General features: G+C 44.6%; 2 protein-coding genes and 1 non-coding gene across 7 annotated transcripts; all 3 read left to right on the top strand.

Moving 5' to 3' along the window:
* Nucleotides 1–85,291: 85,291 nt before the first annotated feature.
* Nucleotides 85,292–85,363, top strand: TRNAQ-UUG (transfer RNA glutamine (anticodon UUG)). Its single transcript has one exon. It is a non-coding gene; the product is annotated as a tRNA-Gln (tRNA).
* A 47,160-nt stretch (nucleotides 85,364–132,523) lies between these two features.
* Nucleotides 132,524–216,166, top strand: PTAR1 (protein prenyltransferase alpha subunit repeat containing 1). Its single transcript, XM_073543718.1, has 7 exons — nucleotides 132,524–132,874; nucleotides 152,065–152,234; nucleotides 174,614–174,680; nucleotides 177,350–177,454; nucleotides 181,380–181,593; nucleotides 208,961–209,223; nucleotides 214,659–216,166. Exons 1-7 carry the CDS (start codon nucleotides 132,789–132,791, stop codon nucleotides 215,014–215,016), a joined length of 1,263 nt encoding a protein of 420 aa, XP_073399819.1. The 5' UTR covers nucleotides 132,524–132,788; the 3' UTR covers nucleotides 215,017–216,166.
* Nucleotides 216,167–251,585: 35,419 nt separating this feature from the next.
* Nucleotides 251,586–536,786, top strand: APBA1 (amyloid beta precursor protein binding family A member 1). 5 transcript variants are annotated; one of them, XM_073543714.1, is made up of 14 exons: nucleotides 286,752–286,944; nucleotides 337,470–337,659; nucleotides 433,492–434,686; nucleotides 456,232–456,330; nucleotides 470,550–470,589; nucleotides 474,120–474,265; nucleotides 479,364–479,396; nucleotides 484,538–484,624; nucleotides 488,492–488,677; nucleotides 494,431–494,610; nucleotides 496,199–496,411; nucleotides 497,168–497,287; nucleotides 518,719–518,859; nucleotides 531,549–536,786. In XM_073543714.1, the coding sequence occupies exons 3-14, from the start codon at nucleotides 433,529–433,531 to the stop codon at nucleotides 531,618–531,620; spliced, it is 2,475 nt and encodes an 824-aa protein (XP_073399815.1). In that variant the 5' UTR covers nucleotides 286,752–286,944; nucleotides 337,470–337,659; nucleotides 433,492–433,528; the 3' UTR covers nucleotides 531,621–536,786. The 5 variants fall into 5 exon arrangements, with proteins under 5 accessions (XP_073399816.1, XP_073399818.1, XP_073399815.1 ...); XM_073543715.1 differs by lacking the exons at nucleotides 286,752–286,944; nucleotides 337,470–337,659 and adding an exon at nucleotides 251,586–251,720; XM_073543713.1 differs by lacking the exon at nucleotides 337,470–337,659 and having other exon boundaries at nucleotides 286,753–286,944.
* Nucleotides 536,787–576,716: the final 39,930 nt, after the last annotated feature.

Here is a 576,716-nt window from a genome sequence, read left to right as displayed (position 1 = left end):
CAGGTGTATAATGAGGCCTCACTGTACAGGAGAGACCGGAGCGAGGAGCAGGGGCCTGATCACAAGAGCTGACAATCTGAGGAAACAGCAATGCTGAATAACAGTCTACACTGCGTCACTAGATCCTTATACAGGTGTATAATGAGGCCTCAATGTACAGGAGAGACCGGAGCGAGGAGCAGGGGCCTGATCACAAGAGCTGACAATCTGAGGAAACAGCTACGCTGAATAACAGTCTACACTGCGTCACTAGATCCTTATACTGGGGTTTAATGAGGCCTCAATGTACAGGAGAGACTGGAGCGAGGAGCAGGGGCCTGATCACAAGAGCTGACAATCTGAGGAAACAGCAATGCTGAATAACAGTCTACACTGCGTCACTAGATCTTTATACAGGTGGAGAATGAGGCCCTCACTTTACAGGCAAAGACCTAGAACGATGACTGTGGAAAATGGATTTCTATTTAAAAAATGAGCCGTTTAAAGAGCCAAAAGAGCCGGCTCTTTATGGTGAGCGGAGCCGAATGAGCCGGATCACCAAAAAGAGCCGAACTTCCAATCACTACTGTGTCACTGAAGGTAGAAAGCAGTGAAGGACCTACGATCATGCGACTGCAGGGGGCGGGCTTAGCGTCCTGCTGCTGGAGATAAGTGCAGGATTCTACTACAGGGATCCTCAAATCAGACAAACGGGGGTCATACACAGAGAGGGCAGTGCGGTACCAGAGGGACAAGCAGAGAGTAGTCAGAATGTAAGCAATGAGTCATACACGGAGATAGCAGCAAAGTACAAGATGGGCAATCAGAGACTAGTCAGGACATAGGCAATGACTCAGAAACCAGAGAAGCAGATAAACAGTACAGAATCAAGAGACAAACTCACAACATGGGACAGAACCGGGTCAGAACCATATAAGCAAGCTTGAAGACAATCAGAAGGCACAGGCACACAGGCGTCACCACACTCGGCCAAAGGCAAAAGTATAACTGACAGGGATTGGAGTCTTCCAGAGCTATAAGAAGCCCTCCTTGAGCCAAAGAGAGGCTACAATAATTAACCCTCGGTGTGCAGGTCAAGCTTGCACTGAGCCCAAGACATTAACCCCTGACGTGCAGGTCAAAACCTGCACTGGGATCATGACAGGACCCCATCAAACAGAAATATATCTAGTTCCTTACCCTTAGGGGATCCAACCTGAATCTCTCTTTCCTAACCTAATCTTGGTCCTAATGTCTTTGTTTATTTAAAACCATTGTTAAGTATAGATGTTTGACTGTCGCTTCAATACTACTTCACAAGGATGTTCTCTGTGAGCTCATGTCCACAGATTTTCCCCATAGAAGAAGTAGAGTCTACCTGGTTAGGCTCTTTCTGGAGGATTTCTCCCTTTTCTTATATTTTTGTATTCCATACTATTAAACACCTTGCTATACGGTTGTTTTATTACCTTGCTATAAGGTAGGGGAGAAAACAAGGGGATCTGCTACCTTGGATCTAATCCTTATAAACAGGGAGGATATAGTTGAGGAGGTAAAAGTGGCTGGGACCCTAGGAGGTAGCGACCACGCTATTTTAGAATTTTTGATAACTAGAGGAGGAAGACCTGTGAAGACTCAGACATCAAGGTTAGATTTCAGAATGGCAGATTTTTAGAGATTCAGAAAGAGAATTGGAGGGATCCAATGGCTGGATATCTTTAAGGACAAAAACGTCCAGGAAGGATGGGAAATCTTGAAAAATGAAATTCTCAAAGCACAATTGTTAACAATTCCAAAAAGAGGGAAGCATTTAAGGAAACAAGGATAGATGAACACAGAACTTAAGCACATGCTACAAAGGAAGAAAGAAATGTTTATAAAATGGAAAGAGGGAGGCATTTCTAAAGAAGAATATAATGCTGTCTGCAGAACCTGTAGGGCACAAATCAGATTATCTAAAGCTGACAATGAATTGAGGCTTGCAAGAGACGTCAAAAGCAATAATAAAGGATTTTGGGGATATATCAAAAGTAAAAGAAAAGTCAAAGATGCTATAGGATTTTTACAGGATGAAAATGTTGAAATGGTAAGACAGGATGTTGAGAAGGCCGAACTTTTAAATTCCTATTTTGCATCTGTTTTCTCTCAGAAAGGAAATGTAACATCAACTGTTCTTCACTGTCCTATTAAGGGAATAGAAGAATCCAGGATATCTATAAACAGAAAGATAGTGAGGAAACACTTAGCTAACCTAAATATTAATTCAAGTCTCCAGGTCCAGATGAATTACACCCCAGAGTACTGAAGGACACAGCAGAAGAAATTTTTGAACCCCTCTCCATAATCTTTGAAAATTCTTGGAGAACAGGAGAAGTCCCAGAAGACTGGAGAAGAGCAAATGTTGTTCCTATCTTCAAAAAAGGGAAGAAGGTGGACCCAGGCAACTATAGGCCGGTGAGTCTGACTTCTATACCAGGAAAGATCTTTGAACAAATTATTAAACAACATGTATGTCAGTACCTGGATAAGAATGAAGTGATTAAACAGAGTCAGCATGAGTTTGTAAATAATAAGTCATGTCAGACTAACTTAATTTCCTTCTATGACAGAATCACTGACTGGGTAGATCAGGGAAATGCTGTAGATATAGTATATCTTGACTTCAGCAAAGCATTTGACAAAGTATCTCACACAATCCTTATTGAAAAAATGACTAGGTATGGAATGGACAAGGCAACTGTTAGGTGGATTCATAACTGGCTTAGTGATCGGACCCAATGAGTGGTCGTAAATGGCTGCACATCCAGTTGGAAGAATGTCTCAAGTGGGGTACCTCAGGGCTCTGTCCTGGGCCCTATATTGCTCAACATCTTTATCAACGATTTAGTTGAAGAAATTGAGGGTAAACTGATTAAATTTGCTGATGACACAAAGCTAGGAGGGATAGCTAATACTAGAGAAGAGAGAGAGAGGATTCAAAAAGATATAAATAAACTGGAGCAGTGGGCAGCAACTAACAGAATGGTTTTTAACAGGGAAAATTGCAAAGTACTACATCTGGGCAATAAAAATGAAAAAAGCATATACAGAATGGGAGGAAGAGGGCTAAGCAACAGCACATGTGAAAAAGACTTGGGTATACTAATAGATCACAGACTGAATACGAGTCAACAGTGTGATGCAGCACCAAAAATGCAAATGCAATTCTAGGATGTATTAACAGAAGCATGCAGTCTAGATCACGTGAAGTCATTATTGCCCTCTACTCCTCTTTGGTCAGACCTCATCTGGAATACTGTGTCCAGTTTTGGGCACCACATTTTAAAAAAAGACATCAATAAACTGGAGCAAGTTCAGAAAAGAGCGACCAGAATGGTGACCGGTCTGCAAACCCTGTCTTATGAGGAAAGGTTGCATGATTTGGGAATGTTTAGCTTGCAAAAGAGAAGACTGAGAGGAGACTTAATAGCTGTCTACAAATATCTCAAGGGCTGTCACATTGTAGAAGGATCATCTTTATTGTCATTTCCACAAGGAAAGACTAGAAGCAATGGGATGAAACTGAATGGGAGGAGACACAGATTAGATATTAGAAAAAACTTTTTGACAGAGTGATCAAAGAATGGAACAGGCTGCCACGAGAAGTGGTTAGTTCTCCTTCAATGGAAGTCTTCAAACAGAGGCTGGACAGACATCTGTCTGGGATGATTTAGCGCAGGGTTCCCCAACTCCAGTCCTCAAGGCCCACCAACAGATCATGTTTTCAGGATTTCCTTAGTTTTGCTCAGGTGATAATTGCATCACCTCTGCAATACAAAGGAAATCCTGAAAATATGATCTGTTGGTGGGCCTTGAGGACTGGAGTTGGGGAACCCTGATTTAACGAATTCTGCTTTGAGCAGGGGGTTGAACCAGATGGCCCAGGATGTCCCTTCCAACTCTACGATTCTATGATTCTACCTCGTTTTTGTGACAAGTAAATTTTTTCTATCTACATTCCATTCTAAATCGGACTAACCTTTCATTTGTAATGAAGTTAAAATTGGTTACCTACAATGTTAGAGGACTCAATAGTCCAAGAAAAAGGTTCACAATCCGTTCAGAAGTTAACCGACCACACCCTGATATTGCATGTTTGCAGGAGACCAAATTTAAAGAAAGTAATCATCCCCTTTTTTCCGATAAAAATTACCCAAATTTTTTTGAATCCTCCAACCCCAAGAAGAAAGCAGGAGTGGCTACCATGATTCGTAGCTCCCTTTCCTTCGAACTATTAACCCCTTTCTGCCATGAGACGTACTATCCCATCCATGTGCCCTGGGACTTAATTCACAGGGACGGGATAGTACGTCATAGCGATCAGCGGCGCTCACGTGGTGAGCGCCGCTGATCTCGGCCGGGTGTCAGCTGATTATCACAGCTGACACCCGGCACAATGTGTCAGGAGCGGTCACGGACCGCCCCCGACACGTTAACCCTTTGTACACCGCGATCAAACACGATCACGGTGTACCGGGGGTTAAAGGGAAGCATCGGCAGGGAGGGGGCTCCCTCCGTGCTTCCCTGAGCCCACCACGGCAGCGCAATGTGCAGCGCTGCTGCGGGGTCTCTTTCCCTACAGGTCCCCGGATCCAAGATGGCGACGGGGACCTTCGGGGGCCTGTAGGGAGCTGACTTCCTCACTGCCTGCAAAGCGCAGGCATGAGGAAGTCTGCACAGTGGCTGTGACAGATCGCTGATCTGTCACAGTGATCTGTGATGTGACAGATCAGTGATCTGTCACAGGACAGTGATGTCCCACCTGGGACAATGTAATAAAGTTAAAAAAAAGTGTAAAAATAATTTTTAAAAATAGCTAAATGAATTAGTAAAAAAAAAAAAAAATATTCCCCAATAAATTCATTTTCTTAAAATAAAAAAAATAAAATAAAAGTACACATATTTGGTATCGCCGCGTCCGTAACGACCCTCCCTATAAAACTGTCCCATTAGTTAACCCCTTTAGCGAACCCCTTAAAAAATAAAAATAAAAAACGAAGCAAAAAATAATGATTTATTATCATACCACCGAACAAAAAGTGCAATAACGCGCGATCAAAAAGACGCATATAAATATCCATGGTACCGCTGAAAATGTCAGCTTGTCCCGCAAAAAACGAGCTGCCATACAGCGTCATCCGCAAAAAAAAAGTTATAGCTCGCAGAATAAAGTGATGCAAAAATAATTATTTTTTTATATAAAATAGTTTTCATTGCATAAAAGCGCCAAAATATAAAAACGACCTAAATGAGGTATCGCTGTAACCATACGGACCCGAAGAATAAAACCGCTTTATCAATTTTACCGCATGCGGAACGGTGTAAACGCACTCCCCCCAAAAGAAATTCATGAAACGTTGGTTTTTGTTCATTCTGCGTCACAAAAATCGGAATAAAAAGCAATCAAAAAAGTCACGTGCCCGAAAATGGTAGCAATAAAAACGTCAACTCGTCCCGCAAAGAATAAGACCTCACATGACTCGGTGGGTCAAAATACGGAAAAATTATAGCTCTCAATATGTGGTGATGCAAAAACTATTTTTACAATAAAAAGCGTCTTTTAGTGTGTGACAGCTGCCAAACATAAAAACCGCCATAAATAGTAAATCAAACCCCCCGTTATCACCCCCTTAGTTAGGGAAAAATAATAAAATAAAAAAAAGGATTTATTTCCATTTTCCCATTAGGGTTAGGGTTAGGGCTAGGGCTAGGGCTAGGGTTAGGGCTGAGATTAGGGTTAGGGGTGTGTTGGGGTTAAAGTTGGAGTTATAATTGGGGGGTTTCCACTGTTTGGGCACATCGGGGCTCTCCAAATGCAACATGGCGTCTGATCTCAATTTCAGCCAATACTGCGTTGAAAAAGTCAAATGGTGCTCCTTCCCTTCCAAGCTCTGCCATGCGCCCAAACAGTGTTTTACCCCCACATATAGGGTATCAGCATACTCAGGACAAATTGCAAAACAACTTTTGGGGTTCTCCTGTAACCCTTAGGAAAATAAAAAATTGGGGGGAAAAATATCATTTTTGTGGAAAAAAATGATTTTTTTATTTTCACGCCCGAGCATTATAAACTTCTGTGAAGCCCTTGGGGGTTCAAAGTGCTCACCACACATCTAGATAAGTTCCTTGGGGGGTCTAGTTTCCAAAATGGTGTCATTTGTCAGGGGTATCCACTGTTTTGGCACATCAGGGGCTTTCCAAACACGACATGGCGTCTGATCTCAATTCCAGCCAAAAACGTCAAATGGCGCTGCTTCCCTTCCGAGCTCTGCCATGCGCCCAAATAGTCATTTACGCCCACATATGGGGTATCAGCGTACTCAGGACAAATTGCACAATAACTTTTAGGGTCCTGTTACCCTTGGAAAAATAAAAATTGGGGGTGAAAAGATCATTTTTGTGGAAAAAATATGATTTTTTAATTGTACCGCTGTACGTTATAAACTTCTGTGAAGCCCTTGTGGGTTCAAAGTTCTCACCACATATCTAGATAAGTTCCTTGTGGGGTCTAGTATCCAAAATGGGGTCACTTGTAGGGGGTTTCCACTGTTTAGGTACATCAGGGGCTCTCCAAACGCGACATGGCATCCGATCTGAATTCCAGCCAATATTGCATTGAAAAAGTCAAACGGCGCTCCTTCCCTTCTGAGGTCTGCCATGCGCCGAAACAGTGGTTCCCCCCACATATCAGGTATCAGCGTACTCAGGACAAATTGCACAATAACTTTTGCAGTCCAATTTCTCCTGTTACCCTTGGTAAAATAAAAAAATGAACCTGAAGTATTTTTTTGTGAAAAAAAGTTAAATGTTCATTTTTTTAAAATATTCAAAAAATTCCTGTGAAGCACCTAAAGGGTTAATAAACTTCTTGAATGTAGTTTTGAGCACCTTAAGGGGTGTAGTTTTTAGAATGGTGTCACTTTTGGGTATTTTCTATCATATAGACCCCTCAAAGTGGCTTCAAATGTGATGTGGCCCTTAAAAATAAAATGGTGTTGCAAAAATGAGAAATAGCTGGTCAATTTTTAACCCTTATAACTTCCTAGCAAAAAAAATTTTGGTTACAAAATTGTGCTGATGTAAAGTAAACATGTGGGAAATATTATTTATTAAGTTTTTTGTGTGCCGTATCTCTGTGATTTAAGGGCATAAAAATTCAAATTTGGAAAATTGCAACATTTTCAAAATTTTCGCCAAATTTCCGTTTTTTTCACAAATAAACACAAGTTATATGAATGAAATTTTACCACTAACATGAAGTACAATATGTCACGAGAAAACAATGTCAGAATCACCGGGATCCATGGAAGCGTTTCAGAGTTATTACCTCATAAAGGGACAGTGGTCAGAATTGTAAAAATTGGCCCGGTCATGAACGTGCAAACCACCCTTGGGGCTTAAGGGGTTAATCGAATATAAGGACGATAAAAGGTCATTGCCACATCCTAGTCTGTAACTTAAATTTACACACCTTCACCATCGTAAATGTCTATGTCCCCAATAAAGGACAAAATAAATTTTTAAACAAATTATACAAAAAATTACACTCTATCAAGAGGGGCTCCTTGTTGATTCTGGGCGACTTCAATGTGGTCCCGGTTGCCACAATGGACTCCACCGCTTTAAACAGACATAAATCTATTACCCTTAGCAATTGGATATTTAAATTGGAATTTTTTGATGTATTTCGATGCTTAAATACGACTTCAAGTATAGTCACTTTTCTGCTCCCCACCAATTGGCCTCTAGAATAGACCTAATATTAGGTTGGAGCACCAATTAATACTCAATCTTTATGAAAATGTAATTCATCCCTTTTCCAGTATCCAGATATAAAATCAGAAATTAATACTGCCCTAGATAACAATTTTAAAGAAAACGACACGCCTCTCCTTAAACCATTCTCTCTCTGGAACGCTCATAAAGTGGTCCTGAGAGGAGTTCTGACTCAAATTTCTTCCAGATTTAAGAAGTCCAATAGAAATAAAATTATGTCTCTTCAGTCTTCTATCAACGAAAAGGAATTGATTCAGACCTCCAGGCCCAATCCATGTCCCATCATACAAACTGAACTCTCTTATCTCCGGCAAGAATTAAAATCGACTATATTTTCCTTCTATGATTCAGTCCAGAAATCTTCTAGATTTAAACAAAACACTTCACTCAATCGTCCCAGTAGGTATATGACTAATCATTTAAATAAAATTAGAATTCGAAACAAAATAGACAAAATTGTGACCCATACACAAACTACCCTTACCCATCTCAAAGATATCGCTAACTCATTCGCGGAATACTTTAAGAATTTATGTAACCTCCAACAAATCCATCCGCAGGCTCAACCAACTGAGGCAGATATTGACTCTTTTCTTTCATCAATTGCCTAAATAAGTGCAGATGATCTGGATTTTCTCTCTTCGCCTTTTAATAAATGCGAAATACTAGATGTGATTAAGTCATTAAAATCTTTTAAATCCCCAGGGCCTGATGGCTTCTCTAATGATTATTACAAGGCCTTTGGTGACCTTCTAGCCTCTCAATTAGAAAAAGTCTTTACTGTTTCGTCTCAGCTTGGTCATTTTCCTGACAAGATGTTGGAAGCCTCCATAATCCTTATACCCAAACCCAATACTGACCCACATAATGTTGCCAGTTATCGTCCCATCTCTCTTATAAACACAGATGTAAAAATCTATGCAAAAATTCTAGCTAATCGGCTGAGTCAATTCCTTCCTAAGTTGATCTCAAATGATCAAATGGGTTTCCTTAAAAATAGGCAGTCAACAGACGGGATGAGCAGGCTCATCAATCTAATGAAAATAATTACTTCCCAAAAGCTTATTGCCACAGTTATTTCTCTTGACGCCGAAAAGGCGTTTGATCGTGTCAACTGGACGTATCTACGCGCCGTTTTCCAGAAATTTGGGGTTCATTCTCCTTTTCTTTCTAGCATCCTCGCCCTATATGCCAAGCCCAAAGCAAAAATGTATTTAAATAACTGCCTTTCTTCTGTCCTTTATCGTCCCTCTTGTTTGTCATGGCAATAGAGCCATTGGCACAACTTATTAGGAACGACCAAATTATCTCAGGAATTCAATCATCTACTAGAGAGTATAAAATTGGGCTTACTCTGACCAAGCCACATGACTCAATTTCAGCCCTTCAAACTCAACTCCATCTTTTTTCCAAAATGCCTTTCTTTAAAATTAACAATTCTAAGTCCAAAATCCTTAGTTATAACTTAACTACTGCTCAACTGACTGATTTAACATCAATCTCTCCCTGGAGCTTGACTGATGACCACTTAACATATTTAGGTTTGCAGTTTACTAAAAATATTAATTCCCTGATTCCCACAAATTTAGAGATCCTTTCTACTACCATCAATAAATACTTAAACGTCCTAAAAGATGGAGACTTATCATGGTGGGGAAGGATCATGACTGTAAAATCATATATTCTACCAAAAATCTTATATGTGGTCAGGTCGCTCCCGCTGAAAATTTCCTCCTCATTCCTTACAAGTTTACAAAATTCACTTAATCATTTTATTTGGGGTATAAGGAAAGCTAGAGTGGCTCAAAACATTCTTTATAATCATAAATTTCATGGTGGGGCTGGATTGCCAAACATTTCGGCTTATTACTCTGCTAATCTGATCAAGCAGAGCTGTTTTTGGTGGCCTCAAAGAGACCCTCCGGCCTGGTACGATTTAGAACTCTTTTTAAACAACAAGCCTCCCCATTTGTTTGTTTTGGGTTTTCTTTTAAACAAGCATGTGACGATTAGGAGCAGGTTACGTCCGAGAGTGGACCCTCTGGATCGCGGATCTGGAGCCCCTGGGGCGAGCACGCCAGGTGAAGACTGACCCCTATACAGGGATCGTTTGGGGCAGGGCCACAGGGGACAGAAGCGCGACAGCCGGAACCAAGAGGGACGGCTCGAAGGACAGCAAGGCTATGGGAGACAGACAGAACTGAAGGAACTAGAGCAGGAGTTCCTGGGCGGGAAGGAGGAGCAATAGAAACAGCAGGGAAAGGTACAGAGAGACTGGCGGAGAGGCTCATACACAACCGACAGACAGGGAAGACACTGGGGGAATGCACGGACAGAGCAGGGCAAAGGCAGGCAAGGAGGACGGCACAGGAACAGGGAAAGAGGCAGAACAAACGGGTGACAAGGAATACACGTGAAATGAGAACTACAGTGGAACTGTAGCGGCCAGAAAGGTGCAGGGGTACCACACGATCACCAGGCGCCCTCCTCATAGGGAGGACGCCTGAAATATCCTAGAGCCAGGAAGTACATCCTCCAGCCCCGCCCCTCAGCGACGCCCCCCCACCAGAGGAAGAGAGAGGGAGGACGCGCGCCTGCGACCTAAGGCCGGCGCGTGTGCCCGCAGCAGGGCGGAAGGCAGAGCGGGCGTGCACGTGTACGGGGGCGTGCAGGTGAGGAGACGCTGAGGCGGGCGCCGCCGCTGAAGGGGCATCGGCAGTCACGGCTGCCGATGTCACAGTACCCCCCTCCTTACGTCCTCCCCTTCTGAGGTTGGACAGAAATCTTTTCATGATAAGAGGGGCATTGACATTCTCTCAAGGCTCCCAGGACCTCTCCTCGGGACCAAAACCCCTCCAATCGATAAGAAAAAGTTTTTCCCCTGACTTTTTTCATGGCCAAAATGTCTTTTACTTCAAAGATGTCATCCAAGCCAATTGGTGAAGGAGAGGCAGTGGAAGCTGATTGGAACCGATTCAGAATCACAGGTTTCAGGAGCGAGACATGGAAGGCGTTAGGAACCCGGAGCGAAGCAGGCAACCTCAGTTTATAAGCCACTTCATTAATGCGTCTAATCACTTCAAAAGGCCCGATGTATCGGGGACTTAACTTGTAAGAAGGGACTTTCAGGCGGATATGTTTGGTTGAAAGCCAGACTTTGTCACCAGGATGGTACGGAGGAACATCCTTCCGTCTCTTGTCTGCATGTTTCTTAATTCGGGCACTGGCATTCTCGAGCTCCTCCCTGGTTTCCTTCCAAATTTGCGAAAATCCCTTGGCAAGAGTATCTACTGCGGGAACTCCTGATGACGTGGAAAAGGGCAGCGGAATACCAGGATTCTGACCTGTTACCACAAAAAAATGGTGATTTGGCGGTTGATTCGCTGGGATGGTTATTATGCGAAAATTCAGCCCAGGGTAGGAGAGAGACCCAATTGTCTTGATGGGCGTTGGAAAAGTGACGTAAGAAGGTAGTCAATACTTGATTAATTCGCTCCACTTGCCCGTTGGTCTGAGGATGATATGCAGAGGAAAAATCGAGAGATGTACCCATAAGTCGACAGAGAGCCCTCCAGAATCGAGAGGTAAACTGGACCCCTCGATCCGACACGATCCGCTGAGGAAGACCATGCAGCCTGAAGATCTGGTGGATGAAGATCGCGGCCAACCTCGGGGCTGACAGCAGTCAGGGTAAGGGAATGAAATGGGCCATCTTGGAGAAGCGATCTGCTACAACTAAGATGGTGGTACATCCAGCTGAGCGGGGTAGATCAGTCACAAAATCCATAGCAATTTGCTGCCAAGGAGTTTTGTGACGACTCCTGGAGTGGACCCTCTGGGTCGTGACACCAACCCTCCCAGGGCGAGCTGACCTAGTGAAGACCACCCCCTATACAGGGAGTGTCAGGGGCAAGCCCCAGGGGGTGAGGCATCACGACTGCTGGCACCAAGCGGCCGGCTCACAGGAGACACGAGTGGGTGAGTGTGTCTGCAGGAATGTGTAAAGCGTGGACACGGGAACACGTGGTATACAGAGGCTTCGTTCGTCCGGGTGTGAGTGAAGCAGGATGCGTGCAAGGAGCAGGTCAGAGCACTGAGTCAGGCAGCAGGTGTGCCAGGAGGTGAAACAGAGTACAGGAGCAGGGTGTGTGCCAGAGGGCACAACTGAGCATAAGACAGAGCGCAGGATTGGTACGTGTGCCAGGAGGCACAACAGAGTAAGAGACTGAGTACAGGATCAGAGCATGTGCCAGGAGGCACAACTGAGTATGAGACAAAGCACAGGGTCCGAGTGTGTGCCAGGAGGCACAACTGATTATAAGACAGAGCACGGAATCAGAGTGTGTGCCAGGAGGCACAACTGAGGATGAGACAGAGAACAGGGTAAGAGCGTGTGCCAGGAGGCACAACCGAGTATGAGACAGAGTACAGGGTCAGAGCATGTGCCAGGAGGCACAACTGAGTACGAGACAGAGCACAGGGTCAGAGCATGTGCCAGGAGGCACAACCAAGTACAAGGCAGAGTGCAGATTCAGAGCGTGTGCCAAGAGGCACAACAGAGTGCAAGGCAGGGGACCTGAATACAGTGCACAGCCAGGCAGGGACTCGGCAGACCAAGCCAGGAAGCACAACAATAATCAGGCACCTCCCCTAGGGGGAGGTCGTCTGATATAGCACATGACTACTACTGGTTCCGGGTCAGGACCTAGCCAGAAAGCACATGACCACTACAGGTTCCGGGTCAGGTCCTCCATTACCATAGAGAGGACCGAGCCCTATACAGCACTGACAGGAGCGCGCAAGCGCAAACGTGACATGTAGGAGGAGACCCGGGGACGAGAGCTGCGCGTGCGCACCCGACGAGACCCCCAGAATGACCGTGGCTCCGGAAGAGATGATGTCGGGACCGAGGTCCCGCCCCCAGGTGAGCGCGGCGTGACAGTACCCCCCCTTTACACCCCCTCTTTCTAAAACTGGAGAGGAACTTAGACAAAATCTGGGGTGCGTGGATATTCTCCCTGGGTTCCCATGACCTCTCCTCTGGGCCAAAACCCTTCCAATCGACCAAGAACATGGTTCTCCCTCTTACATTCTTCATGGCCAAAATGTCATTCACCTCAAACTCATACCCCAAGCCAACAGGCTGGGGTGTGTGGCCTGGAGAAGGATGAAATCGGTTAAGAACCACAGGTTTAAGGAGAGACACATGGAAGGAATTGGGAATATGGAGTGAAGGAGGCAGCTTCAATTTGTAAGCAACATCATTAATCCACATGAGGACCTCAAAAGGACCAATGTAACGGGGACCCAGTTTGTAAGATGGTACCTTAAGGCGGACGTATTTGGTGGAGAGCCACACCTTGTCACCAGGGAGAAATGGAGGAACGTCCAGGCGCCTCTTGTCAGCATGTAATTTCATTCTGTCCTGTGCTTTCTCGAGAGCGGTTTTGGTCTCCTGCCATACTCTGGAGAACTCCACAGACAGAGAATCGGCAGCAGGTACCCCCGAGACAGGAAGTACCGGTAGAGGCATATTGGGATGCTGTCCAAAGACGATGAAGAAAGGAGACTTGGTAGACGATTCACTGGAGTGATTATTGTAGGCGAACTCAGCCCAAGGAAGTAGACCGACCCAGTAATTCTGATGAGCATTAGAAAAATGCCGGAGGTAGGATGTACGTTCCACCTGCCCATTGGTTTGGGGGTGATAGGCGGGAGAGAAATCCAATGACACTTTCATGAGTCCGCATAGAGCTCTCCAGAACCGGGAGGTGAATTGGACCCCTCTGTCTGACACGATGTGCTGGGGGAAGCCGTGAATCCTGAAGATATGGGAAATGAAGATCTTCGCCAAGTCAGGAGCAGAGGGTAGTCCGGGAAGAGGAATGAAGTGGGCCATCTTTGAAAATCGGTCTACAACCACCAAGACCACAGTACAACCGGAAGAACAAGGCAGGTCAGTAATGAAATCCATGGCTATGTACTGCCATGGAGCCGACGGAACGGGAAGCGGGAGCAGAAGACCGGAGGGTGGTTGTCTGGGTATCTTGTTCTGGGCACAGGACGGGCAAGATGCTACAAAGTCTTTAACATCCTGAGAGTGTGAAGGCCACCACTAATGGCGAGAGATTAAGTCCAAAGTCTTTTTGACACCAACGTGGCCGGCCATCTTGGACGAATGTCCCCAATTTAGCACTCGTTTTCGGTTATTCTCAGCCACAAAGGTTCTTCCCGGAGGTAACGTGGTTAACTGGACAGGAGCCACAGTAATTACTTTGGATATATCAATGATATGAGAGGGTTCTTCCTCTGCATCAGACGACAGGAATGATCTTGACAACGCATCCGCTCTAACGTTTTTATCGCCGGGCCAAAAATGTAGCTCAAAGGGACCACCTGGCTTGCCGAGGATTGAGCCTCTGTGCGGACTGGATGTACGCCAGGTTCTTATGGTCCGTGAAGCTCTTGAATGGATGTATGGCACCTTCCAGTAAGTACCTCCACTCCTCCAAGGCCAACTTAATGGCCAATAGCTCTTTGTCGCCAATGGAGTAGTTCTGCTCAGTGGAGGAAAATACTTTAGAAAAGAAGCTACAGGTGACAAAGTGTCCAGAAGAGGATTTCTGCAGAAGGACTGCGCCAGCCCCAGTAGAGGATGCGTCCACCTCGAGAGTGAAAGGTCTGCTAACCTCAGGTCGGTGAAGCGCCGGAGCAGCGGCGAAGGCTTGATTCAACAACTGGAAGGCCTCTTCAGCCTCAGAGGGCCAAGCCTTTGGGTTAGCTCCCTTGCAGATAAGGGACGAGATGGGGCGAACCAACAAGGAGAAATGAGGAACGAACTGTCGGTAGTAGTTCGCAAAACCAAGGAAGCGTTGGATTGTCTTCACCCCATGGGACTGTGGCCAATCGAGGACGGTGGACACCTTTGCCGGATCCATGCGTAGACCTGATTCTGAGATAATGTACCCCAAGAATGGCAGGAACGTTTGCTCGAAGGCACATTTCTCGAGCTTGGCATAAAGGCGGTTCTCCCTCAGGCGCTGGAGGACTTGACGCATGTTCTTTCTGTGGGCGGAGAGGTCTGGAGAAAAAACGAGGATGTCATCCAGATAGACTACCACGCAGGAGTACAGCATATCCCGGAAGACGTCATTCACGAACTCCTGGAACACCGCTGGGGCATTGCAGAGGCCGAAGGGCATGACCAAGTACTCGTAGTGACCGTCTCTGGTGTTAAAGGCGGTCTTCCACTCATCCCCGGAACGAATGCGGATCAAGTTGTAGGCCCCACGAAGATCCAGTTTGGTGAAAATTCGAGCTCCTCTAAGTCGGTCAAAGAGCTCCGGGATCAATGGCAATGGGTACTTGTTCTTGACCGTGATATCATTCAGGCCTCGGTAGTCTATGCAAGGACGGAGGGAGCCGTCATTCTTTTTTACAAAGAAAAATCCCGCTCCCGCGGGCGAGGATGACTTACGGATAAAACCTCTCTCAAGGTTCTCCTGGATATACTCAGACATAGCTTGGGTCTCATCAGGGGATAGCGGGTATATCCTACCCCTGGGCGGCGTAGAACCAGGAATGAGGTCAATCGGACAGTCATATGGAGGGGCAGAGTCTCGGCCTCCTTCTTGTCGAAGACATCTGCAAAGGACCAGTAAGCCGACGGCAGACCAGTAGGTGCCGGGGATGGACCGGCAGAGTTCATCGGACGGACGGGCAACAGGCACTTCTCCTGACAGAACGGTCCCCACCGGAGTATCTCGCCCGACCGCCAGTCCAGGGTTGGCTCATGAGTCCGTAGCCAAGGAAGGCCTAGAAGAAGTGTGTAAGACATGGTAGACAAGACGAGAAAGGAGATCTTCTCCAGGTGCAGGGCTCCGATCTGCAGCTCGGTCTCTTCGGTGGCATGGGTAACGGTCTCCTGCACGGACGTACCATTGACCGAAACAATCGACCGAGGAGTCTCCAGGGATCTGACAGGAATCCAGTATTTTTTAACCGCCTCGAGTGTGATAAAATTCCCCTCCGCGCCAGAATCCAGAAAAGCCTCCTCAGAATAATGCTTGGCACCGAGATTCAATAATACGGACACAAGCAGGGGAGGAGAGGAATCACGTACACCTAGGGAGGCCTTTCCTATCAACCCTAGGTGGAGAAGTTTCCCGGCTTCTTGGAGCAGGAACGAAGGAGGTGAGAGGAGCTCCTCTCTCTGGCTAATTCACGGGCACGTTCCTGAAACCGCAGGTTTAGATCAGATCCTCTAAAGAGGTGGGAGTATCCCGACCTGCCAATTCATCTTTGATCCGACCGGACAGGCCACGCCAAAAGATCCCTATGAGAGCCTCGTTGTTCCAACCGAGTTCGGAGGACAAGGTAGTGTACCCTGATGGAGGTTAAAGAGGGACTCGGTGATAGAGGCCAGCTGACCCGGCTCGTCGAACACCTTGCGGAAGGTGTCCAAAAAGGTGGAAAGCTGAGAGAAGAGTGGGTCATTGCGCTCCCAGAGGGGGTTCACCCATGCTAACGCCACCCCCTCCAAGTGTGAAACAATAAAGGCAATTTTGGTTGCGCTCAGTGGGATAGTGCTGCGGCAAAAGCTCAAAATGTAACCGGCATTGGTTCAGAAATCCTCGACAAAACTTAGGGTCCCCGCTATATCGGGGTGGCTTGCCGAGGCGCGGCATCGGGTGCGGGGCCGAGGACTGGGCAGAAACAGATTGTATGGAAAGAAGCCAGCTGTCTACCGAAGCCATATAGTTGAGGATATGGGCCTGGGTGTCGCGTTGCTGTGTGAGTTCTTGCTGGAGGCTGGCCAGCTGGGAAGCATTCCCAGGGTCAGAGGACTGCATGGCCGACAAACGGGACTCCATGGATTTCAAAAAGGCTATAATCCTGGTCTGACTCTCCCGTAGGAACACCAGTTCCTTTTGGATGGAGGTGGTAGTACCAGCGGGGTCCATGGCCTGATTATACTGTGACGACTCCTGGAGTGGACCCTCTGGGTCGTGACACCAACCCTCCCAGGGCGAGCTGACCTAGTGAAGACCACCCCCTATACAGGGAGTGTCAGGGGCAAGCCCCAGGGGGTGAGGCACCACGACAGCTGGCACCAGGCGGCTGGCTCACAGGAGACACGAGTGGGTGAGTGTGTCTGCAGGAACGTGTAAAGCGTGGACACGGGAACACGTGGTATACAGAGACTTCATTCGCCCGGGTGTGAGTGAAGCAGGATGCGTGCAAGGAGCACGTCAGAGCACTGAGTCAGGCAGCAGGTGTGCCAGGAGGTGAAACAGAATACAGGAGCAGGGTGTGTGCCAGAGGGCACAACTGAGCATAAGACAGAGCGCAGGATTGGTATGTGTGCCAGGAGGCACAACTGAGTATGAGACAAAGCACAGGGTCCGAGTGTGTGCCAGGAGGCACAACTGAGTATAAGACAGAGCACGGAATCAGAGTGTGTGCCAGGAGGCACAACTGAGTATAAGATAGAGCACGGAATCAGAGTGTGTGCCAGGAGGCACAACTGAGGATTAGACAGAGTACAGGGTAAGAGCGTGTGCCAGGAGGCACAACTGAGTACGAGACAGAGCACAGGGTCAGAGCGTGTGCCAAGAGGCACAACCAAGTACAAGGCAGAGTGCAGATTCAGAGCGTGTGCCAAGAGGCACAACAGAGTGCAAGGCAGGGGACCTGAATACAGCGCACAGCCAGGCAGGGACACGGTAGACCAAGCCAGGAAGAACAACAATAATCAGGCACCTCCCCTAGGGGGAGGTCGTCTGATATAGCACATGACTACTACTGGTTCCGGGTCAGGACCTAGCCAGAAAGCACATGACCACTACAGGTTCCGGGTCAGGTCCTCCATTACCATAGAGAGGACCGAGCCCTATACAGCACTGACAGGAGCGCGCAAGCGCAAACGTGACATGTAGGAGGAGACCCGGGGACGAGAACTGCGCGTGCGCACCCGACGGGACCCCCGGAGTGACCGCGGCTCCGGAAGAGATGATGTTGGGACCGAGGTCCCGCCCCCAGGTGAGCGCGGCGTGACAAGTTTCTGGAACTGGTAAGGGGTGAAGAAGTCCGGAGGGCAGAGTCCTTGCAACCTTGTTCTGGGCACAGGTCGTGCACGAGGCTACATAGTCCATAACATCCTGGCGAAGGGCGGGCCACCAGTAATAACGGGAAAGCAGCAAGAAGGTCTTCTTAGTCCCAACGTGCCCAGCAACTTTGGAGGAATGCCCCCAGCGCAGCACCTCCGAACGTTTGTCCTGAGGAACGAAGGTTTTGCCTGGTGGAGGAGTTTCCCGGCTTCTCAGGACAGGTGCGTACGAAGTGGTTGGCTCCACCGCAGTACAAACAGAGTCCATTTGTCATCCTCTCCCTGCGCCGTTGCTCAGAGAGCTTGATACGATCTATCTGCATGGGCTCGGGAGTGGAGCTAATAGGAGGTGCGGAAGAACGCGGAATAGGAGCTTGATACAACCTAAAGGGACTTTTCTCTCTGGCCGACTCTCTGGCGCATTCTAAAAAGCGCAGATCAATATGAGTAGCCAGAGAGATGAGATCTTCCAGGGTGGTGGGAGTGTCTCGCCCGGCAAGCTCGTCCTTGATTTTACTAGAAAGGCCTCTCCATAAGGCACCCACAAGAACTTCATTATTCCACCCCAGCTCCGAAGACAGGGTCCGAAAGCGGATGACTTATTGCCCTACCGTAAGGGGTCCCTGGCAAAGGTTAAAAAGGGCCTCCGTAGTGGAAGCTAGGTGCCCGGGTTCATCAAACACCTTGCGGAATGTCTCCAAAAAATTCTGGATACTGGAAACCACGGGATCATCCCTCTCCCACAAATAATTCACCCAAGCCAGCGCCTCTCCCTCGAAATGGGACACTATAAACGCCACTTTGGCGCGATCTGTGGGGTATTGTTGGGGCAGAAGCTCAAAGTGCAGTCTGCACTGGTTTAAAAAGCCCCTACATAACTTAGGGTCCCCGCTATAACTGGGAGGCTTTCCCAGGCGGGGGGGGTGGAAATGAAACAGCGTCCCAGGCTTGGGTAGAAGCGGCCGCAGAGGACTGCAAAGCAAGCAGTGATGTGAGATTGGGCATCGCGCTGCTGCGGGAGCTCCTGCTGGAGGCTTGCTAAGAGGGGAGCATGCCCTGGGTCAGTGGTTTGCAGGGCGGAGAGCCGCGTGTCCTTGGATTTCATGAAGGACATTACCTGGGTCTGATTCTCTCATAAGAAAAGCAGCTCCTTCTGTGTAGCAGCCGCGGCACCGGCGGGGTCCATGGCCTAGTGATACTGTGATGATTAGGAGCAGTGGACCCTCTGGATCGCGGATCTGGAGCCCCTGGGCGAGCACGCCAGGTGAAGACCGACCCCTATACAGGGATCGTTTGGGGCAGGACCACAGGGGACAGAAGCGCGACAGCCGGAACCAAGAGGGACGGCTTGAAGGACAGCAAGGCTATGGGAGACAGACGGAACTGAAGGAACTACACTGCGTTCCAAATTATTTTGCAAATTGGATTTAAGTGTCATAAAGATGTAATTTTTTGTTTTTCAAATAAACTCATAGATGGTATTGTGTATCAGGGCTCTTTGGATCAGTGAAATCAATCTCAAATTCCTGTGATAATTAGTTTACCAGGTGAGCCCAATTAAAGGAAAACTACTTAAGAATGATGTTCCACATTATTAAGCAGGGCACAGGTTTCAAGGAATTTAGGAAAGAAAAAGGACCTCTCTGCTGCTGAAAAGCATCAAATAATGCAATGCCTTGGTCAAGAGATGAAAACATTAGATATTTCCCAAAAATTTAAACGTGACCATCGTACTGTTAAGAGATTTGTGGTTGATTCTGAGCACAGACATGTTTGTGCTGATAAAGGCAGAATGAGGAAGGTTTCTGCCAGGCAAGTTCATCGGATTAAGAGAGCAGCTGCTAAAAAGCTATTACAAACCAGCAAACAGATATTTAAAGCTGCTGGTGCCTCTGGAGTCCCTCGAACCTCATGGTGTAGGATCCTTCAAAGGCTTGCTGTGGTGCATAAACCTACTATTCGGCCACCCCTAAAAAGTGTTCACAAGCAGAAATTGTAGCAGTGGGTCCAGACATACATGAAGACTATTTTTCATACAGTATTGTTTACTGATGAGTGTCGAGCAACCCTGGATGGTCCAGATGGATGGTTGGTGGATGGCCACTATGTCCCAACAAGGCTGCGACTTCAGCAAGGAGGAGGAGGAGTCATGTTTTAGGCCGGAATCATGGGGAAACAGCTGGTAGGGCTCTTTAAGGTTCCTGAAGGTGTGAAAATGACCTCTGCAAAGTACTGTATATAGAGTTTCTGACTGACAGCTGTCTTCCATGGTATAAAAAGCAGAAATGTGCCTTCAGGGGCAAAATCCTCTTCATGCATGACAATGCACCATCTCATGCTGCAAAGAATACCTCTGAGTCATTGACTGCTATAGGCATAAAAGGAGATAAACTCATGGTGTGGCCACCATCTTCCCCTGACCTCAACCCTGTAGAGAACCTTTGGAGTATCATCAAGCAAAAGATATATGAGGGAGGCAGTTCACATCAAAACAGCAACTCAGGGAGGCTATTTCGACTTCATGCAAAGAAATCCAAGCAGAAACTCTCCAAAAACTCCCAAGTTCAATGTATGCAAGAATTGTGAAGGTGATGTCACAGAAGGGTTCCTATGTTACCATGTAACTTGGCCTGTTAGGATGTTTTGGAGTTAAATAGCTTTTTTGTTCAGTGAATGTGACCTCCTAATGCTGCAAATTCCACAAATGAACATTTTCTGCTCTTTAAAACAGATCAAATGTTTAGAAATTCTACTGTGCCTAATAATTTGGAACAGTGCAATTTGAGTTTTTATTTATTTTGGAGATTATACTGTTATCATTGGGAGGTTTCTTCAATAAAATTTGATGTATACTCTAACGTGTGATGACTTTTATTAGACTGTCTGTCATTTGTACTGACTATTTAGGAAAATCATAGAAAAATATCATTTGCATAATAATTTGGAACACAGTGTAGAGCAGGAGTTCCTGGGCGGGAAGGAGAAGCAATAGAAACAGAAGGGAAAGGTACAGAGAGACTGGCGGAGAGGCTCATACACAACCGACAGACAGGAAAGACACTGGGGGAACGCACGGACAGAGCAGGGCAAAGGCAGGCAAGGAGGACGGCACAGGAACAAGGACAGAGGCGGAACAAACGGGTGACAAGGAATGCACGTGAAGTGAAGAACTACAGTGGAACTGTAGCGGCCAGAAAGGTGCAGGGGTACCACACGATCACCAGGCGCCCTCCTCATAGGGAGGACACCTGAAATATCCTAGAGCCAGGAAGTATGTCCTCCAGCCCCGCCCCTCAGCGACGCCCCCCCACCAGAGGAAGAGAGAGGGAGGACGCACGCCCGCGATCTAAGGCCGGCGCGTGTGCCCGCAGCAGGGCAGAAGGCAGAGCGGGAGTGCACGTGGACGGGGGCGTGCAGGTGAGGAGATGCTGCGGCGGGCGCTGCCGCTGAAGGGGCATCGGTGGTCACGGCCGCCGATGTCACAAAGCAAATCCCTTCTAGCACGCACTCCATTTTCCAATCCTCTATTGAGGCTTAGAAAAGGCTTGCCAAACCAAAAAAGGGTTGTGATAACTTCCATATTCTCAAGAATATTCCATTATCTCTTATCCATGAGTCCAGAGGTTTGGTCCTAGACCCTCTCTGGCTCGATATCTACGATGGTTGTAAATTTTATCCTTATTCTTTTATTAAAGAACATTTCCACTCCTCCTCGCTATCTTTTCTCCACTACATTATTCTCAAATTAGTGTTTTCCTGCAAATATGCCCTCGGATTTCTGAACCGGTTTTAAATGTATTTTGCAACTTAGACCATAAAGTTTTTTGGAGTCTTAGCTACATTTACCAATGGTTTAACCACAGCATGGACTTAGTTAAAACTTCATCACCGCAGCCGCCACCCGCCACCCGCAGCCGCCCTGCTCTCACCAGTGGCCGCGGCAAGTACAGTGCCGTCGGCGGCCACCACTGTCCCGCTCCGGTCCGCAGCAGGAGCCGAGCCTCTGCTGGCCGCGGACTCCCCGTTGCAGCCGTTAGCTGCGCAGGTGGCCTGTCATTCACCAACCCACATCACTGCCTCTTGCCCCAGTCCGGGGGCTGCGGCCCATCCGTCCAAGGACTCCGCTGGGGCCTGTGGGGCTCCAGTGTCATCAGCGTGCCGGAGCGCGAGAAGACTTCGTCAATGCCTCAGCAACTGGGCCCAGTGACTACTACGCCGAAAGACCACCATCCCGAACGGCGAGGGACGTCTGGACGGCTAAGTTGACTATATAATTAAGGACCCGTTGTCGGCCATACTGCGGCCCTATAGTGACCGGCTATTGCCGGAAGTAGTCGTGTTCTACCCGTTTGGGTTTGCTTGTATAGAGCCCCTGCGAGGGCAACCCGTGTTACCCCTTTTGTTGATCAGGCCGTAACAGAGGAAAGTTCCCTCTAGCCTTATAAACGTTATTATAGAAAGCACCAAATTGTCTCGCGACTCGTCACTGCATCCTGTGTACCTGCAAGCACCACATTTGGTGTAGTCGGCAGGATGCAGTCTCCGAGGACAGACTGCGGTGCGCCTGATCACAGTGGGGCTGCGGGCGCTGATGGTGATGTGGAGCTGGACAGAATGTATGCCTTTTCCACATGCACCCCATGACCCCCGATTTAGAGGCTGAGGTGGCCCTTATGGCGCTAGATGGGGAAGCCCGGAAGTCGGTAAGGTTGACACCCCCAGGGCGTCGCAACACCTTTGCCTGGGTCTTGCAGATCCTGGAAGAGACCCAGGGGATCCAACAGATGTGGGGGAGTTGAGAACCCCGTTGTTCAGTCAGATGCAGGGGGATGGGGAGACCATCACCCAGTATATGAACGCCCTCCAGGAGCTATACACCGCCATAGAAAGGAAGGACGGAATATGGGTAGGGCCCATTGACATTACCCTGCGTGACCTGCTAGTGACTGGACTCCGGGACCCGCTAATCAAACAGGCATTGCGGGAACAGGTCCGAGTGAACCCACGTTTAGCCTTCTCTGAAGTGGGGAGTCAGGCCCGGGTGCGAGAGCAAGAGCAGGAGATGACGGCTCCTGTGGGGAAGGCCCGGAGCATGGAGTCCTCCATAAGCGTTGTCGAAGAACCTCAATGGATTGAGGAAATGAGACAAGAACTGAAGAGTATCCGGGGCAAGCTGGCTGAAGTGAAGAAGAGAACGGAGCCTGCGCCCGGCCGACCGGGCTACAATTCCAAGCCCTGGGGGCCTCGGAATACCCGGGGTGGCCGAGCCTCACTACCCTGGTGTTATGAGTGTGGAGAACTGGGCCACTTCGCACGGGAGTGTCCATGGCATGGGAAATACCCACCCTGGCGGACATTAAACTAGAGGGCTCCGGGCATGGGGGACGCCGCTCGGAACCGGAAGCCACAACAAGGGGTGGTGGAAGTCCCGAAGAACTGGTCGCTAAGTGCCCAATAGTGTTGGCCGAAGTCGAGGGTCGTGCTGTGCGGTGTCTAGTGGATACAGGGTCGCAGATAACGACCATGCCGGCAGCATTTCCCGGAAGCGGCAAGACCAAAGTGGGGGCCCATGATACGACTAGTGGCCGCAAACCAACTGCCGGTACCTGTCGCCAGAGTGGTGTGGCTTCAGATGACATTGTGTGGTAAATCCCTCGGCCGTCGGGGAGTGGTCCTAACCCAGGAAGAGACTAACGACCGTCATCCAATCATCTTGGGCATGAACATACTGCGGGAGTTCGGCAATCTACTCCTCAACAATTCCACGTGGGAGACCCTAAGTCAATGGGGTTCTCGCACAGCCCAGGGGCAGGTCTTCCAGCGGTTGGTGCGGGAGGCGCGAGTGCTCCAGGAGTGTCAGGAGGGTGAGGCGCTGGGCAAAGTCATCGCGCCGGCAGCCCCCCTGCTCATGCTTCCTCCGGGGCAGACTGTGGTGGCTCTGCCGATCCGCGCCCCGATTCCACTGGAGGACATGGAGGTGCAGGTGGAACCATGTTACTCGGAGCGCCTGCACCCTGGCATCCTGGTGGCCCGCTCCATGGCCACAGTGCGGGAAGGGACCCTCTTGGTACATTGTGTCAACCTGGAAGATCAGGATATCGCCCTGAAGCCCCGGGCTGAAATGGCCAAACTAGTAAGGCCATTGGAGGAGATGCTGCCAGACCAGTTGAGGGTGCAACCCGAAGATCCCTGGGCAGTAACGGTATGAACCCAACAGACTGCCGCATCCTTGGCCCAAGAAAAAGGTCGAGACATCCTGGAGAGAATGCAGGCTGAACTTTCCGGCCTAGTGCCAGCCCAGCTTCTCCAGGTATAGACACTTCTGGGACAATTTTACAGTGCCTTCACCAGCCACGAGGACGACTTCGGATGTACCATGGCCATCACGCATGGGATCCCCACGGCAGGAGCGGCCCCCATCCGGGAGCGATATTGGCAAATACCACCGCAGCTATACCAGGAAGTGAAAACTCTATAATATTTTGCGTGGATTATCGGAAGTTGAACGCCTGCACTATCAAGGATTCGTATCCATTGCCCCACATAGAAGAGTTTCTGTCCGCTCTGGGGAATGCGACGTACTTTTCAACTTTAGACCTGGCCAGTGGGTACTGGCAGGTGACGATGTCGGAGGAAGACAGAGCCAAGAAGGCATTCATCCTTCCCATGGGACTGTTCGAGTTCAATCGGATGCCGTTTGGGCTGGCCAATGCCCCAGAAACTTTTCAGCAGTTGATGGAGCAGTGTCTAGGAGACCTCAACTTTGAAACCACGTTGATATACCTGGACGATATTATCATCTATTCCGCCATGTTCGAGGACCACCTGAGGCAGTTGGGGCAGGTGCTCGGCCGGCTGCAGAAGTACGGGTTAAAGGTAAAGCCCCAGAAATGCCACCTGTTCCGCACCCAGATCGAATACCTGGGGCATAATGTCTCGGCAGAGGGCGTCGGACCATCCCTGGAAAAGGTCGCTGCCCTCCAGGGGTGGCCTACCCCCGAGACGGTGAAGGACGTGCGGGCCTTCTTGGGGTTGGCTGGCTACTACCGTCGGTTCGTGAAGAATTTTGCACACGGAGCTCGAAGCCCTGCAAGACCTGCTGAAGGGGGCTCCCGTCGGGGCGAATGGACAGAAGATCCAGTGGCAGCAACCACAAGAGGATGCGTTTCAAGATCTCAAAGCTGCTCTCTCAGTATTGGCACATACGGATTTCTCGCAACCGTTTATCCTGCATACCAACGGGAGCCTCCAGGGACTAGGAGCTGTGTTATCACAGGTGCAGGATGGCCGGGAGAAAGTGATCGCCTGTGGTAGCCGGTCGCTGCACGACTCAGAACGCAACCCAGACAATTACAGCTCCTTTAAGCACGAGCTCCTCGCGGTAGTGTGGGCAATGACGGAGCGATTCGCAGAGTACCTGGCGGGCTCCGAAGAAGTAGTGCGGACCGATAACAACCCGTTAGCCCATTTGAAAATGCCAAACTGGGGGCCCTAGAGCAGCGGTGGGTGGCTCGGATGGCCAAATTCAATTATAAGATCATCTACAAACGGAGAGCTGAAAACATGCATGCCGACGCGCTCTCCAGAATCCAACACACCACCCCAGGAAGAAGTCGAGACGACGAATTAGAAGCAGACGAGACGCCGTTTGCCCTCACCACCGCCGCGCTTACAGTCAACACGCAAGAAGCGCCTCCTCCGGGACTCCTAGGAGGGATACTGGAACAGCCCCGCGACAAGTGGATTCAGCAGCAACAGGAAGATACAGAAGTTGGACTCCTGCGCCGATGGGTGGCCACCAGTAAATTGCCCAAGGGCTCACAGAGGCAGACTTTGACCCAGGATATGTTGCTGATGTTGCGCCAGTGGGAAAAACTAGTTCTCAAAAAGGGACTTTTATATCTAAAAGCCATGTCACGAACCACGTCAGCTACGATATGGCAGGTGATCGTGCCCGGAGCCCATCTCAACCAACTGGCCCGGGAAACCCATGACAAGGGGGCTCATTTTGGTGCTCAAAAGACTTTACAATGGTTGCAGCAGATAGTGTTACACCCACGCTTACACGCTGCTGTAGAAGAAGTTTGTCGAACCTGCCGCCCCTGCGAGCTCGCTAAACCCCCCGCGCAACGAGCCCCGGTGCAAACTATTGTAACATCAGTCCCTCTGGAGCTTCTTACGGTGGACTATCTGACCATAAGTCCTACCTATCAGGGGTATGAACATTGTCTCATTATGGTGGACCATTTCACCAAGTTCGCCGTGGTCACCCCCACCAAGACCAAACAGCGGAATCGGCCGCCTATGCGATTTGTAAGAACTTTATTCAAGTGTACAGCTGTCCACAATGAATACATTCGGACCAAGGAACGTGCTTCCTAGGAAAAGTCATGGAAGAGCTACACCATCTTTACGGTATTGATAAATCGCGGACTACGCCGTACCACCCACAGGGAAACGGAGCCTGCCAACAATTCAATCGTACGCTAATCCAAATGCTGCGCACCCTGGAGAGCGACCGCAAGGCCCGCTGGCCTGAATATGTCCCCGAGCTGGTATGGGTACATAACAATCGGGTGCATCGAGTGACTGGTTAACCCCCCTACTCATTGCTGTGCAGACGGGAAGGCAAAGGAATTACGGAGGTGGAATTGAACCCAGAGGAACCCCAACCCTGGACCGGGATATCCTCGTGGGTCCGCAACCACCGGCATCGGCTGCAGACCCTCCACCGTATCATCCATATGAAGCTCCAGGATCTAGAACACCAAGGGGGAGCACTGCCCCCGCCCAGTGACTTTCAGACTGGGTATTGGGTACTCGTACTTGATCAACGTCCCCAAAACAAGTTAGAACCACGGTGGGAGGTGAACCCGTACTGAGTGTTGCGCCGAATAAGCCCCGACGGTCCGGTGTACGAAATACAATCTGAAGGAAACAACGCACCTCTCACTCGGGTTGTGCACCGTAACATGTTACGGCCTTGTACGTCTACTGATCCTCCGCGCTGGAACCGACCCTCCAGGTCCCCGATCCCCTGCCCACAGTCTGGGACCTGGATGACGAAGAGGCCTTCCCCGTCGCACCTGCGGGTCGCCCCAGTAGTGGCACTACAGTAGACCCGGGAATCCAACCAGAACCAACTATTCGACCACCCTCCACCACCCCAGAAGACTCCACTACACCCGAGCTTCAACGCTCCGAGCAGTCAACAGCTGGCAAACCCCCTGAACGTTACGAACAGGACCAGTTCGTATGGCGACAAGGACTGTCGTCCCAAAAAACTAACCCGAGTCTACGAAAACCCTCGCCCGAGGACTGGCGAGCATACAGGGCGGGGGAGTGTGGGAGGAACGGCCCCCATCAAGTGTCCGGGCCGGAACCAAGGGAGCCGTCATCTGGGTTCCGGAGGAAACTGTCCTCGGGGGACAGAGTTCAGGGACGGACCGTTGTGACAGACAGAAGGCTGGGGGAGGGACAAGTATAAAGGAGGCAGGGAATTCCCGGGACAATGAGTCAGCAGACCGGGACAGAGGCAGCAGGAGACCGTGGGAGCGACTGAAAGCTAGAACGACTTACCAGTGCCAGGGAAGACGCTCACTGAGGACTCCAGAAGTACGGCGCCAAGGTGATCATCCAAGACGTGCTTCCCCGCTCCAGCTCGTGGCCACAGCGGCCCCTGTTGTGAGTTAATTTTCTGGTCTACCAGTTGTGAGTTCTCCTTCCAGGCTCCCTCTGGTGGTAACAGGAGGTAGTGAGGCTGATTTAATCAGTAGAGATCTGCCAACTGATAATGAGGATAACGATTGGACCTCAGGAATCTCAGATTGGATTTTAGACAGCCGACGCCCTACTCTGGTGCTGGTGATTTCTTCTGCTTGTCAGGTCTTGGTTCTCAGCTCTGTTCCAGTCAGCTCAAGCTAAGTTTTTCTGCTAATGTTCACACTTGATTTTGTTGTTCTATTCAGTTTCTTGTGTGGTCAGCCAGCCCCGGCTGGGGCTGTGCTGAATTTCCACTCTTATTTATCTGTATTTGCCTTTTGGTCCCTTATTAGATTGGCCTCTTTTTGCTCAGTCTCAGAATATTTCAGAGTGCTGATATAGTGGGAGAAGTCTAGTGACTTCAGGGTTAATTTTGCTATCAGAAGTGTTGGACATTATATTGTAGGGTTTTGGGCAGATTGCAGACAGTGTCTTTCCTTTCCTTTCCTTTCTCGTTGGTTTGGGCCCCATCATTTGCTCAGCCTATTTTCCTGCCCGTGTTTGTGTTTTCATCTTGTTTCACCATCAATACATGTGTGGGGGCTGTCTATTCCTTTGGAGTCTGCTCTGGGGCAGTTAGTTTTTCTTTTTTCCTGCTTTAGGCTTATGTAGCTCTCCGGTTGTGACGAGGCATCTAGGATCATCGTAGGTATGCTCCACGGCTACTGCTAGTTGTGTGGTAAGATCAGGGATCTGCAATCTGCATAGTTGCCAACTTCTCTGGTTTTCTGAGACTTGGCTTGTGCTGTTTTTTCCTCCTCGGTGACCCATTCATAACAGAATCACTAGCCATACCGCAGGTTCTAGGGTACTCAAAAGCAGGAGAAAATTGTTTAAAAAGGGGAAAAAAAGTGTCAATTTTTTTTTTTAATTATATTTTTCCTCTTTTTTTCTGGGGCCGTAGGAGGAATTTTTTTTTCCCTCTCCTAATGGAGATTAAGCAACTGTCTGATCGTGTGGAGCAACTTGCTGCTGAAGTACAGGGAATTTCCACCTATCTCATTCAGTCACATGCTGCTGAACCCAAAATTCCTACTCCTGATGTGTTTTCTAGGGATCAGTCTAAATTTCTGAATTTTAAGAATAATTGTAAATTATTTCTTGGCTTGAAGCCTAACTCATCGGGGAGGTCAGTGCAGCAGGTTAAAATTGTCATCTCCTTGCTGCGCGGCGATCCCCAGGATTGGGCTTTTTCTCTGACACCTGAAAATCCTATTCTGACTAATGTGGATGCATTTTTTCAGGCCTTGGGGTTGTTGTATGATGAACCTAATGCCGTTGATCAAGCTGAGAGAACTCTGTTGGCATTAAACCAGGGTCAGGATCCTGCAGATGTTTTACTGTCAAAAATTCCGAAAGTGGGCGGTCCTTACTACATGGAATATGGGACATCTCAACATCACCTCTTTTCCATCTTATTTTTTATTTTTAAATTTTTTAATTTTTTTTTCTATTTTTTCATTTTTCTCACTTTTTTTTTTTTTTTTTTTTTTTCTGCGTTTTTCTTTCTTTTTATTATCAATATATATTATCTCCTTTCTGTCTCCCTTTTTCCCCCTTTCTTTATGGTTTTTTATTGTGGTTGCATATATTATTTTCTCTTATTTTTGGTTTAGAATACTAAATTATGGTGTGTCTCTAACTATTCCCAAGAAATATTATGGAGGTTCCACATCAATGCTAAATACCAGGCCGCATTATTTAATTTATATACACTAGATATCTCCTCTTTGTTTCCGATTTGTGCTGTAGTGTAGAGAGCATTGTTAAGATGGCAGCCTCCATATAGGCTTCTCAAAAATGGCCGCCGTTGTGCGCATGCCCGGTGCGTCTGCACTCTTGCCCATCCCATCTGGCCTCTGTACTATCAGTGCGCAGGTCTGTGACGTCACGGGAATTTTCCCGGACCTGCGCACTGGAGGGACGCCTGCATGTGATGGTGCTTCCGGGTGCAGTTCCGCACTGCGCATGCGCCGCTTTGGGCACCACGGTAATTAGTCTGTATATAAAAAGGACAGACTTACTACACTAACTATCCCTGTTGATAAAGCATCCCGCGAAACACGCGTCCAGGGTCTTCTTAGGGGATCTGTCAGCACTGTTGCTTATTTAGATGGGTAAGTGTGCCTAATCGGTTTGATTAATCCTTTTGCACTATGCACTATGCACCTTATGTTCACCCTCCCAGGGTTACTGCTTTTACTCTGGTAATATTATGTGGGTGATTGGGTCATCATTTATATAACTCTAGGCTTTTGGCACTAACTTCCCCATGGCAAATCTCCTAATGACTACTTGTGTGGAATCTTTCCTTGTTGTTTGTACTTGTTGTATACATGTTCAATTTAATAATAAAATCTAAATCCAATTTTTTACATGTTATTGAAGTCAGCACTCCATTTTTCTTATGTAAATTCTACATGGAATGATAGTGCATTGGCAGCTCTCTTTCGGAAAGGTTTATCAGAGACCGTAAAAGATGTTATGGTAGGATTTCCTGTTCCCTCTGGTCTGGATGGCTCTATGTCATTAGCCATTCAAGATGATCGGCGTTTACGTGAACATAAAACTACACGGGAGGCGCTGCCACCTTTTGAACAAATGTCTGAACCTGTGCAATGTGATGGGGTTTTGCCTAGGGCGCAACGTCAAGAGTTTAGAAGGCGTAATAAGCTGTGTTTTTTCTGTGGAGACGCCTCTCATACTATTTCTGTCTGCCCTAAACGAGAGAAACGTTTTGCACACACATTTGCTGTGGGCAGTATACAACCTAAGTTTCTTTTGGCAATTACTCTGATCTGCTCCTTGTCCACATTTTCCACTAAGGCTTTTCTGGATTCAGGAGCAGCTCTGAATCTGATGGATTTGGACTTTGCGAAACGTTGTGGTTTGTCCATGATGCCTCTGCAGACTCCTATTCCTTTGAGGGGTATTGATGCCACTCCTTTGGCGGAGAACAAACCTCAGTATTGGACCCAGGTGATAATGCGAGTTGCCCCAGACCACCAAGAAAATTGCAAATTTTTGGTGCTGCATAATTTGCATGATACTATTGTTCTGGGTTTCCCCAGGTTACAAACTCATAACCCAGTTTTGGATTGGAAATCTGTGCCTGTGGTGAGTTGGGGTTGTCAGTGTGTTCTTAGGGACGCTCCTGTTTTCTCCACCTCTCCTCAGTCTCATGATATTCCTGATTATCTGGCTGATTTCTCTGATGTATTTAGTGAGAGTAAGTCTGCGTCTTTGTCTCCTCATAGGAGTTATGACTGTGCAATTGAGTTGATGCCTGGGTGTAAACTTCCCAAGGGTCGGCTTTTCAACTTATCTGTACCTGAACATGATGCTATGCGATCCTATATCAAGGAGTCGTTGGAGAAGGGTCATATTAGACCATCCTCGTCACCTTTAGGCGCTGGGGGTTTTTTTGTGGCCAAGAAAGATGGTTCATTAAGACCGTGTATTGATTGTCGTTCCCTTAACAAAATGACGGTTAAATATCAGTACCCGTTACCTCTGATATCTGATTTATTCTCCAGAGTTAAGCGTGCCTGCTGGTTTACTAAGCTTGACCTCAGGGGGGTGTATAATCTTATTTGCATCAAGCACGGGGATGAATGGAAGACGGCGTTTAATACTCCGGAGGGACATATTGAGTCCCTGGTGATGCCTTTTGGGCTCTCTAATGCCCCTTCTGTCTTCCAGTCCTTTATGAATGATATTTTCCGAGACTTTGTGGATAAGTTTTTGATCATCTATCTGGATGATATTTTGATCTTTTCTAGTGATTGGGATTCCCATGTGGAACATGTCCGGACTGTGTTCCCGTTTTTGAGGGAGAATTCCATTTGTTAAGGGATCGAAATGCCTCTTTGGTGTACAGAGGATTTCATTTTTGGGATTTATCTTATCTCTATCGACTATTGAAATGGACCCGGCCAAGGTACAGGCCATATATGATTGGGTTCAGCCTACTTCTTTGAAGGCTCTCCAGAAGTTTTTGGGTTTTGCTAATTTCTATCGTAAATTTATAGGTAATTTTTCTAGTATTGTCAAACCACTGACTGATCTGACCAAAAAGGGAGCTGATGTGCTGAATTGGTCTCCTGAGGCTGTCTCAGCATTTCAGGAGCTTAAGCGGAGATTTACTTCAGCTCCAGTTTTACGGCAACCTGATGTCTCACTTCCATTTCAAGTGGAGGTAGACGCTTCTGAGATTGGTGCAGGAGCTGTTTTGTCCCAAAAAAACCCTGTGACTTCTAAGATGAATCCCTGTGCCTTCTTTTCTCGAAAGTTTTCCCCATCTGAATGCAACTATGACGTGGGGAATCAGGAATTGCTGGCCATGAAATGGGCATTTGAGGAGTGGAGACATTGGTTGGAGGGAGCTAGACATCAATTTGTGGTCCTCACCGATCACAAGAATCTGATTTATCTGGAGTCGGCCAAACGCTTGAATCCTAGACAGGCTAGATGGGCCTTGTTTTTCACGTGTTTTAATTTTGTCGTCTCTTTTCTTCCGGGCACTAAGAATGTTAAGGCAGACGCCCTTTCTAGGAGTTTCTTTGCTGATTCTCTTAATGTGACTGAGCCTACTACTATCCTAGGTGAGGGGGTAGTTCTTTCTGCCATTTCGCCCGATTTGAGACGCGCCCTGGAGGAATTTCAGGAGGATAGGCCTGAGCGTTGCCCTATGGGAAGATTGTATGTTCCTGACCAGTGGAGAAAGAGAGTGATGTCTGAAGTCCATTGCTCCGCATTGGCTGGTCATCCAGGTATTTTTGGTACCAGAGATTTGGTGAGTCGGTCGTTTTGGTCGCCTGCCTTGTCTCGTGATGTCAGGAATTTTATACAGTCCTGTGGAACTTGTTGTCGGTCTAAACCCTGTTCTCATTCTAGTGGGTTGCTGATGACCCTGCCGGTGCCCAAGAGGCCATGGACCCATATCTCAATGGATTTTATTTCTGATCTTCCTGTCTCTCAGAGAATGACTGCTATCTGGGAGATTTGTGATAGATTTTCGAAGATGGTCCATCTTGTACCACTCCCAAAGTTCCCATCTTCTGCTGAGTTGGTACCCTTGTTTTTACAACAGGTGGTTCGGTTACACGGGATTCCTGAGAACATTGTGTCCGATAGAGGGGTCCAGTTTGTTTCCAGATTCTGGAAAGCCTTTTGTTCCAATCTGGGAATTCAGTTATCCTTCTCCTCCGCGTTTCATCCCCAGACCAATGGGCAGACTGAGAGAACAAACCAGACCCTGGAGTCTTATTTAAGATGTATCTGCTGATCAAGATGATTGGGTCTCATTTTTGCCCTTGGCCGAATTTGCGCTAATCAATAGAGCTAGTTCTGCCACTTTGATGTCACCCTTTTTCTGTAATTTTGGGTTTCATCCTCGATTCTCTTCAGGGCAAGTGGAATCTTCGTCCTGCCCAGGTGTGGACACTGTGGTTGTGAGAATGCAGCAGATATGGGACCAAGTGGTGGATAAGTTGTCACTCTCTCAGGAAAAGGCCCAGTGTTTTTCCAACCGGCATAGGACCATTGGTCCCCGGTTTAAAGTGGGTGATATGGTTTGGTTGTCGTCTAAGAATATTCCTATGAAGGTTGCATCTCCAAAATTTAAGCCAAGATTTAATGGACCTTATAAGATTTTGGAGATTCTAAATCCTGTTTCTTCTTGATTGGCTCTTCCAGTTACGTTCAAAATCCATAACGTATTTCACAAGTCACTGTTGAAGAGGTTTGTTGAGCCAGTAGTTCCAGTGGCGGCACCTCCTGACCCTGTATTGGTTAAAGGCAATGTGGAATATGAGGTAGAGAAAATATTGGATTCTCGTTTGGTTAGACGGAGACTCCAGTATTTGGTCAAATGGAAGGGTTATGGCCAGGAGGATAATTCTTGGGTCTCTGCCTCTGATATTCATGCCAATAAATTGGTTCGTGCTTTTCACCGGGCCCATCCTGATCGGCCTGTTGGCATGGATGAGGGTTCGATGACCCCTCCTCAAGGGGGGGTACTGTTGTGAACTCATTTTCTGCTCCACCAGTTGAGAGTTCTCCTTCCGTTCTCCCTCTGGTGGTGACAGGAGGTAGTGAGGTTGGTTTAATTGGTAGTGATCTGCCACCTGATGAGGAGGATAACGATTGGATCTCTGGAGTATCAGACTGGATATAAGACAGCCGACGCCCTATCCTGGTGCTGGTGATTCAGTCTGCTTCTCAGGTCTTGGACTTCAGCTCTGTTCCTGTCTTCTCAAGTTAAGCTTGTTTTTGCTATTGTTCACACTTGCTCTTGTTGGTCAATTCAGTTTTTTGTGGTCAGCCAGCCCCCGCTGTGGTTTTGCTGAATTTCCACTCCTATTTATCTGTATTTGCCTTTTGGTCCCTTATTAGATTGGCCTCTTTTTGCTCTGTCTCAGAATATTTCAGAGTGCTGATATAGTGGGAGAAGTCTAGTGACTTCAGGGTTAATTTTGCTATCAGAAGTGTTGGACATTATTTTGGTAGGGTTTTTGGCAGATTGCAGACAGTGTCTTTCCTTTCCTGTCCTTTCTATTTAGTCGGGCCCCATCGTTTGCTCAGCCTATTTTTCTGCCTTTGTTTGTGTTTTCATCTTGTTTCACCGTCAATACATGTGGGAGGCTGTCTTTCCTTTGGGGTCTGCTCTGGGGCAGTTAGTTTTCCTCTTTTCCTGCTTTAGGCTTATGTAGCTCTCCGGTTGTGACGAGGCATATAGGATCATCATAGGTACGCTCCACGGCTACTGCTAGTTCTGTGGTAAGATCAGGGATCTGCAATCTGCATAGTTACCAACCTCTCTGGTTTTCTGAGACTTGGCTTGTGTTGCTTTTTCCTCCTCGGTAACCCATTCATAACACTAAGCCCCAGGAAAACCACAGAGGCTGGTAACTATGCAGAGTGCAGATCCCTGATCCTAACCACACAACTAGCAGCAGCCGTGGAGCGTACCTACGATGGACCTAGATGCCTCGTCACGGCCGGAGGACTAAATAAGCCTAAAGCAAGAAAAGGGAAAACTAACTGCCCCAGAGCAGACCCCAAAGTAATAGACAGCCCCCACACATGTCTTGACGGTGAAACAAGATGAAAACACAAACACAGGCTGGAAAATAGGCTCAGCAAACGATGGGGCCCAAACTAACTAGAAAGGAAAGGAAAGGAAAGACACTGTCTGCAATCTGCCCAAAACCCTACAAAATAATGTACAACACTTCTGATAACAAAATTAACCCTGAAGTCACTAGACTTCTCCCACTATATCAGCACTCTGAAATATTCTGAGACAGAGCAAAAAGAGGCCAATCTAATAAGGGACAAAAAGCAAATTGGCAAATACAGATAAATAAGAGTGGAAATTCAGCACAGCCCCAGCCAGGGCTGGCTGACCACACAAAAAAACTGAATAGAACAACAAAATCAAGTGTGAACATTAGCAGAAAAACTTAGCTTGAGCTGACTGGAACAGAGCTGAGAACCAAGACCAGACAAGCAGAAGGAATCACCAGCACCAGAGTAGGGCGTCGGCTGTCTTAAATCCAATCTGAGATTCCTCAGGTCCAATCGTCATCCTCATTATCAGGTGGCAGATCTCTACTGATTAAATCAGCCTCACTACCTCCTGTTACCACCAGAGGGAGCCTGGAAGGAGAACTCACAACTGGTTGACCAGAAAATGAACTCACAACAGGCTCCAGTTCGACCCGCGGCCACTGCCACCTCACCTCGGCGACGACCTGCCCACGGTCACCCGCGGCCGCTGCCGTCTCGCTCCAGCCCGCGGCTACGGCCTGTTCCCCACCACCCGCAGCCTCCCTGCTCTCACCAGTGGCCGCGGCAAGTATAGTGCCATCGGCGGCCACCACTGTCCCGGTCAGCAGCAAGGGCCGAGCCTCTGATGGCCGTGGACTCCCCGTCGCAGCCGTGAGCTGCGCAGGTGGCCTGTCATTCACCACCACACATCGCTGCCGCTTGCCCCAGTCCGGGGGCTGCGGCCCATCCATCCAAGGACTCCGCCGGGGCCTGTGGGGTTCCAGTGTCATCAGCGCGCCGGGGAGCACGAAGACTTCGTCAACGCCTCAGCAACTGGGCCCAGCGACTACTACGCCGAAAGACCACCATCTCAAATGGCGAGGGACGTCTGGACGGCTAAGTTGACTATATAATTAAGGACCCGTAGTCGGCCATACCGTGGCACTATAGTGACCGGCTATTGCCGGAAGTAGTCGTGTTCTACCCGTTTGGGTTTGCTTGTATAGAGCCCCTGCGAGGGCAACCCGTGTCACCCCTTTTGTTGATCAGGCCGTGACAGAGGAAAGCTCCCTCTAGCCTTATAAACGTTATTTTAGAAAGCACCAAATTGTCACACGACTCGTCACTGCATCCTGCGTACCTGTTAGCACCACATATGCATGTACGCTTTCCTATGCATCTTCCCTCTCTATGGCCCTTCAAGAATCGTACCACAAACTCCTCACAAGGTGGTATTTTACTCCTGCTAGATTATCTAAAATTATCATAACTCACCTAATTGCTGGAGAAACTGTGGTCGTTATGGCAACCTTTTGCACATTTTCTGGCAATGCCTGAAAATTCGTCCCCTCTGGAAGAAAGTTTCGGATCTTAATGCTATTTCCTCTAAACAAATTCTACTAACTCCTCAACTGACCCTTCTCACACTAAATACTGAGCAAACTGACCCACATTTGAGATTATTAGTAGTCCACATCCTACTGGTAACCAAAAATAACATTGCTCTCTACTGGAAAAAACAGAGTCACCTTCTTTTCAAGACATCTTTGATATAATCACACTTCATAAATCGTTTGAATATAAATTAGCTTTGGTTAATAACCACTGTGATAAATTCCTTAAAAAATGGTCCAAATGGATGGAATTGTTTCCGTAATCTATAAAATGTTCTTGTCTGTTTTCTTTATTACTTGTTCATTTTCTGTATTGTTTTCTAATTGTAGTATGCTGTGATTTATATCACTAATGTATTATAGTTGCAGTCTAGTTTTGTTTCCTCCTTTACCCCTTTTCCTGTTTCTCCCCTTCCTGTCCTTGAAAACTTGAATAAAATTATTGGAAAACAAAATTTAATAAAAATCCAGTGCTTTCAGACCTCAAATAATGCAAAGAAAACAAGTTCATAATCATTTAGAAACAACAATGCTAATGTTTAACTCAGGAAGAGTTCAGAAATCAATATTTTGTGGAATAACCATGATTTTTAATCACAGCTTTCATGTGTCTTGGCATGCTTTCCACCAGTCTTTCACACTCATTCTGGCACAAAAATGTAAGCCGTTCTTCTTTGTTTGATGGCTTGTGACTATCCATCATCCTCTTGATAAGGCCTCTTTCACACATCAGGTTTTCGCCGTCAGGCGTGATCCGGCGCTTTTGACAGAAACCGGATCCGGCGAAATGCAATGCCGGATCCGGTTTCCCCCCCATTGACTTGCATTTGCGCCGGATCGCGCCGGATGGCCATGCGTTTCATCCGGTTTTCGCCGTATCCGGCAATGTGTCGCGATCCGGCGTCTGGAAAAAACGGCTACTGTAACGTTTTTTGTCTCCGGCGAAAAAGCCGTACCCGCCGGATCTGGCGCGTCCGGCTTTTTCACACAATGAAAGCCTATGAGCGCCGCAATGTGCCTGATCCGGCGAAAGCCGGATCCGGTGGCCGGATCCGGTTTTTTTGGTCTGAGCATGCTCAGTAGCTCTGCCCACAAGACATATATAAAAGCAAGACAGTGGGACCCACAGCCACACCCAACATGCCACCCAAGAAAGCAACCAAGCGCAGCAGGAGAAGGCAGGAGACCACTGCAGCACCATCAGCACCACCACCACCCCAAATGGAGCAGCAAATGGAACATGCTGAGGAGGGGAGTCCAGCAGCAGATGAGAGACGGTAATTATCAAATCCCCCATTCCTCCAAACTAGGGCCATGGAATATCAAGATATTCATTGGCCCTTTGTTTCTCTTTATTCAACAGCCGCCCAAGAGATGCAGCAGCAGCAGCAGCAGAAATCGCATCACTGGCAGCAGCAATACCCACAGCCATGGAGTCTGGCCATCAACAGGACAGCACATCTTCTTCTGGGAGCCCTCCCTCGCATCGTCAGCGTTTGACGGTAAGTTTTTATTTCCAAAATCCATCATCTCTGTAATATATGTCTATTCATTGCCTTTTATTTCAAAACAGGAATCACAAGATGAAGAGGAGCTCCCAGAAGAAGAAGGAAGGGGTGGACAGACACCTGGAGTGGGCTCACAATTGGTAAGTTTTTTGCATCAAACGCAGAAACACAACATCACACTACACACAACACATAGAAAACAATGTTCTGCAGACCACACACAGCAAACAAATGCCTACATCCAAAGACATAACATTTTTTGTTTTCTTCTCTAGTCTTCCCAATCTGGCGCTCGGCCAAGAGGTCCTCGCAGTGCCTCCCAGGGTCGTCGGCGACAGCAACGCGGCGGTCACCAGCGTGTAAGTATAAATATTTTTGCTTTGTTTTTTTGCACTTTTTATTTCATTTCTTTTGTGGAGGCTAATTATGTTATTTTTGTCTTTTTCTTTAACAGCCTTCACAGCGTGCTCCCGACTCTGACGGTGAGGATGGAGGACTCGATGTGGACCACCTCATCGATCTCGTCAGAGAAAGGGAGCCGCTCTGGAATATGGCTGACCGCCGTCACGCTGACCTTATCGTTACCCGACGACTCTGGGAGGAAATCTGTTCGCTCCTTGTGGGCCGCTGGGAGGACCTCGATGTTCGGGCCCAGATTAAAGAGCGTAAGTATATACAGTACCGGTTGCTTGATGTAAACCAGTGTTTCCCGAACTCCAGTCCTCGTGGTCCCCACGGATCATGTGTTCAGGATTTCTATTTACTATGGAAATCCTGAAAACATGACCCCTGGGGACCATGAGGACTGGAGTTTGTGAAACACTGATGTTGTATACTAACCACTCCTTTCTCGTTTCAGGGAACAGAATTGTGAATCGGTGGCGGTCTGTGAGGGATCGTTTCAAGAAGAAGTTCAATAAAGAGATGCGGGCCCCGAGTGGATCTGGAGGACGCAGGAGCAAGTACAAGTACGCACAAGCCCTGTCGTTCCTCCGGGAAACAATGGTCACTAGAAGGTAAATATTACACACCACATGTGAAAAAAAATGTTAGATGTAACTTTTTTTTTTCAGCCAGGGCCATACCATGTCAGTATTTTAATTGTTTTTTTTTCTCTTTATTCCACAGCACGGTGAGCAGCACTCGGGAGCCTGCACGATTGGACCCTTCTGAGGCGATCCCTGAGGAGACCGGCACCGAGGGACACTTCGACCGCCCCGGTACATCTGCACCTTCCCAGCCTTCCCACACATTCGACCCATCTGTCCCATCCACCAGCACAGGAGCATCGTGGCCGCCTACATTACATGAAGCTGCTGGTGAGGAGATCGCTTTCCCTTTACCCCACCCTTCTGCCCCTGCCACCTCTAGTACACCTGCGGGTACTGGGCGACAGCGGCAGAGGGGTCAGGAAAAGAGTTATGCGCAAGAGTTCTTGCATCTGAATGCATCTTTCCAGAACTGTCTAAAAGTCTTGTCAGAGCAAATCTCCGCAGGCTTTCAGCAGATCAACTCCAGCATTCTGGAGGTGAAGACACTTCTGCAAACCATGCATTCAGAAGCAAGATCTTCGCCAAACCACACCTTTTTCAGGTCTGTTGTGGAGCGCATGGCAACACTATCTCCTACCCAGCAGATGCATGTAATGCATTCGTGCCACGGTGCTCTACAGCAGGTTACCTCCCAACCTCCACCTCCCACCACTGTAGTTCCTCCACCTGCACCCCCTCCAGCCACTTTCCATCCTCCCCCTCCTATTACATCTGCACCCCCTCCAGCCACTTTCCATCCTCCCCCTCCTATTACATCTGCACCCCCTCCAGCCACTTTCCATCCTCCCCCTCCTATTACATACCAGCAACCTCACCAGTACCAGCAACCTCCCCAGTACCAGACATCTCCCCACTTCCAGCAACCTGCCCCGTACCAAACTCCTTCCCCGTACCAAACTCCTTCCCCATACAACTTTCCATCAACATCATCTGCTCCTACAGTCCCTGCCCAACCCTCCACTCCACTGCCCACCACCTCTTCTGCCTCCCACATGTCCACCCATTCTGTAGCTTTTTCCACACCTTCACCTCTAACTGTTCCTTCCCCACCACGATCCCAGTCCTCTCTCCACACACCCAGTGGCGAAGTGTCCCGCAGCCCCTCCAGCAGTATTTCCACCCCACACTACACAGATTTGTAATGTGTGTTTTTTAATAAAAATGCCCATTGGGTTTAAAACCTTTATTAAAAAAGTTTTTTGCACTTTAAAAACATTTTACAAAAAAAAAAAAAAATTTTAAATAAAAGTTAAATTATCGTTTCACAATGGTTGTCTGTCATTTCTTTCTGCGGCGAACTATGTTTAAAAAAAAGGTTAAATACAGGGTATTTCAAAGGTAAAAAGGTATTCAAAACCAGGTATATAACTGTGGGTAAATTTTAGCTTTTTGCCACAGTTGTGTTCCTGGTTGTGTTTGAAGCAAAGTATTTCACCTAAAAAGTTGTGTTTATTGTTGGTGATTTCCTAACAATGTACACAACTTTTGTTAAAAGGTGAAATACTTTGCATAAAACACAACCAGGTACACACCTGTGGCCTAAAGCTAAAAATAGTAAGACCATGACAAGATAGCCAACTTTGGTTGGCAAAGGTATATACTGTTGGTCCAGAAGGTACACAAGTTTGGTTAGGGCACAAATCTTTCACACTCTGTCATCCTGCCAGTGTACTCTGCCTTGAGGTGACATAAAGTATAGTGCAAAATTGTCCCTCATTACTGAAACCGTCACAGAACTTCTAGTGGTAATATTTCCAATGACAACATCCATCTTCGCCAGTAACTTGCTCTTCTCTCCAACCTGCACTTTCTTCTCTACAATCTGTCAAAGAAGGGCTGTAGGAACATGCTATATATAGTTTTCCAGTAGCCAATCCCGTTCGGAAGGCCACAAGGGTCAATTTTAAAAACCGGATCCGGCGTAATCCGTCGAAAAACGGATAGAAAAACGGATGAACCGGATGAGACGGATCCGGTTTTGTCTGTCAAGAACAAGACGGATCCGGCAGAAAACCGGATCCGGCACATCAGGTTTTACAAAACATTTGCCGGATCTGGCATTCCGGCACGACGCCGGATCGCGCCTGACGCCGAAAACCTGATGTGTGAAAGTAGCCTTACATTCCAAAGGTTTTCAATGGGGTTCAGGTCTGGAGAATGGCTGCCCATGACAGGGTTTTGATGTGGTGGTCTCTTAATTTTTGCCAGAGCTGTATATCGAATATAAATTGGATAGTAGGTGTAAAAAATCAGATTGTACTCACATGACACTTGCATTACCCTTGTGCGACTCTCGGCAGGGAGACTCAGACTGATTTTTCATACGTTTAGTGTGACTCCAGCCTATAACTGGTTCTCACAGGCCACTGTACCCTGGGGTCATCACATGACTTTAGGGTACCATGGTAACCATTAGAACCCACGATTCTCATTGCTGAGGTCTGATGCTTACAAAGGGAGTCTTGTCATCATCCATTGCAACCAATTAAATACCACTTTTGCGATTCACAGAGGAATTTAAGGGGTTAATCGGTCCCAATTGGCTCACAAAATCGACCTGGGTCGATACAGCAGGGTATTAGCTGTCATGTACAGATGACACCCGTGGGAATTGCTACCGCAGGGCTGCACTGTTCTACTATTCCTCAGCGCTAAAGAGAATAAGGCCCCTTAAGAACCGCTAAAAAGTGTATCGGCGGTCGTTAAGGGGTTAATATGTTACAAACAAGTTTACAATTGCTGACGCAGTAGAAACCCTCACTCCTGTTAACCCTTTCATGTCAGAACCTGTTTTCACCTACGTGAACAGGCCAGTTTTTTCAATTCTGACTAGTGCCACTTTATGAGGAAAAAATTCTGCAAACGCTTCAATGTATCCCTGTGATTATGAGACTGTTTTTTTGTAACAAATTGTACTTCATGATAGTGGTACAATTTGTTCTATATGACTTGCATTTATTTTCGAAAATATCAGAAATTTGTCAAAAATGTTGCAGACACTGTCTGCAGATCTGATGTCACCTGCGGAGAGGAGAGATGAGCTCAGCAGAGCCAGAGGACATGGGCAGGAGAAATGTGATGGGGCTTCATCTGATTCCTGCTATCTTATCTGCTTTCTGCAGAGGCTTTATCTGCCCCGTGAGATGTGTGAGGTCCTGCAGCCTGGTCAGTGCTCAGTCAGTGCATATAACACTGTATATATGTGCACATATTAAAATACATAACACCCAGCACACAGGTTAGTATATGGCTCATATATAACAGATCTGGGCAAAATGTGGAAATCAGACCGGACTTTCTGTGATAGCCAAACGCCAGCAAACACTGTCTGCAGGTCACACCATTTGGCCTACCTACACCCAAATTACACCTTCATCTACATCTTCAGGATGCACATAGCGGTGAATACAGTATAGTGGTGGAGGACTGAACCATTGACTCCTTCCACCAGTCACAGCGTGTACGACTGAAACAGCAGACGCGATGATGTCACACAGCAAAGACCGAAGCAGAGCGCCGGGGGATGGGAGCGAGGTATGTTTTTTTTGGCTTGTTTTTTTATGTGTGTGTGTGATTTGTTCTTGTATATAGAGGATATTTGATGGCTCATACTATATATAGGGGGCTATGTCATGGCTCGTACTGTATATTGGGGGCTATGTGGGAAATCATGCTGTATAGGCCGGGATCACACTTGCGATAAACTCGCATGAGTCTCGCATGCCAATGTCCGGCACTGCCGCCAGCACTTGGGACCGGAGCGTGCGGCTGCATGTATTTATGTGCAGCCGCACACTCCGATCCTGAGTGCCGGCGGCAGTGCCGGACATTGAGGAGCGAGACTCATGCGATTTTCTCGTAAGTGTGATCTCAGCCATATTTTGACACTTTGTGGAGGACTCCTGCTGTATATAGGTGTAAGAAGATGAGCCGAGCCAGAGTTAGCGGTTTCCAGTGCCTTTGAGGCCGGAACTATCGAGACTGTCACCACTGTTGCCGGGGGAGGGTTCTTCTGGGAGGGAAGGACCTTCACGCTGGACAGCAGGGGGCGCGGGGATTATGAAAAGGACTGAGCACGGGAACAGGTCAGACTTGGTGGGAAAGCGACAGTAGAAGGTTGGCTCCCTCTCCGCTGCTCCGACTGTTAACTCCACGCCATTCATCCCCCAGCATACTTACTCTGAAATCGACTGTGTCATGACTGAGCTAACTCCTGACCCTGGCTTTTTGAACAGCACTTCCCTGCCTGCAGTTGCAGATAAGCTGACTTGCTCCGTTCCTAGAGACTACTCCAGAGGACCGCCCGCTGCCGCGGTCTGTGAGCGAGCCCACGGTTCTTGTTCGGCGCCATCCCTGAGGAACCTACAGTAAGGACTGTTTCTTCGTTCCAGTGCACTCAAGCCAAGCAGGACCGGACACATCAGCACCGTCGAGAGACAGTGCTTCTCGTACCTCCATAACAGAGCCAGAGACTTTGTCCACGATTTGCAGCGCCGTCAGGAGATTTTCCAGCCTTTCCCTTGCAAGAACTGCAAGCGATAAGTTACCTTGGTTTTTGTATATCTTTCTCTCGAGCATTGTGCTTGTGTGCAATTCCCATTGTTGCCATTGGTAGTCTTATCTCCCTGCGTGGAGTATTCCTTGTTTAATTACTTGTTTAGTAAATCCTGTTAACCCCCTCTCTGCCTCCGGCTGTTCACTGCATCCATCGAACCTCTCTCCTTTACATTTGGAGCTCTGTGAGGGCTCACACTGTATATAGGGGGCTATGTGTACAGTTTTGGGCACCGGTGCTCAGAAAGGATATAATGGAACTAGAGCGAGTACAAAGGAGGGCAACAAAATTAATAAAGGGGATTGGGAAACTACAATACCCAGAGAGATTAGCAAAATTAGGATTATTTAGTCTAGAAAAAAGATGACTGAGGGGGCGATCTAATAACCATGTATAAGTATATAGGAGGACAACACAAATATCTTTCCGAGGATCTGTTTATACCAAGGAATATGACGGTCACAAGGGGTCATTCTCTGCATCTGGAGGAGAGAAGGTTTTTCCACCAACATAGAAGAGGATTCTTTACTGTTAGGGCAGTGAGAATCTGGAATTCCTTGCCTGAGGAGGTGGTGATGGCGAACTCAGTCGAGTGGTTCAAGAAAGGCCTGGATGTCTTCCTGGAGCGTAACAATATTGCATCTTACAGTTATTAGGTTCTTTAGAAGGACGTAGATCTGGGGATTTATTCTGACGGAATATAGGCTAAAATGGATGGACAAATGTCTTTTTTCAGCCTTGCTATCTATGTTGCTATATTACTATGTGGGAAATCATGCTGTATATAGGAGACTCTGTGAGGGCTCACACTGTATATAGGGGGCTATGTGGGAAATCATGCTGTACATAGGAGACTCTGCGAGGGCTCCTGCTGTATATAAGATACTCTGTGAGGGCTCCTGCTGTATATAGGGGGCTCTGTGGGGGCCCTGTGAGGGCTCCTGCTGTATATAGGGGGCTTTGTGTGGTCTCCTGCTGTATATAGGGGGCTCTGTGAGGGCTCCTGCTGTATATAGGGGGTCCTGTGAGAGCTCCTGTTGTATATAGGGGGCTCTGTGAGGGCTCCTGTTGTATATAGGGGGCTCTGTGAGGGCTCCTGATGTATATAGGGGGCTCTGTGTGTGAGGACTCACACTGTATATAGGGGCTATGTGCAAAATCATGCTGTTTATAGGAGACTCTGAGGGCTCCTGCTGTATATAGGGGGCTCTGTGAGGGCTCCTGCTGTATATAGGGGGTCCTGTGAGAGCTCCTGTTGTATATAGGGGGCTCTGTGAGGGCTCCTGTTTTATATAGGGGGCTCTGTGAGGGCTCCTGATGTATATAGGGGGCTCTGTGCGTGAGGACTCACACTGTATATAGGGGCTATGTGCAAAATCATGCTGTTTATAGGAGACTCTGAGGGCTCCTGCTGTATATAGGGGGCTCTGTGAGGGCTCCTGCTGTATATAGGGGGTTCTGTGAGAGCTCCTGTTGTATATAGGGGGGCTCTGTGAGGGCTCCTGTTGTATATAGGGGGACTCTGTGAGGGCTCCTGTTGTATATAGGGGGCTCCGTGAGGGCTCCTGATGTATATAGGGGGCTCTGTGAGGGCTCCTGCTGTACATAGGGGGCCCTGTGAGGGCTCCTGCTGTACATAGGGGGCCCTGAGAGGGCTCCTGCTGTACATAGGGGGCCCTGTGAGGGCTCCTCCTGTATATAGGGGGCTTTGCGTGGTCTCTTGCTGTATATAGGGGGCTCTGTGCGTGAGGACTCACACTGTATATAGGGGCTATGTGCAAAATCATGCTGTATATAGGAGACTGAGGGCTCCTGCTGTATATAGGGGGCTCTGTGAGGGCTCCTGCTGTATATAGGGGGTTCTGTGAGAGCTCCTGTTGTATATAGGGGAGGCTCTGTGAGCGCTCCTGTTATATATAGGGGGCTCTGTGAGGGCTCCTGATGTATATAGGGGGCTCTGTGAGGGCTCACAGTATACTGTATATAGGAGGCTATGTGAGAGCTCATGCTGTACATCAGGAAACTATGTGGGTGCTCATACTGTATATAGGAGGCTATGTGGGGGGCACATATTGTATATAGGGAGAGCTGTGTGGGGGCTCTCCCTGTAGTATGTCTTTTACAGGATACTGTTGTATGAAATAGTGCAGTCTACTACGCTATACCATACTTTTATTTGTAGTATACTATTATATACCAGACTTATAATGTAATATAATATATACATGGTCAGGCTCTGCTGGTTCCCGCAGTAATCACATAACCACAAGAAGGTGCTTTACACACTTGCTGTCATCTGCCAACTAGAGTGTCAGCTGCGTTTGCAGTGTTCTATTCACTGACAGCGACACTAGTTGTCACCTTGTGGTAATTGCAGGTACGCAGGATGCAGTGACGAGTCGCGAGACAATTTGGTGCTTTCTATAATAAAGTTTATAAGACTAGAGGGAACTTTCCTCAGTCACGGCTTTATCATCAAAAGGGGTAACACGGGTTGCCCTCGCAGGGGCTCTAAAACACACAAACGGGTAGAACACGACTACTTCTGGCAATAGCCGGTCACTATAGTCAACTTAGCCATCCAGACGTCCCTCGCCATTCGGGATGGTGGTCTTTCAGCGTAGTAGTCGCTGGGCCCAGTTGCTGAGGCGATGGCGAAGTCTTCGTGCGCTCCGGCGCGATGATGACACTGGAGCCCCATAGGCCCCGGCGGAGTCCTTGGACGGATGGGCCGCAGTCCCCAGACTGGGGCAAGCGACAGCGATGTCGGGTGGCGAATCACTGACCACCTGCGCTGCTTCCGGCTGCGACGGGGAGTCTGCGGCCAACAGAGGCTCAGCCCCTGCTGCGGACCGGAGCGGGTCAGTGGTGGCCGCCGGCGGCACTGTACTTGCCGCGGCCACTGGTGAGAGCAGGGCGGCTGCAGGTCACGGGGAACAGGCCGCAGCCACGGGCTGGAGCGAGATGGCAGCGGCTGCGGGCGACCGCAGGTAGGCCGCAGCCACGGGCTGGAGCGAGATGGCCGCGGGCGACCGCTGGTAGGCCGCAGCTGCGGGCTGGAGCAGGGCAGCAAATCTCGGATGACTGCCATGGTGCGGTCCTTCTGGAGTCCTCAGTCAGCGTCTTCTCTAGCACTGGTAGGTCGCTCTATCTTACAGTCGCTCCCAGAGTCTCCTGCTGCCTCTGTCCCGGTCTGCTGACTCATCATCCCGGGGATTCCCCGCCTCCTTTATATTGGTCCCTCCCCCAGCCCACCTGTCTGTCACAACGGTTCGTCCTCAAACTCTGTCCCCCGGGGACAGTTTCCCCCGGAACCCAGATGACGGCTCTCTTGGTTCCGGCCCGGACACTCGACGCGGGCCGTTCCTCCCACAACCTGACTGCAAGTGTGACTGTGCTGGAACCAGCAGAACAAAATCTTAACCAGGGCTTTGATAATGAGGACAATCTGGATTGTTGCTCGTAGCCAGATTGCCCTCATCATAAGCAGCATGCCAGGCAGGGAGGGGGCCCAGACACATTTCTTTCACAGGGGCCCAAAGCTGCCAGTGTCCGCCACTGCCTCTCAAGTAATTCATCTACAGGAGTAGTGAGAATTTTTTTACCTTTCGGGCGAATCACAAACTTGTATAACATTGGGCTGAGTAAATGAAATATTACTATTTTTTCCAATAAAATGTTGCTTTGACCCCAAGTTTGCAATTTTCAAAAGGGATAATAAGAAAAAAAGAACAGTACAATTTGTTATGCAATATCTCCTGAGTACATCAATACCCCATAAGTGGTGGAAAACTACTTTTGAGGCACAGTGCAAAGCTCAGAAGTGAAGGCGCATCATAATACAATGCACATTTTGCGGTTATGGTTTGCGGGTGCCATGTCACATTGGCAGAGCCTATGAGGTCCCAGAACAGCAGACCCTCCCATAAGTGACCTATTTTACAAACTACACCTCTCAATGAATTCACCTTAGGGGTGCAGTGATCATATTGACACCACAAGTGCCTCACATAATTTTACACCATTGGGCATGAAGAAAAAGTAATTACATTTTTATCAGAAAAAAAATGTTTTATCCCAAGATACATTTTCACAGGGGTAAATGGGTAAAAATGGTGTCAAAATGTGTACACAATTTCTGCTGAACTTGGCAATAGCCCATATGTTGCTATACGGTACTGCTTAGCCACACAGCAAGATTCGGAAAGGTAGGCACGCTATTTGACTCTTGGAGAGCAAATTATTGTAGAATGGTTTGCAAACTCCATATACAGAGCCTCTAAGTGCCAGAAGAGCAGAATTCCCCCTCAAAGCAACATCTGCAAGGAGTTTGTATGTTCTCCATGTGTTTGCGTGGGTTTTCTCCAGGTACTTTGGTTTCCTCCCACACTCTGAAGACATACAGATAGGGAATCTCAATTATGAGGTCCAATGGAGTCATCGACGATTATGTATGTAAAGCACTGGGTAATATGATAGCGCTATATAGGCAAAGCATAATAAATAAGTGCCCCCATTTTGGAAATTACACCTATCTGGAAATTTATCTACTGGTGTAGTGACAATTTTGACTCCATAGGTGTTTTCCAGAAACAAGCAGCAGTGGAAGTTGCCGAGTGAAAATTGCAAACTGCCGTTGTAGTGACCAGTACGTTGTAGTGACCAGTATGTTGTTGTGACCAGCACATTTTGCCCATGTCATGCTTCTGGAGACACACACCCATAGATTAGGTAGGCTCTCATCACAACAGAAATGCCAAATATGTGGTTTAGGCACAATGAGGCTCAGGGAGGGGGCATTTGGATTTGAATATTCGTTGGATATTTTCTGGGGGGGGGCGAGGAGCCATAGCGCTTTTCCAGAGCCTTTGTACTACCAGTAACGTTTTGACAGATGATGGTCTTGAGTGGGGGCTTGCTATTTTGTGGATTGAGTTGAAGTTTTGATTGGGAATATTTTGCATAATATTTGGGATCACATTTATACTGCTCTTATGAGAAGGGGTTTATAGGTCAAAGTTGACCAAAAGCAGGGATTTGAAAACAGGCACTGTGCTTAGCCTCTCCTACACTGACCCGGAATCCACCGTTGTCAGATGTGACAACGGTGGATTCTGGGTCAGTGTAGGAGAGGCTAAGCACAGCGCGTGCTTTTCAAATCCCTGCTTTTGGTCAACTTTGACCTATACACCCCTTCTCATAATTGCAGGACTAAACTCTAATTACGGTCGCTGCTACCCCACCTTCACCTACAGGCACATATAGCCCTGTATCTATACTTACTCATTCGTACAGCAGTTTACACATCAAACTCAACTCCCACTGCGGGGAGTTGCGGAAATGCTGCGGGCACTTAGCCTTAATGTGGCTATAGCATTGTCAACATGATGACGCCTTCCCTGTCACTGTGTATGGTGGCCCTGTGTCTGTCCGACACTGTGCATGGAGGGGGCCCAGTGTCCGTCCGTCCCTGTGCATGGAGGGGGCCCAGTGTCCGTCCGTCCCTGTGTATGGAGGGGGCCCAGTGTCCGTCCGTCCCTGTGTATGGAGGGGGCCCAGTGTCCGTCCGTCCCTGTGTATGGAGGGGGCCCAGTGTCCGTCTGTCACTGTGTAGGGGGGCCCAGTGTCTGTCCGTCACTGTATATGGGGGGCAAGTCCAATACACCACATCAGCAGGCACACAGTGTACCTGCTGATGTGGTGTGACGGACGGACACGGGGCCCCTATACACAGTGATGGACGGACACGGGGCCCCCATACACAGTGACGGATGGACATGGGGCCCCCATACACAGTGACGGACGGACACTGGCCCCCCATACACAGTGATGGGCAGGGATGGACACGGTGACGGGACCCTCATATACAGTGATGCATGGACACAGGACCCCCCATATACACACACAAGCAGATACAGAGGCATATACAAATACTCTAATACATACACATTTGCTGAACACTCACCCAGAAAAAAAATGTATTGCTGCACTTGTCTTTAGCAGTAGGCAGCAGCCCAGCTGCCCAAGCAGGGTGAGTGAGCTGAAGCCAGCACAGCTGACATTTTACAGGTCAGAGTCAGACTCAGGACAGCAGAAGCGGAGAGTGAGCACAGCCTGCTGACACCTGACACTGTCCAAGCTATAGCCAGCAACACACAGCGCGGGAAAGCAGTGCACTAGCTGAAGGTATGTGCGCGCGCCTGCATTAACTCTTCGGACACACTTTTAACCCTAGAACGCATACCTGGGGCCTCGCAGGCCTGCCAGGTTACTTGTTTTCTATTTTCTGTAAAAGTACTTTAGTTAGAATTTTGAAAATCTAGGTATTCCTCAGGTATATAGTTGTTAGTAATTTCCAGTTATTCATATATTTTTATGTTACAGACATTTCGGTATAACAACCTTTTTTTGGGACGACCCCATATTCACGCACCTGGGGCCTTTTAGGCCTGTACTAGGTTTACATGTGATACTCAGTCTTTTTGTCTGTATTGTTGCTGGGGAAGAACTTTTATGACTCTGCTATTGCTGGGAAGAGTGTGGGTTCTGCATGACAACATGGTCATGTGATCTTGGAAGGGAGGCTCCCTCACAAAGACATGTGTCTCTGACCTCATCGCAGGTCTTTTTGTCCTAATTGCTGGAGAGACTTTGGAGGAAGAAGTCAGCTTTCTTTTGTCTGGAAATAGAAACTTTCTGAGCTCCAAAACCAGAGGCTTCTACTGCACTACAAGAAAGTGATCTGTTGGAGGTAAGAGGAGGGGGGCTGCACTTTACCTGCTTTATATCGCTTGGTGTGCTGGGACCCTAACAAAGAGTCTTATCACATACTGTTTATAGTGCACAAGCCTGATTGTAATCTTTTTTTTTTTTCTTTTTAGTTTACTGACATCTAAAATTACAATGGCACAGTCTACTTCCAGGGGATTGACTGACCATGAAATCAAGGTGATTGTTTTCAATAGTGATAATGAAAGTGAAATTTCTTTGTCTGATGAAGAGTACATGCCACCAGCTAATGTATCAACTTCATCGTCCAGCGATTCTTCAGATGATGAAGAAGTAGTGGATCCAGCAGAACGTTCAAATAGAACATCTAAAACGAATATTTTTTGGAACAGTACTGCTGCGGCTCCTGCACGCACCCCATCACATAACATTATTAGAGTTGCTCAAGGAGCTGTCGGAATTGCCCAATTCATGTCCAAAAGAGATGTTTTCTGTAAATTTGTTTCGGATGATATTGCAGATGAGGTAGTTTTTTGTACTAACGTAGAAGGAAAACGTATCGCGTCAGGAAGAAAAAAACATGGAAAAATATAACTAAAGAGGAACTATTTGCTTATATTGGCCTTACTCTTCTGGCAGGGTCGACAAAATCATACGATGTTCCAATCAGAGAGCTATTTCAGAACCCATTTGCAGATCCACACTACAAAGCTACTATGTCCATCAATAGATTTGAGGGTATTCGGAGATGCCTTCGTTTTGATGAAAAGAGAACTCGCCCTGTGAGGTTGGCAACCGATAAATTAGCCCATATTAGCTATATCTGGAATCTTTTTATCAAGAACTGTACAAAGCTTTACCATTCCAGTGATAATGTGACAGTGGACGAGCAACTTCTTGCCTTTAGGGGACGTTGCAAATTCATTCAGTATATGCCCAGTAAGCCAGCTAAGTATGGCATAAAAATTTTCTGGATGTGCGATTCAGCAAGCTATTATGGGATGAATGGTCTGATTTACTGTGGCAAAGAAGCTGATGCTCCAGTCCAGAAAGACCTATGTTCCAACATAGTAAAAACACTTGCTCTACGGATTACGGATCCATTACGGATCACCTCCTGGCGGACCCCAGCGCTAGTGGGAATACATCCTTACTTTGCAATTGTAAAATAAATTTTGAAAAGTATTTTTATTTGAGTTATACCGTGTTATTTGCACACAGGTCTAAAAGGCCCCAGGTGCGTGAATATGGGGTAGTCCCAAAAAAGGTTGTTATACCGAAATGCCTATAACATAAAAATATATGAACAACTGGAAATTACTAACAACTATATACCTGAGGAATACCTAGAGTTTCAAAATTCTAACTAAAGTAATTTTACAGAAAATAGAAAACAAGTAACCTGGCAGGCCTGCGAGGCCCCAGGTATGTGTCCGCCAGCCTTAGCTGGGGTCACCAGGAGGTCAGATCCATTACAGAATCCCGTCCTGGCGGATCCCAGCGCTAGTGGGAATGCATCCTTACTTTGCAATAAACTTTGAAAAGCATTTTTATTTGAGTTATTCCATGATAATTGTAAACAGGCCTAAAAGGCCCCAGGTGCGTGAATGTGTAGATTTCTATGGGTATGCGTTCTAGGGTTAAAGGGCCCTCGCTTTTAAAGGAGCCACGCTTTTAAGGGCCCCCGCAACGGCGTGACCTATTTCCTCTCATCATCAGGGCCCACCCACCACCACAGGGCTTTTCCCCGGTATCACGCCAGGGCCAGGTCAGACAGACCCTGGTAGGGACTAATGAAGGAGGCAGGAGCTGGGGGCAGGGCCTACCGGAGGAATCTCCGGTATCCCGGTGCCTCAGTCCGAGCCTGGCGGCTGCACACACAAACATTGCGCGCACCTGCGCAGAGCGTGGGCGCAGAACACAGGACCCATATAAGAGTGATTACTGGTGGCTGGGATTTAAAGGAGCCACATACTTCAGTATGATGCATTACAGATAGTAATGCAGGATAGTAAAGGAACAAAAGTGGAATTTATCTGGGGGGCAATGCAAACTGGGAATCATCAAGAGATGTGTATATATATATATATATATATATAATAATAATAAAGGTATAATATTAAAATTGGATTGCTGGTCCTCATACTGCAATGACATATAATCTGGCATGGAGGACCAATGCCAAGGAGGCAATAGTATGGTATACATATCAAGCCAAAAGAAATAATAATAATAATAAAAAGGATGACCGGGTGTGTATGTGGGAACCGGGTACCATTGTAAGAGGTACCAGAATTCCCACAACAACAAAAAAAAAGATAAAAAATAAAGAATAAAAATAAAAAAATAATATAAAAAACAATTGACAATTGTGAAGTGAATGCTGGATGAATTAGTTGTAGGTAATACCAATGAGCCAAATGGCCTGTCAAAAAAAAGCCTAAAAATGATAAGGATACCAAACCGAAAGAAATGGGGAATGACTGGGTGTACATATAAGGCCATGTGCAGACGTTGCGGATTTAATTGCAGTTCCGCCACGGTTTGTACCGTGCGGAATAGCCTAAAATCCGCAGTGTAGTGCACCTACAATGGGAGTCTATGGGATCCGCAGACTTGATGTGCACATGCTGCGGAAAAAAAACGCACAGAAACGTAGCGGTTTATTGTCCGCAGCATGTCACTTCTTTTCTGCGGTTCCGCACCCATAGACTCACATTCTATCTTTCAATTCCGCAGCAAAACCGCTGATCAAAGAAAGATCTGCAGTTTTGCTGCTGATTTGCTATCCAAAAACGCAGGAAAGGGAAGTGACGGAACAGGAAGGAGGAAGTGTATGCTGTATGAAAATAAAATGGAGTCGTACCGTCGTATGGGGATGGTTGAGTTGGTAAGTTATGTCTGTGTGTGTCAGTCTGTGTGTGTGTCAGTCTGTGCGTCAGTCTGTGTGTCTGTAGTGACAGATTGTGGTCATTCGTAGGATGGGACAGCTCTCCCATCCAAATATGATGGGAGAGTTTTCCCATCGTCAGGCGGATGACCACAATGGGTTAAAAAAAAAACCACGTAACAAACAGTACATACAACACACAACATGTACACATACTTACCACATACCACTTTCGCCTGCCCGAAGCCTTCCCTCACTGGTCTCCCATTAAAATGTAAAAAAAAAAAAAAAAAAAGGTTCTGTCCCACGATGTCCTCCGGTGATGTACTGCAAGAGTTAAATTGCTCCTGCAGTGTGCGCTGGTCGGCGGTGGGTTCCCGGCGGTTCAATGAACTCCGGGACCTCACTTTACGGTCCAGGAGCTCACTTTACGGTAATTGACCTGTCGTTATTGCCGTAAAGTGAGTCCCGGAGTTCATTGAACTCCGGTTAACTCACTTTCACGCATGCGCAGTCACACTGCAGGAACTTTCTCCTGTCAGTGTGACTTTTTAACCCGTGGAGAGCAGTCACATCTACTGATGTGACTGTTCTCCACTAGAGATCGATGTGGGACACTCGATTTTAAATGGATTGCGTCGGACTGGTTGGTATTTTTGTGTTTTTTTTATTTTATTTTTTTTACAGGTTATGGTTTTTTATGGGTAAGGCTAGTTTCACACTAGCGTTTAAACGACGCGCGCACGGCGCCGCTAAGCCACGCCCCCTGCTGGCTCCCTGCCCGCCCCTTCCTGTTATCGCCTCCTCCGAGCGCAGAGGGCTGCATGCGTTATGCACACCCTATCTTTAGCATAGGGTGCGCAGGCCGTGCGCAACTATGAATATAGCGTGCGCTGCGCATTTTTGGAGGTGCGCCGTGCGCGCCGAATGCAGCATGTTGCATTTTGGCGCGCACGGCGCACATTCAAAAATGCGCAGCGCACGCTATATTCATAGTTGCGCACGGCCTGCGCACCCTATGCTAAAGATAGGGTGCGCATAACGCATGCAGCCCTCTGCGCTCGGAGGAGGCGATAACAGGAAGGGGCGGGCAGGGAGCCGGCAGGAGGCGTGGCTTAGCGGCGCCGTGCGCGCGTCGTTTAAATGCTAGTGTGAAACTAGCCTAAGTATGGTTAAATGAAGAACATTAAAAAAAATTTTCTGTGTGTTTTTTTCATATTAAACTATAGGATTAATAATGGATCGGCGTCTTCTTGACGCCTCTCCATTATTAACCCGGCTTAATGTCACCTGTCAAAGGTGACATTAACCCTTTATTACCTCACATCCCGCCGCCACGGTGCGGGATGTGGGAAATGAGGGGCTAAGTGCTGGAATTGGCGCATCTGATAGATGCGCCATTTCTGGGGCGGCTGCGTGCTGATATTTGTAGCCGGGGGGGGCCAATATCCATGGCCCCTTCCTTGGCTATGAATATCAGCCTGCAGCTGTCGGCATAGCCTTTCTGGCTAAAAAATATAGGGGGACCCCACAACATTTTTTTTGGGGGGTCCCCCTATTGGAATAGCCATGAAAGGCTCTGCTGACAGCGGCGGGTTGATATTCATAGCCTGGGAAGATGAAACTCTTCCCAGGCTACAAAAAATCAGCACACACTTGCTTGCTTTTCCTCTCTGGACTTGAAAATTGGGCGGGAGCCTACGCCATTTTTTTTCAAGTCCAGACAGGGACAAACAGCAACTACGTGTTGCTTTTTTGTAGCCTGGGAAGAGGTTAATCTTCCCAGGGTATTAATATCAACCCGCCGCTGTCAGCAGAGCCTTTGATGAATAACAAAATATATGGGGACCCCACGTCATTTTTTGTGGGTGGGGGGCCACATATTCTATTAGCCATCAAAGGCTCAGATGACAGCGGCGGGTTGCTAACACTTTCTCTGCTCCTTCTCACTGCTGGTGATATCTCTCCAAATCCCGGTCCTCCTCACCACATTCCCACAGTCATTTCTACCTTCCATCCACGCTCTATCACAACCTTCCGTAACCTCTCCAACCTTATACCCATTCACCCAGCCCCCGCTTCCCCAGTCCCACTAACAGGAGCTCTGTGGAACGCTCGCTCTGTCTGCAACAAGCTTTCCTACATCCATGATCTTTTTGTTACTACCAAACTCTCCTTCCTCGCCATCACCGAAACCTGGCTCACCCCTTCTGACACAGCCTCTCCTGCTGCACTTTCGTATGGCGGCTTCCACCTTTCTCACACCCCCCGCCCCAGCAGCAAACATGGTGGAGGAGTTGGTTTTCTCCTGTCAGATACCTGCTCCTTCACCCCAATCCCACTGCCACCCTCTGTTACCCTCCCTTCCTTTGAGGTGCACTCTGCGCGCATCTACTCCCCCTCCAACCTCCAACTGGCTGTCATCTACCGCCCCCCAGGGCCAGCCACCACCTTCTTTGACCACTTCACCACCTGGTTACTTCATTTCCTTTCCGCGGACATCCCTACTATCATCATGGGCGACTTCAACATCCCCATTGACACTTCCCTCTCAGCTGCCACTAAACTTCTATCTCTCACTTCCTCCTTCGGCCTCACTCAATGGTCTTCTGCAGCCACTCACAAAGATGGCCACACACTAGACCTCATCTTCACCCGCCTCTGCGCCCTATCTAGCCTCTCTAACTCACCTCTTCCTCTCTCTGACCACAACCTGCTCACATTCTCTTCCCTCTTCACTCCATGTCTACAATCCCCACCCCACAAACTTTCACACCCTCGCAGGAATCTTAAACACCTTGACCTACACTCATTCTCCGAATCCCTCCTCCCTCTTACAGATATAAGTTCCTTACACAATGCGGATGACGCTGCCGCTCTATATAACACCACAATAGCTGTAGCTTTGGAATCCGCTGCCCCACTTACACATACCAAAACTCGCAAAATCAACAGACAGCCCTGGCACACCAGCCTGACCAAAGAGCTGAGGCGAGCTTCCAGGGCTGCTGAGCGCAGATGGAAAAGATCCCACTCCAACGAGCATTTCATCGCATTCAAACAGTCCCTCACTACTTTCAAGACCACACTCGCCACAGCTAAACAAACCTACTTCTCATCTCTCATATCCTCCCTGTCTCACAACCCTAAACAGTTATTCAACACCTTCAATTCTCTCCTCCGCCCCCCAGCACCTCCTCCCTCCCCACTCATCTCAGCTGAAGACTTTGCCTCATTTTTCAAGCAGAAAATTGATAACATCAGGGACAGTTTTGGTCAACAACCCCCAGAGCCCTTCCTCCCGACTTCCCAGCCCTCCACCTTCAAAACCAACTTCTCCACCATTACAGAAGATCGACTCTCCACTCTACTCTCAAGATCACATCTCACCACCTGTGCACTCGACCCGATCCCATCCCACTTCATCCCAAACCTCACCACAGTCTTCATCCCAACCCTAACCCATCTCTTCAACCTATCACTAACAACTGGTGTTTTCCCCTCAAGCTTTAAACATGCCTCCATCACACCTATCCTCAAAAAGCCCTCTCTTGACCCATCCTCTGTATCTAGCTATCGCCCTATATCACTTCTCCCATACGCCTCCAAGCTACTGGAACAACACGTCTACCTTGAACTGTCCTCCCATCTCTCTTCTTGCTCCCTCTTCGACCGCTTACAATCTGGCTTCCGGTCACACCACTCCACTGAAACTGCCCTTACTAAGGTCACCAATGACCTCTTAACTGCCAAGAGCAAGCGACACTACTCTGTCCTCCTCCTCCTGGACCTGTCGGCTGCCTTTGACACAGTGGACCATTCCCTATTATTACAGACCCTCTCATCCCTCGGCATCACAGACTTGGCCCTCTCCTGGATCTCATCATACCTAACAGACCGGACATTCAGCGTCTCCCACTCACACACCACCTCCTCACCTCGCCCCCTATCTGTCGGAGTCCCACAAGGTTCAGTCCTAGGGCCCCTGCTGTTCTCTATTTACACCTTTGGCCTGGGACAGCTCATAGAATCTCATGGCTTTCAGTATCATCTTTATGCTGATGACACACAGATCTACATCTCTGGACCAGATATCACCTCCCTACTAACCAGAATCCCTCAATGTCTGTCCACTATTTCATCCTTCTTCTCCACTAGATATCTGAAACTCAACATGGACAAAACAGAATTCATCATCTTTCCCCCATCTCACGTGACCCCCCCTACGAACCTATCAATTACAGTAAATGACTGCCCACTCTCCCCAGTCCCACAAGCTCGCTGCCTCGGAGTAATCCTTGATGCTGATCTCTCCTTCAAACCACATATCCAAACCCTTTCCACTTCCTGCCGACTTCAACTCAAAAATATTTCACGCATCCGTTCATTCCTCACCCAAGAATCTGCAAAAACCCTAGTCCATGCCCTCATCATCTCTCGCCTTGACTACTGCAACCTCATGCTCTGCGGCCTCCCCTCAAACACTCTCGCACCCCTCCAATCTATTCTAAACTCTGCTGCCCGACTAATCCACCTGTCCCCCCGCTATTCCCCAGCTTCTCCCCTCTGTCAATCCCTTCACTGGCTCCCAATTGCCCAGAGACTCCATTACAAAACCCTAACCATGACATACAAAGCCATCCACAACTTGTCTCCTCCATACATCTGTGACCTCGTCTCCCGGTGCTTTCCTGCACGCAACCTCCGATCCTCACAAGATCTCCTTCTCTACTCCCCTCTTATCTCCTCTTCCCACAATCGCATACAAGATTTCTCTCGCGCATCACCCCTACTCTGGAACTCTCTACCACAACATATCAGACTCTCACCTACCATCGAAACCTTCAAAAAGAGCCTGAAGACCCACCTCTTCCGACAAGCCTATAACCTGCAGTAACCACCGATCGACCAAACCGCTGCACGACCAGCTCTACCCTCGCCTACTGTATTATCACCCATCCCTTGAAGATTGTGAGCCCTCGCGGGCAGGGTCCTCTCTCCTCCTGTACCAGTTATGACTTGTATTGTTTAAGATTATTGTACTTGTTTTTATGTATACCCCCCTCACATGTAAAGCGCCATGGAATAAATGGCGCTATAACAATAAATAATAATAATAATAATAATAATAATAATAATAATAATAATATTCAAAGCCTGGGAAGATTATCCCCTTCCCAGGATACCAAAAATCTAGCCCCAGTTACTGGCTTTGCCGTTCTGGACTTGAACAAAATGGCGATGGCTCAGACCATTTTGTTCAAGTGCAGAATGGTAAATCAAGTAAATGTGGACTGTTTTTTGGTATCCTGGGAAAGGGGATAATCTTCCCAGGCTTTGAATATCAACCCCCCAGCTGTTTTAAAAAAAACATCCATAGCGATCAAATTTGAAAACCAATGGAGGCCTGTATTTGGATTTAAAAAAACACAAAGGAATGTGGAATCTAGTTCTAATTCACCTTAGTATTGTGTGTGGCCTCCATGCGCGTGTTTCAGTTCAATACTACACATGGCCCTCAAAATAAAAACCAGCCTACACCATTATTAATATCCCACTGCTAAAACGGTCATGCTGAAGGATGACGCAGGCACCAGGCTCACACTCTGCACATGTGACATACATGACAGAGTGTGGAGACAACATACAGAGTGATCTGTTGCCTGCAGCATCATAAAGCATGACATGTTTGGCACTGAGTCAGTAATGGTGTGGGGTGGTTTTTCTTGGTCGGGCCACACAGCCCTCCAGGTGCAGTTGGCCCTAGATTCCACAATGGCAGACCTCATGTGGCTGGATTGTGTCAGCAGTTCCTGATAGATGAAGGCAGTTAAGCCATGGCCTGGACCGTCCATTCCCCATAATCCGATTGACACCCTGGGACATCATGTCTTGCTCCATCCACCAATTTTACGTTGCAACTCAGACTGTCCAGGAGTTGACGGATAGGTGTGCCCGATGCTATCACATCGTGAGGGAAGTGTGTGTACGTGACTGTGTGTACGACATTGTATGTATGCTAACAAACTTATGAAGATATAAATAACATATTCTTATCCATTACAGATAGAGACATGCCAGCTATCTGGGACCCGGCCAATGAGGCCTACAAAGACAAGTATACACGGGATATGTGTTTGTCCAGAATCTGCCGTCAGCTGTATCCTGAATTTGATGGGTTCACCGTTGCCCTGCAGCAGAAAATTAGTAAGTACATTTTGTTATGTTGGTTATACAGACCAACTCTTCATTTTTAAACGTATTGCACGGATCATAATGTGTTTTTTCTTTACATTTTAGCTCATGATGTTAAGCAACGCTGGAGATCGGTGAGAGATCGGTTTCAAAAAATCCAAGCAAAGATTGGCACCAGTGGATCTTCACTGGCGAAAATCAAATTCAGCTTGTATCAAGACATGTGTTTCTTGCTAACCAGCAGGACTTTGAGGAGGTGAATATTTAGATATAATTTCAATGTTGTTAGGATGACTAAAATTTGAATTATCACTGAAAACTCTGTTATCTTTTTTTATGACAGCACTGATGGAAACATTTCGCCTCTTCCTGAAGATGACAGCCATGAGGCCGCAGGATCCACAGATTCTATGGATGGGTCTTCATTCTGTGAACCTGAGTCTCCCTGTACATCTGGTGTAGTGTCGGCTGCGTCATCTTCAGGGATGGCATCTTGTGCAGAGACCCAAAATACTCCTGGCCCAAACAGTCAAACAGCTGCCAATCCGTTGACAGTAACCGAGCCACTGGCCAAAAAAAGCAAGGCCAAAACCCCCCAAAAAATGGATGTGACTACAAAAAGGGTTAATGACACCATAGATCTAATCAATAAATCTTCCAGGGAAGATCACTTGGATTTTTTTGGTGCCAGCATAGCCAGCAAAGCTCGGTTACTGTCAGCGGAAAGGCAGAGTAAGTTTATGACAGTAGTAAATGCAATACTGTCAGAATTTGAAGACCCTTCGCCTACCGCACCTTTAGCAGATATTGTAATAGGGGCCACACAAAGTGTTCGTGCAAGGCGTCCACCACCACCACCATTGCCGCCTCCACAACCACCAATGCCGCCACCACCACCACCACCACAACAGCGTGATGACCAACGATATCAGCAACCTCCCATTAACTATTCTTATTATGGAGATGTTAACTCGGAACACATGAGTTACAACCCAGATTACATCTTGCTCAACTAGTTTAGGGCATAAGGCAGGTCCTGGATGACAAAGTCCTCCATTACTTTCAATTGTTCTGCGTTGCTGTAACCATACCTGCTGTCACCGTTTTGTGAGGCCATATTCGGACAACACTTGTGTTTGTTGAACCTTTTCTTTGTTGTTGAAAGATTTTATATTTAAAAAAAAAAAAAACTATGTTGGTCATAAAGTCTTTATTGGTTTTATAATAAATTAATATTTACAATTTGTTTTATTATTATTTGTGGAAAAATATCATAAGGTCTTCTCCCATAATGCTCATGAGCCGGTCAAATGCCGGGATGGTGAGCCGGCAAAAGGACACAAATTTCTCGGGATATCTGTAAAAAAAAAATAAGTTACATCACATACAGATTTGTACTTATCAAAGTTTTACATAACAAACTCTCGTCACATATGGGTAACTTACCTTCTCAAATCTTGGTATAGCACAAGAAAGTGACCCTTTCCTGTACGTTCTGCCACAATGGGGTGTATCCACATTCTTCTGGTTCTCTTTCTGGCCTGCAAGTAAGATAAAATAATTTGGGTTAAGGTCCCGTGAGAGTCTACAACGCTCCATCGCTGAGGAAAACGATGTTACCTAAAGATGGTTGGTACATCGCTACCTGTTCACTCAACAGGCAGATCTATTCAATTTACACAGCCACTATACGGCAAGCCGTAACCTCAGCGGTAATTGGGACCTTGCCACACAGCAGCTAATCTGACAACTCCAGCCTGCGTCTGTCAGAGACACCGCACTGCACTTGCTCATAGAGCCAGTGCGCGTGTCCTGAGTACAGAAGCAGTGCTAAAAGATACCTGTGGAGAAGGGCAGCAGAGGTGACCATGCGTGCTTCAGGCTAATAGTGTCAGGGTCCAGTCAGCGCTGGAAGGTAAAAAGGCACGGGACCTGCGGACACTGAAACGGAATAATCTGACACGGGACCTATGGTCATGTGACTGCAAGGGGGCGGGGCTTAGCGTCCTGTATTCAGATAGGACAGGACACCATACAACAACTCAGAGTCAGGCAAAACAGGGGTCACAGCAGTACGGTCAAACGAGGTACAGGAGGGACAAACAGACGGTTAGTCAGACAGAGCCAAAGGTCATACACAAGAGGACGACGTGGTACCAAGGGGACAAGCAGAGAGAAGTCGGGTCACAAGCAGAGAGTCATACGCGAGAGGTAGCGCAGTACAAGAGGGTCAGGCAGAACTCGTAACAGGGACAGAACCAGATCACAACCGAACAAGCAAGCAAGATATCAGGCACAAGGCACACGTATACAAGAGGTCACTTAACTCAGCCGAGGGCAGGAGTATAACTGACACCGGACCCAGGTCCAGTGAGCACTAAATAGCCTCCTGCTGCCAGAGAGGCAGCACAATTAACCCATAGTCTAACCAGGACGGGTCAAAGCGAAATCCCGTCCTGGATCATGACAGTACCCTCCTCTCAATGGGGGGCCACCGGACCCCCAGGTCTCTCAGAGTACTTGGCGTGAAAGGCTCGGATCAACCAATCCGCATGAACTGATCGAGCAGGAACCCACGAGCGTTCCTCAGGACAGTAGCCCTTCCAATGTATCAGATACTGAAGGGCGCGACGGACCAACCTGGAGTCGACAATTCGTTCCACCTCGTACGCAGCCTGCCCATCTACCAGAACCGGTGTCGGGGAAGATGATGATCCCTCCCCACCGGACCTCACAGGTTTCAAAAGGGCCTAATGGAAAACATTAGGGATCTTTAGAGATGGCGGAAGACTCAACCGAAAAGCCACCGGGTTAACTGCTTCGGTAATTACATAGGGACCTATAAACTTGGGTCCAAGCTTCGCAGAGGGGACCTTGAGCCTTATATTTTTGGTGGATAACCATACCTTATCTCCGACCTGAAACACTGGACCCACGGATCGTTTTTTGTCCGCAAAAAATTTAAATTTGTCCTGGGCCTTCGTAATGTTATTCTGGACCTCCCGCCATACCTCCCCCAACTGCTGGATCGTCTCGTCCGCCCCAGGACACCCAGAATTCAAGCGGGAAAATTCTCCAAAATGAGGATGGAACCCATAATTGCAAAAAAAAGGAGATGTACCCGTAGACTGGTTAGTGCGGTTGTTAAATGCAAACTCAGCCAATGGTTACACAGAACACCAATCATCCTGTCGGGCTGAGGTCAAACAACGCAGAATTTGCTCCAGAGACTGATAGGTCCGCTCAGTCTGCCCATTAGTCTCTGGATGGTAGGCGGATGAAAAGGACAGACCAATACCCAACCTCCTACAAAAAGCTCTCCAAAATCTGGACACAAATTGCACTCCCCTATCAGACACCACATTCAGGGGTACCCCATGCAACCGCACCACATGCTCCACAAACAATCTGGACAATGTTTCCGCATTAGGTAGAGCTGCCAAAGGTACAAAATGTGCCTGCTTACTAAACCTGTCCACTACGACCCAGACCACGGTATTACCCTTGGAAGGGGGAAGGTTGGTGATGAAATCCATGGACAGATGAGTCCATGGTCTCTCAGGAATTGGCAGTGGTACCAATTCCCCGGCCGGCCGGTTATGGGGAGTTTTCGCACGGGCACAAACCTCACACGCAGACACATACTCCCCACAATCAGAGGCTAAAGAAGACCACCAGAATATTCTAGCAATGGCCTTCCGGGTCGCTGAGATCCCTGGATGTCCACCCAGAACTGAGTCATGGAACTCCTGGAGGACCTTGAGACGAAACTGAGCTGGCACAAAAAGTTTATCCACCGGCTTAGCTGGAGGTGCAAGAGCCTGGGCTTCTCGAATCTCCCGTTCCAACACATTAGAAACCTCTGCCACCACCACCCCAGGCTGAAGAATGGAGGATGGAGGTTCCGGGGGGGACACCGGATCAAGACTGCGTGACAACGCATCCGCTCTGATATTCTTGGATCCTGGTCGAAAAGTGATCGAGAAGTTGAATCGGGAAAAAAAAAGTGACCATCTAGCCTGTCTGGGAGTCAACCTTTTAGCTGACCTAATGTAAGCTAGGTTTTTGTGGTCCGTGATTACCGTTATAGGATGAACAGCCCCCTCCAAAAAAATGCCTCCATTCTGCAAAAGCCAATTTTATGGCCAGAAGTTCCCGATTCCCCACATCATAGTTTCTCTCCGCAGGGGAGAACTTCTTTGAGAAAAAGGCGCAAGGTCTTAAATTGGTCAAAGTGGCGGGTCCCTGGGACAATACCGCCCCCACCCCCACCTCTGAGGCATCTACCTCAACAATAAATGGTTCAGAGGGGTCCAGTTGGATAAGAACCGGGGCCGACATGAAACATTTTTTCAAAAACTGAAATGCCGCTACCGCTGCGGTTGACCAATTCTTGATATCGGCCCCCTTTTGAGTCATGTCTGTGAGGGGTTTAACCACCTGTGAGAACCCCCTTATAAATTTCCGATAATAATTAGCGAACCCTAGGAAACGTTGCAGACCCTTCAAATCAGACGGTTGAACCCACTCGAGAATGGCCTGCACCTTATTAGGATCCATGCGATACCCTTCAGCAGACACGATGAACCCCAGAAAGGACAGTTCCTGAACAAAAAATAAACATTTTTCAAGTTTAGCAAACAGACAGTTCTCCCTGAGCCTTTGGAGAACTGCCCGAACATGACCAATGTGAGTCTGTTTATCAGGCGAGTAGATTAAAATGCCATCCAAATACACCACCATAAAACGTCCAATCAAATCGGAGAACACATGATTTATGAAATTTTGGAAGACCGCTGGAGCGTTGGTCAGGCCGAAGGGCATGGCCAAATTTTCAAACAACCCTTCAGTAGTGAGAAAAGCGGTCTTCCATTCATCTCCGTCCCAGACTCGGATAAGGTTATACGCTCCCCGTAGATCTAATTTCGAAAACCACTTAGCTCCGGACAACTGATTGTATAAATCAGGAATAAGTGGAAGGGGATAAGTATTCCTCACAGTTATTTTATTTAACTCATGAAAATCGAGGCATGGGCGCAAACCACTGTCTTTTTTTTTTTTTTGATAAAAAAGAACCCTGCCGCCACAATAGAAACAGAAGGACGAATATGTCCCTTACGGAGGCTCTCGGAAATATATTCCTTCATCGCAGCCCGTTCCGGACCCGAGAGGTTATACAGGCGGGCTTTGGGCAATTTAGCACCTGGAACCAGGTCAATGGCACAATCAAATGGGCGGTGTGGTGGTAAAACCTCAGCCTCTTTTTCGGAGAAAACGTCAGTATAATCTATCAGGCACTCTGGAATGCCTTCTAGACCCACGGACGACACAGAAACAAGACATTTCTCAGAGAAATAGGGACCCCATTTAACAATATCCAGAGATTCCCAATTAATCACAGGATTATGCAGCTGTAACCAGGGGAACCCCAACACCAGTCCCGCAGGCAGGTTGTTCATTACAAAACATGAAATACGTTCCTGGTGTAAGGAACTCACTTTAAGGAGAAACTCTTCAGTACAAAACACAATGTCATTCTTAACCAGTGGTGTTTTGTCAATAGCAACAAGGTGAATCGGAGTCTCCAACCTAACTGTCCCTAACTTACACCTGGCCACCAAGTCAGAGTCAATAAAGTTCAATGATGAACCGCAATCCACGAAGGCAGAAGTGGATGTGGAGACACCCCCACAACAAAGTTCCACTTGAAATGACATTTTAGAAAATGCAGAAAAGGGTACCTGAGAGCCTGGGTGACCTCCACAATAATCACCCGGGCTCAGTCGCTTGTTGGTTAGTGGCCAGGAGGAGCAATCCTTTTTCCCATGTCCAGACTCGCCACTGTGAACACAGCATTTTCTCACGTGCCATTGACTCCTTTCTTCCTCCTTAAGGTTGATGGTTCCCATCTCCGTGATTTTCAATGAAGAACTGGCTCCCCTTCCCTGGGAGAATAATGATGTCTCGGTTTGTATCACTCCCCTTGCCCGTAACCTGCGATCCATTCGGACGACCTGTGTCATAGCTTCCTCCAGGGCATCAGGTGGGGGGTGGAGAGCCAAGGCGTCTTTCAGATGCTCAGACAAGCCTCTACGGAACAACCCCCGGAGAGCGGCGTCGTTCCAGCAGACCTCAGCAGCCCAGCGTCTGAACTCTGAGCAAAACCACTCGGCTGAGTGTTTCCCCTGGCAAACATTCATCAGCCTGTCCTCAGCCATACGCACCCGATCAGGCTCATCATAAATATGCCCCAGGGCCTCAAAAAATGCATCCACAGTCATACGCTCAGGGGCCGTGGTAGGAAGGGAGAAAGCCCAAGCTTGGGGGGCTCCCCTTAACAGACACATAATGACCCCCACTCTCTGACTTTCATCCCCAGAAGAGTGTGGTCTTAAGGAAAAAAAAAAAAGCTTACAGCCCTCCTTGAAAACTCTGAAGTCATTTTTATCTCCAGAAAAGGTATCTGGTAACTTCACTGGAGACTCAGGGGAAATTAATGTAACATCCCGAGCCCCCAATGAAAGAACCCCCTGCACAGTGTCGGCGATCAGCTGCTGAGACTGAGCCAGGACTCTTTGTTCTCCAAAGAGTTTCTGAGACATCTGCGTCAGATGCTTAACCTGTTCAGAAAGAGTGTGCATAGGATCCATCACACACACAGGTGAATGGGAGCAGAGAAAAAAAAATGGTATGGGTCAGTTATAATGTCAGAGACACCGCACTGCACTTGCTCATAGAGCCAGTGCGCGTGTCCTGAGTACAGAAGCAGTGCTAAAAGATACCTGTGGAGAAGGGCAGCAGAGGTGACCATGCGTGCTTCAGGCTAATAGTGTCAGGGTCCAGTCAGCGCTGGAAGGTAAAAAGGCACGGGACCTGCGGACACTGAAACGGAATAATCTGACACGGGACCTATGGTCATGTGACTGCAAGGGGCGGGGCTTAGCGTCCTGTTTTCAGATAGGACAGGACACCATACAACAACTCAGAGTCAGGCAAAACAGAGGTCACAGCAGTACGGGCAAACGAGGTACAGGAGGGACAAACAGACGGGTAGTCAGACAGAGCCAAAGGTCATACACAAGAGGACGATGTGGTACCAAGGGGACAAGCAGAGAGAAGTTGGGTCACAAGCAGAGAGTCATACACGAGAGGTAGCGCAGTACAAGAGGGTCAGGCAGAACTCGTAACAGGGACAGAACAGAATCACAACCGAACAAGCAAGCAAGATATCACCGAATCACAACCGAACAAGCAAGCAAGATATCAGGCACACGTATACAAGAGGTCACTTAACTCAGCCGAGGGCAGGAGTATAACTGACACCGGACCCAGGTCCAGTGAGCATTAAATAGCCTCCTGCTGCCAGAGAGAGGCAGCACAATTAACCCATAGTCTAACCAGGACGGGTCAAAGCGAAAACCCGTCCTGGATCATGACAGCGTCCTTGAATTCTGCGCCACCATCGCAGTCGCTCATTGTCAGCAAACATAGCAATTCATGAGGCCAGCGGAACAAAAGCGATCAAAAAATGGACAGGACATTCAAGCTCAATCAGCAATATCCAGCAGGGGGACAGTCGCCCATATCCATCACATGTAGCAAGATGGCTGGCGACGTCGCTGTTGCGCCACAACAGCTGTGATGTTTCAGCGATCTCGCTAGCAATCTCACTATGTGTGATGAGGACTCAAAAACAATATTTTTACATACAGTGCTGCTTACCTGGAGTCTTTGCTGATTCAGATAATCAAGCAATACTCCCAAAGCTTGGAGGCGTTGTGGCCTGCGTAGCCATACATTAGTTTTTTCGCCATGCTGTGTGCTTCCTTGTTCACTCCGATCATTTTCAATGTTAGCAGTCATGATTCCGAAAGTGTGCAGATTACAAAATGGAGAAAGAGGTTGGACTAGGAACTGACATCATTTTTTTTTTTGTAGTACAAAAACTTGGCACTCAAAAGAAAAATTGATTTGACAGTTCCTTTATTGTAAAAGGCATCCAGTTAAATATACTTCTTTTACTTCTTTAAACGTTTTCGGTCATACAATTGACCTTCATCAGAAACAGAATTTTTTCACAGTTGAGGATGAAAGGACACCATTCATGTAGGAAATCACCAGACCCATGGGTTTGACACCTTGGGTTATACAGGGATCGGTGGATCCAATAATTGGTGTGGGCGTCTCTCATACCAGCAGCACATGCGTCCAGCCACAGACCAAGCGCTATCCCTCTGCACCCTCAGTGCTTCTCCTGAACAGCACGTTCACTCTCCCTGTGACACACTTGCCTCCCTGGGCAGGACAGACCATTTGGAAAATCACAGCACCCAGTTGTGGACATTCATGCCTGTCACAAACAATACAGGATAGTTTCCTGAATATATTACAGTACAAATTTCTGGACACCCACACCAATTATTGGATCTACCGGTCCCTGTATAAACCAAGGTGTCAAACCCATGGGTCTGGTGATTTCCTACATGAATGGTGTCCTTTCATCCTCAGTAGCTGCTGCTTCCCAGACGTCCGTTTCTCCACATTATTAATGAATATACCCAGTACTGAATAGTGCCTACTTATGACAGCGGTTCTTTAATAATAATATATGGAATTTTCCATTACAGTTCCTCTCAGTTAAAACCAACTGTGAAAAAAAACCGCATCAAAACCGCAGACATTTCACCACGCGTTTTCTGCCAGCAGCTGCAGTTTTTGTGCAGAAAAGTCAGACCAAAAATATGCAACGTCTGCACTCAGCCTAAGGCTGGGTGCAGACGGACTTTTTAGCCCTGCAGATTTTTCCGCGCAGAATGGAAGAAATCCGCAGGTCAAATGACCTGCATTTTTCCTGCGGATTTCTTCCATTTTTCCTGCGGTTTTCATGCGGTTTTTGATCGCGGTTTTCCCCCTGCGGATTTGGTGACAGGGGAGATGGAAAACCGCACAAAAGAAGTAACATGCTGCGAATTTTGTACTGCGGGAAAACCGCGCGGAAAAATCCACAGCGTCTGCACACCTTTTTTTTTTTACATTGATTTTAAGGCTACTGTACATCACAATGCAGAAATGCAACGTTTCTGTGCAGTAAAATCCGCTGCGGAACCGCTGCAAATCTGCATCGTGTGCACACAGCCTAAGAGAGCTGAGCAGCATTATCAAAAGTATCACAAATCTCCAGGGTGAAAAACATTTGAAAAATAAATAAATAAACAAACAAAAATAAAAAGTGAAAAATAAATAAATAAAAAACAAACAAATGTAAAAATCAAAAATAAGTAAATGTGAATGAATGAATTGTAATGCCAATGGATCAAACCGGAAAAAGAAAGAAAAAAGGGGGGGGGGGTAGGGCTGAGGAATACCAATAAGTGGATGAAATTGGAAATACATCCTTAGCAAAGCAATAATAGCATTTATAATTGAATGTGATTTATTACAAAGTGATAAAAATACACCAAATGTTGGAATTGCTTCTCGACGTTACGAGTTAGAATTCTGTGAGCCTCGACTGTGGATATATTACACGAAGGGTAAAGGTGATTAAAACAGTGTCATGGGTGTCATCCAGTGCCCAACTGGCCATTTGGCAATTCTGGCAAATGCCAGAAGGGCCTATCTGGTCATGGGCTGTTTTGGCTGCTTACCTTGTTAACAGAATAGGTGTTGTCAAGACACATACTGTTAAGAGTTGTGACGGAGTTCAAAGTCACCAAAAATCCATAACTTATCCCAGTAGGTCACGGGAATCATTAATAATATTGGTAATGTAGTAAATCTTGCTTTCCATCATCCAAGGTAATATTAATAATATATTTCATCTGGTTCTTGGGAACGGGAATAACATGGGCCTGTGTGATTTCAAATGCCAGGGCTGAATTTCAGTCCCAGTCCGTACCTGGTGTCATCCATATCCTAGCTATAGCAACAACAGGGTGCCTAACAGATGTATCCACCAGCAATCTGTTGATGGCTCAAGAAAAAAGAAGAAGCTACATCCTCATGAGTAGTGACCCCAGCTGTCCCAGTGTCATGGCCAAAGGACACATAGTCCCGATTCAGAACCCCCATCAGTGGGGCAAGGATAATACTAGCAAAGTTTATAGCTTAAAACATGATGAGTAAGATCTAAGCATGTGCATCGGTGATGCAAATGAGACGAAGGAGGACACTCCTATGTACAGGTCACCTTGATCGTACAACCCACGATAGCAAAAGGTCATCTCCAATTCTAGACCAGAAATTTTATAAATAGAAGTTCCTCATTAAGACCTGAGGGTGAGACTGAGTTTTGACAAAAAAAATCCATCTTCATTCATGTTGTAGGAGCAATCTGTGCCGATCGCCACCTCTTTCGTTACCCGCTATCTTTTGTAGACCAAAGAAATAGGTGTTAGTGGAAATGCGTTGCAATGGGCATTAAGACCTTACCCTTCTTGTGATCGGAGTGTGCTAAGTTGATAGTCGAGAGATGTTTTTGTGCCCGTTTTCTGAGCTCTTGTGAAGTTTGTCCCATGTAGACCTTGTGACGGGGCAGATAATTGCATACATGACAAGACTTGTTTTGCAATTAATATATTGATAAAGCGAACGGCTTGAACTATCAAAAGGGTTGGAAAAACAGTCCCTAGTGGGCTGCATGTAAGGACATACATTGCAGTCGCAGCAGGAGAAAGAACCCATGAGGCGAATGCCTCGATTGAGCCTAACAGGTCAGGAGAAGTGACTCCTAGTCAGGATGTCACGTAGATTGGGTGCCCTTCTCGCGGTCATTAGAGGTCTTGAGCTTACACAGGCGGAAGTTTGGGCATCCATTGTAAGTATGTCCCAATGGTTCGTCAAAATATTCCTCACCTGATTCCAACTTGTATTGTATTCAATGATGAATCTCAATGTGGAATTCGGTTGACAAGGGTGAGTTACAAGAAGGGCATCTTGGCTAGATTTTCTTTCACTTTGGAATACTTTTGAAATAATCTTCCTGGGGTAACCCCTCTGGCAAAATCTCGCAGTCAAGGCTTCAAACTGCTCCCTAAAGCTCTTGTCCGATGTACAGTTGTGGCGGGCCCAGAGAAATTAGAGGATGGAAGCTAAGGAATTGAAGTAAGCTATTGGTGGCTGTCGGTTTCCGATAAAGATCGGTAACAAGGCAACCCTTACTCACAGAGTTCCGGAGGTCCAAAAAAACTGCTGATTTAGGGAAAGAGTGTATCAAAAGATGTTAAGAGTCTTGTCATTCAGGTCTCTAAGGAACTGCACACACTGCTTTAGTACCTAGCCAGATGAAAAATACATTGTCTATAAACCGATGCCAATTCTGGACACGATCTTGAAATCCAGGGGAGCGGAAAACGACAGATCTACTCTTGTATGGAAATGCCCTCCTCCCTGGTGGTGTGGCATTCTCCTCCAGTAGCTCCAAAAGGTCCTGAAACACCTGTTGTTCCTCAGCAGAAGTCGTTTGAATAATTTCAGGTCATCTAATTTTCTACAGAATAAGAACAAATCCTTCACCAAATCAAATTTATCCATGGTCTGGGTAGAAGAAAACTTTAAAACGTGAAAGGACTCATCAGCAACCATCACATAAGGCACTGCATCCATTGTAGACCCTGGTAGCTGACGTGGGGGTGGGAGGTCCAAGTCATTAGTGTGCAGCCGCCAACCCATTATGGAAGAATTGAAGGCTCTGGAGTCTCCAGTTCTTCCATAGGCCCCAATTTGTACAATTATAAACCTGTATGCGCTGTCTACCAGGGCCAACAGCACTACAGAAAAAAAACTGTTTATAATTATAATATTGGGACCCTGAGTTTGGCGGCTTACACAAACAGATGTGCTTCCCATCCAGGGATCCAATGCAGTTTGGAAACTGGCACGTTTCCTCAAAGCCACAGGCTATCCGCAGTCAGTCTTGTTTTTTGGGCTTGGGCATTACTGATTGATGCAGTCGGTACCATATTTCTGAGAACGTACAACGGATAATCCCAGAGATGGTGGATTTCCCAATTGAAAATTCAAGATGGAGAGCCCAGTGGATAGGAATCTATAAGTGAATAGAAAAAATAAAAATATAAATTGACATATCCATGCCTCAACTAAATAGTTTAGGACTTCCTTAGGCTGTGTGCCCACGTTGCGTTTTTTATGTATTTCTGCAGCGAAAACTCTTTAAAAATGCTTCAAAAACTCATCTCCATGCAATTCTATGGGAATCACATAGCGGTAAAATCCACAGCACGTCCATTATTTCTGCGGAATTGTGGCGATTCCGCCGCCATAGGATTGCATTGAAACGCTCACTTTACGGATGGTAACTCCTCCATGCCCTGGGTACCATATCCCTGTAAAAAATAGAATTGAAATAAAAAAAAATAGTGATATACTCACCTTATGTCGGCCCCCGGAGCCCTCTAGCCTGTCAGCCACGCTGCCAGCATCTTCGGTTCCGAGGGAGGCATTGTCCAAATGACTTCTGATGATGTAGCAGTCTTGCGTGATGCTACATGATCAGAGGTCATTGTCACAAGGCATCCCTGGGAACGGAAGATGCCGGCTGACAGGCGGGAGGGCTCCGGGGGCCAACAGAAAGTGAGTATAGCCTTTTTCTATTATTATTATTAACATTCTATTGATGCTGCTTATTAAAAAGTTAGTAAAAAGTTGGTCACACTTGTCAAGCACTATGCTGACGAGTGTGACCAATCTGTCAATCACTTTTCCAAGCGATGCTTCAAATCACTTGGAAAAGCGCAAGCATTCTGCAAGCTAAAAACGCTTGCAAAACAATTGTATTTTGCGGGAAAACCGCATGCATTTTACCGGCAGCAGGGAGTTGCAGAAATGCGGATGTCACACAGATACATAGATGCAAGGAAATTGCATCATCGCACTGCAAACAGATTACACACGGATCACTATACGGAGAACAATGGTGCAATTCTAGACCGAGAAAATGGGACCAATTTTTCATACGGCACGTGTGACACCGGCCTTACCATGAGAATGAGACCAACCTCTGAAGGAGATCAGGGTATCTGGTGTGTGGTGAACCAGGAGCCAGGGTTTAAATAGAAAGCAATCAAGAGAAATAGCTGTCCGCTGAGGGTGGAGAAGCATTCAAAGGAAGTATAGACTAGACCCAGTGAGAGGAGACATTCTGTGTGCGTGTTTGAAAGGCGCGATAGTGCCACCTGCTGACAGGAAGATAAAAGAACTTGGGGAAAATAACAAAATGACAAAGTAGGAAAAGGAAAAAAGGGAAAAAAGAGGGAGGGAGGACACAGGAACATAATAAAGGAAATAGAAAAAAAGGGGGGGGAAAGGAAAAAAGTGGAAAGACAAAAAGGGAAAAGGAAAAGAAGAAAAGGGAAAAAAAAGGGGGTACAGGAAAAAGGGGGGGAGGACATAAAAAAGATGAAAAAGGACAGGAAAATTGGGAAAAAAGCACACCGGGGGAGAAAGCAGACTGAGAAACAGTATGTGACAGAAGGATACCTGATAAGTTGTAATCAGACCTAAAAGGAAAAGAAGAATTAAATGAATACATAGATATAAGACAGTATATAAAAATACCTATACATACAGTATATGAAAACCAGAAGGTAGATCATTGCCTAAAGACCAGGGAAAATCCAATATTAAGGAACGGATTAGTAGGGTACCTCATATTCTCTATTCAACCCATAGGGTTCAAGGGTGTTCAGGGTGTAGATCCAGTAAGCCTCCCTCTCTTTAAGTTTATGTACTCTATCACCTCCTCTCTTCGATAAAGGGACATGGTCGAAACGGGGCCAAAACGTTGGATTCTGTTATACATTCAGGGCCGCCATCAGGGAATGACAGCCCTTACAAGTGTATGGGGCCCCGGTGATTAGGGGGGCCAGCCCGGCGCCCGAGCACACTGGCAGCCCGGTCCGCGCTCGGGCCCCGGGCCTCCGTACATTTTGTTCAGGCTTCTCCTCTTATTAAATCCTGACTCAGCGTGCAGCGCCTGCAGGTCCCCCCGTGCATCATGGTCTGATCCAGCGCCATCTGCTGTGTGCGCCCAGGACCTGTGTCAAGGTCACAGGAGAGGAGGAGTCAGGGGTTACATGATCAGGGGCCTCGATGTATGCTGTGCTGGTTGTCATGGTGTACTGCTGGATGAGGTAAAGTTTCTTTGTGGGGTCAGGAGGGGTTTACAGGGTGGATGTAGCAGAGCTGTGTGTGTACAAGGTGTACGGAGCGGAGCCGAGTGTGTGCGAGGTGTAAGGAGCGGAGCCTTGGTGTACGAGGTGTACGGAGCGGAGCCGCGCGTGTACGAGGTGTACGGAGTGGAGCCGCGCATGTACGAGGTGTGCGGAGCCGCGCGTGTACGAGGTGTACGGAACGGAGCCGCGCATGTACGGAGCGGAGCCGCGCATGTACGAGGTGTACGGAGCGGAACCGTGTGTACGAGGTGTACGGAGCGGAGCCGAGTGTGTGCGAGGTATACGGAGCGGAGCCTTATGTGTACGAGGTGTACAGAGCGGAGCTGTGTGTGTGTACAAGGTGTACGGAGCAGAGCCGCGTGTGTACGAGGTGAATGGAGCGGAGCCATGTGTGTACAGGGCGTATGGAGCCACATGTGTACAAGGTGTACGAAAAAGAGCCCTGTGTGTACGAGGTGTACGGAGCGGAGCCGTGTGTGTGTACGAGGTGTATGGAGCGGAGCCGTGTGTGTACGAGCTATATGGAGTAGAGCAGAGTGTGTGCGACGTGTATGGAGCGGAGCCGTGTGTGTACAAGCTATATGGAGTGGAGCAGCGTGTGTGCGACGTGTATGGAGCGGAGCCGTGTGTGTACGAGGTATATGGAGTGGAGCAGAGTGTGTGCGAGGTGTACGGAGCAGAGCCTTGTGTGTACGAGGTGTACAGAGCGGAGCCGCGCATGTACGAGGTGTATGGAGCCAAGCCGCGCATGTACGAGGTGTACGGAACAGAGCCGCGTGTGTACGAGTTGTACGAAGCGGAGCCGCACGTGTACGAGTTGTATGGAGCAGAGCCGCGTGTATACGAGTTGTACGGAGTGGAGCTGCGCATGTACGAGTTGTACGGAGCGGAGCCGCATGTGTACGAGGTGTACGGAGCCGAGCCTCATGTGTACGAGGTGTACGGAGCCGAGCCATATGTGTACAGGGTGTACGGAGCCGAGCCATGTGTGTACAGGGTGTACGGAGATGTGCGTGTATTTTAGCATTGGGGGGGCCCCATTTGAAAGTTTTTATGTAACGTGGGTGGCGGGTGCTTATGGCCGTGTGAAAGGGATAAGGGAAACTGCGCTTCAGATAGGAGTTCTGCAGCAGCTGCGATATGACTGCGGCTCTCATGCTGGGAGTGCACAGCTCTGTGGGGCAGCGGCTCCATCCAGCTCAATAAACCTGTCTCTCCCTGAGGGGCTGCAGTGCCATTGTGGGGCGGGGAGCCTTAGGGTAAATCCCCATGTTGTACCCTACAGGAGCAGACTCCCACCCACCTGCCCTATATTCTGTACGGCAGAGCCGGCTCCTGCCCACTTACCCCACTGTTACAGTGCCCTATGTGCATGAGATGTCATCTTCTAGGGGTCTTTCACTTGTCCCCAGATGACTCCCAATACAGTAAACAAAGCCCCCAGTCCTCTCCCTTCCCTGCTCTAGCTGCAGGGCTCAGACATAGGGGAGGGGGGTAATATTACCTAGTCTTTTCTTACCTCAGGGATTTTTTGGGGTCACCTTTTGACAACTCTTATAAAGTCACCTGCTCTATTCTCACAGTGTGCAAGGCAGTGGAGAAGTCTGCTTTGGTTTGACCTTATGCAAACTTGTTCCTCCCCCCCACTCCATAAAAGCTTCACACTTCTCTCATATGATGGTGTTTTTGCAGTGTAAAATTGACTGGGGGCTTTATAGCTCCACTGGTTCTCAGTCCGCTCTGTGCCATTTTTAGGGTCAGGGCTCTTTTGTCGGGTTTTGACAGAACAGATTTGTGATGGTAATGTAACAAAGCGCAGTCCTGGGACCATTAGATACTTATAAATATGCATTGATATTACTCCAGGAAATGTGTGAGTAAATACAAACAAGTGGGAGATTCCCACTCAAATGCGCAATTTAAAATTCACAGTGTGTCACTTGTATGTGACAAGATCCACACGTGTCACATGATTTTGTTGAGGAAAGTCCACATTGAATGTGCTGCTCGTGCGCTTACTCTTAAGGGGGTTTTACACTAAGCGATATCGGTAGCAATATCGCTAAAACGTCACTGGTTTTGTGACGTTATAGCGATATCGCTAGCAATATCGCTATGTGTGATACTTACCTCCGACCGGCTCCCCCGCTGTCCATCGCTGATCGCGTGAGAATGTCCGGCTCCATTTCTCGTCGGGCGCTTCCTGCTGAGACTTCCTGCTGTGACGACGAGCGACGCTGGACGCGGGCGGGAGGACGTCTGGATCGCTGTGTGTGAATGGTAAGTATCGTGCGCTGCGTCGCTGCTGCATCGCAGTGAGGTCTTTCTGTATGAAAGCTCACTAGCGATCATTTAGCGATGCACCAGCGATCCTGACCGGGTCGGATCGCTGGTCGGATCGCTGGTGCATCGCTAAATGTAAAAGGGCCTTTAGGGCTAACCCTCACTACAGGTCTAGTGCTGAACAATGGGGATTTTCCAGTTTCTGATTAGAGCACAAAGAAATCCCCTATGTCAATGTCATGCAGGTAAATTGATCTGATTGGCAGTTCACTATCAGATCTGTAGCAGTGGGGACATATTAGTCAGGGACATGGCAACCCCTCCATTCTCATCTTGTCATCTTTGACCGCTGTGACCTCGGATACAAGTGTCAGTGCTGATCACTGGCGATTTGTTAGCATAGTCCTTGTCTACAGAAGCATGTTTGGTCTGAAGTGCTGATTTCTGCGATCTCTCATGTTTTGGGGTGCACATACACCTTACATAGCTGGCAGCCAAAAGCCCTTTCCTGAGAAGTTGGGGTCTTAAAGCCATGTTTGAATGGAGCATGAGGGATTTTGTGTGACCATCGCCCATAGGCTGTGCCAGCGCACCATGTGGTGGGACCGGACTGGGAGCAAAAGACGGTGACCATGGACGGCAGCAGGACGGCGGACGGCGAGGCGCAGACGGCAGGCACTGGCAGACCAGTCACGAGGCGGCGGCGAGCGAGCTGGGTTTCTAGACTGTCTGTCTCTCTGACATCTCCGTTGTTCCGTCTCCGGTGGCATAGCGCCGGTGCCCAAAGGGCCATGACGGGAGCGGGAACAGAATCTGGGGGTCATGGGGGGTACAATTACATTGACGTAATATGTGACCAACCTAATATAAGGGACTACCTTTGCCACCTTGCTGGAGTAGGTTAGACAGGCACTGACACAGTATCATCTGGTCATTATCTGAAGATGGATGCACAATAATGGTTAAAAAAAGTTACCAAATGTTTAATAGGTTACAGTAGAATAGGGCCCTACCAATAGAGTCTACCTTGTTGTGGTGGCAGGCTTAAAAAATCTTTTGATCAAAACTAAAGCTGATGGCTATGTATGTGATATTGTGTTAATATGTGATTGGTGAGGGCATGGTGCAGGAGTGAAGTTTTTCCAAGAAAGGGCGGAGGGATTTTGGGAGGTTCGCGTGGTGGAGGAGGACCTAGGGTGGAGGCAGAACTGGGGGATGGAACCTGGGCGGAGTCTCAAGGGGGGCCCCATAAATTTTTCTAGTATGGGGCCTTGAAATTCCTAGTGGCAGCCCTGTATACATTCAATACAGTTTGTTCACTTTGCAAATCAATCCAAATCTGTGCTACAGGTTTTTCTATTTTGGCTACTATTCTTTTCCTGTTAGTACTATTTACTTGAGAGCATTCCCTTCATCACTACTGTCCTTTAAATCCCAGCCACCAGTAATCACTCTTATATGGGTCCTGTGTTCTGCGCCCACGCTCTGCACAGGCGTGCCCCATGTTTATGTTTGTGTGTGCGGCCGCACACTGCGCATACACTGCACATTCACCTGGTACCCTCAATCTCTTACTGGGGGCAGGTACCTTTTTTTCATTACTTGTCTTCATATCTTTATGGGGCACACAAGGAATTGCTGACAGTTGTAGATATGGCATAGAAGCATTCACATATATATTTTTTTGATTCTTATTTTCCATTTATCCTATGCTTCACTCTATGCCTCTCTTTTGCATTGAGCTCTTATTATAAAGAGTATGGATCTGGGTAGGTGTTGATTTGGCCCAATCTTCAATGTGGACGCCCACTCTCTGCCTACTATAAGTTGTGTCTAGATAGTCCTATACATCGGGTATTGGTTGCTCTTTGATTAATTGACCTGATAGCATTGTGCAGTAATTTGTTTTGTTATAACATATTACATGGTCATTTATTCATATCATCTTCTGTTTTTTGTGCCATTTCGTTTTGGGTACATTATATGTGTATAGGACGCTTTATTGTATTGGTCATCTTTGTATGGATAAGGGTGCTAGTATCATGTTTGTAATATGTTTTTAATCATGTTTGTGCTTGTGTGGTAATAAAGGATTTTTTATACAGACAATAACAGGTGTGCACTGTTTATATGCATTGGCATTTTCTTGTTTTTGTATATTTCCCCTCCATGCATCATGTAGCACCCTGGTATACATTATGTCATCATTAATTGTGTATTGTAGTTTACCCGATATTTAACATTTTGCAAGCTGATGGATCAGGTGATTATTTAAAAGATGCTGGGAGTGGTCACCACCCACATCAGCTGACCTAGCAACTCTGCAATTGCATCACCTGCCAGCAAGGGAAACAGACATTAACCCCTGCTGGCCTGAAAGGAAAAAAAACTACAATTAAATCATAGAGAAACCAGAGCTGCCACGCATCCAAAAATGGATCGTGACATGCGCTCTACGCTGAACACTTACATTGGTGTTTCCATCTAAATCTGATAATACCCAAGATGGAGTCACTCAGTATAATGAAGCAGCAGAGTTACTCTGGACTCAGTCTGGCCTCTATTCAGCATTGTCCTTTTTTCAGAAGTGCCCAAAACTGTGGCTGACCACACTTTTATGCACGCTTAAAAAGACAGACACCGCCGGATCACAGACTAAACGGCGTTCACAGTGTCTCCATCTGCCTCATTATATAGAATCTGCAGTCGGTGGTTCCACCTTAATAATTTCATTTACAAGGAAACCCAGGCATAAGCGCTCAGCATAGAGCGCAGGTTAAATCTGCGTTGAGCCTTTCTGCAATCTTTGTGAGGGAGAATGAAAAAATCAACAGTAGGGGAAGAATTGGTTTTATTTATTTTTTGCACCGTTCTTCGGGCTATACAAGTGAAAAGTCATCATTATTCTTCGGGTCGATGTGATTACAATAATACAAGATTTAAATAACATGAGAGAAAAATTGGGAGATTAGACCTCTAATTCACAACAAATCTTGGTGACATAATAATGAAATCCCCGGTATAAATAGAAAGTACAAAAAAGCTTTATTTGTAGTCATGCGCGTACCCAGGATCAAAACTGGGGGGGGCAAGCCATGGTCGTTCAGGTTGTAAAATTTTTGAACGTAAAAGGTGAATGAAACATATACAGCCCCCCCATAGGGCTCCCATATACAGCCAATGGGTGCAGAAACGCTGTAGATTCGCAAAAAGAATTGACATGCTGCGGAAAATAAAACGCTGCAAATCTGCGCATTTTTTCCGCAGCATGTGCACACCAATTCTCAATTTCCCGTAGACTAACACTGGTGTGCACTACAATGCGGATTTGATGCAAATCCGTGCGGCAAAAAACGCTGCGTATCTGCATCTAAATCCACAACGTATGCACATACCCTTATAGTGCTGTTGTCTGGACCTCCTGCCCCGACTCGCAAAACACCCCCTGAAGAAGCTGGGCGAAATGCGCACGTCGGGGCAGGAGGTTGCAAAGTCCAGACAACAGCACTATAACACACTACAGCGGCACTCAGGTATTTAATTACACTCCATGCAGACATCACATATTGGATCTTTCCTTGCATGAGGGAATAGATGAATTCACTATCAGGCTATGTGCACATGTCACGGAATTGCTGCGGAAATATCCGCAGGAATTCCGGAATTCCATTCCGCGGGAAATAGGCGAAAAAACCGCATTTAAATTCCCGCCTATTTCCCGCAGAAAAACTAGCAATTTGAAAGCGTAATTAGCTTGCAGAACACTAGCGTTTTCCAAGCGATCTGTAGCATCGCTTAGAAAAGTGATTGACAGGTTGGTCACACTCGTCAAACACTATTTGACGAGTGTGACCAACTTTTAACTATTGAGGCTGCCTATGCGGCATCAGTAGTAAAAAGATCTAATGCTGAAAATATTTTTTTTTAAAAATGGTGTTTTTCTCACCTTCCGGCGTCCCGCGCATCGTTCCCGACCATCGCGATGCTCCCAGCAGGTCCTGTTCCCAGGGATGTATTGCGCCAATGACCTTTGGTGATATCGCGGTCTCGCGAGACCGCGATATCAGAGGTCATTGGCGCAATGCATCCCTGGGAACGGGACCTCCCGGGAGCATCACTGAAGCCTGCTGACGCTGTGAGGGACATCGGAAGGTGAGAATATCCCTATTTTTTATTTTAATTCTATTTTTACAGGGATATGGTGCCCAGAGCCTGGAGGACAGTCTCCTCTCCTCCAAACCCTGGGTACCATCCACAAATGTTCTGCTTAGTTTTTGCATGGTGGGCACAGTCACATGCGTAAGTAAGCAGAACAATGCATTCCTATGTGTGCGGAATCACCGCAATTCCCCAAAATTAATGAGCATGCTGCGTATTTTTCCGCGATGCGATTCCGCCGCAGAAAGATCCGCAGCATTAGCACAGCATTGCGGAATCCCATAGGATTGCATGGGATGCTGTTTTTTTGCGTTTTCTCAGCAAAATCGCGCGTTTACAATCGCCGCAAAAAAACGCTACGTGTGAACACAGCCTTGCATGAGCACTGCACTGTTTGATCCCTGGTGCTGTGTGCACTTTGGAAATTGTCAACTTGGATATATTAGACTTGCACTTGCTTTAAACTTCGCATTTTGCTGCCATAATGCACACATAATGGATTGTTACCATAGTGATGTTCTAACTTAATTGTAATGACATTTATGCCTGGAGACCCATGCTTTTTTTTACCAAGGTCAATTGTCCTTTTCTGTCTATATTAATTGTGTTTGTAATTATTGATTAATAAAGTATTGTTTTTTTACCTAATTGTATAGAACTCCATTTTTTTATTTTGTTCATATACGGGGACACCAGTTACAGCAGGGCACAGGCACTGGAGAGTGGGAGTCTCAGTCTGCGACTCAGACTGGTCTGTGGGCTGTGGGCCTGTGGCACAGTGTAATGGCGGCCGCTGCCTGAGTTCTCAGCCTCTGCCTCAGATTCGGAGGGTTCAGACCGGGTTCAGAGTCGTGCTTACGTAGCCCGCTGTACATGACATGCCTCTGAACCCTGTTTGAACCCCGGCCGGATCCAATCCCAGCACGCCACCAGGTGCCATAGCAACATCTCGTGGTCTCAGCCTGCTCTGCAGTGAGTCCCACCCGCCTCGCTGTCAGCTGTGTGTAGCCGCCTGGCCGGCCGCTCTCCACCACCGTGGCCAGGAGGTGTTCTTTCATTGTGCGCCCCTGCTTTTACCCAAGGTGGGTACACCCATGTTTATACTTAAATAACCAGGGCAAGTACACATAAATATAACTATACGTTACAAAAAATAGTAATAAAATCAGGCGGGCAATGAGACAACCATGAAGCAGCACAATGAGCAAGTCAAAGAATGCGGTAAGGGACACAAATGTTATATAAAGGTAGCAGATTGGATTTATCATTTAGTCAAGTGTAACGAAAATCCAGCTGAGCAAAGCCATAGTATGCCAGGCAGCCTCCAATGTGACAATAGTTAACATGTAATACCAAGACCACCGTATACTGAGATGAACAAGCAAATACCCACAGGGGCACAGTAACCCCAAACCCTCCCCAACCCTGACAAAGACAAAGCATTCACAGGATCCCCTTACTCATTGTTAAAGAGCCCGCGTGCCGCAACCGAGCCATGACGTGTGTTTCGCATTTGCTTCTTCGGGGGCAGTGTGTTGTTTGTTGTCTGTGAAGTTTAAATGTCCCACGGCAACGGGATCTCAGCCAATCCATGCCCAGCATGTGACGAGCACATGGGGCAGGACTTCCGGTGCCAGTACGTCACTTCAGGCAACGCGGTCACGATGCATGCCAGCAGCAAATGTTTCGATGATGTCAGTGGCACGCATCGCTCCGCATGCAGCCCTCTGCGCTCGGAGGAGGCGATAACAGGAAGGGGCGGGCAGGGAGCCGGCAGGGGGCATGGCTTAGCGGCGCTGTGCGCGCGTCGTTTAAACGCTAGTGTGAAACTAGCCTTAGAAATATATATAGTATATTGTACCCAAAGTAGGGAAATATCCCATATGGTTAGCACTGTCCCAGCATAGTCAGAAATGGCTTAAAGTGCTGTGAAATACAGCATACATATAAGTCAAAGACATATAGACCCTCAGAGTAGGAAAACCAGAGCACAATTAAAATAAGCATATGTGTATATGTCTTAGCAAAATATAATAGTGCGCAGGCAGTGGTCCAAAATCTAATCTGTAATGAGAGGTAGGACTGCATATGTGAGAGACTGCAAGTCGACTCTGATGTAATTATATACCGCCAGACTATGACCAGGTCATGTTAGCTAGCCATAAAGTGCAGAGTGCATACAAAACAGATACAACCTTGTAAGGCGCAGGTCCCCGATGCGCGTTTCACTCTAGCAATCTAATACTAACCAACCATCATGCAACTACACAAAACATAGTTACAGATATTATTAAATAAATGATCAGCTCTCAAAAATCCTGTGTAGTTGCAATCAAGGTGATGCTGCGGAGGATTTCAGACAGATACTCAGTGGCGTTGATCCCGACGCCTGGGGGGGAAAAGAATTCATTCCAATAGGGGAACATCATTCACTACTAAAACTTAATAAAGAAAGATGAGAAAAAACACACAATTAAAAGCAAAATAAAATATTCCAGAGGTGAGACAGAGTGTATAGCCGAAGGAATGGCACATAGAAAAATGATTCACAAAAATTGTTATGAGTAGAAATGAACCTAATAATGTGAGGATCATCCACTCTCTCCCTGGTGCCGGACAGGAGGCGGTCATGGTCGGATGCTTTAGCCCGCTAGTATCCACGTTTGATACACCATTGACTATACCCCCATGCACTGAACCTGCTCCGAAGGTCAGCTGCCTCTTTCTCAAAACGTCCATTGGTGGAACACAAACATCGGATCCTCAGGAACTGACTTATCGGCACCGCCCATATAGTGGACGGGGAATGGGTCAAAGAGGCATACAAAAATGCATTTACCGACGTCTCCTTCCTATCATCATCAGACACGGCAATCTGGATGTCCAAAAATTCCATACTTTGTCTATGAAATTTGTATGTAAGTTTGGTGCTATATTTGTTTTGATTCAATTGTACCATGAAGTCATGTAGGTCGTCCTCAGAGCCCTGCCAGACAACCAACTGATCATCAATATCGCGGTACCAGCACTGAACATGGGACGTGGCCTGGGCACCATTCCCGAAAACCTCCCTCTCCCAAAACCTGAGAAACAGATTTGCGTAGGATGGGGCACAGGCCATGCCCAGGGCTGGCGTTAGGGGCAGGCAGCTGCCTAGGGCCCCCGCTCCCCCAGGAGCCCCAGCTAGCGGCACATCACGCAGCTGCTATGGGGCCCATGAGGCAGGGGGGCTCACCTGCCACCAGCGCTGACTCCCCCCGCCGCCGCATTGAACTATACCAGCGTCATAGACGCCGGTACAGTTAAAAGCAATGATGGAGAGAGTGTCAGCTGACACTTCCCCTCCCATCATTCCCCGCTCTGCCTCTGACACTGCGGGTGCACGATCACATCATCGCGCACTCACTGTGTGCCAGGCAGAGCAAGCTGAGACAGGATAGCTGGGAGCAGCGCGGGCACGAGGAGAGGTGAGGAGTGTGTTCTTTTTTTTAATGTAACAGTGAGTACTGGACTGTGGGGCCACTCTCTGGGGGGGAGAGATGTGGGCTGCTGTATACCTTAGTGCTGTGCTGTATACCATGGTGCTGTGCTGTATACCATGTGGGGCTGTGCTGTATACCATGTGGGGCTGTACTGTATACCATGGTGCTGTGCTGTATACAATATGGGGCTGTGCTATATACCAAGTGGGGCTGTGCTATATACCATGTGGGGCTGTGTTGTATACCATGTGGGGCTGTGCTGTATACCATGTGGTGCTGTGCTATATACTATGTGGGGCTGTGCTATATACCATGTGGGGCTGTGCTGTATACCATGTGGTGCTGTGTTATATACCATGATGCTTTGCTATATACCATGTGGGACTGTGCTATATACCATGTGGGGCTGTGCCATATACCATATGAGGCTGTGCTGTATACCATGTGGGCAGTGCTATATACCATGTAGGGCTGTGTTATATACTTATGGGCTGTGTTATATACTATGTGGGCTGTGTTATATACTATGTGGCTGTGTTATATACCATGGGGGTACATTATACATTATATTCTATGGGGACGTGGGCTGTATTATATTCTATTCAGGGCTACATTATATTCAAAAGCACAAAAACTGAAAATGACTTGGTCAGGAAAGGGTTCACCTGCAGTGACTGTTTCTGTTGCTTCAGAGATTGTAAACTTGTATGTACAATATTAAATGAATTATTGCTTGTGTAGTCTACATTAGTTTTTTTTTATATTGTAGGCATTTGACCCTAACATTATGTTAGTTGTCAGTACTATGTTTAGGCTATGTGGACACGTGCGGAATTGCCACAGAAATTTCCGCTGCAATTCCGCAACTCCCTGCCACAGGAAAATCGCGGGAAATTCGCATGCGGAATTTCCGTGAAAAACTAGCATTTTGCAAGCATAATTAGCTTGCAGAATGCTAGCGTTTTCCAAGCGATGCTACAGATCGACAAGTTGGTCACACTTGTCAAGCATAGTGCTTGACAATTGTGACCAACTTTTTACTATTGATGCTGCCTATGCAGCATCAATAGTAAAAGATAGGATGTAAAAAATAATTTAAAAAATAAAAAATAATGTTATTCTCACCTTCTGACGGCCACCGGAGTCCTTCCCGCCTCTCACCACGCTCCCGGCATCTTCTGGTCCCAGTAATGCTTTGCGCAAAGAACCTGCGATGACGTCATCGCGGTCATTCGCACAAAGCATTACTTGGACCGGAAGATGCTGGGAGCGTGGTGAGAGGCGGGAAGGACTCCGGTGGCCGTCAGAAGGTGAGAATAACAATAATTTTTATTTTTATTCTATTTTTTACAGGATTATCGTATCCAGGGCCTGGAGTAGAGTCTCCCCTCCTCCAGACCCTGAGTATCATCCGCACATGAAGCGCTCACTTCACACATGGTGGGCATAGCCACATGCGAAAAATGAGCATTTCAATGCAATCCTATGGGTGCGGAATCCCCGCGATTCCGCAAAACGAATGAGCATGCTGCGGATTTTTCCGCTATAAGATTCCGCAGAGGAAAAATCCACAGCATTAGCACAGCATTGCGGAATCCCATAGGATTGCATGGGATGCATTTTTTTGCGTTTTCGTGGCGATTCCGTGAGTAAAAAAAGCCGCAAAAAAAACGCTATGTGTGAACACAGCCTTACACTTGGTGAGCAGTTCATTGCTTATATGGATATTTGGGATAGTTTTGATAAAACAGTATGTAAGGAAGATTTAACATCACATGTGACTTGAAATAGCATGCTCAGATCTATAATAATTTGCGACTTCTGCTGCCCCACCCAACACCAAACCTGTTGTACAAATGTATAATTAGAGAAGATTAGTCAATGTTGTAAATAATGTTTTATAGGGTTAATGTAATGGGTTCCATGGTGTAATGGTTAGCACTCTGGACTTTGAATCCAGCGATCCGAGTTCAAATCTCGGTGGGACCTTTCTTTTTTTTTTTCACCTTGTTGGCAAATACTGTTTCAACCCCTTCCCCTCAAGCCTGTTTGCACCTTCACAACCAGGGCAAATTTTACAATTATGACCACTGTCACTTTATGTGGTAACGCTTCAACGGATCCCACTGATTCTAAGTTTGTTTTCTCATGACATATTGTACTTCATGATAGTAATAACATTTCTTCAATATGCCTTGCGTTTACTTGTGAGAAAATTGTTTTTTGCAATTTTCAAACTTTGAATTTGTATGGCCTTAAATAAAGGCAGTTATGTCACACAAAATAGTTAATAAATGACATTTCCCACACGTCTACTTTTTATCAGCACAATTTTTGAAACATATTTTTTTGTTTGGAAGTTATAAGGGTTAAAAGATGACTAGCGATTTCTTATTTTTCCAACAAAACCGTTTTTAAGGGACCACATTGAATTTGAAGTGACTTTGAGGGGTCTATATGACAGAAAATACCCAATAGTGACATCATTTTAAAAACTGCATCCCTCAAGGTGCTCAAAACAACATTTAAGAAGTTTATTAAGACTTCAGGTACTTCACAGAAATTTTTGGAATGTGGAAAAAAAGTGAACACTTACCATATATACTCATGTATAAGCCGACCCGAGTATAAGCCAACCCCCCCTAGTTTTGCCATAAAAAACTGGGAAAACCTATTGACTCGCGTATAGGCCTAGGGTGGAAAATGCAGCAGCTACTAGTAAATTTCAAAAATAGAAATAGATACCAATAAAAGTAAAATTAATTGAGACATTAATTGTTAAATGTTTTTGAATATCCATATTGAATCAGGAGCCCCATATAATGCTCCATACAGTTCATGATGGGCCCCATAAGATGCTCCATACAAAATACACCCCATATAATGCTGCACAAAGGTTAATAATGCCCCTATAAGATAAGATGCTCCATAGAGTAATATGCCCCATATAATGTACCATAAAGGTTATGGCCCCATAAGATGCTCCATAGATTATTCCCCCATAAGATGCTCCATAAAATGTTCCATAGATTATGCCCCATAAGATGCTCCATAGGATTATGCCCCCATAAGATGCTGCATAGATTATTCCCCCATAAGATGCTCCATAGATTATGCCCCATATGATGCTCCATAGATTATTCCCCCATAAGATGCTCCATAAAATGTTCCATAGATTATACCCCATAAAATGCTCCATATATTATGCCCCATATGATGCTCCATAGATTATGCCCTCATATGCTGCTCCATAGATTATGCCCCCGTATGCTGCCCCATAGATTATGCCCCCATATGCTACCCCATAAATATGCCCCCATATGCTGCCCCCATATGCTGCTCCATAGACTATGCCCCCATATGCTGCCCCATAGAATATTCCCTATATGCTGCTCCATAGAATATGCCCCCATATGCTGCTCCATAGAATATGCCCCCATATGCTGGCCAGATATGTTACTCCATAGACTACGCCCCCATATGCTGCCCCATAGAATATGCCCCCATATGCTACCCCATAGAATATGCCCCCATATACTGCTCCATAGAATATGCCCCCATATGCTGCTCCATAAATTATGCCCCATATGCTGCCCATAGAATATGCCCCCATATGCTGCCCCCATATGCTTCCCCATAGAATATTCCCCCATATGCTGCTTCATAGAATATGCCCCCATATGCTGCTCCACAGAATATGTCCCCATATGCTGCCCCATATGCTGCTCCATAGACTATGCTCCCATATGCTGCCCCACAGAATATGCCCCCATATGCTGCTCCATAGAATATGCCCCCATATGCTGCCCCCATAAGATGCTCCATATATAATGCCCCCATATGCTGCTGCAAAAAAAATGCCATACTCACCTCTCCTGCTCAGGACCCGGCACCTGAGATATTCACTTTTCCGGGGTCCATCGCTGCTCACCACTGTCTGCCGTTTCCTGTGTCAGTGACTGTTCAGCCAGCAGAGGGCGCGGCGCGCACTAACCATGTCACCGCACCCCCTGCTGCCTAAACGTCACTGACACAGGACGCAGCAGACAGCGGTGAGTAGCGATGGACCCAGGACAGGTGAATATATTGGATATACTTACCCCCTCCTGGCGCGGTCTCTGCAGCCCCACTTCTCCGACTCCCACAGTCTCCGGCAGCACTTCCTTCCTTCAGCGGTCACGTGGTACCGCTCATTAAGCTCATGAATATGCGCATATTCATGAGAATAATGAGCGGTACCACGTGACCACTGAAGGCAGGAAGGGAGACCGTGGGAGAAGTGGGGGGGCTGCAGAGACCGCGCCAGGGGGGGTCAGTATGATCTCTGACACCCCCGCTCCCCCTCCCCCCGCTGACCACCAGGTATATGACTCGTGTATAAGCCGAGAGGGGGACTTTCAGTCCAAAAACATGGGCTGAAAATCTTGGCTTATACACGGGTATATACGGTAACTTTTTTTCACAAATATTTTACTTTAGACCCAAATTTTCTTGTTATTGAGCATACCGATACCTCATAGTTGGGGAAAACTACTGTTTGGGCGCATGGCAGGTATCAGAAAGGAAGGAACATTGTTTGACTTTTTGAATGTAAAATTTGCTGGAATAATTAGTGGAACGCTATGTCACGTTTGGAGAGCCCCTGAAGTGCCTAAACAGTGGAAATTGACCACAAGTGACACTATTTTGGAAACTAGACCCCTCAGGGAACTTATTTAGATGTGTTTTGAACACCTTGAACCTCCAGGTGCTTCACACAAGTTTATAATGTTGAGCCGTGAAAATAAAAATATCCAATTTTTCCCACAAAAATGTTTTTTAGCCCCAAATTTTGCAATTTTCATAAGGGTAACAGAAGAAATTGCATTGTACAATTTGTTGTGCAATTGCTCCTAAGTATGCCGTTACCTCATATGTGGTCAAAAACTACTTCTGAGGCACAGTGCAATACTCAGAAGGGAAGAAGCGCCATATTAGAATTCAGATTTTGTTGGAATGGTTTGAGGGTGCCATGTCACATTGGCAGAGCCCCTGAAGTGCCAGAACAGCAGAAATCCCCCATAAGAGACCCCATTTTACAAACTACACCTTGCTTGGGTTGAGCAAATTGGAATGCTCGGGTGCTCGACCCGAGCAACAAGTCCAATGTAAGTCTATGGGAAACTCAAACATTTTTGCCGTGCCCCCCCCCGGCGGACGGCAGATGGACTAAAAATTGCGGACATCAACAGTGCTCACATGACATGAGAACAGCATGGGGCAGACCTCTGGAGGCATTTCTGACTCCCGGGTCACTGCTGTGAACAGTGTTGTCAGAGTCTTACTTTTACAGACTCACAATAAAACATTCAAAAACTAAACCAAAATGGATTTTCCTGGGAAATATGTTGAGGAACACCCTTTCCAGGGTAATGACTTGGGCTATGTTCACACGTAGCGTTTTTGATTCGTTTTTCAACTTTAGCATTGCTTTCAACCAAGACAAATGTATTAAAAGGGAAATGTTATTTTAACATTTTACAACCTTATCTGGCCATGTGGTGTGTGACACATCATCAGCCACATACTGTTTCATTTATGAAGGAGGAACTCTGAAAGTCACAAATCCTATTTTTATAGGGCCATCAGGCGGCCTTTACTAATCTTAAAGGGCCAGCAGTCATCCCTCACTATTCTTAGAGAGCCATCAGCTTTGTTGTTCCCATTATAAAACAGGAGGTCTCCTATACTGCTGTTGCGTATGCAGTGAGTGGCAGGGCTGCCCAAAATTTGGACGCACCCCAATACCCCTTTGAAGAGACGTTCAGGAGTGCGACCTGAAAACAATGTTCCTATTTTTAGGAAGTTGGTACTCCCATACTGTTTGCCTATGCAGTGAATGCAAGGACTGCCCAAAATGTGAATGCACCCCAATACCCATTTGAAGAGACGTACAGGAGGGCCTCCTTAAATCATTTTTCCCATTATTAGGAAGTTGGTCCTCCCATACTGTTTGCCTCTGCAGTGAATGCAAGGTCTGCCCCAAATTCAGACGCACCTAAATAACTCTTTGAACAGACGTACAGGAGGGCCTCCTGATATCAATGTTCCCATTGTTACGAAGTTGGTACTCCCATACTGTTTGCCTATGCAGTGAATGCAAGGCCTGTCCCAAATTTGGATGTATAAGGAGGAAGACCGGGCTGCGGGTACCTGCGTCATGCCGGGTCCGGAACTGTCGAGGCCGCGTCCAGTGTTGCCAGGTGGAAAAAATGGGGAACCGGACAGGTCCCATGACCTGGGGATAGGTGGCGTGGCTAAGCCAGGCAGTGAGCAGGAAACGTGGGAAAGAGGTCTCAGTTTACCGCCAGCAGTGAGAGCAGAGAGAGGTGTGCGGTGCACTCCACAGCGACAAGAGGCAGCGCGGAGACGTGCCCCAGCAGAGCTTAGGCGAACACTCCATTGAGCCAGTGAGTATTCAGAGCACCGCACGCCGGCCAAGCAGGGTGCAGTGCTCGCGTGGAGGAGCGGGTGCCAGTGGCAGGACCCTGAGGTGCGTTTACCATTGCTGATAAGACGCACAGCACCACACATGTTAGACAGAGACTCCTGTAGCGGTCTCCACTTTGGCTGCACAGATTTATGGACTAGGGGCTCAGCGGGCAAAACCAGTGACCGTCCATTGCTGCTAGAAGCTGGACCGTGATTTGTTGTAATTCATCTGAGGACACCACGCTGGCTGTTGCCGGTGCTCCAGCTGCCATCAGACTGTATGTGGATGAGGCCCAGAAAAGACAGTGATAAGTGTTGTTTCAATACCAGACTGTTGTATTACCACTTTTACTTCCCTTGTTTATTGTTTATTAGCTCCCTGCGAGGAGACCATTGCCATCCTTCTTGTTAAAAATTAAATAGCATTGTTATATAGCTTTGTTCTGCAATCCCTGCGTTACTGCATTCCCGCACCTGCTTACAGATGCATCCCAAAAACCCTTTGAAGAGTCGTACATGAGGGCCTCCTGAAAGCAATGTTCCCATTATTAGGAAGTTGGTACTCCCATACTGTTTGCCTATGCAGTGAATGCAAGGCCTGCCCAAAATTTGGAAGCTCCCCAATACCCCTTTGAAGATATGTACAGGAGGGCCTCCTGAAATCAATGTTCTCATTATTAGGAAGTTCGTACTCTCATACTGTTTACCTATGCAGTGAATTCAAGAGCTGCCAAAAATTTGGAGGCACTACAATGTCCCTTAGTAGAGACATGGAGGAGGGCCTCATAACAAAATGTTCCCATTAGAAAGGAGTGGGTCTCCCATACTGTTCGCCTATGCAGTGAATGCAAGGCCTGCCAAAAATTTGGAGGCACTAAAATGCCCCTTGGAAGAAACGTGGAGGAGGGCCTCATTAAAAAATGTTCCCATTAGAAAGGAACGGGTCTCCTATACTTGTAATGCCCATACACTAACATAACATAACACAAACATTTAACCCTGGGGGGTATACATGAACATACTGTATAAAAAATTTTGTTATGGGCATCAAAAACACCCTTTAAAAAAATTGTGGGTGTTGCATCACAGACCACGGTCACCCTGTTGATAAATTGGTGGTGGATGATGAGGATGAGGAGAAAGACAATAGCAAATAGCCAAAATCAGGAAGCGTATACCCATGTGTGGGTGTGAAGAGGTGCATGGGAATAGACCTCCCAAAAAAAGACACTGGATGAGTTTGTTACACTGCTATCATTCGGTGGTGTAGATAAGTCTGGCCCAATCCAGCCGTTGTTCATTTTTATGAGTCAACCTGTCAGCATTTTCAGTTGACAGGCGGATGCGCTTATCAGTTATAATTCCACCAGCGGCACTAAAAATCCGCTCTGACAAAACACTAGCGGCAGGGCAGGCAAGGACCTCCAAGACGTAGAAAGCCAGTTCATGCCACGTGTCCAGCTTGGATATCCAATAATTATAGGGCACAGAGGAATCATGGAGGATATTGGTACGGTCAGCAAGGTACTCCCTCTGCATCTTCCCAAACTTTGCACTCCTTGTGAGGGTACCCCACGCCTCAGGGCTTGTGTGATGGGAGGGTCTGAGAAAACTCTCCAAGAACTTTGCCAGTGTTCCCCTGCCTCTGCTGGATTGGAGTTGTCTCTCTCGCCTGTACTCCTTGGTTGTCCAAAGAATTGTGACCTCTGTTGCCAGCGTTTTCAGATGGGAATTTTTTTAATAATTTTGCATCAAGGGCTTTCTAGTACTGCCCCATTTTAGTAGACCTGTCTGATTCGGGAATAAGCGATAGAAAGTTCTCCTTGTAGTGTGGGTCTAGAAGTGTCACCAACCAGTAATGAATGCAAATGGAGGGAAGAAATCTACAGACCATGACTACAGCGATCACCAAAAAATAGACAAATATTTTATTAGATACAAGGAACAACACCAATTTAAAAACAATTAAAAGTCATAAAGTGACAGACGTGCAAAACTAAGTCACCCATAATAGGGTTACAGTCCCCCAAAAAGATCACTGAATCCACATGTTGCATATACCCATAAATAAAGCCTGTAAGAGGCGAAGGCTGGATATGGTCAGCACATTAGCAAAAAATAAACGTAGTCTGAAGTACCCCCAATAAACACAGAAAATCAATAATGTGCCAATAGACATAAACAATGTGGAAAATAATGATAGCCTACATGTTACACACCAAAAATGGATAGAAAATATTGACATATGACAAGCTTCTTTGTATGATATGTGGTGCAGTAGAGGATGAAATCAAATATCAGATGGAAATAAAGCTATAACACGTTCATTACAAATAGTCGAATTTGGAGCAAACATATGTGATTCGTGTGACGACAAACCACAGTTTGAAATATCTGGCCTGTAAGTAACTATTTTTTTTTCTTTCAGAAAACAGGTCTCAATAACTTGCCTAAAACACTTCCAAAAAAATTAAATTCAGACCTGAAATGGCACAATTTATAGCGCACTGAGATGTGATTCATATGACGGACAAACCCGTTTAAAATAGCTGGATTTTTACGCTATAATAGGGAAAGGATCTGGCTGTATTCTGCAGTGCCAACAAGCAAATGGAGCAGAAAAACATTGTTCTCTGGATTGCTTTTAAAGCAAATACTCATGATTAAGATCCCCCAAAAATTATTCCTGGCCCCTGATACCTGGGGCTATGTCTATAAATATCTGTAATAGGCAGCAGCAGCAGAAAGGACTGGAATGGACCCTCTTGCTATATCAGGTCCGGATTGATAATCTGGCGCACCGGGCAGATGCCCGCTGGGCCGGCGGCTCTGAGCTAAAAATGGGCCGCTGGCCCTTTAAATTTTATGGACAGGCCCTGGCACACGCGCCCTCTCTTGTGCTTGCGCGCACTGCCACCGGCCTCTTCACAGTCTGTGAAGGAAAGCGCGCACATCAGGGCGGGCTTATACCGCAGTTTGAACAGGCCGTCACCGCCGCGCGCACAGGAGAGGATGCCGGCATGAGCCTCACTCAGACGCTGGCCGTGGCCAGTACCAACCAGTGTTGGAGAACAGGGCTCTCCTCATCGCCATCGGCAATGTGCAGGTAAGCACTTGTCATCATGGGACAGGCAGAGATTATGGGGGGATGCCACCTCCTGCTGATGGGGGGGATAGGGGGATGCCACCAGTGGTGATATATATAGGACAGGTGCTGCGGGGCTGGTGTGGTGATGTATATACAGGTGCTGCGGGGCTGGTGTGGTGATGTATATACAGGACAGGTGCTGCGGGGCTGGTGTGGTGATGTATATAGAGGTGCTACGGGGGGCTGATGTGGTGATGTATATACAGGTGCTGCGCGGCTGGTGTGGTGATGTATATACAGGTGCGGTGCTGCGGGGGTGGTGTGGTGATGTATATAGAGGTGCTGCGGGGCTGGTGTGGTGATGTATATACAGGTGCTGCGGGGGTGGTGTGGTGTATATAGAGGTGCTGCTGGGCTGGTGTGGTGGTGTGTATACAGGACAGGTGCTGCGGGACTGGTGTGGTGGTGTATATACAGGACAGGTGCTGCGGGGCTGGTGTGGTGATGTATATACAGGACAGGTGCTCTCGGGTTGGTGTGGTGATGTATATACAGGACAGGTGCTGCTGGGCTAATGTGGTGATGTATATACAGGGCAGGTGCTGCGGGGCTGGTGTGGTGATGTATATACAGGACAGGTGCTCTCGGGCTGGTGTGGTGATGTATATACAGGACAGGTGCTGCGGGGCTGGTGTGGTGGTGTATATACAGGACAGGTGCTGCGCGGCTGGTGTGGTGCTGTATATACAGGTGCTGCGGGGCTGGTGTGGTGGTGTATATACAGGTGCTGCGGGGCTGGTGTGGTGCTGTATATACAGGTGCTGCGGGGCTGGTGTGGTGATGTATATACAGGTACTGCGGGGCTGGTGTGGTGATGTATATACAGGTACTGCGGGGCTGATGTGGTGATGTATATACAGGTGCTGCGGGGCTGGTGTGGTGATGTATATACAGGTGCTGCAGGGGTGGTGTGGTGATGTAGATACAGGTGCTGCGGGGGTGGTGTGGTGATGTATATAGAGGTGCTGCTGGGCTGGTGTGGTGGTGTATATACAGGACAGGTGCTGCGGGGCTGGTGTGGTGATGTATATACAGGACAGGTGCTGCTGGGCTAATGTGGTGATGTATATACAGGACAGGTGCTGCGGGGCTGGTGTGGTGATGTATATACAGGACAGGTGCTCTCGGGCTGGTGTGGTGATGTATATACAGGACAGGTGCTGCTGGACTGGTGTGGTGATGTATATACAGGACAGGTGCTCTCGGGCTGGTGTGGTGATGTATATACAGGACAGGTGCTGCGGGGCTGGTGTGGTGATGTATATACAGGACAGGTGCTGCGGGGCTGGTGTGGTGGTGTATATACAGGACAGGTGCTGCGGGGCTGGTGTGGTGGTGTATATACAGGACAGGTGCTGCGGGGCTGGTGTGGTGATGTATATACAGGACAGGTGCTGCGGGGCTGGTGTGGTGATGTATATACAGGACAGGTGCTGCGGGGCTGGTGTGGTGATGTATATACAGGACAGGTGCTGCGGGGCTGGTGTGGTGATGTATATACAGGACAGATGCTGCTGGGCTGGTGTGGTGATATATATACAGGTGCTGCGGGGCTGGTGTGGTGGTGTTTTTACAGGACAGGTGCTCTCGGGCTGGTGTGGTGATGTATATACAGGACAGGTGCTGCGGGGCTGGTATGGTGGTGTATATACAGGACAGGTGCTGCGGGGCTGGTGTGGTGATGTATACACAGGACAGGTGCTGCGGGGCTGGTGTGGTGGTGTATATACAGGACAGGTGCTCTCGGGCTGGTGTGGTGATGTATATACAGGACAGATGCTGCGAGGCTGGTGTGGTGATGTATATACAAGACAGGTTCTCGGGCTGGTGTGGTGATGTATATACAGGACAGATGCTGCGAGGCTGGTGTGGTGATGTATATACAGGACAGGTGCTGCTGGGCTGGTGTGGTGGTGTATATACAGGACAGGTGCTGCGGGGCTGGTGTGGTGATATATATACGGGACAGGTGCTGTGGGGCTGGTGTGGTGATGTATATACAGGACAGGTGCTGCGGGGCTGGTGTGGTGGTGTATATACAGGACAGGTGCTGCGAGGCTGGTGTGGTGATGTATATACAGGACAGATGCTGCGGTGCTGGTGTGGTGATGTATATACAAGACAGGTTCTCGGGCTGGTGTGGTAATGTATATACAGGACAGATGCTGCGAGGCTGGTGTGGTGATGTATATACAGGACAGGTGCTGCGGGGCTGGTGTGGTGATGTATATACAGGACAGGTGCTGCGGGGCTGGTGTGGTGATGTATATACAGGACAGGTGCTGCGGGGCTGGTGTGGTGATGTATATACAGGACAGGTGCTGCGGGGCTGGTGTGGTGATGTATATACAGGACAGGTGCTCTCTGGCTGGTGTGGTGATGTATATACAGGACAGATGCTGCGAGGCTGGTGTGGTGATGTATATACAGGACAGGTGCTGCAGGGCTGGTGTGGTGGTGTATATACAGGACAGGTGCTGCGGGGCTGGTGTGGTGATGTATATACAGGTGCTGCGGGGCTGGTGTGGTGATATATATACAGGTGCTGCTGTTCTTGTATGGTGATGTACACTCACTGGCCACTTTATTAGGTACACCTGTCCAACTGTGTGTTAAGACTTAATTTCTAATCAGCCAATCACATGGCGGCAACTCAGTGCATTTAGGCATGTAGACATGGTCAAGACAATCTCCTGCAGTTCAAACCGAGCATCAGTATGGGGAAGAAAGGTGATTTGAGTGCCTTTGAACGTGGCATGATTGTTGGTGCCAGAAGGGCTGGTCTGAGAATTTCAGAAACTGCTGATCTACTGGGATTTTCACGCACAACCATCTCTAGGGTTTACAGAGAATGGTCCGAAAAAGAAAAAAAATCCAGTGAGCGGCAGTTCTGTGGCCGGAAATGCCATGTTGATGCCAGAGGTCAGAGGAGAATGGGCAGACTGGTTCGAGCTGATAGAAAGGCAACAGTGACTCAAATTGCCACCCGTTACAACCAAGGTAGGCAGAAGAGCATCTCTGAACGCACAGTGCGTCGAACTTTGAGGCAGATGGGCTACAGCAGCAGAAGACCACACTGGGTACCACTCCTCTCAGCTAAGAACAGGAAACTGAGGCTACAATTTGCACAAGCTCATCGAAATTGGACAGTAGAAGATTGGAAAAACGTTGCCTGGTCTGATGAGTCTCGATTTCTGCTGCGACATTCGGATGGTAGGGTCAGAATTTGGCGTAAACAACATGAAAGCATGGATCCATCCTGCCTTGTATCAACGGTTCAGGCTGGTGGTGGTGGTGTCATGGTGTGGGGAATTTTTTCTGGGCACTCTTTGGGCCCCTTGGTACCAATTGAGCATCGTTGCAACGCCACAGCCTACCTGAGTATTGTTGCTGACCATGTCCATCCCTTTATGACCACAATGTACCCAACATCTGATGGCTACTTTCAGCAGGATAATGCGCCATGTCATAAAGCTCGAATCATCTCAGATTGGTTTCTTGAACATGACAATGAGTTTACTGTACTCAAATGGCCTCCTCAGTCACCAGATCTCAATCCAATAGAGCATCTTTGGGATGTGGTGGAACGGGAGATTCGCATCAGGGATGTGCAGCCGACAAATCTGCGCCAACTGTGTGATGCCATCATGTCAATATGGTCCAAAATCTCTGAGGAATGCTTCCAGCACCTTGTTGAATCTCTGCCATGAAGAATTGAGGCAGTTCTGAAGGCAAAAGGGGGTCCAACCCCTTACTAGCATGGTGTACCTAATAAAGTGGCCAGTGAGTGTATATACAGGACAGGTGCTCTCGGGATGGTGTGGTGATGTATATACAGGACAGGTGCTCTCGGGCTGGCGTGGTGATGTATATACAGGTGCTGCGGGGTTGGTGTGGTGATATATATACAGGTGCTGCGGGGCTGGTGTGGTGATGTATGTACAGGACAGGTGCTCTCGGGCTGGTGTGGTGATGTATATTACGGACAGGTGCTGCGGGGCTGGTGTGTTGATGTATATACAGGACAGGTACTGCGGGGCTGGTGTGGTGGTGTATTTACAGGACAGATGCTGCGGGGCTGGTGTGGTGGTGTATATACAGGACAGGTGCTCTCGGGCTGGTGTGGTGATGTATATACAGGACAGGTGCTGCAGGGCTGGTGTGGTGATATATATACAGGTGCTGCGGGGCTGGTGTGGTGATATATATACACAGGTGCTGCAAGGCTGGTGTGGTGATGTATATACAGGTGCGGTGGGGCTGGTGTGGTGATGTGTATACAGGGGCTGGGGCTGGTGTGGTGATGTATATACAGGTGCTGCTGGGCTTGCGATACTTGGGGCATTTGCGATACTTACCTCTTCCCGCTTCTCCGCTGCAGTGTCTTCTGACTGTGCTGTTTCAGGTCAGAGGGAGCAGTGATGTCACGACTTTGCGCTCTCTGCCTGAACAGTCACAGTGCAGAGCCGGAAGACGCCAACGTTAAGGGGTCTGGAGCAGGGCAGCAGCCGGCGAGGAGAGGTGAGGATTTCAGTTTTGTTTTTATTTATGTTTTGAGAAATATGAGGCCCATCATATACTGTAGCATCATATGGGGCCCATCATACACTGGAGCATTATATGGAGCAACATATGGGCCCATTATATATGGAGCATTATATGGAGACTCATATGAGGCCCATTATACATGGAGCATTATATGGGGCCCATTCTGTTTGGAGCAATATAAGGGGCCCATCATTCTGTATGGAGCTCATTATACTGTATGGAGCATTATGTGGGGCACATTATACTGTTTGGCGCATTATATGGGGCTCATTATACTGCATGGAGCACTATGTGGTACCCATAATGCTGTATGAAGCAATATATGGGGCTCGGTATACTGTAAGGAGCACTATGTAGTACCCATAATACTGTATGGAGCATTATATGTGGCTCATTATTCTGTATGGAGCAATATATGGGGCTCATTATTCTGTATGGAGCAATATATGGGGCTCATTATTCTGTATGGAGCATTATATGGGGCTCATTATTCTGTATGGAGCATTATATGGGGCTCATTTTTCTGAATGGAGCATTATATGGGGCTCATTATTCTGTATTGAGCATTATATGGGGCTCATTATTCTGTGTGGAGCAATATATGGGGCTCATTATTCTGTGTGGAGCAATATATGGGGCTCATTATTCTGTATGGAGCAATATATGGGGAAATTATTCTGTATGGAGCATTATATGGGGCTCATTATTCTGTATGGAGCATTATAAGGGGCTCATTTTTCTGAATGGAGCATTATATGGGGGTCATTATTCTGCATTGAACATTATATGGGGCTCATTACTCTGTATGGAGCATTACAGTGCCTTGCGGAAGTATTCGGCCCCCTGGAACTTTTCAACCTTTTCCCCACATATCATGCTTCAAACATAAAGATACCAAATGTAAATTTTTGGTGAAGAATCAACAACAAGTGGAACACAATTGTGAAGTTGAACTAAATTTATTGGTTATTTTACATTTTTGTGGAAATTCAAAAACTGAAAAGTGGGGCGTGCAATATTATTCGGCTCCTTTAACTTAATACTTTGTTGCGCCACCTTTTGCTGCGATTACAGCTGCAGGTCACTTGGGGTATGTCTCTATCAGTTTTCTACATTGAGAGACTGAAATTCTTGCCCATTCTTCCTTGGCAAACAGCTCGAGCTCAGTGAGGTTTGATGGAGATCGTTTGTGAACAACAGTTTTCAGCTCTTTCCACAGATTCTCGATTGGATTCAGTTCTGGACTTTCACTTGGCCATTCTGACATCTGGATATGTTTAATTGTGAACCATTCCATTGTAGATTTTGCTTTATGTTTGGGATCATTGTCTTGTTGGAAGACAAATCTCCGTCCCAGTCTCAGGTCTTTTGCAGACTCCAACAGGTTTTCTTCAAGAATGGTCCTGTATTTGGCTCCATCCATCTTCCCATCAATTTTAACCATCTTCCCTGTCCCTGCTGAAGAAAAGCAGCCCCAAACAATGATGCTGCCACCAACATGCTTGACAGTGGGGATGGTGTGTTCAGGGTGATGAGCTGTGTTGCCTTAATGCCAAACACATCGTTTGGCATTGTTGCCAAAAAGTTTGATTTTGGTTTCATCTGACCAGAGCACCTTCTTCCACATGTTTGGTGTGTCTTCCAGGTGGCTTGTTGCAAACTTTAAACAACACTTTTTATGGATATCTTTGAGAAATGGCTTTCTTCTTGCCACTCTTCCATAAAGGGCAGATTTGTGCAGTGTACGACTGATTGTTGTCCTATGGACAGACTGCCCCACCTCAGCTGTAGGTCTCTGCAGTTCATTCAGAGTGATCATGGGCCTCTTGGCTGCATCTCTGATCAGTCTTCTCCTTGTTTGAGATGAGCTAAGAGGGACAGCCGGGTCTTGGTAGATTTGCAGTGGTATGATACTCCTTCCATTTCAATATGATCAATTGCACAGTGCTCCTTGGGATGTTTAAAATTTTAGAAATCATTTTGTATCCAAATCCGGCTTTAAACTTCTCCACAACAGTATCACGGATCTGCCTGTTGTGTTCCTTGGTCTTCATGATGCTCTCTGTGCTTCAAACAGAACCCTGAGACTATCACAGAGCAGGTACATTTATATGGAGACTTGATTACACACAGGTGGATTATATTTATCATCATTAGTCATTTAGGACAACATTGGATCATTCAGAGATCCACAATGAACTTCTAGAGTGAGTTTGCTGCACTGAAAGTAAAGGGGCACAATAATATTGCACGCCCCACTTTTCAGTTTTTGAATTTCCTCAAAAATTTAAAATAACCAATACATTTCATTCAACTTCACAATTGGGTTCCACTTGTTGATTCTTCACCAAAAATTTACATTTGGTATCTTTATGTTTGAAGCATGATATGTGGGAAAAGGTTGAAAAGTTCCAGGGGGTCGAATACTTTCGCAAGGCACTGTATATGGGGCTCATTATTCTGAATGGAGCAATATATGGGGCCATAATACTGTATGAAGCACTATATAGGGGCTCATTATACTGTATGGAGCACTATGTAGTACCCATAATACTGTATGGAGCATTATATGGGGCTCAGTATACTGTATGGAGCACTATATAGTACCCATAATACTGCATGGAGCATTATATGAGGCTCATTATTCTGTATGGAGCAATATATGGGGCTCATTATTCTGAATGGAGCAATATATGGGGCTCATTATTCTGTATGGAGCATTATATGGGGCTTATTGCAGTTTATGGAGCAATATATGGGGCTCAGTATACTGTATGGAGCACTATATAGTACCCATAATACTGTATGGAGCATTATATGTGGCTCATTATTCTGTATGGAGCATTATATGGGGCTCATTGTTCTGAATGGAGCAATATATGGGGCCATAACAATGTATGGCGCACTATATGGGGCTCATTATACTCTATGGAGCACTATGTAGTATCCATAATACTGTATGGAGCATTATATGGGGCTCATTATTCTGTATGGAGCAATATATGGGGCTTATTGCAGTTTATGGAGCAATATATGGGGCTCATTATTCTGTATGGAGCATTATATGGGGCTCATTTTTCTGAATGGAGCAATATATGGAGCTCATTCTGAATGGAGCAATATATGGGTCCATAATACTGTATGCAGCACTATATGGGGCTCATTATACTGTATGGAGCACTATGTAGTACCCATAATACTGTATGGAGCATTATATGGGGCTCATTATTCTGTATGGAGCAATTTATGTGGCTCATTATTCGGTATGGAGCACTATGTGGTACCCATAATACTGTATGGAGGACTATGTGGTGCCCATAATACTGTATGGGGGACTATACTGTCCGGTTTCTGACCTACTGTAGAATGTACAATAGATATCACACATGTAATGTAAGAAGTTAAATCTCTTGGCATTGTACTATACCTATATTTCTTTGCTGTATCTGTGCATTATAAATTGTGGTACGTGTTAAAGAGGCCCACTGAGACTTTCACCCGGGGCCCACAGAAACCTGGAGCCAGCCCTGTATGCACTGCACAGTACCACTTCTGTTGACATTGGACTTTGGGAGGGTCAATGTTGGTTTAGTATTTTCAATATTACTATGGATAAATAAAAATAAAATATTGGAAAAGTTGTTTAAATGGATTATCCCAAGGAATCCCCTCTCCCCTGGAAAGGGGATAACTTTCCAATTGCTAGAAATCTGACTGCTGGGACCCCATGATTCTGAAAATCGGAGCTCTGAAGAGCACCATGTAAATGCAGCTGTGGTCGATCATACACACTGTGGCACCATTCACATGTAGCTCTTCAAATATCTCCTTTTAGGAGAGTGAGAGGCACGACAAAGTAAAGTAAAATGCACTGATCGGGGTGAAGAGTGTTATAGTTTGTGGGCTGGTGGAGTTTGTGTGGCAGGGCTGCTTTTTTGTCCCAGTCCGGCCCTGTGCTATATGCAATGAAGTCTGCCACATACACTGCCTGCCTACCTACCACTGATCTCAACGCACCTTTATTAGTTCTCAGGACTGTCGGTTGAGATGGATTTGTGTATTAGAGATCGTATTCCCAAACTTACTAATAAACAACGAAATCTCTCCCTAGCTCAGCAGCAACTCTCCCTACGCTGCCTGAGTCCGGAGCAGCCTGTGACGAGCATGGTGCTGCCCGGCCTGCTATAGACCTGATGACGCTGTGTGGCCAGCCAATCACTGTAATGCCACAACCAACATGGCTGAACCATTACAGTGTGTGACAGACAATCCCGGCTTTCTAAAGAGTGTCAAACATGCAGGGCGGGGACCCCTAGCTCCCGCTGAGCAACCCCAGAAATACTCAGCAAGCTAGGAGCATCTTGAGCACCAAGTAGTGATGAGCATGCTCGCTCATCACTAATGTTAACCCAACATGTGCCTTACAGAAATTTATTTAAATTGGCCGGTGAAGAAAGAATAATTACATTTTTACCACTAAAATGTTGTTTTAGCCCCAAAATTTGCATTTCCACAAAGGGAAATGGGTAAAAATGGCACCAAAATTTGCCACACAATTTCTGCTGAACGTGGACATACACCATATGTAGCTGTACAGTACTGTTTAGCCACACAGACTAGGGAGGGACAGAATGCTATTTGCCTCCTGAAGCGCATTTTCCTAGAATAGTTTGCATACTCCATATACAGAGCCCCTTAGTGCTAGATGAGCAGAAGATCCCCCTCAAGTGACCCCATTTTGGATATTATACCCATTTTGGAATCTAGCTACAGGTGTAGTGATGATTTGACTGCATGGGTATTTTTAGAGACAAGCAGCAGTGGATGTTGTAGTGCCTGTACATTGTAATGGCCAGTACACTGTAGTGTCCAGTACGATATGCCCAGCTCATGCTTCTGGAGACATGCACCCGTAAATTAAGTGGGCTCTCATCACTACAGAAATGTCAAACATGTGGACACTAAATGTGGTTTAGGCACACTGTAGGGCTCTGAAGGGAGGGGGATTCGGGAGTGCAGAATTTGCTGGATTTTTCTTGTGGGGGTGAGAAGCCCTAATGTATTTCCAGAGCCTTTGCACTACCAGTAATGTGGAAGCCCCCTATATTTCAATTGACAGAAGGACTTGTGGAAGGATTTGCTTTTTTGTGGATTGAGTTGAAGCTTTTATCGGGAATATTTTACATAACCTTTTGGATCACATTTATTCGGCGCTCTACGCTGAGCACTTACATCCCAGAATGATGTTGAAACCCTTGAGGGATCCATTCACTATAATGAGGCAGCAAAGTTACTCTGGACTCCGTCTGGCCACTGTTCAGTGCTGTTCCTTCTTTTCAGAGGTGCACAAAACTGTGGCCGATGGCACTTTTATGCACATCTAAAAAAGACAGACACCATGAGATCTTAGGCCAGATAACATCCAAAATGACTCCATCTGCCTTATTGTAGGGAATCTTCTGCCAGGGGCTCTGTCTGAATCATGTATTTCAGAGATTTACACGAAAACCCTGGTGTAAGTGCTCAATGAAGAGCGCAGGATAAATGTGAGCTGAGCCTTACGGCAATTTTGGAAGGCAGAATGAATAAATCAACAGCAGGTGAAGAATTGGTTTTATTTTTTACGTTGTTCCTTGTGCGTTATAAGTGATTAGACAACTTTATTCTTCGGGTAGGTGCGATTATAGCGATACCAGATTTACATAATTTTCTCATGTTCAGCTGCTGTCACACACTAAAAGACTTTTTTTTGCAAAAAATTAGTTTTTGCATCTCCATATTTTGTGCTGCAATTTTTACATATTTCATGTGAGGGTTTGTTTTTTTGCAGGACAAGTTGACATTTTTATTGGTACCATTTTCGGGCGCATGCCTTTTTTTTATTGCTTTCTATTCTGATTTTGGGGGGCAGAATGAACAAAAACCAGCAATTCAGAAATTGCTTTTTTATGCTGCTCTGCGTGTGGTAAAATTGATAAGGCCGCTTTATTCTTCGAGTCAGAAACAATTACAGTGATACCAGATATATATACCTTTAAGTTTTGGCACTTTTCCACAATAAAAACTATTTTATGGAAAAAAAGAATAATTTTTGCATCGCTTTATTCGTAGAGCTATAACTTTTTATTTTTCCAATGATGGAGCTGTGTGGTGGCTTGTTTTTTTTGCGGGACAAGATGACATTTTCAGAGGTACCATGTTTATTTACATACATTCATCTTTTTTATCTCATTTTATTCCACTTTTTGTTCAGCAGCAGCAGTTTGTTCAGCAAAAAGCATAGTTTTTTTTACTTGTTATTTTCAGTGTACACTAAAGGGGTTAACTAGTGGGACAGGTTTATAGGCTGGGTCATTCCGGATACAGCGATACCAAATGTGTACTTTTTTTCCATAAAAATTCTAATTTATGGGTATAATGTTATTTTTTTATTATTATTTTGTGATTTTTTTTTAAATATATTTTTACAATGTTTAGTTTTACTTTTTTTACTTAGTCCCTCCATGGACTCCACTTTTTGCTGTCTGATCGCTTTATAAAGCATTGCAAAGCTCTAGCATGGCAATGATTTATACCTGCCAGTGCTGCACTGACACAAGCTTGTTTGACCATGCAGTGCGCATCATTTAACAAGCTAGTTAGTCCTCGTGACCTTGATGTTGTCACAGCAAGGGGTTACCATGGCAAAAATCGTCCCCTCGAAATGACGTTGTGTGGACGCCAATCGGATGGGACTACTAAATGCAGCAATTGACATATATCGCCTCTTTTAGGGGTTAAATTGCCGGGAGAGGTGTGAGCACCACTCTTGGCACAGATTCGCTGAATACCCGGCAGCAATAGTGCACCCACAGAGACTGTGAGCGTAAAATTAACCAAGACGTATCCATACGTCTAAAGTCGGGAAGCCCTTCCCAACCTGGACATATGGATACATCCAGAGGGGTAGCTAGGGTTTTGATTCGGGGGGGTGAAACTTCTCAGTGGGCCCTTGATTACAACTGGGTGACACACCCTAATAGTGGATGTAGGAGACCCTCAGCAGATGACCGCGCTGTTGCTGAAAATTATCTCTATATAAAGACCAATATAGATATTACAGTGGTAAATACCAGTCCAACAGAACATATAAGAGATCACAGCACAGTTACAGATAATGACTTACAGCTGACGTTCTTTCTGATGGAATCATTCAGTTTTCACGTCTTTTCCATCTGGCCCAGACTGACATGACAACTTCCAGCCAGGACTCGGCTGCAGACATTACAACAAAGACATGTACATCTGACTTCTCACATTTTCAGCACTGTCACCAATGGGACTATTCCCAACCTGCACAAACTCCTCATCCTGCTGATACCCCAATGCTGAGCCGCTGCTGCCGTATGTGTCCCTATTAATGCACCTATTGTGTGATTCTGTGTGCCCTCTAAATTCTAAAGCAACCCTCTAGAATATAGTAATGCCGGGTCCAAGTGCTCTGGAAAACAGTGCCCACATTTTGTCCCCTAAAAAGTAATATTGCCCTGTGTGTCGCCTTTGACAGTCATAGTAACCTGAATTCCCCTATAACAATAAGTGCCCACTTTACATTTAATAATGTCCTGAGTCTCCCCTCTATACAGTATGATGCTCTCTTATAGACAGTATAATGCACCCTCACTGTATAAATACACTGACCCCTTAATATTCCCCAAACTGTTTAATGGCTCCGTCACTGTAATCACACTGTATGAAGGACCCCTAGATGGCCTCCATATAACATAATAGTATATAGCATAATACACCAGCCAGTCCTCAATATAGTATAATGCACTCCCCATAGGCAGACTGTATTGTATAATGCACTCCCCATAGGCAGACTCTATAGTATAATGCACTCCCCATAGGCCTCCATATAGTATAATGCACTCCCCATAGGTCTCCATATAGTATAATGCACTCCCCATAGGCAGACTCTATATTGTATAATGCAATCCCCATAGGCAGACTCTATAGTATAATGCACTCCACATAGGCCTCCATATAGTATAATGCACTCCCCATAGGCCTCCTAATAGTATAATGCACTCCCCATAGGCAGACTCTATATTGTATAATGCACTCCCCATAGGCAGACTCTATAGTATAATGCACTCCACATAGGCCTCCATATAGTATAATGCACTCCCCTTAAGCAGACTCTATAGTATAATGCACTTCCCAAAGGAAGACTATATAGTGTAATGCACCCCCCATAGGCAGGCTCTATAGTATAATGCAGCCCCTAATATAATGCACCCCCATAGGCAGCCTCTATAGAATAATGCAGCCCCTAATATAATGCACCCACCATAGGCAGACTCTATAGCATAATGCACCCCCCCATAGGCACTCTATAGTATAATGCAGCCCCTAACATAATGCACCCCAATAGGCAGCTTTTATAGTATAATGCAGCCCTTAATATAATGCACCCCCATAGGCAGACTCTATAGTATAATGCAGCCTCTAATATAATGCACCCTCATAGGCAGCCTATATAGTGTAATGCGGCCCATAATATAATGCACCCCCATAGGCAGCCTCTATAGTATAATGCACCCCCATAGGCAGCTCCCTTTGTATAATGCACAACCACAGGCAGCCTCTATAGCATAATGCACCCCCATAGGCAGCCTCTATAGTGTAATGCAGCCCATAGGCAGACTCTATAGCATAATGCAGCCCCCATAGGCAGCCTCTATAGTGTAATGCAGCCTCATAGGCAGCCTCTATAGTGTAATGCACCCCCATAGGCAGCCTCAATAGCATAATGCAGCCCCATAAAATAAATACTCACCTCTCTTCCTCCTGGTTCCTGCTTTGCTCTGAGCTCCCACTCATCTCCGGACCGCAGGCGCAGCGAAGTGACGTCATCGCGCCCACTGTCAGTGTTGGCGACGTTAGAAGCAGACAGGGGGCTGATGGGAGAGGAAGCATAATGCTCCTTCTTTCATCAATGCGGTCAGCTGTATTGGCATCCAGGGCCTGAGGCGACTGCCCCCTCTGCACCCCGGTAGCTACGCTACTGGATACATCTAAGGACGTGAAGGGTGTGGCAGGGCTGAGGGTCGTGTAATCGATGGGAGATATGTATCTCATAAATGGCTTGTCTCCATAATGTATGGCATAACAAATATTGCTGTATTATTATCGTTTGAAGAACCTGTGGTGAGGTCAGAGTCATGTGACCAGTCAGCTGCTGCGTTCGTGGGTGTCGCTACACCCTTATAATGTGGCCTGCTCTTAAACCAGGCAGCTGTATGTGAGGGGGTATACAGCTCCTGTGTGCGCTGAGGCTCACGGACTGAGTCTGAAGGAAAGGACATATGATGTTATTTTGTCTCCTGAACTGATGGCTGTTTATTTTGGTGACGTGCTGTTTGGTTTATGACGTAATAAACCACATGAACGTTAAGGGAACCTGCCTCCTGGCTGTCTCCCGTCGCACCTAAGCGAGTAGAATCCCTACAATTGGTGCTAGACGTGCGGGAGGAGTTCGCAGCAGAGACGTGAGACCATTGCTGCATGTCCTGGGTAAAGTTTTCAGTGAGGCAGCAAGCTCTACCTGGAATAATGGAGGACCTGCTGAAACACCTGGTCCAGGCCCAGACACAGCAACAGGAGGCCAACAGGCTGTTCTTACAGCAGCTCCAGCAGAGTCAGCAGGAGCAACGGCAGCTGATGCAGCTTCTGGCAACCGCCATCCAGGAGGGCCGGACGAGCGCCCCAACCCCAGGTCCGGCTGATGCCACCCACGTCACGAAGGCGGTAAGATGCACATTGCAAAAAATGACCCCTGAGGATGATGTGGAGGCCTTCCTGACGGTGTTTGAGAGGGTGGCCGAGAGGGAAAAACTTCAGCCAGAGCGGTGGGCAGAGGTACTGACCCCATACCTAACGGGGAGCCCCAGAAGGCGTACTTTGACCTGACTGTACAAGACACCAGAGAGTATCCCAAATTAAAAGCGGAAATTCTCGCAAGCTTGGGGGTAACAATGACTACCAGGGCACAGCAAGTTCATCGCTGGGCCTATCACTGGGACAAACCCCCACGCTCCCAAATGTTTGACCTGTTGCACCTGGTCCAGAAATGGCTGCAGCCAGAGTCGGCTTCCCCTGCACAGATGGTAGAGCGAGTCGTGATGGATCGGTTTGTGCATTCTATTCTCTGCCAAGACCTCTACAGATTTGGGTTGCCCAGGGTGATCCCAGAATGCCGATGAACTGGTAGGACTGGTCGAGAGATACCAGGGGATGGAAGGCTCCTTGGGGAAGCAGCCCATTCCGTATTGGGGGTCCCAACAAGGGGCGGAGTCCCAAAAAGGGGTGGGTCGTCCAAGGTCAAAAGGGGCGGGGGAGGCAGTGCCCAAGGTCCCCACGGGTGATATTGTTTGCTGGAAGTGCCACAGGCCTGGACATATAGTTGCCCGTTGTTCCCAGACCACCAAGCAGATGGACTGCAGCATGAGACGCCGTAGTTCATACTACGCATATCCAGCTTGCAGTGTGAATTTTCCACCTAATGAGGGGCCACAAGCGTGTCCCGTGAAGGTGAACGGGCGAGCCGCAATGGCGCTTCTAGACTCCGGGAGCTTGGTGACCCTTGTGAGGGCCAGTTTTCCTCTCGACCTACTCCCGGGTAAAAAGATTGGTGTTCGGTGCATACATGGTGATGCAAAGGACTACCCTATGGCCAGGGTGAACATTGAAACGGCGCATGGCACTGAGTCACATGAAGTTGGCGTTGTTCGAGATTTGTTGCATTCTATAATTGTTGGCCGGGATTTCTGTCTATTTTGGGATCTGTGGGGGAAGGGTTCTGAGTGTGCTAGCAAGAGCAGGGAACCAATCCACCCCAATGAGGTATCGCCACCACCAGAGGCAGACAGGTTTCCTTTTTGTGTCCTTGTTGGGGATGAAGAGGAAGGGTCCCCTGTACCTGACATCCCGGAGTTAGGGGTGGCCGGGGAAAATTTTGGGACTGCCCAACATAGGGACCCCACGCTGAGGGAAGCCTTTAACAATGTCACCGTCATTAATGGGGTTGCACAAGAGCCGGGAGCAGACACAAGGTTTCCCTATTTTATGTTGAGTGGGGAATTGTTGTACCGTGTCACGAAAATATGGGAGGAGGTGGTAGGGCAGTTAATAGTACCAGGCCCCTATAGACGGAAAGTGTCGGACATGGTCCATTCACACATCTTGGGGGGACACCTGGGGGTGGAAAAAACGCTGGAACGGATTGTACAGAGGTTCTATTGGCCTGGGTGTCACTGGGAAATAGCAAACTATTGCAAGTCCTGCCCGACATGTCAGATAACTGCCCCCACATCTCATTTTCAGAACCCTCTTGTGCCACTGCCCATTATTGAGGTGCCATTTGAGAGAATTGCCATGGACTTGGTCGGTCCCTTAGTTAAATCAGCTCGGGGCCATCAGTATATATTAGTCATCCTGGACTATGTCACACGCTATCCTGAGGCCATTTCCCTGAGAAACTCCTCCGCGAAGAGTATAGCCCGCGAGCTGGTCCATGTGTTTTCCCGGACGGGTTTGCCAAAGGAGATCCTGACCGACCAGGGGACACCTTTTATGAGCAAGGTGATGAGGGAATTGTGCAGAGTCTTGCAAATCTCCCAGTTGAGGACTTCAGTGTACCATCCGCAGTCAGATGGCCTTGTTGAGAGGTTTAACAAGACACTGAAGAGCATGCTGAGAAAAGTCATAAAGAAAGATGGTAGAGACTGGGATTGTCTCTTACCGTATTTACTGTTTTCTATCCATGAAGTTCCCCAGGCCTCCACGGGGTTCTCGCCCTTCGAGCTTCTGTACGGATGGCATCCGCGAGGTCTCCTAGAAATAGCCAAGGAAACCTGGGAAGCCGAAGTCACGCCCACAGAAGCGTCATTGAGCACGTGGCACTGATGAAGCAGAGGGTTGCGAAGGTGATGCCCATTGTTAAAGAACATCTCCACCAGGCACAAGAGGCTCAGGCCAGGGTCTACAACCGGTCAGCCATAGTGAGGCAGTTCAATCCAGGAGACCGAGTTCTCATGCTAATCCCGACGGTGGAGAGTAAGTTCTTAGCCAAGTGGCAAGGGCCATATGAGGTGGTGGAGAGGCTGGGAGATGTGAACTACAAGATACACCAACCCGGAAGACGGAAGCCATACCAGGTTTACCATGTCAACCTGATCAAGCCGTGGCAAGATAGAGAGCCAGCGGTAACTCCGTGCTTGCTCGGCAACCTAGAAGGGGAGGTTGGAGTGGTTACCATAGCAGAGACGCTATCGAAGGCCCAGAAACAGCAGTGCCGGGAGATACTCCAGAAAAACAGGGACCTGTTCTCAGAGTTGCCAGGGTGCACGAAGGTGGTGGAGCACGAAGTTCTGACTGAGCCACATGTGCGGGTGAACGTGAAACCATATCGTATTCCTGAGGCCCGGCAAGAGGTAATCTCCAAGGAGGTGCAGCGTATGTTGAAACTCGGGGTCATTGAGGAATCCAAGAGGGGCTGGTCGAGCCCGATTGCCCTGGTTCCAAAACCTGATGATGAATGGAGGTTCTGCAACGATTACCGGAAGCTGAATTAGGTCTCCAAGTTCGACGCTTATCCCATGCCACGCGTTGATGAGCTCATCGAGAGACTTGGACCTGCCTGGTACATAACCACCTTGGATCTGACAAAGGGATACTGGCAGATCCCCATGGCACTGGAAGCCAAGGAAAAGATGGCATTCTCCACACCAGATGGGTGCTTCCAGTATGTCCAGATGCCGTTTGGCCTGCAGGGAGCTCCGGCAACCTTCCAGAGGGCTATGGATAGAATCCTTGCACCTCATAAGCTATACGCTGCCGCGTACCTGGATGATATCATCTTTACCCCGGACTGGGAGTCTCACCTGGAAAAGGTCCAAGCAGTGTTTGACGCTCTAAGGGAGGCGGGGTTTACAATAAACCCGAAAAAGTGTGCCTTGGGTAAGGAAGAAGCCAAGTACCTCGGATAAGAAGCAGGGTGTGGCTACACCCTTATAATGTGGCCTGCTCTTGAACAAGGCAGCTGTATGTGAGGGGGGTATACACCTCCTGTGTGCGCTGAGGCTCGCGGACTGAGCCTGAAGGAAAGGACATATGATGTTATTTTGTCTCCTGAACTGATGGCTGTTTATTTTGGTGACGTGCTGTTTGGTTTATGACGTAATAAACCGCATGAACTTTAAGGGAACCTGGCTCCTGTGTCCCGTCGCACATAAGCGAGTAGAATCCCTACAAGCGGTTAAACAACCAGATGAAAAAAACAGATGTTTTATTACACTGCAGCATATGAAAGACGGATACAAACCTATTGTCACACGTTTGCATTGAGTTGTTTTCAGCCATTTTTTTTCTTTTAGAAAACAAGTCACAACGGTATGAAAGTAGCTTCAATAAAAACAAATGTGAGCATATAGTATTTTATCGAGATTAAATGATTCTAGGCCACTAATCCCACACTGACAGACACACAGATAGTGATGCATCAAATTCAGTTCACTACAGGCTAGTCCAATAGGTTCTGGGCATAAGAGCTGGCATTAAAATGAGCAGAAAGCCAATTATAATTATTTTTATCTCTATAGCACCAACATATTCGCAGCACTCTACATTTTAGAGGGGACTTATACAGACAATAAAGACATAACAGAGTAAACACATAGTTCAACAGATACCAATAGGAAAGAGGGCCCTGCTCGCAGGCTTACAATCTATAAGGAAATAGGAGAGACACAAAAGGTCAAAGGCAAAAAGTGCTTGTATTGTACTGTCCAGCCATCAATATAGTGACATAACACTGCACAAACCGGTCACCAGCCAGTATCTGAATAAGTACAGATACAAAGTGATATTAAGTGCATGGATGCTGTGCTGACAGATGCTACGAGGGACCAGCTTTGGAAGAAAATTTTGGAAGGGCAAATGCTGAAATAGTTACAAAAGTGAAGAGAGGCGACAGGCCAGTCTAACGAAGTGTGTTTTTAGGGCGCGCTTAAAACTGTGGGAATTTGGGAACTAATCGAATAGTCCTAGGTAGTGCATTCCAGGAAGCAGCGCAGCATGTGAGAAGTCTTTGAGACTGGAGTGGGAGGTTCTGATTTTAGAGGGTGTTAGGCTACTTTCACACATCAGGTTTTCGGCGTCAAGCGCGATCCGGCGTCGTGCCGGAATGCCGGATCCGGCAAATGTTTTGTAAAACCTGATGTGCCGGATCCGGTTTTCTGCCGGATCCGTCTTGTTCTTGACAGACAAAACCGGATCCGTCTCATCCGGTTCATCCGTTTTTCTATCCATTTTTTCGACGGATTACGCCGGATCCGGTTTTTAAAATTGACCCTTGTGGCCCCTCAAGGCAGAGTACACTGGCAGGATGACAGAGTGTGAAAGATTTGTGCCCTAACCAAACTTGTGTACCTTCTGGACCAACAGTATATACCTTTGCCAACCAAAGTTGGCTATCTTGTCATGGTCTTACTATTTTTAGCTTTAGGCCACAGGTGTGTACCTGGTTGTGTTTTATGCAAAGTATTTCACCTTTTAACAAAAGTTGTGTACATTGTTAAATCACCAACAATAAACACAACTTTTTAGGTGAAATACTTTGCTTCAAACACAACCAGGAACACAACTGTGGCAAAAAGCTAAAATTTACCCACAGTTATATACCTGGTTTTGAATACCTTTTTACCTTTGAAATACCCTGTATTTAACCTTTTTTTTAAACATAGTTCGCCGCAGAAAGAAAAGACAGACAACCATTGTGAAACGATAATTTAACTTTTATTTAAAATTTTTTTATTTTTTTTAAATTTTTTAAACTGCAAAAAACTTTTTTAATAAAGGTTTTAAACCCAATGGGCATTTTTATTAAAAAACACACATTACAATTCTGTGTATTGTGGGGTGGAAATACTGCTGGAGGGGCTGCGGGACACTTCGACACTGGGTGTGTGGAGAGAGGACTGGGATCGTGGTGGGAAAGGAACAGTTAGAGGTGAAGGTGTGGAAAAAACTACAGAATGGGTGGACATGTGGGAAGCAGAAGAGGTGGTGGGTGGTGGAGTGGAGGGTTGTGCAGGGACTGTAGGAGCAGATGATGTTGATGGAAAGTTGTATGGGGAAGGAGTTTGGTACGGGGAAGGAGTTTGGTACGGGGAAGGAGTTTGGTATGGGGCAGGTTGCTGGAAGTGGGGAGATGACTGGTACTGGGGAGGTTGCTGGTACTGGTGAGGTTGCTGGTACTGGGCAGGTTGCTGGTATGTAGTAGGAGGGGGAGGATGAAAAGTGGCTGGAGGGGGTGCAGATGTAATAGGAGGGGGAGGATGGAAAGTGGCTGGAGGGGGTGCAGGTGGAGGAACTACAGTGGTGGGAGGTGGAGGTTGGGAGGTAACCTGCTGTAGAGCACCGTGGCACGAATGCATTACATGCATCTGCTGGGCAGGAGAGAGCGTTTCCATGCGCTCCACATCAGACCTGAAAAAGGTGTGGTTTGGCGAAGATCTTGCTTCTGAATGCATGGTTTGCAGAAGTGTCTTCACCTCCAGAATGCTGGAGTTGATCTGCTGAAAGCCTGCGGAGATTTGCTCTGACAAGACTTTGGACAGTTCTGGAAAGATGCATTCAGATGCAATAACTCTTGCGCATAACTCTTTTCCTGACCCCTCTGCCGCTGCCGCCCAGTACCCGCAGGTGTACTAGAGGCGGCAGGGGCAGAAGGGTGGGGTAAAGGGAAAGCGATCTCCTCACCAGCAGCTTCATGTAATGTAGGCGGCCACGATGCTCCTGTGCTGGTGGATGGGACAGATGGGTCGAATGTGTGGGAAGGCAGGGAAGGTGCAGATGTACCGGGGCGGTCGAAGTGTCCCTCGGTGCCGGTCTCCTCAGGGATCGCCTCAGAAGGGTCCAATCGTGCAGGCTCCCGAGTGCTGCTCACCGTGCTGTGGAATAAAGAGAAAAAAAAACAATTAAAATACTGACATGGTATGGCCCTGGCTGAAAAAAAAAAGTTACATCTTTTTCACATGTGGTGTGTAATATTTACCTTCTGGTGAGCATTGTTTCCCGGAGGAACGACAGGGCTTGTGCGTACTTGTACTTGCTCCTGCGTCCTCCAGATCCACTCGGGGCCCGCATCTCTTTATTGAACTCCTTCTTGAAACGATCCCTCACAGACCGCCACCGATTCACAATTCTGTTCCCTGAAACGAGAAAGGAGTGGTTAGTATACAACATCAGTGTTTCACAAACTCCAGTCCTCATGGTCCCCAGGGGTCATGTTTTCAGGATTTCAATAGTAAATAGAAATCCTGAACACATGATCCGTGGGGACCACGAGGACTGGAGTTCGGGAAACACTGGTTTACATCAAGCAACCGTTACTGTATATACTTACGCTCTTTAATCTGGTCCCGAGCTTCGAGGTCCTCCCAGCGGCCCACAAGGAGAGAACAGATTTCCTCCCAGAGTCGTCGGGTAATGATCAGGTCAGCGTGGCGGCGGTCAGCCATATTCCAGAGCGGCTCCCTTTCTCTGACGAGATCGATGAGGCGGTCCACATCAATCCCTCCATCCTCACCGTCAGAGTCGGGAGCACGCTGTGAAGGCTGTTAAAGAAAAAGACAAAAATAACATAATTAGCCTCCACAAAAGAAATGAAATAAAAAGTGCAAAAAAACAAAGCAAAAATATTTATACTTACACGCTGGTGACCGCCGCGTTGCTGTCGCCGACGACCCTGGGAGGCACTGCGAGGACCTCTTGGCCGAGCACCAGATTGGGAAGACTAGAGAAGAAAACAAAAAATGTTATGAGTTTGGATGTAGGCATTTGTTTGCTGTGTGTGGTCTGCAGAACATTGTTTTCTATGTGTTGTGTGTAGTGTGATGTTGTGTTTCTGCGTTTGATGCAAAAAACTTACGAATTGTGAGCCCACTCCAAGCGTCTGTCCACCCCTTCCTTCTTCTTCTGGGAGCTCCTCTTCATCTTGTGATTCCTGTTTTGAAATAAAAGGCAATGAATAGACATATATTACAGAGATGATGGATTTTGGAAATAAAAACTTACCGTCAAACGCTGACGATGCGAGGGAGGGCTCCCAGAAGAAGATGTGCTGTCCTGTTGATGGCCAGACTCCATGGCTGTGGGTATTGCTGCTGCCAGTGATGCCATTTCTGCTGCTACTGCTGCTGCTGCTGCATCTCTTTGGCGGCTGTTGAATAAAGAGAAACAAAGGGCCAATGAATATCTTGATATTCCATGGCCCTAGTTTGGAGGAATGGGGGATTTGATAATTACCGTCTCTCATCTGCTTCTGGACTCCCCTTCCGTTCAGCATGCTGCTCCATTTGGGGTGGTGCTGATGGTGCTGCTGCTGCATCTCTTTGGCGGCTGTTGAATAAAGAGAAACAAAGGGCCAATGAATATCTTGATATTCCATGGCCCTAGTTTGGAGGAATGGGGGATTTGATAATTACCGTCTCTCATCTGCTTCTGGACTCCCCTCCCGTTCAGCATGCTGCTCCATTTGGGGTGTTGCTGATGGTGCTGCTGCTGCAGATGTCTGCTGCCTTCTCCTGCGCCTGGTTGCTGTCTTGGGTGGCATGTTGGGTGTGGCTGAGGGTCCCATTGTCTTGCTTTTATATATCTCCTGTGGGCAGAGCTACTGAGCATGCTCAGACCAAAAAAACCGGATCCGGCCACCGGATCCGGCTTTCGCCGGATCCGGCGCATTGCGGCGCTCATAGGCTTTCATTGTGTGAAAAAGCCGGACGCGCCGGATCCGGCGTGTCCGGCTTTTTCGCCGGAGACAAAAAACGTTACAGTAGACGTTTTTTCCAGACGCCGGATCGCGACACATTGCGACACATTGCCGGATGAAACGCATGGCCATCCGGCGCGATCCGGCGCAAATGCAAGTCAATGGGGGGGAAACCGGATCCGGCATTGCATTTCGCCGGATCCGGTTTCTGTCAAAAGCGACGGATCGCGCCTGACGGCGAAAACCTGATGTGTGAAAGAGGCCTTAGTCATAGGACATTAGCAGAATAGAGGGCAAGGGTAGGGTGATAGAGATGAGGGAGGAGATGTAGGGTGGGACAGAACTGTGGACAGCTTAGTGGGTTAGAGTGATAAGTTTATATTGGACTCTGTAGTGGATGGGAAACCAGTGAACTTGGTGGCACCATGGTAGAGGCATCGGTGTTGTGGTTGAAGAGGAATATGAACCTGGCTGCTGCAATCAGGATGGATTGGAGAGAGGAGGGTTTAGTAAGAGGAAAAACGATTAGTAGAGAGTTGTGGTAGTCCAGACGAGAATGAATAAGACCATCGGCTAGTTTTTCCAGAGTCGCAGGTCTGTCTCCATAAGGATGGCTCTGTAAGGATACAGAAGAAATATGTCAGAAAAATAACCCCCTGCTATAGATGCTTCATTATATTACTATGCTTCATTTTTACTATCAATCTGACAATCGATCTGCTTCACCCTCAAGTATGTCCACTGGCTGCAATACCATCACCCATCTTTCCTGACCCCGCTCACCCTGTATTTGTCTGCCATTACTGTTTTTTTTCTCCCCTGCATGTTTTCTCACCTTAATTCCTTGATGCTAGCACAGTTGGCTTTATCTGTCCATTTGGATGTGACTATTTCATGTTTGCATTTTTGCTTCTGACTAATTAATCCCCTCCTGTGTCTGTGATCAGTATCCCTGCTGCCCCTCCCTCCTGATCACACCTGGCCTATTTCATGTGCACTCAGCTTGTTCTAATTGCAGAGTCGCAGGTCTGTGTGACCGTGGTCTGTCCCCATAAGGATGGCTCTGTAAAGATACAGCAAAAATGTGCCAGAAATGAGCCAGTGTACTGAAGGTACGACTAACCACTGTTATTAAATGTGGTATGGCTTCCAGTACCATCTATACGCTGATGACACTCAGATCTACCTCTCTGGCCCAGATATCACCTCTCTGCTCTCCAGAATCCCAGAGTGTCTATCAGCCATATCCTCCTTCTTCTCCTCTCGCTTCCTCAAACTCAATGTGGACAAATCTGAACTAATACTCTTTACTCCATCTCGCATACCTTCCCTACCTGATCTATCACAATAAATAAATTCACACTTTTCCCTGTCCCGGTAATCTGCTGCTTCAGAGTAACCCTTGACTCTGCCCTGTCCTTCAACTGCACATCCAAGCTCTCGCCACCTCCAGCTAAAAAATATTTCCGTAATCCGTCCTTTCCTCAACCCTCACTCTACTAAAATGCTTGTGAATGCCATAATCATCTCCCGCCTCGACTACTGCAACATCCTCCTCTCTGGCCTACTTTCTAACACTTTCGCACCCCTCCAGTCTGTCCTTAACTCTGGTGCCCAACTAATTAATCTCTCTCCTCGCTACACTCCTGCTTCCGCTCTTTGCAAATCCCATCACTGGCTCCTAATTTCCCAGCGTATCCAGTTTAAACTACTAACACTGACCTACAAAGCAATCCATAACCATATATTTCTGAACTAATCTCTCAGTATCTTCCCTCACGTAATCTCTGGTCCTCCCAAGACCTCTTTCTCTCCTCCATGCTTATTCGCTCCTCACCCAATCGCCTCTAAGATTTCTCCCGAATATCCCCCATCCTATGGAATTCTGTGCCCCAACACGTCCGGTTATCCACCACATTTGGATCCTTCAAACGGAACCTGAAAACCCATCTCTTCAAAAAAGCTTACAACCTATAAGGACCACACGGCCACCTCAACACCATCAGAGCTACTGCAACCCCCGACCTACTGTCTACTTCCCCATAGTCCTGTAGAATGTAAGCCCGCAAGGGCAGGGTCCTTTTCCCTCTGTACCAGTCTGTCATTGTTAGTTTGTTTACTGTAAGTGATATTTGTATTTTGATGTAACCCCATCTCATGTACAGCACCATGGAATTAATGGTGCAATATAAATAATAATAATAATAATAATAATAATAATAATAATAATAATAATAGAGATGTTTTTGAAGTGTAGCAAGCATGAGCAAGCAAGTGAGTGGATGTGGGTAGTGAAGGAAAGATCTGAGTCAAAATATATAGAGGGTGTGCTGCAGGTGAGTAATAGTGGAACCACACATGAAAATGGCAAAATTGGGTTAAGAAAGGTTTGTAGAGGGAGGAAACACAAGGAGTTCAGTTTTTCACATATTCGGTTTTAGATAGACGGAGGACATAATGTTGGAAACAGCAGAAAGACAGTTACTGGTATTTTCTAGCAATGCAGGGGTGATGTCAGAAGACGATGTGTATAATTGGGTGTCATCAGCATATTCATGGTACTAAAAACCAAATCTACTGATGGTTTGTCCAATAGGGGCAGTATATAAGAAGATAAGAAGACCTAAAACTGAGCCCTGAGGAACCCTGACGGTAAGAGGAAGAGGAAAAGAAGAGGAACCAGCAAAAGTTACAGTGATGGAGCTATCAGAGAGATTGGGGGAGAACCAGGAGACAACAGTGTCTGTGAGGCCAATAGTGCAAAGCATAGTGAGGAGGAGCTGATGATCCACAGTGTCGAATGCTGCAGAAAGATCCAGGAGAATCAATATGGAGTAGTGATCATTAGATTTAGTTGTTAGTACATCATTCGACTCTAGTAAGGGCAGTTTCAGCTGAATGTAAAGAGTGGAAATTGTAAAAGGGACAAGAATAGCACTATATGAGACATAGCGGATTAGACGGGAGTGAACCAATCATTCAATAAGTTTAGAAATCAATGGGAGATTAGAGACAGTTCTGTAGTTAGCAGCAGCCTAGTTCTAGTCAAGGGATTTTTTTAAGTAATGGGTGTATGCTGTCATGTTTGAAAGATGGAAATATACCAGATGAGAGAGAGGTTACATATTTTAGTTAGATTAGTTTTGAGAGGAACTGGAGGAAATAGGGTCACAGGTGTAGGTAGTAAAGCAAAATGATGTTTGAAATACAGAAAGTGAGTTAGATGAAGCACAGGAGGGAAGAGAATGTATAATATTAGGGGATTGGGAGAAAATTTCCTGTTGGTCATGGTTAATTTTTCTTTGAAAAAATTGGCCAGATCATCAGTGCTGTGGTTGTTGTTGGGGCTTGAACTCTTAGACTGAGGAGGGAGTGAAAAGTGTCAAAGAGTCATTTAGGATTGTTGGGTTAGTGAGGTGATGAGGGTGTTGACGTAAGCTTGCTGTAGAGGTGGAGGGCAGAGTTGTCTGTTTTAAGCATAAACTTATAATGGCCGAAATGTTCAGCCAGAATGGATTTTCTCCACAAACATTCGGCACACCTGGAACACCGCTGTAAAAACCATGTTTGCAGTGTGTGCCAGGGTTACTATTGTCTGTGCCAAGTTGTTCCATGTGTAGGATGTGAAGCTTCATCCAGGGCACTTTGCAGTGTCTCATTACAAAGTTTCAAAGAAGTCAGGACATAATAGGTAGGAGGTTGGGGCCAATGAAAACTGCAAATTCTTCATAAGTTTAGAGTATTTATGGCACATACTGTATATTCCTATAAGAGTGGTAAGTGGGGTTATCCTGAGCCTGGTGACAGTCCATAATATAGAATGACAGAAGGTTGTGGTCAGAGAACGGGAGTTAGTAAAATAATGCACTGAGAGGAGTCAGAAGAAGATCAGGTCCAGCGTATTCCTGTAGAAGAGTTAGTAAACTTTGAAAGGTCAAGAGAGGAGGTTAGCGATAAAAAATGAGCGGCAGAGGGGATCATTAAAAGGTATGTAAAAGTTCCCCATGATGAAAGTGGGCATGTCACAGGATAGAAAGTGTGGAAGCCACGTGGCAAAGTGATTGAGGAACTGAAAGGAGGGGTGAAGGGCGATATGCAACCGCCAATCACATGAAGAAGGGCCGGAAAAGTTTGACAGTGTGGACCTCAAAAGAAGGGAAGATAGATGAGGGTACTGGGATAACCTGAAAAGTACATTTTGATGAAATGAGCAGACCAACACCTCCACCTTATCTGCGCTCAGGTCTGGGGGTATATTAAAAATGTAGGTCAACATACGAACATATGAGAGAGCAGCAGAATCGGTGGTGTCCGATTTCTGTGTCCAGGTTTCACTGAGAGCCAGAAGGTTAAGGGAGTTTGAAAGGAAAAGGTCATGGATGTAGGAGAGTTTGTTACACACTGATCGTGAGTTCCAGAGGGGACAGGTAAAGCAAGCAATACTAATGAGATTCACATGGTATAGCAGGGAAGGAGTTAAAATAACTATTACAAGATGGGCATGAGTTTAGGGAGATATGTCCTGTGACTAGGAGGAGAATAAAAGAGTGAGCAGATGGTTAAATGATTTTGAGAGCGTCTCTTGTGTTGTATGGTGGCAGTGAATGGATCTGTGCAGTTTAAGATTGTGGAAACAGTGTGAGAGCCATACATAAGAGAGGGGCTGATATGGATGGTGTGCTGTTATGATTGAGTCACCGTAGGAGGCAAAAACAGAAATGCTAGCTAAGTCCAGAAAACCAGAGAAGTTGGCAACTATCAGATTGCAGACCCCTGAACCTATAAACACAACTAGCAGTAGCCGTGGTAGGTTCCTACGATGACCTAGACCCCTCGATCACAGCCGGAGAGATACATAGGCCTAAAGAAGGAAAGGGGAAATCTAACTGCCCCAGAGCAGACCCCAAAGCAATAGGCAGCCCCCCACATATAATGACGGTGAAGCAAGATGAAAACACTTACACAGACAGAAAGACAGACTGAGCAAAGACGGGGCCCAAAAACTACCTAGATAGGAACAGATAGGAAGGCTGCTGTCTGCAATCTGCCAAAACCCTATCAGAGACAAAAGCCAACAAGCTGATATAAAAATGGCCCTGAAGCAACTAAGCTTCAAAAACTAAATCAGCACTCAGGTACTTTCAGAAGACAGAGCTAACGGAACACTGCACACTCCAGCAGGGAGTGGCAGAATCCAAAAAGCAAGAAAAACAAAAACAAATCTTAAATGCAAAAAGGCAAAACAGAAAACTTAGCTTTTGGAGAGCAGGAATCAGACTGGTGTCCAAGAGTCCACAGAGAAATCACCCGCAGGGCAGAAAGGGCGTAGGCTGCCTTAAATCCAGTCAGTGACTCCACTCAGCCAATCGTCTTCATTAGTACCAGGTGCCTGATAATCAGGCTCACTACCTTCCTTCACAAGAATAGGGAGTTCACCAGGCCTCAGTGATGGAGGGGAAAATGAACTCACAACAGTACCCCCCCTTGAGGAGGGGTCACCGAACACTCAACAACGCTACCAGGGCGATCAGGGTGAGCCCGATGAAAGGCACGCACCAATCTTTTGGCATGAATATCAGAGGCAGAGACCCAGGAATTATCCTCCTGACCATAACCCTTCCACTTAACCAAATACTGGAGTCTCCGTCTAGCCAGACGGGAATCCAGAATTTTCTCTACCTCATATTCCAAGTTAGCTTCAACCAATACAGGGTCCGGAGGTGCCACCTCAGGCACAACTGGCTCAACAGACCTCTTCAACAAGGACTTATGGAACACATTATGGATCTTAAATGTGACAGGAAGAGCCAAACGAAAAGAGACCGGATTAATAATCTCCAAAATCTTGTAAGGTCCAATAAATCTAGGCTTAAACTTAGGAGAAGCCACCTTCATAGCAATATTTTTTGATGATAACCACACCATATCACCAATCTTAAACTGGGGACCAATGGTCCTATGTCGATTGGAAAACCGCTGGGCCTTCTCCTGGGAGAGAGATAACTTATCCACCACTTGGTCCCAGATCTGGTGCATTCTCTCCACCACAGTGTCAACACCTGGGCAGGCAGAAGACTCCACCTGCCCTGAAGAGAATCGAGGATGAAACCCAAAGTTACAAAAAAAAGGTGACATCAAAGTGGCAGAACTAGCTCTACTATTTAAAGCAAATTCGGCCAAGGGCAAAAATGAAACCCAATCATCCTGATCAGCGGAAATAAAACATCTCAAATACGACTCCAAGGTCTGGTTTGTTCTCTCTATCTGCCCATTGGTCTGAGGGTGAAAAGCAGAGGAGAAGGACAACTGAATTCCCAACTTGGAGCAGAACGTCCTCCAAAATTTAGACACAGATTGAACTCCTCTGTCAGATACAATGTTCTCAGGAATCCCGTGCAAGCGAACCACCTGTTGCAAAAACAGGGGCACCAACTCAGAGGAAGATGGCAACTTAGGGAGTGGTACAAGATGAACCATCTTAGAGAACCTATCACAAATCACCCAAATAACAGTCATTCTTTGAGAGACCGGCATATCAGAGATGAAATCCATTGAAATATGGGTTCATGGACTCCTGGGGACCGGCAAAGGCATCAACAACCCACTAGAGCGAGAACAAGATTTAGACCGGGAGCAAGTCCCACAGGACTGCACAAAATTCCTGACATCATGAGACAAGGTGATCCACCAAAAAGAGCGACTCACCAGATCTCTAGTACCAAAAATACCTGGATGACCAGCCAATGCAGAGCAATGAACTTCAGACATCACTCTCTTCTTCCACTGGTCAGGAACATACAACTTTCCACTGGGGCAACGCTCAGGTTTGTCCTCCTGGAACTCTTGCAGAGCAAGTCTCAAATCGGGGGAGATGGCAGAAAGAACTACCCCATCGCCTAAGATGGTAGCAGGCTTGGTCACCACAGGAGAATCAGCAAAGAAACTCCTAGAGACCACACCATCAAAACGTGTAAAAAACAAGGCCCACCTAGCCTGTCTAGGGTTCAAGCGTTTAGCCGACTCTAGGTAAATCAAATTTTTGTGGTCAGTGAGGACCACAACTTGATGTTGGCTCCCTCCAACCAATGTCTCCACTCCTCAAATGCCCATTTCATGGCCAACAGTTCCCGATTCCCCACATCATAGTTACGTTCAGATGAAGAGAACTTTCGGGAAAAGAAAGCACAGGGATTCATTTTAGATGTTACCGGATCCTTTTGGGACAACACCGCTCCTGCACCAATCTCAGAAGCATCCACCTCTACCTGAAACGGGAGTGAGACATCAGGTTGCCGCAGAACCGGGGCGGAGGTAAATCTACGCTTCAGCTCCTGAAAGGAAGCAACCGCCTCCGGAGACCAATTCAACACATCCGCACCCTTCCTGGTCAGGTCAGTCAATGGTTTGGCAATACTAGAAAATTTTGCTATAAATTTCCGATAAAAATTAGCAAAACCCAAAAACTTCTGGAGGGCCTTCAAAGAAGTGGGCTGAACCCAATCATAAATGGCCTGTACCTTGGCCGGGTCCATTTCAATAGTTGACGGAGACAAAATAAATCCCAAAAAAGAAATCCTCTGTACTCCAAAAAGGCATTTTGATCCTTTGACATACAGAGAATTCTCTCTCAAGATCCGGAACACAGTCCGAATATGTTCCACATGAGCATCCCAATCCTTGGAGAAGATCAAAATATCGTCCAGATAGATAATCAAAAATTTATCGACAAAGTCTCGGAAAATATCGTTCATGAAGCACTGGAAGACAGAAGGGGCATTAGTGAGCCCAAAAGGCATCACCAGGTACTCAAAATGTCCCTCCGGAGTATTAAACGCCGTCTTCCATTCATCCCCCTGCTTAATGCGGATAAGATTATACGCCCCCCTGAGGTCAAGCTTGGTAAACCAGCAAGCACCTCTGACTCTAGAGAATAGATCCGAAATCAGGGGTAACGGATACTGATATTTAATAGTAATTTTATTGAGGGCACGATAATCAATATAAGGCCTTAAAGAACCATCCTTCTTGGCCACAAAAAAAAAAAACGGCACCTAAGGGTGAAGAGGATGGTCTAATATGACCCTTCTCCAACGCCTCCTTAATATAGGACCGCATAGCCTCATGCTTGGGTACAGATAAATTGAAGAGCCGACCCTTAGGAAATTTACACCCCGGGCTTAGTTCAATTGCACAGTCATAACTCCTATGAGGAGGCAAGGACGCAGACTCATTCTCACTAAATACATCATAGAAGTCCGCCAAATAGTCAGGAACCTCATGCGACTGAGGAGAGGTGGAAAAAACCGGAGCCTCACTAAAGGTACACCGGCAACCCCAACTCACCACAGACACAGACTTCCAATCCAAAACTGGATTATGAATCTGCAACCAGGGAAACCCCAGAACAACGGCATCATGCAGACCATGCAACACCAAAAATCTGCAATTTTCTTGGTGGTCTGGGGCGACCCGCATGACCAACTGGGTCCAAAACTGAGGTTTATTTTTAGCCAGAGGGGTAGCATCAATCCCCCTCAAAGGGATAGGCGTCTGCAGAGGTGTCAACGGAAATCCACAACGTTTAGCAAAATCCAAGTCCATTAGGTTTAGCGCTGCTCCCGAATCCACAAAAGCCTTGGCGGAAAATGTGGACAGGGAACAGATCAGAGTAATCGCCAAAAGAAACTTAGGCTGAACCCCACCAACAGAAAACGTGTGTGCAAAGCGTTTCTCACGTTTAGGACAAACAGAAATAATATGTGAGGCATCTCCACAGAAAAAACACAGCTTATTACGCCTTCTGAATTCCTGACGTTGTGCCTTAGACAAAACTCTATCACATTGCATAGGTTCAGACGTCTGTTCAACCGGTGGCAACACCTCTCGTGTAATCCTGCATTCAGGTAAACGCCGATCAACCTGAATGGCTAAAGACATAGAATCGTCCAGACCAGAGGGAACAGGAAATCCCACCATAGTATCTTTTACGGCTTCTGACAAACCCTTCCGGAAGAGAGCAGCCAAGGCACTATCATTCCAGGTAGTAAGGACCGCCCACTTTTGGAACTTTTGACAGTACAACTCTGCAGATTCTCGACCCTGGTTCAATGCTAACAGGGTCTTTTCAGCCTGATCAATAGCATTAGGTTCGTCGTACAGCAACCCCAAGGCTTGAAAAAATGCGTTCACATTAGTCAGAATAGGGTCATCTGGTTTCAAAGAAAACGCCCAATCCTGGGGATCGCCGCGCAGCAAAGAGATGACAATTTTAACCTGCTGCGCGGGGCTCCCTGACGAGTTAGGCTTCAAAGCAAAAAATTATTTACAATTATTTTTGAAACTCAAAAATTTAGATCGATCCCCAAAAAAATACATCAGGTGTGGGGATCTTTGGTTCAACAGCATGTGAACGAGCAAGATAGGCGGAAATTCCTCGCACTTCAGCAGCGAGCTGCTCCACACGATCAGACACTTGCTTTATCTCCATTGAGAGAGAAAAAAAAAATTCCCCCTACGGCCTCAGAGATATAGAGGAAAGAATATACACACTCCTTTTTTTTTTTTAAACACAATTCTTTCCTGCTATTGAGTACCCAAGGATCTGCGGTTTGGGCGGGTGATTCTGTTATGATTGAGCTACCGTAGGAGGCAAAAACAGAAATGCTAGCTAAGTACAGAAAACCAGAGAAGTTGGCAACTATCATATTGCAGACCCCTGAACCTATAAACACAACTAGCAGTAGCCGTGGGGGGTTCCTACGATGACCTAGACCCCTCGATCACAGCCGGAGAGATACATAGGCCTAAAGAAGGAAAGGGGAAATCTAACTGCCCCAGAGCAGATCCCAAAGCAATAGGCAGCCCCCCACATATAATGACGGTGAAGCAAGATGAAAACACTTACACAGACAGAAAGACAGACTGAGCAAAGACGGGGCCCAAAAACTACCTAGATAGGAACGGATAGGAAGGCTGCTGTCTGCAATCTGTCAAAACCCTATCAGAGACAAAAGCCAACAAGCTGATATAAAAATGGCCCTGAAGCAACTAAGCTTCAAAAACTAAATCAGCACTCAGGTACTTTCAGAAGACAGAGCTAACGGAACACTGCACACTCCAGCAGGGAGTGGCAGAATCCAAAAAGCAAGAAAAACAAAAACAAATCTTACATGCAAAAAGGCAAAACAGAAAACTTAGCTTGAGGAGAGCAGGAATCAGACTGGTGTCCAAGAGTCCACAGAGAAATCACCCGCAGGGCAGAAAGGGCGTAGGCTGCCTTAAATCCAGTCAGTGACTCCACTCAGCCAATCGTCTTCATTAGTACCAGGTGCCTGATAATCAGGCTCACTACCTTCCTTCACAAGAATAGGGAGTTCACCAGGCCTCAGTGACGGCGGGGAAAATTAACTCACAACAGTGTGCACAGAGTATATGAAAGGGCAGTACATATGAGTGACTGCAGCACTCAGAGCATAAATGAAACAAATACATTGTTAGGAGTCAGTTCCTGCGTCTGCTCTGCAGGAATCCAGACCCTTACATTCTGCGGTCTCTTGCTCTTTATCTACCGCAGAGGAGATTGCCTTGCAGCAAATCTCTCCAGGGGCGAAGTCCCTCTGTCCTCCTACTGAGCATGCTCATGAGACGGTTTCCCATTGGAGATCGGGAGTCATGTGCTCAGGTCCTGCTCCAGATCTCATTGGTCCATCTCGGAGATCTGGAAGCTTCCGGAAGGTCCCAGCTGCTATAAAAAGCGCGCATGGCCGTTCCGCCATGCGCTAGTATAGACTATACTGCTATGTGTGAATGGTGACGGATGTATGATTCTGGTGACTGACTTATTATGAAACCCCTTCCCTCTGATATTACGCATGTGGTTAGGGAATTAGTTCAGTAGTCTGCGCCAGTCTGTGGCAAGCCTTAGGCCACTGTGCACACCGCACCTCTGCACTAGCGTCTGACATAGCGCCTGCTTTGTTGCTGTGTCGTCCAGCGGCAGTGCCCTACGCCGCGCTGCAGCCCTTCTTGGCATTCGCAGTAGCGACGCCGCACACACGGTAGGTCTAGACGGACGCAGCCCCTCTGTCTTAGTTCCTGCTCCTGTGACCTTATACCGTGTGTGCATTTACCTGAGGCCTGTGACTCTAAGGCCGGGGTCACACTGGCGAGGAATATGGCTGAGTGAGAGGCGCTAAAAGCACGCATTAGACACGGACCAATGATTCTCTATGGCAGGGGTCCCCAACCACCGGGCCGTTGCAGTGCCCTTGCCGGTCCGCGGACACAAGGGGAGCCGGGGGGCGGTGCAGCAGCTGATACTCACCCTGCATCCCGCGGCGGCTTCATCCCGAGGCGGCTTCATCCAGCGCTGAGCGGTCACGTGCTACCGCTCATTTAAGGTCATGAATATGGACGCCACTCATCTCCCATAGGCGTGGCGTCCATATTCATGGACCTTAATGAGCGGTATCACGTGACCGCTCCGCACCGGAAGAAGCTGAAGCGCCGCGAGATGCAGGGACGTGCAGCGACGGGAAGGAAGTTCAGCGACGTGAGGGTAAGTATGATGGGGAGGATGGGGGAGCCAAGCGGAGCCATAAGGGAGGGAGAATGGGAGCGGAGCCATATATACAGGGAGGGAGAGTGGGAGCGGAGCCATATATACAGGGGAGGGAGAGTGGGAGCGGAGCCATATATACAAGGGAGGGAGAGTGGGAGCGGAGCCATATATACAAGGGAGGGAGAGTGGGAGCGGAGCCATATATACAAGGGAGGGAGAGTGGAAGCCGAGCCATATATACAAGGGAGGGAGAGTGGGAGCAGAGCCATATATACAAGGGAGGGAGAGTGGGAGCAGAGCCATATATACAAGGGAGGGAGAGTGGGAGTGGAGCCATATATACAAGGGAGGCCGGGAGAGTGGGAGCGGAGCCATGCATACAGGATGGGACAGGGGAAACATGTATACAGGATAGAAGAGTGGGAGCAGAGCCATGCATACAGGATGGGAGCGGAGCCATGTATACAGGATGGGAGAGTGGGAGCAGAGCCATGTATACAGGATGGGACAGGGGAAACATGTATACAGGATAGAAGAGTGGGAGCAGAGCCATGCATACAGGATGGGAGCGGAGCCATGTATACAGGATGGGAGAGTGGGAGCAGAGCCATGTATACAGGATGGGACAGGGGAGCCATGCATACAACAGGGGGAGCCACACAGAGCTGGACGGGGGGAACCACACATACATTTTCTGATGATTAGAAAATAATCAGCATGTACAGTACTCCAGTACAATTGTTCTTAAGTGCTCAATGCTCCATTTCCTTGTAGGTTCCAATCATCATTAGCAGTGACGGTCATCAGTAGAAGTAGCCCAGTGCTCCCACTGAAACAGAGAAACAAGCCAGGTGCTCCCACTCATTCAAAACCTATGGTGAGTTGAGTCACATTAAAAATGTTATAATTAAATGATAAATATGCACTGCTAAACTACAACCGCGTCCATAGCCACGCCCCCTTATGACCAAAGCCCCGCCCCTGTCACACCTCCATCCCCGCCCTGCCGGGCCATGGAAGAATGGTCTTGGTTCAAGCCGGTCCCTGGTGCAAAAAAGGTTGGGGACCACTGCTCTATGGGGTCCCTCGCACTAGCCGTATATTTCTCATCCGTATTCTACTCTCCGTGCCAATCGCAGCATGCTGCGATTGTCAGCGTACTACGCCCGTAATACGCCAATGCAAGTGTATGGGTGCGCAAAAAATACAGATTACACACGGACCACACGTGACTTGCGAGAAATACGCACCCGGTGTCTTTTAGCAAAGTCGGCAATTCAGTGCGCGATACAGTAAACTCACACTGAGAGTTTTAATAAAGAAACGAAAGAATAGATATATACACATAGAATACATATATATATATATATATATACACTCACTGGCCACTTTATTAGGTACACCTGTCCAACTGTGTGTTAAGACTTAATTTCTAATCAGCCAATCACATGGCGGCAACTCAGTGCATTTAGGCATGTAGACATGGTCAAGACAATCTCCTGCAGTTCAAACCGAGCATCAGTATGGGGAAGAAAGGTGATTTGAGTGCCTTTGAACGTGGCATGATTGTTGGTGCCAGAAGGGCTGGTCTGAGAATTTCAGAAACTGCTGATCTACTGGGATTTTCACGCACAACCATCTCTAGGGTTTACAGAGAATGGTCCGAAAAAGAAAAAAAATCCAGTGAGCGGCAGTTCTGTGGCCGGAAATGCCATGTTGATGCCAGAGGTCAGAGGAGAATGGGCAGACTGGTTCGAGCTGATAGAAAGGCAACAGTGACTCAAATTGCCACCCGTTACAACCAAGGTAGGCAGAAGAGCATCTCTGAACGCACAGTGCGTCGAACTTTGAGGCAGATGGGCTACAGCAGAAGAAGACCACACTGGGTACCACTCCTCTCAGCTAAGAACAGGAAACTGAGGCTACAATTTGCACAAGCTCATCGAAATTGGACAGTAGAAGATTGGAAAAACGTTGCCTGGTCTGATGAGTCTCGATTTCTGCTGCGACATTCGGATGGTAGGGTCAGAATTTGGCGTAAACAACATGAAAGCATGGATCCATCCTGCCTTGTATCAACGGTTCAGGCTGGTGGTGGTGGTGTCATGGTGTGGGGAATTTTTTCTGGGCACTCTTTGGGCCCCTTGGTACCAATTGAGCATCGTTGCAACGCCACAGCCTACCTGAGTATTGTTGCTGACCATGTCCATCCCTTTATGACCACAATGTACCCAACATCTGATGGCTACTTTCAGCAGGATAATGCGCCATGTCATAAAGCTCGAATCATCTCAGATTGGTTTCTTAAACATGACAATGAGTTTACTGTACTCAAATGGCCTCCTCAGTCACCAGATCTCAATCCAATAGAGCATCTTTGGGATGTGGTGGAATGGGAGATTCGCATCAGGGATGTGCAGCCGACAAATCTGCGCCAACTGTGTGATGCCATCATGTCAATATGGTCCAAAATCTCTGAGGAATGCTTCCAGCACCTTGTTGAATCTCTGCCACGAAGAATTGAGGCAGTTCTGAAGGCAAAAGGGGGTCCAACCCCTTACTAGCATGGTGTACCTAATAAAGTGGCCAGTGAGTGTATATACACATTCTATGTGTCTATATCTATTCTTTGGTTTCTGTTATAAACCCTGTCATAGGGCTCCATTATATGTCCATTTTGGAAGCCTGCGAGAAAATCTCGCCATACGGATGCTAACATGCGCAAAATACGCGACCACACCTTGATTACGGATGACATACGGAGCACTATTTAGGGGTCATTCATCCGTATTACGCATGTAAAATACTGACCGTATTTTGCATCGGTTAGTGTGACCCCGGCCTAACAGGCTCAGCCTTTTGTATGTTTTTGTTGCGGCGCGTCTGTGTGTGAACAGAGTCGGGTGAAGTTGAACCCATGCGTATTATATCGCCATATTGCTCGTCTGCCATTACTCAACAGCGGTTGTAACACCTACTGCACGGGGGACCCCGAGCGGCGAACACACTTTATTATTATTTTTATTTAGTGCATTCCGCCGTTCCTAACATACATAGGATGAATACATTTTGGAGTACAAATAAACTGGGATCAAGATTGTTTGAATGTTTTACCTGTCTCCTGCTCTGTCCAATTGACATGTTTAACTGCCCTGGCACTTTGAAACATATGGCACGTCGATAAAATCTGCACAAGTGCCTTCCCCTTGGGTACGTTTAACCCATTTCCGACATAGAGCATAATTGTACGCCGAACTTCCTGTTTGGTGCGGGTTCCGACTGAGCCCGCACCTTTCCAGGCACGACAGCTGATTTATACAGCTGACATGTGCCCGCAACAGCCGTGGGTGAAATAGCGATCCACCCACGGCTGTTAACTAGTGAAATGATGCTATCTCTGACAGCGGAATTTAACTCGCAGTTACCGGAAGCATGTCAGAAATTCCGCCCATTAGTGACCCCGTCACGTGAATGCGGGTCACCGATGGGTCGGCATGACAACCAGAGGTCTCCAGCAGACCTCTATGGTTGTCATTGCCAGATTGCTATGAGCGCCACCCTGTGGTCGGCACTCATAGCAAGGAAATTTTTTTCTTCTATAGCAAGATGGCTGGCGGTGCCTGCGCAATAGCAGCTATCGGATCTTGGCTATGTACACCAATAGCTGCTACTGCGCAGACGCCATTTTAATTTTTTTGTTATAAACCACAGGAAAAGCTCAACCACATGTAATAACTACACGGTAAACATGCGATTATACGGCAGCGCAGGTACTACGGCTTGCACTTGCCTGCAGAAGGGTTTTTGTCTCTTTCTTCAGCATGTACAAGTATTTATGTAAACTAGGGGGCAAGTCACTGAGGGATCAGTGACCTGTCAGCAGTCTGCATTATGAATACCTAATCAGAGCACCACATGAAGACCCCCACAGGCCGCCCCGAGCACGGGCTTATCATTAACTACAAACTGAAAATAAAGATTAAACAACAACCACAAGAGGGATTTTATCAACCAAGGTTTCTTTGCAATCAGTAGCGCCGACCTGACACTGCCTGTAGGTTACTGTGCACAATCCTGCTGACAGGATCCCTTTAAGGCTGTGTGCCCACGTAGCGATTTTTAAGCGTTTTTGCCGCGATTTTCGGCGCGAAAACGCAGCGAAAACGTTTAAAAATCGTGTACAGAACGCCCCCCATGCATTCCTATGGCATTTCGCACATGCTGTGCTAATGCTGCGTTTTCCCGCGGCGGAATCGCATCGCGGAAAAAATCGCAGCATGCTCATTCTTTTGTGTGGAATCGCAAAGAATTGCCGCGATTCCGCACCCATAGGAATGCATGAGAATCGCTTACTTCCCGCATGTGGCTATGCCCACCATGCACGAAGATAAGCGTCTCATGTGCGGTTGGTACCCACGGTGTGGAGGAGAGGAGACTGTCCTCCAGGCCCTAGGTACCATACCCCTGTTAAAAAAAGAATAAAAAATCGGGGTATATTTACCTTCCGATGTCCCGCGCTGCATTCCTGGCCTAAGCGTTCCCAGTAATGCCTTGCGGCAAGGCCCTGTAATGACGTGGTCTCGCGAGATCGCTATAGCAACACGAGACTACGTCATCACAGGTCGCGTAAGGCATCGCTGGGAACGCTGAGGCCCGGGATGGCAGCGCGGGACGCCGGAAGGTAAATATACCCCGATTTTTTTTAGCATTTTAACATTCTATCTTTTACTATTGAGGCCGCATAGGCGGCCTTAATAGTAAAAACCTGGTCACACTTGTCAAACACTATGTCTGACGAGTGTGACTAACCTGTCAATCACTTTCCAAGCGAAGCTTCAAATCGCTTGGAAAGTGCTTGAATATCGCACACGAAAATCGCGGCAAAATCGCGATCATAATCGCGGTAAAAAAAAACCGCGCGATTTCTGGGAAGGAGTCCGGTTTTTGGTGTGCGTTTTAACACGCACCGTGGGCACACAGCCTAAAGAACAGCAGTTGTTCATTTGAAAATTGACTACCTGCCACTTTGTTGCCAGTTTTAATGCCAAGAACCAATTGAAATCAACCAGTCTATAGTGAAGTGACTCTGACATAGGACATCTCTATCTGGTGTTTCTTTAGTGGCCCAAAGTTGATTAACCCTTTAAAAGCAAGTTACGCTGATCATTAAAAATTGGTTGATGCCAGCTGTTATGCCCAAAAGCCATTTGTGCCAACCCAAACTAATCGGACTTGCTGGAGGGAAGCCTCCCCTGTGCCAGCAGCGTGAGATCGGTGGCCTAGTTACCTATTTTAGTAAAAAGTGGCTGTGTGCCTATCTTGATGCCCAGAACCCGTGTGGGCCTGCAGAAAGTAGGCTGAATTTGGTGAGAGAAAATCGGCCCAAATTCGTTTGATAGCGTCCTTCGATGGCCATGTTGGCGCCACCTGTGCACTTTACCCCTCAGGACTCCTCACTGCATTGGGTTTTGTTACTGGGATATCATTTTTGCTTATTACTTAATTTTTAAAAATTACTAATAAAAAAAATAAAGAATTGTGAGACTGTTAAGCCCCTGCCGTGTAGGAAGCCAAGACAAGCATCGCACACTGAGGCTTTCTAGTCAGTGCGGCAGGACGGGATCCACAGAAGCTGGTCTCCCTTATTGTGGGGAGCGCCCTCTGGCGGCCCCTGGTGTGCCCTCACATAACGTCTGCAGCCGTCGGGGCCTGACCCAGAGTGGAGCCCTATGCAGCAGCAGAACACGTCCACAAGCGCACAGCGCTACACTCGGCAGCACGCACGGTCACCGAGGACGGCGCTGTACACCCGGCACCGGAGGAGTGGCACGCTGACCCGGAAGCGCATGAGTCTCCGCCTGTAGCCGCGGACATGGCGGAGTGGAAGGAGGAGGTGGAGGTGCTCGTCCAGCGGGTGGTGAAGGACATCACTGGTGCTTTCCGCAGGAACCCCAACATGTGAGTAGTGGGGGCGGTGACGTCACTGAGGGGGTCGTGACGTCGCTCGTGTATCCCGTATGTGGCGGCGCCGCTGGAGTTTAGAAAGTTTGAGTCCTGTCCTGTAGTAACCGCGCTGTCCATACCTGAGCTGTGTGTAGTGTCGTGTCCATGGCAACGGCAGATGGCACGTGCCCCCGCCAACAGTAGTTATACTTAAAGGAGAACCCACCTAGAAAATAGCGCAGCTTGGCCGCATTCCCGGTGTCACCGGCACTGAAGATCAGTGATGTCATGTTTACAGCACAGGCAGTGGAGCAGAACTGGGGGCTGTCAGCCGCTCCATAAGGGATCACACCTCCTGCCCACTAATCCAGCATGTCTGTCCACTGCAGCAGCCTTCTTCCCAGTGATTGGCTGCAGCGCTGATATGCTGGCAAGTAAAAGGAATAGTGTCAGGATAAACACTGTAGAGTAAATGAAGAGCGGTACTTGCCCCCCCCCGTCCACTCTCAGGCCTGTTTCCCTGCCCCCCCCCGTCCACTCTCGGGCCTGTTTCCCTGCCCCCCCCCCCCGTCCACTCTCGGGCCTATTTCCCTGCCCCCCCCCCCGTCCACTCTCGGGCCTGTTTCCCTGCCCCCCCCCGTCCACTCTCGGGCCTGTTTCCCTGCCCCCCCCCGTCCACTCTCGGGCCTGTTTCCCTGCCCCCCCCCGTCCACTCTCGGGCCTGTTTCCCTGCCCCCCCCCCCGTCCACTCTCGGGCTTGTTTCCCCGCCCCCCCCTCCACTCCACTCTCGGGCCTGTTTCCCCGCCCCCCCCTCCACTCCACTCTCGGGCCTGTTTCCCCGCCCACCCCCCTCCACTCTCGGGCCTGTTTCCCCGCCCACCCCCCTCCACTCTCGGGCCTGTTTCCCCGCCCACCCCCCTCCACTCTCGGGCCTGTTTCCCCGCCCACCCCCCTCCACTCTCGGGCCTGTTTCCCCGCCCACCCCCCTCCACTCTCGGGCCTGTTTCCCCGCCCACCCCCCTCCACTCTCGGGCCTGTTTCCCCGCCCACCCCCCTCCACTCTCGGGCCTGTTTCCCCGCCCACCCCCCTCCACTCTCGGGCCTGTTTCCCCGCCCACCCCCCTCCACTCTCGGGCCTGTTTCCCCGTCCCCCCCCCCCTCCACTCCACTCTCGGGCCTGTTTCCCCGCCCCCCTCCACTCCACTCTCGGGCCTGTTTCCCCGCCCCCCTCCACTCCACTCTCGGGCCTGTTTCCCCGCCCCCCTCCACTCCACTCTCGGGCCTGTTTCCCCCCTGTTTGCATTTCATTTGGAAATCAAGGTCCCAGAGTCTGGAGGAAGAGTGGAGAGGCCACAATCCAAGCTGCTTGAGGTCTAGTGTGAAGTTTCGACAATCAGTGATGGTTTGGGGAGCCATGTCATCTGTTGGTGTAGGTCCACAGTGTTTTATCAAGACTAAAGTCAGCGCAGCCGTCTACCAGGAAATCTTAGAGCATTTCATGCTTCCTTCTGTCGACAAGCTTTTTGGAGATGGAAATGTCATTCTCTAGCAGGAATTGGCACCTGTCCGAACTGAAGGCTGCTATCAAAGCAACCTGGGCTTCCATAACACCTCAGCAGTGGCACAGGCTGATCGCCTCCATGCCGCATTGATGCAGTAATTGATGCAAAAGGAGCCACGACCAAGTATTAAGAGCAATTACTGAACATATATTTCAGTAGGCCAACATTTTGGACTTTAAAATCATTTTCCAAGCTGGTGTTATAAAATATTCTAATTTACTGAGATAATGACTTTTGGGTTTTCATTGGCTGTAAGCCATAATCATCAACATTAACAGAAATAAACACATGAAATTGATCACTCTGTTTGTAATGACGCTATGTAATATGAGTTTCACTTTTTGTATTGAAGAACTGAAATTAACTTTTTGATGATATTCTAATTTTGTGAGAAGCACCTGTGTTTTTTTTTTTTTTACTAAAATACAAATGAAATGTGCATCTTTAACCCCTTCACCCCCAAGGGTGGTTTGCATGTTAATGACCGGGCCAATTTTTACAATTCTGACCACTGTCCCTTTATGAGGTAATAACTCTGAAACGCTTCCATGGATCCTGGTGATTCTGACATTGTTTTCTCATGACATATTGTGCTTCATGTTAGTGGTAAAATTTCATTCATATAACTTACATTTATTTGTGAAAAAAATGGAAATTTGGTGAAAATTTTGCAATTTTCCAACTTTGAATTTTTATGCCCTTAAATCACAGAGATACGGCACACAAAAAACTTGATAACTAACATTTCCCACATGTTTACTTTACATCAGCACAATTTTGGAACCAAAATTTTTTTTTGTTAGGAAGTTATAAGGGTTAAAAGTTGACCAGCGATTTCTCATTTTTACAACACCATTTTATTGTTACGGACCACATCACATTTGAAGCCACTTTGAGGGGTCTATATGATAGAAAATACCCAAAAGTGACACCATTCTAAAAACTGCACCCCTCAAGGTGCTCAAAACCACATTCAAGAAGTTTATTAACCCTTCAGGTGCTTCACAGGAATTTTTTGAATATTTAAAAAAAATGAACATTTAACTTTTTTGCACAAAAAAAGTACTTCAGGTTCAATTTTTATTTTACCAAGGGTAAAAGGAGAAAATGGACAGGAAAAGTTATTGTGCAATTTGTCCTGAGTACGCTGATACCTGATATGTGGGGGGGGAACCACTGTTTCGGCACATGGCAGAGCTCAGAAGGGAAGGAGCGCCGTTCGACTTTTTCAATGCAAAATTGGCTGGAATTCTGATCGGACGCCATGTCACGTTTGGAGAGCCTCTGATGTGCCTAAACAGTGGAAACCCCCCACAAGTGACCCCATTTTGGAAACTAGACCCCCCAAGGAACTTATCTAGATATGTGGTGAGAACTTTGAACCCACAAGGGCTTCACAGAAGTTTATAACGTACAGCGGTACAATTAAAAAATCATATTTTTTCCACAAAAATGATCTTTTCACCCCCAATTTTTATTTTCCCAAGGGTAACAGGACCCTAAAAGTTATTGTGCAATTTGTCCTGAGTACGCTGATACCCCATATGTGGGGGTAAATGACTATTTGGGCGCATGGCAGAGCTCGGAAGGGAAGCCGTGCCATTTGACTTTATTGGCTGGAATTGAGATCGGACACCATGTCGCGTTTGGAAAGCCCCTGATGTACCAGAACAGTGGAAACCCCCCACAAATGACACCATTTTGGAAACTAGACCCCCCCCCAAGGAACTTATCTAGATGCAAATTATAAAATCATATTTTTTCCACAAAAATGATCTTTTCTCCCTCAATTCTTACTTTCCCAAGGGTAACAGGACCCTAAAAGTTTTTGTGCAATTTGTCCTGAGTACACTGATACCCCATATGTGGGGGTAAAACACTGTTTGGGCGCATGGCAGAGCTTGGAAGGGAAGGAGCACCATTTGACTTTTTCAACGCAGAATTGGCTGGAATTGAGATCAGACACCATGTTGCGTTTGGAGAGCACCTGATGTGCCCAAACAGTGGAAACCCCCCAATTCTAACCCCAACACACCCCTAACCCTAATCTCAGCCCTAATCCTAGCCCTAAACCTAATGGGAAAATGGAAATACATTTTTTTTTAAAATTTTATTATTTTTCTCTAACTAAGGGGGTGATAACGGGGGGTTTGATTTACTATTTATGGCGGGTTTTTATGTTTGGCAGCTGTCACACGCTAAAAGACTCTTTTTATTGTAAAAATAGTTTTTGCATCACCACATATTGAGAGCTATAATTTTTCCGTATTTTGACCCACTGAGTCATGTGAGGTCTTATTTTTTGCGGGACGAGTTGACGCTTTTATTGGTATCATGTTCGGGCATGTGACATCTTTTGATCGCTTCTTATTCTGATTTTTGGGACGCAGAATGAACAAAAACCACCGTTTCATGAATTTCTTTTGGGGGGTGCGCTTACACCGTTCCGCGTGCGGTAAAATTGATAAAGCGGTTTTATTCTTCGGGTCAGTACGGTTACAGCGATACCTCATTCAGGGCTGTGGACTCTGACTCCTGGATTTTATCAGGCTCCGACTCCGGCTCCGACTCCTTCATAAATGGCCAATTCATAACAACAAATTTACTGTTGTAAAATATTAAACATCGTGCTTATTCAGTTTCTCACCATCATATAAGTAATCAGACCACTTAGAGCAAAAACTACATTTATTAGAATACAATTAGAATATAGCAAATAACTTTTATAAACTTTTCTAAACTGTAAGTAAATATGCAATAAACACTTTTATGCAGTTAATAAGAAGAAATCTATAAATTTGTCCTCAGAAAAAGTATTGCCTCTGTCAGATCCTCCTTCATGGATGCCCTCAAATCTGATCTAATTATTTTGAGAGCAGAGAACAACCTCTCTACACTAACTTGTGTTGGTGGCAAAACAGTAACCACTTGGGCAACATCTCTGACAATGTCAGGATACAGAGGAATCGCTTGTTGCACTGTTATTTTTGATGAACGGTCAAATTTCTCAATTTCTTTTAGTGCACATGAAAAATTCTGCTGAAATGTACTGGCTGTGTTCCTTGATGGGGATGACTCTTCTTCTATGCGGGAACGCTTTGCACGGTCCTTGTGATCCAAATATTTTTCGAAATTAAATTCTTCATCAGTTGATGATGAGGGTGAAGATGTGGCAGGACGACCAAATTCTTCTTGTTCCTCCTGACTGTTCTGCAACCCTTTCATCCTTACTGCTATTTCAAACAGAGCTTCTTTTCCTTTACTTAGCTGTTGATCATCTAGAAGAATCCGATGCATTGGGTCTACATAAACAGCTGCCAAAAGAATGTTATTTTGTAATAGTAGCTCCTCTCTCCGTTTCATTGATGTAGCAATGCCACTTGCAATTAACCCTCCTCTTTGGGACAGGCGAAACATCAGGTTCTTCCACTCCTTTAAGAAAATACCTGGAGTTAAGTCCTCTTCTTGTAATTTTTTAGTCACTGTAAATGGGTGCTCTAGCAATTTTTCCAGCTCAGTCACCTGATTCCACTGACTTTCATTTAGCATCAGTTGAGGGTTAGCCATGTCTACAAGAAAGGTTTTCAGTTCAACCAAGCGCTGAATCATTAAGTAAGTACTGCCCCATCGTGTGGCTTGATCAATAATTGCCCCTTTTCCAGCACGTCTCTTCAAAATTGAGTCAACTTTAGGGGTTCTGGCAACAGTAGCCAATTTTCTCACCTTGCCAATCAGTGCAGCAGCATGTCCTTCTTGCAGACTGTCTCTTATAGCCAGCTGTAGCGTATGCACAACACAGCGCATGTGATGAATGAAAGAACATTGACACAGTTTCAACAAGATCATCTAAACCAGGGGTCCTCAAACTTTTTAAACAGGGGGCCAGATCACGGTCCCTCGGACCATTGGAGGGCCGGAATATAGTTTAAAAAAAATTATGAATAAATTCCTGTGCACACTGAACATATCTTATTTAGAGGTAATAAAACAAAAATAGGAACAAATACAATATTAAAAATGAAGTTAAATCATGAAACTTACCGATTTTTGGGGTTCGAATATCCTACACTTCGAGTCAATTTTTTCTCTTTCTTGATATCATTGTTTCCTAGGGATTCAAAATTGCTATTAGTAAAATACCAACATATATACAGCGCTACAAAAACAATATACCAGCAATAAAATTGCCCACACAGAGACATACAAACTGCACTGCCTATCAATGCAGCCTGATCAGTGCCCATCAATGCAGCCTGACCAGTGCCCATCAATGCAGCCTGACCAGTGCCCATCAATGCAGCCTGACCAGTGCCCATCAGTGCAGCCTGACCAGTGCCCATCAGTGCAGCCTGACCAGTGCCCATCAGTGCAGCCTGACCAGTGCCCATCAGTGCAGCCTGACCAGTGCCCATCAGTGCAGCCTGACCAGTGCCCATCAGTGCAGCCTGACCAGTGCCCATCAGTGCAGCCTGACCAGTGCCCATCAGTGCAGCCTGACCAGTGCCCATCAGTGCAGCCTGACCAGTGCCCATCAGTGCAGCCTGATCAGTGCCCATCAGTGCAGCCTGATCAGTGCCCATCAGTGCAGCCTGATCAGTGCCCATCAGTGCAGCCTGATCAGTGCCCATCAGTGCAGCCTCACCAGTGCCCATATTGGTGGAACTCTACTTTTACCTCAGGCTCAGACTGGTGTGGTGCAAGAATCCCCAATAGGCAACAATGGTCCCTAAAAGGCAGGTAAATGTCCCCAATAGGCAGCACAGGTCCCCAATAGACAGGGAAATGTCCCCAATAGGCAGCACAGGTCCCCAATAGGCAGCATAGGTCCCCAATAGGCAGGTAAATGTCCCCAATAGGCAGCACAGGTCCCCAATAGGCAGGTAAATGTCCCCAATAGGCAGCAAAGGTCCCCAATAGGCAGGTAAATGTCCCCAATAGGCAGCACAGGTCCCTAATAGGCAGGTAAATGTCCAAATTAGGCAGGTAACTGTCCCCAATAGGCAGCACAGGTCCCCATTAGGCAGCACAAGTCCCCAATAGGCAGGTAAATGTCCCCATTAGGCAGCACAGGTCCCCAATAGGCAGGTAAATGCCCCCAATATGCAGCACAGGTCCCCAACCCAATTAGGCTGCACAGGTCCCCAATAGGCAGGTAAATGTCCCCATTAGGCAGCACAGGTCCCCAATAGGCAGAACAGTCCCCATTAGGCAGCACAAGTCCCCATTAGGCAGGTAAATGACCCCATTAGGCAGCACAGGTCCCCATTAGGCAGCACAAGTCTCCAATAGGCAGGTAGATGTCCCCAATAGGCAGGTAGATGTCCCCAATAGGCAGGTAAATGTCCCCAATAGGCAGGTAAATGTCCCCAATAGGCAGGTAAATGTCCCCAATAGGCAGCACAGGTCCCCAATAGGCAGGTAAATGTCCCCAATAGTCAGCACAGGTCCCCATTAGGCAGCACAGGTCCCCATTAGGCAGGCAAATGTCCCCAATAGTCAGGTAAATGTCCCCATTAGGCAGGTAGATGTCCCCAATAGGCAAGTAGATGTCCCCATTAGGCAGGTAAATGTCTCCAATAGGCAGCACAGGTCCCCTTTAGGCAGCACAGGTCCCCAATAGGCAGGTAAATGTCCCCATTAGGCAGCACAGTCCCCATTAGGCAGCACAGTCCCCATTAGGCAGGTAAAGGTCCCCATTAGACAGCACAGGTCCCCATTAGGCAGCACAGGTCCCCAATAGGCAGGTAAATGTCCCCATTAGGCAGCACAGGTCCCCAATAGGCAGGTAAATGTCCCCATTAGGCAACACAGGTCCCCATTAGGCAGGTAAATGTCCCCATTAGGAAGATAAATGTCCCCATTAGGCAGCACAGGTCCCCATTAGGCAGCACAGGTCCCCAATTGGCAGGTAAATGTCCCCATTAGGCAGCACGAGTCCCCCATTAGGCAGCACGAGTCCCCCATTAGGCAGGTAAAGGTCCCCATTAGGCAGCACAGGTCCCCATTAGGCAGCACAGGTCTCCAATAGGCAGGTAAATGTCCCCATTAGGCAGCACAGGTCCCCATTAGGCAGGTAAATGTCCCTATTAGGCAGACAAATGTCCCCAATAGGCAGCACAGGTCCCCAATAGGCAGCACAGGTCCCCAATTGGCAGGTAAATGTCCCCATTAGGCAACACATGTCCCCATTAGGCAGGTAAATGTCCCCATTAGGCAGGTAAATGTCCCCATTAGGCAGGTAAATGTCCCCATTAGGCAGATAAATGTCCCCATTAGGCAGCACAGGTCCCCATTAGGCAGCACATGTCCCCATTAGGCAGGTAAATGACCCCAATAGGACCCGGCGTTAAAAAAAAAAAAAGTACTCACCTATGTCCCCCGCTGCTCTGAAGAGACGCCCGCTCATCTCAGTCTTCTTCCTGCACAGGCCCACAGGCGGCGTGTTGATAATCAGGCCGTCTGTGTGCACTGTGCTCTGCTGCATACGGAGGGCTGCGTAACGCCTTTCCTCGGCGCCTCGTCCCGCCCGCGATTACAGGGCCCGCCGGCATTGAACTGCAGTGCAGTTCATAAGTTCAATATCGGCCTGGCGGGGGCCGGATAAAAGTCCTTGGCGGGCCGCATGTGGCCCGCGGGCCGTAGTTTGAGGACCCCTGATCTAAACTATCATGTTGCTGTTCATCTGAAGCAACTTCAGTTTGCTCCTCAGTTACAATACTGTGTTCCTCTATTTCAAACATTTCTGTGTCTGTGGACCCAGAATGTTCTTCTAGCTGCTGGTCACCATCATTACTCTCATTCATTAGCTTAATAGTACTTATCATATTTGAAGCATTGTCAGTTACGACAGAAAGAACTTGCTCTTTTTTAAGTTCATAGTCTTGCAGAACCTTTTCCACCAAGACCTGGAGAAACTCACTGGTGTGATGAGCTTTGGTGTCTTTTACTGCCAATGTCTTGGTAACTATTTCATTTTTGTCACAAACAAATCAGACATTGATGGCAAAATAGTTCACTCTGTGACGTGTGCAGGCATCCATTTTAAGAAACAGAAAGCGTCCCTTGAGAGTTTTTTTTAAGTTCTTTCTTTTGTTTAAAAGCTTCTTCGATTACTAATTTTCTAATACTCTCTCTCTCCAGAGAAACACCAAGCTTGCGGGCCATTTCCCCATTCAGACACACAAAAGCTGGTCGTGAAAATAATGAAATAGGCACACTATCCTTTACAACAAGCTCTATGATCTGTTTTTTAAATGTATCTACTGTCATTGTCACAGTAACTTTGTCACTGACAAAATATCTTGCAACTGATGGCTGCAAAGTTCTCTGCTCCTTTGTTTGGCTGGAAGAGCTGGGCACTGGTTCATTGGTTTGGATGCAGTCTTTCTCATCCACTGCTTTCAGTACTTCTGGATGAAAGCGCTGTAAATGTCTCTTTAGATTAGAAGCTCTGGTAGGAGCATTTTTATCTTTGCCTGAATATGCACTCATCTTGGCTTCGCAGCATTTGTTTTCATCTGGATCATTTGTCATACACTGACAGACATAATGTTTTCTATCTTGAGTGATGGTGAAATGTTCAAATACAGCTGATTTAATGTGATGCTTCTTTGACATTCTCAGGTTTTTAATTCTGCATTCACAATCCAAATGACAATTGTTTTTCCTAAAAACAATTGTACAAAATTATTGCCAGGTCGTACAACTGATATAGTGGTCAGTAATACTGTTATTATTCCTCATGTACTCACAGTTAACTGATGCAAAGTTTGTTGAAAGGATAATACTTCTTACAGTCTTCCTCTTCTGAGTAGCAGGCAGCTGTGAGATGCTTGGAAGACACACACCTAGTATGATCTAGTCTAGAGGAGGAGCTTTACTACTAAGAATTTGCAACACATTTTCACTTTCAGTTTCATACATTGTAAGTAGGGGGGTTGGGGCAGCATGAGGTTAACAAAGTATAAGATTAGATAAGGGCAGTGGAGAACAGTGACACACAAGAAGTAAGAAATGTCTCTATCTCCAGCAGAACTGCTTATCACTGTTGTTCATAGTTTGATAGAACATATATATTTGAGTAACATTTATAAAATTCATATGAAAGTTCAATTATGAAATATTAATACATTTTTTTTAAAGCTGGAGTCGGTACATTTCTACCGACTCCGACTCCAACCAAAACTGACTCCGACTCCACAGCCCTGACCTCATTTATGTCTTTTTTTATGTTTTGGCACTTTTATGCAATAAAAACAATTTTATATAAAAAATTATTTTTGCATCGCTTTATTCTGCGAGCTATAACTTTTTTTATTTTTTCGCTGATGATGCTGTATGATGGCTTGTTTTTTGCGGGACAAGATGACGTTTTCTGCGGTACCATGGATATTTATATGCGTCTTTTTGATCGCGCGTTATTGCACTTTTTGTTCGGCGGTATGATATTAAATCATTATTTTTTGCTTCGTTTTTTATTTTTTATGGGGTTCGCTAATGAGACAGTTTTATAGGGCAGGTTGTTACGGACGTGGCGATACTAAATGTGTACTTTTATTGTTTTGGTTTTTTTTTAATTTCCAAAAAATGAATTTATTAGGGAATATATATATTTTTTTATTTTATTTAGCTTTTTTTTTTTTTTTTTTTTTTTTAAAGAAAAAAATATTTTTACACTTTTTTTTTTTTTTTTTTTTTTTTTTTTTATTTTAACTTTACTAGGTTGTCCCAGGGGGGTCATCACTGTCCTGTGACAGATCGTTGATCTGGCACATCACAGATCACTGTGACAGATCAGCGATCTGTCACAGGCATTGAAGAAGACTTCCGCTTGCCTGCGCTTTGCATGCACTGAGGAAGCCAGCTCCCTACAGGCCCCTTAAGGTCCCCGTCGCCATCTTGGATCCGGGGACCTGTAGAGAAAGACCCCCGCAGCAGGGCTGCACATTGTGCTGCTGTGGGGGGCTCAGGGAGGCACGGAGGGGGCCCTCTCCCTGCCAATGCTTCCCTTTATCCCCCGGTACACCGCGATCATGTTAACAAGGGGTTGACATAGTGCTGGGTGTCAGCTGTGATAATCAGCTGACACCTGGCCGCGATCAGCGGCGCTCACCACGCTAGACATACTATCCCGTCCATGGGCATAGGGGCCCGGGTCCCATGGATGGGATAGTATGATGTCAGAAAGGGGTTAACTTAAGCCCTTTTAGAGATTATTTCATCTTCAACTTGGTTAAGTGTTCACACTAACAGTAATTTTGACCAGGGGTACCTAAACTTTTACATGCCACTGTATGTGAATGCAATCCTAGACAAAATTTGGAAGTAGCAGTTACTGATTAGCTGCAGCGGTCATTTGACTGGTGAATGATAAAGGGCTGAAAGCAGAGGATTTGCGCCGATTCAGGGGGTAAGTATAGATTTTTTTTTTTTTTTTTTTCCCGTTTATACAGCATTCTGGGGCCATTGGTAATGGGTTGTCCAGGAAGCTAATTTTAGTATTTTTTTTTTTCTAGAGCGCACCTTTTAAACTTTTTTTTTTTTGGCTCATTTGACAAATGACACGGCATAAATGAAGAAAACATGGCTGTAAATTTAGGTGCATAACATGGCATAAAGTAAGCCAACCAAATGGTGTATCCGTAGACATACGTTTTTTGCCATATGGTGGAGGTATAGTCTTTTTATTCAGCTAACTAAAAGAACAGGGTTAGTAAATCCGGCCCAATATTTCCCATGGCCGTCTGATGATTGCGTGCTGTCACTGAGAATACATATGGATTTATGTTCTGTATGAGAAGGTTTCCCTTTAGGCTACACTCACATATCTGTGTGACACGTCCTAGTGCTGAACATCTCTTCTCAGACGGCACACGGCCCCATCACGTCATTGATCCATATACACGTTTTATAAACAGATCCATGTCTCCGGTCTGTGAGACTCAGACCATGCCCTACTCTCATGCCTTTTGCAGAACAGCGTTCAGTCCGTATTTCATCTGTTCGCTGATACTTTGTTACGACTCTTTGCTGTCCATATGGCTTTTTTTTCAGGCAGATTCCAGGTGGAATCCATCAAAAAGGGACTTTGTGTGCACATTCTCGTAGAAAAATAGAGCCCGGTTTTGCTGCAGATACAAGATAATTCAGATGTTATGCTTGGACTAAACACTGAGGGTGGGCACAGGGTCTGATGAGTACATTCATTCCCATCACAGATTATCTGCCGCTGATCACAGAGCCAAAATCACTCTCCAGTCCTGAGCTGTCATCTTTGCTAATCCCGGCTATGCTATTCGATAAGGTCGTGTGCCTCCTGAGGCTGGTGTAGGATTGATTATTGCACTGAGCCATTTATTTTCTCTTGCGGTCAGAGACAGAAGCCACCTAGGGCACACGTCCCGTTATCGGTTGTACGTGTATTAGTTGAAATATTCAAGCATTGCACTCTGTTTTCACCGGCAGTCCCATAGGAACTTCCACTCCATTCATTTTCTGTGTTCCAGAAGCCCGTTCTTGGGATAGAAATGGGTCCTAGTGACCCCCAGCGATCAGTAAGTTGTCACTTATCTTATTGATCAAGGATAAAATGTGTGTGCACTATATGTTAGAATTAAGTGTTACGGGCTCGTGTAGAAAACCGTAGTTTCGTTCCAAGTGCAATCCGTTAAAACATCGTCCCTCTATGATTACGACTGGCGAGTGACCTGGGACCAGGGGCACCTTTCCTGGCCCTAACACTAGTGGGCGCCCTAGCTCGCCTTGTTCCCCGGGATACTTCTTATGGCAAAGAGGCTGGGGTCTGCACCCTTGCCTTATCTCCTAGAACAGCCCTTCCCCCACCTAAGGAAGAGAGGCGCTACTGTGCACATCACTACACCAACCCGACAGACAGGGTAACAAAGACAATGGTAAACTGAAAACTCCGCACATACAGTATATACACTCACATATAGCAGAGGTATTCACCAGGGTGTGCAGGAAGGGGGAACAAAGCAAAACAGGGAAGGATAAGAAATTTTCAACAATACAAGCCACAACAACAGTCACTAATCCCCTCCAGCTCTCCTCATACCAACTGCTCCCACTCCAATATTATGCACTAGCAAGTGCTAATGCTAACTCTGACAATGACTTGTTAATCAAGCCCAGATTTTATAGGGAAAAGGAGTGGCTAACCGAGCACAGCTGAATGTAGACGTTCGCAATATGGCCAATTAACCCCTGTTCTGCTGGAAGAAATAAACACGTTTAATACACTGGAGAAGTGCTGCTTCTCAGCGTAGTAGGAGCAACCAGACTCTGGTGTCTTTTGGCTCTGCTCAATTATGTTAATCCCATGAGACTCACACTGACAAATGTTATTCTTTGGAGCTGTCTACATATTTGTATTTTTCCTTGGACCGAGTGGTCCGAGGAAAGCAAAATCACGACATGCATGACTTGCCTTCGTCTATCAGATCGCACTTGGCCATGCAAGTCTATGGGTCCGTGTAAAATCAGACCATATTTGGATGATGTCTGAGTGTAGTCCGGACTGACAGAATGGAGAAGATGGAGAAATAGACTTTTTTTTATTTTCCACATGCAAGAAAAACGGATCCCACTCTGATCAGAGTAGAGTGTGATTAGTATAATCACTGGTTTTCTCCGATGTGGAGAATATGGTCGGGTGACCCTGGCCTAGCAATAACTACAAATTAGTCCTCACCCCACTTATGGTTCAGCTTCTCACTTAGGCTCTGATGGTGGCTTTACAATCAGACTTGTATTTCACCAACAGAAATCCAATGGTGACAATAACTGGCCATTTTTCATTTTTGAGATTTCATTTTTTCCTCCCCTTTTTTAAAGAGCCATAAGATTACTCTGCCAGAACAAGCCCTCGCGATGACGCATGTTGGGTTTTGCGGGGCAAGTTGTAGCTTTGAATGACATAATTTGTTTTCTTGTATCATGTAGTGAAAAACTGAAAAACATGCAAGTGGCATGACACTGTGAAAACACTGCAATTTTGCCATTGTTCTTACTGAGGTCATCGTACAGTAAAAAATCACCTGGTAGCATGATTCACCAGGTCACCACAATTAAGGTGTTACCAAACGTGTCTGGTTTCCCTTTGTTTGATTTTACTTATGATTTAATAGTAAAAGAACTTTTTGAAATTTTAAAAAAAAAAAGTGTTGCCATTTTCTCTTTTCTATTTTTCTATTGATGGAGCAGTATGAGGGCTTATTTTCTTTGTGCCGAGCTGTGGTTTTCATTGTTGCCATTTTTGAGAACATATGTCATATTGGTTAATTTTTTTTATTTTTTTTTTTGGGTGGGGGAGTGGGTGGAACTTCAGTGACTGAAAGAACACATTTTTTTTGCTTGTTATATTTTCGGTGTTCATTGTATGCTTTAAATAATTTTATACTTTGATAGACTAGTCTTTTACGGACCTGACAGTGGAAACTTTTTTTTTTTTTTTCCTCACTTGTTATTATTATTAAAACTAGGAAAGGCGTTATTTGAAATTTTTTTTTTTTTTTTTTTTTTTTTTTCTTCTTTCTTCTTCTTTTACTTTTTTTTGGGGGGGTCTTCATGGTGAATGTTAACCTGCAATCATTTTTATCACAGTGTTGCAGTGTATGGTATAAATCGAGGTGTCCTGTGGGGAAAAGCCTATGGGCGAGTTCACACAAGTGTATTTTCAGTCCGAGCGTTAGGACCGCACTAGGACCAATATCGATGGGGCAGTGCTGATGAGTTTTTTTCCCACTGACCTTTTTTTCACTTTTATCTCCTTGTGAAAAAATAAAAATTGCGGCCTCTGCTAGTTGCTTCCATGTGTCATTTGAGACTCGACCATTCGCGTCGTGAGTGCCCCGATAAAAATTGGCTACCGTACGGTGGCCACTATACAGCATCCATTTTTTACCGATACATTGCATTTCTGTCACATAGGAAATTGGAAATGGTCTTGTAATAAATAACTGCTGCTGAAAAAAAATGATAATATATGAAAGGCATACCAGTGAATAGTCATCCCAGTTTACTGCATGAAACTGACACTAAGGTGAACCTGCCCTATAGCTAGTCTTCCGAGCAGTAATAAGATGGCAACAATGGGGCATTCAGAAGGGCCACAGCTGCCGCAATAATCTATCGGATCCCTGATCATACTGCAGGGTGGTATTTAAATAGTTAAACAGCATTGATCGTGGCTAGCGCTGATTGATGCTATTACGGGTAAATGCCTTCTATGTATTACAGCTGGAATCTGCCCTATACGGAGCAGGCACAGCGCCTGAAATCCACATCAAATCCATCACTCATGGTCGGCAGCAAAATAATCCGTTACAAACAACTAAAATCTTATGACGTCCCTAGCTTTGTTTTTTTCAGCTTTGTCGCCTCACTTAGACTTTGTAGTTTTGGTCTATAAGGCCACAAGTGAGGGATGACATTGGGCGCTGTGGAAGTAAACAGCTAATGTTGGGGTTTATTGACATTATGGGTTTGTTGTGCTCACAGTGGCTGACATTACGGAGTTAAAATTCCTGTTCATTTTAGAACCCACCATTACTTTAACCCCAAAACCTTTGAAGTGCGAGGTATTGACATCATCTATACTGGTATTGGGGGAGGAGATGTAAAGAAAAGTGGCTCGGTGTGAGGCAAGATGGATTGTCTCTCTTGGTACCATGACCCCCTCTAGTTCAGATGAAACCCTGAGCTTTTTATCTTTCTTAATAACAAGCCCAGTTGCATATTCATATTAGGGAGAAAGTTACACAGTGGTGAATCTCCCTTAAAACAGACTACTCCAACTCCAAAAAGCATAGACCAGAAGAACCAGGAGCACAAGGTGATGATGGTAAGAAAGCAGTATATCATTTTTAAGTAGAAAAATACATATACACTACCGTTCAAAAGTTTGGGGTCACCCAGACAATTTTGTGTTTTCCATGAAAACTCATACTTTTATTAATCAAATGAGTTGCCAAATGAATTTAAAATCTAGTCCAGACATAGACAAGGTTCGAAAAAAAGATTTTTATTTGAAATAATAATTTTCTCCTTCAAACTTTACTTTCGGCAAAAAATGTTCCCTTTGCAGCAATTCCAGCATTGCAGACCTTTGGCATTCTAGCAGTTAATTTGCTGAGGTAATCTGGAGAAATTTCACCCCATGCTTCCAGAAGCCCCTCCCACAAGTTGGTTTGGCTTGATGGGCACTGCGTACCATACGGTCAAGCTGCTCCCACAACAGCTCAATGGGGTTGAGATCTAGTGACTGCGCTGGCCACTCCATTACAGATAGAATACCAGCTGCCTGCTTCTTCCCTAAATAGTTCTTGCATAATTTGGAGGTGTGCTTTGGGTCATTGTCCTGTTGTTGGATGAAATTGGCTCCAATCAAGCGCTGTCCACAGGGTATGCCATAGCGTTGCAAAATGGCGTGATAGCCTTCCTTATTCAAAATCCCTTTTTCCTTGTACAAATCTCCCACTTTACCAGCACCAAAACAGCCCCAGACCATCACAATACCTCCACCATGCTTGACAGATGGCGTCAGGCACTCTTCCAGCATCTTTTCAGTTGTTCTGCATCTCACAAATGTTCTTCTGTGTGATCCAAATATCTCAAACTTGGATTCGTCTGTCCATAACACTTTTTTTTTTTACAATCTTCCTGTGTCCAATGTCTGTGTTGTTTTGCCCATATTAATCTTTTCCTTTTATTAGCCAGTCTCATACATGGCTTTTTCTTTGCCACTCTGCCCTGAAGGCCACTATCACTGAGCCGCCTCTTCACTGTAGATGTTGACACTGGCATTTTGTGTGTACTGTTTAATGAAGCTGCCAGTTGAGGACCTGTGAGGCGTTGATTTCTCAAACTACAGACTCTAATGTACTTGTCTTGTTGCTCAGTTGTGCAGCGGGGCCTCCCACTTCTCTTTCTACTCAGGTTAAAGCCTGTTTGTGCTTTCTTCTGATGGGAGTAGTACACACCGTTGTAGGAAATCTTCAGTTTCTTGGCAATTTCTCGCATGGAATAGCCTTCATTTCTAAGAAAAAGAATAGACTGTTGAGTTTCACATGAAAGTTGTTTTTTGTTTTTTTTTTTTCTGGCCATTTTGAGAGTTTAATGGAACCAACAAATGTAATGGTCAAGATTCTTGACTAGCTCAAAGGAAGGTCAGGTTTATAGCTTCTCTAATCAGCCAAACTGTTTTCAGCTGTGCTAACATACTTGCACAAGGATTTTCAAGGGTATTCTAACAATCCATTATCCTTATTACACAGCAAAGACAGAGTACCATAAGAACACTGGAGTGATAGTTGTCGGAAATGGGCTTCTATACATCTATGAACATATTTCATTACAAACCAGACATTTGCAGCTAGAATAGTCATTTACCACATTAACAATGTATAGAGTGTATTTCTGAATCATTTAATGTTAGCTTCATTGGAAAAAAATGTGCTTTTCTTTAAAAAAAAAAAAAAAGGAAATTTCTAAGTGACCCTAAACTTTTGAACAGTACTGTATATAATATCACACGATAGGGTAACCATAATGCACCAAGAAAGTGCAGGCAAGGCCCTTGAGCAAGCGGCGCTCTTGCCAGCGAAACGCGTGTCGGGGTGGACTTTTTGGCCCTTGGATTTTCCCCTTATGCCCCTTCTACTGTGGTAAGACTTTTACTATATACCTCTGTGGCTTTTTTTTGGTGGGAATATACTTATCTGACCACCAGCGGCACTGCCCTTATTTTGCCTTGGCTTTTTATACCTTATGGTGGCATATTTGTAGAGGGGGTCTCTCCTGTTCCTTGCCTGTACTTTCTTGGTGCATTATGGTTACCCTATTGTGTGATGTTATATGTATTTTTCTACTTAATAAAAATGATATACTGCTTTTTTACCATCATCACCTTGTGCTCCTCGTTCTTCTGGTCTTTCTTTTTAGCTTTCTTGTAGCAGGAAATTGCCACCACGTTCACATCTTTTACTTTTTTGTTACATTTTCATTTATACTGTATGTTTTTGATATTCATATTTTTGTTTACCTGCAGTTCTGTATCAGACCCGATACACCCGTTATTGCCTCTTTTGGACTGAGTCACACCTAACCACAAAAATTTGGGGGAGATGCTTACAACAATCCGTGACATCCTTGGATTATGCTATACATCTAGGGGAGAATATGATTCAACCGATAATCTGGATTTACTGTTACTATATGTATGACATACTGGTTGTGTACCTGCTCACTCTGGGATCGGTGTGTGCCGCTCTGTACTCCTGTCTATTTCCCAGCATCTACATGCTGCTTTACGCATGTCTGGGAGACATGACCACACGTCCTCGCTCCCGGGTATGCGCACTGGCAGCTTGATGGCTGGGCGTGGATTAGGGGTGCACCCAGCGATCTGCACATGTGCCGACAGCCCAATCCCATTGGATGGCCATGTGATCGGGGTTACGGGATTATAAGGTCCTGCAGGGCACCTTTTTAGTTATACTTTTGAGAAAGCAATGATTTAAGAAGCGAAACGCGTGTTGGGAATGCATACGTATGTTTTCTGGGAACGTCTATCAGAATGGGTAAAAATTAGTAATAACCTTTTTAACCATATTTGTATGTTTGGGGACACTGTTTTGTGAGAAGGTTCAATTGCTACGGTGGTTTATATGGATATCTTTTGTTGATTCTCCCCTCCCTATCTACTACCCTTAAGGCCGCCCTGCTAGTAACTCCCTCTTTTTTTTCGTTATCTGTCTGTCGATTTTACTACCTTTTTGTTTGTTTTTTTATGTTTTTGTATAAATAAAGACCCCTTTTAGTCTTAAAACTTCATTTTGTTCTCCATTATTCCTATGTTGCAAGGAGTGACTATATATTTTCTGATACATTTAGGGTCTATTATGGTCTCATAGTCATTTACTAAAATGTTTCTGGTATTTGTTTCTTTAATCAAATCCATCACGCATGATCAGCAGCAAAATAATCCATTGCAAACAACTAAAATCTTATGAAGTCCTTAGCTTTTTTTTTTTTTTTTTTTTAAACCTTTTCGCCACACTTTTCTATAGCTTTTCTCTATAAGGCCAAAAGTGAGGGATGCCGGGCACTGTGGAAATACACAGTAAATGTTAGGGTTTATTGACATTATGGTTTTTTGTGATCAGATTTTTTCCATAATTGAAGTAAAATGTAGCTGTTTTAGCTTGATAAAAAAAAAAAAAAGCTTCACTAGACTTGCAGCACAAGCATGAGGTTGTCGAGCACAAAATGTGAGCCTTTTCCACTACATCGAAGAGGAAGACTAGAATTCTAGCGCCAGCTATTGGAAGTGGCAATCCTAAAATTCAAGATTGACAAACCAGAATCTCAATTTACAGACAATGTTTCAAGGTGTTACCCCTCATCAGTACAAAGTATGAGATCTGATTTGTCTAAGTGAGGCTCTGAACTGATGACTGTGTTCGATCACAACAGTTTGAACGTTGTTTAATTGTGAGTTTTCATGTTTTCAAGATATTCCGTTCACGTTGGCGCTTTTATTTAGAAGCTGCATTACAGGAACATTGTTTTGGCCACTCTAAAGACCTTCGAGTTGTGACTGATATGTAATGTTTCTTCCACAGAGATGAAATTGGCTTAATTCCATGTCCAGAAGCAAAATTTAATCGCAGCCCCATCGTACTGGTGGAAAATAAATTGGGAGTGGAGAGCTGGTGTATCAAGTTTCTGCTCCCTTATGTACACAACAAGCTCTTGCTTTACCGGCAGAAGAAGCTGTGGCTTAATAGAGATGGTGAGTTTTTTTTTTTTTTTTTTAAATCTGCAATCATTCTTTCTTCTCCCAACATAAGGATAAAGCTATTTCTGGAGGTCTCCTTACACCTCATTAGTTGATGCATTTACAGTTAGGTCCATATATATTTGGACAGAGACAACATTTTTCTAATTTTGGTTCTAGACATTACTACAATGAATTTTAAACAAAACAATTCAGATGCAGTTTCAGCTTTCATTTGAGGGTATCCACATTAAAATTGGATTAAGGGTTTAGGAGTTTCAGCTCCTTAACATGTGCCACCCTGTTTTTAAAGGGACCAAAAGTAATTGAACAATTGACTCCAAGGCTATTTCATGGACAGGTGTGGGCAATCCCTTCGTTATGTCATTCTCAATTAAGCAGATAAAAGGCCTGGAGTTGATTTGAGGTGTGGTGCTTGCATTTGGAAGGTTTTGCTGTGAAGGAAACATGCGGTCAAAGGAGCTCTCCATGCAGGTGAAACAAGCCATCCTTAAGCTGCAAAAACAGAAAAAACCCATCCTAGAAATTGCTACAACATTAGGAGTGGCAAAGTCTACAGTTTGGTACATCCTGAGAAAGGGAAAAAAGCACTGGTGAACTCATCAATGCAAAAAGACCTGGGCGCCCACGGAAGACAACAGTGGTGGATGATCGCAGAATAATCTCCATGGTGAAGAGAAACCCCTTCACAACAGCCAACCAAGTGACCAACACTCTCCAGGAGGTAGGCGTATCAATATCCAAATCTATCATAAAGATAAGACTGCATGAAAGTAAATACAGAGGGTTCACTGCACGGTGCATGCCACTCATAAGCATCAAGAATAAAAAGGCTAGACTGGACTTTGCTAAAAAAAACATCTAAAAAGCCAGCACAGTTCTGGAAGAACATTCTTTGGACAGATGAAACCAAGATTAACCTCTACCAGAATGATGGAAAGAGAAAAGTATGGCGAAGGCGTGGTACAGCTCATGATCCAAAGCATACCACATCATCTGTAAAACACGGCGGAGGCTGTGTGATGGCTTGGGCATGCATGGCTGCCAGTGGCACTGGGTCACTAGTGTTTATTGATGATGTGACACAGAACAGAAGTAGCCTAATGAATTCTGAGGTATTCAGAGCCATTCTGTGTGCTCAGATCCAGCCAAATGCAGACAAACTGATTGGTCGTCGTTTCATACTACAGATGGACAATGACCCAAAACATAAAGCCAAAGCAACCCAGGAGTTTGTTTAAAGCAAAGAAGTGGAATATTCTTGAATGGCCAAGTCAGTCACCTGATCTCAACCCAATTGAGCATGCATTTCACTTGTTAAAGACTAAACTTCAGACAGAAAGGCCCACAAATGAACAGCAACTGAAAACCACCGCAGTGAAGGCCTGGCAGAGCATCAAAAAGGAGGAAACACAGCGTCTGGTGATGTCCATGAGTACAAGACTTCAGGCAGTCATTGCCAACAAAGTGTTTTCAACCAAGTACTAGAAATGAACATTTTATTTACAATTATTTAATCTGTCCAATTACTTTTGGTCCCTTTAAAAACAGGGTGGCATATGTTAAGGAGCTGAAACTCCTAAACCCTTCATCTAATTTTAATGTGGAAACCCTCAAATGAAAACTGAAAGTCTGAACTTCAACTGCATCTGAATTGTTTTATTTAAAATTCATTGTGGTAATGTCTAGAACCAAAATTAGAAAAATGTCTCTATCCAAATATATATGGACCGAATTGTATATTGAATTCACTTCCACCCTTTTCATCTGGACCATCGCCACTGATCCATATATCTACATACTAAATACTCGTACAGTAATGGTTACAGAAGAGAAGTAAAATGGAAATGGTTAAAGGGAATCTGTTAGCAGGTAATCTGAGAGCAGCATGATTTAGGGCCAGAAAGCCTGATTACAACAGTGGATCACTTACTGAACTGCTTGGTATTTTATCTGTCATAGATGTAGCAGTGGTCATATTGCTCAGCTGTATGTAACCCCTCTCACACCCTTGATTGACAGCTTCCTGTGTACACTGTGCCTTGTCAGTAAGCTGCCAATCAGTGGTGGGGGCTAGGTTACACAGATTAGGCTTGTTTCACATTAGCGTTTTTCTGCGCAGCGCATCTTGCGCATGTGTCATGCGCACCTATGTTTAACATGGCGTACAAATGGCCTTGCGTTTGCATGCATTTGTCTGCGTTTTTGTGCGCATGCGTTTTTTAAGGTGTGCTTCTAGACGCGCCCAACGCAACATGTTTCATTTTTGGGTCCATCCAAAGGCATGCAAAAACCCGCTTGCGCACGGAATGCGTCAACGCTTTACAGTCTATGGGAACGCAGGCGACAACGAGTAAACCTGTGTAGACTCTGGTTTAACACCTAGAGAACGAGTGCGCATGCAAAAACGCATCATGCGTTTTTGCATGCGTTTCTACTTGCATGCTTCTACTACTTGCATGCATTTCTTCCTTACCTGGACTGGATTACACATGAGATGTAGTCAGGCAGTGATAATCTCCTGCTTATAAAACACTTTATCTCCTAGTAAGTGACACCTACTTGGAATCAGGCTCTGAGATAAAATAGAGTATTTAGGAGGACAAGGAGTTTAGAAAATATTTACTTTTATTAAACTACATTGTAAAAAATATATACAACAGCTTTCAGGAACAAACAGATACCAGAGACGCCACCTTAAGATGTAAAAGTATTGCACGTATCCCACAATATCCAAATCATACAAGGTAATTGCTACTATGCAATATGATGCTTCCAGGTGAGAGATCACTAGAGTACATAATATCCAACAATGTTGAATTTAATTGGTAGCATAAGCTGCTATTTTCAAAGACGCAATATACCCCCAGACCGAGGAAAAAGTAAGCCCAGAATGGACAAAAAACACTGAAGTCGGTGTTTGTAATAAAATTACATATGCCCCTTTAAAGATGTGGGAAAGGTGCTCTTGTTCAATATAGCAAGGCAAGAATCAGCCAGATGACATGATACCACGTAATGTGAAGGTAATTAGTAAACCCATATAAGGCAGGCTCTTACCAAGAATAGACCAGTGGTGCCCCAGATCGGATGAAGGAGACCCCCGATGCGCGTTTCGCGGGCATACCGTGCCACTTTCTCAAAGGGATGTGTTACATTATCCCTAACTACTTTTTTGAAGCCCTGGATGAGTAGTCACATGGTCAAACTTGACCTATCATGGTGGCATCTTCGGCGCATGCGCAGTGCGCCCATCAGCTGCAGCACGAGCGTTTAACATAACCATGCACTTGCGGGGAGGGGGAAAGTCGGCGGGCGCAGGAGGCACAAGGATGCCCAGCTTCATTCCAGGTACAGAGAGTAGCAGCGCGCATGCGCACAGCCATGTGTCACCAATGTTTAAAGCGGTATAGCATTAGGTAGCACCACATTGAATAATCAAATAATAATCAAAAACAATACGCTTAAAAACCAAACAGGTGACAAAGTAAAGGATTGTTCACAGTTAGAGAATCCGTCCGGAGCTCCATGTAACGAAGAGTCCATTGTCATAATCATAAGATCGAATGATCACACTAGGTCAAAAGGTCACATTAGCTAGAAAAAAAACATAACAAAAAATATCTAAAATTTAAACAAAATGAAAAACACATAACACAACACCCGAATGGATAGGTGCAATGGAACAGAGGAGAAAACGCACAATATATAACCAATATACAAGCCTTACTAAAAGGGGGAGAACGTAAGTGTCTCATTTAGGCCCATAGGCGCCATAGTTTCCAGGGTCACTATACATTTTGTCTCCATTTGGGTCAAGATCTTCTGATTATCACCTCCCCTAATTCCCAGATGTAATACATCAGTCCCCCTGACCGAAAAAGTCTTAACATCACAGTTGTGAAGTTGTAAAAAGTGGCGAGGAATAGTCTTCAGGTCAGAGGGATCGGCCAATGTCTTGGCCGCGCGAATGTCCTGCACTCTCACCCTCGACTCTCTAGAGGTAAGGCCAATATATATTTTGGGACATCCACACGTGGTGTAATAGATAGCATTAGTACTGCCACAGAAGATCAGATGTTGAATATTAAATTGTTTCTTTCCATCAGAGGATTGGAACATTGATCAGTGCAGGACATTTGCACAGGCAGTGCAAAGGGAACAAGGTGTTGATCCTGGGGTCAGGCCTCTGGAACCAAACGGATTCAAAGGGACCGGAGTGTAGTGACTCCGGACTAACAGATCTTTTAAATTCTTATATCTCCTAGAGGTCATTAGAGGGAAGTCCCCCAGTACGGTACCCAAGGCGGGCAGCGCCCCAAGTATTAACCAATGCTTCTTTAGAATCTGACTCATCTGTTCCCATTCTTGATTATATGTGAAGATTAACCTAATAGATCCATCTCTATTTTTACTCACCAAACGCTTTTGTGAGTGCAAAAGATCACTACGGGAGGGTCTTTCTGGCTCTGTCGTATACCTGTTTAGTACACCTGCTGCTGTATCCACGTGTCTCAAATCTCGATTTCAGGTCCAAAGCCTGTGCCTCAAATTTTTCCTCTGATGAACAGATCTGTCTCACCCTAAGGAACTGTCAGACGGGGACGGCCCTTATAGTGGCTGAATTATGAGTAGATGTGGCATGAATTAATGACTTGACGGACGTGGGTTTCCTGTAGACGTCGGTCTGGATGTGGATGCGCCTATAGTCGTCCACCTCCAGAGCGATGTCCAGGAAATCGATTTTTTTTTTTTTTTTATAATCATAATTATAAGTCAGATTAATATTTTGTGAATTACGATTCAGGTCAGATCTCAGATTAAATAGCAAAAATTTGCTGACCTATTACCTTCATCACTAAAAATCTATAAGAATACGTCAAAAATATATTTGTATGTGTGATAAATGTAGCTAGGCACAAAGGATAAGTACGAATCTTATTTAATCAATGGGTGTACGCAGAGCCAGTACAGAAAATACAAAAATAATCCTCTGTATTCTGTTAGAAATGTACTCCTAGAACAGGTTAATAAGTGGATGGAGCCACACGCAGCAGGAGGCATAATAATAAAGCAGTAGTATAGCTAATCGATTTATGTAATAATGACGGACGTCACACGCGGCTTGTCTAGGGGACATATCCGCGTCTAGGCTAGAACCATTACATGCGCCTCTTAGAACCGGCTGCCGAGCAGATATCCAGTCTGTTTTTATTGGTTAGAAGGCTTCTTAAGAGAGATTCTTTGCCGATATGACGCCAGTCCCTGAAGTGTAAGTGTGGTAATGCTTGTTGGCGCCATGCTCACAGGAGGATGGTCCTTTTGCTTAATTGATTTTGTGCACTTATACAATGTGATCTTTGTCCAGTCCCTCCTCTGTGTATTTTAAATCTCACTGTATGTTTTCAGCTATTTTACCCTTGCATATTTGTGAGCCTTGTGACATATATTACTCATTCTTGACTTGCTCCCTCTTTTATAGAGTACTATTGATCTTTGTTTTCCTTCCTGCTGCGTGTCGCCATCCACTAGGTTACTCCCTTTTTCACCTGTTCTATGTGTCTATTTCTGCATTTTCCAGTATACCGGCTCAGTGTGCACTCTGTTTGTATTGGAATTATACTAACTAAATGTCACATTTATTTGCTTTAATGGCTACCTGCTAGAAGAAAAATTGTAGAAAGGCTGTGTGCATTGAAAATATTATATAATGCATTACGTTCCGAATATTACACTATTACAAAAGATTTTCTTGCAGCGAAAGGGACCAATGCACATTGGATACAAGATGGCTGAACCCACAGACTTATCTAAGGGCTGTTTCTCAAGTCCTTGTCTCCGGTACCTGTGGTGACAGTTTTCACACCTACAGGAGACACTGACACACGTAGACACATTGAAATCTACATTGCTGTGCACATGTCCATGTGTTTCCACGAAACGTGTGTCCATGTGACCCACACACAGACTTGTCCGTTTTTTACCGGCAGCATTGGCCACAAAACGTGACGCACACGTGCACTCTGACACACAGTGATGTCATCTGTGTGACATGTCCCGGCGCCTGAGAAGAAGCGGTACAGTAAGTGCTGTTCCCTGGCGCAGGGTGCTGAAGACTGCTCCCATTATTCTCCTCTGCTCTGTGGACGATCAGTGCGAGCAGGAAAGAATGATGACAGTATTCAAGTGCTAACAATGAGTAGCCAGGTAAAACTCACAGCTGGGGGCTGCAACCCTCAGCTTCAGCAAGGGCTGGTTGTCAAGAATAGGAGGCCCCACGCCATATTTTCGAATTAATTAAATAAATAAGTTGTGGGGCCTCCCTCATTTTTGACAACCAGGCTTGCTAAAGCTGGGGGCTGGTATTCTCAGGCTGGTAAGAGGCCATGAATATTGACCCCCCTCCCCCCAGCCTAAAAATAGCAGCCCACAGCTGCCCAGAAACGGCACATCTATTAGATGTGCCAATTCTGGCACTTTGCCCGCCTCTTCCCTCTTGCCCTGTAGCGGTAGCAAGTGGGGATTGTATTTGTAGGGTTGATGGGACCTGATAGGCTTTGCACTAGCTACTCTTACTATCTGTGGAAGCCCTATTCAGAAATTCCAGGTGACGACAGAGCGATATTACATTCTAAACACCTTTTTTTATGGATCATAACACTGCCATTGTAGCCCGGTAGTGGCCTATTTTACCTTCTGCTTTAAGGATACTTGCACACTTAGCTGAAAACCATGTTCAGGTATCATGGGAGAGTTGGGAGTGCACAACTTTTTGTCGGTCCAAGGGCCGCATTGCCATACTGAACCAATCCCAAGGTATGCAAAAAATGTAAAGTGGTACTTTCATGAATTCACCACCAGAACTGCCATCAGTACTTTAACGCATTCACCACCTTGGGTTTTTGCTTTTTAGAGCTTTCGATCTTGGCGCCCCTTCTTTCCAGAGCAATAACTTTTATTTTTGCATCAATATGGCCATGTGAGGGCTTGTTTTTTGCGGGACGAGTTTTATTTTTGAACAACACCATTGGTTTTACCATATAGTGTGCTGGAAACCGGCAAAAAAATTCCATGTTCACTAAATGCTGAAACTGACCTGCCATTATGATTTTCCAGGTCCTTACGAGTTCATAGACACCAAACATGTCTAGTTTCTTTAACTGGTGAAAAAAATTCAAAGTTTCTCAAAATGTTGCCGTTTTCCGAAACGCATAGCATCAAAGTTTTTTGTGTTCTGTGGCTGGCTGAGGGCTTATTTTTTGCGTGCTTAGCTGACATTTTAATGGTACATTTTGGTGCAGATACGATCTTTTGATCGTTCGTTACTGCATTTTAATGCAGTATTGTGGCAACCAAAACAAAACGTAATTCTGGCGTTTTGACTTTTTTTTTTTTTTTTCTCTCGTTACGCCGTTTACTGATCGGATTAATTCTTTTTATACATTGATAAATCGGGCAATTCTGAATGCGGCGATATCAAATCTGTGTATTTTTTTTGTAGTATTGTTTTAATTTTGAAGGGGGCGAATGTGGGGTGATTTTAAACTTTTAGGTTTTTAATATTTTTTTTGAACCGGCTACTGCAATAACTGGCAATGAGTCTTTTACAATAATCCGGTGGAATTTTGTCCCACTGATCTTTGCAGAATTGTTGTGATTCAGTGACATTGGAGGGTTTCCGAGCATGAACCGCCACAGCATTTAAAATTGGATTAAGGTCAGGACTTTGACTAGGCCACTTGAAAGTCTTAATTTTGCTTTTCTTAAGCCAATCTGAGGTGGACTTGATGGTGTATCTTGGATCATTGTCTTGCTGAATAACCCAAGTGGTTGAGCTTGAGGTGACGGACGGATGACCAGACTTTCTCCTTCAGGATTTTTTGGTATACAGCAGAATTCATGGTTCCATTTACCACAGCAAGTCTTCTAGGTTCTGAAACCGCCCCAGACCATCAATATACCACCACCATATTTTACTGTTGGTATGGTGTTCCTTTTCTGAAATGCTGTGTTACTTCTACGCCTTCTATGTAATGGGACATTCACCTTCCAAAAAGATCAACTTTTGTCTCAGTCCACAAAGTATTCTCTCAAAAGTCTTGGGGATCATCAAGATGGTTTCTGGCAAAACTGAGATGAGCCTTAGTTCTTATTGCTCAACAGTGGCTTTCATCTTGGAACTCTGCCATGCAGGCCGTTTTTGCCCAGTCTCTTTCTCATGGTGGAGTCATGAACACTGATCTTAACTGAGGCAAATGAGGCCTGCAATTCTTTGGATGTTTGTCATTTGTGACCTCTTGGAAGAGTCATTGCTGCGCTCGTGCGGGTAATTTTGTTCTGCCGGCTTCTGCTGGGAAGGTTCACTCCTGTTCCTTGTTTTCACTATTTGTGTATAATGGCTCTCACTGTGGTTCGCTGGAGTCCCAAAGCTTTAGAAATGGCTTTATAACCTTTTATAGACTGATAGCTCTCATTTACTTTTTCACATTTGTTCCAAAATATCTTTGGATTGCAGCATGAATGTCTAGCATTTGAGGATAATTTGGTATACTTCACTTTGTCAGGCGGAAACTGTCAGCAGGAATGTGCTGAGTAACCTACAGACAGTGTCAGGTAGGCACTGTTATAGTGATTAAAATGATACTTTGGCTGATGAAATCCGCCTTGTGTTTATTTAATCTTTACTTTCAGTGCAGTAGCAGCTATGGGCTGCGCCATCTTGCTACAAAAAAAAAAATTTCCTTCTTCAAGATTGCGGCGCCTGTGCAGTAGCAGCCGATAGCTGCTATTGTTCCAGTGGCGCCATCTTGGAGGAGGATTTTTTTTTCTCTCTAGAAAGATAGCGCCGCCTGCGCAGTAGCCGCTATCGGATCGCCGATTGCAGCTACTGCGCAGGTGCGCCCATCGCCATTTTCAGATTTTTTTTTTTTCTGAATTTATTTATAGCATGATATAAAAGAATGAAGTGCATTTTACACCTGCGATCATGCTGCATTGCAGTTGATTTTTTTTTTTTTTTTCAATAACTATATAATAACCAATCTGAAAAAGGTTATGAAAGCCATTTCTAAAGCTTTGGGACTCCAGCGAACAACCACAAGACAGATTTAATCAACCAAGGTATCATTTCAATCAGTATAACAGTGCCAACCTGACATTCTGTTGGTTACTCTGCACAATCCTGCTGATAGGTCCCTTTTAAGTGAATTTTTGATTGAGACCAGGTGTGCCAGTAATCAGGCCTGGGTTTGTCTTAAAGAGAAAGGGAGGCAATCACTTGTTCACACAGGGCGCTTTTGCATTCATATGCAAATGAGGCTGAAGATCTATTTGCAGATCTGAAGCCTTTGTCACTCCAGCTCTGTTCCCCGTTCAGTGCCACTTCTCCTGTTTGATAGCCTTTTTGTTGTGTGCCTTCAAGCAAAATGAATTGAGTGAGACTGGACATGTCTAGTTGGAATGCGGAGGGAAGTATGCAAATTACATACTCCTTGCACCAGTGAATCCTGACTGTGCACGCTGGGAGGATTCACAAGTCTGAGGTCACATAGTGACTGCAAAATTGAGCACTAAGCCTGGAGAATTCCTTTAAGGAATTGTCATACCGTTTACATTTCTCTTCCAGGCAGATCAATAGGGTTAGCCTGCTTTTGGTTTATGCAGTTTTACAATTTCTTGTCAGTACCATCTTACCTCTAACTAATTACTCGCTGCCTATAGCAAAATCATTGAGACAAGGAATGACTCCACACACTATTGAGTTAAGAAATAGAAGTTTTAAAGGGGTTTTACCTTTAAATACACTGAATAGATAATAAATGTACGACCACGGTAGGAGGAGATGGGGTATGACTAATTTATAGGCTACACTGAGTCACGTTAAACCTTGATGGAAAAAATATATAGTGTGTTTATTTGGTTGGTAGAAGTTTAGGTGAACATCAGTGTGTGTTTTTTTTTTTTTTTTTTTGAATCAGATCTTTTTTATTAAACATTCAGGAATCAATACAGAAAGAATATGACATCTTATATAGCTAGTAAAAATTACATTGAGAGCAGATATTATTTAAAGGGTAAAACTCTTCCTGTGTAAGAATAAATAAAAAGAAGAAATCTCAAAACACAGATATTTGCATAAAATTGAGCCTATAAACAACATGGCTCCACAAATAAACAAAAATCAAAATTATACATCAGTGCCTCATTTCAGCGGGAAAACCATCCCCGCCAGCCGTGCCACTCCGCATCATATTTCGCCGCCCCCCACGGATATCAGGTCCAATCCACCCCAGCCCCCTCCCACCGCGCCACTCAAAATCTACTTCGCCACAAAGGGCACTAGACTTTATTTTCACCCCCCAAGCATCCCCTCATCGCAAGCACAACAGCAACTGGTCCAACATCGCATCCCGTACCAGTGCGCCCGTTTTGTTTTGTTTTTTAATTTTAAAATAAAGATGCAAATATACTTCTGTGATCAATCTTAACAAGCTAGAAAAGTTTCATTAATCTTAGACGAATGTAACAATGCCCTGAATGTAATGCCTGAAATATTTGACAAATTAAGGCCACTTTGCATTAATGTGCTGGGTTTCAGTTTGAAAAGTTTGTGTTTTGTCTTTTCATAATGCATTGCTTATTGAGGTCAGGATTCTGGTTTTCTCATGCAGAACTTGAAATTTTCTAAGCTAAATGATGCTGCTGTGTCCACCATTAATGGGACCGCTTAAAGGGTAGCTCCATGATTTATGACCATAAATGCCACTGATGGACCTACCTCTGGGACCTAAACCTACCTCTAGAATCGGCATAACTGATCCCTATGTTGTGGCTGCTGTAAATGTAGAAGTGGCCACACATGCCCAGCTCACGTCATTAATTTCTGTTAAAGATCTGAAAACACCTGAGCAAGCTGCACATTTATAAGACATTCATGGGATATGTCATAAATGTTTAAGATGGCAAAAGTCCTTCAAAGAGGTTGTGCACCAATTTGAGCTTGATGACCTGTTTTTAGAATAGGTTATCAAAATTTGATTGGCGGAAGTACGACAACTGGAAGTCCCACCATCCACTGTTATCAGTTTGGTGGGTTGTCCGATGTAAACTGTCAATGGACCCGTTACAGCACAGTACAGTATTCTTTTTGGTTGCTACTCCAGGGTACTTCAGCACAGTTCTCCTTCACTAGAAACGGTGACCATAATCAAACTAGTGGAGAACCTCCTTTAAGGTATACAGCTTATCAATTGAGCACAATAATAAAGACACAATAATAAAATAGTTGTCTGTTAGCATATAATAGATGACCTATCACTAAATTTTTCATGTTGAATTGGACACGCGAGGTAATAGTGGCTGCAATTCGGAATAAAACGTTTTGTGTTTGTTTTTTTTAATTTTTCCCCTCCGTTGCAAAAATATTACCAATCAAATTATTTGGCATCGAATGGGTTAACTTTTCCTTTTTTCTTTTTAATGTCCAATTGGGTGTTTTCAGAGTTTTCACTGGGTTGCGTGTACTTTTTTTTTTTTTTTTTTCCCGGAATGATGCTGACCAATCCTAAACAGGCAGCAACATTCAAAGGAAAGAAGAACACACCCTCACCATACATTAGAGTAGGTATATCAGTGTGAAAGCTGTGCTGTGATACAGTCCTAATATCCTGGTCTAACCTGCATGATTTGAAAGCAAAAATGACTTACACCTTTCAGATGAGGTCTCTAAAGGGGAAGGGCAGCACAACTGAGCTGTGTCACATTACAAACCCTTCTATGAGCTGTCCTCCTTTCCGAATACTGTCACCTTTGCTGTACTGGCACTCCCTGACACTCTTTTGTCCAGATGTCTGTAATCGCCTTTGTTGTGTTCAACTTGTACTCTGTCTGCAGTGAGATCAGAGCTGTCACTGCATCTCACACTGGAGTAGTCTAGAACATACTGCTCCTGTGTGAGATGTAATGACAGCCCTGATCTCTCGGCATAGCAAGTACAAGTTGCCTGGGCACAGCAGACAGAAGTGTGATTACTGTACATCTCACACACTGAGAAACCTGCTCTAACCTATTTTGGCTGATTGCTCCTTTTTTCTCCAGTGTGTTGCTGCCTGCTTATGATTGGTCAGCAACATACAGGGAGAAGAAGTAAGAATTTATCATTGAATTAGTTTGCGATTTAGGCAAAGTGGAACCTTGATGTGAATAGGAACCATATTATGAATCGTGCAGCACAAACATGTAAAATGATACCTAACTCGTATTATCCTTAGAAGAAACAAAAAATGATAATTAAAAGCTGCCATCATCTCAAATGACTTAATAGACGTCAACCTTTGAATGACCTTTTCGGTATTGAAAGTTTACAATAACTTTCCCGTTTATCTTGTAAAAATCTAATCACTGGTTCTTAAGATTCGTGTCTACTTCCTTTAAAATAACATTAAAAGCAATATATTAAGACAAAAAATCCTTTAGAAGATCAAAGCTAAACCTAGCTAAACTGCGGCATTGCGTGGCTCTTCAGATGTTCTATATTTAAGAATCCCTGTGGAGCTTCAATTCTACCATGCCCCTAACCTCCTTAGTAATAGTAAATTAAAGTGAAATCTGCTTTGCAAAATCATCCATTCCTTTATGGAAATAAAAGTACTTATCTCACTTAAAAACCTTTTAGCTGCATACTAAGCATATCAATGCAATAAAGATAAACCAATTTTCACGGTATTATGAGGCTCAATATTTTTTGAAAAACAAATGTGTGCATTAATCCTGTATTGGTTTGGGTGTTATATATGGCCCAAAATTGCACTTAATGTTTCTTTTTCTTTTCTTGATGACGGCGTGTGGTGGAGGCAGATACTCTCTTCATGAATATTAAGTGCGGGCCGTGTCAGAAATCTTGTTACAGTAAGGGACTGAAGTGAGATTTCTCGCGTCGGGAATGCCACTGATTGGCATGAAATAGACGAGCTGTGGCATCCCACCCCAGCTTGGCCCGTTTTGGCAGAGAAATTGGCATGAAAATGCCAAAAGTTGCAAAATTTTGGCACAACTCTCATCATGCCATTTAATGAATTAAATGAATTGGGTGCATTTTTCCAAATGCAGTGCGCCTCTGGCAGAAATGTACTCCAGTCACATGCTGGAGAACATTTCTGGAGTACGTTGTGCCACTAGAGTAGCTTAATTTTTCATGAATTTTATGAGCGGGCCGTCCATATTGGCATAGCTGGCCAAGACTGGATTGAAACAGTTTGCTCAACTTCTGAATTGCAAACACAAAAAAATGGGATTTATTAAAGTGTAATACGGCCAGAGTTCTGGAATAAATCGCTTTGACGGTTCACCTCCTAAGGGTGCTTTTGCACTGACCTGTTAGGAAACAAGTCTTCTTAGGAAAGTGCATTCTCAATAATTGGCCAATCACCCCACAAACGAGCAATATGATCGTTTATCTAATATACATTTACATCAGTGGTCGCGTGCAAGGTGTATAACGCTGGCTCGAGTGGTCCCCTTTGATTGATGCTGTTTAACCATTTAAATGCCTTATTTAAATAACATTTAAATCAGCCCCCATTGACATTCGATTTTTTTTTTTATTATTTTCTTCTGCATTTAGCATACGTTTTAAATCATTTTATCTTGGTAGCTCACACCTTTATAGACACAACAATTTAATTATTTTTACGTACTTTTTTTGAACAGGAAAAATGGGGGTGATTTAAACTTTAAGATTTATTACCATTTTCTTTTTTAAACTTTTCTTTTTATTCCTCTTAGGGAATTTTAAGCTCTAAATCATTGTATGGTAGCGTGAGCTAGACTTGTATAATAGAAATGTCATTCTTCATGTGGCAGATCTTGAGAAGGGCTTATGCACTTTGGTATCGTTTTGTACTGTTGAAACCTGGTGCCAATGCCTTTGGCGATAGTCTTGTACCCTTCAGACTTCTTGTGCTTGGTGGTAATGGAATTTCAGGTCTGCTTAGACATTTCTTTTGTGTTTGCCATTCTGAACAGAAACTGAGAGGAAGCTCTCCATATCTCAGAACTGCTCAAAGTTGGTTTTTCTGCTTTGAAAACTCAGCAAAAAGATTGACTTTTTTGAGCCTCAAAACTACCATGCATAGGCTAATTAAGGGGAATCTGTCAGCAGGTTTGGCTATGTAATCTGAAGACAGCTGGAGATAGAGGCTGAAACATGGAATTCTGGGATGTGTCCCTTGTCAAAGTGTGTGCTGTTGTTTACTAACTGTGGTAATGTTAATCTCTTTTAGTGATAAATCCTTCAGACTAGTCTGACAAGGACCCCTCCTGTGAGAAGCAGCTCACTGTCTATGAACTTAGCACACAGAGGGCCTGGTGTGGGCAGGGGAAGTTTGCTCAGCTCTGCTTTATTCTAAACTAGCTGAAGAGCCCGGCGTTGACAGGGCATAGTAACCAACTGTGGTTAGTTATAGCAAGTTATGATTATATTGCACATAAAAACCGTGCATCTAATCCTATCCTGTGTGATACTGACTGCTGAGCTGTGTATCTAATCCTCTCCTGTGTGATACTGTCTGCTGAGCCGTGTATCTATTCCTATCCTGTGTGATACTGACTGCTGAGCTGTGTATCTAATCCTATCCTGTGTGATACTGACTGCTGAGCCGTGTATCTATTCCTATCCTGTGTGATACTGACTGCTGAGCTGTGTATCTAATCCTATCCTGTGTGATACTGACTGCTGAGCCGTGTATCTATTCCTATCCTGTGTGATACTGACTGCTGAGCTGTGTATCTAATCCTATCCTGTGTGATACTGACTGCTGAGCCGTGTATCTATTCCTATCCTGTGTGATACTGACTGCTGAGCTGTGTATCTAATCCTATCCTGTGTGATACTGACTGCTGAGCCGTGTATCTATTCCTATCCTGTGTGATACTGACTGCTGAGCCGTGTATCTATTCCTATCCTGTGTGATACTGACTGCTGAGCCGTGTATCTAATACTATCCTGTGTGATACTGACTGCTGAACTGTGTATCTAATACTATCCTGTGTGATACTGACTGCTGAGCTGTGTATCTAATCCTATCGTGTGATACTGTCTGCTGAGCCGCGTATCTAATCCTATCCTGTGATACTGCCTGCTGAGCCATGTGTCTAATCCTCTCCTGTGTGATACTGACTGCTAAGCTGTGTATCTAATCCTATCCTGTGTGATACTGACTGCTGAGCTGTGTATATAATCCTATCCTGTGATACTGACTGCTGAGCTGTGTATCTAATCCTATCCTGTGTGATACTGACTGCTGAGCTTTGTATCTAATCCTATCCTGTGGTACTGACTGCTGAGCTGCGTATCTATTCCTATCCTGTGTGATACTGACTGCTGAGTCATGTGTCTAATCCTCTCCTGTGTGATACTGTCTGCTGAGCCGTGTATCTAATCCTGTGTGATACTGGGCTCCCTCTGCAGTCTGTGTCAGAGGGTGGTCTGTGTTGGCACGGTAATAAATTGTGTTATTTCCAGCTTTACAGAAGGACGATAACACCATAGAAATGATAAGAATAATAGGCCTCAGTTACCACAACTGTCTACAAAGAAAACTGTTGCTGATAGCAACCAATCACAGCTCATTTTTCATCTTTTAACCCCTTCCCGACCTGTAACACAGCGTATGCGTCATGAAAGTCGGTGCCAATCAGAGCGATAGTAATATTTCATCAATGAAAATTGATAAAATATTACAATCCAGCCATGGCCGATGCTACAGTAGCATTGGACATGGCTGGAGACACCGATTCGACCCCCCCCGCCACTGAGTGACAGCGGCGATCTGCCGCCGTTGTCGTCATCATCTGCCCCCCCCTCCCATTCCCTCCGCTCCCCGCCAGCTTCCGATAACCCCCTCACCCACTCACACCGCCCCCGGCACCTTCTAAGTCCCCCTCTCGCTCCCGGTGTCCAGCGGGTCCGGTTCATGGGCGCCGCCATCTTGAAAAATTCCGCCCAGATTCCGCCCGAATCTGCCGGCTGCAGATTCCATTATTTCATTTTGATCACTCTCACAGTGATCAAAATGAAATAAAAAGTAAATGAACCCCCCGATTATCACCCCCATAGGTAGGCATAACTAGTAAAATAAAGAAAATATTTTTATTTTTCCATTAGGGTTGGAAAGAGGGTTAGGGTTGGAAAGAGGGTTGTTAGGGTTGGAAAGAGGGTTAGGGTTGGAATTAGGGTTGGAATTGGGGTTAGGGTTGGAATTAGGGTTAGAATTAGGGTTGGAATTAGGGTTAGGGTTAGAATTAGGGTTAGGCTTGTGGTTAATGTTGGGGTTAGGGGTGTGTTGGGGTTAGGTTTATGGTTAGGGTTGGGATTAGGGTTAGGGATGTGTTGGGGTTAGGGGTGTGTTGGGGTTAGGGTTGGAGTTAGAATTGAGGGGTTTCCACTGTTTAGGCACATCAGGGGGTCTCCAAATGCGATATGGTGCAACCATTGATTCCAGCCAATTTTGCATTCAAAAAGTCAAACGGTGCTCCCTCCCTTCCAAGCCCCGATGTGTGCCCAAACAGTGGTTTACCCCCACATATGGGGTATCAGCATACTCAGGAAAAATTGCACAACAACTTTTGGGGAATAATTTCTCCTGTTACCCTTGGGAAAATAAAAAATTGGAGGCTAAAAAATTACTTTTGTGGAAAAAAAAATGTTTTTTTCATTTTCACGTCTCTGCATTATAAACTTCTGTGAAGCACTTGGGGGTTAAAAGTGCTCACCATACATCTACATAAGTTCCTTGGAAGGTCTAGTTTCCAAAATGGGGTCACTTGTGGGGGGTTTCCACTGTTTAGGCACATCAGGGGCTCTGCAAACTTAATGACGACCGCAGACTATTCCATCAAAGTCTTCATTTCAAAACGTCACTACTTCCATTCCGAGCCCTGACGTGTGCCCAAACAATGGTTCCCCCACACATATGGGGTATCAGCGTACTCAGGACAAACTGGACAACAACTTTTGGAGTCCAATTTCTCCTGTTACCCTTGTGAAAATAAAAAATTGCGAGCTAAAAATTCATTTTTTGAGGAAAAAAAATGATTTTTTATTTTCATGGCTCTGCGTTACAATCTTTGTGAAGCACTTCGGGGTTCAAGGTGTTCACCACACATCTAGGCAAGTTCCTTATGGGGTCTAGTTTCCAAAATGGGGTCACTTGTGGGGGGTTTCCACAGTTTAGGTACATCAAGGGCTCTGCAAATGTAACATGCCCGCAGACCATTCCATCAAAGTCTGCATACCGAAACGTCACTACTTCCCTTCCGAGCCCTGACGTGTGCCCATACAGTGGTCATCCCCCACATATGGGGTATCAGCGTACTCAGGACAAACTGGACAACAACTTTTGGGGTCCAATTTATGCTGTTACACTTGTGAAAAAAAAATTGCGGGCTAAAAATCTTTTTTTTTTGAGGGAAAAAAATGATTTTTTATTTTCACGGCTCTGCGTTATAAACTTCTGTGAAGCACTTGGGGGTTCAAGGTGCTCACCACACATCTAGATAAGTTCCTTGGGGGGGGGGGGGGTCTAGTTTCCAAAATGGGGTCACTTGTGGGGGGTTTCTACTGTTTAGGCACACAGGGGCTCAGCAAAATTTCAAAATGTCACTACTTCCCTGCTGAGTCCCAACGTGTGCCCAAACAGTGGTTCCCACCCACATATGGGGTACCACCGTACTCGGGACAAACTGGAAAACAACTTTTGGGGTCCAATTTATCCTGGTACCCTTGTGAAAATAAAAAATTGCCGACTATAAAAAAAAATTTTTTTAGGAAAAAAAAAAAAAGATTTTTTATTTTCACTGCTCTGCATTATAAACTTCTGTGAATCACCTGGGGGTTCAAAGTGCTCACTATGCATCTAGATAAGTTCCTTAGGGGGTCTAGTTTCGAAAATGGGGTCATTTGTGGGGGAGCTCCAATGTTTAGGCACACAGGGGATCTCCAAACACGACATGGTGTCCGCTAACGATTGGAGCTAATTTTCATTTCAAAAAGTCAAATGGCGCTCATTCCCTTATGCGCCCTGCCGTGCACCCAAACAGTGCCCCCCCACATATGGGGTACCAGCGTACTCAGGACAATCTGGACAACAACTTTTGTGGTCCAATTTCTCCTGTTACCCTTGTGAAAATAAAAAATAGTGTGCTAAAAAATCATTTTTGAGGAAAAAAAAAGATTTTTTATTTTCACTGCTCTGTTATAAACTTTTGTGAGGCACTTGGGGGTTCAAAGTGCTCACTACACATCTAGCTAAGTTCCTTAAGGGGTCTAGTTTCCAAAATGGTGTCACTTGTGGGGGAGCTCCAATGTTTAGGCACACAGGGGCTCTCCAAACGCGACATGGTGTCCGATAACGATTGGAGCTAATTTTCCATTCAAAAAGTCAAATGGCGCTCCTTCCCTTCCGGGCCCTGCCGTGCACCCAAACAGTGGTTTATGACCACATATGAGGTATTGGTGTGCTCTGGGGAAATTGCCCAACAAATTTTAGGATCCATTTTATCCTGTTGCCCATGTGAAAATGAAAAAACTGAGGCTAAAAGATAATTTTTGTGAAAAAAAAGTACTTTTTTTTTTTTTTTACGGATCAATTTGAGAAGCACCTGGGGGTTCAAAGTGATCACTATGCATCTAGATAAGTTCCTTGGGGGGTCTAGTTTCCAAAATGGGATCACTTGTGGGGGAGCTCCAGTGTTTAGGCACACAGCGACTCTCCAAACGCGACATGGCAAGCGCTAAATATTCCAGCATATTTTCCATTCAAAAAGTCAAATGGCGCTCCTTCCCTTCTGAGCCCTGCCGTGCGCACATACAGTGGTTTATGACCACATATGAGGTATCGGTGTACTCAGGGGAAATTGCCCATCAAATTTTAGGATCCATTTTATCCTGTTGCCCATGTGAAAATGAAAAAATTGATGCTGAAAGAAAATTTGTGTTGGAAAAATTAAAATGTCCATTTTTTTCCTTCCACATTGCTTTAGCTGCTGTGAAACAACTGAAGGGTTAATAATCTTCTTGAATGTAGTTTTAAGTAGCTTGAGGGGTGCAGTTTTTACAATGGTGTCACTTTTGGGTATTTTCTGCCATGTAGACCCCTCAAAGTGACTTCAAATATGAGGTGGTCCCTAAAAAAAATGGTTTTGTAAATTTTGTTGTAAAAATGAGAAATCACTGGTCAACTTTTAACCCTTATAACTTCCTAACAAAAAAATATTTTGCTTCCAAAATTGTGCTGATGTAAAGTAGACATGTGGGAAATGTTATTTAGTAACTATTTTGTGTCACATAACTCTCTAGTTTAACAGGATAAAAATTCAAAATTTGAAAATTGCAAATTTTTCAAAATTTTCTCCAAATTTCTGATTTTTTCACAAATAAACGCAAAAATTATCGACCTAAATTTACCACTATCATGAAGCCCAATATGTCGCGAAAAAACAATCTCAGAATCGGTAGGATGCGTTGAAGCGTTCCAAAGTTATTACCTCATAAAGGGACACTGGTCAGAATTGCAAAAAATGGCCAGGTCATTAAGGTCAAAATAGGCTGGGTCATGAAGGGGTTAAACAGCTCTGGGACAGCGTGGCGACTTTTATGTGGCGAGGTTGGTGTATGTGTGGTGAAATGTGTGCTGAGGGTGGTATATGTGTTGAAGCACATGGTAGTGTGTGGCGCATTTTGTGTGTGTGTTCATATCCCTGTGTGTGGCGAGTATCCTATGTCAGGGCCCCACCTTAGCAACTGTACGGTATATACTCTTTGGTGCCATCGCTCTCATTCTTTAAGTCCCCCTTGATCACATCTGGCAGCTGTCAATTTGCCTCCAACACTTTTCCTTTCACTTTTTCCCCATTATGTAGATAGGGGCAAAATTGTTTGGTGAATTAGAACGCACGGGGCTAAAATTTAGCCTCACAACATAGCCTATGACGCTCTCGGGGTCCAGACGTGTGACTGTGCCAAATTTTGTAAAAATGATGAACTTGGCACTCAAATGCGTGAAAAAGTTATTTATAGTTTATTGGCATCCAAATCACATGAATTCTGAACGTTTTCGGTCCTTCATTGGACCTTCATCAGAGAATTTGACAACATGATTTACTGTTTAAAAATAGAAACAGAAATACATTCCATACATTAAGTATCACGTGATGCACACAAATAGAAAAATTAGGTGGAACGAAAATTACATAGCAGGTTACGTCGAATAAGCTTATATAAAGTCTTGAACTGTAGAGATTGTTGAACAAAGACACATAATGCGTAATCCTTCCGCGAAGATATATGTGAGATATGGTATTAAGGAGAAAACCAACCATACTATGCTCAGTAAAAGTAAAGTTGAAGTGAAGCCCCTCTGCAGTAGAATAAAGGATACAAGTGCTCCAAGGTATTGTGTGCAATATGTGTCAGAGGATTGTATTTAGTGCCTATATCATATATGGTTTGAACATGCTGGTCCTCCTAGGAGGAAAGGAGGAAGAGTATAGTTAGACCACAATATATATATATATATATATATATATATATATATATATATATATATATATATATATATATATATATATATATATATATATATATATATATATATAGCGCGCCTATACCAATATATAACTTTCAAAGCAGCATCCAGGTCAGGTAATTATAGGGAGTTTAAAGCCCTTTACCTCTTATTTTTTCCTTTTAAACAAATGGGTAGTGCACATATATTATAAATAAATGAATATATTGTACTGGATTATAATATGTGGTCTAACTATACTCTACTTTACTCTATTGCAAAGGAGCTTCACTTCAACTTTACTTTTACTGAGCATCGTATGGTTGTTTTTTTCCTTAATACCATATCTCACATATATCTTCGCGGAAGGATTACGCATTATGTGTCTTTGTTCAACAATCTCTACAGTTCAAGACTTTATATAAGCTTATTTGACGTAACCTGCTATGTAATTTTCGTTCCACCTAATTTTTCTATTTGTGTGCATCACGTGATACTTAATGTATGGAATGTATTTCTGTTTCTATTTTTAAACAGTAAATCATGTTGACAAATTCTCTGATGAAGGTCCAATGAAGGACCGAAAACGTTCAGAATTCATGTGATTTGGATGCCAATCAAATATAAAGAACTTTTTCACGCATTTGAGTGCCAAGTTCATCATTGTTACTAATATTACGGGCTGGATACCCTACTTGTGCACCTTCTCAATAATTTTTGAAACTTTGAGTGCCTTGCTGTTTATTACTACTTGTGCAAAATTTTGTGGCTGTAGCTACGACGGTGCAGATGCCCATACATACACTTTTTCCCCATTATGTAGATAGGGGCAAAATTGTTTGGTGAATTGGGACGCGCAGGGTTAAAATTTCGCCTCACAACATAGCCTATGACGCCCTCGGGGTCCAGACGTGTGACTGTAGCTGCGAGGGTGCGGATGCCTATCCCGGACATACATACATACATACATACATACATACCCACATTGAGCTTTATATATTAGATTAGTGATGAGCGAGTATACTTGTCACTCGAGTTTTCCTGAGCATGCTCGGGTGATCTCCGAGTATTTGGATGTGCTCGGAGATTTAGTTTCTGTCTCTGTAGCTGCATGATTTGCGGCTGCTAGCCAGCCTGAATGTGGGGGTTGCCTGTTTGTTAGGAAATCCCCACATGTATGCAGGCTGTCAAGTAGCCGCAAATCATGCAGCTACAGAGACAGAAACTAAATCTCCAAGCACATCCAAATACTCGGAGACCACCCGAGCATGCTCGGGAAAACTCGTGTGACAAGTATACTCGCACATCACTACTCTAAATCTAAACACTCTGTGTCAGAACGGCTGCACCCAGTAAACTAGGCGGTACATCCTTGGATTCAGCTTCTTTTTCCCTACCATCATGCTGCTTTCAGATGAGAGAGCAGAGAAACGATTCCCTTTAAAGTCATGAGAGCACAGACAAGGTGGGTCTAGGTCCAGTTGAGCCTTAGTTCTAATTTCTCACAGGTTAGTTTAGATGTTTTCATTTGCCATTAATCATGTTCTGGCATTGTTTTGCATTTGGCATCTTTTTCTACAGATATGTTTTAAATGTATTTTTGTGTCTTATTCTTTTCTGTATCAAACATGCAGTAGATATATATACATCTGATGTATACATCCAAACGGTTTCACTAAACCCTTTTTATTCTTGGAGGCTTTTACATTGCATGCTAGGTATTCAGAGGTGCCAACCATGTTGTGTCTCCACTTTTTTACAACAGATTTGTGAAGCTCTTCCATGCTGTAATATATTCTTTCTTTTCTTTAGAATTGATTGATGTAACCTGCACCCTGTTGTTGCTGAACCCAGATTTCACTACTGCATGGAATGTAAGGTATGCACCCTTCTTTTGCCTTTTCTTAAGAGACTGTCAGCACAGAATGACTGCTGAAACCAAGGACAGGCGCTCAGTGTAGCGTTGGCCTGTTTTCCCTCAATCTCCACCCCCTTCTTCCTTGATTGACAGCTCTGGCTTCATAGAGCCAGAAAACGGCAGTGATAGAAAACAAGTAGTTGTTAAGGTGTATGCCAGTAATTGGCGCCATCATGATGCATTGAGCACCTCTATTTTGTCTGAAAAGTCATTTTGTGCGGACAGTCCCTTTATTGGGAAACTTGGACCTTGTGTTGGTCTTGCTTCTATATTACATGGCAACAATTCTATTAATTGTATTAAGTATCGGGCTTTGGTGACTCGCTTTTTCGACTAGGATTTTTGAAGATCTGTGTGTTGCTCCTACAGACATCAGAACTTCTTATAAGGTAAAATTTCCTAGGTTATACAATGCTGGCTCCTCATCAGTTATTAATAATTGCACATGGTTTAATGAAGAAAATGACATGTTATGCTCTTGGACATTAATTATGGTCTCAGAGTAATTATGATAAAATAATAGAAGCCAGCCAGATGCCCAAGTAGTTAGCTAGTGCTTTCAAATGTAAGGAAAAAATAACATGCATTGTATAAGATCACTAAAATAATGTATTTTGGCAGATAACTATTATGAAGATTTTTTCAAGAGATTTGTGACGCTGGTTTTGCTCCTTGGTGATCCCCCCCCTCCTTGCAGGGACATTGCGTCACCGATCAGGGGTGTAACCTGCTCCTAGCTGCATGTAACAGCCAGCCCTCTTATAACCTCTCCTTGTCTGGTGTCTGAGATCAGTCACAGGACTCCTGTATTTTGGCTTTGCTTTGTGTGCCCGTATAGGAGGATCATCCAGTAAGGGAAAGTTGCTTGTGTATTGGATGGGTAATCCCAATGGTTTCTTTGTTTTATAGAACACAAGTTGTCTGTTGTAGACATAAATCTTAATATCCGATTTAGAAATTGAATATTGGGGAAAGGAGTATACGTGAACACTTCTCTTTACGACAGTTTTGGTTATTACTAGTTTTTAAAATAAATGATATCCAAGAAGTATTGTTTCTCCTTGCGGAGAATGACATGCTAAGCATGCCGAGATGAGGAGACTTAAAGCCGCGATGCTCCTCTGGGAAATATGCAAATTGCCTCTTCAGAGTGTATGAGGACTAGAACTCTAGTGCCACCTATTGGAAGTAGCAATCCTTCTTGGATATCTGTCAGACACCTTTTGCACAGCCAAACCAGATCTCACACTTTGCACTGACGAGGGGCAGTACCCCGAAACACAGTGTCTGCAAATTGAAATTCTGGTTTGGCTTTTATCTTAAGTCATGTAACAAGGCTCGTTAAAGGGTCGACATTGACTGTTAGGATTGCTACTTCCAATAGGTGGCACTAGAGTTCTAGTCATTTTTACTGTCTGAAGAGACAATTTGCACAAAGTCAATGATGAAACTCTTTTATGTAGTGTTCTTGACCCTTCTGATTCCTTGTGCATGTATATATTATAGGCCTATAACAAATGTCAGACATCTGGCAGGGTATAAGCTCGTTTTGTTAATCAGTGATATAATAATGTGGTGTGATTTTTTTTTTTTATTTGTTTTTCTCTCTGTTAGATGAAACGGTCTGTGATTGTTACCCAGCAGAACATTAAGGCTATGGGCCCACATAGCGTTTTAAAACGCACACTAAAAACCGGACTCCTTCCCAGAAATCGCGCGTTTTTTTCCCCCGCGCAATTTCACCGCGATTTTGCCGCGATTTTCTCAAGCACTTTCCAAGCGATTTGAAGCATCGCTTTGAAAGTGATTGACAGGTTGGTCACACTTGTCAAACATAGTGTTTGACAAGTGTGACCAGATTTTTACTATTGAGGCCGCCTATGCGGCCTCAATAGTAAAAGATAAAATGATAAAAAAAATAAAAAATCGGTGTATATTTACCTTCCGACGTCCCGCGCTGCCATCCCGGGCCACAGCGTTCCCAGTAATGCCTTGCGGCACGGTCCAGTGATGACGTAGTCTCGCGTTACTATAGCGATCTCGCGAGATCACGTCATCACAGGACCTTGCCGCAAGGCATTACTGGGAACGCTTAGGCCGGGAATGCAGCGCGGGACGTTGGAAGGTAAATATACCCCAATTTTTTTATTTTTTACTTTTTATTCTTTTTTTTACAGGGGTATGGTACCCAGGGCCTGGAGGACAGTCTCCTCTCCTCCACACCGTGGGTACCAACCGCACATAAGACGCTTATCTTCGCGCATGGTGGGCATAGCCACATGCGGGAAGTAAGCGGTTCTCATGCATTTCTATGGGTGCAGAATCGCGGCAATTCTTTGCGATTCCGCACAAAAGAATGAGCATGCTGCGATTTTTTTCCGCGATGCGATTCCGCCGCAGGAAAAAAGCGCAGCATTAGCACAGCATGTGCGGAATGCCATAGGAATGCATGGGGGGCGTTTTGTACACGATTTTTAAACGTTTTTGCGCCGAAAATCACGGCAAAAACGCTTAAAAATCGCATCGTGGGCACACAGCCTAAAAGGAAGCTCATGTACCTGATGTGCTTATGTGCCTGTTTGTGCTAACATTTAGTTAGGTCAGTAACGTACCTTCAATTTATCCAACAGGAAAGAGTTGATCCAGTCTGGGGCACTCAACCCAGAAAAGGATTTGCAACTTGGAAAACTGGCCTTGACGAAGTTCCCAAAAAGCCCTGAAACTTGGATCCACAGGTCTAGTATTTCTTGCTTTTCGTGTGTCTTATTACTGGTGTCCCCATTAGGCTAAGTGCCCACGTTGCAGAAATGCTGCGGAACTGTCCGCAGCATTTCCACAACTCCCTTCCGCGGGTAAAACGCATGCGGAATTCGCATGCGTTTTCCCACAAAAGACAAGCGTTTTGCAAGCGTTTTTAGCATGCAGAATGCTTACGCTTTTCAAGCGATTTGAGCATCGCTTGAAAAGTGATTGACAGATTGGTAACACTTGTCGAGCATAGTGCTTGACAAGTGTGACCAACTTTTTACTATTGATGCTGCCTATGCTGCTTCAGTAGTAAAAGATAAAAATAGGGATATACTCACTCACCTTCTGGCAGCCCCCGAAGTCGTCCTGCCCCTCAGCGACGCTGCCGGCAACTTTTGTTCCCAGAGATGCCATGCGACAATGACCTCTGATGACATCATCACACGAGACTGCTACGTCATCAGAGGTCATTCGCGCAAGGCATTCCTGGAACGGAAGATGCTGGTAGCGTGGCTGAGAGGCGGGAAGGACTGCGGGGGCCATCAGAAGGTGAGTATATACCAATTTTTTATTTTAATTCTATTTTTTACAGGGATATGGTATCCAGGGCATGGAGGACAGTCTCCTCTCCTCCAGACCCTGGGTACCATCCACACATGAAGCGCTCACTTTACGCATGGTGGGCATAGCCACATGTGTAAAGTGAGCGTTTCAATGCAATCCTGTGGCGGCGGAATCGCCGCGATTCCACAGAAATAATGAACCTGCTGCGGATTTTACTGCTATGCGATTCTGCAGCAGTAAAATCCGTAGCATGGGCACAGCAACTACGGAATCCCATAGGATTGCATGGGGGTGCGTTTTATTAGCCTTTTTTAAGCGTTTCCTCTGCGGCAAAAACGTAATGCATAAAAAAATGCAAAGGGGGCACATGGCCTTTCTGTTCCATCTAAGTCCACCCCTCCCAATTGAGGCATATCTTGTCTTCCATCTAACATTAGAACGTACACAAAGACCAGCTTAAAGGGATTGTCCCCCTTCAGAATACTTTTTCATAGGCTGCAGAAGCTAGAACAGAAAAACAAACCGAGTAACACTTACACTCCCTGGCTCCAGCGCCGGTTTTCCTCTGCTGCCCAGTCTCTTTATTGGCTGCAGCACTGTCAATGTGACACCAGCGCTGCAACCAAACACACCGAGCAGCAGTGGAGAGCCTGCGCTGCATCCACGGAGGGAAGCAATAGGCTGTGTTCACACATTGCATTTTTGCTTCTTTTTTTATGCAAATTTTAAGCTGCGTTTTACAGTACCAGCAAAAACTATGAGTTCAGAAATCAAATGCACACACTTGTCTTGTTTGTGTTTCCTTGACTGATTTGGAAAACTGCTGCGTTTTTTAAAACTGCAGCATGTCACTTCTTTCTGCATTTTTGCAGCATTCCTTCACCCATAGAAAGCAATGAGTAAGTGCAAAAACACAGCAAAAAAACACAGGTATCAGGTTTTTCTGTGGTTTTTGTGCAGAAACCTTAAGGAAGTTGCATTGTGATTTTTTTTTTTTTTTTGGGGCAGCACTAAACTTTAGCAGCGCTAAGATCTCATCTCCCGCAATCTCCATCTGCGCATGCCCTGGCAGCCATTTTCACAGAGTCCACTGGGGTGCGTCATATAATCCGCAAAATACGGTAAATGGGAAACTGACATCAATAAATACATTATTAACATTTTCCAGTTCATCCACCATGGCAACTTTGTCCCGCATCGCCTGTTCCTTTTCTCCTGTGCTGTCCATGTGGCCATGCGCTAGGGTGTTCTGCTGCACCAAGCAGGGACCGCTATGCAAATATTAGCTATCCTTATGAGGTCCGGTCCATGAGGTCGCATGGCTAATTTCATGTGGTTCCAGTTATAAATGTTATGGGCCATATACCCATATTTGTTTGTAGGTATGGAACAGGCATTACTCTGGTGCTCCTCGGAATAACCTAGTGACATTCATACTAAATGCAACTTCAGGTGCTTATTTTCTTCTGATACCCTGCATCTATTGGCAGGCTTGTATTTGAGTTTCTTTAATGGAAGCTACTAGCGATTTTCCGCTCTAGCTGCCTTTTAGCTGATTTCCCATAGGATTTGTGATTAGTTTCCCATTATCTGTGGGCTCGTCTCATTGCAGGGAGCCAGAGTTGGACCCGCCAGTATCTAGTATTCCCTGAGAGAACATTAAATCCTGAGATCATACACATGACATGCAGTAGTATACACACCAGAATCCATGTATATCCTAAGCAGGAAGATTTCTTACTACCGTTGTGTATTCAGCTTGTAAGCGGGTATTATACAATGGGCAATAATTCCTAAGGGCTGGGGTTTTATGTACTGCTGCTAAAGGGATTAACCATTCCCTGCCACGGCCATGTTTCCAATGCAATCTACCAAGAGCCATAACTTTTATTTTCCTATTGACGTAGCCATAGGAGCAGCTCAGGAGCAGAACTCTCACTGCATACATTTAGTAGGTGTTGTTGTGTTTTTTTTTTGTTTTTTTTTAACAGAGAGAAAACGCCAAATCTGCCCATTGTACAGTAGTTCTCGTTTTCATTTTAGGCCTGTTTCACACATCAGTTTTTTTTGTCAGTTAAAATCCGCCAAAATGGCGGAAAGCGGATCCGTTGTTAACTGATGTGAACGGATTCCGGCGGACTGTTTTCTTTTGACGAATCCGCTAAATGAAGAATTAGAATTTTAAAGAAACCGCTGCCTGAGAGAGAGAGATTTTTTCTGTCTGCCAGAAATGATTTCATATTTAAATTTCCTCCTGACTTCATTCCTCCGGGCATGCGCACTATAAAAATGCGGATCCAAAAAACGTTACATGGTCTGTCCAGGCATCTCGGCGGACGCAAAAAAATTGACGGATCCGCAAAAAAACGGATGGCCATCCGTCATGGTCTGCCGGTAATGCAAGTCAATGGGGAAAAAACGGATCCGCCAAAAAAAATGGCGGATCCGTTTTTTTGCAAAAACGTCGGATTTTCACTGATGGTCAAAAACGGAAGTGTGAAGCAGGTCTTACCTGTTCACTGTGGGGTAAAAATGGCCTGGTAACATGTATTGTGCAGGTCAATACCATTGTAACGTTATAAGATTTTTTTTAAATTTTTTTTTTTTTTTTTTTTTTTTTTTTTTTTGTGAGGTGGTAGAGTATTCATAACTTTATTTTATTTTTTTTCTTGTGAATGGAATTGCGTGAGGGCTTGTTTTTTGCAGGACAATCTTTTGGGGGGTTTTTGTTTTTACTTACAGAATTATAAAACGGGATTTAAATCTTTGTTTGTTTTTTTTTATAAAAAAAGACTATATAGTTTACCATCCACGGTTTTTTTTTTTTCGAGTACTTCACCTTTTTATTTTGGCTCATTTTTTTTTTATTTAACACTCGCCTATGAAGCCCTGCCTGCGAGGGAGGATTCCTGAACTTATAAACATAGCAGACATAGCAGACATGGAAGCCATGACAGCCTGTTGGCACACTGCCCCTCCGCATCGTACTATGGGAGGGTGATTGCTTGTCAATGACCTCTCCCCCACTCTTTAACTACCTAGATCCTACTTTCATTGGAGGTGGGCACTGGTTGTGTAACCCAGCCAGCACTAAACTGTTCTCCCCTGTATAGAGCTGGTCCACGCCACATATCGGTACTTGACGTGTTGTACAAATTATATGATTTGACATCTACAACATGTCAAGTGCAGATTTGCGGAGTGGACATGTCTGTAAGCCCAAATGTCAGACGCATCAATGAGCTCTCCATTCACCTGACATGGGCCTGAAGAGTGTCCTTTTGCCCTCCTTTCAGGCTGGTATACATTTTAAAGCTAGAAACAACTCTTCTGCTTTTGCCATGACAGGAGATGGGTGTTGCAGCATCTTCTGCAGGAGCACATTCCTCCATCGGTTGTGAAAAAGGAAGCAAGTTGTCAGGTGCTGACAGAGCAGCTCCAATCTATTGTGCGAGAAGAGATGAGTGTCTGTTGTGAAGCCGCAGGAAGGTACCCAAGCAACTACAATTCCTGGTCCCATCGTATTTGGGTTCTTCAGCACCTGGGGAAACTACATGCCAAGGTATTTGGAACATGAAAAGTAAAAGTTTGAACATACTTAGTATGGGTTAGTCTGCAGGTTAATAGCGTTATTAACCTGCCCAATGCCAGCACTTAGCCAAACACTGCAGGGAGAAAATTAACTTTATTCTCCCTTTCTTCAGTCGCGGGGGTGGCGTTGGTGCTGGTTTAGTCACTGCTTTTTATAGCACTTGTAACTGCGCCCCCACCCCCCCAGCATTTACTGACTTGACTGCCTGCTCCAATGCAAAACCAGTGTCAGTCAGGGCCTGGGGCGCGGTTACAGCTGGCGATCTAGTGCCGTCGCCATTCATTTTCTCCCTCCAACATTCAGTTAAGTGTGGGCGCCTTTCAGGTTTATAATGCTATTAACCTGCAAATTACCCCCAATAGCTGCAGGTTAATAGCGTTTTTCTCTGACAGGTTCCCTTTAACCACAGAGTACTCTCAATTTTTATTCAAAATAAATGTGCCTGTCCCAATGGAAAACCTATCCCTGTGTGAGCAATTTCTATATGGGGTAGGTGCCACCTCCTGCGCATCTACCTCTAGCCACCGAAATGTTGCTGTAAATTTTTATTAGTGGCGTTTAAGATGTGCCACCTTTAAGTACTTTTGAGGTGCTAACTGAAGGCTCTCATTGCCAATTTTTGATCATCGTGTCTTTCTTAAGAAAATGCAATTAAAATGTCAGATGTACCCCAAAATGGTGCAAATAGAAATCTTAATATATATATACGGTATATATATATATATTAGCTGTAGTGACCGGCGCTGCCAGGGCATAGTAACTAACTACGGTTAGTTATAACAAATTATAATATATCTCGATGTATAAAAGTGAATGTGTGTGTATCACCAACCAATCACAAAGCATCTCTTATTTCACCACAGCTGGTTAAAAGTAGCTGAGCTGTGATTAGTTGCTATGAGCAAGTTCTCCCACTTGACAACACCTCAGCAGACACTGACATGGTGGGAGAAATCTAGCATCTTCGGGAACATAAGCTCCCAGCCATTGTCTGCCCCCCTGAAAGGAGCAGAGAGCACATGGCAGAAATGAATTCCCCCCCCCCTGCCCATATCCCCATCACACATCCTCCATCCTGTAGGCACATCTTCCCTCTTAAAGGGATCATTGGTATGGAAGTCAGAGCAAATCCATCCAGAGCTTTGGTTTTGACCCCAGGCCTCTCTTAAACGGATCACTGGTATGGAAGTTAGGACCGTTCCACTCAGCTCTGTGGTTTTGATCACAGGGTCTCTTAAAGGGATCATTGGTATGGAGGTTAGGGCAAATCCACTCTGCGCTTTGGTACTGACCCCAGGCCTTTCTTAAAGGGATCTCCGGTATGAAAGTCAGGGCAAATCCATCTAGCGCTTTGGTTCTGACCCCAGGCTCTCTTAAAGGGATCTCCTGTATGGAAGTTAGGGCAAATCCCTCAACGCTCTGATTCTGACACCAGGGTTCTATTAAAGGGATCATTGGTATACAAGTCACGGCAAATCCACTCAGTGATCTGGTTCTGATCCCAGTCTCTCTTAAAGGGATCCACGGTATGGAAGTGAGGGCAAATCCACTCTGCGCTTTGGTACTGACACCAGGCTGACGGGATGATGTGGGATATTAGGGGTAGTAGTCCGGTGACTCTGGCTGACAGAATGATGTGGGATATTAGTGGTAGTAGTCCGGTAGCTCTGGCTGACGGGATGATGTAGGATATTAGGGGTAGTAGTCCGGTGACTCTGGCTGACAGAATGATGTGGGATATTAGTGGTAGTAGTCCGGTAGCTCTGGCTGACGGGATTTTTATTTATCTCTTCCTGAATGAGAGCAAGATCCTTATCTATCTCACTCACTTGTCACTTTTTTTTATATACTTGGCACATTCACGTTATCAGTGGTTAGTTCCCCATTTATATCACATTGAATTTGGCGCTCCTGGGTAGTGTCTATCTTAATAATGTGACAGGCCCCTTGGTTTATATTTTCCTAGGATCTGCACTTTTATTAATGTTATGGTTATCATATTATCACATTCTCTTTTTACACCATTAAGCAGTATTGGGATTTTTTCCTATTTACGTATTCACCTGAGTATATCACTGTCTTATATATTATGTATTATACGTCTTTCCCTTGCTTGTGCCCACACTTAATATAGCATTTCTCGGCGTGTGCGCATGTCTAGTGCAGCAGTTTTCCCTGTGTATGTCACCCCTGGCTGCCATTAGTGACGCGGAGGGATAGTGACGTCACGAGGGATTTCCCTCCTCCTTCCTGGTCACGTGAGTGGCGGGGAGGGATCCATGAGAGGGGCCTGTGATGCAGTACGCATGTGCCGCAATGGCGCTGATGAATTTCTACCAGCTGCAGCTCCAATATAAAAGACGCTTCTGGGGTCAGAACCAAAGCGCTGGATGGATTTGCCCTAACTTCCAAACCGGAGATCCCTTTAAGAAAGGCCTGGGGTCAGTACCAATGCGCAGAGTGGATTTGCCCTAAATTCCATACCAATGATCCCTTTAAGAAACCCTGGGTTCAGAACCACAGAGCTGTGTGGAACTCTCCTAACTTCCATACCAAGGATCCCTTTAAGAGAGGCCTGGTGTCAAAATCAAAGCCCTGGATGGATTTGCTCTGACTTCCATACCAATGATCCCTTTAAGAGGGAAGATGTACCTACGGGATGGGGGGATGTGTGATGAGGGTATAGGCGGGGGGGGATTCTTTTCTGTCATGTGCTTTCTGCTCCTTTCAGGGGGGCAGGCAATGGCTGGGAGCTTATGTTCCTGGGGATGCTAGATTTCTCCCACCATGTCAGTGTCTACTGAGGTGTTGTTAAGTGGGAAAACTTGCTCATAGCAATCAATCACAGCTCAGCTTCTTTTGAACAGCTCTGGTAAAATGAAAGATGCTTTGTGATTGGTTGGTGATACACACACAAACATACATACATTCTCTATCTCTCTCTGTATATGTGTGTGTGTGTGTGTGTGTGTGTATATGTGTGTGTATATATATATATATACACACACACACACACACACACACACACACCAAAAGTTTGGACACACCTTCTCGTTCAAAGAGTTTTCTTTATTTTCATGACTATGAAAATTGTAGATTCACTCTGAAGGCATCAAAACTATGAATTAACACATGTGGAATTTTATAATTAACAAAAAAGTGTGAAACAACTGAAAAAATATCTTATATTTTAGGTTCTTCAAAGTAGCCACCTTTTGCTTTGATTACTGCTTTGCATACTCTTGGCATTCTCCTGATGAGCTTCAAGAGGTAGTCACTGGAAATGGTCTTCCAACAGTCTTGAAAGAGTTCCCAGAGATGCTTAGCACTTGTTGGCCCTTTTGCCTTCACTCTCGGGTCCAGCTCACCCCAAACCATCTCGATTGGGTTCAGGTCTGGTGACTGTGGAGGCCAGGTCATCTGATGTAGCACCCATTCACTCTCCTTCTTGGTCAAATAGCCCTTACACAGCTTGGAGGTGTCTGGGGTCATTGTCCTGTTGAAAAATAAATGATGTGACACTAAACGCAAACCGGATGGAATAGCATGCCGCTGCAAGATGCTGTGGTAGACATGCTGGTTCAGTATGCCTTCAATTTTGAATAAATCCCCAAAAGTGTCACCAGCAAAGCACCCCCACACCATCACACCTCCTCCTCCATGCTTCACAGTGGGAATCAGGCATGTAGAGTCCATCCGTTCACCTTTTCTGCGTAGCACAAAGACATGGTGGTTGGAACCAAAGATCTCAAATTTGAACTCATCAGACCAAAGCACAGATTTCCACTGGTCTAATGTCCATTCCTTGTGTTCTTTAGCCCAAACAAGTCTCTTCTGCTTGTTGCCTGTGCTTAGCAGTGGTTTCCTAGCAGCTATTTTACCATGAAGACCTGCTGCACAAAGTCTCCCCTTAACAGTTGTTGTAGAGATGTGTCTGCTGCTAGAACTCTGTGTGGCTTTGACCTGGTCTCTAATCTGAGCTGCTGTTAACCTGCGATTTCTGAGGCTGGTGACTCGGATGAACTTATCCTCCGCAGTAGAGGTGACGCTTGGTCTTCCTTTCCTGTGGCAGTCCTCATATGAGCCAGTTTCTTTGTAGCACTTGATGGTTTTTGCCACTGCACTTGGGGACACTTTCAAAGTTTTCTCAATTTTTCGGACTGACTGACCTTCATTTCTTAAAGTAATGATGGCCACTCGTTTTTCTTTACTTAGCTGCTTTTTTTCTTGCCATGATACAAATTCTTTTTTTTTTTTTTATCAAATAGATTTTTATTAATCAGAATTCAAAATACAGAATATACAGTAAATCTTCCACAAACAATAGATTTACAAATTGAACATCCCTGTCCCCCACCCCCACCCCCATGTAGACAGCTTATATAATTCTCTTCTCCATAAGATTTCTCTTACACCGTAATTTACCATTAGTCATCCTTTTTACCCATATTGTCAATCAAACCATACAAAACAGAAATGTTCCTATGTCCGGGTATTAATGGTCTATCCACAACACCAGCATTGTAAAATATAGCACATTCCCATCAGTTAACTGTACCGTATTGTAGCCAGGATTCCACAACCTCTCATAGGTTTTAGAATTGCCTCTTTTAGCATATATCCTTTCCTCCAGCCGGATGATACAAGACACCTGTTTCACAAACTCTCTCCCAGACGGTGGTTCTTTCCTGATCCAGTTCCTCGCAATCAGCTTCCTTGCTACATATAGTAGTCTGGCTATAGCAAGTTTTGCACTATTAACTATTTCAATTTCCTCCACATATCCCAGTATGCAGACCAGTGGGTTTTTGGGTATAACACTTCCGTAAGCCCCTTCTATTCTGTTAATGACATTAAACCAGAACGCAGATAGCCTGGGACAAGTCCACATCATATGAAGGATTCCGGCATCAGACCCCCCACATCTTGGACAGTCAGAGTTGTCCCTCAGCCCCATTTTAAACATCAGAAGGGGGGTATGGTACACACGATGGATCACATAAAGATGGGATAACCTAGCTGGTTCACTCATAGTGAGTTTGGGGACATATTCTAGGACGCTGTCCCATACCTCGTCAGTCATCACCCCAATCTCTCCCTCCCATTTGGATCTTGCTTTAAGTGGGAACCCCATTAAATGTGTATGCAATATATCTTTGTAGGTGTTAGAAATTACCCCTTTTGTAAGTCCAGCACCACCACATATATAGTCTAACACTATGTCAGATTGTATGTGCAGGTTTCTGGAAAGTTTTTGAGCCGTAATGGCATGCCATACCTGACTGTAGTGGTACCATTCAGAATCTGGCAACTGAAACTCACTCTGTAATTGCACAAACTGTCTCAGATCCCCGTTATCCATAATTTGAGACATTAATGTCAGCCCCCTACGTTTCCAGCCTTCCAGTCTCCCAAGTTTCCGAATCTCTGGGAGGTTACTATTGTCCCATATAACTGTGAATCTAGTCAACCCGGTCACCCCTCTCGCCCTCTTTAGTCTGTTCCACAGGTCTTGTAAGAGTCGCAGAGTGGGACACCTGTCTCCCATTTCACCCATCTTCCCATCCTCTAGGCCAAGTATCAACGGGCTTCTATTTAGTACGTATTCCAGCACTCCTCTGATGACGCCTGCCTTCTCTTGATTAGACCACCCTCTGAGATGTTGACTTTGGGCAGCTAAAAAATACAGTTCTGGATTTGGTAGTGCCAGTCCCCACTCATCCTTTGGTCTTTGCAAGGTTTCAAGCCTTATTCTAGGTTGTTTCTTACCCCATACCAAGGCCCTAAACAGTGAATTCACCACTCCGAACCTTTTCTGCGGTATCCAGATTGGGGAGTTGTGTAATATATATAAAAGCTTGGGCATTAAAGCCATTTTAAGTAGATTTTTCCTTCCCACCACCGACAAGTGTAATTTGTTCCAAGTATCCACCTTAGTTCTTAGAATTGCCAGTAGAGGTACTAGATTAGTATTAAGGTACTCAGTCACCGGTAGGGAAACCTGTATCCCCAAATATTTAAACATTTCCACACGTTGTAGTTTGTTGGCCCCTATGTCTTCCTGAGTCCATACCACCTCCTTGTCCACTTTAAATAGGCTTGATTTAGACCAATTTATAGTCAGTCCTGAGATCTCACCGAACCCCTCAATGGTCTGCACAGCATGATCCAATGAAGCCGAGGGGTCCCCTAGGAATAACAAAAGGTCATCCGCATACAGGGCCACCTTTTCCTCCAAATCGCCATATTGAAATCCCTTTATTGCCTTGTTGCGTCTAATAGCAGCCGCCAGTGGCTCTATCGCAATAGCGAACAGGAGCGGCGACAGTGGACAGCCTTGCCTCGTTCCTCTATGCAGCTGTATTCCTGCGGACATTACCCCATTAATCTTAACTCTAGCTGTGGGTTGAGTATACAATAGCTGAATCCACGCTGTAAATTGAGGACTAAAGCCCATACTATGCAGCACTCTCCACAGGTATGACTATTCTACAGAGTCAAAGGCTTTATGGGCATCAAGTGAGGCTATCGCCCTCCCACCTGGGTTATCGACTGGCAACTGCAGATTGAGATATAGTCTCCGTATATTGGCTGCTGTTGATCTGTTGGGCATAAACCCTGATTGATCAATGTATCAACAACACCAATTAGTCGGTTCGCCAGCACTTTAGCCAGTATTTTCACATCAGCTGTCAGCAAGGATATTGGCCTGTATGAATCTGGAATTCCTGGATTCTTACCGTCCTTAGGAATCACCACTATCACCGCCTCCCGCATAGACGCAGGCAAAATCCCTTCTTTCATAGCCTCCTCAAACACTATTAATAGCTTGGGTAGCAGAATTTCCTCTAGGTGTTTGTATATTTCCGCAGGAAGACCGTCTGCTCCCGGGGCCCTCTCATTAGTCATGCCATGCAGAGCCATCTCCAACTCCTCTACTGTGATAGGAGACTCCAACTTATCCCTATCTTCCATAGATAGTGTCGGAAGCAGTCCCGCTCCTAGAAATGCCTCCACCCCCCCTTTCCCTCCCATTCTACTCGATGAATAGAGGTTCTGGTAAAAACCTGCGAAGACCTCCAGAATTTCGGGTGTCTCAGTAACCCTTGTCCCCTTTGCAGTATCCATACTATGTATAAATGGCTGCCTCTCTGGGCTGCAGCTATAATCGACAATAGATGACCAACTTTTTCCCCTTCTTCGTAGAATCTAATCTTCTGAAAAGCCTGCTTCCTAGTTGCTTTATCTAGTAGTAACCTTTTGACCCTTTCATGTGCCTGCCTAAGTGTCAGTTGAGTGTCGGGTGTAGCGTGCTGTGCCATTTCTGTTTCCGCCCTAGTTAGAGCTTCCAGACTATCCACCTCATCTCGCTTAGTTTGTGTCTTTCTCCTACATATATCCCTGTATAGAATTCCCTGGAGATATGCCTTCATGGTGTCCCATACCACCAGGGGATGAGCACTATCATCATTATGGACAAAGAATTCCCCAATCTCCCACATGATTCCCTGCATATTTATATGTTGTATCCAGGCCGGATGTAATTTCCAATCTCCCCTTATACCCCCTCTCAAACGCTCCCGTTTAATGGACACAAGGATGGGACTGGGGTCCGAGATCACTCTCGGTAAGTATTGCACATCCCCCACCACTGCATTCATCAACTCATTAGCTAATGCCATGTCGATGCGAGATAGGGTATTATAAGAAGCTGGATAGCAGGAGAAGCACAGTTTCCTGTCATTTCTTACCCTCCAAATGTCCATCAAACCCATTTCCCGAACTAAATTGCCAAATGGGGTTATAGTGTCACTCAATACTCCCAACGGCCTCCTATTCCTGTTCCAATAAGAGTCTATTACATTATTATAGTCACCCACTATCAAAAGAGGCAATACTTCCCCTCTTCCTGAGAATTCCCAAGTCTCCCTCAGCTTAGTACTCGAGTAGGGGGGGTGGAATATAAATAGCGGCAATGCACATAAGGTGGCCAAATAATTTACATTTGATGACTACACACTGCCCATCCGGGTCAATATGCACCTCTATTTCCTCATATTGTATTGAAGTATGAATTAGCACAGATACCCCTCTTGCGTAGCTAGAAAAAGTAGCGTGATAGGCCCTCTGTGTCCATCGCCTATTCAAGAGTCTCGTTGTGGCCGGTAAAAGATGAGTCTCCAGGAGGCATACCACCGATGGGCCCTGGTCTTGTATATATTTGAATATAGCTGCCCTCTTAGTTTTGTCAGATAAACCCCTAACATTCCAACTTAGTACCTTAATTTCCCCCCCTCCATAGCGTTGACAACTGGAATTATTAATCTGTGTAGTTTTCCCCCTTGCTGTCTAAACCCATCCCTCCTCCCTCACCCTCCCCTTCACCCATCCCCCCCCTCCCCTCCTCTTCTACCCCTTCCTAGTGCATATACTCTTAAAGAGAGCTGGGTAATCTGGTCCCTGGCCCCCTTCCCCTACCACTATGCTTCTACATTCATCTAATTGCATACGTAGAGCAACTATCTTCCCAGCTCCCCCCCCAGTCCTGTTGTGTAGGATAGAAGATCCCATTGTATAACATCATCAATAATATGATAAAACATTATAAACAATTCAAATTTTGGAAACTATAACAATAAACACCCCCACTGTGCCCAACATTGGGCAACCACCAAATCTCAATCATTTCGCCCCGCCAAAGCCTCAATCTCAACCATATGCCAGTGGATCTAAACAAGATCATATTCAGGAGATCACGAGGCGTATAATAAAAGGGCCAAAGAACCGATGGCAAAAAAAAAACAGGAAAACCAGGAACAAGGCCGAAGCCTACCAAAAATCAGTTCTTCGACAGGAAAACATGATACAAATTCTAACAGTCTATTCAGTAGGTCTATCAGCTGCGTATCCACCAGACTTCTGCACAACACAACTGATGGTCCCAACCCCATTTATAAGGGCTCATACTCACTTGCGAGAGACTCGCACAATTCTCGCACGAGTCTCTTGCATGAAAACTTGGCACGGCCGCCGACACTGGGATCTGAGCGTGTGGCTGGATAGAAATACATGTCGCCGCACTCTCCAGTCCCAGTGCCGGCAGCACAGTGCCGGGTTTTCATGTGAGAGACTCGCACGAGAATCATGCGAGTCTCTCGCAAGTGAGTATGAGCCCTAAGGCAAGAAATCCCACTTATTAAACCTGACAAGGGCACACCTGTAAAGTGAAAACCATTTCCGGTGACTACCTCTTGAAGCTCATCAAGTGAATGCCAATAGTCTGCAAAGCCGTAATCAAAGCAAAAGGTGGCTACTTTGAAGAACCTAGAATTTAAGACACATTTTCAGTTGTTTCACACTTTTGTTAATGATATAATTCCACATGTGTTAATTCATAGTTTTGATGCCTTCAGAGTGAATCTACAATTTTCATTGCCACGAAAATAAAGAAAACCCTTTTGAATGAGAATGTGTGTTCAAACTTTTGGTCTGTACTGTGTGTATGTGTGTGTGTGTGTGTGTGTATGTGTATATATATATATATATATATATATATATATATATATATATATATATATATATATATATATTTATTATTATTTATATATATTTTTTTTTTTTTCAAAGCCACTAAAGCAATAAAAGTAGCCACTTAAGTTTGGTATCGCCTTAATCGTACTGACCCAGATAGTGATGTTGCCAAGACATTTTTTTTTATTGTACGTGCTATGCAGTAAAAAATTAAACACCCCCCCCCCCCAAAAAAAAAAAAAAATAAAAATAAAAAGCGTTTTAGTTCAGTTAGATTTTCTTTCCAATTTCTCTGTATACTGTATGATAAAATGAATGATGCCATTCCAAAGTAAAACTCGTCCCGCAAAAAGAAGCCTTCATATGGCTATGTCAAGATATAACACTCAGCGGACTTAGGTCTCATTCCGATATCTCTGAAAATTGGTCTGTGCACAGACTGACCGGAGAATTGACGTTTCAAATTTTTTTCTGAGGCTGTCACGCTTGGGTCGGGAGAACTGTGGCCAGCACCTGCATTGCGGTCCATGCTCGGAATGATTTGTACAGACATCTGCATTAGCCTTTACACTAATTGTCTATACTATTTGTGAGTGATATGAGCAGAATCTCAACTACAGTTGTGCTCAAAAGTTTACATACCCCGGCAGAATTTTTACTTTCTTGGCCTTTTTTCAGAGAGTATGAAATAATAACAACAAACCTTTTTCTCCACTCATGGTTAGTGATTGGGTGAAGCCATTTATTGTCAAATTACTGTGTTTTCTCTTTTTTTTTTTTTTTAAATCATAATGGCAAATCAAAACATCATAATGACCCTGATCAAAAGTTCACATGCCCAATTTCTTAAAACCGTGTATTGAACCCTCTAACATCAATGACAGCTTGAAGTCTTTTGTGGTAGTTGTTGATGAGATTCTTTAATTTCTCAGATGGTAAAGCTGCCCACTCTTCTTTGCAAAAAGCATCCTGTAAATTCCTGTGCTTTCTAACATAAACTGCGCGCTTGAGATCTCCCCAGAGTGGCTCAATAATATTGAGGTCAGGAGACTGAGATGGACACACCAGAAACTTCACTTTGTTCTGCTGTAGCCAATGACAGGTTGGCTTGGTCTTGTGTTTTGGATCGTTTTCATGTTGAAACGTCCAAGTACGTCCCATGCGCAGCTTCCGGGCTGATGATTGCAAATTTGCTGTTTTGCGTATTATAGGCGAGATACTTTGTGGCATTTGAGCAGTAATGGCTTTCTTCTGGCGACTTGACCATGCAGCCCTTTTTTCTTCAAGTGCCTCCATATTGTGCATCTTGAAATGGCCATACTGCTAGTTTTCAGAGAGTCCAGTATTTCAGCTGATGTTATTTGTGGGTTTTTCTTTGCATCCCGAACAATTTTCCTGGCAGTTGTGAATTAAATTTATGTTGGTCTGACCGTGGGTTTGTTTTTACAGAGCCTTTTCCATTTGTTAATCACAGTTTGAACCCTGCTGACTGGCATCAATTCCTTCGATATCTTTTTGTATCCCTTTCTTGTTTTATACAGTTCAATTACCTTTTCCCGTAGATCCGTTGACAATTCTTTTGCTTTCCCTATGACTCACAATCCAGAAACGTCAGTGGCTGGATGAAATATGCAAGAGTCTGTCTGGATTCCAGAAACTAACTCCGCTTTTATGCACACACATGCATTACAAGCAAACAGGTCACATGTGAGGATGTTATCTTTAGGAGCCATTCAAACTCATTTATCAGGCCAAAATCACCAGGGTATATGAACATTTGATCAGGGTCACTTGGATGTTTTGGGTTGTCATTATGATTTAAAAAGAGAAAACACAGTAGTTTGACAGTAAATGGTTTCACCCAACCAGTAACCATGAGTGTAGAAAGTTTTGGTGTTATCATTCATATTCTCTGAAAAAAGGCCAAGAAAACAAAAATTCTGCCGGGGTATGTAAACTTTTGAGCACAATTGTATATCCTATGAGATGGAACTTGACAATGCTACTCTGTGCCTTCTGCTTGCAAGAGCTAACAAGAAGAAACCTTGTCACAAGCAGGAGACAGGGAAAACAGTGTATTCCTGCATAATACAGCTTCAGCCTAAGATTCTTTAGTGAAAGATGGGGAATAATGAACATACTCAGATAAAGTGAAATGTGATGAGACCCCACCCCTCCACAAAGTCAGTTGCATCATGGGAAGCTTTTGGCTAGGAGGGGAAGAAAAATCCAATATAACAGACAACTTAGACAGGTGTACACAAATCATATACAAGGCATACACAAGTTATTTATTAATAATCTATACTGCACTATGTTGTTAAAAAATGGAGGGCTGCTTTTTGCAAGGTAATGCAGAAGTGCAGGTTTTTTTTTTTAACTCCTTAATGTCCAATGACTGACACAGTCCGTCATCAGACATCTCCCCTGCTTTGATGAGGGCTCCGGCGCTGAGCCCGCATCAAAGCCGGGCCATGTCAGCTGTTATGAACAGCTGACATGTGCCCACAATAGGCACGAGCGGAATCGCCGTCCGCCTGCGCCTATTAACTAGTTAAATCCCGCTGTCAAAGCTGACAGCGGGCATTTAAATAGCATTTCCGACCGCTGGGCCGGAAATGACGTCATCGCCGACCCCCGTCACGTGATCGGGGGTCAGCGTCATGTTGCCTGGACAACCAGAGGTCTCTGAGACCTCTATGGTTGTTCGTCATATGGCTTTCAGCGCCACCCAGTAGTCGGCGCTGAAAGCACAGCAGTAAATCTGCTTACATATGGGCGATCTGCTTATCGCCCATATGTAGCAGAGCCGATCGGGTTGCGCATGCTTCTAGCCTCCTATGGAGGCTATTGAAGCATGCCAAAAGTTTTTAAAAAAATAAAAAAAAAAAATGTTTAAAAATAAAAGTTCAAATCACCTCCCTTTTGCCCCAATCAAAATAAAACAGTGAAAAAAAAAAAATCCCACATACACATTATGTATCGCCGCGTTCAGAATCGCCCGATCTATCAATAAAAAAAAGCATTAACCCAATTGCTAAACGGCGTAGCGAGAAAAAAAATTCAAAACGCCAGAATTACGTTTTTTGGTTGCCAAGACATTGCATTAAAATGCAATCACGGGCGATCAAAAGAACGTATCTGCACAAAAGTGGTATCTTTAAAAACGTCAGCCCGGTGCGGAAAAAATAAGCCCTCACCCGACCCCAGATCATGAAAAATGGAGACGCTACGGGTCTCGGAAACATGTTTGGTGTCTATGAACTCGTAATGACCTGGAGAATCATAATGGCAGGTCAGATTTAGCATCTAGTGAACCTAGCAAAAAAGCCAAGCAAAAAACAAGTGTGGGATTGCACTTTTTTGGCAATTTCACCGCACTTGGAATTTGGTAAAACCAATGGTGTCATTTAAAAGTACAACTCGTCCCGCAAAAAATAAGTCCTCACATGGCCATATAGACGGAAAAATAAAAAAGTTATAGCTCTGGAAAGAAGGGGAGGGAAAAATGAAAATGCAAAACCAAATATACCCCTGGTCGTTAAGGGGTTAAGTGATTTTCTCAAATGGCAGCAAAAACAAGGCAGTTTTGTGGTGATTTTGAAAATCCTCAGGAAAAAAAATGCAGTGCGGTGTTTTTGTATGAACAGAGCCCTAGTCTCTGTCAGTGATGGAAAATCTGGTTTAAGTCACTAACGTTTCTCTACGTTTTGCATGACAAAAAAAAATATTTTTTAAAATCATTTGTTGATTAATGTGGTAATTTTATAATACATTGTTATGGAATTAGCAATAGCGATTAAGTATACCGTAATTTTTTGGGAAGAATGTGGCTTCTTACCTGCATGACCTGCAGTAAAGATGATTCCTGGTCTCTATTTCACTATCTCCCCAAAGTCCAAGCAGTTTACAGATTAATGGAAATAAATGGTTCATACAGGGTGCAATATTTTCTAGCTAAAAGCTAAAATGACCTTTTTAAAAGGTGGTCCTGGAGTCAAAAAAAAGTTTACTCTTCAAAAACGGTACCACAAATAAAAAAGAAGTTGAAAGACAAAGAATAAAGTAAAAAAAATATCACTTTCAAAATGACTTTTACTATAAAATGTTTATATTTTTTGCCCTCCACATTGAAGGCTTAAAGGTGTTGTCCGGTCAAAACCGATAAGTCTGCAATCACTCTGCTTACTGTGTGCGCAGTGTGGATTCACCGGTTTCTGAGTTGGGCGCGGAGGGCATCTTTGTGTTATGCATACCCCCGGCCAGTGGGTTCAGCCTCGCACCATACACTTGTATAGAGCGAGGCCACGCCCTCTAGTTGGCATTGCCATTAGTCAGGCGTGGCCTAGCTCATTACAAGTGCATGGAAGCGATGCCGTGCCCACTTGCCAGACTCTCCGATCCCAGCTCAGAAACCTGTGATTCACCACAGCGCACAGTGCGTGCACTGGGTGGATTTCATAAGTCTGCAATCACTCTGTATGACTCCAAACTTATCGTTTTAGACTGGACAAGTCCTTTAAGGTAATATTCTGGCATTTTATTTTTATGTTTGCCTAAAATCTAATCAGAAATTTTGATGAATCCTGTCCTGATGATAACAAGTCATCCAATCAAGAAAAGAATCCTCACACAGCAATGTTGACGTAAAAATGGGCTCTTGGATTGCAGCGACACAAACAGCCGAGTAGAGATGAGTGAACCTGTTTATGTCCGTGTTTGGCCGGTTTTGACAGATTTTTTTTATTATTTATTTATTTATTTATTTTTAAGTCTGGTTCGGGTCGCAAACTTGACCCTAGGGCTATGTGCGCACGGTGCAGATTTGCTTGCAGAAATTTCTGCAAGGTTTCTGCATCTCTTGGCAGAAAAACGCAGAGGAAAATCCATGCGTTTCTTATGCAGTTTTTCATGTGGGTTTTGTAAATCCATAGAGCTAAATAAAGCTATATTATTAAGAGAAAAAATGAATTGTGATGTAATTTCTTTATTCGACCTATTTTTCATTCTCCATTGAAGACCATAATGTCATTACAGAACATGTTCAAATTTATAATGATTACACACACACACACAACAAATATAAGTGACATACAAACACAGCTCTGGCAAAAATTAAGAGACCACTTCCAAATGTTTAAACTTCTGACAAACATGTCTCTGAATTTCCAAGCAATAAATTTTAGTTTTTTTTTCTGAAAAGGAGAAATGGTCAAAATTAAAAAAAAAAAATAAAAAAAAAAAAAAAAAAATGCATTCATATCTCAAGTAATGCAAAGAAAACAAATTCATAATCATTTAGAAGCAACAATGCTAATGTTTTAACTCAGAAAGAGTTCAGAAATCAATATTTTGTGGAATAACCATGATTTTTAAAAACAGCTTTCATGTGTCTTGGCATGCTTTCCACCAGTCTTTCACACTGCTCCTGGCGCAAAAATGTAAGCAGTTCTTCTTTGTTTGCTGGCTTGGGACTATCCATCATCCTCTTGATTACATTACAGAGGTTTTCAATGGGGTTCAGGTCTGGAGAATGGGCTGCCTAGGACAGGGATTTGATGTGGTGGTCCAGATACCCTCATTAATAAAACAGTACATAAAGAGTTAAATAAAGACACACACACACACACACTCACACTCACCAGCCTATGTAGGAGCATTAACATCATTAACCTACATATGCTGCAGCAAAACAGCAATTGTCAGAAATCTGCGTGAAACACAATATCTGTATATTTTTCAAAAAATTAAAAAAAAAAAAAATTGTATGGGCTCCCGCATAATTTTCAGAACAAGCAGAGGGAAAGCCGATGGCTGAGGGCTGATGTTATATTTCTGGGAAGGAGCCATAAAGGTTCCCAGGCTATTAATATCTGCTCACAGATGTTTGCTTAGCCTTTATTGGCTAGTTTATAGGGGAACCTCAGAAAAAAAATTGACATGGGGTCCCCCTATAAAATCGAACCAGCAAAGGCTAGGCAGACCGCTGCTGGCTGATATTAATAGCCTGGGAAGGGGCCATGTATATTGACATCCCCCCAGGCTAAAAAACAGCAGCTCTCAGAATAAAGTCTTTTATTTGATATAATCACACAGACTCCTTTATTGAATCTAAATTAAGCATACTTGCTGAACGCCTAATCTGCAACGCCCTCATCTCCTGCAACAAAAATAAAATAATAAACCAATATATAATATTATTCTGTCCGACTTAGTCCATTTAATACCGAGTGTCCCACGGCAATCTCACGTGTAGCATAGTCACATCGGTAGAGGCACACTCATTCATGGTGAAGTGGTGTTTTGCCGAGCGACTCGTACATGTATGCTACAGCTGAAACTCCACTATTGCCTTCTGCTGCTCGCATAGTCTCTCCAGCACATGCAAGGGGGTGTCATATGAGGCGATGAGCTGGAAGACAGAAAGTGATGCTGCAGCGCAGACAGGCGAGCAGCAGCAGGATGAGAACGCCGAAAGTGCACACGCTGCATGCACTTTCAGCAGGAAATCAGACAAATTTGGGTAGTTCTTCAGGAAGCTCTGTAACACCAAGTTCAGCACATGCGCCAGACAAGAGATGTAAGTCAAACTGGCTAGGCCCAGAGCTGCTATCAGATTTCACTTGTTATGGAAACTACCAGGCCAGACTTGAGATTCACCGGCATCAATCACTCATCTGTCTGCTGTTTGATACCCGTCCACAGCTTCTTCGCTGTGTGGGATCTGTTCCCCCAAACAAATGAGTTGAGTTCCAGAACAGCCTGCTGGTGGTTTCCCCTGGCTGAGATGAAATTGGTAGTTTCGGGCTCCCTGTGACTGAATGTGGAGGTGGTGAAGTAAGCAGAGTAGAAGGAGGAGGCAACATTTAAAGCAATTCTGGGTGGTGGTAGGACATTTGTTGGAACGCCTTATATCTGTGTCCCTGCCTCCACTACATTGATCCAGTGGACAGTTAAGGAGATGTAGCATCCTTGCCTGAGTTTACTGGTCCACGTATCTATTGTAACATGGACCTTACCAGTAATGGCATTGCACAGTGCACATCTTATCTGGTCGGAAACGTATGTGTGCAGGGCAGCGATGGCCCTCCTTGCAAAGTAGCGGCGTCTGGGAACAACGTACTGCGGGACAGCCACAGACATCAGGTTTGTTTTTTTTAAACTGTCAGTCTCCACCAGCTGGATTGGCAACATTTTAAGCCCCCGTCACACATAGCGAGATTGCTGTGTGTGACACTGACCAGCGACCGGCCCCCCTGCCGGTTATCGCTGATCGTCCTGGAATGGCCAGGACATTTTTTTGATCGCTAGTCTCCCGCTAGCCAGCACGACATGACAGGCAGGAGAACGTCGCATTTCTAAGCGGCGCGCAGCGCTTAGAAGCCCGATGTGTACCTTAGTTACCAGCTCCCTGCACCAGCGCGCTGGTAACTAAGGTACACAGTGGGTAACTAAGCGACGTGCGTCGCTGGTTACCCTCCTGTCGCTGGTGCTGATCACTGGTGAAGCTGCCTGTTTGGCAGCTCAGCAGCGATCATGTAGCGACACACTAGCTATCCTGACAAGGTAATATCGTTGTCGGGATCGCTGGTGCGTCGCTATGTGTGACGGGGCCCTTAAACTCCAGTAATTTAGAAATGCTGACATTCAGGCACACGGCTCGTGGGCATTTAGGGTGGAATTTCCTCTCTCGAGAGAGAGTTTGGGGAATTGAGAGCTGAAAATTTCCATAGGTCGTTGGTGTAACCATTGTTAGTGACCCTGGTGGTGGTGATGGCTGTCACATCCTCTCTTTGTGGGGAGGCAGATGTCCCTGGAGAATGTGACCGAGAGGAAGAGGCCAAGTGCGCAGTAAAAGAGAGAGCTGGAAGATTTGTCATGCAGGTGGTTCTCAGGTTTAGAATATTTCTACCTTGCTTGAGGCTCTGATGGCATAGCATGCAAACGACCTGCCGCTTGTCTTCACATTGAGTGAAGAAGTCTCACGCCAGGGAACTCCTTTGAGCTGGCTTTTGGGGGCTCATTCCCTTGGCGCAGGGTGAAGTAGCAGATGGCTTACTGGCTATGGGCTGACCGCTGTGCTTTTACACCCTGCTTCCGCTTTTGCTGTGCTGATCGGGGCGCACGACCACCTCCTTCCCTCGAACTGCATACGTCATACAAATCTCGAATTATGCATAAGGGTGTGTTTTGTTTTTCAGAAACGGTGCCTTTTTTATTTATTGCAGCTTACATTAATTTTCTCATTTCGTCTATGGTCTTCTGGAGAAAATATATTGCCGATACATGGAAAATATCTTAAAACCCCTATTAAACATGGATATGCCAGAATGCCTACTTTGAAGAACTGTTAAAATTATCTTCTATATTTTACCTGCTCAGGAAAAGTGCAGCTGGGAAATAGCATGTTCCCCCTTTTTTTTTTTTTTTTTTTTTTACCAGTATGAGTCCTAAAATGTCGTAAATGGTCATGTTCTTCCATCGTAATCCAAACGCTTCTCTGTGGCTGTAAGACCCACAGAGACTACTTTTTATGCCCTGGGATTAGTGGCAAAGGTGTAAATTTATTTCTCACATTGTGGGTTCACTACACCTCACTGTTCCAATAGCTCTTTTTTTTTTTTTTTTTTACTCCGCTCTTCTCCCAGGTCTATATAGTTTTATAGAAAGGTTACTTTTTATTTCACCGTAAGGATATTCTTTTATTATAAAAATGTCTTTTTATGGGAGTGCAAAGTCTCTCGAGACCTCAAAAGGTTTACTATAAAGTAATTCTTAAGAAAAAGACCAATATTTTATTGAAAGTGAGAAAAAGTTTGACACTTAAAGATGAAAGTAATGGAAACTGTTTTAGTTCCCTCCTCTGGGTAAAGATTTTTAGAATCCAAAGCATTGTATGTTTTCTTCGCTATCAAATCCCCATTGCACAGTGTGAGGGATAGCTACAAGGTTGTCTATCTGCTTTCTTGCCTCTGGATTTTTCTTGTCAAATCAATATTTCATATTTGCTACTAAATAACATGGAGCCATTTATCTTCTGCAATGATTAATGGGATTGTCTTTGTTCTAGTAAATAACTTATTACGTACAATTAGATTACAAAAATAACTTTGTAAAGAACACTGATCTGGATCTGCTCACTTTACTGCCACTACAGTTGTGGCCAAAAGTATTGACACCCTTGCAATTCTGTCAGATAATACTCAGTTTCTTCCTGAAAATGATTGCAAACACAAATTCTTTGGTATTATCTTCATTTAATTTGTCTTAAATGAAAAAACACAAAAAGAATTGTCCTAAAGCCAAATTGGATATAATTCCACACCAAACATAAAAAAGAGGGTGGACAAAAGTATTGGCACTGTTCGAAAAATCATGTGATGCTTCTCTAATTTGTGAAATTAACAGCACCTGTAACTTGTGGCACCTAACAGGTGTTGGCAATAACTAAATCACACTTGCAGCCAGTTGACATGGATTAAAGTTGACTCAACCTCTGTCCTGTGTCCTTGTGTGTACCACATTGAGCATGGAGAAAAGAAAGAAGACCAAAGAACTGTCTGAGGACTTGAGAAACCAAATTGTGAGGAAGCATGAGCAATCTCAAGGCTACAAGTCCATCTCAAAGACCTGAATGTTCCTGTGTCTACCGTGTGCAGTGTCATCAAGAAGTTTAAAGCCCATGGCACTGTGGCTAACCTCCCTAGATGTGGACGGAAAAGAAAAATTGACAAGAGATTTCAACGCAAGATTGTGCGAATGTTGAATAAAGAACCTCGACTAACATCCAAACAAGTTCAAGCTGCCCTGCAGTCCGAGGGTACAACAGTGTCAACCCGTACTATCCGTCGGCGTCTGAATGAAAAGGGACCGTATTGTAGGAGATCCAGGAAGACCCCACTTCTTACCCCGAGACATAAAAAAGCCAGGCTGGAGTTTGCTAAAACTTGCCTGAAAAAGCCTAAAACGTTTTGGAAGAATGTTCTCTGGTCAGATGAGACAAAAGTAGAGCTTTTTGGGCAAAGGCATCAACATAGAGTTTACAGGAAAAATAAGAGGCATTCAAAGAAAAGAACACGGTCCCTACAGTCAAACATGGCGGAGGTTCCCTGATGTTTTGGGGTTGCTTTGCTGCCTCTGGCACTGGACTGCATGACCGTGTGCATGGCATTATGAAGTCTGAAGACTACCAACAAATTTTGCAGCATAATGTAGGGCCCAGTGTGAGAAAGCTGGGTCTCCCTCAGAGGTCATGGGTCTTCCAGCAGGACAATGACCCAAAACACACTTCAAAAAGCACTAGAAAATGGTTTGAGAGAAAGCACTGGAGACTTCTAAGGTGGCCAGCAATGAGTCCAGACCTGAATCCCATAGAACACCTGTGGAGAGATCTAAAAATGGCAGTTTGGAGAAGGCACCCGTCAAATATCAGGGACCTGGAGCAGTTTGCCAAAGAAGAATGGTCTAAAATTCCAGCAGAGCATTGTAAGAAACTCATTGATGGTTATCGGAAGAGGTTGGTCGCAGTTATTTTGGCTAAAGGTTGTGCAACCAAGTATTAGGCTGAGGGTGCCAATACTTTTGTCTGGCCCATTTTTGGAGTTTTGTGTGAAATGATCAATGTTTTGCTTTTTGCTTCATTCTCTTAATTAAATGAAGATAATAATACCAAAGAATTTGTGTTTGCAATCATTTTCAGGAAGAAACTGAGTATTATCTGACAGAATTGCAGGGGTGTAAATACTTTTGGCCACAACTGTGAATGGTGTTTTTCAACCCAGACAAACCCCTTCAAAATGCGATTTCCTAATGCTGGGTTTATCGCTATTGTTAAATGACCACCGATCAGCTGCATACTAGCCAATCGGCAGTCATTTTTGATCTTGAGGACTTAAGCCATAACATTTTTCAGTGACCTAGTTGCATCAGATACTGCTTTTCCTTTTTCGGGATGAGTTGTTATTGCCAGTAGAATCATTTGAGTGTACATGTATAACTTATTAAGAAACTTTTATGAACTTTTTGGGAAGCAATATAAACAAAACTGTAATTTTGACCCTGTTTTGCTTTTTAAATGTTACGTTATTCACTGTGCTGGACCAAATAGGTGTTAAAGAACCCCTCAAGCGATGCATGAAGTGCAGCCTGGCGACATGATTGCAAGCAGGTATGCGCCAACATTTCAGAGATAATGGCCCCGAGTCATCAAGACTGGCCGTATTGGCTTTTTAGATTGAGACAAAACCTGATTCATTAAGAGCTGCCACAAATCTGATTTCAATGATGCAAACAGAAATACTGACCAGCACATCCCAATTAGTCTGAATAGGTGCCAGCTAACATAATTCTAAGAAAATACAAAGCTGCACTCTGGATTGTTTAGAATGGTACTTCTAGAAAATTGGAACTGCATTACTGCAGTATGATTATGATATGTCTGTTCCCCGGGGCGGGCTTGGATGGGCGGTGAGGTATTCATAATGCAAAAAATGATGGTGGTGTTCCAGCTCCTTAAAAATCTTCATACTTTATTAATCCAACATTGAAATACAGTAATAAAACTTCTTAGGGTGAACCCCAATAGTTAAAGCTACGCGTTTCTATCTGGAAGAGATCTTTAGAGCTTTGATAAAGATCTGTTCGATGGAAACGCGTTGCTTTAACTCCTGAGGTTCACCCTTTGGCTGGAGTCACACACAACGTAGAAAAATACGGACCGTATTGTATGGCCATAATACGCATAAATGGTCCCTAAATAGTGCTCCGCATGTCATCTGTTGTCAGGGTGTGGCTGCGTATTTTTCTCATGTAAGCATCCGTATGTGATCCGTATAGCGTTTTTTTTCTCGCAACCTTGCAAAATGGACATTTAATGGTTTTGAGGCCTGCACATAATTTAAATCAGCACCAACCCTATTTATTGCCTCAACATCAGGTGGCAACCTCCAATCTGCCCATTTTGGTGCTGTGCTTGTGTTGGTGTCTTGGTGGTTGTTAGCAAACATGTCAGACACACTTCAGTTCACCCCAACTGACCGTGTTCTCTTCAACTGGGTTTTGTCCCGCCGCTTTGGCCAGCCATACCCAGTGATTGTGGATCCGAGGAGGAGGAGACGAACATGGGTGCATCCGCATTTGAGACAACGCCTCACTAAAGGCCATTTTCACAGGCTTTATGCAGCTCTGAGGACACATCGTGACAAGTTTTTCCTCTATTGTCGGATGACCGTTTCTACCTTTTGATGTTTTGTTGGAGACGGTGTGCCCAGGGATCACCTTCCAGGACATCCGGATGCGCAAATGTATCTCTGCGGAGGAGCGCCTTCTCTTTACGTTACGGTATGTATTTCTCAGCTACAGAATGTATGTAGATGATTAGTTTCTCAAATAATTCTGTTACTCAGTAACCCCTTTTTGGCCAAGAAGCATTATGAATTGGTAAGAAATATATGCTCTAAAACTTAGAACACCTTGATGTGTTATTCCACATTACCTAGCCGTGGTACATGTGTATATGTATTGTTCGCCTAGCTTCTTACTTACACACTATTCTGGTGATCTATATGTAATGTGTGCATCCTTGAGCATGTATTTCAATGTATATATTTTCTACATTTGTTTAATTGTAGGTTCCTCTCAACTGGCCTTTCTTATGCAGCACTCCATCTGGAGTTTTTGATTTGGGCGATTGACAATATACGGCATCGTGCGTGCTACATGTTCTGACATCTGGTCCAGAATTCATCATCTGGTCATGCCAGAGCCCAAGATGGGAGACTGGTTGAGGATTGCCAGGGGATTTGAGTTGCACTGCCAATTCCCCAATTGTATTGGATCCCTGGATGGGAAGCACATTCGTGTGCGTAGGCCGCCGAACTCAGGGTCCCAATTCTATAATTATAAACAATATTTTTCTGTAGTTTTGTTGGCTCTGGTTGACAGTAACTACAGATTTATAATTGTAGACATTGGGGCTTATGGAACAACTGGAGACTCTCGAGTCTTCAATTCTTCCATTATGGGTCAGCGGCTGCGCAATAACCTGTTAGACCTACCACCACCACGTCAGCTACCAGGCTCAAATCAAGAAGCGGTGCCTTATGTCCTAGTGGGGGATGAAGCCTTCCAATTGACCAGGCATGTCATGAGGCCATAACGCACAGAAACCTTGACCACCAGCGCAGGATTTTTAATTTGCGCCTTTCAAGTGCCCGGAGACTGGTGGAGTGCGCCTTCGGCATTCTTTGTGCCAAATGGCATGTCCTCCAGTCTGCCATTCAGCTGAGTGAAGCCAATGTCAATGAGGTCATCAAAGCTTGTATGGTCCTCCATAACTTCACTAGACTACATGATTGCTCCTCATCTGATGTCACTGAAGGTGTGGTGGACAATGGGGATAGGCCTAGGCCACATGTGCTCCCTTTACGGCGTCCTCTCTCAGGACTCAAAGTACGTGATGTGTTCACCCAGTATTTTGTTTCACCTCAGGGTGCTACTACCTGGCAAGATCAGGCTGTATCTATGTTGTGATGTTCTTATGTGTGTGAATATAATGTTATTTTTTGTTCTATGTTGTGTGTGGTCGGTTTATGTGATAAAGTTGACTTACTTATTCGAATGCCTAAAATAATTCAAGAAGAGGGCCAAAGATGCATTTTCAAATATTTTATAAATGCAAAAAATAGGTTAGAATACTGTTTACCATATTTTATATGGCAGATATTGCCCAGGCCATTTAGCCTTTTCTGTATATAACATTTGCATATTTGGACACCCAAATAGGTAACAATAAATGATAATTACCAACAAAAACAAAAAATAAAACAATTTTGTATTTTATAACTGCTGGTAGCTTGGCGGAGGTGATGGCGGGAGGCCTTCCTCTCTTTGTTGAGGGTTGGGGTGCCCAGCTTGACCATCACCCTGTTGGGGTGGATGATCTTGGCCCTGTGGGAATATGTGGCCATGTTCCTGCAGTTGCGCACCAAAGAGACCATAAGGATATTGTCGATTTAAAATCCTGTGGCTGATTGTAGCCACGTCCATCATATCCCCCAATATGACCATGTCATGCAAACCCAGGTTGGGGCCAGCCTCCAACACCAGGTCTGTACAAGTGGCCATATTGGGCAGGTTGGTTATAGGCTGCCATTTGGCCATGTTGTTGCCAAGGTTGGTTTGGGGGGAATGGGTGGAGGTGAAGGCACACGTACATGCGGACACTCAGATCCTAATTGAGCATGCACAGCTGGTTGTCGGACAAGGCGGAGATGGTTACGGGTTGAGAGCTGCCACCTCTCAAGATACTCAAACAACTCATCTGGGTTATTGAGGTGTGTGCATGCATCAATTAGGATCTGAATGGATCCTCGCACACGTAACCTCACCTCACGAGGTAGGGGACGGAGGTACCGGGCCAGGCTTCGGGAATATGCCTCTTCACCCTCATCTTGAGCAGCCCTGGACAGGTAATTTAGGACACCTGTGTCTACGTGCCTTCGGGTATCAGAGGCGGTGTTGTCCTTTCTCCGTCTCCCACGGCGGCCTACGGCTGCAGGCTGGGGGGACCCCTCAACACGGCCAGTAGGGCTGCTGCTGTTGCCAGGATCTTCTAAGTTGCTGGCTGCTGGTGGCTCTGCTGGGTCTGGACCAGGTGCAGAACTTGATGCTGGGCCTGATGCTGGTGGAGCTTGGGGGTTGAAAAAGCTCTGTTCAGAAGATGGGCTAGCCACCTCTTCACATCCCCCATCCGTGTCTATAATGGGCTCTATATCCGACCCTGTCTCCCTCTCTGTGAGGTTGGATTGAGTTCTGTTAGGAAATGTACAAAAAATAAAATGTTGCTCTGACCCTAAAAAGCATATGTGTCATGTGGTGTGATGTCTGTACTTATGGTCTGAGATCCATACTGGGTGCCAAAAATGCCAAGCGGTCAAAATAGATGTATTTCCGCTTGGTCGGTCCTGCTGCCCTACTCCTGGCCCTCTGCTGTCTTTCCCACCGGTACTGGTCGCGGATGCTGCGCCAGCGTCTCATCACATCCTCAACTGCAATGTGAAGTGAAAAGGGACTGTAACCTTTGTGAATTGTGCCAAGCAATATTCCTAACATTTCACATAGTCACGTGGCCTAGTAGGGGGTGGTTTTTAGCTACATTTTTCTTTAGCAAACAGGGATACCCACATACACAGTATAGGATTGTAGGGGCTATATTTCAAAAAGCTCACTTCTGGCCTTTACGCTGATTGGTAAAAATGGCAATTACTTACGAATTTGTTGTTGCTCCTCACATGGCCGTTGGGCATAGTCTGGGAACATGTGCACACAGATGCGCCTCCATGACGCCTCTTTGCGGCCCCGGTCAGAATAATGGGCATACCGTTGGTCCCAAAGTTCGGGCCTTTCCTGGACCAACACAATTAGGAGCTCAACATTAATGTGGCTAGACATGATGCTGCAGGACTCCGTGGAGGCATACTTCCTGGATGTCTGGAGTGCTTTTTGAGCTAATTTGCATGTCTAAGCTTCCTGATGATGGATTGGCCCATTTCCTGTCACCAGGAAAAGTCTTGCATATTTCTCGCAAGTCACACGTGTGGTCCTTGTGTAATGCGTATTTTTTGCGCACCCATAGACTTGCATTGGCGTACTATGGTCGTAGTACGCTGACAATCGCAGCATGCTGCGATTGGCACGGACCATATAAAATACGCGACAAAAATACGGCTGTTGGGAGCTACCCCATAGAGAATCATTGGTCCGTGTGCAATGTGTTTTTGTTTTTTTTTTTTTTAACGCCTCTCACTCGTCCGTATTCCTCTCTAGTGTGACGCCAGCCTTTCAAAGAAGTTTTATTGCTGTATTTCCATGTTGGATTAATAAAGTATGACGATTTTTAAGGAACTGGAACATCACCATTTTTTCTAGACCTCTTGTCCCATCAAGATGAAGTTCCATGCACCTGCAGACTTGGTTGGTGAGCTGGCTATGGTTTCTTACGTTGCTTTTTCACTTGTGTTCATAGTGCAGCCTGCTGACAGGTCACTGATCCCTCACTGATTTGCCCCCTGGTTTACATAATGAATATGTGTACATACTGAAGAAAAAAACAAAAAACCCTTCTGCAGGCAGGTGCCGGCCGTGGCACATATTTAGTGTCCTAGTAATAACTATATTTTGTTATTGAGCAAGTACAAAAAAAAAATCCATTTGAAATTGGCGCCTGCGCAGTAGCAGCTATCGGTGTGTGTATAGAGATCCGATAGCTGCTATTGCGCAGGTGTTAGCGGCACCATCTTGCTGGAGAAGAAAAAAATAATTTCCTCCTCCAAGTAGCAGCTCTCGGTGATCTCCTGAAAAACTCTGCACCTGCCTGCCGAAGGGTTTTTTTTTCTTATGTATGTATAGGTATTTATGTAAACTAGCCTGCAGGTCAGTGAGGGATCAGTGACCTGTCAGCAGGCTGCATTTTGAATACCTAATCAGAGCACTACATGAAGACCCCCACAGGCCGTCCCGGGTATACCATTAACTAAAAATTGAAAATAGAACAACAACCACAAGACGGATTTCATCAACCCATATCATTTTAATCAGCATAATGGCGCCGACCTGACAGTGTCTGAAGGGAACCTGTCAGCAGGATTGTGCACAGTAACCTACAAACACTGAATTATCAAGCCTAACGTCTGAAAATATCACATATTTTGGTGTAGTTCTGCATATGCTCATAGTAGGTGAAGATTTAATTTTCCAAATGGCACCAAATTTATTTAGACACAGAAACATTTCAATAAATTGTGCATGATTTACCGCTACAACCTTAATAAATCTGCCTCAATGTCTGTAGTGCATTTTATGCTATTAGGAACTCCTAGACTGTGTGATGGGGGTCTCACTACTCTCCTTCAACAGATGATGGCGAGTGAGAGCTGGATTGAGCAGTTTAAATTTCTACACCTGATATTGTTACCCGCTTCCTGAGCTATCTGGGGGCGCCTTACTTCTCTCCCCCAAGTTGATCATTCATGATTGCTCGCCAGAGCTTTCATATATGGAGGTGACAGGGAAGATGGCTGCTGGATATAGGCATCTTCACTGTAAATGGTCTCATTAACTACTCAAGCCTTAAGTGTTATATTATTTCAGCTTTGCTTTTTTTACCTTATGCTATGTTGTAGTCTTTTCATTGTAAAGTAGCCCTCAGTTTGCCCGTCAGTTTCTGATATTATTTGAGTGATCTGTCGAGTAAAGAAGGACTTTGTGAATTTTGCTGTGTTTGGATTTCAGAACTGCCATCTCCTAACATTTGCATTAAAGCTATTTACGTACATTTATTTTTATTCTTCAATACTTAGATATTATATCATCTTTGATCAGTCCATACAACATTCCCTATTGTGTGTACTGTGGGTTTCTTCTCACAATTGAGAACTTGGCAGCTCAGCCTTTGTCTAGAGTGCTCCATGTGCAATACATGATCTGTGTATATCAGGGGTGATAATGCCACCTTAAAAGAATATGATGGAAGAATAAAATATGCAAATAATGTAATTAGTAATGAGACATGTCCTAATTGAGGGTCCTTTTGTATCTGTGGTTTGGTGCCATTGTAATCCTTTGTCAGCAATTTGAAGATAAACTAGATGTCAGTGTGTGTGATTTCAGCTTCCTAATTGTTCTCAGCGTGCGCCTGATTTAGGCAACTCTTTTCATTCCCATTGAGCTATGGAATCCTATATTTAACTGCCACAATTAAGGGTCTGCAGGAAATAAACAATAATTTCATTTCTTTTCTTGTTTTCAGCTTCTCGTAGATGAGTTGTCTTCCACGAAACACTGGGTTTCCACGCATGTATCAGACCACAGTGGTTTCCATTATCGGCAGTTTTTGCTGAAGTCTTTACTTTCCAGAGCACAAATGGACTGCGAAAACCTAAGCAGTGTAAGTCTTCCCAGAGAAGAGGAGGTTCCACGGACGGATCTTCCTCTTTGGATAGAAGAAGAACTGGAACTTAGTAGAGATCTTATAGAGTCTTATCCGGGACATGAAGCTCTGTGGTGTCACAGGTGGGTTAGGTCTTGTCTTTGAGAGGTTAGATATAATGATGGAAAACTTATTGTTTAATGATGTGTAGGTTAAAAGAGTAGTCTCCAGTTGTTAAGTTGCTTGTCTTTCAATTTTCTAATGGAAAAAAATTTGTAATTCTCTAGTGTACAGCTCATTGCCTAGGTTATTGGCCACCTGCAGATCTGGGAGTGGCCGATTACCTAGGAGAAGAGAGTGTGCCACTAGCAGGCTCTGTGCTTTCAAGTTTGATTTCACTGCTCTGAAGTTGGCCTAATAGCTGGATCCCTCCAGCTTCATTCCACTTCTCGGGCCAGCAACAGACAAATGCCATTGGTCCAAACTGGCAATTTTCAGGATCACATCACCCTCTGCTAAACAGAAAGCTGGGACATTCTTTAAGTAAAAAGTAGGTAAAAAGAGTCAACTCCTTTTAAAGATGTTGTCCACTACTTGGACAACTTCTTCTCATACCCCTCGCTTGGCCCCCATAAAATAATAAAGCTTATGGCCTCATCACACACAGCGAGATTGCTGATTTTGTGACGCATCCGTCATCTCGCTGTGTGTGGCACGCATCAGCAACCGGCCCCTCCGCCGGGTATCGCTGAGCTTGCAGGAACGTTCTGGGCCATTTTTTGATCGTTGGTCTCCCGCTGGCCAGCACGCATCGCTGCGTGTGGCAGCGGGAGACTAACAATCAGCCAGCTCCAAGTGTTGTAAGCAGACGCTGGGAGCTGGTATCCAAGATAAATATCGGGTAACTAAGCGCGCACGGCACTTAGTTACCCGCTGTGTACCTTGGATACCAGCGTACTCGCTCTGGGAGCTGGTATCCAAGGTAAGCAGCGGGTAACTAAGTGCTGCACACGCTTAGTTACCCAATATTTACCTTGGATACCAGCGCGAGCACGCTGGTATCCAATGTACACAGCGGGTAACTAAGCGACGCATGCGCTTAGTTACCCGATATTTATTTACCTTGGATACCAGCGTCCTCGCAGGTCCTGATCGCTGGTGAGAGCTGCCTGTTTGACAGCTCACCAGCGATCATGTAGCGATGCACCAGCGATCCTGACCAGGTCGTATCGTTGTTGGGATCGTTGGTGCATTGTTTGGTGTGACGGGACCCTTATACTCCTGGACCTCCCGTGATGCTGTTGTGACGCCGACGCCCAAACAGCACTGGCGTCGCTGTACCAGTCTCCTGTCGAACTGAGCAGGAAGAGGAAGTCAGAGATCAGCTGCAGCCCGGACTTCCTCTTCATGTCCGAAGGTGGGGACAATGACGCTAGTGCTCATTGTGTGCCGGCGTCACGTGTCACAACACAGTGCGAGTGCCGACACAGCGGGAATGGCGCCAGCATGGAAGGTGAGTATAAGCTTTATTATTTTATGGTGGCCAAACATTTTAATCAAGAAGGGGTTGTCCTAGTAGTGGACAACCCCTTTTAACCTTTTGTGAATTATGTTAATATTCTAATATTTTAAGCAAGTATTCAAATATGCAAAACTTGTTTTCTAATATACTTTAATTCACCAGAAAACTCTTTTTATCACTTATTCAGTGGATAAGTGACACCTTACTGATCGGTAGAATGGGAAATTTGTATCCTTGTTACAAAATGGAACGGCAGGTCGGATGCCCACCACTACTTCATTCGTTCTCTGTGGGGCTGCCGAAAAAGCTGAGCTCAGCGTTTGGCAGCTCAATAGGAAATGAATGGATGTGCTTGTGCACTGCCGATCCATTCTTATGTGGATAAAAATGCCCTGTTCTTCCAGTAGATGCAGGTCCCAGCAGTTGGATTCCCACCGATCAATAAATTATCACCCATTCTGTGAATAGATGATAATTTGTTTCACTATTCCAGCCAAGAATTAACAGATTTGGGTGGAAAATATGAACCGAGCCTAAAACAGATCATTGCTGTATGAAGAAACAAAAGTAACTTTGAGATTAAAGTCTTTGCCGCAGGGCCCATTCACGGTCCTAGTGCAGTTCGTGAAAAAAAAAAAAAAACGGACAGCCCTCTGACCGATATTATTCAGTGGGGCAGTGCAGATATACAATTTTTTTTCCCCCGCTTCTCACTGTCCGAATTTGCTTGGGAAAAAAATTGCAGCATTGACTAGTTTCTTGTGTAAAACAGATGAGATTTGCACATTCAAGTCTATGGGTGCACAAAAAACTAAATCGGATGCTATACAGAAAGATGGTGTAGCATCTAACGGCTACATTTCAATTCTGTAACATAGGAAACTGTAAATGGTCTTGTAAATTATTACTAGCTGCTGCTGTACAAAACAACCTGCATACAAGACAAGTGAAAAAAAAAATCTGAGTTTTCTGCATGAAACTGAATGATTTTTTTTTTTTCTATACGCTCGTGTGAGCCTACCCTTGTGAGGACAATTGCTATCCTCATGCCCCTCTATTAGCCATAACTGAGAACTGCTAACCAAAGCTGTCCCTGAGTTTTACTAGGCCATATTCACACGTGGCAGATGCAATCTACAGCAAGCCCTATATATCCTTCGGAGCTTGGCAACATCTGTGGCAAGCCATGCTTTTTCTGGTTGCCAGTTAGCCACCTGAGCCACCATGTAGGCACTGTCCATCTTCCTATGTAGATTTTCGTCGGATCCAGAACTGGACTACAAGGTTTCACTCCTCTGTACCTTTTTATAAATGCCTGTGTCCCCGATCCAGTGAAAATCATATGCGTGCTGTGTCATGTCTGTCTGCCTTTCCAACAAACCAACCTGTAAATCTTTGTTTCTCCCAGGAAACAGTGTGGTACACTCCAAGAATGAAAGCGTGTCTAACCTTGCAATTTATGGTGCTGCCAATGTCCTCAGTGTTAGGCTGGCATTAACATAGAAAAGTTCTTGTTATCTGTGTAAGCAGATGGCTCCCCAGCAGCTCTGCAGCAATCATTCCCAGCTCGCTGCCCTGACAATGTGACCAGCACAAGCCGTTGTTTCCGCTAGAACGGAACAGTGGACGGCCATTCCTGGAAGATGCCTCTGGCTTATGAGCCACATGTAAAAATAACATGGCTCCAAGTATGAGATGTATTCTCTTATGTATGGTATTTGTTTTTATTTCCATCGATAGATGAAGTATTCTGGTTTCCAGTGAAGGCAGATATACCAGAGGCACTCCAAACTTAAAATACTTTTTAATTGATTTTTTTTTAAACAAGAACATCAAATATAATGTGTTTTTTTTTTTTTTTTGTTTTTTTTTAAAGGGAATCTGTCACCAGTTTTGTTCTGTGTCAACTAAAACTATGACCCTCATTAGCGCATGTGCTGCAGTCCATCAATAATTATAAAAACCCCTGATTCCCCATGTGCACACCCAAAACGTCTTATGAATGTCTCCCACGCTGTATTCACGCTTATGTTTTCAGCTCTGCCCGCAACAGGACAGAACACAGTGCGCAGGAACCAGGCCCATCAGACTGGACCGACAGGCTTAACATTCAGCGCTGGAGAACTTCAGCTTTTTGGGGGGTATACAGGTGGAGTCAGGAGGTTATATAACCATTGATGGACTGCAGCACAGGTGCTGATTAAGGCCACAGTTTTAGTTGACACAGGACAAAACTGGTGACAGGTTCCCGTTAATGTGTTCTCATTTCCTTCTCATATTATATTATATATTTTATTATTCCTCCTAACTTTTTTAAATTCATTTAACTTGATTGGGGATTGGTTTTGAAGAAGCACTAAGAACAAGAAAGGAAACCGATTTTGGCTATGTCCACATCAGCCTTTAGTGTGGTATATGTTAAAATATTTCTACTATTAAAAAAAAAAAAAAAAAGTGCAAAGATAAACATTTTTAGGAGTAAGTGAAGATACTGTTTTGCTTCTTAGACAAAGGACACTAACATAGGGCAGCTGTACTGTATTTTCCCTTAGGATGGTGAAAACAGTGTGTTTACCTGCAAATCTCATGCAAATATTGTATAGAAATTGCATATAGAGCGGATGTTAAAGGTTTTTTTTTTTTTTTGGGGGGGGGGGAGGGCGGGGGTAGACAAATTATTAAAACATCGTAAAGCATATGAAAAATGACAAATTCATAATTTACTTGCTGTTAAAATTCTGCACTGTTCTTGAGCTGTCACATGTAGTCAAGAGACCTCCAGCTACTTGCTTTCTGCTGCAGTCCATTCAAAGCAGAGTGTACAGAGATTTCCTACCTAAGCTTTGAAGGGAATGTTACTGGTGAGCCTAACACAACTCTGGATTCAGGAGGCAAGGCTCATCCACTAGCTGTGAGTGGTCACATCATATGGGGCATGGCCATCAAGGGAGAGCAGAAGCAGGACACAGCTCCACAGAGAAGACTAGTAATATTCACAGCTAGTGATTTTGGCCAGAGGGCATGTGATGTGGCCAGGGAGCTTGAGAAGAAGTAGGACATTTCTCCACAGAGTAGTAATGTTCACAGCTAGTGATTTTGGCCAGAGGGCATGAGATGTGGCCAGGGAGCTTGAGAAGAAGTAGGACATTGCTCCACAGAGTAGAGTAGTAATATTCACAGCTAGTGATTTTGGCAAGAGGGCATATAATCTAGCCAGGGAGCATGAGAAGAAGTAGGACATTGCTCCACAGAGTAGAGTAGTAATATTCGCAGCTAGTGATTTTGGCCAGAGAAGATGTGATGTGTACAGGGACAGTGAGCAGAACCCACAGAAACAAGACACGGCTCCACAGCGAAGAATAGTCTAGTCAATTAGTGATCACTTAATGATTTTGGCCAGAGAGGATTTGATGTGTATGAGGATGATGAGAAGAAGCCACAGAAACAGGACACAGCTCCACAGAGTAGCCTAAACAACCAGTGACTTTGGCTAGAGGGGATGTGATCTGTCCAGGGAGGTTGAGCAGAAGCCACAGAAGTTTGTCATAGCTACACAGAAAAATAGTAGTATAATCATCTAGTAATTTTGGCCAGAGAGGATTTGATGTGTACGAGGATGATGAGAAGAAGCCACAGAAACAGGACACAGCTCCACAGAGAAGAATAGTAGCTTAAACAACCAGTGACTGGCTAGAGAGGGAATGTGATCTGTACAGGGAGGTTGAGCAGAAGCCAGACACAGCTCCACAGAGAAGAATAGTAGTCTAATCATCTAGTGATTTTGGCCAAAGAGGATTTGATGCGTAGAGGGAGGGTGAGAAGCCGCACAGGGCTCCACAGAGAAGACTAGTAATATTCTAAAGTAGTCACTTTGGCCCGAGGGGATGGTGTATGGTTGCATTAGATTAAATGAATACATTATATGCCACCTTGCTTCACTGCTGTACACTGAGCCTGTGCGGTGCCAGTGTCATCACCTGAAACATTACTGACTGCACAAAATTTTGGACCTATTTCAATAAAATAATAATAAAATGTACATGTATTACTTTCTAGGCGACATGTACTCGGCTTGATTCACCAGCTGCACAATGAACAACCTCACGCGGAACCGCCACAAGTCACAAGTGTGGACACAGCTGCTGTAAGCACAGGAAATGAATCCCGGGATCTCTGCACTGATTTTCTGGGATACCACTCAAACACTATGGAGGTCGATGGCGTATGTGAGGCAAACAAGCAGAGCTACACCCAGGAAAGTAAACGTCTAAAACGCGCTCCGGTGCAAGACTCTCTTATATACGAATCCGAGCTCAGCTTCATTGGCTGTTTTTTATCCAGCTGCCGAAATGCTGAGCAGTCTAGGTTTGCTGCTTCATATAGAAAATGGCTGCTGTCATTGCTAGGTCACTAACTGTGCTCTCTGCATTATGTATGGATTACTTATGGTGCAATATTTTCTTTAGCAGTCTGTGAACTATTCTCCTCCGACTTAATAAGACTACGACAAGATTGATTTTTATTTATTTTTCCCAATGATTACATCTGCTGGGATTTTTTTTCCTGATTTTTATTTAACACACGATGATGGGGAGATGAGATTTCCTTTTAAACACTTTCTGGCCAAGTCATTTCAACCTGTTACAAGTTAATATCTTTAGTTTATGAAGTCAAGCCTCCACTTTGGAGGTTAGGAATCGGGAAATGGTTACTTGAAGATTTCAGGAAAATGTTACTTTTGCAGTTGGTGTATTTAAACAATGGAGGTTTGGATGAGACATTCAGTCCTCGTATACTTCACTGTGTTACCAAGGATGAACAAGGCATTTCGAACAAAGATTTTCTGGAGCCGAATAAGTGTGCTGCAGGGTCTTCGGCACACCACCTAAAATGTCAGCCTGCATAAAGTGGCAAGGCTCTCATGGGAAGCTGAACTTCTAGACATGGTGTGTGAATGGAACCATGCATGTTGGGATTTCCTTCTAGCATGTAATTCAGAAAGATTGATCGCTACATTCATCATACAGTAGTTAAAAATCTGGGGAGTCTTGTGGATTTTCAAGACACTTTTTTGTGCCCTCCATTATTGCTAACACTCATATTCTGAGTTCATTGAACTCTTCTAACACCCAAACTTGTCTCCACACATACCCACACACAACTTTTGCAGATGTTGTCCTAGGATTATTATGTGCTTTTACATATAGATCATAATAGTAGACAGACAACATGTAGCTTTCCAACTGTCACGAAAATACAGCTCTCGTCACGCTGTGCAAGCCGTTTTGAGAGCTTCAATATTCCAACAGCTGGAAAGCCATAGGGTGTCAGCGTCTCTCACTGCTCAGAAGCATTAAAAACCAGTAATATACTGAAATGTTAGTACACATTTAATTATTGAACAGGGATTGGTGTGGATCATTTCCAGATTGTATCTGTTACTTAAGAGGCTTAAAGGGACTCTCACTAAAATGTAGGAAATACAGCATTTCTTATTTAGCACAATACTGATTATTGCTCTCCTGTATCTGTACGCTGATTTAATAAAACTGTGTTTCTTGATATATTAAGTCTATAGATCTTTACATGAATCCCCTGTGGCAGTTATGAGTCTTCATTCATGACCTTTAATAAATATGACCTTGTTCCCTCAGAATTAGAGCCATGCTGTACAAGAAACTATGGCTGTATATTGGCAGTATTTGTCACTGGGATACCGCGACAGAAAGGGGCCAGAAGATCACAGCATCCAGTCACACAAAGTCCTGCACTGATTAGAATTGCTTCACCATCCTATGCAGGTTTTTTCCTTGCTCTGTCATTGCAATGGTTATCCAGTTCATTTCTCTGGAGCTCTCCACCCTGAATTGCCTCAGCTTTTTTTTGTTGGCCACTCCCCTCTGGTATATATGCTTGCCATTGGCACTTTGGAATTGCCAGTGATTTGTTCTACTTCCTGGTTAGGTGTTGGAGGAGAAGTTCATTGTTTGGAGTGAGAAATTGGAGAGTTGTTAAGGAGATTTCTGCGTGGAGTTGGTTTGGTTGCTTATCCTCATCCTCTACTATTTGGTTTCTCTTGCCTATCCCTCCCCTGTGTTCCACTATGTTGTTTTGTGATTATATTTGTATGATTGTAGTTTTCTTTCATACCTGTCTACCCTGGTTTGTCTGCTTAGTGTAATCCTATACACTTTAGCCTCACATCTCCTTGGGTGGGGCAGGGAACAGATAAGGCCTCTTTCACACTTCCATTTTTGACAATCAGTCAAGATCCGCCGATTTTGAAAAAAAAAAACACGGATCCACCATTTTTCTTTGCGGATCCATTTTTTTCCCCCATTGACTTTCATTATTGGCGGATCTTGACGGATTGCCATCCGTTTTTGTGTGGATCCGCCAAAATGTTGCTGTCCGTCAACATCCTCAAATATTTCCAAACGGAGCTTGCAACGTTTTTTTGGCCGGCGGATCCTCCAGACTGATTTAACCCGAAATTCTGTCTGGGTGTCGGACAAAAAAAAAAAAATCTCTTGCGCTCTCTCTCTCTTTTTCCACGCTGCGATTCCTTTAACACTCTTCTCTCTCTCTCTCTCTCTCTCTCTCTCTCTCTCTCTCTCTCTCTCTCTCTCTCTCTCTCGCTGCGATTCCTTTAACATTCTTCATTTGGCGGATCCGTCAAAAAAAACCGGACGGGTGCCATACGTTGTCATCAGTTCTAAAACGGATCCGCTATCCGTCCTTTTGGCGGCTTTTAACTGACACTGAAGTGTGAAAGATGCCTAAGGTTTAAGGTGGGAGCATAGCAAGGTACGTGACCCTGGCGTCTCCACCTTCCGGGGTAATCCGGAGTACAGGGATAGACTAGCGCACCCTAGTTCAAGGGATCAGGTAGGCGCCCAACATCCCTAGTCACTACATAACCATTTCTCTAACATAATAGTATATGACAGACATCTAGATATCAATACATTGGTCGTAAATGATATATAGAAAATAGGATGAATTAGCATTATAATTCAAAAATTGATCAGATGTACAAAGATGGACATGTAATTACAACCAATTGTCACATTAAGCAGTATAGGGGGGAAAGAAGGAAAGATTCCAACAATGGACAAATTACACATTAAATAATGAAAAATATACAAAATTTTATTCAAACATGGAGAACAGAAAAAAAAGGTGGTAAAAGACATTTCTCTTACTGATCAGTCTTCTCAGTGCACAGTGCTCCTTGGGATGTTTAAAGTTTTGGAAATCATTTTGTATCCAAATCCGGCTTTAGGGTATGTGCACACATAGATTTTTGTCTCTGCGGATTTTGTAGAGAAAACAAAAGTCCTGCGGTTTATCTGCGGTTTTGCCCTGCGGTTTTACACCTCATAATGGATGAGGTGTAAAACTGCAGCGTTTCTGCACCAAACAATTGACATGCTGCGTTTTGAAAACCGCAGCAAAACCACGCGGAAAAAAATGCAGCATGTGCATAGCTTTTTTAAATTTCCATAGGAAATAAAGGTACTGTACAATGCAGCGGAATCTGCTGCATTTCTGCAGAGCCAAAACCGCTGCGGAAATACAGCAGAAACCGCAAAGTGTGCACATACCCTTAAACTTCTCCACAACAGTATCACGGACCTGTTGTGTTCCTTGGTCTTCATGATGCTCTCTGTGCTTCAAACAGAACCCTGAGACTATCACAGAGCAGGTGCATTTATACGGAGACTTGATTACACACAGGTGGATTATATTTATCATCATTAGTCATTTAAGACAACATTGGATCATTCAGAGATCCACAATGAACTTCTGGAGTGCGTTTGCTGCACTGAAAGTGAGGGGGCCGAATAATATTGTACGCCCCACTTTTCAGTTTTTGAATTTCCACAAAAATGTAACATAACCAATAAATTTCGTTCAACTTCACAATTGTGTTCCACTTGTTGATTCTTCCCCAAAAATTTACATTTGGTATCTTTGTTTGAAGCATGATATGTGGAAAAAGGTTGAAAAGTTCCAGGGAGCAGAATACTTTCGCAAGGCACTGTATGTCCCAATCCACGTACTCATGTTGTAGTTATGTGCCCATATTGTAGTTAAGCTTCCTCCTAGGTCCTCATATTGTAGTTATGTCCCTATATTGTAGTTATAGCCCCATCCGGGTCCCCATATTGTAGTCATGTCCCCATATTGTAGTTATGTCTCTAGGTTTTAGAGGAGGAAAATAGAAGAAAAAAAAATGACGCAAAAAATGTGGTCAATTCTGTACTAATATCCCCCATTCTGGTATATATGTCCCAAATCCAGGTATGAATGGACCCCTCTTCTCTATCCTGGTATGCATGGCCCCCTCATTCCCGTCCTGGTATGCATGGCCCCCTCGTCTCTATCCAGGTATGCATGCCCCCCTCATTCCTGTCCTGGTATGCATGGCCCCCATCAGAAAAGCATAAACTATTATACTTACCTTCCCTGCGCTCCCTTGCAGCGTCTGATGCTAGCAGCTGATTTATGCTTGTAAGTAGGGCATGGCAGTGAAGTCATGCGCTGCTTACAAGCACAGGACAGATGCCGAAATACTCGCTGCAATCCACCCTGGAACTATAGAAGTGGAGAGCAGTGAATAATCATTGCTCTTTAATAGCAGGCACAGTAGCCGGCTTCCTGCTGCTGGGCGATCACGTGTGCCCGCTACTTAAGGGAATGAGTGTTCACTGCTTTTCACTCCCATACGTGTGTACAGCAATGAATATTCATTCTTTTTAGTAGCGGGCACATGATTGCACAGCAGCTGCAGGAAGCCGGCGGCTGCGCTTATTGTGCTTTCTATTTAAGAGAGATGAATATTCACTGCTCTCCACTCCCATGGGCATGGAGAGTTGTGAATTTTCATTTCTCTGTAGCAACGGGTACAGTGGTTAGCCATGGCAGCTGTCTCCTGCATCCTGTGACCCGCAGTTCTGCCACTGCTGCTCCTCCACCTTCCCATCCAGAGCAAACCGAGGTACATCATTTCAATTGCATTTACTTCTAAAGACGCACATTCAGTTGATATAAAAAGCTGCCATCAGCAGATCCTTTGAACTGGGCAGGGTTGCCAAGGGGTCTACAGTGCCTGTGTGCCACCCCGTTAGGGCCACTGCAGTCACAGTACTGGTGCACGGCGGGTCCGAGTGCTGGTAAGGTCTGACCAGGGGCGCGTGCCAGTCTTTGTCAATTGTGGGGGGGTTAATAATAAAATTCTAAAAAGGTTTGTGATGCCAGTTGGGATGTTCGGCCTGGTATTGCTAGGCACTGATGAGGGTCCCTGGTAGCTAGTTGTTGATGGACAGTGACAGATGATTAACCCCTTCCCAACTAGGGCTGGCTCCCAAGGGAGTTGGAGCAGGAATCGTGCAGCAGAGAATAATCCGCATCAGACATGGTAATGATCAGGTAGTACCTTTTACTGCAGTTCCAAAAACTTCCATACCGTTCACATACAGGGTGTTGGTCAGACCTGCCTGGTGAGGGTTCAGTTTCCCTGCTGTGAGGTTGTGTAGCCTTCATGCTGCCAATTATACTTGTGGTTAGCGATTCTTTGGAACCCCAGGGGTCCAAGGTAAACAGTTTCTGGATCCGTGATCCCTTCCAGCGAACATGCAGCTCGAATCCTGTGGAAAACACTTTCTCTTGCAGCAGTGTCCCTGATTCTATGCGCAGCTGAACTCCTGGGCAATAACACATCACTGCTCGTTATATGAAAACCAAGCAGCCTTTCAGTTTATCACAGACCCTGAAAGTCTCTGTGCCTTAGGGACGGATACCCTGCCTGGTGCAGCTTGTCCTGGCAGAGAGAGCATGCTCCTCTCGTCTACCTGCGGACCTCCATCTTCCTACATCTTCACTGCGCCGCACATGGAAACCTCTCAGAAGTACCTCCTTCCCTCTGAGGGATTGTGCACACTTCCTGATTCACGAAATAGTGCCCAATCTCCCAGAAAGGAATCTGGTAAAATGTGTTTTTGCAGTTATGACCGCAGAGAACTTGGCACTCACCATAGCTGGCAATACAGATAAATTATATTACACAAGCAGACATTTTGTGGCGCTACAGGCTAGGGCACCACACCTGCAGGCCGCATGAAGCAGCCTCAGGGGCCGCGTGTTTGAGACCCCTGCCCTAAACTGTCCCCTCTCTCAGGAGGCCTGGGACCGAAATGCTAGTGTATAAACACATAGGACAAAATCGGGATAACAACAAACCACTAACATGCAGAACAGTCACCAAAAGTAGCGTGGTACACTGCTCAAAAAAATAATGGAAACACTAAAATACCACATCCTAGATATCATTGAATGAAATATTCCAGTTGCAAAATTTTTATTGATTACATGGTAGAATGCATTGAGAACAGTGAAACATAAAATGAACAATGTACAGTTAGGTCCATATATATTTGGACAGACAACATTTTTCTAATTTTGGTTCTAGACATTACCACAATGAATTTTAAACAAAACAATTCAGATGCAGTTGAAGTTCAGACTTTCAGCTTTCATTTGCGGGTATCCACATTAAAATTGGATGAAGGGTTTAGGAGTTTCAGCTCCTTAACATGTGCCACCCTGTTTTTAAAGGGACCAAAAGTAATTGGACAGATTAAATAATTGTAAATAAAATGTTCATTTCTAGTACTTGGTTGAAAACCCTTTGTTGGCAATGACTGCCTGAAGTCTTGAACTCATGAACATCACCAGACGCTGTTTCCTCCTTTTTGATGCTCTGCCAGGCCTTCACTGCGGTGGTTTTCAGTTGCTGTTTGTTTGTGGGCCTTTCTGTCTAAAGTTTAGTCTTTAACAAGTGAAATGCATGCTCAATTGGGTTGAGATCAGGTGAATGACTTTGCCATTCAAGAATATTCCACTTTGCTTTAATAAACTCCTGGGTTGCTGTTATGAATGGGTCACCGAGGAGAAAAAAGCAAAACAAGCTAAGTCACAGAAAACCAGGGAGGTTGGTAACTATGCAAATTGCAGATCCCTCATCTTACCACACAACTGGCAGTAGCCGTGGAGCGTGCCTACGATGTTCCTAGACGCCTCGTCACGGCCGGAGGACTAAATAAGCCTAAAGCAAGAAAAGGGAAAACTAACTGCCCCAGAGCAGACCCCAAAGGAATAGATAGCCCCCACACATGTATTGATGGTGAAACAAGATGAAGGCACAAACACAGGCAGGAAAATAGGCTGAGCAAATGATGGGGCCCAAACTAACTAGACAGGAAAGGAAAGACACTGTCTGCAACCTGCAAAAAACCCTACAAAAATCATGTCCAACACTTCTGATAGCAAAATTAACCCTGAAGTCACTAGACTTCTCCCACTATATCAGGACTCTGAAATATTCTGAGAAAGAGCAAAAAGAGACCGAACTAGTAAGGGACAAAAAGCCAATTGGCAAAATACTGATAAATAAGAGAGGAAATTCAGCACAGCCCCCAGCCGGGGCTGGCTGACCACACAAAAAACTGAATAGACCAGCAAAATCAAGTGTGAACATAAGCAGAAAAACTTAGCTTTAGCTGACTGGAACAGAGCTGAAAACCAAGAGCTGAAAAGCCAGAAGGAATCACCAGCAACTGAATAGGGCGTCGGCTGTCTTAAATCCAATCTGAGAATCCTGAGGTCCAATCGTCATCCTCAGGTGGCAGACCTCCACCGATCAAATCAGTCTCACTACCTCCTGTTACCACCAGAGGGAGTCTGGAAGGGGAACTCACAACTGGTGAACCAGAGAATGAACTCACAACAGGTTGCTTTGGCTTTATGTTTTGGGTCATTGTCCATCTGTAGTATGAAACGACCAATCAGTTTGGCTGGATCTGAGCACACAGTATGGCTCTGAATACCTCAGAATTCATTCGGCTGCTTCTGTCCTGTGTCACATCATCAATAAACACTAGTGACCCAGTGCCACTGGCATCCATGAATGCCCAAACCATCACAGTGCCTGCGCCGTGTTTTACAGATGATGTGGTATGCATTGGATCATGAGCTGTACCATGCCTTTGCCATACTTTTCTCTTTCCATCATTCTGGTAGAGGTTGATCTTGGTTTCATCTGTCCAAAGAATGTTCTTCCAGAACTGTGCTGGCTTTTTTAGATTTTTTTTTTAGCAAAGTCCAGTCTAGCCTTTTTATTCTTGATGCTTATGAGTGGCTTGCACCGTGCAGTGAATCCTCTGTATTTACTTTCATGCAGTCTTATCTTTATGGTAGATTTGGAAATTGATATGCCTACCTCCTGGAGAGTGTTGCTCACTTGGTTGGCTGTTGTGAAGAGGTTTCTCTTCACCATGGAGATTATTCTGCGATCATCCACCACTGTTGTCCTCCGTGGGCACCCAGGTCTTTTTGCATTGATGAGTTCACCAGTGCTTTTTCTTTCTTTCTCAGGATGTACCAAACTGTAGATTTTGCCACTCCTAATGTTGTAGCATTTTCACGGATGGGTCTTTTCTGTTTTTGCAGCTTAAGGATGGCTTGTTTCACCTGCATGGAGAGCTCCTTTGACCGAATGTTTCCTTCACAGCAAAACCTTCCAAATGGAAGCACCACATCTCAAATCAACTCCAGGCCTTTTATCTGCTTGAGAATGACATAACGAAGGGATTGCCCACACCTGTCCATGAAATAGCCTCTGAGTCAATTGTCCAATTACTTTTGGTCCCTTTAAAAACAGGGTGGCATATGTTAAGTAGCTGAAACTCCTAAACCCTTCATCCAATTTTAATGTGGATACCCTCAAATGAAAGCTGAAAGTCTGAACTTCAACTGCATCTGAATTGTTTTGTTTAAAATTCATTGTGGTAATGACTAGAACCAAAATTAGAAAAATGTTGTCTCTGTCCAAATATATATGGACCTAATTGTAAATCAAAATGAATATCCCATGGATGTCTGGATTTGAAATGATACTCAAAATCAAAGTGGAAAAAAATGAAATTACAGACTCATCCAACTTCAGTGGAAATGCCTCAAGACTAGGAACGGATGCTCAGTAATGTGTGTGGCCTCCACATGCCTGTATGAAGTCCCCACAATGCCTGGGCATGGTCCTGATGAGGCAGCAGATGTTCTCCTGGGGGGTCTCTTCCCAAACATGGATTAAAGCATCAGTCAACTCCTGGACAGTCTCTGTGGTGCAACGTGGCATTAGTGGATGGAACGAGACACGATGTCCCAGATGTGCTCGATTGAATTTAGGTCTGAGGTATGGGCAGACCAGTCCATTGCATCAATGCCTTCATCATGCAGGAAATGCTGACACACTTCAGTCACATGAGGCCTAGCATTGTCATGCATCAGAAGGAACCCAGGACCCAGTGCACCTGCATATGCTCTCACAATGGGTCTAAGGATCTCGTCAGGGTATCTCTGGCTAGCAAATGGAGGGCTGTGTGGGCCTCCAAAGAAATGCCTCTCCACGCCATAACTGGACCACTGCCAAACCGGTCATGCTGGAGGATGTCGCAGGCAGCAGAATGTTCTCCATGGAATCTCCAGCCCGTCACGTCTGTCATGTGTTCAGAGTGAAGTTGCTCTCATCTATGAAGTACACAGGGCGCTAATATTTAATCTGCCAATCTTGGTGTTCTTTGGCAAATGACAATCACTTTGCACGGTGTTGGGTTCTAAGCATATCATCCACTTGTGGAGGTCGGGCCCTCCTACCACCCTCATGGAATGTTTCTGACTGTTTTAGATGACACATGGATGTTAATGGCCAGCTGGAGGTAATTTTGCAGGGCTCTGGCACAGCTCCTCCTGTTCCTCCGTGCACAAAGGAGGAGGTAGCGGTCCTGCTGCTGGGTTGTTGCCCTCCTACTGCCCCCTCCACCTTTCCTGATGTACTACACTGCCTCCTGTTATCTGCTCCATCTTCTGGACACTGTGCTGACAGACACAGCTACCCTTCTTGCTACAGCTTTCATTGATGTGCCATCCTGGATGAGCTGCACTACCTGAGCAATTTCTGTAGGTTGCTACTGTACCTCTAGGGGTGAGAGCAATGACAAAATGCAAAAGTGACCAAAACAGCCAAAAAGGATGAGAATAGGGAAGTGGTCTGGGGTCACCACCTGCAGAACCACTCGTTTATAGGGGTTGTCTTGTTAGTCGCCTATCATTTCTACCTTGCACAACAGCAGGAGAAATTGATTCACAATCGGTGTTGCTTCATAACTGGAGAGGTTGATTTCAGAGAAGTGTGATTGACTTGGATTTACATTGTGTTGGTTAAGTGTTCCCTTTATTTTCTCCTTCGTCTCATTGGGGGACACAGGTACTGTGGGTATATGCTACCGCCATCTGGAGGCTGACACTAGGCAAACAACACAAGGTTAGCTCCTCCCCCGCCGTATACACCCTCGCCCTGATTGCGGGTGGAAGCCATTTTTTTTGCTTAGTGTCTATGGAGGCACACGTCTGGTCTTTTTTCTCCAGACTTTTCCATGAAGATTAGACAGGGGCAACGGATCCTATTGAAAGGGTCCGATTTCCCCAAACCATCAACGGGCGAGCACGTGTCGAGTATCGTCTCCACATATCCTTTCCCGCACCATGGGACAAATCTGGGCAATTTCCCCAGAATTTTTTATTTTAGTTTGTTTTTTTTGTTTTCTTTATTTTTTCTAAGAAGATGAGACAGGGGCAGCGAATCCTATTGAAAGGGTCCGATTTCCCCAAACCAACAACGGGCGAGCACGTGCGAGTGTCCCTCCACGTATCCTTTCCCGCGACGTGGGACATGATGCCAGACCTAGCCCTGACCACCCCTAGGTAGAGAAACCATGGGCCATTCAGAGGCACAAGACGGTCCGAGCTGCCCCCACTGCTCCACCAACGCAAGACGAAGGTGCTGCAAGGAGGTGGACGGTCCCTCTCCTCGGCTGAAGCTGGACGGAGTTAGGATGCCTGCACCGTCCAGGATTCCCACACCACCCCCTGCTCCCTGGGGTTGCCGACGCGGCCTACTTGGAGTGAAGTGGACAGCCTCATTGAAGGTACAGGCATGTGGGGGGTCCTGAGCAGCAAGCAGCGTTGTGCATCCCCCTGAGGCCCTCCCATTTTGTCCATAGTGGGGCCAGGAGTAGCGGCTTTTTTTGCTGGCATCACCGCCACGGCGCGCCACCCTCGCCGCCACTGCGGGCGTTAGGGAAAAGTTTAGCCCCCGGCTTTGGCCTGCGTTAGACCGCGGCGGAAGTACCGCCCTCGGCGTGCGGCGTCACTTCCGGCGGCCCGCCCCTTGGAGCCGGATAAATCCAGGCCCCGGCTTCAGTGCGGGGTAGGCCGCGACCAGGAAAGAGGTCGGCTTGCCCCACGGAGGTGCAGGAGATCGTGGCTGCGGCGCGCGGTTGGGGGACGCAGGTCGGGTGAGTGCAGCTTCGCTGCGGAGGCCGCTAAAACACCAAGGGGCCCCTCCTCCCCCACTTCTCTCTCATTGAAGTAGGAAAAAAAAAATATATACACACACACATACCTGGCAAGCAATATGGCCAGGAAAGGGAAGACGCACACTTTTCTGTACGCTGCATGCACTTCTTGTTGAGGTCAGTTTCCACGAGCGCAGAGCACCAAATTGTGCGAGCCCTGCGACTCTGAACGCACCCAGGAGCCCCCCCCCCTGGCGACTGAATCCAGAGGGCCGAATCCTCCGGAATGGGCGCTATCATTGTCCTAGTCTATGGCCTCGCTTACAAAGGCGATCGAGTCCCTTCACGCCCCAAAGGAGGGCAAGGATAGTGGCTCGCTTATCTGGGAAGGGTCCTCCACCTCACAGGAACCTTTGGCCTGCAGGGGCCGCTCCCATGCCAGACGGGCGAAGGATACGAACCCGTACAAGGTCTCCCGGCCTATCCGTTGCCTCGGCATCGGGTAGTTCAGCATCACGCTCCCCTTCAGCGAGTGGGAGCGGGCAGAGTTTGGATCGTGACTCAGACGAGCCACTTGATCTAGATACCCCTGGATGCCGGGAGACAGTGGACAGCCTCATTGAAGTAGTCAAACAGACCCTGGGGATTTAAGATGATGCTACCTTGGCCGCGAGCCACAAGGTAGCCTTTAAGCGGGCCAGGCAACCGCATAGTGTTTGGCGCTCACCCAGAATTTGAGGATATAGTGCAGCGCCACAGAGAACGCCCAGGTAGGCGCTTCTCGGTCCAGAAGTCTATAGAGGCAAGATGCCCATTTGCCCCGGAACTCTGTAAGAAATGGGCGGAATCCCCAGTGGTGGACCCGCCAGTGTCGCGCCTGGCCTCGAAGTCCTTGTTGTCGGTGCCTAGCGGCTCGTCCATTAAGGACCCCACGGATCAGCTCATTGAGAGCTTGGCGCGATCAGTTTTTGAGGCATCAGGGTCGGCGCTCGCCCCCTCGTTCGCGGTGACGTGGGTAGCCAATTCCATGATGTCATGGTCAGAGTCTTTGAATAACGCCTTGCAGGATAGGGGCCTACCTGCGGAGGTGTCTGAGGTCGCAAGTCAGATTGCTGTGGCTGGAGACTACTTAATTCTTCTTTGGATGCGGCTAATTGTGCGGCATTTGCAGCCGCTAACACGGTAGCCATTAGAAGCCGATTCAATTTCCAAGAAGTCCTTGAATTCCTTGCCCAGGGAGGCCGCCTGTTTGGGGAGAAGTTGGATCAGCTCTTCTCCGACGCGACAGGAGGGAAAAGCAGCTTCCTCCCGCAGCAAAAGGTGAAACAGCCTTTTCGCCAGGTCCCGACACGTTTTCGAGCCTTTCGCAACACCGGATGGATGGCAGCAGCCAGTTCGGCCGGCCCACCTCGCTCCAACCAGGATAGGGAGCGACAGGTCTCATATAGACCCATTCCGGTGGGAAGGATGCGCGCTCGCCATCCCAGGACAAGAGGAGCCAAGGCCCAGAGACCCTCAGCCAAATGACTCGGAGCCCTTGGTAGGCGACGACAGCAGGGTGGGCGGCCGCCTGCTCTTTTTTCGCCATATCTGGGCCGAGGTAGCGCACGACTTATGGGTGGCGGAACTGTTGACTTCAGGGTTCAAAATAGAGTTCATCAGGTACCCTCCAACACGTTTTTTTCTCTCCTGACTTCCCAAGGTGAAGTCCCGGGCAAAGGCGCTGCTAGGGGCCATCAATTCACTCCAAAACAACGGAGTCATTGTTCCCGTGCCAGAGCACGAAAAAGCTCAGGGTTTTTATTCCAATCTGTTCGCGGTTCCCAAAAAGGACAGGACAGTCACACCAGTTTTGGACCTGAAGCTCCTAAACAGGTTCATCAGAGTCAAACATTTTAGGATGGAATCTCTCCGTTCTGTTATATCAGCCATGGAGCAGGGAGAAAACTTAGCCTCAATCGACATCGTGCCTACCTGCATGTTCCCATTTTTCCTCCGCATCAAAAGTTTCTTCGGTTCGCCATCAATGGTCGACACTTTCAATTCGCAGCACTCCCATTCGGGATAGCCACCACACCCAGAGTGTTCACAAAGGTAATGGCAGTCGTGATGGCCATCTTACACTCGTGGGGCATAGTCGTCTTGCCATACTTAGATGACCTCTTGGTGAAGGGTCCCTCATTTCGGGCATGCAAGGAGAATGTCAGCACTACGCTGGATACACTCTCTCGCTTAGGTTGGTTGATCAACAGGAAGAAATCATCTCTGGTCCTAGCTCGGAGGATTGCTTTTCTAAGAATGATCTTCGATACCTCCCAAGGGTTGGTAATTCTCCCTCAAAACAAAGCCCTAGCGCTCCGGCAAGGTGTCCAGAAGCTTCAGCAGCCGGTCCCTCACACCATTCGCTTTGGGATAAGGATACTAGGGAAGATGGTGGCAGCAATGGAAGCGATTCCATTTGCCCAATTTCATCTTCGACCCCTACAGCACGCTCTCTTGTCAGCATGGGACAAGAACCCGTTCACGCTTGATCAGCGGTGCCGGCTATCCTCTCAGGTCAGGCGATCACTAGAGTGGTGGACGACCAGATCCTCCCTTCTTCAGGGGAAACCGTTTTCCCCAGACCACTGGCTAGTGGTCACGACCAACGCCAGTCTCCTCGGCTGGGGAGCAGTTTTTCGCCACCACACGGCCCAGGGCCAGTGGTCGCAACAGGAAGCTCATCTCCTGATCAACTTGTTAGAGATACGAGCGATCTGGCAGGCGCTGCAGCATTTTCAGCACCTCCTAGCAGGACAGCCCATTCAGATACAGTCAGACAACGCCACGGCGGTGGCTTATGTAAATCATCAAGGGGGCACGCACAGCAGGGCAACCATGCGCGAGATAGCACATGTGCTTCATTGGGCCGAGAAGAACCAGTCGGTAATATCGGCAGTCTACATCCCAGGTATAGAAAATTGGGCAGCGGACTTCCTCAGCCGACAAGAGGTCGTGGCTGGGGAATGGGCTCTGCACCCCGAGGTCTTCCAGCAAATTTGCCAACGGTGGGGAACACCGGATGTGGATCTGATGGCGTCCAGAATGAACGCCAAGGTGCCTGTGTTCGTCGCTCGGTCACAGGACCCACGAGTGTTCGGGGTGGATGCGTTGGTCCTACCATGGAACCAGTTTCGCCTTCCATACCTGTTTCCCCCATTGCCGTTGCTTCCGAAGGTTGTCAGGAAGATCAAAACAGAGGGAGTCCCAGCAATTCTGCTGGCACCAGACTGGCCCCAATAGGCGTGGTACGCAGATCTTGTGCGGCTGCTCACCGACGTCCCATGGCGACTGCCAGAGCACCCAGATCTACTGCACCAGGGACCGATCTTCCACCCGAACTCAGGGGCCCTGTGTTTGACGGCATGGCCGTTGAATCTTGGATTCTAACGCAAGCAGGGTTCGAGTGTGAGGTGGTCGCTACAATGGTTAGCGCCAAGAAACCGACCTCGGCGAAAATCCACCACCACACCTGGAAAATTTTCTTCACTTGGTGTCGAGAGCGGGGTTGTTCGCCCCTGACATTCTCTATTCCCAACATCTTGGCCTTTCTTCAATCAGGCCTAGACTCGGGGCTGGCCCCGAGTTCTCTTAAGAGACATATCGGCATTGTGCGTCCTTTTCCAGCGGAAGATTGCTACTAATATGCAGGTGAGGACTTTCATCCAGGAAGTCTCTCATTTAGTACCTCCCTTTAAGGTGCCAATTGGCTCCTGGGACCTTAACCTGGTCCTGAGTGTCCTGCAAGAAGCTCCTTTTGAGCCGCTACAGGATATTTCTTTATCATTCCTCTCTTGGAAGGTGGTATTTTTGGTAGCCATTACCTCCGTGAGACGAGTGTCGGAGTTGGCGGCTCTGTCTTGCCGAGCACCTTTTCTCGCTTTCCACAAGGATAAGGTGGTGCTTAGACCAGCTCCCCCCTTTCTACCTAAGGTGGTGTCCTCTTTTCACATCAATGAGGATATTGTCTTGCTCTCATTCTGTCCGGCACCGGTGCATCGCGTGGAGAAAGCTCTTCACACCTTTGACCTGGTGAGAGCACTCAGGAGGTACGTGTCGCGGACGGCACCTTTTCGCCAGACGGATACCCTGTTCGTGCTCCCTGAGGGGCGCAGGAGGGGACTCGCGGCCTCAAAAGCGACCATAGCCAGATGGATCCGTTTAACTATTCAGGAGGCCTATTGCATAAGAGGGGCGCCAGTTCCATCAGGGATCAAAGCGCACTCTACTCGGGCAATGGGCGCCTCTTGGGCGCTTCGGCATCAGGCTTCGGCGGAACAGGTATGCAAGGCAGCGACCTGGTCCAGCCTGCACACATTTACTAAACATTACAGTATCCATACTCATGCCTCGGCGGATGCGAGCTTGGGTAGAAGGATTCTCCATGCAGCAGTGGCGCACCTTTGAACAAAGAGGTGCATGCAGCTTGGATCGGTGAGTCAATCTCCCACCCAGGGACTGCTTTAGGACGTCCCACAGTACCTGTGTCCCCCAATGAGACGAAGGAGAAACATGGATTTTTGTGAGTACTCACCGTAAAATCCTTTTCTCCGAGACGCTCAATGGGACACAGCACCCACCCTGATAGCCAAGTTGGCTCTAGTTTATTTAATTAATGTGTATTTCGTTGGTGAATGTCAGGGTGGTTTTCTCTTTGCCAGACATATTGTTTTCTGCATTAAGGCTGATTGTTATTGTTCTCCTACTGCTTTTGCACTAAACTGGCTTCCGCCCGCAATCGGGGCGAGGGAGGAGCTAACCTTGTGTTGTTTGCCTAGTGTCAGCCTCCAGATGGCGGTAGCATACACCCACAGTTCCTGTGTCCCCCAATGAGCGTTTTGGAGAAAAGGATTTTACGGTGAGTACTCACAAAAATCCATGTTATTCAACATTGTATATAGGGAGAGGTAGGAATGTACAAACTAAATGGGAATTGGAAAATGAGGAAAGCATACACCCAAAAACAACATGCAACTAGCTCTAGCAGCAACAACTACCTCTAACTCAGCGCAGTGACTCCAAGGAGCTAGGAAGTAAACTTTCACTGGCGAGGAAGGGAAGGTCTGGCCATATTTTACAGAGAAAGGAAATGACCAAGTCAGGAACATCGGTGAGATGGAGCTGCAAGTTTCTAACCAGCATACAAAGTGTCTTTATCTCTTCAGCACCAAAGGAAACTAAATCCATTTAATGTGAAACACAAACACAGGCTAAATGGAAGATCTGCGATTCACAATACGCAGTGATTTTCTAACCCTAGATCTCCCAGGAAGACTTGACCCACTTGTGACAACTTATCTGGATGTGTGGTGAGCACCTTGAAGCCCAGGTGCTTCACAGAATTTTATAACGTTGAGCCGTAGAAATAAAAAATCTAATTTTTCCCACAAAAATGATTTTTAGCTGTAAATTTTGCATTTTTGTAAGGGTAACATGAGAAATTGCACGATACAATTTGTTTTGCAATTTCTCCTGAATATGCCGATACCCAATATGTGGAGGAAAACTACTGTTTGGGCACATGGCAGGGCTTGGAAGGGAAGGAGCGCCATTTGACTTTTTTGAATGTAAAATTTGCTGGAATAATTAGTGGGTGCCATGTCGTGTTTGGAGAGCCCCTGATGTGCCTAAACAGTGGAAATCCCCCACAAGTGACACCATTTTGGAAACTAGACCCCTCAGGGAACTTATCTAGATGGTGTATTGAGCTTCTTGAACCCCCAGGTGCTTCACAGAAGTTTTTTTTTTTTTTTTAATTCGTTTATTAAACCATAAGCAAGGTACACAATATACATACTTGAACATGGTATATAAAATGTACAGAATATACACGTTCCATTATGACATAAAATACAGAACATATTTATGCATACCAATTGTAGTACAGAATAAAGCAATGTCAATTAAAGCATACTGGTCTTTGTTATATCTCAAATGGTAATACCTATCTAACTTCTAAACTAAACCTATATCTACAAGAACAACTACTATTTCGCAGCCTACTTCCACACATTTAACCATCTGTTATGTGACACCTCCAATCTACAAGATGAGGTGAGAGGAGTTCCATCTCTCCCAAATCTTCTCGAATTTACCCGGGCATCCTCTATTTTGATACAGCGTGCACTCATATGGGATGATAGAGTTCACTAAATTGATCCGGAACCCAAGAGAGGGGGATGAACCTCCCATCCACCGTAGTGCCAGTACCTTTCGTGCCATAAACAGCGTCTCCCGTAAGAAGATCCCATGTCTCCTCATCCCATACTTCAAATAAACCAGTGGCTCAAGGGGAACGGGGACTTGCACCAGGGATGTTAATAATGAAGTCACCTCCCTCCAATATTGTGTAATAATGGGACACTGCCAGATCATGTGAATGAAATCTGAATCCAAAGAATGGCATCTTAAACATTCCGATGATTGGTATCGGCCCATCTTAAAGAGTCGAGTCGGAGTCAAATATGATAGGATGATACAATTATATATAATTAACCAATTATTAACAGACGGCGATACCTTGATTGGAGACTCCAAGATTTTGTCCCACTCCTCTCCCTGTATATCAGGGATGAGCCTTTCCCATTTCCCCTTAACCAAATCTGTGGCGGACTCTGACCCCACCGATAGCATGTATGTATACAGAGAGGAGATGGGACCCTGTGATTTAAGAATTCCTATCAAGGGTAAAGATGAGATAGCATTGTCTACACCTACTGATGTCATATGTGACTGAAAGGCTGACCTTAACTGTAAATAACGAAAGAACTGGGATCTCGGAACATTGCATTGAACCTGTAGTTGTTCAAAATATATCAGAGATCCATGGTCATGTAAATCACTTATCGTATAAACATTGTATTGAATCCAGAATTCGGTAGATGGGTGTTCAAGTAATGCCGGAAAATAGCCATTATTCCACAGGGGCATCTCAGCTATAATATCTCTAAATCCATTCACCTTTTTAATCTATTTCCATACTGTTCGTGCCAGGCGAAGTAGGGGTAGAAAACGAGGGACACTTATTTTCTCCAATTCCAAATAACCCAGCGGACAATCAGCCCGTGAAGCATGAAGCAAATGATCTTCAGAATTAGGAAGGTGACCCCCGGGCATCCATTCACTTATAGCTCTGGCCTGCCCAGCCAGATATTACAGAAAAAAGTCCGGTAACGCTGCCCCCCCCTTGTTAGGCTTCTGCAGAGTGGACAGCCTGGGACAGCTTGGGTCTGGTCTTCCCCCATATAAAAGATGTTATTTGGGAATTTAGGTTTGCAAAAAAGGATCTGGGCACCACCACAGCACTATGTTGAAGAGAATAACTGAGTTTAGGGAGCAGTATCATTTTAATTAAGTTAATACGTCCGGCCACTGACAGTGGGAGTTTACTCCAAATTGTAAACTTGACTTTGACCATCTCCAGTAGTGGGTGTATGTTAAGTTGCAAATCAAGTGTACTGCCCTGAGAAATATGGACACCTAGATACTTAAAACTGGATACAATGGGCACGGAGGAGAGAGAGACTAAAGTCGTGGCATTGGGGCAAGGGAGAGAGGCATCAGAGCAGATTTCTCCCAATTTATATACAAACCAGAATATTTACTGAATTTATTTATAGTGGTGATCACTCTTGCCAGTGTTTCTTGCGCTCTGTCCATAAATATCACCATGTCATCAGCATATAGACCTATGGTATCTATCCTATCCGCTATTTCTATGCCCACAATACTAGGGGAGGATCTTATGCGTATTGCCAGAGCCTCGATCGCAAGAGCAAAAAAGGCCGGGGACAGGGGACACCCCTGATGAGTTCCCTTGTGTAGTGAAAAGGGCTCAGATATGGAACTATTTACAATGACCCGGGCTCTGGGCTTCATATGTAGTATACTAATCCATTTTAAAAATCTATCCTCGAAGCCATAATTCTGTAAGAATGCATGGCTGCATCTATCTATGCCAATGCCCATTTATTGTCTGGCACCAGGGAACTATATTGGACCACCGACTGGACTCTTCTAATATTAATAGAAGAGCTCTTGCCGGGCATAAAGCCTGTTTGGTCAGGGTGTATAAGTTCTAATATAATTGAATTCAACCTGGTAGCCAATATCTTTGTAAAGATCTTATAGTCCACGTTCACTAATGATATGGGCCGATAAGATCCGCAGTCTAAAGGGTCCTTCCTCTCCTTTTTAAGCACTATTATATTAGCTTCGTAGAAGGACTCCGGCATAGATCCCCCCCCCCCCTCCCAAATCCCCCGAAACACTGACAATAGAAGTGGCGCTAATATCTCCTGATTTTTCCTGTATAGTTCAATAGGAAACCCATCCGGTCCAGGGGCCTTCCCAGAGGCGATATCCCTCAGAGCATCTTCTATCTCCTCTACGGTCAACTCAGCATCCATAAAGGCCCGCTGGGAAGAACTTAGTGTGGGGAACGCTATATCAGACAGGTAGTTTAGACACCCCCGGTTATCAACCTCAGTCTTAGAGTTGTACAATGAATTATAATAGTCGTGAAAACAGCTCAATATTTCTTCAGTTGAGGATACCAAGGTGCCATCCGAGTTACGGATTTGTAATATTGTATTAGTTGTATTGTGCTGACGTACCAAATAGGCTAGAAATTTACTCTCCTGATTTCCCAGCTCAAAGTAGGATTGTCGGGCAAAAAATAATTTACGTTTGGATTTGGTGTCAATGTGCTGGGTGTATAACCTTTGGGCAGTCAACCATTCCACCCTATTACCGCTAGTCTGATCAGATATGTAAACAGCCTCTGTATCTTTCAAACGTTGCTCCACCTCATCATCCTTTTTTGATGTCACTCGCTTAATATAAGAGATCGTAGATGACAAACATCCCCTGAGATATGCCTTAAGGATATCCCAAAATAAATTAATATTCCGGGGTTCAGGGTGGGATGAGATGAAGCAATGCAACTGACCAATTGTTCAGTTGGGCGATTTCACCAGTTTCAACCAAAAAGGGTTCAATTTCCATGTTATCCTGTTGTTTAATGGTCTGTATTTAAGTATAAGAATAACCGGACTATGATCTGAAATCCCCCTACTGCCATGCTCAATACTATCCACCCACATTGCCAGACTGCTGGATCCAAAGATATAATCTAGGCGAGACAAGGAACGCTTAGTGGATGAATGACAAGTATATTCTCTCCTCTCGGGGTGACGCATTCTCCATAGATCCAGCCACTCACTACCTTCCATAAATTGTGACAATTGGGATGCAGCCGGCGGCGGGGCCCCACTCTGCATACCATCACCCAGTCTTAATTTGTCTAGACGGTTATTCATGACCAAGTTAAAGTCACCCATGCAAATGACATCTGCATCTGGATAATTCGGAGCAAAACTCAATGCCTTTTGAAGAATTGACATATTGGCCAGAGGGGGGTTATAAATACACAGAATAACATATTTCCTAGAGTTGATCAGTGCATATACAAACACGAAACGCCCCTCAGGATCTTTCCGGGCCTTCTTGGTTTCCCATCTAACATCCTTCTATATTAGTAATGAAACCCCTCTTGAATAACTGATATGAAATGTGTGAATAGACCACTATACCCCTGGCTTTTGAACACACCGAACTGTATCTCTGGTCAAGTGCGTCTCAACCAAAGCTACAATGTGAGGACGATGTTGCCTAATTTGTGAGAACACCTTAATTTTCTTCCGGGGGGTCTTTATGCCACTCACATTCCAGGTCATACATATTAATTCAGACCTCATTCTCACCCATTTGGAAATAGCGCATGTTACTGTTCAAACAAGATTTAGAGATATCACACAGATAATAAAACTGCAATTGGCTGCAACTTTTACCTAGGTAACAACAAGAACTAAAACTTTTGAAAAATGAAAAACCAAATAAGAAAAATTAAAAACAGAGTAAAAACCTAACAGTATAGGAGTAGAGTCTCACGCTCCCATCAAAAACTAAACATGGGGATACCATCACTGAGCTCAGTGTCCGGTATTGTTGGTAACTGGATACCCGCCAAGAAGGCTCCAATTACATCTTTAATAGAAGGATACGGGTTAACTGCAAGTACATTAGGATTCCTTTGCAGGGGATCCCTTATGGGACCGCAGCCACTCAGTCGCCTCCGCCGAATCCGTGTGGACAACCCGAAGTCGGGCCGGATAGATCATCGAATACATGATGTTTCTCTCTCTGAGCCGCTTCTTGATTTCGATGATTTGTGCCCGCTGTTTCTGGAGTTCCATGGAGAAATCCGGGAAAATCGAGATCACAGCATTGTCGAACTTTTTTGCCGTGCAAGACGCAGAATGGTGTCTCTGACCTTACAGATAAGGAGACGTGCCAGGAACGGTCTGGGTGGGGCTCCCGGAGGAAGGGGTTTTGTAGGAACCCTGTGAGCTCTCTCGACGGCGAATACTGGAGAGAATTCATCTCCCAAAGAGGCTTTGAGCAAGCCCTCCAGAAATTGCTCAGGGTGCAGACCTTCTGAACGTTCCGGTAGACCGATGATACAGATATTGTTCCAGCGCATTCTGTTCTCCCAGATCGTCCGCCTTCTGCCTCCAGTCGTTCACAGAGCCTGCCACCTTGGTTAATTTGGCTGCCATAGGCGTAATGGTGTCTTCCACCTGGGACACTCTTGTCTCCACTTCAGTAATGCGTCCTCTAATGGCTTGCAAATCTTGCCAAAGTCGTCCCACCTCAGTGTAAACATCCTCTGTTTTTCCAGTCAGGGATGTTCTGGTCAGGGAAATGGCCTGCATCAGTTGTTCAGATGCCTGTTTGAGAGTCAGTTCTTCTTGCTCGCTCTCTTCTTCACCCCCAGGGGAACAGTTTTTGCGCTGAGCTTGTGGAGGATTATTTCTAAGAGACCGTACACTTTCAGAGGGGTCGGGTCTGACAAACTCTTTTAACTTTTCTGCCGCTGCTGATCCTTTAGATCGATTCATGGTCATTATTGATGTGACACAGCAGGATGACCAGAGGTATATACTCCGGAGGATTTCCCCTCCAGTTATAAGTACAGCAGGGCTGATGTTAAATAATTATGTCCCAGGAGCAGCTCCCACGCAGGGGGGTGTCACACAGATTAATAGGCACAGTATCTGGTGCTGTATCGATGAAGCCTCTTGTGACCAGGGAAGGGGAGATGCAGGCAGCCCCCGCAAAGACAGCAGCGGTGAGGGGAATAGAAGTCCCCACAGTAATGGCGCCAACCAGCAAGTGGGTCTATTAGTGAGATGAGGGAACAAGGGGCCCAATTTTCCAGGGCACTCACCTCATATCCCCTAAGTTTTCCGGATATAGGCCACTGCCGGGCAACGCTACAGTGGTGAAGGCTGGATGCCGCAGCTCTCACTGACAGAGCGCGCGTCTAAGATGGCTGCTGCTTCATGCAGGCCTCGTCGTCCACCCCGGTCCCTCCAGCCACCAGCACACCAGAGTCACTCTATGTCCTCCTGCGGGGGTCCCGGTGTCCAGGGGGATCACGAACGCCGCCAAATATGTCACAGTAAGACGATCTGGTGCAGGATAAGACAGGATATGCAGGAGCTCCCTCAGCGTGCGTCCTCTCTCCTCAGCTACATAGCCATACCCCCCCCCCCCCCGTGCTTCACAGAAGTTTATAACGTTGAGCTGTGAAAATTTAAAAAAAAAAATCATTTTACCACAAAAAAGCTTTTTCGCCCCAAATTCTGCATTTTCACAAGGGTAACAGGAAAAATGGACCCCATAATTTGTTGTGCAAAATCTCCTGAGTACACAGATATCCCATATGTGGGCAAAAACTACTTTTGAGGAACAGTGTAAAGCTCAGAAAGGTAGATGCACCATACTACAGTGCAGATTTTGCTTCACTGGTTTGATGGTGCCATGTCATATTGGCAGAGCCCCTGAGGTACCAGAACAGTGGCACCCCCCATAACTAATCCAATTTTACAAACGACACCTCTAAATGAATTTATCTAGGGGTGCAGTGATAATATTGACGCCACAGGTGGGTCACAGAATTTTATACCAATTTACATTTTTACCACCAAGATTGCTTGTTAGCCCCAAATTTTACATTTTCATACTGGGAAATGGGTAAAAATTGGCACCAAAATTTGTCCCACAATTTCTCCTGAATGTAGAATTACCCCATATGTGGCTGTACACTACTGCTTAGCCACACTGCGAGACTCTAGAGGGATGGAGCACTGTTTGTGGACTCCATATACAGAGCCCCTAAGTGCTAGAAAAGCAGTATCCCCAATCTAGTGACCCTATTTTGGAAATTTATACCACTTTGGGAATTTATCTACAGCTGTAGGGACGATTTTGACTCCATGGGTGTTTGCCAGAAACAAGCAGTAGTGGATGTTGCTGAGTGAAAATTGCAAACTGCCATTGTAGTGACCAATATGTTGAAGTGACCAGTAGATTATGACCAGCTCATGCTTCTGGAGATATGCACCTGTAAATTAGGTGGGTTATCACTACAGAAATGCGAAACTTGTAGTCTCTAAATGTAGTTTAGACACACTGGGGCTCAGAAAGGAGAGGGGGATTTGGGAGCACAGAATTTGCTGAAATTCTTTTGAGGGGCGATGAGCCATTCCGCATTTCCAGAGCCTTTGTGCTACCAGTAACATGCAAGCACTCTATATTTCCATTGACAGATGATGGACCTGAATGGGGACTTGCTATTTTTGTGGTTTAAGTTAACGCTTTTTTGGGGAACATTTTACATAATTTAGGATCACATTTATCCGACTCTCTACTTTGAGCACTTACTTTGGGGTTTCCATCTAAACCTCTGAGTGACGTGACAGATGAAACACCCGAGGAATCCATTCATTATAATGAGGCAGCAGAGTTACTTTTGTCTCTATCTGGCCTCTGTTCAGTGTTGTCCTTCTTTTCAGAAGTGCACAAAACCGTGGTCGACCGCTCTTTTATGCACGCCTAAAAAGATGGACACCGCGGGATCACAGGTCCTATGGCGTCCACAGTTCCTCCATCTGCCTCATTATGGGGAATCTTCCACTGGGAGTTACGTCTGAATCATGTATTTCAGAGATTTACACGAAAACCCTGGTGTAAGTGCTCAGCGTAGAACGCAGGATAAATGTGTGCTGAGCCTTCCTGCGATCTTTGGCAGGCAGATTGAACAAATCAACAGCAGGTGAAGAATTGGTTATATTTATTTTTTACGCCATTCATCGTGCAGTATAAGTGATTAGTCGACTTCATTCTTCAGGTCGGTGTGATTGCAGCGATACAAGATTTATATCGGGTTTTTGTTTGGCTGCGGTCACACACTAAAAGACACTCTTTATTGCGCATCTCCAATTTAGACAGCTATAATTTTTCCATATTTTGGCCACAGCTTATTTTTTGTGGGACGAGTTGGCGTTTTTATTGGTACCAATTTTGGGAACATGACATTTTTTTTTATCGTTTTCTATTCCAATTTTTGGAAGGTAGCATGAACAAAACCCAGCAATTCAGGAATTGTTTTTTAGAGGTTCTTTTTATTCCATTCTGCATGTAGTAAAATTGATAAGGCAGCATTATTCTTCGGGTCAGTACGATTACAACGATACCACATTTATATTTTTTTATGTTTTGGCACTTTTACACAATAAAAACTATTTTATAGAAAAAAAAATATTTTTACATCGCTTTATTCTGAGAGCTATAACTTTTTTATTTTTCTGCTGATGGAGCTTTATGGCGACTTGTTTTTTTGCAGAACATGATGAGATTTTTAGCGGTACCATTTTTATTTACATTCATCTTTTTTATCACGTTTTATTGCAGTTTTTGTATGATAAAGCATAATTTTTTGCTTTTTTTTTTACGGTGTTCACTGAAGGGGTTAACTAGTGGGACAGTTTTATAGGTCTGGCCATTCCAAAATGTGAACTTTTATTTATTTTTTTTCTATTACATAAATAAATCTGTTATCTGTGAAAATCTGTGAGCATCAGACCAGCGTCTGACAGGCAGGGAAGGAGGTGTGTCAGCTCCTGCTCTTAGCAGGCACTCACAAGCCACCTTCCCCGAAGAACACCGTGGTCATCTTGCAGCTGGGGGTCACCATGGAAACCATCAGCAGAACGCTCCTTGAATGTCCCTGTCGCTACCGATTGTGGGCGTTGCTGCAGGGTGTCAGCTCTCACATAGAGCTGACACCCGCACCCGTTTGCACCGGCGCTCAGCTTGAGACCGAACGATTGCAGCACCGTACATGTACTGCGCTTTGCGGGAATGCGGCTCCAGCAGCGCCGTACATGTACAGTGCATGTCGGGAAGGGGTTAATCCTAAGGAAGTAGTTTAGAAAAAAAAAAAAAAAACAGTAGTGAAAGAATGGTAGGGGCCTTTTAATTAAAGTATATTAGACAGATTAGATTTATGACATTAAATATATCGGCATTAAGAGTTAAAATACATTTTCACTTTGGACCACCTAGTAGTGTAGCTACCTGGGAGGGGCAGAGGGGTAGCACCCCATGCTACTGTGAAATGTATCGGCTTGCACAGCACGTCCTTATAGTTATACTCTGCGGCAGAGCAGGGAAACTATATAAAGGCCTATGGGGAGTATATAATATAATGCTAGGAGCGTCACTCCGTCCGAAACCTTTATAGACTGTGCAAGCGCAACACGTCTGGACCCCACAGAGTAACGCATCCAGGGATGAGGAGCGTGGCCCAAGAGATCGCGGTATGCGTAAGCACTGAACGCATACTGCGATCTCCGGCACAACAACTTACCCATCCAGTATTGCCGCGGGGTCTCGCCATGATGGCAGGAGAGGGCGGGTTGTGGCGCCGGAATCTGCGCCTGCACAGTCCGCGCTTTCCGGCACCATTTTGTTGAAGACACTGCAGTGTCTTACCTCACAACCTGGAATTTCATAGTTTTTTTTATGCAAATTGCCTCTTCAATTTTCCCAGAGGAGCATTGCACGGCGAATAAGTCTCCTTACCTTGACAAGCCACAGCTGGCATGTCACTCTCCGCAAGGAGAAACCTTACTTCTTAGACCATAGTTTTTTTAGTGTTTGTATTAGTTCATGTAAAGAACATGCCTACAACTGTGAACATTTTTGGTTTTCTTTTTTTGTGAAGCTAGCAACAAGTATGACAAAATAACTGAAAACTTCAGTGTGCATAACTATTCATGCCCCTAAAGTCAGTACTTTGTATATCCTTTTGTGGCAATTACAGCTGCAAGTCACTTTGGATAAGTCTCTATGAGCTTGCTACATCTCGCCACTTGGATTTTTTTCCCTTCCTCGAGGCCAGACTGCTCCAGCTCCTTCAGGTTAGATGGTCTCCTCTGGTGAACAGCAATCTTCAAGCCTGACCACGAATTCTCAATTGGATTAAGGTTTGAACTTTGACTAGGTCACTCCAAAACATTTCCATGTTTCCCCTTAAACCACTCGAGTATTGCTTCTATGGAGCTTACTGCTGATTGTGATCATATGGACAAATACTCCAGTCTCTGCTTGGTAACTATGCAGCTCCTTCAGGCCTACTTTTGGTCTCTGTGCTACCTTTGATTGCTGCCCTCCTTGCCCAGGCTGAGGTGTTTTGGTGGGCGTGCCTCTCTGCAGGTTTGTTGTGGTACCATGTTCTTTCCATTTGATAATAGATTTGATGGTGCCCTGAGGGATTATCAGAGATTAGGATATTTTATTTATGTTGAATCTATTTTTATTGAAAAGAGTTGAAAAGATTTTAACATATAACATACAAGACATAAGGTACAAGATACAGTATTATACACGGTTATACACCAAGCCATACCGGATTCGCCAACAGTTTGCCCATAACCTGTGAGGGTGTATTGCTAATATCAAAGAGAGAGAGGAATCAGAAAGAAAAGAATAACTCACAGGGAGTATAGATAAAGAGGGAAAGAGGAGAAATGCAGAAGGAAAGAGAGAGGAAGGGGGAAAAAAAAAAGGAGGGGGGGGACAGGGGGATGGGTTTCAGACCTCCGAGCCGGCCTCTAAGAAACATTTTCGGTCAATTGAAGTAGTCCAGGTGTCTCCCTGAACACGATCCAGGGCTGCCATGTTCGAATCAAACGGGAATTATCTCCCTCCAATTCAGCCATCAACTCCTCCATACGAAAAATGTCTATAAACTCTGATAACCACTCTGCTATAGTTGGCTTTGTCGTTGTACGCCAGTGGCGTGGGATCACCATCCTTGCTGCAGTAATACAAAACCGGAGAAGGCTCTTCTTTTGTGTGGATATGGAACCCGGGAGAATTGATAAAATGGCAATTTGTGGGGAGGGAAGGACACATTTCCCAGATATCTCCTGGTAGGCACGAAACACCCCTTCCCAGAAGGGTCGTATAGCAGGGCATTGCCACCATATATGGTATAGCGTGCCTCTCTCCATTGCACAGCGCCAGCATGTATCATCCAATATCGGGAAGATGGACTTCAATCTAACGGGGGACAGATACCACCTAGTCAGTATCTTATAATTTTTCTCTTGAGCGCCCCCGGCCGGAGACATTTTATGTGTATAAAGAAAAGCTTTGTCAAGGTCCTCCTTCGAGAACTTGCAACCCATCTCCTCCTCCCATGCGCGGATGTAACTTGGAACCCCTTCCGATTCCCCTGAGTGAAGTTCCTTATATAAAAAGGAAATCAAATGTGAGGGAGGGTCCTGCATTTGTAAGAGAGCTTCCAACCGCGTCATGGGAGGGCGAGAAGCACGGTCAACCAAACGTCCCCGTATAAACGATCTCAACTGGTTATATTCCAACCAGGAGAGTGACCTACTAGGGAACTTTTCCCGTAAGGCATCCCATGTCGGAAAATTTCCGTCTACTAGTATCTGTCCCAGTCGTAAGTCAGAACTCCTATGCCAACCTAAAAATTGGTCTCTGTGACACCCTGGGGGAAAGTCCGGATTACCAAATATCGGTGACAGTGGGTTCAAATTACTGATCAGTTTCTTTTTATGTTTAACACGATTCCAGACCTGTAGAACTTTTCGAGTCAAGAAACCTGTTGGTCCCTTATAGTCATTTGCAACCTGTTCAGTACGTCTGATCCACTGGAGATGACACAATGGGACGCCGAAAGATGCCTGTTCCAATTGAACCCATTGTTTAGAATGATGACCGAACTGCCAGTCAAACAGACGTGCAAGTAGGGAAGCTCTGTGATAGAGTTCCAGGTCAGGGAGGCCCGCTCCACCTCTGGGTTTCGGGGCGGTTAGAATAGAATATTTAAGACGAGGTTTAGATGTCTGCCAGATAAAGCGGATTAACGCAGATCTAATGGTCTGAAAGAATGTCTTCGGCGGCACTATCGGGACCGCCTGGAATAGATATAAAAACCTAGGAAGAATGTCCATTTTAAATGAATTCATCCTGCCAAACCATGAGATGTTCTTCCGTCCGTATTCCCTCAACTGTTTCAGAGTCGACTCCAACAAAGGCACATAATTTAATTTATATAAGTCGGTCGTGTCAGTAGGGATTTGAATGCCTAAATATTGAATGGCCCCAGTCTTCCACCGAAAGGGGAAATTTCCCATAAGTCTTGTAAGTTCAGTCTGTCCTAGGGATATATTTAGGGCTTCAGTTTTCTGAAAGTTAATCTTGAAATTACAGACCTCTCCGTATTTTTGGAACTCTTCCATCAATGATGGGAGGGTTATGTGTGGCTGGGATATATACACTAAGAGGTCATCCGCATAAAGAGAGACTTTATAATGAATATCGTCCACCCATAGACCGTGTACACTAGGGTTCTTCCTGATCGCCACTGCCAAGTGCTCCATAACTATCGCGTATAGAAGGGGCGACAAAGGGCACCCTTGCCTGGTCCCATTCCCAATGGTCATAGAGCCCGACATTTCTCCATTTACCTTGACCCTGGCCGACGGGCCAGAGTATAGGGCTGCGACCCTATGCAGGAAACGGTTCCCCAGGCCCAGCTGTCGTAGGGCCGAAAACATGAAGCCCCAGTGCACACGGTCGAAGGCCTTCTCCGCATCCATCGACAGTACAACCAACGGTTTACACTTCGATTTAGCATAGGCAGTCAAGTTGAGGGTCTTACTTATGCCGTCCCTCGCCTCCCTTCCTCGCACAAACCCCACCTGATCTGAATGTATTACTGAGGGCAAGAGAGGAGCCAGTCGATTTGCCAGTATTTTGGCGTATAATTTTATATCAACATTGATGAGATATTGGGCGGTAATTTGTTACTAATTTAGGGTCCCTGCCCGGCTTCGGCAACACCGTAATAAAAGCCTCTAAAGACTGTGGGGCGAACGGGGACTCAGCTGTGATGGAGTTAAATACCCCCGTCCTAATAGGGCTAAGTTGTTCCTGAAACATCTTATAGAAATGAGGGGAAAACCCATCCGGTCCCGGGCTTTTACCAGCCGGAGTGTTTTGGATGACTTCAACAATCTCCTCTGTCGTAAAGTCCGAATCCAACGAGATAGTTAAATCCGTGGGAAGGGCGGTGTCGTGAATATAAGATTCTATGCATGGTTGAGGATCCAAAGGTGACTGAGGGGGACAATCTCCACCAATATTATATAATGTGTGATAGTAACGCCTCATTATGTCCAAAATTTCTGTCGGGTTTGACGTCGCTCGACCCCCTTTTTGCTGGAGAGAAGAGATGTATGTAGTCTGGTTACGCGGATGCAAGAACCTGGCCAGTAGACGTCCACATTTGTTAGCTTGACCGTATAATATACTTTTAAAGCGGTTTCTGTGGTGTCGGTATTTTTCACTCAGTAGGGACTTCAGATCGTCTCTGTATTTGATCAAGTCAATCAGCGTTTCCGTGTCCTTGTCCGTTTTATGCTTCGTCTCTAACGTCAGTATCTTTTCTGTCAAGTCTGTAATCTCTTTACTTTTTATTCGTTTCAAGCGAGATCCATGCTTAATGAGAACCCCTCTAAGAACGCATTTAAGGGCCTCCCATTTAACAGGGATGGCAGTGGTGTCATGTGCATGGTCTTGTAAGAAGTCCACTATGGTAGACTTGATGTCGGCCACGCAAGTATTATCTTTTAAAAGATTATCGTTCAGTCTCCACTGTCTCAGCCCCGAGTCAGGAGGGCTAATGTCCAGAAACACTGGAGCATGATCCGACCATAGAAAACTCCCGATAGAAGGTCTCGGGTTCCAGGCCAATGCACAGTGGCTAAGGAGAAAGAAATCAATCCTCCCATAAGAGTTGTGCGGTGTGGAAAAGAACGTATAGTCTCTTTCATTGGGATTACAAAGTCTCCAGACGTCAGTGAGTCGCAAATCCTGGAGATCCCTTTTCAGTGAGGATAGCTGACGATATGAAAGATATGACTTCGCTGCCGTGGAGTCTAGAGTCGGGTTAAGAGTCATGTTAAAGTCTCCTCCCAGTATGACCACCCCCTCAGCAAACTCAGCCACGATCTTCATGAAAGATCTAGCAGCTCGTATTTGGTCCCGGCCGGGAGCGTACCAACCCGCTATAGTATATGTGGTTGAAAAAATTTGAGTTTTCAAAAGCACGTATCTGCCATCCGTATCAACCAAGGTGTCCAATATGTTATGCTGGAGAGATTTATGGAGCGCTATAGATACCCCGCGGGAGCGTGAATCCGGGTTAGCACTATGAAACCAGGTCGTGTAGTGTCGGTCGTGAATATTAGGGATGTGTCCGACTTTAAAATGTGTCTCTTGCAAGATTACTATATTTACTCTTTTCTTATGCATACCATGTAAAATATGTGACCGCTTCTGCGGAGTATTAAAGCCTCTAGTATTCAAAGAGCCCAATGTTATCTTTTGTACAGTGGTCTTACCCGACATTGTATCCGCAGCGTGTGGTCAAGGATGCAGGTTACGGCTAACAAGATGGATCGGCTTCGGAGTCCTACGCCCGTTGTTGATGAGGGAGGGAGAGCTAGTGAAGGGAGTGGGTATTAACAAAGAAAGTAGACGCGAAGTTAGAAAAAGGAAAAAGAGAAAGAAGACAAAGAAATAGGAAATAGGAAATTTTAACTATACGAGTGTAAATAAGCACACTCCAGGAAAACCTGTTGGAGGTAAAATATAACAGCTGCGTGCCTTGATGGCAAAACAGCGCCTCCGGGGGTTAAGTGTACAGCAAAAAGAGGAGTTGGAGACACCTTCTCCCCCGGTTCCCGACCCCGTAATGATTTAACCATCGTATTCCCTTTATAACGTGGACTGAACAGATAGAGAATATACGTATATTATCCAAATTTAGGCTAGTGAAGCATACCCCAATTCTTAACTATTTTCGATATCGACAACACTGATAGTATTATGAATACTTCGCTTTTAAACTCAGAACCAATATAACCTTCTAGACTGCAAGTTATCCCTCAAAACATAACACCGCAGGACCACCTGCAATTCAGGACCAGGCATACTATCCAGCCTCGTCGTCTACCGGGTGCATGTGCCCTGGACCATTGGGCCGACCCCTGCGACGACGTTGCTGCTGAGGGTTCTGGCCTCTTTGGAGACCTTCAAGTCTATAGTATGATGGCAGGGGTGGCCAGTCAGGTATATCCACCTCCGTTAGATCCAAGGCAGCCGAGAACGCCGGAACTCCGCCAGGATGGCTCAAACAATGCACTCTACCTCCCTTCCGAACCCGAAGACAGAATGGAAATCCCCAAGTATAGGGAAGGCCGCGTCGTTGTAGTTCGTCTAAGAGGGGGCGGAGAGCTCTGCGTCTCTGTAGTGTCCATCTGGACAAGTCTGCGAAGAGCTGTATACGAGATCCCAAGTGGTTTATGGAATTTGCTCTCCTGGCTGCTCCCATGACCGCATCTTTAAGTTGGTACTTGTGAACCCGGCATATCACATCTCTCGGTGGATCTTGCTCGCCGGGACGCGGGCCCAGGGACCTGTGGGCACGATCCAGTTCCAGTGGGGCATCCTGAGGCCTATCTAGTACCGAGTTAAAAATATCTCTCAAAGTGGTGTTCAACTCCTGGGGGGTATAGATTCAGGCAATCCCCTTACTCTTATATTATTTCTGCGTCCCCTATTCTCAGAATCATCCAGCATTTCTGCTAGAGTTTGCAGCTGTCTTGCTTGTGCGGCTGTGGCGGCTTCCTGAGCCTCCATTCTTTCGGTCAGGGAGGCTATAAGCTGGTCATGAGATTCCACTTTCTCACCACATTGTTGAATATCATCTCTTAGTACGGAAAGTTCAGCCTTATAGGAGCATTCCAAACGAGCAATGTACTGCTCCATATCCTGCTTCGTCGGGATATCTTTTATCTTATTGTATAATAGACTGAAATCAGCTCCCATGGGTGTTGCGGAGCACCCTGTCGTGGAAGAGGGTGATCTCCCGTGTTGCGGTGTCGGGAGTGCGTCTGGTCGGCGGGTTGCATTATTTTGTATATCTGATGCTGCAGTGTCCATCATCATGGGGTCCGCTGCTCCTAGTGCTGCAGGGACAACTGCGGTGGCTATGTCGACGTCTGGGGGGACACTGCCGCCTCTCTGTGACGCGGGGGGTTCTGCATTCATCCCACCGGGGTTCCTATCTGATCCGCCGACCTGTGTCTGCGCGGAACCATCCGCGTGGTGCCCCTGTGATTGACGGGTCTCCTGGGCCCCAGAGGATTTATTTGGAGGGGAGAGTCTCACTGCCTGCTGGGCCCCCGTGGATGTGCCCCCGTTCCTCCCAGGGGGTCCCCTTCTGTCTGCCGTCTCACCAGATCTCTCTCCTCCCGCCTGCACCTTACTTCCTGGTGGCGGCGGGGCCTGTTGCGCTCCGGTCTCCACTCCTGTCATGGCGCCCGCGGCCTTCCTTCTTCCCGCTCCTATAAGGTAGCAGGAGATGCCTCCGGGAGTGTTATCGGGTGCTGAGGGGCCCGCGGACGTATTCCCCCTGGTCCTCCTAGCCGACATCGGAAGGTGGGGTGAGTATGCTGGGCTCTGTTCGGGTCGGTCACCGGTGCGGGAGCGGGAGCTCTCTTACATGCGTCCTCACTCCTCGCTCGCCATGCCACGCCCCCAGGATATTTTATTTATAACCCAACCCTGACTTGTGCTTCGAAGCAACTTTGTCCCTGACTTGTTAGATCTCCTTGGTCTTCAGGGTGTTGTTTGGCTAGTGGTGCCTCTTGCTTAATGGCATTGCAGCCTCTGTGGCCTTTCAGAAAAGGTGTGTATATACTGACAGACCATGTGACACTTAGATTGCACTCAGGTGGCCTTCCTTTCACTAAAAATGTGACTTATGAAGGTACCGTAATTGCTTGCACCAGAAATGTTTAGGGGCTTCATAGCAAAAAGGGTGATATGCAAATGCCATTTTTTAGTTATTTGATCTCATACATTTAATTTATGCCTATATTTTTTCCTTTCTTCACATACTTAGAGTATTTTGTGCTGATACTTCACACAGAAATCAGATTACAAAAATATTTAAACACAGGTTGTAATGTAACAAAATAGGTAAAAAGCCAAAGGGGCGAATAATTTCACAAGTCACTGTATACGGAGGCTATTTAGGGGGCCATCATAAAGTGTGGAAATTACAGTGAGGGGGGTCATCATACAGTGTTAAAGCCATCAAACAGTTTGGGAGCTACTAAGGGGTCAGTATACTGTGTGGGGGGTACTATACAGTGAGGGGCAATATACTGTGTATAAGAGAGCATCATACTGTGTAGAGGGGAGGGGTACAGAGGGGAGACTGAGGAAATTATTAAATGTTAAGTGGACACTTATTGTTATGTTTGTTTTACCATCTATAGGGCACACAGTAGGTGCAGTTATAGGGACTCGTGGCAGCAGCGGCTCAGTATTTGGGTATCAGCAGGATAAGGAGTTTGTGCAGGTTGAGACTAGATGGTGACTGTGCTGGGAATGTGAGAAGTCAGATGTGTCTTTGTTGAAGAAAATATCAGCTGTAAGTCACCATCTAGAACTGATAGATTTTTGTCCGTAACAGCGCTGTAATCTGCTGAGGTTCTCCTGCATCCCCTATTACGGTGCGTCACCATGGCTGTTATCAGGGTTACCTTGTTAGGGGCCCACTTAAACCAAAACCCTAGCTTTGCCTTTGGGACCACCCCTTTAATACCAGAGAATGTTTGGACTCTGCAGTTATTGAATTAGTAGAAACTTTTAAGCATTATGCGCCTCACGTCTTAGTGACCCCACTCTGCAACTGTACATGATGTGCCACTTTGTGGTTGAGTTGCTGTGATACCTAGAAGATTCCATTTTTCAATAATTCCACTCACTGTTGATTGTAGAATATTTATTATACTAGATGTGGGCCCGATGCTATTGCATTGGGAGGGCAGTGACATCACAATGGGGGCAGCTCTGTGGCGTTGGGTGTGGCGGCTGTCTCCCCTCCCCCACTGTGCTCTCTCCCAATGTATGTAAGCAATTGTATTTTTAGTTGAAAACCTGTTTCGGGGGGGGGGTTAATAATAAGGGTTTGTTTCCACGTAGTAGAAACATTCAGTATTTGCTGCGGATTGAACGCTCCGTCCTGCCGCAGTGTTTAATCCGCAGCGTCCAGATGTTCCAGCATAGTGGAGGGGTTTTTATGAAATCCTGTCTCCACTATGCATCCGAAATAGGCGGGTGTGACGAGTTAGCTTCAGCTGAGTCGACTTTTTCTTTAGAGTGGACCCTCTGGGTCGTGGCACCCACCCACCGAGGGCGAGCTGACCTTGTGAGGAACCACCCCCTATACAGGGACTGCTGGGACCAGACGGCCGGCTCAAGGAAGACACAATGTGAGTGTCTGACGACAAGGGACGTGCAGGAAACAAGACAAGACTAGACGTGAGTTCAAGGTATCTTCATTAAGGAAAACGTCAGGGTAATATCAGGTGCAAGATGTGATAACACAGGGAAAACACAGCAAGGTGCGTGCGAGGGCACGCCAAGGTCCATGGCATGGTACATGCTAGATGGCATGCCTGGGTACAGGCAAAGGCACGATGACGTCGGACTCCGGACAGCAGGCAACGATCAGGACTTTGAAGTTCAGGACAGATGTCCTGCGTGTGCAGAGGGGCACGCCAGGGTTAGGGTTCAAGACAAAGAGTAGAGCACAGAGCATGGTACAAGCAAGACAAAGATTCAAGACAGGTCATGGAACTCAGAACACGACAGAGAGACAATGTTCAGGACAAAGCAAGGAAAGAGAAAGACTTGTGCAAGAGTAGCAGGAAAACGCACAGTGCGAGAAACAGCGTGAGTGCAAGGGAGCACGGAAAACATGACTGGGGCACTGGCAGGCGGTACCGGCTGGAGGCACAGGCAGGCACGACTAGAGGCGGCACGGCTGAGGCACAGACAGGCGGAAACCAGAATAGCACTGGACAGCGAGCACGGCTGAGGCACAAACAGGCAGGCACAACACTAGAGCGGCACGGCTGAGGCACAAACAGGCGGGCACTAGGCGACCAGGTGCGTGCAAGAGGGCACACAGCCACAAGGCAAAGCTAGGCAAAGGTACAGGACAGAGACGCGTGCGAGACGGCACGGCAAAGCCTAGTACGAGAGGTGCAAGAGCGCACGAAAAAGGAGACTAGACACAGAGTTCAAGGCAGGGTCCTGCACGTGCAGAGGGCACGCCAGGGTCAGAGTTCAGGACAGAGAGCGGAACGTAGGCAGCACAGAGCTGGGTACAAGAGAAGAGAAGCAGAGCGTATGCTAGAGCCCAGAGCCGGGTACAGAGACATAGAACTAGCAGCGGAGTGTAGGCCGAAGCCCAGAGCCGGGTCAAGGCAAAGCCTTGAGACTAGTCAGGGAGTGTGCTAGAGAGCACCATAGCAGAGACATAAAGCAGAGTACAGAGCTAGCAGTGGAACGTAGGCCGAAGCCCAGAGCCGGGTCAAGGCAGAGCCTTGAGACTAGTCAGGGAGTGTGCAAGAGAGCACCATAGGACAGAGTCTAGCAGCGGAGCGTAGGCCGGAGCCCAGAGCCGGGTCAAGGCAGAGCCTTGAGACTAGACACGGAACATAGGACGAACAAGGCAAAGAAGAGCTTAGGCAAGACATGGCGAAACAGGCTAAGGCAGAGAACAGAGGAAGGACTACAAGTCTAAGGATAACAAGGACAAACACTGCACGAAGGACAACACGAGACATGACACAGGACAAGAGACAGAGTACAAGCACAGAGTGTGTGCAGAGAGGCACAACAGGGCAGAGTGCAGGGCCACAGAATACAGGGAGCGACCGAGCAGACCAAGCAGCCATGCAGAAAAGCAACACGATACTCAGTCTCCGACCATAGGAAGGGGCGGTCTGATATAGGGCATTAGTACCTGCACTTCCGGGTCAGGACCTGGGGAGAACTTCTGGTTCAGATCCTCCAGGATCATAGAGAGGATAGCTGGATCAGACTGAGCTGGACCATAGAGAAGGTCACATGATCAGGGAGTCCAGAACCATTGAAAGGATTGCTGGATCAGATACTGCTGGACATAGAGAGGGTCACATGATCAGGGAGTCCAGGACCATACCAAGGATTGCTGGATCAGACTGTGCTGGAACATAGGAAAGGTCACATGATCAGGGTCTCCAGGATCACGGAGAGGACCGCTGCAGGCAGAGCAGAGACGGCTAGTCACACAGCAACGGCGTGCACCCTTGAGGTAAAACACATGCGCACTGGCAATGACAGGCAGCCATGAGATGAGGAGCGCGTGCACACTGCTTCCAGGGATCTTGCAGCATAAGACATAACGGGCATGATAGTCCAGTCATGAGGTGCGTGTGCACACTGCGAGACCTGCGGGGCACCCGCAGGGACCCGGACCTGGGAACAATGAGGCATGACAATGGGGATTATGCAGCGTGAGCAGCATGGCTGGCATGACGGGCATGACAGCGGGTGACACACCCGCTAAACCAGACATGTGGCTCGTCTTTTTAGACTGCAGTATGTCTGTTTACCTGAGCGTCTCCGCAAGGTAAACAGCCTACTCTATGGATACGCTGCGGCGATTCCGGATGTGTTCAATGAGCACATCCGGAATCACCGCGTGTACAGAAGGGGGCGGGGCTTTGGACGGAGCAGGGTTTCACTCCAAAGCGCAGGGATTACGGTACGTGGAAATGTACCCTTAAGTGTCAATCTGGCAATCTATTTAATTTCCTGGTAAATGTGTAGGGCTTCGCTGTATTTTGTCTTGCCAGCGTAGGTAAAATAAACAGCTACTGGCTGCCAACCCCTGCTACCTGGTGTTACCTTCGCTGGCAATGAAAAATATTTAAATAAATAACTAAAAAAAAATTGGTGTGGGCTCTGCCATATTTTCTATTGCCAGCCAAGGTAACTCAGACAGCTGTGGGGGCTGGAAATCTCAGAGTGGTAAGGCCCAAGCGTTCTGGGCCCCCCACGCTGAAAATTGCAGCCAGCAGCCGCCCCAGAATTGGCGCCTCTGAGAGACGCCAAAACTGGCGGTTACCTCGCTCTTCCAGCTGCCGTGTAGCGGTTGCAGACTGGATAATAGAGGGGTTGATGTCAGCTTCTTTTTGGCAGCTGATATCAAGCCGTATTGCTAATGTCAGCCGTCAGTATGACAGCCGGCCATTAGCAATACTTTTAGTAAAGGAGAAAAAAACATACAGAGAAATGTTTTATTACATACAAAATAGACAGACACACCTCGTTATCCACTTTATTAGCTCCCACCAAGTTCCCCTGCAACGAAATCCTGTAATCTTGCAGAGGGGCAGTGTGATGTGTCACATGGCCACCATCTTTGTATACCTTAGTGTCCAAAGGTGTGCATGTATGCTTGTATGTATGCCACATGTGTATGTATGCATATGTATGCCCATGTATGTGGGTGTGTATGTGCGTGAGTACATGCGTGTTTGTGTATGCATGTGTGTGCGTACTTCTGTGAGTGTTTGCACGTCCTTGTGTTTGTGTGTATGTGCATGTTTGTGTATGTGCGTATCTACGTGTGTGGGGACATTATACTGTGTGTATGTATGTTTGTATGTATATGTATGCATGTGCGTATGCGTGTTTGTATGTGTGCGTGCATATATGCACATTTGTGTGTATGTGCATGCTATGCGTGTCTGTGTGCATGTGTATGTTTGTGTGTATGTGTGTATGTGTGTGCAGACATTATACTGTGTGTATGTGTCTGTGTATGCGTGTATGTGCATGTTTATGTGTGTATCTGCGTGTGTGTGGGGACATTATACTGTGTATGTGTTTGTATGTTCGTGCTTGCATGTGTACGTGCGGACATTATACTGTGTGTATACGCGTGCATATGCGTCTTTGTGAGTGCGTGTGTATCTGTGTGTATGCACGGGCATGTGTGTATGGGGATATTATACTGTGTGTATGGGTATGCATGTGTGTACGTGCGTGTCTGTATGTGCTTGCGTGTGTATGCGTATCTGTATGGGAATGCACAGGCGTGTATATGTGCGTATGTTTGTGCTTGCGAGTGTATGTGTGTGAGTATATGTGCATGCATGAGCGTGTGTATGAGTATGTAGGGACATTATACTGTGTGTGTATGCATATAAAAAAGGGGGGAGAAGCCAGCGCTGCTTATGGTCTGAACGCATTACATAAAGTGCATATGCAGATATTGATTTCTAACTGTATTTCAAAATGAGACATTTAGCAAAAAATGTATCAATTATTTGAGCCACCCCACCATGCCAAGGCATTCTCATATGGGGCAGTCCTACTCTACGTTTTTTATATATTCACTGTGCCATTTCGGCCTCCTAAATGTATTAAAAGCAAGACCACATTAAATGCAAACTGAACCTGAAGCGTTTCTGAATCACTCCCATGGAGCCAGAGAAGTCGAGCGCAGATAAAGTTTGACCAGGTCCGGACATAGACATTTCAGGTCTCACCTCCACACTGCCTCACCATCACCACAGAGGAAGGGTGATACAGGCCCAGACACAGGTGCACAATCAAACAGAGCCTAGGGCTGCTGTGTGTGTGCACAGCAGCCTAGATCAATCACAATGAACACAGAACGGCGAACATGACCCAGCGTGCACGGCAACAGTGGTGGTCAACCACAAACCAATATCAAATAAAAAAGGGGGGGAAGCCAGCGCTGCTTATGGTCAGAACGCATTACATAAAGTGCATATGCACATATTGATTTCTAACTGTATTTCAAAATGAGACATTTAGCAAAAAAATGTATCAGTTATGTGAGCCGCCACGCCAAGGCATTCTCAAATGGGGCAGTCCTACTCTACGTTTTCTTGTGTTCGCTGTGCCATTACGGCCTCCTAAATGTATTAAAAGCAATACCACATTAAATGCAAACTGTATCTGAAGCGTTTCTGAATCACTCCCATGGAGCCAGAAAAGGCGAGCTCAGATAAAGGTTGACCAAGTTCGGACATAGACATTTCAGGTCTCATCTCCACACTGCCACACCAGCATCACAGATGAAGGATGATACAGGCCCAGACACAGGTGCACAATCAAACAGTGTGTGTATGCGTGTATGGCTTGTGGGAACATTATACTGTGTGTGCATGCATGTTTTATGTGCGTGTGTGTATCTACATGTGTATATCGGCGTGTGTGGGTTCATTATACTGTGTGTATGCATGTGCGTATGTGTATTTGTATGTGCGTGCTTGCATGTGTGTATGTGCGTGCAAGTGAATGTATGTGGGTGGGAACATTACACTGTGTGTGCGTGTGTGTATCTGCATGTATATATATGCGTGTGTATGTGCGTGCTTGTGAGTGTATGTAGGGACATTATACTCTGTGTATGTATGTGTCTGTGTATTTGTGTGTAAGTGCATGCATGTGTAAATGCATGTGGGGACATTATACTGTGTGTGTATATGTATGCATGTCTGTGTGTATATATGTGAGTACATGTATGTATGTGTGTGTGTGTGTAGGTACACATTCATGTCTATAGTATGTGTGTGTGTGGTGTGTGTCCCGCCGCTGCCTGCCCACCCACCTCCTTGCAGTCACAGCCGACAGGAAAGACAGTGGTTTGCGGCCTGTGCTGTGCCTCCTTGCGCACCCCATCTCCTGCACAGGCCGCAAGCCGCGGTCTTTCCTGCCAGCTGTGACTGCATGGAGGTGGGTGGGCAGGCAGCTGTAGGAGGCGGCGGGTGTCCCGGTGGGTGTCCGGCGGCGGGTGTCCTGCTGTTGGTACTGTGCAAGGGCCTGGTACCACCAGCGGGTGCCATATTGGAATACCCATCACTTGGGTACTCGGGTATTCCAATATGGCGGTTGGCGTACTTTCAGAGCAGTGCGGTGGATTGTGGGATTCGAGGACGTCTGGATGGAAGTGGATGGCGGAAAATTTATATAACTATAAAAAGTATATAATAGATAAGATATTTCATTAACTGACATGTTAAAGCAGCACCATCCTATTACATGACTCTGGTAAGGTCGATTCCTCGTGAATAATTCCCTGATCCCCCATCCTCATGCCCCCGCTAAACAAGGACAAGTGACAACCATTTCTTGGGTATAAAACGGCCACAGCAGTCAATTTATTGATATTTTTGGTAATTAAAAGACACTTGGTGAGGTCCACGAAGCTAAAAGGTCTGGTGGCTTTTCTTACAATGGCATTGCCCCTTCCCTCCCAGCTTTACTTCTAGCTGCATGACCCCGAAGCACCATTAAACGAGGGAAGAGGTTGCCCACCTGCCAATGTGATCCCGACGTTCCATCGCCGGGTATCACTCAACTATTGTATCCATGTGAACCCGACTTTCCATCGCTAGGTATCACCCAAACTCATAATAATGTGACCCCGACGTTCGATCGCCGGATATCACCCAAAACTCCTTTAATGTGACCCTGACGTTCGATCGCCAGGTGTCACCCAAAGCTTCATTTAACGTGAATTCGACGTTCCATCGCCAGATATCACCCGATCTTCACCAGACCACCACCATATCACCATCCAATGAAGGGGATACATGTATTTAAGGAATACCCAATCCAAAATTTAGCCAACTTCGAGGACCCACCAACGCCATGAAATATCAATGCAACCCACTGCTCACGAAGAGCCATCCGCTAGCTGTCAGGAGAGGAAAAAACCCCTGTGGGGGAAACCTCCAGGGAACCATGGCTGACGAATTGCCCTTCTCCTGGGCTAAAGAGGTAACTACCAATACTTTTTCTTTATTTTATTTTTTTAACCCCTTACCTACAATGGACGTAATATTCCGTCCATGTGACCCTGGACCTAACTACCATGGACGGAATATTACGTCCCAGCGATCAGCGGCGCCCACGTGGTGAGTGCCGCTGATCGCGGCCGGGTGTCAGCTGATTATCACAGCTGACACCCGGCACAATGTGTCAGGGGCGGTCACGGACCGCCCCCGACACATTAACCCCTTGTACACCGCGATCAAACGCGATCGCGGTGTACCGGGGGTTAAAGGGAAGCATCGGCAGGGAGGGAGCTCCCTCCGTGCTTCCCTGAGCCCCCCACGGCAGCGCAATGTGCAGCGCTGCTGCGGGGGGCTCTTTCCCTGCAGGCCCCCGAATCCAAGATGGCAACGAGGACCTTCGGGGGCCTGCAGGGAGCTGGCTTCCTCAGTGCCTGCAAAGCGCAGGCACGAGGAAGCCTGCTGCACTGCCTGTGACAGATCAGCGATCTGTCACAGGACAGTAATGTCCCACCCTGTATGGAGCTGACTTCCTCACTGCCTGCAAAGCGCAGGCATGAGGAAGTCTGCAGAACTGCCTGTGACAGATTGCTGATCTGTCACAGTGATCTGTGATGTGACAGATCAGCGATCTGTCACAGGACAGTGATGTCCCACCTGGGACAAGGTAATAAAGTAAAAAAAAAGTGTTAAAAATAATTTTAAAAAAATCGCTAAATAAATTAGTAAAAAAAAAAAAAAAAATATTCCCCAATAAATCCATTTTTTCAACAAAAAAACAAAAACAATAAAAGTACACATATTTGGTATCGCCGCGTCCGTAGCGACCCGCCCTATAAATCTGTCCCATTAGTTAACCCCTTTAGCGAACCCCTTAAAAAATAAAAAAAAACGAAGCAAAAAATAATGATTTATTATCATACCACCGAACAAAAAGTGCAATAACGTGCGATCAAAAAGACGCATATAAATATCCATGGTACCGCTGAAAACGTCATCTTGTCCCGCAAAAAACGAGCCACCACACAGTGTCATCCGCAAAAAAATTAAAAAGTTATAGCTCGCAGAATAAAGCGATGCAAAAATAATTATTTTTTATATAAAATTGTTTTCATTGCAAAAAAACGACAAAACATAAAAAAACGACCTAAATGAGATATCGCTGTAACCGTACCGACCCGGAGAATAAAACCGCTTTATCAATTTTACCGCACGCGGAACGGTGTAAACGCACCCCCCAAAAGAAGTTCATGAAACGCTGGTTTTTGTTCATTCTGCGTCCCAAAAATCGGAATAAAAAGCGATCAAAACATGTCACGTGCCCGAAAATGATGCCAATGAAGACGTCAACTCGTCCCGCAAAAAATAAGACCTCACATGACTCAGTGGGTCAAAATACAGAAAAATTATAGCTCACAATATGTGGTGATGCAAAAACTATTTTTACAATAAAAAGCGTCTTTTAGCGTCTGACAGCTGCCAAATATAAAAACCGCCATAAATAGTAAATCAAACCCCCCGTTATCACCCCCTTAGTTAGGGAAAAATAATAAAACTAAAAGAAAATGTATTTATTTCCATTTTCCCGCTAGGGTTAGGGCTAGGGTTAGGGCTAGGGCTCAGATTAGGGTTAGGGGTGTGTTGGGGTTAGGGTTGGAGTTATAATTGGGGGGTTTCCACTGTTTGGGCACATCAGGTGCTCTCCAAAGGCAACATTGCGTCTGATCTCAATTCCAGCCAATTCTGCGTTGAAAAAGTCAAATGGTGCTCCTTCCCTTCCAAGCTCTGCCATGCGCCCAAACAGTGTTTTACCCCCACATGTAGGGTATCAGCCTACTCAGGACAAATTACAAAACAACTTTTGGGGTCCAATTTCTTCTGTTACCCTTAGGAAAATAAAAAATTGGGGGCAAAGATATACGGTAATTTTGCGGAAAAAAATGTTTTTTTTATTTTCACGCCCAGGCGTTATAAACTTCTGTGAAGCACTTGGGGGTTCAAAGTGCTCTCCACACATCTAGATAAGTTCCTTGGGGGGTCTAGTTTCCAAAATGGGGTCACTTGTGGGGAGTTTCAATAGTTTAGGTACATCAGGGGCTCTCCAAACGCACATGACACCCGCAGACCAATCCATCAAAGTCTGCATTCTAAAACGTCACTACTTCCCTTCCGAGCCCTGACGTGTGCCCATACAGTAGTTTTCTCCCACATATGAGGTATCAGCGTACTCAGGACAAATTGGACAACAACTTTTGGGGTCCAATTTCTCCTGTTACCCTTGGGAAAATAAAAAAAATGGGGACTAAAAGATGTTTGTTGAAAAAATACGATATTTTTATTTTCACGCCCGGTCGTTATAAACTTCTGTGAAGCACTGGGGGGTTCAAAGTGCTCACCACACATCTAGATAAGTTCATTAGGGGGTCTAGTTTCCAAAATGGGGTCACTTGTGGGGGGTTTTCACTGTTTAGGTACATCAGGGGCTCTCCAAAAGCACATGACACCCGCAGACCAATCCATCAAAGTCTGCATTCCAAAACGTCACTACTTCCCTTCCGAGCCCCGACGTGTGCCCATACAGTAGTTTTCTCCCACATATGAGGTATCAGCATACTCAGGAGAAATTGGACAACAACTGTTGGGGTCCAATTTCTCCTTTTATCCTTGGGAAAATAAAAAAATTGGAGACTAATTGATCATGTTTGTGGAAAAAATACGATTTTTTTATTTTCACGCCCGGACGTTATAAACTTCAGTGAAGCACTGGGGGGTTCAAAGTGCTCACCACACATCTAGATAAGTTCCTTGGGGGGTCTAGTTTCCAAAATGGTGTCATTTGTGGGGGGTTTCTACTGTTTTGGTACATCAGGGGCTTTCCTAACGCGACATGATGTCCGATCTCAATTCCAGCCAAAAATGTCAAATGGCGCTGCTTCCCTTCCGAGCTCTGCCATGCGCCCAAATAATGGTTTACCCCCCACATGTGGGTTATCAGCGCACTCAGGATAAATTGCACAATATCTTTTAGGGTCCTGTTACTTTTGGAAAAATAAGAATTGAGGGTGAAAAGATCATTTTTGTGGAAAAAATATGATTTTTTAATTGTACCGCTGTACGTTATAAACTTCTGTGAAGCCCTTGTGGGTTCAAAGTTCTCACCACATATCTAGATAAGTTCCTTGGGGGGTCTAGTTTCCAAAATGGGGTCACTTGGGGGGGTTTCCTCTGTTTAGGTACATCAGGGGCTCTCCAAACGCGACATGGCGTCCGATCTGAATTCCAGCCAATTTTGCATTGAAAAAGTCAAACGGCGCTCCTTCCCTACTGAGGTCTGCCATGCGCCGAAACAGTGGTTCCCCCCACATATCAGGTATCAGCGTACTCAGGACAAATTGGACAATAACTTTTGCAGTCCAATTTCTCCTGTTACCCTTGGTAAAATAAAAAAAATTGGACCTGAAGTACTTTTTTTGTGAAAAAAAGTTAAATGTTCATTTTTTTTTTTAATATTCAAAAAATTTCCTGTGACGCACCTAAAGGGTTAATAAACTTCTTGAATGTGGTTTTAAGCACCTTAAGGGGTGCAGTTTTTAGAATGGTGTCACTTTTGGGTATTTTCTATCATATAGACCCCTCAAAGTGGCTTCAAATGTGATGTGGTCCCTAAAAATAAAATGGTGTTGCAAAAATGAGAAATCGCTGGTCAATTTTTAACCCTTATAACTTCCTAACAAAAAAAAATTTTGGTTCCAAAATTGTGCTGATGTAAAGTAAACATGTGGGAAATGTTATGTATTAAGTTTTTTGTGTGCCGTATCGCTGTGATTTAAGGGCATAAAAATTCAACGTTGGAAAATTGCAAAATTTTCAAAATTTTCGCCAAATTTCTGTTTTTTTCACAAATAAACGCAAGTTATTTGAATGCAATTTTACCACTAACATGAAGTACAATATGTCACGAGAAAACAATGTCAGAATCACCGGGATCCATGGAAGCGTTCCAGAGTTATGACCTCATAAAGGTACAGTGGTCAGAATTGTAAAAATTGGCCCGGGAGTTAACGTGCAAACCACCCTTGGTAGTGAAGGGGTTAAAGAAACATTGCATATATATATACATATATCATTGAACATGTTAAAGCTGCCGGTACTCCCCGCTGTGACCCAGAATTTCTTCTCCTCGTGGGTGGGTGGGACTTGTCCTTGCGTCCGAAGTCAAAGAGGGCCACTCGCCCCCCCCGTCCTGTCCTTTTGTGTCCCTGCTTAATCCCACCTCCCTTATGTCACTTCTCCTGTAACCTAAGGGTGTATGCACACGCTGAGGATCCGCAGCGGTTTTGGCCCTCCGGATCGGTAGCAGTTTTTGCTGCGGTGTACAGTACCTTTATATTCTATGGAAAACAAAAACCGCAGTGCACACAGTGCAGAATTTTCTGCACGGATTTGCTACAGTTTCAAAACCGCAGCATGTCACTTCTTTGTGCGGCATCCGCAGTGGCTTCACACCTGCTCCATTGTAGAGGTGTCAAACCGCAGGGGAAAACCGCAGGCTAATCCACAGATAAACCGCAGGTCTTTTGACCTGCGGATTTACCTGCAGATTTTGCAAAGTCTGGACGGAAAAATCCACAGCGTGTGCACACACCCTTATACTCCTACCTGTCGGCTCATCTCCCCCCCCCCCCCCCACTTGGCCCTCTTGTCACTCCCTCCCATCGTCATGTCAGCCTGCCCTTATCACTGTGTTTCATGTCCGGCTGATACTGGACCACGCTCAAATTCATTGATCTCTTTAGAATGACCTGTCCCAGCGGTCATACTCCAAGTTATACCGAGATTGATGCTTTGAAACTCTATGGGGCATTCACTCCATTTGTTGTCTACGGACCTGCCGAGTGTAGCACTCAGCTATTTCCATCAGTCATATAGACCATGAATGGGGCAGGTGCTGCGCATGCACCCCTCTGCTCCATAGGGATGGGGCTGCAGGTCACTGTTCTTGGGGTTCCAGAGCCCCAATCTTGGAATCGCTAAGAGTCCCAGGAGTTGGTTCAGCAGCAATCGGCAAATTATCCCCTGTCCTCTGCATAGTGAATGTTGATTTTTGAGTAAAAACAACCCTTTCAGAGGTCAACCCCAATACTTTTATCCACATAGTATATTTAAAATCAGGACATCTCTCTAGCAAGGCCTTTATTTTCCATTTCAAGTTTCACTTAATTCAACTGCAATAATCATCGTAAGGGAACATATTTTTCCAGCCCTTTACTGGTATTTTTAATCAATATTTTATAATATACAGTATAAGATGGCTTCTTTTTGTGGTTTGATTTTCATTTATAAGACTAGAATAAAGGTGATCTTGAGAGCTGAGCATGAAGGGTACCGGACCATAAGCACAAAATAAAGATGGGCCATTTTGATTAGCAAACTGCGGAACAGAATAATTGCTCATAACTTCCCTACTGAGAACCGGAGGTGATAGGTAAAAATAATTCATGTCTGAGGAACTCTGTACAGCTGAAAGGACTGAACATTGAATATGAAAGCACATATTTAGCCTTTTTTGATAAGTGCAGACAAATTATACTTTAATGGAGCATTATAATGTTCACATAATTGGCGAGCCGACCTGAACGTAATGGTTGAAGCCTATATAGATTTTCAATTATCAAAATGGACACAAGTAAAATTAGCCTTATTACCCATCGCAACCAGAGGGCAGCTAGTAAAATATAAGCAGACCTATGATTGGTTGATATGGGCAGCAAGGCAATTATACTCTTAGGCATCGTTCACACGTCCATGAAAAAATGTTACCTATATGTCATCAGTGCTTGTATCAGTGTCATCAGTGCTTGTATCAGTGTGTCATCAGTGCTTGTATCAGTGTGTCATCAGTTCTTGTATCAGTGTGTCATCAGTTCTTGTATCAGTGTGTCATCAGTTCTTGTATCAGTGTGTCATCAGTGCTTGTATCAGTGTGTCATCAGTTCTTGTATCAGTGTGTCATCAGTTCTTGTATCAGTGTGTCATCAGTGCTTGTATCAGTGTCATCAGTGCTTGTATCAGTGTTTGTATCAGTGTAATCAGTGCTTGTATCAGTGTGTCATCAGTTCTTGTATCAGTGTGTCATCAGTGCTTGTATCAGTGTGTCATCAGTGCTTGTATCAGTGTGTCATCAGTTCTTGTATCAGTGTGTCATCAGTGCTTGTATCAGTGTGTCATCAGTGCTTGTATCAGTGTGTCATCAGTGCTTGTATCAGTGTCATCAGTTCTTGTATCAGTGTCATCAGTTCTTGTATCAGTGTCATCAGTGCTTGTATCAGTGTGTCATCAGTGCTTGTATCAGTGTGTCATCAGTGCTTGTATTAGTGTCATCAGTGATTGTATTAGTGTGTCATCAGTGTGTCAACAGTGTTTGATTCAGTGTTTGTATCAGTGTCATCTGTTCTTGTATCAGTGCGTCAACAGTGTTTGATTCAGTGTTTGTATCCTTGTCATCAGTGTTTGTATCAGTGTCATCAGTGCTTGTATCAGTGTGTCATCAGTGTTTGTTTCAGTGTGTCAACAGTGCTTGATTCAGTGTTTGTATCAGTGTGTCATCAGTTCTTGTATCCGTGTGTCATCAGTGTTGATATCAGTGTGTCAACAGTGTTTGATTCAGTGTTTGCATCAGTGTGTCATCAGTGCTTGTATCAGTGTCATCAGTGATTGTATTAGTGTGTCATCAGTGTGTCAACAGTGTTTGATTCAGTGTTTGTATCAGTGTTGATATCAGTGTGTCAACAGTGTGTGATTCAGTGTTTGTATCAGTGTGTCATCAGTGCTTGTATTAGTGTGTCAACAGTGTTTGATTCAGTGTTTGTATCAGTGTCATCAGTGTTTATATCAGTGTGTAAACAGTGTTTGATTCAGTGTTTGTATCAGTGTCATCAGTGCTTGTATCAGTGTGTCATCAGTGCTTGTATCTGTCATCAGTGCTTCTATCAGTGTTTCTATCAGTGTGTAAACAGTGTTTGATTCAGTGTTTGTATCAGTGTCATCAGTGCTTGTATCTGTCATCAGTGCTTCTATCAGTGTGTCAACAGTGTTTGATTCAGTGCTTGTATCTGTGTCATCAGTGCTTGTATCTGTGTCATCAGTGCTTGTATCTGTCATCAGTGCTTCTATCAGTGTGTCATCAGTGATTGTATTAGTGTGTCATCAGTGTTTATATCAGGGTGTCAACAGTGTTTGAATCAGAGTTTGTATCAGTGTGTCATCAGTGCTTGTATTAGTGTGTCATCAGTGTTTATATCAGTGTGTCAACAGTGTTTGATTCAGTGTTTGTATCAGTGTCATCAGTTCTTGTATCAGTGTGTCATCAGTGTTTCTATCAGTGTGTAAAGTGTTTGATTCAGTGTTTGTATCAGTGTCATCAGTGCTTGTATCTGTGTCATCAGTGCTTCTATCAGTGTGTCATCAGTATTTATATCAGTGTGTCAACAGTGTTGGAATCAGAGTTTGTATCAGTGTGTCATCAGTGCTTGTATCAGTGTCATCAGTTCTTGTATCAGTGTCATCAGTGCTTGTATCAGTGTGTCATCAGTGCTTGTATTAGTGTCATCAGTGATTGTATTAGTGTGTCATCAGTGTGTCAACAGTGTTTGATTCAGTGTTTGTATCAGTGTCATCTGTTCTTGTATCAGTGTGTCAACAGTGTTTGATTCAGTGTTTGTATCCTTGTCATCAGTGTTTGTATCAGTGTCATCAGTGCTTGTATCAGTGTGTCAACAGTGCTTGATTCAGTGTTTGTATCAGTGTGTCATCAGTTCTTGTATCCGTGTGTCATCAGTGTTGATATCAGTGTGTCAACAGTGTTTGATTCAGTGTTTGCATCAGTGTGTCATCAGTGCTTGTATCAGTGTCATCAGTGATTGTATTAGTGTGTCATCAGTGTGTCAACAGTGTTTGATTCAGTGTTTGTATCAGTGTCATCAGTGTTGATATCAGTGTGTCAACAGTGTGTGATTCAGTGTTTGTATCAGTGTGTCATCAGTGCTTGTATCAGTGTGTCATCAGTGCTTGTATTAGTGTGTAAACAGTGTTTGATTCAGTGTTTGTATCAGTGTCATCAGTGCTTGTATCAGTGTGTCATCAGTGCTTGTATCAGTGTGTCATCAGTGCTTGTATCTGTCATCAGTGCTTCTATCAGTGTTTATATCAGTGTGTAAACAGTGTTTGATTCAGTGTTTGTATCAGTGTCATCAGTGCTTGTATCTGTCATCAGTGCTTCTATCAGTGTGTCATCAGTGATTGTATTAGTGTGTCATCAGTGTTTATATCAGGGTGTCAACAGTGTTTGAATCAGAGTTTGTATCAGTGTGTCATCAGTGCTTGTATTAGTGTCATCAGTGTTGATATCAGTGTGTCAACAGTGTGTGATTCAGTGTTTGTATCAGTGTGTCATCAGTGCTTGTATCAGTGTGTCATCAGTGCTTGTATCAGTGTGTCATCAGTGCTTGTATTAGTGTGTCAACAGTGTTTGATTCAGTGTTTGTATCAGTGTCATCAGTGTTTATATCAGTGTGTAAACAGTGTTTGATTCAGTGTTTGTATCAGTGTCATCAGTGCTTGTATCAGTGTGTCATCAGTGCTTGTATCTGTCATCAGTGCTTCTATCAGTGTGTAAACAGTGTTTGATTCAGTGTTTGTATCAGTGTCATCAGTGCTTGTATCTGTCATCAGTGCTTCTATCAGTGTGTCAACAGTGTTTGATTCAGTGTTTGTATCTGTGTCATCAGTGCTTGTATCTGTCATCAGTGCTTCTATCAGTGTGTCATCAGTGATTGTATTAGTGTGTCATCAGTGTTTATATCAGAGTGTCAACAGTGTTTGAATCAGAGTTTGTATCAGTGTGTCATCAGTGCTTGTATTAGTGTGTCATCAGTGTTTATATCAGTGTGTCAACAGTGTTTGATTCTGTGTTTGTATCAGTGTCATCAGTTCTTGTATCCGTGTGTCATCAGTGTTTATATCAGTGTGTAAAGTGTTTGATTCAGTGTTTGTATCAGTGTCATCAGTGCTTGTATCTGTGTCATCAGTGCTTGTATCTGTGTCATCAGTGCTTCTATCAGTGTGTCATCAGTATTTATATCAGTGTGTCAACAGTGTTGGAATCAGAGTTTGTATCAGTGTGTCATCAGTGCTTGTATCAGTGTGTTGTCAGTGCTTGTATCAATGTGTTGTCAGTGCTTGTATCAGTGTGTCAGTTCTTGTATCAGTGTGTCATCAGTGTTTGAATCAATTACTGTGTCATCATTGCTTGTATCAGTGTGTCATCAGTGTTTGTATTAGGCCGGGATCACACATTTTTACAGATGGCGTGTGCAGCAGACTCAGCAGTTTGATCCCGGGTGGGCATCACAACTGTGAACTTCGTGAAATGATCTACCATCACTAGACATTGGTAGTATCCTTGGTGTGCCGGCCCGATGGTCAACAGTTTCAGGAGGGCTGATGTCACTATAGTTTGTGTAGGAGCTCTTTGTTCTGGGGATTTGGCCAACTCACATGCCTGACAGAGTCTACAAGCCTCTTCAACTGCTGTTCTTAACCGAGGGTGGTAGACAAACCGCTGTAGCCACTGGAAAGTTTTTTCAAGACTGAAATGGGCCCCTTTTTCATGAGCCTCAACGGCCACTGTAGACAGCACTGTCTCCGGAATCACCACCTGCTAGGAGCAGGTGCTACCGACTCTTTTTGCAGTTGGACCTTCTGATATAACAGCCCGTTTCTCATCTGGAGGCACTCCCACGGCCGAAGTACCTTCAGTGCTTCTGGAGTCAGAGTACTCCTCTGTTCTTGACTGGGCAGTTTCTTCAGTGTCACCCATTGTGTAAACAGAGCAAGTTCACGGTCTTCCTGCTGCAATCGGACCCACTCATCCCGCGATCTTCCCAACACTCCCTAATGGTGGAGGGGTCTGCATCTGGTCCAGCGTGGCCGCCACCATCCCAGCGGTTTTCCTGGACCAGGGAACCTCCTCCTCCAGCATGTCATCTTTACTCTTTCCAGATGTCGCATGTCTTGCTATGGATAAGGGGTTGGCGTGGGTATTCTCCGCCCCACCTCCTGTAAGCGATTCTATATCGAAACTTCGCCATCCGGGCCACCCAGTGCTGTTCCAGGGCCCCTAACATAGCGTTCTCCAGATGCGCTAACAGATTATTATTGAAGCGCACCAACACCTCCGAGCCAGACAGGTATTCTGCGAATCTCTCCGTCATAGCCCACACCAATGCCAGCAATTCCATCTTGAAGGAACTGTAGTTGTCCGGGTTGCATTTGGAATCGTGAAGGGACTGACTAGCATAGGCAATCACCCTCTCTTTCCCGTCCTGCACCTGTGACAACACAGCCCCAAGTCCGTGCAAACTTCCGTCGGTGTGGAGAATGAACGGTATAGAGAAGTCCGCATAGGCCAGTACTGGGGCTTTGGTCAGCGCCTTCTTAAAGTCATGAAAAGCTTTCCCCTGCCTTTCCTCCCAATGGATGGACCGGCCCTTAGCATTCAGGGTACCCCTTTAAGAAGCTCGAGCAGAGGTTACACCACATGGCCAAAGTTCTTCACGAAGTGACGATAGTACCCCATCAGTCCCAGGAACCCTCGGACATCTTTTACGGTCTCCGGGGTCGGCGAATCCTGAATCAGCGCGATTTTCTCCCGTGACGGCTTCACTCCTTCGGCTGAAACAGCATGGCCTAGGTACTCGATCTGGGTCCGGAACAAGTGGCACTTCTGGGGTTTCACCTTCAGTCCATAGTTCTGCAGAGGGCTCAGCACTTGCTCTAAAATCCGCAGGTGATCTTCAATCGAGGCAGCATATACTATGATGTCATCCAGGTAAATGAATGTGGCCTCAAAGTTCAAATCACCTAAGCACCTCTCCATCAATCGTTGGAACTTACCGGGGCATTGGCCAGGCCAAATGGCATCCTATTGAATTCAAAGAGGCCCATAAGTAGTATAAAGGCCTTCTTTGCCCGGTCCTTCTCTGACATGGGCACTTGCCAGTAGCCACTGGCGAGATCCAGCGTCGAGAAGAATTTGGCTTTTTCCCAATGCAGACAGATTCCTCAATCCGGGGCAGAGGGTATGAATCCCTCACGGTGCAGGCGTTGAGTTTACGGTAATCTACACAGAACCTCAGTGTCTCGTCCTTCTTTCGCACCAGCACAATGGGGGCTGCCCACAGACTTTTGCTCTCCCTGATGCCCGCCTGTAGCATCTGTCCGAGCATCTCTTACTTCCTGATATAACTGAGGGGGAATTTGACGATAATGTTCTCGAATGGGTGCTGTAGCCCCCGTTGGTATTTCATGAGTAATAGCCGTAGTGCAGCCAAAGTCATCCTCATGATTCACAAACACGGATTGGTATCGCCCCAGTAAGGCTTCCACTTGTACTTGGGTGGACGTGAGTTCAGATAGCTCGGCACGCATCTGATCCAGTATGCACCGACCGTCCTGGATGTATTGAGGTTCAGCTGTCGGAGAAGTGGTGACCTTTACCGACCACAGGTCTTCTGGATTTACTGTCAATTGTATGGTCCGGGTCGGTATGATTTCTTCGGGCATTCCCACTATCCGTGCAACGCCACCCCTGTGTGGCACAGCAATTTCCTGATCTGTCAAATTAACGCAGCGTACAGGCACCATCCCTTCACGTACCACGGCCAGTGTCCGGGCCACTAAGAGTGCTGCAGGCAATTGTTCAGTTACAGAGGTTTACAACTGCCCTTCTACCCCCCCTCTAGTGGAGCATGTGCTCGGATGGGCAGAGTCAGTACGATCTGTCCTGGTGGTAGGGTGAGTTTAGTGGAGGCCGGCACAACCACTTTTCCTAACGTTTCCCCATGACTAGAGGCCTCCTGGGGTCGAGCTGTACGAATTAGCTATTGAAACACTTGTCGCTAGGGGGTATGTGGACTCCTCTGTTTCAGAGACAAATGAGAAGATTCATCGATGAGCAGTTTTCCAAACTCTTTCAGGATATTCATCCCCAGGGTGACGGTATGACTGTGGCCAGCTTCCCCAGGGTCAGCACTATACCCTTCCGTCCAAGATCTTTCCCACACAAGGAGACCTGCATCCACACCACCCCTGCGACCGGGATGGGCAAGTAGTTTGCTGCTGTCAGTTTTACTACCGGGCCCCACTCAGGCCGTAGAGTCTCTGGGAACTGTCGATAGAAATACTCCGGGCATCGTGGTCACTCGAGACCCAGTATCCTCCAAGCAACGCACGGCCTGACCATCAAACTGGGCCTAGACCAGCGGGCACGTAGACACCAGATTTGTGGGACTTTCACTACTCCTTCCTTTCCATTCTGGCTCCGCTCGACATCTCCCAGGCTCGGAGCCCTCTAGTTTAACGGACGGCGCGGCCGGGGCCCGGGTCTGCCTGCACCGGCTCTCTCGGGGTCTACTTGGTAAGAGCATACCGCAGGCCAGTCACCAAGTCATGCAACACGACATCTGCCGACCCTATCCCCACTCTGCCCTTTCAAGCAATGGCGGTGTGTAACTCTTGCAGCGCATTCATATACTGCGTAACCGTCTCCCCCTCTCTTTGCATGTGGCTAAACAGGCGAGTCCTAAGTTCTCCTACGTCATTGGGTCCCCATGGGTCGCCTCTAAGATTTGGAGTACTTTTGTAAATGTATCATGGTCTCGAGGGGTACGCAACATCACTGAGTCTCCAGCCTCTCCATCCAAATCCATAATGGCCACCTCGGCATCGAGCGCGGGGGTCATAGGGTGCATTCTCATCATACCCCTCATGCGCTCTGTCCAACTCCAAAACATAGCATTGGACCCCGTAAATTTAGGCAAGTTACTCAGCATGACCCCCAGGGAGATACTGGTTCTGGGCCCAGCTGCCTGTTCTGTCGCCTCCGTGCTATTAGACTGCATCCTGCCGACTACGCCAAATGTAAGGGTACTGAAAGTAAGGTTCGTTAGATGCAGTGAAGAGCCGGAGGCAGAGAAGGGGTTAACAGGGTTTACTAAAACATGTTATTGACGTACAAGGAATAGTCCGCACAGGGAGATGAAATGAACAGTGAAATAACACAGGAACACTGAGCGCAACAGTAGGATTTGAACAAAAACACAATATTTCGGAAAAAGGTGTATGAAAAAGATAACTTATTGCTTGCAGTTCTTGTTGGAGAGAGGATGGAATATCTCCCGCTGGCATCGTAAATCGTGAACAATGTCTCTGGCTCTGTTGCGGAGGAACAAAAGGCACTGTCTCCTGACCATACCGATGTATCCGGGCTTGATTTGCTTGAGTGCACTGGAACGTAGAAACAGTCTCTTTTGTTGATGCCTCTGGAATGGCGCATAACATGAACAGCAAGCACGCTCGCAGGCCACGGCAGCGTGCGAAGTAGTCGCTATGAACAGAGCAAGTAAGATTATCTATCTTTCACTGAGAGCGAGAAGGACCCGTCCAGTATGGGTATGTCCGTGGACAGCTCAGTAAGGACACGGTCAGTTGGTAAGTCAAACCGCAGGGAACTAGAGGATGAGGAGTTAGCAGTCAGAGCAGTAGGGAGGGAGTCAACCTTCTCCTTGTTCTCCTGTCGACTTCCCGCAAAATCTCCCTCGTTCCCGCACTTAGCCTCTTTTATCTCCCCCACGCCCCCTACTGTCCAGTGAAAATGTCCTCCCTACTCAGAAGAATCCCCCCTGGCTACAGTGTTGACAGTCCCGATAGTTCCGGCCCCAAAGTGTACAGGGAATCGCTGACTGTGTCCTAGCTCATCTTCTTACACCGTTTTAAAAGGGACTTGTGGAACACGTTGGAAATTTTGAATAAAGCTGGGAGATGTAACCTACAGGCTACCGGATTAATAATCTCCATAATTTCATACGGGCCAATGAACTTCGGAGCCAACTTGGCAGAGGGAACCTTGAGCCTTATGTTATGTGTGGATAACCAGACCTTCTCCCCAACCTGAAACGTAGGACCCGAGACCCTTTTCTTGTCTGCAAAAAACTTATACCTCCCCTGAGCCTTGGAGATGTTTTGATGGACCTCAGCCCACAGACCTTTCAAACGCTGCACAGTCCCTTCAGCCCCAGGACAACCAGAGTCCAAGCGTAAGAACACCCCAAAATGCAGATTAAACCCATAGTTAACAAGGAAAGGAGACATACCAGTGGACCGACTCACACGACTGCTGAAAGCAAACTCAGCCAAAGGCAAAGCATTGCAACAGTCATCCTGCCTAGTAGACGCCAAACACTGCAGAATTTGCTCCATGGACTGATTAGTACGTTCGGTTTGCCCATTAGACTTGGGGTGATAAGCCGAGGAAAAAGACAAAGCAATCCCCAGTTTTTTACAAAATGCCCTCCAAAACTTGGCCACAAACTGCACACCTCTGTCAGATACCACATTCATTGGCACACCATGCAGATGGACCACGTGTTGCACAAACAGTCTGCACAAGGTTTCTGCTGAAGGCAAAGCAGATAAGGGTACAAAATAAGCTTGTTTAGAAAATCTGTCCACCACGATCCACACAATGGTATTACCCCGGGACAAAGGGAGATTGGTGATAAAATCCATGGACAGATAAGTCCATGGTCTATCAGGAATTGGCATAGGCACCAATTCCCCGGCCGGGAGCTCTTAGAACGGGCACAAACCTCACATGCAGACACAAATTTCCTGACCTCAGCAACCAGTGAGGGCCACCAAAAAACCCTTGCCATAGCCTCCTGAGTGGCAGAAATTCCTGTATGAGCATTCAACACTGATTCATGGAACTCCCGAAGGAGCCCAAGACAAAATTGTTCCGGGACAAACAATTTCCCAACCGGCTTAAAACTAGGAGCAAGAGGCTGGGCCTCAAAATCTCTTCCTCCAATTCTGACGAATTCTCGGCCACAACCACCCCAGGTTGAGGAATGTAGGAAGGAGGCTCGGAAGGAGACACTGGATCAAAGCCCCGGAATAAAGTATCCGCCTTAACATTTTTTAGACCCCGGGCGAAATGTAATGGAAGATTGAAACCGGGAAAAAAAAAAAAAAAAGCGACCACCAAGCCTGCAAGAAAGTCAATCTTTTGGCAGACTTGATGGAGGCTAAATTTTTATGATCTGTGACCACAGTAATAGGATGAGCCCCCCCATCCAAAAAATGCCTCCACTCCTTAAAAGCCAACTTGACCGCAAGAAGTTCTCTATTGCCCACATCATAATTTCTCTCTGCTGAAGAGAACTTCTTGGAAAAGAAAGCACATGGTTTGAGATTGGACAAAGTGGCGGGTCCCTGGCACAAAAAAGCGCCCCCACACCCACCTCAGATGTGTCAACCTCCACAATAAAAGGTTCAGATGGATTTGGCTGAACCAACACGGGGCTGTCATAAAACACTCTTTCAACTTAAAAAAAATATTCTACAGCGAACATTGACTAATTTTTTACATCTGACCCCTTCACCGTGAGATCAGTAAGCGGCTTAACCACCTGAGAAAAACCCCTGATGAGCTTCCGGTAGTAGTTTGCGAACCCCAAAAAGCGTTGCAAACCCTTCACATACTAGGGCTGAACCCAATCCTTAATAGCCTGCACCTTCTTAGGATCTATGTGAAACCCCTCATTAGAAACAATTCAACCCAAAAATGACAGTTCTTGTACAAAAAATGAACATTTTTCCAATTTTCTCCGAGTCTCTGAAGAACAGTATGTAAATGTTGCAAATGGGTCTATCAGAGGAGTAAACTTAAGATGTCATCAAGGTAAATTACCACAAAGCGATCGATAAGGTGCGCAAACATCACATTAATAACATTTTGGAAAAGGACTGGGGCATTTGTCAGTCCAAAAGGCATAACCAGATTCTCAAAAAGACCTTCTGATGTGATAAACGCCATCTTCCACTCATCCCCCTTTCGAATCCTTATCAAGTTATAGGCTCCTCGTAACTCCAATTTAGAAAACCACTTCACCCCTGGCAACTGGTTACACCGATCAGCGATGAGAGGGAGTGGGTGTTTCTCACAGTGATTTTGTTAAGTTCCCGAAAGTCGGGACAAGGATGCAAATCACCTTTTTTTTTCACAAAGAAAAAAACAGCCGCCACAGGAGAAACAGAAGGATGGATATGCCCGTTACAGAGACTCTCAGCAATATACTCCTGGTTCTGAGCGGCAGGCCATGAAGACAGATTAAACAACCAGGCCTTGGGCAACCTAGCCCCAGGGTTAAAATCGATGGCGCAATCAAAAGATCGATGTGGAGGTAGAACCTCAGCCTTGTTTTCAGAGACCACGTCTTCAAAGTCTTTCAGGTACTCCAGAATACCTTTCAGACCGACAGACGACACAGATACAGATCAAGGGTTTAGCTAAGGACACAGATTTACAACATTGGTTGGTACAGTTTGACCCCCATTGAACAATTTCCCCGGTCTCCCAATTGATAACAGGGTTATGACGTTGTAACCAAGGAATTCCCAAAACCATCCCCGCAGGTAAATTGTCCAACACAAAGAAACTTATATTTTCGACATGAACTGGACCCACCTTGAGTGAGAAGACCTCTGAGACAAAGAGGATCCCCTGACAGGAGTCAATGGCCACAATTTTGACTGGAGTTTCAAGCCTAACTGTCCCTTTCATACATTGAGTCACCAAGCGAGAGTCAATCAGGTTGATGGTAGAGCCACAATCAACAAAGGCCATGGTGAGGGACAGATCACCGTCTACCCCCAGCTCCACCTGGAGTAGAATCTTAGAGAATGAGGAAAATTGTACCTGAGGGTCTGGGTAACTTCCTCGACTGTTACCCAGACCTAGACGTTTCCCGACAGCTTGACAGATGAAGGGCAAGAAGGACAGTCCTTTTTCCAGTAACCTGGAGCTCCACAGTAGAAACATAGCTGTTTTTCCCTGCGGCGCCTCCTCTCCTTCTCCTTGAATGAATTGGCTCCCACTTCCATGGGTTCAGCAATCGACGACGTATAATCTTTGCTGGAATACCATATATTTCGTATTATAAGACGCTCCGGAATATATGATGCCCCCCAAATTTTGAGGACAAAAATAAGAATTTTTTTTTTAATAAAATGGTGGTGCTTCTTGTAATCCATGCGGTTTATTGCTTACTGGGGGTGGTGGCTGCAGTGAAGCGGAGTCCCAGGGTTGCTCCTGGAGGAGGCAGGAGTGGGGTGATGCCGCAGGCATGGATGAGGGTGGCTCTGATGTGCGGCGTGCTGCTGCAGGGGTCTTGTGCTGCTGCGGAGGGTCTTGTGCTGTTGCGTGGGTCTTGTGCTGCTGCGCTTCTGAGATCACCATCTGCGCATGTGCCGCCCCCGGTGGCGGCCATGTTCCCTGAGTCCAGGGAACAGTGGAAGTGCCGGGGCTCTGGCCTGTCGTGAAATGTCGGCAGAGCCCCGGGCAAGCGCCGGACACCCACGGAGCACCACTGGGCACCGTAGACACCCGCAGCACCGACCAGCAACCGCTGGGAACCCGGAGACATCCGGACACCCCCTCATCACAGCCTGCGGCCTAGACCAATGGTACCAGTAAGTCATGTACGCTTTGTAACACGCACCACTATTTTCCCCCCAAATTTGGAGGAAAAAAAAGTACGTCTTACAAAGCGAAAAATACGGTATATAGGGGTTTCAAGCTGCATCATACCCCTGGCACGAAGCCTACGGTCCATGCGGATGCGGTCAGCCTGTGTCATGGCGTCCTCAAGGGAGTCAGGAGGAGGATGTAACGCCAATTCATCTTTCAGACGTTCAGATAGGCCCCGGCGGAACAAACCCCTGAGGGCTGCGTCGTCCAATGATACTTCTGCAGCCCAACGCCTGAACTCTGAACAGAACCATTCGGCTGAGTGCTTTCCCTTCGCCACACTCATAACCATGTCCTCAGCCAAATGCACACGATCAGGCTCATTATAAATGTGCCCGAGGGCCTCAAAAAAATCGATCTACAGACATTCTTTCAGGGACCATGGGAGAGAGAGAGAAAGCCCAAGCCTGCGGAGCCTCCCTTAATAACTAAATAATGACTCCCACCCTCTGACTCTCATCCTCCAAAGAAAGGGGTCGCAGTAAAACAACTTACATCCTTCCCTGAATCCCGAAAAAAACTTTGTCCCCAGAGAAGGTGTCAGGTAATTTAACCGGCGGTTCAGGGGTGATAAGAGAGACATCACCGGCACCGGCGCCCCGAAGGAGAAAGCACCCTGCACGTCAGCAGCAACCTCCCTCTGAACTTGCTCCTGAGACTGAGCCAGGGTTTTCTGCTCAACAGACAGCTTTTGCATCATCTGAGTAAGATTGCTAACCTGTTCAGATAGAGCACATAGAGGACCCATAACACACACACTAATGTCCCTGAAAGACCCACACAGAAAGAGGGAAAAACTTTTAGAGGTCAGTGATAATGTGATGGACACTGTATCAGACTCACCACCAGAGACTGTACGCGTGTCCAAAGACGTCCTGGGGAAACCCGAGGAGTTCCTGCAGTGGAATGTAAACACGGCTGAAAGTGTGCTGCAGGAGAAACAGGACCTGCAAAATGTGACCATTGGGGGAGTGACTGAAAGCCGAGGTCAGACCAGAGGGCAGCACAGTAAAAAGCGGGTAACACTGATAGAGCGATAAGAAGCAAGCCGGGAGTCAGAAGCCAGAGAGAGCAATGCAGTGCCAGGGGAACAGGCGGATGGGAAGTCAGGGACGTAGCCGGGGTAGAGCCAAGAGCAAGCCTCCCAACCATCCTGGATCTAGCAGGACAGTCGTGATTTTAACTGCCTGCCCCGCTGTCCCAGGCGGGAGCTTATTTTTCCCGCGCTGCACTGAGCCGCCACGCCCCCCCATGCGCTGACCCTATCCATTCCTCGCCCTCCCAGAGAGACCCACCGCAGCCCCTCACTGCTAATAAATCCCAGCAATGATGTTGCTAGGCTGTTCTGTGCGCACAAGACATGTAATGAGGTCACGGGGGGAGTCATTGGGTCACATAATCAGGGGCCTCTGTGTATGCAGGACTCTGCTGTGCTGGTTGTCATGGTGCTGGATGAGGGGAAGTTTATGTGTGGGGTCAGGAGAAGTTTACAGGGTGGATGTAGCAGAACTGTGTGTGTACAAGGTGTACGGAGCGGAGCCGCGTGTGTACGAGGTGTACGGAGCGGAGCCGCGTGTATTGGGTGTGCAGAGCAGAGCTGTATGTGTACAAGATGCACGGAGCGGAGCCGTGTGTACGAGGTGTGCGGAACAGAGCCGCTTGTGTACTTGGTGTGCGGCGTGGAGCAGAGCCACATATGTACGAAGTGTGCAGAGCGGAGCCGCGTGTGTACGAGATGTGCGGAGCTGCGTGTGAACGAGGTGTGCGGATCAGAGCCGTGTGTGTATGAAGTGTACGGAGCCGTGTGTGTGAACAGGGTGTACGGAGCGGAACCGCGTGTGTACGAGGTGTACAAAACAGAGCCCTGTGTGTACGAAGCGGAACAGAGCCGCATGTGTATGAGGTTTACGGAGTGAAGTCGTGTGTACTGAGTGGAGCCGTGTGTGCGAGCTGTACGGAGCGGAGCCGTGTGTGTACAAGGCATACAAAGCGGAACTGTGTGTGTATATGAGGTGTGCGGAGCCGTACGTGTACAAGGTGTATGGTGGGGTGCATTCATACCTCCCAACTGTCCCGGATCCAGCGGGACAGTTCTGATTTTGAGAGTCTGCCCCGAAGGGGAGCTTACTTTTCGCACGGACACAGGAGTACACGGCGGAGCCCCGAGGAGCACTATAAAACTCACACGTGACGTTCCATCCGAAATGACGTGCTGGAAGCTGATCGGAAATGAGGTAATTTCGGGAGTAGATTGTGACGGAATCATGGAGGCACTTCAGGGAATGCTTCAGATACATCACCATGTCCTCCTCCGACAGCGCGGACAGCGGGATCGCCTTGGAATCGGTGATGCTGGCCATGTGAGCATATCACGATATGTCCTGCACTGGGAGGCTCAGGTGGGCATTACAATGGGAGCTGGGCTGCTATAGTATCTTTATAGAATCTTTACTTTCTTTCTCTCTAATATTTCTTTCTCTGTTTATTTCTTTCTCTGTTCTTTCTTTCTGTTTCTTTCTCTCTCTCTCTGTTTTTTCTTTCCCTCTCTAATCTTTCTTTTTTATTTGTCTCTCTCTCTGTTTTTTCTTTCTCTCTGTTCTTTCTCTCTGTTCTTTCTCTCTCTCTCTGTTCTTTCTGTCCCCTTTCTTTTTCTGTCTCGGTTCTTTTTTTCTGTCTCCTCTTTCTTTCTATGTTCTTTCTCTCTCTCTGTTCTTTCTTTCTTTCTGTTCTTTCTTTCCCTCTTTCTTTCTCTCTCTGTTCTTTCTTTTTTTCTCCTCTTTTTCTCTGTTCTTTCTTTATTTCCCTTCCATCTGTTCTCTCTCTCTCTGTTCTTTCTTTTTCCCCTCTTTCTTTCTCTCTCTGTTCTTTCTTTCGCTCTGTTCTTTCTTTCCCCTCTTTCTTTCTCTCTCTGTTCTTCCTTTCTTTCTCTCTCTGATCTTTTTCTTTCTCTCTCTGTTATTTTTTTTCTCTCTCTGTTCTTTCTTTTTCTCTCTGTTCTTTTTTTCCTCCTTTCTTTCTCTCTGTTCTGTCTTTATTTCCCCCTCTCTCTGTGTTCTTTCTTCCTCTCTGTTCTTTCTTTTTTCCCCTCTTTCTTTCTCTCTCTCTGTTCTTTCTTTTGCGCTGTTCTTTCTTTCCCCTCTTTCTTTTTCTCTCTGTTCTTTTTTCCCCTTTCTTTCTTTCTCTCTGTTCTTTCTTTCTTTATTTCCCTCTCTCTCTCTGTTCTTTCTTCCTCTGTCTGTTCTTTCTTTCTCTGTCTGTTTTCTCTCTTTTCTTTTTCTCTGTTTTCCTTTCTCTCTCTGTTCTTCCTTTCTCTCTCTGTTCTTCCTTTCTCTCTCTGTTCTTTCTTTCTCTCTGTTCTTTCTTTCTCTCTCTCTTTTCTTTTTCTCTGTTTTCTTTTTTCTCTCTCTGTTCTTTCTTTCTCTCTCTGTTCTTTCTCTCTCTGTTCTTTCTTTATCTCTCTCTGTTTTTTTGTCTCTCTCTGCTTTCTTTTCCTCAGTACCAGTTAGTGTGCCCATAATGCCAGCCACTGTGCCCTTAGTACCAGTCAGTGTGATCAGCAGTGCTAAGTGGGTGCGGTTGGGGCATGGACATGGGTGTGACTAGTTGTGAAATGGGTGTGGTCGGAGCGTGGCCTAAAATTTGCTGCAGCGCAACGCAGCCTTTGTCCCTCCCATGACCTCTCCTCAGGATCAAAGCCCTTCCAATCCACCAAATAATAGGTTTTTCCCCTTACCCTCTTTGTGGCCAAAATATTCTCTACCTCAAAAGACATCCTCCTCCTGACAGGATCAGGAGTGGTACCCGGGTCTTTAAAAAAGGAGCTCAAGACTACTGGTTTGAGGAGAGAAACATGGAAAGAATTAGGCACACGTAATGAGGCAGGCAAATTCAATTTGTACGAGACTGCATTGATTTGTTTCAAGACCACAAAGGGACCAACGAAGCTGGGACCTAATTTGTAGGAGGGCATCTTCAGACAGATGTACTTGGAGGAGAGCCAAACCTTATCTCCGGGTCGAAAGATTGGAGCATCCAGGCGTCTTTTTTTCTGCATGTTTCTTCATTCGTTGTGAGGCTTTTTTTAAAGCTGACTTGGTATCACTCCAGACTTTAGAGAATTCCTTTGCAAAGGTGTCTGCTGCAGGGACTACCGAAGGCCCAGAGATAGGAAGAGTGATTCCGGGTTGAAGTCCAAATACAATCTGGAAGGGAGACCTTCCAGAGGATTCACTTACTTGATTATTATAGGAAAACTCTGCCCAGGGCAGTAGCTTGACCAAGTCATCATGATGCACATTGACAAAATGAGCAGGAATCCAGACAAGATTTGATTGGTCCTCTCCACTTGCCCATTGGACTACGGATGATAAGCAGAAAAAAAGTCCAGTTCTAGCTTCATTAGTATACAAACCACTCTCCAGAACTTCGAGGTGAACTGGACACCCGTCGGACACAATGTGGAGAGGAAACCCATGGAGATGGAATATATGCTGTATGAAGTAGTCAGCAAGCTCAGGAGCAGATGGAAGACCAGACAGAGGAACAAATTGGGCCAACTTCGAACGATCCACCACAACCCCAGACAGAGGAGCAGCAAGACGAGATGGGAAGATCCATAATAAAGTCCATGGCGATGTGCTGCCAGGGAGCGGAAGGAACAGGAAGTGGCAGGAGTCGCCCGGACGGCAGGTGCTTTGCAGTTTTGTTACGGGCACACAAAGGACAGGCTACAACATACCCCAGGATATCTTTGCCCATGGTAGGCCACCAGTAATAACAGGAGATAAGTTGCAAAGTCTTTTTCTGACCAGCATGACTGCCCAACTTGGAAAAGTGACTCCACCGAAGGACACGATTCCTGTCTGAAGTGGGTACGAGTTTTTCCAGGAGGAAGCCGAGAGAGATTAACAGAGGCTACTGAAACTAACCTCGATGGCTCGATGATATGTTGAGGTTCTTCCTCTAAGTCAGGAGGCAGGAAAGTTCTAAAGAGTGCATCGGCCTTGACATTCTTTTCAGCTGAACGAAAATGAAGAACAAAGTTAAATTAAGCAAAAAATAAAGCCCACCTTGGCTGGCGGGGATTCAACCTCTGTGCAGACTGGAGATAGGCAAGTTTTTTATGATCAATGAATATGACAACCTGATGGACTTCTCCCTCGAGGAGGTGTCGCCATTCTTGCAGGGCCAACTAGATAGCCAACAATTCCCAATCTCCAACGGAATAGTTCCTTTGAGAAGTGGAAAAAACCTTCAAGAAAAAAACACAAGAGACCATACGACTGGTAGATGATTTTTGAGAAAGAACCGCTCCAGCACCTATGGAGGAAGCATCTACCTCAAGAAAAAATTGTTTATAAATGTCCAGTCTATGGAGAATGGACGCGGAAGAGAAGGCCTCCTACAGTGAAGTAAAGGCCTCCTCCGCCTCTGGAGTCCAATCCTTGGGGTTAACGCCTTTCCGAGTTAGAGCCGAGATGGGTGCCACTCGAGTAGAGAAGTGTGGAATAAATTGACGGTAATGGTTGCGAACCCCAGGAACCATTGTATCGCTTTTAGCCCGGACGGGCGAGGCCACTTGAGGATAGCGGATAACTTCTCCGGATCCATCTTCAGACCTGTGGACGAGACTATGTAACCGAGAAAAGGCAGAGAGGATTACTCAAAGATGCACTTCTCAAACTTGGCGTACAGTCTGTTCTCCTTGAGCCTTTGCAAGACCTGTTGAACATGCCTCCATTGACTGGCTAGGTCTGCGGAGTAAATCAAGATGTCATCCAAGTAGACAACTACATATGAATAGAGGAGATCTCTAAAAATGTTGTTTACAAACTCCTGGAAGACCGCAGGTGCATTACTGAGGCCAAATGGCATTACCAGGTATTCATAATGTCCATCTCGAGTGTTGAAGACTTTTTTCCATTCGTCTCCCTGACGTACACGAATCAGCTTGTAGGCTCCTCTGAGATCTAGTTTGGTAAAGATCTTGGCCCCTCTGAGATGATCAAACAGCTCTGAAATAAGCGGTAACGGGTATCTATTTTTTACCGTGATCTGGTCTTACCTCCGTTAATCGATACAGGGATGTAGAGATCCAACCTATTTCTTGACTAAGTTGAAACCTGACCCCGCCGGAGATGATTTCCAGATAAATCCTCTAGTCAGGTTCTCCTGGATGTAATCTGACATGGCCTGAGTCTCTGCATGGGAAAGAGGATAGATTTGCCCCCAAGGGGGAGACGTTCCGGGAAGCAGATCAATGGAACAGACATACGACCTGTGTGAAGACAGCCTCTTTGCTTCCTTTTTCCCAAAGACATCTGAGAAGAACCAGTAACGGGATGGTAAACCCGGCAGGGCAGTTGGCTCCACTGGGGGACGAACAGGGCGGATGGGAGCAATACACTGATCAGAGCAGGAATCTCCCCAGGGCAGGACCTCTCCAGTCCTCCAGTTTAGGTTAGGCTCATGTACTTGGAGCCAAAGTAAACCTAGAAGGAAGGGGTGAGACAAACCAGGCATCACATAAAAACAGTCTTTCAGAATGCGTTAGACCTAGCCGAAGTTCCACTGGCTCAGTATGGAACTGAATGGGCTCGGTCAAGGGTTTGCCATCCACGGAAGTCACTCACAATGGACTTGGAAGACGTTGGACTGGAATCTGGTAGCAGTCCACCACCGCTTGCTGGGTGAGATTTCCGGCGGCTCCAGAGTCCAGGTGGCAAAGTTCTGAAAATCTGACCACGCCGAAGGACACGTAGACAGTCATTTGCAGAGATGGAGAGAGATGATCCTTACCCAGGGAAGCCTCTCCTACTGACCTTAGGCTCTGGAGTTTCCCGACCTCTCTGGACAGAAGCGGATCCGATGCTCCGAACTACTGCAGTAGAAACATTCCCCTTCCACACAGCGCGCCTCCTGGTGCTGTCTAGCCAAGCTCACTTGATCCACTTGCATAGCTTCAGGAAGAGAGACTGGAGACGGAGAAGCAGGCGTTTTCGTATTGCCGGATCCGTTTTTTTCAAAAAACGATGGATTGTGACTGATGGCAAAAAAACTGAAGTGTGAAAGACGCCTTAGGGCTGTCTGTGCTGTGATTTTCTGTGCATAAAAGGCATCCTCCCCTTGAGGGAGGTGCCTGAACAACATGTTCATTCTGTGGGATCTCTGCCTCCCACTCAGGCCACACTCTGCTGTGCTCTGCGTTCTGAAGGCTGTTGTTTGCATTATTCTAATAACCCTGTCTCCTCAGAATCCTCTGCTAGCGGTTCCCTCTCCTGGATCCTTCTGCACACTCCGTTTTCTACCCCAGACTGACCAAGGCTCTCCTCTCGAACCATCCAGATATCATTGCCGGCTAGATCAGCCTTTCTGAGATTACACATAACTTCCGGGATTCTCGCCACCTCCTCTATACGGTCTTATGGGTGGTCCCTCTGGTCCAGGTATCGCGGCATTAAGGTCACCTGGTGTTCCGACAGGGGAATCCCTGTATAGGGGTATACCTTGCCCGGTGCTCCACTACGTGGTTCTGTGTCATGGTCCAGAGGGTTCTTCCCTCAGGAACCTTTTCCATTTGTTTGCTTCCTTTAATAAACAACCTTGGTTTTTTGAAGCTCATTCTCCTGTCTCTTGTGAATCGGGTATAAAGCTACCACTGCACCATCAGTGGTCTAGTGAGCCCACTATACATCTTCACGCCCTGTGGGAGTAACAGTTTGTTCAGGCCATGGACTCCGCTGATACCTGATACTTAGCCCAGAGAGAGAGCTGGCTGCGCTTCGACAGTCAAGATCAGCTAGTGGTCTTTATGCAAACTTTGGATACCCACCTGTCTACTCTACAGGCTGCCGAGCCTACCAACGCGACCCAGCTAGCAGAGCTCCATCTGGAACTCCCTCACCAACTAGAGATGCAGACCCGCCTGTTGGACTACATGACCTCCGTGGAGGACCAGTTAACTAAAGTACTGCTGGTTGTTGCTTCCCCAGTCCTTCAGCCTCCAGTACTGCATCCGATGGTTGTGCCCACTACAGGACCCAGTCCTCGTCTCTGCAAGCCTCCTCGTTACGATGGTTACCCCAAGTTGTGCAGAGGATTTTTCAGCCAATGCTTGTTGCATTTTTGTTTTTTGCCTCAGCATTATCTGACTGACCTGGCCAAGGTGGCTTTCCTTGCCTCTCACTGGGAGGGAGAGGCTTTAGCCTGGTTCAACCCCGTAATGGAGCGGAATGAACCCATCGTGTCTGATCTGCAGGTATTCCTGGACACCTTCCCCAAGATATTTGATGAGCCTGGTCATGCCACATCTGCCATGGAGTTTCTGTTCAATTTGCAACAGGGCTCCCTCTCTGTCGGTCAGTATGCCATCCGTTTCCGCACCCTGGCTTCGGAGCTCCAGTGGACCAATGAGCCTTTGGTCGGAGCCTTCCGGTGAGGATTATCCGGAAGAATCAACGATGAATTGGCAGTCAGGGACCTACCTGAGACCCTGGATGATCTCATATCCCTCGCCATTCGAATTGACCTGCGTCTCCAGGAGCGCTCCAGAGAGAGGATTCTCGAGAAGTGATTTCCTCGTCCTGCATCTTCACCGAAACCTCGGTTTCCGCCTTGTCCCGCTTTGGTCTCTAAGAATGAACTCATGGAGTTTGATCGCATTAAGGTGAAGAGGAATAGGCAGGAGAAACTGTCCGCTAGGAATCCGCATCGTTATGGTGGACGCCCTGCTCCCAGGCTATGCAGTGAAACAGAGAGGCTGGAGAAACTCTTCTGCCTGAGACAGGTAAGAGAGGCCTCCCTAGGTGAGAATTATTCCTCCTCTCCACTAACTATATCCATACAGGTGATCTTCGGAAAGATGCAGTTCTCCGAGACGGCCTATCTGAACACTGGGTCTGATGGAAACTTTATCCAGCAAGCAGTGGCCAGGCGGTTCGGGATCCCCATCACTCCTCTGCAGCAGTCCCGGCACATCATAGATGGAAGACCCCTAAAAGATCCCATTCTTGGTATCACCGAAGTGGTGGAGCTTCAAATCAGAGCACTCTACAAGGAGAGAATTGCCTTCTTTGTGTTACCAAATCTTTCTCCACCATTTCTACTAGGTCTTCCATGGCTGTGCCACCATGAACCTGTCCTGAATTGGCAGTCTGGAGATGTCCTTCGATGGGGTCAGTCCTGTCACGATCACTGCCTCATACCCGTACAGCCAGGTTCAACCCTGCGTCCTCCTTCAGCCTTGCTCGGGTTACCCACTGCCTACTGGTCCTTCGCAGATGTATTCGACAAGAAGGAGGCCGAAACTCTTCCCCCTCACAGGCCTTATGATTGTCCCATCGACCTAATCCCCGGATCTACTCTGCCTCGAGGTAGGATCGATCCTCTTTCTCCCACTGAGACTCAAGCCATGTCTGATTACATCAAGGAGAATTTGGCTCAAGGGTTTATCCAGAAGTCCTCCTCTCCGGCTGGAGCTGGATTCTTCTTCGTCAAGAAGAAAGATGGGTCTCTTTGTCCGTGTATAGACTACCGTGGTCTCAATCTAATAACTGTAAAGAACAGATACCCTCTTCCCTTAATTCCAGAACAGCGTTTTTAAGTAAAAGAGCCAACTTGTGCAGCACTAATGCTGCATATTGTCAAGGTGGCTCTTTTATTTAGGGTACCTTGCACCGCAGAAATAATCATTTTTAAAATTGGTCAGCCATACCTGATATTTGTCAGGGGGGCAGGTCTTTCCCCATCTGACAGAGATGCCTCACATCCATCACTCATGTATTCCTGCATTGTGTCTCCGCCTCCAAATCTTTATTTTCAAATCATGGCGCCTGCGCTGTACTACAGTATGTCTTCTTGGTTACCGTCGCCCATTCTCTGTCATGACGTCGGCGGCCAGAGATCCGGCCCCGCAGTCGCTTATGGTTTATTCACACTGCGGGGCTGGGAATCTCAGGCGCAGATAACTACTGCACATGCTAAAGATTCCCAGCCCTGCATTGTGAATAAACCATAAGCGACTGCGGGGCCAAATCTCTGGCCGTCGACGTCATGACAGAGGATGGGCGACGGTAACCAAGAAGACATAGTACAGCGCAGGCGCCATGTTTTGAAAATAAAGATTTGGAACCTATAAGTAAACATATAGGTTGTATGAGCATGGGACTATGGGATGGAGGATAATCATTATAATTTGTTATAACTAACCACCGCTAGTTACTATGCCCGGGCAATGCCGGGCTCTTTAGGTAGTATATTTATAAACAGCATAGAATGAATTGAATTACAATGCAAAGAAGCAGTGTTATCACTCACCAGTCTGCAAATGTTGGCTGTAATTCTGCTGTATGGAGGCAGAATGGGGTTTTAGGCCTGTAGTATAATGATCCCTGGCTGATTACATTGTTTGTCCGTGTGTCACTTTAAGATTTTATCTTTTATATGTGGCAATAAAGGATATATATTTTATTATAAACTCCTGTTGTTCTTTGGTTTTTCTATATATATATGGTAAGTAAGAGTCTCCACCATAGTGTATAGCATCAAGAACACAATCTGTCAAAGGACACTGTCCGCAGTGTTGGAGGAGGACACGATGATGGATCTGAAGCATTCCCTGAAGTGCCTCCATGGTTCCGTCACAATCTCCTCCTGAAAGTACCTCATTTCCAGTCAGCTTCCAGCACGTCACTTCCGGTGGAACGTCACGTGCGAATTTTAAAGTGCTCCCGGGGCTCTGCCGTGTACTCCTGTGTCCGCGGGAAAAGTAAGCTCCCAGCCGGGGCAGTGAGGCAGACTCTCTCTCAAAATCGGAACTGTCCCGCTGAGAGGTATGAATGCTCCCCACCATACACCTTGTACACGTATGGCTCCACACACCACATACACACACTGTTCTGCTTTTTATGCCTCGTACACACACGGCTCCGCTCTGTACACCTCGCACACACACAGCTCCACTCAGTACACACATAGCTCCACTCCGTAAAACTCGTACACATGCGGCTCTGCTCCGTACCCCTTGTACAAACGTGGCCACGCTCTGTAAACCTTGTACACACATGGCTCCGCTCCGTAAACCTTGTACACTTGCGGCTTTGCTCCATACACCTTGTACACACGCGGATCCACTCCGTACACCTCGCAGACACGCGGCTCCGCTCCGTACACACACGGCTCCGCTCCGTACACCTCATACACACACAGCTCCGCTCCGTACACATCTCTGCTCAGTACACCTCATACACGTGCGGCTCTGCTCCGTACACCTCGTACACGTGCGGCTCCGCTCCGTACACCTCGTACACGTGCGGCTCTGCTCCGTTCACCTCGTACATGTGTGGCTCCGCTCAGTACACCTCGTACACGTGTGGCTCCGCTCAGAACACCTCGTACACGTGCGGCTCCGCTCCGTACACTTCGTACACATGCAGCTCCGCTCCGTACACCTCGTACACGTGCGGCTCTGCTCCGTACACTTCGTACACGTGCGGCTCCGCTCCGTACACCTCGTACACGTGTGGCTCCGCTCAGTACACCTCGCACACGTGCGGCTCTGCTCCATACACACACGGCTCCACTCCGTACAAACACGGCTCAGCTCCGTACACATCGTACATGTGCGGCTCCACTCCGTGCACCTCGTACACGTGCGGCTCTGCTCCGTACACTTCGTACACGTGCGGCTCCGCTCCGTACACCTCGCACACGTGCGGCTCTGCTCCATACACACACGGCTCCACTCCGTACAAACACGGCTCAGCTCCGTACACGTCGTACATGTGCGGCTCCGCTCTGTGCACCTCGTACACGTGCGGCTCTGCTCCGTACACTTCGTACACGTGCGGCTCCGCTCCGGACACCTCGTACACGTGCGACTCCACACACAAACTTACTTCCCCTCATCCAGCACGATGACAACCAGCACAGCAGAGTCCTGCGTAAAACAAGGGCTAGGACTGTGCACAGGACCTGTGATGAGGTCACAGGAGGGGAGGAGTCAAGGGTCACATGATCAGGGGGCCCTGACTCCATCCCTCCTGTGACTTCATCAATTACAGCAAGCCTCTTGCAGGACCGCAGCACCAGCGTGCAGAAGAGGCTAAATTGTAGGTGCTGCGGGTAGAGGAGCGCATAATGCCGCTGTCCTCTGCTGCCTGCCGCTTGAGCAGCTGGCTCAACTCAAATCATTATAGCTGCGCCCCTGCATGCGGTGCTGGAGGGGCCCCCTCTCCCCCGTTCAATGCACGGGCTGCATGGGCGGTAGGACCGTCTGCCCCTGTGCTGACCATTGTTGTTTCGTGGACGCTACAGTCTGGACGTGGTCGGAACGGGTAAGCGATACCTTAAGAACGGCTATTCCCCTCATTTTGTCCAACCTGCATACATTTTATTACCTACTACCTGCATTATCCCCTTTTAACCCTATATCTCCCTGCATGGAGTACATGTCTGTTAAAGTAAAATACGTTAACCCTTGCTCTGTCTCCTGTCCGTCACTGCTCACACAGGTATCTGGACTGGATGGACAGGAAGTTGGGGTTAGCGGACTTGAGCCTTTTGGCTAGCTGCGATGATTGGTTAAGAGTTGGGTCTGGATAATAAGTTGATGTTTTACTATGATTATAACGTATCGTTCTGAACTGTTTTGAGTGTGAAATAAAGGCCGGGGCCAATTGTTGTTTTTCTCCAATGTGTTCTAGCTGCTCGGTATAGACAATGGCTGTGTGTGATGCCAATCACTGGCCAGGTAGCAGCGGTCTCCCTGCCTGCTCTGTAGGCAGCTACATGACAGGACAATGCCAGCCTGTGCAGCAGCCATAGGTAGAGCTGGGAGTGCCGGCCAGGCTGATGTCACAGGAGGGGCGGAGCGCTCACACAGGGCTGCTGGTGGCTGCAGAGAAGAAGAAAAGGAGGAGGAGGAAGATGGTGGAATCAGATGTGAGAAGCGCCGCTGCCCCCCACTCTCCGAGCTGTCACCGGCGCTGCTGCTAACAGCCGGGTGATGCCCACCGCTGCCCGCTCTGTGATTTATCCCGAGGAGCCTCTCTCTATGGGTAAGTGGTCATGCAGCCGAGGGTTGGTGCACCTTCCACGGAGAGGTGTGGACTGCCAGGAGGGCACAGCAGGGCAGGCTGCTGGAGGAGCAGATGGCCTGGGATGCGGACAGTGGGTGCAGCATCTGCTGGGACCTTACCCTGGTACCACTGAGGGAGTGCTGGGTGCAGGCCTGGCTGCGAGAATGATTGACAGCGGGGAGGCAGGGGTTAATCAGCCAGCTTGTCACATAGGTGTAAGGGTGGCAGCCCCAGCTGTGAGGAGCTGGACTGTATGAGCACATGGCAGGAGGCTGGCACTTATTGTGATGTGTAGGCATGTGTTGTGCCACCTCTGACACCCAGAGGCATGGCTGTGGCTGCAATCACTGTGCCATAACAATCAAACCTGTGCTGATCATCCTTGATTTGTAACCTCCTACTAATCCTTACTGGGACGTTCAGCTGAATGAAGTAGATCATGCCACCAAATCACAGAAATTGGGAGGACGGTGCCACCCGGGTAATGGCAAAGTACATGCTTTATACAGAGCAAGGATGGGTGGGCAGACATGGAAGTGTTCCTAGATGGGGGAGAGATTAGATGATTAATAAATATGAGATAGATAGATAGATATGGGATAGGTAGATAGATAGATAGATATGGGATAGGTAGATAGATAGATAGATATGGGATAGATAGATAGATAGATAGATAGATATGGGATAGATAGATAGATATGGGATAGATAGATAGATAGATATGGGATAGATAGATAGATAGATAGATAGATATGGGATAGGTAGATAGATAGATAGATATGGGATAGATAGATAGATAGATAGATATGGGATAGATAGATAGATATGGGATAGATAGATAGATAGATATGGGATAGATAGATATGGGATAGATAGATAGATATGGGATAGATAGATATGGGATAGATAGATAGATAGATATGGGATAGATAGATAGATATGGGATAGATAGATATGGGATAGATAGATAGATAGATAGATATGGGATAGATAGATAGATATGGGATAGATAGATAAGAATATATGATAGATAGATATGGGATAGATAGATAGTTAAGAGTATATGATAGATATATAGATATGAGATAGATAGATAATAGATAGATAGATATGGGATAGATAGATAGATATGGGATAGATAGATAGTTAAGAGTATATGATAGATATATAGATAGATAGATATATAGATATGAGATAGATAGATAATAGATAGATAGATATGGGATAGATAGATAGATATGGGATAGATAGATAGGTAGATAGATATGAGATAGATAGATAGATAGATAGATATTGGATAGATAGATAGATATGGGATAGATAGATAGTTAAGAGTATATGATAGATATATAGATAGATATATAGATATGAGATAGATAGATAATAGATAGATAGATATGGGATAGATAGATAGATAGGTAGATATGAGATAGATAGATAGATAGATATTGGATAGATAGATAGATATGGGACAGATAGATAGATACATATGGGATAGATAGATATGGGATAGATAGATAGATATGGGACAGATAGATAGATAGATACATATGGGATAGATAGATATGGGATAGATAGATAGATATGGGATTGATAGATATGGGACAGATAGATAGATAGATAGATATGGGACAGATAGATAGATACATATGGGATAGATAGATAGATATGGGATAGATAGATAGATAGATAGATATGGGATTGATAGATATGGGACAGATAGATAGATAGATAGATATGGGATAGATAGATAGATAAGAGTATATGATAGATAGATAGATAATTTAGATGGATATGTGTTGGCTGGATAAATTAGATTTGCTGGCATCTATATGGCTATGTAGTCACCTTAGACTTCCAAAGCAGAGAATGTTGTACTGGACAATATGTTTCTTTGCAGGACCCTGTTGTCCTAAGCGTCACTGATTATACTTGCCAATGCAGTTGAAAAAAAGTATATTGACATATACTGGCCAAGCGTCCTGCCAGAAGGACACTTACATCTGAAAAATGATAGCCTATCGATATGGCCCCTACACATCAGGAGAATGGTCATTGAGCTGGGTCAATGTGATGATTGACCTTGGTCAGACTCACACTCTGGTTTATTTACTAGATACATGGACAGAGCTTTAGATAGAGAAATCTTGATTTACACCTAGTGCGTGAGCTGCCTCTAACTCACAGCTAATTCTTTCTTTATGTATATTAGCCTTCCAGTCCGCACCTCTGTACAGAACCGTATTCTTCTCATTACGATCTGATTCGCTCCCCGCAGCTATATGGTAAGGAAATATATGAGGTTTCTGATCCCAATCTGTGATATTTAGCTCAGATTATGCGTTGCCATATTATATATAAACAGAAGAAGCAGCATAAGGACAAAATGACAATTACTGTAAAACAAACCGAAGGTGAGGAGAGAGGAAACATGGAATCAGTAGGGATAGCAGTGTAGAGTATGAAATGTCCTAAATTCTACTAATATTGGTGCAGCGGCCATATAACCTAATTATAACTGCGCGTCAAGCTGTGCCAGCGTGCCCTGATTGCTTTCTAACATCAGGGCACAACTGAAGTTATGATTAGTTTTCTCATAATAACAGTATTTCTTGAGAATTTGCATACTGGCGTATAATGTGACGTCTAAATAGGTTATCCGGGACTTTGTAATTAGATGGTGGGGTGTTGGGATTGTTGCCAATCTCAAGGGTCCACTGCATCCCCTTCATCATTTTCCAGGCACAATGCTGTACTTTTAGTAGTGGTCATGTGTGTTTCTTTCCATTCAAATGAATGGGACTGGGGTGTAATACCAGGCACAGCCACTACTAAAAGTGCAGCGCTGCGCCTGGTAAACAATGAAGGGTATGCAGCACTAGTCTGAGCGCCTCCGCCCTTCAGCAGCTGAGTGGTGGGGATCCCTAGAGTGGGCCTCCCACCCATTTTGTATTGACAGCCTATCCTAAGGGTAGCCCATTAGCTAAGTCTAGGATAACAACGTATTTAACTTCTGTGGTCAAAAATGTCTTGAGACAATAGCAATAATGTCTGCATGCCAAGCTTTCTGATGTTAAAATTGATAGCAGGAATAGGATGCAGCTTTCATTTGATTGTTACGTCCTCTCCAAAAATCTGTCCTGGGATTTGGACCCAACTGATTGGTTATTGCTCACGATAGTCCATTGGTATTGTGATCCTGACAATCTTCTTTACACTTGACACAAAGAAACGCATTACTATAAATCTAACCTGTTTGACCACTCGGCTTTTATTGAAGAATGTGTCTGGTTTTTTTTGTCGGTTACTTTGGACCCCCAATTCCTTTGGCTGGTTATCTAGGAACAGGAAATTGTACATTGGCGGCGTGCTCTTCAGCACTTGTATTGGCGCCGTGACTACACAATAGCGCAAGCTTAGCTTCTACGACTGTCACTGCACCCACAGCACGTTTTTTTACCCTACGAAATCCTCTTTTCTTCTTTTTTAGCTTGTTTTCTTCTTGTTTATTGACACCAGCAACAACAGATAACGGCAGATGGTGCTTCATTGTGTTGGCGCATAATCAGCGGCCCAGCGCTCATTTATTATCAGCGTCAAGTAAGATCAAATCATCCTGGATCCACTCAGTGGCTGCCAGTTCTGCTTTCTCTTAATTGTAACATCAGTATACCTGCTGTGTCACACTGCTAAGGACCAGGTCGCTGAAATGTAGGCATTTGCTTGTGTAGTCTTTTCACAGATGTCTAAAAATGTCTCCCTGCGAGGAATGGAGCGACGCGAGGGACTTCACACCAATGGCTCCAGTGCCATCATTTCTTTACTGTGCGAATTTCTCCTTGAAATCTTGTCACAAGAGTCATGTGAAAGTCACATGAAAAATGGCATGTAACTTTCTCCTGGAAATTAGCCCAGAAAGTTGGCCCTCCAGTATCATTTATAGGCTGTAGCTACAATGTAAGGCTGGAGTCACACACAACGTATAAAAATACAGTCCGTTTTACACGGACAAGAATCGTAGAAATGTTCCCTGAGGTGAGGAGTCAGCGTAGCCTAAGTGACGTCACCCGCGGTGAACGCGACAGCGTGGGAAAATGTTCAGAAACTTTCCCACGCTAATGAGTTCATGTCCAGTCAGGCGGGGAGGCTGCGCAGGCAGATTTTCATTCATTCTTCAGTGATTTACAGCCTGGCCCGTGGCATTAGGCAGATGTCATCTGTTCTTTATTACGAGTTCTAGCCGTATTTTTCATGTATGGAACTCGTACCTATTATAGGCTATGGTGCTGTTCACATGTCCATATATTATTTGCGGACAGTGTTTTTCACAAAATCACACATACTTGTCCGATTGTTGATCCGAGTCTCCAACCGAACTCAACAATGCAAGTTTATGGTCTTTGAAAAAATATCTGACAGCGCTCAGGTGCCATTCATGTGCTGGTCGTTTTTCACAAACTGTTTGATAGAAGCTTGAGGAAACCTCCATCCGTTTTTTTTTAATCTGAGAAAAACTGATGGTAAAAACTGAGGCTGTGAATAAACACTGATAAAAAAGCTGATGAAACTTGGACCTTTTTTGTGTACAAGAAAAATCACTGACGTCTAAATGAGGCATAAGTGGTTGCCCTACCATTTAATGAGTCTTGATTAAAGCTGCATTTACACTGCAAGGTAACGGTTAAAAACGCTTGTTTCACAAGTGTAAACAGGTTACCGATCACCCGATGAGTGAGTGGTGCATCAGGTGAAATGATCTTCTGTGCTGCGCAAAAAATCATCATTCTCGGCGGTGCATAATCCTGTGTAAACAGGACTCACTGCCAAGAACCATGGTGGCCTATGTGCCTGGAGTAACAGTGGCAAACAGACAGGAAACGGCCCCTATGCAAGAACAGTATATGGGCCCTTTGCTGTCCAATAACTCATCCTAATGCACAATTCCATTTGTTTTAGAGGTGGAAATGGGCCCCCTTACCTGTCGGGCCCCTGTGGTGCTGAACAGGTTGCACCAATGATATGTCCGCCCCTGCTGAGCAATCTTTTACAGATCACCTGACACCTGCAACTAGGATGTCCGATTCACCAGATGTCATGTATCCTCTGACACAGGCCACACCATTCGCCCCCTGATGAACTTTGATCATGGAAGGGAAACGCGTTGAGGCATTCTTGGACTACTTGAATTCATTTGTTACTGAGTGCTGTTATGGGCATAGTGCAATAGTGGAATTGTGCAATATTGGCATGGTGTTTGTATTGCAAAAACTCTCTGATATGTACATTACAGAATTACCGTATTTCTCGCACATTGTTAAAATAGTGCTTGTTCCCTTTTTCAACAAGCACCTGTCCTATGTATTGCATTAACTGCACAGTCACTCATGTGATATGGTGGATAATTTTTGTTATCATCCCTTTTTTGTGGAGCTGAACGAGTCTTGTGGCTTGATGCATTTGGATTATCGTTGGGATCACATACGCGTACATGGATGTTATGGGTATAGTACAATGGTGGAATTGTGCAATATAACTCTGAGACATTCACTACAAAATTATTTGACCCTACATGGCAAGAATAGTGCTTGTCCTTGATTGCTGTAAGCCACTGTTTTTGGATTGCATTAGTTACATAACCACGGATCTGACTCATTTGATATGGAAATTTATCTTTGATATCATCTCTTGTTTGTAGAGCTGTATGAGTCTTATGTTTTGATGCATCTGCATTAGATTTTGGATCACGTATATCCGTCCAGTGGACCGTAAAGGGCAGGGCTGTGGAGTCGGAGTCGTGGAGTCGGAGTCGGAGTCGGAGCTCATTTTGGTGGAGTCGGAGTTGGAGTCGGTATAAAATGGACCGACTCCGACTCCTAAAATATATAATAAATTGGGTACAGTAATTCAATGCAGGATGTGCTGAATATTTTTTCATAGGAGTTTGGGAAAGTTATGAAATGTCCTATAAATGGCTGTTCTATTCCTGATCTAAGGCTACATTCACACACAGCGTTTTTCCTGTGTTTTTTGAGGATACGTTTTTCAGCTGCAAAAGTTGATCAACTTTTTAAAAAACTGCATCACCTGAAAGGTTTTTGAGCTCATAGATAATGTTTTCAATAGCAAAAACAGATTAGAAATCTGCTCTATCTATCCATTTATCCATATCTGTCTATCCATATCGTATCTGTACCAAAAAGAATGAAAACCGGGTAGTACACCAATATATATTCTGTTCTATCTAAATATCTTGATTATTGGATCATAAAAATGATTAAATGTCTGAGGTTCACATTGTACTACAATAAATTTTTCACTTAAATATAAGCAATATGTGTGGGAGTCGGAGTCGGAGTCGTGGAGTCGGAGTTGGAGTCGGAGTCGGTGTAAGGGAAATTGAGGAGTCGGAGTCGCAGGTTTGGCTTACCGACTCCACAGCCCTGGTAAAGGGCAATGGCACTTCCCTGCATCCCCCTAGCGCACCCATTGGGGTCGTGAATTCTGGGTCTAGTGTCTTTCCCTAACACCTTTCCTTGAGCTCCTCACACACCTGACCTTCTCCCCTTTTTCCCCTCTCTTGGGATTGGAGACTGATAGGGTTGGTCGTAGAGGGTAAGTGAGGGCATGCTGACATTGAGTGCGGGCGCCAACTTGCGCCACAATTTAGGGTGCCAACCTCCTCGGTAAGGTAGGGACTTTCATCAGGGTGAGAGAAGGGTGAGTTAATGTAGGCTTTTCTCCCCAACTGTACCCTATGAGATACATATTTTTTATCTAATACTTGTCCGGGTATTCTGGTCTAATTTGACTTTTGGTTTTTGGATTTGTTTTGATTGGGCTCTTGAGGAGAAAAAAGTACAATGCATCGGTGAGGACATTTACTCCATGAGTTTACTGATTTTGCTTTACAACTTCTTGTCTCTTCCTTTCACCACGGCATCACCATCCTGTCTACATGAGGCAGTAGTTAATTGCTCCATTGTGTATATTATCTGACTAGGGATTGATAGGTCTCAGTCAGGGTGAGCGACGTTGAGCCGGGGCGCCATTATGCGTACAAGAGAGTGTCAACCTCCGCTGCCAGGAAGGGGACCATTTAGGTGTTTGTACATCAGTTACCATTCGTGGATTTTGATTCACTAGCTGCGGGCTATTATGTGATATTTGTCTTTTGTTTTAATGGATTAAATAAAATTTAGTTTTTAGGTATAGTTTTCGTGTAAGCCCTACAGTTCACTCTTTGCAGCATTCACTTTGGTTTGCCTGTGTAAACAGGCATTTAAGTCTAAGTTCTCACAGTGATTTTTTTTGACGTTGCAGATTTTATGCACCATTCCTGTACCCATTAACCTCTTTACCCCCGAGGGTGGTTTGCATGTTAATGACCAGGACAATTTTTACAACTATGACCACTGTCCCTTTATGAAGTAATAACTCTGGTCTTGATAGTGGTAAAATTTCCTTGATGTGACATGCGTTTATTTGTGAAAAAAAAACCCTAAAATTTGGCGAAAATTTCGCAATTTTGCAACTTTGAATTTTGATGCCTTTAAATCACAGAGATATGTCACCCAAAATACTTAATAATTAACATTTACCACATGTTTACTTTACATCAGCACAATTTTGGAACCAACATTGTTTTTTGTTAGGAAGTTATAAGGGTTAAAAGTTGAACAGCAATTTCTCATTTTTACACCATTTTTTTGTTTTTAGGGACCACATCACATTTGAGGTGTCTATATGATAGAACATGCATAACAGTGACACCATTCTAAAAAATGCACCCCTCAAGGTGCTTAAAACCACAATCAAGAAGTTTATTAACCCTTCAGGTGCTTCGCAGGAATTTTTGGAATGTTTAAAAAAAACACTTAACTTTTTTTTCCCAAAAATTTACTTCGATCCATTTTTTTTTATTTTACCAAGGGTAACAGGAGAAATTGGACCCCAAAAGTTGTACAATTAGTCCTGAGTACGGTGATACCTCATATGTGGGAGTAAACCACTGTTTGGGCACATGGCAGAGCTCGGAAGGCTAGGAGCGCTGTATGACTTTTTCACGCAAATTTGGCGGGAATTGAGATCGGATGCCATGTCACGTTTGGAGAGCCCCTGAAACTCCCCACAAGTGACCCCATTTTGGAAACTAGACCCTCCAAGGAACTTACCTAGATGTGTGGTGAGCACTCTGACGTAGAGCCGTGAAAATAAAAGATATTTTTTCCACAAAAATGATCTTTTCGCCCTCAATTTTTTATTTTCCCAAGGGTAACAGGAGAAATTGGACCCCAAAAGTTGTTGTGCAATTTCTCTTGAGTACCCGGATACCCCATATGTAGGGGAATACTACTTTTGAGGCACAGTGCAAAGCTCAGAAGGGAACAGGGTGCCATGTCACATTGGCTGAGCCCCTGAGGTGCCCGAACAACAGAAACCCCCTATACGTGAACTCATTTTACAAACTACATTCCCCAATGAATTCATCTAGGAGTGCATTGATCATATTAACACCACAGGTACCTCTCATAATTTTATACCGCTGAGCGGTGAAGAAAGAATAAATTACATTTTTACCATTAAAATATTGTTTTAGCCCCAAGTTTTTAATTTTTCTAATGGTTAATAGGAATTTTTTTTACAACAAACTGAGGTCCATTTTTTCCTGAGTGCTCCAATACCCTACATGCAATCGGGAAATATTTTTCAGGCACAGTGCAAAGCTCAGAAGGCATGGACCGCCAGACTTTACTGTTATGGTTTGCAGGTATTATGACCCAATGGGAGAGCCCATGAGGTGCCATAATAACAGAACCCCCCATAAGTGACCCCATTTTACGAACTACAACTCTCAATGAATTCCTCTAGGGCAGTGATTTTCAACCTTTTTTGAGCCGCGGCACACTTTTTATACGTAAAAAATCCCGGGGCACACCACCAACCAAAATGGCACAAAATGACACTAAAACAGTACATATTATACATATAGTTAATAATATAGATTCTAAATGTATTTTTACTCACTCAGTATTCCCATATATATATATATATACAGTCCCATGTAAAGTCATACATACAGTCCCACGTATATGAGCCACATAATTATCAGCATATACCATATATATATATACAGTGGGGCAAAAAAGTATTTAGTCAGTCAGCAATAGTGCAAGTTCCACCACTTAAAAAGATGAGAGGCGTCTGTAATTTACATCATAGGTAGACCTCAACTATGGGAGACAAACTGAGAAAAAAAAATCCAGAAAATCACATTGTCTGTTTTTTTTTTCATTTTATTTGCATATTATGGTGGAAAATAAGTATTTGGTCAGAAACAAGCAATCAAGATTTCTGGCTCTCACAGACCTGTAACTTCTTCTTTAAGAGTCTCCTCTTTCCTCCACTCATTACCTGTAGTAATGGCACCTGTTTAAACTTGTTATCAGTATAAAAAGACACCTGTGCACACCCTCAAACAGTCTGACTCCAAACTCCACTATGGTGAAGACCAAAGAGCTGTCAAAGGACACCAGAAACAAAATTGTAGCCCTGCACCAGGCTGGGAAGACTGAATCTGCAATAGCCAACCAGCTTGGAGTGAAGAAATCAACTGTGGGAGCAATAATTAGAAAATGGAAGACATACAAGACCACTGATAATCTCCCTCGATCTGGTACTCCACGCAAAATCCCACCCTGTGGGGTCAGAATGATCACAAGAACGGTGAGCAAAAATCCCAGAACCACGCGGGGGGACCTAGTGAATGAACTGCAGAGAGCTGGGACCAATGTATCAAGGCCTACCATAAGTTACACACTACGCCACCATGGACTCAGATCCTGCAGTGCCAGACGTGTCCCACTGCTTAAGCCTGTACATGTCCGGGCCAGTCTGAAGTTTGCTAGAGAGCATTTGGATGATCCAGAGGAGTTTTGGGAGAATGTCCTATGGTCTGATGAAACCAAACTGGAACTGTTTGGTAGAAACACAACTTGTCGTGTTTGGAGGAAAAAGAATACTGAGTTGCATCCATCAAACACCATACCTAATGTAAATCATGGTGGTGGAAACATCATGCTTTGGGGCTGTTTCTCTGCAAAGGGGCCAGGACGACTGATCCGGGTACATGAAAGAATGAATGGGGCCATGTATCGTGAGATTTTGAGTGCAAACCTCCTTCCATCAGCAAGGGCATTGATGATGAAACGTGGCTGGGTCTTTCAACATGACAATGATCCAAAGCACACCGCCAGGGGCAACGAAGGAGTGGCTTCGTAAGAAGCATTTCAAGGTCCTGGAGTGGCCTAGCCAGTCTCCAGATCTCAACCCTATAGAAAACCTTTGGAGGGAGTTGAAAGTCCGTGTTGCCAAGCGAAAAGCCAAAAACATCACTGCTCTAGAGGAGATCTGCATGGAGGAATGGGCCAACATACCAACAACAGTGTGTGGCAACCTTGTGAAGACTTACAGAAAACGTTTGACCTCTGTCATTGCCAACAAAGGATATATCACAAAGTATTGAGATGAAATTTTGTTTCTGACCAAATACTTATTTTCCACCATAATATGCAAATAAAATGAAAAAAAACAGACAATGTGATTTTCTGGATTTTTTTTTCTCAGTTTGTCTCCCATAGTTGAGGTCTACCTATGATGTAAATTACAGACGCCTCTCATCTTTTTAAGTGGTGGAACTTGCACTATTGCTGACTGACTAAATACTTTTTTGCCCCACTGTAGTATATGAGCTGGCGCTTGTACTCCAGCCTCATGGCCATAGTATTTCTCATTGTACCCCTTTATATTGCAGTATATGAGCCACATAATTATCCCTTTCTTTTAGTAATATGCCCCATCATTATCCCCTTCTTTTAGTAATATGCCCCATCATTATCACCTTCTTGTAGTAATATGCCCCATCATAATCCCCTTCATGTAGAAATTGCCCATTCCACTACCTCCATCATTTCCTTCTCCCCACCACCCCATTATTGCCCTTTCGACAACCCCATCATTGCCCTCTCCCCACCACCGCCTTCTTATCACCCCCATCACCACCTTCTCCATTGCCCTCTCCCCATCACCGCCTTCTCCATGACTCCCATCATTGCTTCTCATCACATCCATCAACTCACCTACACACGCACACAAACACACACCTCTCACCTAGACACACACACACACACCCCTCACCTCTCCTCACCGGCAGCTTCCTCTCACTGGCACAGCAGCCGCGGGGCTTAATGATGATGTCATCCAGCCGCGCCGCTGACTGCTGTGTCAGGGAGGAAGCGACACAGGAACACGGGACTGCTGCCTCTCCGACCCGCCGCCCTGCTTGCCTCCACATGGCTAATTTGCATCGCATGTAAATTAGCCATGCGGACACGCGGCACACCCGACCAAGTGTGCCGCGGAACACTGGTTGAAAACCACTGCTCTAGGGGTGCAGTGATTATATTGACACCATGGGCGTGTCACAGAATTTTATACCAATACAAAATAACTACATTTTTACCACCAAAATTTTGTTTTAGCTAAAGATTTTACATTTTCACCCAAGAAGTGGGTAAAAATGGCACCAAAATTTGTCCCACAATTTCTACTGAACATGGCAATACCCCATATGTGGCTGTACAGTACTACTTAGACTACTTATTTAAATAAATAATTTGAAAAAAACGGCGTGAGGTCTCCCGATTTTTGACAGTCAGCCTTGCTAAAGCTCACAGCTGGAGGCTGGTATTCTCAGGCTGGTAAGGGGCCATGGATATTGACCCCCCCCCCCCGCCTAAAAATAGCAGCACGCAACTGCCCAGAAAAGGCACATCCATTAGATGCGTCAATTCTGGCGCTTTGCCCTGCTCTTCCCACTTGCCCTGTAGCTGTGGCAAGTGGGGTTCATATTTGTGGGGTTGATGTCACCTTTGTATTGTCAGGTGACATCAAGCCCACGGCTTAGTAATGGAGAAGCGTCTATAAGACACTTATCCATTGCTAATACTAATCCTATAGTTACATGGTAAATAAAGACACAGCCAGAATAAAGTCTTCTATTAGAAATAAAACAAAACACAGTTTTACTTTATTATTTAAAAATAACCAAATGCCTATTCCACTGAAGCCCTCGTTCTCCTGTAATAAAACTAAAATAAAAAACCAACAATATACCATACCTGTCCGTCGTTCTGTCCCACGCCGTAATCCATATCTGAGGGATAATTAGTTTTCAACCTGGACGGTGCCAAGATGCGACTGTCCAGGCTGGGAACCACTAGGGAATTAGCTGCTGCGAGCGCAACGTCAGTGACTGGGGATGACGTCATAGAAGTTATCTCTGGTCACTGAGTCACTTTTCCCAGCTGGGCTGAGCTGCGGTGAGATTCGGTAAGATCCTTGCTAGCACCGTGAGTGCTGTTTTTTTTATATATTTTTTTTAATGGTGTTCACTTAAGGGTTTAACTAGTGGGACAGTTTTATAGGTCTGGTCGTTGTGGACGCTGCAATACCAAATATATGTACTTTTATTGTTTAGATTTTTTTTCATTCATATATTTATTTAGTGATTTAATATATTGATTTTTTTTATTATTTTTGATTTTACTTTTTTTTTTTTACTTTTTTCTAACTTTTTTACATTGTCCCACTATGGGACAATAATTTTTTGCAGGCTGATCAGCATATAGATGAAGCAGTATCTGCATGCTATAGTAACTGTCAGTTCTGCATTGACAGAGAGACTTGATGATCATGCACTGCGCATGATCAGCATGTTTCCTAGCTCTGGTGACCCAGATGTCCTCATGACGACATCGGGTCACCATGGCAACGATCGTGACCCCACGTCACACAGCGGGGTCTCCGATCCTAAGGCAGAGGGGCTGTCAGCCCTCTGCCAGCTTCCAGAATGCTGCAATCATGTTCAGTCGCAGCATTTTGGGGGTTAATGTGCCGGGAGCAGTCTATGTCTGCTCCTGGCACCTAGTGCCGAGTGTCATCTGTCAGAATCAGCTGACACCTGGCGGCGATCGCCCGCACAACCCCCCGTGTGTGCTGACGATAGCGATGATGTAATGATCTGTACCTGGTCAGATAGGCCCAGGGCTCATGGATGGATCATTATGTCCGATGTCAATAAGGGGTGAAGTAAAATAGGTTACTTACCGTATATACTCGAGTATAAGCCGACCCCCCTAATTTTGCCACAAAAAACTGGGAAAACTTATTGACTCGAGTATAAGCCTAGGGTGGAAAATGCAGCAGCTACTGGTAAATTTAAAATATAAAAATAGATACCAATAAAAGTAAAATTAATTGAGACATCAGTAGGTTAAATGTTTTTGAATATCCATATTGAATCAGGAGCCCCATATAATGCTCCATACAGTTCATGATGGCCCCATAAGATGCTCCATACAAAATACACCCCATATAATGCTGCACAAAGGTTAATAATGGCCCCATAAGATGCTCCATGGAATAATATGCCCCATATGCTGCTCCATAAAGGTTATGGCCCCATAAGATGCTCCATAGAGTAGGCCCCATAAGATGCTCCATAGATTATACCCCTATATGCTGCCCCCATACGATGCTCCATAGATTATACCCCTATATGCTGCCCCCATAAGCTGCTCCATACATTATGCCCCCATAAGATGCTCCATAGATTATTCCCCATGTGCTGCCCCCGTAAGATGCTCCATACATTATGCCCCCATGTGCTTCCCCCATAAGATGCTCCATACATTATGCCCCCCCCATAAGATGCTCCATACATTATGCCCCCATGTGCTTCCCCCATAAGATGCTCCATACATTATGCCCCCATGTGCTGCCGCTGCTGCATTTAAAAATAAAAAAAATGACATGCTCACCTCTCCGTCGCTGGGGCTAGGTGCTGCTGCTTGCTGCTGCATGGCACGTCATCTGTCAGTGACGTTCAGACTGCAGGGGGCGCGGCGCGCACTAACCATGTCACAGCGCCCTCTGCTGTCTGAACGTCACTGACAGATGACATGCCACACAGCAGCAAGCAGCGATGGACTCAGACAGGTGAGTATCGCTATACTTACCGGTCTTGGCACGGTCTCTGCAGCCCCCAGCTTCTCCGCGATCTCCCGTCCTGCCTTTTTTTTTTAATCAGATAAATTTTTATTTATGATAACAATTACATCATATACATGACATCAAGCAATTGTTCACATATAAACATGTTTTTATAAACAAAAACAAAACTCCTCCCTCCCTTTCCCCCCCTATCCCCCCTCCGAGATCCCTTCAGTGCCTTCCCCGTTCCTCGTCCAGTACTCTTTCCAACATCCATATATAGTTATGTAATGTGAATATCTTCCATATCCCAATACGTCCCTCCCACCCCTCTAACTCCATTCTACCCATGGCTGCCATATCTTGTGAAACACCTCAAGTTTATTTCTCTTAGTGTAAATACTTTTTTCCAATGAAATTATATGCTCCGCCTGCGCAAGAAAGTCCCGTCTAGTCGGAGGCTCCTCTCTGATCCAAAACCGGGCAATCAATTTCCTTGCTATGAACAACAGTCTAGCAATCGCCAGTTTGACCATAGCCGCCGCTGCCAATTCTTCCACAAAGCCTAAAATACAGATCAAAGGGTCTCTGGGGATTACACATTTATATATCCATTCGATCCGATTCAGTACAACTGTCCAGTATGTAGACAATCTAGGGCAACACCACAACATGTGCATCATATCTGCCCGTTCCTGCGAACACCGTGGACAATCGGAATCAGACCTCAAACCCATCTTGAACAATCTATCAGGAGTTCTGTAAGCTCTATGAATTACGTACAGCTGAGACATCCTCCCAGGTTCGCTCATAGAAATCTTAGGCACATATTCTAAAATAGATTCCCATCTATCATCACTTATTTCTCCCAATTCAGCCTCCTATTTCACTCTAGCCTTGATGGGATGACTGACTAGAAATGTAAATAATAAATCTCTATACACTTCTGAGATTGCCCCCTTCGTCTCGCTGTTCCCCAAAATGGAGGCCAGCGTGACATCAATCTGGACCTCAACAGGCCTCCTCCGACATTGCGACCGATACGCATGCTGAATTCTTTTATAATGATACATATTTGAGTGTGGAAGCTGGAACTCTGATTGTAGCTCCATGAATGGTTTAAGTCTCCCCTGACCCACAAGCTGACCCATCCGTCTGATTTCTGCCTCTCTCCAAAGCCCAAATCCCTCCATTCGCTGGAATTCTTGTAAATTTATGTTATCCCACACTAGAGAGTATTTAGTAAGGCCCGTGACACCCCTAATCTGTTTAACTTTCTCCCATACCTTATGAATAAGGAGAACCGTAGGAAACCTAGAGCCAAATTTTAAAAACTGCCCCCCTTCCAGGCTCTCTCCCAAAGGCCATTTCCCAAACAGCTTTCTCAAACTACTGGGCGATTGTTCCTGTCCCGTCTCCTCCCCCAATCCTCCCATATGTTGACATTGTGCTGCTAAAAAATATACCCAGGGATTAGGAAGCGCCACCCCCCCGTCCTCTTTTGGCCTCTGCAACGTTTCTTGTTTAAACCGTGGGCTTTTCCCCCCCATATTAGGTCGCCGAACAGCGATTTAATTTTACAGAACCTACTCTGTGGGATCCAAATTGGAGAATTATGCAGTACATACAGCAGCTGCGGCATCACAATCATTTTTAAAAGATTTACCCTTCCAATCACCGAAAGATGTAATTTATTCCACGCCGAAATCTTGGAACGAACTTTTTGTAGCAGAGGGCTTAAATTAAGTTCTTCAAAACTACTCAAAGGGAGGGCGATCTGTATCCCCAGATATTTAAATCTCGAAACTACTCTCAATTTCGGTGATATTCCAACCTCCCCAATATCTCCATCTACTGTATCAATGGGCATGATGCACGATTTTTCCCAGTTAATTTTGAGTCCAGAAAATTCTCCGAATTCCTCAATTAATGCCATCGCATTATCCAAGTTCTCCCCCGAGTCCCCCAGGTATAGCAGAATATCATCAGCGTACAGAGACACCTTCTCCTCCTTCCTTCCATAAACAAATCCCTTTATCTCCTGTGTATCCCTTATTTTAATAGCTAGGGGTTCCACGGCGAGGGCAAACAGCAACGGAGATAATGGGCATCCCTGTCTCGTACCCCTATGTAGTGAGAAACTATCAGATAATTTATTGTTTACTCTGATTTTTGCCGTCGGAGAGGAATACAGCAACCCCACCCAAGACATAAACCTAGGCCCGAACCCAAAGCCCAACAGGACCGACCCCAAGTACTTCCATTCTACATAGTCAAAAGCCTTATGGGCATCCAAAGACACTACCACTCTTTTTCCAGCATTATCGGCCGGAATTTGCATATTTAAATATAATCTTCTTAGATTGATTGCTGTAGATTTATTGGGCATAAAACCCGATTGATCTGGGTGAATTATTTTAGCCACCACACGGGTCAACCTGTTGGCCATGGCCTTTTCCAATATCTTAATATCTGTCGTAAGAAGTGAAATCGGTCTGTAGGACTCCGGATCCAAAGGGTCTCTATCGGCCTTAGGAATGACCACAACAATGGCCTCTCTCATAGAAGTAGGCAGCTGTCCCCTCTCCAACGACTCATCAAATACCTTCACCAATTTAGTTATTACTTCTTCATTTAGTATTTTATAGACCTCCGTTGGAATACCATCTGCCCCCGGGGCCTTATTACCCGCCATGTCCGCCAATGCCACCCTCAACTCCTCTGCCGTAAGCGGCCTATCCATCCACTCTCTATCTTCATCCCCCAATCTAGGAAGCTCAATCGTCCCCAAATAACTGTCCATCTCCTCTTGACCTTTATGTGTCTGTGAGGAGTATAACTCACTGTAAAACTGTTTAAATACTTCCAAAATTTGATCCCCCTGTGAAACCACGGTACCTTCCTTATTTTTAATTGCATATACATGGGAAGATTCCCGTTGTGCCGACGCCACCACTGAGAGCAGGTGCCCCACTTTTTCACCCTCCGCGTAGAATGCCTCATTCTGAAACGCCCGCCGTCTCTCCGCCTTACGGATATGAAGTTTATTAACTTCCAATTGGGCCACTTTCATGCGGGTCTGCGTATCTGTATTACACTGCGCACCCAATGCGTCCTCCGCTGCCCTTAGTTCCTCCATCACTGCTTTGTCTTGATTTTGAGACTTAGTCTTATATCGAGATACTTCTCTGAATAAAATCCCTCTCAAAAAGGCCTTCATAGTATCCCAGACTATATGGCCCTCAGCACTGCCTTCATTTATCCTAAAAAATTCTCCCAATTCTTCTCCCACCTTTCCCATATCCAGCAACCGTAACCAAAAGGGGTGAATTTTCCATCCCATTCCTGTCAACCTCCCTTGCCCTCCCAATTGTAGAGACACCTCCAGTGGACAATGATCCGATAGGACCCTGGGCAGATATTCCACTTCCTGTACCAAGTCATCCATTCCCTCATTTCCTAAAGCCACATCAATACGAGATAAAGATCCGTATGTCGCCGAATAACATGAATAAGTATATTTCTCCATATTCCGAACTCTCCACAAATCTTTCCAACCAATCTCCCTCATGTAGTTTCCAAAAGGTGTCACCTTCCCACCCTTCCCACCCCCCGTATGTTTACCTTTATCCCAATGATCATTTGCAATATTATTTACATCACCGATTACAAGCAGCGGGACTCCCATCCATTTCCCAGATAAGTCCAGAATTTCCTGTATCTTTTTTCTAGAGAATGGTGGAGGGATATACAAGGACACAATACATAATAATCTATTCAAAATTCTGCATACAATAAACACGTATTGCCCGTCCCTATCTATTATAGCCTCCACTTCTTCGTATGGAGTAGAATTGTGGATTAACACCGACACTCCCCTTGCATAGGCCGAATACGTCGAGTGATAAGCCTTCCTCACCCATCTTTTTTGTAGCATTGCGACTTTATCCCCTACCAGGTGTGTCTCTTGGAGGCAAATCACTGAGGGCCTCAGCTTCAGCAGATATTGTAAAATTGCAACCCGTTTTGAAGCATTAGTGAGACCCTTAACGTTCCAGCTTAGAATCTTAATTCTATCCCCCATAATATGTTGCAATCCCAAACATTAGACACGTTAGAGGTAGAATCTCGATTCTACCCCCTTTCTCAACTTCCCAACTGGAATAAACTCTCCTTCCTGCTGTGTCTCAGTGACATGTTCTGGGTCAGGTCTCTCCCCTTCAGCCTCTGACCGCTCATTAGCAGCCTCCTCTGACCTTGCAAAGCGTTCCAGCCGAGCGATCACCTCCATCTTCCTCTGATATGCCGCGCTCGCCCTTGCCGCCTCCTCTGCAGCCGCGGCGCCATCTTGGGCCTGAGCATTTCCAGACGCTGCCAGCTCCTTCTGTCTCCTGCGCGTCATCCTGCTGCGGGGCTCTTCTCCACCCGACCGCACTCTACTCCCTGCTACTCCCCAGGTTTCTGCACACTCCGTGGGGGAATTTCAGCGTTCGGCGGCGCTGCAAATAGCTATAATCAGGGAGATTGTGGCAGGAGAGATCCTCTGCACGTCCTCTCACATCGTGCGCTAGGCCACGCCCCCCTCCCGTCCTGCCTTTAGCGGTCATGTGGTACCGCTCATTACACCTCATGAATATGTGCATATCCATGAGTGTAATGAGCTGTACCATGTGACCGCTGAAGGAAGGAAGGGAGATCGCGGAGAAGCTGGGGGCTGCAGAGACCGTGCCAAGACGGGTAAGTATGACCCTACCCCCCCTCCCCTCCGACCCCCTGGTGTATATGACTCGAATATAAGCCGAGAGGGGGACTTTCAGCCCAAAAAAATGGGCTGAAAATCTCGGCTTATATTCGAGTATATACGGTACATTTTTTCAAAAATACGCAGCGTAAAAACTAAACAAAAAATCATCTTGGGAACATAACGATAAAAATTTACTGATCAGCGGATGTATCGTTTCGCCAGTCGGTCAATGTAAACGGACCCTAAGGCCATGTTCACACGTTTAGTATTTGGTGAGTATTTTACCTCAGAATTTGTAAGCCAGAACCAGGAGTGGGACAGTCAGAGGAAAAGTATAATAGAAACGCGTCACCACTTCTGGATTTATCACCCACTCCTGGTATTGGCTTACAGATACTGAGGCAAAATACTGACCAAATACTCAACGTGTGCACGTGGCCAAATACTGAGGTAAAAAATTGAACGAATAATCAACGTGTGAACGTGGCCAAATACTGAGGTAAAAGACTCACCGAATACACAGCGTGTTAACGTGGCCCTGGTGTTCTTGCCTCCTTGTAGTGCAGAACAAAGTACTATTTGGTAAATTGAGAGGCTTCTGACATACCGTATATACTTGAGTATAAGTCGATCCGAGTATAAGTCGACCCCCCTAATTTTGCCACAAAAAACTGGGAGAACTTATTGACTCGAGTATAAGTCTAGGGTGGGAAATGCTCCATAGATTATTCCCCCATATGGTGTCTTCAGAAGAAGCTCCATAGATTGTTCCCCCATATGCTGCCCCACAAGAAGCTCCATAGATTGTTCCCTCATATGCGGCCCCTATAAATAGCTCCATAGATTGTTCCCCCATATGCTGCCCCCATAAATAGCTCCATAGATTGTTCCCTCATATGCTGCCCCCATGCTGCTGCTGCATGTAAAAATAAAAAAAATGACATACTCACCTGTCCGTCGCTGGGTGTCAGATACTCACCTGTCCTGCGTCCATGGCTGCTCACCGCTATCTGCCACGTCATCAGTCAGTGACGTTCAGACTGCAGGGGGCGCGGCGCGCACTAACCACGTCACCGCGCCCTCTGCTGTCTGAAGTCACTGACCGATGACAGACAGCAGCAAGCAGCCATGGACGCAGGACAGGTGAGTATCGCTATACTTACCCGTCCTGACGCTGTCGCTTGAGTCCCCAGCTTCTCCGCGCTCTCTCTTCCTGCATTCAGTGGTCTTGTGATACCGCTCATTAATATGCGCATATTCATGAGTTTTAATGAGCGGCACCACGTGACCGCTGAAGGCAGGAAGAGAGAGCACGGTGAGAAGCTGGGGGCTCAAGAGACAGCGTCAGGGCGGGTAAGTATGACCTGACACCCCCGCCCCCCCTCCCCCTCTGACCCCCTTTGTATATGACTCGAATATAAGACGAGAGGGGGACTTTCAGCCCAATTTTTTGGGCTGAAAATCTCGACTTATATTCGAGTATATACGGTAAGTCTTGTTTAGGGGTTGAAGATCCCCCTGAGGAGACGACCCGCTGTCATAAGGAGTGTAAGCAGATTTTTCCTGAGCAAAACCGGACTCCTCCGCAGGAAATCCGCATTTTTGTTTTTTCGCATTTTTATCTCGTTCTTTGCGTGGATTTTTTGCGTTTTTTCGGCGCATCCTAATACAATGAACATAGTGGCAAATCTACAGATTTTCCACAAAATTAATGAACATGCTGCGTTTTATTTGTGGAATGCATTCTAATAATGGGATGCTTAATGTATGCGTTTTTAAGCATTTTTTTGCAGCGAAAAATCCTGAACGTGGCCACACAGCCTTAGCCTACATTCCTATGATGAGGTTTTGGTGAGTTTTTGATGTTGCAGATTCTACACCCATTAAGTAAAATAGGTTACTTACATTTTTTTTTTAGAAAATATCCAGAGTAAAAAAATCACCAAAAACTAATTGTGGGAACGTAGCCTTGGGCCATGTTCACACGTTCAGTATTTAGTCAGTATTTTACATCACTACTTGTAAGCCAAAACCAGGAGTGGGTGATAAATACAGAAGTGGTGACGTGTGCTATGATATGTCGTCTGTATGGCCATGTAACTCTGTGACCGCTGGTACAGTGTTCACCTGCTTGCATGTAGACTTCCATAAATCACCTCACTTGGTGTGGCTGGAAAGCTGCACCCACTTAGTGATAAGAAGCCTTATGTGAGCACATATTGTACTGTTGCTTAGTAAACATTCGTTAGAGAGTGTGAAATGTATTGAAAAATGCAGTAAAAGCACTTTTTATTCTTTGTCTTTCCTCTGTGACTACATCCATAAATTTCTTAATGTTTCATATTGTTTAGCATGGACATTAAAGATATGTGCACACAGACTTTTTCGAGGAGTTTTCGGAGCAGAAACGGAGTAGAAGATAGCTTTATATCTAAAAGGGGTATTCCCATCGCCAAAATCCTGTCCCAATATGTAGTAGGTGTAGTAATAATAATAATAATAATATTAGAATTAGAATCCAATTAGAAATGTAGTATAGTTCTTCTGACTTGTTATGTTTCTTTCCTCATGTGTAGGCATTGCAGGACCTTAGGTATCCATGATTATGACCACTATAGTGACAGTTAGCTGGTAGTGGTCGTAACCATGGATACATAAGGTCCTGCAATGCCTGCACATGAGGAAAGAGACATAGCCAATCAGAAAAACTATATTACATTTCTAATTGGAGGTATTTGATGATATTATTACATTACACCCACTACATATTGGGATAGGATCTTGGAGATGGGAATACCCCTTTAATGCTGCATTTAAACAGACCAATCGCCGATCAGCTACATTTCACCCGATAAATGAGTGTTATTCATTGGGTGATTGGCGGCCTGTTTAGACAGGGGATAATCTAGAAACGTTCCCAGTTATCAGCCAACTGTGAAGGCAGCCTAAATAAGTTCACATTCATCTGAATAAGGGCATTCATGAATCTTGCTGCACTACAATTATTAAGGCTCGTGCACATGACCGATTTTCTTGTATGAGTGCTCTGTGGTTTTCATGGATACCATTTGTACCTTTGATATTCTTTTTTTTTTAAATCAGTACCTTTTTATTGAACTTTCCCAAAAACAGTTACAAGTAAAAAGGCACTTAGGTTTGATACATTTGTATATGACACAATTACCTTAAAATTAGTAGTAGTAGTATTGGTAGTTGATGTAGCATGGGAAATTAGGAATCGGAAGAATAATGGGAATAACAATATAACCAATAAACAGGACGCCATAAGAGAAATTAGAGATCTAAGAATGCATACTTCATTTGAAAGATCTAGAGTTGCAAAAACTGAATTCAGGGAATATTATGTATATAGGCCCACTGCGAAGCAATCCACAAGGACCACCTTTCCTCTATATTGGTTCTATGTGGCAGTGAGAATTGATTCATATTGGTAATTTATATTCATTTTGTCTGTCAAATTAGCTAAGGTAGGTACCCTGGGAGTCTTCCAACAAAGTGCTAAGCATTGTCTGGCAGCAGTAAGGATATGAGAAACACAGGTTCTTACAGGAAAAGGAAGGCCGTCTAAACCAATGTTAAGGACGCTATAACTTGTGACGTTATAGCGATATTGCTAGCGATATCGCTGTGTCTGATACTTACCTACGACCGGCTCCCCCGCTGGTTATCCCTGATCGCGCGAGAACGTTCAGGACCGCTTCTCGTCGTCAGCTTCCTGCGGCGCTTCCTGTGGAGAGGCGAGCGACGAGCGTGGACGTGGGCGGGAGGATGCAGGATCGCCTAGTGTGACATGTAAGTAGCGACCCCCAACCCCTGCAATGTCGCTGGTGAGATCTGCCTGTGTGGCAGCTCACTAGCGACCACTTAGCGATGCACCAGCGATCCTGACCGCGTCATATCGCTGGTCGGGATCGCTGGTACATCGCTAAGTGTGACAGTACCTTAATACCCATAAGAGAGTTAGTTAATGAGATTCTCCACAGATCCCCAACATACCTGGACCTTAGAGCAGAACCACCACATATCCCCAATAGTTGACACCCTTCCAACATGTGGAGGAAAATTGGGGAGCATAAGATTCAATCCTCAAAGGGCACAAATACCAACCTAACTGAATCTTTTTAATTTGCTCCACGTGGTTAATAGAGAAAGACGACTTCAAAATCCATCTAGTCGACTCCCACCACTGTTCCAGTGAAGCATTAAATGAAAAGATCTTTTCCCGCTTTAGCATATAGCGATACTTTGAATGTCTGTATCGTGTGATAATAGTTTGTATATGTAAGAAAGACCTTTGAATTGGGGGTTTGAGGCGCTAAAAAGACTGCCCCAGCCTTTAGAATTCCTAGGGAGGTAATCCACCTGGAAAGACTGAGAAGTAAATAAGTGTCTAATTTGTAAGTATTGATAAAAACAAGTCTTAGGCCTGTTTCACACTTGCTTTTTTTTGCAGCGCGTTTTTCCATTGAAAAACGCATACAAAAGCATACAACTGCTGCGTTTTTTTCAAGCATTTTTATGAGCATGCATGAAAAAAACGCAGCGTTTTTAAGCGTTTGTATGCGTTTTTAGTGCGTTTTTACCGCGTTTGCATTTTTTTCCAACATTAGGTGGCCACTCACACTAACCCAAACCATGACTTTACTAACCCTAACCCTGACCCTAACCCTAACCCTTAACCAAACCATACTTAACCCTGACCCTAACCCTAACCCTTAACCAAACCATACTTAACCCTAACCCTGACCCTAACCCTTAACCAAACCATACTTAACCTTAACCCTGACCCTAACCCTGACCCTAACCCTTAACCAAACCATACTTGACCCTAACCCTAACCCTTAACCAAACCTTACTTAACCCTAACCCTAACCCTGACCCTAACCCTAACCCTAAACCCCCTTAACTAACCCTAACTTTACCCAAACCCCTAAATTCCATTGTCTAAACTAATGGTAAAAAAAAAAACGCATGTGCAAAAAAACGCATACATAAGCATGCCAATGCGCACATATGCTCACCATAGACTTATAATGGGTGTCTTGCTGTAAAAAAACGCATTGCGCGCGCATGCGTTTTTTTGAGGCAAATCGGACGCACAAAAAATGCAACAAGTTGCATTTTGTGCGCCCGAGCGCATACCGCAAAAAAACGCATGCGCAGTAAAACGCGTACAAACGCATGTGTATGCGCACATAAGCGCATCCCATGCAAAGTATAGGAAAAAAAACGCATGCGCTATTTAGCGCTAAATTACCGCGAAAAAAAACGCAAATGTGAAACCAGCCTTAGTGAGACAAAATTGCTGCTGCAGGGAACTGAAGGCTCTGAGATGGGAGGATTCAAATAAGAGATTCAGTTTAGAAATTCCAACTCTTCCCATTCCCCCAGGCACAAGTCTGGGATATGCGCTTCAATAGCTCGGACAGAGATATCAGACAAAAGAAAATTCAGGTAGTTAGGGTTAATGTTCCTCCATAGTTTTACTAGGGTAGATATTGAATTTAATGGTAAATTATAATCTACATTCCCAAGCAAAAGTGATTCCAATAACCAACGTGTGGAACCCCTAGAAGCATTTTACAGTTCAATCTGCATCTATTTCTGCTTCCGATATTCTCGCCACGATCCTCCCAATTGCGTCTAGTATGGAAGCTTTGTAGTAGTTGGCTAAATTAGGGACCCCCATGCCTCCAAAATTATAATAGTGGTACATTACATTACATTATGTGCTATTCTGGATTTCTGTTTAACCCAACTTAAACTTACTCAGCAATGATTGTAATTTGAAAATTTCTTCGGAAGGGAAGAATAAGGGAATGCACCTAAAAACATACAAGATTTTGGGAAAAATCAGCATTTTCGCAGCTTGAATTCTGGCCCACCGAGATAAAGGAAGATGGGTCTGCCTATCCAAATCAGTTTTATTTTCCTGCAACAGTGACCTAACATTCTGTTGTCATGATCCAAGGTGGATCTGACAAGTAAATGGACAAAGTGAACTTTTTTCCTTTGGCTTGGTGCCAAAGTGGGTTGATTGCCCCTGGTGGCCATTAGAATTATTACGCGTGGTGTCGTTTGTTCTAAGTTGCCCCGGTGGTGGTGAGTGGTATTACACTTTAGTTTTAATGTGCACGTATTACAAATCAGGTGTGAGGCTCTATAAAAGAGTTTCAGGTGTGTTTGATGATCGTTGGTGATATTGATAGTTCGTCATTTGGGAAGCAAGCCTGGGTGATGAAGGAGCTGAATGAGAGTCCTGGGCAGCCCAGCCAAAGTGGTTGAGTCAGCTATGGAGTCTGCAGGGAGTGCTGGCATGGATTGATGGAGTCCAACGATGTGGTCTGCAAGAAGGGCTGGCATGGCGTGGTGGAGTCGCAGTTTATGGTGTCAGCAGGAAGTGCTTGCATGGCTTGGTGGAGTGGCGACTATGGTGAGAGTTGCACTCAGCATGCTGGACTTGGTTGCTGAAAGCTGGACTCAAGCATGCTTGACTTCTTGGCAGAAAAGTTGGACTCGAGCATGCTGGACTTTTTGGCAGAAGCTGGACTCATATTTGGGACTCTGTTTACTGGGCAGCTGCAACTGGTGGTGGACTCTGCTCCAAGGCTGCACTAGGGTGATGGATCTGGTTATGGTGATGGATCTGGTTGGAGGAGAAGATGCACGCAGGTGGTGAGCTCTGTTGCTAGGAGCGTACGCAACAGAGCAAAGCTAAGTGGTGTTCCCCCTGTATTGTCATTTTTCCTTATGTGTGTTTAGTGCAGTGGTGGGATTAGTTTCCGCACCGACCAATTCCCTAGTGAGGGTTTAGGTGCAGGGCGAGTCAGGGTTTGAGGTACGCTTGCGTCGCCCGGTGCGGAACCGGCATAGGGAACGTTAGGAGTGCAGGGACACAGGCTCAGGGGAGTACAGGAGGTCTCCACGTCCCTATTCCCTATTGCAGGGCCCACCATTGTTATTGTTACCCAGGTTTCCCCTTTATTATTTAAATTCGCCTTACTGGAGGCGGGGTTTCCAGACTTCTGTATATATAACGCGTATTACCTAAATTCGCCAGTTGGAGGCGGTGTATCCAGCTGCACCTTTTATTATTTAAATTCGCCCTACTGGAGGCGGTGTATCCAGGGTCACGCGTGTCATGGGTTCGCCTTGCGGTACTCGCTGCGTCCAGACACACGTGACCGTGATAGTTGTACTAGTTTTTTTTAGTTTTGGTTATTTTATTCCCCAAATACACCATATTTTCTTCATTCCAAATAAACGGAAATGTACTTTGAAGTTCAGATTGCAGGTCCTTTTCTATCCCCGCTCTGTATACCGTTAATTTTTTGGCATTCAGTTTATAATACGACACCTTTGAGAAATCCAAGAGACTCTCCATAATGGCCTCTAGAGAGGTCATAACATTTTCACATGCGATAACAATGTCATCAGCTTAAAGACCAACCTTATGGTACACAGTCCCTATCTAAATTCCATGAATATTCTGGTTGGCTCTTATGGAGGCCGCCAGGAGTTCCATTACCAGCGCAAATATTACTGGTGACAGTGGGAACCCCTGACGAGTCCTGTTCGATATGGAGAACCTCCCAGACTGGAAACATGCTGCATTAACGGATTCAACTGGGTTTCAGTACAGGGAAAAAATTGCATCTTTAATTGGACCTATCAAACCAAGCTTCTTTGAAACCTCCTCCAGGTAGCTCCATTGAACTCTGTCAAACGCCTTTTCGGCATCAAGTGACAGAGGAACACCAGCCTCTCTTTTCCAGTGTTTCCAGAATACTATTGATGCATTGGACTCCATATTTGGCCTGCCGTCCTGGAACAAACCCAGCCTAATCTGAGTCGGCCAAGTCAGGCAGAACCATCATCAGTCATTTAGCATTAATTTTGGCATAAAGTTTTAAATCACAATTTAAAATGGATATAGGGTGGAAGCTGTTAAGAGAATTGGAGCTCTTTCCTGGTTTAGGAAGGGTTGTAATACTAGCTTCAAGGTTCTGGGAGCTTATGGATCCTTTACTTTGCCAATATATAAATGTTTTAAGTAAAAATGGGGATAGAATAGATGAGAATTGGTCAAAGTATAGATTGGACAAACCATCAGGACCGGGAGCTGAGTTCTTTTTAGATGTCGAGATTGCTTCCTTGAGGTTAAAGAGTGCATTAAGAAGGTCAAGTTGGGATTATGAAACTGCAGGAAGGTGTAATTTTTGAATATAACTACGAATTCCATCCATTGAAGTTTGAGGGACATCCGCATCCTCCCTTAAGTTATAAAGTTTACTATAATGTTGCCTAAATTCATTAGCAATCTCAATTGGGTGGAATGCCCTGGACCCGTCCTTTTTATCCAAAAAGTCTATCCTACTTCTGCACATCTTCTTTTTAACCCTTCTGGCAAGTAGTTTCCCCTCCCTGTCCCCCATGGCATAGTATTGTGATTTGGATTTCTTTAGATTTTTATCATAAGTAAATAGTAGTAATCCCCTAATTTGTTACCTAGTTTGAATTATTTCTTGAGCCTTTTTACTTGAGGGGTGTTTTTTATTTAATATTTCTAGATTACTTAAGATTTCTAATAGATTGTATAATTTCTTTTCTCTATTTCTCTTTTCTACTTCTGCCACTTTTATGAAGATCCCCCTAACAAAGGCTTTATGAGCCTCAAAAACTATCTCGTCAGAGGTTGCCCCATTGTCATTGGTGGAGAAAAATTCCTGGAGTTTTGTTGTAACCAAATCTAATGTTTATTTTTTAGAGAGTAAATATTTGTTGAGTCTCCATTTAAAAGATCTTCGGACTAATAAGGCATCTGCAATGTGTATAGAGATTGGGGCATGATCAGACCATGACGCAATACCAATATCAGCAGATTTACCCTTGAGACCGAGGTTATCATCACCAAAAAAGATCAATGCGACTGTAAAGCCCCCTTTACATTTAGCGATGTACCAGCGATCCTGACCACGATATGACCGGTCAGGATCGCTGGTGCATCGCTAAATGGTCGCTAGTGAGCTGCCAAACAGGCAGATCTCACAGCGACGTAGCGACGCAGCAGCGGTTGTTACTTACCTTTCAGATGCGGCGATGATGACGTCCTCCCGCTCACGTCCACACGTTGCTCGTCGGCGCCAGCAGGAAGCGGCCGACGAGAAATGGACGTGGACGATCTCGTGCGATCAGCGATAGCCAGCGGGGGAGTCGGTCGGAGGTAATTATCACACATAGCGATATCGCTAGCAATATCGCTGCTGAGTCAAAAAATCGGTGTTGCTTTAGCGATATCGCTAGCGATATCGCTATGTGTAAAGCCCCCTTAAAAGTTGTGCCTTGGGGAAAAGAAATTATAATCCCTCTCTAAACTATGCGTGTATATCCATACATCATGAAGACAAAATTTTTTAATAATGGAACCCATTTCCTTCCTATTTCGCTCTGGATGGGAACAGTCTAGTGATTTATTCATCGGAAGATTAAAATCCCCCCTATCAGTTGTAGACCTTTAGCAAAGTCTTTAAATTTTTGAAGAATGGATCTAAGGAACCCAATCTTGGAAGAATTAGGTGCATAAACAGATGCCATCGTAAACTGGACACCATTTAGGGAGCAGTGGATGATATATCTACCCTCTGGGTCTTCTATTTTGTTATGAAAGGAATACGGGACGGAGTTTTTAACCAGTATACCCACACCAGCTCATTTGTTATTGTGGCGAGCAAAAAATCTGAGCGGGAATGTATTATTGTTTATTCTACCGTATATACTCATGTATAAACCGACCCATGTATAAGCCGACCCCCCTAAATTTGCCACAAAAAACTGGGAAAACTTATCGACTCGCGTATAAGCCTTGGGTGGAAAATGCAGCAGCTACTGGTAAATTTCAAAAATAAAAATAGATACCAATAAAAGTAAAATTAATTGAGTCATCAGTAGGCTAAATGTTTTTGAACATCCATATTGAATCAGGAGCCCCATATAATATACAGTCCAAGATGGCCCCATAAAATGCTCCATACAAAATACACCCCATATAATGCTGCACAATGGTTAATAATGCCCCATATGCTGCCCCATAAAGGTTATGGCCCCCTAAGATATTCCATAGATTATGCTCCCATAAAATGCTCCATAGATTATGCCCCCATAAAATGCTCCATAGATTATGGCCCATATGCTGCCCCATAAGGTGCTCCATAGATTATGCCCCCATAAGATTCTCCATAGTTTATGCCCCCATATGCTTCATAGATTACGCCCCCATATGCTGCTCCATAATTATGCCCCCATGTGCTGCTCCATAGATTACGCCCCCATATGCTGCTCCATAGATTACACCCCATATGCTGCTCCATAATTATGTGCCCATATGCTGCTCCATAATTTATGCCCTTATATGCTGCTCTATAATTATGCCCCCATATGCTGCTCCATAGTTTATGCCCCCATATGCTGCTCCATAATTTATGCCCCCATATGCTGCTCCAAAGTTTATGCCCCCATATGCTGCTCCATAGTTTATGCCCCCATATGCTGCTCCATAGATTACGCCCCCATATGCTGCTCCATAATTATGCCCCCATATGCTGCTCCATAATTATGCCCCCATATGCTGCTCCATAGATTATGCACCATATGCTGCTCCATATATTATGCTCCCATATTCTGCTCCATAGATTATGCTCCCATATGCTGCGCCATAGTTTATGCCCCCATATGCTGCTCCATAGTTTATGCCCCCATATATTGCTGCTGCTGCCGCTGCAAATGAAAAAAAATGACATACTCACCTCGTCGCTGAGGGCCCGGTGCCGGTGTCCTGAGCAGGCTGACTCAGGACCCCGGCACTGGCGATATTTACCGATCCCCGCTCCATGGCTGCGCGCTGCTCTGTCCTCTCCTCCACGTCCTGTCAGTGATGTTCAGGCAGAGGGCGCGGCGCGCACTATGTCACCGCGCCCTCTGACCTGAACATCACAGACAGAGGACGTGGAGGAGGAGAGGACAGAGCAGCGCGCAGCCATGGACCGGGGACTGGTGAATATAGCTTATACTTACCCCCTCCTGGTGCGGTCTCTGCAGCCTCCTGCTTTTCCCAGTCTCAGGCTCCTTCCTTCAGCGGTCACATGGTGCCGCTCATTAAAGTCATAAATATGCGCATATTCATGATTTTTATGAGTGGTGCCATGTGACCGCTGAAGGAAGGAGCCTGAGACCGGGAGAAGCATGGGGGCTGCAGAGACTGTGCCAGGAGGGGGTAAGTATGACTTTACACCCCCACCCCCCCCTCTGCCGCCAACCCCCTGGTATATGACTTGTGTATAAGCCGAGAGAGGGACTTTCAGCCCAAAAAAATGGGCTGAAAATCTCAGCTTATATTCGAGTATATACGGTACTTGTGTCTGGTTCCAGTAGATGAGTTTCTTGGATACAGATCACATCTGCTTCCATTTTGCGGATCTCTTCCCAAGGGTCAGACTGTGTCCCATTCTGGGCTCAGCCTCTTCTGGGGATAGTTAATATTTGGGGATCGCCGATGCTCCCAATCCTTCACAGGTAATTCCCCATGAGAGTGGCAATTTCTCTGCCTTGGGTGGGAATAAGCAGACATGGGTGTCTTCTCCTCTGTGGATTATCAGCTTTTCTGGGAAGCACCATCTGTATCTTATGCCCTCCTTCATTAGAGCTGGAGTGCATGGTTTGAATTCCCTTCTTTTGGCAAGTTTCCCTGCTGATAGGTCAGGGAAAACAGAGAGACGCTGGAACTCCTCTGGGATAGCAGGCCTTTTCCTTAGAGCTTGCATAATGGCTTCTTTAGTGCCCGCAAAGTGTATTTTTGCCAAAACATCTCTTGGGAGACTGGGGTTTAAAGCTTTTGGTTTGGGTACTCTGTGAATGCGATCAACTATTAGTTCATGTGGTTCCAATTCTGGAAGCACTTTCCCCAGGAATTTATCAAAGAACTTAGGCAGATCCCGGTCTGAGATGGACTCTGGGACTCCCCAAATCTTAAAATTATTCTTACGGGACCTATCTTCCAGATCCCAGTTTTTATTCCGGACTGCAATCATCTCTTTTAGGGTGTCATACTCATCAATCAGGCTGTTATATGATTTAGTGAGCTCAGCCATTTTGGATTCAAGGTGGTCTGTGCGTTCACCCAGAGATGATATTTCCCCTTTAAGATCTTCCACCATCACCCTCAGGTCAGCCTGCAGAGATTTCCTCAGACATTTTTCTTTTAGTAAGCGGTATATCTGCAGATTCTGCCTCCCCAGCGTCTCCCCCTCTCCATTCAGATAGTACCTGCGAGCTTTTGTGTGAGGAGCCGGGTGAAGAGGCCCTGGATGACGCCATCTTCTCTGCTGCTACATTTGGGTCCCTGGGGAAGAAGTCTGTCATCTTCATAGATGAGGGCTGTTTCTGACCTCTGGTTCGCCTGGGTTGTGGCATCTGAGGTGGGAAGTCTGGTGCAGGGGATTTCAGACTGTTAGCATGCTTGTGTGCCATTGTGTGAGCTGCCACGCCCCCGTACCTATGATATTCTATTGGACTGTGCACGTCTGATTTTTTTTTTTCCTCGGACTGAGAGGTCCACCGAAAAAAATGGAGGTATTTCCAATTTTCATCCAAGACGTTGGATCAAAATCGGCAATTCAAGTGTATGAATCCATGAAAAAAATTGGACCACACTCAAATGTTCACAGGCTGACAGGAAGGACAAGGTGGATAAACTTTTATTTTTGTCTCCACATACGAGGAAAACTGATGCCACTGTGATCAAACTCTGAGCAAAGTCAGACCAAAATAACTGGTCTGGTCTTCAAAAAAGCAGGTTTTGCTTAGTTTTGGTTGCGTTTTTTGATGCGTTTTATCTTCATTTTTGGTGCTTTCTTTTTTCCTGCGTTTTTGTCGGAGTACATTTGTCCGTTGTGCATTCTGATGAAGTTTAGTGCATAAAAAAATCTGATACGATTTCATCATTTTAGCACAAAAAAAGCAGCAAAACCTAATTTTTTTGCAGCTTTTTTTCAGCTTTTTTTGCACCACCCATTCCTTTCAATGGGTGAAAAACGCTGAAAAAACACTGATAGAAGTGACATGCTGCATTTGGCAAAAACCAAGGTATTGCACAAAACAACCAAGCTGTGTGCATGAGATTTCTGAAATCTCCTAGACTTTGCTGGTATTTCTCGCAAGTCACACATCTGGTCCGTGTGTAATGTGTATTTTTAGCGCACCCATAGACTTGCATTGGTGTACTACGGGCGTGGTACGCTGACAATCGCAGCATGCTGCGATTGGCACGGACCGTAGAATACAGACGAGAAATATACGGCTGATGGGAGCTGCCCCATAGAGAATCATTGGTCCGTGTGTAATGCGTGCTTTTAACACCTCTCACTCGTCCGTATTCCTCGCCAGTGTGATCCCGGCCTTACTGTTGGTCACAGCGCTGCGGGATCATGCTATCAAATGTAAGAGGGACCCCACAACTGTGACTGTGACCCGCAAGCGTCGGCCAATGAGACTATTGCTCCCATCGGGCTAGGTCTGCTGTCACTGATAACAGTAACAGCAGGTGCCGCTGATGGGAGACGTAGTCTCATCTGCCGGCACCTGTGTTCACAGTTTAAAAAAAAAGTTAAATTACATACATTTTCAAATAAAAATAAAAACCCATTATACTCACCTAAACCCAACTCCCCGACGCCCTCGTCTCCTAGAAATAATGTAAAATAATAAACCAACATATACTCATCTGTCCGCGATAGTCCACGTAATCCGAGTGTCCCACGGCGATCTCAGGTGTAGAACAGTCACATCGGGAGATGTGACTGCTGTATCCGGCTGCCGGTGATACGATAACAAGAAGTAATCGCTACCGCAGTGTATCACTGAGCTGCTATGAGAGAGTTCACCGGAGTTCATCAGCTGTGGTGCTCTCACTTACGGCACCGGTGGGTCAGAACTTTCCCACTCAGCAATGGTGTCATAAGGGACAATCATCGGAGCTGATCAGCTTATGAACTCTGGTGAACTCTCTCACGACAGCTCAGTGATACACTGCGGGAGCGATTACCTCCTGTCAGTGTATCGCTGTCTGACATTGAGAGCAGTTACATCATTGATGTGACTGCTCTCAAAGTGATCAGGATCGTCATGGGAGATTATGGATTATCTTCTCTATGGATAGGTGAGAAATATTGTGGTTTATTTTATTTTTGTTGCAGGAGACGCTGGCGTCAGTGGATTAGGCATTCGGTGAGTATGGTTTAAGTAAGATTCATTAAAGGAGTCTGTCATTATTTCAAATAAAGGACTTCATTCTGCGTGTATTTTTATACAATGTCACTATGGAGTTACTGATGGATAGGTGTCTTATAGGCGACTAACCTGTGGGCTTGATGTCGCCTGACAATACAAAGGTGACGTCAACCCCACAAATATGAACCCCACTTGCCACCGCTACAGGACTAGTGGGAAGAGCGAGGCTAAGCACCAGAATTGGCATATCTTATAGATGCGCCTTTTCTGGGGCGGCTTAGAGGTGATGGTTTTTAGTCTTGGGGGACCAATATCCATGGCCCCTTCCTAGGCCAATAATATCAGCCCGAAGTTATCTGCATAGCGTTTGCAGGTTATTAATTATAGGGGGACCCCCATCATTTCTTTTAGGGTCCCCATTTTAATAGCCAGTAAAGGCTAAGTATACAGCTGTGAGCTGATATTAATAGCCTGGGAAGCTCAATGGGTATTACCCCCTTCCCAGGCTTTAAACATTTTTCCCCAGATGTCGGCTTTCCCTCTGCTGGTTGTTAAATTTATGCGGAAGCCCACGTCATTTTTTTATTTCATATTTTTTAATTACTGTAAAATTAATAGTTGCTGTCTGGTTACGGCCTATGTACTTTCATTCTTTTAATGATCCTACATAGGCTGGTGACAATGTGTGTTTGTGTTTACTTATCAGCTTAGTAATGAGGGTTTCGGGCTGATACCTTTTCATTAATAAGCCTTAAGCTAGGTGTCAATGACAGCTGCTGACACCAACCCCTAATCCTATTAATCTGATGCCACACTGCATCAGCATAAAAAAGGTGGTGTTGAACCAATAAATTACATCACAAAACTTTTTTTTTAAATATATTTATTTAGCTCAAAAAAGCCTTCATCGCTGTACAAAAATGCATACAGAAATGCGGCAAAAACACATGCAGAAACGCATGTTTTTGCCGCAGCGCTTTTCCTGCCAAGAGATGCAGAAACCTTGCAGAAATTTCTGCAAGCAAATACTCAACGTGCGCACATAGCCTAACAGTTGAGCTTGGCTGTTTTTTCAGTGTCCTTGTGTCCTTCCTGTTGTCTCCAGAGAAGCCATTGCGGTCTTGAGTTTAGTTCTGTTTTTTTTTTTTTATCCATATAAAATTGAGCTGTGAAGGCTTCAGCTTTAGTAAACGTCCAGTGTTGTGTAAAATAGACCTCTGAACTGCATGCAAAGGGGAAGATTGATGGAGATATAAAGGGATGCGCAATTGTCTGGCCATGGTTGACTACACGTAGATTTTCTGCATACATTTCAGACCATTTATGTGCTTTAAATATTTAAATTTTAGCATTAACACCCTTGAGTTTCATGGTTTAGCTTTTATGCAGCTTGGAAAAGGATTGTCAAATTTCAAAGTCAATTACACCCAGCTGGCATCGCTCGGTGAATGCGCGGGCAAATGAGATATCAAGTAGGTTATGCCGAAATGAAATTGTAGAGAACTTCAAATGAAAAATATTGGGCTTCATGTATAAAAAGTAATGAAAATAAAAAGTAGAGTTCATTCAATCAAACTACAATCCTTTCTTAACCTGCACTTAGGAACATGCAGTAGAGGTTTGGCTCTATTCTTACCATGTTTTTCTGAACAGCAAAATAACACTGCAGCAATTTTTTTGCCCTCTCAAACATAGCATGATCTCATGACCTATAACAAAGAATAATGTAGAAGGTTTTTGTGTGTGGCTTATGTACGTCTACTTTAGTCGATGAGCCTTATTTCTTACCCTTTGATATGGTTCCACAAATGCTGACCCATGATGTATCTGGCTTGGCAGAAAGGGCCTGCAGGGTCTTATTGCATTCCTCTTGCTCTTAACTAATGGCAGGATGTGATAGATCAGAGATATAAAACGTCTATCCCATGTGATTAGTTGGGCCTCAAAGACAGATTCCGCTTTCTTTAACCTGTTTCGGGCCATCCATAGACTAAAAACGTCAATCCAGAATAAGTTGCATGCACATGATCAGGTGTCAGACACAGCCAAACTGTGGAAAAGGCAGAGAGGGTATATTACCATCTCTGCCTTCCTGATGTATACATAGTACTGAATAAGAGCTGTGTGTGCAGTGTAGGAAGCACTGTCAGTGTTTTGTCTTCTGGACCCAGGGATCGTGTGATCGTTGGGTGTAGGTAGAGAGCAGAAGCTGCTGAGTCCTAGGAGGATTAGTTAGCTCTGCTATACAGCCAGGAGGCTGAATTTCCACTGTAAGGCTAGTTTCACACTAGCGTTTTGGAGTGCAGCGACGGCCTGCGCATGGCCGCCGCTAAGCCCTGCCCCCTGCCGCGCCCCCGCCGGTAGCTCCGCCCACCGGCGCATGACGCTGCATGCGCCCTGCGTCCCCTATCTTTATCACAAGGGGCGCAGGCCGTGCGCAGTATGCGTTTGGCGGCGCATGCGTCCTTTTGACGGTGCGCCGACCTGCGCCAAACGCAACCTGCTGCATTTTGGTTGCGTCGGCGCACCGTCAAAAAGGCGCATGCGCCGCCAAACGCATACTGCGCACGGCCTGCGCCCCCTGTGATAAAGATAGGGGACGCAGGGCGCATGCAGCGTCATGCGCCGGTGGGCGGAGCTACCGGCGGGGCGCGGCAGGGGGCGGGGCTTAGCGGCGGCCGTGCGCAGGCCGTCGCTGCGCTCCAAAACGCTAGTGTGAAACTAGCCTTACTGAGGCTAATATACTAGCCCCATTTAAATGAGATGTCAGCATTAAAAAAGTCTAATCCTGTCTTCCCTTATATTATTTGAAGTTTATTGAATGTATGTTAAATTGTTAGTTTACTCCCCTTTGCATGGGAGTTCATAACTTGGACTTGGTTTAATAAGTTTCTAAAAATTTATTGAAATTAAGAAAAGTAAATTAATATGATAAAATGCTCTCCCCCTCAAAGAAAAAAAAGGTGTTTTAAGACCATAGGGGGCAAATGTGTTAAATAAATGAAAAAAAAAGCAAGACAATAAAAAAATCATTAAATAAAGCATAATTAAAAAATAGAGACAGCACAAGTTCAAATCAAACTTGGTCCGTAAAAAATCTGGCCAATATAAAAAAAATGATTTTTTTATCGAAAGGGGAACACAATGCAATGTGTTTTAGCTGTCTTTTGTAGTTGTAAAAAATTGAACAATAGACAAATATTTCCTATTTTCTTTAGGGCGGTTTCACACGTCCAGATAATTCCGGTACCGGAAAAAACGGTATCGGAGCTATCCGTGTGTCCGTGTGGATACGTAGGCCATCCGTGTGTGATCCGTGTGCTATCCGTATGTCCATGTGTACCATCCGTGTGTGATCCGTATGCTGTCCGTGTGCTGTCTGTGTAGTGAAATAATTGGTTTCAATATTAACCCTATGACTCCTAAAAGCGCAACGGACGGCACACGGATGGCACACGGATGCCATCCGTGTGCGGTATGTGTTTACACGAACCCATTGACTTGTATGGGTCCGTGTGATCCGTGCTGTTGTACAAAAAAGGACATGTCAGCGTATTTTGCACACGGACACACGGTCCGTGAAAACACGCTGCCATCTGCATAGACACATTCATTAGAATGTTTCTATGTGTGTCAGTGTCTCCGGTACGTGAGAAAACTGTCACTACATGTACCGGAGCCACTGACGTGTGAAACTGGCCTTACATAGCGCCAGCAGCGGGCAAGAAGTGGTTCTGCGGCTCCCACAAAGCGGAAATATATTTATTTCGACCGCCTCTCGTTCCTCGCTCCAATTATGGATCTCAGACCAGAAGTATACCAAAAACACCACATGACACAAATGCTTTATAGGGCCCGATCCAAATTTTCCTTTTTCTACATTTTATATTTAATCACAGAACTCAATCTAACCTCACTGAAAGGGAGACAGGGTCTGATTCAGAGGCCATCTTCGATCCTGTAGGTGGAGGGGTTGAGGTGTCTGGCCCATCTTGTGACCTTCCAAGGAGCCAGGCCCAAGTGACTTCTCCTGCTCGACCTGATCCTGCCCTAGATCCTGGCCCGCCACCAGAAACACCACCACCAGGAACAGAGCCACTACAAGGACCGTCAGCTGCAGCCCCACCCGACATCCATGATGAACAGGGCAACAGCAGCAGCCCAACTGTTAGGCTAGAGGGCTCCCCCCAGCCTGCTATGCCATACCGGCGAGGTAGACGAAGGCGCCATATCCCTGTCACTGATATCAGGACCAATGTGGATACAGGGGACAAAAATTATCTTACCAGAGTTGCCACTGATGATGGGGAGGAGGAGTACTCACGCAGCCTTGCCCATTATCTTCGTTCCCTTCCCCGTGAGGTGCGGCTACGTGTGCAAGGATCCATTCAGATCCTAATTGACGCAAGCACACCCCCCAATACCCCTTATGAGGTGTTTGAGTTTCCTGAGAGGTGGCAGCTGTCACCCAGGAATCTCATGCGTCTTAACTCACACCCCCAAGTGCTTGCTCAATCAGGATCTGAGGATCCTCCTACACGTGGGCCTATACCTCACCCCCCCCCCACCCAACATTGGCAACATCATTCCCAAATGTCAGGGTATAACCCAGCACATCAATATGGCCACTTGTTCCCAGCCAATGTTGGAGGCTGGTCCCAATCTGGTTGGGGACGACATGGTCATTTTGGTGGTTTAGACTCACGGCCCTACCAGCCCCAACAGGAGAGTCGTCTCCAATATCACAGTGCCCCAGTATCCACCTCAAGCCCATGAGCCGGCCCACTACCTCCATCATGGGCAAGAGTATGCCCCCACACAGGCCGAGGGACAAGTTGGCCAAACTAGCCATCAGGCAACACAGGCTGGGCTGCCGCCTCCTCCCCCCCCCACATACTACAATTTATAAGTTTGTGTGTTTTTTTGTGTTTATTGCTGTATTGTAACATTTTATCTTTTTTTTGTTCTAAGGCCAATTATGGCCATTTTGCTAAATAAAATATGGCTCGAATATGGTTTCACAAGGTCTTGAAAAAAAGGATACATAAAAAGTTTTAACTTTCAATTATTGTTGTCTTTATCAATGATGCACTTACTGTACATCATGACATGTTGCCATATGCTTACACAGTGATTTAGAAACCGAGAAAAGACATAAGGGGTTGTAATATATATACAGTTGTGGCCAAAAGTATTGACACCCCTGCAATTTTGTCAGGTAATACTCAGTTTCTTCCTGAAAATGATTGCAAACACAAATTCTTTGGTATTATTATCTTCATTTAACTTGTCTTAAATGAAAAAACACAAAAGAGAATGAAGCAAAAAGCAAAACATTGATCATTTCACACAAAACTCCAAAAATGGGCCAGACAAAAGTATTGGCACCCTCAGCCTAATACTCGGTTGCACAACCTTTAGCCAAAATAACTGCGACCAACCGCGTCCGGTAACCATCAATGAGTTTCTTACAATGCTCTGCTGGAATTTTAGACCATTCTTCTTTGGCAAACTGCTCCAGGTCTCTGATATTAGAAGGGTGCATTCTCCAAACTGCCATTTTTAGATCTCTCCACAGGTGTTCTATGGGATTCAGGTCTGGACTCATTGCTGGCCACCTTAGAAGTCTCCAGTGCTTTCTCTCAAACCATTTTCTAGTGCTTTTTGAAGTGTGTTTTGCGTCATTGTCCTGCTGGAAGACCCATGACCTCTGAGGGAGACCCAGCTTTCTCACACTGGGCCCTACATTATGCTGCAAAATTTGTTGGTAGTCTTCAGACTTCATAATGCCATGCACACGGTCAAGCAGTCCAGTGCCAGAGGCAGCAAAGCAACCCCAAAACATCAGGGAACCTCCGCCATGTTTGACTGTAGGGACCGTGTTTTTTTCTTTGAATGCCTCTTTTTTTCTCCTGTAAACTCTATGTTGATGCCTTTGCCCAAAAAGCTCTACTTTTGTCTCATCTGACTAGAGAACATTCTTCCAAAACGTTTTAGGCTTTTTCAGGTAAGTTTTGGCAAACTCCAGCCTGGCTTTTTTATGTCTCGGGGTAAGAAGTGGGGTCTTCCTGGATCTCCTACCATACAGTCCCTTTTCATTCAGACGCCGACGGATAGTACGGGTTGACACTGTTGTACCCTCGGACTGCAGGGCAGCTTGAACTTGTTTGGATGTTAGTCGAGGTTCTTTATCCAACATCCACACAATCTTGCGTTGAAATCTCTTGTCAATTTTTCTTTTCCGTCCACATCTAGGGAGGTTAGCCACAGTGCCATGGGCTTTAAAAATCTTGATGACACTGCGCACGGTAGACACAGGAACATTCAGGTTTTTGGAGATGGACTTGTAGCCTTGAGATTGCTCATGCTTCCTCACAATTTGGTTTCTCAAGTCCTCAGACAGTTCTTTGGTCTTCTTTCTTTTCTCCATGCTCAATGTGGTACACACAAGGACACAGGACAGAGGTTGAGTCAACTTTAATCCATGTTAACTGGCTGCAAGTGTGATTTAGTTATTGCCAACACCTGTTAGGTGCCACAGGTAAGTTACAGGTGCTGTTAATTACACAAATTAGAGAAGTATCACATGATTTTTCGAACAGTGCCAATACTTTTGTCCACCCTCTTTTTTATGTTTGGTGTGGAATTATATCCAATTTGGCTTTAGGACAATTCTTTTTGTGTTTTTTCATTTAAGACAAATTAAATGAAGATAATAATACCAAAGAATTTGTGTTTGCAATCATTTTCAGGAAGAAACTGAGTATTATCTGACAAAGTTGCAGGGGTGTCAATACTTTTGGCCACAACTGTAGTTTCCCAAAGGCCAAAAAGAAAAATTTACAACATAGACACAGCATGCTCTTGCCAAGAAGTTCCCCCCTCAGGTGACATAAAGTAATTTGTGAAAATATCACGCACTTTGAACCCAGAGAGCGGTCTACGTTGAGGGTTGATAGGTGGTCTTGCCCTACGTACATTGTCTGACCCACACACACCATCAGCAGAGGAGGAGCAATCATGTATCCTGGTGAAGTTATGAAGAACGCCACATGCTTTAATTACTTCATTTACATTTTGTTCACTCAGCTGAATGGCAGACTGTAGGACCCGCCATTTGGCCCAAAGAATGCCAAAGGAACACTCCACCAGTCGCCAAGCACGTGATAGGCGCGAGTTAAAAATTCTGCGCCGGTGGTCCAGGCTGCGCCGGGGATATGGCCTCATGACATTTCTCGTTAACTGAAACGCCTCATCTGCCACAAGGACATAAGGGACTGATTCTTGCGTGGAGCCTGGTAGCTGGCGTGGTGGTGGTAGATCGAACTGGTTGGTGCGTAGCCGCCGACCCATAAAGGAAGTATTGAAGACTCTAGAGTCTCCCGTCCTTCCATAGGCCCCAATGTCAACAATTATAAACTTGTATTGAGGGTCGGCCAGAACCAACAATACAACAGAAAAGTATTGTTTATAATTGAAGAATTGGGAGCCAGAGTTCGTCAGCTTACGCACCCGGATATGTTTGCCATCAAGGGCTCCAATACAATTAGGAAACTGGCATTCCTCTTCAAAGTCCCTTGATATCCTCAACCAGTCTTCCATACTGGGCTGGGGCATGACGAGTTGATGTGGTCTTGACCATATTTGACTACATGTCGACCTGACTATGCCAGAAATGGTAGATCTTCCAATGAGAAACTCATGGTAGAGGGCAGCATAAGACAGCCAGTGGACAGGAAGCTGAAGAACAACAGAATTGGAACATTTTAGAATGCACAAATTAACAAAACACCAGGTACACACATACCAAAGTTGTTAGTGATTCATATCTACTAACACACATATATTTGGTCGCTCAATCACTATGAGATATTCAGTACATATTACACATAACATTCTGATCTGTAAGTTTATATATATCTGGAATAAGATGAGGGCATTAAACTTAGTTAAAAAAAAACATACTTTGGGCAACACATCATGAACATAGAGAATGTGGTTGTGTAGTACATACCGTAATGTGAGTAGAAGTCGCTCCTCTGCAGATATAGCTTTGTGCATCCTTGTGTCCTGAAAGGTTATCCCAGGGCGCACTGTCTCCAAGAGTAGATCAAATGTTGCAAAGCTCATGCGACAGTATTGGTAAAATTTTTCAGGATGATCCCGCAGAGAAGAATAGAGGCGGTGAAATTGACCTCTTGTCAGTCGTTGCCTCAAAAGTGGATGGACCCACATGCGTCTCTTCCTCCTCGGATCCACAATCACTGGGTATGGCTGGCCAAAGCGGCGGTACAAAACCCAGCCCACATGCGTCTCCTCCTCCTCGGATCCACAGTCACTGGGTCTGGCTTACCAAAGCGGCGGGACAAAACCCAGTTGAAGAGAACACGGTCAGTTGGGGTGAACTAAAGTGTGTCTGACATGTTTGCTACCAATCACCAAGACACCAACACAAGCACAGCACCAAAATGGGCAGATTGAAGGCTGCCACCTGATGTTGAGGCAATAAATAGGGTTGGTGCTGATGATTTAAATTATGTGCAGTCCGATTTCTCCAGGCAATGTGATTGATTTGTTTGAAACGCAGGTATTGAAGGATGTGGAGGCTTTGGTTTGCAAGAGGACTCCGTCTAATTTATCTCCTGAGGAAAAGCGAGCTTTTTCAGAGATCACCAAGTGGTCTGATGTTGTGGTAAGAACCGCAGATAAAGGTGGCAGCACGGTGCTGTTACCAAGGTCACTTTATTTGAATGAAGCCACCAGACAACTTTCTGATGTTAATACTTACATGAAGCTTAAAAATGATCCCACAGGAAAATTTTAAAATGATCTTCGTTCTTTTCTCAGGAGATATGTCGAATTAGGGGTCATTCCCAAGAAATTAGCAAAACGCTTGCTACCGGAGTTCCCCAAAAAACCCTATTGGTACTGTATTCTAAAATACATAAGTCTATGTCTTGTCCTCCCGGCCGACCCATTGTGTCCGGGATAGGGTCTCTCACTGAACCTCTCTCCTAGTATATGGATTGGCTGCTTCGTCCTCTTCTTGGCGACATCCCCTCATATATAAAGGACACTAAAGATTTTTTGATAGTTGTCAATGATTTTGAATGGCAGCCTGGTTTTTCTCTTGTGTCCATTGATGTGGAAAGTCTCTACACTAAGATTCCCCAGGATCTAGGGGTAGATGTGATAAGGGAAATTTTAGCCACAACGGACAAAGACGCTGCATTCATTGACTTTGTGAGGGGATCCGTTTTGTTTTGAGACACAATGCATTTAAATTTCAGAATACTTGGTACCTACAACAGGTCAGGACCGTGATGGGGACTCCGGTGGCGTGCACTTTCGCCAATCTTTTTTTGGCTGTTTTTGAAAACAGACATATCTATTCACTTTCTAACGTCTTTTTGAAACACATCAAGATGTATATTAGATATGTGGACGATGTATTCATTGTGTGGGACGGCCCCCCAGATGTATTTGACAATTTTGTGGAGTATCTTAACAATTTAGGTGACATGAATATGTCATTTACTTCCAAATTTGGGGGCACCTCAATTGAATTTTTGGACTTTTTTTTAGAGGTTAGAGAGGGTTCTCTCTTTACTTCAGTTTTTCGTAAACCATCATCCACTAATGCCATGCTCCACGATGACAGTTATCACCCTTTTTACATGAAAAATTCTTTACTGTATAGTCAGTTTCTTAGACTAAAACGTATAAATAATACTCAGAAAGGCTTTGTTGACCAGTCGTGAGAATTATATAACAGATTTTTGAAGAGGGGTTACCCTGAAAACCTGCTAAAAAAACACAGACCAGGTTTAATCAGAACTCAAGTGGTGAATGAATAAAAGGGTTAATTGCAAGAAGGATGAAAAGAGGTTTGTTTTTTTGTTTGATTTTGGTCCTATGGACGGGGCAGTCAGGTCTGCAATCCGTAAAAATTGGCACATTTTAAGTCACGATACTGATTTATCAGAAGTGGTGGAGAGAGGTCCCCTTTTTACTTGTAGGAAAAGTGTCAGTTTAACCCCTTAATTCCATATGACGTACTATCCCGTCCATGTGCCCTGGGACTTAATTCCCAGGGACGGGGTAGTACGTCATAGCGATCAGCGGCGCCCACGTGGTGAGCGCCGCTGATCGCGGCCAGGTGTCAGTTGATTATCACAGCTGACACCTGGCACAATGTGTCAGGGGCGGTCATGGACCGCCCCCGACACGTTAACACCTTGCACACCGCGATCAAACACGATCGCGGTGTACCGGGGGTTAAAGGGAAGCATCGGCAGGGAGGGGGCTCCCTCCGTGCTTCCCTGAGCCCCCCACGGCAGCGCAGTGTGCAACGCTGCTGCGGGGGGCTCCTTCCCTGCAGGCCCCCGAATCCAAGATGGCAACGAGGACCTTCGGGGGCCTGCAGGGAGCTGGCTTCCTCAGTGCCTGCAAAGCGCAGGCACGAGGAAGCCTGCTGCACTGCCTGTGACAGATCGCTGATCTGTCACAGTGATGTGACAGATCAGCGATCTGTCACAGGACAGTAATGTCCCACCTGGGACAATGTAATAAAGTTAAAAAAAAGTGTAAAAATAATTTTTTTAAAAATTGCCAAATAAATTAGAAAAAAAAAATATTCCCCCAATAAATTCATTTTTTGGAAATAAAAAAAAAACAATAAAAGTACACATATTTGGTATCGCCGCGTCCGTAACGACCTGCCCTATAAAACTGTCCCATTAGTTAACCCCTTTAGTGAACCCCTTAAAAAATAAAAATAAAAAGCGAAGCAAAAAATAATGATTTATTATCATACCGCCGAACAAAAAGTGGAATAACGCGCGATCAAAAAGACGCATATAAATAACCATGGTACCGCTGAAAACGTCATCTTGTCCCGCAAAAAACGAGCCATGATACAGCATCATCAGCGAAAAAATAAAAAAGTTATCGCTCGCAGAATAAAGCGATGCAAAAATAATTTTTTATATAAAATAGTTTTCATTGCATAAAAGCGCCAAAACATAAAAAAGACCTACATGAGGTAACCATACTGACCCGAAGAATAAAGCCGCTTTATCAATTTTATTGCACGTGGAACGGTGTAAACGCACCCCCCCAAAAGAAATTCATGAAACGCTGGTTTTTGTTCATTCTGCGTCCCAAAAATCGGAATATAAAGCGATCAAAAAATGTCACATGCCCGAAAATGGTACCAATAAAAACGTCAACTCGTCCCGCAAAAAATAAGACCTCACATGACTCAGTGGGTCAAAATACGGAAAAATTATAGCTCTCAATATGTGGTGATGCAAAAACTCTTTTTGCAATAAAAAGCGTCTTTTAGCGTGTGACAGCTGCCAAACATAAAAACCGCCATAGGCTGTGTTCACACAGCGTTTTTTTAGCGGTTTTTACCGCGGTTTTCACTATAAAACCGCTAAAAATAAGCTGCACAGTCATTTCTATGCATTTTGCACTTTCTGTGCACATTGGTGCGTTTTTAACCGCGAAAAAACTGCATCGCGGTAAAAAACGCAGCATGCACATTAATTTTGCGGTTTTTTCCGCGGTTTAGGCTTCTCCCATGCTTTTAGAAACCGCTGCGGTAAAAAACGCATCAAAAACACATCAAAACCGCGCAAAAAACGCAGCGGAAAAATAGGTGCGGTTTCTGGGAAGGGATTCAGGTTTTTGTGCAGAAATTTTCTGCAACGTGTGCACATACCCATAGATGGTAAATCAAACCCCCCATTATCACCCCCTTAGTTAGGGAAAAATAATAAAATTAAAAGAAAGTGTATTTATTTCCATTTTCCCATTAGGGTTAGGGCTAGGGTTAGGGCTGAGATTAGGGTTAGGGGTGTGTTGGGGTTAGGGTTGGAGTTAGAATTGGGCGTTTCCACTGTTTGGGCACATCAGGTGCTCTCCAAATGCAACATGGCGTCTGATCTCAATTCCAGCCAATTCTGAATTGAAAAAGTCAAATGGTGGTCCTTCCCTTCCAAGCTCTGCCATGTGCCCAAACAGTGTTTTACCCCCACATATGGGGTCTCAGCCTACTCAGGACAAATTGCAAAACAACTTTTGGGGTCCAATTTCCCCTGTTACCCTTAGGAAAATAAAAAATTGGGGGCAAAAATATCATTTTTGTGGAAAAAAATGATTTTTTTATTTTCACGCCCGGGTGTTATAAACTTCTGTGAAGCACTTGGGGGTTCAAAGTGCTCACCACACATCTAGATAAGTTCCTTAGGGGGTCTAGTTTCCAAAATGGGGTCACTTTTGGGGAGTTTCAATAGTTTAGGTACATCAGGGGCTCTCCAAACGCACATGACACCCACAGACCATTCCATCAAAGTCTGCATTCCAAAACGTCACTACTTCCCTTCCGAGACCCGACGTGTGCCCATATAGTAGTTTTCTCCCACATATGGGGTATCAGCGTACTCAGAACAAATTGGACAACAACTTTTGGGGTCCAATTTCTCCTGTTACCCTTGGGAAAATAAAAAAAATCGGGGACTAATTGATCATGTTTGTGGAAAAAATACGATTTTTTTATTTTCATGCCCGGGCATTATAAACTTCTGTGAAGCCCTTGGGGGTTCAAAGTGCTCACCACACATCTAGATAAGTTCCTTAGGGGGTCTAATTTCCAAAATGGGGTCATTTGTGGGGGGTTTCCATTGTTTAGGTACATCAGGGGCTCTCCAAAAGCAACATGACACCCGCAGACCATTCCATCAAAGTCTGCATTCCAAAACGTCACTACTTCCCTTCCGAGACCCGACGTGTGCCCATACAGTAGTTTTCTCCCACATATGGGGTATCAACGTACTCAGGACAAATTGGACAACAACTTTTGGGGTCCAATTTCTCCTGGTACCCTTGGGAAAATAAAAGAATTGGTGACTAAAAGATCATGTTTGTGGAAAAAATACGATTTTTTTTATTTTCACGCCCGGGCGTTATAAACTTCTGTGAAGCACTGGAGGGGTCAAAGTGCTCACCACACATCTAGATAAGTTCCTTGAGGGGTCTAGTTTCCAAAATGGTGTCATTTGTGGGGGGTTTCCACTGTTTTGGTACATCAGGGGCTCTCCAAACGCGACATGGTGTCCGATCTCAATTCCAGCACAATAACTTTTAGGGTCCTGCTACCCTTGGAAAAATAAGAATTGAGGGTGAAAAGATCATTTTTGTGGAAAAAATGTGATTTTTTAATTGTACCGCTGTACGTTATAAACTTCTGTGAAGCTTTTGTGGGTTCAAAGTTCTCACCACATATCTAGATAAGTTCCTTGGGGGGTCTAGTTTCCAAAATGGGGTCACTTGTGGGGGGTTTCCACTGTTTAGGTACATCAGGGGCTCTCCAAACGTGACATGGCGTCCGATCTGAATTCCAGCCAATTTTGCATTGAAAAAGTCAAACGGCGCTCCTTCCCTTCTGAGCTCTGCCATGCACCGAAACAGTGGTTCCCCCCCCACATATCAGGCATCAGCGTACTAAGGACAAATTGCAGAATGAATTTTGCAGTCCAATTTCTCCTGTTAGGCTGGGGTCACACTAACCGACGCAAAATACGGTCAGTATTTTACATGCGTAATATGGATGACAGACCCCTAAATAGTGCTCCGTATGTCATCCGTAATCAAGGTGTGGTCGCGTATTTTGCGCATGTCAGCATCCGTATGCAATCCGTATGGCATCCGTATGGCGAGATTTTCTCGCAGGCTTGCAAAATGGACATATAATGGAGCCCTATGACAGGGTTTATAACAGAAACCAAAGAATAGATATAGACACATAGAATGCATATATATATATATATATATATATATATATGTATTCTATGTGTAAATATCTATTCATTCGTTTCTTTATTAAAACTGTCAGTGTGAGTTTACTAAAAAAAGGAAAAAAGAAAAAGGACACTCCAACAATATATGATGAATTAATAAATTATATATTATATGTAGTTTAATAAATTAGCAATGTGTTCCTTTAAGGTTGGATGGCAGACCATCCGGTATGAATGAAACAAAGGAAAATTACCAAGTGATGTACACGAACCACAGTTGATGAATGTGTGTATAAGAAAAATTAGTAAAAACCAAAGAAAATATAGCAAAAATAATATTTATTATAAATTTGGACACAATATGCGACTACAATAGATAAAAAACATGTAGAAATGTTATAATATGACAAAAGGAACCCGTAGGTGTATTAATACTCTGATAGCATATTATGTTAGTCTCACCACTGTACAAAAAGGGTTTTTGTATAGGATGTAAATTCAGCATATATAATAAAGTCCCCAAATACAGCAACAAAAATGTGTAAAAGTGCAAAAAAAAAAAATAAAATATATATATATATATATATATATATATATATATAGATGCAATGATAAAATTAACAAATATGACTGCATCAAGATATGTGATGTGATACACAGAAAAGGAAAAAATAATAAAAAATAAGGACGAAGGAGTTCTTCCGAAACGCGCGTCGGGGCGCGTTATTCTGGCAACCCGTTTCCACCACTGTCTTCTATTCAGCTTATTGGGTAATATGTTATGCTTTGTTAGGTTACATGCACTTTTTACTTTTGGGCGCTAGACACCATGTACATTGCTCTATGTTAGTGATTGCCATCCCTTGCTGGCCCATTTTTACTACATAGCGCTGCAAGGCGGTCTATTGTATTAAAGCTATATGTCTTACCATTGAGCGCCAGCTATCTTGCTCACTGCATAGTGACTTGTACAAGTTCTTTCTTGAGCTGGCTCACTCTCTATATTTAGTGCCATATGGCAGCCCATTCTAACATATTGGGTCATATGCTTTCTGTACTATAAGAGCGCTGGATTTCTCTTCTATTGTGCATATAGTGCGCTAGATCTTTGTTGATATAAACGCTTTTTTTGCCGATTGCATTTTAGTGTTGCCCCTTTTCTGCTATGTAGCGCTCTATGGTAATTCATCCTATTATATTACCGTTACATACTATTTTTCTGTGCTGATTTATTATTGCCAGACAGCGCTGTATAGCAGTTTATTTTATTGTATTGGGTCTTATGCTTCTTATATTTCAGAAAGGGTTTGATACCTTACTCATTTCATAGCTTTTTGTTCAGTGTCTAAATTGTATATATAAGCATTTCCCCATGTATTGCGTATTCTAGCACTCCTTTGTGAGTTCAGTATTTTTCACTTTATTATCTCAGCAGCTTAAATTTTGTTCACATTTTGCGTTCATTCACCTCTCGTATTAATATATATTTGCTTTTCATATATTTTATTATTTTTTTATTTTTTATTATTTTTTCCTTTTCTGTGTATCACATCACATATCTTGATGCAGTCATATTTGTTAATTTTATCATTGCATCTATATATATATATATATTTTTTTTTTTGCACTTTTACACATTTTTGTTGCTGTATTTGGGGACTTTATTATATATGCTGAATTTACATCCTATACAAAAACCCTTTTTGTACAGTGGTGAGACTAACATAATATGCTATAAGAGTATTAATACACCTACGGGTTCCTTTTGTCATATTATAACATTTCTACATGTTTTTTATCTATTGTAGTCGCATATTGTGTCCAAATTTATAATAAATATTATTTTTGCTATATTTTCTTTGGTTTTTACTAATTTTTCTTATACACACATTCATCAACTGTGGTTCGTGTACATCACTTGGTAATTTTCCTTTGTTTCAGTGTGAGTTTACTGTATAGCGCACTGAATTGCCGGCTTTGCTAAAAGACACCTGGTGCGTATTTCTCGCAAGTCACATGTGTGGTCCATGTGTAATGCGTATTTTTTGCGCACCCATAGACTTGCATTGACGTACTACGGGCGTAGTATGCTGACAATCGCAGCATAGGATACGGATGAGAAATATACGCCTGGTGCGAGTGACCCCATAGAGAATCATTTGTCCGTGTGTAATGCGTGTTTTTTGCGCCTCTTACGCGCCCGTATTCCTTGCCAGTGTGACTCCGGCCTTACCCTTGGTAAAATAAAAAAAACTTAATCTGAATTATTTTTTTTGTGAAAAAAAGTTAAATGTTCATTTTTTTAAAAATATTCAAAAAATTCCTGTGATGCACCTAAAGGGTTAATAAACTTCTTGAATGTGGTTTTGAGCACCTTAAGGGGTGCAGTTTTTAGAATGGTGTCACTTTTGGGTATTTTCTATCATATAGACCCCTCAAAGTGGCTTCAAATGTGATGTGGTCCGTAAAAATAAAATGGTGTTGCAAAAATGAGAAATCGCTGGTCAATTTTTAACCCTTATAACTTCCTAACAAAAACAAAATTTGGTTCCAAAATTGTGCTGATGTAACGTAAACATGTGGGAAATGTTAATTATCAAGTTTCTTGTGTGCCGTATCTCTGTGATTTAAGGGCATAAAAATTCAAAGTTGGAAAATTGCGAAATTTTCAAAATTTTCGTCAAATTTCCGTTTTTTTCACAAATAAACGCAAGTTATTTGAATGAAATTTTACCACTAACATGAAGTACAATATGTCACGAGAAAACACTGTCAGAATCACCGGGATCCATGGAAGCGTTTCAGAGTTATTACCTCATAAAGGGACAGTGGTCAGAATTGTAAAAATTGGCCCGGTCATGAACGTGCAAACCACCCTTGGGGCTTAAGGGGTTAAAGGATATTCTTGTACATAATCGCATGGAAGACCCACATAGTAATTGGCTCAATTTGATGCCCCCGAAAGGTAATTATCGATGTGGGCAGTGTCCGTTTTGTTCTCATCACATTCTTGACCGTTGTTTACGTATAGGTGCGGAAACTCATTATGTCACTGATTTTATTTCATGCAAAACCACTCATGTTGTTTATGTTTTATTTTGTCCTTGCAAGTTTTTTTACATAGGAAAAACTATACGTCCTCTTTATGTTAGGTTTAGGGAGCACTTCAATTCCATTTTGACAGGCAAAGGGGTCCCTAGACTTATTATCCATATGAGAGAAGCACACGGTGGCAATCCCGATGCATTATCATTTGCTGGCATACAAAGGGTTACTTTATCCTCACGGGGAGGTGATCTGAATAGGAATTTACTGAAGAGAGAGGCCAGGTGGATTATGCAAACCTGTGCTTTAGAGCGTACGGGACTTAATGAGAGGATTGACATGTCTGTTTTTTGTGAAATGAAAAAGAATTTTTTTTTGTAAAAAAACATTTTTTTGTAAAAAAAAATTTTTGTGAAAAATTATAATTTTTTCGCCTTTTTGGGCTTTTTTTCTCTCTTTTCTTTTTGTATTCATGGTACTATTATATGTATTATATATTGTTGTTTTCACTTATGTGAATTGTGTTTTTTTTTTTTTTTGTTGTTTTGTGGTTTGCTCAGCAGGTGAGCGGCATCGGTGGGAGGGGTCCTGACTTCTGGTTGTGGGTATTTCCTCCTTGGCCGGCTGCAGCTCACCCTGTAACCTGTGGAAGAGCCTTTGCAGCGCGAAACAATCGTCGTTGCTATCTCCTTTTTGCACCCGTTCTCCCGCTGATATGCTTTTATAAAAAAGCCTTGACTACACTACCCGGTGAGTGCCGCTCTTTTCTATTATTTTTTGCTAAGTTATGTGCAGGCCTCAAAACCGTTAAATGTCCATTTTGCAAGGTTGCGAGAAAAAAACGCTATACGGATCACATACGGATGCTTACATGAGAAAAACACGCGGCCACACCCTGACAACGGATGACATGCGGAGCACTATTTAGGGACCATTTATGCGTATTACGGCCGTAAAATACGGCCCATATTTTTCTCCGTTGTGTGTGACTCCAGCCTAAATGGCATTTTCCAGCCAAAGGAAGGACAATCTTAAGCAGTGCCAATGCCCACAAAACTTACCCTCCTCTACTGCTTTCTGTCAGTTGCACCATTTCAGTTTTTCATTAGTATGCCAGGCTAGTAATAATGACATGTAGAGCTCTGTGTGTGACATGTCTGTATCCTAATTGTTCCACAACTCTTATCTGATTAATTAGCTGTGTCTCTTTATAATTCAAGCACTGTCTGTTACTTTTGTTAAAGGTGTTGTCCACTTATTATTTTTGCGTGTGATTGAAGTATAAATACATTCAGCTTAGTATCCTGAGCTAAACGCCTAAAGACAATTTGCATAATAGAATAAAAAATACCTATACAGAAAATGTGCAAAGCTCAACAAGGAAATAAAAATATCTTATTATTGTGAAAACTTAAAAACTATTGACACACAAAGCCGGATATATAAAAAATATAAAATGCAGTGGGCAATGGCACCACACTCCTAGATATTTAAAGCAAAATATTAGAGGATCATAATCATTGATACCTAAGGATTGAAGACGAATACTCGAAAAAGAAGAGTCCAGAATATTCATAACTGGAGTAATACACAGTGGCATCAATAAAACCTCACCTATAGGGAACACACACGCGTTTCGCATCAAGTGTCAATTGGACGGTTGCCACAAAACACGCTTTGGGTGTACTCCTGATAGGTCTCATTGATGCCACTATGTCTTACTCCAGTTATGGGACCCCCTACCTTCCTTTATTTCTATAATTACTAACACTGCTTTAAAGCATAGATTGTTTGGGAGGGGTAGTGTTTCTCTAGAGAAACTCAGCGTTGGACTAGGTTTTCTGATGCCAGAACTAGCTCACTTCTGTGTCTTTACATCAACTGTGACAGAGAACAGGGCTATTTTTTTCAGTTTACATGACCAAGTCATCCAGCCCCTTTTATATACAATACCGATGATGTGGGTGGGATTTACTATCTCAAACACGAGCCAGAAGCAGAACCGCCTGGACCAAAACTGATACCTAAGGCACTTTTGTAAATATAAGTATATTAGTAACTTGCATGTGTTTATTCTTCAAACTCATCTAAAGATATTTTTTTCTACGTAGACAGTCCCGATAATTATACCTACTAACTTCTCCTCTTCTCTGCTCTTGTGGCGGACAATTGTGATGCAGTATGAGAGACGTGCCTGTTTTGGGCTCTTCAGATGCTGTGTCCTGCTTGGACCAGGCTATGCTTTCTTTACCCATTCAAAATATAATAAATCTCCTGATTACTCAAAATTTTCAGTCCCAGAAGGAGCACAATGTGTGTGAGACCATATGTATACCATGCAATAAATTGTGTTTTTGATGTCTAATGACATAGTCTGGATTCATACAGCTTTTTTTTGTTTGTTTCTGAAAAATCTCATGTTTTTAGTGGGAAATTTCATGCAGTTTTGTTTTCTTTTTAAGAAACAGATGCTACTTTAAAGTCTGTATTAAATTCTAAAACAGGATACATATGTAAATATTTGTGGTGTTTTGGTGGTTATATTTGAGTCAGTAGTGTTTTTCCTTTTCATGCTTTAGGCATAATATTTTTTCTGGTGTGTTTTCCTATAGGCTTATCTATAGCCATACAAAATTTAAAAAAAAAGAAACTCCATCAAAAAATGCGTAAAAATTGCTATAAAAGTGTTCTTCATGGAGATTTTTTGTTTTGAACGTTTTAAAATGTAAAAAAAAAAAAATATGTAAAGGAGGCCTCAAAAGTCAATCCAAATGGCCAAAGAAATTTATAGGCATACATAGATTTTTAGGAATGTTTGGATGATGTTTTTTGAACTGAAGCATGTATTATTGTATACTCGATCATTCAGGCTTTTTTTTATGATGATCCAGACATTCTACATAATACAAAAACGCACTGAAAATCCAGTGCAAATATATGCACATTTGTCCAATTAGTGTGGTAGGAAAAAAAGGAAAACGACATGCTGAAAGAAAAAACACTAGCTTGAACCCCGCTCAGGGCTGCTATTAAGCAAATGCCAACAATAGGGACATTTGTATCACTGAGCATTCTGAAGAATCCATCTATCAGTCTTTTGTGGGCAAAACATGCAATTAGTTCAGCTAATTCCTGCAAACAAAATGATAATTGACCATTCACAATTAATGTGTATAGTAACTGAAGAGCTTCTGAATGGCTGTTGTATAATACAGTCAGTAAATGCATTGTGAAGCAGAGATAATGGATGCCCTCATGCTGCCTTGTAGGAAGCTACTAGTATTTGCATACCTCTAAATATTGCCCTATTGCTGAAATACTAACCATTGGTATCAGTTACTACTGTACAATCCCTTCTCAACCATCTTAATGAAGCCCTCCTCCCATCAAAGTTTTTATGCTCCTAGTATATTGCAATCATCATATTATATAGCACTGTTTGCTTACAATTGCTCATTTTACCCTTCTACCCAGCTAGTCCTTCTCTTTTCCATAAGGAAGTTCAAAATTGACTAGCGGAATCCTGTTAAGTTCTATAAAGAAACAGGAGGTCTCTTTTGCCCGTATGACTCCGTATGACTCATGAGTCACTGCATAAGTCCCTGGCAGGAGTAGAAGGGAGCAGCTGGGTCAGGAGTTGAAGAGGTGGATGAATCATGCAGGGAATAAAGACTTTAAAGTCTGCAGAGCTGAGAAAAGAGAATTAACAAAGAACACTGAGTCTGACACCCCCAAAATTGAAATTAAGCTATACATTCTTGTTGGGGGACTTAGGCCCTATAAAAAAAATCAAACTCTGGGTGTAGATTTTAATTATTTTGTTTTATGTGAAAACAGGTTTTTTTTATATATGTACATGAGGGCTATGCCAAGGATGCACTGTAGTCACAAATGCTCAGTGGACCGATTTTGCCCCTCAATTGCAATCCTCCGCCATTCACTTGTGATGATTGACAGCCCTCCAAAGAGCACTGCCTGTATGGAATCCTGAGCCCTGCACACACTGACGGAACTTGGCTGACCACTTGGACATGCGAAGGGTGCACTGAAGCCCCTCATTTTTATATGTAATAAACCTGTTTTTACAAAAATCAAAATTTGTAAAATTTGTAGCACAAGTATGATTTTTATAGCCACTTAGTCCCCTTATATGAATGTATAAATTATTTAATCTCAATTTTGGAGCTGAGAGGCTGCATTTAAGTGAATGACTGTAGCAGTCATGTACTCATGGTCAACACATGATCATTGAAGGCCAAGAAAAGAACCGGAGGATGTGACAGGAGCGGCAGCGCCATGAAAGGACTGATGTGTAGGAGTTGTTTCTTTAGCGTTTTCGCTTTCCTGTTGTAAAGTTATTTTATATCTCCCTTAAAAACTGAGTATTTATGGAGAACTTCACTGAGCCATTGCATCATAGCGTTTCCTGTGGTATATTGTGCTTTACCATTGTTGCTTTTGTAATGCTTTTATATCACGGCAGTCAGAGGGCATTGCCATTTTTAGGCTGTCCTAAGCATGAGGCTGCAGATAATCCCTATTGTGATACAGTAATGACAGTATTTTCTGTGAATGCTCAGTCATCATTGCTGTCATCTCCATCCCCTGCAGTAATGTAGAGATCAGGGTATTTGTACTTCCGAAAATTGTTGTTTGATAGCTCTCCACATGCTTGTGGAATCCATGATGTTACCAAGGGTACATCATCATAATTTGTAACGGGGAGCAGGGACTCTTTCCTGAAGCATACAAGAGACCGATTAGTCCTGGCTCATGCAAGGGTATTTTGTTTGGAGCTTTATGTTTTTTATTTAAATTCTTTTTTTTTTTTTGTGAACACCAATTGTGTGTAAAGGCAAATGTAGAACTGGGCATGTGTGACATCATATAGCAGTGATTGTGGAATTAAATATTTTTCTGGACGTTCCGTCAGTAATTCCATGAGAAAACTACAATTAACTCTTTCCTAGTCTTAAAAGTCTAAATACAGTGAGGAATAGATTGAATGCAATAGTGACGCAAATATAGTGTTTTGGCCCCTTTGGGCTGACGTACACGGTTGTGTACCGGATCTGTATCGCACACATGCCAAATATGGCATTTATAGCCTACTGTGTATGTTTCTAATTCTGTACATAGACATGCATTTATTACTGTCTTGTGGTTTACTTTATAAATGTAAGTATGGCATGAACTGCTGCGTGCATGGAAACTCTAAGCAGAAATTATTTTTCCCATCTCTAGTCTCGCTGCATTTTGCAGGCATATCTAAAATTTCTTCAGACGTCAAATGAATAACTTCACATGTTTAGTGTGATGGTGACAATGAATTTGTCACTTTTCATGTTTTTTATCACTGAATGCATTAGCAATATTCACTTTTATGTGCACAAAAGCTGAACAGGTATGTCCGGCCATATTATCCCCTTAACCCTCAAGGGTGGTTTGCACGTTAATGACCGGGCCAATTTTTACAATTCTGACCACTGTCTCTTTATGAGGTAATAACTGAAACGCTTCCATGGATCCCGGTGATTCTGACATTGTTTTCTCATGACATATTGTACTTCATGTTAGTGGTAAAATTTAATTGATATAACTTGCGTTTATTTGTGAAAAAAACGGAAATTTGGCGAAAATTTTGAAAATTTTGCAATTTTCCAAATTTGAATTTTTATGCCCTTAAATCACAGAGATATGGAACACAAAAAACTTAATAAATAACATTTCCCACATGTTTACTTTACATCAGCACAATTTGGGAACCAAATTTTTTTTTCGTAAAGGAAGTTATAAGGGTTAAAAGTTGACCAGCGATTTCTCATTTTTACAACACCATTTTATTTTTAGGGACCACATCACATCTGAAGTCATTTTGAGGGGTCTATATGATAGAAAATACCCAAAAGTTACACCATTCTAAAAACTGCACCCCTCAAGGTGCTCAAAACGAGATTCAAGAAGTTTATTAACCCTTCAGGCGCTTCACAGGAATTTATTGGATGTTTAAAATAAAAATGAACATTTAACTTTTTTTCACACAAAAAATTACTTCAAGTCCAATTTTTTTTTTATTTTACCAAGGGTAACAGGAGAAATTGGACTGCAAAAGTTATTGTGAAATTTGTCCTGAGTACACTGATATGTGGGGGGAACCACTGTTTCAGCGCATAGCAGAGCTCAGAAGGGAAGGAGCGCCGTTTGACTTTTTCACTGCAAAATTGGCTGAAATTCAGATCGGACACCATGTCACGCTTGGAGAGCACCTGATGTGCCAAAACAGTGGAAACCCCCCACAAATGACACCATTTTGGAAACTAGACCCCCAAAGGAACTTATCTAGATGTGTGGTGAGAACTTTGAACCCCCAAGGGCTTCACAGAAGTTTATAACGTACAGCCGTACAATTAAAAAATCATATTTTTTCCACCAAAATGATCTTTTCACCCCCAATTTTTATTTTCCCAAGGGTAACAGGACCCCCAAAGTTATTGTGCAGTTTGTCCTGAGTACGCTGATACCCCACATGTGGGGGTAAACCACTATTTGGGCTCATTGCAGAGCTCGGAAGGGAAGCAGCGCCATTTGACTTTTCTGGCTGGAATTGAGATCGGACGCCATGTCGCGTTTGGAAAGCCCCTGATGTGCCAAAACAGTGGAAACCCCCCAAAAATTACACCATTTTGGAAACTAGACCCCCCAAGGAACTTATATAGATGTGTGGTGAGCATTTTGAACCCCCAAGTGTTTCACAAAAGTTTATAACGCCCAGGTGTGAAAATAAAAAAATCATATCGTTCCACAAACATGATCGTCCCCAATTTTTTTATTTTCCCATGGGTAAGAGGAGAAATTGGACCCCAAAAGCTGTCCAATTTGTCCTGAGTATGCCGATATCCCATATGTGGGAGAAAACTACTGTATGGGCCCACGTCGAGGCTCGGAAGGGAAGTAGTGACGTTTTGGAATGCAGACTTTGATCGAATGGTCTGTGGGTGTCATGTTGTCTTTGGAGAGCTCCTGATGTGCCTAAACTGTGGAAACCCCCCACAAGTGACCCCATTTTGGAAACTAGACACCCCAAGGAATTTATCTAGCTGTGAGGTGAGCACTTTGAACCCCCAAGTGCTTCACAGAAGTTTATAAAGCCCGGGAGTGAAAATAAAAAAGTCATATTTTTTCCACAAACATGATCTTTTAGTCACCAATTTTTTTATTTTCCCAAGGGTAACAGGAGAAATTGGACCCCAAAAGTTGTTGTGCAATTTGTCCTGAGTAGGCTGATACCCCATATGTGGGGGTAAACCACTGTTTGGGCGCATGGCAGTGCTTGGAAGGGAAGGAGCACCGTTTGACTTTTTCAACGCAGAATTGGCTGGAATTGAGATCAGACGCCATGTTGCGTTTGGAGAGTACCTGATGTGCCTAAACAGTGGAAACCCCCCAATTTTAACTCCAACCCTAACCCCAACACACCCTTAACCCTAATCTCAGCCCTAACCCTAGCCTTAGCCCTAACTCTAACCCTAGCCCTAACCCTAACCCCAATGGGAAAATGGAAATAAATGCATATTTTAAATTTTATTATTTTTCTCTAACTAAGGGGTGATAAAGGGGGGCTTTGATTTACTATTTATGGTGGGTTTTTATGTTTGGCAGCTGTCACACGCTAAAAGATGAAAAACTGATAAAGCGGTTTTATTCTTCGGGTCAGTACGATTACAGCGATACCTCATTTATGTCATTTTTTATGTTTTGGCGCTTTAAGGCAATGAAAACAATTTTACATAAAAAAATAATTTTTGCATTGCTTTATTCTGCGAGCTATAACTTTTTTCATGTACACGGATCAGTCGTCCTGGTCCCTTTGCAGAGAAACAGCCGCAAAGCAGGATGTTGCCACCCCCATGCTTCACAGTAGGTATGGTGTTCTTTGGATGCCAATCAGCATTCTGTCTCCTCCAAACATGACGAGTTTTGTTTCTACCACACAGTTCTACTTCGGTTTCATCAGACTATATGACATTCTACCAATACTCTTCTGGATAATCTAAATGTTCTCTGGCAAACTTCAGACAGGCTCGGACATGTACTGGCGTAAGCAGGGGGGGACGTCTGTCACTGCAGGATCTGAGTCCCTGGCAGTGTAGTGTGTTACTGATGGTAGCCTTTGTTACGGTGGTCCCAGCTCTATTCAGGTCATTCACTAGGTCCCCTTGTAGTTCTAGGATTTTTGCTCACCGTTCTTGTGATCATTTTGACCCCACAGGGTGAGATCTTGCATGGAGCCCCAGATCGAGGGAGATTATCAGTGGTCTTGTATGTCTTCCATTTTCTTATTATTGCTCCCACAGTTGATTTCATCACACCATTGCAGCCTGGTGCAGGGCTACAATTTTTTTTCTGGTGTTTTTTGACAGCTCTTTGGTCTTCACCATAGTGGAGTTTGGAATGTGACTGTTTGAGGTTGTGGACAGATGTCTTTTATACTGATAACAAGTTCAAACAGGTGCCATTACTACAGGTAATGAGTGGAGGACAGAGGAGCCTCTTAAAGAAGAAGTTACAGGTCTGTGAGAGCCAGAAATCTTGCATGTATTTAGGTGACCAAATACTTATTTTCCACAAAAATTTGCAAAATGAATCTTGCTAAATCAGACAAGGTGATTTTCTAGATTATCATTTTGACTCTCATAGTTGTGGTCTACCTATGATGTCAATTACAGGCCTCTCTCATCTTTTTAAGTGGGAGAACTTGTACAATTGGTGACCAACTAAATACTTTTTTTCCCCACTGTATATACAGGCAAGCAGAACCATTAGAGGAAGCGGGGACGAGTCCTTGCAAACTTCTCCCCGCTTGCTCCTATACAGACAGTATGTGACAACCTCCATGCTGAATACAGTTTTCTCTTGTTATTTTCAACTAACCATTTATTTATGAATTCACATGAGCGATTGTTTTCCCAGTTCTTCTCTTCCACACCTTTCCCGTGTCTCTCTGTCACAAGGGTGACACGTCCCTCTGGGAGACCTGGAGTTAGAAGGTCACAACGGGTAATGAATCGCAAGTCCTTTTTAGAGATGGCTATGTTAAACAAATTTCTTTTGCATCAGTGCTGAAAGGTTTAAGGACTGTTTCCATGCTGGCTGGGAACATACAGGTGGGTGCCCCCAGCAGCAGCTGCTGACATCATCTCACCTCACTATATATACTAGCTCTGGGCATTTCTTGCATGCTGGTGAAAGAATCTTCTTCCTGGAAAGTGTTGAGCTGTGTAGTAGGAGTTGATAGTAGTCATTGGAGAGTTATGTGTGCAGTAAGTTTGTTTAGCCCCATTTTCATTATTCCTATTTTGTTTGTTTAGTCCTCTCTTTACCTGCCTTCCTCCCCATTTTTGGTGAGGGCTTTGTATGATAGTAGTGTTCAGTTACTCCTGTCTGTTTTTGTGTCTTGTTTTCCTTACATTTCTGTCCCATGCCTCATGTGGTGGGGGAAGGGACAGATTAGAGTCTAACAGAAGCATTGCAAGGTCAAAGACCCATGCTTCTCTACCTTCAAGAGTTAGGGTACCGTTACACCTAGCGATGCACCAGCGATCCCGACCAGCGATATGATGCGGTCAGGATCGCTGGTGCATCGCTAGGTGGTCGCTAGTGAGCTGCCACACAGGCAGATCTCATCAGCGACATCGCTGGGGACGGGGATCGCTACTTACCTGTCAGACGCGGCGATCCTGCGTCCTCCCGCCCGGCTCCACGCGTCGCTCATCGGCGCCACAGGAAGCCCAGCAGGAAGTGGCCGACGAGGAATGGTCCAGGAGCTTCTCGCGCGATCAGCGATAACCAGCGGGGAGCCGGTCGGAGGTAAGTATCACATGCAGCGATATCGCGGCAACGTCACAAAATCGGTGACTTTACAGCGATATTGCTAGCGATATCGCAGTGTGTAACGGGGGCTTAACCCTGAGACAGGGATAGTTAGGATCCCAGTTCCAAAGCGAGTTTTAAGCCTCTCACCCTTACTCCAGACCGTCATATCTTGACACTCTCTCACTCTCAACATTATTAGTTGCCTTCTTGTTTCTTATAGTACATTAGCACTTCTATTTTCCTTTCTGTCTCCAATCCAGCCTTGCCTGTTCTCTCTTCAATCACTTCTTTTACACATTCATCAGCATTTTTGTTTTTATCTGCTCTTCTCCCCCATACATTTGCTGTCTCCCTCACCCTCCACATTTTCCACTTGTCTCATTTTTTCTAGCACATTAGTACTTCTACTCTTCCTTCTGTCTCCAATACAGCCTTATCTGTTTTCTCTCTTTTCACCTGTTTTCTTTGTACATCAGCATTGCTAACTCAGACAGTACATTGTAAGAATTAAGGTTAAGGAAGTTGGAGCACATACTGATTTATTTATTTATTATGACAACCTCCCTCGCCAGAGGATCAAGCGCCTGGGAAAGGCATGAAACATCTAGAAGGCTAAAAAAGTGGAAGGAATAGCTATGCAAAATTATGCATTTTTTCATTTCCAACTGACTGACAGGTAAACTTTAAAAAGTGATCTGGACAAGTTAATAGAGAATATCCCAGTATGGGAATCCAGTGTATAGAGCCATTTCTTATGCTAACCACTGGTTTCGATGACTTCTGGCAGCTATACAATTGTGTCAAAAAGTGCTTGCCCCCTTCATGATTATTTTCCACGTTTGTCACAATTAAATGTTTCCGGTCACTAAAGAAAGTTCAATATTAGACAAAAGATAACACAAGTAAACACAAAATGCAGTTCTTAAATGAGGGTAAAAATAAATCCAAACCTACAAGGCGCTGAGTGAAAAAGTGGTTGCCCCGCCACCCCCTTAAAATATCAATTAACTGTGGTTTATCACATTTTTGGGAAGCTGAGTTCAAATTTGCTAGCCACGTCCAGGCCTGATTACTGCCACACATGTTCGCAATCAAGAAATCACTTAAATAGGATCTGCCTGACTTTCCCCAATGGGATGGGGCTCACAATCTAAATTACCTATCAGTATGTCTTTGGAATGTGGGAGGAAACCGGAGTACCCAGTGGAAACCCACGCAAACACATACAAACTCCTTGCAGATGTTGTCTTTGGTGGGATTCGAACCCAGGACTCCAGTGCTGCAAGGCTGCAGTGCTATCCAACGAGCCACCGTACTGCCCACACGTGTGATGGTTTTGGGCTGTTTTGCTGCTTCCAGACCTAGAAGACTTGCTGTGGTAAATGGAACCATTAATTGTGCTGTCTGCCAAAAAATACTGAAGGAGAATGTCTGGCCATCTGTCCATGAGCTCAAGCTGAAACGCACTGGGGTTATGCAGCAGGACAATAATCTAAAACAGACCAGCAAGTCCACCTCTGTGTAGCTCTGTTTCTCCTTGCCGCAGCTCCCGTTCTGATCTGTCTCCTTTCAGGTCTGCAGCTGCCTGACGAATGTGGCCGCACATTACCTCTCTTAAAGGGGCCGTGCTAATCCTCCTAAAGTGTCTTCAGCCAATTGTTGGAGTATACTTACTATTTAAGGAACCTTCTCCAACATGGAGGAACCTCTGCAACGTTATAAGTTTGTTTCCTAAAACACTCTTGTTAGTTCTCAGGTCGCAGTGCTTGTATCCACGTATACTTGCCTATCAGCTATGCCTGCCTATCAGCCGAGCCAGTTCATCGGTTCATCAGCCAGTCCAGTCTGCACCTGCCAGTGTTCTGCTCTTCAGCCTGCCAGGGCTCAGCTCTCCGTCAGCCGGCCCAGTTTGAATCAGTAGTGCCGTCAGTGCCTGCCTTCATCTACTGTACCTGTTCCTTCGGGACGTCGCAGCTAACAGTTTCAATGGGGTCAGTTGCCGTCTTCCCAAGGTCAGTCCTGGAGTAGCACCTGGTCCACCTCCTTAGTCCCTCCTCAGATCATGGTATCATCAGCCACCGTGTGATCGAGGCAGGATTGGGTGAGGCACCTAGTCACGCCCCTCTAGATTTTCCTTGGTCCATGGCACAGTGGTTCCACCACCCAGCCCGTTTAACTCTGAATGGCATAAGAAAAACAAAATTAAGACTTTGGAGTGGCCTAATGAAAGTCCTGACCTTAATCTGATTGAGATGCTGTGGCATGACCTTAAAAAGGTGGTTCATGCTCTGAAACCCTCCAGTGTGGCTGAATTACAACAATTCTGCAAGGATGAGTGGGCTAAAATTCCTAATCAGCGTTGTAAAAGACTCATTGCCAGTTATCGCAAGCGCTTGATTGCAGTTGTTGCTGCTAAGGGAGGCCCAACCAGTTATTAGGTTTAAAGGACAATTACTTTTTTCACACCGGGCCCTGTAGGTTTGGATTTATTTTCTCTTTATTAATAAAAACCTTCATTTAAAAACTGAATTTTGTGTTTACTTGTGTTATCTTTGTCTAATATTTAAATTTATTTGGTGATCTGAAACATTTAAGTGTGACAAACATGCAAAAGAATAGGAAATCAGGAAGGAAACAAACACTTTTTCACACAACTGTACATTGTATGGACAAGCATTGTTTTAAACGCGTGTCATGTAATATTACATTTCCCTTCATCCTAAGAATACTTTCACACATACCGTTTTAATGCAATGTTTTAATGCAGTTCTTAAATCCAATATCAGGAGGATATTATAAAGGTACTTGAAGTACTTAAGAAAGATTCTACTCTTTTAAAGGGAATCTCACCCCCGGGACATATATGACCTATTAATATGGGCATACAGCTGATAGAAATGTTAAGCTATTATGAAAGGACTTGGCACTCAGATAAATAGGTGAAAATATAAAGGTTTATTTACACTGTAGCAGTACATTGTAATGTTTCTGTCGACAATTACCTTCATCAGAATACTAAAAAAAGCATAATTCACAGCAAAAAAATCAATCACATGCATGATAGTCATATAAGGTTACAAGGCATATAAATAAAAGGAAACACGAAACCATGGGTCAAAATGACATGTTCACCAAAGATAAAAATGAAAACATAAAAGAGGAGATTTCATACCACACTGTTATAAATTGTGAGTAGAATAGATACGATGTCTGGTGGTTTGGTGTCACCGGTGTGTCAGATGCTACAGACAGTCGCTCTGCATCTGGCTGCAGAAGGTCTCTGTGTTTGGCATTGCAGACACTTTCTTAATCCGTCTGAGTTTTGGACCCAGTGGCAATCTCCCTCTGGCTCTAATTGACACACCTGGACCTGGGTGGTTATAGACTCCCAGCCTGCTTCAGGGAGTGGCCAGTGATATTCACATTTTCCCCTTGTGAAGGCTTGGAGCTATAGCAGTCGGCTTACTTCCTCTCTGGTGCTGTTGGAGGACGTCTGCTCAAGATAAGTTGCTTCCCCTTGTTTGTCTCCCTTCTTGTCTTTAGTGTTCAGCGGGAACTGATCAGTGCACATCCCCCCTTCCCTATTCAGTGCCTAGCTCTAGAGATATACAGGGCTTAGGTTCCTGCTCGGAGATTGGTGCGGAACCAATATAGGGACGGGAGGGGAGGCAGGGTGGTATTAGATCTACCTAGGAGTCTCCACTCTGCCTTTCCCTAGTGTGTTGCACTTAGTCTTCCCACACTGTGCGTGACATATGGCCTCCGAAAAGGAGATCACATAGCACATGGATTGAAAATACGCTTAGTAGTGACAGTGCAAGCAAAACATGTAATGAATAAAACATTCCAAAGGTCCTTAGGGAATTCAGTGTCGATGTGGCAGCACAAACGCGGTATTCACCGCTTGTTCATGTGCACGCCAGTGCCAAATGTGATGCATCAGACTAAAAGGACCAGGGGTGGGATTAGCTACAATTCTGAACAATCGAAGACCAAGCGCGTATGATACGTAGGAGGTCCTATTCGGCCATGCAGTGAAAACCTGTATAGCTTGTGTGCCAGCAGCAGGAAGTAGCGTTCCTCAGCAGGTTTGATAGGAGATAAGTGGTTGTCAATAAGGCCAAATGAAGTGGTATAATAAAAGAATATTACTGCTAGCGCTTTAGTCTGTGAGTGAAGATATGGCTCTGAAATAGAGAATAAGAACACCATTAAATACCTCAAATATAACAATTGGACACCTGAGAAGAAAGGAAATTGACGCTGACATTTTCAAAAGACTGTATGCAATTATAATGGTTGTAGCTTATGTATAGAAATGTTAAACTAGTCCAACCTGTGTGCCTCATGTTAATGGTCTTGTTGCTAAAGATTTCTTCTAGGCTCTGGGGCGTGCGGTGCTTGGAAGAAATCCTTGCCTCCTGTCTCCATTGTAATACTACCCCCCTCCCAGGCACATCAGTTGTGGCTCTGGAATCCCGTTCCTGTGTCCTGCACTCCCTCAAAAGTCCATACCTCATCCTTCCTTCTGTTGGCACTGCATTCAGGGATCTTTAGGCGCCGGTGAGTCACTGTGACCTCCGGTGTGGGCAACGATAAGATGCTCTCCCCACTTCCTCCTTGCGTAGTCATTGCTAGGAACCATGTGAATATAGCAATACCTATGCAGGGAGGAAGTGGGGAGAGGATCTTATCGGAACGTACGCCAGAGGTCACTGGAGCGTAAGCGTATGCGCAAAAGATCCCTGAATGCAGTCCCAATCGAAGGGAGGAAGAAGTATGGATTCTTGAGGGAGTGCAGAGCGCAGATGCGGGATTCCGGGGCCGTGACTGAAATGCATGTGTGTGGGGGGGGGGGTAGTTTCATAATGAAGATATGAGGCAGGGATTTCTTCCAGGCACCATACACCCCGGAGCCTGGAATAAATCATTGGCAGAAGGAAGTAAAAAACGATTTCTTAGCAGCAAAGCAAGCCATTCCAATCTTTGGCTTTAGAAATTACATTAAAAAAGTATATGAATGCCCCCTTGTCAGGGTGCCTATTGGATATAAAGTATTTTTAAAAAATCATTTTGTTATAGGTCCTCTTGTCCCTCTCTTTCTGACATTTACCTGGACTCGCTGGTCTCTACCCCCTAGCCATAACTGCCTGTTCAGCCAATCACTAACTTAGCACGGCACCATTGGCTTACTTACCGTATTTTACCTAGATTTAGCCATTATAAAAATATATTTTATTTCCTGGACAACCACTTTATTGATCACTTTTGATTAGATAACTGATGGTAATCTCAGTTTGTAAAGGTGTCCCATTACTGGGTCCTTCCATGATTATCTAATTACATGAGGACATGCTTGCTTATGTACTAGTGTACTTGCCGTGAAAATCCATGTCAGAATTAAAGCATAATCCTGAAATTAAAATGAGCAATTGATGAGTGAGTCCAGCAGTAGCTGAACTAAAAATGCTGATTTTAATATCAGAAGGTAAAACTTTGAGAAAGGGATAACACGGCCATTCATATATAGATTTTCAAAGTAAATGCACCAGCCTTATCAGATCTCAGAGATCTGTTTAATTATTTCTTAATTGTTTTTTATTGTAAAAGCCTGGCTTTAAAAGGATTGTCCAGATTCTTTTTGTGTTAGTATATTTGACAGTTTAGACTTTTAGTAATGTTACTGCCCCCATCCCCTCAACCTACATTGCTTTGAATGTTCTTTTGTGGCATTTGACCAGCGGAATGCAGCAAAAGAAAGTTTATTGTCTACATAAATTGAAGTGATATTATTAGACTATGGACAGAATGCCCTAAAAACTTTGTATGAAAACTAGGCTAGTCGTAGATTCCGACATTCACTTTTCTTGGCTTGTGAAATATCCCTTGTGGCACACTAAGAAAGTTCTTTGTATGTACGTGACTGCTACGGTTCATGAATCCTGCACTGGCAGAACATTAGTAACCATTGCCGCACAAAAAAGATGTCAGCGGGAAGAAGGTAGGAGAAGAATCCTATATTCTGTCTATGCTACACGTTATATACCAGGGCTAAATGAACAGCCCTCGTGAGAGGCCAAATAATTTGCAGCTTGCTGAATCAGGGCATCTGAAGCCATCATGCACAACACTGTCCAGGGGAAGCAGCACTACATCCCTCACCAAGAGATGGAATGACATGTCATTATAAAATTACATTTGCATTTTAATTAGACCTACAGTATCCACTATGTACTGAATTAAAAAGAAAAGATTGGAAGCTGGAAGTAATAGGGTGTAATGTGTCATAAAGGAAGAAATACATTTTGTGTAGTTTGTGAAAAGTGATGGACGTCATTGTCAGTTCACAGCTCGGACCCACGTGGATTATATGTTTTCTGCAGGACTTGTTATCTCCGCATGCATTTTATAGATTAGCTATTGATCAGTACATACGGTTAGCAGCAAGCTGATCAGGCAAACAAATGATTGTTCTTAGAGCATCGCCTGAAATTATTCAGACTTTATTCAGTACACTCAAGTCCATTATTGATTCCTGATTGTTTTTTCTAGTTTGCCTGGGTATGTTATTTGGAGGTTTATACTCACATGCTTATTAGAATGTTTGTTATTTTTTTGTTTATTTTGCAAATGTTTTTCATTGTTAATACACAATATATGTCTCTGAACTGCTGTTTAGCAAGGATCTTTCCACTATGCAGGAATATCTGTTTCAGAGAATGCATGCACCATATTTCCCATGAACCGGCTATTCACCAGCACCTTTTCTTAGATCCCTGTCTTGTATTATTCCTTTGTTATTGCTCCTGGAATTGTATGTCACCCATTTTCCTTGTCAGTAGGAATCTTAATGCAGACTCATGCTGTCAGCACTGTTTGGATAGCGTCAGTAGGAAGAAGAGAGGAACATCACAATGCAGTGACAGAAAAACAGCTGATATCAACCACAAAACTATTATCCCACTTAGCAACGCACCAGGGCAAATGGGAAGAGCCGAGGCTACGCACCAGAAATGGGGCATCTAATGGATGCTCCATTTGTGGGGCTTCTGAGGGCTGGTGTCCTTAGTCCGGCAGTGGGCCAATATCCATGACACCTCCCCAGCCTATTAATGGCAGCTGGCAGCTGTCTGTTTACCCTTTGCTGGTTAGTAAATATAGGGGGACCCCACGTCATTCCCCCCCCCCCCTTTAATAACCAGTAAAGGCTAAGCAAACAGCTGTATGCTGTTATTAATAGGCTGGTAACATTTATGGCTATTGTCCCCTTCTCAGAATATTAACACCAGCCCACAGCTGTTGGCTTTCCATCAGCAGGTTAGGTAAATTAACTCTTACTTAGCTCTTCTGCCTCGGAGGAGCACAGGGTTACTGAAGCTTGCTGTCTATGTATGTAGCTAGCAACTTGCAAGAGCATCCTCCTTTCCTAGAAGACTGGCTGGCCACTTTCATAGACTGCAGAGGTAACCTTGCAGCAAGCTGAAACTATAAAATCAAAAATGCCTCTGTTTTTGAGAACAGGGAGGATTTTTGATACAAGGTAAATTGCAAAGTTGCTTGTTTTTTTAAAGTAATTTGCAATTTTAAAAATGTAAGAAGTTGAGACGACCTCTTTAAGTACATTTATTTATTAAAAAATTCTAAGAGGTCTCTTTAATATATTGTGCCCTCCTCAGTCAGCAGATACACGTTCCTGTCATGCCTTTTCTCAAGTGAAAGGTTTCTATTATGTGAGTGCACTTTACAAGTGGTTGACAGTACAGTGGTTTGGCTCCAAGCCTAGTAACACTTCTCCCTCTAGCAGAACCATCACTGTAATGCACGCTTCCCATTGCAGCCGGGAGCATTTGTCAATGTTATATCAGAAGCCAGTTTGTAAGTCAAAATGTACCCAAACCTCAGCGTTAATACATCTGGTAGGGTGCATTACATTCTTAAATTTCCCAGTAGGTTCAGAAGCGTTTCTGCTTTCCAGTTATGAGACTTAGTCCATGTTCACACCATCAGTATTTGGTCAGTATTTCACATCAGTAACTGTAAGCCAGAACCAGGAGAGGAACAATCAGAGTAAAAGTATAATAGAAACACGTCACCGCTTCTGTATTCCTCACCCACTCCTGGTATTGGCTTACAGATACTCAGGTAACATCTCAAAGTGAATCTCACAGCAGATTTGACTGTACAATCTGTGCACATTATAAAGTGGATGTCCTAGACTTGATGAGGCTGGTGTACTTATGCTGTATAATCTTCAAATTATTTAGTTTAAATGATGAGGTGCATTTTATTGATAGGCAGGAAAATTTTCACAAAGGATTATACAGCCATTCTTTAGGCTACTTTCACACTTGCGTTCCTTGGAGCTGCGTCAGGCTGCGCACAGCTGCCGCTAAGCTCCGCCCATGGCCGTGCCCCCTCCGGTCAGCTCCGCCTATGGGCGCATGACACTGCATGCAGTCTGCGTACCCTATCTTTATCATTGGGTATGCAGGCCGTGCGCAGGTATGTGTTTGCTGGCGCATGCATCCTTTTGACGGTGCGCCGACCTGTGCCAAACGCACCATGTTACGTTTTGGTGCGCTCGGCACACCGTCAAAAGGACGCATGCGCCGACAAACGCATGGCCTGCGTACCCAATGCTAAAGATAGGGTACGCAGGCTGCATGCAGCGTCATGCGCCCATAGGCGGAGCTGACCAGAGGAAGCGCGGACGTGGGCGGAGCTTAGCGGCGGCCGTGCACAGCCCGACGCAGCTCCAAGGAATGCAAGTGTGAAAGTAGCCTTACATGGATTTAAAATTGTTTATACCAGTACCATCAGCATTCGGTTTGGAGTTTTTCAGAAATCAGGAGACCGATCCGGTGCTGACAGCACACACTTAATTTTAGTATGCATAAAATAAAATAAAAAATCACATTACAGCTGCTCATATGTATTAGGCTGTGTTCAGATTGCATTTTACCCTCACATCAGTGGCTTTGCCAGGGCTTATACCTGAAAAATGAGATTCGGTCTTATACAGTGCCTTCACCATTGGCTGTAATGAAGCATTCGGAGTCACTTTGTGCTCTGTCGGACTTAATTTTACGCCATATCAACCTATTTCAGGGGACCACCAACATGCAGTCGATCATGTCATGGAGCTCGCCTTAAATAGGTGTGTACTGCCAGAATTGATATATGACAGACCACACAGTAACTTCCTCTGCATCATTACTGTCAATGACCCCGTCAGCGCATATGACCAAATCCTGTTTTTCAGGCCTTTCAGGCATAAGCCTTGACAGAGCAACTCACAAAAGGGTAAAATGCAATATAAACATAACCTTGAATGTAGTGCAACCAGAAACGTAATCTGATATTTTAGATCTTTTTCTTTCCCTTTGCTGCTTTCTGTGTGTATTTTCGCTTACGATACATTTTTATATCTCCGTAAGCAAACTTCATTGATTATTTTAAAAACTGTGGGGAATGTTTGGAGTCCTCTGTTGGTCGCTACCCCACAGTCTTAAAGGGGTTGTATGTGCATAGGTATTGATGGATAGGCTAGGTCATCAGTAGAAGATCGGTAAGGGGCTGACACTTTGTACCCCCATTGATCAGTTATTATTTGCCCTGGCAATGATGCATATAATGTAAACATAGTGGCTGAGCGCAGCTCCTTTCGAAGTGTAGTGGTCGCTGCTGGGTACTAAAGTACAACTGCTAATCATTTGCTCTGATGGAGCAAATTACATCTGAGTGGTGGAGGTCTGACCCACACCGATCTGCTGTTGATGATCTAACCTGTAGAGAGGTCATCAATATCTCTGCCCTAACCCATTTGAGGTTCTCATACGCACTCTGAACCTGCCAGTTATTCCATGATGTGTATGGAGGCCTCTCAACACTTGCGTTTTCAACAGTGAGAGGTGATATAAGTGTAACTCCAGGAAATGAGGCAAAAGTGGGACAAATCTGTTTCATTTTCTGCGTTCAGTGCCTTAGCGGCAGCCGCTGGACATTTACTGTGACTGTGTGCCATCACTATAAGGTGCGGGCTCAATGGCATGCTCCAAGCTGCTGTAATACATAGCCGCATCCAAGAGTAACTAATGCCCACTGACTAGCTATGATCACATTAGTTTAACCTATTAAATGCCACTTTAAAGAATAAGAGCAGCATTTTAAATGCCTCCAAGGTGACAGCTGTCAGTCAATAGACCTTTGCTCCCCCCGCGCACCACGATCGTCAAGTGCCGATAAGTTGTCTTGGCAGCTGGGGTATTTCTAATGGCCTCCATTTCTGCCAAGGTATTTTTCCTATAGAGCTCATGCTGTGGCCGGGTTTCATAGAAGATGAGTAAATGTACAATAGTGCAGTATATTGTATAGCAATCAAGATACCACAAGTCTTGATCCCTTTAGGGGGACTAATAAAAGGTAAAAAAAAAAATATCAAGATGTCAGAATTTACACTTTTCAGTCTCTGCATTTTCCCCTTAAAAATGTAAAAAAAAAAGCAATCAAAATGTTGTACAGTATGTACCTGAAAATGGTATCAATCAAAATGTCAGCTCAGTGAGCAAAATAACCCTCACACAGATCCATCGCGTAAAAATAAATAACTTGTATATCTCAGGAAATGGCGACATAAACCACATTTTTTTTACAGTTCTTTTTTTAGGTTTGGTATTGCCACAACTCATCCTACAAAGAACAAGCTCTAATGTAGCTATGTAGACAGAAACATATTACACTTATGGATCTTGGAAGAATGTGAGGGAAAAAAACAAAAGTGCAAAAAATGGACGATCACCCATTTCTTAAAGAGTGTGTATCAGTCGGATCAACCCTCCTAAGCATCTATATGGGCATGTAGGTCATAGGAAGCTGAATCAAATGATACCTTGATATCTGTGATCAAATGTCTTATTCCAGAGAAATCCACGTTTTTCTTACATGTAAATGAGCTGTTCCAGGCTATGGGCCAGACATAGATCTGCACGAGAATCTGCTACCAGAGATTATTTTAAATGAAATGGGAAGTTACCAGTGCGATATGTAATGACTAACATTTTTATCTCATAATTACACACAGCTTTGCAGTGAGAGCAGAGGTAACACTGTATATTAGAAGCGAACTTTATCTCATTACAATCACATTTGCAGTTAGGTTTGTCTTCTCATAGTGTTTCAGCATCCATCTCCTAAGCAGCCAATGTGAGGGAAGAAGGGGAGTACAGCAGAACTGATGGCTCTGTGAGAAGACAACGGCAAATGTGTATGTTGTGTTTGTAATGTGACAGAGATAAACTCTGCTGTACTGTGTTAGTTGTAATCTGACACAAGTCTGCAGTTAGATCAGACTGTCAGTTATCGCATATCTCACACTAGTAACTCCATCTTTCATTTAAAATAAGGTCTGGAGGACGATTCTCAGGGAGATCTGTGTCCGGCTCATAGATCTTAAAGCGGAACCATCGTTTTAATTTTTATTTCATAAATCGATAGTACACATGAAAACAATCAACTTTGTGATATATCTTATCGGAGAAATCTGCTTCTTTCTCTGACAAAATTGATCAGTAGTCTGTGAAGGCAGATTTTCCCATTACTGAGGTAAGAGATGGCAGCTGCTAGTGATAAGATTCTATCTAAATCGGAGGGGGAGGAGCTTTGTCTCTTGCTCCTCACTCCATGTATAGAGAATCTGATCAGTAGCATCTACCATCTCCTATCTCAGTAATGGAAATATCTGTCAGCACCGAATACTGATTTTATCTCCGAATTGAGACTTTTGATAATGACAGCAATTTTGGCAGAGAAATAATGACAGTTCTCTGATAAAACAAGTTATAAAGTGGCATATTTTCATGTGTACATGTTTATGAAATAGAACTTATAACAACAGTTATTCTTTAACAGCTCATTTACATATTGAGAAAAACGTGGATTTCTCTGGAATAAGACATCAGATTGCAGATATCAAGGTATCATTTTATTCCGCTTTCTATGACCTACATGCCCATGTAGACGGCTTTGTTGCTGTTCGTGGTGCAGTGATGATATTCTGTCTTCTGTGCTGACATTTGCATGTAGGGCATATGACTGCAGAACGGGATATCCTCACTGCAGAACTGCTCGGGACCCCTGGACCAGTGGGACCATGTTTATTCCAGCAAATCATTGTAAAGTCAGCATGCACTGACTGTATATTGTTCTATAATATCAGTATAGTATACAGTAGCATAGTGGTTTACCTTCCCCAGTGGAAGGTAAATTATTTTATTTTGGAACTGGTTTGGCTGAGAGCGACCCCCAAGTCCTGGTCCTCATGGAGCGTGTACACTATTCTTCTAGAAGAAACACTTTCTTGAGCCCTTTTGGCCAGTTAGAAGTATAAGATTTCTATTCTGGCCTTAGTGGCATACTAAATGGGAAGTCTGATCCTATGCTCTTATGAATGTGATAGAGACTGGGTGATCCAGCATATGTTTGCGGATGGATGCCCGACAATACTATGACTATTCACACATTGCTATGTAACAGCATGGCATTCCATGCTGTCATGCAGATATATCCTTGTACAGAATTATTTCCTTAAATCAACAGTACACATGAAAATAAGAAACTTTCTAATAGATCTTGTTAGGAAAATCTGCCACTATGAGATAATAACAATTGGTGCTCATCAGGTTCTATAGCGAACTGTAACTGTCATTTTAGGAGAGCTTGCAGCAGAATGTCTGTTTTCCTCTAGCTCCTCCTCTTCCCCACTCCATAGAATTTTAAAAGCACCAACTGTCATCTATCTCAGTAATGGGTAAATCTGTTTTCACTGAATACAGATTTTACACATTTTATCCATAGATTAAGAGTGAAAGATTAGTCCAGGTGGAGAAAGAAGCAGATTAATACTGTAAATCGGATAAAATATATTACAATGTCACTTATTTTCATGTGTACGATTGATTTTTGAAATAAGAATTAATCCGACTGTTACTTACCGTATGTAAGTTGTAAGTATATCATAATATTTTTGGAACTTGCTGCTCCTAAAATATGCAGATTTTCAATATCCACATCTATCTCGTTCACCCCCTAGGCAAAGGGAGATTAAGTGATGTGCTCGGGGTCTGATAGGCAATATGCAGATGGTTTTATTTGCAAGTGTCATTAATATTAGCGCTGTATTTTTTCAGGCTCCATAATGATTATTGCCCCCTGGACAACTGTGCTAGAATGACGTGTCATATGAATGGTTTTTATGGTTAGCAGTTGTTATTGTGACATTTTGCTCTGTGTCTTCAGGCTGATACATAAAAAGCACAGCACTGTAAGTATGACACAAAGACTATTTAATCATTTGGTTCTGCCAAGAAATGTTTACTGCTGCTACCAAGTTTCTCTAGAACGTCAATATGGAATGTAACTAAGCTAATTACCTGTGTATTAAGCTATGAAGCGGCATTGTTACCTAATTATCCCACAAGAACATGGCATCTGGACAGTTTATGCAAATATCCTAGGCCACCATTATCTTGGGTAAACTGTATTATGAGGTTGTCATTTATTCACTTACCTTATACATCAATTAAAATAACTGAATGTGAACGCTGTCATCAGGTATCATAATAATCCATTAACATCATGATCAAACACAGATGTAATCAGATATATGAAGAAATATCCCTGTGGTAAAAGAGAATTGTATTTTATTAATATTGTAATAAAGTCTAAAGGTCAGCATCTAAAGGGGTTGTGTGGGCTTTCTCTATCATTTCTGTTTGGACCCAGGCTGTAGACTGCTGACAGTTTGCAATATACTCACTGTCAGCGTTATGCACCATTGCATAGATACTGTAACAATCCAGGTTGGATCTGACAGAGTAAATGCACAAAGTAACCTTTTTTTCTCCTTTGGCTGTGTGCCAAAGGTGGTTTTGCCTCCGGTGGCCATTAGGGTCGTTGCACTGTGGTGATTTCAGTTGTAGTTTTCTCCCGGTGGCCATTAGGGTCATTACTGTCAGGAACACCGCACTGCACTTGCTCACTGTGCCAGTGTGGGTGTCCTGAGTACAAAGACAGTACTCACAGATACCTGTGGAGCAGGGCAGCAGAGGTGACGATGCGTGCTTCAGAGTATCAGGACCTGAAGCACATGACTGCTGGGGGCGTGGCCTAAGCTCCACAGATCTAGGAGCTGCAGGGAAACTCCTAGAAAGGTAACTACGGGGCAATGTTACCAAGGGGCATAGACAGAGACAGAAACCAGACGAAGCCAGGGTCAAAGCACCAGATAGCAATACAGTACCACGGGGTTTAGACAGAAAGGATAGTCAGGACGTAGCAATAGGTCAGAAAACCAGAACGGGCAATAGACGGTACAATAGGGACAAACTGTAACGGAGTAACGATAGCCAAGCCAGGAGGTCAGAACCGGAGAAGACAGTAGTACCAAAGCGAGAGACGGAGTACAGAGTGAGGGAACAGGCCGGGTCATACACGGGAAGCAAACAAGCAACGCAGCATACACGCACACCAGGGGTCAGACACACCAGAACAGTATAGCTGACTGAGAACCCTGGTAAAGAGTGAGTATAAATACCCCTCCCAGATCCAGAAAGAGGCCACGAACACTTAACCCTGTGAGTGCAGGGCAAGAACCCTGTTCAAACCATGACCGTACCCCCCTCTTAATGGGGGGCCACTGGACCCCCAGGCTTGTCTGGGTATCTGGCGTGGAAAGCCCGCACCAGACGATCGGCATGCACCGAACTGGCCGGAACCCATGACCGATCCTCCAGAGAGTACCCCTTCCAGTGTATCAGATACTGGAGTCTCCGGCGCACCCACCGGGAGTCAACAATGCGCCCTACTTCATACTCCAGCTGCCCCTCTACCAGCACTGGCGGAGCATTTGATGAGGGATCCTCTCTCACTGTCCCCACAGGCTTTAACAGGGACCTGTGGAAGACATTAGAAATTTTAAAGGAGGTGGGCAGCTGCAGTCGGTAGGCTACTGGGTTAACAACCTCCACAACTTTGTATGGGCCAATAAACTTGGGGCCCAGCTTTATAGAAGGTATCTTAAGCTTGATATTGCGGGTGGATAGCCACACCTTCTCCCCTACTGCAAATGCTGGACCTGGCCCCCTCCTCCTGTCAGCAAACCGCTTATAGTTTTCCTGGGCCTTGGAAATATTCCTCTGAACCTCCCTCCAAAGAATTCTAAGACGTTTTGTCACATCCTCAGCACCAGGACAACCTGAATCCATACGGGAAAACTCTCCAAAATGTGGGTTAAAGCCATAGTTGACCTGAAAAGGAGACTTCCCAGTAGACTGACTCACACAACCGTTGAATGCAAACTCTGCCATGGGCAATACCTCACACCAGTCCTCCTGCCTGGAAGAGGCCAAGCATCTCAGAATCTGCTCCAACGATTGGTTCGTGCGCTCCGTCTGTCCATTAGACTCTGGGTGGTAGGCAGAGGAGAAGGACAACGAAATCCCCAGCTTTTTGCAAAAAGCCCTCCAGAACTTGGCTACAAACTGTACCCCTCTGTCTGACACCACATTCATAGGCACTCCATGTAACCTAATTATATGCTGCATAAATAAGCGGGCCAGGGTTTCAGCAGATGGTAACGCGGGGAGAGGTACAAAGTGAGCTTGTTTTGAAAACCTATCCACCACCACCCATATCACTGAGTTGCCCCTGGAAGGAGGAAGATTTGTGATAAAATCCATGGACAAATGTGTCCATGGTCTATCCGGAATTGGCAAAGGCACCAATTCCCCGGCCGGACCTGAGAACTTTTAGAACGAGCGCACACCCCACATGCAGTCACAAACTTTTTAATATCTGTTACCATAGAGGGCCACCAGAAATCCCTTGCAATTGCCCCCTGGGTAGCTGCAATCCCAGGATGAGCACTCAACATAGAATCATGAAATTCCTGCATAAGTCCGAGACGGAAACGTTCCGGTACAAACAATTTACCCGGGGGTTTACCACCAGGAGCCCGAGCCTGGGCCTCCAAAATCCCTCTCTGTAACTCAGATGAGATTTCGGCCACCACTACTCCTGGCTGAAGAATGGAGGAGGGAGGTTCTGGAGGGGACACCGAATCAAAGCTTCGGGATAAGGCATCAGCCTTGATGTTTTTAGATCCCGGGCGGAATGTGATGGTAAACTGAAAACGAGAAAAAAAAAGCACCCACCGAGCCTGTCTGGGGGTCAGTCTCTTGGCAGACTCGATATAGGCCAAATTTTTGTGATCAGTGATGACTGTAATGGGATGAACAGACCCCTCCAGGAAATGCCTCCATTCTTCAAAAGCCAACTTTACCGCCAACAACTCTCTATTGCCGACATCGTAATTTCTCTCGGCAGAGGAAAATTTTTTAGAGAAGAAGGCGCAAGGCCTCAAGTTAGTAAGGGTAGGAGGGCCCTGAGACAAAACTGCCCCCACCCCCACTTCCGAGGCGTCAACCTCCACGACAAAAGGTCTTGACGGGTCGGGTTGTACCAATACAGGGGCTGAAGAAAAGCACTTTTTTTAATGTCATGAAAGAGTTTTTTGCAGCTACAGACCAATTTTTTACATCAGCTCCCTTGAGAGTGAGGTCCGTTAGAGGCTTTACCACCTGCGAAAAGCCCTTAATAAATTTCCTATAAAAGTTGGCAAAGCCCAAAAATCGTTGCAACCCTTTCAAGTCATGAGGTTGCACCCACTCCGTAACAGCCTGGACTTTTAGGATCCATGCGGAACCCCTCCACTGACACAATCAACCCCAGAAAGGATACTTCTTGCATGAAAAATGAGCATTTTTCCAGCTTGGCATACAAATGATTCTCCCTCAGTCTCATGAGAACCATCCGCAAATGGTGCAAGTGAGATTGACTGTCCACCAAGTACACCAGAATGTCATCCAAATAGATAACCACAAAACGACCGATTAAATCAGAGAAAATTACATTAATAAAATTCTGAAAAACAGCAGGAGCGTTGGTGAGACCAAAGGGCATAACCAAGTTTTCGAACAGCCCTTCAGTCGTCAGGAATGCTGTTTTCCATTCATCCCCTTCACGGACTCTTATAAGGTTATATGCCCCACGTATATCCAGTTTAGAGAACCACTTGGCCCCGGTGAGTTGGTTACATAGATCAGGAATTAGGGGGAGAGGGTATGTATTTTTCACAGTAATTTTGTTTAATTCCCGAAAGTCGAGGCACGGCCGCAAACCACCATCTTTTTTCTTAACAAAAAAGAAGCCCGCTGGCACAGGTGAAACAGAAGGCCTAATATGCCCTTTGCGGAGACTCTCAGTAATGTACTCCTTCATGGCTAGACGTTCGGGCCCGGACAAATTGAACAGGCGAGCCTTGGGTAACTTGGCTCCAGGGACTAGATTATTGGCACAATCAAAGGGTCTATGTGGTGGTAGCGCCTCAGCCTCACTTTCAGAAAATACGTCTTCAAAATCTTTCAGGCACTCCGGAATACCTTCCAGATCGACAGACGACACTGACACAGATTTTACTGGGGTGACAAGAGTTGTCAAGTTACAACATAGACCGTTAGCCATACAACCCCACTGAATGATCTCCCCTGAGACCCAGTCAATAGTAGGATTGTGACGTTGAAGCCAAGGCATACTCAGTATCAGTCCAGCCGGCAGATTATTTATGACAAAACATCTTAATTTTTCCACGTGAGTGGAACCCACTTTCAGAGAAAAGGTATCAGTCATGAAACAAATTCCCTCCTGGGTGATAGGAGAAGAATCAATTGCCACGATTTTAACAGGATCTTTTAACCTGACTGTCCCTATCTTATGAAAAGTCACAACTTTGGCATCGATCAGATTAATAGAAGAACCACAGTCAACAAAGGCGGTAGTCCCAACCGGACCGCCTGTAAGTTCCAGTTCCACCGGAAGCAGAATTTTAGTAAGCGAGTAAAAGGGTACCTGGGAGTCTGGGCAACCTCCTCGATTGTTACCCAGACTCAGTCGTTTTCCTGACGGCTTCACTGAAGAAGGGCAAGAAGGACAGTTCCTTCTCCAATGTCCAGCGGATCCACAGTAAAAGCACAATTTGTTGTTTCTTCGGTGTCGCCTCTCTTTTTCCTCCAATGATGTGGCACCAACCTCCATGGGCTCAGGACTAGATGCAGAGTCTCTCAGATTGGAGAATAAAGGGGTCTCCTGCAGCATGACCCCTCTTGCCCGCAGCCTACGGTCCATGCGGACAGCCTGGATCATAGCGTCCTCCAAAGAATCCGGTGGAGGATGAAGGGCTAGGGCATCTTTCAAACGTTCGGACAGGCTTCTGCAGAACAAACCCCGGAGGGCAGCGTCATCCCAGGAGACCTCCGCTGCCCAGCGTCTGAACTCAGAGCAGAACCATTCAGCAGAGTTCCTTCCCTGTGTCACATTCATCACCATATCCTCTGCCAGACGCACTCTATCAGGCTCATCATAAATGTGCCCCAGAGCCTCAAAGAACAAATTCACAGACATGCGTTCAGGAGCAGAGGAAGAGAGAGAGAAACCCCTTGCCTGTGGAGCCCCCCGAAGTAGGGAAATGACGACCCCCACGCTCTGGAACTCATCCCCGGAAGAGCGGGGCCTCAGAGAAAAAAAAAGCTTGCATCCTTCTCTGAACGACCTGAACTCCTTTTTATCCCCTGAGAAAAGGTCTGGCAATTTGACCGGAGATTCTGGGAATGCCAATGACACATCTCTATCCCCAGCACAAGAATCCCCTATAGCGGCAGCCCCCTGTACCGTATCCACCAACTGTTGCTGGGTCTGGGCCATCGTGCGCTGTTCCACATTAAGTTTGTGGAACATTTGGGTCAGGTGCTTGACCTGATCAGCCAAAGCTTGTATGGGATCCATGAGGATAACACTTCTTTTTTTTTTTTTTTTTTTTTTCCTCAGAGGGGGAAAAAAAAACTGAAATGGTCAGCTATAATGTCAGGAACACCGCACTGCACTTGCTCACTGTGCCAGTGCGGGTGTCCTGAGTACAAAGACAGTACTCACAGATACCTGTGGAGCAGGGCAGCAGAGGTGACGATGCGTGCTTCAGAGTATCAGGACCTGAAGCACATGACTGCTGGGGGCGTGGCCTAAGCTCCACAGATCTAGGAGCTGCAGGGAAACTCCTAGAAAGGTAACTACGGGGCAATGTTACCAAGGAGCATAGACAGAGACAGAAGCCAGACGAAGCCAGGGTCAAAGCACCAGATAGCAATACAGTACCATGGGGTTTAGACAGAAAGGATAGTCAGGACGTAGCAATAGGTCAGAAAACCAGAACGGGCAATAGACGGTACAATAGGGACAAACTGTAACGGAGTAACGATAGCCAAGCCAGGAGGTCAGAACCGGAGAAGACAGTAGTACCAAAGCAAGAGACGGAGTACAGAGTGAGGGAACAGGCCGGGTTATACACGGGAAGCAAACAAGCAACGCAGCATACACGCACACCAAGGGTCAGACACACCAGAACAACAGTATAGCTGACAGAGAACCCTGGTAAAGAGTGAGTATAAATACCCCTCCCAGATCCAGAAAGAGGCCACGAACACTTAACCCTGTGAGTGCAGGGCAAGAACCCTGTTCAAACCATGACAATTACACTCTGGTTATCTTAGTTTGTGCACTTAATTATGTATCAGGTGTGTTAGCTCTATAAGAGAGTATCAGGTGTGTTAATCACTGTTGGTGATATTGTAAAGTATCCATTTGCAAGCAAGCCTGGGTGAAGGATGGAGCTAAAGGAGAGTCACAGGCAGCTCAGAGAGAGTCCTAGAGTCGATTGGTGGAGTCAGAGATGGTGTCTGCAAGGAGTGGTGGCATCGCAGCGATGGTGTCAGCAAGGAGTGCCTGCATGGCTTGGTGGAGTGGTAGTTGCGGTGTAGAACTGCACTCACGGTGCTGGACTTGGTTGCTGAGAGCTGGACTCAAGAATGCTGGACATTTTGGCAGAAAAGCTGGACTCATTTGTGGGACTCCGTTTCTGGATAGCTGCATGGAGGTGGTGGACTCTCGTTGCTCCAAGGCTGCACTATGGTGTTGGACTCGGTTGGAGGAAAGGATGCACGCAGGTGGTGGGCTCTGTTGCTAGGAGCGTAAGCAACAGAGCAAAGTTAAGTGGTGTTTTCCCTGTTTTGTCACTTTTCCTTATGTGTGTTTAGTGCAGTGGTGGGATTAGTTTTCGCACCGACCAAATCCCTAGTGAGGGTTTAGGTGCAGGGCGAGTCATGGTTTTGAGGTTTCTGATCGTCGCCCGGTGCGGAACTGGCCTAGGGAACGCTAGGAGTGTAGAGACACTGACTCAGGGGAGTGCAGGAGGTCTCCACTTCCCCATTTCCCTATCGCAGGGCCACCATTGTTATTGTTACCCAGGTTTCCCCCTTTTCCCCTATGTCTTATTGTATTAGTTACCGGCCTGCAGGCCGCGTCACATAGGACAATCACACGTGCCGCGTCCTGTTGTATCAGGTACCGGCCTGCCGGCCGTGTCACTCAGGACGGGGCACGTGACAGATACCAAATATCGGTATGTGACCAGTCTCGCTCCTGATTCTGAAGGAGCTGGTCACATCCTGACTAGTGTTTTCGTGTCTGGAGTCTAGTCTTAACATCACAATGACATTACACTCTGTCTCCATCAGGCCCTCCTACCTGCACTCAGGTTTTGGGAAAACAACTGCTAGTCCGTCAGACGTCAAATAAAGCATCAGTGTATAATAAAGCTGGCCATGCACATGAGATAACTGTCGGCCAAATGTTGGTTTGGCAGACCTCTGTCTTATCTTCCTTGACTTCCCCATACACATGAGACAGCAGATTCCAGACTCCTCTCACCAGAAAACAAAAGGAATGGCCTTTAAAAATGTCAATTTCCCGATGTTTTATCATCTGTCAGGGGAGAGTCAGAGAGCCTCCATACACATCAGGTGGCCAATTTTCATGTGTGTAAGCAATAAAAATCAGTCTTAAAAGAGAGCTCTGCACAAATGTCAAGGTTTGAATTTTAAATGTGAAATGGAAAATATTAATGTTTTGGTCAAATTTTTTTTACATGTTTAATCTAACAACTTGATTTACACTGTAAGCCATTTCCTGAGACACATTTTTGTCCAAATGTCTTCTAAATTTCTGTCTGCCAAATTTTATAGAAAGACACAGTGGCCACAATTTGGCTGTAATTCATTTGTCATCAACTATCCAACCCAGTGAATGTAAATATTTTCAGTTTGTTTTCAGAAAGTTTCGGGGCTTGACACATTTGTTTTATTTGTTGTCACTGTGAAATTATTTTAACTAAAGGAAAAAGGTTCGCTAATATAAAAGCTACAATATAACTTGAAACTTTAGTTACAATATCGGTGAGAGCTTGTTCACACTGGTGTTTTCCTTTCAGTTACGGTACTTTATTCATCCTTCTTTCAGATAGCTACTTGGTAGTAGGAGCAATTACTATGGAACGACCCTCCCATAGTTGTCTCTTAAAGTGACCCTCTACGCTGCCATTGAAAAGAGACCTAACAATTTGTCACGAGTGGTCATTCCCCCCCGCTTCCTTCTACCTCCTACCCCAAGAACAGCATTCCAATCCTCCTGCATCATTTGTAAGTCTAGACCACTCCTTATTATTATTATTATTTATTATTATTTATTGTTATAGCGCCATTTATTCCATGGCGCTTTACATGTGAGGGGGGTATACATAAAAACAAGTACAATAATCTTAAACAATACAAGTCATAACTGGTACAGGAGGAGAGAGGACCCTGCCCGCGAGGGCTCACAATCTTCAAGGGATGGGTGATAATACAGTAGGCGAGGGTATAATACAGTAGGCCTGGGTTTCTTGTCCTGTAGAGGTTTGGTTCAGATGTACCATCGTGATGGTGGTCATCTTGGATGCAGGAGGATCGGAATGCCTGTCTCTGCAGAGGTGGCAGTGGGAAGGCGCCAGGTAGGGTGTCCGTACACGACAAACGTATAGTCACTTTTCAGTGACAGAGATGAGGTTTAAATTCCTGTTACGCGTTACATGTTCCTGCAGGACTCTGCACACTATTATTTTTTTTACTCTAGATAGGTCGTAACTTTCTACTTCCTCTGCTAATATCCATCTGGGCTCTTTAAAACACCGGTACAGCATTTTTTATTATTTCCCCACCGGAGTGGTATTATCCATGCATGATCCCTGCCCACAGTAAAATACTTACTGTCTTCTACTTTTCCGAGAGCCGCTCCAGTCCCATTCCGTCATCTTGTGACCGCAGTTTCTGACTGATCAGAAGTCAGAGGTCATTTCACAAGCTCCCAGTGTAAGTCTATGAGAGGCCCGTTGTTGTCTTTGTCTTGCTCTCATTGACTTCCAGCAAACACTAGAATGATGCGGCAGGTCACAAATTGCAGAAGAGGACCGGAGCGGCGCTGAGTACAGAAGTTGGCAGCTGGTACGGTATTTTACATGCATTAGTGACACTACTACTACTGCAGTGAAATAAAAACAAAAAAACCGGAGTGGGGCTTTAAACTCTGCCACTGGTGTGAATAATTCATTGAGGCCGGGGTCACACTGGCGAGGAATACGGGAGAGTGAGAGGCGCAAAAAGCACGCATTAGACACGGACCAATGATTCTCTATGGGGTCCCTCGCACCAGGCGTATATTTCTCCTCCGTATCCTACGCTCTGTGCCACTCGCAGCATGCTGCGATTGTCAACGTACTACGCCCGTAGTACGCCAATGCAAGTCTATGGGTGCGCAAAAAATACAGATTACACACGGACCACACATGTGACTTGCGAGAAATACGCACCCGGTGTCTTTTAGCAAAGTCGGCAATTCAGTGCGCTATACAGTAAACTCACACTGACAGTTTTAATAAAGAAATGAAAGAATAGATATAGACACATAGAATACATATATATATATATATATATATATATATATATATATATATATATGCATTCTATGTGTCTATATCTATTCTTTCATTTCTTTATTAAAACTGTCATAGGGCTCCATTATATGTCCATTTTGCAAGCCTGCGAGAAAATCTCACCATACGGATGCCATACGGATTACATACGGATGCTGACATGCGCAAAATACGCGACCACACCTTGATTACGGATGACATACGGAGCACTGTTTAGGGGTCTGTCATCCGTATTACGCATGTAAAATACTGACCGTATTTTACGCAGGTTAGTGTGACCCCGGCCTTACTGTTCATTCCACCCCATAAAAAAATAGTTAAAAACCCATGTAGATAGTGGTCTAAATGGGATTGTGAACTTTTTGAACAGTGACCAGATCAAGATTAGTTTTCCCAAAAGTAGTATAGAAAAAATAGTGTAGGATCCCTCAAACAGCTGTCTAAGGCCAGTTTCACACGTCCAGATAATTCCGGTACCGGAGCTATCCGTGTCCGTGTGGATACGTAGGCCATCCGTGTGTGATCCGTGTGCTATCCGTATGTCCGTGTGTAACATCCATGTGTGATCCATGTGCTGTCCGTGTATTGAAAAAATTGGTTTCAATGTTAACCCTATGACTTCTAAAAACGCACACGGATGGCACACGGACGCCATCCGTGTGCGGTACGTGTTTACACGGACCCATTGATTTGTATGGGTCCGTGTGATCCGTGCTGTTGCACAAAAACGGACATGTCAGCGTGTTTTGCACACGGACACACGGTCCGTGAAAACACGCTGACAACTGCATAGACACATTCATTAGAAAGTGTCTATGTGTGTCAGTGTCTCCGGTACGTGAGAAAAACTGTCACTACACGTACCGGAGCCACTGACGTGTGAAACTGGCCTAAGGGAAAGCTGGCTCCCTGCAGACCGTTCTCTTGCTAGCAGCTTTTGGGAGGAGTAGTAATCCTATTATAATGCACTGTCTTTAGTCAAAAAAAATTAATAGTAAAAATTCTGTGTGGATGATCATGGTGATGGGTTTCCCATATCAATCATCATGGGATATCCTTTAATGGATAGAAATAAATTCAGGGCATATAGCTATTTTATAGACGTGCTATATCCACAACAGGTTTTGGTTTTTCAGTCCAAAATCTGCCCCATCTGTCCACCTTTTAAATTACTTTTGATCTGGCAAGTTTTTTTTTATTGTGTGAATGGTTCAGCGTAGGGTATATTGCACAGCAGCTGTAAAGCTTTTAATCATTTCTGGGGATTACCAAAATTCTTTTCTTCTCTTCCCCTGTCTGTCGTTATTTAAAGATCGGATATGTTTCATCATTAAATGTGTCTGATAACGGCTGAAGCTGAAACCAAAGCATTGAATTTACTTTGAACAATAGAAGGATGATCTGCTCGCTTAAGAAGCGGCTCAGCACTCTTTTTCGCCTACTTTACTTCTCACCGTTTTGCCCGTTTACAGAAAAAATCCATTGTTTTGAGATGGTTGAACTATTTCAGAGCTTTCCTAGACATATTCTGCTGGGCATTGCATTCTAACAAAGCTGGTGGGATTTTCTTTAGGAATTTTTACAGAATTTGCAAAAAAAAAAAAAAAAAAAAAGATTTTCTTAAAAACCTGCAGTATGTCAGGTTGACATTTCTTACCTGTTGGCAAGCAATTAAATACATATAAACAGTATTAATTTACCAAAGAAAATTATATAAACCAATATACCTGGCATTTTCCATAGTGATCTCTTTAAAAAATATTAAAAGTGCCCAGACACTATTCAGTTTAAGCTTTGTTGAAAACTTGTTAACCTCTGTACATTATATGGACAAATTCATTATAAATAGAATTGTGTAATCCTTTATTTCACCTGAGGAGGCACTGTAGGAAAACTGAATACTTTTTGACAGATTTCTTAATTGATTACTGCTGAATCCAAGTGATCAGCTAATTACTATGGAATTGCACTAATAGAGACACTCAGCATATTAGGCTACTTTCACACTAGCGTCGTGTGACGTACGTCGCAATGCGTCGTTTTGGAGAAAAAACGCATCCTGCAAAGTTGCCCGCAGGATGCGTTTTTTCTCCATAGACTTGCATTAACGACGCATTGCGATGTATGGCCACACGTCGCATCCATCGTGCGACGGATGCGTCGTGTTTTTGCGGCCGCGACACACACAAAAACGTTACATGTAACTTTTTTTTGTGCGTCGTGTCTGCCATTTTCGACCGCGCATGCGCAGCTGAAACATCGCCCCCTCCTCCAAGGACATTAAAATGGGGCAGCGGATGCGTTGAAAAACTGCATTCGCTGCCCCCGTTGTGCCAATCTTGCACAACGTGCGTCGGTGCGTCGGCCCGACGCATTCCGACGTACGTCACACGACGCTAGAGTGAAAGTAGCCTAAGTCTCGCACGTCTAGACGAGTCTCGCACGTCAATACCCGGCACTGCCGCCGGCACTCAGATCAGAGCGTTCAGCTGCATAGAAATAGATGGAGCCGCACGCTCCGATCCGAGCGCCGACGGCAGGGCCGGTTATTAAGATGCGAGACTCGTCCGAGTTTCTCGCATGTGAGTATGAGCCCTTAGGAATTAAGATCACTGTTTGTGATTTTTTTTTTTAAATAATTACATACGGTATATCTTTTATATGCAAATTATGAAATATGCATATTAACGGTAGCTATACTATTTGGCCACATTCACACATTTAGTATTTGGTCAATATGTTACATCAGTTTCTATTATACTTTTTCTTTTGATTAACCCACTCCTAATTTTGGTTACAAATACTGACGTGAAATACTGAGCAAATACTGAATGTGCGAACATGTCCGTAGTCAGCATCGACTCATTATAATCTTGAACCATTACTAAGGATATCAGCCAAACCACAGGCACTCATCAGAAAGCTGTTTCGGAGCTATTGCAAGTTGCTATATATCAAATATAAGCAAACTAATATATACATATTTATATATTTATATATACTATATGCATTATAGACTGGGCAGTAATACTCTGAACAGATAAGTACTACACTATTTCGGGTTGCTGTCCCCTTTCTCAAGTGTGCACGTTTTGATCCATAACCTGGCGATTGATTGCACAGTTTTTTTTAGAAAGTGGGCAGCCACGCAAAACATAGCGCCGTCTATGTAAGGAAAAGCAGCGCTGCTCAAGAACTCTATATAATTCTTAAATGTGTTAGATGGGGTTTAGTTTCAAAAAATGTCATAAAAAATCATGTCAAACTTGTTGTTCAAAATATACATGGAATGAAACAAGCAAGGCTATAAGGCGTACGATATACTGTATGTAACAATATTGTTCTGTTCTTAGAGAGTGCAAATGTAGACTAGACAGTCTTAGAATTTGCCAGATTTATCACAGTGGTTCATGCTGTTTGATAAATTTGGCATATCATTAGAGTGCAGTCACTGAATGATGGTTTAGCCAATCCTTCGGCTATTTCCCCCGACTCGATTATACAAATAATGATTGGAGTTTGATCACAGTGTGAGCATAGTGTGCTCCGATTCGCTCGGTGAGGAGATGGAGGAAAAATTCTCCCATTCTGTCAGTGCTTGGAAATTGGACTGTACTCAGATGTCATCTGAGTGCAGTCCGATGATTTCCACGCACTCATTGACTTGCATGGTTGCATGCAATCCGAATATCGGATCAAATACAGGCACACAGCGATTTTTTTTTTTTTTCCCCTCAGACAAACTGTACGAAGAAGAAATCAGATGTGTGCATGACCCTTTAGACTAATATTGGTCCCAGTGCGATCTGATGTTTTGTCAGATCGCACTCAAACAGCAAATACACTCATCTGCCCCTACCCTTAGAGAGACAGCCTGTGTGCACATGTAAGCGTTTTTTTTTTCGCTTTTTTTAAGCGTTTTTCCCTGCAAAAACGCTTCAAAAACGCATACCAGAAGCATCCCATTCTTTTTAATGAATTCCGCAATTTTTGTGCACATGATGTGTTTTTTTCCGCAAAAAAAACGCATCGCGGAAAAAAAACGCAGCATGTTCATTAATTTTGCGGAAAAAAAACGCATTTCACACTATATTCTATGAGCATGTGGATGCTCCTGTAAAAAAACGCTCAAAAATCGCGCAAAAAAACGCACGTTTTTCCTGGGAAGGAGTCTGTTTTTCTGCATACATGGGTACATAGCCAAAATGCAAGATTCCTCTAACGGCAGCTTTATCTCAAGGAGAACAAAGGGATCGGACGTGTTTGATCCTTAGCTCCCCCAGCAATCGTTTGATGGGGACCCCATACACATTAGACTGGAGGCCGAACCTGTCGATATCGGTATTAGTGTAATGTGTACGGGGTCTTTGGTTTAACGTTACACCACCTATTAATTGGTTACTTTGTGACCGAAATTTGCACCTAAATTTTTGGTACATGTTTCTGCGTTTCCCCCCAATCCACTAAGCTATTACTAGACAAAGCAAAAACTCCTGTTGGACAAGGAGCTAAAAATGTTCAAAACAAATAATGAATGTATGTTGCAAGTTATGAGAGACCGTTTTTAGGCATAAATTGTGCATAATTGTGGGGTATTTAACTTTATAACTCTTCCCCATTGCCTTGATGCTATTGCCTTGTCTTAGTGAGCTGTCATTGTACTAGCTTGCTGACAAAATGGACATTACACTGTAATGAATGTCAAATTTTGCAAAAGTACTATATGCCGCAATGTCGGGTCTGGTTGACACATAATCTATATTGATGCTGCCTTCCCTGGAAATAACTACTAGTTGAATTGGTTTTGGCCTCCTGAGAAATCAATGTAGCTGTTGAGAATTACCATAAGGCATGATGTCTATCCATTCATTATTATATGCAATCATGTCTTAATGGAAGATGGGCCTTTGGATCCTGCTATGTTACGGTACATAATTAGTTAGTGCCATAGCTGTACACTGATTGAAGAACAGTAGAGCAGATAGAAGAGGTCACACCGGGGATGCGACATCCTCTCCCGCTATGGGGGTCCCACACGCATTGTCAGTGTCAGTGTTTCTGTGTTGCTGTAGTGTCTTCACAATGTACCTTTTCTTTTGGGGGGGCATAGGTCTGTATGAATAATACAAGGAGGGGATATAATAATTCACACAGATAGGTGGATAAATATTTTATTAGCTGTATTAGCTGGATTGGAGAAGCGGGAAGCTCATCTGCATATTTCCGGTGCATTCTGGGAGGAGGAGAAGAGTCGCCTTAAGCTGATCGATCGCTGGGACTTGCCGGGTCTCGCTGTTTGAGGACATCGCAAAACCAGGCATTGGAGAAGCAGGAAGCTCATCTGCATATTTCTGGTGCATTCTGGGAAGAGAAGAGTCGCCTTAAGCTGATCGATCGCTGGGACTTGCCGAGTCTCGCTGTTTGAGGACATCGCAAAACCGCGCGCCTACTGCATCAGCAATAGCAATATGGAAGAGAAGAAAGTCCACATGGTCACCTGCAACACATGCTACATGTTTACGAATCTCCCGGCCCAAAAACTCAACTTTACCTGTCAGAAGTGCAAACTTGTTGCCCTCTTAGAGGAAAAGGTGCAGGGACTGGAAGAAAGAATAGTAACATTGAAGGTAATTAAAGAACATGAGGACTTCTTGGATGAAGCAGAAGCAACCATTCAGGATACGGAAAGTGAGAAAATCTTCAGAGCACATACAGAGCCTGAAAAGTGGAGCCATGTGACGAAAAGAAGAAAACGGATCAAGTGGTCATCACCACCCACACAGCTTAGCAACCAATATGAAGCCCTCATGCTGGAGAACGAAAATGGCACAGCTCAGGATGATAACGTATCTACAAGAGAAGACACACTATCAACAAAAGCGGAAACAAATGACACTCAAAAACACTCACGAGCAACAAGCAGTGCGTCTGGAAAGAAGAGTGGTAGTTATGGGCGACTCACTACTAAGAGGCACGGAGGCAACTATCTGCAGGCCGGACATAACCGCACGAGAAGTATGCTGCCTCCCAGGAGCAAAAATCAAGGATGTGTCCAACAAGATACCAACTATCCTCAAATCCAAGGACGACTACCCTTTCCTACTGATACATGTAGGCACAAACGACACGGCAAGAAATGACCTACCAACTATCTGCGAAGACTTGAAATTCTGGGGAAAAAAATAAAGGAATGTAACGTACAGGTTGTTTTCTCATCAATCCTCCCAGTCGATGGTCATGGCATCAGAAGATGGAATAGGATACTAGAGGTGAACAACTGGCTACGACGGTGGTGCAGGTAGCAAGGATTTGGATTCTTGGACCATGGCGTGAATTACCTCTACGATGGACTTCTCGCAAGAGATGGGATACACCTCACAAAAACTGGGAAACACATTTGCCAGAAGACTTTCCACTTTCATCAGGAGGGCTTTAAACTAGACAAAGAGGGGATGGGAGGATAAACAGCAGACAAGAACATGCAGCAGAAGGACAAACTAATCAAGGATACTACTGTCAGGACTCTAATGTCAGGACCCTGTCGGCGTCGGCAAACTGCCACGCCGAGCAGGGTGACTTACCCACACTATGGGAGAGTGCGGGGTCCAATACAGTAGTGACGGTTCAAGCAGACAGGACCTGCAGCACTAAAAATAGTAGGGAGTCCCAGGACCTAGATCATGTGACTGCAGGGGGCGGGGCTTAGCGTCCTACTGCTGGAGATTATATAATGTACCTACTGCAGGGAAACTGTAGAAGAGGAGAGGAAAATGCAGGTCAGACAAGCGAGGGTTCGTACACGGAGAGGGCTGTGCGGTACCAGAGGGACGAGCAAAGAATAGTCAAGTCACAGGCAGAGGGTCATACACAGAGAGGTAGCGCAGTACAAGAGGGACAGGCAGAACTCGTAACAGGGACAGAACCGGGTCAAAACCAAACAAGCAAGCAAGATATCAGGCACAAGGCACACATACGCGCAAGGTCAACTAACTCAGCAGGCGTATAACTGACACCGGACCTAGGTCAAGTGAACATTAACCCCTTCACCCCCAAGGGTGGTTTGCACGTTCATGACCGGGCCAATTTTTACAATTCTGACCACTGTACCTTTATGAGGTCATAACTCTCGAACGCTTCCATGGATCCCGGTGATTCTGACATTGTTTTCTCGTGACATATTGTACTTCATGTTAGTGGTAAAATTTCATTCAAATAACTTGCGTTTATTTGTGAGAAAAATGGAAATTTGGCGAAAATTTTGAAAATTTCGCAATTTTCCAACTTTGAATTTTTATGCCCTTAAATCACAGAGATAAGGCACACAAAAAACTTGATAACTAACATTTCCCACATGTTTACTTTACATCAGCACAATTTTGGAACCAAAATTTTTTTTTGTTAGGAAGTTATAAGGGTTAAAAGTTGACCAGCGATTTCTCATTTTTACAACACCATTTTATTTTTAGGACCACATCACATTTGAAGCCACTTTGAGGGGTCTATATGATAGAAAATACACAAAAGTGACACCATTCTAAAAACTGCACCCCTTAAGGTGCTCAAAACCACATTCAAGAAGTTTATTAACCCTTTAGGTGCGTCACAGGAATTTTTTTGAATATTTAAAAAAAAATGAACATCTAACTTTTTTTCATAAAAAAAATACTTCAGGTTCAATTTTTTTTATTTTACCAAGGGTAACAGGAGAAATTGAACTGCAAAAGTTATTGTGCAATTTGTCCTGAGTACGCAGATACCTGATATGTGGGGGGGAACGACTGTTTCGGCGCATGGCAGAGCTCAGAATGGAAGGAGCGCCGTTTGACTTTTTCAATGCAAAATTGGCTGGAATTCAGATTGGACGCCATGTCACGTTTGGAGAGTCCCTGATGTACCTAAACAGTGGAAACCCCCTACAAGTGACCCCATTTTGGAAACTAGACCCCCCAAGGAACTTATCTAGATATGTGGTGAGAACTTTGAACCCACAAGGGCTTTACAGAAGTTTATAACGTACAGCGGTACAATTAAAAAATCATATTTTTTCCACAAAAATGATCTTTTCACCCCAATTTTTATTTTCCCAAGGGTAACAGGACCCTAAAAGTTATTGTGCAATTTGTCCTGAGTACGCTGATACCCCACATGTGGGGGTAAACCACTATTTGGGCGCATGGCAGAGCTCGGAAGGGAAGCAGCGCCATTTGACGTTTTTGGCTGGAATTGAGATCGGACACCATGTCGCGTTTGGAAAACCCCTGATGTACCAAAACAGTGGAAACCCCCCACAAATGACACCATTTTGGAAACTAGACCCCCTAAGGAACTTATCTAGATGTGTGGTGAGAACTTTGAACCCCCATGGGCTTCACAGAAGTTTATAACATAAAGCCATACAATTAAAAAATCATATTTTTTCAACAAAAATGATCTTTTCACCCTCAATTCTTATTTTTCCAAGGGTAACAGGACCCTAAAAGTTATTGTGCAATTTGTCCTGAGTACGCTGATACCCCACATGTGGGGGTAAACCACTATTTGGGCGCATGGCAGAGCTCGGAAGGGAAGCAGCGCCATTTGACGTTTTTGGCTGGAATTGAGATCGGACACCATGTCGCGTTTGGAAAACCCCTGATGTACCAAAACAGTGGAAACCCCCCACAAATGACACTATTTTGGAAACTAGACACCCTAAGGAACTTATCTAGATGTGTGGTGAGAACTTTGAACCCCCATGGGCTTCACAGAAGTTTATAACATAAAGCCATACAATTAAAAAATCATAATTTTTCCACAAAAATGATCTTTTCACCATCAATTCTTATTTTTCCAAGGGTAACAGGACCCTAAAAGTTATTGTGCAATTTGTCCTGAGTACGCTGATACCCCACATGTGGGGGTAAACCACTATTTGGGGGCATGGCAGAGCTCGGAAGGGAAGCAGCGCCATTTGACGTTTTTGGCTGGAATTGAGATCGGACACCATGTCGCGTTTGGAAAACTCCTGATGTACCAAAACAGTGGAACCCCCCACAAAAGACACCATTTTGGAAACTAGACCCCCTAAGGAACTTATCTAGATGTGTGGTGAGCACTTTGACCCCCCCAGTGCTTCACAGAAGTTTACAACGCCCGGGCGTGAAAATAAAAAATTCGTATTTTTTCCACAAACATGATCTTTTAGTCACCATTTTTTTATTTTCCCAAGGGTACCAGGAGAAATTGGACCCCAAAAGTTGTTTTCCAATTTGTCCTGAGTACGCTGCTACCCCATATGTGGGAGAAAACTACTGTATGGGCACACGTCAGGGCTCGGAAGGGAAGTAGTGACGTTTTGGAATGCAGACTTTGATGGAATGGTCTGCGGGTGTCATGTTGCCTTTGGAGAGCCCCTAATGTACCTAAACAGTGGAAACCCCCCACAAATGACACCATTTTGAAAACTAGACCCCCCAAGGAACTTATCTAGATGTGTGGTGAGCACTTTGACCCCCCCAGTGCTTCACAGAAGTTTACAACGCCCGGGCGTGAAAATAAAAAATTCGTATTTTTTCCACAAACATGATCTTTTAGTCACCATTTTTTTTATTTTCCCAAGGGTACCAGGAGAAATTGGACCCCAAAAGTTGTTTTCCAATTTGTCCTGAGTACGCTGCTACCCCATATGTGGGAGAAAACTACTGTATGGGCACACGTCAGGGCTCGGAAGGGAAGTAGTGACGTTTTGGAATGCAGACTTTGATGGAATGGTCTGCGGGTGTCATGTTGCCTTTGGAGAGCCCCTAATGTACCTAAACAGTGGAAACCCCCCACAAATGACACCATTTTGAAAACTAGACCCCCCAAGGAACTTATCTAGATGTGTGGTGAGCACTTTGACCCCCCCAGTGCTTCACAGAAGTTTACAACGCCCGGGCGTGAAAATAAAAAATTCGTATTTTTTCCACAAACATGATCTTTTAGTCACCATTTTTTTTATTTTCCCAAGGGTACCAGGAGAAATTGGACCCCAAAAGTTGTTTTCCAATTTGTCCTGAGTACGCTGCTACCCCATATGTGGGAGAAAACTACTGTATGGGCACACGTCAGGGCTCGGAAGGGAAGTAGTGACGTTTTGGAATGCAGACTTTGATGGAATGGTCTGCGGGTGTCATGTTGCCTTTGGAGAGCCCCTAATGTACCTAAACAGTGGAAACCCCCCACAAATGACACCATTTTGAAAACTAGACCCCCCAAGGAACTTATCTAGATGTGTGGTGAGCACTTTGACCCCCCCCCAGTGCTTCACAGAAGTTTACAACGCCCGGGCGTGAAAATAAAAAATTCGTATTTTTTCCACAAACATGATCTTTTAGTCACCATTTTTTTTATTTTCCCAAGGGTACCAGGAGAAATTGGACCCCAAAAGTTGTTTTCCAATTTGTCCTGAGTACGCTGCTACCCCATATGTGGGAGAAAACTACTGTATGGGCACACGTCAGGGCTCGGAAGGGAAGTAGTGACGTTTTGGAATGCAGACTTTGATGGAATGGTCTGCGGGTGTCATGTTGCCTTTGGAGAGCCCCTGATGTACCTAAACTATTGAAACTCCCCACAAGTGACCCCATTTTGGACACTAGACCCCCCACGGAACTTATCTAGATGTGTGGTGAGCACTTTGAACCCCCAAGTGCTTCACAGAAGTTTATAACACTCGGACGTGAAAATAAAAAAATCATTTTTTTTCCACAAAAATGATATTTTTGCCCCCAATTTTTTATTTTCCTAAGGGTAACAGGAGAAATTGGACCCCAAAAATTGTTTTGCAATTTGTCCTGAGTAGGCTGATACCCTACATGAGGGGGTAAAACACTGTTTGGGCGCATAGCAGAGCTTGGAAGGGAAGGAGCACCATTTGACTTTTTCAACTCAGAATTGGCTGGAATTGAGATCAGACGCCATGTTGCATTTGGAGAGCCCCTGATGTGCCCAAACAGTGGAAACCCCCAATTCTAACTCCAACCTGAACCCCAACACGCCCCTAACCCTAGCCCTAGCCCTAACCCTAGCCCTAGCCCTAACCCTAACCCTAACCCTAACCCTAGCCCTAGCCCTAGCCCTAACCCTAACCCTAACCCTAACCCTAGCCCTAACCCTAGCCCTAACCCTAGCCCTAACCCTAACCTAACCCTACCCCAACACACCCCTAGCCCTAACCCTAGCCCTAACCCTAATGGAAAAATGGAAATAAATACATTTTTTTTATTTTATTATTTTTCCGTAACTAAAGGGGTGATAACGGGGGGTTTGATTTACTATTTATGGCGGTTTTTATGTTTGGCGGCTGTCGCACGCTAAAAGAGGTTTTTTATTGTAAAAATAGTTTTTGCATCACCACATATTGAGAGCTATAATTTTTCCGTATTTTGACCCACCGAGTCATGTGAGGTCTTATTTTTTGCGGGACGAGTTGACGTTTTTATTGGTACCATTTTCGGGCACGTGAAATTTTTTGATCGCTTTTTATTCTGATTTTTGGGACGCAGAATGAACAAAAACCAGCGTTTCATGAATTTCTTTTGGGGGGGTGCGTTTACACCGTTCCGCGTGCGGTAAAATTGATAAAGCGCTTTTATTCTTCGGGTCAGTACGGTTACAGCGATACCTCATTTAGGTCGTTTTTTTATGTTTTTGTCGGTTTTATGCAATGAAAACTATTTTATATAAAAAATAATTATTTTTGCATTGCTTTATTCTGCGAGTTATAACTTTTTTATTTTTTCGCTGATGATGCTGTGTGGCGGCTCGTTTTTTGCGGGACAAGATGACGTTTTCAGCGGTACCATGGATATTTATATGCGTCTTTTTGATCTCGCGTTATTGCACTTTTTGTTTGGCGGTATGATAATAAATCATTATTTTTTGCTTCGTTTTTTATTTTTATTTTTTAAGGGGTTCGCTAAAGGGGTTAACTAATGGGACAGTTTTATAGGGCAGGTCGTTACGGACGCGGCGATACCTAATATGTGTACATTTATTGTTTTTTTTTATTATTATTTTCAAAAAATGAATTTATTGGGGAATTTTTTTTTTTTTTTTTACTAATTTATTTGGCGATTTTTTTTAAATTTATTTTTACACTTTTTTTTTAATTTTTTTTTACTTTATTACATAGTCCCAGGTGGGACATCACTGTCCTGTGACAGATCGCTGATCTGTCACATCACAGATCACTGTGACAGATCAGCAATCTGTCACAGGCAGTGCACAAGGCTTCCTCATGCCTGCGCTTTGCAGGCACTGAGGAAGCCAGCTTCCCCAGGCCCCCGAAGGCCCCCGTCGCCATCTTGGATTCGGGGGCCTGGAGGATAGGAGCCCCCCGCAGCAGCGCTGCACATTGCGCTGCCGTGGGGGGCTCAGGGAAGCACGGAGGGAGCCCCCTCCCTGCCGATGCTTCCCTTTAACTCCCTGGACACCGCGATCGCGTTTGATCGCGGTGTGCAAGGGGTTAATGTGTCGGGGGCGGTCCGTGACCGCCCCTGACACATTGTGCCGGGTGTCAGCTGTGATAATCAGCTGACACCCGGCCGCGATCAGCGGCGCTCACCACGTGGGCGCCGCTGATCGCGGTAGACGTACTATCCCGTCCCCGGTCATACGGGCCCGGGTACCGTGGACGGGATAGTACGTCTCATGTCAGGAAGGGGTTAAATAGCCGCCCTCTGCCAGAGCGAGGCAGAAACAACCCCTGTCTGACCAGGATGGGCCAAAGACAAAGCCCATCCTGGATCATAACAACTAGATCTGGTAAAGAGGACCCAAGACAGGGTATTCAGAAGGAAGCTAAGAAAAATGAAGCAAAACTTCTTTCCTGCATGCTGACCAACGCAAGAAGCCTGACCAATAAGATTGAAGATCTGGAGTTGGTAATGTATGAGGAAAAATACGACATAGTAGGAATAACTGAGACATGGTTAGACGACAGCTATGACTGGGTGGCTAACTTGCAAGATTATAATTTGTTTAGGAGGGATCGTAAAAAAGGAAAGGGGGTGGAGTCTGTCTATATATAAAGTCCACTTTAAAGCCCACACTAAGAGAAGATATACAAGAGGGAAACAAAGAGGTGGAGTCTCTATGGGTGGAGATACAAGGAGGGAAAAGTAATAAAATCCTTATAGGGGTTTGCTATAAGCCACCAAATATAACAGAAACCACTGAAAATGTATTACTGAAACAAATAGACAAAGCAGCAAATCACAATGAGGTGATTATTATGGGGGACTTCAACTACCCCGACATAGACTGGGAAACTGAAACCTGCGTATCTCAGAAAGGAAACCAATTTCTGTCAGTAACCAAGGATAATTATCTGTCACAACTTGTGCAGGGCCCAACTAGAGGGACAGCCCTTCTGGACTTAATTTTAAGCAACAGGCCAGATAGAATAACAGAAGTACGAGTTGATGGGCACCTAGGGAACAGTGACCACAATATAATACAATTCCACTTGTCCTTCAGTAAGGTGCCCTGGAAGGGGGTTACAAAAACGCTGAATTTCAGGAAAGCAAAAGTTTGATCAGCTTAGAGAAGACCTTCGCCGAATTGATTGGGTCCTCAAAAATAGGAGCACAGAAAATAAATGGGAAATATTTAAATCAGTTTTACACACCCACTGCAAGCTAGCCATACCATACAGAAATAAAAGGGCTAGGAACAGGAGAACACCAATGTGGCTAAATAAGGATGTAAAAAGGGCAATAAATAACAAGAACAAGGCATTTAAGAAGCTAAAACAAGAAGGCAATGAAGAAGCATTAAAGTTATAGAGAAAAAAATAAAATGTGTAAAAAAAAAAAACAAAAAAAAACAAATACATTTATCAAAAGTGGAAACTGAGAGACTCATTGCTAAGGAAAGTAAAACCAACCCCAAACTATTCTTTAACTATATAAACAGTAAAATGATTAAAATTGATGGTGTCGGCCCTTTAAAGAACAATGAGGGTGAAATCATAGAGAGCGATGTGGGAAAAGCAAATGTTTTAAATACTTTTTTCTCAACAGTGTACACACAGGAAAAGGATTTGCCAGGGGAAATCCAGAGTGATAATGTAAACTCCCCATTAAGTATTACCTGCCTAACCCAGGAAGAAGTGCAGAACCGCCTTAGTAAGATTAAAATTGACAAATCACCATGCCCTGATGGCATTCACTCTCGGGTATTAAGGGAGTTAAGTAATGTGATAGACAGGCCTCTATTCCTTATATTTAAAGACTCTATAGAAACAGGGTCTGTTCCTTTTGATTGGCGGCAAGCAAATGTGGTACCAATATTCAAAAAGGGGTGTAAAAGGGAACCTGGAAACTATAGGCTGGTAAGCTTAACATCTGTTGTGTGTAAAATGTTTGAAGGGTTTCTAAGGGATACCATTATGGAATATCTCAATGTTAATAAATGTTTAACTCCATATCAACATGGATTTATGAAGGATCACTCCTGTCAAACTAACCTGATCAGCTTCTATGAGGATGTAAGCTCTGAAATGGACCAAGGAGAATATTTGGATGTCATATATCTCGACTTCTCTAAAGTATTTGACACTGTCCCACATAAAAGATTGGTAAGTAAGATGAGAAAGCTTGGGCTAGGGGAAAATGTGTGTAGATGGGTAGGCAGCTGGCTTAGTGATAGAAAACAAAGAGTGGTTATTAATGGTGCATACTCAGATTGGGCCAGGGTTACTAGTGGGGTACCACAGGGTTCTGCATTGGGCCCCCTACTATTTTATCTATTTATTAATGATCTCGTGGATGGCTTACATAGTAAAATATCAGTATTTGCAGATGATACAAAACTATGTAAGGTAGTTAGCACAAAGGAGGACAGTTTGCAACTACAGACAGATTTGAGTAAATTGTAGAATTGGGCTGAAAAATGGCAAATGAGGTTTAACACAGATAAGTGTAAGGTTATGCACATGGGAAGGAGAAACAGATGCTACAATTACTTACTAAATGGGAAACCGCTGGGGAAATCAGAAATGGAAAAAGACTTAGGCATCTTAGTCAATAAGAAGCTAAATTGGAGTGCCCAGTGTCAGGCAGCTGCCACCAGAGCAAATAGGGTCATGGGATGCATTAGAAGATGTCTGGGGACACGAGATGAAAACATAATTCTCCCTCTGTACAAATCACTCGTCAGACCACACTTGGAGTATTGTGTGCAAATTTGGACGCCGGTGCTCAAGAAAGACATTACTGAACTTGAAAGGGTTCAAAGGCGGGCTACTAAAATGATAACTGGAGTTGGTTCACTACAATACCCAGAAAGGTTATCAAAATTAGGTCTATTTACTCTAGAAAAGAGAAGACTTAGGGGAGACTTAATATATATGTACAAGTATATCAGAGGGAAATACAGAGATCTCTCCAATGAGCTGTTTGTACCAAGGACTGTGACAAGAACAAGGGGGCATTCTCTTCTTTGGACGAAAGACAATTTCTGCACCAGCATAGAAGAGGGTTCTTCACGGTAAGAGCAGTGAGGCTCTGGAATTCTCTTCCTGAGGAAGTGGTGATGGCCAACTCACTGAATGAATTTAAGAAAGGAATGGATGCTTTTCTTGTGAGTAACAGTATAGAAGGTTACGAATAACATAATATTATAGGTAGATGGTTGATGGAGTCGGGAAGGAATTTTTTTCCCTATGGAGAAAATTGGCTTCTACTCTGTGGGTTTTTTGCCTTAACCAGGATCAACAATCGAGAACAGCTACATTAAAAATAGGCTGAACTAGATGGACATAAGGTCTTCCTTCAGCCTTCAAAACTATATTACTATGTTACTAAGTATTAGACGTCATTCCTGCAGTGAGTATTTGGTGAGCTTTTGCAGATTCCCTGCAGCATTTCTCTACCTATTAGCTAAAGTAGGTTACTTGAGCTTTTTAATTGCATTTGTGAGTGCGTTTTTTTGCATGAATTTTTATTCAGTTTTTTGTCTTTTTGGTATGTCATGTTTTAAATAAAGCTGCTTTGCTTTTGATACTTCCTGGTATCTGGCTTTGACAAAACTTTATTAATATAGCCATGTGTGAATTATAGGTGTTTTTTGGTAGAGCCGAGCGAATATGTTCGGCTTCGGTCTCCGAATCTGCCATATTCGTGCCATAATGGTACCCTATTCGTGACGAATTTATGTTTGATGATCGATTTCGAACATATTCGGTCATTTCTACTCCCATTGACTCCAATGACGCTCAGCTGTGTTTGGAGAATATTACAAATACAATATTCGCCGCTGATCATAATCGGAACCGAATTTTGAAAAATTCACTCAACTCTATTTTGTAGTAAGTTTCTTTAGCAGAAACATAATTATTAATTTATTTTAATCACTTGTATAGCGCCATTAATTCTAAAGCGCTTTACAGACATCATCATCACTGTCCCCATTGGGCTCATAGTCTAAATTCCCTATCAGTATGTCTTTGGAGGGAAACCCACACACACGGGGAGAAAATACAAACTCCTTACAGATGTTGTCCTTGGTGGGATTTGAACCCAGGACCCCATTGCTGCAGTGCTAACCATTTAGCCATCGTGTTGCCCACCACTGTTGCAGGTAATGCACTTATACAGTGAAAATCTGCACATAAAACTCAGTGTACCATAATGGAAATTTGCATATTGAGATCTCTTTAAATCTTTTTCACTGTAAAACTGTGAAATGCTGACCAAAAACTCATCGAGGGAACTTAACCTTATTAAAGTCATCTTTGGTATTATTTAATAACCACCTGACTGTCCATCAACGACTGCATTTGCAGACTACTGTACATTGCATTGTGTTCTTAACCAGCTACAGAGGGCTTCTCAAACTTTATATACTGGGGCCATACAAGACTGATTAGGTTGATGTCTGGGCCTCCCCAATTGGAAGTCCAATCTCAAATTAAAAATATCTTTCAATTTTACTTTTTTTTATAGTAGAGATAAGGTGATCTGACCAAGTTCGTAACACCATTATCTTTGTGGTGTGGGGTCTCTGACTATAAGGCTGGGGGTCACACTTACGAGTGCAATGTGAGAAACTTGCATCCATTCCCGGGGCACTGCCGCTGGCACTCGGGACCAGTGTGTGCGGCTGCATGTATTTCTATGCAGCTGAACGCTCCGGTCCAAACCGCCGGCGGCAGTGCCGGGTATTGATGCGAGAGACTCGTCCGAGTTTCTCGCATTGCACTCGCAAGTCTGACCCCGGCCTTATTCAAAGTCTGACAATAGTGGAATATTTTAGGCACATTTGTTTTTAAAAACAGAAATTATTCGGTGTGAAATGCATGGACAGAGATCCCTGTTTGTTCAGACGGATAGCTTCATTAAATAGTGGTGGATCAAGTTATTTCCAATAAGTTATTAGAGGATATAGTTCTTCTCTTTAGGGAGGTATACATGGCTATAAATACTAGAACAGGCCCTCCATTGTAGTGAAAACATATCTATCATTAAATGGCCTGTCTATACTTCTGAAGTAGGTAAAATTGCAAAATGCTTGTAAAAGCAAACAACTTTGCAATTTACTTCTGAAGAACAGAGGTATTTTTAATTTTACACTTTACTGCTTATTGCTAAGGTTCTTAGGCAAGGAGCCTTTGCTTGCACGTTCTTTACTATACACTTTGCAAGCACTGATCTAAAGCTGGGATGACTGCTGGACCCAACCACTCCTCTGATGCTGCAGAGTCAAAGATGCCTTTGAGTGAGCATTTATAGCCTCAATCCCCTGATGACGCCAGTCACGCAGGCGAAACATGTTGAGGAGGCTTAGGGCAATTTTTTAAATAGTACCAGGCAGCTTTAGTATGGCAATAGATTTGGAATATAGGTAGCGGCCGCACCTTGATCCATACACCTAAAATTGAATATAATATTAGGACAATGAATATGGTATAAGACGTGAGTGGCGGTCATCCGACTTACCAACAAGAACAATTCTTACTAATCTCCGCTGGTGCAGAGAGTGTATAGCACACGAGCAGATAAAGAAAATTCTGCTTTCTGCATGTGCGCATGCGCTAAATGCTTTCAGCATCTGCACAGAAGGAGATGCATCTAGATAACCAGTCACTGGAGATGGTATAAAAACAGGGTGTTGCTGTAAAAATAAGGAGCGTAGGTTATTCTATGCAAGTTTATGGCATTTTAGAAATTTCAGCAGACAGTGGCTAAGGTTATTTTCACACTAGCATTCGGCAGAGCTGCGGAGGGCTGCGTAGTTCCTCCATGAAGCTCCACCTACTGCCGCACCTCCTCCAGTCAACTCCGCCTACGTCTGCATGCAGCCTGCGTACCTATCTTTAACATTGGGTACGCAGGCCGTGCGGATGTATGCGAATGTGTCCACATGCGTCGTTTTGACGATGCGGTGACCGCAACACGTTGCGTTCGACACGGGTCGCCACATCGTCAAAACGACGCATGCGGACGCATCCGCATACATCCCCACAGCTTGCATACCCAATGCTAAAGATAGGTACGCAGGCTGCATGCAGACGTAGGTGGAGCTGACCGGAGGAGGTGCGGCAGTGGAAGGAGCTTCACGGAGGAACTACGCAGCCTTCCGCAGCTCTTTCGAACGCAAATGTGAAGCAAGCCTTAGGCTACTTTCACACTTGTGTTCCTTGGAGCTGGAATTGGGTACACAGGCCGTGTGCAGGTATGCGTTTGCCGGCGCATGTGTCCTTTTGATTGTGCGCCGACCTGCGTCAAACACACTGTGTTGCATTTTTGTGCGCTCTGCACACCGTCAAAAGGACGCATGCGCTGGCAAACGCATACCTGCGCACGGCCTGCGTACCCCTGCGTAAAGATAGGGTACACAGGCCGCATGCAGCGTCATGCGCCCATAGGCGGAGCTCACCGTAGGAGACGCAGCCGTGGGTGGAGCTTAGCGGCGGCCGTGCGCATCCCTCCGCAGCTCCAAGGAACGCAAGTGTGAAAGTAGCCTAACCCCTCCAAATACTGACAGATTTGCAGGCTTCATTAGTCATTTTCTTTCTTTCCATTATCTCTGTCCTATTCCTCTATCTAGTTTGACCTGAGTCAGATTTATTAAAAGGATATTCATATTTCTGTTAATTTTTAGTTCCCTTCAAACTTTGCCTAAAGAAATCGTTCTTGTTCCCTCGTGAATGGCCTTATTAACTTGCTGTCATGGTAAAGTAAGCATCTTACCCAAAGGATCTAGATGTGCTGGAAGCCTGAGAATTTTGCTAATGGAAAAACTCTTGACTTTTTTTTCCATGTAGCCTAATGAAGTCCAACCATATCTTTATGTAACTGTGTAGGATTGCAAAATATTTCTGTAATGAATACAAAATGGAAAGAGCAGAGCTGATGTCCCGATATTCCCTAATGAATAGAATAGGTCCTTAGCATTCTTGGTCTTGGCTGCGTGAAATCAGTAGATGTGTTCATAATAGGAGAAAGCTGGCGTAGATATACGGTAAATACTGGAGCAGGAGTAATCTTCCAAGCTTTTCTGGCTGACATTCTCGTAAAGGCTAAGTTCATTTTTGCAGCCATTTTAGTTTATTTCTCTTGTGCATCTTAAATGAAAATTTAAGCAAATAGTGCTAGATAATTGTCAGAAAGATTAATGTTCATGGTAAAGTGCCATTGTTCCCAAAAGATTAGTGGTGCCAGGGGCGCTTCATCCATCTTTTCCCATGGGTTACCATGCAGGTTCACTTGGCATGTTTATAGGGGAGATGGTGAGTATAGAAAAAGTGTATGCTTCGTTTTTCACATCCTTTTGATACTACAAGAGCTGCAATATTCGTTCTAATGTTCAGGAAGCTTTTTTTCCTCTGCTTTGTCTGCGATGGAGACTGAGCGGGATACGTAGTAAACCCCATATTCCGACCCATCCATGTAGGTGAGGGGGTTGAACCCCGTTTTCTTTAATAAATGACTATTTTCATTCATCAGTGTGCTTCCTCACTGCTTCAATGGTTTGATTGGAGCAGTATTATCTCACAAGCATGCTAGAGCGCTATTCATTATCTATGGCACTGATGGAGATTCCTGAGTAATGTGCTGAATTATTCAAGTCTGTACAGATTATCATCTTTTATCATCTATTGACCTATTATGGGAGGACCTGGCCATTTCTAAACGGCAAAATAATGATTGTTGAAAGTAGAGATGCGACCAATCTAGAAAGAAGTGTGGTATATAGTAAACACCGCGATCTAACCTGACTCCATAATGGTAACATTGACCTTGAGCTGCATTTGGAAGCTGAGGGACCTTTCACCTTGCCGATTCGGGTGAAGCTGCAGTTGTGTACTGCATACATTTACACTCTACATATTCACCACTTCTAAGGCTAGTTTCACACTAGCGTTTATGAGCGCAGCGACGGCCTGCGCACGGCCGCCGCTAAGCCCCGCCCCCTGCCGCGCCCGCCGGTAGCTCCGCCCACCAGCGCATGACGCTGCATGCGCCCTGCGTCCCCTATCTTTATCACAGGGGGCGCAGGCCTGCGCAGTATGCGTTTGGCGGTGCATGCGCCTTTTTGACGGTGCGCCGACGCAACCAAACTGCAGCAGGTTGCGTTTGGCGCAGGTCGGCGCACCGTCAAAAGGACGCATGCGCCGCCAAACGCATACTGCGCACGGCCTGCGCCCCCTGTGATAAAGATAGGGGACGCAGGGCGCATGCAGCGTCATGCGCCGGTGGGCGGAGCTACCGGCGGGGCTTAGCGGCGGCCTGCGCAGGCCGTCGCTGCGCTCATAAACGCTAGTTTGAAACTAGCCTAAGATTGGGCTTCTGGATGTTTTACTTAATCTTTTTCTGAACATTAAAGTCCAAATCTTTACTTGTCCCTACAAAACTACTTTTTATTATGAGCATTTTCTTGCCAACACTTTTTTTTTTTTTCGGCAATATAAAAAGTTTAATGCATTCAATTTAGGAACTTAAATTTTCCACCTTTGATGTATTAAATTTCCACCCCAGGGATTGTGGATAACTGTTTGTTTTTTGTAAAAGCTATACATAGTAGCTAGTAATGGGCGAACGTGCTGAGATAACGTCTTATGCGAGCATGCTCGGGTGTTATCCAAGTATCTTGGGCGTGCTCCTTTATTATGTTCCTGTCCCTGAGGCTGCATGTTTTGTGGCTGTTAGAGAGACACAACACGTGGGGATTCCCTAACAAACAGGCAATCCCCGCATGTGTTGAAGCTGTCTAACAGACTTGTATTCGAGTATATACGGTATATAAATCCATACAGTATTATGGGCATCGCATATTGCGCTGTACAGAGTAATGAGGTCCATAAATTTCTCCATACAGAATCATTGGTCCCATATAATGTTTGAAACAGTATATGATGAGCTCCACATAATGCTACAGTATATGTTGGTCCCTATGGATGAAGCTCCACTGTCTTATGGGCCCAAATAATGCTCCATATATAATGGGCCCCATTTCTAATGCTCTAGTGAATAATGGGCCCTGTAAATGCTGCTCCAGTGTCTGATGTCCACCTTTGGAATGCTCCAGTGTATGGTGGGCCCCATATATCATTCTCCAGAGTATAGTGCTCCCCAAAAATTGCTGTCCCAACATTGAAAACAATTAAATAAGTCTCCTCGATAGGGAATCCCTGTACTAGTCTGGACTCCTCGTCGTCCCCATCTTCCATCTCACTGCACTTGGCTGCTTAGGCAGAGGGCATACAAACGTGATGTCATTGCGCTCTCTGATCAGAATATCACTGTCAGGACACACGGAAGACGTCATGGCGGTGGAGCCGGGAGAGGTAAGTATTTCAACTTTGCAAGTGCTGTGATCCGGAGCAAGCAGGGGGGGCCCACTCGTTGGCGACAGCACTGGCACAGGGCCCCTCATAGTACGGCGGTGTGTGGCGGTGTGTCTGACGGCGGGTGGGGGTGGGCCCTCGGCCCTCCCACCGGCAGATACACTTTTGCGGTGTATTATGAGGGGCCCTGTGCCAGTACCGTCGCCCATGAGTATGCCCCCCCCACCTGCTCAAGGAACCTGCACTTTCATCTGCACCTTCCTCTTTGTCACCGTGTAAGGTGGTATAGTATGCGGGAAGGGGAACCTGAGTTTCCTCAGGGTCAGATTCTGGCTGTGTAGAGTGTGAGGGGAATGTAGTGGTCTGGGTCAATGTACCAGCAGAATCATCTAGCAGTGGCTGGGCATCAGTGCACTTGTGGCGTCCCCAGGAGTACGGTCGTCACAGTGGCATTACCTTCCTCCTAGGGAGTGTGATGTCATGCTTGGGAGCAACAAAGGATCTCTCTAGCAGTTAAACCAACAAACAACACATTTCCCACTCCAGGCCAGCAGGGAGACCTCTGAACCTGACTGCTGAGGAGCTGCTCTCTGTGGTCGGGAGGAGGTAAGTTAGGGCACTTTGTGCAGGGAAGGTGAAGTGTGTGGACGTGAGAAGGGGAGCTGGAGGATGAGCAGAGTTAAGGCTCACTCCTAGCTGGAGCGCATGGTCCGGATTCCGGTCTCCGAGTTTGTAGGGACACTGGCGTTTCTGCAGCAGAAACCGGAGGAAGTAGCAGCTGTAAATGCTCTGTACCCATCTAAGGCTCGGAGGCCCCAGCATCGACGTGTGGGAGCCAGAAGAAAAAGGCTACGGCTGCCTGCCATACGAGAAAGTTCCAAAAGAGAGTCAACAGGGGGAACTTCATTGAACTCAGCACTGCGAGTACCTCAGATAAGCGCTAGAACAGAGGCCACACTACCTATCTGCAGAGAGAGAATTCGAAATTGGCTTCCAGGCTGACCAACTCCTTCTCCATCTGTACTCTGGGTCCTGGACGGCACTTACCAAGTACAGGTAAAGGAACTGAACGACTGTGTCTGTCATCTTTCTCCTGCGCCTGGTGCACGGCTCTGCTACATCCTGCACTGCACACCATCTACCAACTCTTTCATCTTCCCTGCGACTACGGCCCTACCTGGGCAGGGCTTCTACATCTTAGCTGCACCACAACATCTGTTCCAGAGAAGCGACACTGCAGAGCTGGTCAATCTAATCAGAAACCACTGGTGGCATCACATATCATTCACCTATAAGCGTAATTCACCCCTTTGCATGGATGCTCAAGGCCACGGAACGGGTCACCACCACAGCGACACATCCCTGTGAGACACCGGCCCGGTACCGATTACCCCCACTGCCCTGGCTGGCCACACACACTCTATGTCAGATTCATCTTGGACTTGGGAATTCACGATTTGACTTGATAACCCAGGCATGGTATGATAGAAAGAGCTACATGGACTAATGTGAAGTGTGGCCTGTTGCATCATTCACTTTTGGTGGGGGTGAAGGACACAAGGAAAGGAGTTCTTCCTGACCAGGAGCCAGCACTTGACGACTCAGTGCTTGCATTTTTTGAAACTTCAGAAGAGGAGGGCATATTTGCTGGAGTCTGTTTCGGCAATGTAAGCCAAAACCAGTTCCTCATGCTCTGGCTTTAAAAGCGGTTAACCTACTCCCAGAAAAGGTAGCCTTCCAGGCGTTCCGGAGCCAGACCATGACACAGGCTCAACACCTCCTGCCTTAGCTGCTATTGTGCTTTTGCCACTACCAGCAGATGCACCACCACCATCAGCACCAGTGGCCTCTTACACCAAACTTCAAAATTTTGCAGAAAATAGACCCAAAATAACATCAGATATATGGCACTGTATCAGCAGTGTACAGCTCTATTCAGTCAAAGGATAATTGTCAATCTCCCTATATATTCCATCAGTCACACAGAAACGCTCACAGGCTCAGTATGGATTAGACAAGAATATAAAAATTAGACAAAGTGTACAGTATCATCAGATAGCCGGTATATATAGTATAGTTTAAACATTCTAAATCTCCGTAGATATTTGAGGAGGCACACACAGACACTCTCAGGCTCAGTATTGGATTACAACACAATCTAAAAAGCCGTAAAATGGTAATGGATCTCAAGAGTACAGCTGTACACAGTGTAGGTGTCTTTGTTGTCAATCTCAGTATTTATTTCCACAGTCAGAAAATAACTCTCACTTGGTCAGTTTGGATTAGACCAGAATATAACAAGCAGTAAATGGGTAATGTATCACAAGCGTAGAGCTGTATACAGTGTTGGGGTAATTTTTAAATGTACATCTAAATTGCAGGCGTAACCCATAGACACTCACACGCTCAGGATGGATCACACCACAATATAACAAGAAGATCCGCAAGAATTAATCTCACATGTGGGACAATGTTACAGGTGTCAATGATACACTAAGGCCTCTTTCACACATCAGTTTTTTGCCGTCAGGCGTGATCCGGCTTTTTTTTGTAAAACCGGATCCGGCAAAATGCAATGCCGGATCCAGTTTTTCCCCATTGACTTGCATTGGCACCGGATCGCGCCGTATGGCATTGCGTTTTATCCGTTTTTTGCCGGATCCAGCAACTTGTCTCATTCCGGCGTCTGGAAAAAACGGCTACTGTAACGTTTTTTGTCTCCGGCGAAAAAGCCGGAAGCGCCGGATCCGGCGCTTCCAGCTTTTTGCTACAATGAAAGTCTATGGGCGCCGGAATGCGCCGGATCCAGAAAAAGACGGATCCAGCCACCGGATCCGTTTTTTTTAAGTCTGCGCATGCTCAGATCCAATTGGCCAGCCCCCGGAAACAGATATAACCTGCCAGACGGATCCAGCAAAAAAACGGATCCGTTTCTACAGTTCTCCAAAATTTATGCCGGATCCGTTTTTTCTAAAAATAGCCGGATCCTGCCTGACGGCAAAAAACTGATGTGTGAAAGTAGCCTTAGAGTGGTGGGTGGAGGAGGACTTCCTGGCAGAAAGGGTACAGTATCACCAGATACCAGGTATATATAGCATACTTTAAACATTAACAATGTACGTCTATTTATCAGGAGTAGTGTTGAGCCACCCCGCTAGTGTTTTGGTTCGTCGCACAGGAGGCAAGTTCGTCGAACGTTCGAAGAACACCGTCGAACCCCATTGAAAACAATGGCTGGCAGGCAAACACATACAAACGCATAGAAAACAATTACAAAACACCTTTAAAGGTGTCCCAAAGCAGACAAAATGCTCAGAAGACAAAAATAACATATGGAAAAGGGCAACTACATTTAGAAAAGAGGTGGAGGAGTACAAGGAGGAGGTGGAGGAGACACAGATATAGGCTTGTCATGCCCTTATGAAGTCCAGAAAGGCTGGAATAAAAATGTAAAATACAAACCAAAAAAAAAAAAATTCTGAAATCGAACACTATCGTATACCGTCGGACTTCCCACCAATAAATTATGCCAACTGCCGATGGGGCGGCGTTATTCCCACAAACCTCCAAACAGCGTCCATGAAGGCAAAGTGTTTGGTTTCCGGGGGCTGTATGATTGCAAAGCTGAACCTTAAAGGAATGTCCAAAAGGACACCCGGGAAACCACAACCATACAAGCTACAGAAAAGATGGACAGATTGCAAGCTTTGTCGATTCTGTGTGTGGTGTGGTATGTCCATTTGTAGTTGTGCTAGCGATTTCTCAGTTTTATTCCGTTAACGACCGAGACTCCAGCATGCCCCCGCGGTACGCGTCAAGCTTACTAGAGGGATACGCGAGGCTCTGGCACGCGAGTTCGAGCAATAACAGGTCTATCATGCCCTTACATGTCCGGGGCTGAATGCGCGCTACACTGAAAGGACCAGCTATTGTCACATACAGGTGCTGATAACCCGCTGAACACCGTTAGTGATGGGGATCTGGGATTCCAAATATTCCCCGCGAAAGATGATTTCCCAGTAAGTGCAGGTCAACCGCAATTATGGAATTAGGCCTAACCGGCATTCCTGAAAAAAATGAAAAAATTATGTTTGCAAACCACAGGTGCTGTAGCTTGATTAACAGCTCGGCAGCAGTTCTCAGGCCCAGTATGGATTTGACCAGATTGTACAAAGTTGAGAAAGGGTACATTATCACTGGATATCAGGTATATATAGCATAGTTTAAACATTAAAAACCTATGTCTATAGATCAGGAGGCAGGCTCAGACGGTCTCAGGCCCAGTATGGATTAGACGTGATTGGACAAAGGTGAGAAAGGGTAACGTATCACCGGATTACAGGTATGTATAGCATAGTTTACACATTAAAAACCTATGTCTATAGATCAGGAGGCAGGCTCAGACGGTCTCAGGCCCAGTGTGGATTTGACCAGATTGGACAAAGTTGAGAAAGGGTACATTATCACTGGATAGCAGGTATACATAGCATAGTTTAAACATTTAAAATCTCCATGTTCTCAGTATGGATTAGACAACAATCTAAAAAGTAGAAAAAAGGAAATGTATTTGAAGCGTACGCCAGTATACACTTTTGGTGGTATTTTTAAATATTCATATATATTTCTGTTTCAGTAAGACAGTCCAGCCTCTCCGCAATAGGAAATGAGATGCATACAATTACTGACATAAAGTCTAGTGATTGCAGAAATCTAGGAATTAAGAATCACAGGAAAAACTTCCGTCACAATTCTGAGAGGCGATGCTGACCCTCAATTAATTTGTGTGTGGAGACAGCGAAAACATTTCTTTGTGAAGAAAGTGTTGCTGTTTCGCAGTACCGTTGATCCCATCAGCGTTACTCATCTCCATCAAATTTTTATCACAGGGAGAGATGTAAAAATGGTGCTCACTGCCTATCATGATCTGTCATATAACTTTGGAGTGCAAAAGACAGAAGCCACAGGCCGTAGGCGATTCTATGGGATTGGCATGAGAGGGCACATTTAAAAATGTGCGCCAGAATGTCACACATCTGTGAGTAGGAAAACTGTGAAAGCTGATGATAAACCACCACTGCATGTCACTGTGAGTCGAAGTCCAGAAGAAATGGAAGCCATTGATCATCTGAAGCTAGAGCCCGGCCAGCGGGACAGGTCATAGATGATGGTTAAGACATAGCTATCAGTTCAACAAATTTGTAGTGGCAGTCCCAGTGAAGAATTTGACAGCCCAGACTACACAGCGGAGGAGCAGGGAGAGGTAAACATTGCAAATGCTGTGGCCCTGCCCAAGCAAGGGGGGCACACTCGTGGGCGTCGGTACTGGCACTGGGCCCCTCATAGTACGGCGGTGCGTCTGACAGCGGGTGTGCACCCCCACCGTCAGAGACACTTGATTGCACTATGAGGGACCCTGTGCCAGTGCCCGCGCCCAAGAGTCGGGCAACGGCACTCGCACGGTTGCGTGCGCTTGGTGGTGACCCCGGCCATGGGGGGGGGGAGGCAGCCCATTTAGGGAGGTTTACAAAATGGCATATGTTGATATGGGACATTCAGCTGCTGCTAAAGGCTAAATTGGTCAAGTCCGAGGAAGAGGAGGACAAAAGCAAGTCATTTTTCTGGCAATCTATGTGTCATCAGGGTAAGGTGGGACAAAATCCTTGGAAACCCATGCATGGTTCATTTTAATGAAGGTTAGATCATCCACATTTTCGGTCGACAGACGGGTCCTTTTTTCTGTCAGGACTGGTCCAGCTGCACTGAAGACTCTTTCCGGTAGCACACTTGCAGCTGGGCAAGCGAGCTCCTGTAAGGCATATTATGCCAATTCTGGCCAGGTGTCCAGTTTAGCGGCCCAATAGTCAAATGGGAATGACCTGTGAGGGAGAACATCGATATGGGACGAGAAGTAGTTTGTAACCATAGTTGACAACTGCTGTGTCCTGTCACTTTCAATCGATGCAATATTACCAGTCGTGTGAGCGGGACTTGAAAAATCAGTCCACAACATGGTCATGAAACCCCTGTCTCCAACGCCACTTCTGCTGTGTGCACCACGAACACCTCTTCCAAGCTGCCCCCGGCCCCTACGGCTCGTGTGAGAACCATCACCGCTGCTGTGTGCTGGGAATGCCTCAACCAACCGGTTTACCAGAGTTGCTTGTTTGTTAGCCAATATTAGGTCAAGGTTCTCCTGTGGCATTATGTTATGTAATTTGCCTTTATAGCGTGGATCCAGGATGCTGGCCAACCAGTAGTCGTCATCGTTCATCATTTTGGCAATGCGGGGTCCCTTTTTAGGATCTGCAAGGCATAATCTGACATGTGGGCCAATGTTCCCGGTGTCAATGATGCACTGCGAGTGCTGGGTGGAGGAGCACTTTCTGGCAAATCCACATCCCTCCAGTCACGCACAAACCCTGTACCAGACCTTGCCACGCCAAAATTTTCTCTAGCCCCACGAGAAACATTCTCCTCCCCTAAATAATCATTCCCATCATCATCCTCCTCCTCTTCTTCCTCCACCTCGTCCACGAGACTTCCCTGAGCAGACAATGGCTGACTGTCATCAAGGCTTCCCTCCTCCTCTTCCTCCTCGGCTGCAGACGCCTGCTCCTTAATGTGCGTCAAAGTTTGCACGAGCAGACTCATAAGTGGGATGCTCATGCTTATGATGGCATCGTCTGCGCTTACCAGCCGTGTGCATTCCTCAAAACACTGAAGGACTTTACAGAGGTCTTTCAGCTTCGACCACTGCACACCTGTCAATTCCATGTCTGCCCTCAAAGTGCCTGCCCGTTTATTCTCCCACAAATGCATTATGGCCTGCCTCTGTTCGCACAGCCGCTCAACCATGTGCAGAGTGGAGTTCCACCTTGTTGCAGCGTCGATAATTAGGCGGTGCTTGGGAAGGTGGAGCAATCGCTGCAGCTTCTGCATACGACTGGAGTGTACCGGTGACCGGCGGATGTGCGAGCACAGTCTTCGAACCTTATGGAGCAGGCCTGTTAACTCTGGATAATTATTGAGGAAGCACTGCACCACCAGGTTCAAGGTGTGAACCAGGCAAGGTATGTGTGTGAGTTTTGAAAGGGCTATGGCTGCCACAAAATTCCAGCCGTTATCACTAACTACCTTGCCTGCCTCAAGATGTAGACTGCCCAGCCATGACTCAGTTTGTCGCTGAAAGTAGTCGGCCAGTACCTCCGTGGTGTGTCTGTCGCCCAAACACATCATCTTCAACACAGCCTGCTGACGCTTTCCACTAGCTGATCGATAGGGGGACACCTCGTGTTCAACACTGGCAGCTGCGGATGGAGTGCTCGTGCGACTGCGCTCTGTGGACGAGCTTTCGCTTCTGGAGGAGGAGGAGGGTCGAACGCCTACAGCCAACTGTTTCCTATACCGTGGGCTAGGCAGCACTGTCCCACCACCGCTGTCCCCTGTGGACCCTGCATCCATCACATTAACCCAGTGCGCAGTGATGGACACGTAACGGCCCTGGCCATGCCTACTGGACCATGCATCAGTTGTGAGGTGCACCTTTCCACTCACTGATTGCTTGAGTGCATGGACAATGCGGTCTTTCACATGATGGTGGAGGGCTGGGATGGCTTTGCGAGAAAAGTGGCGACTGGGTAGGTCATAGCGTGGTACTGCGTAGGCCATGAGTTCGCGGAAAGCTGCGCTTTCAACCAAGCGATAGGGCATCATCTCTAACGAGATTAGTTTGGCAATGTGGGCGTTCAAACCCAGTGTACGCGGATGAGAGGATGAGTACTTTCTTGTCCTACTCATAGTCTCTGGTAGGGTGAGCTAGACTTGAGAGCTGCATATGGTGGAACTAGCGGTGGACATGGCGGACTGAGAGAGGGTTGATCATGGTGATGGAGTTGGTGTTCTTTCTGATGGCCTAGATTCAGTACTTCGTTGATATAACATTGTGATTCCCTGACTGCTTTGGCCTTGCGACGACACCTCAACATTTGCTGCTGGTGGTGTGCTTAACCGGTGGGCTTACAGTGGGGGAAACAATGTAGCGTTGCTGACTACCTTCTTTGGGAGCAGGTGCACATGTGGTACGTGAGGTTTGGTAGTCCGTCCACGCTTGCAAGTGCATGGTGGTTAAATGTCTAAGTATGCAACTGGTATTCAAATTTCTCAGATTTTTCCCTCGGCTAAAGGTCTTTGCGCACTTCTTACAGATGACCTGTGCCTGATCATTAGGATTTTGTTCAAAAAAGTGCCACACTGCACTCTTCCTACTATGGAAGACATTTTGAGGCCTTGCACACTGTGCTATTTTGACTGTCTGGCCAAGCTGTCCTGCAACTCTTTTGGTTTTTGTAACCCGTTTTTGGATTGCTCCGGGACTGCCAGATAACAGCTGTTGCGATGTCAATGCGTGCTGCGGATGCTCCTCCTCTTCTGAGCTATTGGCAGCAGCACCCTCTTCCCCCAATGGATGCCAATCTGGGTCAACTGGGTCATCCATCACCTCCTCTTCAATGTTATGTGCACCTTCCTCTGTGTCACCGTGTATGGTGGTATAATATGCGGGAGGGGGCAACTGAGTTTCATCAGGGTCAGATTCTGGCTCAGTACACTGCGAGGACAATGTAGTGCTCTGAGTGAATGTACCAGCAGATAAATCTAGCAGTGGCTGTGCATCAGTGCACTCCATGTCAGATTCATCTTGGCCTGGGTAATTCACGATTTGACTTGAAAGCCCAGGCATGGTATGTGAAAACAGCTCCATGGAGTAATCTGTAGTGTGGCCTGCAGCATCCTTCAATTTTGGTTGGGGTGAAGGACACAAGGAAAGGTGTGGTTCATGACCATGAGCCTCCCATGACGACTCAGTGCTTTTATTTTTTAAAACTTCAGAAGAGGAGGCGATAGAGCTGGAGGCTGAGTCAGCAATGTAAGCCAAAATTTGTTCCTGAAGCTCCGGCTTTAAAAGCGGTTTACCTACTCCCAGAAAAGGGAGCCTTCGAGGCCTTGTGGAGCCAGACGATGACGCAGGCTCAACACCACCTGCATTTGGTGCTATTTTGCTTTTGCCACTACCAGCAGATCCACCACAAACACCATCATTATCAGCTGCCAACCCCCGCCCACTTCCACGGACTCTTCCACCACACTTCCTCATTTTTGGGGAAAATGTACCCAAAATACCACCAACTATATCAGGGGTCCTCAAACTTTTTAAGCAGGGGGCCAGATCACGGTCCCTCGGACCACCTGGAGGGCCGGAATATAGTTTAAAAAAATTAGGACCAAATTCATATGCACACTGCACATATCTTATTTAGAAATAATAAAACAAAATAGGAACAAATACAATATTAAAAATGAAGAAGTAGTTAAATCATCAAACTTACCGATTTTTTGGGGTTCTTCGAATATCCTACACTTCGAGTCAATTTTTTCTCTTTCTTGATATCATTGTTTCCTAGGGATTCAAAATTGCTATTAGTAAAATACCAACATATATACAGCGCTACAAAAACAATATACCAGCAATAAAATTTCCCACACAGACATACAGACTGCACTGCCCATCAATGCGGCCTGATCAGCACCCATCAATGCGGCCTGATCAGCGCCCATCAATGCGGCCTGATCAGCGCCCATCAATGCTGCCTGATCAGCGCCCATCAATGCGGCCTGATCAGCACCCATCAATGCGGCCTGATCAGGGCCCATCAATGCGGCCTGATCAGCGCCCATCAATGCGGCCTGATCAGCGCCCATCAATGCGGCCTGATCAGCGCCCATCGATGCGGCCTGATCAGAGCCCATCGATGCGGCCTGATCAGAGCCCATCAATGCGGCCTGATCAGAACCCATCAATGCGGCCTGATCAGAACCCATCAATGCGGCCTGATCAGTGCCCATCATTGCGGCCTGATCAACGCCCAGCAATGCAGCCTGATCAGTGCCCATCATTGCGGCCTGATCAACGCCCAGCAATGCAGCCTGATCAGCGCCCATCAATGCGGCCTGATCAGAGCCCATCAATGCGGCCTGATCAGAACCCATCAATGCGGCCTGATCAGTGCCCATCAATGCGGCCTGATCAGAGCCCATCAATGCGGCCTGATCAACGCCCAGCAATGCAGCCTGATCAGCGCCCATCAATGCGGCCTCATCAGTGCCCATATTGGTGGAACTCCACTTTTACCACAGGCTCAGACTAGTGTGGTGCAAGAATCTCCAATAGGTAGCATTGCTCCCTAAAAGGCAGGTAAATGTCCCCAATAAGCAGCACAGGTCCCCAATAGGTAGCACAGGTCCCCAATGCGGCCTGATCAGTACCCATCAATGCGGCCTGATCAGCGCCCATCAATGCGGCCTGATCAGCGCCCATCAATGCAGCCTGATCAGAGCCCATCAATGCGGCCTGATCAACGCCCAGCAATGCGGCCTGATCAGCGCCCATCAATGCGGCCTGATCAGAGCCCATCAATGCGGCCTGATCAGTGCCCATCAATGCGGCCTGATCAGTGCCCATCAATGCGGCCTGATCAGTGCCCATCAATGCGGCCTGATCAGAGCCCATCAATGCGGCCTGATCAGTGCCCATATTGGTGGAACTCCACTTTTACCACAGGCTCAGACTAGTGTGGTGCAAGAATCTCCAATAGGCAGCATTGCTCCCTAAAAGGCAGGTAAATGTCCCCAATAAGCAGCACAGGTCCCCAATAGGTAGCACAGGTCCCCAATGCGGCCTGATCAGAGCCCATCAATGCGGCCTGATCAGTGCCCATCATTGCGGCCTGATCAGCGCCCAGCAATGCAGCCTGATCAGCACCCATCAATGCAGCCTGATCAGCGCCCATCAATGCGGCCTGATCAGCTCCCATCAATGCGGCCTGATCAGTGCCCATCAATGCGGCCTGATCAGTGCCCATCAATGCGGCCTGATCAGTGCCCATCGATGCAGCCTGATCAGTGCACATCAATGCAGCCTCACCAGTGCCCATATTGGTGGAACTCCACTTTTACCACAGGCTCAGACTAGTGTGGTGCAAGAATCTCCAATAGGCAGCATTGCTCCCTAAAAGGCAGGTAAATGTCCCCAATAAGCAGCACAGGTCCCCAATAGGTAGCACAGGTCCCCAATGCGGCCTGATCAGTGCCCATCAATGCTGCCTGATCAGTGCCCATCAATGCGGCCTGATCAGCGCCCATCAATGCAGCCTGATCAGAGCCCATCAATGCGGCCTGATCAACGCCCAGCAATGCAGCCTGATCAGCGCCCATCAATGCGGCCTGATCAGAGCCCATCAATGCGGCCTGATCAGTGCCCATCAATGCGGCCTGATCAGTGCCCATCAATGCGGCCTGGTCATAGCCCATCAATGCGGCCTGATCAGAGCCCATCAATGCGGCCTGATCAGTGCCCATATTGGTGGAACTCCACTTTTACCACAGGCTCAGACTAGTGTGGTGCAAGAATCTCCAATAGGCAGCATTGCTCCCTAAAAGGCAGGTAAATGTCCCCAATAGGTAGCACAGGTCCCCAATGCGGCCTGATCAGTGCCCATCAATGCGGCCTGATCAGTGCCCATCAATGCAGCCTGATCAGCGCCCATCAATGCAGCCTGATCAGCGCCCATCAATGCAGCCTGATCAGAGCCCATCAATGCGGCTTGATCAACGCCCAGCAATGCAGCCTGATCAGCGCCCATCAATGCGGCCTGATCAGAGCCCATCAATGCGGCCTGATCAGAGCCCATCAATGCGGCCTGATCAGTGCCCATCAATGCAGCCTGATCAGAGCCCATCAATGCGGCCTGATCAACGCCCAGCAATGCAGCCTGATCAGCGCCCATCAATGCGGCCTCATCAGTGCCCATATTGGTGGAACTCCACTTTTACCACAGGCTCAGACTAGTGTGGTGCAAGAATCTCCAATAGGCAGCATTGCTCCCTAAAAGGCAGGTAAATGTCCCCAATAAGCAGCACAGGTCCCCAATAGGTAGCACAGGTCCCCAATGCGGCCTGATCAGTGCCCATCAATGCGGCCTGATCAGTGCCCATCAATGCGGCCTGATCAGCGCCCATCAATGCAGCCTGATCAGAGCCCATCAATGCGGCCTGATCAACGCCCAGCAATGCAGCCTGATCAGCGCCCATCAATGCGGCCTGATCAGAGCCCATCAATGCGGCCTGATCAGTGCCCATCAATGCGGCCTGATCAGTGCCCATCAATGCGGCCTGATCAGAGCCCATCAATGCGGCCTGATCAGAGCCCATCAATGCGGCCTGATCAGTGCCCATATTGGTGGAACTCCACTTTTACCACAGGCTCAGACTAGTGTGGTGCAAGAATCTCCAATAGGCAGCATTGCTCCCTAAAAGGCAGGTAAATGTCCCCAATAAGCAGCACAGGTCCCCAATAGGTAGCACAGGTCCCCAATGCGGCCTGATCAGTGCCCATCAATGCGGCCTGATCAGTGCCCATCAATGCGGCCTGATCAGTGCCCATCAATGCAGCCTGATCAGAGCCCATCAATGCGGCCTGATCAACGCCCAGCAATGCAGCCTGATCAGCGCCCATCAATGCGGCCTGATCAGAGCCCATCAATGCGGCCTGATCAGTGCCCATCAATGCGGCCTGATCAGTGCCCATCAATGCGGCCTGATCAGAGCCCATCAATGCGACCTGATCAGTGCCCATCAATGCGGCCTGATCAATGCCCATCAATGCGGCCTGATCAGGGCCCATCAATGCGGCCTGATCAGTGCCCATCAATGCGGCCTGATCAGCACCCAGCAATGCGGCCTGATCAGTGCCCATCAATGCGGCCTGATCAGCGCCCAGCAATGTGGCCTGATCAGCGCCCATCAATGCGGCCTGATCAGCGCCCATCAATGCGGCCTGATCAGCGCCCATCAATGCGGCCTGATCAGCGCCCATCAATGCGGCCTGATCAGAGCCCATCAATGCGGCCTGATCAGTGCCCATCAATGCGGCCTGATCAGTGCCCATCAATGCGGCCTGATCAGTGCCCATCAATGGGCAGCACAGGTCCCCAATAGGTAGCACAGGTCCCCAATAGGCAGGTAAATGTCCCCAGTAGGTAGCACAGGTCCCAAATAGGCAGGAACATGTCCCCAATACGTAGCGTAGCACAGGTCCCCAAAAGGTAGCACAGGTCGCCAATAGGCAGCACAGGTCCCCAATAGGCAGATACAGGTCCCCAATAGGCAGCACAGGTCCTCAATAGGCAGCACAGGTCCCCAATAGGCAGGTACAGGTCCCCAATAGGTAGCACAGGTCCCTAATAGGCAGGTAAATGTCCCCAACAGGTAGCACAGGTCCCCAAAATGTAGCACAGGTCCCCAATAGGCAGGTAAATGTCCCCAGTTGGTAGCACAGGTCCCAAATAGGCAGGAACATGTCCCCAATACATAGCAGAGGTCCCCAAAAGGTAGCACAGGTCCCCAGTAGGCAGCACAGGTCGCAAATAGGCAGGAACATGTCCCCAATGCGTAGCACAGGTCCCCAAAAGGTAGCACAGGTCCCCAGTAGGCAGCACAGGTCCCAAATAGGCAGGAACATGTCCCCAATACGTAGCACAGGTCCCCAAAAGGTAGCACAGGTCCCCAGTAGGCATCACAGGTCCCAAATAGGCAGGGACATGTCCCCAATATGTAGCACAGGTCCCCAAAAGGTAGCACAGGTCCCCAGTAGGCAGCACAGGTCCCAAATAGGCAGGAACATGTCCCCAATACGTAGCACAGGTCCCCAAAAGGTAGCACAGGTCCCCAGTAGGCAGCACAGGTCCCAAATAGGCAGGAACATGTCCCCAATACGTAGCACAGGTCCCCAAAAGGTAGCACAGGTCCCCAAAAGGCAGCACAGGTCCCCAAAAGGCAGCACAGGTCCCCAAAAGGACCCGGAGTTAAAAAGAAAAAAAAAGTACTCACCTATGTCCCCTGCTGCTTTGAAGAGGCGCCCGCTCATCTCCGTCTTCTTCCAGCACAGGCACAGGCAGTGTGACGTCATCAGGCCGCGCAGGCGGCGTGATGATAATCACGTCGCCTGTGTGGTCTCTGCTGCATTCTGAGGGCTGCGCAATGCCTTTCCTTGGCGTCTGTCCCGCCCGCGATTACACGGCCCATCGGCCCTGTAATCAGTGCAGTTTAATGTTGGCCTGGCCAGGGGCCGGATAAAAGTCCTTTGTGGGCCGCATGTGGCCCGCGGGCCGTAGTTTGAGGACCCATGAACTATATGGTACTGTGAAACAAGGTACAAGGTGTATATAGTAGTGGGGAGAATTTGAATCTCTCTACAGACTTCAGGACACAGTTGTATTCTGTCAGGCCCTGTGTATTTTACACCTCAAAGTAACAGGCTGATTTTGGATAGTGTAAAAAAGGTGTATAGAGGACTGGGGAGAAATGGAATCTCTCTACAGACTTCAGGACACAGTTGTATTCTGTCAGGCCCTGTGTATTTTACACCTCAAAGTAACAGGCTGATTCTGGACGGTGTAAAAGAGGTGTATAGAGGACTGGGGAGAAATGGAATCTCTCTACAGACTTCAGGACACAGTTGTATTCTGTCAGGCCCTGTGTATTTTACACCTCAAAGTAACAGGCTGATTCTGGATGGTGTAAAAAAGGTGTATAGAGGACTGGGGAGAAATGGAATCTCTCTACAGACTTCAGGACACAGTTGTATTCTGTCAGGCCCTGTGTATATTACACTGCAATGTAACAGGCAGAAATTGCCTAGTGTATGACAAAATACAAGGTGTATGTAGAATTGGGCAGAATTGGAATCTCCCTAGAGTGTAGGTCTGTAAGAATGGACAAACTCCTCGGCTTTTCCTTACAGAGTCACACACAGCTTCAATTTGGCCGTGATAACAGCCGGTACACGGTACTGTGTGAGGAGCGTACACATACAACGCTGTACGGTGTGTGTATGTAAAATTGTCAAGCTCCATGTTTTTGTATACGGACTGACACACGCTCTGTCTAGTTTTGAATGTAATCAAGCAGCAAATATACGAAACTGTTTGAAAAACGGACAAAACTCTAAGGTGTAGGTCTGTAAGAACGGACAAACTCCTCGGCTTTTCCTTACAGAGTCACACACAGATTGTCAAGCTCCGTGTTTTTGTATACGGACTGACACACGCTGTCTCTCTCTATTTTTGAATGTAATCAAACCGCAGATATACGAAACTGTTTGAAAAACGGACAAAACTCTAAGGTGTAGGTCTGTAAGAACGGACAAACTCCTCGGGTTTTCCTTACAGAGTCACACACAGATTGTCAAGCGCCGTGTTTTAGTATATGGACTGACACACACTGTCTCTCTCTAGTTTTGAATGTAATCAAACAGCAGATATACGAAACTGTGTGAAAAACGGACAAAACTCTAAGGTGTAGGTCTGTAAGAACGGACAAACTCCTCGGCTTTTCCTTACAGAGTCACACACAGCTTCAATTTGGCCGTGACAACAGCCGGTACACGGTACTGTGTGAGGAGCGTACACCGGTGTACGGTGTGTGAAAAAATGAACGCTCAGTACCTCACCAGGACAAAACAATAAAATTTGGATTGCTTTTAAAAAAGCAGTTTGAACACCAGTGTGCACACAGCAATGCAGGTAGCCTTAAAAGGCAGCCTAATCACTACCAGCGCTGCTGCACAAAAGCAAAAATCTTCACCTTTCACTGCACACTAACTACAGTGAAAAGCGCTATCAGCAGAAGCGTGTTTTTTTCTATTGGCCTTCCTAACGCTCTCCCTACAGAATCAGCAGCAGCAGCTGCTCCCTATTCTGAGATCAGCATAAGCAACATGGCGGTCGGCATGCACGCCCTTTTATACCCCCTGTGACGCCACACAAAGCAAGCCAATCACTTGCATGCCCTTCTCAAAGATTGTGGTGACCGCTGCCTATGTCATCACGTTGCCCACTGTGTCCGTTCTTCCTGATTGGCTGAAAAAGGGCGCTAAAGCATCTTTTGAAACGCGACTTTGGCGCGATGGTCGCCGACCTCGTGGCCGACCTCACTCTAAGGTCGGGTTTCGTTTCATGAAAGTCGGCGACTTTTGAATTTTTTCGACCTGTTTCGCTCAACTCTATATACCAACAAAGCCACAAATAGTGCACTAATGTCTGATAAAACGTAACTTTATATTATGTAGATGAAATAAATAGTAACACACAAACAAGTAAAAAGCAAAGTAACCAAAATGGAGGACCACATTAGCAAGTGTGTAATCAAGCTTGTAAGTTATATAATATGCTTCCCAATGCCTGTAGTATCTATCCCTTTAACTAATCCAAAATAGGTATATTAAAGTTGTGCAGAGAAGGGAAGAAAAGTTACAGCTTCTGGTAGAATTCCAAAAATGATCTTCATTCCATCAAAATACATTAAAAGTAGTGGAGAGGATGGTCAGCAAGCAACGCGTTTCGAATACGGTTGTTCTTTGTCAAGCTTGGCCACTTTGGGGGAAATTCATTAAGGTGCATAAGCCAGGAATCTTGTTAATTGTTCACAATATGTTTGCGCAACTTGCCTTTTGGCGTTTATTCACCATTCCCGACCAGTCTGTCAAACTCAAGTGGCCTAACTTACCCCAGAAATGTATGCCATCCCCTGGATGATGTATATTTCTGGCTACGGCGCACGCTGGGTAGTAGACGCACCAGATTCATTAAACGGCACGCAAACGCTGTTTAATGTGTCAGGTCAGTTCTTCATTGAGACTGGTGTGCGTCTTGTGCCTGTCTTAATGAATCCCCCCGGGTGTTTTACCAGCTGACCATGTATTTTACCAGTTGACTCTGTATTTTCTACGCAGGCGGTGTATTTTACCAGCTGGCCATGTGGTATTCTGCTGCAGTTATCCTTTTTAATTACAATATAATTAATAGACATCCATATAACGCTTACAAATGAGCTCAGTTTCTCTTTTGCAGACGTTGAAATGTTCAGGTCCACAGATGCTGGACTCGGAATCGGTGATGGAAGGATCTGTTATAAAGAGGCATGTTTCTATAGTAACTGGGGAAGTATTGCTGTTCTTGCAATTTTTCTTTTTTAGATACACAATTTCTCCAAAACATTACCCTTCTGGTAAACACATTATCCTGACTGGTCTGGAAATAATTCAAGTGTTTTATAGAAGCATTTGTGTTTGTCATATGCAGTGCTCAATTAATAGAATGGCTGCTCCCAGGAGGAATCTTCAGGTACATCTGTTTACTTCATGTTGTCTCATCGCTGACTGAGAGGCTTCTAACTTACTACTAAAGGAAGGCATACAAGTGGGCGACAGTGGATGACGGTAAATCAATATCATACACACTGCCGTGCCAATAGTAATCTGAGATTTCCCTGATGCTGCCATACTGTGAGACAAGGCACCACATAGATGCCATTGCTTCAGGTTTCCACCTTTCACTTATTACCAGCTGACTTCTTCTGTATTCAGATTTCCTTATCCTTACTGTATATTCCTCACAGTATTTTGTATTAGAATTTTTACTAACACTTTCGCCATTTTCTGTTTTAGTTTTTTCTCCCCTTTTTTTCCCAGAGCCATAACTTTTTATTTTTCCTTAAATATGACCGCGTGAGGGACGAGTTGTACTTTTGAACAACATCATTGATTTTACCATATAGTGTACTAAAAAATTGGAAATAAATGCCAAGTGCGGTGAAATTGCAAAAAAGGGCAACTCCACAATTTTTTTTTTACCATGTACACTAAATGCTAAAACTAACCTGCCATTATGATTCTCCAGGTCATTATGACTTCACAGATACCAAACATGTATAGGTTCTTTTTTATTTAAGTGGTGAAAAAAAATCCAAAGTTTGTACAAAAATGGCGCCATTTTGGATCTGGGTGAGGGCTTACTTTTTGAGCTTCGAGATGGCATTTTTATTGATACTATTTTGGGGTAGGTATGATGTTTTGATCGCCTGTTATAGCATTTTATTGGAATGTTGCAGCAATTAAAAAATGTAATTCTGGTGTTTTCATTTTTTTTCTTTACAGATTGGATTAACTATTTTTATAATTTGATAAATCGGGCATTTCTGAACACAGCGATACCAAATATATATTTTTTACGGTTTTATTTTGAATGGAGCAAAAGGGGGTTGATTTTAATTTTTGATTTTAATTTTTTTATATTTTTAAAAACATTTGTTCTACTTTTTACTTGCTTCAGTAGTCTCTTTAGGAATCTTGAAGCTGCGATCTTCTGATTGCTTGTGCTACGCATAGCAGGAATGTTCGGTGGTCATAGCAGATCGACAATGACAAGCACAGGGTTCTTCTGCAGACCCCGGTTGTCATGCTTACCCATGGGCGCCCAGCAATCATGTGACAGGGGCACCGATCAGCTGTCATGTGCCAGAAAAGATGAAGGCTCAGCGCCGGAACCCGCATTAAAGTTGGATACATGTCACATGTTGTGAAGGGTTTAAAGGGTTTTTCCCATCTTCATAGATGGGTATTGTCAGATTGAGTCTGTAAAAACAAACACTTTTGCAATTTACTGTTTATTAAAATTTGCACCCAATCTTGAAATATTAACTCTAACAGGGATACTGCGACAGAGAGGAGCCAGAAGTTCACAGCTTCTGGTCACATGAAATCCTGCACTGATTATACTCCTATTAAACGGTGCAGGTTTTCTTTTAAAGGATTAAAGGGAACCTGTCACCTCCTTTTTCAGCTATAAGCTGCAGCCAGTACCTTTCGGGGCTTATCTACAGCATTCTAGAATGCTGTAGATAAGCCCCCGATGTAAACTGAAAGAGAAGAAAAACAAGTTTTATTATCCTCACCTGGGGGCGGTCCGGTCCGATGGGCGTCACAGGTCCGGGTCCGGCGCCTCCCATCTTCATGCGATGTCGTCATCTTCCTTGCCTCATGTCATGGCTCCTGCGCAGGCGTACTGTTCTGCCCTGTTGAGCAACTTTTCACGGCCTACCAGTGCATGGAGGGGGTGGTTGCTTAGTATGTTGTTGCACAGTAAAGACCTGTATGTGGAGCTGTTCACACAATGGTAATGCACAGCATCAAGGTTAATATACTATTAGTGACGCCCACACTATTAGATCAGGCGGGCTGCTGAGCGCTATCCAAATGCATACCATGTGAACAGACACCACAGTTTACAAGACCAAATGGGCCTAGCTGCACCCTGAAAAATAAAGTGCTGAAAAATACATATAAAAATATGTGAGGTATTAGTCGATATTTTGGCCAATATATTTAAGCTCGCAACCCGCGTCAAGGGTCCTCATGCTTGCGAGTCCTATCACTCAACAACAAAGCAACTAAAAGAGGTCTACAAATCCTCCAAAAATGTAAAAAAGAGCATATAGAAGGCAATGATGTTTACCTGCCCAGGCATCCAGACAAATGCACTCTCAGGATGCAGCAGACCCATGAAGTTAAGATGGCAGTAGCACTGGTGCAAAAATACTGATGGAACAACCACTCACGGCCTACCAATCCATGGAGGGGGTGGTTGCTTAGTATGTTATTGCACAATAGAAACTTGTATGCGGTGCTGTTAACACAATGGTAATGCACAGCATCCAGGTTAAAAGCCTATTAGTGACGCCCACACTATTTGATCAGACGGGCTGCCCAGCGCTATCCTAATGAATCCCAAGTGAACAGGCACCACAGTTTACAAGACAAAATGGGCCTAGCTGCACCCTGAAAAATAATAAAAACAATGTAGTAGAAGACAAGAAAATATCTTGTATAGAGAAAACCTTGAAAGAAAAACAGGAGGGCCTACATTTAAAAGGTTTTTCTAAGAGTCTGATTAAAGAAGAGTGCTAAACTAGCAATGACATTGGTCAGAGGGGTAAGAGCTGGGTTCAGGGTAAGAATTGGCTTAAGGGAAACCTGTCACGAGCAGTGGTCATAGTACATGTTAAAAAGTGATGCCAGTTCTCACCATGCTGCTATTTTGAAGTTCCTGACATCCATGTAAAATTCTCTTACACATTTCAAACCTTTTCAGGGCAATACTGAGATGTGAGTGACACACAAATTAAAAGTGTTTAACTAGAAGAAAATACTGCTCTATTCTATTAGGCAGGCCCCAGGAATTTAAAGCAAATGTATTAAAACCACTTTATATACCTGAAAACCATTGATTGTTTGCACCTTTTCAAAATTGTGGGTAAACAACTTTGTTTCAAGCTTGTCATGCTCGTTCAAAATCACCTATGGCAAGTAATGCATACCTGAAACCAGATAAAAAGGGGAGAGAAGTTGACGCAACCTTTTGTCATGATCCATGTTGGATTATGACAGATAAAAGCACTAGTAACCTTTTATTTTTTCCTTAAGCTGGTGGTTTCAGTTCTAGTTTTGCCCCCAGTGGCCGTTAGGGTCATTGCACTTGATGTTTTCATTGCTTTGCCTTTTGCCCCCGGTGGTCACTGGGATTATAGCAGCTTTTGGCCCCTGATCATTTGACCATTCCCTTTTCCTATATAGGGTCACATGGTCTATGAGCAGGTGTTGGTGATATTGCTCATTTCCAACCAAGACTGGTGATGGAAGGAACTACAGAAAGTAGCTCAGGGGAGCTCTGATGTAAAGCCTGGTGAAGGAAGGAATTACAGAGAGGTGTTCCTTGCAGCTCTGACAAAGCTTGGAGAAGTAACAGCTATTCTGGAGGAAAGCTGCATTCTGGTGGTGGACTCTGTTGCTGGGAGCAATAGCAACAGAGCAAAGCTAAGTGGTGTTATCCATGTTTGTATTTTTCCCTGGTGTGTATTAGTACAGCGGTGGGACCAGTGCCTGCCCCACCCAGCTCCCTAGCAAGGGATAGGTGTAGGGTGTGATAGGGTGACAGGTTCCGGCTTGGCAACAGGTGAGGAGCCTGTATAGGGAACGTTAGGAGTGTGAGGGACACTGACTCAGGGGAGTGCAGGAGGTCTCCACGTCCCCGTTCCCTATCGCAGGGCCCACCGTTGTAACTGTTTCCCCTTCCCCTGTGTCTTGTTTTAGTTACCGGCCTGCGGGTCTTGTCACAAAGGACAGTTACACGTGCCAGTTTTGTTGTTTTAGTTACCGACCTGCGGGTCGTGTCACACGAGACGGGTCCACGTGACACCTTTGCATTGTTTGTCTGAGTGTGCCACAGTAAGGAGAACAGAAAAAGGATAAGTGAACTGTCTGAGGACTTGAGAAGCAAAATTGTTGAGCAATATTAACTCGACCATGCAGCCTTCTTATTGTGCATCTTGAAACAGCCACACGGCTAGTTTTCGGAGCGTCTATTATTTCAGCTGATGTTATTTGTGGGTTTTTCTTTGCATCCCAAACAATTTTCCTGACAGTTGTCACAGGTGAGGATGATACCTTTAGTAGCCATTCAAACCCATTTGTGTCATCTTCTGTTCATGTTATCAGGCCAAAATCACCAGGGTATGTAAACTTTTGATCAGGGTCATTTGGATGTTTTGGGATGTCATTATGATTTAAAGAGAAAACACAGTAGTTTGACAATAAATGGCTTCACCCAACCACTAAGGCTGTGTGCCCTCGTAAGCGTTTTTTCCGTGTTTTTTAAGCGCTTAAAAGTCGCTCCAAAGAAGCATCCCATTCACTTTAATGCATTTTGCACTTTTTGTGCACATTGATGCGTTTTTTTTCGCGAAAAAAATGCTTTGCGGTAAAAAACGCAGCATGCTCATTAATTTAGCGGAAAAGTCCGCCTTTTTAGCTATTTTCTATGTGTCTGGGTACGCGCGGAAAAAAACGCATCAAAAACGTGCGGGGAAAAAAATGCGCCTTTTCTGGGAAGGAGTCTGGTTTTCATGCAGAAATTTTCTGCATACGTGGGCACAGCCTAACCATGAGTGGAGAAAAAGTTTTGGTGTTATCATTCATATTCTCTGAAAAAAGGCCAAGAAAGCAAAAATTCTGCTGGGGTGTGTAAACTTTTGAGCACAACTGTACATACCAAATATCAGTCTACTACTACATAGAATTAGTGACTTTGTGAATATACAGTACCATGTAAGACTACATAGAAAAAGTGCCAGTGTGAAAATAATTCTCATCACCAGTTTGCGTATCAGACTACAATGAAACGACCATTTTGTTGACCACAGCAGACTAAATAAAATCATTTTTTTTTCTGTCGGTACATGGATTTCTCTAATAAAGTGACGGGTCAATGAATAGGATACATAATGTATAAAAGCTGAGGCTAATTTTAGTGCAAGTTTAGTATGAATACTGAAGCTAATGCAAGGACTTCCGCCCCAGTAATTCTTATGTGTTTGCCTTAAAAGCATATGCCGCTAAGCTGTGTTCTGTTGAATTGTGTGATGCTGTCAGTAACTTGCTTTCTAGACTCTATAACAATTATATATAGTTAAAAATGGGCTTCATGGTGTTAAAGACAGCCCTGACCACTTTAGGACCGCTCAAGGATTGCTTTATTTGACACTAAACAAAAATCCTACCTAGCCTAATTAATTTTTTTTAAAGCCAAGGACTTTTGAACAGCACAAACACAAAAGCAGAGTACCACCCTAGAGCCACGACTCATATCTGTGTGGACCCATGCAGGATCATGTAGACACCCAACTAATGGGGACCAAATGGGGAAGAAACTGGTGTTTGCAGACAATTTACTTTTTCTTATAATCTACCAATCAATTAATCGTAATTAATCAATCATAGAGAAAAGTCATAAGGAGCATCAGCCTTGTTCAGACTCTTTTACTATGAAAGTAGAACCGTGTCAAAATGCCGCTTAGTGTCAATGACATTAACTAATTCAGTCATTGATGGCAATCATTTTTAATCTGTGACAATTAATCAGTCATTTCATAATTATTAGCTGATCTTTTCTTCTTTTACATTGTCCAGAATAAAGGTTTAGCAATTTGTTCATTGTTCATAAAATCATACAATATTAGGGTATGTTTCCATGGTCAGGAAATGCTGTGGATTTGGCGCAGCGTCCAGATGTTACAGCATAGTGGAGGGGAGTTTATGAAATCACATCTCCACTATGCGTTCAAAGACGCAGGTGGCAGACCTGCGTATACGCACATGCGGCGCGTCTTTATAGACAGCAGCATGTCTATTTATCTTGCGGAGATGTTCAGTCTTTTTTTTTTTTCCGCAGAAAAAAACGCAGCATGTGCACAGCGTTTTTTTTTTTTTACATAGGCTTTAATGGTACTGTACATCACCTGCAGATCCGCAGCAGAATCTGCACCGTGTGCACAGGGCCTTAGTACCATTAAAGCCTATGTAAAAAAAAAACCGCCTCTGATGTAGCCTGAAAGATAAGAAAAACAAGTTAGATTATACTCACCTGGAGGGGCGGTCTGGTCCAATGGGTGTCGCGGTCCGGCGCCTCCCATCTTCATACGATGCCGTCCTCTTTTCTTCCTGTCGCGGCTCCTGCGCAGGCGCACTGCTCTGCCCTGTTGAGGGCAGAGCAGAGTCCTGCAGTGCGCAGGCATCAGGAGAGGTCCGGCGCCTGCGCACTGCAGTATTTTGCTCTGCCCTCAATAGGGCAGAGCAGTGCACCTGCATCGGAGCCATGACAGGAAGGAAAGAAGAGGACGGCATCGTATGAAGATGGGAGGCGCCGGACCGGACCACGACACCCATCGGACCGGACCGACCACCCGGGTGAGTATAATCTAACGTGTTTTTCTTATCTTTCAGGTTACATCGGGGGCTTATCTACAGCATTACAGAATTCTGTAGAAAAGCCCCTGATGTTGGTGCCGGCAGCAAATAGTCGAAAAATGAGGTGACAGATTCCCTTTAATCAATCCTCATAGGAAATACTTTGCAGTCCGCTTACCATCCTGGTTGTTCTTCTCTGAACTTGGAGTGTATACATACTCATCTGATGCTTAAATGCAATGCCTTTCAAAACGGCAAAGTACTTAATTACCCAAAATGAAATTTGCAGCTTAAAAAGTGTCGCCTACTACATGTCTCCCTTCTTTCTGGCTAGTTGACCACTGCTTTATTGTCAAGTAGACCCTGTGAGAGGTTACAGGAAATAGTGGTACGGTAGGTTTTTATTTCTTTGCTCCTGCTCTCTTATCTGTCAACATGCATACAGACATACTAGGAAGGGAGGCTTTCTGTTCAGGGCAGGCAAGTCATGGTAGGACAGCAGGAGCAATGCCTGCTAGCAAGTGAGGAAACTAAATTTCTAGCATATGCTATATTGGCAGAATGCTCATAGAGAGGAACCACCCACTCAAATAGGTTATGGAACATGACAATTGGAACAGTTGCTGAACATATTAAACTGGTAAGCGCACCAAAAACAGATTAAGGCCTCTTTCACACTTCAGTTTTTTACAATCAGTCACAATCCGCCAGGTTTTGAAAAAAACGGATCCTCAATTTTCTTTTGAAGATCCGTTTTTTTTCCCCATTGACTTCCATTAATGGCGGATTGTGACGGATTGCCGTCCGTTGCATCCGTTTTTTTTTGAGGATCCGCCAAAAGTTGATGTCCGTCACCATCCTCAAAGATTTTAAAACGGAGCTTGCAACGTTTTTTTCTCTGGCGGATCCTCCAGACAATCATTTAACCCGAAATTCTCTCTCTCTATCTCTCTCTCTCTCACCTTTTCCAGGCTGCGATTCCTTTAAAATTCTTCATTTGTCGGATCCGTCAAAAAAACGGATGGGTGGCATCCGTTGTCATCAGTTATAAAACGGATCCGCCATCCGTCCTTTTGGCGGATTTTGACTGATGCAAAAAACTGAAGTGTGAAAAAGGCCTAACCTGTATGGAATGAGGAAAGCTAGACCATTCTTTAACCTCTGCGTGACATAAGATGTACAGTTATGTCATGTGTCGTGTCCCTGACTTTGATGTGGGCTCGCACGCCGAGCCCGTATCTTTCCCGGCAGATGATGGCTGACTTTATCAACCATGTTGTACCTCTAACACAACTGTTTGTGGCTGTTAGCCTGTTAAATGTCGCAGTCAATCTCTGATAGCGGATTTTAACATGCACCAGCAATGAGGGCATGTCAGTACAGACGCCCATCAGTGTGCCTGTGCGGTCATCGTAGCGCCGATGGGTTGCCATTTCAGCCTAGGGAATGCTAAGGACCTCCATACTTGTCATGATCCTACGGTGAAAACTGGCATTTAGCTCGTGTCCACAGGAGATGTGATTTTCACTATACAGTACATAGCATGGCTATGTAAAGCACAAGTGATCAGGCGATCGCAGCTTCAAGTCCTGTAAGTGGACTATTAAATACAGTAAAAAGTGAGAAAAAATAGTTTTGTAAAAAATGAAGACAAGTTCACATCACCCCCTTTTGGCCCCTTTAAAAATAAAACAATTAAAAAAATAAAAAATTCACATTTGGTATCGCTTCGGTCATAAAAGTCTGGTCCATAAAAATATAAAGTAAATGCATCTGATCGGTAAACAGCATAACGAAAAAAAAAGATGCCATAATTATGTTTAATAAGAGGCAAACAAAACAATGTACCTACCCTAAAATTTTATCAGTAAAAATATCTCCACATGGTGCAAAAAATAAGCCCTCACAAAGTCCCTTATCCCGAAAAATGAATATCTTCTGGGTCTCGGAAAATAGCGACAAAAGCAAATTTTTGCTTCACAAATTTTAATTATTTTTTTTTCACCACTTAAAAAAAAAAAAAACAACTATACACTTGATATCTGCGTAATCGTTCTGTCCTGGAAAATCATATTGCCAGGTAAGCTTTACCATAAATTGAACATGGTAAATAACCCCCTCTCACAAAAAACAAACAAAATTGTGGGATTGCACTTTTTTTTACAACTTGGAAATTTTTACTGTTTAACAGTTATGTGGTAGAATGAATGGTGTCATTAAAAAGTACAACTACAAGTACCGCAAAAAAATAAGCTCTTATATGGTTATGTGGACGGAAAATAAAAAAAGTTACCGTATTTTTCGGACTATATGGTTCACCGGACCATAAGATGCACCCCAAATTTTCAGAAGGAAAATAGGGAAAAAAATATAATGTGTCAAATGGGGGTCCGTCTTACAGTCCGAATTCAGCTTACCAGGGGGGGATAGGCACAGGTGGAGGAGTGGTCACAGGGATTGTTCAGTGATCCAGGCTGGTGCGGTGGCCTCCGGGAAATCCCATCCCAGGCTGGTGCGATGGTGCTGCTCTGTGGTGGTGCTGCTCTGTGGTGCAGCAGGGCTGCACTTTGCGCCAGGTATGGTGGTGATGGGGCTCCTCTGTGGGGCTCCACCGGCATTTCGTGAAAGCCTGGAGGCGCCCGCAGATCCAGTGCTGCGATGCGGTGGCCTCCGTGAAAATGACTGCCGGGGACGGCACATACTCAGTTTCAGATCTTGGCAACAAGATCTCGTCCTGAGATCTCGTTACCAAGATCTGAATCTGAGCATGCGGTGGCCTTTGGGAAAATAGCCACCGGAGGCAGCGCATGCTCAGATTCAGATCTCATCATGCGCCGCCCTGGCGGCCATTTTCCCGGAGGCCACTGCATCACAGCACTGGATCTGCGGGGGCCTCCGGGCTTTCATGGAATGCTGGTGAAGCCTGCCGCCCCACAGAGCATCACCACCGCCGCTGCCCCACAGAGGAGCACCACAGTTGCACCAGCCTTGGAAGGGAGGATGCATTGCCCTGCAGCGTCGGGACGGGACCGCTGCCACAGTATTCAGAGGTAAATTCCGACCATAAGACGCACCCCCACTTGCCCTCAAAGGGGGAGGAAAAAAAAACAAAAGGAAATTTGAAAATCACCTGGTCATGAAGTGGATATTTAAGGTTTTGGGTAAAAGATGTTTTGTTTTGTTGTTTTTTTTAATGTTTTCATGTTCTAATTTTATTGATCCAAAGTTCCGAAATCTAATAAAGATTGACACTGGTCTTTTTGTTGATGGAAATAGCATATTTGTACTTTTCTGTACTTGCTCCATTCTCTGTCATAGATAGTTTTGTTCTGTTTCTTTATGCTGTAGATATTAACTGCAGACTTATGAATCCCCCATCGCATGCACTGTGTGCTGCAGGCATTCGCTGTCTAATGACTTGAACAACCAATGCGTCCAACTAGAGGCCTCGCTCCATTCAAGTATATGGAGAGCGAGACCATGCCCACTGACTGGGGGGTATGTATAACTGATACATATCCCCTGGTGCTGTGTCTGAAACCGGCAACTCCCTGCACAATGCGGCCTCTGGGGATTCATAAGTCTGCAGTCTTACCGAGTGACTGCAGACTTAACGGTTTTGAGTGGACAACCCCTATAATGGAAGCTTTGTTTTTCTGGTAAATGTAAATTGTTTCATCCGAGAGGAAGAGGACTTGAACACTAGTGCCACCTACCCAAAGGAGCATGCATGGCATATAATGAAGTCTCCTCACTCTGATATGCCAGAGCTGGCATGTCACTCTCCACAATTAGAAACGTTGCCCCTTGGATCCCAGTCTTAAGCCTCTCACCTAGCCAAATCAGATCTCATACTTTTCACTGACCAGGGGCAATACTCCAAAACATTGTCTGCAAGTTTAGATTCTGGTTTGACTTTTATCCTAAATAATATTGCAAGGCTCGTTAAAGCTATTGATTGCATACATATTTATTGATTTCCCCTAAAAATAATATATGCCCTGCTATTTATTATCACTAGTATATTCTTCAGCGATGACACATATTCATCGGATTCATACATCGTATTACTCAAGGCTAGTTTTTTTGGAAGATTTACAGTTCATGCTGCCCTGTACAGTTTAGTTAGTAAATGTCAGACTTTCAGCTCCATAAAACGCCAGTGACACAATAGAAGATTGTCACCGTACCAGGTTTCAAGGACATTGCTTTATTTCTCAGTCTCTGTTTTACAAGGTTCATTTCATGTTTCTCAATTGCAGGAGTGGGATATCACCTTAGATTTGCATTCAAATGATTCTATTACAGTTCTGCCCATACAAATTATCCATCTGAAGCTGATGTGATAGCCTTACCAGAGACAAGCGCTTTATTCTAAGCACGATTACTTGAACGTCCATTGCATTTGATTCATAACAGTGATGTCTCTTTCTGGTCACTGGGGACATTTAGATCACGTTATAGCAGTGCGGTGGCATTGGAATGTATCTAGAAGGCCAAGCAAAGACACCAATAGTTAAAAATCACATTTGTTAGATTCATTCTTTTCCTCCGTACTGTAATATTTTTTGCTATTGTGTAGTGGATAAGAGTAATATACTGTTACCTTATGTTTATTATTATGGAATAGCAAGTATTGTTAATTAGGGGTTAAGTCTGGATACAGCAAGGAGGGTTTCAGACATTGGTATTAAAAATCAGTAAAGCTGGGGATTTGGCACCTTGTACTCTTCCGAGACGTGTACAAATTTAGGAGCTTCTGTCCAATATTCTGGTCTATAAAATGGACAATAATTCATGTCACACTAGCACATTGGCTACAACTGGTCCATGTGCAGAGCGTCCCTCGTATGGGCCAAAAATACACTCGCTTGAATTATCCCTTATTCACAGACTTTTCCCCATATTTTTCTGCCTAATAATTTTTGAAATATTTGAAGTGGTTTTTTTTAGTCAAAAATGATTGATACCAGATTACCAGAATGTTTGCCATAATTAAAGGAGTTGTCAACTACTTCTAATTCTCTTCCATGTGAACAAACTGCCATAGATCAGCTCTTTTGTAAATGCCTTGCTTCCCCAAATCTTTCTGTTATCTGAGATGCTCTACTGTTCACATGATCTCTGGCCAGGAATACTTTGACTTCCTCTGATGTCCCATCAGATTCTCCCTGACTTCCTGTGATGTCACATCAGATTCTCCCTGACTTCCTGTGATGTCACATCAGATTCTCCCTGACTTCCTGTGATGTCACATCAGAAACTTCCTGACTTCCTGTGATGTTACATCAGATTCTCCCTTACTTCCTGTGATGTCACATCAGATTCTATCTGACCGACTTCCTGTGATGTCACATCAGATTATTCCTGACTTCCTGTGATGTCACATATCAGATTCTTTCTGTGATGTCACATCAGATTCTCCCTGACTTCCTGTGATGTCACATCAGATTCTTCCTGTGATGTCACATCAGATTCTCCCTGACTTCCGGAGATGTCACATCAGATTCTTCCTGACTTTCTGTGATGTCACATCAGATTCTCCCTGACTTCCTGTGATGTCACATCAGATTCTCCCTGACTTCCTGTGATGTCACATCAGATTCTTCCTGACTTTCTGTGATGTCATATCAGATTCTCCCTGACTTCCTGTGATGTCACATCAGATTCTTCCTGTGATGTCACATCAGATTCTCCCTGACTTCCGGTGATGTCACATCAGATTCTTCCTGACTTTCTGTGATGTCACATCAGATTCTCCCTGACTTCCTGTGATGTCACATCAGATTCTCCCTGACTTCCTGTGATGTCACATCAGATTCTCCCTGACTTCCGGTTTTGTCACATCAATTCTCCCTGACTTCCTGTGATGTCACATCAGATTCTCCCTGACTTTCTGTGATGTCACATCAGATTCTCCCTGACTTTCTGTGATGTCATATCAGATTCTCCCTGACTTCCTGTGATGTCACATCAGATTCTTCCTGTGATGTCACATCAGATTCTCCCTGACTTCCGGTGATGTCACATCAGATTCTTCCTGACTTTCTGTGATGTCACATCAGATTCTCCCTGACTTCCTGTGATGTCACATCAGATTCTCCCTGACTTCCTGTGATGTCACATCAGATTCTCCCTGACTTCCGGTTTTGTCACATCAATTCTCCCTGACTTCCTGTGATGTCACATCAGATTCTCCCTGACTTTCTGTGATGTCACATCAGATTCTCCCTGACTTCCTGTGATGTCACATCAGATTTTCCCTGACTTTCTGTTGTGTCACATCAGATTCTCCCTGACTTCCTTGCTCATTCGTGTTGCGTGGATGGGCAGGTCACTATTTAGCAGCTTCTTCTGTGCAAATTCTGTCCAATCTCCCTGCTTGTTTATCCATCCATAGCTCTCCCGTGTGACTGTATGTCTGTGATGCAGTGTGTGTATGTGTGTATGTACATACACATATATGACACATTTCCTTTGTATTTTAGGCAAACAAAATGTATATTTTCATCTTTTACGTTTTAAAAATTCAAAAAAAAGAAAATGGACCTTTGCAAAAGTTTGGGCACCCTGCATGGGTAGTACCTAGTAGCACCTCCTTTTGCAAGTATCTCGCTTGTAAGCATTTTTGTAGCCAGCCAAGAGTCCTTTTTGTAAGTTCTTTTTCATTAATTAGGAAGCTAAAAGCGGCAGCTAATACAAGACAAGATATAAAAGCAACTAAAAAAAGCCGCAAATGATTAATCGGGACCTATGATTATCATTTCACAGCACCGCAACTTCTAGAAGTACTGCAGCACTTAGAAAAGGAGAAAGGAAGAGCATATCACTGTACATTCAGATTTAGATGTCATTCAGGAGCTGGAGAGATCCTTTCTTAGATCTCAAGAAATAAAAAATTTCAAAAGCATTGTGAAGACAAATTAAAAATTCCTTGTTTTTTTAATTAAAAATGAATCTTACCTTCACATTCAATTAAGTTTCATTCTATGGTGCTGTTATCTAAAAGTTATTAATGGATCATATAGTAAGGCATGTCAATATTTGAATCATTCCATATCTTGTTTTCACCAAGCAACCCTTTATCACTTATCCACAAGATAAATAATAGCTTATTGATGGGTGGAAATCGAACTGCTGGTACCTGCACGAATTGGCAGAATGGGGTGCTTTTATCCCAGTTAGGATGGGGTGTCAGCACACATGGTTGACCACTGCTTCATTTATTCTCTATGGGGCTGCTGAGCACTGCCCTCGGCTTTTTCCAGCATAGAGAATGAATAGAGCTGTGTTTGGGCAGTTGGACTGCTGCTACACTCTAGAAAAGTGCCCCTTTTGGAATAAAAATGATCTGTTCTACCGATCAGCGGCTGAACCCCATCAATTAATGATTACTAGAGATGAGCCAACCCAAACTTTTCCAGAGTGGTTCAAGTTTGGGTAGACTTCTGGTATGCAAATCGAACTCTGGACTACAGTTTGGTCGAACTCGACAAACCCGAACTTCTAACTTCTATGAGTCTGCTCATCCCACTTGTGTTCGCCAGACAATGGCTTTAATAAGAGTCATAGATCTGTTAAGGACAGCTTGTTGACAGTTTCCCTGAGATTCTTTTTCTACATCACACAAATGAAAAATTAACTGAAAAATAAGCAACACGATGTTGGAGATATACAGTAATGGATACACATTTTTACAATTAGTGTAATTCCTACATAACATATTAATAGTGCTTTGTCTTTAAACTGCCATGGTAAGATAAGGATAGTTTCCCTCTGTGAGTGAGGTGTAATTCCCAAGGCTGCTTGCATGGAGTATTTTCTTTAAGGCAGACATGATTGCTTTGTCTTTTGTGCTTTTTTCCCATGAATCTTTTTCAATTTCCGTTGTAAACATTTCAGCAAAATAACTATGGTGAACAAAACAGCCCTGAGTTCAGTGAGTCACTGTTAATGTCGCCAGCAGCAAGGCCATATATATTTTATGGGCTTGTGTGCCGTTATCTGTTTCTGGCATGGGAATCAATCAGCTATGCGGAGTGTCCCTGCTGGAACTGTAAATCACATTGCTAGTGCAAATCTGGCCATTTGTCATTATACAGTGCTCCGCTAGCTTAATAATAGAGCTAGGCAATCTCTTCCCATGATATTAAACCTAACCTTATCAATCTAGCGCGATATTTTACGTATGTTCCCCTTGCTTTTCTAAAATATCAGATGGAAAAAAACAAATATACCAATCAAAAATTAATAGCTGTTCGAAAGAAAAATGTAAAAATAAATATAATCTTGTGACCAGATTGTTTTCGAAAAAATAGTACCATTGCTCAATATAGATAGAGAAAGAAGAATATGAGAAGGTTGGGGGAAGTAGGGAATAAACATTGTAAGGAAAATTGTAAGTACAGTTGAAGAAAGTCAACAAACGGTAAATATATAGTAAATGTATTGTTATTGGAACATAATGGAAAAACAAGTACAAAAAATGTAGCGTTATTAAGCTTTTAATACAGATTGTGTCTGAGAAGTCAGTTCCATACATAAAGAAGAACTCCTTCTCCCATCAAAGTTCTTATTCTCTTCATATATTGCAGTCACCATATTATATAACAGTGTGCTTACAATTGCTCATTTTGCCTTTCTACCCAGTAAATTCTTCTCTGTTCCATTAGGTCTATGACATCACATGATTAAAAACCGACTAGCTGAATCCTTCTAAGCTGTATGCAGAAACAGGAGGTCAATTTTCCCTGTAGGAGTCATAAGTCCCTGCAAAAGTCTCTGGCAGGAGGAGGATGGAGCAGCTGGGTCAGGGATTGAAGAGAAGGTGGAGCTGGACAGACAGGGACTTTGCAATGATGTAGGATTGTAGTTCTAGTGATGGCTCATGCAGGGAAAAGAGACTTCCTGTCACTTGGGAATACTTTTTTAAAGAAGACCTGTCAGCAGGTCAAAAGTGACCAGTTTTTGCATATTTTATTACCACTGCTCCTCTGAGTATGCCTTTTTTGTTGTTGATGTTTTATTAAAATCCACCATACGGTTTCAGAAAATTGGGCTTTTTTATTTAATGCTAATCTTTAGGCTATGTGCCCACGTTAGCATTTTTAAACGCTCAGGAAACGGGTCTCCTTCCCAGGAAACGCCCGTTTTTTGCTGCGATTTTTGGAAATAGCCAAAAACGCGGACCTAAGCGGAAATTAATTAACATGCTGCGTTTTTTGTGCCAATGGATGCGTTTTTTTTTTGTAAAAAACGCATCCATTGGCACAAAAAGGCCAAAATGCATTAAAATGAATGGGATGCTTTTAAGCGTTTTTGATACTGTTTGACCCCGAAAAACTCATCAAAAAAACGCAACGTGGGCACACCAGCCTTATAGTCTTTATCAAGTTTTATAGTCTTTACCATGGGGGTGTTGCTCGCAGGGTGATTCTGCAGAGCCGCCTAAAGACACGCACCCAGACAATCCTGTGTGCACCACCCAGAGGCGTATCTAGGCTTTCTGGCACCCGGGGCAAGAATTCGGTTCGGCGCCCCCCCCGCCCCGCCCAAGTACATATGCGACTTGCACACTTAGCCATATACCTGCGAGCTGCTCCTCCTAATGCTCTCAATGTTCAGTAAAAAACCGAGAGAAGCAGGAAGAGAAGCTCGTTGTCACAGGACCATAGCTATGAAAATCGCATATGAGTGAAGTGTCCATGTGATGACTACGGCAACCTGCAGAGCTGAATCCTGACATTGCAGCTTCTGAATTCTCACAACGAATGCACTGCACACTTTTAGGATTCTCCCTTGCCGATGTACAGTCATGTCAGCACAAGTGATTTATATACTTCTGGCCACATTCCGACTAGACGTGCCCAGCCTCGCTCCGTTCATTTTCATTGAGTGAGGCCACACATGTCTAGTCAGCATGTGACCGCATGTATGTAAATTACCGGCACAAGAGAATTCTAACAGCGTTCAGTGAGCACTGTGAGAATTCAGAAGTCTGCAGTCACATAGAATGTCTGCAGACTCAGCACAAACCTGGACAACCCCTTTAATGTTCCTAACAAATAAAAACATGAGAATTAGTCAGTATCACAAATAACATTTACATCCAAGTACCTTATAGATGACGTCGTCTCTGCAGTCAGTCACCTTTTCTTCTAGACCCCATGATGAGTTTTCTCATCCACATCTCGTCTCTGTAGACGTCCATCTTCTCCGGTCTTCTGCAGCAAATCTCCACACGATCCCCTTAAAGATAGAAGTGTCATTATAATGCCCCTAAATAAAAATGTCTGCAATATACTGTCGCCTCACACTATTCCCTTCTAGCATCCCACCTGTTCACTATACTGTCTCCTCATATATTTACCCCCTCAGTCTCTATACTGTCTGCTCACACATACCCCCGACTCCCCATACTGTGTCCATCCACATACATTAACCCATTCGCTCCCCATACTGTCTGCACCCATCCCCCATACTGTTTCCTCATACATACTCTTTATTTTGTGTCCTCAAATCTCCCCACACATTAAATCCCCCCATCCCCAATCCCCCACACACATTAAGTACCCCCATCCCCATTCCAAATCCCCCCCACACATTAAATAACCCCCCATCCCCACTCCAAATCCCCCCACACATTAACCCAATCCCCACTCATTAACCCCCATCAGCACTCCAAATCCCCCCACCCCCACTCCAAATACCCCCACACATTAACCCCACTCATTAATGCCCCCATACATTAACCCCCATTCCCATTCATTAACCCCCGCACACATTAACCCAATCCCCACTCCAAATCCCCCCACACATTAAATAACCATCTCCACTCCAAATACCCCCACACATTAACCCCCATCCCCATTCATTAACCCCCACACACATTAACCCCCATCCCCACTCATTAACACTCCCACACATTAACCCCCATCCCCACTCATTAACCCCAATCCCCACTCATTAACGCTCCCACACATTAACCCCCATCCCCATTCATTAACCCCCGCACACATTAACCCAATCCCCACTCATTAACCCCCATCACATTAAATAACCCCCATCTCCACTCCAAATCCCCCCACACATTAACCCCATGGCATCCCCACTCATTAACCCCCACACACATTAACCCCCATCCCCACTCTAAATACCCCCACACATTAACCGCCATCCCCTCTACAAATCTCCCCCATCTCCACTCATTAACTCCACCTCATCTCCCATCTTCGGTGGTTCTTCAGCTCCACAGTGGAGCACACTTACCACCAGCGTTTGCTTTGTGCGCCGGGGAGTGACGTCAGCAGCGTGATCACATGACCTGATCACGCTGCTGACGTCGCTCTGGCCCGGCGGTCAGAGCTTCAATTGTACTGGCGTCTGTACAGACGCCAGTACAATTGTTCCCTGGGAGCCGGCACAGTCTTGACAGCTGACACAGAGAACCGCCGACTCTCAGGCCGGGGGGCGGCGGAACGCAGCCGCCAGGGAGGACACTGCGGACCGCTGCATTAGGCGGCCCGACTGCGCCCCCCTGCTGGCTGCGCCCGGGGCAACTGCCCCGGCTGCCCCCCCTAGATACGCCCCTGGCACCACCCCTTTATAAAGATCATATAAATTAAAAGGATCTCTGGAATTGTGTGGCGGGTACAAAAAAAGAATAATCAGGAGAGCATCGGGAATAAAATAAGAATAAGGCTGGGTTCACATCTTACGGAATTCCCGCTGAAGTTACCGCGAGAATTCCGGAAAATCGTATTTTAAATTCCCGCGATTTTCCCTTGGAAAAACTAGCGATTTGCAAGCGTAATTAGCTTAATTAGTGTAATTAGATGCTACTGATCGCTTGGAGAACTGATTGGCAGGTTGGTCACACTCGTCAAACATAGTGTTTGACGAGTGTGACCAACTTTTTACTATTGAGGCCGCCTATGCAGCATCAGTAGTAAAAAGATCTACTGTTAAAAATAATTTAAAAAAAATAAAAAATCGGGTTATATTCACCTTGCGATGTCCCGCACAGCGTCCCCAGGTCTCCGCGATGCTCTGGCAGGTCCCGTTCCCAGTCATGCATTGCGGCAATGACCTTTGATGACGTCTCAGCATCGCGAGACAGCGACGTCGGCAAAGATCATTATCGCAATGCATTACTGGGAACGGGACCTGCCGTGTGTATCGCTGAAGCCCGAGGACGCTGCGCGGGACGCCGAAAGGTGAATATAAGCCGATTTTTTTATTATTTTTTATTCTATTTTTTACAGGGATATGGTACCCAGAGCCCAGAGGACAGTCTTCTCCCCTCCGGACCGTGGGTACCATCCGCAAATGTTCTGCTTATTTTTCGCATGGTGGGCACAGCCACATGCGGAAAGTAAGCAGAACAATGCATTCCTATGTGGGCAGAATTGCCACAATTCCGCAAAATAATGAGCATGCTGCGTATTTTTCCGCGATGCGAATCCTCCGGGGGAAAATCCGCAGCATTAGCACAGCATTGCGGAATCCCATAGGAATGCATGGGATGCTGGTTTTTTTGCGTTTTCGCGTTAAAAACCGCCGCGAAAACGCAAAAAAAAACGCGACGTGTGAGCGCAGCCTCACACTAGCCACTTTGACCTGTCTCTCCTCTCTGAAAAGAACCGGTCACTTGTCAAAAATATGTACATGCCACTGTTCTCCTGCATCTGACATTGTTTATTTTGTGTTCATGAAATATGGCCTCCTCTAATGGTAATTAACTTGTTAGCAAGGTGGCAGGAACCTCATACATACTGCTATAGAGAAGAGCTGAGGATCACACCCCCTTAGCTCACAAGACTACATTTACATACAGGAGATAGGAAGCCATATCTCAGGACCGAAGAGCTGCAGAAACCAGAGCCACATTGCAGGATGGTAGCTAAGTATATTATTCTCTGAAACGCTTTGGGTATCATAGCTGGAGACGAGACTAGTCTGGCAGATGATTTACAGGCCAGATCCAGGTGAGTGACAGGTCTCTCGCTATGGAAAAAACCTGTTAATCACCTGCATCACTGCTGGGAAGTTGACTGGGACAACGCTGGACTAGTCTGTTGTCTGCCTTTGGTCCCCACACCATTGGCATTTCATAAAGTATATACCAGTACTTTAGAGTGTTTGGCTGCAGTCATACGTAAAGAATTTGATTACGTTTTAGCCACATGAATCGGGTGACAGGATCCCAATAATTTTAGGTCCAAAATTCTCTAATCATCTAAGGAAAAATGGCAAGTACCAGCTGTTCAAAAAGTGTCTATGTGACAAATTGCCAAACATACCAAATATAGCAAACAAATGCAGGCCGAAAACCAAAAAGATAAGATGTAAATCTAGTGGACTTTATTGGCCCACATGGCATTTTTTTGGGTTAATAGTGTGAAACTTTCACAAGCAGCATAAGGGTGCTTTCACATTGCATTTAGGTACCTCTTCAGTGGCTCACGCTGGGGCTTACGTCCGAAACCACCACAAAACAGGACTCGGATGTATGTACAGACGGGAACATAGGCTATAATGGCGCTCTGCCGTGCATCATTTTCAGGCATGTCCGCCTTCTGAAGGTGTATACTCTTGAAAATGATGCACAGCACAATGCGCACGCTTGCTCTGTTGGCACAATTATAGTCTATGTTCCCATCAGCACATACAATGCCTACAAGTAGTATTCAACCCCCTGCAGATTTAGCAGGTTTACACATTCGGAATTAACTTGGCATTGTGACATTTGGACTGTAGATCAGCCTGGAAGTGTGAAATGCACTGCAGCAAAAAAGAATGTTATTTCTTTGTTTAATTTTGTTTAAATTGTGAAAAGTTTATTCAGAGGGTCATTTATTATTCAACCCCTCAAACCACCAGAATTCTGTTTGGTTCCCCAAAAGTATTAAGAAGTATTTCAGGCACAAAGAACAATGAGCTTCACATGTTTGGATTAATTATCTCTTTTTCCAGCCTTTTCTGACTATTTAAGACCCTCCCCAAACTTGTGAACAGCACTCATACATGGTCAACATGGGAAAGACAAAGGAGCATTCCAAGGCCATCAGAGACAAGATCATGGAGGGTCACAAGGCTGGCAAGGGGTACAAAACCCTTTCCAAGGAGTTGGGCCTACCTGTCTCCACTGTTGGGAGCATCATCCGGAAGTGGAAGGCTTATGGAACTACTGTTAGCCTTCCACGGCCTGGACAGCCTTTGAAAGTTTCCTCCCGTGCCGAGGCCAGGCTTGTCCGAAGAGTCATGGCTAACCCAAGGACAACAAGGAAGGAGCTCCGGGAAGATCTCATGGCAGTGGGGACATTGGTTTCAGTCAATACCATAAGTAACGTACTCCACCGCAATGGTCTCCGTTCCAGACAAGCCCGTAATGTACCTTTACTTTCAAAGCGTCATGTCAAGGCTCGTCTACAGTTTGCTCATGATCACTTGGAGGACTCTGAGACAGACTGGTTCAAGGTTCTCTGGTCTGATGAGACCAAGATCGAGATCTTTGGTGCCAACCACACACGTGACGTTTGGAGACTGGATGGCACTGCATACGACCCCAAGAATACCATCCCTACAGTCAAGCATGGTGGTGGCAGCATCATGCTGTGGGGCTGTTTCTCAGCCAAGGGGCCTGGCCATCTGGTCCGCATCCATGGGAAGATGGATAGCACGGCCTACCTGGAGATTTTGGCTAAGAACCTCCACTCCTCCATCAAGGATCTTAAGATGGGTCGTCATTTCATCTTCCAACAAGACAACGACCCAAAGCACACAGCCAAGAAAACCAAGGCCTGGTTCAAGAGGGAAAAAATCAAGGTGTTGCAGTGGCCTAGTCAGTCTCCTGAACTTAACCCAATTGAAAACTTGTGGAAGGAGCTCAAGATTAAAGTCCACATGAGACACCCAAAGAACCTAGATAACTTGGAGAAGATCTGCATGGAGGAGTGGGCCAAGATAACTCCAGAGACCTGTGCTGGCCTGATCAGGTCTTATAAAAGACGATTATTAGCTGTAATTGCAAACAAGGGTTATTCCACAAAATATTAAACCTAGGGGTTGAATAATAATTGACCCACACTTTTATGTTTAAAATTTATTAAAATTTAACTGAGCAACATAACTTTTTGGTTTGTAAGATTTATGCATCTGTTAATAAATCCTGCTCTTGTGTGAAGTTTGAAGGCTCTAACTTATTTGCATCTTATCAAACCTGCTAAATCTGCAGGGGGTTGAATACTACTTGTAGGCACTGTACATCCGAGTGCGGTTTTTGCCGTGGGTTCGGACGTAAGCCCCGACGGGGCCACTGAATGTGTGCCTTAGGCCTGTTTCACACTTCAGTTATTTGACGTCAGTCAAAATCCACCGTTTTTAGAAAAAAACGGATCCGTGATTTTTTTTGGCGGATCAGTTTTTTTCCCCCATAGAATTGCATTAGCGGCGGACTTTGACTGATGGTCGTCCGTTGCATCCGTTTTTTGATGGATCCGTTAGAATTTTAGCGTCCGCCGGCTGGAGTAGACGGACAATGTAACGTTTTTTTCCAGCGGCGGACCGCTATTTTTAACTGCTCATGCCCAGAAGATTTTCCTCTTCATTCTCTCTCTCTCTCTGTCTCTCTCTCTCTCTCTCTCTCTCTCTCCTTTTCCAGAGATCAGTTCCTTTAAAGGGAATCTGTCACCCCTTTTTTGAGATATCATATAATGATATCATTCAATTGTGTGTCACATAAGGCTTCTTTTAGTACTTTTGCATCCCCCTGACCCTGCACCTTTCATGCATAAATACCTTTTTATATCGGTTCAGATGTATGTAAACTGTCGCTGTCCAGTCCGCTGGGCGGGGCTTATTCACCTGCTTCCCCCCTCCCTGTCTTGCTCTATGCATTTCTTCTTGTGTAGAGCAAGACAGGGAGGGAGGGGGGGAGCTGTTGAATAAGCCCCGCCCATCGGACCGGACCGTGGTCAGGGGGAAGCAAAAGTACTAAGAGAATCCTTATGTGACACACAATTGAATGATATGATTATATGATATCTCAAAAAAGGGGTGACAGATTCCCTTTAAATTTCATGCACTTAGCGGCTGCAGCGGATCCGTCCAAGAAATGGATGCGGTTGCATCCGTTTGTTGCAAAACGGAAACGGATCCATTTTTTCACACTTTGGCGGTTTGCAACTGACGTCAAACAATTGAAGTGTGAAACAGGCCTAAATGGAATGTGAAGGCACCCTAATAGATGTACATACCAGATATTGAAAGGTGCATTAATCACAAATTGTATGTTGTTAACATAATTCTACAGAAAACATTATTACAATAATAAACAATGTAAATGTGTAAAGAGTGAAGTAATTCATAATTCTAATAAATAAGGATGTAATATGTTCATGTTATAAACATCATAAAAAGTGCAAAGTGCCTACACTGGTGATAATACACATGTGCAATAATATGGTAACTATAATAGAGGACTCGCTTACTCTGTTAATACATAAAGATCCATAAGATCGCCGCACTTTGTGTTAAAAATCTCACTGTGCATGTCCATATTACCGTAATTTGATAGGTGAGGAAAGGTCCTGTGTAATATGCGCATGCCTGTATGTGCACAATGATGTGTTGGTATTAACGGTAATAATATTAGTAAAGGAGAATGAATGTAATACAAATAGGCCTAATGAGAATAGTACTGACCATACAAAAATAGAATTATGTCCCAAACATAAAAAATACATATAAGCCTCATATTGCAGCTTGGACCTGTTCACACTATATGGAGGTGCTAGTCAGGTTTTTTTGGTAGTTTACTATTGGAGGTTGTGGTTGCCTCCTGATCTGACTCTACACTCCTCCCATCAACCCAAGGGTGCTTTTAATTAGTGTTGGTTCCTACCTGTCCATTTAAAATGTGGGCTTATAGCCTGGGAAAACAATGCTTGATAAGTATTAGAGTAGGTACCCATTAGAGGGAGGTCACCTTGCCGTGGTTGATGGGCATACATGAATTGGTCAATTAATGCTCTAAGAACCTTCAATTTTGCAAGTACATTTTATTAAGCCATAATGCATTTCAGATCTCATGTATTTAGCGTTTGCAAAACATCGCATAGCACTCGGCCCAGTGTCAATCTATGGGGCAGATCACATCTGCGAATATTTTCTCATGCCGAATCGGCATGCGAAAACAATCTGCTGCGATTGGCACCGAGACTCGTCCGAGTCTCGGCTCACTTGCACCCATATAAGCCTATGGGTGCGAGTGACACAGCGCACATCACTCGGATATCATCCGAGTGCTGTGCGATATACGCCAATGCCGGCAGCGGAGGAGATGGAGAAATTAGTTTCTCCGCCTCCTCCGCAGCTGTGCTACGATCTTCTCTGTTCGAGAGCATCGGAGCACAGTCGCATGACACTCTCGCATCGGATGCCATACGCTAGTGTGACCCCGGCCTTACAGTGTGCTGCTGTGCTCTCTACATGTTATCTAATATCTATCTATTACATATCTATCTATCTATCTATCTAGAGTGCTGCTGTTCTCTTTTTTTTGTATTTTGTACAGTCACTGCAGCTTGCACCTGTTCACACTATATGGAGCTGCTGGTTAGGTTTTCGTTTATTGTAGATATTAGATAAGATAGATAGGTACACCATGCAGCAGTTCTTTCCACTGAGCAGAGATTTTCTCATTTTAGCGGCTTGTTTATTTGCTGCAGTCATCCTCCTGATCGCTTTGGAGCATGTGTGACAATTCTGTTTGTATCCTGCAGTGTCTGGAGCCTTCCGTGAGGAAAGTGTGAGTAAATCGAACACGAGGGGGGCAGCTTTTAGTGGGTTTCTCAATGCTTGGGGGCATTTCCTTGTATACAGACAGGCACAAAGGTGCAGAAGAGGTAGGGGAAGCATTCTGCTGGATAATTCTGGTTTCAGCAAATGACTAGCTGTATTTACATGCGATAGAGGTTCTTTATTGTTTTAATTAAGTTTGTGCTTCTTGACCTATTGTATACTGTTTTTCTTATGCCGTTGCTGTTTTTCTGTTAAATTACATTTCCTGTGCTGGCAGTGTAATTACAATACATTTGGTATTAACTATGCCCTATAATCACCACTGCATGTAATTTTCTAGTGCTGGTGCCATACGTATTTCTTGGTAGAGCTGTGCCGTTTTCTTTAGCTTTATCATTCTTAGAATCTTATACTATGATTTCTTTTTTTTTCTTCCAGACAAGATGTTAACACAGTAACCACCTGAAAATCTGCCATGAACCATTTAGACGGAGCACAAGAGGTGGAGGGAAGCGATGAGCCTGCAAATGCAGACATCAACGAATCTGTGGAAGCTGATTTTGAACTTCCAGAAGTTGAAGAAGAACAAGATCCGTACGCGTCTCCTAACTCACGGCATGCAACTGCAGAGCAGGATAGACAGTCTGGGCAAGATGAAGAAGGAACGCTTGCAAGATCTGCGAGTACGGAGAGTGGGTTTCACAATCACACAGATACTGCAGAGGGGGATGTCATTGCCGGTCAAGTAGATGGATATGACCTTGACAGAGCGCAAGAAAATGAGGATGAGAATGCCTATGCTATTCAGTATAGGCCCGAGTCTGAGGAATACACCGAGAACGCTGAGGCGGAGCATGATGAGGTGCTACATAACAGAACTCTCCCCAATCATTTACATTTTCATGGTATGGACCAAGAGGAGGCCATTAGCGCAGCATACTCTGGCTATGTCTACACGCACAGACTATTTCACAGGGGTGAGGATGAGCAATACGCAGAACCTTATGCAGACTATGGACTGCAGGAACACGTGTATGAGGAAATAGGAGATACTCCTGATTTGGACATCAGGGAGGGTCTGCGCCTTTATGAACAAGAGAGAGAAGAAGCTGACAATTATCGAAAAGAAGCCCTGGGCGCTCGTCTTCACCATTATGATGAAAGATCTGATGGAGAGTCGGATAGTCCTGAAAAGGAAGCTGAGTTTGCACCATACCCAAGAATGGACAGCTATGAGCAAGAAGAAGATATTGACCAAATTGTGGCAGAGGTGAAACAAAGTATGAGCTCCCAAAGCCTAGACAAAGCAGCCGAGGATATGCCAGAAGCTGAGCAAAGTATAGACCACCCTGAACATTCCAAGGTCGGTGGGGGGCATGTAACGAATGGAAACCTCTCTTCTGCCTCCAAAACTGCTGCTAATGCCGTAGAGATGGTGCAAAGGTATAGTAAGGAAAAGCGTGATGCCATTTCATTGGCTATAAAGGACATAAAGGAAGCAATAGAGGAAGTAAAGACTAGGACAGTACGCTCCCCTTACACTCCTGATGAGCCAAAAGAGCCTATTTGGGTAATGAGGCAGGATATCAGTCCAACAAAGGACTGTGATGACCAAAGGCCACTAGGTGGAGATGTAAGTATGTCTGGTGTCTACAGAACATCATTCTCATCGGAAACTGCTTGTAAGTTTAGAGCTTGATGTGGAGGTCATATAAAGCAATGTTCCCATTAGCAGATGCACTTTACAATAGTTAAATGCTTAATTAAAGGAAACCTGTCAGGGCATACATGCTTTTTTCAGAGACAAACATGCATCGTTGTGATCGTACAGCCAGTGGCTAATACATGCTACCCACAGATTGAGCAGTATGTATCACCTGTCGGGATTTAACCTGTTAAAGTAAAGGTATGGCCATAATGGCCCTGATATACTGATTTAATGGCTACCTGTAGCGAAAGTAAATCCATAGCCTGGTTCTTGTTTAATTCACCTAGAAGTTTCGGTGTAATATCCTCTTCGGGCATTGGGGAGTTACTGTGGATAGGGTCTTCGTCTCTGCCCCGAACCCACCGATTTTGTATAAGCCTCCTTTTTTTAACTTTTGCCCTATTGCTGCCCATATACATTCATGTCCCGGCGTTCTTCAGCAAAATGACGCCGGAGGATGGCATGCGCAGATTGGGATCTCTGCTCATTCATGAGCCAAAATCTCGATTTACGCATGTGCCACCATTTTGCTGGAGACTGTCAGATGTTAATGTGAACATGCGCCATCTTTAGATGGTCATCCATTTCCATATTAGTCAAGGGGTTTGTCTGACAGTAATCTAATGTATTTTGTAGAAAAATATTCTCTTCCAGATGGATGACAGGTGGGTACTCAGAGGGGTGCGGTAACGGAACAGGGCTAGGTCAGTAGTTTAATGCTCTCCATTGAGCACTATTTTATTATGCTTCTAATGAAGAATTCGAGAAGCTAATGTTTCTTTAGTAGCACATTTTTTACTTTATAAAGCACAAACCACATTAAAACTATCCTTTTTGTGTCAGTAGGTTCCTATTAGAATAGGGCTGTATCTTCTGTCCATTCCATTGTTCCCCTGATCAATAATTAATGTGGCAGATAAGAAGCTGGCCTTGCATTATTGAACAGGTTTCAGGTGCACAATGAACGTTACATTAAATGAGTAATTAGGAAAGAGGGCAGAAAATAGACCTCCGCTGAGCCCTGAAGAAAAAGCCACGTCATAAAAAGCAGTGCCCTGGAATGGGCCGATATAAGCGCAGCAGTAAAATTGTCCAGTTAACTTTCCGTATTTAATTGCATTAAGCAGATGGCTGCGCGTTGAATCATCAGCAATCTTGTGCTGAAATGTATTTTTTATTGCTTAATCTCTTGGAATATAAAAACCATGACATCAGCGATGCTACCTGCCCAAAATGAGTGTGCGTCTCCCTGGCATATAATTCTAATTAATTTATTGTGCCAGTGCCAGAGCATGCCTAGTACGAAAGCAGGATGAATCATGGCAATTAAAAGTGTGAAACTGTCAATCGCTTTTAATAGAATTGCTGTGGTTTTCTTATTAATAATTCAAAGTAACGTAAAAGCGGGATGAAGTTAAGTCTTATCACAAATCGAATGATTTCCTTATACTGATAGGTTAATTAGCTTAATGTGAAATTGGCCTAAGCTTGTGTGTAGAGCCAAGACCTGATTTTGGCCACCCCATACATGTTGATTTTCTAAGTAAGAAAAAAGGTAATGCTCAGGCTTCTATCAAGGAGATGGAAACAGCTGTCACTCAAGAGCAGAGGTGCGGGGTCAAGCAGCAAAGCGTGCAGTTAGCCCGGCCCATAGAGCCCTTTTAACGCCGACTTGTTAAGACTGGAGTTGTAGTCGTTAACGAAGGGACGTTGTGCAGTAAGTTGTGCCAAATTATTCAATTCAGTGCATCTTCTCTGTGACATGTATGCCTTGCAAGAAATGCTACTCCAGTCAGGGAGTGTCACATTTCTGACTTAAGTTATGTCACTAAAGTGGCTTAGCTTTTGCGGAATTCACCGTGCCCTCCTCCCACTTTGGCAGAACTGGCCGAGTCAGGCGTAAAGACGCCAAAAGTCAGAAGAATCAGTGTTGTGCAAAAATGTTGCAACTTTTCAAAGTGTTTTATGCCAAAAAACACTTTAATTAATCAGTCCCTTTATGCTTTGGAAACACCTCCTGGACTCTTGTTGAGGCTCAGCAGATAGTCTTCTATTTCTGGTATTTGCAACCATTATGAATATCAACACAGTATGGTTTATATACTTTGCTGGCTCTGTTAGCCGTTTAGAAGGGCCAAACTGTTGGCAAAATTCTTTTCAAGGGAATTTGTCATCAGAAAATGACCTATTGTTTAAATCAGGGTTTTGTGTTAAATGTACGGTACTTTTTTTGAACACACATTTGGTCATGTTGTTTTTTCATATTACAACTGTTGTTATAAGCAAAATTAGTCATCTTGAAATTTTCAGAGCAGGCAGAGTTTATAGCAAGATTCCTTATGATCTGAGTCACAGTATCAGGGCCAGCTTCAGGTTTTGTGGGCCCCGTGTGAAAGTGTCAGAGTGGGTCTGTTTAACACATACCACAATTCATGATGCACAGATAACAAATATAGGTATAGTACAATGCTAACGATTTCACTTCTTACATTACATGAGGGATATAAATTGTAAATTCTACAGTAGCTCAGAAACCTGTGAATCCTCGCAGCGCGCACTGAGTACACTAGGGAATTCAAAAGTCTGCAGTCACACAGTGACTTCAGACTTTTCATTTTAGACCGGACAGTATAGTCCTCCATACAGTATTATGGGCACCACATAGTCTTCCATACAGTAATATGGGCACCACATAGTTCTCCATACAGTTTTATGGACATTACATAGTCTTCCATACAGTAATATGGGAACCATGAAGTCCTTCATACAATATTATGGGCACCACATACAGTATAATCTTCCATACAGTATTATGGGCGCCACATATATTGCACCATACAGTATAATTTGCAGCACATAGTCCTCCGCACGGTAAAATGGGCACCACATAGTCCTTCATACATTATAATTGGCACCACATAGTCCTCCATACAATATTATGGGCCCCATATATTGCTCCATACAGTATAATGAGCTCCATATATTGCTTCATACAGTATAATGCCCCCTGTATTGCTCTATACAGTATAATGGGCTACATTTATTGATCCAAACAGTGTAATGGGTCCCATATATTGCTCCATACAATATAATGGCTTCATACATTAAAGAAAAAAAAAATACTCACCTCTCCTCGTTCCCTGCTGATTTGGTCTCCTCATCGTCTTCTGACTCTGAGGGTGCACTGTAATGACCTCATAGCTTTCTGCCCTGAGACGTCACAGAGAGTCAGAAGACGCTGAAGAGACTGAAGCAGCAGGGAATGAGGAAAGGTGAGTATTTGAGGGTGGATGGGGACTCACGGGCCCCATAGCATGCCCTATAGGTGTACTCGACGGCGACCGGGCTCCCTCTTTTATACAGGGTGCGCCAGGTGGTGACGCAGGTCTGTATGTTCACATTTGATGAAGACTAATTATATGCGGTTTCTATGACCTTTCCATTAGGAATCTGGAGATTCTAGACACCCTAATTTGTCTTGTGATTTTTAGAGTGCGTTTCTTCTAGATATTTGCATAGTGTTTGTACAATTTTAAAAAAATTGATTCAATATTAAGTTTTAGTCCCCCCAATCTTTGCTATAGCTTAATTTCATAACTTACTGGGTTGTTTTATTTCTGTTTTTCAATGTAAAAAAGTAATATTGCTGTTTCACACTAAAAAAGGGTTTAATCAAGATTGCTGATGATGAGGTAGGGGTTTCTGAATCCTTTCATGTGAATTGAGCAGTAATTTGCATGTATGACCATTGAACACGCTCCTCTGGCCGTGGTCATACTTGCGAGTACGATGCGAGATACTCACGCATCAATACCCGGCACTGTCGCCGTCACTCGGACCGGAGTGTGCATGTATTTCTATGCAACCGCACACTCTGGTTCTGAGTGCCGGCGGCAGTGCCGTGTATTGATGCGCGAGACTCGCGCAAGTTTCTCGCATTGTACTCGCAAGTGTGACCCTGGCCTCTAACTGTTTGCAACAAGTCTGGAACCTAGAGCAATTTTTGACATAAGGATTGCATGGAGGAGTGAACTCTATATCACCCAACAAGCTCATCTACCAGTTATGTGAGTGTGGAGCCATTTAGTGGGTTATGAAAAAGCTCTGTCTTTTAGGCCACGTTCACATGTTGAGTAGTTGGTAAGTATTTTACTTCAGTATATGTAAGTCAAAACCAGGAGTGGAACAATGAACAGTAAGGAAAAGTATAATAGAAACACGTCACCACTTCTGGATTTATCACCCTCTCCTGGTTTTGGCTTACAGATACTGAGGTAAAATACTGACCAGATACTGAACGTGTGCATGTGGCCTCAATCTGATGTTTCAAGAAATCTTTGTACTGTAGCTTTGCAATCTACCAAAATTACATAGTTGTTGGAGAAATTTAAGGCCCCCAATCAAAAGTCTAGAAAAACAGAGCATGGAGTCTGTCCTGTAAAATGTGGAGTGTCTTGTATTTTACTTGGCCTCGCCATATGGATCCTTTTTACTTTGCAAATGTTTTAGGCGGGTGTAAAAAAAAAAAATTGCTGCAAAAGTGAGAAGGCTTTAAAAAATAGAAGTGTTCGTAGTTTTTATTCAGCTAACAAAAATCCCCTAAAACTAATTTTTTTATTGCGGTATATGCGTAAAATCACAAACATGCAAATTAATTCATAAATATACAGTGATAGTGAAAATTTGCTCAATTAACTAGATAAATCCTATATAAATAGTCATAGACAGTAGGGGTTCCTGCAAACTACTCTCCCTAGTATTCCCTGAAGACGTGCTACTACCTCTCAGTGGAGGTTGGCACCCTAAAATAAACGCAATAGTGCCCCCACTCCTCGTATGTTTGTGATTTTAAGCGTATCCTTCTGTCTCTTCATGTAATCCCACACAGACATGATGATCTTGAGATCAGGGCACTTTGGAGGCCTTGCCACTTCCAGGACCTAGATACACCCATCTACTGTTCAGAGAAATTTAGACAGAAGTGGTCTTTATGGAGGAATTGTGGTAAATAATCTGCACCTTGAACATGGAAACAAGGCAAAGTGACTCAAATATTCGCGAAAACATACAGTTGGAACTGGGTGCAAAAAAGTCAGAAGGTGCTCTGAGCTGATGAGTCAAAATGTGACATATTTGTCTGTAACAGAAGGCAGATTGTTTGCCGGATGACTGGAGAGCTGTACAATAATAAGTGAGGCAACAGTGAAGCATGGTGGAGGCTCCTTTGCAAGTTTGAGGCTGCATTTCAGAAAATGAAGTTGGCAATTTGGTCAGGATTAATAGTGTCCTCAATGATGAGAAATACAGGCAGATCGCTATCCAGCATGCAATACCATCACAGAGTCAACTGACTGGCTCCGATTTTATTCAGCAGTAGGACAACGATCACAAACGTAAAGCTAATAACATTAAGAACTGTACTCAGCATTCTGTAAAATAGAGTCCAGAAAGTGATTATATGACCCCCACAGAGACTTAATCTGAACATCGTCAAGCTTTTGTGGGATTATATGAAGATGCAGATGGATTTTCTCAAATCTATATTCACAGAAGTTCTGTGGTTGGTTCTCCAAGATGTTTGGAACAATCTTCCTGCTGAATTCTTTCTAAGGCCAGGGTCAGACATGCGAGTGTGATGCGAGAAACTCACACATCAATACCCGGCACTGTATTTCTATGCAACCGCACACTCCGGTCCGCACCGCAGGCGGCAGTGCCAGGTATTGATATGAGAGACTCGCGCGAGTTTCTCGCATCACACTTGCAAGTGTGACCCTCGGCCTAACACTGTGTACAAGTGTACCTAGGAGAATTTATGCTGTTTTGAAGGCAAAGGCTGCTCACACCAAATGTTGATTTGATCTCATTTCTCTTTTGTTCATTCATTTTGCATCTTGTTAATTTATAAAAATAAACTGTTAACGCTTCTATTTTTTTAAAGCGTTCTTACTTTGCAGCATTTGCACAGTACTGTGTATCTTGCAGAAGGAATTACACATCATTCTCTTCCAAATGCCTTGGTAACTGAGTGAGAGTGGATTCAGTCATGCCTACATAGTAAGATTGATTTTTTTTAATAAGGAGTTAATTATTGCCTCCACATTTGAAGGCTTTTTACAGAATATATTAGGGAATTGCTTAAAGAATAGTTTCTTGATATAGTGATAATCTAATTGAACACCCTAAAATGCTAATTGATACCCTATGATCTATCTAATTGATACCCTATCATCTATCTACCAACTTTACGTACTATATTTTCCTCTTTGATTGTTTTTAATTTTCCATGTCTCTTTTACCTCTTGCCTCGCCAGTAATAACTTTTCTCTGCTGCCTCTGATCTTTGTCTATATGACTGCATCTGTGATACACTAATTGACATGTTACCTTTGCAGCCAGTCACTGGGCTTAAAGGGGATGTCAATGTAGACTTCCAACTTTTGTTAGTCTTTATTTACAGTATGTAAAATATATAATCTAGAGCACAACTAATTTATTTTTATTGTTACACCTCTGTTACTTAAAGGGGTTGTCCAGTCCAAATCGATAAATCTGCAGTCACTCTGTGTGACTGCAGACTTATGAATCACCCCCAGTGCTCGCAGTGTGTGCTGCGGGGATTCACAGGTTTTAGAGCTGGGACAGGAGGGTATGTAGGTATGTGTTGTACATACTCCCGGCCAGTGTCCATCCAGTGGGCCTCGCACTATACACTTTTTTGGAGCAAGTCCGTGCCCTCTAGTGGGCCATGCCCACTTGACGGCCACATCGCTAGTAAGGGCCTGACCTCGCTCAATACAAGTGTGTGTAGCGAGGCCGCACCCACTAGTCGGACTCTGGCCGGGAGTATGTATAACTCAGGCACAGAAGCCGGCGAATCTTCACAGCACACAGTGAGTGTGTTGGGGAGATTCATAAGTCTAGTCACACAGTTACTGCAGACGTATTGATTTGGAATGGACAACCCCTTTAAAGTGGTTATCCACTACTTAGACAACCCCTTCTCAATTGTTATATTCTCCTGTGTAAAATAAAGCAGCCTATACTCACGTCCGGTACTGGTGTCATTCCATCAAGTCCACTTTTGGTCTCCTAGGGCTCACATGTAGTCAGCTACAAGGCTAACGTGGCATAACATTGTCGGATGGTACCCGGTAGATCAGTCGCCAACATCACTGGAATGGAAGAGGATATGTATTATTTTACATGGAGTAATATAGCAGTTGAGAAGGGGCTATCAAAGTAATGGACAATCTTTCATTCCTTTTTGTTCTGTTTTAGGTATAGAGAAAAGGAATTCAGGCGGACCACAGATCAGTTACATCTTGGCGCCTGAAAAACCTCATTGATTATTATGGGATCTGTTTGGTTTCCATTCCACTATAATGTACAAGGAAACAAAGTGTAGCATACTGGCCGGACACCATAACGGAAACAAGACTTAGCTCATTATAGTCAATGTATCATCTGTCCTCTGCATGAATTCAGTTTTTCCTTCCTAGCATGAAACAGAGAACAAGAATTGCAAAATGCAGATGTGAACAGAGCCTTATTTGAACACTGGTTCTATTTTCCTGTAATCTATGTGTATTGTAGCTAGATAGGAATTAACATTTCTGTCTGCTGCAGGTGGTTGAAAGGAATCCGGGTAGGTCATGTAAAATTTACAGGAAAGTAATTGATCAGGTCAGAAATAAGTGTGGCGTAACCGCTCTCCGATTACCTTGTCCTGCATACTTGGGTTAGTAGCTCCACAGAAATACACATTGTATCCTACATGCTCCTGAGAGCTCCTGCTTCTTTATTACTCGTCGGCTACCCCACAACTGCCCAATGGAGAATTTCTGGACCTATCAAGCTGAATATCGTGATGAAGATGTAAGTGCTCAATGTGAACTATTACATGACTGTAATTGCTTCAGCTGTAGCATTGCCTGCTTATCTTTTCATGGTAGTGAACAATATGGAATTTTGGGATTCAGGCTATCAGAAATACATCTAGATTGAAAAGAAGTCAAGAGAATTGGAAACTTTGATCATTTTGCTTTCTTCAGAATGTTATTTTGTAAGGGTAACATAACTCTTATTGACTTCTACATCTCTCAGTAACCATATTATGCCTCATGTTTGAAAGAAATCTGAGAACACAGATTTTTATAAACTACATTTTTGGCAGTTTCCTAATAATAAAAAATCTGTGCAGAATAATGTTCAATGTCTAAGATTTGTTGTATCTCAAAGATATGAGATATTATGTTTTGGATTCACCACCTTTTTTATTGAAAATTTCCCGTTTTTGTTACTTGCTTTTATTATGCAAACTTGATATTTTTCATATTTTGTTCGTTAGACATCCTTCACGCCAAGTACAAGAAGCCACTGTAGGTAGCACTGGCACTGCTTAACGTCTGACAGCTGTTCAATGACCATAGATCATACCGAAAAAGAGAAAAAATTCCTCTAGCATCCCTGTTTTTTTGACAACAATACTTAGACTAGTGTTAATAAAGAAATCCACATGTATGTTAGTGGATTTTTTGTTTCTCTGGATCTTCCTTGCCAGGATCACAGATTTCAATGAGTCAGATCTTCAACTTTTCCCCAGCCGTTTCTCACCCATCACTGTGTAGGACCTATTAGATGGGTCCATTTTCTTTGAATAGGGAATTGTTGCTATTTTATACATTGTCCCAGGTGACATCAAAGAACCTCAGCCCATTTATCCTAGGCAAGGCCTGGATTCCTATCAGTCTGAATTTGATGACATATTTGTCTATGTGCCATGTATATTGGCAATATGAAGAGAATTGGGTCCGATAACCTTAATTTAGTTCTCCAAAAGTGATTAGATAAATAGGTCATTAGAGAGAGCCGCATGCATGATCACGTACTCTTGGATTGTTAAGTAGGGGAGAAGGGGCCCCATTCTTTTGATAGGTGTAAATTCCACTCAATCCAAACTATTAGACGTTTGTGGTAGGTAATTCCATATGTCACACACGTCTGAGATGGTAGGATATTGTGGCCCCTGGAAATTGTTTGACTTTGTGTTCTTCATAAGAAAAAACATTGTACAGTCCTAACGTGGAGAGCGTTTCAGAGACAGGCTGTGGTAATCTGATAATTCTAAAACTCCATATTTTGCTTTAAAAGCACAGTATGAAGATCCTGTGATTGGTGCCGTTAAAGGGGTTGTCCGGCCTAAATCGATAAGTCTACAGTCACTCTGTGTGAGTTCAGACTTGTGAATCCCCCCATCGCATGTATTGTAGGGATTCGCCGGTTTCTGAACCGGGATCGGAGGGGTATGTATGAGTTATACATACTCCCATCCAGAGCCCGACTAGTGGGCACAGCCTTTCTCCATACACTTGTGTTGAGTGAGGCCGCACCCCGACTAGGGACACTGCCGACCAGTGGGCTTTTCATCGCTCCATACACTTTAATGTGGCGGAGAGAAGCCCTTGCATGCTTTAGCATCTTAGCAGGAACAGTTCTTAGGCGAGAATCTCCACTGCTACTGGAATTTGTGTAAAGTTATCCAGATTCCTTTTTTCTACACATAAAAACATTTTGGAGACAACATCATAGTAACATAGTTATTAAGGTTGAAGGGAGACTTTAAGTCCATCTAGTTCAACCCATATCCTATCCTAACTTGCCCTAACATGTTGATCCAGAGGAAGGCAAAAAAACCCATGTGGCACACAGTAAGCTTCACATTGGGGAAAAAAATTCCTTCCCGACTCCACATACGGCAATCAGACTAGCTCCCTGGATCAGCGCAATATTAAGGAAACTAGTGTATATACCCTGTAATATTATACTTTTCAAGAAAGGCATCCAGTCCCTTCTTAAATTTTAGTAGGGAATCACTCATTACAACATCATATGGCAGAGAGTTCCATAGTCTCACTGCTCTTACAGTAAAGAATCCACGTCTGTGAGTATGCTTAAACCTTCTTTCCTCCAGACGTAGAGGATGCCCCCTTGTCCCCGTCACAGGTCTAAGAGTAAAAAGATCATTAGAAAGGTCTTGGTATTGTCCCCGCATATATTTATACATTGTAATAAGATCACCCCTAAGCCTTCGATTCTCCAAACTAAATAACCCCAAGTGTAATAACCTGTCTTGGTATTGCAGACACCCTAGTTCCCTAATAACCTTGGTCACTCTTCTCTGCACCCGCTCCAGTTCAGCTATGTCTTTCTTATACACCGGAGACCAGAACTGTACACAGTATTCTAAGTGTGGTCGCACTAGCGACTTATATAGAGGTAAAATTATGTTCTCCTCATGAGCATCTATGCCTCTTTTAATGCATCCCTTTATTTTATTTGCCTTTGCAGCAGCTGCCTGACACTGGCCGCTAAATGTGAGTTTGTCGTCCACCCATACACCCAGGTCTTTTTCAGTGACTGTTTTGCCCAGTGTTTTACAAGTAAGCACATAATTATACATCTTGTTCGTTCTACCCAAGTGCATGACCTTACATTTATCCCCATTAAAGCTCATTTGCCATTTATCAGCCCAAGCTTCTAGTTTACATAAATCCTCCTGTAATATAAAATTGTCCTCCTCTGTATTGATTACCCTGCAGAGTTTAGTGTCATCTGCAAATATTGAAATTCTACTCTCTATGCCCACTACAAGGTCATTAATAAATATGTTAAAAAGAAGCGGGCCCAAAACTGACCCCTGTGGTATCCCACTACTAACCGTGACCCAGTCCGAGTGTGCTCCATTAATAACCACCCTTTGTTTCCTATCCCTGAGCCAGCTCTTAACCCAGCTACACATATTTTCCCCTATCCCCATTGTTCTCATTTTATGTATCAACCTTTTGTGTGGCACCGTATCAAAAGCTTTTGAAAAGTCCATGTACACCACGTCCACTGCATTCCCTTGGTCCAGTCCAGAACTTACCTCTTCATAAAAGCTTATCAGATTAGTCTGACAGGAACGGTCCCTTGTAAACCCATGTTGATATTGGGTCATAAGGTTATTCTTCTCCAGATACTCCAGTATAGTATCTCTTAGGAAACCCTCCAGGATTTTACCCACAGTTGAGGTTAAACTTACTGGCCTAAAATTTCAAGGTTCAGTTTTTGTCCCCTTTTTGAATATTGGCACCACATTTGCTATACGCCAGTCCTGTGGTACAGACCCTGTTACTATGGAATCTTTAAAGATTAAAAATAATGGTCTATCTATGACTGTGCTTAATTCCTGCAGTACTCGGGGGTGTATCTTCTTAGTGATTTATTGTTGTGACAGCGTGGCTTTGTAAAAAGTAGTTGGGGGTAATTTTCTGTACCTGTAACCACCACTGGTGGTTGACATCACCTAGAACAACATATGATAACATTGCCAGTAGAGAAGTAGACAAACTCGCTCTAGAATAAATCTCCATATTTTTTTTTAAATATTTTCATCTATTTAGTGGACTCTTCTGATTTCTATTCTCTGCTAAAAAGGAATCCATCACTAGGTTTTTGCCACCTGATCTGCGAGCAACATAATGTAAGAAGAAACCATGATTCCAGCAATGTATCAGTTGGCGAGATGCTTGCTGCAATTTTGATAAAATCACAGTTATAACAGGAAATTTTCAGTATAGGATTAGGAAACCTGTTGCTAGGTTGTTCTCCATCTTCATGACCTCTGTGTTACCACATGGGTACCACACTCGCATCACTGATTAGGAGCTGTAAGGAGTAGCAAGAGTTGACCCTCTGGGTCACGGTACCGGGATCCCTGGGGCGAGCTGACCAGGTGGTGCCGACCCCTATACAGGGACTGTTAGGAGCAGGCCCGAAGGAGTCGAATACCGCGACAGCTGATACCAAGAGGGGCGGCTCAGGTGTGGATGAGACAAGGCAGAGGGTAAGGAGCGACAGGAGTCAGGAGCGACAGGAGTCAGGAGTGACCGGAGTCAGGAGCTACTAGAGACAGGAGAGGCCAGACGGGGCCAGACTACCGTACGGAAGGCACACGATAATCAGACGCCTCCATGAGGGAGGAACCGCCTGATATACCCTGTGCTGGAGCTTGATTGGTAATAGCTCCACAGGGCTGGTGCAGCAGAGGTTAAGAGAGGGCAAGAGCGCGCGCCCGTGGCCTAAGGCGCATGCCCGGGACAGGAGCAGAGGAGGAGGAGGAAGCCCCATGCAGATCTGCAGGATGGGAGACCGGGGGCGCCGCGCGCCGGCTGGAGTGATGAGCGGGGAGTCGGGGGGAGACAGGTGGCGCCGGCTCCGACCTGACAGGCGGCGCTGGCGTGACAGGAGCTTTCTGCCTATTTACAGTGTACACAGCAGAAAGCTGTCAATCAGTGGTATGGGCGGGGTTATACAGAGCTCAGAACTACTAGATCTGAAGCAGATAAAACCGTGATTATCAAAACTGCAACAAGCAGCCCAGTAAGTGATGCATAGAATTGGCCAAAAGTACAGATTACGGTAATTGGTTCCTCTGCGCTGCTCATAAAACTCCACGGCAATAATCTAGGAGACTCGATAAATGGTATGCAGTTTTTATTATCTACGCATTTCAAAGTCATCCGACTTCTTCATCAGGATAAAACTACACGAAGGACATAATTACATTGTGACAGCCATAAATAGGGTATACATTCAAATAAAGGTGTCAAAAAGACAAGGACACATGGTGTCAGATGCATCCATTGTCCATTTCATTAAGGCACATGATATGGGGATCATCAATGGATTCCCTTTAAATGGGAACCTGTCATGTCCCTGGCTGACCCAAACTGCTGCTATAGCTTTATGGATACAGATATGTTCAATATTCTGTGCTAATGTTCTTTCTAATATTTTTTCAGAGGTCAGACCTTGGGTCAGGACAGATGAAGCCGGGCTCTGTACACCTTGCTTCACTTGTCACACCAGATTTTAATGTGGGCTTGTATGGAATGCTAAATCCCAACTGAATAATGACATACTGGTGGTGGAATTGCCTTAGCGAAAGGTTCATGCTGGGGATTAGAAACTCTATTAAAAAAGTAATAATAATAAAAGTACACAAAGAAATTATTCAGTCCATAACGTATGAACCGAGTAACAATTCTCCTTTACATAGTCATAATCCTCATGTAGTGAACTTTTCTTCTTTTCATCTATCACTTTTCAGTTTGATTTTTTTTTTTCAAACATGATCACTTTTTCTATAAAATCCTTTTGTTATTTGCTCTGCAGGGAAACATTTGGTGCGGGTTGTGGGGATTTTTCAACTTCTGTTTTTCGATTATAATGCCTGTTTCGATATGGTCACCTCACTGTGACCGACAGGAACTATGCTGAAACCCAGGACAGGCTAGTGTGGTGCCATCTGGTTTATGTCAGGGATTGAAAAATGATTGTCCATTGCATTTAACGTGATTCATTGTTTTTTTTACTGGTTGTCCTTGTTAGTTACTATTCATAGTCGTTTGCCGCATACAGTGGGTAAAGAAAGTATTCAGACCCCTTTAAATTTTTCACTCTTTGTTTCATTGCAGCCATTTGGTAAATTCAAAAAAGTTCATTTTTTTTCTCATTAATGTACACTCTGCACCACATCTTGACTGAAAAAAAACAAAAAACGTAGAAATTTTTGCAAATTTATTAAAAAAGAAAAACTGAAATATCACATGGTCATAAGTATTCAGACCATTTACTCAGACACTCATCTTTAAAGCCCCCGTTACACACTGCAATATCGCTAGCAATATCGCTGTAAAGTCACCGATTTTGTGACGTTGCAGCGATATTGCTAGCGATATCGCTGCATGTATACTTACCTCCGACCGGCTCCCCCGCTGGTTATCGCTGATCGCGCGAGAAGCTCCTGGATCATTTCTCGTCGGTCACTTCCTGCGGCGCTTCCTGCTGTGACGATGAGCGACGTGTGGAGCCGGGCGAGAGGACGCAGGATCGCCGCATCTGACAGGTAAGTTGCGACCCCCGTCCCCTGCGATGTCGCTAGTGAGATCTGCCTGTGTGGCAGCTCACTAGCGACCACCTAGCGATGCACCAGCGATCCTGACTGCGTCATATCGCTGGTCGGGATCGCTGGTGAGTCGCTAGGTGTAACGGTACCCTTAGTCACATACTGTTTATTTCCTTGTGATCCTCCTTGAGAGGGTTCTAGTCCTTCATTGGAGTCCAGCTGTGCTTAATTAAACTGATAGGACTTGATTTGTAAAGGCACACCTGTCTATATAAGACCTCACAGCTCACAGTCCATGTCAGACCAAATGAGAATCATGAGGTCAAAGGAACTGGCCAAGGAGCTCAGAGACAGAATTGTGGCAAGGCACAGATCTGGCCAAGGTTACAAAAGAATAGCTGCAGTACTCAGGGTTCCTAAGAGCACAGTGGGCTCCATGATCCTTAAATGGAAGAAGTTTGGGACCACCAGAAGTATTCCTAGACCTGGCCGTCCAGCCAAACTGAGCAATCGTGGGAGAAGAGCCTTGGTGAAAGAGGTAAAGAAGAACCCCAAGACCACTTTGGCTGAGCTCCAGAGATGCAGTAGAGAATAGAAGAAAGTTCCACAAAGTCAACTATCACTGCAGCTCTCCACCAGTCGGGCCTTTATGGCAAAGTGGCCCAACAGAAGCCTCTCCTCAGTGCAAGACATATAGTGTTTGCTAAAAATCACATGAAGGGCTCCCAGACTATGAGAAATAGGATTCTCTGGTCTGATGAGACAAAGATAGACCTTTTTGGTGATAATTCTAAGCGGTACGTGTGAAGAAAGCCAGTCACTGCTCATCACCTGCCCAATACGATCCCAACAGTGAAACGTGGTGGCAGCATCATGCTATGGGGGTGTTTTGTAGCTGCAGAGACAGGACGACTGCTTGCCATTGAAGGAAACATGAATGCGGCCAAGTACAGAGATATCCTGGATGAAAACCTCTTCCAGAGTGCTCTGGATCTCAGACTTGGTCGAAGGTTCACCTTCCAACAAGACAATGACCCTAAACACACAACTAAAATAACAGAGGAGTGGCTTTGGAACAACTCTGTGACCATTATTGACTGGCCTAGCCAGAGCCTTGACCTAAAACCAGTTGAGCATCTCTGGAGAGGCCTGAAAATGGCTGTCCACCAACGTTCACCATCCAACCTGACGGAACTGGAGAGGATCTGCAAGGAAGAATGACAGAGGATCCCCAAATCCAGGTGTGAAAAACTTGTGGCATCATTCCCAAAAAGACTCAAGGCTGTACTAGCTCAAAAGGGTGCTTCTACTCAATACTGAGCAAAGGGTCTGAATACTTGTGACCATGCGATATTTCAGTTTTTCTTTTTAATAAATTTGCACAGATTTCTACATTTGTTTTTTTCAATCATGATGGGGTGCAGAGTGTACATTAATGAGAAAAAAATGAACTTTTTTTAATTTACCAAATGGCTGCAATAAAACAAAGAGTGAAAAATGTAAAGGGGTCTAAATACTTTCTGTACCCACTGTATCTTCTAAACCGGCCCATTCGGAACCTGGACGCTTGGCTCTGCCACGGCCCAATAATACCAATAGAAATTGCATGGTTGTGTAGCTGGTCAGAGCTGTGAGCTCTTCCATGCTGCCAGGAAACCAGATCCCAGCTTTTACTGTTCAGTGACCCAGCCAAATGTTTAAAATCTGATGTGTTTCACTTCATGCAGCTATGACTCTGGAATGTTTCAACATATCCCAGTGATTGTATTTTCGTGACACATTATACTTTATGCTAATGATGAATTTAAGTTGCTATGTTTTCCATTTATTTATAAAGAAAAATCAGATATTTGACATTTTTAAAAATTATGAATTTTCAAACTTTGAAGGGATTACGGTATCCCTTTGATCCAGGTAGTTATACCACACAAAAACATTACTTCTTGTCTGCATTACATCATCACTGTTTTTTTTTCAGCAAAACATCTGGTATTTTTTTTACTTTAATAGCCAGAAAACTTAAGGGAAAAGTGTTTCAGTTTTTTACATGTTATACCTCCAGGCAGTTTTCAATAGAAGCTGTTCTAGGAAGATTTCCTGCAATAGCTTCTTTGGGACAAACTAAGTCCTTTGAATGTATAAAAACTCACTGCACTAAAGGGAATCTGTCATAATGTATAAATTGCTGTAGGTATGTCAGGTCTACTGCGCCCACTTGGCGATTCACCAACCTCCCTCTGGGCATTCCTAAACACCCATACAGTGTGAATACATCTACAGCACATCTACAGTTGAAACTAGAGGTTTACATACACTATATAAAGACACGTATGCATGTAGTTTTTCTCAATATCTGACATGAAACCAGAATAAACCTTTCCCGTTTTAGGTCAATTAGAATTACCATAATTACTAATATTTGCCAAATGCCAGAATAATGAGAGACAGAGAATGTGTTAAGGTATTTTTATTACTTACTGCAAAGTCAAAAGTTTACATACATTTCATTAGTATTTGGGACCATTGCCCTTAACCTGAATGACTTAGGTGAAACGTTTGGGATATCCTTCCACAAGCTTCTAACAATAGATGGTCGGATTTTGGGCCCATTCCTCCTCACAAAACTGGTGTAACTGATCCAGGTTTGTAGGTCACCTTGCTCGCTCCTGCCTTTTCAGCTTTTCCCATAAATGTCCAGTAAGATTGAGATAGGGCTTTGTGATGGCCACTCCAAAACATTGACTTTGTTATCCTTAAGCCACTTTGTTACCATTTTGACAGTATGCTTTGGTTCATTGTCCATTTGGAAGACACATTTCCGCCCAAGATTTAAATTCCTGGCTGATGTCTTGAGATGTTGCTTCAATATTGCCACATAATCTTCTTTTCTCATGATGCCATCTATTCTGTGAAGTGCACCAGTCCCTCCTGCAGCAAAACAACCCAACAACATGATGCTGCCACCCGCGTGTTTCACAGTTGGGATGGTTCTTAGGCTTCCAAGCTTCTCCCTTTTCCCTCCAAATGTAATATAGTCATTCTGCCCAAAAAGTTAAATTTTAGTTTCATTAGACCGCAGGACATGTCTCAAAATTAAAGTCCTTGTTCCTCTGTGCATCTGCAAACATTAATCTGGCTTTTTTATGTTTCTTTTGGAGTAAAGGCTTCTTCCTGGCAGAGTGGCCTTTCAGCCCATGTTGATGTAGTAATTGTTTCACTATGGATATTGACACAATCTTACCAGCTTCCACCATCATCTTCACAAGGTCTTTTTCTTTTGTCCTTGGGTTGATATTCACCAGTCGGACCAAAGCATGTTCATCTCTAGGACACAGAACCTGTCTCCTTCCTGAGCTGTATGATGGCTGGACATTCCCATCTTGTTTGTACTTGCGTATAATTGTTTGTACAGATGAACGAGGCACATTCAGGTATCCTGAAATTGTACCCAAAGATGAGCCAGACTTGGGCAAGTCCACAATTCTCTTTCTAATATCTTGGCTGATTTCTTGAGTCTTTCCCATGATACCTCACAAAGAAGCGGTGTGTTTCAGGTGTGCATGAAAATACATCCACAGGTGTGTCTCTAATTTATTCAGATGTTGCCAGAAAACCTATCAGAAGCTTCCAAACACATGACATCATATGGGCAGTCCAGAATTGTTTAAAGGCATAGTAATCTTAGTGTATGTAAACTTTTAACTTTGCAGTAAGTAATAAAAATGCCTTAAAAAATTCTCTCTCATTATTCTGGCATTTGGCAAATATTAATAATTATGGTAATCCTAACTGACCTAAAACGGGAAAGGTTTAGTCTGATTTCATGTCAGATATTGGGATTAACTTGCATATGTGTTTTTTTATATAGTGTATGAAAATTTCTGGTTTCAACTGTACATCTTAGTATCCATATAAGTCGTGTAAGCCTCAGCTCTGCTTCATCTGCAGATGTCTCATGAGCAGGCTGTTGGCAGTACAGTATATTTGTGGTCAGTACTGTCACTGTAACGCTTTGTTCTCAGTACAGAAATTATGATTGTAAAATAAAAATGGCTGCTGGGACTTGTCATGTAAAACAGATGGAACACATAAAGTTAGATTCCAAGCAGAATATTGTATTTCCACTGTAAAAAGAAAATGAGAAGTTCAATATTTCTCTAATTTAACAACCCAGTAGTATTAGTATTTTCTTTCTGTAAAAGGTGACTGCAGCTAGCCTTGCTAAATCTGACCCATTTGATTGATTCAGTGTGCCATTGCAGCCAGAGCTCTGTTTTTTTATTTTTTTCAAATCCCCTTTGTAGATATAAATTTAATGCATGCCGGATCTTTAAAGTGGTTGTCCAATACTTGTTCATCCCCTTCTCAATCCTCATGTTTCCCCCTTTTAACTCTTATATTCACCTCGCTGTTCCAGCGTGCCATCACTGGCTCTCCCTGGAATCATGTAGCATTATTATGTCATGCGGTCCCTGTGGCCTATCAGCGCTGACTTCACTCTCCTCTGCTTCAGACATATCACATACATCTGGAGAGAATGAGAGATCAGCGCTCTGACTTCCTCCGAATGTATGTGGTTTGTCCGAATGCAGGGAGAGCGAAGTCATCGCTGATTGGCCTCAAGGATCGCTTGACATAATAATGTTACATGATCCTTGGGAGAGCCAGTGCTGACACTGCTAGGGGCTCCGGAGGTGAATATAAGTGTTATTATTTTAGAAGAGGGAAACATGAGGATAAACACTTATAAACACTTGAACTTCCTAATCTCATCCCCCACAACAAGGTAAAACTTTTGGAGCACATATCCGTCTATATATCCAGGAAGTTTTCTGATTTTCATGCTTTTTAACCTGCCATCCATTCTTATTTAAATGATGGTTCCACTTTATCAGCATTCTGCCAGCACTATAGGATCTGGAACATCCTTTCCCTTACTTCCTAGCAAGTATTCTTTTTGCCATTATCCTACAGGTTGCCTGCCCTGAATTGAAAGTCTGCATTTTAGTTATGATTATATATAATTTGACAGACATGAAAGCAGGAACAGAGAAGGAAAGACCTACCTCCATTTCCAATAATCCATCTTGGTGTTCTTTGCTGCTAGAGACTGATTACACATTTCAGCAGACAGTGGACAGTAAGTGGACACAAGGGAAAAACATAGTGGCCAGCACTTTGGAGTGATTTTTTTGGTAGTAAACTTCATAATTGTTATATAAAGTGTTTATCAGATTACATATGTATCATGTTATCAAATGAGTTCAAGTTACCTGAAATTACAGTGACCAATCTCTGTGGACCAATGCTTCCCTACCGTAACTTACAGACCTGAGAGGGCTAAGCTAGTAGAATATTATTTATTGTATTGCTCTCACTTTATTAACCCCTAATCACAATATGGTGTAGTTACGTACAAATTAGGGCTCCCTGACTTTGTTGTGGGTTCACAAGAAGAGCCCATATTTTTCCTGGCAGATGATGGCTTTGATATTCAGCCATCATCTGCCTCCAACATCCGCACATGAAGCGGATCTCTATCCATGGCTGTTTACCTGTTAAAATGCCGCTGTCTGTGAGAACGGTATTTACAGCTCATGGCACATGATCTTCTAACAGCCCTTCGGCGGCCCTGTGGCGTGATTTTTGTTGATGATTTGCCACAGTAGTCAGAGGTCTGCTGAAGATCCCTGCACCTGTCACGACGGTTCTCTTATGGATGCCATTTTGTGGCTGGCGTTCACACGAGACCATGATTTGTGCTATACACAGCAGTACTGCGGTATTCCTGTGTGTAGTACTCGCAATCAGATGATCACAGGTTCAAGTCCTATAAGGAGACTAACAAATACAGTGAAAAGTGAAACAAAATGTTTTTAAAAATATCCGAAAAAGCCAAAACCTGTTCAAGTCACTCCATTTTTCCCCCATTAAAAATAAATAAATAAAATACACACTTGGTATCATTAAGTCCGTAAAAGTCCGGTCTATCAAAATACGAAAATAATTAACATAAACTCTGTAATGACAAAAAAAAAGCAACATTTTTTTTGGATGCCACAAAACACCTAAAATGCAGTAAGAGGTGATCAAAACATTATAACTACCCTAAAATGTTATAAAGTAAAACTTCAGCTCAGGGCGTGAATAACATGTCCTCACACAGCCCCATCAGTTGAAAACGTCACGGGTTTCAGAAAATGGGGACAAAATTTTTTTTTTTTTTTTTTGTTCACAAATTTCCTAAAAAATTCTCACCACCAAAACAAAACTACGTTGTTATATTGTCTGATAATTTTGTGGTATAATGAACAGTAAAAAAAAAAAAAGCACTGTGGAATTGTGGATTTTTTTTGCAATTTCACTGCACTTGGACTTTTTTCCCCACTTTCTGGTACATCACATGATAAAATGAACGGTGTCATTTAGGCCAGTTTCACACGTCAGTGGCTACGGAACGTGAAGTGACACCATTCATTTTTCTTTCATTAAAAGACTTTGTTCTTATTGTGTGTGTTTATTTAACCCTTTACTTACTATAGGATTAGTAATGAATAGGTGTCTTATTGACACCTCTCCATTACTAATCCGAGCTTAATGTCACCTCACAATAGAAAGGTGATATTAACCCCTTATGACCCCACTTGCCACCTCTACAGGGCAAGTGGGAAGAGCCTGACAAAGCTCCAGAATAGGCGCATCTAATTGATGCGCCTTTTCTGGGCAGCTGGAGGCTGCTGGGGCCAAGATCAATGAAAATAGCAGCCCCCAGATGTTAGTTTTGCCGGGTTGGTTCATAAACTGAGGGGGACCCCACGTAGAGTTTTCATTCATTCTTCTCTCCTGCTCGCTGTTGCCGGCAGAGTAGGAGAGAAGAATGACAGCGGCATTCAGCACCAGCCGCCGGGGAACAGCGCTTCTTCCCTGGCGGCCGTCCATGTGGTCCTGATGCGGCACACGGTTGCCACACGTGTGCCACACGGTGGTACCACGTATCCACACGGACACAGATGGCTCCGGTACCGTTTTTTCAGGTACCGGAATTATCTGGACGTGTGAGACCGCCCTTAAAAGTAGAACTCGTCCCACAATAAACAAGCCTTCATATGCGTATGACAGCAGAAAACTAAAAAAGTTATGGCTCTTGGAATAAGGAGAGGGAAAAGATTAAAACTCAAAAACAGAATATGGGCAGGACGCAAAGGGGTTACATAAAGAGATATTCTGTCATCAAACAGGTGTGAATCTGGACAAGTTAGAAAACTGATAAAATACTAAAAATAGATGGCGCTGGGGTGGGGGGGTCCATCGTGTTAATGTATACAGACACAGAAATGAGCCGCTAAAAATGGTGACCTGAAAATGTGGTTTACTGGCCGTCTCAATGATATGGATCGGAACAAACAAGCACATTTTATGGAACAGTATGTTCCATTCACTAAAATAGAAACTCTGATCACTAATGGATTGATTTTATCAATCATTAACTATTTTGTTTGTTTTTTAAATTTCTTTTCAGTCTCCATCTCCCGATTCTTCCACGCAGGGGGCAGAATCCACCAACCGACAACATCGTCTGAATGCCTGCGAGTCGGCAGAATCCTCTTCTAATAAAGAGGTAGGTTTTACTTCTCTGCAAACGTCCCTTTTGTGACTGTCATTCAACTCCTTTTTTAAAGCATAAATAAGCTTTATAACTTTTTTGTACATATATGAGTGCCCTTTTAATTGCAAGCAAATTGGTAGGGGTCTGTGTCCTAAGACCCCCACTTATCACTCAAACCTTCAACCCCCTCCTAGAGTATAGCAGCTGCAGCAGTGCATAGCTCCCTGTTACGTGCACGCTGCTAGATTCAGATAGGGGTGGAACAGGTCTCATGAATTCTTTGGAACTCTGGGGGAACCGTTACTCAGGACGACCATGTGCCGCAGCTTCCTCAGGCACAAGATGGATCCACTTACTCACACAGATACAATTAATAGAGTCCTCATGAACAGTGTAGTTTCATTCAGTACAATTCAAGTTTCTTAACCCCTTCCTGACATCTGACGTACTATCCCGTCCATGAGACCCGAGCCCCTATGCCCATGGACGGGATAGTACGTCATAGCGATCAGCGGCGCTCACGGGGGGAGCGCCGCTGATCGCAGCCGGGTGTCAGCTGATTATCACAGCTGACACCCGGCACTATATGTCAGGGACGGTCACGGACCGCCCCCGGCACATTAACCTCTGGCACACTGCGATCAAACACGATCGCAGTGTATCGGGGATTTAGGGAAGCATCGGCAGGGAGGGGGCTCCCTCCGTGCTCCCCTGATGTGCAGCGCTGCTGCGGGAGCCTCCTTCCCTGCATGTCCACGGATCCAATATGGTGGCGGGGACCTTCGGGGGCCTGATGTGTCAGATCAGCGATCTCACACATGACAGTTATGTCCCCCCTGGGACAATGTAATAAAGTTAAAAAAAATATTCCCTAATAAATTCATTTTTTGGAAATAAAAAAACAAAACAATAAAAGTACACATATTTAGTATCGCCGCGTCTGTAACGACCCGCCCTATAAAACTGTCCCATTAGTTAACCCCTTTAGCGAACCCCTTAAAAACATAAAAATAGAAAACAAAGCAAAAAATAATGCTTTATAATCATACCGTCGAACAAAAAGTGCAATAACGTGCGATCAAAAAGACGGATATAAATAACCATGGTACCGCTGAAAACGTCATCTTGTCCCCCAAAAAACGAGCGTCATCAGCGAAAAAATAAAAAAGTTATAGCTCGCAGAATAAAGCGATGCAAAAATAATTATTTTTTATATAAAATTGTTTTCATTGCATAAAAGCGCCAAAACATAAAAAATGACATAAATGAGGTATTGCTGTAATCGTACTGACCCGAAGAATAAAACTACTTTATCAATTTTACCACACGCGGTATGGTGTAAACGCAACCACCCAAAAGAAATTCTTGAAATGCTGGTTTTTGTTCATTCTGCGTCCCAAAAATCGGAATAAAAAGCGATCAAAAAATGTCACGTGCCCGAAAATGGTACCAATAAAAACGTCAACTCGTCCGGCAAAACTTAAGACCTCACATGACTCAGTGGGTCAAAATATGGAAAAATTATAGCTCTCAAAATGTGGTGATGCAAAAACTATTTTTACAATAAAAAGTGTCTTTTAGCGTGTGACAGCTGCCAAACATAAAAACCCTCCATAAATAGTAAATCAAACCCCCCTTTACCACCCCATTAGTTAGGGAAAAATAATAAAATAATAAAAAAATGTATTTATTTCCAGGTTAGGGCTAGGCTAGGGTTAGGGCTGATGTTAGGGTTAGGGGTGTGTTGGGGTTAGGATTGGAGTTAGAATTGGGGGGTTTCCACTGTTTTGGCACTTCAGGTGCTCTCCAAACGCAACATGGCGTCTGATCTCAATTCCAGCCAATTCTGCGTTGAAAAAGTCAAATGGTGCTCCTTCCCTTCCAAGCTCTGCCATGCGCCCAAACAGTGTTTTACCCCCACATATGGGGTATCAGCCTACTCAGGACAAATTGCAAAACAAATTTTGGGGTCCAATTTCTCCTGTTACCCTTAGGAAAATAAAAAATTGGGTTCAAAAATATCATTTTTGTGGAACAAAAATTATTTTTTTTATTTTCACGCCCGGGCGTTATAAAGTTCTGTGAAGCACTTGGTGGTTCAAAGTGCTCAACACACATCTAGATAAGTTCCGTGGGGGATCTAGTTTCCAAAATAGGGTCACTTGTGGGGAGTTTAAACAGTTTAGGCACATCAGAGGCTGCCCAAACGCGACATGACACCCGCAGACCATTCCATCAAAGTCTGCATTCCAAAACGTCACTACTTCCCTTCCGAGCCCCGACGTATGGCCATACAGTAGTTTTCTATCAGCGTACTCAGGACAAATTGGACAACAACTTTTGGGGTCCAATTTCTGCTGCTATCCTTGGGAAAATAAAAAAATTGGGGACAAAAAGATCATGTTTGTGGAAAAAATATGATTTTTTTATTTTCACGCTCGGGCGGTATAAACTTCTGTGAAGCCCTTGGGGGTTCAAAGTGCTCACCACACATCTAGATAAGTTCCTTGGGGGGGGTCTAGTTTCCAAAATGGTGTCATTTGTGGGGGGTTTCCACTGTTTTCGCCATCAGGGGCTTTCCAAACGCGACATGGCGTCCGATCTCAATTCCAGCCATAAAAGTCAAATGGCGCTGCTTCCCTTCCGAGCTCTGCCATGCGCCCAAATAGTGGTTTCCCCCCACATATGGGGTATCAGCGTACTCACGACAAATTGCACAACAACTTTTGGGGTCCTGTTACCCTTGGAAAAATAAAAATTGGTTGTGAAAAGATCATTTTTGTGGAAAAAATATGATTTTTTAATTGTGCGGCTGTACGTTATAAACTTCTGTGAAGCCATTGTGGGTTCAAAGTTCTCACCACATATCTAGATAAGTTTCTTCGGGGGGTCTAGTTTCCAAAATGGGGTCATTTGTGGGGGGGTTCCACTGTTTAGGCACATCAGGGTCTCTCCAAACATGACATGGCGTCCAATCTGAATTCCAGTCAATTTTGCATTGAAAAAGTCAAACGGCGCTCCTTCCATTCTGAGCTCTGCCATGCGCCGAAACAGTGGTTCCCCCCACATATCAGGTATCAGCGTACTCAGGACAAATTGGACAATAACTTTTGCAGTCCAATTTCTCCTGTTACCCTTGGTAAAATAAAAAAAATTGGACCTGAAGTACTTTTTTTGTGAAAAAAGTTAAATGTTCATTTTTTTTTTAAACATTCAAAAAATTCCTGTGAAGCCCCTGAAGGGTTAATAAACTTCTTGAATGTGGTTTTGAGCACCTTGAGGGGTGCAGTTTTTAGAATGGTGTTACTTTTGGGAATTTTCTATCATCTAGTCCCCTCAAAGTGACTTCAAATGTGATGTGGTCCATAAAAATAAAATGGTGTTGCAAAAATGAGAAATCACTGGTCAATTTTTAACCCTTATAACTTCCTAACAAAAAAATGTTTTCGTTCCAAAATTGTGCTGATGTAAAGTAAACATGTGGGAAATGTTACCTATTAAGTTTTTTTGTGTGCCATATCTCTGTGATTTAAGGGCATAGAAATTCAAAGTTGGAGAATTGCGAAATTTTCAAAATTTTCGCCAAATTTCCGTTTTTTTCACAAATAAACGCAAGTTATATCAATTAAATTTTACCACTAACATGAAGTACAATATTCACGAGAAAATAATGTCAGAATCACCAGGATCCATGGAAGCGTTCCAGAGTTATTACCTCATAAAGGGGCAGTGGTCAGAATTGTAAAAATTGGCCCGGGAGTTAACGTGCAAACCACCCTTGAGGGTTAAGGGGTTAATATGGCCGGACATACTTGTTCAGCTTTTGTGAACATAAAAGTGAATATTGCTAATGTATTCAGTGATAAAAAACATGAAAAGTGACAAATTCATTGTCACCATCACACTAAACATGTGAAGTTATTCATTTGACGTCTGAAGAAATTTTACAACTAACATGAAGTACAATATTTCACGAGAAAACAGTGTCAGAATCACCGGGATTCATGGAAGCGTTTCAGAGTTATTACCTCATAAAGGGGCATTGGTCAGAATTGTAAAAATTGGCCCGGTCATGAAGGTGCAAACCACCCATGGGGGTAAAGGGGTTAAACACAGGCTTTATAACAGTACAGCTGCTTCTTAGGCTAGTTTCACACTAGTGTTCGGCAGAGCTGCGGAGGGCTGCGTAGTTCCTCCGTGAAGCTCCGCCCACTGCCACACCCCCTCCATTCAGCTCCACCTACGTCTGCATGTGGCCTGAGTACCCATCTTTATCATTGGGTACGCAGGCCGTGCGGATGTATGCGGATGCCTTCACTTGCGTCATTTTGACACTGCAGTGAACGCAACGTGTTGCATTTTGTTGCGGTCACGGAGGAACTACGCAGCCCTCCGCAGCTCTGCCGAACGCTAGTGTGAAGCTAGCCTTAAAGGCACATTGACTAACAGTCTCTTGTTGGCACAGTTCAGCACAGATCAAGACTCTACAAAGGCTCAGCAGTACACAGCATTTCTTGTAGCACAGTGAGATGTAGGAGGGGGGAGGATTTTCTCAGGGAGATTATCCCTGTAACAGAACTTCTTATGGTACTTATCTTCCTGCTCCTGATAGACTTTCTCCAGTGGCAGTATAGGGATTAGCCCAGCTCCACTCTGTAATGGAATCCTGTGTCCCTATGGTTCACTTGCCTGAAAGTATTTTAGAGACAGATCATACACCATTCATCCATTTCAGCTGCTGCCAGACTGTAAACAAGTTTCCCATAATCCCCCTGGGGCTCTGCTAACCACTCCCACTATTTCTGCATGTCATATCCCTCCTGAAAGTGCATGCATAGCCAAGAGCTTTTGAGTGATTGATCGGTTGGGGTCTTAGGACCTGCACCTCCACCATTCTGCTTGCATTTAAAAGTGCACTCATATAGAAAAAAGTTATACAGATTCAGTTACTCTTTAAATTATTCATGAGTCATTTATATGCCGTATTGAATTTTCTTTTGGGATTATTACTCGACCTTCCCCAAAATATCTGCTACATATCTGCTACAAAATAAGATTTTTTTTTCGTTTTCTCCTGTACAAATCATGTGACGTCCATGGGAAAAAAACTTAGATTTTCTATGTGTTAAGGTCTGCTTATACTAATGTAATTCTCTGCTATATTCTATTAGTCGCTCATCTTGTTTCTAAACTTGTTATGTCCCAAGGTATATTGTCCAAGATGTTAAACAGACATGAAAAAACATCCCATAGGTTCCCATGTTAAAAAACATTGTAGTACAGCTTACGGCGATCCTCTGCAGTCCTATAGGCAATGAATGAAGCAGTAGCTCGCATGACAGCGGTAGTTCACATGCGTCAGCACGGGGGGCGAATCATTCCACCTGCCTGTTGACGCACCTGTTACATGATTGCGGGGTGCTGATGAGTTGCCATGACAGCTGGAGCCAGTCTGCTGAAGACCTCCGTAATTGTCATGACGATTCTCCTGTGAAAGCTAGCCTCTAGACAGCGTTCATAGACACAGTCTATGGCACTGTCTATTGCTGGCTGATGAATGGATTAAGTGAACTCTTTCTGAAGGACTAATGGAACAGTTTCCAGCTCTTGGCGCTTCAGAATGAGTAGCTCAGAGTTATTTCTTTTTCTGAGCTACAGACCACATCAAAGTGGAATGTCCAAGGGAAACAGTCTCTAAAAGCAAAACGGTGCAAATTTTTTCATGAAACCAAATTGCAAAAATTATTTTTAGCCCCAAATACTGTACATGCATTTAAGTTAAAAAAAAAAAAAATATAGCCCCAAAGTTAGACATCCCTTTTAATCTTAACAGTATATTAACCCCTTAACGATATATGACGTACATATCTGCTCTGAGCATGTCACTTTGTGCTTCACTGCTGATCGCACAGTAAGGCCGTCATCACACTACCGTAGACTACGGGCAAGTGCTATGCGAGAAAACAATACATAGCACTCGGACCAGTGTTAATCTATGGGGCAGCGCACAGCACCATATTTTTTTCTCGGTCGCATTCTACGTGCGTATAAAATCGCAGCATGCTGCGATTTTACGCGTATATCGGCCAAGTCTCACCAATGCAAGCTTATGGATATGAGAAAAAATCGGACACCACATGGACCATGCGAGTGCTGTCCAATGTTGACACACGTACACATACATGTACACACACACGTACGTACACACACGCATACACACACACGTACATACACACACACATACGTACACACACGTACTCACTTACACACACTCACTTACACACGTACGTACACACACACGTACGTACACATACGTACTCACATACACACACACGTACTCACATACACACACACGTACTCACTTACACACACACGTACTCACTTACACACACACATACTCTCATACACACACACACGTTGTGACATCGGCGGCTATGCCCGCCGATGTCCCTTCTGTTGCAGCGCGCACCGCAGCGTTTCCCTACCTGCGCGCTCCCGTCCGGGCTCGCGCCCGTCGTCCACGCTCCCTCACGGCGGCTCCTGGCTCCCGCTCTCTGTCGCGCGCACGCCCTCTCCCGTCCTCTCTCTCCAGCTGTGGGCGGCGCTGAGGGGCTGGCCTGGGGCACGCACTTCCGGGGGTTGGTATATTTCAGGCGTCCTCGCTGTTAGGAGGACGCCTGATGATTGTGTAGCAATCTGGCCCCTACAGTTCTCCTGTAGTTAGTCCAATCTCTGCCTTATCCTTCCTGCCTTCCTCTGTGTCGTTCCCTCTCGCTCTCCCCAGTCTGTCCAGGCTCTCCTTTCCTTCCATTCCTTGTGGCCGTTCCCTGTCTCCAGTTCGCCCTGATCCTGCCTCTTGCCATTCCGTATTGTGTCCTTCCCTGAGCCACCTGTCCTGCTAGTATCTCTGTCCGCTGCCTTCCCAGGCCTTTTGTTCGTGGAGCCGTCCCTCTTGGTTCCGGCTATCGCGCCTCCGTCCTCTGTGGTCCTGCCCCAAACGGTCCCTGTATAGGGGTCGGTCTTCACCTGGCGTGCTCGGCCCAGGGGCTCCGGATCCGCGATCCAGAGGGTCCACTCTCTGACATAGTTCTCGTCAGCATTACAGTATCATCAGGCCATGGACCCCGCCGGTGCCGCGGCGGCCACTCAAAAGGAACTGCTTTTCCTAAGAGAAAATCAGACCCGTATCATGTCATTCATGAAGTCCATGGACACCCGTCTCTCCGCCTTGCAAACCGCTGACCCAGCGCATGCACCTCTCTTAGTCAGTCTTCAGCAGGAGCTCGCACAGCAGCGCGATGCGCAATCTCACATTTTGGGGTATATGGCGTCCGTGGATGATCGGCTGCTTTCTTTGCAGTCCTCTGCGGCCGCTTCTAACCTAGCCCAGGACGCTGTCTCTTTCCCTCCTCCCCGTCTTGGTAAGCCGCCTAGGTACTGTGGGGACCCAAAATTGTGTAGGGGATTTTTAAACCAGTGCAGATTGCACTTTGATCTTCTGCCCCAACAATACCCCACGGACCGTGCTAAGGTGGCCTTTATAATCTCCCATCTAGAGGGGGAGGCGCTGGCTTGGGTGAATCCGTTGTGGGAGAGGGATGACCCTGTGGTGACTAACATCCAGAGTTTTTTGGAGACATTCCGTAAGGTTTTTGATGAACCCGGACGCCTTGCTTCCTCTACAGAGGCCCTTTTTAACCTCTGCCAGGGGTCCCTTACTGTAGGGCAATACGCCATCCGTTTCCGGACCTTGTCCTCGGAGCTGGGGTGGAATAACGAAGCCCTGGTTGGTGCTTTTTGGAGAGGCCTTTCTAGTAAAATCAAAGACGAGTTGGCCGGGCGTGACCTTCCTACCACCCTGGAAGATCTCATCTCCCTGGCTACCCGTATTGACCTGCGTTTTCAGGAACGCGCTAGAGAGTCAGCCAGGGAGAAGAGGTCCTTTAGAGTATACCAAGCTCCCTTTCCGCGCACCGTTGCCCTTCCTAGTAACACTGTCCCCGAGCCTATGCAGGTGGATCGCATCAAGCTGTCCGAACAACGGCGTAAGGAGAGGATGACTAAGGGACTCTGTCTATATTGTGGAGGGGCCAATCACTTCGTACGCACTTGTCCTGAGAGACCGGGAAACGCATCCGCCTAGGCCAGGTAGGAGAGGACCCCCTAGGTGATCTGACCCCCTCTCTCCCACTTACTCTTTCAGCTCTGCTTATTACAGGTCGGGGGCGTGGCTCTGTGGAGGCGTATGTGGACTCGGGCGCAGCAGGCAACTTCATCCGCCAGGAGGAGGTTGACAAACTCCAGATTCCCGTGGTCGTCTTAAATAACCCTCGAGCAATCACCTCCGTCGATGGCAAACCTCTTCCTGGGCTCATCACCACGGTTACCATTGAAGTAAAGCTACAAATTGGCGCACTTCATTCTGAGAAGATTGCCTTCTATGTCCTGCCTCAATTATCCCATGCCATTCTCTTAGGACTTCCTTGGCTTAGGCGGCATGAGCCAGTCATCGACTGGCGCTCCGGAGAGATCCTACGCTGGGGGCACACCTGCCATGCTAGCTGTTTACTTACCTTGGTTCGTTCCCATCCTCAGCTTAGGCCAACGGACCTCCCCGGTCTTCCTGCTCCATACCACGCCTATGCTGATGTTTTCTGCAAGAAGGAGGCGGATTCCCTGCCCCCGCACCGGTCCTATGACTGCCCCATCGACCTGATTCCTGGAGCGGTTCCTCCCAGAGGTAGAACTTACCCTCTTTCTCCTGCCGAAACCTCTGCCATGACGGAATATATCCAAGAAAATCTGTCCAAGGGGTTTATCCGGAAGTCCTCCTCTCCTGCGGGCGCGGGTTTCTTCTTCGTCCGGAAGAAAGACGGATCACTGCGGCCTTGCATTGATTACCGGGGTCTAAACAATATCACCATTAAAAATCGTTACCCCCTTCCGTTGATTCCTGAGCTCTTTGACCGTCTGAGAGGAGCCCGGATCTTCACGAAGTTAGATCTGCGGGGAGCTTACAATTTGGTCCGGATCCGTGCAGGGGATGAGTGGAAGACGGCCTTCAATACCCGTGACGGGCATTATGAATACCTGGTTATGCCCTTCGGCCTCTGCAACGCTCCCGCTGTGTTTCAAGAATTTATCAACAAGGTATTCCGGGATCTACTCTATTCCTGTGTGGTCATCTATCTTGACGACATTCTCGTTTTCTCGCCCGACCTGTCCTCCCATCGCAAAAGCGTACGCCTGGTCTTGCACCGCCTTCGAGAGAACCAACTCTACGCCAAGATTGAGAAATGCCTTTTTGAGCAGTCGTCACTGCCCTTCTTGGGATATGTCGTCACCGATTCCGGCCTAAAGATGGATCCCGAAAAACTCAGTGCGGTACTCAAGTGGCCCCGTCCAGAGGGGATTAAGGCCATCCAGCGGTTTCTTGGGTTCGCAAATTATTACCGTCAGTTTGTGCCTCATTTTTCTACGGTTACCAAACCCATCACGGCCTTGACCCGCAAGGGAATGAAGCCCAACAGCTGGTCCCCTGAAGCTGAAAACGCTTTCCAAGCCCTGAAACGTTCCTTTGCGTCAGCACCCATTTTGCATCGGCCTGTGACCAGCAGGCCCTTCGTCCTGGAAGTGGATGCCTCCTCCACTGGAGCTGGAGCGGTCCTGTCCCAGCAGGCTTCATCCGGACGGTTGGTTCCTTGCGGCTTCTTTTCTAAAGTCTTCTCACCTGCGGAGTGCAACTACTCCATTGGAGACCGAGAATTACTGGCCATTAAGATGGCCTTGGCTGAATGGCGGTATTTACTCGAGGGGGCTGTACATCCCTTTACCATCCTCACTGACCACAAGAACCTGGCTTACCTGCAGTCTGCCCAAAGACTCAATGCCCGGCAAGCCAGGTGGGCCCTGTATTTCTCCCGCTTTGACTTCCAACTTCACTTTCGACCTGGTAATAGGAACATCAAGGCCGATGCCCTTTCCAGGTCATTACAGTCATCGGAGAGGGATGAAGTCCCATCCCATATTATCGAGCCTACTAAGATGATCACCGTGGCTCCTGTGAATTTTGCTATTCCTCCGCCCGGTAAGACTTTCGTCCCTCAAAACAGGCGTACAGAGGTGTTGGGCTGGGGGCATTCCTCCAAAATTGCAGGACACGTTGGGACCAAAAAGACTCTCTTGCTGCTGTCTCGGTATTACTGGTGGCCCACGCTTCGCCAGGATGTGATGGACTATGTTGCCTCGTGCACAATCTGTGCCCAGAACAAGGTGGCTAGGACTTTGCCCGCCGGTCTTCTTCACCCATTGCCAGTTCCTGAGGTCCCCTGGCAGCAGATCGCCATGGATTTTGTAACTGATTTACCCCGCTCAGCCGGATGTACCACCATCTTAGTCGTGGCAGATCGTTTTTCCAAAATGGCCCACTTCATTCCCTTACCGGGACTACCATCCGCCCCGAAGTTGGCCGAGATCTTCTTCCACCAGGTCTTCAGGCTGCATGGTCTTCCTCAGCGGATTCTGTCGGATCGGGGGGTCCAGTTCACCTCCCGCTTCTGGAGGGCTCTCTGCCGGCTTATGGGTACATCTCTCGACTTCTCCTCCGCATACCATCCTCAAACCAACGGGCAAGTGGAGCGAATTAATCAGGTGTTAACCACCTACCTACGTCATTTCGCCAACGCCCATCAGGACAATTGGGTCGCACTCTTACCTTGAGCTGAATTCTCGCACAACAATCATCCCAGCGAATCTACCACCAAGTCACCTTTTTTGTAGTAACCGGTCAAAACCCAGGTATTCCGTTACCTTTCTCCACGTCTACAGGAGTACCCGCAGCCGATTCTCTTGCTAAAGAATTCTCACAGATTTGGAGAGAGACCAGGGACGCGCTCAAGGGTGCCAACAACCGAATCAAGAAGCATGCAGACAAAAGACGGAAGGATGTGCCTCCGTACCATCCGGGTGACAAAGTCTGGCTTTCTACTCGACATATCCGTCTGAGAGTTCCCTCTTATAAGCTGAGCCCTCGGTACATTGGGCCGTTTGAAGTGATTGGACGCATTAATGAAGTGGCTTACAAACTGAGGTTGCCTGCTTCGCCCCGGGTTCCCAACGCTTTCCATGTCTCGCTCTTGAAACCCGTAGTCCTGAATCGGTTCCAACCAGTTTCCATCGTCCCTCCTTCACCTGTTATCTCGGACAACGTCTTCGAGGTCAAGGACATCTTGGCTATGAAAAGAGTCCGGGGTAAGACCCTTTTTCTTATCGATTGGGTGGGTTTTGGTCCCGAGGAACGGTCCTGGGAGCCCCGGGAGAATGTCAATGCGCCCCGGATTCTGAAAAAGTTTTTTGCCAATCTCAGTAAGGGAGGACGTAAGGAGAGGGGTACTGTGACATCGGCGGCTATGCCCGCCGATGTCCCTTCTGTTGCAGCGCGCACCGCAGCGTTTCCCTACCTGCGCGCTCCCGTCTGGGCTCGCGCCCGTCGTCCACGCTCCCTCACGGCGGCTCCTGGCTCCCGCTCTCTGTCGCGCGCACGCCCTCTCCCGTCCTCTCTCTCCAGCTGTGGGCGGCGCTGAGGGGCTGGCCTGGGGCACGCACTTCCGGGGGTTGGTATATTTCAGGCGTCCTCGCTGTTAGGAGGACGCCTGATGATTGTGTAGCAATCTGGCCCCTACAGTTCTCCTGTAGTTAGTCCAATCTCTGCCTTATCCTTCCTGCCTTCCTCTGTGTCGTTCCCTCTCGCTCTCCCCAGTCTGTCCAGGCTCTCCTTTCCTTCCATTCCTTGTGGCCGTTCCCTGTCTCCAGTTCGCCCTGATCCTTCCTCTTGCCATTCCGTATTGTGTCCTTCCCTGAGCCACCTGTCCTGCTAGTATCTCTGTCCGCTGCCTTCCCAGGCCTTTTGTTCGTGGAGCCGTCCCTCTTGGTTCCGGCTATCGCGCCTCCGTCCTCTGTGGTCCTGCCCCAAACGGTCCCTGTATAGGGGTCGGTCTTCACCTGGCGTGCTCGGCCCAGGGGCTCCGGATCCGCGATCCAGAGGGTCCACTCTCTGACATAGTTCTCGTCAGCATTACACACGTACTCACGTACACACACGTACACACACACACGTACTCACTTACACACACACACACACGTACTCACATACACATACGTATACACACACGTATTCACACACACACACGTACTCACATACACACATACTCACATTCACACACGTACTCACACACATACACACACATACACGTACTCACATACACACATACTCATACACACACAGACGTACTCACATACACGCATACTTACTCGCATACACACACACGTACTCACATATACACACACATGTACTCACATATACACACACACACGTACTCACACACACGTACTCATACACACACAGATGTACTCACACACACGTACACACACACACACACATGTACTCGCATACACACGTACACACACACACACATGTACTCGCATACACGTACTTACATATACACACGTTCTCACATATACACACACACACGTACTCACATACACACTCACTCTCATTCACACAAACACGTACTCTCATACACACACGTACTGTCATACACACACACGTACTGTCATACACACACACATGTACTCACACACACATACTCACACACATGTACTCACACACACACACACGTACTCTCACATACACGTACTCACACACACACATACTCACATACACACACACACGTACTCACATACATACACACGTACACACACACGCGTACTCACACACACACGTACTCACATACACACACATACTCACACACACAAACACACATGTACTCACATATACACACACGTACTCACACACACACACGTACTCACATCTCCAGCACAGGCCGCAAACCACCCTCTTTCCTGCCGGCTGTGACTGCACGGAGGTGGGTGGGCAGGCAGCTGCGGGGACACACACACACGTACTCACACACACCCCACACACACTTCCCTCCCGATGCGATAGCATCGGGCACACCTCTAGTGTATATATGTGTGTATATGTATATATATATATATATATATATATATATATATATATATATATATATATATATATATATATATTGCATAGAGAGATAGAAGAAAAGCCGGTAAAGAGTAGAACCATGTCAAGGAGGATCACAAGGAAATGGACAGCATGTGACTTACATATGAGTGTCTGAGCAATGGGTCTGAATTCTTATGACCATGTGATATTTCAGTTTTTCTTTTTTCATAAATTTGCAAAAATTTCTACATTTCTGTTTTTTTCCATCAAGATGGGTGCAGAGTGTACATTAATGAGAAAAAAAGGAACTTTTTTGAATTTACCAAATGGCTGCAATGAAACAAAGAGTGAAAAATGTAAAGGGGTCTGAATACTTTCCGTACCCACTGTATATTTATAAAGTCTCTTAAATCCGCCATATGGTTCCAGAGATATGAGCTTTTTTATTCACTACTAATTGTTATGGTCTTTACAAGGGGGTGTGTCTAACAAGTTTCTCTAGGGGCGTGTCTTTAGGTTGCTCTGCATAATTCCTTTTGAGCCACACCCCCTTATTAAAGACCAGAAGCATTACCACTAAATATCCAGGCCCATATCTCTAGAACTGTATGGCGGATGTATAGAAAACAAAAAGCAGAATATTCAGGGGAGTAGTGGGGGTATATTAGTACAAAGTGAGGGATTAATACAGAACCCCTTTTAGTGTGGCTTTTACCTGTGTATAGTGTGTAGTATTACAAAACATAATATTTATATGTTAACTGAAATGCTTACTTTTTGGTATACTTGTGTCTTTGATTCAAATCAAATGTTTTCCTCATGGCTTCATTGGCACTAGAATAAAGTTACAAATGCTATAAATGTTTTACCGTACTTTCGGTTTCAGCCCCTGGAGATCCTGCGAGCCCCTGACAGTCACCTAAGCAGTAACTGCACGAGGTAGCATGCAGTGTTTGCAAGCATTACCCAAGTGTCCAACCAGGAGTCTGCAGATACAACCCTGGACTCCCTACTTACTGAACCATTCTATTAAATCCCTTTAATAACTGCTAATAGTGTGAGACCAACCTAATGTCCCTTAACAAGCCACAGTCGGATTGCATCTTCTGCCTTTTGTGTGACACGTGCATGGTGCCGGTTTATTTCACCTTGCTACATATGTCTTACTTGTGTTTGAAACTAACATTGTTTGTCTTAATTACAGTCCAGAAAGAGCCTGGCTTCATTCCCAACCTACGTAGAAGGTAAGAATGAGAATAGATTGCCATTGATAATGAGAAGTGCCAGCTTTACACACTGGTCTCATTGCCACCACACATCTAAACGTTGTGTCCTGTTGCATCGCATTAGACTTGCATCTAATACGGTGACCAGCTCTGGTTTATTTTGTGTTTTGCATTTTATATGTCATAGATATACATGAGCTTTAGGAAATGATCATACTTTATTTTAGGCACTGATTTCATACAATTTAATTGACATCCCAGCAGTTTCGCAAGCATCCACACGGCGCATCTGCAGATCTGTACGGAAAAGTGTGGACCCTCTGGCAAATCCTCCTGCAGACTGGGTGTATAAGATCCTTACCCCAGCTGGTGATTCCTCCAGTCCTGATGCTTGCCGGCCTCCTGTGGTGACCTTGTATCCCAAGTCACAACTGCAACCTCTGTCTTTGATTCAGCTGGTTGTAGATATCACATGGGACAGAATGTCACCTTGGGGGGATGGAATGCGACAAGACCAGCATGGAAACCCTGCTAGGACCATGAGTGGAGGTAAGTATCTCTGTTTTTTTTTGTTTTTAACTTTTTTTTTTTAATTCTTAATTTACGGATTTTGCTGCATAGCAACAGTGGACCCACAACCAATTCCACAGAGTTGTGTTTGGACTGTAGATTCAAGCCAACCTAATTATGCCTATGTGGAAAATTGACATTATGATTGAAAAATCTGCAAAACATGTACATTTTCAACCTCAAAAATAAAAACAGCGTGTGGCTGAGACGATAAAAATCTCATTAACTTTGCTGTCCGAAAATTGCAGACTATCTGCTACGTCTAAAAATAACCTAATATCCTTATTGCAGGCTGTAGGGTATATCACAGTACACTTTGTACTGGCCCAGTCTCCTTATGGATCTTCTGCCTTATGTCAAATTAATCATATAAAACCAATCTCATCCGGACAGGTTAGCTGGAAAGGAATTTATCTCTGACTGTTAATCAATATATGTATCCATCACTAAATGGCAGAATCTTATCATTAGGGTGATCGGGAAGTATGAGCTCTGTTTTCCCCTGAAGCATGTCCTATAATTACTGTTACTTCCAGAGTAAGCTGTTATTTCTAGCTCGCGGTATAGTTATCACCACAGGCTTGCCGTCCCTTCATGCTGGAGGAATACAGTTTTGCAGCAGGGTTCTTACTTTAGTAGCAGGAGCAGAGAACACTGACCCCTGGTCTACTTGAGTGATGGCTGCTGCGGAATGGTTTCTTCTCTCAGTTTACCAGTTTAGTAAAATATATTAAAGGATTAAAGGTGTGTTGCCTTGAAAATAATCGAATATACCTGGGCTTAGGTTATGTTTGAAAATAATTTGACTAGTTATTTGTTGTGTGTTCCTTTTTATCTTATTCTAGTCACAAAGTCATAATATCTGATTAATTGAACTAATCCAAAAATAGAACTTATAAATCTAGTGTTAGAGCATTAATCAACTTAGACATTTATGTCATAGCCTCAAGAAATGCTATAGATGTGTCATAGATACTGGTCTCGACTCATGCACCGCTCCAGAATAGGGGTCCACCAAATATCATCCCGCCAGTATGGCAACCACAGATAAAGAATAGAAAGGTAGCTGCCTGGGTCCTGGAGATATGAAATAATTGTCTAGGCTTACATATCTCCTGTATCATGATTCCACCCCTCATTGCGTCTAAAATGCCGTTACTGACAGCTCAGCTGGTTTGGTGCAGGGGCGTGCTGAGCTGTCGGGTTTTGATTGACAGCTCGGCCATCCAATCTGAGACTGGGAGTTGCTGGGCTGCCTTCAGGTGTTCCCTGTCCCAGATGATTGTCCATCTGCTTAGCTGAGCTAACAGTCCCAGATCTCTACCAGACGTAGATTCAGCTATGTGGGGTTTGTTTCTCTGTGCATTGTGCTTTACTTGTGGATTTTTTTGATGCCTGACCTTGGACCTCAGTCTAATCATCCGTTTTGCTTAGCCCCTTTGCTCTGATCCATCATCCTCCTGGTATTTTGACCTCAGTACGTTACCTGATTACTCCTTTGTCTCTTCCCTCTGTTTATGAAGTAACCTCCTGGCTCCTGACCTTGGACTCCTTGACTACCCTGACTCACGGCTTGTCCGTGAGAAGTGACTCAGCGCCATACCCTGTCCACTGTTAAAATTTACAGTGGTTGTCCACTACATTTAAACACCTTATCAATGGACTTATCGAAGGGCAATAGGGAAAAGGTTATTTAATGACCTAGCAAATTGGTGCTACTCTTCTGTTTTGCTGCCCGCATTCACCACCATGACTTCCGACTTCTCTACCGGTGGGTTACATGCGCTATCCTGGAGCATAATAAATAAATGTTTAAAGCAGTGAACAACCCCTTTAAGTTACAATATTAATGTGTCTGAGACATCTTTTAGATTTTCTGTCCCTTGTGAAATCCACAAATCCTATATCCTAATTTCAAGTATATCCATTCATAGACAATTTCTAACGTAGCCAATAAATATTGTGAAGAGCCAGAAATATAACTAACACAAACCAACAAAGAATAAGCTTGCTACTATATGTAGTGCAGTTATAATGTTGGACACAATTAAAAGGGACCAGTTATCGCCTAATGTGAATGCTTCCTATCAATGGATTCTCTGTTATAATACCATGTTGTATAAGAAAGGTATATTAATCTTGGAGGTTATTGTGATACACTGAATAAACAAACTTGATCTGATCCGTTAGTGAATAAAGAGTTAATAACTAACTACGGTACAGGTTTTTATTTTTATTTTTTTATTTAATGATTGATCATACAAAGTTCTAAATCTTTACAATATATTTCATTACCTTATTTTGGTTCTTTCATTCCCTATTTAAGCATGAGGAGGGGAGCAGAGATGCTCACAGGGGAGAGAATGTAAATATTGTTTGAATACAGATTCTTGCTAATGCAGCAGATCACTGCAGCTTGCAAAGCAGCACTGTACTGAAAGTACTGTTTTAACTGCCTAGTTCATGCTCTTTTAGAATCGGAGTTAAACTGCTGCTTTAGAAAAAATCCATAGTCAAACAATACTTTCAAACACTATGCCCACATGAGCGTATGTGCTCTGCTCCCCATAATCGGACAGAGAGACTGTTTGTAAATAGTATTTGAATAGGGATGCTTGCTAGAGCAGCAGTTCAAAGCAGCTTGTAAGAGAGCATGAACTAGGCAGTTAAAAGAGCACTTTCAGCATAATGTTTGAGAGCGAAGGAAGCAGTATAAGATAATGGAATATATTATCATGATTAATAACTTTGTAAAAAGTGTTCAATGAAATACAAAAAGTTTAATTACTCTTATATCAACCCTTTGTACCACATTAGTAACTTAACAAAAAGCAAATACAGTTTTGGGCACATGCAGGCTATTATACCAGTGTAACTTAATTTTGGTTAAATAAATATTTTTCCTGGCTCATGTGAAATTGCTGAGAATGTATTCATCTGATGAATGCCAGAACTTAAAAATATATATTTTCTCCCAGTCCCTGGACCCTGCGATCCAGAAGATTTAATTGATGGCATAATATTTGCTGCCAATTACCTTGGTTCCACTCAGCTACTGTCTGATAAAACCCCTTCTAAGAATGTGCGTATGATGCAAGCACAAGAAGCAGTTAGTCGGATTAAGGTAAGGGATTAAACTTTGTGTCATCTACTGTGTTTAGAAATTATTCTTTTATCGCCCGGTTATAGGTAACCAAATTTTATCATTCGCCTTACCGCAGTCAGACATAAAAATAATATGAAGCAATCAAGAAATGTTTAAAGGAACACTGAATTTAGAATATATGCATCAACAAAAATTCACCAATCCCTTCCTTATTGTCCTCCTGTCAATTGATCAGATGCTATCTGATATTACAATACAAAAACTGTAAGAAATATGTACAGAATTTTTCTATGTCTCCCAGGAGATCAACAATTTTCCCTCCTTTCTGTTCACACAAGAAGCTGAAAACCTCGCTTTTTCTGAAAGGCAACTGTCTGCTGTAGGAGCGCTTCCCTGTCTCTTTGTCTGCCTTACGAGAGTAAAGATCTTAGATTAAGGCCGGGATCACACATGCGAGAAACTCGGACAAGTCTCGGCACTCGGATCGGAGCATGCGGCTGCATAGAAATACATGCAGCCGCATGCTCCGCTCCCGAGTGTCGGCGGCAGTGCCGGGTATTAAGATGTGAGACTCGTCCGGCCTAATGTTATTATAAATATTTTCTGAAATGTTTTTAATTAGCAAATCGCAATTTAGGGAATAATCACTATAGAATTAAAAAGGATTACCTCCTTGTTACTCTAACAGAAACTCTTGCCAGATTGGTAATAGGACAGGTGCTTTTGAGCATGTGTGGTAAGAAGCTTCATTGCTTTGACCTGGAGATACCTTTACCATGTATTGTTATTCAGAAAGACATGGTGGACAGCAGTGTGAGCAGTCTCTTCTTACCCCCAACACATCTAGTATCTCCAGTAATAGGCCAGAAAGACAGGGTGTGTAAACTGAGAGTGGCCTCTTCTTACTTCGGCACCTCTTGTATCTCTGATATTAGATCAGAAAACCGGTTGGGCAGCAGTGTGAGAAGCCTCTTCTTACCTCAGCACCCCTGGTATGTCCAATATTGTATTAGGAAAACATAATAGACAGTAGTGAGAGCAGTCTCTTCTTACCTCAGCACTCCCGGTATCTCCAGTTTTAGGCCAGAAAGAAAGGGTGGACAGCAAGTGAGCATCTTCTTTTTACTTCACCCCTTGTATCTCCGATATTAGATCAGAAAACTGGTTGGGCAGAAGTGTGAGCAGCCTCTTCTTACCTCAGCACCCCTTATATGTCCAATATTGTATTAGGAAAACATGATAGACAGTAGTGAGAGCATTCTCTTCTTACCTCAGCACTCCTGGTATCTCTAGTATTAGACCAGAAAGATAGGATGGACAGCAAAGTGAGCATCCTCTTTTTACTTCACCCCTTGTATCTTCGATATTAGATCAGAAAACCGGTTGGGCAGCAGTGTGAGCAGCCTCTTCTTACCTCAGCACCCCTGGTATCTCCAATATTGTATTAGGAAAACATGATAGACAGTAGTGAGAGCAGTCTCTTCTTACCTAGCACTCCTGGTATCTCCAGTTTTAGGCCAGAAAGACAGGGTGGACAGCAAGTGAGCATCTTCTTTTTACTTCAGCACCCCTTGTATCTCCAATATTACATCAGAAAACAGGTCGGGCAGCAGTGTGAGGTTCCTCTTTTTACCTCAGCACCCAGAGCATCTCCAGTGGTACATCAAAATGTGCACTGGCAGCACCTCTTCCCACACATGATGGGACAGAAACTCCTACTGCACATGGTCATAGGAACCTGTCCTAACATTGAAGAATTGGTTTCTGTCAGTGTAACAAGGCAACTGCCATTTTAATTCTATATTGATTGGTGACCAAGACAAAACATTGTGATTTGCTAATTAAATGTATTTTCTATTTAGTAATTTTATTATAGTTACAGTTATTTTACTTATTTTTTTATATTCCTGGAGAAACCCATTAAAGAGGTTTTCCAGTTTGTATTTTTATGTTGCTGCTGGAGTCATGTAAAAATAATAAACTTAGCCATAGATACCTCATGCCGCCCTGAATTTCCACTGCTACCCACACTCTTTGTTGATACATTTTCAATGGTGAAATCATGAGCACAGCACGTAACTTTTTTTTTTTTTTTTTTACATAAAGCAAGTCTTTCGTTTGAAAAAAAATATAAAACTGGAAAACCCTTTTAACTCTTTTGGTTATTCTAATTCTCAACACATAGTTAAACTAGTTTCCTATTACAAATGATAGTGGTATATTGCCAGGATATGTCTGATCAATGGAGGGCTGATACCTATAAATCCTGACAACCAGAGTGAAGTGCCAGTTGACCTGACAGGAGGCAAAGTGGCATGGTGTTTTCCTTGTGGCACTTTCTGTCTGTCGGACAGACTGCCACGTTTCAGGTAATGTCTGTGATAAGACAACCCCACGAAGACAACTGCATTACTATTATTGTCACTCTCTGATACGATGATAGCTTAGGGGTAAATGGTACATTCCCTGCATTTTCATCATTTTTACAATTCTACATCCATATTTTAATATGAGTTATCTCCATTACCATTAAGTTCTTGTTTCATACTGGCCAGTTTTATTTTTTTCTGTGAATTCTGATAATTGTTAAAGTGTAAGTAAACCATTGATACCATTTTTCTATATGTGTGCCCTATGAATTGCAAGTAGAACAGTGGTTTGGGGTCTTGAGTTCGCCACCGTTCTCTTCTGAAACCCTCTGAGATTTGCACAGCTCAGGAGACAGGAGAGCACTATTCTTTCCTCAGTCACACTGACACAAAGGAGTATGGAAGAAAGAGATAATCTGTGATTTCTATCGTATCATTGCTCTGGTCTGTATGTGCCTGAGCAGGAGCACGCAGCTCCTATCTCTTAAGGTGTGCACATTTCTGTGTTTTGTTTTTTTTGTAGAGAGATCAGTGGTGGCCTAAGGACCTCTACCCCATCTATTTGCTTGCAAATAAAAGAGCACACTTACATATATAAAATAGTATCAAAGGTTTACTTACTCTTGAAATTATTTATTACCGGTATATTAAATAAACTTAAAGAAGTTCTCTACAAATTGAAAAATTAAATTACTTATGGAAAAGTCGTTACGAATAAATTGCTAAATACTTTTAATTGGCAAGTCAGTATCGATTTGAAGTAATCACTATAGAATTAAAATGGCTGTTCTCCTGTTACGCTGACAGAAACCTGTCTTAGAATGTTAGGATAGGTGCCTGTGAGCATGTGCGGTGGAAGTTTCCTTGGATGTAATACTGGAAAGATACCAGGAGTGTAGAATCTGATTACACTCTGGTCCACCCTGTCTCTATGATCTAATACTGAGGATATCAAAGATTCTGTGGTAAGAAGAGGCTGCTCACACTGCTGTCCTCAGTCTTTCTGAACTAATACTGGATCTTGCAGGGGTGCTGAGGTAAGAAGAGGCTGCTCACATTGCTTTCTACCATGTCTATATGAACTAATATTTATCAACGATTTAGATGAAGGAATTGAGGGTAAACTGATTAAATTTGCTGATGACACAAAGCTACGAGGGATAGCTAATACTAGAAAAGAGAGAGAGAGGATTCAAAAAGATATAAATAAACTGGAGCAGTGGGCAGCAACTAACAGAATGGTTTTTAACAGGGAAAAATGCAAAGTACTACATCTGGGCAATAAAAATGAAAAAAGTATATACAGAATGGGAGGAATAGGGCTAAGCAACAGCACATGTGAAAAACACTTGGGTATACTAATAGATCACAGACTGAATATGAGTCAACAGTGTGATGCAGCAGCAAAAAAGGCAAATGCAATTCTAGGATGTATTAACAGAAGCATACAGTCTAGATCACGTGAAGTCATTATTGCCCTCTACTCCTCTTTGTCAGGCCTCATCTGGAATACTGTGTCCAGTTTTGCGCACCACATTTTAAAAAGACATCAACAAACTGGAGCAAGTTCAGAAAAGAGTGACCAGAATGGTGACCGGTCTGCAAACCCTGTCTTATGAGGAAAGGTTGCAGGATTTGGGAATGTTTAGTTTGCAGAAGAGAATACTGAGAGGAGATTTAATAGCTGTCTACAAATATCTCAAGGGCTGTCACATTGTAGAAGGATCATCTTTATTCTCATTTGCACAAGGAAAGACTAGAAGCAATGGGATGAAACTGAATGGGAGGAGACACAGATTAGATATTAGAAAAAACTTTTTGACAGTTAGAGTGATCAGTGAGTGGAACAGGCTGCCACGAGAGGTGGTGAGTTCTCCTTCAATAGAAGTCTTCAAACAGAGGCTGGACAGACATCTGACTGGGATGATTTAGCGAATCCTGCTTTGAACAGGGGGTTGGACCAAATGGCCCAGGAGGTCCCTTCCAACTCTACCATTCTATGATTCTAGATATCAGGCATGCCGAGGTAAGAAGAGGCTGCCTGCTGCCCACCATGTCTATATGATCTAATATTGGAGATATCAGGCATGCTGAGGTAAGAAGAGACTTCTCACACTGCTGTCCACCATGTTTATATGATGTAATATTAGAGTTATTAGGCATGCTGAGGTAAGAAGAGGCGGCTCACACTGCTGTCCACCATGTCTATATGATCTAATATTGGAGACATCAGGCATGTTGAGATAAGAAGAGGCTGCACACACTGCTGTCCACTCTGTCTTCCTTAATGCCTAAACATGTCACAGCAGAGATGCTTCCAACTACACATGCTCCTAAGCACCCGTCCTTAATTTCTAGAACAAGTTTCTGTCAGTGTAACAAGACTGTGGCCCATTATAATTCTTTAGTGATTACTTCCCTAGACAAAACAGTTGTGATTTGCCCAATTTAAAGTATTTAAGAATTTATCAATTTCAGTTCGTTTAGTAATTTTTCTATTCCTGGAGAACCTATTTACTATATGCCAAATAACTAAAAACCCAAAGACACAACTGTGAAGTACGTTAAAAAAACTGAGCTAAACCATATTTCTCATTCCACCAAATGCACCATAGCTGATAATGGTAGCTTCTTGAATTCTGTCTTACATTGTCAGTAGCTGCCCAATATATTCCCCTGATTAGAGTTAGCATCTGTAACCTATACTCTAACCGTATTCCTGTCTCTGTTTATTTCATGCTAAGCAGATGGCCCAGAAATTAGCCAAAAGCAGGAAGAAGGTGCAGTACAATCTCATCACTTTGTTGTTATGCTTGCTATTTTATTATTATTAGTTTTTTTTTAGTTTGCATTTTCTTATCTTGGTATGTCATCTTTTCTGTGAAAGCTATCCTCTCATAGAAATTGTCATTCTTTATAATATAACCATTAACCACTGGTCATGAATTCATTCATATCTAATATGGTCATACATACAATAGCTAAATATTTGCTAAATTTAGGTTTACTGTATGTCTGGGATGATTTAGCGAATCCTGCTTTGAGCAGGGGGTTGGACCAGATGGTCCAGGAGGTCCCTTCCAACTCTACGATTCTATGATTCTACAATGTGTTAGGCTAGTTTCAGACTAGCGTATTTTACATGCAGTGCACGGCGCCGCTAAGCCCCGCCCCCTCCAGTCATCTCCTCCTACTATCGCAAACGGCTGCATGCGATCTGCGCACCCTATCTTTAGCATAGGGTGCGCTGGCTGTGCGCTAGTAGGATTTTTGCGTGCGCTGCGCACTTTTGAAGGTGCGCCGGTGTGCGCGGAACGCACCATGTTGCATTTTGGTGCGCTCGGCGCACCTTCAAAAGTGCGCAGCGGACGCAAAAATCCTACTAGCGCACGGCCAGCGCACGGTCTGCGCACCCTATGCTAAAGATAGGGTGCGCAGATCGCATGCAGCCGTGTGCGATAGTAGGAGGAGATGACCGAAGGGGGCGCGCAGGGGGCAGTGCTTAGCGGCGCCGTGCGCTGCATGTAAAATACGCTAGTGTGAAACTAGCCTTATACTGTCCTTCTGATGTGACATCACTTAGTATAAAGAATTCTGTATATTCTATATAGAATAAACGTCCAACTTATTTTTATTTTTGCCACCGAGGCATACACCTACATATAATGCCGAATAATATTGCTTTACTTATTTAGTACTGATCTAAAAAAAATTGATTACTTTTTTATGCTGTCATCTATTTTTGCTTTGTCAGAACACTAGTAAAACTCTTTAGATTGATCTGGTTAAGATTGGACAAGAGACAAAATAAAACATTTATTTCAGTAGCATGTACAATATTTGAACTGTCTTACTTTTATTGAGCAAAATATTAACAAAAACCAAAAAACTCTCCAGGAAATACAAGTACTTTACTATTTCTTTTCACTACCCACGGAAATGGGTATGGTATTCCCTATATGAATGGTGTTTTGGCCAGAGATACAGATGTCCATCCAATTCAATCTCAATAATGACTGAGAGTTCTATTCCGAATGGGGACACAGGACCCTTTTCTGTTACAAGGTGCCTCTAATTGTCAGGACTAGAGATGGGCGGACACCTGGATGTTCGGGTTCAGCGGAACACTTAAAAAAAAAAGTTCGAGTTTGGGTACCAGAACAGTACCCTGACCCGCACCCCATTCACTTGAATGGGGGGCCTGCACATCACGTGTTTGCTGCGCTGTTATGTGCATGACAGTGTGGCAAACACTGCTTCTGATTGGTGGAGAAATCAGCGTGAGCCTGCAGCTGTGATCGGATGTATAAAGTTTACCTACAGTCACTGGTGTCAGCTGATGTGACTCTCCCATCATCTGACACCTGCTACTGCTAATTACAGTGAGAGCAGGAGCGGCGGATGGGGGTATCCATCAGCCACTCCTGCGCTGTAAATAAATAATTTAAAAAAAAAACGGCGTGGGTTCTTCTGTATTTTTGCTAACCACCCAGACAAAACTCTCAAAACTTTATTCTCATTTACACAAGGAAAGACTAGAAGCATTGGGATGAAACTGAATGGGAAAACTTTTTGACAGTTAAGGTGATCAATGAGTGGAACAGGCTGCCACTAGAGGTGGTGAATTCTCCTTCCAAGTCTTCAAACAGAGGCTGGATAGACATCTGTCTGGGATGATTTAGTGAATCCTGCTTTGAATCGGGGGTTGGACGAGATGACCCAGGAGGTTCCTTCGAACTCTATCATTCTATGATTCTATGAAACTCACAGCTGGGGGCTGCAACCCTCAGCTATCAGCTTCAGCAAGGCTAGTTATCAAGAATAGAGGGATCCCCACGCTGTTTTTTTTAATTATTTGACAACCAACCTTGCTAAAGCAGACACTTGGGGGCTGGTATTCTCAGGCAGGTAAGGAGCTATGGATATTGGCCCCCCCAGCCTAAAAATAGCAGCCTGCAGCTGCTCAGAAAAGGCACGTCTATTAGATGCTCCAATTCTGGCGCTTTACCCGGCTTTTCCCGCTTGCCCTGTAGCGGTGGCAAGTGGGGTTCATATTTGTGGGGTTGATGTCACCTTTGTATTGTCAGGAGACATCAAGCCCACAGCTCAGTAATGGAGAAGTGTCTATAAAACACCCATCCATTACTAATCCTATAAATGTATGGTAAATAACGAAACTGCCAGATTAAAGTTCTTTAATAGAAATAAGACTAAACACAGTTTCCCATTTTTATTTATATGCCTAATCCCAGCGAAGCCCTCGTTCTCCTGTAGTAAAAGTAAAATAAAAAAGCAACAATATACCATACCTGTCCTTCGTTCTGTCCCACGCCGTAATCCATGTCTGAGGGATAAACAGTTTTCAACCTGGATGCGACCATCCAGGCTGACAACCACTGGTGACTGAGCTGCTCCGAACGCAGCCTCAGAGACCCTTGGTGATGTCATAGAAGTTACGTCCCGTCAATGAGGCTCCGTTCCCAGCCGGGCTGAATTGCGGTGACCTCAGTGACATCCCCACTAGCACGGTGAGAAAAACTCTCACGCTGCTAGCGGGGGGATCTCACTGTGGTCACCGCAGTTCAGCGGAGAACGGAACAGAGCCTCAGTGACCGGACTTAACTTCTGTGATGTCACCACCAGTCTCTGAAGCTGCGCTCGCAGCAGTTCAGTCACCAGTGGTTCTCCGTCTGGATGGTCGCACTTGGCACCATCCAGGTAGAAAACTGTTTATCCCCCAGACATGGATTACGGCGTGGGACAGAAAGTCGGACAGGTATGGTATATTGTTGTATTTTTATTTTACTTTTATTACAGGAGAATGAAGACTTTGCTGGGATTAGGCGTTTAAATAAAAATGGAAAACTGTTTAGGCTTATTTCTATTAAAGGACTTTATTCTGGCAGTGTCATTTAAGTAAAAATGGAAAACTGTGTGTAGTCTTATTTATAATAAAGGACTTTATTCTTGCTGTGTCTTTATTTACCATACAACTATAGGATTAGTAATGGATAGGTGTCTTATAGACACTTCTCCATTACTAACCTGTGGGCTTGATGTCACCTGACAATACAAAGGTGACATCAACCCCACTTGCCACCGCTACAGGGCAAGTGGGAAGATCCGGGATGTGGGCTGCTATTTTTTAGGCTGAGGGGGGCGGGCAATATCCATTGCCCCTTACCAGCCTGAGAATACCAGCCCCCAGCTGTTTGCTTTCGCAAGGTTGGTTGTCAAAAATGGGGGGGACCCCACGCCATTTTTTTAAATTATTTAAATAATTTAAAAATGTGTGGGGACCCCTCTATTCTTGATAACTAGCCTTGCTGAAGTTGACAGCTGAGGGTTGCAGCCCCCAGCTGTGTTTTTTTTCTAGCTGGTTAACCACACCGTTTTTTTTAAATTATTTATTTACAGCGCAGGATCGGCTGATGAATACTCTCATCCACCACTCCTGCTGTCACTGTAATTAGTGGTAGCAGGTGTCGGATGATGGGATCATTAGTCCCATCCGCTGACACCAGTGACTGGAGGTAAACTTTACACCTCCGATCACAGCTGAGCGCTCACGCTCTTTTTGACAGCGTGGGAACCGCAGCTCTCTGACCGATGGGGATGATTTCACAGCCGATCAGAAGCAGTGTTTGCCACGCTGCCATGCACATGACAGCGTGACAAACACCCGGTGTTCGGGCAGCCGAACCCGAACAGTGACACGGACTTCCTAGTGAAGTCTGTGTTCGGTGTCCGTGCCCGAACAGTAGGTGTTCGGTACGGACGCCAAACTTTACTGTTCGAGTTCGCCCAACTCTTGTCAGGGCAATCCCGCAATTTACTGACTATTCAAGGACAAGGTGATGGCTGCTTTCACTACTAGGCAGGTTTTTGGATGTTGTCCAGTGAACATATAGTGTATTTATACACCCAATTTCAACACACGGGTATATATAATATTTTTCAGAATAATTATGTAATTATTATTATATATTAATATTTTACCGTAATTGTAGGGACTCGCAATACAGGGTGTTGTGAGCTTGCGTATTTTGACTAAAATATGAACCAATAGCTCATATTTATATTATATTTTTCTGTAAGTTTTATATTTTTGACAGGGTACAGCCAGGCCCATCAATGGTGAACTTGTATACTAGGGGCCTGTACCTCTGTGGTGCACTGAGAGAGTGCCGGGCAGCCTGCCTAATCGAATAGTAATGGCGTGTAATGGGTTGTTGGCTAGGGACTGCTTTTTTGAAAAAAATGTAATTCCTAATTAAAATGTTACTAACGTATAATTTGTTGTTAAGAAGAGGTTGTTTCTTCCAACTGGCTATCATGCACAATGGAAAGAGTCACCATTGTAAAAGAGGATATGGGTGGTAGGTTAGATGTACTTGGCATGTGCAACCACTGGCACTGGACACATTATGGATGTCCTAAAAGGAAATTAAAAAAAAACAAAAAAACGGCAGGGAGCGTAATAACAAGTAACAACACTACCCAGTCACAGGAGCATTATTTGTAAATGATGTTATTAAAAAATGCTTCCATTTTGCATGATCTGCTGCAGTAACTTAATATTTAAAAGGTGAATAACCCCTTAAATGGAAATGTTGATTTTTCTTAATCGAAAAGCACTTCCATCCCAACCAGTATAGGCTGTATGCATAATTTTAGGTTTTCATGTTAACAGCATTTATAAATATTGTTATATTGTGATTTGTGACATTGTGTTTATGTCTAAAATATAGTAAAAAATACATAATAGCTTGCTTACGCAAGCGACATATTTGGATTATTTTAGACCTCTTTTTGTGAGTCTGCTATTATAGAACATTTTGTGTTCAACTTTGTCTGCTCTTTATGAAATCTCTGAATTTGTGAGGGATTCAGCTTCCTTTTTGATTTGCTGTTTTTGTAGGCTACCGAAGGAGAAGCACAGCCCATGACAGAAGTGGACTTGTTCATCTCTACTCAAAGAATAAAAGTATTGAATGCAGATACACAGGTAAACAGGTTTTAATCAGTGGAAATTACGTTTTATATGTAATGTTGGGTGTTAATGAAAGAGTTACAGAGAATTTAATTACCGTAAGTGTATGGACACGACATGGGGTGGGGAAGTCAGCGAGTTCGAAGTCAAAAGCCAGGACGGTACGTCTTAAACAGAGGGGTCAGGCAAAGGCATAGTCAGGTCATAGTCCAGTGTCACAATTCCAAGAAAGTAGTGGATCAAGACAAATGGGCTAGGCAGACAAATAGTCAAAGGCAAATGCAAGGTGCTCAACAAAGATGAAAATACTATAACTCAAAGAACAGAGCAAACACACACCAGACTAAGTAGAAATCATTGCGAACAGGAGACACCTGTAGGAAACCAAGCATGTCCCCGGCCCTGATTGGGCAACTGGACTGTCATTGGACAGCTAAACGTTCTATCACAATACTCACAGCTTAGCACGTCCCTACCCCAGATTGGATGGCTGAGCTGCCACTCGCCACACTGGGAGGAGGAATCGTGACATAGAGATTGCTATCTAATTTTATTGCCACCCTAGCACAAGTACATTTGAATATCGATGAGTACCTTAAAAGGAATCTGTCAGCAGGTTTTTGCTATGTAATCCGAGGACAGCATGATGTTGGGGTTAAAACACTGAATTCAGTTATGTGACTCTCATATAGGGTCGCAGTTGGAAACCCGAAAGATCTACCATAAAATAGACTATATGCAGCACCATGGCATTACATGACAATTGTATAATCAGCTATTCATAATGAACTGACATCTGTTTGTCTTAGAATCATTCTTTTGAATTTGATCAAGGATTTAGAAATATACCAGGAATTCATATTCCTTTCAATACACCCTACAGCAGAAGGAAGTGGCCCAGAATAAATTGTAACCATAAAGTATATGCAATTCAGCATGAAAAATATGAATGTAGAAACCTGAGCCAGATCAATACCTCTCAACCTGTATTCATTAATTAACACCAGTGGTAAAATTAAAAAAATTATTTTATTGATACATTAATGGTTATACAGACATTTAAAAACAAATCAATACAGGATAAAAAAAAAACATATTAAAATATATTTAAATAATTCTGGAGGTGGGGAGGCACATAAAGCATGACAAATTATAAAGGACAGAAGTTGTATCTGCAATTAATGATGAGTCAATGTAAGAATAAGCATGTAACCAGGTGTAAGAAAATGGATTTTGCACTCATAAATATAACACCAAAATGTATAATAACAATTATATTACAGGTGATATGCACTGAACCAACCTGTATAAGAGAGGATTAGAAATATCCCCAAAGTATAACTGATAATAATTATTGTTTTATTCACCAAAACACTTAAACACAGCACAAATGTTACACTGCATTGGTTTCTGTGGGTGAAAAAAACTCTGCAAAAACCATGTAAGTGGCATGCTGCAGATTTTCAAAGATGAGCAGTGCTCAAATTCATGCAAGAAAAACAAAGGTGTGCATGAGATTTCTTAAATCTCATAGCTTTTGCTGGTACTGTAAAATGCAGAGGCTAGTGGGTGGAGTGCAGGCATATCGAGCCTATATATAGATAACAAAAGACTGACCATCACTTCCAAAAAGAAAACTGGTGTGTACAGGTGCAAACTAAGAGTAGTCATCTCCATATATAACCAACAAATAAAGTAGCACTCTGTAATGCTATAGTATGTAAACATGTAGTACATGAAATATGAATTGCATTTCTGCTCTAGAAAAAAGGAAAAATTGAGAATACTTGTCCATAAATTGACCCGGCAGCCACGACAAGGCGATTCTCTTTGCTGAGAACCTGCCTAATGTGAACCCTCTCCTTGGCTGAAACCTACATTTTTATGGGTAGATAGGATCCTGCTGTGATTAAAACAGCCAGAGGCTGGGGGTGGTGTGCTCGGTCAGAGAGCCTATATATAAATAACAAAATACTGACCATCCCTTCCAAACAGAAAACAGGTGAGTACAGATGCAAACTAAGAGTAGCCATGTCTATATGTAACTAACACAGGAAAGATAGGGTGCACAGATCGCAAGCGCCCATGTGCACTAGTAGGCAGCGATGACCGGAAGGGGCGGGCAGGGAGCCGGCAGGGGGTGGGGCTTAGCAGCGGCCGTGCGCAGGCCATCGCTGCGCTATAAAGCCCAAATGTGAAACCGGCCTTAGCGAGTAGATAGAAGAATATTTAAAATTGAGAGTCCTCAGTGGTTGATACCTTTTAATGGCTAACTGAAAAAATGGTAACAAATTGCAAGCTTTCGAGACTACTCAGGTCTCTTCATCATGCTAGACTAATGGAACATCTGAAGAGTCACATATTTATGCACAGCACAGCACAGAACTGTAATTATGGGAGAGAGATAAACAGTTGTGTCAATAAATATTGGAACTGTTCATAGATAAGGCGTCTGGATGTTTTATTTGTCCTCTGATTGGGGTCTGGTTCTGTGTTGTGATGCCCCCACAAGGTTTAGATAAGAAAAAAATGTTGCTGTCCATTTGTGCACGTTTCTTCAGAAGTGACTTTAGTTCCATAAAGATGCGGTACGTTCTGGTATCCTCCATTCTGAAACAGGTAAGATATATATCTTTGTACCGTGTTAGCAAGTAGAAAGAAAGATATTTCAGTGGTTGATACCTTTTAATGGCTAATTGAAAAGATGGTAACAAATGGCAAGCTTTCGATGATGATGCCTTGTGGGGGCATCACAACACAGAACCAGGGGGAGAATGGATGACGTTATATAGGAAGCAATGTAAGATGGATTCCTGTATATTATGGAGCAGCAGGAGGCTAGAAACAACAACAAATCCTGTCACAGCCTTCTCCTTAGTGTGTTGTGGTTGTGGCTGTTTGCCTGTGTGCGGTATGAAGTGAGAGAATAAACAGCTGTATTCTGATTTTTTTACTCTTTAGAAACAACTGATTCTTCATTTATCTGGACTGTAGCACACAGGAACATATTTATCACATTGCTGAAAAATACAAATATTCTGTACAAAGTAAGGTTCAGGCTCCTGGTTGGAAGCGAGCACAATTTTATCCTGATTTGTGTTTCACTAATTCACTACCATTGAATGCATTGATTAATTAATTCTTGGTGTGTGAATCTGGGGAATTTATGAGAAAAATAGGTTTTTCAATTCTCCTATTTTATGGACCATTTACTTGACAAAATGGTAAAACAGGCAAATTGATCCAAGTCACCCTAAATTCTGCCTGTTACAGGGCTCCACTTAACAACATCAATATGAACACTCATCCTAATTCCTAAACATGAATATAGAAATGTCAATGGCTGTGTGTGTATGTACAGTATGTGTATGTATGTATGTGTGTATAAAAAAAAAACTTCCTTCCTATATATATATAAATATATATATATGTACACAGTGTATATACATATATTTTCTCTGAAAAAAAAGGCCAAGAAAGCAAAAGTTCTGCCGGAGTATGTAAACTTTTGAGTACAACTGTATATAATATACAGACACCAACAAATAATTATCCTCTGTATGTATAGAGCCAAGCACCACATGTGCACTGTATGTATATATTTTTTCTTTGGCTATTTGACCCATCTTAGTAGGGATTATAGAGCAAAGGCTTGTGGTTCTGGTCTATATACTGTTCAGAGAAGTATATATAATGTTATTGCTGCTGAAGACTGGTTCTTCACATGCCTTGAAGCAGGCTATAAGTGATTGTCATCTTTGACATTGAGACCAAAAATGGAAACTACTCTAGTCTGTGTAACTCGGCCCTAGTTCTCTCTGTGCATCAGTAGTCTCAGGAGATAGAGGACTCATCTTGCATCCTCCTGTTTACACCCTGCAGGAGACAATGATGGATCACCCTTTGAGGACTATTTCATACATTGCTGATATTGGGAATATTGTAGTCTTGATGGCGCGCAGACGAATGCCACGCAGCAATTCTCAGGATAATGTGGAGGCTTCTCATCCCTCCCAAGATGGAAAAAGACAGTACAAGATGATCTGTCACGTCTTTGAGTCTGAGGACGTAAGTACTATGTGACCTGTAGCTATAACAATTTATGCATGCTTCCAACAGCTAATTTTACCAACATTATTTTTTCAGATGTCAGGAAGAATTAGGGCATAAGAAGTAAATTAAATTTAAATTTAATTCATTAGTTCTTCAATCCAGCACTGCTGCTCCCATGGTCATTGGCGGTCTACTGTGATGGCTTCGTTCATCCTTCATGTGATTTATGCCACCGATCACTGGCCTCCGCACTCACATGTTGTACATGCCAATATGCCAGTTACTGTCAGCAGCAATGAATGATAAACTTTGTCATTACTGCAAGAATGCTGGCGAGTGGGGGTACTCTGGAATGACAGGGCTTGAAATAATCAATGCTTTATTTTTTTTAACACATTTGTACCTAGCAGTATTAAAGTACATCACACATTGCTGTGTATTTTAATACTATAGCAAATTATAGCAAATCAAAACCTACAAAAGCACTTCACACAAGGCCATATGGTAAAAGATAGACAAAATCTTTATTAATGACACATAAATAGATAAAAGCAAGGCAGATACCACAAGTACAAGAAAAAAATGGTGGGTAACCAGCGTGACTACCTCAAAAGCCAGTATGTGCCACAAGCATAAACAATAAGCAATTACCGTATAACCCCTCCAAAAAATAATTGGTTTTACCACTGTTATGCACATCATATAAGGCATTATATAAAAAATTAGTATAAGTCTCCATACATTCTATGTAGCAGGGACACAAAAAGAATAATTAATAAATATAGACCTCAGTAGGAAGTATATTGTAAAGTTGTGTCCGTAGTAACATAAAACAAATGAAAATAATCAATACACCACATGGAAAACGCCTAAAATGAGGAGTATATATATTGAGTTAAAGTTCAAAAGATATAGTTACCTAGAGGCATACCCGCGGTACCCACCACACCCGACGTGCGTTTTTCACTGAAATGCTTCTTCCTGGAGGGGTTATAATTGCTTGTTGTTTATGCTTGTGGCACATACTGGCTTTTGAGGTAGTCCCGTTGGTTACCCACCATTTTTCTCTTGTACTTGTGGTATCTGCCTTGCTTTTATCTATTTATGTGTCAGTAATAAAGATTTTGTCTATTTTTTACCATATGGCCTTGTGTGAAGTGCTTTTGTAGGTTTTGTATGTTGTTTGCTTCATGGTCGTACTAAAGGGATATATTTAGGTGTATTATTATTATAGTAAATCAAAGCATTTTAGATCACAAATGTAACATTTTTAACAATTTTATTACATCATTATGGTAATGTTTGCAAAAATAATACTTACAATATTCACTTTTTAGATAAAGGTAAATATCAAGTGCATCCATAAACATTATTTATATGCTTTTCATAATTTGGCTGATGTATCCATAATGATCTGCAGAAATGATTGAAAATTAAATATAATAATTATAATAATGTGAAAAAAAAGGAAGTTGAAAGAAAAAATTTACTGTGAAGAACTCAAAACTTGAAACTCTTTGGAATTTCTGCATATTAAAAGATGTGAAAGTCAGTGGTGTTTCCGCACAGAAGGATTGTGCTGTCTCTGTACTATCAGTGAATGGAAACTCTCTGATTATATTTCTGGGCTAATAAAGTGCTTATCTAGTGTTTGAAAACAGAAGAGCAAAGCAAGGTTAAGAGGAACTATTGGTTTAGATAAAAAATGTGGAAAACTGCATTTTTTACAGTGATTTAAATGTGTATTCCCATCCCCAAGATTCTAATCCAATATGTAGTAGGTGTAATAATAATAATATTAGCAAATACCTCCAATTAGAAATGTAGTATAGTTGTTCTGCTTCACTATGTCTCTTTCCTCATGTGCAGGCATTGCAGGACCTTAGGTATCCATGGTTACGAAAACTAGCTAACTAACTGTCACTGTATCAGTGGCCGTAACCTTGGATACCTAAGGTCCGGCAATGCCTGCACATGAGGCTTTTACATAGCGAATCAGAAAAACTATACTAGATTTCTAATTGGAGGTATTTGCTAATATTATCATAGAATCGTAGAGTTGGAAGGGACCTCCTGGGCCATCTGGTCCAACCCCCTGCTCAAAGCAGGATTCGCTAAATCATCCCAGTCAGATGTTTGTCCAGCCTCTGTTTGAAGACTTCCATTGAAGGAGAACTCACCACTTCTCGTGGCAGCCTGTTCCACTCATTGATCACTCTAACTGTCAAAAAGTTTTTTCTAATATCTAATCTGTGTCTCCTCCCATTCAGTTTCATCCCATTGCTATTATTATTATTACACCTGCTACGTATCAGGATACAATTTTGGAGATGGGTATACCCTTTTAAGTCTTTATTTAAAAAAAAAATTAAAAAACCTAAGCAGTCTGCACACACTGACATTTATCTGTACGGTTTTTTTTTTAATCCATCATCTTTCACAAATAACAAACTTAGTTAAACATGTCTGTTCATGACCTGGTTCATTTCATTGAGCTTTTTGGTTAATTTCAGTTTGATTATGTTCTGTTTGGTTTCCGTTACTTTTGATGGGCAGGATAATGCCGAATTTAGTGACTGTTCTTCAACTTCACATAGTGCATATTAATGCTCTTAGATAAAGTGCAAATTTAGTTTTTCAAATGCTGAACTGATCTTTCTGCCCAAGTTTGCGGAATGTGAAAAAAGTTTTACAGTGGATTCCCACTCAATAGCATTTATCACCTATTGGCTGCTAGCGGTTTCCGAGTAGAGAGGCCAGGCACATGCTTGGCAGCTGATTATTCCAACACTTCCAGTCCGCATCTATGACGCTGGGAATAGACGGGGGAAGAAGGTTGTTGGGAGTGTTAGCAGTCCCAACTCCCACCAATTTAACATTATCTCCTACCTGGTGGTTAGATGTTACATGTTTTTGGCATCAATTTTTAGTCCTGCAGTTGGGTGCTATAATTGCTGAGGTGCAACTGTTTGTTTATGGATGTACTCCGTGTAATCATAGAGAAGGTTCTTAGATGTTGTGCCCCTTTAGTAAAATGGTTGTATTTGTTTATTTTGTCATGATTTTAGCCAATTCCTGACAATATATATACTGTATATAGATATATATCTACTACGTTAGTCATGTCGGTAGAGACTTCGGTATGTCGCCGACATATGTAAGTAATGCTACAGCCAGACGCAATAATGGCTCCCAAGACAAGCATTATAAAAGAAAAGTAGAGCAACTAATGTATTCAGTTATTTGGTCTTTGAAGATGAATCCTTTTCAGCAGCCTTGAGAGGTAGGTAACCAGTACAGCAAACTATGTGAATGTAATATGACTACTGGAATTTCTACAAGGTGTATGTCTATAAATGTTCCACATTTTCATGCATTGCGAGGCTGGGTATAATTAGCAGTCATCCTTCACACTCTTCTGGGTTTAATTTTGTCCTCCTTCACTGCCGAATATCAGGTCAGGAGAATTTACATTCATGTGTCTCATCTATTTCCTTTGGAAGGGCAGTGGAGATTAATCACACGAATGCCAGTTTCTATTAGCTTGGTTATTTTAAAGATGATGTTGCTACGTAAATACAGTATAATTTTGTTATCTTTCCCCTCTCGCCACTTGGGAATGTCCTTAACACTATTTACTTTGCTAGATGCCTTAATTTTCTGGGCTGAAGCTTTTTTTTTTGCCTGTGTTCAGTCAACGTGACACCCCGGCACAAGCACAGAACAGTGACACTGCTGTAATTGGAACGGGTGTGATTTGCCCAAATAGATAGTTGTTGGCTGACCTTGCCAGCGGGTCATACTTGGTCGGCGACTGTGTCCTTGCCTGCAGTCTGTTTTCAGGCAGTTTGTGAAGATGCTAATTAGGTGCAAAGAACAGGGGAATGATTCCCAGCTTCGACACACACTGGAAAATGTTACTGGCATTTCCGCTTTCATATTTCAAGCTCCATGTTTCCATTAGGCACACACACATGTCCCAAACAGCTGTCATTAGCTGGGAACAGTCTTGTTCAATAATCCCCTTTAAGATATATTAATGAATGTCACAACATTTCTTCAGTCCTACAGGTAGTGACAGTTTCTGTGAAGGAACAGAAGTTAATCAGTTGGAAAACTTTACGACGAGTTTTACTTCACCTGGGAGAACAAGATGTTTATATTCCTATTTTTTGAGACCTATTAAAAATAGTGTATATGTAACCTTAAAGGTCTTGTTACTGCAACTCCACTTGGTAAAGTAAACTGGGCTAAGAGGGGTTGCGTTGCAGTACCAGGCACAGCCATATTTGTATGGATGTCGCTGTCAGATACTGCACTGAAGGGCTGCGACACTATCTCTTTGTTCATGGGATAACCCCATTAATGTATGCATGGATCAGCAGAACAAAGTACATTTTAAACAATATATTTGTAATAATATGTTCCACAATTAGATGCATTACATTTTTTTTCTGTGTTGAGATATTCTAATAAATGTGCCCCTGCTGTGTACTGTGCAATGGCCGTGTCTGACTGTACAGGGACATGGTCTGATCATACTACAGCTCCTGGGCAGGGGAGGAAGCAAGAGAAAGTACACAGACATTACAGAATGGGATCATTGCTGATTCTTTCTGTGAGGTAAAACATATTTTTAAACAGGCAGACAAATGTTATACCTCACAGAAAGCAGAATCTGCGATCTTGTGCTGTAATACCTGTATGCTCTTTTGCTTCCTCCCTTGGCCAGAAGTGCACACCATATTTCTGCACGGTCAAACACAGTCAGTCAATATGCCGCACACCTCCCCTTAGCCTGATAGACAGTCCTCACTTGCACAAAGCAAGTACTGCCAGAATTGAATCACAGGCCCTTCACTTCTGCACTGACAGGACCCAAGCACATACACAATGTCAGTGTCAAGTGTGGGTGCACTCTCATCCCGCTCTCCTGTCTGCTCGCTGTACAGAGGATCACACAATGGTGAGTGGCAGCTGCAGACAACAGAGGGCGCTGCGAGAGTACCCACAATGATACTGTGCATGCACTCGGCTCTTTCAGTTTCATTGTGGACGTGTAGGGCAGGGGACTACATTCTGGTAGTGCTCCCTGTCAATCAAGCTAAGGGGTGGTATGAGGCATGTTGTTTGAGGGGGAATAACGGTCCACTGAGCCCTTTGCCATGCCAAGGGTGCACCGAGGAGCTCACATTCACATATGAAATCAAACCATCTTCTTGTCCAACTAAAAAAAAGTACAATTTATACTGCGGGTATGAGTCCTATTCCTCCGAAGTCCTCTGCAGAACGGTAGAAGTAGTTTAAAGTGTGTTTTGAGGATGACAGACGCTCTTTAAAAGGAATCTGTCAGGTCATTTCTGCGTACTTTACTAATAGTATCCTGAAATAGGACTTGGGCCGCCCTTCCGGGATATGTAACCTTTGTTGCTGTACCAGTGCGGAGGGGAAGGTGGGATTATGGGCAAGGGAATATTAATTTTGCATTTACATACTCTTGACTCAATGACACAACTTTTCCGGGGCTCGCAGTGCACAGCAATAAAGTGACTTTGGAATAAGGTGTATGTCAGTAAATATAATTATTTGTAGTTGAAGACGTCTGAAACTGAATACATTTTAAAAGTACAGAAAGCATGTTCTTTGACTTTTCACTATGCATCGAGCAATATCTTTTTAGTACAGAGGAACAATATAATGATCTTCTTGCAGCTTAGGAAGTTTCAGGACATTGATAATTTTCCGTTTTATTTCCGGTCTATGTTCAGGCCCAGCTCATCGCGCAGTCTATAGGTCAGGCATTCAGTGTTGCTTACCAGGAATTCCTGAGAGCTAATGGCATTAACCCAGAAGATCTGAGCCAGAAGGAATACAGTGACTTACTCAACACCCAGGACATGTATAATGATGACCTCATCCACTTCTCCAAGTCCGAGAACTGCAAAGATGTAGGTATTCTGATCTAATGTGTTCTCTGATAACCCATTGTAAATCTAAAAAAAAACATGTATAAACGAGTAGTATTGGGTGAGACTTAAATTTAAAAATGAAATTCTATGATTCCTGGTAAGTAAAAATAAATTAAATCAAGTACAAATTAATATATACATATCGTATATACTCGCATATAAGCCGAGATTTCCAGCCCATTTTTTGGGGCTGAAAGTCCCCCTCTCGGCTTATACGCGAGTCATATACCGGAGGCGGGCGGGGGTGTCAGAGACCATACTCACCCCTCCTGGCACGTCTCTGCAGCCCCTGCTTCTCCCTCGGTCGTCTTCCTCCTGAGTACAGCGGTCACATGGTACCGCTCATTAAACTCATGAATATGCTCATATTCATGAGTTTAATGAGCGGTACCACGTGACCGCTATACGCAGGAAGAAGACGACCGAGGGAGAAGCAGAGGCTGCAGAGAAGACCGTGTGCCAGGAGGGGGTGAGTATGACGGGGGCAGAGCAATATTCACTGGCCCCGTTCCATCGCCGTGCACCACTGTGTCTCCGGGTCCTCCTGCTGCGACGTTCAGCAGAGGGCGCGATGACGTAGTCAGTGCGCGCCCTCTCCTGAACGTCACTGCAGAGACCCGGGAGACAGGGCGGTGGACGGCGATGGAACGGGGACCGGTAAATATCGCCAGTGCCGGGGGCTCAGGACACCAGTACCTGGCCCCCAGCGACGGAGAGGTGAGTATGTCATTTCTTTTTTTTTTTAATTGCAGCAGCAAATAAGGGGTATTTATGGAGCATCTTATGCAGCAGCATTAACCCTTGTGCAGCAGCATATTATGGGGGGTATTTATGGAGCGTCTTATGGGGCAGCATTAACCCTTCTCCAGCAGCATTTTATGGAGGTATTTATGGAGCATCTTATGGGGCAGCATTAACCCTTGTGCAGCAGCATATGGGGGGTATTTATAGAACATCTTATGGGGCAGCATTAACCCTTGTGCAGCAGCATATTATGGGGGGTATTTATGGAGCATCTTATGGGGCAGCATTAACCCTTGTGCAGCAGCATATTATGGGGGGTATTTATGGAGTATCTTATGGGGCAGCATTAACCCTTGTGCAGCAGCATATGCGGGGTATTTATTGAGCATCTTACGGGGCAGAATTAACCCTTGTGCAGCAGCATATGGGGGGTATTTATGGAGCATCTTCTTGGGCCAGCATTAACCCTCGGCTTATACCGGAGTCAATAAGTTTTCCCAGTTTTTTGTGGCAAAATTAGGGGGGGGGGTCGGCCTATACGCGGGCCGGCTTATACATGAGTATATACGGTATATATTTCACTTACTGTAATTCTACTTATTTAGTCAGTTGACCAAGATCTGATAGTTGCAGTTTATATCTCTCTGCACTGCTAGGGAGTTGTGTCTCTCCACTACCATCTGAGCGAAACAAATACTGTTCTTCTGCTCAGATGGAATTGCAGCTGATTAGCGGACCGCTGATGGACTGCAGTGGTCACACAGGGCGAACATAGGTGATATTCTTGAAAAATATAATTAACTTAATTTCACTTATCTTCCAGGTTTTTATTGAAAAACAGAAGGGTGAAATCCTTGGTGTTGTGATTGTAGAATCTGGTTGGGGCTCCATTCTGCCAACAGTTATTATTGCTAATATGATGCACGGAGGACCCGCCGAGAAATCAGGGAAATTGAATATCGGGGATCAAATCATGTCCATCAATGGCACGAGTTTAGTTGGCTTACCACTCTCTACTTGTCAGAGCATAATAAAGGTAATATACTAGTTCAGTACAAACAATTAACTTTCCTGTGTCACAACCAGTACAGTGTATTTGTATTATTATTCTTAAGAAGAAAGCTAACTACTGTTCAATAAATTAGTGTATTAAAGAAATCAATCCTATCAACAAGGTCTATAATGATTCAGAGCCTTCTATGCAAGAAAGTAAGGGTATATCCTTAACCTCATCCACAGGGTATACCATCAATAAGTATGGGTCTCACCAATGAGGTTTTTACTTGAAAAGTTTAAAGGGTTTGGCCACTTTATCTATATTTTAACCGGTTTGCAGGCATGGTTTTGTGACACTTACTAGTATAGTATCACAGGTTCTTCTGTTTTCTCACAGACTGAACAATTCTCTTGTCCAAATCAATGGCTGCTGTAAGAGTGTGTGACCAGACCAACTGCTCAAACTGAAAAACACTTGAAAAGGAAAAGCTGTTTTTCTATTGAAGTTCGCTGACAGACGTGTCTGATCACATGCTCCTCCATCAGCAGCCATTTTGAGAACAGGAGAGCTGTACAGACTGTGGGAAAGGTTGTACTAAATTGTGTGGGAGAAACTGTAATAAGTATACATTACCATGTGACATAAACAAACGTCTCCCAACACATCTGCTAAATAAACATAATGTGTCCATCCCCTTTAATTTTTTCCAACAATCTGCTGCCCAAAGTTAGTGTTTATTTGGTAGTGTGTGTACATACCTATAAAAGAGTTAAACTTACATATTGGATTTTGTAGGGCTTAAAGAACCAGTCCAGAGTGAAGCTGAACATTGTGAGATGTCCTCCTGTTACCACTGTCTTAATTCGAAGACCTGACCTACGATACCAGCTCGGCTTCAGTGTACAGAATGGAATTGTGAGTTGCCACACTCTTTAAGAATGTACTCATGTTTATTTCATAGTGCATATACCCAGTAAAGGGTTTGTACTGAGTATGGCTAAGGGATAAATCCTGATCCAAGTGATAGCACCCAACACCGATCACAAGAATGAGGCTGTGCAGTGCCCCATCTGAGTGAAATAGAAGTAGAGCAAGCACACCTCCGTTCCATTCAGACAGGATTTTTCCTTGTCCCTTACACTCGATCGTTGGTGGGCTCCATCAGTCAGACCTCCAGCGATCAAGAAGTTATCCCCTATCCTATACAGAGCTTCCATACTTGTACAGACCCTTGGAAATAGTTACTAGCTCTAGAGCCAGGCACTTGGCTTTAACATGGATACGCATTGCCCAGATACAGTTAGGTCCATATATATTTGGACAGACACAACATTTTTCTAATTTTGGTTCTAGACATTACCACAATGAATTTTAAACAAAACAATTCAGATGCAGTTGAAGTTCAGACTTTCAGCTTTCATTTGAGGGTATCCACATTAAAATTGGATGAAGGGTTTAGGAGTTTCAGCTCCTTAACATGTGCCACCCTGTTTTTAAAGGGACCAAAAGTAATTGGACAATTGACTCCAGGGCTATTTCATGGACAGGTGTGAGCAATCCATTCGTTATGTCATTCTCAATTAAGCAGATAAAAGGCCTGGAGTTGATTTGAGGTGTGGTGCTTGCATTTGGAAGGTTTTGCTGTGAAGGAAACATGCCGTCAAAGGAGCTCTCCATGCAGGTGAAACAAGCCATCCTTAAGCTGCAAAAACAGAAAAAACCCATCCGAGAAATTGCTACAACATTACGAGTGGCAAAATCTACAGTTTGGTACATCCTGAGAAAGAAAGAAAGCACTGGTGAACTCATGAATGCAAAAAGACCTGGGCGCCCACGAAAGACAACAGTGGTGGATGATCGCAGAATAATCTACATGGTGAAGAGAAAACCCTTCACAACAGCCAACCAAGTGAACAACACTGTTAGCGCGGGTGGTCTGGAGCGGGAAACTCCGAGAGTGGACCCTCTGGACCGTGGCACCGAGGGACCCCGGGCGAGCTGCCAGGTGGAACCGACCCCTATACAGGGACCGTTAGGAGCAGGCCCAGGGGTTCGAGTACCACGGTAGTCGGTACGGAGAGGGGCGGCTCAGGATGGACCGGAGTAAGACTGAGACTGGAGTAGGACGGCAGGAGCACAGAAGGCAGGACTGGAGTAGGACGGCAGGAGCGCAGAAGGCAGGACTGGAGTAGGACGACAGGAACACTGAAGGCAGGACTGGAGTAGGACGGCAGGAACACAAGGCAGGACTGGAGTAGGACGGCAGGAATACTGAAGGCAGGACTGGCGTAGGACGGCAGGAACACAAGGCAGGACTGGAGTAGGACGACAGGAACATTGAAGGCAGGACTGGAGTAGGACGACAGGAACATTGAAGGCAGGACTGGAGTAGGACGACAGGAACACTGAAGGCAGGACTGGAGTAGGTAACCAGGAACACGGGTAGCAGGACTGAGAAGCTGCTGTCAGGAGCAGCCGAGACAGGAACTGCAGGAGCAGAGTGTGCACGATGGAGCGAGGCCAGAGTGTCAGGAAACGCAACGATCAGGCGCCTCCCTCAGGGGGAAGCGGCCTGATATGGCCCCATCTGGTCAGCCATTGATCCAAAGGTGCTTCCGGGTCAGAGCACAGCCGGAGCATAAGAAGCAGGAAGGAGGCGCGGCCGCGGCCTATGGCGCATGCGCATAGCATGCAGGGAAGGCATCGGTCGCGAGCCTGTCTCAGGTGACCGCCGCGGCCGTCGGATGGAGAGAGGCTGCGGCGTGGGAGCGGAGGGCGACTGCGGCGTGGGAGCGGAGGCCGGATGAGTATGGCGGAGCGGTGTAACAAACACTCTCCAGGAGGTAGGCGTATCAATATCCAAATCTACCATAAAGAGAAGACTGCATGAAAGTAAATACAGAGGGTTCACTGCACGGTGCAAGCCACTCATAAGCATCAAGAATAAAAAGGCTAGACTGGAATTTGCTAAAAAACATCTAAAAAAGCCAGCACAGTTCTGGAAGAACATTCTTTGGACAGATGAAAACAAGATCAACCTCTACCAGAATGATGGAAAGAGAAAAGTATGGCGAAGGTGTGGTACAGCTCATGATCCAAAGCATACCACTTCATCTGTAAAACACGGCGGAGGCTGTGTGATGGCTTGGGCATTCATGGCTGCCAGTGGCACTGGGTCACTAGTGTTTATTGATGATGTGACACAGAACAGAAGCAGCCGAATGAATTCTGAGGTATTCAGAGCCATACTGAGTGCTCAGATCCAGCCAAATGCAGCCAAACTGATTGGTCGTCGTTTCATTTTACAGATGGACAATGACCCAAAGCATAAAGCCAAAGTAACCCAGGAGTTTATTAAAGCAAAGAAGTGGAATATTCTTGAATGGCCAAGTCAGTCACCTGATCTCAACCCAATTGAGCATGCATTTCACTTGTTAAAGACTAAACTTCAGACAGAAAGGCCCACAGACAAACAGCAACTGAAAACCACCACAGTGAAGGCCTGGCAGAGCATCAAAAAGGAGGAAACACAGCGTCTGGTGATGTCCATGAGTTCAAGACTTCAGGCAGTCATTGCCAACAAAGGGTTTTCAACCAAGTACTAGAAATGAACATTTTATTTACAATTATTTAATCTGTCCAATTACTTTTGGTCCCTTTAAAAACAGGGTGGCACATGTTAAGGAGCTGAAACTCCTAAACCCTTCATCCAATTTTAATGTGGATACCCTCAAATGAAAGTTGAAAGTCTGAACTTCAACTGCATCTGAATTGTTTTGTTTAAAATTCATTGTGGTAATGTCTAGAACCAAAATTAGAAAAATTTTGTCTGTGTCCAAATATACATGGACCTAACTGTATATATCACTGGACCCATACAATATTATAGGGCAATAATGTACCTCTGATTCTATACAAGAGTAATTTCTTACAAATTCATATGAAAATAATAATTGTGGCTTGCTTCCCCGAAAGTTTCATTATGGAGATATTTTGCCTTGAAAGTTTTTTTTGGGAGAAAACCAGTGGCTCACAGATTAATATCAACTGATGAGGTCTGTAGGTAAACATAAATTCGACAACAAACTTCAGTTTACCTGTGTATCCTGCTATTATAACCATGCATAGCTGTCTTATTCATAACCTGCAAGTTGTGGCTTGAAATGAGCATTGAGCTCTCCTAAGGATTCAAATCACCGCTGCTTTCCCTTGAGAGTATTTTTAACTAAGACGCTCTTTGAGATATGAATAATTTGCTGGGTTTATTATTAGCTTTTGTTCACAAGCCTCCAGCGCTGTCTGTTATGCTGCAGCATTGGTGAGAAATAGCTTTGGCTTAAAGAAAAGTATGAACATGTCGGATATGCAAGCAGTACAGACAATAGTCTAATTTTACCACTTGGCTTGTTATTTTGACTAATGTTCTCCTGAAACACAGTGATGAATGAAAAATACTTGATATTTAATCTAAAAACTAGAAACTGGGAAACGCAAGAAAAATGGCTCTAGCAGTCATTCCACTTCACTTTAAGGGGTGCTATATTGTAGTGTAGCTAGTACTAGACAAATGGATCAATTTTATGGTGAATAAATGATTGCTTGCATGGTGTCTAAATATAATTTACTGCTTAACTATTTCTAGACCACCACTTTATACGTGCAGGCGGTCCACACTAACGTTGCAAAACCTCAATGCAGAGTAACCAGTCAGAGAGCAGGAACCTCTGGGTCCTTGGAGAAACAGTCAGCTCAGTTACACAGGCGTAAGGCTAAATTTCCCATGTAACTAGGGATGATATAATACCCCCAGTTACAGAATGCGTTAGGCCTGTTTCACACATCTGTCTTTCAGATCAGTTGTTAACCACCAAAATGGCGGAAAACGGATCCGTCGGCGGACTGACAGGAACGTGAGGCACCGGACCGTTGTTCAGACGGATCCAGCTAAGGCTGAATTTTAAAGGAATCCGTGCCTGGGAAAAAGGGGAGGAAGAGAGAAAGAAAAAATAACTGAACTAAAAAAAATTTAAAAAAAGACACGACCAGTCCAAATTGCTGTTTTAGCCCCTCACCCATTGAAAATAATATCAATATATAAAAGTAGTTTCTACAGTAAAGGAAACACAATTGATTGAGTCCTATTTTATTCTGTTTTTGTTACGAAATATCTGACAACTGCAACATGGTTTAGTGAATAAAGCCTACCAGAGTATTGACTATACAGGACTGATGAGCTGAAGATTGATTTTTTGATCCTTGAGAGCCAGAAAAATAAAATTTCTTGTGTCTTTTCAATGTGAGGACCTGGAATGCATCAGTCCACATTTTTGGAACCCATTGATGTTTTAAGGAATGGACACTTTTGTTGCAGAAACTTCAGAAACTTTGGAAATGTGTATATTCTTTCTATTCATAATGCAATTCTCTAATATCAGTTATAATACTAACCAGAGCTACATGATATGACCTTGTTTATTAGTATTAATGGACCATTACACTGTGCCAAGAAAGGCTAAAAATATAGGAATTTATAAGAATTGGTAAAAACATGTTAGATGTTTTAAATACATTGTTAAGCTCTATACAGCAGATGTTAGGTGCGGGCCAATAAATATACAATGGGCGTCAGCTGTGTTCTACAGCTGGCATCTGCTTGTAATGCTAGAGCAGATTGTGGCTGTTTTACACTTTAAATGCTATGGTGAGTAACAACCGCAACATCCCAGAGGTACCGTAAGTCAGAACGGTCAATAATCCAGCAGAAAAAAAGGAAAAAGCGGAACTCTTCATCCCATAACATCCAGCCTTTTTTTTTTTTTTTTTTCTCAATTATTTTTATTGAGGTTGAACAAGAAAACAAGTCAAAACAATGACAACCATAGTTACAACCACCATATATACAGTCATATGTAAAAGTTTGGGCACCCCTATTAATGTTAACCTTTTTTCTTTATAACAATTTTGGTTTTTGCAACAGCTATTTCAGTTTTATATATCTAATAACTGATGGACTCAGTTATATTTCTGGATTCAAATGAGGTTTATTGTACTAACAGAAAATGTGCAATCTGCATTTAAACAAAATTTGACAGGTGCAAAAGTATGGGCACCCTTATCATTTTCTTGATTTGAACACTCCTAACTACTTTTTACTGACTTCCTGAAGCACTAAATTGGTTTTGTAACCTCATTGAGCTTTGAACTTCATAGCCAGGTGTATCAAATCATGAGAAAAGGTATTTAAAGTGGCCACTTGCAAGTAGTTCTCCTATTTGATTCTCCTATGAAGAGTGGCATCATGGGCTCCTCAAAACAACTCTCAAATGATCTGAAAACAAAGATTATTCAACATAGCTTTTCAGGGGAAGGATACAAAAAGTTGTCTCAGAGATTTAACCTGTCAGTTTCCACTGTGAGGAACATAGTAAGGAAATGGAAGAACACAGGTACAGTTCTTGTTAAGCCCAGAAGTGGCAGGCCAAGAAAAATATCAGAAAGGCAGAGAAGAAGAATGGTGAGAACAGTCAAGGACAATCCACAGACCACCTCCAAAGACCTGCAGCATCATCTTGCTGCAGATGGTGTCACTGTGCATCGGTCAACAATACAGCGCATGCATAACGCCTTTTTGTATGACCAAACAACTCAATCTTTGTTTCATCAGTCCACAGGACCTTCTTCCAAAATGTAACTGGCTTGTCCAAATGTGCTTTTGCATACCTCAGGCGACTCTGTTTGTGGCGTGCTTGCAGAAACGGCTTCTTTCGCATCACTCTCCGATACAGCTTCTCCTTGTGCAAAGTGCGCTGTATTGTTGACCGATGCACAGTAACACCATCTGCAGCAAGATGATGCTGCAGGTCTTTGGAGGTGGTCTGTGGATTGTCCTTGACTGTTCTCACCATTCTTCTTCTCTGCCTTTCTGATATTTTTCTTGGCCTGTCACTTCTGGGCTTAACAAGAACTGTACCTGTGTTCTTCCATTTCCTTACTATGTTCCTCACAGTGGAAACTGACAGGTTAAATCTCTGAGACAACTTTTTGTATCCTTCCCCTGAAAAGCTATGTTGAATAATCTTTGTTTTCAGATCATTTGAGAGTTGTTTTGAGGAGCCCATGATGCCACTCTTCATAGGAGAATCAAATAGGAGAACTACTTGCAAGTGGCCACCTTAAATACCTTTTCTCATGATTTGATACACCTGGCTATGAAGATCAAAGCTCAATGAGGTTACAAAACCAATTTAGTGCTTCAGGAAGTCAGTAAAAAGTAGTTAGGAGTGTTCAAATCAAGAAAATGATAAGGGTGCCCATATTTTTGCACCGGTGAAATTTTGTTTAAATGCAGATTGCACATTTTCTGTTAGTACAATAAACCTCATTTGAATCCAGAAATATAACTGAGTCCATCAGTTATTAGATATATGAAACTGAAATACCTGTTGCAAAAACCAAAATTGTTATAAAGAAAAAAGGTTAACATTAATAGGGGTGCCCAAACTTTTACATATGACTGTATGAAACTAGTGGAACGAGAGGAGAAAATAAGGAGCAGAAAGTGGGGACCGACAAATGAAAAACAGGAAAGGAAGGGGGGGGGGGGGAAGGGGTGAGGGGAGGAACAGGCCTTAGTGGCATCGATAGAACTATGTATAACAGCAAGTACACATAATAAGTCTCAGTGTTCTGCAGTACAGTAATATATTCCAAAAAGGAAAGAAAACAAACAACATCCAATATCTAATATCCGGCATCTTAGTTATATACGGCTAAGCAGGCTGGAGTGGGGCAACCGTGGAGTGTCTACTATGTATCCAGGGATGCCAAATGTTCTGTCTTTTTATTATGGCGGTCATCGAGTGAGCTAGTGCTAGTTCAAGCTGACAGTGAGTGTTAATTCTATCAATTAGTCCTGCAACCTCTGGGGGGGTGGGATCTTTCCATCTAGCCGCTGTCAACACTCTAGCAGCTATCAAAATATGTGACAGCGTACCTCTAAGAATATGAGGAATTTCGTTCAGGCCAATGTGTAAAATGGCCTGGCTTGGGGTCAGAGTCATCTGGATACCCAAGACTTGTGAGATCAAGAAATCAACACCCCTCCACCAAGGCTGGAGCACCGGACAGGACCACCAAGTATGCTCAAGAGTACCCCTCATCCCACACCCTCTCCAGCATTCACCAGATCCACCAGCTCCAAAATGTGCCGTTCGGACCGGGAACTGGTACCATCTCAGGTGCGTCTTTTTCAACTGCTCCAGATGGTTCACACATGAAGAGACCCGTACAACTTCACACAATCCTTCCTCCCAGTCAACAGGTTCGGAGAGAAAACCCAGATCCCGCTCCCACCTGATCATATAGGGCAGTTTTGTATTATCCGGCGGGTCATTCAGGGCTCTATATAATAATGAGATACCTCTCGGGCCAGAATCAGGCAGCAGGAAATAACCGTTAACTGTGTTATTTAGTTGTGAATTGAAAAAAACCGAGCCCGGTGAATTATGCAACATATGACGTATTTGTAGGTATTGGTAAAAACAACTACGGGTGGCCGGAAACTCAGCAGCCAGTTGGTCAAACGGGATTAACCCACCACTCCCCACCAGGTCTCCCAGACTCACAATTCCGGCAGCAACCCATGACTGAAGATTAAGGTATGGAATATGCATCTCAAGGGCCTTTAACGATATGGAGTGGCGTGATAGTTTAATAAGAGATGGGACCACTGTCCTCCAATGATGTAGCGCAGCTTTCATAGTTGGCAAAAGTGGGGAATATTTAGTAGTTTTAATAGCTTCAACCTCCAAAATATATCAGGTAGACCTGGCGGTAGCATAATAGTTTTCTATTTGAAGCCATTTATGGTCTGTGTTCGCTTGCCACCAGTCTCTCAGTCCCGTCATTATAGCGGCTTTATGATACTTTAACAAGTTTGGTACCCCCAGTCCCCCTTTTTGTACGGGAAATACATTAGGGCCCTGGAGATCCTAGACTTTTTATATGACCAAATATAACTATATGCCATAGTTTGTAATCTTAGAATTCTTTTTTTAGGGATTATCATTGGTATGCACCGGAGTAGGTACAATATTTTAGGTAGGACAATCATCTTAAAGGCATTAATCCTTGCAATCCAGGAGGTCTGGACAGCATGAAGCTGCTCCAATTGTTTCTTAAGCTGTATTTTCAAATTAGTAAAGTTCCTATCCACAATCTGCTCAGAACCCGTCAGTGTAATGCCCAAATATGGAATACCCTCTCTCATCCACTTAAACGGAAAAATGGCCTCCAGCCTTGTCTTTGCCGCACAAGGAACCGCCACCGGAAACAACAGGGATTTTGTGGGGTTCAGTTTATAGTATGAGACCTTGCTAAATTCCCCAAGTTCACAAATAATCGCAGAAAATGAAGATTCTAAATTTACACAGGATAGAATGACATCATCGGCGTATAGACCGACTTTGTGCTCCACCTGTCCAACCCTAATCCCAGAAATGCCCGCCGACATTCTAATGCGCTCGGCAAGCGGCTCCATGCACAGCGCAAAAATAACAGGCGAGAGCGGGCACCCCTGTCTCGTACCGTTCGTGATCTGGAACCGGCCGGACAAGAAGCCAGACGTCAAAACCCTGGCGCAGGGGGTCGAGTACATGGCATAGATTGCGGATAATATAGGGCCCGACAGTCTAAATTTCTTCAGGACTGCTCTTAAATATCCCCAGTGCACCCTGTCAAAAGCTTTTTCAGCATCAAGTGACAGGAATGCACTGGGTTGGCCAGACAGCTCAGATATTTTAATCAAATTCAACATATGTCGTATGCCATCCTTCGTCTCCCGTCCTGCAACAAAGCCCACCTGATCTGGTGACACTATAGTCGGTATAATTAGTTTCAGTCTAGATGCTATGATTTTAGTAAACAGTTTGACATCTGAATTTAGCAAAGCAATGGGTCTGAAATCTCCGGGATGTGTGAGTGATTTCCCCGGTTTTGGTATAGTGGAAATAGTGGCCTCTAAATTAGGGGCCATCACAGTACCAGCGTCTCTCCAGTGTGTGAACAGACGCTGTAGATATGGTGTTAATTGCTGAGAAAAGGTCCTATAATAATCATTTGTTAAGCCATCCGGGCCTGGGGCTTTATGAAGTTTAGTCTGTTTAATCGCATGCTGAATCTCTGCAGCCACGAAGGGGGCGTTTAAATAATTTAATTGGTCAATGGTAATACATGGCAAATTAATTAACAGAATCTAAGTATGCATCAATAGATGTTTGGTCAGGTTGAGGGGTGGAGGCATCATCTTTTAAATTATAGAGGACAGTGTAATATTGAGCAAAGGCTTGCACTATGTCCCGTGGGTTCCTAAGGGCTCTACCTTGCTCATCCAATATGTGGTCAATTCGTGACATGACCTCCCGTTTACGAACTCTGCGAGCTAGAAGCGCTCCCGCCCTGTCCCCGGTAGCATATAAGTTAGTTTTAAGTTTCCTCATATTGTATGCATATTTGTATAGGAAATTTTCCCTTAATTTAAATCTAATTTGGGAGATCTCCTCAGAGACGGAGGGCGTATGTGCAGCCTTATTAATAGCATCTAAATAATGTAAACGGGAGAGCAGAGCCTCTCTACTGGCTTCTCTTTTCTTTAAATATGAGGCTTGTTGTAGGAGAACCCCCCCCTAACCACCACTTTGTGAGCAGACCAAAGGGTCTCATCAGAGACCTCCCCATTATCGTTTATTTGAAAGTAGCCCTCCAGCTCCGAGGAAACCTTATCAACCACCTCCCCCCTCAGCAGCAATGAGTTATGAAGACGCCACCTGAACGCAGGGTCAGCCTGGTGGGCAAGAGCAAGGGTCAGAGAGACAGGAGCGTGGTCAGACCAGGCGATTAGGCCAATAGTGGCATTTAGACACCTGCTTAGGGTCGCACTATCTATTAAGAAATAGTCGATACGGGAGTATGTGGAGTGCCTAGGAGAATAAAAAGTATAATCTCTTTCCGATGCGTGTGAGTATCTCCAAAAATCATGTAGGTGAAATTCATGGGATAGGAGGTTCAAACCCCTCCTAGTTCTCTTCATTCCTGAAGAGCAGTCAAGGTCCGCATTCATGGGGAGATTGAAATCGCCACATATGATATTGCTACCCTTCACTTTTAAAGAGATATCATTAAAGGTAGTTCTCAAAAATTTGTGTTGGCCTTCATTGGGAGCATATACATTTGTCAACGTGTGCACCTCTCCATTTAGCAGGCAAGTGACTGTCAAGCATCTACCTACGGAGTCAGCATATTGTGATAACAATTGAAATGCTATTGTACGTTTCACCATAATGCACACACCAGCCTTTTTGGTCTGACCATTAGCAAAAAACATGTGGGGGAAGTGAGGGTGTCGAAGCCTGAAATTATCGGCTTCCAATAGATGTGTTTCTTGAAGGCAGACAACATCCGCCCGTGACCTCCCCACCTCCCTCCACATCATAGAGCGTTTTTCAGGGGAATTTAGGCCCCTAACATTCAAGGATAAGATTTGTATACTCATAATACTGATACGAGAAGTTCACAGTGCTGCCGGCAGAATGGAACTGCACACTTAATATAGTCACATATAGCATGCTAGAACCAACACGTCTACAAATACACTGAGAGTCCATTGTAGAACATAGATGCCTGGGTATTTGGGAGGAAAAAACCTGGAAGAAAAAATGGGAGCAGATATACTTACAGACGGGCCAGAGTATTGACCCGAAAGGATGCCAAAAATAAAATAAAAAAGAGAACAGACAAAAAAAGAAAGGAAAAGTAAAAAAGAATAAGATAAGAAACCAAAACATAGTCAAATATACGAGAGCCACTCGTATAAACATCCAGAACAGTTCAGACGATCCGCAGATCAAGGATCTACGAGGGGGGTGGAAGTGAAAAGTTCACGAACCAAGGCCCACTAGGAAGCGTAGCAGGAGAGTCCAGTTATCCAGACTCATACCATGCAGTACAGTCAAGCCATAGACCACTCCGAAGCCACCTTCCGACCAGTGTCAGCTTGTCTCGGTGAAAAAAGGATCTTCCAGCTCGTGAGCTTCTCCTCCGTTTGCTTAGGAGAGGAACAGACGACTGTACTTCCGTCATGAGTAATGAAAAGCCTCACAGGATTGAAACCCCACCGATATTTCACGGAGACCTCCCTTAAGGCTCTGCAGACGTGGGCATATTCCCGCCTCTTAGACAGCGTAGCAGCCGACAGATCTGGGAAAACTTGCAGTGCCTGAAACTCAGAAGGAAGCTCAGGAGGATTTCTTATTTTTCTCAGAAAGGTCTCTTTAGTAGTATACAGGTGTATCCTTGCAAGAGTGTCCCTGGGGAGAGACGAATCCAAGTGCTTGGGTTTGGGCGTCCTGTGGACCCTGTCAACTAACAGGTCCCTTGGGGAGAGGGATGGCAGGACAGCTTGCATATAGTTTTGGAGGAAGGGGGCCAGATCTTTATCTCTGTCTCTGGGATGCCTCTTATACGAAGATTATTTCTTCTAGATCTGTCCTCCAGATCGTGTATTTTATCAAATGCCCTTGCCAATCTACCTTTCATGGCTTGATTCTCATCCACAAGAGCGTTGATAACAGAAACATACTCAGACATCTTGTTTTCTAAGTGGTCTGTACGTACTCCTGTCTGTACTGTTACACACTTAACATTATGGCTGGTCCATACAATCAGGGCAACTGTTACCACCCACCTTTCGTGTCTACCTCTTTCCTCATAGACTGTAAGCTTGCGAGCAGGGCCCTCACTCCTCTTGGTATTTGTTATAATCTACTGTATGTGATTATTGTTATGCTGTAATGTCTATTGTCTGTACAAATCCCCTCTGAAATGTAAAGTGCTGCGGAATATGTCGGCGCTATAAAAATAACATTTATTATTATTATTATTATTACTCCTAAAGAGTTAACTTCTCTTATCTCCTTTAACATGTCCTGCATGTCCTCCCTTAAAGAAGTGCGTATAGATGCCAGGAAATCCCTCATGTCCCCCCTAGTCATAGGTGCAGAGTTACTGTGATGTGTATCTGCTGAGGTCTCACCTCTCTCTGAGCCCTGGGAGCTGTGGGAGGAACAAGATGATCCTGTGGGAGTGGAAGCTGCTGCCATTTTCCCTGCTGCATGTGCAGTCTGAGTCCTCAGAAAGAAGTCAGGCAGGCGCGGAGGAGAAGCCTTTCTCTGTGTTCTACCACGGGTCATCATGTACCCGGGGGTGTTAGGAAGCCGGCGGTGCACTGCACGGCGGTCGAGGAAGCCGCTGAATGCCGATATGAGCCGATGTAAGTCTGGAGTCACTGGAGCTCTGGAATCACACTCCCTCCATCTTCAGCACGCAGACCCCGCCCCCAACATCCAGCCTTTATTTGCTTCACGTAGAAGACATAAAAACTGGTAGCAGGAGAAGGCCGGTAGCATGAGGACTATGGTCGTAACCCTCATTCCTCTGCTACTGGTTTTTATATCTTCTACGTGAAGATATAAAGATTTTGTGGGAGAATGAGTACTGCCTTTTCCTTTTCTTCTGCTAGATTATAGACTTTTGTATGGAGCTGAGCACCACGATATCCCCTTGACCCCACAATGTGCTTTTGATGATTTTGCAAAAGAGATTTCAGAGTGGATAGTGCTGCTTCGCTCTTTTTTGGATCAGTCATAACGGTCACCATGCGATATGATTACCAATGAGTTGTTATAGCAGCCCACTGAAGGTCCAGTTGTCTGCCATCATTGTACTCCAGGCAGTGCTTAATAGTTGATTGTTAAAATGGCAATGCAGAAGTATAGCAATGTCTTGTACTTGAGATGAAGTGATTGCAGATTAAGGGTATGTAAAAATAGCTTAAAGGCAATCTGTCAGCAGGACTTCACCCCTCAAACTATTTATTTGTGCATGCAGCCCTTTCCAAGACAAGTCCAGCAATACCTTTACATGGCCAGTCCGTTTGTCCCTTACTGGAAAATCAGTGTTGAATTGATATGCAAATTGTTATGGTAGAACTGAAACCTTTGTCACTTCAGCTCTGTTCCCTACCCAGCACCGCCTCCTCCTGCTTGACTAACAGCCTTTGTGCTGTGTCACTTCAGTCAAGTAGGATGAGGTAGCGCAAGTCAGGAATAGAGCTGGCATGGCAAAGGCATCAAATCTGTCATGGTTCTACAGCCTCATTAACATATCAAATTAAAGGAACTAACAGTCAAGGTAAAGGTATTGCTGGACTTCTCTTTAACCCCTTAACCCCCGGAACATTTTACGGGTTTTCGTTTTTCACTCCCCTTCTTCCCAGAGCCATAACTTTTTTTATTTTTCCTTCAATATGTGAGGGCTTACTTTTTGCTCGAGGAGTTGTACTTTTGAATGACACCATTGCTTTTACCATGTCGTGTACTAGAAAACGGGAAAAAAAGTCCAAGAGCGGCGAAATTGCAAAAAAAGTGCCGTCCCACTTTTGTTTTTTGTTTGGCTTTTTCACTAGGTTCACTAAATGCTAAAACTGACCTGTCATTATAATTCTCCAGGTCATTACGAGTTCATAGACACCTGTCTAGGTTCTTTTTTATCTAAGTAATGGAAAAAAATTCCAAGCTTTGCTAAAAAAAAAATTGTGCCATTTTCCGATACCCATAGCGTCTCCATTTTTCATTATCTCGGGTTGGGTGAGGGCTTATTTTTTGCGTGCCGGGCTGACATTTTTAATGATACCATTTTGGTGCACATGCAATCTTTTGATCTCCCGTTATTGCATTTTAATGCAAAGTCGTGGCGACCAAAAAAGCGTAATTCTGGCGTTTTGACTTTTTCTCACTACGCCGTTCAGCGATCAGGTTAATCCTTTTTTTATTGATAGATCGGGCGATTCTGAACGTGGCGATATCGAATATGTGTAAGTTTGATTTTATTTTTTTTGTTTTATTTTGAATGGGGCGAAAGGAGGGTGATTTGAACTTTTATTTTTTTATTTTTTATATTTTTTAGCACATTTTTTTTACTTTTGGCATGCTTCAATAGTCTCCATAGGAGACTAAAAGCTGCCACAACCCTATCGGCTCAACTACATAGAGGCAATGATCAAATCGCCTCTATGGAGTGGAATTGCTCACTTGCTTTGAGCGCCGACCACTGGGTGGCGCTCACAGCAATCCGGCACTGACAACCATAGAGGTCTCCAGGAGACCTCCGGTTGTCATGCTGACACACCGGTGACCCTCGATCACGTCACGCGGGTCATTCGTGTGCGTATTTCCAGCGTGATTGCTGGAAGCGCTTGTTAAATGCCGCTGTCCCGGAAAGATGTGGGCTCAACGCCGAAGCCCACATCAAAGGGAGGGAGTCCGACATCAGCGTAAATATACGCACGACGGGGATAGAAGAGCTACTTGCGTATATAAATAGTTTGTGGGGTGAAATTTTGTTCGTAAATGGCCAAATGTTTAAAAGATCACATTTTATGTTGCTGGTTTGCTGCAAATTAAAAAAAAAAAGCCACAATTGCTGTTTTTCAGTCACTTCGCCTACCCAACAAAATGAAATAAAAAGAAATAGTGAAAAAAGTATGGAAGTTCAGTGGTACAATACCGTGGCATGTAAAAGTTTGCGCAGCCCCGCTAAAAATATTGTTGTTGTGAACAGTGAAGCAAGTTGAAGGTCTGTTGATCTGTAAAAGGTCTAAAGTTAAAGATGACACATTTCCTTTTAATTTTAGGCAAAAAAATGTATACAATATATTGTAATTTTTTACATTTTAAAAAATACTAAAAGGAAAATGGACCAGTACAAACGTTTGGGCACCCTTGTAGATTTGTGTGCTCAGATAACTTTGACCAAGATTTTAGACCTTAATTAGCCTGTTCAGGTTATGGCTTGTTCACGGTCATAGTTGGGAAAGGCCAGGTGATGTAAATTTCCCAGCTTTATAAAAACCCACCCTCCGTTAACCTTGTGCCAAAAAACAGCAGCCACAGATTCTTCTGAGCAGCTGCCTAGCACTCAGAAAATGAAAATGGTGGAGGCCCGCAAAGCAGGAGAAGGCTATAAGAAGATAGCACAGCATTTTCAAGTTGCCCTTTGCTCTGTTCAAAATGTAATTAAGAAATGGCAGTTAACAGGAACAGTGGAGATCAAGATAAGGTCAGGAAGACCAAGCAAAATTTCAGTGAGAGCTGCAAAAGACCTTCAGAAAGATTTAGCAGACTCTGGAGTTGTGGTACATTGTTCTTCTGTTCAGAGACATCTGCACAAATATGGCTTTCATGGAAGAGTTATTAGAAGAAAATCTCTCCTGCATCCTCACCATAAAATTCAATGTCATAAGTATGCAAAAGAACATCTAAAGCCTCATGCTTTTTGGAAACAAGTCCTGTGGGGACCGATGAGGTTAAAATACAGCTCTTTGGCCACAATGATCAAAGGTACACACATGGTCAAAATTGTTGGTACACCTCATTTAATGACAGAAAAACCCACCATGGTCACAGAAATAACTTGAATCTGACAAAAGTAATAATAAATGAACAAAGGAAAGTCAGACATTGCTTTCCAACCATGCTTCCACATAATTAAATAAAATTCATGAACTAGGCCTGGACAAAAATGATGGTACCCTTAACTTAATATTTTGTTACACAGCCTTTTGAGGCAATCAGGCAATCACTGCAATCAAATGATTCCTCTATCTGTCAATGAGACTTCTACACCTCTCGACAGGTATTTTGGCCCACTCCTCAAGAGCAAACTGCTCCAGTTGTCTTGTGTTTGAAGGTTGCCTTTTCCAGACGGCATGTTTCAGCTCTTTCCAAAGATGCTCAATAGGATTTAGGTCAGGGCTTATAGAAGGCCACTTCAGAATAGTCCAATGTTTTCCTCTTAGCCATTCTTGAGTGTTTTTAGCTTTTTGTTTTGTGTCATTATCTTGTTGCAAGACCCAAGACCTGCGACTGAGACCAAGCTTTCTGACATTGGGCAGTACATTTCTCTCTAGAATCCCTTGATAGTCTTGAGATTTCATTGTATCCTGCACAGATTCTAGACACCCTGCGCCAGATGCAGCAAAGCAGCCTGTTGCGCCTAGAGGGCGTGAAGATGTACACTCACTGGCCACTTTATTAGGTACACCATGCTAGTAAGGGGTTGGACCCCCTTTTGCCTTCAGAACTGCCTCAATTCTTCGTGGCAGAGATTCAACAAGGTGCTGGAAGCATTCCTCAGAGATTTTGGACCATATTGACATGATGGCATCACACAGTTGGCGCAGATTTGTCGGCTGCACATCCCTGATGCGAATCTCCCGTTCCACCACATCCCAAAGATGCTCTATTGGATTGAGATCTGGTGACTGAGGAGGCCATTTGAGTACAGTAAACTCATTGTCATGTTCAAGAAACCAATCTGAGATGATTCGAGCTTTATGACATGGCGCATTATCCTGCTGAAAGTAGCCATCAGATGTTGGGTACATTGTGGTCATAAAGGGATGGACATGGTCAGCAACAATACTCAGGTAGGCTGTGGCGTTGCAACGATGCTCAATTGGTACCAAGGGGCCCAAAGAGTGCCCAGAAAAAATTCCCCACACCATGACACCACCACCACCAGCCTGAACCGTTGATACAAGGCAGGATGGATCCATGCTTTCATGTTGTTTACGCCAAATTCTGACCCTACCATCCGAATGTCGCAGCAGAAATCGAGACTCATCAGACCAGGCAACGTTTTTCCAATCTTCTACTGTCCAATTTCGATGAGCTTGTGCAAATTGTAGCCTCAGTTTCCTGTTCTTAGCTGAGAGGAGTGGTACCCAGTGTGGTCTTCTGCTGCTGTAGCCCATCTGCCTCAAAGTTCGACGCACTGTGCGTTCAGAGATGCTCTTCTGCCTACCTTGGTTGTAACGGGTGGCAATTTGAGTCACTGTTGCCTTTCTATCAGCTCGAACCAGTCTGCCCATTCTCCTCTGACCTCTGGCATCAACATGGCATTTCCGGCCACAGAACTGCCGCTCACTGGATTTTTTTTCTTTTTCGGACCATTCTCTGTAAACCCTAGAGATGTTTGTGCGTGAAAATCCCAGTAGATCAGCAGTTTCTGAAATTCTCAGACCAGCCCTTCTGGCACCAACAATCATGCCACGTTCAAAGGCACTCAAATCACCTTTCTTCCCCATACTGATGTTCGGTTTGAACTGCAGGAGATTGTCTTGACCATGTCTACATGCCTAAATGCACTGAGTTGCCGCCATGTGATTGGCTGATTAGAAATTAAGTCTTAACACACAGTTGGACAGGTGTACCTAATAAAGTGGCCAGTGAGTGTATAGTGGACCCGCTAGACCACTGATGGTGCAGTGGTAGTTGTATACCCGATACACAAGAGACAGGAGAATGAGCTTCAAAAAACTAAGGATGTTTATTAAAGAAAGCAAACAAATGGACAAGGTACCTGAGGGAAGAACCCTCTGGACCATGACACAGAACCACGTAGTGGAGCACCGGGCAAGGTGTGTTATAGAAATATATACGTATATGTATGTCATCTAGATCTCACTTGACGCTATAGGCTATATGCTATATACTCTTATATACTCCATATACTCATATTCACAGCTTGAACTTTGTAACCAGTGGCTGGAAATGACCTGCTACACCCCATGAGCTAGTCTGGGGAGCTGATGTTATCTCATGATAGCATAGTCTTGTGACATTTCTCCCAGACATACAGAAGAGGAAGTTAGGCCAGAAGGTCCAAGCCAATATTAGAGTCTTGCTGACATTGCAAGACAAGGGACAGTAAATCATATGATGTCTAAGTAACCCCATGTCGGACACCCATATAGGTTCATGTATTTAAACTGACCAATTAGATTAGAAGTTCAGCCTTTATGTTGATGAGTAACCACACCTTTCTGTACTAACTGATAAAGCCATGTACACTCACTGGCCACTTTATTAGGTACACCATGCTAGTAACGGGTTGGACCCCCTTTTGCCTTCAGAACTGCCTCAATTCTTCGTGGCAGAGATTCAACAAGGTGCTGGAAGCATTCCTCAGAGATTTTGGACCATATTGACATGATGGCATCACACAGTTGGCGCAGATTTGTCGGCTGCACATCCCTGATGCGAATCTCCCGTTCCACCACATCCCAAAGATGCTCTATTGGATTGAGATCTGGTGACTGAGGAGGCCATTTGAGTACAGTAAACTCATTGTCATGTTCAAGAAACCAATCTGAGATGATTCGAGCTTTATGACATGGCGCATTATCCTGCTGAAAGTAGCCGTCAGATGTTGGGTACATTGTGGTCATAAAGGGATGGACATGGTCAGCAACAATACTCAGGTAGGCTGTGGCGTTGCAACGATGCTCAATTGGTACCAAGGGGCCCAAAGAGTGCCCAGAAAAAATTCCCCACACCATGACACCACCACCACCAGCCTGAACCGTTGATACAAGGCAGGATGGATCCATGCTTTCAGGTTGTTTACGCCAAATTCTGACCCTACCATCCGAATGTCGCAGCAGAAATCGAGACTCATCAGACCAGGCAACGTTTTTCCAATCTTCTACTGTCCAATTTCGATGAGCTTGTGCAAATTTTAGCCTCAGTTTCCTGTTCTTAGCTGAGAGGAGTGGTACCCAGTGTGGTCTTCTGCTGCTGTAGCCCATCTGCCTCAAAGTTCGACGCACTGTGCGTTCAGAGATGCTCTTCTGCCTACCTTGGTTGTAACGGGTGGCAATTTGAGTCACTGTTGCCTTTCTATCAGCTCGAACCAGTCTGCCCATTCTCCTCTGACCTCTGGCATCAACATGGCATTTCCGGCCACAGAACTGCCGCTCACTGGATTTTTTTTCTTTTTCGGACCATTCTCTGTAAACCCTAGAGATGGTTGTGCGTGAAAATCCCAGTAGATCAGCAGTTTCTGAAATTCTCAGACCAGCCCTTCTGGCACCAACAATCATGCCACGTTCAAAGGCACTCAAATCACCTTTCTTCCCCATACTGATGCTCGGTTTGAACTGCAGGAGATTGTCTTGACCATGTCTACATGCCTAAATGCACTGAGTTGCCGCCATGTGATTGGCTGATTAGAAATTAAGTCTTAACACACAGTTGGACAGGTGTACCTAATAAAGTGGCCAGTGAGTGTATATTTCAATAAGCCAGCAGAGTTCTGCTGGAAAGGATTGCTGCTAACTAGGTTTGGCGTCTTTCCTTCCTTGAGCACTCAATAAGACTCTGTCTAATTAGGACAGGCCGCAGCACACACAGAGATATAAATCTATATCAATCAAATTTCCATGTCAAATGTACCCCTTTACAGGGGCTCCCCCGTCGCAACACCAGATGACCTTAATGCCGCGATACCCAGACCAGAGGGACGACCCATACGGACCGTATAGAGGAGGTTATGAGAATCCCGGAAGGGCTGTGTAAACACAGAAAGGCTGATCTAGCCTGCAATGGTAACTGCATGATTCCAAGAGGAGAGCCTTGGTCAGTCTGGGGTAGAAACCGGAGTGTCCAGAAGGATCCAGGAGAGGGAACTGCCAGCAGAGGGATTCTGAGGAGACAGAGATATTAGAATATTGCAACAGCTTTCAGAATGCAGAGCAAAGCAGAATATGGCGTGTGTGGGAGCCAGAGATCCCACAGAATGAACACGTTGTTCAGGCACCACCCTCAAGAGTAGGATGCCTTTTATGAACAGAACATCACAGCACAGACAGCCCTAATAGAGAACAGGTGCCCTGCTGTTTTAAGTATGTGCAGGAAGTGGGGTGTGCCTCCTAAGAGCATTACCAGGAGACCTGCCAAGAGGATGCAGGTTCTTAGCAACATTTCTGTCCAGGCCTATTTCATGAGGTTTTTTTTTGTTTTGTTTTTTTTAATTCTGTGGAAGCATAGTTGAAAAGCAATGTCTGACTTTCATTTGTTCATGTTCATATTTTTTTTATTTATTATTACTTTTGTCAGATTCAAGTTCTTTCTGTGACCATTGTGTTTTTCCCTGTCATTAAATGGAGGGATACCAACAATTTTGACCACGTGCGTATGTGTGGCGAAAAAAAGGCACAGAGTTTTAGGAAAAGAACATCTTGCCAGCCATTAAGCATGAGGGTGGTCATTCATGCTTTGAGGTTGTGTTGAAGCCAATGGGACAGGAAACATTTCACAGGTAGAAGGAAGAATAGAATCAATGAAATTTCAACAAATTTTTAATGAAAACCGAACACCAATTTCAAAAAAGCTGAAGTAGAAAAGAGGATGGCTTCAACAAATAGATAATGAACCTAAACACATGTCATAATTCACAATTGACTGCCTCAACGGCACAAGCTGAATATTTTTACAGTGGTCCTCACAGTCCCCTTATCTGAACGTAATTGAAAATCTGTGGCTAGACCAGCAAAATAGCAGAGAATGCAAGATGACCCAGGAATCTCACTGGAAGAATTTTCCAAGGCACAATGGATGAAAATCCCTCAAACAAGAATTGAAAGACCCTAGGCTGCCTACAAAAAGCATTTACGAGCTGTGATGCTTACAAAAGCGGGTACTACTAGGTACTAATTATCAAACTTTTGCATTGGCCCATTTTCCTTTTAGTAATTTTTAAAATGTAAAACATGATTGTTTTAAGCCTAAAATAGAAGGGAAATGTGTAATCTTTAACTTTAACCTTTTTAGAGATCATTTCATCTTCAGCTTACTTAACTGCTCATAATAACAGTAATTTTGACCAGGGATGCCCAAACTTTACATGCCACTGTATACATATAGTTCCATCAATGGAAATAGCAGTTAGGAATGTCCAAATCTGGATACACCACCGATCCTTCAGAGCAACATTGTTAGCGAGCAATATAATTTATTTAAGTTTTCTACCAAAAAGTGAGCAATGTAAAAAGTAATTAATTCTGGGTGAAAATTCCTGAATTTTACTTTTTTTTTCCTGTTTCTTAGATCTTAAAAAAAAATTTACTTTTCGAAGAAATAGTCCTCATACATCTATCTTCAGAATACTAAAAAAACAGTTATGGGTCTTAGAAGACAGAGAGAAAAGCACTGGAGCAGAAAATATTTTACATAGAATGGATTTGTTGAATTCTGATTTAGGTGTAAATTAACTAAACTTACATTCCAAGACTCATAGGAACAGTATCATAAACACGAAAAATATAATGCAAGGATATATATGTTGCATTTTTTCTTCTATTCATGTTTCATCTTGAAAATATTGATCTATACAGTGGCCCAAGGGATTTCCTTACATTCCACTTTGCTGATGTATGATTTTCTTCTGCTCAGATTTGCAGCCTGATGCGAGGAGGTATTGCAGAACGAGGTGGTGTACGAGTGGGTCATCGCATTATTGAAATTAATGGACAAAGTGTTGTAGCAACGCCTCACGAAAAGATAGTTCATATTCTCTCCAATGCAGTTGGCGAGGTAAGAAATGAGTTCTTCTCATTGCCGTCTTGTTTTTTTTGGCTGCATTATGTCATGGTTAGAAAAAGTTACACATTTGATGTTTTATTAATGAGATCTACTGTTATCTCAATTTCAAGATAGAAATTACATACACTACAGGACTAAAAGAATGTGGACATTAATTACAAGATCAGACATTTGACCCCACTGTGCATAATATCACATTAACATTAGAAAAAATAGTCTGTAATAAAGCGATCAGTAAATTTTAGCCTGGGATTACACAGCAATTTTGGTCCCAACACAAGTAGCTTAGCCAAAGATTGTTAGGTGTTGATGCTACATCACATCTCCATACATGGGTATGGGGTCATATTGTGACCCAAAGGGTAGTGCATTTGTGACAAGCAAGTCGAAATAAATTCTACCTGTGAGATCTTTCGCTACTTGCTCGTTACGGTACCATCTGGGTTGCCATTCACTTCTATTGCGCTGCAAGTAGGATAGTAGGATTACCAATGCTCTTGACCAGGGTGTGTTACGCTGTTTTCTTAAATCGAAAAACACATCATGAAAAATAGCCTCACCAAACCTTGTCCAATGACTAATGCACTAGCAGGACGCAGCAGGCTCCCAAAGATAAAGGCTGGAGCACAGGTGCCCTCCACTGATGAGAACAGCCACCCTATCGCTATAGCAGTGGTGATGAAGGTGTTAGCTGCCTTTCCTGGACAAGGTTTGGTGAGGCTGTTTTTCATGATGTGTTTTTGCTAAAAATTGTACAGGATTTTTAAGTCCTTTTTTCCCTGTCTGTGAGCTTTGAATTGATGTTTAGTTAGGTACTCGCAATAAAATGACGTTTGGGTTGCGAGCTTATCTGTTTTGGCCAAAATAGTAACCAATACCTCATTGAATGCATTTATCGTATGCATTTTTTTCTATCTTTTTATTGCACTTTGTAGCATTTTTTGCAGGATGCAGCTGGGCTCCTTTGTGATGGCTGTGTTTTCTGTGTGATGCATGTATAGTGCTGAACAGCCCGCTTTCCATTATAGGCGTTTTTAAATAGGCTGCCATCCAAACACTGTGCATCACACTTTCCTGTGTGATTTATGTCCTAAGCAAGCTCCATCTGTGTGCTTTTTTTCCACTGGGCAGCTAACACCACCATCATCACTGCTATAGTGATAGGGTGGCTGTTGTCATCAGTGGAGGACACCTGTGCTGCTCGAGCCTTTATCTGTGGGAGCCTGCTGCATCCTGCTAGTGCATTAGTCATTGGACAAGGTTTGGTGAGGCTATTTTTCATGATGTGTATTTGCTAAAAATTGTACAGGATTTTTAAGTCCTTTTTTCCCGTCTGTGAGCTTTGAATTGATGTTTTCTTAAAACCCATATAAGTGATTGGGACTTATGGAAACAGTAATACACAGCAAGCTACGCTGTTTCTGTAACTCAGGTGAGCCTCAGCATACGGTGCCATTTAAGGGTATTTTGTGCTTACAATAGTGCAGCAGCAGCTTGGCCAAGACCATTTTGGTTTTAACGGAGTTCAAGTGTACCAGTATTCAAAAAAACTACTTAACCCCTTCACTACCAAGGGTGGTTTACACATTAACTCCTGGGCCAATTTTTACAATTCTGACCACTGTCCCTTTATGAGGTAATAACTCTGAAACGCTTCCATGGATCATAGAATCATAGAATCATAGAATCGTCGAGTTGGAAGGGACCTCCTGGGCCATCTGGTCCAACCCCCTGCTCAAAGCAGGATTCGCTAAATCATCCCAGTCAGATGTCTGTCCAGCCTCTGTTTGAAGACTTCCATTGAAGGAGAACTCACCACTTCTCGTGGCAGCCTGTTCCACTCATTGATCACTCTAACTGTCAAAAAGTTTTTTCTAATATCTAATCTGTGTCTCTTCCCATTCAGTTTCATCCCATTGCTTCTAGTCTTTCCTTGTGCAAATGAGAATAAAGTTGATCCTTCTACAATGTGACAGCCCTTTAGATATTTGTAGACAGCTATTAAGTCTCCTCTCAGTCTTCTCTTTTGCAAACTAAACATTCCCAAATCCTGCAACCTTTCCTCATAAGACAGGGTTTGCAGACCGGTCACCATTCTGGTCGCTCTTTTCTGAACTTGCTCCAGCTTGTTGATGTCTTTTTTAAAATGTGGTGCCCAAAACTGGACACAATATTCCAGATGAGGTCTGACCAAAGAGGAGTAGAGGGAAATAATGACTTCACGTGATCTAGACTGTATGCTTCTGTTAATACATCCTAGAATTGCATTTGCCTTTTTTGCTGCTGCATCACACTGTTGACTCATATTCAGTCTGTGATCTATTAGTATACCCAAGTCTTTTTCACATGTGCTGTCACTTAGCCCTATTCCTCCCATTCTATATATGCTTTTTTCATTTTTATTGCCCAGATGTAGTACTTTGCATTTCTCCCTGTTAAAAACCATTCTGTTAGTTGCTGCCCACTTCTCCAGTTTATTTAAATCTTTTTGAATCCTCTCTCTCTCTTCTCTAGTATTAGCTATCCCTCCTAGCTTTGTGTCATCAGCAAATTTAATCAGTTTACCCTCAATTCCTTCATCTAAATCGTTGATAAAGATGTTGAACAATACAGGGCCCAGGACAGAGCCCTGTGGTACCCCACTTGAGACATTCTTCCAACTGGATGTGCAGCCATTTACGACCACTCTTTGGGTCCGATCACTAAGCCAGTTATGAATCCACCTAACAGTTGCCTTGTCCATTCCATACTTAGTCATTTTATCAATAAGGATTGTATGAGAGACTTTGTCAAATGCTTTGCTGAAGTCAAGATATACTATATCTACAGCATTTCCTTGATCCACCCAATCAGTGATACCGTCATAGAAGGAAATTAAGTTAGTCTGACATGACTTATTAGTTAGAAACCCATGCTGACTCTGTTTAATCACTTCATTCTTATCCAGGTATTGACATACATGTTGTTTAATAATTTGTTCAAAGATCTTTCCTGGTATAGAAGTCAGACTCACCGGCCTATAGTTGCCTGGGTCCACCTTCTTCCCCTTTTTGAAGATAGGAACAACATTTGCTCTTCTCCAGTCTTCTGGCACTTCTCCTGTTCTCCAAGAATTTTCAAAGATTATGGAGAGGGGTTCAAAAATTTCTTCTGCTATCTCCTTCAGTACTCTGGGGTGTAATTCATCTGGACCTGGAGATTTGAATTCATTTAGGTTAGCTAAGTGTTTCCTCACTATCTTTCTGTTTATAGATATCCTGGATTCTTCTATTCCCTTAATAGGACAGTGAATAACACTCGGTGATTCTGACATTATTTTCTTGTGACATATTGTACTGCATGTTAGTGGTAAAATTTCATTCAAATAACTTGTCTATTTGTGAAAAAAACAGAAATTTGGCGAAAATTTTGAAAATTTCGCAATTTTCCAACTTTGAATTTTTATGCTCTTAAATCACAGAGATACGGCACACAAAAAACTTAATAAGTAACATTTCCCACATATTTACTTTACATCAGCACAATTTTGGAACCAAAATTATTTTTTGTTAGGAAGTTATAAGGGTTAAAATTTGACCTGCGATTTCTCATTTTTGCAACACCATTTTATTTTTACGGACCACATCACATTTGAAGCCACTTTGAGGGGTCTATATGATAGAAAATACCCAAAAGTGACACCATTCTAAAAACTGCACCCCTTAAGGTGCTCAAAACCACATTCAAGAAGTTTATTAACCCTTCAGGTGCTTCACAGAAATTTTTTGAATATTTAAAAAAAATGAACATTCAACTTTTTTTCACAAAAAAAATACTTCAAGTTCAATTTTTTTTATTTTACCAAGGGTAGCAGTAGAAATTGGACTGCAAAAGTTATTGTGCAATTTGTTCTGAGTACGCTGATACCTGATATGTGGGGGGAACCACTGTTTCCGTGCATGGCAGAGCTCAGAAGGGAAGGAGCGCCGTTTGACTTTTTCAATGCAAAAGTGGCTGGAATTCAGATCGGATGCCATGTCACGTTTGGAGAGCCCCTGATGTACCTAAACAGTGGAGACCCCCGACAAGTGAACCCATTTTGGAAACTAGACCCCCCCCAAGGAACTTATCTAGATGTGTGGTGAGAACTTTGAACCCCCAAGGGCTTCACAGAAGTTTATAACGTACAGTCGTACAATTAAAAAATCATATTTTTTCCGCAAAAATGATCTTTTCACCCTCAATTCTTATTTTTCCAAGGGTAACAGGACCCTAAAAGTTGTTGTGCAATTTGTCCTGAGTACACTGATACCCCATATGTGGGTGTAAACGACTATTTGGGCGCATGGCAGAGCTCGGAAGGGAAGCAGCGCCATTTGACGTTTTTGGCTGGAATTGAGATCGGACACCATGTTGCGTTTGGAAAGCCCCTGATGTACCAAAACAGCGGAAACCCCCCCAAATGACACCATTTTGGAAACTAGATCCCCCAAGGAACTTATCTAGATGTGTGGTGAGCACTTTGAACCCCCCCAGTGCTTCACAGAAGTTTATAATGCCCGGGCGTGAAAATAAAAAAAATCGTATTTTTTCCACAAACATGATCATGTAGTCCCCAATTTTTTTATTTTCCCAAGGGTACCAGGAGAAATTGGACCCCAAAAGTTGTTGTCCAATTTGTCCTGAGTACACCGATACCCCATATGTGGGAGAAAACTACTGTATGGGCACACGTCGGGGCTCGGAAGGGAAGTAGTGACGTTATGGAATGCAGACTTTGATGGAATGGTCTGCGGGTGTCATGTTGCCTTTGGAGAGCCCCTGATGTACCTAAACAGTGGAAACCCCCCACAAATGACACCATTTTGGAAACTAGACCCCCTAACGAACTTATCTAGATGTGTGGTGAGCACTTTGAACCCCCAAGGGCTTCACAGAAGTTTATAATGCCCGGGCGTGAAAATAAAAAAATCATTTTTTTCCACAAAAATGATATTTTTGCCCCCAATTTTTTATTTTCCTAAGGGCAACAGGAGAAATTGGACCCCAAAAGTTGTTTTGCAATTTGTCCTGAGTAGGCTGATACCCCATATGTGGGGGTAAAACACTTTGAGTGCATGGCAGAGCTTGGAAAGGAAGGAGCACCATTTGACTTTTTCAACACAGAATTGGCTGGAATTGAGATCAGAAGCCATGTTGCGTTTGGAGAGCACCTGATGTACCCAAACAGTGGAAACTCCCCAATTCTAACTCCAACCCTAACCTCAACACACCCCTAACCCTAATCTCAGCCCTAACCCTAGCCCTAACCTTAACCCTAACCCTAATGGGAAAATGGAAATAAATACATTTTAATTTTATTATTTTTCCCTAACTAAGGGGGTGATAACGGGGGGGGTTTGATTTACTATTTATGGTGGGTTTTATGTTTGGCAGCTGTCACACACTAAAAGACGCTTTTTATTGTAAAAATAGTTTTTGCATCCCCACATATTGAGAGCTATAATTTTTCCATATTTTGACCCACCGAGTCATGTGAGGTGTTATTTTTTGCGGGACGAGTTGACATTTTTATTGGTATCATTTTCGGGTACGTGACATCTTTTGATCGCTTTTTATTCCGATTTTTGGGACGCAGAATGAACAAAAACCAGCGTTTCATGAATTTCTTTTGGGGGGTGCGTTTACACCGTTCTGCGTGCGGTAAAATTGATAAAGCCCTTTTATTCTTCGGGTCAGTACGGTTACAGCGATACCTCATTTATGTCATTTTTTTATGTTTTGGCGCTTTTATGCAATGAAAACAATTTTATATAAAAAATAATTATATTTGCATCGCTTTATTCTGCGAGCTATAACTTTTTTATTTTTTCGCTGATGTCGCTGTGTGGCAGCTCGTTTTTTGCGGGACAAGATGAAGTTTTCAGCGGTACCATGGTTATTTATATGCGTCTTTTTGATCGCGCGTTGTTGCACTTTTTGTTCGGCAGTATGATAATAAATCATTATTTTTTGCTTCGTTTTTTATTTTTTAAGGGGTTTGCTAAAGGGGTTAACTAATGGGACAGTTTTATAGGGCAGGTTCGTTACGGACGCGGCGATACCAAATATGTGCACTTTTATTGTTTGTTTTTTTTATTTCCAAAAAATGAATGTATTAGGAAATTTTTTTTTTTTTAAATTTATTTAGCGATTTTTTTTAACCCCTTCACGACCAATGACGCCACATAGGCGTCATGAAACCTGGTTCAAATCTGACCAGTGACGCCTATGTGGCGTCATGACTTCAAAGCCCCCCTGCGGGTCGGGTGACCGGGGTCACTGAAAGGTCACCCGACCCGCAGATACAGGGGGCTTTGTAATTCACCACAGGGGGCGTGGCTTCGCCCCCACGTGGCTACGATCGCTCTGATTGGCTGTTAAAAGTGAAACAGCCAATCAGAGCGATAGTAATATTTCATCAATGAAAATTGATGAAATATTACAATCCAGCCATGTCCGACGCTGCTGTAGCAGGACATGGCTGGAGACACCGATTCCACTCCCCCCCACCGGCGATCGCCCCCCCGCAACTGAATGACAGCGGCGATCTGCCGCCGCTGTCATCATCTGCCCCCCTCCCATTCCCTCTGCTCCCCGCCAGCCTCCGATCCCCCCCCCCTCACCCCCCCCCCGGTACCTCCTGAGTCCCCCCGTCCCTCCCGGTGTCCCTCGGGTCCGGATGATGGGCGCCGCCATCTTTGAAAATGGCGGGCGCATGCGCAGTGCGCCCGCCCGAATCTGCCGGCTGCAGATTCCATTCTTTCATTTTGATCACTCTCACAGTGATCAAAATGAAAGAAAAAGTAAATAAACCCCCCGATTATCACCCCCATAGGTAGGCATAACTAATAAAATAAAGAAAATATTTTTATTTTTCCATTAGGGTTAGGGTTAGGGTTGAAAAGAGGGTTAGGGTTGAAAAGAGGGTTAGGGTTAAAAAGAGGGTTAGGGTTAGGGTTGAAAAGAGGGTTAGGGTTGGAAAGAGGGTTAGGGTTGGAAAGAGGGTTAGGGTTGGAAAGAGGGTTAGGGTTAGGATTGGAAAGAGGGTTAGGGTTGGAAAGAGGGTTAGGGTTGGAAAGGGTTAGGGTTGGAAAGAGGGTTAGGGTTGGAATTAGGGTTAGGGCTGGAATTAGGGTTAGGCTTGTGGTTAGGGTTAGGGTTGGGATTAGGGTTCGGGGTCTGTTGGGGTTAGGGTTATGGTTAGGGTTGGAATTAGGGTTAGGGATGTGTTGGGGTTAGGGCTGTGGTTAGGGGTGTGTTGGGGTTAGGGCTGGAGTTAGAGTTGAGGGGTTTCCACTGTTTAGGCACATCAGGGGGTCACCAAACGCGACATGGTGCAACCATTGATTCCAGCCAATTTTGCGTTCAAAAAGTTAAACGGTGCTTCCTCCCTTCCAAGCCCTGACGTGTGCCCAAACAGTGGTTTACCCCAACATATGGGGTATCAGCGTACTCAGGAAAAATTGCACAACAACGTTGGGGGTCTAATTTCTCCTGGTACCCTAGGGAAAATAAAAAATTGGGGGCTAAAAAAATATTTTTGTGGAAAAAAAATTTTTTTTAATTTTCAAGTCTCTGCGTTATAAACTTCTGTGAAGCACTTGGGGGTCCAAAGTGCTCACCAGGCATCTAGATAAGTTACTTGGGAGGTCTAGTTTCCAAAATGGGGTCACTTGTGGGGGGTTTCTATTGTTTAGGCACATCAGGGGCTCTGCAAACGTAATGACGACCGCAGACCATTCCATCAAAGTCTGCATTTCAAAACGCCACTACTTCCATTCCGAGCCCTTACGTGTGCCCAAACAATAGTTCCCCCCCATATATGGGGCACCAGCGTACTCAGGACAAACTGTACAACAACTTTTGGGGTCCAATTTATCCTGCTACCCTTGTGAAAAAAAAAATTGCTGGCTAAAAATCATTTTTTTTGAGGAAAAAAAAATATTTTTTATTTTCACGTCTCTGCGTTATAAACTTCTGTGAAGCACTTGGGGGTTCAAGGTGCTCACCACACATCTAGATAAGTTCCTTAGGGGGTCTAGTTTCCAAAATGGGGTCACTTGTGGGGGGTTCCACAGTTTAGGTACATCAGGGGTTCTGCAAATGTAACATGATGCCCGCAGACCATTCCATCAAAGTCAGCATTTCATAATGTCACTACTTCCCTTCCGAGCCCCGACGTGTACCCAAACAGTGGTCATCCCCCACATATGGGGTATCAGCGTACTCAGGACAAACTGGACAACAAATTTTGGGGTCTAATTTATCCTGGTACCCTTGTGAAAATAAAAAATTGCGCACTAAAAAATAATTTTTTGAGGGAAAAAAATTTTTTTTTATTTTCACGGCTCTGCGTCATAAACTTTTGTGAAGCACTTGAGGGTTCAAGGTGCTCACTACACATCTAGATAAGTTCCTTAGGGGGTCTAGTTTCCAAAATGGGGTCATTTGTGGGGGAGCTCCAATGTTTAGGCACACAGGGGCTCTCCAAACACGACATGGTGTCCGCTAACGATTGGAAGTAATTTGCATTTCAAAAAGTCAAATGGCGCTCCTTCCCTTCTGAGCCCTGCCGTGTGCCCAAACAGTGGTTCCCCCCCACATATGGGGTACCAGCGTACTCAGGACAAACTGGACAACAAGATTTGTGGTCCAATTTCTCCTGTTAGCCTTGTGAAAATTAAAAATAGTGTGCTAAAAATCAATTTTGAGGAAAAAAAATTATTTTTTATTTTCACTGCTCTGTGTTATAAACTTTTGTGAAGCACTTGGGGGTTCAAAGTGCGCCCTACACGTCTAGATAAGTTCCTTAGGGGGTCTAGTTTCCAAAATGGGGTCACTTGTGGGGGAGCTCCAATGTTTATGTGCACAGGGGCTCTCCAAATGCGACATGGTGTCCAATAACGATTGGAGCTAATTTTCCATTCAAAAAGTCAAATGGTGCTCCTTGCCTTCCGGGCCATGCCGTGCACCCAAACAGTGGTTTATGACCACATATGAGGTATCTGTGCACTCAGGAGAAATTGCTCAACAAATTTTAGGATCCATTTTATCCTGTTGCCCATGTGAAAATGAAAAAACTGAGGCTAAAAGAAAATTTTTGTGAAAAAAAAGTATTTTTTTTTTTACAGATCAATTTGTGAAGTACCTGGGGGTTCAAAGTGATCACTATGCATCTAGATAAGTTCCTTGGGGGGTCTAGTTTCCAAAATGGGGTCACATGTGGAGGAGCTCCAATGTTTATGCACACAGGGGCTCTCCAAACACGACATGGCAACCGCTAAATATTCCAGCATATTTTCCATTCAAAAAGTCAAATGGCGCTCCTTCCCTTCTGAGCCGTGCCGTGCGCCCAAACAGTGGTTTATGACCACATATGAGGTATCGTTGTACTCAGGAGAAATTGCCCAACAAATTTTAGGATCCATTTTATCCTGTTTCCCATGTGAAAATGAAAAAATTGATGCTAAAAGAAAATTTTTGTTGGAAAAATTAAAATGTCCATTTTTTCTTTCCACATTGCTTTAGTTCCTGTGAAACACCTGAAAGGTTAATAATCTTCTTGAATGTAGTTTTGAGTAGCTTGAGGGGTGCAGTTTTTAGAATGGTGTAAATTTTGGGTATTTTCTGCCATATAGACCCCTCAAAGTGACTTCAAATGTGAGGTGGTCCCTAAAAAAAATGGTTTTGTAAATTTTATTGTAAAAATGAGAAATCGCTGGTCAACTTTTAACCCTTATAACTTCCTAACAAAAAAATATTTTGTTTCCAAAATTGTGCTGATGTAAAGTAGACATATGGGAAATGTTATTTATTAACTATTTTGTGTCACATAACTCTCTGGTTTAACAGAATAAAAATTCAAAATTTGAAAATTGCAAAATTTTCTAAATTTTCACCAAATTTCTGATTTTTTGACAAATAAAAGCAAAAATTATCAACCTAAATTTACCACTAACATGAAGCCCAATATGTCACGAAAAAACAGTCTCAGAATCGCTAGGATCCGTTGAAGCGTTCCTGAGTTATTACCTCATAAAGGGACACTGGTCAGAATTGCAAAAAATGGCCTGGTCATTAAGGTCAAAATAGGCTTGGTCATGAAGGGGTTAAATTATTTTACACTTTTTTTTAACCTTATTAGGTTGTCCCAGGGGGGACATCACTGTCCTGTGACAGATCGCTGATCTGTCACATCACAGATCACTGTGACAGATCAGCGATCTGTCACAGGCATAGACGCAGACTTCCTCATGCCTGCGCTTTGCAGGCACTGAGGAAGTCCGCTCTCTGCAGGCCCCCGAAGGTCCCCGTCGCCACATTGGATCCGGGGACCTGCAGGGATGGAGCCCCCCGCAGCGCTGCACATTGCACTGCTGTGGGGGGCTCAGGGAAGCACGGAGGAAGCCCCCTCCCTGCCGATGCTTCCCTTTAACCCCCGGGTCACCGCGATCATGTTTGATCGCGGTGTGCAAGGGGTTAACGTGTCGGGGGCCGTCCGTGACCACCCCTGACACATTGTGCCGGGTGTCAGCTGTGATAATCAGCTGACACCCGGCCACGATCAGCGGCGCTTACCACGTGAGCGCCGCTGATCTCACTAGACGTACTATTCCGTCCTTGGGACTTAGGTCCCAGGTCACATGGACGGAATAGTACGTCCATTGTAGGAAAGGGGTTAAAGGGAATCTATCTTCAGAAAATGACCTATTGTTTAAATTAGATTTTGTGTTTAATGGTTTTTCTTTTAAAATGTTGACAAATTTTTTTTTTTCTAAAAAATAAATGAAAAATAGGAATCTTGCAATTTTCACACTGGCGAGCAAGGCTTTTTTAAACTAATGGGCCTTTTACACCGATTTTGTGACGCACAGCGACATCGCTAGCGATCTCGCTTTGTGTAACACGTACCTGCGACGGCCCCCCCCCCGCTGGATATCGCTGACCGCGCCCGAATGTCCTGGGCTATTTTTTCCTCATTGGCGTCCCGCTGGCGCCGACTAGCGACGCATGGACGCGGGCGGAAGTCGTCATCATCGCTGCGGTGTGACAGATAAGAGCGACCGCCGACGGGTCACTTATTGCTGCTCCGTCACTGGTGAGATCTGCCTCTTTGGCAGCTCACTATCAACCATTTAGCGATGTACCAGCGATCCTGAACGGGTCATATCATTGTCAGGATCGCTGGTGCATCGCTAAATGTAACGGGACCCTAACTCCCTGCTGCATCAGGAAATAACTTGCGTTAGCCATAATGAACAGAGTCTGACCCTATCTTTTGTATTAAAGTGTTTAATGAGTGCATGCAAAAGTCATTGTGACGGGAGAGGGGGGCATGGTCAGCTGTGATATCGCCTGTTGTGATTGGTGGATCCTGTGTTATCAGCTGTGTATACAGGAAGTGTTATCAGTCATTGAAATCCTGTCTCTAAGGGTACTGTGACACTTAGCGATGTACCAGCGATCCCGTCCAGTGATATGACGCGGTCAGGATCGCTGGTACATCGCTAAGTGGTCGCTAGTGAGCTGCCACACAGGCAGATCTCACCAGCGACATCGCAGGGGACGGGGGTCGCTACTTACCTGTCAGACGCGGCGATCCTGCGTCCTCCCGCCCGGCTACACGCGTCGCTCGTCATCACAGCAGGAAGCGCCGCAGGAAGCAGACGACGAGAAACAGTCCTGGACATTTTCGCGCGATCAGCGATGACCAACGGGGGAGCCGGTTGTAGGTAAGTATCAGACACAGCGAAATCGCTAGCAATATTGCTATAACGTCACTAGTTATAGCAATATTGCTAGCGATATCTCTTAGTGTGACATGCCCTTAAAGAAAAGGTTTCAGCAAGGTTCCTTATCATCAAAGGACAGGAAGTATGAGTCTCCAAAACCCTAATGGCCAGCTTGAAACTTGCAAGATTACTATTTTTTTTGTAGGAAATATCTTGAATAAAAAACTGCCAAATTTGAAAAGAAACAAAAAACCTATAATATGTAAACCGGATTTAAACAATAGATGATTTTCTAATGATAGATTCCCTAAAAGAAGCAAATATGGGTTTGACATTTGGCTTGGGTCTTCACTAGCCTACCAAGAGCTATGACCTAATCTAAATCCTTATTGTCTGATAACTCATTTGGGCTTTGATGAACAAGAATTCTTGTAGTAGTAGGTTCTACAGTCTAATAGGTTCCCTTTCCATGATGGTAAGTGCACATCACATCTTTTTTAGATGGACTATGCACCGCAAAAGAACCCCATAAAATGGACATAGTACACAGAAATATCAAAACAACATTGTTGTGCGCATGTACAATCTTTTGTCACTTTTTTAATCGCTTCAGGGTGCTGAAACCCTAAAGTGGTTAAAAAAGTGACATGCTCATTTTTTGGGCGGTTTCCCCTGGGAAGCCACCTGCGCTCCATGCTGAGAGTATAGAGCGAAAGCCGGCAGCAGAGCTACCGCAAGAATGCTGGCAAAGATCACAATTGAAACCGCTACAGAAAAAAGCCAGCATTTTCCTGAAGCTGCTTGGCCTGGGAAAACTCGGCAGGTCTAATCGACAGCATGTGTTATAATGTTTTATTATTAGAGATAGCAATTCAGTACTGTTCTTGTTTTCACACCTCCATGGTACTTTATTTTTTATCTCCACAGATACATATGAAGACAATGCCAGCCGCTATGTACCGACTGCTGACCGCACAGGAGCAACCAGTTTACATCTGATAGCCTCTCTGCTGCTTCACAACATGCATGGAGGACAGTTCGCCTCACTTGTGGTTGTTTTCCTAGTGCTGCCTTTGTGTCTGCAGAAACATCTCCAGGAACATTACTTGTTTTCATTTTTGTCCAAATTCTTGATGCCCATGAAATGATTATTTTTCAAAATGTCATGACTTCAAAGGCAACATTTTCCACTGATGACTAATCTGACACATTTTCCCAGTCAGGAAGACACCTTGCAGCTTTTGTATAGAGTGTCTTTGAGCCTCACAAGATCCCGTGCCTAAAGCTGGCTCTTAAGGTGTCCGTCCAGAAACGCTATCCAGCAACTGTTGATTGGGCTCACTTGATTGACACTATACCCTTGTTTCATGCACTTACAGCTCTAACACTTAAAAATGGCCAGTTCTTAATATCATATGTTACGAAAAAGCCCTAATGCATGTGTCACGGTAATAAAGTAGCAGGACTGAACCTTAGTTACAACTCGGCTGTGCATGAAGCTCTGGGACACCTTGAATTTACCAGTTATACTATGTGTGCTTCTGTGACGTGTTCACTGTATCAAAGCACTGTTGAGACTCACTGGAGAACTTGCAATATGATTAAGTAAGAGATGGCGTTCTACTAGTAACTAGATGTGGATGTTAAATAATGCTGCAATGAATCGACCACAATCTACTGTTCTTCAATATATAATTCTACCTTAAATTATTTCATACAAGGTGTGAAAATGTTGCAACCTGGCTCCGCTAGTTTACTGTATATTGCTCAGAAGATATATTCCAATTATCAGACGTGGCTTATTTGCACAATAACTTGTATCCATGTAGTGGATAGTTGCAGCTAAAAAGACCATAGTTGGGAGATGTGACCTCCACAGACTTGGTTTTACAGTATATATAGAGACCATTTCATTCGGCTGGCATTCTTCTTACTCATTCTTGTGTTGCAAATGTTAACTCCCCCATGCACTTAAAGATCACTTTGCCATGTGTGGTTTTCATTCTTTCCTCTGTTCACCAAGTTTTTCCACAATGTTCCATCCTAATTTCGGTGAGGTATTATGGCCCGTTTTGAACATCTTTGTTCATCGATGCAAACTTGGGCAATCTTACTTTATTTCCGATCAAGCAGTGACCTCCGTAAGAAATTCTCAGATGTAAATTATGTCTACACTGAACAACATCATATCCATAAATATTGTAATGTCGTGTACCGGGACATCAACTCAGCATTTTATGTGCAGTTAAGCCCTACAATTGCTGCTGATTAAATATCCATCAAAGCGTCAAATGCTCAGTTTCGGAAAAGATGCCAGATGTAACAAATCAGATCTGGATGGTTGTTACAATATTTAGAATTTGTTTACTTTCTACAATTACTTAGGGGAAGGAGAAGGGCTAGTACACGGACTAGTGACATGACATGCTGGCCTCATATGTAGACCCCCTTTTTCAATGGGCTGATCTATTGACCAGGCCTGATGGCTGAGACTACAGATGACTGTTAGATTAGAACCTGTATGTCTTTACACACATATATAAATCCCAACATTATTCTTATCCAGAACTACACTGTTTGTTTAGATATAGCAAGGGATCATTCCTAGCAACTTGATGTTTTCTAGGTGTCATCATCTGGTGTTTCCAAACCATGTAGCCATTTTTGGAACCATGGTGGTGGGCAGTGCAATGTGAAGATTAATTCACCTGGAAATTTACTTCGCAAACATAAGCAGCAGGGCTCAAAGTAAACCTTATTTATACCAGCTGGATTATTAATATTGACCGTGAGGGTCATTCTGCGACAACATATTGACAGATACCGGTATTGGTATTATAGATGTATGGCCAGTACAAGGTAATGTAGACTCCGTACAGTTCGAGACTAGAGAGATGACAGCTTCCAGCTAAGTGTTTACACAGTTTGATTTACAATGTCTATACTTTACTGACTTGTGCTACTATGTGTGTCCAAATAACACTTCTTGGCGGAGTTACAGGATCTTTCCTCTTAAGTCCTCCCAAGTTTGATAGGACATGTTTACATAAACATGATGGAGATGTTTTTTGTCCCTCTTAAGTAACTCTAGTTGGTCGCTTTCAGGCGTGAAATGTATCGCTAAATAGTCCCAATGTTATGTTATGAAAGACTAAAAAGAGCAAATTTAATATTTAAAACTGAAGCAGATAGTTGGTTCAACCCGAAGAGAACCAAGCTAATATCATGCAATTAATATTTATATTGTGATGTAGATACTTGTGTTCCGCTGTATAACAGGGTTTATTAATAAGGTGATTTATTAGTTTCTTAGCGAGATGAAACTTCTGTGAGAGCTTTGATATGAAAAAAATTGGGAATGTATTTATTTATTTATTAGGGTATATGGTGTGTTCTGAAATAATTCATTTTTGTGTTCATCTAAGGCTGGATTTACATAGTGTTCTCTCCTACATTTAATGGCTCTGTCAAGACTTACTGTATGTCCAAATTCCCCCAAAACAGGATTCGGATGTATGCATCGAGGGGACCATTGAGTATAATGATGCAGATGGAGTCACTGTGTGCTCTATTGTGCCTCATTTTTGGCCATATGCGACTATTGGAGACGGTCACTAGACGTAGTCATTTTACGGGAGTGTTCAGACATAAGTTCTGATGGTACCACTGAACATGGGGAAAAACGCTATGTGAACCCAACCCAGGACACTTGGCGCAATCTGGCAGTGACCCAGATAATAATGTGCAATAATATTAGAAGATTATCAAGAGTAGTTTGGACAAACTTAAAGTTTAAAGCTAAGGCCCACTCCAGTATACATATAATATGTCAGTCGGCCAGACAATGCTTTGGCACCTATTCCTGCCGACTCTCCCATACACAGGAGCGAAGCGCTCATTGGCCAAGCACTCCTGTGTTCTCTGAGATAGCCATTGTCAGACATATCTGGCAGTGGCTTATCGCCAGGAGATACTATGATCGATATATGCCAGAGCTTTATCTATTAAATTCTGTGGGGCTCCCATACTCATAACCCGGCCATATCGGCAGGTACAACCGTCATTAGTCTAGTGTGTATGGGGGCTTAAGTTCCCATGATGAGAATTTGGTGCATTTTTTCCACTTCGTATTTTCATATGCAAAAAATGTGTATTACGGGTTATGTAACTCATGTGCACCGTGCTGTTTTTTAACACATCGTAAATTGACCTATGGTGCGTTTTTTTGTTTTTTTTAAAATCTTCAGTTTGTCAATTTCTTTTTGGCTAAATATGTGTTTTAATTAGATTTTCCCCATATACTTGAATCTAAAAGCCCATACGTGTCTTAGTTCCTACAGAGAAACTGTAAAATCACATTTAATCCACACATGACTTTATCAATTACGTATTATCAAGGCCAAATAACTCGGCATATAGGAAGTAATTTGCATAAAACATGACATACCAAAGTGAATGTGTATTAAAACTGACAAAAAAATGCAATTAACAAACGCAAGTAGTCTAAACGGGCTAATTCTTGCCACATCAAAAATGCCCCAAATGCTCACCTTGGGAACTTAGCCCAGGAAACATCTGCAGCCTCGCTGTTGTTGGCCATTGCAGACCAACAAGTTCCCTTTAAGGCTAGATAAGAAAGCTGCAATTGTGTCGGAATAAAAAAACCATTCAAGAAATAACAAATATTTTGACTGAGGATAACTTAGAGAAAAGCACTTCATATTGAAAGGTTTTATTATTTCTGGTGCTAGTATTATCTACAAAATAAATATGATTGTAAAACTTTGTCGCAAAAAATCCATTTAATTCTGAATCTAGATTAAGGGTATATATGCTCAACAAAATGATTCTAAAATATTCCGTGCCCTTGATATTTAAATGAAAAAATCATAGATAATTTGGCTATTTATTGTGCTGTATTATGGCCAAAGATACCGTGGCTGCGTGAGACAAGATAGGCAGGGTGCTGTGTTATGATTGTTGCGATATCAAGTGTCCAGCGTGGCTCTCAACGGTAGGCTACAATTAAGTTCTGGGTTTCCAACGTGCACATGATTGTAAGAAGCTAGAATTGTAGTCTTTATTGTATACATTGCTCATGTCATAATTTTGTCTGGAACGTTGTGCAATATCTGATATCTAACGCCATGTTATCTACACAGAGCGAGTAGGAATGTATTTAGTAATATATTTATAACTAAGGCAGAAATACATTGTTTTGAGTCTAATTTCTGGCATATAAAATCACAAAAGATAAGGTGGTGTAGCCGAAAAACCCACGTGACTTAATCTCTTACCTTTCAGCATCAAATATGTTCATATTATGAGGATTTGCCACATTTGCGGCAAGTGTGGCAGCTAATACCATTTGCCCTTGATAAAGTTTATACCACTAACAACACGCTGGCCATTTTTTGCTTTGTAATAGTCCAATAGAAGAGCACAAGTGTCTTAAGATCCTCACCGAGAAGCACAGTGCTGCACACATCACAGCCCATCTATATAACGTTGCAATAGCTCATTTCCACTATATATATATATATATATATATATATATATATATTTTATTTTTTTTTTGACCATTTCTCCGTGAACCTCTTTTTACAACACGCACTGCTGTCTTACTCATATTTTTTAAAAGCTGAAAAAATTAAAATGTTCTCCTAGGAAAATTAACGTTACTTAGATATCCTAATAATTCTTTTAAGTTTTGGTAATTATTTGATTTGTTTGATTACTTTTACAAATCACAGCTGTGTCGACGGACGTTTTGTACATACCTAGCAGAGTACTTAGAATATGCAGTTGTACTATTGTTCTGTAAAGAGGGTGGAATAGAAATTATTGTAAATCGCTGGGAAAGTATAGTAATGTATTTGTAACAATATTGTTCTTTGTAAGCAGCAAACCTAAAAGGAATCAATGTGAGCCTGAAATGTTGATACTGCACATCTACTGAATGTAACTCCTCTGACGGCTTTGTCACAGATCCCTGACCCCTTTTTATCTGTGATGCAACCGTTCCATTGATTCTCGAGCTACTTTGTTGTGGTGTTTGTACTCTGCTATGTATCTTTTATTTACTGAGCGCTTGCTGATGTCTGTAACATTTGCAACAACAACTATAGTAATAATACTAATAATAAAAAAGATGAGTACAAGTAACAGTGGTCAGAATTACTGGGATCCTTGTGTGTTGTGCCTTCTTTTATTGTATGAGTGGGCCGAGGTGCTCTATATATACTTTTAAAATGAGATTCTTTCCAGCCTCTAAAAGCATATTTAGGTGAAACGGCGGTCCTGCTGGTGAAGTCCGATGTGTGCTGCTGCTGTAGCGTGAGCTAAGGCTTTGGGGACTTGCAATATCTGGCCCGGTTATTGTTTCTGCTTAACTGACTAGCATTTGCCAGACCACTGGAGCATTAGGAAATTGCAGCACATCATTAGAATCCTGGTATGCTTACTGCAAAGCCTTGATTACAATTACTGCACTATATTTGTGGTCAGTCATTTATTTTCCAGAAAGTAAGACCGTGTATATATATATATATATATATATATATATATATATATATATATATATATGGAGTGTAGAATGCTTATGCTGGTGGGAGTTCGGGCCACCTGTAGGAGAAAAGAACAGCGTCTTCCTCATTATCGGTCATGTCTCTGGAGACAAAAGATGAGATGCACAGGTTTATATCACCAGAGGAGAAGGGGGATTAAGCCAAGCTGAAATGCATCAACAGATAATGGATTGACAGCTTTCTAGTCATATCTAGACTGCAGATCAGCTCTTTTACAGAGGCTGTAAACCAAATGTGTAACCTGAAAAAATGTATACTACTGCAAATGTGTGACAACCATAATTTTTTTTCTTCTATACATCAGCCACGTGAAGAGCTCTTGGACTGCTAGTGAAGTAGTCCTGTGTGCTCCTTTTGAAGGCAAAGGAAGCCTGCTAAAATTAAAGGGAATATGTCAGTAGGATCATACTCCCCCTATCCGAATGAATGAACATGCAGGTCTGTGAAATGTAAATCCACGGACACCTTTAGATCTTCTATCTGTTGCTGCATTCCCGAGTAATTAGCATTTTAATCATATGTAAATGAGGAATTGAGTGCTGTGGGCACGGCTAAGCACTTAAGGAGCCAATAGCTTGATAGCTCGCTTTCTGATTTCCTTGTCTGGCACCGGATGCCACACACAGAGATGGCAGATCAATTTGCAGGACTCTAGTCCATCGGTTGGGTCTTTGCTCTGTGTGGTCACTGGACGGAGGCTTGTGACTCTCTTACTTTACACTCTCCCCGCCGCGTATATTGATTAGCCAAGCTGGTGCAATGTCATCATTATGGTTTATTGCACACATGATGTAGGGCCAGCCAAGCTAATCAAAAGCCATGTGGAGAATACCTGAATGTAAGCGATACAGGAGCCTCTCATCCAGCGGCCACAAAGCACTGACCTGGCTGATGGATTCAGAGTCCCGTGAATTAACCCGCCCATCTCTAGTCACACAGACAAGTGAGCTATCAAACTAAAGAGGTTCTGGGGGAGGGGGACAACCTTGGGAGGCAGAAACCCCTTAAGTGCTCTGTCACACTCATAGCACTTAACTCCTTAGTTTCATATGAATAAAAATGCTAATTATTCAGGAATTTAGCAACAGAGAGAGGTTATAAAGGTGTCAATGGAATTATGTCTCAAAGTTCTGAATGCCTATATATGCTATTTGTGAGGGTTGATCTTGATTATTGCTTCTCATTAAAGTGTGCATTTGTCCTAATAAAAGTCAAACACTGTTCAAAACAGAATGTCACTACTGCTTGCAGCTCTCAGAGAGCTTTTCCCAAATGCCCGTTTTTTTTTTTGTAGGTGGACAGTTTGGGTCCTGAGTCTGTAGCAATGTTTTTAGATGTCACTTTTTTTTAAAAGCTCCTGCTACAGCAAGCAAGATCAGGTCAGGTCTCTGGATGTCAGCGCTAGCAGCAATCTAAAGAGAAGACCAAGGTGGATTATCTCTGCCTCTATCTTCTCTTTTGACATGTAGGTAGCAGTGAATTTAAGAATCAGCAATGCTAACGCTTTTATCATCTGCCAGGCATAGCAGAGGTGCCAGGTCTTAGCAGATCCAGATCAGCTCTGCAAGTGTCTTCTGACACCACATAGGGCTGTTTTTTTTCTATAACTAGGACTAAAGGTACTGTCACACTTAGCGATGTACCAGCGATCCCGACCAGCGATATGACCCGGTCAGGATCGCTGGTACATCGCTAAGTGGTCGCTACTGAGCTGCCACACAGGCAGATCTCACCAGTGACATCGCTGGGGACGGGGGTCGCTACTTACCTGTCACACTAGGCGATCCTGACGTCCTCCCGCCCGGCTCCACGCTCGTCGCTCGTCTCTCCACAGGAAGCTGACGACGAGAAGCGGTCCAGGACATTCTCGCGGGATCAGTGATAACCAGCGGGGGAGCGGGTCGTAAGTAAGTATCAGACACAGCAATGTCGCTAGCAATATCGCTATAAGCTCACAAGTTATAGCGATATTGCTAGCGATATCGCTTAGTGTGACAGTACCTTAAGGATGCCCTAGATAAAATGAAAAAGTGAACAACAAAAATTCAATACCCCCAAGATTGGGCTAGGTGATTTTGCAAAAAAATAAAATTCTTTTTTTTTTAGACTTAAGTATGATTTTCAATTACAATCTAGATTTTGTTTTTTTTTGTGGGTGGTCCTCCATAGGAGTGCGAGTCCAATTTCTTTTCTCGGATCCATAGACTTGGATTGCCGATTTTGATCCCACCCTTGGTTCAAAATTGGAAACATGTCTGTGAATTTCCATGGATTGTACATGGAGATTTGAATCTCGTCCCCCGAGATCTCGGGACGTGATCTGAACCCGCGCATGCGCCGTCCCCGGACCGGCGGCCATCTTTCCAGCGTCCATGTTCCCGAAGGACACCGCAACATGACGGCGGCCAGCAAGGGATGTGCGGGGGCCTCCGGGCTGCGAGGAAATGCCGGCGGAGCCACCACCCCTGCATCGGAGCACAGCCCGCCACCACCCTCACCCCACAGAGCCAACCTGCCCCAGCTCAGCACAGGCCACCTGCCCCAGCACAGCTGCCCCTGCCCCAGTACAGCCCACCTGCCCCAGCGCAGCTGCCCCAGCACAACCAACCTGCCCCAGCACAGCCGCCACCGCACGAGCCTAGACCACTGAATGACCCCTGTGACTACTCCACCTGTGCCGGATCCCTTCCCAGGTAAGCTGAATTCGGACTGTAAGACGGACCCCCATTTGACACATTATTTTTTTCCCTATTTTCCTTCTGAAAATTGGGGTGCGTCTTATGGTCCGGTGCGTCTTATAGTCCGAAAAATACGGTAAGTAGTTTCACCCAGGAAAAATAGAGAAAAGCTCCGTAAACTGGCAAAACTTTGAGAAAACACAGATATGAGGCGACACGGAGATACCACTACTGCAAATGTTTGCCCTGTTTTTTTTTTATTTTTGGCCTAGCTAGTGCTGTATATAAGTACAGTTTCACCCAGGAAAAATAAAGAAAAGCGCCGTAAACTGGCAAAACTTTGAGCACACACAGATATGAGCCGCCACGGAGATACCACTACAATAAATGTGTGGACTTTTTTTGGCTAAATACTGCTGTATTTAACCAAAAGTGACAGCCAGCACAAAAAAATAAAACAGCCGTAAATTGGCCAAACTTTGAGCAGGCACAGATATGAGCCGGCACGGAGATACGACACCAAAAAATGTGTGGCCTGTATGGTTTTTTTTTTGGCCTAAATACTGCTTTATTTAACCAAAACTGACAGCCAGGCAAAAAAAAAAAGAGAAAAAAGCCATAAACTGCCCAAAATTTCAGCACACACAGATATGAGCTGGCACAGAGAAACCACCCCCAAAATTGTGTGGCCTTTATGGTTTTTTTGGCCTAAATACTGCTTTATTAAACCAAAACTGACAGCCAGGCAAAAAAGAGAAATAGCCGTAAACTGGCCAAACTTTGAGCACGCACAGATATGAGTTATCATGGAGATACCACACCAAAAAAAAATGGCCTGTATTCCAATTACACCTGGGGCTAGCTATATACGGCTAATATATCCCACAGGTAGCAGCAGCACCAGACCACAGGAAGCAAATGGACCCTCTTGATGTATGCAATGCTCTATATACACATAGTGCCTGCAAGCCTTGCACTGATGTGTGTGTGTACACTGTACAGCAATGTACAATCCCCTGCCTGCCTAACACTGGAACCTATATACTCCAGAATTAGTCCTTAGAAGGACTGTTAGTTTAGCTGGATGTGAGTATTTAGGATGGTAAACCCCACACTAAATGAGAAATGCCTAATTCTGACCCTATCAAGGCAGCCGCTCTCCCTACACTCTCTCAATCCGGAGCTGAATGCGCAGAGCAGGGCAGCGTCCGGTCCCTTACACCCCTGATGATGCTGTGCGGCCAGCCAATCACTGCACGATCACAACAAAGATGGCTGCAGCGTTTCATGGCCTGGCAGACAAATCCTGCACTGTGATTTGGTCTCTAAAGTCCACCAAAAATGCTGGGTGGAGACCAGAGTTCCCGCCGAGTTATCCCTGAAATACTCCGTGCTCACCGAGTACTCCGAGCACAGTGATACTTGGGCGAGTACCGAGTAGTGGCCAGCACGTTCTCTCATCACTATTCGGAAATCAATACTTTGTGGAATATCCATGATTTTTAATCACAGCTTTCATGCATCTTTTTTCATTCCTATTACTTTTAGGATATTACTAGCACTTGTTTTACCATCCAGCTGGTCCTATTGCAGGAGGATTGTGAACACCACAGCAGGGTTTTTTATGCTTTCCTTCATTAAATAAGATTTGGTTCAGGTGATCACCTAATCAGAAGCACATTAAGTAGAATGAGAAGTACTCTGGTTGGAATTCAACTGACACTGGAATGGATTGGCTGTCAGACATGTAGAGAAGGTGTTTTTATAAAACTGTGCAGTGGTCTCTTAATTTTTGTCAGAGCTGTATATATATATATATATGATATTTGTTACACGGGGCTTTGCATGTGGAGTTGGGGCTATGCAGAGTGGGCGGGGCTTGATACATACATATATACACTCAGCTTTATATATATATATATATATATACGCACACACTATGAACAGAATAATAAAATAAAAGTAAACGGTATAAGAAAACACTTTTTTTTTACTCTCGAAATGAAATAATGTAAATTGCACAGTGATTTATAAGAGCAATCAAACAGCACCCCATGAAAATTTCACTTCCATACAACAAGACCTCATATAGCTACAATGGTGATAAAAATGAAGTTAGGGTTGCTAAAATGTAGAGAGGTAAATACTTAAGATTAGTTGGGGAATTTCTCAAACTCTAGTAGGGCAGGTTCACACAAGTGTATAAAGAAATTGGTTAGCGTTTCATCCAGAAAAGTGGGACGATTTTCTTCTCACTTGTCATCCGCACGCAATCCGTTTTTTTACTCCACAGCTATTAATCATTTACAATTTCCTATGTTACAAGATTTCAATGTATCTGTAAAAATTAGGTGCTATACTGTGGCATCCGATTATTTTTTTACTCACTTATAGACTTGAATGGGTGAATCTCATCCAGTTTATGGAAAAAACTGGTGCTTGTGATATTTTTCACACGCAGATTTGGTCAGTAAAAAAAAACGGTCATGTACACTTTCCCATTGAATAACATTGTTCCGAGTGCTGTCCGATTTTTTTTCACAGGCAGCACTCGGACAGTCATGTGAATGAGTCCATACTATGAAAACATCACCCGTGTCACTCTTTCTCCCCACTCTAAACAAGGTTTGGGAATAACATCAAGCTTTCTGTAGTTTTGATTGCATTTTTGAGGAGGGTTCTAGTTAATGAAAATAACGCATAAAGCTATTTCATTTTAACGCAGTGTTAACCCCTTAGTGATTTTTAAAATTCTGACCAGTGTCCCTTTGTGTGGTGATAACTCTGGAACGCTTCAACAAATCCCATTTATTTTGAGATAGTTTTTTCGTGGCACATTATAATTTATGATAATGGTAAATCTAGGTTGATATGTTTTGAGTTTATTTATAAAAAAATATCAGAAACTTGACAAAAATGTAAAAAAAAAATTGCAATTTTCAAACTCTGAATGATTATCCCTTTAATCCACATAGTCATACCACAGAAAAACATTTCCCACTTGTCTGCTTTACATCAGCACCATTTTTAAAACGCTAATTTAGTTTGTTAGCCTTTTGGGAGTGGATATATATCTGGCAGGTGAATGCCAAAAAGGCGCAAAATAGCAAATGTCTGCAAAATAAAAAACAAAGAATTGTTGGTGTTCCTGGAGTTCCTTCTACCAGTCCAGTATTGAACCCTTTATCCTTCAAGTATTGTATTTGAAGAAAATACTGATGTGACTGTAGCTTGCCTTTGGACCCGTTATTTTTTTTTTTCAGTTTTTTTCAGTTTAATTTTAAAATTAAGTTTTACATATTTACAATTTTTTATATTTTACTACAGTTGTTATGTAATTATTTTATTACATTAGCTCCATCCTTAACCCTAACTATAACTAGAGCTAGAAAAAGTTTATAAATTTAAAATCAGCTTTTAGAAATGAATGAAGACATTATTTAATGCTGGTGATCATGGTCGCTGCTTATGCAATGAGTAGCTTTCTTCATTTTCCTGAAAATGTTGTCATCTTGGTCACTGAAACATCTCAACTGCTGTGCTCTGCATAGGTAGCGCTGGGGTGGCACTAGCTTTGCCTCTCTAAGGCTGGGATCACACATGCGAGAAAGTCTGACGAGTCTCGCATCTTAATACCCGGCACTGCCGTCGGCACTCGGTTCGGAGCGTGCGGCTGCATGGAAATACATGCAGTCGCGCGCTTCGCTCCCAAGTGCCAGCGGCAGTGCCGGGTATTAAGATGCAAGACTCGTCCGACTTTCTCGCATGTGTGATCCCGGCATAAGAAAGATTATTGCTTGCTGCTCTGCTCATTTCACAGTGGAGTTGTTGGTGCAAAATGTTGTAACTCCCTAGTTTTTGGTCTCTGAGGCCTACCCACGCTATTCCACCAGCAAAATTACAGAACAAAAAATAGCACATTCCTAAGTTGATGGTGCAGTGCCTCCAAATGAAGTTACAAATATGTCATCAAGATAAACAATACTGCACAAATAGAGGCAGCGGTACATTTTTGCTGGTAATATTACAGTATACAGTACTGTGCAAAAGTTTTAGGCAGGTCTGGAAAAAATGCTGCAAGTTAAGAATGCTTTTTAAAAAGTAGAAATTTTAATAGTTTATACTTTACTATGTAATATAACACAAAAAGAATGAACAAGACAGGAATCTAAATCAAATCAACATTTGGTGTGACCATCCTTCGCCTTCAATTCTTCTTTCCAAACTCGATGATGTTGAGATCAGGGCTATTTGCTGTAGAATAAATTTAAAGTCAGTCAACTACCTTATGGCATTGCATGATGGATAAGTATTTCCCTGTATTTCTCAGTATTGGGGACACCATTAATCTTGACTCCCAACTCCAAATCCAAAAATTTCCAAGTCCATTTTTTAAAATGCAGCCCCAAAGTTGCAAGGAACCTCCACGATGCTTCACTGTCGCCTGCAGACATTTATTATTTTACTGCTCTCCAGGTCATCTGTGAGACTCATCAGTACAGAGCATACAACTGCCCTTTTTCCATTTTTGTGCATATTTGAGTCACTTGGCCTTGTTTCCGTGTTGTCAGTATGGATTTTTTTTCACAATTTTTCTGTGAACACTGCTTCTGGTTAGATTTCTCTGAACAGTTAATGGTTGTAGCTGGATCCAACTAGTTGCTGCTGTCAGTTCTGAGTTGATGGCACTGCTGGACATTTTCAGATTTTGAACGCACATGTAGGCAAAACCATAGAGAGGTACAGACTATGAATATGTCACTGAAAAATAATGGATATCACTATCTGACTACCTGATCAAATTGTTCTTTGTCAATAATTACGGTACTTGTAGATGCATAGCTCTAGAAGATGTAAAAGGTCCAGAGATAGAAAGCCCTTTAGAGGAAAGTATAATGCAATTTTTTTGGTTTTAGTGGACAACGGATTGTACTTTATGCAGTCTATTCTGCTAACATGTTGTGAATATAATCTGCGCTAATGAAACTGTTCCTTTCATTTTAGTACCGTTCCCTATTGCTTTCATTATTACAGTAGATAGTGAAGCACTATGCTAATTTTTTGCATTAAACCTCAAATAGAAAAAAATGCTTTTTTTTATCTTCCGTCTTCAAGATGCACTTTTGTTTTATATCAAAATAAAGAAAGATACAACTGCAGCAAACAGCTAATTATATACTGCGCCTTGCATAGCTGTGACATTAAAACTGTCCTTTTATTATTATGTGAAAATCATATTGCAGATGCTAAGGCACCAAGCAATTCAGACTGTAGATTATGAATGTTGCACGCGGAGCAGGACAAGACCCCCAGGTAACACTCCAGGAAACTCCGTACGGTTTGTACTCAATTGTCACCTTGCGTCCTTTACGTGGAAGGGGCCAGGAACAGGCACTACCAATTTGGGTGAAATAGAATGTTTAAATTAATGGAAAACATTTTATTGCCATGATTTGTGCCAATATGTTTTGAAGATGGACTATAAGGGGGTTTCCAGTGAAGATAAATAATCACCTATCACAGGATAGGTTATAACTTCTATATTGGTGGGGGTCCGGCCACTGAGAACTGCACCAATTGGCAAAATGGGAACATTTTAGCATGGACTGCTGTTCAACATTCATTATCCATTGCTCCTGGAAAAGCAAAGGGCAGCACTCGGCTGCCCTATAGGAAATGAATGGTGGGATGTACGGAATGTGCACTACAGCTCCGTTCCGATGGAGATAAAAGTGGCCCATCGCGGATAAAAATGTGGCTAAGTGATAGATTCAGGTTTAAGCGAATTGTACAGGTATAAATACTTTACAAATGAAAAATCTTACAACGGTTGTAATTCAGTGAGTCACGGGGCAAAACAGCATATCTGGAGTTGCTAAAAGAGTGAGGGGATGGTAAATTAAAAAAAAAAAGATTCACTTTTTCACTGTACCGTTAATGTTTGCTTACATGTGCAAGGCTTAAAGGGGTTGTCCGGCCTTTGGCTACAAGATTGCAGTCACTCTTTGCAACAGCAGACTTGTGAATCCTCGCAACCACTACATGCCGTGACGACTCTCCGGTATTCCTGTGCAAGTATGTGATATGAATATAGTGGGGAAACAAGTATTTGATACACTGCCAATTTTGCAAGTTTTCCCACCTACAAAGAATGGAGAGGTTTGTAATTTTCATCGTAGGTTCACAAATAGCACTTTGTATCTGTTGCGGCCCAATGTACGTGGAAACTATAAATGTGATAAAACCTGGCTGCCAATTTATTATGATGATTTCGCTGCACTGATTTTTCCAGGTCATATATCTGTATGACATTTTACAACGTAGTACATAGTAAATTGATCTGTTTTGAAAACTATTATGTTGAAATATTCTGCTAGAGTTGCCAGTTAAAAATAAGTGGCATGAGGAAAGTTGCCTCTATGTCATCTAGTGGTAAAGTGAATACTATCAGTAAGCATTGTATTACAGCAACATATAAAGTGTACATGTCTCAGATGTTATCTGTTTCATAGCAGTGCTAAACTTCGCTGGAAATAAAGATTGCATATGTAGGTTTATCAATTTTAAAGTCACCATAAAGCTTCAGTTACTATTTTACTTAGATATCTAAAAAATAATTATCGCAGTTATAAACATCAATTCCCAAAGTGTTTTCAAGTTGCCCTTTCTTCAATTTGCAATGTAATTAAGAAATGGCAGTTAATAGGAACAGTAAAGGTCAAAATAAGAAAACCTCTCCTGTGTCTTCAGATAAAATTAAGCATCAGAAGTATGCAAAAGAACATCTAAACAAGCCTGATGCATTTTGGAAGCAATGGTATTTGATACACTGCCAATTTTGCAAGTTTTCCCACCTACAAAGAATGGAGAGGTCTGTAATTTGTATCGTAGGAACACTTCAACTGTGAGACAGAATCTTAAAAAAATCCAGAAAATCACATTGCATGATTTTTACACAATTAATTTGCATTTTATTGCATGAAATAAGTATTTGATACAATAGAACAGCAGGTATTTTGGCCCACTGTTCCATACAGATCTTCTCAGATCTTTCAGAATTCGGGGCTGTCACTGAGAAACATCGAGTTTCAGCTCCCTCCAAAGATTTTCTATTGGGTTTAGGTCTGGAGACTGGCTAAGCCACTCCAAGACCTTTAAATGCTTCTTACGGACCAACTCCTTGTTGCCCAGGCTGTGTGTTTTGGGTCATTATCGTGCTGGAAGACTCAGCCATGATCCATCTTTACTGCTGTTACTGAGGGAAGGAGGTTATGGGCCAAAATATCATGGTACATGACCCCATACATCCTCCTTTCAATACGGTGCAGTCATTCTGTCCCATTTGCAGAAAAGCGCCCTCAAAGCACGATATTTCCCCCACCATGTTTAATAGTTGGGAAGTTGTTGGGGGTTGTACTCATCTTTCTTCTTCCTCTAAACACGGCGAGTGGAGTTGATATCAAAAAGTTATATTTTGGTCTCATCTGCCCACAAAACCTTCTCCATGCCTACTCTGGATTATCCATATGGTCATTAGTGAATTTCAAATGGGCCTGAACATGTGCTGGCATGAGCAGGGCAGGGGAATCTTGTGTGACCGGTAGGAACAGGGCCGGTTTTAGACAAAGTGGGGTCCTGGGCAAAAGTTTAAGTGGGGCCCCAAATGCTCACATATTGCACCATCACACCAAAACATTTCTGTTGCATTTACGGTACATGTGCTGAGTTCAATCCGTTAAACGAGTTATCGACAATATTGAAGTTGTTTGACGCATGTTCCCCGGCCTCTTTACTCCGGCTGAGGAAGAATGATGGGGAGAGAAGATCATCAGTACAGTATAATACAGGTCCCATATAGTGCATACAGTGGGTACGGAAAGTATTCAGACTCCTTTACATTTTTCACTCTTTGTTTCATTGCAGCCATTTGGTAAATTCAAAAAAGTTCAATTTTTCATTAATGTACACTCTGCACCCCATCTTGACTGAAAAAAAGAGAAATGCAGAAATTTTTGCAAATTTATTAAAGAAGAAAAACTGAAATATCACGTGGTCATAAGAATTCAGACTCTTTGCTCCGACACTCATATTTAAGTCAAATGCTGTCCATTTCCTTGTGATCCTCCTTGGGATGGTTCTACTCCTTCATTGGAGTTCAGCTGTGTTTAATTAAACTGATAGGACTTGATTTGTAAAGGCACACACCTGTCTATATAAGACCTCACAGCTCAGAGTGCATGTCAGACCAAATGAGGATCATGAGGTCAAAGGAACTGGCCAAGGAGCTCAGAGGCAGAATTGTGGCAAGGCACAGATCTGACCAAGGTTACAAAAGAATTTCTGCAGTACTCAAGGTACCTAAGAGCACAGTGACCTCCATAATTCTTAAATGGAATTAGTTTGGGACCACCTGAAGTATTTCCAGATGTGGCCGTCCAGCCAAACTGAGTAATCGTTGGTAAGAGAGGTAAAGAAGAACCCCAAGATCACTGTGGCTGAGCTCCACAGATACAGTAGGGAGATGGGAGAAAGTTCTTGTAAGGATTCCGGACTTTCCTTGAACCTGTCCACCCTGATCCAAGATGGAGTTTTGGATCTCGCCCTGTCATGGAACTTCCTGTCTGTCCTGATTATTTAAGTTCGGGTCATGTGTTTCCCCTGTGCCTGAGTATTTTGTTGCTGCCTTGCTCCTGCCCATCTGCTAGTGCTCTTCCTCTCTACATTCTGCTGCCTACTGCCCTGCTGCGCTCAACTACTGTCTGGACTTCTGGTGTGGAGCTGATCACCCTTGGAGCTGCTGTGGCCAGTAAGGAATCCAGACTTTTGTCATCTCCTTTGGGTCTGTGTCTGTTGGGGCTGCGTTACTGGACTTGTGCGGGACTTTCAGGTGCATATAGCGACCTTCTCCTGTTTTGCTTCTCCTGTGTCACGCTGGACTTCTACGTTTGAGTACCGTGTGCATTTCACCCTTATGTTTGCTGGACTTTTGCACCCTAGTGCTGTGTGCATGCTGATTTACTACATCATGGGATTGCCTAATTAATATGGTGTACTTGCTTATCTGCTACTGGACTAGTACGTTCTGTGCCCTGTGTGCACTTGAGTATCAGTACTGTTTGACTGGTTATTATTAGTGGTCTTACCCTGCTCTTCAGTCACTTATATCATTTCCATATTGTGCTGAGTCTGAGTTTTTGCTACAATTGCAGAAAGTGTACTGTCAGTCCTACTTTACCTGCATTATTCCATATTGTGCTGTGTTTCTGTTACTGCTGCAGGAAGTACTCTGTTTAGTTTTGTCACTTGTGAAATATACTAATTTACATTAACTTTGGTTTCAGTTTCATATTGTCCCTCGCAATCAGATTCCGTAGTACCCATATAATTATTACAGTTCCACAAAGTCAACTATCACTGCAGTTCTCCACCAGTCGGGCCTTTAAGGCAGAGTGGCCCAATGGAAGCTTCTTCTCCGTGCAAGACATATATGAAAGCCTGCATATAGCTTGCTAAAAAAACACATTAAGAACTTCCAGACTATGATAAATAAGATTCTCTGGTCTGATGAGACCAAGATAGAACTTTTTGGTGATAATTCTAAGGTGTATGTGTGGCAAAAAACCAGGCACTGCTCATCACCTGCCCAATACAATCCCAACAGTGAAACATGGTGGTGGTAGCATTATGCTATGGGGGTGTTTTTCAGCTGCAGGGACAGGACGACTGGTTGCAATTGAAGGAAATATGAATGCAGCCAACCACAGAGATATCCTGGATGAAAACCTCTTCCAGACTGCTCTGGACTTCAGACTTGGTCGAAGGGTCACCTTCCAACAAGATAATGACCCTAAGTACACATCTAAAATAACAAAGGAGTGACGTGTTCTGTCGCAAAGGAGTGGCGACAGAACAACTCTGTGACCATTCTTGACTGGCCCAGCCAGAGCCCTGACCTAAACCCAATTGAGCATCTCTGGAGAGACCTGAAAATGGCTGTCCACCAACATTGACCATCCAATCTGACAGAACTGGAGAGGATCTGCAAGGAAGAATGGCAGAGGATCCCCAAATCTCGGTGTGAAAAACTTGTTGCATCATTACCAAGAAGACTCATGGCTGTACGACCTCAGAAGGGTGATTCTGCTCAATACTGAGCAAAGCATCTGAATACTTATGACCATGTGATATTTTATTTTTTCTTTTTTAATACATTTGCAAAAATTTCTACATTTCTCTTTTTTTCAGTCAAGATGGGGTGCAGAGTGTACATTAATGAGAAAAAAATGAACTTTTTTGAATTTACCAAATGGCTGCAATGAAACAAAGAGTGAAAATGTAAAGGGGTCTGAATACTTTTTGTTTATATGCAATAGTACAGACTGGAGAGTTGTCCTTTCTCTCCTACTGTCTTTGGTGCGTTAGTAATATAGATGGGTAGATGCAATAAAATAATAGTCGCAAACGTTCATAGCGCTCTTTTTTTTGTATCAGCAGAGGTGTATTTCAGAAGAGAAGAAGGAAGAATATAAGAAAAGAAAGGGAGAGAACACGAAGAAATTAGAGTGAAACATTTAGGGGCAGTAGAATAGTAAAAGAAAAGGGGGAAGGGAGGGGGGGGAACGGGCCCAGACCTCCAAGCCAGCCCCTAAGAAGCTTCCTCAACCAGCTGAGATAGTCCGGCAGTTTCCTTGAACAAGATCCAGGGATGCCATATACGAATCAGGCGGGTGTTGTCCCCTTCCATTTCAGCCGTCAGTTCCTCCATACGGAAGATATCTGCGAATTCCGACACCCATTCCGCCATAGTTGTAGGTATTTCTGCTCGCCAATGGCGTGGAATTACCATGCGTGCCACGGTGACACAGAACCTAAGAAGGCTCCGTTTCTGAGAGGATATGGGACCCAAAAGGATCGAGAGGACGGCAATTTGCGGGGAAGGGGGAACATAATCTCCAGAAATTTTGTGATAAGCCAAGAACAACTTTGTCCAGAAGGGTTGTATAGCGAAGCACTGCCACCATATATGAAATAGTGTGCCTCTCTCGGTTCCACACCGCCAACAGGTGTCATCTACTGACGGAAAAATAGACTTTAGTCTAACGTGGGACAGATACCATCTGGTCAGTATCTTAAAGTTTTTCTCCTGTGCGCCCCCAGCCGGGGACATTTTGTGTGTGAAAAGGTAAGCTTTGTCAAGGTCATCAGCAGAGAATTTACATCCCATCTCCTCTTCCCATGCCCGGATGTAACTCGGGATCACCTCCGAGTCCCTATCGTGGAATTCTTTATATAAAAGAGAAATCAAATGAGAGGGAGGGTCTTTCTGCTATAATAAATTTTCCATTCTTGTCATGGGGGGGGTAAGAAGTGCGGTCAACCATATGTCCTCGGATAAACGACTTCAGCTGATTGTATTCCATCCAGGAGAGCCCCCAGTGGGAAATTGTTCCCGTAGGGTCTCCAAAGATGGAATATCTCCTCCCATCAATACCTGTAATAGACGTAAGTCAGAACTGATATGCCAACCTAAAAATTGATCCCTGAAACGACCAGGAGGAAAGTCTGGGTTGCCAAAAATTGGTGTCAACGGATTCAGGACGCTAATCAGCTTCTTTTTAATTTTTATGCGATTCCAGAGTCATATTGTCTCTCGCGCTAAAAAGCCCGTGGATCCCTCAGAGTCGTTTGCAGTAAGGTCATAGCATTGTTAAAGGATGTCTGTTCCAATTGAACCCATTCTTTAGAACGGTGGCCAAATTGCCAGTCGAATAGGCGTGCTAGTATGGAGGCCCTATAGTAAAGTTCCAAGTCAGGGAGGCCAGCACCGCCTCTGGTCTTTGGAGTAGTCAGACTGTTGTACTTTAAACGGGGCTTAGAAGTCTACCAAACAAATTGAATCAGTGCGGTTCTAATGGTTTGGAAGAATGCCTTCGGTGGTGCAATCGGGACCGCTTGAAACAGGTATAAAAATCTGGGAAGAACATCCATCTTAAAGGAGTTCATCCTACCAAACCACAAGATGTTCTTTCGTCCGTACTCTCTCAAGCGCTTCAGGGTCGATTCCAGGAGGGGCAAATAATTGAGTTTGTAAAGGTCAGTCATGTCGGTAGGGATTTGAACACCCAAATATTGAATAGCTTCAGCTTTCCAACGAAAGGGGAAGTTCCCCATTGTTCTCATAAGTTCTGCTTGTCCTAGGGATATATTAAGGGTTTCAGTTTTCTGAAAATTAATTTTAAAATTACTGACTGCACCATATTTTTGAAACTCCACCATCAACGACGGGAGGGAAATGTGCGGCTGAGGGACATACAGTAGGAGGTCATCTGCGTAAAGAGAGACCTTATAAAGAACATGGTCCACCCACAGACCGTGCACACTGGTGTTCCCCCTAATTGCTACCGCTAAGTGTTCCACTGAATACTTTTTGTATCTACTGTATGGTATAATGCACTGACCATGGTCATTAAAAGGGTATAATGCAGCCCCTCTCAGAGTATACTGCTACTGCAGTCCCCCTTAGAGTATAATGCAACCCCACTCAGAGTATACTGCAGTCCCCCTCATAACACATAATGCAGGCCCTCTCAGAGTATAATGCAGCCTCCCTCAGAGTATAATGAAGCCCCACACAGAGTATAATGCAGTCCCCCTCAGAGTATAATGCCGTCCCCTGATAGAGTATAATGCAGCACCACACACAGTATATTGTAGCCCCCTCATACAGCATAATTCAGCCCCCTCAGAGTATACTGCAGCCCTCCTCAGAGTATAATGCAGCCCCTTCAGAGTATAATGCAGCCCCCCTCAGAGAGTATAATGCAGCCCCCCATAGAATATAATATAGCCCCCTCATAGAATATAATGCAGCCCCATACACAGTATAATGTAGCACCCTCATAGAGTATAATGTTGTCCCCTCATAGAGCATAATGCAGTCCCATCAGAGTATAATGGAGCCCCACACACAAGCATAATACACCACCCACACACACAGTATAATGTAGCTGCTCCACACACAGTATAATGCAGCCCCTCCCACACACAGTATAATGCAGCCCTTCACACAGTATAATGCAGCCCCCCACTCACAGTATAATGCTGCCCCCACAAACACAGTATAGTGCAGCTCCCACACAGTATTATGCAGTCCCCCACATACACAATATAGTGCAGTCACCCCACACACACTATAATGCAGCCCCCACAAACAGTATAGTGAAGCCCCCACACACAGTATAGTGCAGCCCCCACTCAGTATAATGCAGCCCCCACATACACAGCATAGTGCAGTCCCCCCATATGCAGTGTAATGCAACCCTCCACTCACAGCATAATGCAGCCACACACATACAGTATAGTGCAGACACACATGGCATAGTGCAGACACACACACACAATACTTACCTTTCCTCCTCGATCCCGCTGCTCTGGCTTTTACAGAGCATCTCAGAGTCTCATGAGCTCCACTGCTGACACACACTGAGTCAGAGTCAGAGGGGGAGTGATGGGAGAGGGAGCATCACGTGACGCTCTTTCCTCTGAGTGCAGGTAATGAGTGCAGAGTAGGAGTGCTTCTTAAAGAAAAACTAACAGGTCTGTGAATATATTAAATATTCAAATATTTACAATGAAGTGGGTCAAAATACAGTGGGTTAAAATGGCAATGCCTTGTGTGTTGCTTTATATACACTGTTATATATTGCTACCAGCACTTTTGGCACTGTATTCATTGTATTAGCCAGAAGCAGAAGTCCAGGACATCTGCTCTATGTTGCCTTTTAACATAACAGGACTACCCATTAAAAATCTATTACATGCTTCAATAATGTCTTCCCAACATGCCTCACTGTTATTCCGTGTCCTCAGGGAAATTGGACATAATGTCGATGGCATTAAAATGGCAGACATGCCTCCCTATTTATAGATTTAGATTTCCTCTGCATCATCATACAGAGACGGGTGCTTAGTTATGACTCACTATGGCAGCCAATATACTTCTATTCTCCTGTGTCTGGGCATCTTCTCATGTGATCAGTATTCTGCTAGGAAACATAGTGGTCGTGTTTTCCTTCCTACACAATCCAGAAAAATATTAAGATTAGACAGTCCTCACTGGATACCTTTTAATGGAGTTTCGAAAGCTTGCAATTTGTTACCTTTTAATGGCTAACTGAAAAGATGGTATCAACCACTGAGGACTCTCAATTCTGAATATTTTTCTATCTACTGGTTAACACGGTGCAAAGATATACATCTTTCCTGTACACAATGCAGCAAACCAAAGATAGTATACTAGCTAATCAGTGTCTTTTGTCTCTTAAGACAATTCACAATTTTGTAATGAAATTTGTAATTATTTTGGCTAAATGATGATGCTGTTGCACACATGTCCCAGTCTGTTTGATGTTCTGGTGCTCCTTGTGTTTTATTTTCAAGGCCTATATAAAAGTTCCTGTTGGAATAATGCTTATTATTTTATATATTTCAGCAACTACTGTTTACTACTATGTATGTCATGGTACTGTTGCAGGATTTCCCTATTCCTTACATTAAGCAGCGCCCTATTCTGTCCCCCGGATTACGGCGGAAGGTGGAGACGCCGGGATCATGTACCTTGCTATGCTCCCGACTTACCCTTATCTGTGCCCTCCCCCACCCAGGATGATGTCAGGCCGAAGTATAGGATTACACTAACCAGACAGACAAGAGAAGACAGGAATAAATTAAAATTGCAATCATACAAAATGCACTCACTAAACAGAATGGAACACAGAGGAGGATAAGGTCATAGAAAGTGAAATTCAATAGGATGAGGATGAACACGCAAACAAACTCCATGAAGAAATCTCCAGAACAACTCTACCAATGCATTGCACAAGCACCGAACAACTATTCCAACTTCAAACCAGGCAGAATGAATTATCACTGGGAATTCCTAAATGCCAGTGGAAGCATATATAGCAAAGGGGAATGTCCAACAAAGAACAGCTGAGGCAATACATGATGGAGAGCTCCAGGAGATCAACTGAACTGATTAACCCTAGCAATGCTAGAGCAAAGAAAACCGGCACTGTTTAGTATGATGGTGAAGCAGTTGTAACCAACGCAGGAGTTCGGGTAACCAGACGCCTCAATCTTCTGGCCTCATTCTGATGCGGTAAGTGACACTACCCCCCCTCCTTCTAAGAGGGACCTCCGGAACCTCAGGGTCAGGTTTATATTGGTGTGCAGCTTGAAAAGACCGGACCAACCTGATTGCATTAACGTCAGATGCTGGTACCCACATTCTCTCCTCAGGACCGTAACCCTTCCACTGTACCAGATACTGAAGAGACTGGCGTACCAAGCGAGAATTGATAATCTTAGCTTTCTGGAATTCCTGATTCCCAACGACAATGACTGGGGAAGGTGGAGATGGGTATGGTTCAGAGAAAGCAATGTATTTTTTTTAGAAGTGAACACATTCTGAATGTTAAAAGTGGGTGGCAATGCAAGGAGAAATGCTACTGGATTGACGACGCCACAATCTTATAGGTACCAATGAACATGGGTCCTAGTTTCCAAGAAGGAATCTTCAATTTACTGTTCCTCTAGAACAACCACACCAAGTCACCAACACAGGTCCAAACGTCTTTGATCAGCCATACTCTTATATTTGGGCCCCATCTTCTTCAAATTATCAAGAACACCTTGCTACACTGATAAAATAGACGAAGAAAACAGTTCCTCCTCAGGTACTCACGAAGAACGATTTCTATTGAAGAAGCTGAACTGAGAATGAAATCCGTATACACCGAAGAATGGGGACTTGCCAGTAGATTAATGACAACTGTTATTCACAGCGAACTAGGCTGTGATAAATAAGAAACCCAATCATCCTGATTCTGGGACACTAGTGATGGGCGAGGACTAAGATGTTCGGGTGCTCGTTGTTCGGGTCGAGCAAATTGGAATACTCGGGTACTCGGACAGAACAACGAGCCCAATGTAAGCCTATGGGAAACCCGAGCATTTTTACAGCAATCCCCCCGGGGGTTCTTTTAGACACTAAAAACGTCTGAAAACGATGGAAACACTGCTCAAATGACATGGGGACATCATGGGGATCGCCCCTGGAAGCATTCCTGAGTCCTAGTTCACAGCTTTACACAATTTTTTCAGAGTTTCATGCCATTTTTACCAGTGCACCAAAAAACATACCAAAACGAAACCAAAACGAATTTTGCTTGGAAATATGTTAAGGAACATCCTTTCCAGGTTAATGACTTGTATATAAGGCAAAATAATTAACCCCAGACCAAAATGTTCCTCCACCACTTGGGCTATGTTCAGACGCAGCATTTTTGAAGCGTTTTTCAACTTTAACATTGCTTTCAACCAATACTAATGCATTCACTGTGAAAGGTCATTGAAACCTTTAACAACACCTTAGGAGAAGGTGCAGTACCTCTGTGGCGACTGAACCTCAGGGGCGCCACATTTGCGCTGGTGACAGGATCAATCTGGTACAATGATCGTCCACTACATATATACCCCAAACGCCAATAGAAATTGGCTTAAAAAATGTAAAAAGCACTGGCATGCTAAACACATTAAGAACTTGGTAGAATGAAGGCAATATATGTGATTATAACCAACATCCGAAAGGAATGGTTGTACAGAGTCTATCAGAAACCTGCTTAGACCCTGTTGCAAAGCACAATGCTACAAAAGATGGTAAACGTGCAAAACAAATATATTTGATTTATGTTTAGAAAACAGCATATAGTAAATGGTCCTGATAGCATAGCAGAGCTGTACGGGCAGCATTTCTGCACCAGAGAATAGATAATAATCCTTAAGGTTCCACACGCTAGACTAACAGGTGGACTATCTTCATAAAGGACCAAATGGAGCTGAAACATGTACGTTCAATAAGAGCATGGCTAATGTAGGTTCAAAGGAAAAGATCATTTCCAAAAGAAAACCTCTCACATATAGTGGATTATTAGGCATTACCCTCTGGAGTAATGAAGGATGCGGAATGTCCAGAAATAGAAAATATATATATATTTATATATACAGTATATATATATATATCAGAATAAAATATTGATGGTATAATGGGACAGAAACTGCAAAATGCACCCCATCAAAGAGTTGGGCCTAGAGCAGACAAACATGAATCATAAATGTTGATGGTATAACGAGGCGAAAACCACCAAAAGGTAACCAGTCAAAAAGTTAGGCCTAGAGCAAATGGGCATAGCTCACATAGGCAGACCGGGTCAATGCAAACATTTGGGTTTCTCTTCCCTTTTTTTCATTGTAAGGTCTATATCTATGAAATCTGACATAGTCTGGGCAATGGCACGCAATAGGTTAATAATTTAATTGTAAGCATATTTAAATTGGTCTATTGTGTGACCTTTTTTGACCAATTAAACTTTTTATCTACATATGCGGTTATTCAGTATTTAGCATTTGCATTTGTACAAACTGCTGACTATATGTGCGGTTTATCTCATTGCCTGCCTTGTTATATTGTGTCACAGTAAATCAGAGCGCTAACGTTGGCATCAACCAATGGGCTCACTGTGTGAGCTGACCGTCAACACCCGTTTTTATGCGGCTATTAAAGTCTCTTACATTTGCCTTTGGGCTAGTTACTTATCTAGCGTACCATTATTATGGGCTGTCCCATTTATTGGTGCTTCACATTGCTTTGTCTCTGATATGCAATTAGGACGTTTGTGCAGGGACTTGTTGGCTGCTACAACAACCGTTCTTTATCAGTCCATTTGGAATTTTTTTTTTCACTATGTTTGGCGCATGCGCATTAAGTGAAGAGTCTGGCGCCGCCGCTGTTTTATTCATTGGTCATCGCGATAACTCATTCTATGTGTACAGTACATGTTATGAATATACTTGACACATTTGTAGCAAGTAAGTAGTCTTAGCACCGCCTTGTTCATTTACCAGACTGCGACAATCTATTTAATGTGCATTCCCTTATCATATTTGGTGCATGCGCAGTAAGTGAGGGGTCTGGCGCTGTCTTTATGTTTACCGGGGCACTGTGACAACTCATAGTGATGACGAACGTCCTGCTTTATATTAACTGACGCATGTGCAGTAGATCGAGCACCTGACTGGGTGTTTAATTATGCGGCGACACCATAGAAGATATATTCATTATGGGTAATGTGTCGCAACCATGCTTGGCGCATGCGCAGCAAGCGAAGAGCCTGGCGCTGCCCTTTTGTTTACTGGTTACTGTGACAACATATAGCGATGACGAACGTCCTGCTTTGTATCAACTGACGCATGTGCAGTAGTCCAGGCGCCTCACTGGGCGTTTATTTATGCGCCGACATCATAGAAGATACACCCACTATGGCTATAGCGTCGCAATCATTCGCTATACACTCTTCTGGGTTATACCCGCCACACCACTCCTCATGCTACTCTGGTAAGTAGCGCAGCTGTGCCTTGCTTACAAAGGTATATATTGGCACAGGTACCCCTGACGAAGCCACGGAGGGTGGTGACACGCGTCGGGTTTGTGCTCCCCCTCTACTTACTCCACATGGGTCTTTTTATTAGATGAATACCATTCCGGTCATTACATATGGGTGGTTCATCTCAGTTTGTACCAATAATCCATTAATCCGGAATTCCATTCTGCGGGAAAATCGCATTTTAAATTCCCGCGATTTTCCCGCGGAAAAACTAGCGTTTTGCAAGCGTAATTAGCTTGCAGAATGCTAGCGTTTTCCAAGCGATCTGTAGCATCGCTTGGAGAACTGATTGACAGGTTGGTCACACTCGTCAAACACAGTGTTTGACAAGTGTGACCAACTTTTTACTACTGAGGCCGCCTATGCTGCATCAGTAGTAAAAGATAGAATGTAAAAAAAAATAAAAAATGATGTTATTCTTACCTTCCGATGTCCCGCGCATCCGTTCCCAGTAATCCTTTGTGAAAATGCCCGCGATGACGTCCGTTCTCGCGGGATCGCGATGTCTCGCGGTAATTCGCGATGACCGCGAGACTTCGTGATCCCGCGAGAACGGACGTCATCACGAGCATTTTCGCAAAGGCTTACTGGGACCGGGAGCGTGGAGAGAGGCAGGAATGCTGCGAGGGACGCCGGAAGGTAAGAATAACAATATTTTTTATTTTAAATTCTATTTTTTACAGGGATATGGTACCCAGAGCCCGGAGGACAGTCTCCTCTCCTCCGGACCGTGGGTACCATCCGCAATTGTTCTGCTTACTTTCCGCATGTTGTGCACAGCCATGGGTGCGGGATCGCCGCGATTCCGCAAAATACTGAGCATGCTGCGTTTTTTACCGCGAAAAGATTCCGCCGCGGTAAAAACCGCAGCATTAGCATAGCATTGCGGAATCCCATAGGAATGCATGGGATGCTTATTTTTCGCGTTTTCGCCGCAGAAACGCGAAAAAAACGCCACGTGTGAACTCAGCCATACACTTTATCTTTTCAAAATATCAGCTATAGGTAAGCTGCTCAGGTTATTTTGTGTGGACGCACTTGCATGTATTTTCTCCTTGTGTGTAATCTTGTGTAGTGCAGTCACAGGCGGCTTCCAACAGGTTGGCCAAAAAGGCACATCTTCACTACTAATATCTAAGTTGTTCCTATTTTAACAACATTATGTTTATGTGTGCAAATGTTGTGCAAAGGTTTACTTCAGATGGTACGCTGTTTATATGACCATTAGGTCGTTACTTAAATTTCCATTTATTGAGGAGTCAGGTTTAGGGGGTTGGCTCTATTATGAGCCCAGTCATAATTGTGTTGTGTCACATGTGTGACTGATTTTAATGTTTTTAAATGTTATTTCTCATGTTCATCTATGTCCAATAAACTTTATATATCTATAATCCATGTCTCTGGTGATCCCTTGTATGGCCTGTTCCTTTTCTCTTGAGTATTTGTGATTCAATTAGTACAGGCTTAGGTTGGATCCCTTTGAACCATTTTTGTGGTGCCCCCACAACAGTTTCTCTAGCTCCCTGATCTGTGAATGAGGAGGGACATTTTTAAAATATCACTCAGGTGAGACACAAAATCAGATCTTGTGTGGAAGTATGATGTGATCACAGCACCCCAGAGAGAAAGAAGAGTATATGGACTATGTTATCCTCTGTCTGCTGGATTGATGGACATTTATTTTGTTACTGAACTGCATTCGGATTCTGGACTATCTTATCCTTTGTGCGGTGGATTGTATATGGATTTTTCATATTTTTGCTTAAATAAAGGTCTTGGAATTGTTCCCTCTTCTCTTGCTCTCTTCTTTATTGAGGGTGTCTTGATAATTGCCAATAATTTCCATTTGTTGGCTATATTCCATTTGCACAACAGCATGTGAAATTGATTGTCAATCAGTGTTGCTTCCTAAGTGGACAGTTTGATTTCACAGAAGTTTGATTTCCTAGGAGTTATAGTAGTGTATAATCAAACTCCAAACTCCAAGAAATTTAAATTATGAAAGAAGAAACCTAAGGTGAGTGTGTTCTCTAGGATCACTTAGATACTGAGAAACATTTTAGCAGCTCCACTCAGTAATTGTATCTGACTGCAGCTCGCTCATCTGTGTCCATAGTTATTGTGAGCTACAGTATGTATTGATCTTTCCAGCTAAAAGCCAAGTCAGAGCATTTAAATCTTTCATATTGAGGCACACATAAAGGTCATTCTCACATCTGCAGCAATATAAGAATTATATTGAATCTCTTTACCAGATGTTTAAATTTTAATGTTCCCTGCAAAGAGAGCATTTCACATTTTACATTATACATATGACCGATGCGTTATGAATAGAGGGTGAAGAACCTGTTCCACTTGACATTTTATGATGGAACTGAGAATTGTGATCGCTATACCTTCATGAATGTGATAAAATGCTCTAATTACATATTTATTTCTGATGTGAAAAAACTAATACATCACCTTTTGCATATTATCATGTTGATGTCACATATTTTTATTTTTAATAAAAAAAATTATTCTTGCATGCATGTTCACTTGTAAATTGATAGTAAACCTCAATCATTTCACTTTATCAACTATTTGCTTATACTTTGGTAAGAAACTAAAGAAATCATACATTAGTATTTTTAAATTAATAATCATCATGATATGATAGCAATAGCAAGTTTAATGGTACTTTGAATATTTGAATACTACACGTCCACGCTGAACTTTCCTCTCACTTTGCATCTAACTCACTCTTCGACAACCTACAATCTGGCTTCCATCCCCACCATTCCACTAAGACTGCCCTGACCAAACTTACTAATGACTTACTTAGGCTGTGTGCACACGCTGCGGAAAAGGTGCGGATTCATCCGCGCGGATTTTGTACAATCCGCAGGTGAAACCGCAGGTCAAAAGACCTGCGGTTTTACCTGCGGATTGCTCTGCGGTTTTGCCCTGTGGTTTTTCATCTCCTCAATGGAGGAGATGGCAAACCGCAGGAGAATCCGCAGAAAGAATTGACATGTCAATTCTTTCTGCGGATTGAAAACCGCAGATAATCCGCGCGGAAAATTCCGCACCGTCTGCACTGCGGTTTTTGATTCCCATAGGGAATCATTGTACTGTACACCGCAGCAGAAACTGCTGCGGGTCCGCAGCGGCCAAAACCGCTGCGGAACCGCAGCAAAATCCGCAGCGTGTGCACACAGCCTCACAGTCAAAGCTAACAGACAATTGTCACAGGGTCCTTCCCCGGTATTACAGCCCAACACCGTGCAGGACGCTTGGCATTTGCCACAGAACACCAGGATTGGCAAATTCGCCACTGCTCTTCACAGATGAAAGGACGTTCACACTGAGCACATGTGACAAACGTGACAAAGTCTGGAGATGACGTGGAGAGCAATCTGCTGCCTGCAATATCCTTCAGCATGACCGGTTTGGCAGTGGGTCAGTAATATTGTGGGGTGGCATTTCTTTGGAGGGCCGCACGGTGTTGGGCTGTGAGCACAACCCCCATATGTGGACATCGAGCCCTCATACCATCCTCATGGAGTCGCTTTCTAACCGAACGGTCCTACTGCTGGGCTGTTGCCCTCCTATGGCCCCCTCCATGTCTCCTGTTGTACTGTCCTGTCTCCTGGTAGCGCCTCCAGCCTCTGGACACTACATTGACAGACACAGCAAACCTTCTTGCCACAGCTCGCATTGACATGCCATCCTGGATGAGCTGCACTACCTGAGCCACTTGTGTGGGTTGTAGAGTCCGTCGTATGCTACCACGAGTGTGAAAGCACAACCAACATTCAAAAGAGACCAAAACATCAGTCAGAAAGCATTGGTACTGTGATGTGGTCTGTGGTCCCCACCTGCAGAACCACTCCTTTATTGAGGGTGTCTTGATAATTGCACCAAAATGCAGGCAGAGAGAAATGCCGGCTAAACCTATTAGTGACGCCCATACTATTAAATCAGGTGGGCCAGCCAGTGCTAAAAGATGCATACCATGTGAACAGAGGCCACAGTTTAGAGAGCCTTCTGGGCCCAGCTGCACCCTGAACAAAAACATATACAGTGCAAAAAACACATAACGATATATGTGAGGTCTTAGTTTATATTATTGCAGCGGACCCACAAAAAACGCCAAAAAAGACTAGGTTAGATAAAAACACCAAAATGCAGGCAGAGATGCTTACCTGCCAAGGCCACAGAACAAGTGCACTAAACAACGTGCAGAGGACCCATTGAGATGGCACAGGTGCAAAAATACCTGATGAGGCAGCCAGCCTCCAATCAGGACATGGCCGCTTGGTATGATAATGCACAAAAAATAGAATCTGCATGTGGCAGTGTTCACACAGAAAATGCAAAGATCAGGGTGCAGCTGGGCCCAGATGGCTCTGTAAACTGTGGCTTCTGTTCACATGGTATGCATCTTTTAGCACTGGCTGGCCCGCCTGATCTAATAGTATGGGCGTCACTAATAGGTTCAGCCGGACGCTTTGCATTTTCTGTGTGAACACTGCCACATACAGATTCTATATTTTGTGCATTATCATGCCAAGCGGCCATGTCCTGATTGGAGGCTGTGCCATCTCAATGGGTCTGCTGCACCTTGTTTAGTGCATTTGTTCTGTGGCCTTGGCATGTAAGCATCTCTGCCAGCATTTTGGTGTTTTTATCTAATCTAGTCTTTTTTGGTGTTTTTTGTCTTGATAATTGCCAATAATTTCCATCTGTTGTCTATTTCATTTGCACAACAGCATGTGAAATTGATTGTCAAACAGTGCTACTTCCTAAGTGGACAGTTTGATTTCACAGAAGTTTGATTTACTTGGAGTTATATTCTGTTGTTTAAGTGTTCCCTTTATTTTTTTGAGCTGTGTACTTGCATACTTTCATCTATAAATAATAGACATACAGACGCTATAAAAATCGAGTAGCCAATTTTGTCACTACAATCAGCACATACAGTCATATGTAAAAGTTTGGGCACCCCTATTAATGTTAACCTTTTTTCTTTATAACAATTTTGGTTTTTGCAACAGCTATTTCAGTTTCATATATCTAATAACTGATGGACTCAGTTATATTTCTGGATTCAAATGAGGTTTATTGTACTAACAGAAAATGTGCAATCTGCATTTAAACAAAATTTGACCGGTGCAAAAGTATGGGCACCCTTATCATTTTCTTGATTTGAACACTCCTAACTACTTTTTACTGACTTCCTGAAGAACTAAATTGGTTTTGTAACCTCATTGAGCTTTGAACTTCATAGCCAGGTGTATCAAATCATGAGAAAAGGTATTTAAAGTGGCCACTTGCAAGTAGCTCTCCTATTTGATTCTCCTATGAAGAGTGGCATCATGGGCTCCTCAAAACAACTCTCAAATGATCTGAAAACAAAGATTATTCAACATAGCTTTTCTGGGGAAGGATACAAAAAGTTGTCTCAGAGATTTAACCAGTCAGTTTCCACTGTGAGGAACATAGTAAGGAAATGGAAGAACACAGGTACAGTTCTTGTTAAGCCCAGAAGTGGCAGGCCAAGAAAAATATCAGAAAGGCAGAGAAGAAGAATGGTGAGAACAGTCAAGGACAATCCACAGACCACCTCCAAAGACCTGCAGCATCATCTTGCTGCAGATGGTGTCACTGTGCATCGGTTAACAATACTGCGCATGCATAACGCCTTTTTGTATGACCAAACAACTCAATCTTTGTTTCATCAGTTCACAGGACCTTCTTCCAAAATGTAACTGGCTTGTCCAAATGTGCTTTTGCATACCTCAGGCGACTCTGTTTGTGGCGTGCTTGCAGAAACGGCTTCTTTCGCATCACTCTACCATACAGCTTCTCCTTGTGCAAAGTGCGCTGTATTGTTGCCCGATGCACAGTGACACCATCTGCAGCAAGATGATGCTGCCGGTCTTTGGAGGTGGTCTGTGGATTGTCCTTGACTGTTCTCACCATTCTTCTTCTCTGCCTTTCTGATATTTTTCTTGGCCTGCCACTTCTGGGCTTAACAAGAACTGTACCTGTGTTCTTCCATTTCCTTACTATGTTCCTCACAGTGGAAACTGACTGGTTAAATCTCTGAGACAACTTTTTGTATCCTTCCCCTGAAAAGCTATGTTGAATAATCTTTGTTTTCAGATCATTTGAGAGTTGTTTTGAGGAGCCCATGATGCCACTCTTCATAGGAGAATCAAATAGGAGAACTACTTGCAAGTGGCCACCTTAAATACCTTTTCTCATGATTTGATACACCTGGCTATGAAGTTCAAAGCTCAATGAGGTTACAAAACCAATTTAGTACTTCAGGAAGTCAGTAAAAAGTAGTTAGGAGTGTTCAAATCAAGAAAATGATAAGGGTGCCCATACTTTTGCACCGGTCAAATTTTGTTTAAATGCAGATTGCACATTTTCTGTTAGTACAATAAACCTCATTTGAATCCAGAAATATAACTGAGTACATCAGTTATTAGATATATGAAACTGAAATACCTGTTGCAAAAACCAAAATTGTTATAAAGAAAAAAGGTTAACATTAATAGGGGTGCCCAAACTTTTACATATGACTGTATGGTATAGTATTGTACCCTTCCCTTTTCTCTGTCCCCTGCTCATGTTTTTTGGCTTTAGATCAGGATCACACATGCGAGAAATGCGGCCGAGTCTCGCATGTTAATACCCGGCACTGATGCCGGCACTTGGATCAGAGCATGCGGCCGCATAGCAATACATGCAGCCACAGGCTCCGCTCCTGAGTGCCGGCGGCAGTGCCAGGTATTAACATGCGAGACTCGGCCATGTTTCTAGCATGTGTGATCCCGGCCTTACCCTTAACCTCCCTTCCCCTTCTTTTCTCCCTCTCTTGCCTCTCCTTTCCCTTTTTCCTTTTCATTCCCCATTCCTTCTCTGTCCACTTTCGTACCACATTAATGTCCCTATAGCTACAAAATACAGTGCTCTTCCATGACCATGTATTTCCCAGAAATTGCATTCCCATACACTCTACCCCATTATAATGATATAGTCTTTCTATTCATCCACCCCTCAGATAAAGGGTTAGTCCTTTCTCACTACAGCTTTTATTTTAGTGATGATGCATCACTATCTCCCATATATATCACGACTGTGTTATGCCCATTTTAAATGCCACCCCAGCACAATACACAATGTGCTTCATGTGGCACCTTTTCTCCCACCACCTCTTATACCTAGCTTCCATCATAGCATTCAGTGTAATTGTGGGATGGGACCTTCCCCATCTATTTCCTATACTGCCACAGTATAAATAGTAGGCATGGTCATTGTAACATTATTTCCCCCAGTTCTGACGTCACATGGGCATTCTCTGTCCCTTGAAGGTCCGGAATGCCGTCACATCACATGACGTGGCTTGCTCCATCCACTACCGACGTCACAGAACTCCTGGCCACATTACACTGCTATTTCCGTGCGCTGACACATTATTTGACGCAGCTTCCTCCGCCCCCCTCTGACATCACACAGGTCCATCCCACACAAAACACTTCTCGCAGGTGATTTACGGGTGCACGCCTATAAAAATGGCTACTGCCATTACACTATAGCACCTTTCTGCAGCAATTCGGATCGCCCCGTGTCAGCGCTCTTTTATAACAGTTCTCATATGGCAATCAGGCAATTCCTTTCCCCTTTACTTACCCAGTATCCCACAATTTATTGTCACTGGACCCTAATAGTAATAGCCTAGACATTAGAATACATCCTTCTCATTGAAACAAGCATGTTGCGTTACTTTTATCTTTCAAGTAGCCTCCATATTTAGTTTTGATGCCTCACCCATTGACGGTGTTATAACTTTTCCTTATTCTTTCTCTTTTTGGACAGGCCTCCTTTACGATCTAGTCTTTCGGGACCTCGCTCAGGATCCCTTACGATATCCTTTATGACCTGTCTGAATTGTTTGTACTTTTGGAAGGTGTATCCCTCATAATTTTGAAAAATTGCTTTGATGCATTTGACTGTATCTTACATTGTTATATCACACACATTTGATTTTTATTTATTTTAAATTATCTTGTCATTTAAAATTGTTATTGGTTTTGTATATTTCAAACAATTCTGATGAAGGACTAAACAGATCGAAATGTTAACCTGTGGATTGACAATAAATATGTTATACAGTGGGGAAAAAAGTATTTAGTCAGCCACTAGTTGTGCAAGTTCTCCCATTTAAAAAGATAAGAGAGGCCTGTAATTGACATCATAGATAGACCACAACTATGAGAGTCAAAATGAGAAAACAAATCCAGAAAATCACCTTGTCTGATTTGGCAAGATTTATTTTTCAAATTATGGTGGAAAACGTTTAACCTCTGTCATTGCCAACAAAGGATATATAGCAAAATATTGAGAAGAACTTTTGTTAATGACCAAATACTTATTTTCCATCATAATTTGAAAAATAAATCTTTTAAATCTTGCCAAATCAGACAAGGTGATTTTATGGATTTGTTTTCTCGTTTTGACTCTCATAGTTGTGATCTACCTATGATGTCAATTACAGGCCTCTCTCATCTTTTTAAGTGGGAGAACTAGCACAATTGGTGGCTGACTAAATACTTTTTTCCCCACTGTATAACATATTTATTGTCAATCCACAGGTTAACATTTCGATCTGTTTAGTCCTTCATCAGAATTGTGTGAAATATACAAAACCAATAACAATTTTAAATCCCCATTTGCTGTACGTCACCCCCATAGAATCCCCATGTTCACCCCATAGAATCCCCATGTTCACCCCATAGAATCCCCATGTTCACGTCATACAATCCCCATGTTCACCCCCATAGAATCCCCATGTGCTGTACATCACCCCTATAGAATCCCCATTTTCTGTACGTCACCCCCATAGAATCCCCATGTGCTGTACGTCACCCCCATAGAATCCTCATGTTCACCCCAATAGAATCCCCATGTTCACCCCAATAGAATCCCCATGTTCACCCCAATAGAATCCCCATGTTCACCCCCATGTTCATCCCATACAATCCCCATGTTCACCCCCATACACATGAAAAAAAAACAAAAAAACCCACCACATACTCACCTCCGTCCCATTCCCAGGCGCCCTGCTTCTGTTGCTGCCTCTGGTGCGCTGACTCTACGGTGGTACACAGCTGACGCAATGAAATGCTGTCATCGTGCCAGCTGTTTCACTTGCTGATTGGTGGAGGAAGTGGCAGAAGGCCTCCCCTCCACCAATGCCGACTGCGAGCGGGCGGGCACGGTGCGGCCCGCGGACCTCAGGTTTCCAGCCACACGGCTTTCTCCCCAGGTCTTTGCCCAGGTCTGGGTTAGAGCAATGATCTTTTGTACAAATTAAAGCATGCCTAAGAACACACATTCACAATAATCTTGCAGCCTAAAGGACCTTATAAGGAAGCTTTTTTGACAACTTTTTCTAGTTAAATTATTGGATAACATGAACAGTCAACTTTTGTCCCAGGATCTGATGCGGGTGGAAGAGATAAAGGACATGATTCAAATATCTGGCTGCTGTTAGACAAATTGGTTGTAACACTGGCAGTCAGGGAAAATCTATAGGAGAGTATCTGGGGTGGGGGCACAAAGAGCTCCAGACATTTCCCCCTACTGAGACAACTGTCAGCTCAGTCATGGATGATGATGATGATAATGATGTAGTAAACAGGACCTGGGGACCACATTGAGAGGATGAGGAGGTAATGTCATCAAAGGAGGGTGATGGCGTATGTGATAAAAAGCAGAGACAACATCAAAAGATCTTTCTAGCGCAGATCAGTTTCTTCTTTGTAACTATTATAAGGACTTATGCATAGTATTATGATTCCATTATCATGATAGTTGTGTGGTGTTTGTTATTCTTTGCTGCCATCTACTGGCCATTGTTATGATATGTTCTGTTTCACACATCAGTTTTTTCAAATCAGTCAAGATTCGCCGTTTTGCAAAAAAACGGATCCGCCATTTTGCTTGGCGGATCCGTTTTTTTCCCATTGAGTTGCATTACCGGCGGATCTTGGGTTCGCCGCCACTGTACTATACTATGTGCACATGCCTATGGGACGCCCTCACACCCAGGGCTGTGGGGTACTCGGTACCGGGCCCGATGAGCTTCAATAGGAGATGTCACGGCAGCTGTGACCCGGCCCGTAGCCCTGGGCGCCCATTGTAAAAGGGGGGTTGTTTCAGTGTGCTTGTGGTAGTGAAAGTTTATAAATGATTCGTGACGCCACCTGTGGTGTTCGGCAATGTGAATGAAAGCCGACGCTGCAGACAGTTCCTCTGGGACAGATGGTGTGGTGCAGCAATGATGTTATAGCCCTCCACAGGCAGGGCTGTAGTCCCAGGGCAGTGTAGGTGAGGTGACACGCAGATGGTGTAGTGTCAGGCGCAGAGGGTGCAGCAGTGCTGGGCAGGTTCTCGCAGGAATGAGTGGAGGACACCAGGGAATGTAGTTCCAAAGCTTTACTCACAGTCTGTTGTACAAACAGGTGCCTGCCTCCGTGCCCTGTCCTCCGGGCCAGGGACTCAGTCAACCTCCCGGCCAGATGGAATACTCCTTTCCAACACTCCGCCAATATGTGCCTTGCTGAACGTCTCCTCTTAAAGCGCCTTTAAGTGAAGTACTCCTAGTACTGAGTTACACTGGAGTTCCTCCTGTCCGATGTTCCTATGAACTCTACTTGTACAGCAGACAGCTGTAGCCTGTTTCGGGGACTCCTCGCTACTAAGTCCTGGCTCACTATCCAGTTGCTGTTGTGCCCCCAAGTCTTGTGTGGGAATAAAGTGGTCACTACATCTATTCCTCCAGTGTCTGCTGCAGGACCATTAGTATCCATACAACCTCGGGGACCGGACCCCGGCCTTGCGCTTAGAACTTCTAGGAAGGGTTCTCTTATAACCCACGTCCTCTGTTCTCTTTTACTCCTCACGTTCCGTACTAATCTTTCCTTCTATGGAGAATCAGGCTTTCAGTCTACGTTGCTCTTTCTCTTCCCTTCGTGCCAGCAGACACCACGACCTCCATCCTTCCATCCCTCTCTCCGGGGATCTTCTCTCCAACTCTCTAACCAACTGACCTCTCTTCCTAAACTCTTCCCGCTCCTTGTAATGTCATCTAACTCCACCCACCTCCCAGCACGTTTCGTGTTCCAAGCAGGGAGCCACCAATGGGTGCTTTGCTATACTCCAAGCAGGGAGCCGCCGAAGGTGCTTTGCTACACTACTTTGTGGTGTGGGGTGCAGGTGTTGGAGTGTGGTCAGGAGTCTCCACCTTAACTGGACGGTGGGATACTACACCTCAGGAGGAGGTGCAGTACCTCTGTGGCAACTGAGCCTCAGGGGCGCCACATACCCCCCCGTTAAACACAGCACGTCCGCGGGCTGCAAGGTAAACGCAGTTGACAATACAGGAACATACAAAATTTTATATTGCATAATGAACATATCTTATACTAAACTTCCCAATGTGGGAGCCACTGTTTCTTGAACTTTACAAACAATTTAACTATCGATATTTAAAGTTATGCTACCCAATTTAAAGTGCTGTGGAAGCAAACTCACTATCAGCTTGAGTAACACATTTTCTATCATCACATTTCTTTTCTTTATTATCTGTCTCACTTTCTACTTTCTGAAGGAGTGACAACTGTCAACACCTGGTTCGTCACCTGCATACTTTTATTCAATTCTCACATCTTTATTAAAACATTCTCTATATTTTTCTTGCTCAACTGGACCCTATAAAATCTGTCATTAATTCTGTCACTACACATTATCATTTTCTACTTTCTTGTTCAAAAATACTAAGCATTATTCTTAAGTGCAAAGAATAGACATTGGGCTGGCCATCACGTCTGGAAATGTCCTTATAACGAGGTAGTCCTTGTTCCAAGGGAAAGGTTCCTATGTAAAACCTAGAGAGAGCACCTAAAGAGGTGCAAACTATTTACAATGACAATTCCGGATAACTCAGCGTCCATGATTTCCACAGTTCAAGTATGAAAAACGCTGCCAATAAAACTGGGCAACAACAGGATCAACAAATAAACATCATAATCCAAAAATAGAAAAAACTGGAACTTGCTAATACCCTCCTGGGCAACAAAAGTTAGTTTATATCAAATTGCTAGTGGTGATCCCCTCCTGGGGTGAAAAACGAGTTGGCAGACCGTAGATACTCCTCCTCCCAAAGGGTGAAATTGGTGACTTCCTGTACTTTTGGCGGAGGGACTGGTGCTGATGTAGCTTGGCTTATGGGGGCAGGTACCAGCACTGCCTTGGCGATGACTGGGGGTGGAGGAGCAGCAGATCGATTCTGCCTGTAACTCCCGATGAAGTCCATACGGTGTATGTTTAGTTTATACCACCCCCTTAGCCCCTCATGCCGGTTGAAAGTCACGTAATCCCCGGGTGTAGGTTCCGGGCAGGATATCCCTTTCTCAGATGGGACTCCACATCTCTCCGATTAAAGAACAGGTCGGAGATCTGTTGGCGGTCAGAGATAAAGCCGAACCCCCGCTCATGGTTCACATTGAGAACCTGGCCCCATCCTGCCGAGTCCCGGGGACCATAATGACCAGCACGGGCTTTGTCTTTGCGGGCTAGGTCAGGACCCAGCACAGACAACTTTCTCTGTTCCCTCTCCCGCTGCTCGGCTGCCAGTTATCGGATGGTCTCCTGGCAGTGGGCCCTTGTCTCTTCCTCCTCTTCCCGGGACTGATCTTTGCCCACCCTGGACCGTGGTACCACTGTTAGGGGTTCCGGTGTTTCCCCCGGGGGGGACTGGTATCCCGGTCCCAGAGCAGATCTAGCACGACCTGGCCAGCCGCTGCGACCGCGGTACACCCCAGGGTCTTCCCAGGCGCATGGACGCCAGACATACCTTGAGTCTCCTGGGGGCACTCCGGTGCAGGATGGAGATAGCCGGCGGCAGCGGGGATATCCACCGGGATGGACCAGTGAGCGGGAGAGGCGACAGCGGAGTAGACGGCGGCTCCGGGTCCGCGGGGACCTTTGGTGGGACCCGCGTGGCCGCGTCAGGTCCAGACGGGAGCTCTCCTTCCTCCGCTTCAGCTCCCAACGCATCACACAGCAGCAGTGAGACACCCATAGACGCTGCCGGGGTCATTGCAGCCGTCTCGGGGGCTACACGTTCTTCCTGGGGGAGATCCGGTGCAGCGGTGGCAGGTACCGGTGTGGCGGGTACCGCGGGTGTAGGCCCCTCCTGGGCGCGCTGCAGATTCAAGGTCCATAAGGCTTCCTGCCTCAGCCATAAACGGTGCGTCAGCTGGGCTATTTCCTCCTCCAGCTGCTGGCGGTTCATCCTGGAAGCCGGGTCAGAGCCTTCAGCCATGGCGCCGGGGAGGTTCAGCTCAACCTCCTCGCGCTCCGCAGGCCTCTTCCCTTCTCCTTCTAATATGGCGTTCTGGCGTTCTTCCTCCTTCCTAGGTTCCCTTCCCGCCACTGGCTCTCGCCCCTCCTTCTGAGGGTGGTGTCTTCTTCCTACTCCTCCATACCAAGCCAGTATATGAACCCCTCGGGGGGTGGGTCATGTTGCTGTCGCATAGAAGTTCAGACAGGGGAGGCCCAGGACAGTCCGCACTCTTTTCTTAGGACCACCCATGTTGTCACGCCCTTCTTCACCGCACCGGCGGCCATGTTTAGCATTCATTTTACAGTCTATTAAATTGGGTCTTCTGCACATTTTCAAAAGGTTTAAGTCTTAGGCACACAGAACCCGATGGCAGCGGGTCTCGTCATCCTGTTCGTGATGCCAAAAATGGGACGCCCTCACACCCAGGGCTGTGGGGTACTCGGTACTGGGCCCAATGAGCTTCAATAGGAGATGTCACGGCAGCTGTGACCCGGCCCGTGGCCCTGGGCGCCCATTGTAAAAGGGGGGTTGTTTCAGTGTGCTTGTGGTAGTGAAAGTTTATAAATGATTCGTGACGCCACCTGTGGTGTTCGGCAATGTGAATGTAATTCGACGCTGCAGACAGTTCCTCTGGGACAGATGGTGTGGTGCAGCAATGATGTTATAGCCCTCCACAGGCAGGGCTGCAGTCCCAGGGCAGTGTAGGTGAGGTGACACACAGATGGTGTAGTGTCAGGTGCAGAGGGTGCAGCAGTGCTGGGCAGGTTCTCGCAGGAATGAGTGGAGGACACCAGGGAATGTAGTTCCAAAGCTTTACTCACAGTCTGTTGTACAAACAGGTGCCTGCCTCCGTGCCGTGTCCTCCGGGCCAGGGACTCAGTCAACCTCCCGGCCAGATGGAATACTCCTTTCCAATACTCCGCCAATAGGTGCCTTGCTGAAAGTCTCCTCTTATAGCGCCTTTAAGTGAAGTACTCCTAGTACTGAGTTACACTGGAGTTCCTCCTGTCCGATGTTCCTTTGAACTCTACTTGTACGGCAGACAGCTGTAGCCTGCTTCGGGGACTCCTCGCTACTAAGTCCCGGATCACTATCCAGTTACTGTTGTGCCCCCAAGTCTTGTGTGGGAATAAAGTGGTCACTACTTCTGTTCCTCCGGTGTCTGCTGCAGGACCATTAGTATCCATACAACCTCGGGGACCGGGCCCCGGCCTTGCGCTTAGAACTTCTAGGAAGGGTTCTCTTATAACCCACGTCCTCTGTACTCTTTTACTCCTCACATTCCGTACTAATCTTTCCTTCTATGGAGAATCAGGCTTTCAGTCTCTTCCTCTCCCGTGCCAGCAGACCCAGATCACTGGGATCCGCTGCTGCACCTCCATCCTTCCATCTCTCTCTCCGGGGATCTTCTCTTCTCCAACTCTCTCACCAACTGACCTCTCTTCCTAAACTCTTCCCGCTCCTTGTAATGTCATCTAACTCCACCCACCTCCCAGCACGTTTCGTGTTCCAAGCAGGGAGCCACCAATGGGTGCTTTGCTATACTCCAAGCAGGGAGCCGCCGAAGGTGCTTTGCTACACTACTTTGTGGTGTGGGGTGCAGGTGTTGGAGTGTGGTCAGGAGTCTCCACCTTACTTGGACGGTGGGATACTACACCTCAGGAGGAGGTGCAGTGCCTCTGTGGCGACTGAGCCTCGGGCGCCACACCTACAGTGTTATATGCACTGATTATACCTGGACCTCACATAATAATGGATGGAATTATATATAATATATGGTGTCTTGGAGCCAGGCTCAGGAGCAGTCAGTGCAGGATCAGGATGACTGTATACTGGTAATAAAACATCACACTCACTGTGCCTAAGAGCGACTGCAGACACAAGACGCAGGATCCATCCTTGATCTCCTGACCCCTGAAGACCTCTTCTCAGTCCTCTCAAGCTGCTATCCAGTCCTCCAGGATGAAGGAAGCATCCAGGTCAGCGGCGCTGCTGAGGTGAGATCAGAAGACACGGCCACACAGTGTGCAGTGTGGGCATGTCTACAGTTCAGAGATGACCGGGTGGCATTTGTGCACAATTAAAGTACAGTGCCAAAAGCCATCAGGCAGCAGGAAACAGGGCGGCCTGCATCTGCTGCTGGGGAGACAGGCCTAGGGGGCACTTGCCCCTCTGCCACCCAGCCAGGGTCGGACTGGGGTGTCTGGGGCCCACCAGGGGAATGGACTCTAGGGTCCCACCCTACAGATATATCCAAATATCTGTCAGTCGTTATCCCCATTATAGTGGAGCATCGGCTGTAAAACACAGGCGGCTCCTGCACATCTACTGTGTGCCCCCATAACTGGGATGTATAATTACAAGAGCTTACATTAATGGGGTTCTTTGATTAAAACAAGTTAGCACTGATCCATGGGCTCCACAGGATAGGTGATCACTTAGGTCCGACCATTAGAAACTGCACCGACTGGAAGAATGAGGAAGTTTTATCCCTGATAGGACACTTATCCCCATTTTAAAATGGAGCGGCAGGTGGGATATCTGACCAAAGCTCCATTCATTCTCTTTGGGGCTTCTATAAAAAAACAAGTGCAGCCACTGAGGGAATGAATGGATCAGTGATCAAGTCAGACATGCCACTCCAGTCTAATGGGGATAAAAGCTCCACATTCTGCCAATTGGGTCAACATAGTCCACCATACAGTATCATGGGCAACCACATAGTCCACCATACAGTATTATGGGCAACCACATAGTCCGCCATACAGTATTATGGGCACCACATAGTCAGCCATACAGTATTATGGGCAACTGTGGTGCCCCTGAGGGTTCAGTCGCCACAGAGGTACTGCACCTCCTCCTGAGGTGTGGTACCCCACTATCCAGGTAAGGTGGAGACACCTGACCACACTCCAACACTCACATCCCATACGCACACCAGTAGTGTAGCAGAGCAACCTTTGTGGCTCCCTGCTTGGAACACGAAGAGTGCTGGGAGGTGAGTGGAGCTTAGACTGCACATGAGAGCGGGAGAATTTTAGGAAAAGGTCAGTCTGTGAGAGAAGATCCCCTGAGGGATGGAATGAAGGAAGTGCTGCAGCAGACTCCTGTGACCTGGAGCTGCTGGCACAGGAAAGAGCCATAGAAAGCCTGATTCTTCAGAGGGAAGATAGTTTTGTATGGAACGTAAGGAGAAGAGAACTAAGGACTATGGTCAGAGCAGAGCCCTTCCTCAAGTTTGAAGTGCATGGCCGGGGTTCGGTCCCTGAGGTTGTATGGATACTGATGTTCCTGCAGCAGAAACCGGAGGAATAGAAGTGGTCACCACTTTATTCCCATCTAAGACTTGGGGGCACAACAGCAGCGTGGGTGAGCCGGGACATGATAGCAAGGAGTCCCCGAAGCAGGCTACAGCTGTCTGCCGTACAAGTAGAGTTCTAAGTAACATCAAGAAGGAGGAACTTGAGTTTAATACACAACTACAAGTACTTCAGATTAGGCACTAGTGTGGAGACGTTCAGAGAAGGCACATGTTGGAGGAGTGCTGGAAAGGTGTACTCTACCTTGCCTGGGAGTTGGCTGAGCGCCTGACCTGGAGGACACGGCACCAAAGCGGGCATATGTGTGCACCAGACTGTGAGTAAAGCCTTGGAACTACATGCCCTTGTGTCCTCCACTTATTCTTGCACCTTACACCCTGCTCTGCTACATCTACTTCTTTACACCATCTCCCCACTTGCCAACCTCATCTACTCTGCCCTGGGACTACAGCTCCACCTTTGGGGAGCTTCAACATCATTGCAGCACCATACCATCTGTCCCAGAGAAGCAACCCTGCAGCGCTGGTCATACTGACCAGAAACCACAGGTGGCGTCACGAATCATCTCAACAACTTTATCCCCATCACTCTACCCCTTTTACATTGACCACCTGAGGCCACGGACCGGGTCACTGCCACTGTGACATCTCCCATTGAAGTCAACGGGCCCGGCACCGAGTACTCCACGGCCTCTGGGGGCGAGTCACAACTACATAGTCCGCCATACAGTATTATGGGCAACCACATAGTCCTCCATACAGTATTATGAGCATCCACATAGTCCACCATACAGTATTATGGGCAACCACATAGTCCTCCATACAGTATTATGAGCACCCACATAGTCCGCCATACAGTATTATGGAAAACCAGATAGTCCGCCATACAATATTATGGGAAACCACATAGTCCTCCATACAATATTATGAGCACCCACATAGTCTGCCATACAGTATTATGGGCACCTCATAGTCTGCCATACAGTATTATGGGCAAGCACATAGTCCGCAATACAGTATTATGAGCAACCACATAGTTCACTATACAGTATTATGGGCAACCACATTGTCTGCCATACAGTATTATGTGCAACCATATAGTCCATCATAAAGTATTATGGGCACCATATAATGCTCCTCCATACAGTATTATGGGGCACCTGCTCCTTCATACAGTATTATGTGCACCCTGCTCCTCTATGCAGCACATTATGGCCCCCCTGCTCCTCATTGCAGCACATTATGGCCCCCCTGCTCCTCCATGCAGCACATTATGGCCTCCCCTGCTCCTCCATGCAGCACATTATGGCTCCGCTGCTCCTCCATGCAGCACATTATGGCCTCCCCTGCTCCTCCATGCAGCACATTATGGCCTCCCCTGCTCCTCCATGCAGCACATTATGGCCTCCCCTGCTCCTCCATGCAGCACATTATGGGCCCCGGCCCCCCTGTTCCTCCATGCAGCATACTATGGCCCCCTTGCCTTGCTCCTCCATGCAGCATATCATGGCCTCCTGCTCCTCCATGCAGCATATTATGGTCCCCCTGCTCCTCCATGCAGCACATTATGGCCTCCCCTGCTCCTCCATCCAGCACATTATGG

This window comes from Dendrobates tinctorius, unplaced genomic scaffold (assembly GCF_039654945.1).
Source record: "Dendrobates tinctorius isolate UK_male_01 unplaced genomic scaffold, ASM3965494v1 ptg000134l, whole genome shotgun sequence".
Lineage (NCBI taxonomy): Eukaryota > Metazoa > Chordata > Amphibia > Anura > Dendrobatidae > Dendrobates > Dendrobates tinctorius.
The sequence above is the reverse complement of the archived record's forward strand: the minus strand, read 5'-3'. Positions and strand labels throughout refer to the sequence as shown.

Excerpts from the sequence above, each read along its gene's own strand:
- PTAR1 (XM_073543718.1), top strand. The coding sequence starts at position 132,789 with ATGGCGGAGTGGAAGGAGGAGGTGGAGGTGCTCGTCCAGCGGGTGGTG. Across the intron at positions 152,235-174,613 it reads GCTGTGGCTTAATAGAGATG|AATTGATTGATGTAACCTGC; the intron begins GTGAGTTTTTTT and ends TCTTTTCTTTAG. Across the intron at positions 174,681-177,349 it reads ACTACTGCATGGAATGTAAG|GAAAGAGTTGATCCAGTCTG; the intron begins GTATGCACCCTT and ends TTTATCCAACAG.
- APBA1 (XM_073543715.1), top strand. The coding sequence starts at position 433,529 with ATGAACCATTTAGACGGAGCACAAGAGGTGGAGGGAAGCGATGAGCCT. Across the intron at positions 470,590-474,119 it reads ATTCCCAACCTACGTAGAAG|TCCCTGGACCCTGCGATCCA; the intron begins GTAAGAATGAGA and ends ATTTTCTCCCAG. Across the intron at positions 518,860-531,548 it reads TCTCCAATGCAGTTGGCGAG|ATACATATGAAGACAATGCC; the intron begins GTAAGAAATGAG and ends TTATCTCCACAG.